General features: G+C 46.4%; 5 protein-coding genes, 4 non-coding genes and 1 pseudogene across 21 annotated transcripts; 1 reads left to right on the forward strand and 9 right to left on the reverse strand.

The window, feature by feature from the left end:
- Positions 1-37,800: 37,800 nt before the first annotated feature.
- On the reverse strand, positions 37,801-61,048 carry SMAD7 (SMAD family member 7). 3 transcript variants are annotated; one of them, XM_040984984.1, is made up of 4 exons: positions 60,219-61,048; positions 59,082-59,132; positions 53,832-53,906; positions 37,801-39,074 (listed from the first exon to the last, which is right to left on the reverse strand). In XM_040984984.1, the coding sequence occupies exons 1-4, from the start codon at positions 60,823-60,825 to the stop codon at positions 38,536-38,538; spliced, it is 1,272 nt and encodes a 423-aa protein (XP_040840918.1). In that variant the 5' UTR covers positions 60,826-61,048; the 3' UTR covers positions 37,801-38,535. The 3 variants fall into 3 exon arrangements, with proteins under 3 accessions (XP_040840918.1, XP_040840919.1, XP_040840917.1); XM_040984985.1 differs by having other exon boundaries at positions 53,832-53,903; positions 59,079-59,132; XM_040984983.1 differs by having other exon boundaries at positions 59,079-59,132.
- Positions 61,049-118,117: 57,069 nt separating this feature from the next.
- Positions 118,118-409,107, reverse strand: DYM (dymeclin). 3 transcript variants are annotated; one of them, XM_040984986.1, is made up of 19 exons: positions 403,339-403,532; positions 396,634-396,728; positions 385,566-385,757; positions 372,139-372,191; positions 368,339-368,432; positions 367,007-367,140; positions 351,074-351,146; positions 335,736-335,861; positions 335,067-335,209; positions 302,483-302,665; positions 297,565-297,743; positions 293,549-293,674; positions 290,041-290,154; positions 288,363-288,457; positions 254,582-254,746; positions 215,934-216,036; positions 175,444-175,626; positions 162,217-162,330; positions 118,118-118,502 (listed from the first exon to the last, which is right to left on the reverse strand). In XM_040984986.1, exons 3-19 carry the CDS (start codon positions 385,703-385,705, stop codon positions 118,353-118,355), a joined length of 2,175 nt encoding a protein of 724 aa, XP_040840920.1. In that variant the 5' UTR covers positions 385,706-385,757; positions 396,634-396,728; positions 403,339-403,532; the 3' UTR covers positions 118,118-118,352. The 3 variants fall into 3 exon arrangements, with proteins under 3 accessions (XP_040840920.1, XP_040840922.1, XP_040840923.1); XM_040984988.1 differs by lacking the exons at positions 254,582-254,746; positions 396,634-396,728; positions 403,339-403,532 and adding an exon at positions 408,923-409,107; XM_040984989.1 differs by lacking the exons at positions 254,582-254,746; positions 372,139-372,191; positions 396,634-396,728; positions 403,339-403,532 and having other exon boundaries at positions 385,566-385,716.
- On the reverse strand, positions 397,772-397,868 carry LOC121159787 (annotated as a pseudogene).
- An 8,635-nt stretch (positions 409,108-417,742) lies between the features above and the next one.
- Positions 417,743-419,597, reverse strand: CUNH18orf32 (chromosome unknown C18orf32 homolog). 7 transcript variants are annotated; one of them, XR_005884404.1, is made up of 4 exons: positions 419,539-419,566; positions 418,869-418,915; positions 418,451-418,643; positions 417,743-418,083 (listed from the first exon to the last, which is right to left on the reverse strand). XR_005884404.1 is itself a non-coding variant. In XM_040984993.1 (4 exons), exons 3-4 carry the CDS (start codon positions 418,610-418,612, stop codon positions 418,018-418,020), a joined length of 228 nt encoding a protein of 75 aa, XP_040840927.1. In that variant the 5' UTR covers positions 418,613-418,643; positions 418,869-418,915; positions 419,415-419,522; the 3' UTR covers positions 417,743-418,017. The 7 variants fall into 7 exon arrangements, 5 of the variants coding, with proteins under 5 accessions (XP_040840927.1, XP_040840928.1, XP_040840929.1 ...); XR_005884403.1 differs by lacking the exon at positions 419,539-419,566 and adding an exon at positions 419,057-419,071; XM_040984993.1 differs by lacking the exon at positions 419,539-419,566 and adding an exon at positions 419,415-419,522.
- An 810-nt stretch (positions 419,598-420,407) lies between these two features.
- RPL17 (ribosomal protein L17) lies at positions 420,408-422,535 on the reverse strand. 2 transcript variants are annotated; one of them, XM_040984990.1, is made up of 7 exons: positions 422,489-422,535; positions 422,140-422,195; positions 422,011-422,051; positions 421,598-421,732; positions 421,306-421,404; positions 420,751-420,942; positions 420,408-420,486 (listed from the first exon to the last, which is right to left on the reverse strand). In XM_040984990.1, exons 2-7 carry the CDS (start codon positions 422,177-422,179, stop codon positions 420,439-420,441), a joined length of 555 nt encoding a protein of 184 aa, XP_040840924.1. In that variant the 5' UTR covers positions 422,180-422,195; positions 422,489-422,535; the 3' UTR covers positions 420,408-420,438. The 2 variants fall into 2 exon arrangements, with proteins under 2 accessions (XP_040840924.1, XP_040840925.1); XM_040984991.1 differs by lacking the exon at positions 422,489-422,535 and having other exon boundaries at positions 422,011-422,060; positions 422,134-422,194.
- On the reverse strand, positions 420,634-420,697 carry LOC121159751. Its single transcript, XR_005884415.1, has one exon. It is a non-coding gene; the product is annotated as a small nucleolar RNA SNORD58 (small nucleolar RNA).
- Positions 421,480-421,546, reverse strand: LOC121159753. The gene has a single exon (XR_005884416.1). It is a non-coding gene; the product is annotated as a small nucleolar RNA SNORD58 (small nucleolar RNA).
- On the reverse strand, positions 421,910-421,976 carry LOC121159754. Its single transcript, XR_005884417.1, has one exon. It is a non-coding gene; the product is annotated as a small nucleolar RNA SNORD58 (small nucleolar RNA).
- On the reverse strand, positions 422,264-422,328 carry LOC121159755. The gene has a single exon (XR_005884418.1). It is a non-coding gene; the product is annotated as a small nucleolar RNA SNORD58 (small nucleolar RNA).
- A 28,177-nt stretch (positions 422,536-450,712) lies between the features above and the next one.
- Positions 450,713-473,296, forward strand: LIPG (lipase G, endothelial type). Of its 2 annotated transcripts, XM_040984998.1 has the most exons (10): positions 450,713-450,814; positions 454,105-454,281; positions 455,903-456,082; positions 457,182-457,293; positions 463,014-463,235; positions 464,535-464,777; positions 465,404-465,524; positions 466,549-466,767; positions 469,573-469,677; positions 471,261-473,296. In XM_040984998.1, the coding sequence occupies exons 1-10, from the start codon at positions 450,713-450,715 to the stop codon at positions 471,280-471,282; spliced, it is 1,503 nt and encodes a 500-aa protein (XP_040840932.1). In that variant the 3' UTR covers positions 471,283-473,296. The 2 variants fall into 2 exon arrangements, with proteins under 2 accessions (XP_040840932.1, XP_040840933.1); XM_040984999.1 differs by lacking the exon at positions 450,713-450,814 and having other exon boundaries at positions 454,107-454,281; positions 464,538-464,777.
- The last annotated feature ends 87,977 nt before the right edge of the window (positions 473,297-561,273 follow it).

A 561,273-nucleotide genomic window follows, 5' to 3' on the forward strand; every position in this document is an offset into this window, starting at 1 on the left:
TCCCATATGGGTACCGGTTCTAATCCCAGTGACCCAGCTTCCCATCCAGCTCCCTGCTTGTGGCCTGGGAAAGCAGTCGAGGACGGCCCAAAGCATTGGGACCCTGCACCCATGTGGGAGACCCGGAAGAAGCTCCTGGCTTCCGATTGGCTCAGCTATAGCCCTCACGACCACTTGGGGAGTGAGTCAATGGACAGAAGATCTTTCTCACTGTCTCTCCTCTTCTCTGTATATCTGACTTTGTAATAAAAATAAATAAATCTTTAAAAAAGAAAGAAGAAAATAAGCAAAGGGGAGAATGCTTTCACCACTTTGGGGTGGACTCCTGGACGCTGAAATCCCCAGGCTTCCACCAGAGGTCTTCACCTTGCTGTGGACAGGCCAACAGCTGGCCCCTAATAGGGGTCCTGCAGGCCTTTCCCAGGGGCCATGTTTTCCAGCCCCCAGGAGGGAGGAACCTCCCATGCCCTGACTCCCTCCCTCCCCAGGTGAAATCCAAGGGCCCATTATGGTTCAAGGCAAAACAAACCCAGTAAGAACTGAGATGAGCTTGGAAGAAAATGTATTCTGTTGCATTTCCCCAAATGACAAGATTTCTTGTGGCTGGTGTTTTAGATTTAGATTTATTTCTTCAAAAGCCAGAGTTAGAGAGAGACAGATCACAGAGAGAGACCACAACAGCCAAGGCTGGGCCAACCAGGGATAGGAGTTTCATCCAAGTTTCCAACATGGCTGCAGGGGTCCAAGCACCTAGGCTGTCCCTTACTGCTTTCCCAGGCACATTAACAGGGAGTGGAAGTGGAGCAGGTGGGACATGAAGTCGTGCCCATAGGGATGCCAGCATCACAGACAGCAGTTTTATGTGCTATACCATAGTGCTGCCCCTCCTCCAACATAATAAGATTTCTTAACACAGCCCATAACCCAATCTGAAAGGTCCTTGTGTATGTACACAGAACCTCACAATTCTATACACTCGCAAACACACTTCTGGTGCTGGGCATGTTTAGCCCACAGTGGCGAGTTCTGTAGCCAACAGTCGTGCCTCCTGAGCTTCAGCTGCATGTTAACCCCAAATACCACCAGGGCGATGTGGGGCCATTTGGAGAAAATAACACTCATCAGGAAGCTTGTCCCTCCGGGCTGAACTGCAAGGGACATCCACAGCCCCCTCCTTCCTAACAACCGGCTTGGCTCTGTGGTTCCCAGAGTTCTGATGCCAGACACCAGGCACCCAGTCCAACCCCACTGCGATACCTGCAGCTCCCAGGGCTGAGCAAGGACTCAGACCCTCAGATGGCCCAGCTGCCCATACAGACACCAAGGCACGTCCAAGGTAAACCAGATGGGAGTAGGACCCAACCACAGGATCAGAACGTCTCCTGTTTGGCAGGGGCCAAGAGCAGGCACAGCTGCACGGAGCAAAGGACGGTCCAGGGTTGAGGAGTGTGAGGAGGGGCTGAGAACTGGGAGAGCCAAGCTCTGGGCTGACCACAGCCAGCTCACTCTGCAGCTAACCTGCCTGCAGCACAGGCATGCACCAGGCATGCACCAGGCATGCCCGTGGGTCTGCACACAAGGTCTTGAGCAGCTCTGGCCCACACCCAGGCCTCCACTGCCAGGGAGAAGGGGTAGTGTGTCACAGCAGTTAGAGGTGCAGGCTTCCTTTGCAGGGTGCCACCTCTTGCAGGAAGCTCATCCTGAGTGCTCCCCTAGGCAAATGACAGGGCCCTCCCCTCTGGGTACCCACAGTTATCAGCGACTTTCTCAGTAAGAGAAGTCACCCCATGAGGCAGCTTGCAGAATTCACAGAAGGGGAGAGAAATGGTAAGAAACAGCAGGGAGAGCTGCTGGGACACCCCTCGGCAGACAGGGTCCCGCCGGGACTTGGTGGCTTCTGCTGTTCCCTTTTTTTTTAAGATTTATTCATTTGTATTAGAAGGCAAATTTACAGAGAAAAGGAGAAACAGATTTTTCCATCCACTGGCTCACTCCCCAAATGGCCACAATAGCCAGAGCTAGGCTTGTCCAAAGCCGGTGTCAGGAGCTTCTTCTATGTCTCCCACATGGGTGCAGGGTCCCAAGAAGCTGGATCAGAAGTGGAGTAGCCAGGACTCGAACTGGTGTTCATATGAGATGCCAGCATGATAGAGGATTAGCCTGATATGCTATGACACCAGCCCTAGTGGCTTCTGATTTGTAACGAGCCAGCTTTGTGCACCCCAAGTGCAATTGTCTAAAATGGGGCAGGGGTCCTCATCCATGCACCCTAAGTAGCTAAAATTTACTTCTTCAAACAGCAAAACCTTTTCTCTTTAGGCTTTGGGCAAACTGCAGCGCAAGTTCCTACATACACACACACATACACACACACACACACACACATACCTGGTACACACCCACTACACAGAGGAGCATGTCCACGCCCTCTTTGCCAAACCAGGGGCACCCCCACGTATTTCGTCACCCTTTCCCAATGACTCAGGGTCGTTGTGACTACGCCGGCAGTGGCTTAGGCTCTAGTGTGAGGTTGGCCTTGGGGATTGCCAAGCTGCTTCCAGTCTGATTTGCTTCTTGCTTGCATAGGCTTGGTCTGCCCTTTGCCATTTCCCTGCCTCCTGCGTCTCTCATCGCACAGCCCTTCTCTCCTCTTGCAGTGCACCTCCTGTGACCAGAACCTGTCAGCTGTGTGCCGCGTAGCGGTCAGAGCCCAAAGGGTCTGGGCTTGGCTGCTGGGGACACTATCGGTTCATTTCCTCCTTCTACCCACTCCCTGCCCTCCCTGATCCCCAGTGACTTCCCGGAGGTTTGGAACCTCCCTCCAGAGAAAACGCATTTTGCTGACCCAGAACTGAAGCTGTGTCCATCTGCCCATGAGCTCCTTTTGCTGGACCTCATGCTGGTCTTCTAGAGAGGGGAGCAGAGCGCAGTCCCTGCAGGGCTGGGGTGTGGGCTGAGGTTAAACAGTGAGTCAGGCTGTCTCATGACCTCCAGCTGGGCCACACCACACACCTCCCATCGTCTTCCGAGCTGCGGCGAAGGGGAACCTGAGGCCGCTGGGCAGACAACACAGGAAAGAACGAGAATGGACAGATCTGAAGTCTAGCCCTGATTGCACACTTTGAGCCTCAGTTTCCCCTTCTGTTGGAGAAGAATGGATGCATTCTCTATGGCTCTTGCATAGTTTTTGCTAATTAGCACAAGAGGCAGGAATGGGGGAGAGGAAAGCAAAAGCAAGAGAGGCAGAGACTAACAGTAGTTCTGCTTGAACTAGCCATGGCCCCTGGCTCCTCCAACCACTCACCCAAGTTCCTTTCCTATGCACCTCCACCCCCAAAGCAGGAGAACACTGACACTGCAGAAGGCCTGATAAGAGCCACAACCTACAGAGGCCATGGACCCAGCGTGAAATTGCCCTCCGTGCTCCTCCCTTCCCTCAACCCTTCGCAGGAAACGGCTGCAGCCCAGGCAGGCCTAGTTCCCCGGGGCTGGGCCAGTGGAGGGCCAGCAGCTGCGGACCCCACCAATGGTCCAGCCAGTTCCATCTCTGGCACTTTGCTCCAATATCCTGTGTGTGCCAGCCCTGCTGCCTTCCTCTGCTTCTTGTTTCCCTTCCCTGGCACCCAGGGCTGCTGGGCTGCAGGTGAGTAGAGGTGGCTCTGACACAGCAGTGTGACTCAGTTAAAGGCATTTCTACTTGGGGGAGCCCAGGAGGGCAGGGCAAAGGACACAACAGGAGGTGGTGTCCCCTGTTCCACCTCCACCAGCTGGACAGGCTGCCCAGCAGCAGTACCCAGAAGCCCTTTCCCATTCTGGGTGGCCCTAGGCAGAGGACCCCCTGCCCTATCACTCCCACTGTTATGCTGGCCAGAGGAGCCCTCGCCTTCCTTCTCTGCTGTGACACCGCCAGGCTGGGCAGAGCTTGGACGCCTTCCTGGGCTGCTGCCGTATTGATTCTTCTGGCTCCCTTTTTGCTGGGCATATCAATTTAGCGGGTTCCTGGGCTGGTTGTGTTTTAACCTCTCACCCTGGTCTAGACTCTGTCGGCTCCCGCTGTCCCAGGGCCAGTAGGAGATGGAGGCCCCGGGCCTCTCGGGCAAGCTCTGGAGCCAGTGGATTTCCAGGAACAGAGACTGGGATGGACTGGCGGCTCCGTAGCCCCGCCAACCTGCCTCCCTCTGAACAGGCCGGTGAATTATTAAAGATGCAATTTCCTTTCATCTTTCCAGTAAAATCGCTCCCAGTGCCACGATCGGCTGCCTTCCTGTCACTGGCCCAGGCAGGATGCCTATGAGGTGCCTTCCTTCCCCATGCTCTCCCTAAAATCTGGGTGTCCCTAGCAGTCTGGACAAAGGCTGACACCATCCCAAAAGGGGTTCAAGTGACTCCTGCAGAATTAGAGTGGACCCAGGGAGACAGAATCCCAAATTGCTGGAGCCGACTACATCATATCCAAAGGTCAAGGAACACAGAGAGGGACAATGAGCTACCAGTAGGATGGGGCTGGAACACCTGCTCTCTGCTGCACCCCAGGAGTGTGAATCACAGGCTTAGTCCCCACTGCCTGGTCCCCAGCACTGTGGCCACGAACAGTTCACCAGTACACAGTGATGGTCACAGCTGCCTACTTATTTCAGGGCTGTTATGGGTGCTGTTGGCCAGGACACAGACAGCTCCAGGCTCTCAGCAAAGCCTTCAAGAGACGCGGAAACTTGAACCTCAACGCTCCACAAGTCTGGTTCCAAGTCAGCCTCCTACAGACACCCACAGGATTCTCCTTGGAAGTCAGTTTTAGGGATGCGTTCTGGGGTGGGGTGGGGGCAGATGTTGGGTTCTCTCCCTTTACCCCCTACCCTGCCAGCCTAAGCTGACTGCCCTGGGGCTCCCTGTGACTGCACTGGGTTGGCCCCCTGGAGTCACACTGCTGTGTCAGAGCCACCTCTACTCACCTGCAGCCCAGCAGCCCTGGGTGCCAGGGAAGGGAGACGAGAAGCAGAGGAAGGCAGCAGGGCTGGCACACACAGGATATTGGAGCAAAGTGCCAGAGATGGAACTGGCTGGACCATTGGTGGGGTCCGCAGCTGCTGGTCCCAGCCAGGCGGGGAAAGGTGTGGGTCCATGAGACACCTACCACCTGCCTGGTTTTTGGCTCAGCTTCCTTCTGGCAGGGGGCAATTTCAGGCTGCCTTGGTGCCCTTGACTGGTATGTGGGGAGCCATTGAGTCAAGGCCCAGATGCCCCAAGGCCCAGACCTACAAGTGAGAACCCTCAGACTCCCATGGGGTCGAAAGCCAGGCCTGGGCCTCCCTCAGCAGAGAGGGGCTCTCAGAACCACCCACGGTCTCCTTGCGGGTTGTGAAGGGAGACCCTTAGCCGCCACCTGAGCAGGGGCATGTGGCCAGTAGTGTCTCTGTCTTCTCAGCAAGTCCCCACGCCTGGGGAGGGATATCCGTGGCCCAGGATCCTGCATGGTGGCAGTCTCTGTGGTCTCCATCTGACCTGTCTGGCCAGCTCAGTGCAGGCTTCCGCCTGGAAAGCTGCCACACCGGCTGGGCAGCATATTTGTGTAGCTCCTGGCTCTGAGGCAACCGCCCACTGCCATAGGAGACATGGGGCAGGGGTGGTGGTGGGTGGGTGAGTTCCCAGGCCCAGGGCCCTGGGCGGATTCTGATTCAGTTGGGAAATGTCACCAAGTGACCTGGAGGACAACACCACCTAAAATTAGAGGGTGGATACTTTATTTTTAGATTAATTTATTGGGGCCAATAGAGTACAGCAAGCTAAGCCTCTGCCTGCAATGCCCATATCCTTCCCATACAGAAACAGGTTCAAGTCCTGGCTGCTCCATTTTCAATCTAGCTCCCTGCTAATGCACTTGGGAAAGCAGTGGAAGAAAGGCTTTTGCATCCATGTAAGAGACCAGGAAGCAGCTCTAGGCTCCTGGTGGATGGTTCAAGTAATTGAGTCCCTGCTGTCCAAGCAGGAGACCTGGATGGAGTTCCTGGTTCCTGGCTTCAATTTGGCCCAGCCCCAGCTGTCATGGGCAAGAAGGAGATCAAACCAGCAGCTGAACGATCTCTAATTCTCACTGAGAGGTGTTTTGGTCTGCTCCCCACTCTTGTCTCCTCACATACGGGTGTTCTCCGCCCGATTCTCTGCCTCACATTCTGGGAAGGCTCCTGCAGCCCCAGAACTTGAACTTGGCCCCTGAGGCCCCATCACTGACGTGACTCGTCGGTTTCCTGGCTCAGGCGTTCTCAGCAATGTTCCCCATGCTCAGCCCTGACAAAGTCATTTTCTACATGCAACACAGCAGACCCTGCTGGCTTGGCTACCCCAAACCGCTGGCCCCAAACCTCTGCCAGCCTCAGGTATGTGGGAATCCTTCCCCTGCCCCTTGACTGGGGTCCTGGGAAAGATCTTGATTGCGGGGGGAGGGAGTGGAGCCATAGAGAGGGTATGTCCCAAAGAAAGGGGGAGACTGAGGCCCTACAGGAGACTGAGGCAGGCAGTGAGAGCCCATTGGGCTGAGGTACAGGTTCTCATGGGTACCAGGCAGGTGTCTGAGCCTATGCCTTCTCCTTCCTTCTCTTCTTTCACCTTCCCATGGCTCTATGCTCTGCTCTGGAGCCCCCTTCAAGGACAGTGGCAGCATCTTACTTGATGAGACAAAGTGCTCTTGGGAAGAAGTACCAGAGACCCCAGTACCCCTGCACAGAGTCCTGCTCCCCACCTTTGCATCCCTCTGGCACCAAGACAGGGTCAACTGCCCCCTTTGATTTAGTTCATCGAGTGTCTCTCAGAGCTATAAGAAGGAGGATGTGGTTAAGACAAATTTTGGGGTCAGCGCAATGGCTCAACTGGTTAATCCTCCAACTCCAAACACTAGAATCTCATATGGGGTATTAGTTCGCACCCTAGCTGCTCAATTTTCCAACCAGCTCCATGCTTGTGGCCTGGGAAAGTAGAAGATGACCTAAAGCCTTGGGACCCTGCACCCATGTGGGCATTCAGGAAGAAGCTCCTGACTCCTGGCTTTGGATTGGCTCAGCTCTGGCCATTGCAGCCATATGTGGAGTGACCCAGTGAATTGAAGATCTTTCTCTCTGTCTCTCCTTATCTCTGTAAATCTGCCTTCCTCATAAAAAAAGAATCTTTAAAAGAACTAACTAAATTAATTAATTAAAATCAGACTTTTACAATAATTTCTGGTTAGTGATTTTTAAATTATTTTCATTTTATTTGGAAGACAAGAGAGGGGGGAAGGAGAGAGAGGGGAGAGAGAGCATCCTGTCTTTCGTTCATTATCAAATGCCTGCAACAGCAGAGGATTGGCCAGGTCAAAACCCAGAATTCAATCCAGCTCTCCCACACGGATGGCAGGGACCCACATACTTGAGCCATTGTCCATGGCTCCCGGAGTGCACTTTAGCAAGAAGCTAGATTGGAAGTAGAGCAGCTGGAACTCAAATCAGGCAGGCTGATACAGGAGGTGGGTGTCTGAGTACTATGTCTCTACAAAGCAAAGCAAGGAATTTAAAGAAATCTGGGATTTTTCTTAAGTTGTGAGAAGGAAATTCTAAAATTGAAAAATACAGTAATCATAAATTAACAGTGCCATGAATGAATTTGATGCAGATTGAATGTAGCTAACAGAGGATTAGTGAAGTGGAAAATAGAGCAGGATAAAACATTGAGCTACCCAAGCACAAAGAGGAAACTTGATACAAAATAAAGTCAGACCATAAAAACAGAATCACATGTGAAAGTGCCCAAATATACCCCTATAAAGCAAGGTGCATGTGGTTTTACATGAATGTCTGTTTTCTGAGGTGTGGTATTCGTGTGTCTGTGCAGCAAGCATGTGGAAATCATGTGTAGCTAAGAATGCAGATGTAAGCTTATAGTTTTCTTGTTATACAAAAAGTAAAGTGCCAGAAATCCCACACATTGCTTGTGAGTTTTATGAGACTTCATGGTGTATAAGACTCAAGAGGAGGATGGGCTTTAGAGCCGACTGCCTTGATTTGAATCCTGTTCTGTGTCTAGCATGCAGACCACGTCCTGAAGCACGCAGTCTCTTTGAGGCTGTTTTGTCATCTTGAAGATCAGGGCATACTGTTGCGAGGATGAAGGAGGGAATGTGTGTGCACAGTATCCAGTAAGTACTTAGAAATGGAGGTGGGGTGGCACTGATCCCCTGTTGACCACGTGGGAGACCCAGAATGTGTTCCATGACCCTGGCTTTGGCCTGACCCAGCCCTTACTATTGTGGAATTTGGTGGATGGCAATAAGCAGTGGTTGGAAGATTCTCTCTTTTATCCTCACTCCCTTCTCTCTGTCACCCTGCCTTTCAAATAAATACATACAATTAAATGAATAAAAAGTTTGAAGAACCCCCTGGGTTGATGGGCAAGTGCTCAGAATTCCAAGCCGACCAGCATATGCATAAGCTGATTGGTGTGATGAACAGTGTTGGAGTCTGTACTAGCAAACTCACTCAAGAATCAGATCTGGTGCTCGCTTCGGCAGCACATATACTAAAATTGAAAGAATCAGATCTGGGATCAACTCAGATGAAGTTTCTTTGGATATTTCTCCAACTGAACTGCTGATCTTGGAACCCCAACCATCAAGAGACTGTCAACCAGTGGACCCTGAATAGGTTTCATTGCGGTTGGGACGGTGAGATTGGCAGCAATCCAGAACTGATGAACTATCAAAACTGTTTGAGCAGGACCCTTGGAGAGCGCCTCATGTTGGGGATCGGGGATGGGTGGGAGGTAGGGTGGGGCTTTTCCCTTTGTTACTCCCCTAACCCCATATACAGGGCAAAATGATTATATTAGTGTGGAAACAATGATATTACCCACTTTCACCTTGTAGCCCTTAACCCTTTGTACCTTAATAAACTAAGATTATTTAAAAAAAAAAAAAAGAATTCCAAGCCAGCCCCCAGCACAGCCTTGATGATGGAAGGGCAGCGAGAGACTGTTTACCTGCCTTCATTGCCTGCCTGCTTCTTCTAGAGGATTCTATATACTGGTGACCTCAGAGCAGGTAGGCAGGTGTGGCAAGAGGTAAACCTGGGGCCCAAGCTCCTATTGCTGATGCAGACAGCATTGGCCCTACCCTCGGGCCCAGGGCTCTCGGCTGGGTGACAGGAAGGGGCCACACTTCCGGAGGCCCCCCTATTAGAAAGAGGAAGTCTCAGGCAAGACAAACCAAGAACCACACCTGGCCCGTGCCTTGCCCATGGGGTCAGGCTAGGGTGTGCCAGGGCTCTGTGAGGAGTGCAGGGCAGACCACAGACTTGTCCCTTACCAGTCACATCTGTCACTGCCATGTGGGCCTGTGACACCCTAGGAGGAAAGGTTGGCACTACCATTCCCACGGAGTAGAAGAGGAACCTAGAGATAGACTAGGGGAAGTGTGGTGCCCAAAGTCACTATGAAATCTCTGCTCCATGCATCTCCCAGTCATGGGGCTCCCATTTAACCCCCCACACTGGGACCCTGACCCACATGCTGGCCAAGTCCTGATGGACACAATTGTGTCCCTGAAAGACCCTGGGCCTGGGAACTATTTCTGCCACTCTCTGCCTGTGTGAACTCGGGGAAGTCACCCTCACCCCCCACCCCAGGCATATGTATGATGGCCACAGCAGGGTTTAGGGGAGTGATACAGAGGGTCTTCGTGCCTCCTGTGAAGGTGCAGGGGTATATGCCTCCACATCATGTCCTAGGACCTTGTAGGGGTCAGAGGTCAGCCTTAGCTCCTGGAGGGACTCGGGGTGAGGGGCACATTACGGAAGATGTAGATGGGATTAGAAGCCTCAGGTGCTATCTGAACTTGGACTGGCACACCTACTTCCCACTTTACGGAGGACGAGGCCTCTTGGGGACGGGCTCTCTCCCATTAGACTCCCAGGTCCTCTGCAGCTGTGGAGGACATGAGAAGTGAGATAAGCTAGACCCATACATCATCATAACCTCCAAGTCTCTGTTGACCATAGTCCCCAGCTGGGCACCCTCTCCCTGGTCCTACAAGCTGTGTAGCTATAGTTCCTATTTTCCAGGCCACCATAGCCATTACCTACTCCAAGGGAATGTGAGTCTCCAAGAGCCACTATGGTCTCCTTTGGCTGTTCCTGCAGTCGTGATCTCCCTTCTTCCCCAAAGACTTGGTTAGCCAAGCATCTGCCGCCCACTGATCTCTTGTGCTGGGCTTGGAGCTGCCCCACCAGCACAGATGCAGTGCCCAACACCCTTCCACACATGCTCACCGTCTTGTGCTCCCATTCCTGGCATCACCTACCCTGGAGCATTACAGGCACTGCAAGCTGCCCAGCTTTGCAGCCTGCCCCAGCCCTGTTCTTCCTTGTCTTCCCGCACTGCTTGTTGTACAAGTGAGTGAAACACTGAATGGGACATTTGCATCCAAACAGCTTGGCACAAGGCCCAGGCCCTAACATAACAGGATTGCCGTGAGCCTAAATCAAAACATCAGGGATGGAGCTGGCTGTGCCAGAGCTGGTGCATAACTGAGACACCTGTGGGTGTGGAGTGGGGGACCTGAGACCAGGGGCAGGGAGCCGTGTCACGGTCCTGGAGCCACCCTAAACCACCCTATGTTGGCGCATCTGATACACACAAGGAAGTCTGGAGGGGATGACCCAAGGCAGGGGACTTAGGAACTGTGTCAGGATTTCATATGATTTCATTTTTACCCTTCGCCATGTTTTACAGATGAAAGAACTGATGCTTAGATGATGCACTGCACCCTGGAACACATGGGTTAGATATGGTTGACTTGGACTTTAAATCCGGGTTCCATCTCATTCCCAAGCTCTTCCTCTTTCATTTGTACCTATCTGCTCTTTGCCTCCAAAAGAGACCTTCCACGTGTGGCTCCTCCCTGTGAGGGGCAGGGAGAAGCATGTGAGCATGGCCACAGGCCAAGTCTTCTGAAACTGCCTGCAATGAAGTCAGCCTCAGGGTCAGGGATGCCCAGTATCTCAGTGCAGAGGAGAAACATAGGAGCCCAGGGGTCAGCCCAGGTCAGCTGCCAGCTAGCTTTGAGACTCTCTGCCTTTACTGTCCCTCAGTGTCAGGCCTGTGGACTTGCAGGTACACACCCACATACACACACACATGCTTTCCTGCCCTCCCAGCTAAGGTTGTTAGTCCCTTAGTTGCCCACTCTAAAGCCTGTTATGCAGTAAAGAAGTAACCTGTATGCACCCAAGGTCCCCTGAGACATCTAGAAGTGTCAGCTAGGTGCACCCCAGGCCCCGACCCAGATATCACCCTGGATCCCAGCAAGCTGCAAGGTTGCATCTCTTCAGTCAACAAACTCTTCTGACCTTTGCCCTACTCCTTTATTTGTGAATGAATCCCTAGATTCCTCTGCACAGGGTCTCACTCAGGGTTCTGCCTGCCCCCCACCCAGCACACACTCCCCAGCTACTGCACGGGAAAAGGCGGTGAGGGGCTGGCCATCTGGGGTCAGACCTTCTGTTCCCAATCTCTTTTCTTGTGACACCTGGGCCAGCTACCTAGCTCCACTAGGCGACAATGTCCTCATTCATAAGCCTAATGCTATTAAGTTACTGCATTTGGGATTTAAGTGACTTTAGAAGATTCCATGCTGGCCTAGTATCCTGGCATGGTGAGAAGTTGCCACCTGCAAAGTCAACATCCCATTCCAGAACAGTGGTTCGAATCCTGGGACTCTACTTTCAATCCAGCTCCCTGTTAATGTACTTGGGAAGGCAGCCTAGGATGGCCCAGGTGCTTGGGCTGCTGCACCCATGTGGGAGAACTAGAAGAAGCTTCAGGCTCCTGGCTACAACCTGGCAACCACCTGAAAAGAAAACCAGCAAATGGAAGATGGATTGATTTCACTCTCTGCCTTTCACATAATTAAAAGATATCAACATATGCAACACATTGCAGCAGAACATGAGTATGATGTGTGGCCAGTGAAGGCAGGGGAGGCGACCATAGACCAGGCTGGAGGGATCCCGACACCAGGCCTGAGAAGAGCGCTGAAGCAGAGTCACCACGAAGGGCAAGCTGGGAAGGTGGCCACCAGGAAAGACACAGGCAGGGGTGCCTCTGAAGTTTCAATTCTCTGCTAGACTCACAGCCTGGGGCCTTGGCACTCCCTGGGGGCTCCATGAGGGCTGTTCTCTTATCAGGAACACGGAGAGCATCAGTGGATGAATGGAGAAAGAGCGTCACGTGGGGAAGGCACCAATGTGGTCCCGGCACACGTTTCCAAGCGGTACTGCCAGCCCTTGCTGTGTCCCAGCTTGTTGATGTGGCAATGGCAGGATGACGGTTTCCATTGCGCACTAATAAGAAGTCGTTGCTGTAAGCAAGGAAGCAGGTCTGCACTGGCAAGGGCCCCAAAGGGCCTGTCTGCTCCAGGGTTGCCGGCCACAAGGTGATGTGCACAGCTAAGTGGGAAGTGGCTTGGGGATGCCCACAGCAGCCCCACCACCCAAGTAACATCTTCCTGCCCAATCCAAGCCAGTGATACTGTAGCTCACACGTGTGCACGTGTGCGTTGTATGCAAGAGCTAGCTGTGTCCATTAGGATCTGGTGTGAGTTTGCATGTGCGCTGGTTTGCATGTGTAGCTGTGACAATCTGAGCATATGTGTCCCAGGGTGACATTGGTAGTTCCTAGAAAGACCCACATCCCATGCATACTCACACACACACACTCTATTCTTGCTGTTCCATCCCCAGGGGGTTGGACTGCAAGACTTGGGAGCTGGAAGAGTAGGGACAGACAAGGCTCCAGACCTCAAAATGGAGGGCTCTGGAAGAAAGTCTTGGAGGGTACAGGACTTTCCGGTACCTGTTGGGGCACCCCTGGAGAGAGCTGAGCACCTGCCCACTGGCTGTGGTCCAGATGGGGCTGGCTAGAAGCTAATAATCACAGCAGGGACCATAACAGCCACTTAGCACGCCCAGCGCTTTCTTCTCTGTCGGCTTTTATCTTTACCATCGCTTTGGCTCCTCACACCCTTCCTGAGGGCAGGGAGGAGGCCTAGCCTCGTGACTCCCACTGGTCTCAAGTGGAAGCGAGGGACCAGCCTGCCCAGGGTGACGCAGCAGTGGGTGGTAGGATGGCGTGGGAGCGCCCCAGGCCATCCTATGTGCCACCCTGGAATGCTGGCCCATCCTGCAGCCTCTACACGGGTTCCTCCTGGCCCTTCCCTTTCTCTGGGTCCTGATTCCCTGGCCAGCCGCAGGGTGCCTGTGTCTGTGGGGCTGCCCTGGCCCGGGACACCTGCAAACTGTCCCTCTGAGCTCGGCTCCCTCCTGGAACAGTGATTTGGTAATGGTCAGATGGTCAGATGGTCAGATAGCCAAGCCTGGCCCAGGTGCCTTTAACAACCCAGCGGATATGGTCCCACACAGCCCGGCTCTCTGCTCTGGGCTTCCCAGGTGGGGTACAGAACCACAGAGGAGGCCACAGCCAAGGTAGAGGCCAGCAGGCACTCACACAGACTTGGCCTTGGTCCTGCCCCCAGGACTCCTGGTTACTGCGTCCCTGACAGTCAGTCCTGGGGTTTACTGCCCCTAACAGAGGGACTGCCACACAACTCTTTCCTGTGAGCTGGCTGATTGTCACAGAGTTCAAGGCAATTAGAGGCAACATCTAATTATGTACCCCCGTCTCCCAGCTGCAAAGACTGAGGTGGAACCTCCCACGAAGGCAAGGGTCTGAGTCAGGAGCACAGTCTAACTTGAGCAGCCTGCTGGGGCCTCTGCTCCTTCCTACTGGGGGACCTGGTAGACGGAAAGAGGAGCCCAAGTTCTGCTTAAGGAGCTCACTCAAATGAGACCCAGCTTCTGGGGAGGCGTTGGCGTGCGTCTCTAAACTGATTCCCAGGCTGGTCCCAAGTCCTACCACCCTAACCACACTATAATCTTGGAGACTTTGCCTACTCCAGCCCCTGCCCCATCCCCACCAAGTCCGAGCCCATGGTCAATGCCACATTTTCCTTTACTCTCCATCAGAAGCTTGCACGGCTTTTGTTGTTGTTGTTGTTTTAATTCACTCATTTTTATTGGGAAGGCAGGTCAGATTTACAGAGAGATGGCAAAACAGAAAGATCTATCCACTGGTTCATTCCTCAAATGGCCACAAGGCAGGAGCTAAGCCGACCTGAAGTTGGGAGCCATAAGCTTCTTCCAAGTCTCCCACATGGTGGCAGGGTCCCAAGGACTTCCTCTACTGTTCTCCCAAGCTATAAGCAAGGAGCCGGAACCCAAACCAGTACCCACATGAGATGCTGGTACTTGCAGGTGGAGGATTAGACTTTTGAGTCACCATATCAGCCCCAGCTTGGGCAGCTTTTCAAAATCCTGTTCTTTTAGGATGCAACAACCTGCAGCCACGACTCCAGCAGTATGTTCCCAAGGACTGACTCAACGAGGGGGCTAACACCTGGCCTTGCCGACAGCTCTGCTCTCTGAACCCTTGAGAAATAATTGAAAGCCCAGGAGCTTCTCTTGAGGTGAGAGGTTAAGCTTCCAGAAGCTTCCCTGTCTTCAAGACCCCATTGCACTCCACTGGGGCTGTAGATCTCATGTTATGCTACTTAAGAAATGTGATCTTGGGGAGAAGCTAGGCAAACCAATGAAGACGTTTTCAAGCACGCAGTCTCGGGCCAGCATTCCTTATCCAAGCACTGGCTCAAGATTCGGCTGCTCCCCTTATGGTCCACCTGCATGCTAATGAGTCTGGGAAAGCAGCAGAGGATGGTCCCCATGCTTGGGCCCTCATACCTACATAATAGACTTGATCCCGGCCGTGAACTAGTGGGTCAAGGATCTCTCTTTCTCTCTCTCCCCCCGCCCCTCCTTTTCCAAGATCTTTCTCTAGTTACCAAGACTGCTAGTCAAAGACTGTTAGGTCTTTGTCTTGTATTTTGCTTTTTGCCTCTGTTACCTGCTGGAACAAACACAGTCAACATGAATCATTGAGTAATTTCTCTGCTCAGACCCTATTCTAAGTGCAGTGTTTCTACGAACTCATTTCTGTTCTCTACGGTCCTCAAAGCCAGGAGTGTCTGACAGGGTCACTGTAGCTCCCAGGAGACCCTGGGCAAGGCCTGGAGACATTTTGGGCTGTCCCAGGTGGGACAGGGGTTGAACCTGAGGTCTGATGAACAGAAGCCCCAGGGTACTGCTGAACACCTGCAATGTATAGGGCATCTCCAGGGCAAAGACACTGTCAGCACCAGACATTGATAGGGTTGGGGCTGAACACTCTCGCTCCAAACCTTGATCTCCCAGAGAAAAAAGTCAGGTCAGAAGCCCGTTTTGCCACGATACCATGAGACCTAAGGAGGTTGAGCCACTCTCTCAAGTACTGCTGGTGAAAGGGAAGGCTTTAAGCAGGTAGTTTGGGCCCACGAGCACCTTCCTAGCCACTGCACTCTATAGCTTCACCTTGTGGCGATCCTGTCCCAGTTGCATATACCAAATCCTTTCCTTGAGAGATTTTTGTTGGCCTCCCACTCTGCTCGGAAGACCCCTGCCTACCAGAGGGAGAAGTGGTTCCCTCTGGCCCAGATGGGAGCTTAGCCACTTGCCCCAAACACTCAGTCTGTCCTGGGCTAAGCCTGCTACAGCCCTGACCTCCCTCCTCTGAACTGGCTCCAGTACCCTGCACAGTATCTGAGTAGTAGAGGGGTGCAAGGATAGGGCCTCCCCTCTCCTCCCCCCATTCCTCCAGCCCACTAGGCCCTGGGCCCAGGACACGCAGCTGGGCCTTAGTCAGACGCTGTGGTTTGCCCTATGACTCTGAGGTTCTGGTGTAGGCAGAGATGACTGTTAAACAGACAGCAAGCTGGGAGGCGTCAGGCTGCCCCCAGGCGCCATGGGGCCTGCCCCCAAGGGGAAGCCACGGTTGAAATGAGGAACCCACTGGGGCCTTCCAGACAGCTGTGGGGGCAGGAAGAGTCCCTGGGCAGAGGGAGGGAGAGGCCCACACTGGTCCTGTCATCTTGGGCTCTAGACCCCTGTGTGGCCAGGCTGGTGGGTCTGCCTCTCTTGCTTGTGCAGGCTAAGGGAACCAGGCTGGAGCCAGAGGGTGCAGTGAGAGTTCCCCACATACCACCCATTGCTGCTGGGGTGGAAGAGGGAACAGGTAGCAGCAGGGTAGCACCTCTTCTTCTCCAGTCCCAACCTGATGGTCAGGGCCTTGTATAGTCCAGGATCCCCAAGACCCTGTTGCTCCTTACCTGTTAAAAATGTGTGGAAGGGGAGGTGGAAGGGATGGCATGATAAGGGGCAGATCCAAGCACAAAGAGCCCCTCAGAATGAGGAGATGAGAACCCAGGGCTGGGGGCAAGGCTGCTCCTTGCAGGGACCTCTTAGCAGGTGGCGCAGGGCCTCCACTGTCCCTCCTGCACCTCCTGGGGATGTCTCCCAGGAATACCAGCCCCTGACCTCACAGTCGCTCAGAGCCAGAGTTGCTCAGTGTCTCCCTTGTGCAGGGTCAGCTGCTCTGGAGCCAGTTGGCACATCTTCCCTTCCCCAGGTTAGAGAGCTCCACTACCCCAAGCCCCTGCAGAGCGCCCGCCCTCGTGGGCGATGCTCAAAGGAAGGGAGAGGCGTCACTGCTCTTTCCAACCCACAGACTGAATGTGGCCTGATCAGAATCGTAGCTGACTTCTTTATAAAAAGTGGCAAGCGGATTCTAAAATTCAGACAGATTCATTGCCGGAAACCCAGATTTATCATGAACGGAGGATTCCTTGATTCCTTCTTTCCAGTTTCAAAACTTGGCTTTCAAAGAGTCACTCCTCAAGACATGGTGCTGTGGGACCAGCACAATGGCTCAGCTGACTGGCTAATCCTCCAACTGCAAGCACTGGCACCCCATATGGGGAACAAATCAGTGAATGTAAGATCTTTCTCTCTGTCTCTCCTTCTCTCTGTGAATCTGTCTTTCCAATTAAAAAAAAGAGGCATGGTATTGTCACATAAGATAGTCATATGGATCAGCCCAGTAAAGTTGGGAATCTAGAAATAAATGCAAACCTCCACAGGGTGCCAAGACTGTCTGACAGGGCAAAAAACCCAACAAGATGGAGCTGGAGTCACTGGATTCCCACACGCCATAGTGAAGCAAGACTTCCTGCCTCACACTACATATAAAAACTAACTCAGTGGGCCGGTATTGTGGTATAGTTGGCTCAGTACCATCCCATATGGGTTCTGGTTTATATCCCAGCTGCTCCACTTCCCATCCAGCTCCCTGCTAATGACTTGGGAAAATCAGCAGAAGATGGCTCATGTGTTTGAGTTCCTGTAACTATGTGGGAGATCTGGATGACACTCCCAGCTCCTGAGTTTCAACTGGTCCAGCTCAGGCCATTGTGGCCATCTGGGGAGTGAGCCAGCAGAGATCTCTCTCTCTCTCTCTCTCTCTCTTTTTCCTTCTCTTCTCCTCTATCTGTACTTCTTTCAAAATAAGTAAATAAATTAAAAAATATAAGCTTTTTGTGAAAAGTTGAGAGGTGATATGCTGAGTGTAGCAATTGAGGTCACAATACTGAAGGGTCTGATTCATGACTCTGCTCTTCCTTTTCCATTCCAGCTTACTGTCCATGTGCCCCTGGCAGGCAGCAGATGATGTCTCAAGTACCCAGGTCCCTGCCACCCATAAGAGGAGATTTGTGCTGAGTTCTGGGCTGCTGGTTGTGTCTCTGCCCAGCCCTGGCTGTCATAGGCATTTGAAGAATGAGCAAGTAGGTGTGTATGTGTGTGTGTGTGTGCCTTTCCAGTAAGATGAAAATATACCGGGCCCGGCGGCATGGCCTAACGGCTAAAGTCCTCGCCTTGAATGTACAGGGATCCCATATGGGCACCAGTTCTAATCCCGGTAGCTCCACTTCCCATCCAGCTCCCTGCTTGTGGCCTGGGAGCACACAAGGACAGCCCAAAGCCTTGGGACCCTGTCCCGTGTGGGATACCCAGAAGAAGTTCCTGGCTCCTGGCTTTGGATCGGCATAGCACCGTCCATTGTGCTCACTTGGGGAGTGAATCATCAGATAGAAGATCTTCCTCTCTGTCTCTCCTCCTCTCTGTGTATCTGACTTTCCAATAAATAAATAAATCTTTTTTTAAAAGATGAAAATATATATAAGTGTTAAATAACATATAACAATAAAATGTTAATATATAACAATATATAATATATAAATATATATATTTGGAAGCTGAAAAATCAGCCCACGAAAGAGGAAAAAGTACTTGTAAGTCATATATCTGAGAAGGGATTGATATCCAGAATACAAAAGAACCCTTATAACTCAATAATAAAACAACAAACAGCCCAGTTGTAATACAGACAAAGGAGATGAGTAGATGATTCTCCAAGGAAGATCGAGAGATGGCTAATGAGTACATGAGAAGGTGCTGCACACCATTAATCATCAGGAAGAGGCAAAAACAAAACTACAGGGAGTCACAACCTCCTGCCCACCAGACGGCTAGATCCACAAAGCCAGATAACAGCAAGTGTCGGCGAGGCTGTGGAGAAATCAGGACGCCAGGCTCTGCTGAGGGGAGGAGGAGTGTGCAATGGTGCAGGTACATCGGAAAGCAGTCAGGAGTTCAATCTTTAGATTATGACCCCAAAAAATTCTGCTCCTGAGTGCGGCCCCAGGAAACATGAAACCATGCCCTCCTCCAGAAACTCAAACATGACCATTTACAGCAGCATCGGTCATCACAGGTGTGAAGCAGAAATAGCCTATATGCCCATCCACTGACTAAGGGACTTTATTTTGATGCACTACATCTTTATCATGGAAGATGGGCTCAACCGAAATTACCAAAGCCAGATACAGACTGTAAATGGTGGGTGTTAATGATGTGTCAGCGTCATTCAGCATGACAAGTACACCACGCGGATGTGGAATGCTGCTGGCAGGGGAGGCCAGCAGGGAAGGGGAAGAATGCACAGGAACTCTGCACCTTTCTGTCTAACTTGCTGAGAGCTTAAAATTGCTCCACCAAAGTAAAGTTTTAAATATGTACAAAAAGGAGGAGGCCCATCGTGATGACTCAGTGGTTAAATCCTTGCCTTGCATGCACCAGGATCCCATATGGGCACTAGTTCGTGTCCCAGCTGCTCCACTTCCCATTCAGCTCCCTGCTTGTGGCCTGTGAAAACAGTCAAGGACGGCCCAAAGCCTTGCACCCTGCACCAGTGCGGGAGATCAAGAATAGGCTCCTGAACTTCTGGCCTCAGATCAGCCCACCTCCGGCCATCGCAGCTGTTGATTTTCCTAGAATCCTTTATCTGTAGCATTTATAGTGATTTATAACTTTATATTCTTGTTCCACAAAGTGGTGAGGAAGTTGTGGACAGACGAGGGTCTTCTGATCATCACTTTTTGTTGGTGGTGTTGCTAGGATTAATGTGTCAGACAAGGTTGCAGAGGGAGAAAGAGAGAGACATCTGCTGGCTCACTCTCCAGATGGTCACAATGTGCAGAGCTGGGTCAAAGCCAGGAGCCTGGAATTCCGTCTCTGTCTACCACATAGGTGCAGGGGGCCATCTTCTGCCGCTTTTGTAGCTGTCTTGGCAGGAAACAGGATCAGAAGTGAAGCAGCCGAAACTTGAACTGTCACTTATGTGGGAAGCCAGAATAGCGGACAGCAGCCTGACCCATTGCACCATCATGCTGTCCCTGATCATCACTTCTTTATATGAGTGTGTTAAGCAAACTGTGGCCACTGTTGTGACACTGCACGATAAACCACCACTTGCAATGCCAGCACCCTATTCTGGAGTGCCAGTTGAATCCCAGTTACTCTGCTTACCCAGCTCTCTGCTAATTTGTTTGAGAAGACAGCAGAAGATGGCCCAAGTGCTTACTTGGGTCCCAATCACCCAACGGCAGACCTGGATGGAATTCCTGGCTCCTGACTTTAGGCCAACTCCAGCCCCAGCTGTTGTGGGCAACTGGGAAGTATATCAGCAGATGGAATATTTCTTTTTGTCTCACTATTTCACTCTGTCTTTCCAATAAGTAAATCTTTTTTCAAACAAACATAAACATTTATTAAGCCAGAGCTGTGTGCAAAAGAATCTAGGCATAGGTAGTACTGACTTAGCTCATAGGGGCTACGTAGGTATATGGACACATGGGTGGAGTGAATATGTGAATGGAGGGACAAGCATGTGGATAGGCAGATAAATACGTGAATGGCAGATGCATGTGAGCCTTGGGTCTATTGGGGTTCTCTAGAACGGAACTGATAGGGTGAACACATAAGTAAACTTAGGAAACTTTATTGGGGCGGGGGGGTTGGCTCATGAGACAGTGGCACTGAGAAGTCCCAGACAGGCTGGAGAGTGTGTCCCAGTCCAAGTGAGAGGGCCTCAGTACAAGGAATGCAAGGAGTCAGGGTCCCAAGGCAGCTGACATCCTTTGCATTTGGTCTCTCCAGAGCTCCCTGCCACAGTCAGTGCTGGCTGCATGGAGGCTGGTCTCCACCCTGATCCACTCGGACTCTCCTGCTAATCCCATGGAGAAGTTCTGCAGCAAAGTCAACCAGACTTGCTGGGACCAGACGTCACCCTCCTCTCCTAAGTCCCCCGCCTGTCAGAACTCCTGCCTCCAACATGCTCTCTAGTCCCATCACCTCCTGAACCTCACAAGTCCTGCCTCCTCTGGTATATCTGATGCACACCCCATGTTGTGACCCCTCATTCCCAACAGATGTTCTAGAAATGAAGAAGAACCAAACAGGGTCCAGGGCAGGGACTGGTCAGCAGCGGGCACCAGGTAAAGCTACTGCATCAGCCACATGGGTAGGTAAGAGTCACAGTCTCTTTCTCCCTTGACAGCGAAGGGGAGCCCCAGGTGAAGCACCCACGGGAGATCCCACCCATACCAGACCCACAGGGATTGCCATAACTCACCCTGGTCGGTGGGAGGCTTGGACCGAAGCCTGACCCCCTCAACCAGGCCTGAGCTGGGCAGAGGAGGCCACAGAGAGGCAGGGTGCTGTGCGGGCACCTCCCTTCCCCCCAGCCCAGCCCTGCAGCCTCCGGGCAAGCTGGAGGGTTGTTTGCCTTGGCTGCTGGCCAGGGCCGCCCCGCCAGTGAGTAATGCGTGCGGACCGCCTGGCTCCAGTTCAAGGGAAGCGGCTGGAGACGGCCTGCGCGCTAGGCTAGGTTCCGGCGGGGGTGGCTTCCCAGAAAGTGCCTGCCGGACTGCCACAGGGTCCTTAGCTGCTGCTGCACCCCTTCCCTTTTCTCCTACCCCTCCTGCCCTCCAACCCCCAGCCAGGGACCCAGGAAAGACAGGTCTGAAGTTACCAGAGGGAAAAAAAATATACAGTGGCATGGCCCAGGACCACTCAACATGCTGTTTCCTGGTTCCACAGAGTGTACGCTAAGTCCCCCGACTCTAAGACAGGGCCCAGCGACTCGGAGGATCTTCCTGGGGAGGTTTCCTCTACTTCGCTGTCCATGCTCCAGGGATAGGGGAAGCTGCCTGCCTCCAAGTGCTCAGAACAAGGGAGGGAGCAGTCCCAGGGCCCCCCAAAACTTGACACCCCTGCTAAATGGTCCCTGCTTACCTAGGCCCTGAGTGCCGCCCCCGATTACACACACCCTGCTGGCAAGAGACACTGTACTCATCATCTCCCTTGGGAGGCACAGGGAAGCAGCTTTGCCACCCTTTGCCCTGACCGTGCTCCCCACTCCACCCCCTACCTCCCAACCCTGCCCAGCCCAAGTCTGTCTGGGGTCTGTCTTTCTTGTTGCAAACAACACAACATGATTCTGGCTGAGTTCAGCACAAAAGGGTAGTCATGGGGGAATCCTGGCTGGGCCACAGACTCCACAACAGCCCAGAGAACTTCTCCACAGCCAGGAGGGCTGCCAAAAACCACAGCTCTGGGCTCCGGAGAAGTATGCTGGCTCCACCGCAGAGCCCCAGCTCACCCTTCTGCCCCTCACCACCACTGACATCAGCAATGGACACCAAACACCCTGCTGTGGTCCCTGCTTGTCCCCCCATGGTCCCCGCCTCCTGCCGGCACCAGACACCGGATGTGGCCACTGTCAGCCGCCAGCATGGTCCTCCTGCAGGCCTGCTGCTCTCTTCCCAGTTCTTGACCCCAACACCAGAGGGGAGGCATCTAGCCAGTCCCAAGCCACATGAGAGGAGGTGGCTTCCCAGGGAAGCAAGGGAAGCAGGTACCTCGCTCTTACGCTCTCCCAAGGCTCAGGAGAAGAGAATCCTCCAAGTGAGACACAGAGCCAATAGAGGAAAGCAATGCAATACAGGCAAACACCCTTATGCTTGGGGTCCCCTGCTCCAAACTCTAGTCTTGTCAGCCTGCCTGCACTGTTCTACCAACCCAGAAACACATGGCTGGCAGCTCTTTGGGTTCACTGTACAATTGCATTGTTTAAGTACCAGTCTTAGCCCAGAGCCTAGCAAGAGCAGGTGTTAAACAAAATCAAGCTCTCCTCCAAGAGCTTAATGCAGTGGGATGGGCCAAGCTACAAGGCCTTTCACTGGGCTAGTTCAGCCAACCGACAGGATTTAGCTGAGTCTTCCCTGACTTCTCCGGGCTTCTCCATGGCAGAGGAGAAGGTAGTTAGCAGCCAAGGTCACCAAAGTTGCAGCAGAATTTGATGTGTTCTGATGGGAGAGCTGAGAAACCTTCCAGGAATAGTGGCCCTCCAAGGAGGACATTGACAGAGGAGCGAGATTTCATCCACTGTGAAGGTGTACATGCTGGGCCAGGGGGCCGGGGCCCAGGCATGGACATGTCTGCACACATGGCTTTTGCTAACTCAGAGCTGGGTGTGGCCCACGACTCCTGTGTGGGTCAGCCGGCAGATAGCAATGGGAGCACAGGGCATTGCCAGAGCCCTCATGATGGCTGAGGTCATGAGCAACAGCTGAGCTGAAGCAGTGGCAGGGGAACAGAAGCCATTATCAGAGTGCTAGAAATGTCCAGTCCAGGGGACAAGAACACAGAGTGGAAGAGCAGGGCCGGGAGAAGGGAGATGACTTTGAGGGCAGGTAGATTTGGAGGTGCTGGATTTCAGGGCTTGGGTACCCCGTTACATCATGGGACCATGGCCAGGGAGAGAGCAACAGGGTGGAAGCGCCCTCGTGCTGTGAACTGGCACAGGATCCACACGGAAAACCTGGCTCCTCCTGGGCTCATACTGGTCCAGACATGGCTGTTTCTGCCATTTGGGGAGTGAATGAGAAAACAGAATATCTCTGTGTGTGTGTGTGTGTGTGTGTGTGTGTGTGTGTGTGTATGCACATGCGTGGGCATCCCTCTCTATGCCTTTTGATCTGCCTTCTCAAATAAATACACAAAGGACATGAACAAGAAATTCACAATAGAACTGCCAGCATATGGAAAATGTACACCATGGACCATGACTGCCAGTGTCAGAAGCAGCCAACATTCAGACTCAGGAACGGGTTCTCAGCAGCCAGTCTTTGGGCAGGCTGCAGGAGCCTGTGATGGTGTCATAACAGCTGAGGCATACACTCACCTAGTGTTCTTTTAGCACTTTCATAAAAAGAGCATGAAGTGGGGCCTGGCACTGTACCCAAGTGGCTGAAGTCCTCTCCTTACATGCATCAGGATCCTAAATGGACCCCAGTTCATGTCCCTGTGGCCCTGCTTCCCATCGAGTTCCCTGCTTGTGGCCTAGGAAAGCAGTCAAGGACAGCCAAAGCCTTGGGACCCTGTACCTGTGTTGTAGACCCGGAAGAAGCTCCTTCCTTTCTGTTTCTCATCCTCTCTGTATATCTGAATTTCCAATAAAAAACAAAATAAAATAAATCTTTAAATTTAAAAAAGAGAGAGAAAAAAGAAAGAGCACAACGTGGGCACAGCTCGTAGCCTGGTTGGCTAAAGCATCCAGGAGCCCTTGGGGTGTCTCCGTGTCACCCCCAGCTCCAGCGCGTGACTCCAGCTTCCTGCAGATGCAGTTCCCTGGGAGGCAGGGGTCATGGCTCATGTAATTGGTTCTCAACGCCCACATGAGATGCCTGGATGGAGTTGCCAGCGCCTGACTTCAACTGGCCCAACCCTGGCTGTTGTGGGCATTTGGGTATGAATCAGCTTATGGGAACACGCTCTCTCTGCCTGTTAAAGAAATAATTAAAGATCTTTTTCAAGAGGTTGAAATTGGAGCAGATACTTGGTGCAGCCACAAAGCTACCTGGGACACCCACACCCCCTATCACAGTCCCAACCACTCCAGCTGTGCCCCTGCCTATCCAGCTCCCTGTTGATGTGCACCCTGGGAGGCACAGATGATAGTTCAAATACTTGGGTCTCTGCCCTCCACAAAGCAGACCTGGGCTGAGCTTCTGGCTCTTGGCTTCAGCCTGGTCCAACCTTTGCTGCTGGTAGTATATAGGGAGTGAACTAACAAATGAAATACTTTGCTCTCTCTCCCTTCCAGACAAAATGAAATTAATTTATAATTAATTTATTTAAGGAGAAAAAAAAGAGTCTAACATGAATTGTGTGCGCAACTGTACAGTTCTCCATATGGCTGGGATGGAAGGTAGATTTTTAAAAATTATTTTTCCCTTTGGTTATTTGTTCATTTAGTCTATAATTTTAAATTGTGAGCATAACTTGTTAGAGAGATAAAAAAATAAATAACAAAACAAATGAATCACAGACTTTGAACATTCTCAAAATAAATAAGATGATGACTATTAGCTTAGATAAGCACCCAATTATTCACTTGTTCAGACACTGTGGACTGGATCTGAAACCTTAGTGTCTGCCAGCATCTGTCACACAGTCGGTCTTCCATTGAACAGCTGAATAATCAAAACGAAGCAGGGGTTAGTGGAGCATGGTGGGTGGGGCTCAAGCCCAGGTTGAATCTCAGGTGTAAAGGCGTGCTACCTCCACATGGAGATCCAAGGCTACAGAGGAAACACCTACCAAACCAGCAACACAATGCTCACCATGTAAGCACTCTGGAAAAGGTAGCTGCTCCCCTTGATGGTGGTCATGCCTGTCGCTATTGTAATGAAGATAGTACAGAGGAGCCCAGAGAGTCCTTGGAAAATGACACTATCTCATTTCCTTCTCCCCACTTCTCTCTGTTATTCACCTACTGGATCGGTGGCAGTGTGACTTCAGTCCTCCCCTGACACAAGTTACCAGGTCCCAGGAGTTCTCTCTCTTCCTGGGTCCATCATAAAGGCACTGTTGTGGTGTAGCTCACTAGCAGCTGGGAGAGGAGGAAGGGGCAAACTTGAGGAAAGAAGGGCAGGTTTTGAAAGATACCACATGCCATTGATCTTATCTTCTTTTTTTAGATTTATTTATGTTTAATTGGAAAGGCAGATTTACAGAGAGCAGGAGATACAAAGAGAAAGATCTCTGTCTGCTGGTTTACTCCCCAAGTGGCTGCAATGGCCAGAGCTGAGCTGATCTGAAGCCAGGAGCCAGGAGCTTCTTCTGGGTCTCCCACATGCATGCAAGGTCCCAAGGCTTTGGGCCATCCTCCCCTTCTTTCCCAAGCTGCAAGCAGGAAGCTAGATGGGAAGTGGAGCAGCCAGTTACAAACTGATGCCCATCTGGGATCCCAACACATACCCATGATATTATCTTCTTAAAAAACAAACAAGCAAACAAAACAACAGCAACAAAAAACCAGAAAGGCAGGCTTTAGGGCCAGGAGTTTAGTGCAGTGGGGAGTCTGCACTGCCTGGATTCCTGCAACACTTATGAGAGTTCCTGGTTATGTCCTGTCCCCTCTGGTTCCTATCCAGCTTCCTGTGAATGTACACCCTGGAAGGCAGCAGGTGACAACTCAAACGTTTGGGCTCCCAGCAGCCTGTATTGTGGTGTAGTGGATGAAACCCTCACTTACAATGCTACATCCCATGCTAAAACGCCTGGGAGAGCAGCAGAAGATGACCCAAGTGCTTGGCCCCCATTACCCAAGAGGGAGACCCAGGTGGAGGTCCAGACTCAAGGTTTCTGACTGTCCCAGTTTCAGCCATGGCAGACATGTGGGGAGTGAACCAACTGATTGAAGATCTCTCTCTCTTATCCTAACACTGCCTTGAAAACAAATAGATTCTTTCTTTCTTCCTTTCTTTCTTTCTTTCTTTCTTTCTTTCTTTCTTTCTTTCTTTCTTTCTTTCTTTCTTTTCTTCCTTCCTTTCTTCCTTCCTTCCTTCTTTCTTTTCTTTTTCTTTTCTTTTCTTTTCTTTCTTTTCTTTCTTTTGATTGGAAAGGCAGATGTATAAATAGAAGGAGAAGCTAAGTTCTTCCATCTGTTGATTCATTGCCCTAGTGACTGCAATGGCCACAATGGAACTGAGCAGTGCAGGGTCCCAAGGCTTTCCCAGGCCACAAGCAGGGAGCTGGATGGGAAGTAGAGCAGCTGGGACATGAACCAGCATGCATCCGGAATCCCAGCTCATACGAGGAGATAACTTTAGCCACTAGGCTACCATGCCAGGTCCAAAATAAATGAATAAATAAATAAAATAAAGCACTTAGGTCCCTGACACCCATGGGAGTCCCAGCCTGGCCCAGCTTCAATTGTTTATGGGAACTGAGATAGGGCAGGAGTGTGGAGTGAAGAGAACCAATAGGTGGAAGCTCCTTCTATGTCCTTGTCTCTCTGGCTTTTGAGTAGATTAATTAACAAATAAATAAATAACAATCTTAAAATAGATCTTAACTGAAATATGTGTCCAAAGAAGGCACCTGCCATGGTCACCAGTTGCCCATGCCAGGGTGCCAAAGAGCTGCTCAACAGCCCTGTAGGCTAGCTTCCTGATGCCTAACACCTCAGTCACTTCTCCTGAACCGGAGTCACACAGCATGGGCTTTCTTGCACGTGGCTTCTGGAACAGAGCATTCCAGCCCTGAGACTCCCCGAGGGCACGTGCACATGTGCCCGTGCACTTCCCGTAGCTGTTAGTGCTGCCATGGATCTTTTGCTACCTGCCTTCAGTGGATCCACATGTGGATTTCTGATGCAATGTGATTCTCTCTAGCTTGGTAGACAATGCCAAACAATTCTAAAAAAAAAAAAAAAATGGTTGAATTGATTTATATTCCCACTGTCACCACAACTTCAATGTAAAGTCCCAACTTCAATGTGAAGTAGTACATCTTAAATAAATTAATTAATTAAAATTTTAAGAAAGTTATTCATGGGGGACCCTGGTGTAGCATATTGGCCAAAATCCTTACCTTGTACCTACCAGGATCCCATATGGGTGCCAGTTCATATCCTGGTGGCTCCACTTCTCATCCAGTTCCCTGTTTGTGGACTGGGAAAACAGTCGAGGATGACCTGAAGTTTTGGGACCCTGCAGCTGTGTGGGAGACCTGGAGAAAGCTCCTGACTCCTGTCTTAGGATCAGCTCAGTTCTGGCCATTGCAGCCATTTGGGGAGTGAACCAACAGATGAAAGATCTTTTTCTCTGTCTCTCCTCTCCATAAGCCTGATCTGACTTTCCAATAAAAATAAATAAATATATTTTTAAAGTTATTTATTTATTTATTGAATCTGAGAAACAGAGATTTCTCATCCTCTGGTTCATTCCCCAAAATGCCCACAGTAGTCAGGACTGGCTTGGGCTGGAGCCAGGAGCTAAGGAACTCAATTCTAGGTCTCCCATGTAGAAGCCAAGGGCCCAGCTTTCATCTGCTTTCACCTCCCAGGTGTGCATCAGGAATAAGCTGGAAGAGGGAGGGAACAGAGCCAGGACTCAAACCCAGGCAATCTGATATGGCGTGTGGGCATCCCAAATGGGGCCTTACCGGTCAGGTCCAATGCCAGCGCCGTGGCGTATCTTTTCAATGAACAGAGCATCTCTTCAATCCAGCTCCAGTACTAGCCAGATAGGAAAATGAATGAGCTGCAAAATGTCTGTGATGCATCATTCAGTGAATGACACAAGCAGGTTGCAGGACATGTGCATAATGTGACTCCATTCATAAAAAGCGTGGCTGTGCATCAGAGAAGGGATGACTTGGAGCACAGCAGCTGCCTCTGAGGCATAGCAGGGGAGGACATCATCTAAAATGAAGGGATCGGAGATCATTTTTACCTTTGCTTTTGTGATTTTTGGGATTGTTGAAAAGTTTCACAAATCTACATACCCAAGCCAGAATCCTCCCTCCTCCACCCCCATTCCTGACCACCTCGTGTCCCAGTCTTCACTCGTGCTCGGAGTTACCCTGGGCAGGGCCTCTGGGGCTGTCTCCACACTCTGTAATTTCCCTGGCTATGCCGTGTCATTAGGAGAGCTGATGCTGAAGTCATGATGCCCACACTCAGCAAAGATCACAGTCCCTGATGAGCCACAATAATCTGGGCACCAAACAAGCCCCTGGCACAGCAGTGTGTGTTGAGGGGTACGGAGGGTACCTGCGCCTTAGAATCTATCTCACCCTAGAGGAAGAGAAACCAGAAAAACCACCCTTCTGGTGGCAGATATCTCTACCTCCCACGGGAGTCCAGAACAAGGTCTGACCCAAACTGTAGTCCCCCGCTGTCTCACTATCAGCCCACACCATGTCTGCATGTCCTTACTTGTTTAGTGGGCTATGGGGCAGGTATTTAGCTTAGAGGTTACGACACCATCTTTCATTGGGGTACCAAATCCCTGCCTCTGGCTCCTGACTCTAGCTTCTTGATAATGTAGATTCTGGAAGGCAGCAGTGATGGCTAAAGAAATGGAGTTCTAACTACTCATGTAGGAGGCCTGCATGGAGTTACCAGTTCCAAGCCTAGCTCTGGCCCCATCCTAGCCGATGCAGGCATTTGGGAAGAAATTACCTAGAGGAAAGAATTCACTCTCCCTTTGTCTCTCAGGTAAATAAATAAAAAAAGGAAGAAAAGAGAGGAAGAGAGAAAGAAAGAAAGAAAGAAAGAAAGAAAGAAAGAAAGAAAGAAAGAAAGAAAGAAAGGAAGGAAGGAAGGAAGGAAGAAAGAAAGAAAGAAAGAAAGAAAGAAAGAAAGAAAGAAAGAAAGAAAGAAAGAAAGAAAGAAAGAAGGAAGGAAAGAAAGAAAGAAAAGAAAGAGGTCCCAGAAGAAGTTCCTGCTCCTGGCTTCAGATTAGCTCATCTCCAGCCATTGCAGTCACTTGGTTTTCTCTCTGTTTTTCCTTCCCTCTATATATCTGCCTTTCGAATAAAAATAAATCTTAAAAAAAAAAGAAAGAAATGATGGACAGAAGGGCCAGTGCCATGGTACAGTAGGTTAAGCCTCTGTCTGCAGCTCTGGCATCCCATGTGGGTGCTAATTAAAGTCCTGGATTCTCCACTTTCCATCCAGCTACCCACTGATGTGCCTGGGAAAGCAGCAGAGGATGACCCAAGGTCTTGGACTGACTCCTGCACCCACGTGGGAGACCTAGAAGAATCTCTTGGCTCCTGGTTCAGACAGGTCCAGCTCCAGCCATGCTTGCCATTTGGGGAATGACCCAGTGGACAGAAGATCTCGCTTTCTCTCTCTGCCTGTCTCTCCATCTCTCTCTATAACTCTGCTTTTCAAGTGAAAATAAAATAAATCTTTTTTTAATTTTTTTTTAAAGATTTATTTTTTATTATTTTTTCATTGGAAAGGCGGATATACAGAGAGGAGAGACAGAGAGGAAGATCTTCCGTCCGATGATTCACTCCCCAAGTGACCGCAACGGGCCGATACTATGCCGATCCGAAGCCAGGAGCCTCTTCCGGGTCTCCCACGCGGGTGCAGGTTCCCAAAGCTTTGGGCCGTCCTCGACTGCTTTCCCAGGCCACAGGCAGGGAGCTGGAAGGGAAGCGGGGCTGCCGGGATTAGAACCGGCGCCCATATGGGATCCCGGGGCGTGCAAGGCGAGGACCTTTAACCACTTGCGCCACCGCGCCGGGCCCTAAAATAAATCTTAAAAACAAACAAACAAAGACAATACCATGTGCCTTACCAAGAGTGCCTGGCACACACTTGGCCCCCCCTTGGCTGTTGTGACTTAACTGTGGATGCCATGACATTGTCACCTCCCCATGAGGAAGAGCTTCACATTCACCCCGGCAGGGAAAACTGTTTTCCCAAGCCCCCTTTCTTCAGAAAAAGTGTAATTGGCCTATGACTTATACATAGGAATCTTCATTAGAAAGTTAAGCTGTCACTCCACATTGATTCATCCAAGTGCAGTCATAGAAGCCAGGGGTATGGCAGTGACTAGGACAAGGCCTCTGTTGTTTGGAGTTTACCCCCAACTAGTAGGGTCTGGCTGTAGCCAAACCAACAGGGAGTTATTGAGCAAAAGGTCAAAAGTGTGTAGAATACATCTAACATTGAGCAAGGGCTGGAAGGGACCGGTGCAATGGCTCTACTGGCTAATCCTCCTCCTCCAAGTACTAGAATCCAATATGGGCACCTGTTCATGTCCCTGCTGCTCCACTTCCCATCCAACTTCCTGCTTGTGGCCTGCATAAGCAGCCAAGGATGGCCCAAAGCCTTGGAATCCTCTACCAGTGTGGAAGACCCAGAAGAAGCTTCTGGCTTTAGGCTTCGGATTTTTGTTCTGCTTCAGCTATTATAACCATTTGGAAATGAACCAGTAGATGGAAGATCTTTCTCTCTTCCTCTCTATAGATCTACCTTTCAAAAAAATACTGAATAAGTCTTTTAAAAAATGAAGGCTTGGAGAGAATGCAAGGTGTGCAGGAGTAGAGGAGGGCTGAAGTGTCTGCAGCAGGGCCAGAGCCTGCTTATAAGGCAGCCTAGAGGACTGTAGCCTGGGCTGGGTCTCCAGTTGTCAGCAGCCTGCGCTGGAGCTGCTGCTGGCTCCTGTGGAGATGGGGCCTTGAGTAAGGAGAGAGAGGTTTCAAAGACCTTTTCCGGGGTGAGTGGGATTAGAGAGAAGCCCTGGACCACCCACAGAGCAGGGTGGCGGCCCTGGACACCAGTGGAAGCGGCATTTGCATGCTACTAGTGCCAGGGATTTTTTCTAAGCTCCTTGTACAACAAGCCCAGGGGTGGGCTCTATGTTATGGAATAGTCAAAGAATCAGAAGGGCTGTGCAGATGCCTGACCTCTCAATTATATCCATTAAAAATGAGAAGCCAAGACAACTGCCAAGCACCCAAGTGCTGGGGGAACAAGTCATCTGATTAGAAAATTGCCATATTCCAGGTGGTCAGCCCCAAGCAGCTCTCACACTGGCAGAGGGGCCACAGCTCTCAAGGACAGTGATTCAGGGAGCCAGGCTGTTTCTATGTCAGATCTTCCTCATCTCAAAACTTATCTTCCAAGTCCCCTTAGCAGAAGGAGGAAGACCTGAGTAACCCCTGCCACATCCTCCATACCAGTTCTTCAATACTTTAGCCCAAAGGAGACACATGGTACTTCTACTCACAACCCGTTGGCCAGAATCAGTCACATGACCCCCAAGTTTCAAGGGAGGCTGGGAAATGGGAGAGGCACTTCCCTATAGCTCCTGCTCAAGTCATTCACATGCCAGGTTCTGAGGGAAGTACAGAGGGTTGCAGGCGGGACAGGGGAGCCCTCCAGCAGGTTCAACAACTGCTGTGTGGCTCAGTCACCTCCTAGCTGGAGAACTGGGTACAATCACAGTTTTCTCCGAAGCTCCTTCTAAATTGGGTTGTAGTGAGAATTGCCAGATGACTGCAAGGGCTGTGAACCCTGTTGCAAACTAACTTAAGATTATGATCTTCGCCACATCTATATCCTACCAGATTCTCCATAGGTCTATGCTACAGGTTCCATTCTACCCCCAAGACTGACGGGCCATACCAGGAAAGCAAAGGGTAGACCCCACCTCCTGCGTTGCCACCAAAGTGGTCCCAGCAGAAGAGAAGTTGTCAGGGCTCCAGGACTATGGCCCACACTGCTCAGCAGCTGTATTGCATTCTGGAAGCGTTTTCTCTCTCAACTCTACCACGAAATAAACCATATACGGGCTTGCATTCTTTCATTTGAATCTTTGCTGAGTTACTTTTTCTTTTAAAGTGTATTTATTTATATTTGAAAGGCAGAGTTACAGAGAGAAAGAGAGACAGAGATGGATCTTCCATCTGCTGGTCTACTCCCAAATGGTTGCAGTGCCTAGAGCTGAGCTGATCCAAAATCAAGAGCCTGGAGCTTACTCTAGGTCTCCCATGCGGGTACAAGGGCCCAAGGCCTTGAGCCATTCCCTAAGTAGGGAGCTGGATTGGAATTGAAGCAACCAGGACTCGAATCAGCATCCGTATGGGATGCCAGTGATGCAGGCAGAAGCTTAGCCTACCTTGTCTTGATGCCTGTTCCTGGGATACTTATTTGAAGGGCAGAGAGAAACAAATGGAGAGAGATTCATTCACTGGTTTACTCTCCAAATGGCCACAGCAGCTGAGGTTGAGACAGGCTGAAGCTGGGAGCCTAGAACTCCATCTGGGTCTCTCCCATGGGTGGCAGGGACTCTGGTGCTGGGGCCATCACCTGCAGCCCCCAGTGTGTGAGCCAGCAACTGCTGGGACTTAAACCTCAGCACTCAGATATACAACGCAGCTGTCCCAAGCAACGCCTCAGCCACCGCACCACAGGGCCTCCTCCCAGACTTGTCTTCTGATAAATATGAATTTACCCTTTTTTTTCTTACCCAAGGCTTCTCCCAGCATGGCAGGCCTGGGTATATCCTTACCTTCACCTCAGCATGGGTGTTCAAGGGAAGATTTTAGAGCCAGGGAACTGAGCCCCAGCCCCTCCAAATTCCCAATAAAGCAGGCAGGGACTTCTCCAAAGAAACCCTCAATCCCCCATCGCTCTGAGTCTCTATGGCTCCCACAGCAGTGGGCTGGGCCTTGTCCCCACCTGGGCAGTGTGTGCCTGCCCACCCCTTGCCCCCAGTCCCAGCCAGTAAATTGTCCTTGAATTAATCAAAATGCTGCCACTGGTTCTAAGCCACCAGGGGCCTCCTCCAGCGGCCACTTTATGTTTGGTAGATTAATTGCAGCTGGGGGAGGGGAGGGAGTCCATTTTTAGAAAATCATTCTTTTCAGACGTAGAGGGTGGGGGCAGACTTCTGGCTGGGGAAAACCGCTGAGCTGGCAGCTCAGGTCTGCTGCTCTGGTCGCTGGGAAACAGGGGGCTGCCTGGGCTCATCCTTGGCCACACTCCTCCCTCTGCCCCAGGCCAGGGTGCCCCAGCTGTACAGTACTGGCTGCCACTGGCCTTTGCTTTCTCCCCACTGTGTACAGCCCAAAGGAATGTTGATTTATGATCCCTTCACCATCCAGCTTGTGTAAGAAAACAGACACCTAACTCAGTCATTCCTGACCCAGCCCTGCTGGGAGAGACCAGTTAGCACCGAGGTGAGGAAATCTCACTCCACCACTTGCCACCTGGGGCATCTTGGGCAAAATCCCTAAAACCGCAGTTTCTTCATCTGTAGAGAGGGGATGATGATGATCATGGTGTGTATTTGCAGGGTGGTTGCAAGGACTGTATGGGACAATCTCAGTGGACAGTGCTTAGTCAGAAAGTTAGCATGTTAGCTGCTCAATATAAGCATTCTGTGTCTACGCCAAATCCTCAATCCCGCCTCTTCCACTCTCACTTTCTGGGTAGCCCCATCCAAGAACCATGCCTGTAACCATCAGAGCAGTAGATGCTCACTAGGGCCCAGCTGTCTAGAGCTCAGGGTTCAGTATCGGAGGCAGAATCCTACACTGCAATCTCTTTCCAATACAGATGTTTTACAAAGGGAGAGATTCCCTGGGGGTGGTGTGGCCTGTGTGGCATTCTGCCGGATAAGGAGGATTCAGCTGACTAGAGAAGGTGCTGCAATGGAAACCCAGAAACAACAGGAGCTGGGAGTGCGATGCACCTGCAGAAGTAACAAGAGACCTGCTGAGAGTGGAAGAGAAGGATGCTGAAGGACCACTTGATGAGACAGCAAGATCCAGGAGAGGTCAGAAAGCTCTGAAATCAGCTATATCAGAGAGGATAAAAGAAGGCAGCTGGATGGCCAGGGGTGATAGCCTAGTGGCTAAATCCTCCCCTTGCATTTACTGAGATCCCATAGGAGTACCATTTCTTATCCCTGCTGCGACACTTCCCATCCAGCTCCCTACTTGTGGCCTGGGAAAGCAGTAGAGGATGGCCCAAAGCCTTGAGACCCTGCACCCATGTTGGAGACCTGGAAGAAATTCCTGACTCCTGACGTCAGATCAGCTCAGCTTTGGCCATTGCAGCCACTTGGGGAGTGAACCAATGGATGGAAGAGCTTTCTCTCTGTCCTTCTTCTTCTTTTTGAGATTTGTTTATTTTTTATTGGAAAGTCCAATATACAGAGAGGAGGAGAGACAGAGAGGAAGGTCTTTCATCTGATGATTTACTACCCAGGTGACCACAACTGCCAGAGTTGAGCTCTGATCCAAAGTCAGGAACCAGGAGCTTCTTCCAGGTCTCCAACTTGGGTTCAGGTCCCAAAGTTGTGGGCCATCCTTGACTACTTTCCCAGGCCACAAGCAGGGAGCTGGACAGGCAGTTGGGCCGCCGGGATTAGAACCAGTGCCCACATGGGATCCTGGCATGTGCAAGGCAAGGACTTTAACAATTAGGCTACCATGCCGGGCCTTCTGTCTCTCCTTCTATCTGTATATCTGCCTTTCCAATTAAAAAAACAAAATAAATCATTAAGAAAAAAAAAAAAAAAGAAGGTAGCAGGGGCTGGCATTGTGGCATAGCTGATTAGGCCACTGCCTGTGATGCTGGAATCCAATATGGGCTCTGGTTCAAGTCTCAGCTGCTCCACTTTTGACCCAGCTCTCTGCTAATGCACCTGGAAAAACAGTAGTGGATGACCCAATGGTTTGGGCCCTTGCACCCATGTAAGAGACCCAGAAATGAGAAACATTCACTTGGTAAAATTATCACTTTAAATACTTATCTTATTTGAAAGGCAAGGTTGAAGAAAGAAAGTGGGATTGAAAAACAAAAGCTTTGTTGGCTCACTCTTCAAATGACTACAATGGCTAGGACTGGAGGAGAGCAAAGTCAAGAGCCTGGAGCTTAATGCAAGTCTCCCATGCGGGTGCAGGGTTCCAAGTACTTGGACAGTCTGCTGCTGTTTTCCCAGGCACACATTAGCAGGAAGCTGGATCAAAATTGGAGCAGCTGGGACTCCAACCTGCGCTCATGTAAGATGCAAGTCTTGCAGATGAGTTTAACCAGTACAACAATGCCAGCCCCTCATGTTGTAAGTATTGATTGAAGGAGGCAGACAGGTTTTGTCAGGGAGATGGGGGAGGAGTTTCTTGGGTGGTGTTTGAAAAGCAGACAAAGATCTTTTATCTGTGGGCTCAAAGCCAGGAGTCTAGAACCCAGTCTGGGTCTCCCATATGGGTGGGACTCAAGTCATCCCCTATTGCCTTGCAGGGTGCACGTCAGCAAGAAAAAGACAAGGCAAGTCTAGGCACCCTACCACTGCCCCAAACATCCCTCCCAGGATTTTATACTACAAGACGGGGGTGACAGAGGTTGCTGATGGGGCACTGGAAATGAAGCTACCAGAGTACTTGGCTGCCATGAGAGTTGACATCATGAGGAGAAAGTCTGTTCAAACATCCCAAAACTTGAGACGTGAACTGAGCAAGGAAAAGTCAGTAGCAGGAAATCTTCCATGGGGCAAGGTGCCCTGCCCCGGGGCCGTGTCCCCAGCGCTCAACCACGCAAGGCCATGTCACCAGCGATTCTAAGTGTGGACATCTCGGCCTTCACCATGACTCAAGGCAATGGTGGGACTGAGTCACTCCTTGGCTGCCTGCAGCACAGTCCTGGGAGCTCCGAGGGGATTCATGGAATGACCACGAGAAGGGCTTCTACGGCCAGGGCTGGTGCCCACATTCTCTTTCCCCATCCATGCACACTCCCATCCTGCCTCCTCCCAGATCCACCCCCCTGCCCAAGTAGTGGGATCATGTGGGCCCTCCCAAATTCAAGTCCCAGGACTGAAACCTTCTGAAACTCTCTGACACCTCTGCAGGTGCCTGACCAATTTGCTACACAACTCCTAGCAACTAAAAAAAAAAATAATAATTAATAAATAAAGGTTATTTATTTGAATAGCAGTTGAGAGAGGAGAGGTAGAGATGCAGACAGATCTTTCATCGCTGGCTCACTCCCCAAATGCCTGCATTAACCAAGTAGGCCAGAATGAAGCCAGGAGCCTCATCTAGGTCTTCCATGTTGCTGCAGTGGCCCAATCTCCCTCTGCTTTCTTTCCCAAGCAAATTAACAAGGAGCTGGACCAGAAGTGGAGCAGCTGGACTCAAAACTGTTGTGCACATGGGATGCTCCTTTTTCCCAGAGGGGATGCCACAGCGTCAGCTCCTGGGGAATTTTCTTCTGTTTGAAAAGCAGTGTGAAAGAGGAAATCTTCCATCATCCTCTGGTTCACTCACCAAATAAAATGCCTCCAACAGCCAGGATTGGGCTAGGATCAAACCAGGAGCCTGGAATTCCATCCAGGTCTCCTCCATGGGTGGCAACAGCCTGAGTCACATAGTCTGCTGCCTCCAAGGTGGGCAGCAAGCTGGGTAGCAATCTGAGTAGCCAGGAGTTGGACTGGCACTCCAATTCCAAGATGGCTTAGAACACTGCACAAGGGAAAGTCATTCCCAAGGCCCCAGTCCTGGAATCCAGTCTGGCCAGGAGATTCTCCTCTAGGCACAGTGCGGTTAGCAGCTCTACCACAAGCTCCCGTTTCCCATACTGCAAGTTCCAAACACCATGCAGCACACCTAGGGTAGAGGCCTAACCAGAAGGGAGCTGGTCTTCCCAGCTGCTTGAAGATCAAAACTGCATCCCATATCTACCCACTTCGGGGCCCACATCCCTTCCCAGCAAACCCAGACCCTGGGCCAGAGCTCCAAACCCTCCCCGCCCCAGCAGCAGAAGAAAATGGAGCTGGAAGACAACGTGGAATCAAGTGTACGGTTTAAAAATTGTTTAATGGAACATAAACTCCTTTAGAAAAACATTCAGCTAGGTGATAACACCCATAGAAAAAAACACCCATCTCGTGTTTCTCTTTTTTAATTTGGCATTTGTTATTTGCATTTATATTAAAGCAAAGTGCATCTTTTCCTTATTTTTCTTGTTTATACACATTGCACAATACATAAATAATGATGCTTATAAAACGTCTTTGTATTTACAAGTAATAATATATTTATATATAACATAAAATACATTTTTTTCTTTAATAAATCTCGGGGTTTTTTTTTTCCCCCTCGGGAGTCCTTTCTCTCTCAAAGCACTACAATGCTAAATTTCCAATGAGAATGTTTCTCTTGTTCATTTAAACCTTTGTAGTTAGAAAAATAGCTTATGTTAAATTCTAAACATGCTCATTGAGCTAAGAACAGTGTCAAATTATCATACGAGTGTATGAGTTGCAGGAGAAATGAAAGATGAGGCAGGTGTCAGCCTAGGATGGTACCTTGGGTGCAGAGGGACCAGATCCTGCTTGGTGGGGGTGGAGACTGCTGAGGGGCTCTCTCCCAGGGATGCCCCCCTCGCTGGTCTAACAGCTGAGCTGAAAGCACAGGCTGCAGGGTAGGGGTGGTAGGGGTGAGGGTGGAAGCTGGTTTTCTATGTCCAGGAAACCTATGATGATGCAATGAGGGGAGAGGGAGCTGCCTCAGCAGCCCCGCCCTGGGGGAGAGGGGGCGGGGCCGTCTCAGGGAGTTCCAGGAGCAGATGGCCAAGCACCAGAGACAACAGGACAGCAGCCCGGCGGGGCGTGGCCAAAGGAGGAGTAAGGAGGGGATGGAAGCGACTGGGTCTGGTGGAGCCCCTAACTGGCCGGCTTCTCAGAAGCCTGTGAGTAGGCCCGAGTCCTCGAAGGGAGGAAGCGTGGGGGGTGGCAGGGGGCGGGGGACACAGGGACCTGGGGAGGCTCCCGTGGCCAGGAGCCACCAGCTTGCCCAGGTACTGCCTGTGCCCTACTGGGCATGTCCTACTGGCAAAAGACACACAGCTGGGGCCACCAACCTTATGATGGGGACATTTATCAGGAGCAAACAGGATGTCCTTTCTCTGCCACGCCCCTTCCATCCTTCACGCACACACACGCATGCACACACTCACACATACACTCCCGACAGGTGAAATGACAAATAGAGGTGAGGGCTGCTCCTCATTCATACACACTGCTTCCTCCTTTTCTGACGAGGGGTGTCCCTGTCAACCATACCTGCTCCCCAACCCCGCTTTAGGAAAAAAACAAAAAAATCCAACAATTCTTTCCATAAGCTATTTCTCAAAACAAAATAGAACACAAAAATGACAAGGACGACGAGGAAAAAAAAAATACGACCCAAAGAGTCTGCATGAAAAGCAAGCACGCAGGAGGGAAGTCTTAGCAGCAAAGTAGTTTGAACGGTGGCCTGCTCGGTGGCCTGCTCGGCTGATGCTCTGTATCCCGTCCGTGTCCCATCCGGCACGTGGCTACCGGCTGTTGAAGATGACCTCCAGCCAGCACGGGCAGCTGCTGATGAACTGGCGGGTGTAGCACTGGCCCCAGCCCTTGACGAAGCTGATCTGCACGGTGAAGCCAGTCCACGGCTGCTGCATGAACTCGTGGTCGTTGGGCCGCTGCAGGCTGTACGCCTTCTCATAGTCGAATGCTTTGATGGAGAAGCCAGGGAACACCTTGTGCACCAACAGCGTCCTGGAGTCTGGGTTGTCCAGTGTGGCGGACTTGATGAAGATGGGGTAGCTGCTGCGGTTATACACCCACACGCCATCCACCTCCCGCGTCAGCTGGATGCCGCAGCCAATTTTGCTCCGCACTTTCTGCACCAGCTGACTTTTGTTGTCCGAATGGAGCTGGCCGAGGCAGAAGCCGTTCCCCTGAGGTAGATCATAAAAGATGTCCAGGGTGGGCTCCTGGACACAGTAGAGCCTCCCCACGCGCGTCTTCTCCTCCCAGTATGCCACCACGCACCAGTGTGACCGATCCCCAGGCTCCAGAAGAAGTTGGGAATCTGCAAGGTAAAAGAATGGACATGGTTAGCATGGAAGGGACTGCTGTTCCATGTGGACCTAGGACCCAGCCCCTGCAGTGCAAGACAGAAGGGAGGAGGGGAACCAGGCTGCCTGCTAAGCTGGAGGGCTGGATGTTCCGAACCATCAGACGAGAGCCTGGCTTGCCCGCAAGCCCAGGGCCCAGGACCTGGTCACAGATGTCCCATCCTTGCAGCACACGGCAGGGTGCAGGGGTGAAGGGGGGGCACAGCGGCTTTGTCACATGGCTTCTTCTGCTTTTAAGGCTACAGAAGGCCAGGAATTATGCATCTTTCCACCTGGACTCAGCTTTGAAAGCCAGGAATAGCCAATACCAAGGTCATCCTAACAGACACCAAGATGATTTTTAAGGTTGATTGCTCAGGGGACCAGACCAGACCTAACAGCCACATGGTCCAACCCACAGCAGGCACTGTGACACCCAGCCACCAGATCTCCTTAACAAAGCTCAAGAACCAAGCACCAGACAATGAATCCAGGATAGACTGGGGCCATCCAGGAAAAGACCCCTCCTCTGCCAGTGCCCCCCCCCCACATACGCGCGCACACACACACTCCCTGCACCATGCAAGGCTGCTCCTCCTCCAGGACCTTCCTTGCCTCCCAGCAGGCCCCACCCAGCTTCCTTGATCTGCAACAGGGTTCTGCCCAGGGCACTGGCTGAGTGTGTGAAGATGATTTTCCTACTGGGGCGCTCCATTCCCAGGACCTTTGGGAGGGGTGGGGGACAGCCTGGTGGCTGGCTGGCATTCTGACTCCTCCTTAATCCTGGGGCTGGTGGGGAGTGGGGCTTCAGATTGGGGCCCATAAATCTTCCCAGCCAGGCTGCAGGGATGCAGTGGTTTGTGGCAGCAGGGTGGAGACCGGAAGTCTTGTATTTGTTAACCAACAAAAAAAAAAAAACCCTTGGGGGGGGGGTGGGAGAGAAGCAGTGCGGAGAGGGGGCAAGGAAGCCTCCTAAAGCTCTCCCTGAGGCTCTGCAGGCTCACAGTCTCCTGGGGGGCTGGCAAGGGGAGACTTGTGCTGTGCTGTGACCTGGATGTTTTTGCAGCAATTGGACTCAGAATCCATAACCAGGAACTGCCTCATCTGGGGGCGGGGAGGGCATGGGATGCCTGTCCTCAGCCCGAGTGGGCTGGAGAACCAACACTGCATAACCCACACTCACTGCAGCCTCCTCAGGCATGCTGGGACCTGGGCACCCATCATCTCCATTAACTTCCTCTCCTCCTCGCTACCCTGCCATGTCCACCCCCGCCCCTCAAAAAAAGCAGCAAACAGTCCTGGATAGAAGAGGAGGCCTGTGAGTAAGCCTGCAAACGCACACCCTATGATCCACTAGTGTGTGTGTGTGTACTGAAGTATGCATGCATGCGCGTGCGCGCGTACACACACACACAGTGACACATGGGAAAACATGAGAGGGACGAGGGCTTGGAGCAGAAAGTGATTCATCAGGCAGGGACTTGGCGTCTGCAAAGAATCCATCAACTGCTAATAAAGCCCCAAGCGCGGGCCATCTTTGAACTTTCCTGCCGAGGGAGCTCAGCTTGCAGGGCTGCACCACACGCTGTGACATCCATGGAAACCAGAAGACCCGGGCAGGTGGGCAGGTGGGCAGGCAGGGGGTGGGGAGGTACACACTGGACCCAGGAAGCTGGTGGGAGAGGGTGCACCCTGGAATGGGAGTCTCTTTCATCTGCACTGGGTCAGACCTCTCTCCAGCCTGAAGCCTCTTTCTGTTGGGGTTAACAGCCCAGCCGAGAAAGGTACTGATACGCTGCAGGAAGGCCCCAGCCGTACCCTACTCCTGGCTCCCACTCCTCTAACAAGACAGTTCCTGCCTACTCTGTCTCTCACATGGACTCCGCTCTCCAGCTAAACTGCTGCAGGAAAAAACAACGAGCACCTCGGGCACAGTCCTTGGCACGCATGGGGGTACCCTGCAATGGCCCACATGCATATAACCACCTTGCCAGCCTGGCCTGGTTTCTGGGCAATGATGAGCATTGCTGTCCCACGAACAGTTCTCTGAATTGGACCCACAGCCCACATGTCTCCCCACGAGGCCAGTGTGGGTGCCTGCTCCCCAAGTTTCTCGGGAGCTGACAAGTCTTGGTCCCTATAAGCCAAGCTGATGTTACACGTTTTCCAGTCTGTTCAGTGCCTCACACCCCAACCCAGAAAGAAGTGCCCACGGCAGCTTCTTTCCCAACCATAGGCGCTCACTTGAAAGCATCCAAAAGAAAAGAATACATTGTAAAAAGAACTCAGATGCCGGAATGCCTACAAGGTTCTTGCTTTTTTTTTTTTCCCCTTAATTACAGTTTGGGGAATTGGAGGAACAACAGAAAAAACATGCTGAGTCTGAATTCCTTTAAGGTATCCTTCCACATCCCCCCTCCCCTTCCTCACTTTCCTGAAAGCAAAAATCTTCCCTTTAAAGGGAACCAGGCTAGGGGGTGGGAAGGGGGGCGGGGATAAAGGAGGAGAGCTTCACCCCAGGTTTATATGCAACAGCGGGTGCAGCCAGTCCCCAACCAACAGACCTCCCTTTATGCCCCAGGCCCAGTGGTAGGTGAGCAAGGTCTTCTAACTCCTAAAGTGAAGAGACACAGAAGGACAATGGTGGGGACAATAAAAATGACATCCAGGGCTCCCCTCCTGGGTGAGTCACCAGCTTTGGAAAGCCCATAGTGAGGCCAGAGACACTTGTGGGGTCCCCAAGAGGCGCCAAGAGAGCCCCTAGAATCCGTCCCTTCTGGAAGGCAGGCCAGCATGCCGGAGGTGACAGGAGGCCAGCTGGGGGGGGGGGCTGGGGAGGAAGGAGACTGCCTGGGCCCACCTCTATGAGTGCTGATGTGCTTATTTCTCTGCTAAGGTGCAAGATGCCCCCAGAGGTGCCAGGGGTCCAGCAGGGCAGGCTGGCCGGCAGGAAGCAAGCCTGGCCTCTCACTGCCCATCAGGGAGCAAACTAAGGGCAGAAATGTAGACACAGGAGCACACCCGACAACCCTGGAACACAAACAGCGCCACGCCTTGCCCGCAGTGGCCCAGGACGGAGGCACCATGGCCACTTGTCTCATCCTGTCCTGCCCTCTCCACCAGACATCTCAAAGGTTAACAGCACTCGTCACCCTGCTCCCCACCCTCACTGGAAACTGGCTGTTCTCTGAGACACACCAGGAGAACCCCCTCAACTCCACCCCCAATAAACAAGGACCTTGGTCAGGGTGGGGTGGAGGTGGCGAGGGGGAACTCATGTTCCCCAGAGGCAAGAGACCCTGCAGGAGAGACAAACACAGGGAACTTGAGCAGAAGTGCCTGGACTCAGTTCTCCTGTACAATGGTTACCCCCCTGTGTAGGAGGCAGAGGCAGTAACCCAGGGCCCACCAGCTTTTGCAGGCACCCCCACCATGGGGTAGAACAAGTCACCCAAGGGGCTGGACTCTAGTCACGCAGGTGTAGAGGTAGGGCTGACTCCAGAGGGTGAGCAACGGGGCCTGCAGGGGGGTGGGGGGGCCCTCCCTCTAAAAGCCCAACCAGTGGGGTTGCCTGGGAGTCCTAGGTACAGCTCACTGCTGACGACACCTGCTCTCCTCTAGGGAGGTGGGCGGACCAGCTATGGCACAGCACAAAGCCTGGGTTCCGATTCCAGGTGACTTACACTAGTCCCTCAAACAGCTCTCCTCTCTTCTCTCAGAACTGTATCTTCTCTGGGTTTCTCCAACTGCTTGGCAACTGCTGATCCACCTCTCCCTTCGTTCCCGCCATGCCTCGTGACGGGAGAAGCCGTCTGGGCACTCAGCAAGCATTCACTGTGCATGCACTCTCTTCCAAGTGGCTCATGGCAACCCTTGGTGGTGACACACCATCACCACCCTGGCTCAACAAAGGGAAAAAACGAGGGACGAGTCACTTGCCAAGGAGCAGAGCTGGGCTCCGGCCTGGAAAGCTGCCCGGTGCAAGCTGTGGGTGGGCAGCATCTTGGGCCACCCGGTCCCAGGGTTCCTCTCCAAAGACTCCAGGGAAAAATAAGCATCCTGCGGAACACACTTTAGGAAACTCTGTGCCTGCTTTTCCACTGCAGTGTGGGGCTTGTGCACCAAGAGGTAGGGAGGGAGGGCAGGGTGAACCGGACTTCTTTGCTAGCCAACTGCTTGGTGCCCTTGGCCAAGGGGCGCAGGGCACCTCGGGTTTGACCCACTGTGGAAGGAACTGGGGCAGGCTGGGCTCATCAGTCTCCCTTTCTGGCCCAGTGGGGTGTGGGGCTGCACCTCTTTGATTTGCAAATGTGAGCCATCCATGTTAAACACCGCTTCCATTCACTTTTCCTACCTTCCAGACAGTAACAAATTTCCCTTTAAGGAGCAGGGCACATTTTTGCATTTAATTTGCAACAACAACAACCAAAAAACAAAATCGAAAGAGAAAGGAGGCAGGTCAGGTTCTGCAGTGCCTACCTTTCTTTTCTTTGAAATAGTTACAAACTTGCATTCTTTCTCTGCCTAGTCATTCACCCTCCTGAGGAAAAGGTCAGGCCCAACCCAGGGTCTCTTTAATCCCCCAACCAGCTCCCAAGGGCTTATCCTGCCCATCACCACTTCCTTTTCCTACAAACTCTGCAAAGTTCACAGGCAAGGGTATGAAAAAATGGAATGAAAAAGCTGCGCATTTTGACACAAAGTTTTTTAAGCCCATGCGGGTCAGAGGTGTTTACAAAGTGTATACTCTGGGAAAAAAAAAAAAAAAAAAAACTAGGTCTGGACTTGAACATTCTACACCAGAATAAATTTCCCTTTCCTTCCATTTCCAATTACCTTTTGATGTGCGTTTTTATTTGGCACATCTAAAAGACTGTTGAGCAACCCTACCCTTACAACCAAGTAAAATGCTCGCAAAGTGGTGTCATCTCCACTGCCCCCCCCACTGGAAACACCCCCAAATGTCCAAGTCTGGAGCCTGGAGCCTGCAAAGCACTATTTGCCATCAGAGGATAAAACTGAGAGGGTAGCACAGGGCAGGGGGAAGCCACACAAATCACAAGCTACCGCCTGTCTCGCCAGCCGGGCCATGGCTTCCTGTGCCCCAGCACCGGGCCATGCAAATGACAGTGTATGCCCGGCTACAGCAGCCACTGGCGTCGGAGGAGGCCAGCCCAGCCGCGGCTGGCCTCAGAGGAAGGGTGGGGTAGCCCAGCCCAGCCAACCCCATTCATAATATTTATTTACAGTAAATGGCCTCTCTTGGCTGTGGAGGGTGCATCCACTCTCAAGTTTGAAACTCGAGGCTCTTTCCGTCCACTGACTTCCCGACATGACCCCTCCCCAGGTCTCAGGAGCTGTGTCCACAGGGAGATTCTCCCTACTCCCTACTGTGATGCACACAGACCTCCACCCTACAGACCTGCATGGCATGCTCCACATCCCACATACTGCTTTGTCTCCTTTTTGGTGACATTTCTAAGTAGCAGGCGACGCGTGGAAGGAAGCACCACTAGCAAAATTCTCTGAAAAGCCAGAAACCCAAGGCCTGCACTAGCTTCTGCCCCGCTGGCCTAAGTGTGAGCCACTGCCGGGAGCCCGGGGCTCCACCAGATCCCAGTGGCTTGAGGAACCCCAGGACTGAAGCAGCCCTGCCCCACCCCCTCTCTTACATAGCCCCAGGAAAACTCATGGAAAACTACAGTGAGAAACAAAACAAAACAAAAAGTCCTCCTCACGCCCCCTTTCTCCTGGCTCCCTAACAGTTATGAAAACTCTTGGATGGGATGGCATTTTGAACATTTACTGCATTCCGGCCAATAAATTCCAACACAGGATCTGATGGAAAAGCTTTCCCTCCAGGCCGCCCAAGGCTCCCTCCCTGGCTCCCTCCCCTCATTCCTTCTCTTTTCTTTACAATCCAAGAGCAGGGCCTGGCCAGGCCCGCGCTGCACTGTACTTACAGGGAAAAAAAAAAAAAGAAACACGACAGCCTGGAGACAGTGTGCAGACTGGAAAAGTTAATCATTACTTCTGTCTGCCTCTGTAATCTAATCTCTCCAGCTTGGACACACTCACTGCTCAGCCATCCCAGCCCTTTCACCCCCAAAGCACCCAAGACCTCCCAGACCAGAGCCTGTCTTCCTCACCCCCCAGCTGGGCCTCCCACCACTGCTCTTCAGCTAAGGAGGCAGCAGGACAACAGGCCCCAGGCACCCCGCACCCATAGCCAGCCCTTCTGTACTGCGTGCCCCAGTTGCCTAGCGTCTCCTGGCTTTGCATAACTGGGGCTCCAGTATCTCTCGCACCACTGTCTCCAGACTGTGCACTTACAAACTGCTAATGGGATAAATTTTATGTTGAGCCTCTTCCACTGCGAGTTTCCAAAAACCAAAGAGAAAATATGCCACCTTGGGCATGGGATGGGTCTTAGAAATAGGTGGGCACAGGGGATATAGTCTGGGCAAAGGAACCATGGCTGGGGTTGAGGGGATTGGCCTCTATGAGGCCCCCAGCCCCCTGGAAATGCAGACACTTATGCAAGGGACTGGGTGGCAGTGTCCGGTCCTTTGTCCTGCTGATGAGAGAACCAAGGCCCCTGAACCCAAAACCTGTTTTTCCTCAAGGCCAAGTGGCCTGCTTGCTGGTGGCGAGGCACCCCACCATCAGCCTGGGAAGGACAGGTTCTGCCTCCTGATGAACCCCCTCCCAGAACTCCTGAAAATCTGGGGGTAAGGGCAGCTTCTAAGTGCCTGCAGGAAGCCCTTCGCTGCCAAGGGTTTTCCTGTGACCCTCACGGAACAGGAGAGGGGACCCACCTATTTCTAAGACCCATCCCATGTACCCAGATCTGGGTGTCAGCTTCTGCCTTTTCCTTTTTGGTTATGGATTAATGAGGGGGAACAGAAGGGCTGTGTAAACTAAGAGGCTCCAGGGGGCTTGCCCCCTACCCGACTCAGCCTGGCAGACAAAGTATTAAAGTGGTTGCTGGGAAAATGGAGACAAGCAAGTCTGCAGGGCATAGTCCTAACTTGCCAAAACTGTAGACACAGTAGGGGCAATACAGAAACGACCCAACATGGGCGCCACCAACAGCCATCAGCCCTGTTGTTTTCTGAGCAATGCCCGGTGGTGATTAATACCACAGAACAGTGGAGACAGTGAGAAGGGTGCAGAGAAGCTCTGGCTGCTTCATTCTGCTCAGAACCTCCCAGACCCTTCTTCCCCAAGGGCTCCACACAGCAGCCAGGAGAGGAATTCCATTGGTGAGCTCCAGGGACAGCTAAGGCCTCAGGGTAACAGCCAGGACATACTGAACAGGAAAATGTAACACCTTGGTGTCCTTGGGTACAGACAGACAGGTCCAAGCCTCCTGCACGGGGCTGGGACCTCAGAAACACACTTGGTCTTCAGGTTTACTACAAAAAGACCAAGAGCTTGCATTCCCCAGGATCCTGGGGGAGTAGCAGACAGAAAGGAAAGCCCAACTTCTGGACTTCCAGCTTGCTGCCAAGGCATTGCGTACCGCCCCTTCCCAGGGTGGCTTAGGCCAGCCACCAGCCCCTGCAGTTTTCCCGTGACCCCCTCCTTCCCCAAGCCCACTAGTGGAGGGGCTGGAGGCAGACCTCCTCAGTTTATCAGCAAGCTTTGCTTTATCTCAGCTCTCCACAGAGCAGGAGCAGGCAGCAGCCCAGGCCCTTAAAGCTCTGAGGAGGCTAGGGGTTCAGCACCACCCCCAGGGCCTCCGCAGGGACCCCCAACACTGGCTCCCTCTGGCCTGCAGAAGCTGTTCCTGTGACCTGCTGGCCAGCCATCCGTCTGCTGATGTGAATGCTATCAGGGCCAGGAAACGGATCCTCCTCCCTCCACGCTGTGTGTGTGTGTCTGTGTGTGTGCGCGCGTGCATACACACACACACACACACACACACACACACACACACACCCCAGTTGGGACTCAACCTTTGCAGCCATTTCTTCCAACCACATGTGAAAACCCCAGCTTCCTCCAAAGCAGAACAGCACACCCGGCTTCACACCTGGCCAGAGCAGGCACAAGTGAGGCAGGAGCATGCCTTCCAGGCTGGGGTCAGCCAAAAGGACCAAGGTCATCTCCTAGATGTCCCTGCCCCCCACCCCGGGGGGGGGGGGTGCTAGGCTGATGCCCTGCTCCACCCCCTGCCCCACCCCTAGCAGTGCTCCTGAAGCAGACGCCAGTGGGCAACCTCTGTGGGCTCACCACCTGCCCACAGCATTCTGCCTTGGCGTTCTGCTCTGTTTGGACAAGTTCCCCTCTGCGAGTGTTCAACAATGCTTTTACACACCCCAGGGCTCTTGTTGTGTTATGAAAGCAAAACAAAGCACGCTAAGGCAAAGGAGGGAAGGTGGGCAGGGATGAGCAGGGAGCCAGCCAGCCACATACGAGCCACTTTCTTACAGGTACCCATCTGAAGATGACTCCCTGGTAGCCTACAGTGGGACAGGGACCGAGTGGTGATGACAGGTTGCTCTTTCTGGGGGCCACTCCTGTGACCCTGTCCTGGATACAGCCATACAGGGGATGGAGGGAGCCCAGAAGTCCCTTTCCTCTGACTCTTCAGTAAGCAGCCTAAGGCTCACTAAATGGGGGTACAACAGCAGCCAGGAAACAAACACCAGACACCTCTGGGCGGGGACAACGCAGAGTTGAGAGCAAATCCCACCCACCTCCCACCACCACCACCAAAAAAAAAGTTTGCTTTTTTGCAAGTTGAAACCAAGCTAATGACGCTGGGTGGGGCTCGGTGCTGAGACCAGAGCAGCCAAACCAAAATTAGCTTCCAGCCAAAGAGCTGCAAGGCCTCACCATTTGGGGAAGGAAGCTGAAAAAGCCATGTTTTCATGGCTTAGTAAAGATTCCCCAATAAAAGCAGGAAATAAATCTTCAGCTAATATTTCAACTGGGGGTGACCCTTTGGTAAAATATTTAATAATAATAGTAATAATAATAATAATAACAACAGAAAGTTCTCAGTTTCTTAAAGAAAAGAGCCTCAAGTTTTCATAGGAATGGAAGGGGAAAGAGGAGGGAAAAAAGTTGGAAAGGCAGAGGGAGCCGAACGGCTGGACTCTACCTAGCCCCAAACAACTTTTTTTTTCTGGATTTTTTTTTCTCAAAAAGGGGATGATGCAATTTCCTGTCTTGTCCCAATATTTCCTGCAAACTGACAAGGTGAAAGTTATCACCCTGTTTTAAATAACTATCCTAAACTGCTCTGAAAGAGCCATCTAACAAAATGTCCCCATCCTGACGACACAAAATATTGTTTCTACTCCTGCAGCAGTTGGTTTAAATAAAACTCCAGTTCCCTAGACAATAGTACTGAGGGGTAGCTTCCAGAGGAACCGGGTGAAGTGCCTGCTTACCAAGGGGACCCCAGTGAGAAGCAGAGGTTGGGTGGATGATGGGAGCTCATAGAACTCTCCCAAAAGAGCCAGTGGTGTTTGGGTTACAGTGGCTCTGTTCGGGTCAGTGTGGCTTTCTTGGTGTGTTAGCCACTAAATCGAGAACCCTGCCTCAACAGTTAATAATATCTTCCCGCTGAAAATAGCCCAGGGAGGAAGCCTGTGTGTGACAGTAGGCAGGCGGCCAGGCGCTGGGTGAGCCATTCAATACAGAATGGAGAAAGATGCTGGGGCCAGTGGTGACCTCTCGGCGGCCATGCATACAGTAATCTCCCACATAGCTCCCGTAAGAGACAGTGCCCGGGTCAGCCATGTCCTAGAAGCAAGCTGAGGACATCCCACAGACAGGGGCTTTAGTTCTCAGTCAGCAGGCTGGGTGGGCTAGCAGGTGTAAGTCTACTGCATGTCCCACGGCAGGAAGGGCAAGCTTTGAAAACGGACCAGAAAGCAAGAATCCTCCTGCCACTAACTCAACTCTCAGGTGCACCTGCTTGCTCAGGTAGAAGATCATCTCTGAGGAACAGGCCCGGCCCACCCACGCCTCCAGCAGACCCCCAAAGACCTCAAGGGTGCTATGGAAATGAGTACCTATTGGCAGATCCCAGGCCCCAGGAAAGTTTGCCTTGCTCCCCCTGGTCAACTCTCCAGTTCTTGGATTGTGGGTCATCCAAATGCCTGACAACCAAAAGCTATCCTGGGTCCCTCTTCAAATCTGTGAGTAAAAATACACATGGCATAAAAGAAGCGCCAGAGAAACACTGGGTACGTTCCTGAAACTGGCCAGTCGGTACCACCATCCAGTTTCAGAACATTTCTGTCACCCCAACAGGACATCCATCCACTCCCTTGGGTCCTTCTAACAATGTCGCAAAAGCAAAGCAACAGAGGGACAAGAAGAGGTCACATATTCCTACAACTAAGCCAAAAAAAAAAAAAAAAAATCACTGGAGACTTCCAAGGGACTCCAAAGCGTAACAGGAAGTAGCAACCTAAACCTTTAAAGATACCTGCTGTGATGTTTGAGGTTCCTGAAGACCTAACACAAACACTCACCTAATGGCATGGACCAGTAACGGTAATAATCAAGAAGCAAAAGAAAACAAGGCTTATCATGAATTCTTTTGCATTTTCTCCTTTTTTTTCCCCTGTGCTCCTGGCCCCAAGTTTTGCTAATCAAGGTCCCATATGGTGCAGAAGTCCAACCAGCTACAACCAGGCAAGATAGCCAAGAGCTACACCACCACCACCCAGAGCCTGGCCTTCACCTATCCACCCCTCCCCCAGTCTTCCCTGGCTGGCCCAGTTTTGCCTCAGGGACAGGATGCAGGAGGCAGTGGACTGGCCCGTCTGGCCAGCAGAGCAGCCCAAAAGTGCTCCAAGAGTCTCTAAATGCTGTCACCCTGCATTTAACCCCTGCCAGACTGCCTCATACTTTCCAGGACAAAAGGGGTTTTATCAGTCAGCCCTTCTCCAGGGGCAGGGGCATGACCCCGGGGCGTGCTGCCCAACAGGCCAGCAAACAGCCAGAACTGCGCCCAGAACCGGTCATCAGCAGGGCGTGGGTGTACACCAGGTGAGCCACCCTAGCCTTGAGTCATTAGGCTGGCTGGGTGGAGGGAGCTGCAGACTGTGTCCCCGGAGTTCCAGACTGTCATTTCTCACAGTGGCCTGGGGGTAAGGGGATGGGCCAGTTGGGAGCTCACTCAAGGTCATGTGGGGGTGCTGTTGCGCCTGGCGGGTCTGCCTTCCCAAAGTCTCAAAGATCAGCTCTGCACTTGGCCACAATCGTGTTGCACCCAGCAGGCCCCACTCCTCCAGCATAACCATGGCATGAACCACCTCCACGAAACCACGAGCTGTGCCAGGCAAGACACAGAAAACACCACAACAAGCACTCAGAGCCAGATTCCGAACTGCGATCACAGTCTGGGCCAGACAATAAATAATTGTTCGCATGCGGCTGAAGAACTTTCCTTCAAACAGGACGGAGCAATCTTTCCTAAGCTCCTTGGTGCGAGCCCAAGTGAACCGCGGACCTGAGCCAGGGCTACATTTTCAGATTATATAGGTATTTCTGAAGGTTCTCTCCTCTGGGGCAAAGTCAGATGCCAACAGGGATCAAAGAGGTGGAGAGAAAAACATTTCTGGGTGGATGCTGACTCAACGGCTATCCCATCTGCCACATGGGTGAACTGGAAGGCAGACCTTAACCTTAACCTTAGCAGGGTGCCCTTGGGGTACAGGTTCAGGCCCCCACCCCAAGATGCCCACAGGAGTCTTCCCGCTGCATGTCCAAGGGGCCTGTCCTTTGAAGTTGAAATAATTACAAATGGGGCCGGTCCCCAAGCCCTACCCTCACCCAGGAGGCTTCAGACAGGAACACCTCCAGGAGGAGAAGTCAGCTGGAGCAGAGGTATGCATGTGATCGATCTGGAACTCTTCCGAGGGAGTGATAGCTGCCCACCACGCCTCTCCCCTCATCCCCCCAGCACCCTGCAGAACTTCCCAACTACATGAGGCGGAGGTGTGCACCCTTTAACAAAGGCTGCCAAAACCGCATGTGGGAACCCATAGCCAAGATCATCCCCCAGGGCCCGTATCCAAACACGCACCCACACCCAGAGGGACTGCCCTGCCAGCCACAGATCCTACCCACAGCAGAGGCCCCTTGCCCATCGCAAAGCAGGCATCTGTGTGCTGGTGTGTCTGTCTGTGGCATGCGCGCACACACACACACATACACACATGCCCGCACCAAGCCATCCATCTGTCTCAGAGAGAGCCGGCTGTCAGAAACGAAAGTACTATCTCCTGGAAACAAGTCGCTGTCTTCTAAAAATGTCCCGTTTTTCCCAGACCGAGACAACTTGCAGGGGTGGGGTGTGCTTCCGTGGCAGGTCCCCCGAGAACCGGCCCTGCCGCTGCTCTCTCTCGTTCCCCACTCCTAGGACCGGGCTGGGAGGGCGGAATTCCAACCTGCGGCCAGTGCTGCTCCCAGTCCCAGGGTTCCCAACGCCCCCACGCCCCTTCCTCTGGGCAGCTCCTTAGGGTGCAGGAAAGGGAGGGGCCAGCCTCAGAGTCACCCCTGCATTTCAGGAGAGCCTTTGAGCTCTCCCTACCCCCCACCTCCGAGGCATGGCGTTTTCACATTCGCCTGCTTTTTCTTTCCCTTCTTCCCTTGCCAAGAGAATCAAGCCCTGGCTCCGGCTGCCGACCTTCCTCCCACCCTAAACTGAGCCCCATTCATTAAGCCCCGCTCTCAGCCAGGGCAGGACAGGAAGGAAAACAGCACATAGGGGCCTGTGAAAGAGACTAGAGAGGTGACTGAAACCCGCAGGAAGGGAAAAGCCCAGGCCGGCACCCTGCCCCTCAACCCCCTTGCCCTGCATAGGGCTATGCTAACCCCTTCCCCTAAGGGCTCTTGGGTCTGCAGCCACCCAAGCCCCAGGGGGCTTCTCCTTGGGGTGCATCATGGCTCTGCACCCATGGGTTCATCACCCTCTCCAGAAAGGGGGGAAGTGGAGGGGGAGATTTGGAGATTCCCCAAGACCCTAACCAATACAATCACCTTTGGGGGAAGCAGTCTTGCCACAAGAGGAGAACCCCAGCTTTGCTCAGAGTGCATTAACTTCCCTGCAGACACCGCCAAACCAGGGCCATCTCCAGCCCCACCAAAAAAGTCTCTGTGACCTACCCTTCCCACCCCCGCATGGTGGCACATGATTAATTCACCACTCTAACTACCCAGGGAAAAGAAGAAAAGAGATGAAACTTTGAAGCCTTGGAAATGAGTAAATCAAGAGCTAAAACTCAAAACAAATGCTCTTTCATGTGCAGCCCTCCCCTGTTCTCTCTCTGCAGATCTTCAGAGTCCTGAGCCATCCGGCCATCCATCAGACACTCACTGGCTCGCCCGCCTGCCTTACCGGCTCCTTTCACATGAGCCATGGCGGCGATGGCAGGGGCAGGGCGTCACTGATGGCTGCTCTACCCCCAACTTCTTTCCAGGACCAAGGGAGCTCTCAGAGGCCGAGCTCAGGGTCACTGGCTGGCTTGGCGCTAGGCAGGCAGGCGCTAGGGCTGGTGGCGGGGCCTGGTGTCGTCATTTCCTCTGGCCCCAGGAGACAGACAAGATGTTATCAATAAGACAAACCTTCTGAAAAGCCCCTTTCAAAAGTTACCACTTCCCTTGCTTATTTCATGTGGTTTGCAGGGGCTGGGCTCCTCCCTGGGCAAGCATTGGACAACATCCTGAGGGTGTTGCTCAGCAAGGACCCTCGCCTCCCTTGTCCTTTCAAAGAAGTGGCTCAGCCTTAGAAAGCAGAGGCTCTCAGCCACCCATTTCTGCAGCAAGTGCTGTTCCTGCTACATTACACACTGCCCTCCACCCCAGTCCATGCCCACCCTCAGACCTGAAGCCCCCACTCCACTCAGAATCTTTTTTTTTTTCCCTTTTTCCTAGTTCTCATTAGAAGCCTTGGGCAACCACGAGACTACACAATGAACTAAAATAAAAACCAATAAAGGGTGCCCATCAGACACACACACGCTGAGGACGCCTGACCAATGCACCTGACAGAGGACACACAGCCGCCCACAGGGTGGGTTCCTCAAATGTGCCTTATTCAACCCCATAACCTTCCAGCACCTATTACTGACAGCACACCCCAACCCTGCTGCTCCTGACCCCACACTTGGAAGTGCAAAACCTTACATTCTTCTAGGACTTACAAGGAAATCTGCTCCGAAATTCCATCCTTCCCTGTCCCTGCCCATCTGCCCATTGACACATCTGTCTGTCGTCTGGCCATCACATCCCCTCACCCTCTTACGCTCTGTCTTCAACTAGTTTCCCTAAAGACGGGTTCATCCCCTCCAGTGCCCCTGTGCATGAACAGAAGGGCACCAGAGGCAGCTTATTAAACGCATGGCTCTATGACCCCCAGATCCGCAAGCGGAAGTCCCCTGAGCCAGGAGCGACTTAAAAATAACCACAAACCACTTGACCCGCAAAACCAACCCCTCCTCCCGCCACTGCTGGCGCCATCAGCTCCTGGTGCTTGGAAAAGACCTAGGATCCTGGTGTACACAGAACCGTGGGAGAGCCAGCTGGGTCATCGCAGAGCCACCACACACACGTTCAATGTTAAGACACACCCCCCCCAAAAAGCCTGCAGCCCAGCCAGGGTGGCCAACAGCCAGTCCCCATGGTCCATGGTCCACCCCCCATCCGTCCTCCATTTCAACAAACCTTGGATTTGCCAGAAAAAGAAAGAAAACACTTCTTACCTGAAAGCCCCCCAGGGGCCAGATAATTCGTTCCCCCTGTTTCAGTGGAGGAAGGCACAGCATCTGGACAGTCTGCTGTGGATTCAAAAAGAGAGACAAATAAATGAATACATCAAGCACTCAGACTGCTTCTTTAAGCACCAAGAGCGGGCAAGAGAGACCCCCCCAATCCTGCAGGCTCCATGCAGACAGCCGCACCATGCAGACAGCCGCACAGCACCTGGGGCAGCCAGTTAATCATTAGTCCAGCCAGGCTGCCCTTTCCCTCTTACAAGGCCCCCATTGAGGAACTCAGGTAGTTTTCAAGGTCAAGGAAGTGTGCCTTGTACTTTCTGCACCCTGGCTACTCTGCCTTTGCAGGGCAGAGGCCGAACTTCCTTATCTCCCTGCTCTTTGATGAGAGTCTTGGTAAAGACAGGTCCTCAAGTCTCCAGGTCTTAAGTCTCCTTGCTGATTGAGGGCTAACCCGAGTCTAATAAGAACCACTGAGCTCCGGGAGACACCAGGCATCCTACACACGCATGCACCTGTGTAACCAGCACCAGGTCAAGCCCTTCGTGGCTAGGCAGCCAACCAGAAGAAATATGTTCTACCTCCCTCCAGGCTGGGTGCAAACCCCTGCCACCACCAGTACACACCGCTGTGGAAGCCTTCCCTGGCAACCCCAGATTTGCAAGGCTCCTACAAAATCCTGCCATCACCCAGCACTTGGGGGTTCTGCTTCTGTTTCCTCTGCCGCCCTTCACCTGCAGGGGCTGTCAGCCCTTGCCCCTAAGCTGCTCTTCTGTCCTCAGGTGCTCAGCACCTGTGACCAACATAATGCCCAGGAACCAAGACCAATGAGTCACACAACACAAATACACAAGACTCCCCTGGTCACTGCCAAGCTTGCTCAAGTCCGATCAAGCAGACAGCCCTTCTAGCTCTGTGCAAACATAACAGCTTGGTTCATGCAGCCTCTGGGGTGTCCTCCCACAGGGAAGGGAGAGGGCGGGGGGGGGGGGGGGAGGACAGCAGGACGATGCCCCTGGGGTGCAGGGTGCACTTCTAACTTCACCTGCAGCCCCTTGAGCAACCAGGGTAATCAGGAACCAAGAGCGATGTCAAGTGGTGGCAAGTAGCCCATAGGAGCTTTGCAGTGGCCTGAAGTTGCCTTCAAGGACTGATTCAAGGTGGGTAAGGGCTAGGCTTAACCTACTCAAACCCTCAAGCCCTCTCGGGGTGTCTGTTGCCCCCTTGAATGTGGCAGTGTTCCCTCTAATCAGAGGAAGTACCTTCATCTACCAACACCGTCTTCCCCAGCTGAAAGAGTAACTTTTCATCAACTCCCTGGCACAGGGAAGGGGCAGGCGGGGGAGTGGTGGCAGCAGACAGGGCAGCGAGCAAGAAGCCTGTGTGTAATCTCATTTTGTCAGGGTAAAGTATAATTCCTAACAGGAATATACAGTTTTACAGGATGCACTTAATCAAAGGGAAACAATAGCGGGAGGCAGGAAATGGAGTTATTTGTTCAATTTGGGATCCTCTCCTCCACCTCCTCTCCCTTACCTCGCCCCCACACACAACCTTAAACACCGCAGTCACGCCCCTCCCCCGGCTCTGCCTGGCAGAATGCCAGGGGCAAGGTGTGTTTCAAAGGAGAAAGAAGCCTGGCATCTTGGGGCAGAAACGGGGTGGGGACCACAGTCGGGGTGTCAGTCCTCCTCACATCAAAGCAGTAGCAACCACAAGCTTTTTTTATGAAATGCTCTCTGCCCCTCTGCCGGGGCCTTTGATCTCCCGAGGGATTTACAAATGCCAATTACCAGCCCCTGGGAAGCAACTGCCTACCGCTCAGCCTGTGCCAGGTAAACTGAGGCCTTGCTGGCTGCTGGGCTCCGAGGGCCACCCAGGGAGCCAGGCTGTCCCCAGGGGCTGGGTCTTACCCTCTCCCCACATCAGGCAGCCTCCCACATCTACATGGGCTCCACCCGTTGCCTAGCGGGGGAATGGGTCCATAGGTCTATCTGTCAGAATCAGGGTCTTGCTCCCCAAGGCCCAGGCTGGCACATGGCCAGCCAGAAGCTCCAGACTGGTTCTGGCTGTCATCCACCACTCAGAATACCAAGCACCCACAAGAGCAGTAAGTGCAGTGGGCGATTAGCTCTGCCTTCCAGTCTGAAATCCCAGCCTGGGGAGAAGACAGGAGCTACCGAAGATGGGTGACTAGGAGAGGAAGTCCTGCTCAACTTCTCTCACCCAGCAAATTTCTCCTGGCCAGCCCAAACAGTATCAGCAACTTCCTTCTGCACTCCCTGAGCACTGCCCAGGAGAGAGAGCCTCAGAGCCCCCAACCAAGACCCCAAAGACCCTGTCCCTCACCACTCAGCCTGAAGCGGGGCTCACCCAACCCTTGATGAACCCAAAGGTGTTTTTAGGCCAATACATCATCACACCTGTAGAATGAATGAATGAACCAATAAACAACGAAGGAATCATCCGACTCTTTCATCGCCTGGATTGAAAAACAGGCCTGGCGGGTAAGACGCCTGTATCCTGGCTCGCAGTGCGTGGGTTCAATAACCAGCTCCGTTCCTGAGACTGCAAGGCAGGTCTGGGGTAGGGGCTCACCCAATGGGAGATCCAGGTCTGAGGGATGTTGAGCCAGCAGAGGAGAGCTAAGTAAATTCCTGAAAATATATGTGTCTTAAAGGTCCAGAAAAGCTCAGAAAGACAGAACAGACCAAGAGCAGCAAGCCAGACTCCCTCACAAGGCCCCTGAGCGGTGGGCCAGCAGGGTCCCTCAGCAGCCCAGGCTCCAACAGCTTACCCAGCAACCCCTCGTCAAGCCTTCCAGGGAAGCAGCACCCACACGGAAGCCCCTGCCCTGGCCAGCAGCCCCACTCCACCAAGGGACATCTGGCTTCCAACAGCAAACTGACCTCTCATGTCCTGAGCCACAGGCCACAGCCCCGGGTCCCACGCTCGATCCTGCCCAGCCATCCCTCAACAGAGGCTCCTGGGCTACTACTACAGGGGGACTGCGCAATACCCACATGAACCCAGCCCAGGCCCTCCCTGAGGTCACGAGGAGACAGTTTCAACCACAGCCAAGCTGAGCTCCCAGTGTTTCCACCCTCAAGTGCTACCTCTTCCGAAACTGAAGACTTCGCAGAAGAGACTATCTCAGTGTGCACGAGGCTCAGACTCCACACCAGCTGTCCCAAATCCTCACGCTCGTTTCACCTCCTCACCAAGTAACCCAAGACACAAAATACAACCCAGCGCTTAGGAACTTAAGGATGTAAGTAAGTGGCTGATGGAAATTCCCAGGTCCAACCCTCTCCCCTGTAAGGTGAGGTCACAAACCTGGGGTAGCACACCCCTCCCCTCTGTGTCTGACCTCGCTGCCACCTGCCTGCCTGCAGAACCAGCTCCCCACCCCTCGCCCCCAGGGACAGCCCCTGCAGCCCCAGATCTGGCTATGGGGTGCCCAAGCTCAGACCATTCCTTCGGTTGTGGGGGGAGGAGCTTTATCGCCAGCCTTCTGCTTACACCACAGCACCTTTCCTCCATCCTTTACTTTTGTTTTGCTCTTCACAAGACACAAGATGTGGGTGAGTAAGCAGCTGCATGAGGTTCAGGCCGGCAGGTTAATCGCTTCCTATTGGCGGATCAGGGCACTTCTCCCCTACCCCCACCCCTGGAAATGGCACATTCCTGTCTTTGTGGCTTCTCTGTTTACACACATTTTGCTACCTAATGTCAACACTTGCTAATGAATAAATATATCACTGTGCCGCTCACTGAAAATGAGGTCCCTGCCTGGCAGAATGACTGCTCCAAACAGTAAACCCGAGAGAACGTGGGCCCACTTTTTTTTCTAGTGCTTTGTAAAGTTTTTAAGAACACTTCCTGGGAAGAGGGGTGGTCTGTATCCCTTGGGGTCAAGGCCACAGTCCTTCCTGCCTTCTAAGAGAAACTTTCAAATAGGAATAGGCAACAGGGAGGATGGGGGAGGGGAGAAGCAAAAACCTTGGGGAAACCTGACTTCTCCCAGGGCTTGAAGAGCTGTGTCGTGCCAGTTAGGGTTTGTTGCAAATACAGAGAGTTGGCTATCTCATTAATGACCATTTATCTAGTGTTTTGTAAATCGAAAGCAAAATATCACATGCTTCGCAGCCCCTTATTAGACAGGCACCAGGCAGGCAGGAACGCCTCTCGGCTGCAGAAGCTGGTGCAGTCCCAGGAGGGCTGGCTCCCGAGCACGGGGCTTCGGTTACACGTTCATTAAAGTATTTAATTTATGACAACGCCCCGGCAAAACTTTTAATTAGTGGGAGGGGGGAGGAGGGAGGACTACGGTCCAACAGCCAAAAATCATGAGGCAGAAAGACTTGAAGAATTCCAGGAGCTAAATGGCGCCCAGCCCTCCCCGCTTCCCTCTCCAGAACCTTGGCAAAATAAAAAATGCCACAAGTTGGTGCCAGTGTATGGGCACAGAACCCAAAGTCACAATCTGTACTTCCAGCAGGTGACTCTCCTACTGGAAGTAGGGGCTGTGGGACACCAGCTAATCTCTGGGGTCACCCCCAGATTGATTCGGTAGACCCCATCTGCCCACTGGCACTACACACTATGGGAGGGTCCCACCTTTTCTGCCAGCCAGAAGAGGAAGGCACAGGAGGCCACAGAGCTGGTGCCAGCCTCCAGGGGCTTCTGTCCAACCCCTCCCCTGCCCCCCAGCCATACAATGACAAAGCAGCAGGTAGAGAGAGGTATGCTAAACACTTTTATAGCCCAACCAAGAACTCCCCTGCAGAACACCCTGGGAGGGAGGCAGGAAGGACCAACTCCCTTGTTGCTTCTAGAACCACTTTAAAATGTTCCAAGGGACAGTCCTTCCTCTGCCTTCAAACCAGCCCAATCCCAAAGTCCCTGGGTTTGCCCACTAGTCTGTCTTGTTCAGCCAAGGCACTTCATTGTGGTTGCAAACATCCACGTGTTAGAACACAACCACCTTCAGCCGCAGACAGCGTGTCCCTAAACAGGGAACCGAATGCAAAGCTGATGTGCGAGATGTATTTACACAAAAAGAAACACACACTCCCACAGTCCAATATCAGAAACCTACATGCAACTTGAGGGGGGACGGTGGAAGCCCAGCACCTCCCCAAAGCGGCTCTGGGACACAGACAACTGGTTCTAGGAGCTGGGCTTCTAAACAGGGGATCTAGGAAGAGGCTTCTCAAAAAGCCATCTACTCACCACTTGGTTTGAGAAAATCCATCGGGTATCTGGAGTAAGGAGGCGGGGGAGACTCTGGAATTTAAAAAGGAGAAAATAAAGGCCGGGCGGTGAGAGAGATAGAAACTTACGATAACAGAGGCATTCTTTGGGCCCCACTGTTTGTCTTAGCTGTGGGGGTTGGAGGCAGGGCCGCGAGGCGGTGATTGCCTTGATATTTAGCTGTCAGATAAACAAAAGAGGCCGCCTGGCGCCAGCCTCGCCGCTCCGCTCCTCCGCCGTCTGTGGCTGCCGCCGCCGCTCTCAGCGGGCCCGGCCTGAAGCCACTGGCTCTCGGCTCGGCCGCGGCTCGGCCGGGGCCGTGCACTTACTTGGCAGCTCCCCACGCGGGGGAGGGCGACGGCCGAGCCCCCTCCCAACAACCTGAACCCCTAGATCTCCCGTCACTGTCCCCGCAAGGGACATGCGGGACTGCCCCACAACCCTGCCCCGATACACACAAACACACGCAGCCCACCGGGGGCGGGAAAGAGGCGCATCCCTAGTGCGCTGGGTGGACCAGGGCAGAAGGAGGTGGGGGGGTTCACCTGGACTCCGATCCAGGAGATGCTGAAAAGTGAGGTGAACAGAGCATACTAGCAGGGCAAAAGGGACGGGGCTCATGGAGGGCTCCTCTAGAGCAGAGGGTAGAGACCGCTGGGGCCGCAGCTCAGTTTTGCGTGCTTACTCCCTAGTTCCCCAACTCCAAAGCCAGAGCAGCACCTGAGCCACCGCACCGAGCTCCGCACTGCCCGAAGCAGAAGAGCCCTTGCAACTCACTCCTCTAGGCCTTCCTTGGCGGGCTTGGCACGCGTCCAACTCGGCCACACACCTCAACGTCTTGCCGGGTGCGGGAGTGTGTGACAACCCCCCCCCCCCGCCAAATCCTCTGCGCAGGAAGTGAGGACCAAACGCCCAGATTCCTGAGGAGCGGCCCCAGGTCCCCCTTAGAATGGGAAAGGAACGTCGCCATCACCCTCAGGGAAAGCCCTTGAAGCCTGCCCGGGGACCCCAGGAGGGGCGCGCACAAACCCAGCCCCAAGTGGTAGCAACACGCACACGGCCCGCGAGGGCCAGCCTCCCCTCATCACCGCCCGCGCGCGGGCTGGGGCAGCTCCTCACCTAGTTCGCAGAGTCGGCTAAGGTGATGGGGGTTGCAGCACACCAGCTCGGGGTTGATCTTCCCGTAAGATTCACAGCAACACAGCCTCTTGACTTCCGAGGAATGCCTGAGATCCGGCCACCTGAACACTTTGCACAGCAGGAGGGGGAGCGAGTAGGACGTGGAAGGCTGCGCGGTTTGCGCACCGCCGGGTGCTCCCGGGCCCAGCCTGCAGTCCAGGCGGCCGGGCAGCAGGAGGCACGCGGTCCGCGTACCGCCCCGGGACTCCACGGCCTGGAGCAGCAGCTCCAGCTGCCGCTCCTTCAGTTTCTTGAGCACCGAGTGCGTGAGCGCTTTCAGGTCCGCCTCGGCGCCCCCGGCCGTCCCGGCGCCCGCGGCTGGGGGGTGAGGATGATGGTGACCTTTGGCACCTCGAACTGCCTTACCCAGGCAGCAACCAGCCCTGCCCGCGCCGCTGCCGCCACCGGCTCCATGCGCCCGTCCGTCCGTCGCCCCTTCTCCCCGCAGCTCGCCGCCTCCCCCTGCACCCTCCTCCTCGTCCTCTCCGCCGGGCGCACGGCTCCTCCAGAGACGCCGGACGAGCGCAGATCGTTTGGTCCTGAACATGCGGGGCGAGGAGGCGAGGAGAAAAGTCGTTTGCCGGCTAAGGAGCGAACATGACCTCCGCACACCATGAAGAAGTCGGGCGCCGAGTTGAGGCAGCAGACGCAATCGACAGCAGCAACAGCAGGGGCCCGGGCAGGAGCGGCGGCGGCCCGAGGGGCGCTCCGTGGCATGCGCCAGTCTCCCGGAGGCCGGGGCGCGCGCGGGGGCCCGGGGGCGCCCGCCGGGGCTCGGGGGCCTGCGTTCCGGCTGCCCCACCCCGCGCGGCCCGCGCCCTGCGCGGCTCTCGGGCCCCGGCGCGCCCCGGAGGGACGCGGCCGCCGCTGCCCTGGGGGCGGCCGAGCCTGCCCCCGCCGGTGCCTCCCCAGAAAGAGGCCCCCCCGCGGCGGCTCCCGAGGGTCGGGCTCGCCAGCCTCGGCTTCCTACATGGAAGACCCGCGGGGGCAGAAAATGAAGACCGCCCGGCGAGGCCGCCGCCGGAGGGAAAGACAAGCCTCTTTCCCCCTTGCTAAGCAACTTAATTTGGGGGTGGGGAGAAGCAGGCAATTAAAAAAAAAAAAGCAGGCACGCGATTTATTTTTTTCCTCTATATCCTTAGTAACCGGATCTCCTCAAATTCCGTGCACACGAAGACTCGGGGGAGGGGGCTGCGCGGACTTCACCCCGCATGAGACGTCTGGCCAGACGAAGAGGGTTGTCTCCAAAGCCGAGATATGCAAAAGCCCCCGATGCAAACCACCACCACCTCGGACGTCGGCGAGCCGGGGCTTCAAAAACAGAAAATGTTTACAAAAGTAGCACAAGACGTTTGAGGGGTGGAAAGACGCATCCACGAGTTACACGTCCCCTGCTTCCCTTTCCGAGCCTTTCTGGTCTTCGACTCCTTTTCTTCTGCCCACATACACGCACAAAAAATAGCGTATATATATTTTTTAATCCACAGAAAGGTTCGGTTAGGCAGCTTCAATCCTGCGCATCCGGGTGTCTCACGGGACTCTCTGGTCTTTCCTCCTGCGCTCCCTGGGGCCCAGGTCCTCGGCGGGGACTTCCTCGGGGGTGGCGGGGGCGCAGGGGCAGAAGATGCTGCTGCGGCGTCGGCGGCTGCGCCCGGCGGGGCTGACAGCGCGGGGGAGGGCGGCGCGGCTGCAACCGCGGGCCCCCGGCGGGTCGCGCGCTCTCGCTTCCCTCCTCCGGGGCACAAGCTGCTGGCTAGCGCGGGGGCCGCTGGTGCCCCCTCGCTTGGCCGTGGCTGATCGCCGGGGCTCCCCGCATGGGCTGCTCGCCCCGGCCCGGCTGCGGCGACTGGAGGCCCCGGTGTTCTCTCGCCGCCGCCTCCTCCGAGACTCTCCTGGTCGCGCCCGGGAGCCTCCTCGTCCCCCGTCCGCCCTCTCCTGGCGCTCAGGTCTTGCCGCCGCCGCCTCCTCCGGGGGCTGGCCGCCTCGCGCTCAGGGGGCTCCGGGGCCGGCCGCTCGGCCGTTCGGCGCCGGCGGGCTGGCTCCGTCTCAGGCAGCTCTCTCCGGCGCGCCTCCCGGACCGAGCGCGGCGCCCGGCTGGCTCGGCTGGCACGGCTCGGGGACAGGATCCTCCGGGCGCCGAGCAGCAAGCGAGTGTGCCCGGGGCTCGCCGCCTCCCGCAAGGCCTCCCGCCCCCGCCCCCTTCCCTCCCCCTTCCCTCCCCCGCCCCAGCGCCGCCGCCTCCCCGCCCCCCTCCCCCCCGGCCCTCGGCTCGGCTGTTCCACTGCGCAGTGGCGCGCCCGGCTCCGGCCTCGTCACGTGGCCGTCTAGACACCCTGTCGCTTTAAAAAAAAAAAAAAAGCGATTGTGTTTCGCAAACAACAGATCGGGTTTCTAAAAGCTATTTCTCCCCCCCCCACACACACACACATACACACACACCCCAACCTCCACCTCACCCCCGCCACTGCCACCCCTTCCTGGACCTGCAGGAGTAGGGGGGAAACCAACGTGGGGGGACTAGGAGAAGGGGTGGGGGGGTCAGGGAGGAAGGGGACAGAGGCGCTCCCAGGATCGACCGAAGCCGGGCAGAGGCAGTGGAGACGGTGGAGGTGCCGGGAGAGTGAGCTGGCTCCGCCAGTAAGTTTGGGAGGCGCCACGAGCGGGTCGGGGAGCCCGGGACCTGAGCCCCGCGGGGCTGCGCCGTGGCCGTCTCCGCGCGCGCTCGCGCTCCATTCATTCGTTTTGTCTCCCCCGGGCCGCGCCGGAGGAAAAGAGGAGGAGAGCACTGTCTCTTGTTTTAAACGACATTTACACCGGACTGGACCGGGGCCCTGGGAAGTGTGCGCTGGAAGGAACAGCCGAGCCGCCGAGGAGGGCGGGGAGGCGGCGCGAATGTGACCTCAGCGGCCGCCGCGCGCCGCCTCCCCGCCCTCGCCCGCTCCGGGCTCCGGTTTCTAGGACTGCCTGGAGAAGTGTGTCTTGTCCAGAGCTCTGGAATGCATTTGGCCGGCTGACGCGCAGCGAGGGGGCAAGCATCCCGGCGGGAGAAGCGGGGCGGGGGCGGGGGCTCGCCTGCGCGCCGCCCGCAGGTTTCCTCCCGGCCCGGAAGACCTCGGCCACCCCTACCACCACCATCCACCACCACCACCAGCGTCTCCGCCCCGCGCGGGAAGGTTATCCCCGGCGAGTCGATCGGCCTGGAGCGTGCATTTGCACTCCGAGCCAGTCTCCGGACGCCCTCCTCGGCCTTCTAGCCCTCCGAGTGTGTAGGATCCGAGTTTTCCTGAAACCCACATTCCCAGAAACACAGCGTGCTGGAAGGTGACTGCACAGCATTTAGGGGCGGAAGACGCGAATGTCACTAGTTGGCATGGTGATCTAACTTCCCACCTTATTCACCAGAATCGCGTGTTTTAATCATTGCTGTGACGTCAGCACCGCAATGAAGCTCGCTGAGGGGTCTTAAAGGGTCTCAGAGAAGGTGATTAATGGATTCTGTTTTCATCTCCCCAACTAGGTTGTGTTTTCTTGAAAGGAACAGTCAAAAATGAAGCTTACACACATTGGTCATTCAACACCACCCAGCTCCCCTCCAGCAATCCAAAAAAGTTGCAACAACTGTTTAATATTCAACAGTCAATTCCAGTCGTTGGAGCATGGAGTTGAACCTCTATGTGCAACCCCTGCATCCTATAGGAACACCCCTGGGAGTCCCAGCTACTTCACTTCCCATCCAGCTCCCTGCTAATGTTCCTGTGCTTGGGCCCCTGTACCCAGGAGGCAGAGGGCAATCCTGACTCCTGGCTTCCACCTGACCCAGTCCTTAGCTGCTGCCATTTAGCAAATGAACCACTTTGGTCAGGTGTGTGTATGTCCCTCTCTTTGTAACCACCTTTCCAATAAATAAATACTTTTAAAAAACATACTTGGGATGTTGACTGCATTTGGACCAGTCCCGTGGTATGAACGTGACAGTGGGGGTACACTCATCTCCAGCAGCGGCTGTGAAGTGCAGCTGCCGTCATTAGGACTGTCACAATACTGCAACAAGCTTCATTTTGTCCTTAGTTAAAAGGGATGGAATTGGGATTGTCACTTGAGAAGATCTTAGAAGACGGGACACTGGATGCCAGGCACAGGCTGGGCTACTCACTACATCCACGCCTGTGAGTGCCTGCAAGGCGTTGGAACCTTTATGGGCACACTTCTTACCATGTCACCCTGGAAAGGGGCCACCATTTTGGGGATGCCAAGGCCAGGCTGCCAAATGACAAGAAAGACTCAAACCAAAGGGCTAAGGTCCCAAGCCCCTTCCGGAAGGCTCCCGGGCCACCTCGTGGAGCCATCTGCAACACCTCGGGCAGCCTGGCCCTGGGGGAGGGGCTGACGCGGTGACGCGGCACCCACAGGCAGGTTCAGTGAGTGGCTCGCCTCTGAGGTCGACCAGTGGGGCATGCGCGCGCTTGCAGGGCCTTGCTCCCATTCCGTGTAATTGAGGGTGTTTTAACTCAGGCGTCACCCCTGTTTTGTCCTCTCCACGCGGCTTTCCTTCTCATTTGACTGGCCCCCACCCCCTCAAGGCCCCATAAGAGTGGGTAGGATGCAGGGCAAGTAGCTACAGCGGCTGGTGTTGCTTTATGGGTGCCTGGCATCCCCTGATTCAGTTTACATCCCAACCCTCCTGACTGGCTGCTCCACCCGCCGTTTTGACTCCTTTCCTTTCGAAGAAAGAAGCCAGAAGTTGGGCGGATGCTGGAGAACTCTTGGCTGGCCTGTGGGCCCAGGAGAAAGGCGTTCCTTTCTATCTTCTACTGGCACAAAGGAGATCAACAATGTGCCCATGGTCTCACTGTTCTGATACTTACTTATATTTTAAAAAAAATTTATTTTTTTTAACAAAACAGCAACTGTTGAGTTCACCAAACTATTGTGAATGAGCTTGATTCTAATCATTTTGCTGGCAAGGAATATGGAATAACATATCTCATTTGCAGTTGTTTATTTCCTGTTGTGGCTTCTATTTTCATCATTCAGTCACTTTGGTGATAGTAATCAAAACCTCATCACGGTGCAGCCACAAGTCACAGAGACCAAAATAACTTGCAGCAGAGTCCTGACCAACAGGGAGTCAGTTCAAGACCTGACTACCTATCCTTGGTCCCTCACACCCAGAGGCCTGTGCAGGCGGCCCCTGCCCTAGAACAGCAAGGAGCAAGTGCCCCAGAAGCAGGTGAATCTGTCACACCTGCTGGGGGGGGAGGCAGAGCAGGAGGTGGGCAGAAGGGCCTGATCTTGAAAGGACATGTCCAGCACAGGTTATCCGCACTCAGCTCTGAGCAAACATGCCTAGTTGGGGGAGGTGGGCTTCTGCCTTTCGCCTCTTCTCTCATGGTCAGTGCTTCTGAGAAGAGAAAGCCAGAGAGAGTTCCAAGGTGTGGGGTCTTGGGGAGGGGGGTTGCTGTGGGTGGGGTTGCAGAGCAAGGGTGAGGCAGGGATGAAGAATCTTTTTTTTTTTTTTTTTTACTTGTGGAAGCCAAAAGCAGAAACCACGGATGAAGCCAAAATATCTCTTGCACAATGGTCGCCTGAAAAAAAATGTATGAGTGAGCCTGGGAGCATGGTTCTCTGGCAGGCACAGAGGGGAGGGATGGGTTACGAAAGGCAGGCAGCAGGAGTAAGGCCAATGTGACAATGAGCACTTCTTGGCTTCCCTGGAAGACCAGGAACGTAAGTGAATGAACATGCATCTAATTCACAATCAAAGGAAGATGCTCGGAGCCCTGACTCATCAAGTATTCTGCCACAGACATGCTGTCAGCTGATCCCAGAACATTTGCCAGGTGGCCAGCCAGAGAATTTAAGCCGGTGCTGGGTTTGGGGTAGGGGCTGCCTGAAAGGAGCGTGGTTGTGAAGGAGAATGAGAAAATATCCAAAAGTGGAGCTGCAACAGAGCCACTGGAACACACACAGTCGCACAGACCTGCCTCCCCAAGGAGGACGAGCCCTGCGAAGGCAACTGAACTGGCCAGAACCTTCTTGCACCTTTTGAATTCTGAGCCCATGTGAACATGTGACTGATTAAAGATTGGACTGCCTTTTCTTGGTTTTAAAAGCCCCACCTACTCATCTTGGCTTTCCTGAAACCCACTGTCCCCAGCCCGCCCCGCCTCCCTGTCCTTGTAGAAGGTCGGCGAGGTCCCCTGTGGAAGTGGCTCTGGAGACAGCCTCTGTCTCACTGAGGGCAGCTACTACAGGAAGCGCGATGACAACAGAGGCCAATGTGTCATCCCAGACAGCAAGGGCGGAGGCTGCCTCCCCATGACCCTGGCAAGCGTCAGCCAGGAAGTACGCCAGTCCCAATCCGAAGTCATTCTAGATAGCAGTCAGGTGCAAGTCCTAACCCAGGATGGACAGCTTCATAAATACTGATGCCGAGACGTGAGAGAGGGCACAGGACAGAACCTGTTCAGTGTGTGAAAATGAGAGCCCTGTTTTCCGGGACGGGGAAAGTATTCTCACAGTTTCTCAATTCATTCGGTGGCACTGACTCAGAGCTGATGTGCCAAAGCCAGCCAGGCTGGACTTCAGAGGGATGCAACTGGAGAACAGTCTCCTGAAAGAGCAACCCCTACACCTTGGGACCATCGTGACCCTCCCAGCCAGAACACAACAGAGTACCTACAAGGTTCTGTCTGGGAGAGAGTGCTCCAAGATTTCCCTCAAAAGCAGGTAATTATGTAGACTAATGTTGACTGGCCACATACAAGTGCTTAGGTTATTGACGGGCCATTAGCAACAATGACAAAAACAAAAGAAAAAAATTTCCTTTTCTTCAAGTTAACTCTAGGATTTCCCCAAGCCTATAACTTCACCTGTAAATACTTGGAGGGTTCAGTAAGTCAGTGATGAAGGAGAGGTCATTTCACAGGATATTCTAGGAGAACATCTCTGTTTAGAAGGAAAACTATAGCAAGAACTCCTTGCTTATTGTTATGGAGATGTCTCTGACTAAATAGCCTGGCCCATATGTTTGATTTCTTCCCCTCCCACCAACAGCAAGCCTCCCTAGTGGGTTTTAAGACAGGTAGGAGAAGGTGCCTGTTGAAGTGATGGGAGGTCACTACAGAAATGCTCTCAGATGCCACTTACAGTAGAGACACAGAGTGCAGTGTAGGAAAAAATATCCATTTTAAAAACAGCAAAGCAGAGGCCAGCCATTTAGCTTAGTGGTTAAGACAACATTTGAGAAGCCTTGGCCCCAGAGGGCCCAGAGTTTGCATCCTAATTCCAGCTTCTGCTGACCTGCACCAGCGTGGGATGCAATGGTGCCTGCCACCCACATGAAGACCTAGATGCTGCTGCCAGCTCCTGGCTTTGGCCATCATGGGCACGTGAGGAGTGAACTGATGAGTTGGTTCTTCCTCTCTTGCCTCTCTAATTCTCAAATAAATAAATAAAAGTTTAAGAAATTTAAATGTAAAATTTTAAAAAATGAGATAAAGACAGCAAAGCAAGGAGGTAAGTGTTGAGCCCAGCCCCAGGGTGCCCTGGGTGACCACTGATGTGTTCTGCAATGCCCATGCATGCTGTGGACAGGTTCTTTGCTGCACACCGGAGCCATGGTCAAACGGATTCCAGGCTCCTGGTTCTATTGGACTGCCAAATTTAACATTACTGTTCTCTGAATTTGTTCCTTTCTTGTTTGTTTGTTAATCTTTTCCATTCTCCTATGAAAAAAATCCTTCCAGGGTAACTTTGGTCCTGAATTCTGCCTTTTAGTGCTGGCTAGGATTGGGTCAGAAGCTGTTCTGCTGGGGGCTGGGGGATCAGACTGGCAGCTCACGGAGGGATCACTCAGGTTCATCTGTAGGCAGAATGCCCTGGGCAGAGGGGCTTCCCCAGGGATGGACACCTGCTGGCACCCACCACAGCAGCCCCTCCCCTGAGCAAGCCCACTGAATCCCAAGAGGTTAGGATTGTCAACTTCCCTGCTGTGAGGCCTTGGGAAAGTCAGCTTCCAAAGTTTCTCCGATAAACAGTGCTGAACCACATCTAGGGTGTGCCAGTTCCAATGCCCGGATCAGAGGGCAAAGTCCTCCCCCAAAGGGCTGCCGGGAGAAGGCGTGGCCACCCAAGGAGCCCGGGGCTATGTTCTGGGAGCTGGAGACAGATGCAAATGTCCCTCATTATCCTGATTTTCCAGCTGGGAGCTACCCTGGAAGCTAATCGTGCCCAACCTTGGGAGCAGAGGAAGTGAATTTGGGAATTTTCGCTAATGATCAAGATTTTGCTGGTATGACTTTTGCCAAGGACCAGTTGGTGCTCTGTCAGAGAGACAGAGTCCAAGTATACAAATAAGGCTGGGCTGCCTTTGTGTGTGTGTGTGTGTGTGTGTGTGTGTGTGTGTGTGTGTGTGTGTGACAATCAAATAGGGCAAGTGGGAAAACAATGAAAGTATTCTCAGCTTTTTTCTTTTTCTTTCTTTTTTTTCCTGCGGTCTAGTCATCAACACTACCCAGCGTGCTGGAAATGTCTCCTCCAAGAGTTATCACAAGGAAAGAGGAGACCAGGAAAGGGTGGTAGGGCAAGAGGGAAGGTGGCTGGGGGTTGCCCTTTGTCCAAGATCCCACACAACCCCACTGAGTCTGAACCCTACCCCCTTACGCAGCCCCACCCTCATGTATGCTGAAGGCAAGCATGTTCAGTGGAGCAGGACGCCCCTGAACCTGGCTGGGGGCTGGTACAGCAGAAAAAGTTGCAGAGAAAGAAGGTTGGAATTCAAACAGATTGTGCTTGAACTTCAAGTTACCATGCAAGAGTTCATCCATCGTCCATGGTAGAGCTGGGACTATACATCGTGTTTTTCCTACAGTGAATTGTGCCACACTTCGAGGAGTGGCTAGTGACTATGATTCGGTCTTATCTGCCTAGTGGCACAAGACAAAGCAAGGCTATTCCTACCACCTGGGACTCTGTTACTTACATCTCTTAGAGGCAGACAGGGCAAACAAGTTATGGAGCTTTTAACTCCAGTCCTGCATAGCTGCCTGCCTGCTGTGTATCACAAGGGCACTACTCTGTGGCTCAATTGGTTAATCCTCCCCCTGCAAGGGCAGGGATCCATAAGAAAGCCATTCACATCCTGGCTATTCCACTGCCCGTCCAGCTCCCTGCTGTGACTTGGGAAAGCAGAGGTTGATGACAGAGGCCTTGAGACCCTATACACGCATGGGGGCCCCAGAAGAAGCTCCAGGCTCCTGATTGATTCAGCTCTGGCCATTGCAGCCACTTGGGGAGTAAACCAGTGGATGAAAGATCTTTATCTCTCCGCTCTGTAAATCTGCCTTTGCAATAAAAATTAAAATATCATTATGTCCCAAACCAATAGCCTTCTTCCCAGAACTCCAGCTTCAGAAAGCCCCCTGGACAGAGTTCACTTCACTAAGCAGTGGCAGGCAGTCACCGTGCTCTCAACTTGTGCACATGTGCCTCTCAAATGATTCTCAACCTTTCTCCAGATTTGCCCATCACCACACTCACTAGTAAGGTAGCCAGGTATAGATCTACGTGTGCATGAAGGGCCCAAGAAAAATGGGATTTTCCTTTTTATTTAAAAAAAAAACTGTTTATTTTTATCTGAATGGCAGATTTTACAGAGAGAAGGAGAGACAGAGAAAGAGATTTTCCATCTGTCAATTTACCCCCCAGATGGCTGCAATGGCCGGCTGGAGTTGGGCTGGTCTGTAGCCAAGAGAAAGGAGCTTCTTCCAGGTCTCTCAAGTAAATGCAGGCACTCAAGCACTTGACCCTCTCTTAGCTGCTTTCCCTGCCACAGCAGGAAGCTGGATCGGAAGCAAAACCGCCAGGACTTGAATTGACACCCATAAGGAATGGCAACACCACAGGTAGAGGCTTAAGGTGCCAGCTCTCTCTCCCCCTCAAAAAAGGGAATTTCTATGCTTTGGAATGAGGAAGAATTGCAGACTGGAGCCAGTAATTTACATATGTAAGGGACAGATTTCCTTTAGCAATCTTGTTGGGGCTCAGCCCAACTCCCTGGGGGCATTTTGGGGGAATTTCATCTGCCTTTCACCGCAAGGGCTAAGAGGAGTTCCTGGAGGGATTCCACAACCCCCAGGAAGCGGATGGAGGGGTGGAGAAAATGGGGACCCTTAGACAAACCCATAAAAACTCAATCTGAATGTATATTCAGTGCTCAGCCCTTTCCCAAGAAGCTGGCCTGGGTCGTCAGGTGCACTCTGCATTATTTCTCATCAAACTTCACTGCCTCACTGTCTGGACTCTGCTCTGCATCTGAATTCTGTCTTGAGCTGAAGACCAGAACCCCCAGGAACATAGCTTATGCAAGCCCCATTCTCTCTTCTGGGCTTCTCCCTCCTCAGCCTCATGTTCCTTACATTGCTTTCCCACTCACCCTGTGTCGACTGCCCACAGGTCCCATCAGAGAGCTGCAAAGGCCTTCCAAGCTGGGGCAGCCTCCATGTCCCCGTCCCCTCCTCCCATCACGGGGCCTCTCTCTTCCCATGACCTCTCTGGATTCCCAGCCTTTCCACTAGGCCACCCCCATCTGTCACTGTGCACCTGCTCTTTGGAGCATTTGCAACTCTGAATTTTGACATCTGATTCTCATTTCTTGATTAGCATCTGTCCCTGCTCCCGCCCCGGCACACAGTGAGTGTGAGGCTGGCACTGGGGGCATAGTCCTGTGGCTGCAAAGCATAGCTCTCTAGCACATGTGCTGGGTGAACAACCTACCATGAAGAGAGAAGCCATTTGTCCCAGGAGGGTGACTGTCCTAAACTGGGGAATTAATTTGTTCCAACTTCTTCATATAAGAATTACTTTAGGGCCATGTAAGATCACTCAGCGGCTAAATCCTTGCCTCGCATGCACCAGGATCCCATATGGGTGGCGGTTCATATCCTGACTGCTCCACTTCCTATCCAGCTCTTTGCTTGTGGCCTGGGAAAGCAGTTGAGGATGGCCCAAAGCCTTGGGGTCCTGCACTTGCATGGGAAACCTGCAGGAGACTCGTGGCTTTGGATCAGATCCCCGCAGTTCTAGCCATTGCAGCCACCTGGGGAGTGAGCCAGCAGACAGAAGACCTTTCTCTCTGTAAATCTGCCTTTACAATAAAAATAAATACATCTTTTTAAAAAATTATTTTGTTTATTTGAAAAGCAGAGTTGCATGCATGCTCATGCATACACACACACACAAGTATACACTTACAGATCTCCCATCCACTGGTTTACTACCCAAATTACTGCAAAGACCAGAGCTTGGCCAGTCTGAAATCAGGAGCTTGAAGCTTATTTCAGATCTCCCACGTGAATGAAGGGGTTCAAGGATTTGGATCTTTCAGCGCTTTCCGAGGCCATTAGTAGGGAGCTGCACTGGAAGTAGAGCAGCCAGGACTCAAGCCCGCACCCTTATGGAATACTAGCATCTCAGGTGGAGGCTTAATCTAAATGCCATGATGCTGGCCCCAGTGTGAGCAACTGAAGGGAGAGCCCCTAATATGAAACTCTAAAGTTGAAAAACAGCTTAGAATCTAAGAACTGCGCAGAGAGGCCTGAAAAGAATCTAAATGTGTAGCTAGGGGGTTAAATGTCCCCTGATTCTCCCAGGCAATTTCCCACCTTCCTTTTCTCCCCTTTTCCTTTCCTGTCTGGAGTTTTCAGGCTAAGAAGAGTTCTCTGGGTTGGTGCAGGGGTCAATTGGCTAATCCTTGCCTTGCAAGTGCCAGGATCCCATATGGGTGCTGGTTCATGTCTTGGCTGCTCTACTTCCCATTCAGCTCCCTGCTTGTGGCCTGTGAAAACAGTGAAGGACAGCTCAAAGCCTTGGGACACTACACTCACATGGGAGACCCAGAAGAAACTCCAGGCTCCTAACTTCGGATTGGCTCAGTTCTGGCCACTGCAGCCACTTGGAGAATGAACCAGCAGATGAAAGAGCTTTCTTTCTATCTCTCTTTCTCTCTTTAAATCTGCCTTTAATAAATAAGTAAATCTTTTTATTTATTTATTTTTTTTAAAGATTTATTTTTATTATTTTTTCATTGGAAAGGCGGATATACTGAGAGGAGAGACAGAGAGGAAGGTCTTCCGTCCGATCATTCACTCCCCAAGTGAGCGCAACGGGCCAATACTATGCTGATCCGAAGCCAGGAGCCTCTTCCGGGTCTCCCACAGGGTGCAGGGTCCCAAAGCTTTGAGCCGTCCTCGACTGCTTTCCCAGGCCACAGGCAGGGAGCTGGAAGAGGGACCGCCAGGATTAGAACCGGCGCCCATATGGGATCCCGGGCGTGCAAGGCGAGGACTTTAACCACTGCGCCACCGCGCTGGGCCCAATAAGTAAATCTTTTAAAAAGCAAAAGAAGAAGAGGAAGAAGCAGAATTCTTCATGCTGCTGAGTGGCCCCTTCTAGTCCAGAGCGCTTTCTTCCCTCGGGTTTTCTGCTGCACACGGCACCCACAAGTGTCCCACGTAACTAAAATATGACAACATCACAGATGTACAGGGAAAGGAAGCAATCCAGCTCCCCTGGTTGGCTGACGCAGTGTCTGGGCCAGAGCAGGTGCTCCTGGAGTGAAGGCAGGGCCCCTCACCTCGGATCTGCTAAGAATCCTGCAATACACAGGATCGTGTATGTGTGTATATGTGTTCTTTTGTTCTTTCTATTTCACACTCCACAGAGTCCTGTGCCCTGGCCCACTGGGAGCCAGGTCAGACATTCCTCAAATGCCCATAGTAGACATGCCTGTGTAAAGCTGAAGCCAGGAGCTTGGAACTAGATCTGGGTCTGTTCCACAGATGGCAGAGGCCTGTGACTTGAGCTGTCACTTGTTGTCTCACAGGGTGTGCATTAGCAGGAAGCAAGAATTGGGAACCAAATTAGGATTGCAGCCCAGGCATTCCTGTGAGATGTGGGTATATATATACATATTTTAAAGACTTATTTTGTTTTTATCAGAAAGTCAGATATACAGAGAGGAGGAGAGACAGAAAAGAAGATCTTCTATCTGTTGATTCATTCCCCAAGCAGCCGCAACAGCTGGAGCTGAAGCCAGGAGCCCAGATGCAGGGTCCCAAGGCTTTGGGCCATCCTCAACTGTTTTCCCAAGCCACAAGCAGGTAGCTGGATGGGAAGTAGGGCTGCTGGGATTAGAACCAGCACCCATATGGGATCCTGGTGTGTTGAAGACAAGGACTTTAGCCACTAAGCTACCACGTTGGGCCCTGGGCATGGGCATCTTAAGGAGCACCTTGACCTACCCCCACTCCACAAGTCCTAATGAGGCATACACGCCTGGATGCCAAGTGCTGGACCCGGTCCATGGCCTCTCTCTTGGGACTTTCACAGGCTCTGGGGGAGGCAGACAACAACCAAGTAAACAAACATGCACATGCAACTTGCGCCTTGACACTGTTCCAAGAATTTTGAAAATCATTAAGCTGCAGGAAGGACAGGGTGGGCAGGGATATGAGAATGAGAACAGCTATTCCAGATCTGTGATTAAGGGCGCCTGATCTGGATTTGGTACCTGTGTGTGGATAGCCAGAAAGGAAGGACTGTAACTTTGTTCTTTTTTAAGACTTTTTTTTTTTAAAGACAGAGCTGTAGAGAGAAGGAGAGAGGTCTCCCATCCACTGGTTCACTCCCTAAATGACCACAAGAGCCAGAATTGGGTCAAAGCAGGAGCCTTGAACCTCTTCCAGGTCTCCCATGTGGGCACAGGGGTCCTGTCCATCAAGCCAGAGACACCTGTGGGCATCCTGAGCAGCAAGTCTCTCCTGACACCAGGGGAGGGTGGGCAAGTGTACTCTACCTCCTGCCCACCTCATCTATTCACCAGGAGTGCCACCTGCCCCTCATCAGCGTGTATTGCCTGTCTTCTCTCCTGGTGCCCCAGGGCAGGATGCAGGCCACAGGGGGGAAGGTTCTCCCGCCTCCAGGACACTCTGTCCTGCGGTCTGACAAACAATCTCTCCGGGAGTATTCTTGACGCTTCAAAGAATCCAGCCAGCACGTCGGCCAATGTGGCCACATTCTTGACTTCTTATTTATTGCGTGTCCCTGTGAGGTGCCTGGCAAGCCCAGTATATCGTGTGCAGCTGAAGAAACCGCCCCCCTTTCCTCTCCAAGGAAATACATTCCTGGACAACTCAGAGTGTCCACACACACCAAGGATGGGCACTGCAGCCTCTGACAAGGACAGGAGCTGCAAGCACGTGGCATATAAAGGCAGCACAGGGGGTGGAGAGGCTGGGGCCGGGGATGCAAGTAGGACAACCTCCAGCAAGTAACTTCACCTCTCCCAGCCTGTGTCTATACGACACAATTGGGGGCTGGGATGCCAGAGAGACCAAGTCAGACCTGGTAAGTGACACTCTTTGGAAAGTTTCAAAAGAATGTCAGCTGTTTCCTCCTCAATAAACGCTTTCATTTCTTTCCGGGTAGGCACAAAACTTCAGTCCGGTTTAAAAGAAAGGAATCCTGAGAAGTAAAAGCTGATGAAGGCTGCCTGTGGCCCGGGGTTCCAGGCTCTGTTCTAAATTGTGGCTAGCTCCCTTACCATGGAATACATGCCACTTCCAAAGAAGCTTATCTTCATTACCTGCACGTACACATAGAAAGTGTGCGCGCACACACACTTAGGAATGCAGGGAGTCCTTTGCGGGGCGGTCGGGGGTGTCTCTGCAGGAGCTTGGTGCTGCATATATTCCATTGTGATCAACTACACGCATGAATAATAAATCAGTCAGTTGCAGATTTAATTGTACAAACTTCAGAATTTTAATTTCATGTATTCTATGCGGACACATAAATTGCTCATCTTTCTTGATGGTAGCAGACAGTTTGAATTTAGAGCCTTAAAAACAGGGCTGGCATGGGTAGCCTAGTGGCTAAAGTCCTCACCTTGCATGTGCCAGGATCCCATATGGGCGCCGGTTCATGTACCAGCTGCTCCACTTCTCATCTAACTTCCTGCTTGTAGCTTAGGAAAGAAGAGGAGGATGGCCCAAAGTCTTGGGACCCTGTACCCATATGGGAGACCTATAAGAGGCTCCTGGCTTCGGATCAGCTCAGCTCCAGGCTTTGCGGCTACTTGGGGAGTGAACCAGTGGATGGAGGGTCTTTCTCTCTGTGTCTCCTTCTTTGTAGATCTGCCTTTCCAATTAAAATAAATAAATCACACACAAAAAAGGAGGGGATAGGAGGGAGAGGACGACATAGTGGCATATCAGGTAAAACCATTGCATGGGATGGCATGTGTGGGTACTGGTTCAAGTCCAGATCCAATCTAACACAACTGTGACTGGATGAGTTCACTGAAATGGGACAGCCACATTCAGAGACTAGCAAGTGGAGAGGGGAGAGATACCTATTGCTTAAGGAACACAGAGTTCAGTTTTGGAGGATGCTTAAGTTCTAGAGGTTGAAGATGATGATGTCTGTGCAGCTGTTGGATGTTCCTAACACTACTGAACTAGACATTTTATTTTTTTTAAATATTTATTTCATTTTTATTGGAAAGGCAGATATACAAAGAGGAGAGGAGAGACAGAGAGAAGTATCTTCCATCCGATGATTCACTCCCCAAGTGAGTGCAATGGCCGGTGCTATGCTCATCTGAAGCCAGGAGCCAGGAACTTCTTCCAGATCTCCCACATGGGTGCAGAGTCTCAAGGCTTTGGGCCGTCCTCGACTGCTTTCCCAGGCCACAAGCAGGGAGTTGGATGGGAAGTAGAGCTGCCAGGATTAGAACCGGTGCCCCTATGAGATCCCGGTTCGTTCAAGGTGAGGACTTTAGCTGCTAGGCCACGCCACTGGGCCCTATACATTTTACAATGGCTAAAACTTTGGGCCTACTTGTTAAAATATCAGTTGAGATTCCCATGATGGGAGCCAGTGTTGTGGCACTGTGGATTAAGCCACTGTCTGTCATGCCAGCATTCCATAGGGACACTGGTTCGAGTTCTGGCTGCTCCACTGCTGGACCAGTTCCTTGCTAATGTGCCTGGGAAAGCAGCAAGCTGCTACCCATACCAGAGACTGAGTAAGGCTCTTGGCTTATAACTGGCCCCGCCTTAGCTGTTGTGGCCAGTTCAGTTTTTTCCCAGCCTTTCAAATAAACAGACATTTTATGTTCTATACTATTTGCCACAATTTAAAAAACATGCTCCTCATTTCTGACCCAGTAAGTTCCGCATGAGCTATGCAGTGGGCTTCATTGGAGAAGAGGACAAAAGCCAGAAATTAGCCCAAACATTCTTTCCATAAGCTTTGGAAGCCTCCTTGTGGAGCCTGAAATCTCATTTTGGGAAAATGGAAACAATCCAAGACAAAGCAATCATGGCAGGTGTAAGCAGATCGTGGAATGCCTGTATCAGCAAACACAGGCAACCGTGAAGGGGGTTGTTTCTGGGTCCGGTGCGGCCCAGCAGCTAAATCCTTGCCTTGCACATGCCGGGGTTCCATATGGGCACCAGTTCGTGTCCCAGCTGCTCCACTTTCCACGCAGCTCCTTGCCAGTGGCCTGGGAAAGCAGTAGAAGGTGGTCCAAAGTCCTGGGACCCTGCACACATGTGGGAGACCTGAGAGAGGCTCCTGGCTTCTGGCTTAGGACCAGCTCAGTTCCAACCATTGTTGGGGAGTGAGCCAGCAGATGGAAAATATTTCCTGCTGTCTCTCCTTCTCACGGCAAATCTGCCTTTCAAATAAATAAATAAATAAATAAATAAATAAATAATCTATCTTTGAAAAGAAGAGGAAGAGGAGGAAGAAGCAGCTTCTTTCTGAAGACCACATGTTGGCTGGGCAAAGACCCCCCTGAAGAAAAAGACTCTAATACTTTGGCCTAAATGATGTCAGATTGGAATATGTGCACACGGGCCAATCGGTGGGCAGAAGGAAGGTGAACCAACAAGGCCGTTGTGACTGGGTCTGGGGGCAGATGGCAGCCAGACCTCCCGCATCCCAGTGGTCTGTGATGAGCACTCATGGATCACTCCTTCACTGGGAAAATGACTAATTCTTTGCGAGAAGTGTGTGGAGCTTGTGCAAGGTCCAGGCTGGGTCTGGAGATGCTCAGGAAGAGGCTGGCACGCAGGCAGCGTTACACAGCACATGCTTCCCATCCGCCTGCCGGGGGCGATGCATCTGCACGGCACACTGTGGCAAATGTACGTGACCTGGGACGTGGCCCAGGACATTCGGCACAGCTGTGTGATATCTGAAGCTGCACTGCTGATGCTTTCAGGCTACACCTACTAGTTGCCTAAAAGCTGTGTGTCAGAACTGCTAGGGAAACACAGCTTTGCTTTTTCAATGGAAAGATTTATTATAAAAGGCAGAGTTACATAGAAAGAGAGACAGAAAAAGAGAGAGACCTTGCATTCATGGAGTGACAAATGGTCACACAGACCGGGGCTGGTCCTGGCTGAGGCCGGGAGCAGGAACTCCATCCAGATCACTTACAAGTGTGGCAGGGACTCACGCACTGCAGTCCTCATCTGCTGCCTTCCCACGTGCATCAGCAGGCAGCTGAGCTGAAAGTGGAGCAGTCGAGATTCAAACTGGAGCCCCCATGGAATGCTGTGTCTTGGGCATCAGTGCCAGCCCTAAGAGTTCCTTTAAAAAAAAAAGAAAAGTGAGGTCAGTGCCATAGCCTAGCAGCTAAAGTCCTCATTCTGCACACACCAGGATCCCATATGGGTGCTGGTTCTGATCCTGGCAGCTTAAATTCCCATCCAGCTCTCTGCTTGTGGCCCAAAGCCTTGGAACCCTGCACCTGTGTGGAAGACATGGAGGAAATTCCTGGCTCCTGGTTTCAGATCGGCTCAGTTCTAGCCATTACAGCCACTTGGGGAGTGAATTAGCAAATGAAAGATCTTCCTCTCTGTTTCTCCTTTCTGTATATCTGACTTTCCAATAAAAATTATACAAATTTTTTTTAAATGAAAAGTATATTTATTCCTTTTTATTTATTTGAAAGGCAAAACAACAGTGAGAGACAGAGGTGGGGAGAGGTCTTCTGTTTGCTACTTTCCTCCCCAAAGGGCTGTTAGAGCCAGAACTAGGTCAGGTGTAAGCCAGCAGCTAACAACTCCATTTGGTTCTTCCATTGGAGTGGGAGGGACCCAAGCACTTGAGCAGATGTGCTTCTGGCCAGGTACATGAGCAGAAAGCTAGACTGAAAGTGGAGATGGTATTTCATCTCAGGTGCTCAACAGTACAGAATTATAGAATCCCAAATGCTGATTTAACCCACCACAATTCCAGAAAAGGATTTTTTTTTTTGAGAGGCAGACATACACACACACTTTCCATCCTTGGATCACTCCCCTTGTGTATGCAGTGGCTTGGATGATGAGGCCAGGAGTCAGGAGCTCAATCCAGGTCTCCGAGGCATCACTGCAGCCTCCCGGGATGTATAGTCACAGAGCTAAATTCGAGAGCGAAGCTGGCACATGAATCACAGCAGGCTTCTAACCCAGCATCCTAACGACCAGGTCAAGCGCCAGCCCCTATTGTCTCCTACACTTGATGAGATTCAAGAGCCCCATCACACGTGTGGGGCACAGGGACCAGAAGCCGTCCACCTGGATCCCACTAGAGGGGAGTTGGGAGACTAGGTTCCATTCAGGTCTATGCCAGCTGGTGTCACCTAGCCCTGTGACACTGGACACATCACCACACCGCATAGAATCTCATTTTTCTGGCTGTCAAAGGGTGCTAAGAAAGACAAAGGTTAGAAGCACAGGCTCCAGAGCCAGATGGCTGAGATTTAAACACGACTCTGCTTCTTCCTTATTAGCAATAAACCTCAGCATTCACATCTGTAGAATGGTCAAATACTAGGATATTTTCAATGTGAGATTGTTCTGATCAATAAACTGGGTAATAGTTAATACACATGAAGACCTTGGAAGAGTATTTGACACATAATAGTGCTCCACTGAGCATTAGCTATGAGTTAGTAGCAGTCATTGGTCTGATTATTACTAGTAAAATTGCCCTGTGTGTCAAAAAGATCAATTGTGATGCTAAGAAGCAAGTAACTCTATTTAGCATTAAAGGCAAAACATCAGTTCCTGCAATGAGCATGGTTGGAAAGCCTCTATTCCCAGGAACTATGGACCTGGAGGGTGGGAAACACCTTGGAAATGATTAATATAAGAGGTTGTTCAGTTGTACCCAAGACTTGCATGGACTGTAAATTCCCTGCTTCAAGGAAACCTGTTTTCCTGTTCCTGGACTTTCTAGTGAAAAGGCTGACCTCAAACTGAGCTGAAATATGCCTGCTTAGAACTTGTATCTGTTGATCTGAGCCTGGCCTAGAGCATGTGCAACTGACTTCTGCCAGCCAGCCCTGCATCCACCTTCCTCTTTTCTCTCTGAGGACTCAACACACAGTTGAGTGATGGGTCTAGAACAGGGTCCTCAGATCTCCTGCACCCACGCTCACCTGCACTGTTTCAGAAGCTCCACTCATCAGCACTCCAGTTCTAAGTTGGCTTGCAGATTGCAGGGCCTGGAATGTCCTGAGGAGCGTGATAGACAAGACCTACCACCTCCTGTGCGCTGCTTTTTACACAGCTTCAGATGCTATGGGCTCTTCCAAGAGGAATGTGCCCAGCTCACTGGCTTGGGAGTACAGGCCTGTCCTCCCCTCTCCCTCCTGTCTGGGGAGGGATGACCACAGGGCCCACTCACTGGTGCCCACCCACTCGGGGTTCCCAGGGGAACAGGACAAAGACACTTTCCTGTCCCCTTGGAGGCAGGTGGAGCTGTGGGAGTCGGGCAGCCATATGCTGTAGCCTTGTCTTTTCATTCCAGTATTGGCCATTGTATCACTGCGATAGCCAGCAGGATGTTAAGCACAGAGAAAGACACCTTTGTGGCCAGAGGAGGAGCCAGGGAGAGTACATGTGTACTCTGCTGGTCAAACAGACCTAACCACGGGCATGCCATGAACTGCTGGAACTACGACGGAGACACTGGACCCTATAGGTCTCACTTCTCTTGTCTCACTAAGAAGAGGCTAGAGCTGAGCCAGTTGGAAGCCAGGATCCAGGATCTAGGAGCCTCTTCTGGGTCTCCCATGTGGGTTCAGGATCCCAAAGGCTTAGGCTATCCTCTGCTGCTTTCCCTGGCCACAAGCAGGGAGATGGATGGGAAGTGGAACAACCAGGACACGAACCAGTGCCCATATGGGATGCTGGTGCTTATAGACAGAGGATTAGCCATTTGAGTCATTGCGCTGCCTCCTGGCTGCAGATATCTAAGTGACATTTAACTGCAGCACTAAATACTACCCCACAAAAGTCATATATTAAAAAATTAAATGTAACGGTTGCAATAGAAGCTCTTTCACAACGGAAAAACTTTCAGACTCTGCGGTGTTATGCTTTTGTAAAAGAAATTACAAAGAAGAGAAACAGAAACTTGACTTAAAGGAAGCAAAACTCACAGCCTGTTAGATTTGCTTGGTTAGAGGATTCTGGGATAACAGCCTTCAGGAGCCAGGCGACCATGGGTTAGTCACCACACGTTGTTGATCCTCCAGGAGAGGGCCTCAGGCCGCCCACCCTCCCACTCTGGCCCAGCCTCCCTTTCTCCTTTTGCTGCTCTAAGCTTTAGCCACTTAGGGTTTCCCCAATACAAAACTTGCTGTTTTCCAAGTACAAAACTTAACAAAGGCATCCAAGCCATTTGGATAGGCCCATAGCAGTTCACTGTGTGACAGCAGCATTCTTGGCAGATCCATCAAAGCAGCACAGTGGTGGGAGAATCTCCTTAACAGCGTGTAAGCTGGGGCATCCATCAATAATCCTGGTGTCTAAGCTCACCAGATTGATGCTGGGGCTGCCCTTCCTGGGACAAGGTGGTTCCTTTCCCAAAGAATGTGAGCGTGGCCACAGCTGTAGGCTGGTGAAGGCGATTTTATTACTTCACAGAGTGGTCCAGTTACAGAGGGAGTGGGGATTCCTGGGCTCTGGGTAAACTGTTGCATCTGTTCCATGCCCTTAGGCAAACGATTTGACCTTCCTAAAATTCTCTGACTCCTGAGTGGGGGATGATAGGCATGTGGGTTTTTCCTCTGAAGTTTAATCTTGAAGTCAATTGATAAATGTTTTACTGTTATGTGTCCTACAGAGAAAGTGTATGGATTATAAACAAACAGCACACTGGTGATTTACAATGGAATATACCAGAGAGCCCACTCCTGGGCCACAAAGCAGAGCACCCTAAAAACCAGCCTCTTCTCCCCATGTGCTCCTTGTCCTGCCCCAACAACAGTAACCACTGTGCTGCCTCCCCTGACCTTAGACCACGTTTGCCTACTTCTGGATTTTATACGCATGAGATTGCTGCCAGTTTTTAAATGCACTTCTAGTGGCCTTGCCTGGGCCAAGCTGGAATTTGGAACTTCTTCCAGATGTCCCACATTGGTGCACTTGAGCCCAAGCACTTGGATCATCTGCTGCTGCTTTCCCAGGTGTTAGCAGGGAGCTGCAGGACTCGAACCAGTACCCACTAGAAATGCCACAGGCAGCAGCTTTACCTGCTACACCACAGCACCACTCCCAATAGGTTTAAATATTACAAGAATTTCAGGATGAATTATTTGGGGTTTATCAGCAACCTTAAAATCACGTTTTATGAACCACAAAGTGATTTTATTGTTGTAAAGATTTATTTATTTGAAAGGTAGATGAAAGAAACTTCAGCTGAGAAACTTCACTTGCCAAATGGTTGCAACTGTGCCAAACTGAAACTAGGAGCCTGGCAGCCCATCCAGGTCTCCCACAAAGGCGCAGGTTCCAAGTACCTGGGCTATCATCTGCTGCCTCCTCGGGTGCATTGGCAGGAAGCTGGACCAGAAGCAGAGCAGCTGAGAGGGAAACTACAGGATGCTGGCATCCCAGGTGGTGGTTCAACCTGCTACAAAGCCAACCCCTCAAACTGATTTTTCTGTCAAGATTTATTTATTTTTTTTGGGCCCGGCGCGGTGGCGCAATTGGTTAAAGGTCCTCGCCTTGCACGCCCGGGATCCCATATGGGCGCCGGTTCTAATCCCGGCAGCCCCGCTTCCCTTTCAGCTCCCTGCCTGTGGCCTGGGAAAGCAGTCGAGGACGGCCCAAAGCTTTGGGAACCTGCACCCGCGTGGGAGACCCGGAAGAGGCTCCTGGCTTCGGATCGGCATAGTATCGGCCCGTTGCGCTCACTTGGGGAGTGAATCATCGGACGGAAGATCTTCCTCTCTGTCTCTCCTCTCTGTATATCCGCCTTTCCAATGAAAAAATAATAAAAATAAATCTTAAAAAAAAAAAAAAGATTTATTTATTTTTATTGGGAAGTTGGATTTGCAGAATGAAGGAGAGAGAAAGATCTTCCATCTACTAGTTGGGGTTAGTAGCAGCAACAGCCAGAGATGAGCCGATTTGAAGCCAGAATCCAGGAGCCTCTTCCAGGTCTCCCACGTGGGTGCAGGGTCCCGAGGCTTTGGGCCATCCTCAACTGCTTTCCCAGGCCACAAGCAGGGAGGTGGATGGGAAGTGGAACAGCTGGGACATGAATTGGTGCCCACATGGGATCCTGGAGTATGCAAGGCAAGGATTTAGCCACTAGGCTACTGTGCCAGACCTTCCCAGGTCTTTCCCTCTCTCCCACTACCACTTTCAGGCTGCACACTTTGGAAACGTGTTCCAAGGGCAGCCCAACCTCCTGGGCAGAGGAGTCAAGCTGCACCTCCTTCAGGAATAGAATGATCTTCATGAACATTTAACAAAATGTCATTTTTAATTCTTCTGTATTTAATAAGCAGAACTGGGACTGGTAGTATAGCATAGCAAAGTTAACCTACTAGCTACAATACTAATATCCCATATGGGTGACAGTTTGGATCCCAGCTGCTCCTCTTTCAATCCAGCTCCTTGTTTGTGGCCTGGGAAAGCAGTAGAGGACAGCCCAAAGCCTTGGGCTGATCCTGTACCCACATGGGATAACTGGAAGAAACTCCTGGCTCCTGGCTTCGGATCAGCTCAGCTCTGGGCGCAGTGGCCATTTGGAGAGTGAACCAGTGGATGGAAGATCCCTATCTCACCTTCTCTCTGTAAATCTGCTTTTCCAATAAAAAATAGTCAAAAAAAAAAAAAAAGCAGCAGCAGCTTTCTAGTTTGGTGTTTTCAAGGGAGGGCAATGTTGCCTGTGGAGTACAAAAGCTGTCACCTTCCTCCCTTTCAACCTCCTCTCAAAGGGTTTTCAGCTTGCTTCAAGGAGAATGAAGCAGAAGGCCTTTGTCCTAGAAGGCATCTGGAGGCCTGCTGTGTACAGACAGGTGCATAGCCAGCGAGGTGTACACACACACATCCCGCAGGGGAGAAGACCATGCAGCGAGGGCACGGCGGGGACGCACGCTGCCAGGCCCTGTTCAAAGGGGAAAACCACGGAGGCAGGCACTTGGGCAATCTCGAAATGCAGGTCTGAGCTGGCCTGGGCTTCTAGGCTAGGAGGAGTGCGTGCTTCAGAACAGGACCAATTAAAACCTTTTAAAGTAATTGTTCCCGGCCTCCTTTCAAAGTTGAGCACGACTCGCCTTCTCTTTCATTCTCCCCACCCTTCCATCATTTTAAATTACCCCCCTCGCGTCTCTTAACCCTGCCTGCCTCCCGCCCATCACAAAAGGTCTAGACACGTGTTCCCCGCTGAAGGAGGAGGGGGAAGGGTAAGGTGCAGTGGAAGGGGATCCTGGCCCCCTGGCTCCCGCCTCCACCCTCCACCCCTGCAGAGCAGAGGGGAGAGAGGGAGAGGAGCCAGGCAAGTTAGCAGAGCGCACGACCAGGTAGTCGAGTCTCCTGGCTGTACTAAAGCCAAGACGTCCATATTACTCAGGCCCTGGGAGCCACGCATTACTCAGGTGGGTGGGCAGGGCCTCCTTGGGACAGGGCCATAAACCGTTTATGACTCCCCGAAATGTGACACATCCAGTCATGTCACCTGCTCACCTCCATTCTTCCCTCTTTGCAAAGTCCCTCCCCCGCGCCGCCGCCGCGGCGGCAGACAAAGGTCCTTAGATTCCAAAGTGACGTGGGAAAGCCTGCAAGAGCTCGGCAGCCTAGGGTTCCTCCCGGCGACAGGGCGCCCCATAATTCATGGAGGTGCCCAGACTGTGAAGGTTACCTTGACCTTGTCCCAGTGACAAATACAGCAGAAGTTGGGCACGGGGCACGTCATTCACAAAAGCAAGCTGCTTTCGCTTCCCTCCCTACGCCCCCTCCGCTCCATTTTGCATCTCGTCCTGGGGGAAGCGAGGCGTGGAAGTCCAGCGACCCAGCTAGACGCTGGTGGCTGGGCCGGGCCAACGACCACGGCCTCCAGACGCGTCTCTGCGTCTCCCATAATGGAAGGCTTCGCTCCATTAAAAGTTATTTTAGGGATTCCACAAGCCCACCACCACCATCCACCCACATTCCCCGCCCCCCCCAGTGGAAAATTTATGTAAACGAGTCAAAATAAGGCGACAGTTCCTTAATAAGTACGTAGGGAGTTGCACTCTGGACCCGCGTGATGGGGGATGCAGGCTTAAAAGTGACACTGTTTCTTGGCCGTTCAGCAGGACTATTTTTTTAAAAAAAACTTAAGGACGTTTTCAAGTTCAGCAGTTCACACCCCCAACAACCACCCCCGCGGGTCAGACGGGGGCCAGCCGGGCACACGGTGGCAAGGTGAGGCCTCCTCCTACCAGGTCCCTTGGCCACCGCACCCCAACCCCACCCTCATCCCGGTCCCGCTAAGGAGGCGGGGAGACCCGGCCACGGCCGAGGGAGGAGATGAGGGACTGCGTCCCCGATCCCGCGTGGCCGAGGCTGGCAGGGGGGCAGCCCGAGGAGCGCACCGGGGAAGGACAGCGGGCAGACAGGCTCCACAGGGGGCGGCGGTGACGCGGGGGCCGCGGCCTCTCCCCAGCACTCTGGGGGTGTAGGAGGTGGCGCCCGCAGTTCTCCGAGAACAGCTGCCTGGGGGCCTCGCCGGCCGGAGCCGGCAAGCGCGGGGCTGGCGCCCCTCTTCCGAGCCGCGGGGGACTGAGGAGCGAGGGGCCCGCGCGCAGTCAGACGCCGGCTGTGCGCGGCCGGTGACTCAGCCGGGCGGCGGCGGCGGCGCGGGGCCGCAGCGGGGAGCAGGCGGGGCGGGCTGGCTGGGGCGCGCGCCCGGGAACCCCGGCACGGGGGCGGGACGGCGGCGCAGCGCAGGCGCAGACGCCGGCGCCGGGCGGAGACCAGGGCCCGGCCGAGCGCAGCCTGCCCGGCGCCGCGCTCCGAGCGCCCGCGCCGCCTCCTGGGGCGCCGCAGGTAGCGAGGCACTGGGGCGGGGGCCACCCCAGGGCTCAGGTTCCAGACGTTCGGCCTGGCCTCGAAGCACCGCCGTGCCAGTAGGCCGGCCCCCGGGGGAGCTGCAGAGGGAGGAGACGCTGCGGTGGCGGCGGCTTGGGGTGCTCGGGGAGGGGGGCGGGGGCAGCGATCGAGTCCCTCCCCAGTTCCCGCAGCGGCCGAGAAGTCGGGGAGCCCCCGGCAGGCGCCGAGGCGTGGTGGCCCGAGTGGGGCGCGGGGAGGCGCGTCCGCGGCGGGCACTCGGGCCGGGCGGCGGCGGCCTTGTAAAGCTTAATGACAGCAATCTTGCCTGTCTGCGCTGCTGACTCACGCGGTGACCCAGCCTCCAGTCACCCTGCTGGCCCCCTCCACCCTCCCGCCCCCCTTGGCCCGGCCTCCGGACTCAGTTTCCCCAGCCGCCCAACCATGAGGCCGCTGGGTCGACCCTCATTGCTCAAAGCCCATTCACCTCCGCCTCCCCGGGGCAAACCGGCTTGACCCTTTGAATCCTATTTTAGGTCCGCCCCCCCCCCCCCCCCCCCCCGCCTCGCTTGCTCCCACTCTGATGGGGCTACTGGAGAGGCAACACTGTGACTCACCCCCTCGGTTTGGCCATGTGCACCTTTTGCAAATATTGCCAGGTTTAATTAATTTGCTCGCAGTATACTGGGATGTACGCTGTGGGCCAGACCCTGTGTGGCTGGCCCCGAAAGGAGGAAGGAGACAGCCCCTTCGAGGGACCACCACTAGGCCCCCAGCTTTGCGGGCTTGCTGGATGGAAGAAAAGGGATCAGACATCCAGAAGCTTCTGGCATGCCGCTCAGCGCCCCCTCCTACACCGTGCACACCTGCGAGGCCGCTTCTAGGTAGACCTCAGAGAACACCACCAAGAAAATCCGCAGCTCCCCAATAGTTTAGGTGTCTGGGATGGGGGGTCGGGGCCTCCCCCTCCCCTAGGTGGTGATATAAGCCTTTGTCCAACCTCCTAAAGCATTTTGCAGTCAAGTGCACCGGGGAGCCTCTGCCATCAGGAGGCAGTGGAAGTCAGGGGCTGCCCAGCCCCCTGTGCCTGCAGAGAGGATGAGTTCTGGCTACTTGGAGGAGGCTCTCAGAGGGCTCCAAGGAGAAGGCTTTGGGTGTTTTGTTGACCGAAATCTTGCTGGAGCTTTGCTAGGTGCTGATGATTTAATTCACCCCATTTTACAGCTAAGGAGACAAACAGTGAGATATAGTTTGTACCACCTTATCTTGGCATTACCTAAGGAATGCCCCTAATTTTACTGCCATGTATGGGACATGAGATTTGAGGGTCAGACTCGCCAGCCAGGACTGTGGGCACCTGCATCTTCCAGGTTCACCCTCCAAGGTCCCCATTTCCTAGCACCTGGCTATCCTGGTTGTCACCTTGGGCAGGGTCCTTTCCTGTAAGGGCCTGCTCCCCCTGGGCTGCTGGTCTGTAGTAGCTGGAGGGACTGTCAGGGAGGGAGAGAGTGTCACCCCAGGGGCCTGTGAACCTCTCCAGGGTACTGAGGATGTGGGTTATGGCATTGCCCACCCCAGCCTGCTTAGCGCATGGCTGCGGGGGGGGAGGGCACTTCTGTGGAACACATCCAGGGGAAGCCCCTGGAAAGCAGATGGTGGTGTTTGTGCCTGCAGGGGCCAACTGCCCTTCCTTGACTGTGGTGGGACCCATCGGCTGCCACCTGCAAGCTGTGGGTGACTGCCTGGCAGCCGCTGTCAGATGTGAGGGACAGTGCTGCTTCTTGTCCCAAATGGAAGGATCCCTCTATGAGAATGTTCTTGGGCTGTATACTTGCATGGTTGTGAGCGACAACCAACTCCCTTCCCCAACAGCCTATCCATTGTAGTGACAGGAACCTAACCCACCAGCCTTGGTAATAGGTGCCAGACCCAGCCACAGTGTCCTGGAGTGGAGTGGGAATCCAATCTTTTCCTTGATAGACTTGCCTCTCCTGGGACATGGGAGTTGTACCCGGCATGCTGTCTGAGACCAGTGTGAAGAATTTGAAGTATTTGGATTGGGGTGGGGTATAGAATGGTGTTCAGTACACTGTGGGTGCTGGGACATGCTGAGGAAGTCTCCGGATAAACTTGACCTGAATAGGTCTTCACCTCCCTCCTGACTTTGATGGCTTTTTCTTGAACTATCTGTTATCAATACTTGTTTACTTCTCTGTCAGGACTCCCACCTAGCCTGATCCTTGGTTGGAGGAAGGGGAATGCTAACAGAGGAGGCTTTGTCAGTAAGTGGGACCTGCTGAGTTAAGCTACTGCTGGCTACACTGGCACTCTGCATTGCAGAGTATGCTACTCCGAGCCCACGCAGCTCTGCTTCTGAGCCAGCTCCTTGCCAAGGTGCTTAGGAAGGCAATGGAGGACTGCCCAAGTGCTGCCCAAGTCTCCCTGCACTCACTGGAAGACTCGGATAGAACTTCTTTGGCCTGGCCCAGCCCTGGCCACTGCAGCCATGTGGGGAGGAAACCAGTGGATGGAGGATCTCTTTCTTTCTCTGCAACTCTTTCAAATACTTCTTTAATTAGAATAAAGAAAGCCATGTATGGTACAAGTCTATTTATTTGAATAGAATAGAATAGAATTTATTTCTCAGAATAGGGGAAATCTACTCTAACCAATGGTTGCATAGGCTGTGGCAGAAGTGGGGGTATTGAGGGTGATGGTGGGGAGCTATGGGCTTCCTCCATGAGGCAACAAAATGTTATAAGCCATGCCTCAGGTGCTACATGAATGCTTGTTGAGACCATCCAGGGCTGTTGAGGTCTTGGCCACGGCTTTTCTGGTAATACTTGTTGCGTTGATTTGATTTGAGCAGCTCTTGAAGCAAATCGAGCTATCAAAACCTTCCACCTGGGGCCAGTGTCGTGGCTCAACAGGTTACGACACGTCTTGTGACATCAGCATCCCAATGAGAGAGCTCTGTTAGAGTTCTGACTGCCCTGCTCCTGAGTCAGCTCCCTGCTAATGCCCCTGGGAAAGCAGGGCAGGGTGGCCCCAGTGCCTGGACCTCTGTGGGAGACCCGGAGTTACAGGCCCCTTGCTTCAGCCTGATCAGGGCCTTGTGTTGCAGTCACTTGGGGAGTTAGGGAGTGAACCAGCAGGTGGAAGACTCTCGTAACTGCCTTTCAAATAAATAAATTCTTCAACAACAACAGAGCCTTCTACCAAGCAGTATTCCACTCTGAGCTCCAATATTGTTGGGTTTTGCTGATTCCTTTATAAAGTTTATTTTTTAACCCAAAAGGTATCCTCTGGAACAGTTTGTATTGGAAGCAAATCTCTGTGTTTTCTACATGTGTTTCAATAGAACTGGAATCAAATTAGAATAATGCTTTCTGAGCTGACTGTTCCACAAAGGGAAGGCCTGAGAGGTCAAATGCCTTTTGATTTGGGGGCCTTTCCCCAAGCCTCTCGTCCCTCTTCCTGCGGGTCAGAACCCCCACCTGGCACTGAGCACCCTGAACCCCTCCAAGTTCCAAGCCCCACAGCACCTGGCCCTGACCTCCCACACTGGCGGTCATGACCACTTGGTTGTGACTTTGAAGCTTGGGGAAACAGCAAGGCCTGAGGACTGGAGGCTATACTTGCCCGCAGTCTGCAAGTGTCCATAGGGTAAAAACAGTGCCCCCCAGAAGTCCTTGAGGAAGACTTAGCCATAAAAAGGCTGATGGCACCGGTCTTTGTTCCCCTCCTGGGAGGACGAACATGCAGGCAAATCTGGAGTAGGGGCAGTACCCCTTCCTGGGGTGAGCTCACTCTTGACAGGCGCGTGGGGTCTTTTTGTAATCGCATCTTCGGAATATGAGCTTTTGGTAGAAGAGCACCTGCAAGGTTTTTTTCGTTGGTTGTTGTTATTTTTGTTTTGTATTCCCTGGGGGAGTCTTCAGTGCCCCTCCTGTGTGGGATTCTGACTCAGCAGATTTCATGGGGGCAGAAGGGGCTCTTACTTTGATCAGGTCTCCAGGAAGCCATCTCGGGCTCTGTTCAAGATCTGTGGCTGGAAGGCACGGAGGCCTTGCTCACGGAAGGAAATGCCAGAGAGTTCGGAACGGCATTCACAGGATGATCTTTTTCCACTTGCAGGAGAGGCTTAGAGCTGCAGGTATAGGGAGTGAGGTCCAATTCTGTACTCCGCTCCTTTCGCCCCTGTATGCCCTGGTTATGAACATCCCCTGGCGAGGCTTCTCATTGTCTGTGGTTTCCCCCATGAACCCCAGGCGAGCTGTAGGGCTGCTGTGGAGGGTGAGGCTTGAACCCCCTCCCCAGCGGCATCCTGAGAAAGTTGATACAGATCCAAGAACGCAGGCCCGGAGAGCATTTTCCACCAACAAGGCAGCACAACAGCTTTGACTCAGTGCGGAAAGCAATCAGCATCTTTGCTGTTCTTCTTTGCCTGCTTCAACCAAATACACTCTTTTTGCATCTGTCCCCACCCCCTTCTCTTGCCTGGAAAATTTACTTGGGATTTCTAACTGGTCCTGGCTGGGGGAGGAAGGCGATTGGCCTGGCAAAGCATCCGGCACTGCACTGGCCTTCCGCATCCCGCAGGCCTGGAGGCAGCCCAAGGGCCCCTCGGGGGCTGCCGGGCAGGAGACGGGGTGAGCCAGGCAGGATTTATTTTCTGTGGCTTAGCTTAGGCCTCAGACAGAGATTCTATGGAATCTGGCCCCGTAACTGCGAGAAATAAGTGTTCTCAGGCAAAACGCTGCCCTCTCCTGCCCTCCTCCTCCTCTTTGCTTTTCCACCCTCCCCCTGCAGCTTCCTTGTGGAAAAGTTTTTTCAAAATGTGTTCTTGCTGCTGAGAGAGAGAGAGAGAGAGAGAGTGAGTTGTGTTTTTGTGAAAAAGGCCAGCACGCCCATTTGGGCCCCTCTGGGCCTGGGGTTGGCATGGCTCTGAAGCTTCTTGCTCACTCCCACCCAGCTCCGGGGGGAGCACGATTCAGCCCCTAGGCCTTGGTGGGAGAGGAGGGGAGTTGTTTCTGCAGCAACAGGACAATGCTGGGCCACGCAAGCCGAAGAAGGGGAGGCAGAGGCGGTGGGGCCTCAGACACTGGGTGGGGCCTGGAGGAGGAGGAGCCTCAGGGTGTCCCCCGTGGGACCCTGGGAGGCAAGCCATCCAGGGCCTCAGCAATGCCAAAAGCCGACTCTCTGGCTGCACCCAAGCCTCCTGTTGGGCCCAGAGAGAAGGGTCCTGGTGAGTTTCTCAGGACTCCCCTGGGGCTGTTGGTGGGAGCCCAGGCCAGGCGGGGAAGCCAGGCACTGAATCAAGGCATCCCATGGGGGCCATGGACCCCAAGGGCTCTTAGGACCCCCGTCTAGGGGACCAACGGGCAAGGGCCACTCATTCGTTTGTGCTCTTCCACAAGCAATGGACAATAAATTAAATAGCACCAAGTAGCTCAGGATCTGGGGGGTCCAGATTGGGGAGTGGCCAGGCCACTGCTCCCCTGGGCTGCTTGGATGCTGGAGTCCAAGGGAGAATTCGACCCCCATGTCTGTGCAGGCTTCTGGCCCTGCTCCGGCTACATAGGCACCTGTAGAGATTCTATCTGCCTAGTTGCCTGGCCCAGAGTGCTTGGGACTGGCAAGACCTGGGGAAGGATGTGGCCCTGTGTGCTGGGCATAACTTTCGATAGCAGACCCTCCCCCACCATCCCTGTCAGATGTTTCTCCCACGGATGAAACCCAGCCACACTGGGGCTGGCGGCTAGCGCTCCGCTCCCTGTCTGTGCAACGGGAGGAGGAGCCGCCTTATCACTGGGGGTTAGCATGGGGCTATTAATACTGAGCGCAGCCTGGCTCCGGGGAAGAGAGATAGGGCTGGGGCCGGCCAGCCCAATCCCTGGGGCCCCTTCCTCCCAGCCCTGCCAAATTCCTCAGCGCCCATGGATAAGATTAGCGGTTTCTACTTCCCAGAGGTCCTGGCCTTGAATTCTTATCCAGCTCCAGCCTGGCTTAACTTGGATGATGGCTGGGAGCTGAAGACCCCCGGGGAGGGCCAGGGCAGGGCTGAGCAGAAGCCCCTAGTCCTAGGCCCTCCTGCAGGCCTTCTCACTGCCCCTGCCCTCCACCCAGCCCACTGGGTTCCAGGCGCCTGTTACTGTGCATTATCACAATCCTTACAGACAGTGCAGAGGTCAGCACAGTGGCAAATCCAGTTAAGCCACTGCTTGCAATGGCTACATACATCCCATATTGGAACACCACTTTGAGTCCCTCTGCTCTACATCCCATCTAGCTCCCTACTCATGCTCTTGGAAAAGCAACAGAAGTTGGCCCAAGTGGTTGGACTCTGCACTCACGTGGGAGACCTGGAAGAAGCTCCCTGGCTGCTGGCTTTAGCCTGGTCTAGTCCTGGGCTGTTGCAAGCGTGATCAGGTGGATGGAACATGTCTATCTCTCTATGCCTCTCCCTTACTCTGTGTCACTCTGCCTTTCAAATGAATAAATACATCTTAAGAAAGAAAGCCAGTGTGAGCAGCCAATGCCGAGGACTCAGCCGTCTCGCAGTGGGCAGGAGAGAGGGAGGGAGAAAAAGCCAGGCTTGGATACAGCGGGGACAACCCTGCCCATCCCAAAGCTCATGTCCTGACAGCTGGCACTCTCCTGGCACCCCGGGCCTTGGTCTTTTGTCTTTTGCCTGCTTGCTTTCTTTCCTATCCAGCCCTGGACGTGGGACCCCCATCCACCATCAACCCTCTGCTCTCCACACTGCCCAACCAGACCCCGTTCACCTCTCGCCAGAGACTCTGTCATCTCAAAGGGGGTGTTTGCTTTCTTCCTGTGTGGCTCTGGGAGGGTGACCACCCCTCTACCCCACCGCCATGGCCACCTCCTGGCCCTCAGCCAGCCCACTCATGCCTCGTTCCTCACTGGGGTGCATCTGACTCCGCAGGAGCAGGTGTCTGGGCCGCTGAATCCTGTGCTGTGACCTCTTCTGCCTCTAGCTCTGCATGTCTCCCTTGCTGCTTGAGAGGAAACTGGACTTGCAGTGCCCATGAGGACAGAGCCAGGGATCACTCAGTAGGTCACCCCAAGGTCAAATCACCTGTCCTGAGGCATGGCCTCAGCCCAACCCAGTTCCCACACAGCACTCCTAAATGTTGCCCAGGATCCCAAAAGCTCTCCTCCTCCTGGAAGGAGGCCAGACATACCCCTTACCTGCTGTCTCCCAGACTCTGGGCAAGCTGGGATCCCCACCCGCAGCACCAGTCCAGGCTCCAGGTAAGTGACCCCCATGGGCTGTTTCTCTCTCTCTCTTCTCTGATCAAGCGGAAGATCTAGGCTGAGACTAAGTGGGTTTTACTGGGTCAAGACTTGAGGCTGGGGCGGGGGGTGAAACACTTAGAGAAAGAAGGTCAGCCCCTTGGGAAGGGGTCCACTCTTCAGGGCAGTCTGCTCTGCCCCTCTCTTGAGGTCCTGTGGTTCTCTCTTGACCCACTTCCACACTCTGACCCAGAACACACAGATCGCATATCTGGGCTCTCATCTCCCAAGACCTGGATTTTAGCCTTAGAGGATGGAGTCTGCTGTGGATCCTGGCTTGTAGCGCCCCTGATTGGTGCAGACCCCTACCTTCAGGCCCGGCTTGTGGTTGGCTCAGGGCACCTTGTCCAACACAACTCTCCATATCTGTCACAGCCAGAGGGTCCCCCCTCCTCCTAGCTCAAGCAGGAAAGGTGGAGTTTGGTTCATTCAAAATAAAAATGCATTACTTGGAAGAAGAAGGAAAAAAAATAACTTTCCTCCACCTGTAAGAGCTGGCATGCTATATGGGCGCTGCTTTGTGTCCCAGATGCTCCACTTGCCATTCAGCATCCTGCTTATGGTCTGAGAAAGCAGCCAGAGGATGGTTTAAGGATTACACCCTGGTAGGAAGACCCAGAAGAAGCTCCAGGTTTCTGGCTTCAGATCAGCTCAGCTCTAGCCATTGTGGTCAGTTAGAGAGTGAACAAATGGATGGAAGATTTTTTTAAGTATTTATTTATTTAAGAGACAAATCTTTTCACTAACACACTCCCCAAAAAGACTGCAACAGCTCAAGGCAAAGTCAGCAGCCAGGAACTCCACTTGTGTCTCCTATATTGTGGGTGACCGGAACGCAGGTCCTTGATTGTCACGCTCTGCTTCCCAGGGTGCACAGTGGCAGAAAGCAGGACTTGGAAGCAGCATCAGTATCGAAAGCCAGGCTCTCTGATAAGGCACATGGGTGACATCCCAAGCAGTGTCTTAGCCTGCAAGGAAGGGAAAATTGTGGACATGTGTGGTCTTTTCTGCTGGTATAGAGGAGCAGCTACCTTCCCTGGCACCTGCTGCTGGTGGGGGATAAGGCACACACAGTTCTGCCCCATAGCCACAGGCTCAGGTCATGGGCCTGACTCCCACTCTGCACTGTCCTGACTGCCAGGTGCCCGCAGGATCAAGTGGGGCAGGTGGGGCAGGCTTCAGCTGCTGGAGAGGGCCAACTCGGCAGGTGGCACCAGCCATTGTTACCATGAGACCAACCCTCTGTATGTGCAGACTCATCCTGTGGACATCGGAGGTCACTGCTTTAGTGGATGTGGATGCTGTGGACCTGCTCCTGGCTCAGCTTCCAGAACAGTCCCTGGCAGGCTTGATGGACTCCTCAGCTCCCCTTGACCTCATTCCCACGATGCCCTTGCCCACAGCCTCATCCTGGCTGCGAACTCACCAGTGGTGACTTCACATAGCCCTTGGCTTTGCAGCCTACCCAGGCGGCAGGTTGGACCTCCCTATCCGAGTCCCAGCTGCTGGCAGACCCTCTCCCTGGGGGAACCCTGGGGCACTGCGCACAGCTGCCTTGGCAGCTCCCATCTCAGAAACGTCAGCCTTGTCGTGGACCCCTCCCTGCCACAGTCTATCACTTCAGCCCCTCTGCTGCTCCCCTCTGACCCCTCCCCAGGCATCTGTCACTCAGACCCGTCACCTCTTCCTCACAGAGTCTCTCACTCCACTCCTCCCAACCCCGATCCCCATGGCAACCACCAAGAATTCTGAAACAAGCAGCTTGGATACCCTGCTGCCTGTCTAACACTTTCCATGGCTCCCAGTGCCCTCAGGACAAGGCCATCTTTAAGCACCTTCATCCTCTGACCCATCTCTGCTTGCCCCAAGGTCCAACTATTCTATTCCCTTAGGGCTCTGACATGTCACACCTGCTCTGGAAATCTCTGCTTTCATCCAACAAACTCCTATTCAGTCCCTACAAACAGATCATTCAAGTGCCATCTCCCTGGGAAGCCTGCCAGGAGCTGTGTGTGTGCAGGAGCGACCGGCCCGTGTCTTGTTCCATGGTAGGGAACATGTGCTTTGCTCTGGCTCGAAGGTGACAGCTCTTCCTGCTGTCATGGCCAGGGGTAACACAGAGTCCAGTGTCAGGGAGCAGGGACCCAGACCTTCCAGGTGACAGAGAGGAGATCCTCACGTAACCCTTTTATTGGCGGAGTGCAGCAGGCAGCCTGTCTGGAGTGGGCCCTTACTTGGCTGCTGTGCCCTGCAGTTGGCAGAGGCTGGATCGGGAGCTGTGTCCATGTAGTAAGGTAAAGACTTGGCAAGGAGCCTTTTCTTCAGCACGGGCAGCAGGGACCCACATGGGGATGTTGTGTGCTGCCATGTTGTTGGCATCTTGCTGGCCCACACTTTGAAGACTTCTACATTTAGTTGTCTCTGCCAAATTTCATGTCTGATGAAAACACTTCTTTTAAAAAGATTTATTATTATTACTTTGAAAGGTGGAGTTACACAGAGAAGGAAAGACAGAGATTTTTCCAGCTGCTGGTCCACTCCCCAAATGGCCACAGTAATTGGGGCAGGTCTGTAGCCGAGGAGCCAGAAGTTTCTTCTGGATCTTCCACATGAGTGTAGACCTCCAAATACTTGGGTCATCTTCTACTGCTTTCTCAGGCACATTAGCAGGGAACTGGATGGCAAGTGGAGCATCCAGGACTTGAACTGATATCCAAATGGAATGCCTGCACTGCAGGCAGTGGCTTAATGTGTTTTATCCTGGCACCGCCATGGGCAACATGTTTTAAACAGACGTTGGCCTCTGTTGAGTGAGCTGCTTGTGGAGATCTCTAAGGGAGGTGGCCTGGGCTGGCACTTTGCTGTGAAGGAGGCATATCAGAGGGATGGACAGATAGATGAGAGGATGTGAGGGCAGCAAGATGCCAAGGTCTGAGTCCAGGTTAAATAGGTGTTTGCTGAAAATGTCTTTTTACCAGGCCAGGTGCAATAGCCTAGTGGCTAAAGGTCCTCACTTTGCATGCGCCAAGATCCCAAATGGGAACCAGTTCTAGTCCCGGCAGCCCTGCTTTCCATCTGGCTCCCTGCTTGTGGCCTGGGAAAGCAGTCAAAGATGACCTAAAGCCTTGAGCTCCTGCACCCTCATGGGAGACCCAGAGGAATTCCAGACTCCTGGCTCCGGATCAGCTCAGCTCCAGCCATTGCGGCCACTTGGGGAGTGAATTAGCAGATGGGAGATCTTCCTCTGTCTCTGCTCTCCCCTCTATCTCTGCTCCAATATAAATAAACAAATATATTTTTTAAAAAGTGTTTTTACTCTACAGTGTGCTGAGCAATATAAAATCAATACCCAGTGTTATAATAATGTAGCTTGGATAGAAGGCAGTGTAGCACCCAGCTTAGGGTCACGGGATTTGCAGTTGCCCCCTGTCCAAGTGGCATGGACTGAAAGTGCATTACTGGGGAGTGGAGGTTCCCAGTTGTCCTCACCAAGTCCCAGACTGAAGGACTGGCCGGGAGGTCGGGACCATCCCTGGCTGATGCCATGGGCACACAGCTTCCCAGAGCGGCCACATGGGTGAGCAGGGTGCCAAGGCATCCAGCCTTTTCTCGCTCTGTCTCCCCACTGCACAATGAGCTGGGGGTGCAGGTGAAAGGGGGCAGGCAGGGGCCATGGCTGCCTTTTTTTCACACCCCACCACCTGGCATGGTGCCCGGCTGGTGGCAGGTGGGGGCATGAGGAGATAAGACACGGAGCTGTTTGTGGGCTGAGAGAATGTTCTCGGCTGTTCCATGTTACCAGCCTGGTAACTGTAGTTTCCAAACAGCAGCCAGCAGGGACACCCCCCAAACATTACTTCGCAAGTCAGGGAGAGGCACTTCTACAATGCTTGAGGGTCCCTTTGTCCTGGGTCAAGATGAGCCACCATGTCTGACTCAGTGAGGGCACTAGAGCTGGCACCTGACTCCTATGGTGGGCATGCGATCCAGCTGCCCATCCCCTCCTCTTCCATTATTGTCCCCTCTCTGAACCGGCTCTCTGCCTCCCCCAGGGCCCAGTGGGGCCCTTCACCACTGGCCTTTCTGCTGGCCTCAGTTCACAGTAGCAATTGATCTGTGGCTATATATGCCCAAAGTTTGCCTGGGTGTGCCCAGAGGATTGCCCCAGGTTCATCTGCTGCCTCCTCCCCCTCCTCCAAGACCCAGCTCAATTCTCCGCCTGAGTGAGCTGTGGCCAGAACGAGCAGCTCTGCAGGGCCAGACCCACGACAGAAGCCATTTTTATGAATGAAGCATCTGAAATTGAAACCTGCCAAGGCAAAGACAGGAGCAAGGCGGCCGCTCCTTCCTGGCCCCTTGGACGGGGACACATGGGCAGCCAGGTCACCCCACCCATCCCATGCCCTCCCCCAGAGCCCCTTTCTCACCTTGTCCCTGCCCTGGCTAGGGTCTTCTGGCTGCCCACGCCTCCTCTGCCCAACCCCCCCTCCCCCCCGTCCCTCCTCCTGCCCCAGGCTGCCTTCTGTAAAGCTATCTTTCTATATTTACTTAAACTTCTATTTAAAGAGGAATTCCTCATAATTACTCAGCCACAGAGCGCTGACACTGTTTGGCTGTGTTTATTTAGTTTCTCCTAGTGATTGGCAAGCTGTTCTCAGCGGCTTTCAAGAGCAGATATAGACGAATGACCTGCTGGTCATAAAATAAAGTATGATGTTCTTTTTTGTCCTCGTGGGAGATGGCACCGAGCAGGGAAGGGCCTCCCACCCCCTCCTATCATCACGCCAAACCCAGGGGTGCCCCCATGGGATTCGACAGACTGGGGTAGGAGTTTTGAAAGCATATGAATGTGTGTGTGTGTGTGTGTGTGTGTGTGTGTGTGTGTGTGTGTGCGCGCGCGCGCACATGCATACATGTGCATGTGTGTAGTGTGTGTACAGCACACACACATTCACAGCCACACCTACACTGGAGGGCAGACATACCAGCAAAGGCCAGAGTGGGATTAATACATCTATTTTTTTCTTCAAAAAACATTTAATTGATACTTGGCTTTCAGTCCAGGAGGGAAACTAAAATAGCCTGTTATTTATGTAGAAACTGTTCCTAAGGCCATCTCCCCCAGCTCTCCTCACGCCCCCCTTTTTTCTGCTTCTCATAGCCACTTAACAGAACATTCTGGAAAACCCTGCTCTGACAAACCCTAGGGGAGACTTGTCCTGAATAGTGGATATAAAGATGTGGCTGGTGGTTGAGCCCACAGATGTTGGCAGCTGGGTGTGCTGAGGCATAGGGGTGAGGGAAAAGGTGTCCTGAGTTCAAGGGGTCTGAAGGCATGCTGGGGAAAGAAGACAGCTTGTCCAGCCCACTACCTTCTCCCTTTCTGCACTGGGCCACCAACAACACCCACAGACCTGCCTCCTTGGGGTCAGCCTGCACCCATGTTTTGTTTTACACCACTGCTACCAGGGCCCAGCTCAGGATGTTGACCAAGGACCTTTCTGGAAGCTTCCTTGCTACGAGACCCATAATCATGGGAGGAGAAGGCGTTGGGGTGGGGGCCTGAAGGCATGGCCTTGCTGATTCCCTTTATAGTGGCTGCATCGCAGAGCCCGTGAACTTCTTGGGCAGACAGATCATGGGACTATTGTGATGCCAACCGCAGCTGCAGTGTAGCTGACCCATCGGCTGTGCAGCACACAGGGACAGTGACCACCCCAACCCAGGAAAGGCCAGCTTCCTTTGTCCCTGTGCTGTCTGTAGCCTTCTCGTCACCCACTCCCCTGAAGCTGCCAACGTGCAGTTGTGCATAGCTTGATTTCCAGTAGTCATTCAACAAATGTGGAATGTGCAGCCACCAGGTCCCAGGAGCTGTGCTTGCATGGCAGGTAACAGGTGGAAAACATAAAACACTGCCTTCAAGCAGCTTGTGTCTAGTGTGGATGTCCCCACACTTTTGATGCCCCTCTAAAACGGGGTGCATTAACTGTTTGCCTTCAGTCGGGGTACAGATAAGGGCTGAGAAGTTTGTTCAACGAAAGAAAAGTTCCCAAGTGATATTCTGGGACTGCTGACCTAGAGGCCCAGGACTGGAGATAGCAATTTTTAAAAAAATAAAAAGAAAAATTCTGAAAAGTAGAGTCACATGGAGAGAACAGGGGAGAGAGAGAGGGACCGTCCCTCTATTAGAAAGACTACAACAGCCCAGATTGGGACCAAGCCAAAGTCAAGGACCAGAACTCCTTCCAGGTCTCCCCCAGGGGTGACAGGGGCCCAAGCACTTGCACCATCTGCTGCTGCCTTCCCCTGGGGTGCATTAGCTGGGTGCTGGATCAGAAGCAGAGGAGCGAGGCCTCACATAGGCACTCCCACATGGGACACTGGTTCTGCCTGCTACACAACACTGGCCCCCTGGGGTGGTGATCCTAAAGGTGAAAAGACTAAATTGTCCAGAAAGCCCAGCACACGCCGGGAAGGGGGCCAGCGCCAGGTGTCAAGACTCCATCTGCACCCCCCCACCCCGCCAGGGTCCCTGCGGATCTCATTTGCCAGGGGATGGGTGAGTCGGTAGGAGGAAGGCTGGTTAGAGGCTTCTGGAATGCCCTGGGGCTGGAATTTATTGGAGAAGAGGAGACATCATGGCTTCTCCTGGCTTCTGTCTCCTCTTCCTCCTTCTCCTGAGCCTGTCCCATCCCCAGACGTCGCCTGGCCTGGCCTGGGGGGCGGAGGCCAGGGGGAGACCTGGGCACCTCTGCTGCCCATGGCACCTACAGTTTTAGAATCTGGACAACAGATGCCTGCCCCTCGCTAAGCAACTCAGGGAAACAAACAGTTTGTTTGGGGACTTTCTTTTTTGAAGCTGCTTTTGGGGGGAAAGGGTGGGGAGATGCGTGTGGAGATAAGCTGCTCAGGGTGATGACATGACAAGAATAATAAAAATACTCCACCTTGGGCTTGGGTCTTCACCTCTGAGGCCTGTTCTTCAAAATAGTCCCAGGCCCAGTCATTCCCTGCGGGCGGCCAGCTCCAGGGACAGGGGCAGGAGACCCGCAGGAAGCTCCAGGCACCCCTCTGGGAGGGGGCTGCAGCTGGTCACCCCAGTGTCCCCAACTTAGAAATACATTGTGATGGCTGATTAGTTTTGTTATATATATACAAAACAAAAATATATGTTTATATATACATTTATATAAAAGTTTATTTATTTGAGAGAATAGAGAGCAAGCATTCCTCTTTGCTGGTTCAAGTCCCACATGCCAGCAACATCCCTGATCTGGGCCAGAAACTCCCAGAAACTCCTGGGAGCCAGGAACTCCAGCCGGGTCTTCCAAGTAGGTGGCAGGAACCAGTTACTCCAGCCATCCACTACTGCCTTCCAGAGGGGCCCTGGCAAGGAGTTAGAGTCACAAGCCGCAGATGGGTACTGAACTCAGGTGCTGCAGAGTGAGATGTGGGCATCTGAGCTACCACCAGGCTATGTGCTCCCCTCTTCCAAACCAGTGACGTCTACAATCCCTGCCAGCTCCTGGTATGGACAGGACATCCTTTCGGCTGGGCTTGGGAGTTGGAGTTTCTGTGGCCAGGCATTCATGTGTTTGCATTTGATCTGTGCACTCACAAACAGAATGTCCTCTGACCCACTAGGAGGCCAAGGGCCGCTCCTGGGGAGAGATGTATGTGTGTTTCTGGTCTCCTTATAAAAAGTAACACTGGGGCCAGTGTTACAGCAGTGCAGTGGGAAAGCTGCCTCTTGCGATGCCAGCATCCCATATGAGCACCAGTTTGTGTCCCAGCTGCTCCAGTTCTATCCAGCTCCCTGCTTGTGGCCTGGGAAAAGCAGCAGAAGCTGGCCTCTACCAGCCATGCTGGGATGAAGCTCCCAGTTTCTGACTTGGGCCAGGTGTGGCCTATGGCTGGCCGTTGCAGCCACCTGGGGGATGAACTGGATGATGGGATGCTCTGCTTCTCTATGTAACTCTGACTTTCAAATAAACCAATCCAATTTCAAACAAAACCAAACAATGTAACATTATGGATCACAGTTAAGGGCAGGGTTCCAGGAACAGGTCCTGGATTCACCATGAACACCTGTCAGTCAAGGCCCTCAGCCACCCTGGGCAGACATCAGGTTCTGGAGTCTTGGGGACTCCTTAGGCCTGTCCCAGGCTGGAGGTGGCAGTGTGCAAACCTGAACGTCTCCCACGCCCATCCTGCCCAGGGCCATGTTTTGGCCTGGACACTGCGTTGCCTGGTAACCATCTCTCCTATAGGAATTCACACTGGTCCTTCCAGGCAGACACATTTCACTTCAGACCCAAAGTGCTCGGTGACGCGGGGTGTCACCAGCCTGTGTCCTCCCAGAAATAGCTCAGAGTCCAAAGTAGCTGGGGGGAACTGATCCCCCCGCATTTGATCTTACTCCCCTTAAAATAGCTCTGTCCTGTTTATGGGGCTGTTTGGAAAGAGAACGTGGGAGCCTGGCTGTGCTCGTGGCTTCCTCCGGCCTGCGGGGTGCTCGCCTTTCCCCAGGCCCTGGCCACCGCCGCCTGCCTGGAGACATCCGCCTTGGTGACTCAGGTCCCTTCCCTCCCCCCACCCCCCAGGGTGAGCATGATGTAACTCTCCTGGCTCCTGGGCGGGGTGCCGGGAATGCGTGGACAGCCTCTGAGCTGCAGGCCAGACGCTGGGTGCCTGCAGGCCAGTTAGCCACCAAGGTCAGGTGCAGCTGAAGTATGGTGTGGGCTAGGGCCGATATCCTTCCTGTCCCCATCCCTGTTCTCCCCCCCACCTTCCCCAAGCCCTGTAACTAGGCCAGGGTCCTCTGTGGCCCCTGGGTATGTATCTACTCCCCTCCTCACAGCCAGAGTTCTCCACCTCCGCCCTGAGCTGGGATCACCGGGGGAGTCTTAAAAAAATAAAGCTGGTTCTGATGTAACTGTGAGATTCAAATGCACGGCCAGGGTTGGGAGCCAAGACACTCTTGCCAGAACCCCCTCCCCAGGCAGCGGCTGTACTTCCCTCACTGGTGCTCCGCTGGCTTTGACTGGCTTCTCCTGGCTTAAACAGAGCTGTGGTCCTGCTTAGAGCCACACCCCTCAGGCCCCAAGACCTCGGTCAGAGACAGGTGTTAGCTGCAGGCCTACTGTGCGCCCTGCATGGGAGCTAACACACACGAGGTCCCGAAAGGTGCTGGGAGAGAAGTGAGACCCCTGGCGAGGGTGCTGGGAGGTGACAGGAGGTGAGGGTGGATGGAGCTGAGGGTTGTGTGCTGAGCTTTGAAAATACAGTAAGGGCAGTGTGTGCCCAAGCTCACAAATAAGCAAACAGAGGGTATCCACTCAAATAAGATTGTGTAATTTATTCACTGTTTAGTGTAAACCTTGCTTTCATTATTATTTTTAATTGTGGTCAGAGCCACGTAATATGACATTTACCCTGCTGACCGTTTAGAAGGGTGTGGTCCCCAGGGCCCACCATGTGCCCACCGCAGTGACACTGTTTCTCAGGGTGTTTTTGTGAAGGTTGCCAGGCAGATGTGAGTCTATGGGTGCAGGAGGGGCAGAGGACAAGTGCTGGAATGAAGAAAGGAGTGCAGTGACCAGCCGGCATGGACGCAGCCACCATCTTGCCGTTGTTCAGTCCCCTGGGTGGGTGTGTGGCTCCCAGCCCTCACTCTGGCACCAGTGTAGGGGAACCTCATCTGCCCTACTCCATGGAGGCTCCTCGGAAGTTCTGGCAAGGACACTATACCCAGAAAGTCCTGTGCCCGGCAATTGCTCAGAGAGGGTGTTTGCAGAGGGCAGGAGAAACTACCCAAACCCTTAAAAGCTCAGTCTGAATGCAAACGGGCTCTCAGCGCCTCCTGAGATTGGGGCTCAGCCTAGACTGTACTTTCCATCACGTGGGGTCACAGTGCTCACGTGGGCCTGTCCCGTGTTTGATTCCTGTGCTCAGCAGCAAACCTCTGGTAGCACACAGCTGCAGTTCTAGATCGAGCATACAACTCCCCTTCCTACCTGGCCCCCCGCGCTGGCAACCTGTCTGTCCCCCTGTCTGTGTGCCTGGTGATGACCCCGCAGCTGTCACCCATTGGAATCTCAGCCCCTGCAGTTTTGGGTGACTGACAGACTAGACTCAGCAGAAGTCCCCCACATTTCATGCATGCTGCAGCCTGGGAGGGTTTTTTCCTTTTAAAGGCTGTGTACTATTCCATTGTGTATGTGCCCCATGTCTTCATTACTCTTCTACCTGTGGGCACTGGGTTGGCTCCACCTTGTGATAACTGTGATAATGCTGTAATTAATGATGTGGGGTTACAGGTGTCTCCTCAGCACCTTGCCCTCAATTCTTTCAGCAGATGCCCAGAAGTGTGATGTTTGAGTCACAGGGGAAAAAAAAATCTTTTTAAAGATGTATTTATTTTTATTTGAAAGACAGATTTAAAGAAAGAAAAGGAAAGATACACAGAGAGAGATCTTCCACCCACTGCTTCACTCCCCAGAGGGCCAGAGGAGCCAGAGCTGGGTTGGTGTAAAGGCAGGAACCTGGACTTCTGGGTCTCCTATGAGGGTACAGGAACAGAAGGACCTGGGCCATTTCCCACTGGCTTCCCAGATGTGTTAGCAGGGAGCTGGAGCATAAGCAGAGCAACCAGGACCCCATCTAGTTCTCATGTGGGTTGTCTGCAGCTTAACCTGCTGTGTACAACACTGTTTTTGTGACCATCCAAGCAGGTGTGCAATGGTGTCTCCTTGTGGTTTTGAGTTGTAGTTCCCTAATGAGTGCTTTTTCCATAAATTGGTTGGCCATGCATATGCCTTCTTTGGAGAGACATGCCTATCAATATCCCTTAACCATTTAAGAAATCCGGTTACTTTTCTTGGTTGCTGGTGAATTATGGGAATGTTTATATGTTTCAGATATTAAGCCCTTATCAAATATACAGTTTGTAATTATGTTCTTCCATCCTATAGGTGTGCCTTCATTTTATTGTGCGTTATGGCAGGGTTGCCCAAAAAAGCAAACAACACAAAACATTCAAGTGATCACATTACCTGTAGACACATTACCTGTAGACACAAATCAACACCCAGAAATAAATTCTAGTGTTTCCCATTACACATTTGCAGTCAATTGTTAGAAGACAGAGGCTGGGGAAACCCCATATGCCTGCCCACTGGAGTGGGGACCCAGCTCCAGTGGGGAGGACAGTGCTGGGCATCTCAGCCCATCCACATTATGCAATCCTACCACCCCCACCACGGGCAGCAGCAGGGAGTCCATGGCCCTGGGAGAACCTGAGCACCCCTGGAGGCTGACATGGGAGGGTGAGAATGTTCAGGGCCAACTCCCCAGCCTGGGCCTCCTGGTCTCCCTTCCTCTTTGCAGCCCCCTGAGGCCTCTTGGGTTGGGCCTGCTAGGGAGACACCCTTTCCTTTTGTATGCTCACCGGGAACAGCAGCACCCGCTGGGCAGCACTAGAACTAGCAGCGAGTCCCGAGTCCCGAACTGCACTGGCCCTCGGCTTCCTCTCCTGACCAATGGGTGATGCCCTGCCCTGGCGCAGCTCCAGAGATTGAGAAGTGATGCTGAAGACATGGACCCTGGGCTTCAGGCCTCCTCCTCTGGGAAGTGGGAACAATTAAACTCATTTCATCCAACTTGTTGAACTTCTTCAGCTTGGAAGGTTTATGGCAAAGAGCCTCTGGGTGCCTCCAGCATGATTGGGGTTCACTGGCAAACTGAATGGGTGACCTGGAGCTGAGGTTTTAGCAAGAGACCTAGGCTGGATGGTGAAGCAGGGTTGGATGGGGGCTTGGGGGTTTCATCTTGAGGGCTCCAGGGTAGGAAGCAAGGATGCCAGTGGCCCCTGTATTTCAGAACCATCTAAAGAAGTCCACAGAGGAGAGCAGATGAAGATTCTCCATAGGCTGCTCTGGCCCAAGAGTCAGGAGAGACTCGAAGGCCCAGAAAGGCTACTCATGTCTAGCCATCAGTTTGGCTTCCTTCCCTGTTTCCAGGAGCTTTGGCCAGCTCTCTCCAGTTCATCTCTCTTTGTTGTTCACTTTTCTCTGTCCCATCTCAGGCTGATGAGCTCTCTGTGTTTTCATTTTGTCTGTTTCTGCTTAGTATGGGCATGTTTTGCTTCCCTGTTCTGCTTGGCTCTGCGGCACAGAATCATAACATAGGTCTTACTGGAGGCCTTGTCACATACTGGGGCAGGCTGTCAGTGCCAAGCATTCCGGGTGCCAGTGGTTTGACACTGATGTGGACAATGCCACATGCATATCTCCCAGACTTGCCCTCCCAAGCCAGGGCAGGTGCTTTGGGGCTAAGTCTTCGTAGACAGAGTTGTTATGTTGGTAGGTCTGTTTAGATGTGTAGCCATGGGTTAAATGAACACCTGAAAGGTTGCCCTGATTTTGTGTGAGCTCTTTGGTCACACCCTTCCCATTCCTATGTCTTCTTGTTCTTTTCATTGTTTTCCCAATCCACCCCAGCACCTCTTCCAGGCCCTCTGCCCAGAGCCATAGATGTGTGTCTTCCACTCTCATTCCCTGTAATATCCCTTTGTGGAACCTTGAAGTTGGGGGCTGAGGGGACCTCTTGGAGGTCAGGCCAGGGCGTAGCAACCGTGGGACACCTCATGTTTCTGGAGCACAGGATAGGAATACATGCAGGGGCCTTCAAGCCTGACCTCTGGGGAACTCTGCCAGGATTCATCTTCTACGGCCTGCTTCACTGAGACAGGGCGTGTCAATTTCCATCCTACAATCATCACCAAGGAACGCCATGCCCATGGTCCCACAGTGCTAGGATTCATATCTGCCTGGCTCCAGATTCTGGGTTTTCCTTGTACAGCCACCTCACTGTCCTAGGTGAGCAACCTTCTGGGTTTAGCTGTGCAGGGTCCCAAGCAAATGATTTCTCCCACAGAGGGCTCCATCACTGCTTAACACAATCTTGGCAGGTAGGGACTGCTTTGATTCTGTCTCAACCTTGAGGGGGCAGTCATGTGAACAACCTTAGGGCTTCTCATCCATGAACATGGAATGTCTCTCATTTCAATCTCACAATTTTTAATTATTCAAAATAGATTTATTTATTTTTATTGGAAAGGCAGATTTTAGGGGAGAGAGAGAAGGCCTCCATCCACTGGCTCACTCCCCAAAGGCTGCAGCAGCTTGAGCTGAGGAGCCAGGAGCTTCTTCCAGGTCTCTCATACAGGTGGAGGGCTCCAAGGCTTTGGACCATCCTCTGCTGCTTTCCTAGGCTGTAAGCAGGGAGTTGGATCAGAAACAGAGCAACTGGGACACAAACGGGTGCCCACATGAGATGCTCACACCACAGATGAAGAATTGGACTATTGTGCCACTGCACAAACCTCTCCAACCTCACAATTTTTTTTTCAATAATGTTTTATGGTTCTAAGAGCACAGGACCCACATTCTTCTCATTATCTTTATTCCTGTATGTATTATTATTTTCCATGCTGTCGTCCATGACAACTGTTTTGTTTCTTGGATTGTACCTTCCTGGTATATAGAAATGAAATGAAAAGGGCTGATATTGTGGGACAGTGAGCTAGGCAGCCACCTGCAATGCTGTCATCATATCAGAGAGCCAGTTTGAGTCCTGGCTGCTCCACTTCTGCTCCAGCAGACATGAACCAACCCCACCCCCAAAATAAACTCATTTTAAAATTGAATTTTCCAAGGACTTTATGAAGTTGTTCCTCTCCAGTGCATTCATTTCTTTTCTTAGCTAATCACCCCATCTGGGACGCCCAGCACATGCTGTCTGCACCCTGCTCTCTGGCAGAAGGCATTCAGTACTGCACCCTATGGGTGGCGTGTGTGGGACTGAGCAAGATTCCTTCTGCTCCCAGCTTCCTGGGTGCTTTTTTTCTTTTTAATTTAATTTAATTTTTATTTGAAATACACAATCACAGGGAGATAGGGGGAGAGAGAGATCTATCCTCTGGCTCACCCCTGGGTTCAATGGCCAGGGCTGGGAACCGGGAGCTTCATCTGCCTCCCCACATGAGCATAGGCTCTCAAGGCTTTGGGCCATCCTCTACTGCTTTCCCAGGCCACAAGCAGAGAGCTGGAAGGGAAGTGGAGCAACTGGGATTTGGGGACTCAAACTGGTGCCCACGCAGGCAGAGGCTTAGCCGTTGAGTGCTTGGGTTGTTGGAAATGTTCAGATCTCAGGGCAGTACCAAGATGTGCCATGCAGAGCAGAAGGGCCCCTCCCTCTGCTGCTGCTTGCATCCTAGTCTGGACCTTGTGGCACTCTGCCAACCCTTTGCCTCCTCCCACAGAACTGAAGCATCCTTCCAGGGTCCCCAAGGAGGGCTAGGGGCTCACCGCCATCTGCTGGGACCACCCTGGCAGAAGTGTGAAAAAGAGGTGGCAGGAGCCCATGTTGCAGTGGCAATGGGTCTCCTGCCACCAGCTCAGAGGAGACGTGGTGAGGATTTGTCTATTTCCTGCCTTGCGCCTAGCAACACGGGATGCAGGTGCTGGGAGCTGTTGCAGATCCAGGCCCCCTGCTCTGCCCTCTGAGGACATAGGGCCCCTGGCCACAGGGGCAGCTGGGCAACCCACCTCTGGCTCACTCTCTCTTCTCCCCTCCTCTCCTGCAGTCCCTCTCCCTCCCCTCTCCTCCCCTCCCTTCTCTTCTCTTCTCTTCTCCTCTCCTCTCCTCTCCTCTCCTCTCCTCTCCTCTCCTCTCCTCTCCTCTCCTCTCTTCCTTTCTCCTCTCCTCTCCTCTCCTCTCCTCTCTTCCTTTCTCCTCTCCTCTCCTCTCTTCTCCTCTCCTCTCTCCCTTCTCCTTTTTTTCCCCTTCCCTCCTCTACACTCTCCTCCCCTCCCTTCTCTTTTTCCCTCCTTTCTTTCTCTTCTCCTCTCCCCTCCTCTACTCTCCTCTCCCCTTCCCTCTCTTCCCCTCTTCTTCTCTCCTCTCCCCTTCCCTAAGAAGTCACTTCTTCCCTGCTCACCTGTAGCCTGGGTCCTTCCTCTCCCTACCTCTGGAAGGCACCTGCCTCAAGGAAGGCCCCTCCCTGGCCCCAAGGCCACCTGGTCTCCTAGCAGCTGTGTCACAGTTAGTTTTGGCATAGCACGTGTACAACACGTGCTCTTTCACCTGGGTTTATAGGCAGATGCAAGAGAGGGGGAAGAAAAGAGAGACCGAGAGAGCAAGCACTTGGGTCAGACATAAGCGTGTGCCAGGCCCGCCCTCTCTGGTCCTCTCACTTACCTGGCCCCACTCTGCCCTGCCCACCTGGCTCCTGAGGATTACAAGGCTAAGGAGGCATTTGTGTGCCCTTTTGGGTCAGCCTCCCCATGGCTTCTCAGCCATGACATCGGTGCTTATGGGAAAGCCCAGGCAGCTTCCAGCTCACAGTAGACGCCAGGTCCTGGGGGCTGGGCGGGTATAGGGTGGGGAGGCTCAGGACACAGCCCCATCTTGTTTCCCCTACCCATGAAGACCAGGGCAGGCAGAAGAAAAGAGCTCAGTTAGCCCTGGTCACATCCAAGCAGAGGCCATCACCTCCCAGAGCACACCAGCACCCACCTGCCAGGTGCCCACGTGACCGAGGGGCAGAGGCCGCAGAGCCCCGCCTGGGTCTGGGTGAGTCGCTATTCGTGCTGTTCCCTGTCCATTTTGGACCACACAGGGCTGCAGGAAAGCCCTCGTTTGTAACCCTCTGGTGACCCTCCCCCCCCACCTCACCCTCCCAACCTGGGGCGGGGCGAGGTGTGGGATCAACCCGGAAGCTGCGGGCCAGCCCACCACGGGACGCTCAGGTGCCCAGGGAGGTATGAGCTCAGCCACCACGCCCCAAGAGGGCACACACCCTTTTCCGCCTGGTGGCGGGGGCCCCTGGTGGACACAGCCCGTGACCTCACCTCTCCTGGCTCCAGGCTGCGGCCCTGCCCAGCTCTGAAAAATTCCATGACTCAGGTGAGAGGGGTGGGGCCCAGCCCGCATCTGGGAGACAAGGTCATACCGTCCAGCACCCTGCCACCCTCCGGCTGTCTTTGGGAGGGGTTCTGCAGGACCCGAGGGCACTGTCTCCTCCACTTGGCACTGCCTTCACTGTGGCAGCAGATGGGAAAGCCGGGAGGGCCTGGAGAGGTGTGCGGGCAGGGAGTTGGAAGCTGCAAGCTGCTGTCTGGCTCTGCCCCAGCCTGCAGGGTGGTGAGCTTGGGGTGCAGCTGGTCAGGTAGTACTCAGAGGATCCAGGTCTGGCCTCACGGAGCTTCAGAGACCAGGTGTGACCAGAACTCACTTTCCAGATCCAGGGCTGCCATGTGCGGTTGCCCATGGGAGGGGAGTCATACACACAGACATGAGGTGCTTGCTGGCCATGGATAGTGTTGTGATACCAGTTATGTCACACATACCCACAGGTTGGTGTGCATGTGTGTGCACACACACATATATACACATACACGTTCATGCATACACATGCACCTTTATACACATAAATGCACACATACACACATAGACCCACACACACAGATACACTCAGACAACCACACACACGGTGACTGCACTTTCCTCACACAGCACCATGGGGTGATTTCACACCAGCATCCCCTCTGTCTTCATTCCCTCTGCCCAAGCAAAGCCAGGGGCTGGTTGCCTTTCCACCAAAGCCGCTTCCCCCAGACCTGTTCTCTGAATCCATCTCACCCCAGGCAGCCACGTCTAGAGCCTCACACACTCCCTGCCTCAGCCTCAGCTGCCCAGGGCTACTGCCTCTCGTTTCTGTGCTGGGCAGGCCCTTGCTCCTTGCACTTGGAGGTTTCTCTATGCCCGCCCAGGCCTGGCACCCCACCCAAGCCTGCAGTCTGCTTCTCTGGGCCCTTCCTGATCGGAGTGCAGCCACATGTGTTTCTGTCATCACAAGCACATCTCTTCGAAGGCACGCTCACATCAGCAGCCCACCGCGGGCCCCCGGGGGCCCTGCCTCTACCCCGCCCCCGCCCTCATTCCCCCTGCTCCAACTCCCTCCTAGTCCGCATCACACAATTTGCAGACAGAGCTGGGGACACTGTGGCGAGGTCCACGGGGCCATCAGGCATGGGGCAGGTGCCCACATTCACATTTTGTGGATTTTCCTCTGCGTCCCCTGCACTTTCTGCCTAGCCAGTGAAGCACCTGCTGCTTAGATCAGCCATTTCCTTACTGTCAGATCAGCCATGCTGCCCACATGGCGGCTGCTGTCTCTCCCTGCCACTCTGCTCCCACTTCCTCTCTGGGTGAGCATGAACGTGACCCTGGCTCTGGCCACTGTGCTTGCCTCACAGAGTCAGTCCTGCAGACCTGCTGATATACATAAAGGAGTTGGATGATCCCGGGCTGGAGGAAACCGTAGGGCATCCAGCAAGTCACTAGGGGGTGTGGTGGAGGCCTGAACAGACTGGGGGTGCTCTGTAGGCAGTGAGGAGGGACAAGCAGGGGGTGGGAGTGAACAGAGCAGACAGGGACTCAGTTGTGGAGAAGGAGCCAGCCATGAGAGGATCAGCGCACTGGCTGTGGAGAGGCTTGGAGCCCGAGGGTGGAGTGGGTCGGAGTGCTGTCCTGCATATGGGAGAGGGTACCCATGCGTGCTGGGCTGGTAAGGGAGGGAAGCAAGGACATGGAGTTACAAGGCAGATGTGAGAAGTTGGGACAAAGTGGCCTGAGGTTACAAGTGGCTGCCATTGGCAGTGATGGGATGGGCTGGACCAAGCTCTTGTGCTGAAGTCCAACTCCTGGGATCTGTCATTGGAACTAGAGGTAAGGCGGGTAAAGTGAGGAATTTGGGTGCATGCACACCCACAAACACACACATGCATGCACACACACATACACATGTGCACGCATACACACACATACTCTCTCTCACACAGGAATATGTCATCTATTAAAATTCCAGTTTTACAAACTTGTTTTACAATTGCCCAGAGGACACGGAAAATCTTTGAGGCTGTGTGCCTTTTTGGAATGGCTGCCTTGCCCACATCTGGTCTCCTGGTCTGGGGGGGCGGGGGCAGGGGCTGGGCTGGGGGCCCCTGCTGCTGCCTGGCAGGGAGCAGCGAAGGGTGTTCTCCCCTGCTCTGCCAGCATCATCCCTGGTGGAAATGTCCCTGCAGGGTCTGCGCATGCCAGGTGCCTTCCAGGTGCCCCTTCAGCTGCCCCGCAGCCCTAGCCTGCCCTCCTCCACCCAACAGCCCCCTCTGAAGCCGAGCAGGGGTCGGGGGTGGGGTGGTGAGGAACATGGTAGCTGGGCTGAGCTGGAGCTATAGCAGCCCAGGGCAGATGGGTTCAGGAGGGTTCCCTGGAGGAAACTGCATTGATTGATTGATTTGATTTTGGGAGGAAGATTGATTTGTTTTTATTTAAAAGGCAGATTTACAGAGAGAACAAGAGACAGAGAGAAAGATCTTCCATCTGCTGGTCATTCCCCAAACAGCTGCAATGGCTGGAGCTGAGCCGATCTGACACCAGGAGCCTTTTTCAGGTTTTCCACACAGATGCAGGATCACAAGGTTTTGGGGGCATCTTCCACTGCTTTCTCAGGCTACAAGCAGAGAGCTCGACTAGAAATGGAGCAGCTGGGACATGAACTGGTGCCTAATGGAAGACTAGTGCTTGAAGCTAGCTGAGCAATCGTGCTGGGCCCAGGAGGCTGAATTTAAACAGGTCCTTGGGGTGGGTACCTCCTTCTGCCCCCTCCACTATAAACAGACTACCCCCTGCCCCTCGGGCCCCACTGGGCCGGGCTCCAGGCTGAACTCTGGGGGCCTGGGCAGTCCCCTCCAACATTGTTGTGCCCCCATTTCTTCCCCTCTTCTTCCCAGGTGGAGGCGGGTTGACGCTACAATGCAGCTGTCCCTGGCAGCCCCACCCCTGCATGTCACTCCAGCCTGGAGCTGCCCAATGGGGCCAGTAGGGTGTCCCCCTCACAGCTCCTGGAGTGGATTGCCCCTTCTCCTGGCCCCTGACGCGGTTTGCCAGTGGATTTGGAGCTGTCTGCACAGCTCTGCAGTCTCATGGTGCAGTGAGCTGGGGTGGGGCTGTCTGGCTAAGACCGCCTTTAAACTTGGCCTCCATGGAGAGCCTGGGAGGTGGGAGAGGAAGGGGGATTGGGGCAGAAGCTGTGGGATGAGTAATGGGTTCTGGAGCAGGGGATACTGAATTTTGACCTCTTCTACCCCAATCCCCCCACTTACAACCCCTGCGTAGGTGGGTGAGGGACAGTCTTGGGCACCCTTGGGACCATTGACTCTAAATCCCGCATGTCCTGGGTGCAATCCTGACAATCCCCAGTTTGGCCCTAGCTGCCCTGGGGCCAGGCCATCAGGCCTTCCTGCAAGCACAGGGACTGGGGCTGGGCTGGGGACGGGGCAGGGAGGTGGTGCTGGCAGGGGACAGATGGTTCCAGTTTGGGGGCCTGGGTTGTCATGAAATGTTTGTTCCCACCAGACCCTGTTTCCTATTAAGTGGACTCCAGGAGATGCCACTGCCTCTGCTACATGAGATGCAGTGCATGTGTGTGGGAGCTCGGGGGACAGGGGCAGCAGGGCCGGGAGCTGCGAGCGGCTGTGGACACTGTCCCACCTGTCCAGGGGGAAGCAACAGCCCCCGGGCTCCAGAGCAACTGCCCTTGGACCGCAGGGGCCCAGGGTAGGGACCAAGGATTAGGCAGTGCTGTGCTCTGGATTCTCATGGCAGCCCTGGCTCTGGCAGACATCCCTGCTCACCTGCCCCGACCACTTTCCCTTCCCTCTTCCTGGAAGAACCTGGTTTACCTCCAGGTGTTCTGGCTCCTGGACAGGAGTAGTTGGCCATGGCTGTGGACTCCTCTGAACTTTTGTTAGAATCACAGCTAAAGCACAGAGAATGCAAGTTGTCTGCGAGCAGGGATTCAGATCTGTTTTTTGTAGGCTTCCATGCTGCACCTATAGCTGTGCCCAACTGGGAAGGATATTTTTTAGGCATAGCAGGTAAAGCTGTTCCCTATGGCATCCTATATATTTGCAGGTTCAACTCCAGGCTGCTCCATTTCTGATCTAGTTCTCTGCTAAAGGCCTGGGAAAGTGGTAGATGACGTGGGAGACCAGGAAGAAGCTCCTGCTTTGGTCTGGCTTAGCCATGGCCATTGTGGTCATTTGAAAAAAAAAAAAAAAAAAGAAGAAAGAGAATAAAGAAATAAGAAAAAAGATGGGCCCAGCGCAGTGGCGCAAGTGGTTAAGGTCCTCGCCTTGCACGCTCGGGATCCCATATGGGTGTGGGTTTTAATCCCAGTGGCCCTGCTTCCCATCTAGCTCCCTGCCTGTGGCCTGGGAAAGCAGTCGAGGACGGCCCAAAGCTTTGGGACCCTGCACCCGCGTGGGAGACCCGGAAGAGGCTCCTGGTTTTGGATCGGCATAGCATTGGCTGTTGCGCTCACTTGAGGAGTGAATCATCAGGATGCAAGATCTTCCTCTCTGTCTCTCCTCTCTGTATATCTGCCTTTCCAATAAAAAGAAAAATAAAAATAAATCTTTAAAAAAAAAGAAATAAGAAAAAAGAAACCATACAGTCTCTCTCTCTATAACTCTGCCTTTCAAATGAACAAATACATCTTTATAAAGAAGTGAAATGTGGGCCTGGCACGATAACTTAGTGGCTAAATACCTTGCCTTCCATGCACCGGGATCCCATATGGGTGCTGGTTTGTATCCCAGCTATTCAATTTCCCATCCAGATCCCTGCTTGTGGCCTGGGAAAGCAGTCGAGGATGACCCAGAGCCTTGGGACCCTGCACCTGCCTGGGAGACCTGGAAGAAGCTCCTGGCTCCTAGCTTTGGATTGGTTCAGCTCTGATCATTGCAGTCATTTGGAGAGTGAACCAGTGGATAGATCTTTCTATCTCTCCTTCTCTGCACCAGAGTGTCTGTGTTCCATGATAACAGATAATATAATTTATTGAAAATATAAATTCATATAACATATACATTTTAGAAAATATAATTTTCACACATATGAGGATTTTACAATGGTCTTTTTTTTCCCTTTTCAAATTATTTCTGGCTTCATTGTATGGTGGCTGGAGAACGTGTTTAACTTGAATTATTTTGGAATTGGTGAAACTTTTGTAGCTTAGCATCTTGGGATGTGGGCCATTTGTGTTGGAAGTGCAGTGTTCTGTTGAGTGTAGTGTTCGGCATGTGTCCTTTGGCCAAATTTGATCATTGCATTGTTTAAATTTTCTATCAATTGTTGTAAAAAAAAAAGTCATTTTTATTTATTCGAGAGGCAGAGAGACAAGGACAGGAAAAGGGATGCCTATGACAGTCCCAGGGGGCAGGAACTCCATGCGGGTCTACCCAGGAGTGGTGGGAGCCCAGTTATCTGGGTCTGTCACTTGGTACTTCACGGAAGCTGGAAGCAGGAGCCAGGGCATTGGAGCCACGCACTATGAGGTTGGATGTGGGCTGTGGGGGATTCAGTCGGGCACCTTGGCAGCTTTGCCAAACACCTGCTCCTATAACTCAATATTTATATATGGGATGCTCAAAATGGTTATACAGACATATTAAAAAATATGTCTCCTTGATTGGATATTTGCTTGAATTTCTACTTTTGTCAAATTTTGTTTGATATCTTTTGGGATTATATCACTAAATGTATACAAATTAAGTACATAAAGACTTAGAATTATTTCCTTATTCAAATAATGGAATTGAACTCCTACTCCTAAGAAAAGCTTTTGAGGAGGGTGTACCTGTTTGGCACAGTAGTTAAGACAGCACTCAGGATGCCCACATCCCGCATGGGAGGACCTGCAGTTGAGTCCTGGCTCTGCCTGGTTCCAGTCTCCCGCTAATGCACACCATGGGAGGTAGCCGTGAGGGTCCAGTAGTTGGGTCCCTGCTGCCCAAGTGGGAAACTCAGATTGAGTTCTGGGCTCCCGGCTTTGGCATGATCCAGTCCTGGCCATTCTGGACAACCAGGGCATGAATCAGAGAGTAAAAGATCTGTTTCTGCCTGTTTCTCTGCCTTTCAAGTAAACAAATAAGAACTGAAACTTTTTATTTTGCCTTAAAGTTTAATACTAATATATACGTACCAGCTTTTTCTAAGTTACTATTTGCTGGATGTATATTTCTCTACCTTTTTCCTCCATGTTTTCTAAATTAATATTTTAAAAAGATCTCTGCTAGAACAGATTAAATAACTCTCTTGGCCAAGTTTTGCAACAAGTGCCTGTGTCTGTGAATACACTGAGGTAAACCTTAGCAAAATTTTCTCAACCCTGGTGCAACTAAGCCAACAATGTGTCAAGACCACTCAAGGAACACCCTGTGTACATTCTTCCCCATGTCATCCCCCCTCCCCAGGCTGTAGTTTGACCTTCTCCCACCGCAGACGTATGAGAAAAAAAGAAAAAAGAACTGAAGATTTTACCCACTAGTAACCCTCCCCAACCTAATTAGGGGCCTACATGGGTATACATCCCTCTCAGCTACATAATCAATATAAAAATTAAAATTAAAAAGGTCTCTGGTAAAAACTGTATGTAGGTTTTTTTAACTCAAGCATGACAGTTTGTCAACATTCAATCCCCTATTTCCTGTTTTATATTTTGCAATTAAAAAAAACATTAATTTATTTGAAAGTTACAGTTACAGAGAGAAGTCTTACATCTACTGGTTCATTCCCTAGCTGGCCACAAGGGCCAGGTTGAAGCCAAGAGCCTCATCCAGATCTCCCAAGCACTTGAAGTATTTTCTGGGAGTTGGAACTAAAGTAGAACAGTGGGGATTCCAATCAGCACTCATCTGGGAAGGCTTAATGTGCTGCGCCTGCAACTCCTAACTATGCCCCTGGAATTATTACAATCCTCCTTTTTAGCTCTAAAGTTATCTACGTCTATTACAACATGCATACTTTATCAAAGCCACATTAAATGAATTTTTACTTTCTTCTTGGATGAGATAAGGGTTTTATTTTTATTGGAAAGTCAGATTTATAGAGGAGAGAAAGATCTTTTGTCAGTTGATTCACTACCCAAGTGGCCGCAGTGACCGGAGCTGAGCTGATCTGAAGCCAGGAGTCAGGAGCTTCTTCTGAGTCTCCCACAAGGGTGCAGGGCCACAAGCAGGGAGCTGGATGCGAAATGGAGCAGCCAGTATACGAACTGGCACCCATATGGGATCCCAGTGCATCTTTAAAAAAAAAAAACTAAAAGAAAAAAAGCAAAGCATGGATGCTGCATCTTTGGTGGACGAAATGACATACAGCAGTGGTTTGTATCTTGGGTCCTGCCAGGGGTACCCACACAAGGGTCCTATGTTGCATCTTCTCACATACTTATATTCCCTAAGCAGGGAGAGAATAAATGCCAGCAGAGTTCAAGTTTACCAGGTGTCTGTACCATTGTGTGGCCAATTCTGAATCAAGGCAAGGAGAGGTCTGGTGGCCATGCTGGGCTGGGCAGAGACACGGGCTGGCAGGCTGGGCCCTTGGAGGATCCACACAGGGCCTGAGCTATGGGAGAGGGTCACTATGGGGGCTCCAGGGGCACTGTGGGGAACAGGAGGCTTGGGTCCAGCCCCATGGGACAGCTCCATGCTCCCACCAGAGCAGCTTCATATAGGACCCTTTCAAGGAAACCATGATTCATCTCTGTTTTCACTTGAAGTCCAAGGAAGCAGATTAAAATGCTTCGGAAACCAATGAGAGCTGAAATCAATTTCCCACAGCGAAAGTGAAGTCTGACTGACACCTGCAACAATAATCCAGTAACAGCCCCCCTTCCCATGGTCTTGGCCCTAAAGCTGGACTTCATGGAGAAGTGGGTCAGAGGACTCAGCTTTATCCTGAGACGTGTGTGTTTATGACATGAAGTGAGATCCAGGGGCTGGGTCTGGCCTGATGTGGGGAGCCAGGGCCCACAGAGCCCACCCTGCAGAAGTGGTAAGGGAAGCAGTCTTCTCATAGCCCCCTGGATCTGCCATTCCCAACCAGGGACAGGGTCAAGTGTCCTGACCTCAGGCAGCTCCCACTTCATCCCAGTCCCTGAGGAGGCTTTAGAAGTTGCCCTCTTGCCGTCAAAGCTGCAGTTAGTGCCTGGTTTCACAGTTGGGAGGACCTGCAGATGAGCCCCGAGAGATCCAGGAGCTGCAGACAGCACAGGGGTATCAAAGGATGGCATTCCAGCCCACCAGAAAAGGGTGCCGACCCAGACAGCACAACCTGCAGTGGGGGGACCTACGGATGAGAGCAGGGGCTGGTCTTGAAAGAGAAGACAGCAGGTAGAGACAGCGGACACCAGGGCATCTATAAGAGTGGAACTAGGCTCCTTGTCTAGACGGATGGGCCAGCTGTAGTGCAGCATGGGCTCCAGATGGTCCTGATATCCCACTCGGCCTGCAGTGCCATTGCTCTGCTCTGCAAGGAACCTGGTGCCACAGACTGTCCTCAGCTCTTTCCCATCAGCTCGAGCAGTAGGTGTGTGTGGGAGGGTAGGGGCAGTACTTCCAGAGAGAGCTCTTTGCTAGGGATGACTAGAGTGGCTGAGCTTCCTCCATGCAGAACTCCAGTGCAATCTCAGCCACAGCCCAGAGGTCACATTCACCGAGGAATTTACCCATGTTTCACCAAGAGGAAGTGTTTCTCTGACAGACAGACACCCTGCTGTTTTGAGTTGGCACCTCAGTGCCAACCTCAGGTGGGGAGCTCAGGACTCCACAGGACCCAGGCAACAACTTACATACACAAATGTGCAGATACATACAGCCATGTACACACATACATATGCAGCCACACACACAAGACACATGCAATCACACACAACACACAGAGCCACACACATAGCCATATCTACATATACACATTCATGCAGACATACATGCACACACAGCCATACACAGCCTCCCCACAAGACCACATTTCCCTATTAATTCCTGCCTCCTATCCTCATTGTCATTCCTTAATGCTATCCACCCACCCACCCCACACACATACATGGTTACAACAAGAATTCGCACATGCATCATGGAGAGTGTACACTGTGAAGTGTTGCGTGCCCGAGGCCTCAGGAGCCTGGGAAAGCTCTAGCCTTTTGGTTTAGAAATAAAACCGCATGTGGAATAGCAAGTTCTTGATTTATTATTGTCGGCTACTTGGCCCTGCCCCCGTGTGCTACAATGGAAGCTGAGGGATCTACTACCAGCAGCACCAACTCGCCAAAGCAAAGTGTATGCAGGAGGCGTGCTCAAGAGAGCCTCTTCCATGGCAGACGCCAACAGTCCAGGCGCCTCTGTCCTCGGAACCAAGGTGCTAGCTGGGCGGAGTGACCAGGGCTGCCAGGGGCCTCCTGCCTTCAGTCAGAATCTATGGCGAACAGCTGGATATCCTGCGGGTTCCAGTATAGGCCAACGGCAGAGTTGCAGACCAGAGACCACACGTAGGGGATGAAAAACTCCTCAGGTTGTTCCTCTTCCACATACTTGAATTTCAGTTCTGGAAATTTCTGCAAGGAGAACAAGACGAGGTGGTCATCTCACCCTCATGTGCAGATGAAAGCAGTGGTGGCTTGCAAGCAGCGTGGACATGCGGGGAGCCTGTCTACCCACTGAGGGTGTGTGGGGAGCCCGTCTACCCACTCCATGGCCTTCAAGTGGCTCCCTGGAAAGCGGAATTTCTGTGGGAAGAGCAAATACCACAATGGGGTGGGGGCGGAGGGACAACACAGTGTGGCTGAGCAATGGGAGTCAGGTGGGAAGGGGCTGTGCAATGCTTGCAGGGGGCGACAGGCAGGGGCTCAGCTCTCTGGGGAGATGTTGCCTTGCAGACTCCCCTTCTGCATTCCAGAGTCATGAGGTGGGCTCTGGCCAGTCTTGAGCAGGCAGCTGGCTCTGCCTGGCTTTGGCGGTGGCTATGGCAATGGCAGCCTCCTGCTCCCTGGAGAAAGCTCAGGTCTGGCCCCACCTACACCTGCGGGTGCCCTGGGTCTGGTAGGCAGGAAGATGTGCAGATTTCACTCCTGCCTCTTCCTGCTGGGACCAGAAAGACACCCTTGGAGCACCGCTCCCAGCCTCTGGGTCCCTTGCCTCCCTTGTAAAGGCAAGTCTAGGCAGACTGGCTGCAGTTTGGAGGCTCCTGGCCCCAGGAAGGGGGGGGACAATGGAGGCGCATGGAGGAGGGGGTTGGCTGAGGCCGCAGGCACATGCCGGGTGGCAGTGAGGTGCACAGTGAGCACAGAGGCCAGCATGGCTGCTGCTCCAAATCCAGAGTGCCCAGCGGCTTGACAGATAATCTGGTGACCAGGAAAGCAGGTGGAACCTCCAGCATATACTCAGAGTGACTGTGTCCTGGCCTGCGGGCACTTCGCATGTGTTCTCCCATCTCATGCTTTCTGTGTGAAACCGTCTGTCTGTGTCCCCTCTGTCCATCTGCCTGTCCACAGCAGGGTCAGGGGCTGTGGCTGTGACACAGACCTCCCATCCTCCCAGAGAGACAGTTTCCGGGATGGCAACAGAAGCGCAGGACAGTGAGGATGGGAGGGACATGGCATCCCAGAAGTTTGAACCTGGAGGGGGAGGGAGCAGTGCCAGGAAGGCCTGTGTGTAGCACACAAAGCAGGCAGCAGGGCGTAGGGTCTAGATGATGCCATGTGGGGACTTTGGGAGCCCTGGCAGGGTCTGTGGTGGACTTGGGTCAGCTGAGTTTGGAAAAATGGAGGGGCATGGGCCTGCACTCACATGACTGCAGGAGGGTGGATTTGAATGATTTTCAGGGACAAGGATGAGTGGTCTCTTGGGATCTGGCTCAGTATTCTCATTTGTGATAGGAGGGGGGTGCTGGAGGTGGCAGGAAGTATGTCACAGGATCACGTATCTCACAAGTACCCACTGTCCAGGAAAACCCTGCTTCCACACAGTCGGATGTAGCAAGAAGCCACTAACCCACTGGCACCCTGTCGGCACCGCTTGGAGGGCAGCTCTCTGCTCTCCTGGCCTGCCACAGCATTCTGCTCAGGCTGTAGCCACTGATCTCACCAGTGAGGCCAAGCCAGACTCAGGCCCACTGCTTGTGTGGCACAGGACCCAGCACACTGCTGCTCCTTATGACACAACTGGAAACTGCCATCATGTCAGGCCTTGGGAAAGGACTGTGCAGGCCTGGAAGGAAGGGGTCATCCCCCCTATCCCCGTCCCACTGCCAGGCCACCCAGTGCTGCAGTGGGTGGCAGGACCCCAACCTGAGCAAGCAGGAGCCTGGGGAGGCCTGCAGAGGGCAGGCTCCCCACCTGGCCGCTGGGCAGGAATCCTAGCCAAGGTTCCGCTTTGGTCATGCAACTACTGACACACACACGCTTCCTGCTTTTGGAAATCAAAGTGACTCAAACACGTGCACACTGTTCTCCACGCAGTGACGTTATTAGGGGCACTGCCTGGGGAAAGGGGGAGAGTTAGGTCTCAGATGTGCAGCAACAGTTGGGGGACTGCTTTCCCCATAGCCAAGGAGTGCAGGATGGAGAGAAAAGTGAGCTGACTTTAGGATGCCTTCTGGGTGAACCACAGAAACCTGGGCCAGAGCCAGCATAGGATCTACCTGCGCTCCTGACTTTGGGGAATGCTGATGCCTGCAGAGGAATGGGAGGGGCACCTGGCACCTAAGCATCTTTCTTCCCACCACTGGGTACAGAGATGCCATCCCATGCTGTCGGGGAGTGGCGTGGGGCAAGGACCACAACAAGGCTACATCCTCTTCTCCAGACTCTGCCAGTTGGCACAAAGGCCGAAGGTGTTGGCTGGTATTCACCTGAAGCCCGGGCATCAGGCAGTGTGGTAGAAAAGTACATGTAGGTCCTGAGCTGGCCCAGCCAATGACAACTGACAATTGACGGTACTAAGGGCAAAGGCCCCTGAGTGCTCTGGGTGCCCCTGCCCGAACTGTGAAGGCCTCATCATCTCTTCTGCAGGTGGCTTCCTAGGCTGTGTCTCCTGAAAATGTACCACAGGCCATGGGACAAGGAGTACAGCTGAGAGAGAGAGCAGTAGGAAAACTGCTGGGACAGGGAGAGGTATAGGTGTACTGGTCCAAACCCACAGCATAGCATAGCTACCCCTTCCCCAGGGGGAACAGGAGACAGCGAGGCGAGATCACCTGGGTGGATGGCTTGGTCCTTTCCCCTAGTGTTTAAAAGGAAGACACATGTTCTAAGAATGAAGGACATGGGTGCATGTCATTCAGAATGGCCCCACAAAGCAAAGGCCCCAAGGACAAGGTGCAGAGTCTCTTTCTGCTGTGGCTGGCTCCTGGGGACATTGACAAAGGGTGGGACCTGGGCACAGGTCACAGACAGTATAGGGAAGTAATGCACAGTCACTCATTGCACAGCCAATCCTGCCCCAGCCGTGCTTAGCTTGTCCCCTTAACCAACTTCTGAAAACTGTAGTGCCTCCGAGATACCCTGGGCACCTAAAGTCAAGGAAAGAAAGATAAAAGGCTTTAGTTAGCACTCAGGGCTCTGGGGACCCATTCTTCAGGGTTCAATCTAGGAAACACTATGATCTGAATGTCAACCAATAGCCTAAAAACACTGACTTGTCGGATTTTTGTCCCTCTTCTAGCCTCGGGGGAACAGCGGGCCATCCTGGGAGGCAGGGTTGGGGGTGGTGTGATGGTGTAGCCTGCTTTATCGGGAATCCTCACCTCCACCGGGGCCAATAAACCTCACCCGAGACCCTGAAGCCTGCCACAGCCTGCAGCCTTCCCGCCTCCAACTCTGACAGTCTGGTGCATCTGTACCCCACTCTAGCTCCCTAGGACTTCTCAGGACTGCTTTAAACTCCGGCCAGTGGCTCCCCAGTGGGCATGCTGTGAGGACTAGCAAAGTTCTGGGATAGAGCAGGGGAGGTGCTTGAAGGAGAGGGGCTCTAATCTGGTGGTCAGGGCTGAAACCCATCTGGCACTGGGCTGGGTGTTGGTCGCTGCCACCCAGGCTGCCCTGGTTGGGGAGTCCCTGGCTTCCACTCCTTTCTTTCCGAGATCCTTGCCCTGTGACTCACTTGCCAAGAGGAGAAAGCCTATTTCTCCAGCCTGGAGCGCCCTCTCCATCCAAGGCCACTTACAACAATCCTGTTGTTTTGATTTCTGGAGCCAGAGGTAATGCTAGACTCTCGAGTTTGGCCGGAATGTTTTTATCAGCGCCAGTGAATCAACCTACCACAGTGGGACATCCGGACGCCCAGCTCGGAGACAAAAGCCAAGGTCTGATTTGGTGGTTGAGGCTTGGGTGGAACAGGCAGCCTGGAGCCTGAGCCTGTCTCTGCTGTCAGTCATGTGATCTGGCAAAACCCCACAGGAAGTGCAGTCCACAAAGGTAGGCCCAACTGTAATAATCTTATGACCACCAAAGCTCAACAGCGACTTTGCCCTTCCACCTACAGGCTACACGGACAGCAGCAAACACTCACGGAAGCACCTGGCACGGCTCCAGAAAGCTTAATGCCACTTAAAATCTAAAATCAAGTCACTAGATAGAATGTACAAATGCCTTTTAGAGCACTCTAGTGAGCTTCTGACTAGATAAGGGATGGGTTCCTGCAGCAGCTGGCACATGCATGGCCAGGTCCCAGGCTTGCGACTCTGAGCAGACATGGGTAGTTCTAGGTACACAGTCCTGCTCAGAGCCAAGGTGAAGCAGGCTTTGTGATGGGGCTAGGGCTCCCATCACAGCTGGTGGAAGAAAGTCTTCATGTCTTTTTGTTAAACCCGGGGATGGGCTATGAAATCTGGGGGCTCTGTGGACTCTGCCCCATCATTCTCCACAGTCTGAATGCTGGTGTGAACTACATAGTGGGCCAGCACACTTGGTGCTGTGAAGACAGAAACAGCCACTCCCCAGACAGAACATTTAAGGTGGTAGGAGGGATTGCAGTAGACAGGGCCATGGTCCGACTGGGAAGAAGATGGTGCCCCACAAAGTGACAACATAGTAGGGACTGGACAGCAGCCTCTGGGAGAAAGAACCAACTGTTAAACTGTGACACAGCAATGGTCAGTAGGCTAAGATGAGCCATTGATCAGAGGATGTGAACGAAGAGATGTGAAGTTACAATTAACAGGTGAGGATGATCAGGACACACTGTGTCCCCAGGGACCCGGTGCTCGCTGGCACCATGGCCTCCTATGAGTGCTTACAGGGTGAGTAGACACAGCCCCAGAGAGCTCTGGCCACCCGGGGCTCCAGAGCCAGTTTGTCACCTCTGAGTGACCACACATGACCTTGACAGTTGACAAAACACAGGGTGGGGCCACTCCATGCCATGCCACTGGGCCCTCATCCAAGGAGAATCTCCTGGGATGGAGAGAGCATGAGGCTGGGGTTTTCTAGGCATCTTGCTCTGTAGTGGCCAGTGGGAAGGCCTAGAGAAGGAAGGCCAGGCTTGCCGGCTGCAGGGGAGGTTGAGAAGGGATTACACACAGGGTCCTGGGCTGTGCACAAAGGGCAGGGGACCAACGAAAGGGCCGCAGGAGCAAGCAGAGGGTCTGGCTGCCCCTGGGGCACAGTGCATGAACAGGGTTTAGGGAGGCTGGTGAGGAGAGTAGAAGAGGGAGTAGGTGGTTGGAGTAAGACCTATTGGCTTGGAAATAGAAAAGAGATTTCACTGGCAGGGGACTGGCCCTGAGTGGGCACTGGTGACCTCGAGGACTGCCTCCTTTGTACAAGGGGACACAAACACACTGCTGTGAGGCTGTCATCTAGCTGGGGGCAGGGACTTGGGCTTTCCTCTTCCTTTCCCCACTGATGTGTTCCTTGGTGCTTACAACACTATTGGGGTAGGATGGTACCTGCTCAGTGAATGGATGGATGGATGGATGGACAACACAAAAGAAAAGCACAGAAACTGAACAGATGTAGTTAAAAAAAAGGGGGGGGGCTTCAAAAGTGGGCCTCCACTCCTAGGTGAGCCACGTTAATCTTAGAGAGGATGGGGGGCTGTCTTACTAACAGGTTAACTTCTCACATTGCCTGCTAGGCTACCATCGTGGCACCTTCACCTCCCCAGGAAACGCCAGCTCCCATACACCCAGCAAAGGCGCTGTTGGAGGTGGTCACGGCTACATTTTGTATTTCGCATGTGGACTCTTGCATTGTAATGACTTACAGATAGTGGATGAAGTGAACTGAGACAAGTTCCTTGTAGAATAAATCCCTTTCCTTTTACTCTTGTCAAGGTTGTCACATGCTTAAAAAAAATGGCCTCAAAATGTGGCTGGCCTAACAAATGTAATGACAGGATCTGCGATCTTTTTGGATACTGATTTTTTTTTTTCCCCCGAGACTAATCTGTAAGCCAGGGCAGTAGGCGATAAGGACTCAAAGGGAGATGCTGATTTGAGATTACAGATTCCAGTCCAGCAAGCCCCTCTGCTGTGTGAGACGTTCATGCAGAGTTAGGCATGGAGTGTCACACAGGCACAGGCGGCTCTGCTTGGCCCCCACCCCCAGCTTGATGCTTTGTGCCTGGCACTGGGGGTGAGGGTTCAGAACGTTAATCAGGGGAAACATGGCCTGTGCTGTGATATGCCGGATGGATCTGGAAAGATAACGGCAATGCAGACATGCACGCGGATAAGAAGTTTTACTGAGTTCCTTAAGAGTTATTGTCTTGCAACATTCTTAGGATTTCAGTTGTACCCACACTTGGTCATCTTCCAAGCTTCAAGAGACATAGTCCATGGTTAGAAAAGGCATGTTTGGATTACTCCTGAGCAGAAGTGAAAACAACGCTCTGCAGTCAATGTTCCCATGCACCTGTTACATAAGGAGGATATTGCCTCCACCATGGAAAAAACAGTGTGGGGTAAAGGCTTTGTGGTTGCTGGACCAATGGCGCTCCCTACAACACACTTGGAGAAAATTCTATTTAAATATCACAACTCTGGTGAGCATTTTGTTTTACTTTGTTTCTTTTGAAAAAAGTAGCATAATATTAAAAAAAAAAAGTATGTACACATTTGAAAAACCGTGAGGAATACAGGGTGAAGAATCAGACAAGAGAAAAAATGAGCTCCCATCCCTGGTCACTCTCCAAGTGTCTGCAATGGCAGGGCCCAGGCCATGTGGAGGTTATGAACTCAGTCCATGTCTCCCATGTGGACGGAAGGTACCCAGTCACTTGCATCACCATGGCTGCCTCTCAGGGTCTCGGTAGCAGGAAGCTGACATCAGGGTCAGAGCTGGGATTTGAACCCAGGCTTTCTGAGAGACTCAAGAAGGTCTTAACTGGCAGGTTAACCACTAAGCCAAATACGTGTTCTCTGACAAGTCTCTTAAAGTGTAAATGAAGAGCTGAGCTCAGTGTGCTGATGGCTCTATTTCCCAGTGGTATGAGAGCCTCCCATGAGGCTTCCCTACCCCACCTCCTATGTGTGGCTTCCCTATCAAGGTGAAGCTCGGCCCCATGGTTATTCCAGCACGTGTGCTCATACATGTGTACAAACACAGTGCACCCTGGGAGCCATGTGCTTCTGCACCATCACATCAGCTGACCCGAGGGCAGGGAAGAGAAGCAGGTACTCACAGGGATGCTAAACGACTGCATTCGCTGCAAAGTAGAATTCAGTATCAAGCAGGCTGCCTTAGAGTCCACTCAAGGATGGCCACACTGGGCGAGTCCCCTCGTCAGGGGATTGAGATACCTGGGGGATGGGTTCACCCCACTGAAGCCAACACCTTGGGGCCAGCTGGAAAAACCCACATAGCTCTCCCAAGCCTTTATGCTAAGGAACCACAGATCACAGAATGTTAGTACTAGAAGGGCTTAACACCCCCCCATCCCAACATGGTCCCAAACACAAGGTACAAATAAAAACATACATCCCTAATAGCCGTTAAGGTATGCCAAATTCAATGGGAGCTATATTTAACTACTCGTGTAACTTTACTTTTAAGGTCCATAGTGGCAGGCACTGTGGTACAGCAGGTACCAGACACCCACATCCCATATCAGAATGCCTGGGATCCAGTCCTGCCCCCCAATTTTAAAAAAAGATTTATTATTTTTAAATTTTTATTTGAAAGACAGATTCACAGAGAGAAGCGGAGGCAGAAAGGGAAGGATCTTTTATCTGCTGGTTCACTCTCCAAATAGCCACAATGACCAGAGCTGAGCTGATCTGAAGTCAGGAGCCAGGAGCTTCTTCCAGGTCTCCCACATATGTGCAGGGGCCTAACGACTTAAGCCAATCTCCACTGGCCATGAGCAGGGAGTTGGGCAGGAAGCAGAGCAGCCAGGACATGAACCAGTGCCCATGTGGGATGCCAGTGCTGCAAGGTGGAACTGGAACTCTGACTCAGTATCATGATAAGAAAGTCTCGACTGCCAGTATCACAGACCCTATCGCAACTAGGCTAGGAACGGTAGACACGAGGGATTCGCGAGGGGAGTTTTAGAGCAGCTCTGATACTAACAAGCACCTGCAAGAAATGTCACCTCCTTGAAACTCTGTCAGGTCACCGTGGACTAATGCAGTCAATAAGACCACTCTAACTGGCTGCAGAGGACAAGTGACTTTCGTGGGGCTGGGGAGTGCCAGTGAGGACCAGGTGGGAGCTGCTGCAGGACTTGCTTGTCTAAAGAATGCTGCATCATGTGCTGCCTGTGACAAAAGTCACTGTCAAAGGAAAGTAGGCAGAGACACACTGACCTCTTTTTTGGTCCCTGTCCTCCTCCCTGCTCCCAGTCAATGCCCTGAGGGAAGCAGGAGGAGCAGGTGGAGAGCCACAACTGTTTCCATCCAAAACATGATTGTGGTTTGTATGCAGGGAGACTTACATTTTATAACACAGGCTCTAATTGTTTGAAATTTACACACTGCAATAAAGAAAGATACACTGCTTATCTCTTATTTTATGTTCAGGGACCAACCATGGATAATTTGATTTGCAAGCATGAAAATTAAACCAAATTGGTATTTACTTTGAAAACAGTCACAAAAAGGACCTTTCAAAGGGAAATTCTAAATTTAAATAACATGCTCCATTTTAAGATTCAGACATGAGAAATAAATAATAAAAGCATTCTTCTATATCTGGGCTTATTTTGGGCAACAGAATGCAGAGCATATTTTTAATTTCATTTTTAAAAATCCTTTTTTTTTTTTTTGTAAATAAGCACATTAGTTAACGAGAAGTGTGCCCTGAAGAGCCTGACCGTGTGTTCAGTGTGAAAGGCATGGTAACAGGTGGGTTCCAGAGCATTCCAGATGCTGCTTCCCTTTTCAAAACAGCAGACTAAGGAAGAGAGAATGCTGTGCGTGTTGGTTCAAGCAGGAGGTCTGAAAACATCCATATTGTGCCATGGTCTAAATGCTTGTACTGCAACTTCACTGCCCAGGCCGCGGCACTAGAAGCTGAAGCTGGTAGAAAGGGACTTCTCCCCAATGGGCGGGGGCATCGGGGGTTAGCTGGTCCCTTCCACTGATTCTGAACCAGACAGTGGGCTCTCCCCAGCTGCCACATTGGCCAGGACGTTGAGGTTGGCCTTCCCCACCTGCAGAGGCGCTGTTGAACAATCCCATGGTCTACAAGCACAGCCTCGTCTGCTCACAAACGGGCATGGCCTACCTTTTCTTTTCATTATCTATATAATTATTGTAACTGTTGGGCTTCAGCAAGTAAGCTGGTTGAGCACAACAGCGGGACAAGATCACAGCCTTTCTTGCCATCTAGCGGGTGGGTCTACATCCTCTGCATGCGAGGTTCCCAGGATCCTGACAAAATGGCTAAGCCCTGGCTATTCTGGTTGGCAAGGCTGTGGTGGCCAGAAGCCCAGGCAGCTGACACATGGTGCCATAGTGCATGGGAAGGGATGTGTTGGGCATCCTGCAAGCTGAGAGCTAACTCACTGTCACTAATGGTCTGGCACCGTATGCCATGTACACAAAAACAGAAGAAGCCAGTAAGTCCATGGCCCCATCAACTGGCTGCAAGTCACTAAATCAAGGGCATCCTCTTGGGTCTGGCATGGTAGCCTACTGGCTCACCTTCCATGCACCAGGATTCCATATGGGCACTAGTTCATATCTTGGTTGTTCCACTTCCCATCCAGCTCCCTGCTTGTGACTTGGGAAAGTATAGAGGGCAGTCCAAAGTCTTGGGACCCTGCACCCGTATGGGAGACTCGGAAGAAGCTCCTGGCTTTGAGTTGACTCAGCTCTGGCTGTTGTAGCCACTTGGGGAATGAAATAGCAGATAGAAGATCTTCCTCTCTGTCTCCTTCTCTCTGTATACCTGCCTTTCCAGCAAAAATAAATAAATCTTAAAAAAAAATTAAAAAGGCACCCTCTCTTACTAACATCTACCAAAATCAATGTATGGCAAGGCAGGAGAATGCAAGTATCCCATGTCACATACAAGTATTACTTAGGGGGAGGAGCAAACGGCTTGCAACTGGGAGCATCCAGAAAGGTTTCCAGGAGAAAGTGGCAATGGGGGCACTGACTGGCACACACGAAGGTGGGCAGAAGAGCACAGGTGCTCAGGGGCCAGCTGGAGTCCAGGCTGTCAGGAGAATGGGAGCGGAGGATGTAGGAACAGCTCAGCAGATAGCTATGGAGCCTGGGCTTTATTGTCCACATGCAAGAGATGGCTGTGGACTTGTGCACAGAACAGCGCCCAGACAGGGGAGGCCCTAGGACACTACTCAGTGAGCAGAGCCAGCTGGAGGGGTGCTGGGGGTTGAGGACCGGGGTCTCTGGGCCAGGGGCCAGACTCAAATAACCTCAAGAACCGCAATGGTAAGGTAGCAACTCTTCCCAGCTTCTCTATGGGAAACGGGGCTGGAGTACAGCAAGCTTTGGGACTTTAGTTGGCTACTAGAAATTGAGGTACAGACAGACACAATTCTGTTTCCACCCTCTTCTTTTTAACAGGCCTTTCTGTCTCCAGAGCTGGGGTGTCGGCCCGGTCCAGGGGAAGCAAGCTATTTAGAGGGCTCAGTCCAAATGCCTGCCCTCCTGCCTGTCTGCAGAAGCTCAAAGAGGCACAGGGAGAGCCCAGGAGAGGGTGACGCCCCATGCACCTGGAGGAAGACGGTGTGTTTCATTCTGTATGGTGGTCTTGACTATCAGCCCTGTGGATGTCTAAGGGCAAGAACGGTGGCTGGGGAACTCAGCAAGAAAACCTTGTAATCAAGGCTTGGGAAGTGCATTCTTAGCTAAGCTCAGGGCCTGCTCACAAATACCCTTGCCAGTTGCACACCTTGATTCTGGGGATCCTGAGGCCCATGTAGCCAGGGATGAATGGACCTTCCCAGGCGTGAAGTCAGGGAGACACAGCAGGGCAATCAGACTCAGAGCCCAGAGGCAAAAGGCCTGCAATGCAGGTGCTGTGTCGAACACACATGAAGGTCACACTCTTGCCCATGCCCTCCTGTCACACCCAGAATTATGGGTAAAGGAAATGGGAGTCCTTGGGACAGATAAGGATTCTGGTTTAGAAAGACTGATTCCAAGTTTGGAAAAATGAGCACTCCTACAGAAATGTACATCCAGAGACTACCCCCACCTCTATTCTCCCACTCTGGTTTCTTCCCTGTCCGCTCCCTCTGCACTTTGGGAAATGAGGGTTGACCGTGGGGCTGGGGGACAGGAAGCAGATTACAATGAACTTGGAAGGACACTTTGGCAACCTGCCTCAATCAGAGGGCAGAAGTTAACAAAACACTCGGATAGGAATTTTCTGTGTCTAGAACATTATTTGCTTCTCACCTTTCCTTTCCCTAGTGTAGTGAAATGTATATGAATTGGAACCCTGCTTGCTAGGACTTCAGAAAGCACAGTTATATTTGGGAACTAATCAGAGGACGGGCACATATATAGCAGGCTAACAGCAAACGGGCTGGCCTTGTGGCAAAATGACCCAAGTGAAGAGCCAGGAGCTTCTTCTGGGTCTTCCATGTGGGTGCAGGAGTTCAGGGATTTGGCCATCCTCCATTGCTTTTCCAGGCACGTTAGCAGGGAGCAGGATCAGAAGTGGAGCAGCTGGGACATGAACCAGCACCCTCATGAAATGCTGGTGTCGCAGCTGGGCAGCTTTAATTGTTTTGCTACAGAGCCAGCCCCCAAAGGTGACCATTTCTAGGCCAAAAGGGGCTTAGTTTCGGAAGGGCAGAAGCACTATAAGACACTGGGGGAAAAAAGACAAATAATGAGTCACATGTGTAACTTTAAAACTGGCCACTATCAAATGACTTTTCACGCTTTACTTTTTTTTCGTAACATTATTCTCATTTCATGATACAGTTCCATAGGCCCTGGTATTTCTCTTCTCCCCTCCCCAAAGCCCCTCTCCCCAATGTCTCTCTCCCCCTGACCGAGTTCCCCTATATTATTACTATAGTATAGTTTTTCATAGTCATTATGTCCATCATTGTGGGCATGGACAATGGCAGAGGTCCAGCATCCTATTGTCAAGATATATTCAACAGTTTAATTGTAAGTCCATCTTTGTCTGGAAGCAGAGATGCATAGTACAGTGTATCCTCACATCTGGATATGTGAGTCTCCATTTCTTAGTTACTGTATATCCCCTTAAATGAAAAGTCACAATACAAAATCAAAAGCAGGAAGAAAAAAAAAAAGAAATTAACAACACCATAAAGTTAAATAACATGTTACTGGATATGATAGTCTCCATTACACAGTTACTATACATCCCCTTAAATGAAAAGCCACAAAACAAAATCAACAACAGGAAGAAAAAAAAGGAATTAACAACACCATGTTAAATAACATGCTACTGAGTAATGTGTTGCTGAAGAAATGAAAAAGAAAATCAAGAATCTTCTTGAAAAAAATGATGCTATCGTATGATCTGAGTTAGTAAAAAAATTTAATGAGAAAGTATTCTGAAGAGATTGAACTAAAAAAAAATCAAAATCCATGAGATATATTATCTGTTGATCTTTGTTGGTGAGATATATTTTCCTGTAGGCAACAAATAGATGAGTTTTGTTTTTTTAATCCAGTCTACTTATCTATAATGTTTGATTAATGAGTTTAATCCATTTGCATTCAGAGTTAATATGAATTGGGTGGTAATTTGGTCCTGTCATTTTAGCAATGGGTTGTTAATTGATTTAGCTTCTATTATTATTTTACTGGGATGTTCTTCACATTTGCCTTTGGTTTTGCTGGGTGCTATTCTGCTTCTCTGTCAAGAGAACATCTTCAAGTATCATTTGTAGGGTAGGTTTGAAAGAGGCAATTTCTTTGAACTTTTCTATACTGTGAAAGAATTTTATTTCATTTTCAAAGACAAAGGAAAGCTTTTCTGGGTACATTATCCTGGGCCAACAAGTTTTTGCTATTAGAATGTGGAATATGTCATTCCATTCTCTTCTGGCCTGTAGAGCTTCCTGTGAGAGGTCTCCTATAAATTTAATTGGCATTTCTTTATATGTCAATTGATTTTTTTCACGTGCACATTTAAGGATCTTTTCCTTATGTTCAATTGAAGAGAGTTTGATGATCGTGTGTCTTGGTGAAGATCGCTTTTGATCAATCCTGTTGGGAGTTCTGTGCCCCTCCTAGATGTTGTTTCCCAATTCTTTTTCTAGATTAGGGAAAATTTCCCTTATTATTTCATTAAATACATTTGTAAACCCAGCTTCTCTTTCTGCACCTTCTGGGATTCCCATAACTCTTATATTTGGCCTTTTAAGGGTGCCTTCCAATTCTTGAATACTTTTTTTTGGCCTGATCCAGTTCTGCTTCCAGTTTTTTGTTTGTTTCTCCCTGGTGACAGGAAATATCTTCCCATTCTGACATTCTGTCTTCTGGCTCCTTCATTCTATTTTGGAGACTATCCACTGTCCTTTTAATTTGCTCCACTGTATTCTTCATTCCTGATATATTAGCTTTCATTTGATTCATTTCCAGTGTGACATATTCCTTAAATTCCTTGAAAGCCTGCTTTATGTGCTTCTCATTGTTGATAACAAGTTTTATAACAAGTGTTTTGAATTCTGTATCCCCCATTTTCTCAATGTCTTCCTCAGGTAACTCTGAGGTTGGCATAGGGTATTGATCCTTTGCAGGGGGGTCTTCAGTAATATTCATTGTGCCTCTGTCTCTTCTTTTGCTCTTGGTCATTGTACTTCTGGTTAGCAGAGTTTTCTCCTTGGGGCAGGTTTCTAAACTGTGTCACCCACAGGTCTACAATTCAATGTTACTTATTGTGGTTGGTACACTGTTTTTTGTTTGCAGTCACTTGTGCCACTGCCTGCAGCGAGTTCCTGGTCTGGGTTCTTACGCTAGATTTTCACCACGGTCTCCATAGCCCCAGTTCCTGGTTCACCACTCTTCATCTCCTGTGATTCCATGCTGAGACTGAACCACTGTCTGTATGATCTGTCTCCCCCTTCCAATTCAAGCAATTTCCAAGATTAGGGAGACATCAGGAATCCTATATATAGCTAGATTGTTGGTGGTGCTAATCTTGATGGAACTTCATGGCCATTTGGTCTGTGGGCCACATGGACCTATTTTAACCCATATGATGCCCAAGTTATTATTTTCCTGAGGGACCAGCGCAATCCACTGAGCTCAGTGAGTTCATTCCCAGCTCAATACACGCACAGCTCACTGTTGTCCCTGCAGTCTTAAAGCCTTTGCTACACTGTACATAATGGCACCTGATGTACCGCTACTAGAGTTCTTGATCTGCTGGCCATCAGGTCTGAGGGCTTCCTGGATATATCTTGGATGGAACCTGTAGGATGCCATGTTGTTGCAGTTCACTGAGCCAGAAATGAGTTCACTCTCAGCTCAGTGCATACTCAGTCCTGTCCCATAACTTTTGTATCTCTACACAAAATGGTACCCGATTTGGCTCCGGGGGAGGACTGGGTTGTGAAATCCACCCTGTTCCTGTACCAACTGTCTGGGACCTGCCACTTTTTGTCTTTGCTCCTGGTCATATCAAACAGACCAGCAGGACTGGCAGTTCTTTGTCTGGGTTCACTTCCTGAGCTTCTGGTGAATTTCCTTTCTCACCTTGTTGCTGGTGGAGTTCTGGCTACTGGTGCAATTCAGATTGCTGCTTGCTGAATGTAGCTGAGGTATCGGTCACTGCAGCACCACACCGTTGTGTTTGCTGCTTTCCCATATCTGTCGGTCTCTAGGTGCCCCTCTGCTGTTGTTCTGTCCTCTCCTATTTCCTGGAATGTGCTGCCTCTCCTTCACACTGGTTAATGTTTTTCCATCAGTTTAAATGTGTCCTTACCCTATTCTGCCATCTTGACTCTGCAGCTCATTCTTTTTGAAGGATCTGGAAGTCACTGGTTTACAGTTTTCCACTGCCCATGGCACTGACTGCTCCAGCTTGAAGATCACATCAGGTTTTATAATGCAGTACCCCAACCACAGCAGACTGCTACAGGTCTCAAGTATCATATCCTATACAGGGTTCTTTGAATATTGTCCATGTTCTGCTTTTTCACCTGAGTAAAGTCCACAGCCACATCTTCAAATGACAACACTTAAGCTGGGTTTTTGTTCTCCAACCTTGGAAGCATGTAGCAGGCTGCAGGGCTATACCACGTTCCAGTTTCTGAGGATCCAGGTGTCCTCCAGAGGGCTCCTGCGGGGGAGGGAGTTCACAGGGTGGCAGTGGCTGAACTAGCTGGAGCCTCTCTCAGGAGCAGAACCAGGAATGTGGGTATGGTGGTCCATGTTTTACTTCTTATACACTGTTAATTTATACTTTATAAGTCCATATAGAAATTTATTATAAAATTTATGATCCAAGGCCAATGTTGTGGTATAGCACGTTAAACTGTTGCCTCTGATGCTGGCCTTCTATGTAGGTGCTAACTGGTGAGTTGGGGTTTCCCTGGTTATGTGCCTGGGAAAGCAGTGGAAGATGGCTTGTGTGCTTGGGTCCCTGTACCCATGTGGGAGGCCTCATGAAGATTCTGGTTCCTGGCTTTGACCTAGTCCAGCCAAGCCACTGTGGTCATTTGGGGAGTAAACCAACAGATGGAAGCTCTCTCTCTCCTCTTCCTCCCTTCCTTCCTCTATAACTCAATCTTTCAAATACAATAAGTAAATTAAAAAAAAAATAATAATGTAAATAACAAAGTAATAAATATCAGGCTAATCACCTTTTCTATGCTCTGTATGGCTTTATGTAAGGCATTATAGATCTAATCAGAACACGGCGGGCAGAGGTCTAAGGGCAAGCAGCACACTGATGAAGCTGTCTCTTGGACTCCCATGTCCCATATCGGTGTGTCTGACTGAAGTCCAGGTTAGGCTGCTTCTGACCTGGCTGGTGCACTCTGGGAGGCAGCTGGTGATGGGTCAAGTACATGGTCCCTGCCACCCACAGGGGAAGGCTGGGCTGTGCTCTGGCCCAGCCCTGGCTTTTTGATTGCATCTGGAAAGTGAACCAGCTGACAGACGACCTTTCCCCATTAGTCTCTGTCTTCCTTTTAAACAAAATGAAAAAAAAAAAATTAAACAACAATTAATCCGAACAAGTGGCATGTCTAAAGCAGCGACCTCTTAAGCAGATTCCAGCTTAGGAATAATATCCCCTGATTTCAGTGGCTAATAAAAAATCAGTTTCCGAGATGTCAACCCCTTGGGAGTATCCTTTTGAGACTATTTCCGCCTCCTGCCCCTAGGTTATTGACCACTTATAAAGAGAATGCCTTGGGAGCAAACAGGAAAAAAACTTTTATCAGAAATGTCATTCTGAAGACGAGTCACTTCTGCAAAGCCCCCAATAGCGAGCTCTCGCATGGTCCCCCAGACACTGTGGATGGACAGAAACGTCCCACCTGTGCCTTGAGGGCCACTGGGATCCGAGCTATAATCCCTTTGACTAGGTCCTACTCAAAAATGAAATCCAACACAATACCAACTGGATTGATGCACACACTTCGCGCTTGCAAGTGGAGAGGTGGACACACGTATGAACTCTCTAGAAAGAGTATATTAAACTCTATTAGTGTATCACCTGGGACACTGTGTTTTTTATATATGTATATATAGAAATAAATATACATAGTATATGTTTATAAATAACATGTATATAATATATATGTATTTTTAAATTTCAGACTTCAAAATCTGAAATTGAAATTAACCTAGATTCTTTCTGTGTGTAAAATCACAATTTGTTGGAGCCTGGTGCGATAACATAGTGGTTAAAATCTTAGCCTTGAATGTGCTGGGATCTCATATGGGCACCGGTTCTAATCCCAGCTATTCAATTTCCCATCCAGCTCCTTGCTTGTGGCCTGGGAAAGCGGTCGAGGATGGCCCAAATCCTTGGGACCCTGCACCTGTGTGGGAGACCTGGGAGAAGCTCCTGGCTTTGGATTGGCTCAGGTCCAGCCATTGCGGCTGCTTGGGGAGTGAACCATAGGAAGGAAGATCTTCTCTGTCTCTCCTCCTCTCTGTATATCTGCCTTTCCAATTAGAAAAAAATCGTAATTTGTCTCTTTTCCTCCAAACAGTCCTTTGCAATCCAGTTTCTTTGTTGTTTATTAATTGTAAATCAGTTATCAAAGTACTGATTTTCTGTTACCCTGAATGGTTGCTGATCCAGGAGAGAACTATTATCCCAAATTTATTACTGACACATATGATTTCATTGAGCTCTAATATTCAAGTAAAAGAATTCAACTGTTTAAGGTGTATTTAAAAGTTACTTGTGTAGAGCAGGAAAACTCCAAAGCACATACATCCTAAAACACTCAGACAAATGGATCCTTCCCACAGCATACCCAACCCACAGGACTTTTGGGTCTTCACTTGGGAAAGAGCAGGGCCAGGCTTTCCCCACTCCCATTGACTTTAGAACTCTACACACTCATTCTCTCTCCTTTCTGTGAAGGCCTTAAGAGGGGCTGCTTCTTGGTCCATTTGCTTAAGAAGGATGCAAATGCATGCCTGGCTCCCCTGTACATTTCCCACAGACCCTTAACAATTACAACAGAGGAAAGGTAGCTTGCTGTCACCCCTTAGACATGAAGGGAACTCCAGAGAAGCTTTCTGTTAAGCAACATTTTTTTTTTTTTAAAGATTTATTTTTATTATTATTTTTTTTTATTGGAAAGGCAGATATACAGAGAGGAGATACAGAGAGGAAGATCTTCCATCCGATGATTCACTCCCCAAGTGAGCCGCAACGGGTCGATACTATGCCGATCCGAAGCCAGGAGCCTCTTCCGGGTCTCCCACGCGGGTGCAGGTTCCCAAAGCTTTGGGCTGTCCTCGACTGCTTTCCCAGGCCACAGGCAGGGAGCTGGAAGGGAAGCGGGGCTGCCGGGATTAGAACCGGCGCCCATATGGGATCCCGGGCGTGCAAGGCGAGGACTTAACCACTTGCGCCACCGCGCCGGGCCCTGTTAAGCAACATTAATGTTGGTTTGCTGGAGGTGAGAAGTACAGGGCATTGCTGTATGCTGAGGCCAAATATTAAACCAAGCAAAAGGATGTCTCCCACCTCCTGTCCAGGGACAATCACATACCCTTGGTTTTTATTCTTCCAGAAAGTGGGACTTCTGTGATATTCAGTTTTATGGTCAGCCCTAGAGAGTTCATGTGAATATGTCAGCATAGAGTTAGTATATCTTTTTGTCATTACATGCCAAAGCATCTTTCACTTATTTTCTTGAGAAGGTGGGGAGAGGGGGAGAAACAACAGAGCTAGGGAATGAATGTGGGAACTCTCATATCTACTGGTTCATTCTCCAAACATGATCTAGGTCTCCCACAAAGAGTCCGATTATTGGAGTTCCCACTACTGCCTTCCAGGATGTGCATTAGCAGGAGGTCTGAAATTTGGAGTCTTGGGAATAGGATTCAGGAACTCTGATGTTTAGCTACTAGGCTAAATGTTCACTTTACAAAAAATTTGGAATCAGAAAGAAACTACAATCCTAGGCTTTCAATTTTTGTGTCTTAAAATATAATGCATACTGAGGAAATGTGGGAAAACAAAGAAAATGGATGAAAAAGTTGGTTGTAGGAAGCAGAAGCCTTCTGAGTTCAACTGCCTGGCATGGCTTCACTTTGTAACATCCTAGTAAAATACTCTGTTATCTAAATGGGGTGATGTGCCAGCCAAATCAGACTACTTGGTCTTGATCGAGTTATTAAGGTGCTCATGAAAAATGCTGAGTAAGCTATAATTATAAACTAAACAATATTTTATATTTTAAAGTGAACATTTTAAAATACCTTCCTATGATTCTTTCCAAAGCAAATCACCAAGCACACAAGCAAGCTAAATGAAATCACTCGGCAATGGGTCTGCTGGTGGCATCAGGTGAGAGGCTTCTTCAGGCCAAGTTTGCCACTGGCCACTCTCAAGGATGGGGCTCGACAATGCTCAAGGGCAGAGAGCAGATCAGTTCCTTGTCCCGTAATCACCCCAATGTGTCCTCCAGGTTCATGCCTTCCACACACTCACAACAGTTCCTGTTTTCTATGCACAGGAGTTGTCCAAGTTCATACGAGACATGCATGCACACCACACGTGGTACTGTCTGTTCTGTTCTTTGCTGGCCGGGACAAGTGGTGGCTACTTTCCACTCCTGTTCAGGTGCTAACTTGGAGCAGTTCCTGTCAGCGGTGGCTTCTTATGGTCTCCAGGGGTGTAACAAGCAGCTGGCTTGGCTGGCTGCTGCAGTGCATCAGCAAGGAGTCCAATGGTGAGGCAGGGGCAGTGGCCCTGGTTCTGAGCTAATAACGACCATGAGCTTGCTTGGTGCTAGGGCTTTACATGTGTTGGTTCTTGTCATTTCCCCAACTATTCCAAAAGGAAAACAAGACAATGAGACAGCTGTATCCATGAGGGCTGTTGTACCCCTGCTGCTCAGTGGGGGTGGAACAGCTCCACAATTCACTTTGGTTCTGAGATCCTGCTTGCCTTTCTACCTGTGCCCTTTCGGGCATCAGGGTCAGGCTCCTGGCATTCTGTCCGCGGCCGTGGTGCCTTCCCCTCTCAAGGAGACCAAGGTATCCCAAAGCCTTGGTGCTCACTGTCCTTCCTTCTACCTCCCCATACCCCCAGGCCCAGGCACCACCGTATGTGCTGAAGACCCCTCGCACTGGAGAAGGAAGAGAGAGCAGGAGGGGAACCCTTGGGTGCCCGTGTTAGAAGCTGAGGGACAACAGTGGACAGAGCTTTGGGTAGCAGGAGCTGCCTGATAACCACTGTTGAGACAAATAAATGAAAGGCAGAAAAATCTTGGCTGCAAAAAAAGTTTAGCAGCTTTGCAAAACGAGGCCTGTGAATCTCAGAGGTCAGAGACACCTGTTCAAGGATTCAAGGGTTAAGGATTCTGGAACATTGTCAACAAATGCAGCTTGTACCTGGTGTGTCCTAATTAAAAAACCTCTCAGCAATGTGTGGGCTGTTTTCTAGAAGGACTGTTCACTCTGAGGTTATATGGTGGGATGTGGACAGAACCAGGCAACAATCACTGACTTTTCCTCTCAGCTGTGGAGGGTGCTCCCAGGAGCGATGCAGAACTTCCACAGTGCCTGCCTATTACTCCTCACGTATCAATCCACAGGAAGCTTGTAAAATGCACATATTTGCTAAGCCTGGCATTTATTTGATGGCCAAGGTGGTTAGAAGTAAGGAAAACAACTAGACACGTCATTGAGAAATTCCTCTCTTATACATTTTTAGGGAAAGATATTGCTTTCCCCTCTAAAAATATGGGCTTTTGCTATAAACATATGAAAATGGAGTGGGGAAAACATATTATTCCTGCCAAAAAGGAGCCATCCATTTCACTCTGCAGAGCACGCGGGGATACAACTGAAACCACAGGCTCTATATTCAACTCAAGTTCATGAATGCTTATCTTCCCATGACGAACAGAGCGAGTGAGTCATTCATTTACCCTTTATGGAACCAGTGTATCTCTCTAGGCTTCAGACTGTGAGCAAAGCCACCTGCCGGCAGAGCTAAGGGCTGGCTTTCTGATTACGAGTACATTTTTAGCAAATGGAACCATGGCAGCCTAGAAGGGTGGGCCTTACTGAGAGTAATTCTCTACTTATAGAGGGGCCTAAAATAATCAGGATCAACAGTTGAATAAAAAGGTTCTCCAAGGGGGTTGGGGGATGCAAAAAATCTAAGGCATTTACTCTTAAACACTGCAAAGTGTGTAAGTGTGCATATTCACTATCACACACATGAAATGACACAGTGTGAAAGGACACTAATGGTAAGACTGCATGCATAGCATTTCATCATAGGGACCATCAAACATTAAGGAAGCTGGCCTCTGGAGACCACTGCCAGCCAGCAGCCACTTCTACAGCCCCAAGAGCTGCCCCAGCACAGCATGCCGCAGCTATGGGGCCACATGACCCCTAAGACAATGGAGGGCTGGGAGGGCTGCAGATGCTGACTGTTCCCTGCTACTGAATACCCTACCATCCTGGCCTTGGGAAAAATGGAACCATTCAGAACATCAGAATATTTTAGATCATTTGGCCTAGTTCCGTTCCCTCAACATATGAACTAGATTACAGGGTTTGCAACAACTTAACCTTCGCTCAGCTGGGTTCTGCGCACGATAGCTATGTGCTCATCTTTGTGCTCCGTCTGGTTTCATCAAACTTCACCTATCATCTCTGGTCTAAGTTACAAGGTCCTGCAGCCACTAAGGCAATTCGGGTCAGGTGGAAAGCGTTTCATTTTTAGAAGTAGACAGATCCATCCTGTGAAACTGATGCTTTGGTTTGAAAAGCAAAGAGGTCAACAGAAAAAAAAAGCCTCTGTTTCTGCAGGGTCACCTTTTAGTCATCTGTGAAAGAAGCCGCGGACTCTCCCCATGGCCTGCTCCCGCTGCTGTTTCTGTGGGGCATCCCAAACAGCCTGCTGGCTGGGGGCTCCCATGGATGCAGACTTGGTGTGTGGCACAACAGTGAAGGGTTAAGGCTTCTCCTGAACTTGGGAAGAAACCGGATTTCGTCAGTGAGGTTTGGCAACGTGAGAAACCCTGTAACCAATTTCATTTCCTGATAAATGAACGGTCCCCAGGGGCAAGTGGCCAGCAAGCCTCCAAGCGGTCAGGAGCGCAGGCTTCCTCTGCTGAGCCTGACAGCATCGCCCCCCTTGCTCCCCCCTCTCCTGATGCCATGTCCAGCCTTGCCAGGCCCCTGTGATGGGGGTGAGACGGTGCTCTCCTGAGTGCCTGCCCTGGGACAAGGCTTTTAAAACCCCGGACTGCGAACATATGCTCCCTCCCCCACCAGATTTTTGCAATATAGCAGGTTTTTTTTTTTTTAAATAATTGTTTTACTTGAAAGAGTTGCACACACACACACACACACAGAGATGGAGGGGTCTTGCATCCAATGGATCACTTTCCAAATGGTTGTGATGGCTAGAGCTTGAACCAGCTCTTTTTGGGTCTCCCACACGGATGTAGGACTCAAGCACTTGAGCCATTTTCCACTACCTTCCCAGGCTATAAAAGGATGCTGGATTGGAGGTGGAACAGCCAGGACATGAACTACTGTCCATACGGGACGCTGGTTTTTCAAGAGGGAGGATTACCTTGCTATGCTACTGCACTGGCCCCAAGTATATTAGGTTTAATGGCCTTCATTGTGTACACCCAGCCCTCCAGACAAGGCAGTCTTGGCCTTCTGTTGAGATGTGGAGTTGGGGAGATGCAACATATGAAACCCAACAAACGCTCAGGGCACAGAGAGTAAGCTGAGAGTCAACCTGAGAGCATCACACACAGATGAGAAATCACCTCTAAGGCCCGGACAAGGTTATCTGAACTAGGGATGCCTTGTTTCTCACGAGATCATTTACATTTTCAGCTCGGAATGAGTATCTTTCTGTTTAAGTAAACCAACAGTAGCTATTTATGCTGTTAGTTGTGTTTGACACTATAAAAAAAAATGGAACACTTTCCACAGCAATTCAGCCCTGGTCAAAGCATGCACTGAAAAACATGCTTACTGAATTCAGGAAATTTTTGTTAAAGGTTAGCTTGACAGATTTAAACTATCTAATTTGGGCTTACTTAGAAAACACACACAATCTCCCTTCCTCACCAACTTTCCCCACCCCTCCCCGTACCCACCAAACCCCCAAACCAGTCACATGAACACTTGAAGGGGAGAAGATGCAAAAGCCTTAAATAATGGCTTTGAGAAAACAAAATCTGAAACTTGTGAGCATTCCAGAGGCTGGCAGGTGTGGGCTGGTGGGAAGCAGGCCTGGGGCAGATCAGGCCCAGCCAGCAGCCCCTGTGTCACTGCTGTGATAAGATAGGCTGCAGTGGCCAGACACGGGGGTACTGGTCTACCGCCAGTGAGACAGTAATGGAACCAGGGAGAGGAAAGTCAGAACCCTGAAGCTGCCTCCACCACCGTGAAAGCCATTTTATCTTCCCCCTTGGTTTTGGGACCACAAGGCACACTGCTTCTTTGCCTTGTACTCTCCGTTCCTGGGGAGACTGGGCTAGGAGCCCTTCAGGCCCAGGCTCTGGGGAGAGAAGCCTGTTTCTTTGCTTGGTGGCATCCTGATAACAAAGGCGAAGGAGTTTCCTAGGTTATGCTTAAAAGTGGCTGAGGTATGAGTCCCATTGGTCACGTGAGCTGAGAAGGATCATGCTAACGATACTTGGGGCTTTGGTGGAAGGGGGCTCCCTAGCTTCCAAATCAAGACTGAAGTGAACAAAACAACTCCACTAAATACTGAGTTTAAAGACCACTTCCAATTGTGCTCCACATGGATACTGCCTGAGTATGGCACTTTCACACTCAGAAGATTAACAACACTGGAAAATGGAAAGGCCTGATTTGTACCCAGACTTGTGTGTGTGTGTGGGGGGGGGGAGCCTGTCCCCTGCCCCAGCAGCAGGGCTCTAAGAGGGAACAGCCCATGGCTAGCGAGCACTCCAGCTCTTCTCCAGAATGGTCTCCTGTGAGCATGCTATGAGGCATGTGAGTTTCTCAGACAACAAATTCCAAGCCAGCTTAAAGGCTTGTTTCCTGATGCTGCTGGGCAATCAGCAACAGGAAGAAGAGCATGGAGAGACCTCCAGCACAGCAATGCTGGGACCACGGATGACCAGGCTCCCACTGCCAGATACACAGCCACCAAAAATCCAGTTCAGGGACTTCACTTCAACTGTGGCAAGGGTGCTACATGAGGATGCAAAATGGGGGGTGGGGGCAAGAGGCTCTGGCCCTGGTGTTGTCCATGGCACTGGTCACAGTCAGAGGGGAGCTTGGAAGCTTCCCTCCTTCACTCCAACCTCAGAGTGCCATCTGAGGGCTGAACTCTTGTGTTCTTGGGAGGAGGCTGGGGTTGGGAGTGGTCAGGGCAGCCAAGTCTGAATGAAGAAGATGGTCTCCCACTGTTCACTGTGGCCTTCTGTCCCCATTCCTTGGCTGGGCAGTCCTCCAGCCAGAGGTCAGGTTTGTCCAGAAATGCTTACCCAGGCAAAGCAAGCAAGCATGTCCACCACAAAGCAGAGGACACGTAGCTTGGGGTGAGGTGGGAAGTGACACATGGGCATTCCTGGGTCTTCATTTGGGCAGCTGGCAGGGGTGTGAATTCACAGGCAGACACACATCCCAGCACCTTTCAATGGTGGCGGCATAGGCAGGGCCCATTATGCTAACATCTTGCCAATACCGAGAACAGAAATGTGCTACAGTGAGACTTAAAAACAAGTTATGAGATGGGCAAAGGGGAAGGGATTTCATGGCTGTTTACTCTGTTTTGTAGAGGAGTTTTATGAGGTGTTCTTTCTGGGGGAAGCCAGCATGATTATCTTCTGCTAACCCATAGCAGGGTCTGATGGGACATGGGACGTCAGCAGGTCCCACATATGCAGATGCTGGCTGATGTGGTTTCCTACATGGCGGTTGAGGCTGTGTTTGGTTTCACTGTGATAGGTGATGTCACAGATGTGCTTACTACACGTGCACCTGTTATCCCCAAAGCAGCAAACAGCGCAAAGCAAAGCAAACAAGTAGATAAACCACCCAACCTCCCCTTAATCTACTGTTCAAGATAACTGAATCTTTTCCCTTTGGTAGGGAGGATGCTCAGTCTCTTTCTTTGTGTTTACAAATATAAATATGAACATAGTTGCAATCATATGAAAAATATTAAGCTGTTTTTGAGTCTGGAAGACACATTAAGGAAAACTAGATGGCACTATAAATGGCTTCCTCCTTCTGATTTACTGCGCATGTGGCAGAGATTAGACCAAAAGCAAACCACTGAAATGTGCCTTGGCAAAGCACACAAGTAGCTCCTGATCCAGCGTCATGGTAAGGACTGGGGGGGGCTTTGGTTTCGAGAATACTAGCTGTTCTGGACTCATTTTTCTTTTTCAGAAAAGCCTAACAATAGTAGCAAGGAAATAAAAAATGACCTCCCAAAGACACCTGGGCCAGAGGTGGACAGTACAAAGCCACCCATGAGGGCTCTAGAGACACACATGGGGTTTGGCACTGAATTTCCCTGGGAGCGCCACAGAGAGGCTGTCGATCCAGGAACACACCACTATTCTCCTGATTACTGCCTAAGAAATACTTTAAAATTGTATTTATTTAACTTTTTTTTTTTTTTTTTTTGGTGAGCAGAGCGTGAGAGGGAAAGAGATCTTTCATTTGCTGGTTTTCTTTCCAAATGAGGCCAGGAGTCCGGGACTCCATCTGGGTCTCCCATGTGGGTTGCAGGAGCCATCATCTACCATCTCCTGGGACACATGTTGGCAGGGAGCTGGATGGCAAAGTGGAGTAGCAGTTTAGACCCCCCCCCCCGCGCCTTTGATGGCAGGATGAAGGGATGAAGGTGTCACATGAGATTGAAGATGTGCCAAATCCCTATCCCCAGATCAGCTTTGACGGTAATGCACTTGGATGAAAAATCTTGTCCTTATTCCCAGTAAAAAAACACGTGTGAGGGTACTACACAGCTTTCATGGTCAGTTCCAAGCCCTGGGCCTGGGCTGTGTGAGAAAGGATACAGAGCTAAGTCCTCCCGGGAGCTGAGCTGCAATGGTCCTGCCTCTGGAACCCGAGTTCAGGCAGTACCATGAACGAGCTCCAGGCACCCTGCACAGCAGGGGAGCCTCCAGACTACCTCTTTCTTTATCTTCTTATAGATCTATTTATTTTTATTTGAAAGGCAAAGATACAGAGAGAGAAGGAGAGACAGAGAGATTTCCTGCCCACTTACTCCCCACATGGCAGCAACAGCCATGGTTGAAACCAGGAACTAAGAGCTTCTTCCAGGTCTCCCATGTGGGTGCAGTGGTCCAAGGACTTGGGCCATCCTCTGCTGCTTTCCCAGGCCAATAGAAGGGAGCTGAAGTGGAAGTGAAGCAGCTGGGATATGAACCAGTGTCCATATGAGAAGCCAGTGTTGCAAGTGCAGGCTTAACCTACTACACCATGGTGCCAGTTCCCACTGTTCTCTTTTTGGTTATCTTTTTCTGGCCTCCAATTATAACTTTTGAATGACTTTTGGAGTTTTTAAGGTGACACATACCACACTGATTCTTTCCTCTCTTTTGTTTACTGAAATTATCATACAATAAAATTCCTGGGGCTGGTGTTGTGGCACATTAGGGGAAGTCTCCAATTGCAACAACACCATTCCACATCAGATCACTGAGCACAGTCCCTGCTGCTCCACTTCCAAACCAGCTCCCAGCTGATGGACCTGGGACAACAGTAGAGGGATGGGCCAACCATCTAAGCACCTGCTATTTGTGTAGGAGACCTGCATGAAATTCCTAGTTCCTGACTCTAGTCTGGCCCAGCCCTGGCTGCTGTGGCCATTTAGGAAGTGAACTGGTGGGATGAGAGATTTCTTTATTTCTCTGCCTCTGCATTTCTTGTAGATAGGTAAATGCACCTGTCTCCACCATCCCCTCAACCCAAGACAGCCAGGCAGCAGCTTTCTAATTTGACTTTGACTCTCAGGTGTGGGGAAGATCCAGCCCACGGGCTATATAAACACTGTGGTAGCATCCAGTCTGCCCTGCCAGTGCAATCCCAGGTGGGATCTGAAATTCAATAAATTTATAGCAGGCTATTTTTTATGCTGAGATATTTGTATGGTTTGTGAATAACATTCTGAATATCCAAGTGACCACTGGCAGGAGGGTTCTAGGAATTTAGGTTTTTGATCATTGGATTTCAACAGCTTGGTGATAATGAGTCTAGACCTGAGTCTACAGGCTCATTCTGTTTGCTTTTAGCATATCCTATCTCCAAATTGGTCTTCTTGTTTTTTCTTTTTTTCCCCCAGTTGCTGTTATTCTGATTTCTCTGTTGAAATTTTGATGCACTGAAAGCATGTTTCATGTAATGAGAAAGCTTGAGGAGAGTTATAGGAGACACTTCAAAATCCTTGCCTGTTACTAACATCTGGTTCATCTCGGAGTTGAACTTCCTTGATTTTCTTTTATGTGAAGAATGTGTTCCATTTTCCTGAGTCATTGGATGGGCAGAATATTTTGGGTTGCAACCTCAATGAAATTAATGTTACGTTGTACAGATTCTTGTCTGGGTCTGGAGCTGCAGATTCTTTTCAGTGGCTCTGCAGTCTGTCAGATCTAGTGTCTAGCTGGTCTGCTCAAAATTGGTTCTCAGGGTTGGCTTGACATGTGGACGGAGTGAACTTACGGACACTCTTTTCTGATGCTTTCCCTTCTGGGACTATTGCTCTCAACGTTTATAAAGCAACTGTGCGTACGTTAGCACTACCAATTTAAATAACAAAGAAGGGGAAGGAGAGGCTTGCATCCAAGATACGCATGGCTAGAAGCAGATTACTATTCTTATGATTGCAATAAACTATATCAAGTTAGATATTAAATACATTCCTTCCAAACACAAGACTTGTGATCAGTAAGGTAATTAAGTACCAAACACACTTCCTATTTAATTTGCCCAATGCTTAGGAAAATCTGGTTTTTAGCACTTTTTTTTTTCATGTCCTAAGTGCAACAGGGTTATTTCTGCTTGTAAAAATATGCAAGAAATCTTTTGGATGAGTAAAAATCTCTGATGGACAGAAATGAGGATTTGTTACTGGGTACTTTTTCTAGTGGGTATTCTTCAAGCAAGGCATGCTACTAGTTACATTAATAACTGATATGACACTAATCACAGATTAGTAGACTCTCTGAAGTACTTATCCAAATTCATATTTTAGGCTGGGCTTGGGGGGAAAAAGATCTGATCAATTAGCTAAGTTTTCTGAATGGCTCAGGTTCCTCTCAATTACAGAGGACAGAGTCCGAGTATTTCCTGTACCCTCAGAGCTCTGAGACCAGAATCCTGGAATGCACCTGTGGATCATGAATTACCAGCAAAACTACAGAGTTTCACAAAGGCCAACTCACTCTTAGACACCAACAATGCTCATGGTCTTTGCACAATCAGGCAAGGCCTTTCTTTAGCCACAACAAACGTGGTACCGACGGAGTTGGCTGAGAAGCCCAAGGCTTACCAGCATCCTTTATGTATTATTGTTATTATTTAAAGATTTATTTATTTTTATTGGCTGAAAAGTCAGATATATATAGAGAAGGAAAGACAAAGATCTTCCATCCATTGATTCACTCCCTAGGTAACTGCAATGGCAGGAACTGAGCTGATCCAAAGCCAAGATCCAGGAACCTCTTCTGGGTCTCTCACATGGGTGCAGGCTCCCAAGGCTTTGGGCCTCCTCTACTACTTTCCCAAGCCACAAGCAGGGAGCTAGATGGGAAGTAGGGCTGCAGGGATTAGAACTGGCATTCATAAGGGATCCCGGCACGTTCAAGGCAAGGACTCTAGCTTCTAGGCTACCACGCTGGGTCCTCTATGTATTATCAATTAGCCAGCCTCTATCTCCTGCAACACACCCCAGAAATGAAAACAATCATGAGAAATACATTCTTATTTTCCCAATTTTGCTATGTGTAAGGAAGTCTATTAGTAATTAGGCAACTGGGCTATGGCTTAAGTCTTATTTTCCCTTAAAAACTTCTAGAAGCTTTTGGGCTATACACTGAGTTAAGGATATTTCATCAACAATTACAAGAACCGTATGGTTTAGTTTCTTATTCTTGTACTTAAATGCTATACAGAAAAGCTGAGCTGAGAATATTATTAGAACAGGCAAAACCCACAGAACATTTATAATTTTCTTTCTTTTTACAAAAAGTGATTCCCTTTGGTGTAGGTGTACAGGCTACAGGTAAAGTGCTAGTGGAGATGCGTGCCTCCCACATCAGGGCGGCTCTGTCTTCTGACCCCAGCTTCCTGCTAACGCAGATGCGAGAGAGACTGAGTTCCCAAGTCCTGCCTTAGCCTGATCTGCTCTTGGCATTGGTAGGCAACCGGGAAAGGAACCAGAAGATGGAAATGTTCTCTCAAAGAAATGAAATATACACACACACACACACACACACATACACACACACACAATATTCATTCTTCTTTTAACCATTAAAATAAATAGTTTGATTACTATCCAGGCACTACTAATTTTTAGCATAAATAACATTACAAATATGGGTTGTGCTGCCACTACTCTGAGTTCCTGCACAGCTAACCCCAGGTGCTAGAAACACCTACATTATGACTGCAGGAAAGCCTCAGCTGTGCTCAGTCATGCTCCCTCGGCCCTAACCTCCTAAGTGCCTGAGCCCATGTTCCCCTTGTTGTTCTGGCACACCAAGGGGTCTGCCCCAGGCTCTGGCCCATCAAAGACCAACGTCCACCTTTCAGCCATCCTGTGAAGTGTGCAGGTGGCTGGGCTTGGTTGTCTCTAAGAAAGCTGCTTGAAATTAAGAGCATTTTCTTCAGGCGGCAGGGGTGGGAGTGACAGGGATGAAAGGATGCTCAACTTGAAGCCCAAACACATTGACTTGTTTAGCTGATAGCTAAACAGTCTAATGATGGAGATGAGAAAAGAATTCATGAATTCCACATTGGATTGCCCCATGACTGCCACGCTCCCACCATCAGGCAGTTGGGTGGAAGGTTCTAGTCTGTTCACCAGTGAGGCTTTGGGTGGGAACAAGGAACCACAGCAGTAGCATCCAGGCAGCAGGGTCTCCTGCCTTCCCTGAGGCTGGGCATGGAGCTATGGTTCCTGGGCAGGGTGGGCACTGGGAGGAAACTGGATGTAATGCTGCACTGGGGATGCTTGTATTTGGAAGCTTAAATACTGTTAGCTTCTAGTTTTCCAAGTCTAAGGTACATTAAGAAATTATTAGTCTGTATGTTTATTAAGCCTTAAAACTATAAAGTGCATTCAATGCTAACATGTTTTTAAAGCTATATCAGAACAAAAAAATATTTAACATTGCAGTGTAATTTTGATATGAACATTTTGTTAGTCTTATAATTCAGAATTGGATATAGCAGTTCAATTAAACTTACCGGGGGGGGGAAAAAAGCCTACTGGGACTGGTTCCATGGCATAGCAAGCTAAGCCTCCATTTGTGGCACTAGTAACATGTATTGATACCAATTTGAGTCCCAGCTGCTTTATTTCTGATCCAGCTTCCTGTTCATGTGCCTAGATAAGAAATGGAGGGTGGCCCAAATACTAGAGTGCTGAATCCAACTGGGAGACCTGGAAGAAGCTCCCAGCTCTTGGCTTCTGGCCCAGCTCTGGTTGTTGCGGCCACCTGGGGAATGAAGCAGTGGATAGGAGATCTTGCTCTGTGTCTCTCCTTCTCTCTTTGTAATCTGCCTTTCAAATAAAAATAAATACATCTTTTTTTTTTTAAAGCCTACAATGATAGGAAAAACCCAGGATGCATCAGGCCATTTGTACATTTCAAGTGATGAAAAGCTAGCTGTAGCCAGTGTGAAGACCAGCTGGACATCGGGCTTTCCCGGCCTTCCCAGTGAGAATGTGACAGGCTTAGGACCCTGTGGTTCCTACCAGGATCAGACAACGCTCGGGAGAGCAGTGCAAAATCAGTCAGGGCAAGCACACAGAAGCCTTCACGTGCTCTGTACCCTCTGAGAAAGAAAAATTGAGTAAAATGAGATCCACGACAAATGGACTCCAAGATCATAAATCACAATATATCATTTTATTTGAACCACAGTGGAATGACTGAAGATGACAGCTAAGGGAAAAAAACTGCCAAGAAACCATTCACCATGCAGGAAGGCTGGCTGGCACAGGTACTACCTGATTGGTGGGAAGTGCTAACGTGGGGCTTTTCAGGTTAGTGTCTTGCAGCCTCAAGAAGGCATGAGTGCAAAACATTGCAGACTTTGAAACAGCTCATTATGGCAGACTCACAAAGAGACCAAGGAGGGCTTCTAGCTTTACTCCTCTCTAACCTCTTGGGATAAAAGGCGGCCTTTTAAGAGGCGATGGAGAGTTGTTCTGTGAAGGTTTTCCTGAAGCATCACTGCAGATTATCATACATGGTCAGTGGGCAACCTCTTACACCCTGCCTGCTGCCCCCTCCACCAACCCTTCATAGGCCCAGCTTGTGCCAGGCAGGCTTCAGATACTCCAGGGTAGGTACTGCAATAGGTCCTGCCTCCTGGAGCTGACACCACCTGGTAGGACAGCAACAGACTCACATAGCCTGTCAGGGGATACATTTTGCTGAAGACACAAACATAGTAGTAGGACTGGGGAAGGGTGAGCCTGGAATTTAAATGGGGGAGGCAGGGCAGAGAAAACTGCAGGAGGAGCAGGAGGGGGGATGCAGGGATACTCAGGGAAAGCCATCAGGCACAGGGTGTAGGGAGGAGTGTCAGTGTCTCCAGAAGTGGCTGGTGCTGTGCTTTCCTATTTGAGCAGGCATCAGAAAGCATGAGTTTTGTGAAAGCACAGGTGGCTGGGCCCAAGCTCACAGCACCAAGTTCTAATTTGGTGGTTCTGGGGAAAGGCCTGGGAAGAAGCATTCCTTACATGCTCTCAGAGGATGTCAACACTGCTGACACAAAAATCACATCTTGAAAAACCAGGTACTTTTAAAAAAAAAGATTATTTTAAAAGGTATAATAATACTAGATCATTAAGTGAACTTAGGACTTTTCTGTGTGCATGTGGGACACAGGACTTTTCTGCGTGCATGTGGGACACAGCTGGAAGGCAGCTCTTGGAAAGCCATGGAGAGAGCCCACACCAGGAGTTAAAGTAAGTAGACCTTGAACCTAGATTGAATGATGAGTCATCAATTTCTGTTGTCTAAACCACCCGGTTGATGGTAATCGCAGCCCAGGATGACTAAAACAAAAAAATAAAGCTGCCATGAACATCTGTATACCCAAACAAAGAAACAAAGAAAAGTGACAGACCTAATGAGCAATTAAAAGAAAGAAAACACAAGACAGAATAGGAAATACAAGAGCCAGGGTGGGTACTATGATGCAACTCACGGTTCAGCTTTATGTAAATATGCATCATGGTGCCAAATGTAGACTTTTATGGGACTGGGATAAGAGTGACAGCTGAGGGTTGAAAGCTGCTGGTGTAATAGCTGTACTGCATCATAGAATGTAGAGCTACATACAGCACATCCATCCAGCAGAGGGAATCAAGGGAGTTCTGCTGCTTTAGGGCTCTACACACACACACACCTTTCCTCGTCCTGGATTTCTCCTCTTTCGTCTCAGCCTATGGAGACCTTACTCTGGAAATCTGGGAGACAGAGAAGGTCAAGTCCAGGTGGCTCCTGAACCTTCTCTGATCAGCCCTTCCCAGTGGTGTCTCCATTCCCCCTCTGCCAGAACTGAACCTCTATGCCATTCATTGTCCATGTAGCATACGCTGCTCTGCTTTGTCAGCTGCCTTAGCAAGGGCACGCCTTGTTGCTCCTGAAAGCTGGGGCATTAGTTCTGAGGGCAGGGGTGGTGTCTCATACGCCTTTGTTTCCCCAACAATATCCTAGCAATGCCATGTTCAAGGTGGGGGTGAACAAACCAGCTTCGGATGGAACCAACTGTGAAGACACATTTGTAAGTTTCAATGCATTCCTTATATGTTTTAGGTCTTAAAGATGATGGTGACAATGACACAGACTCATGTAAAGGGACAGGTGAATGCATACATTTTGAGATTCATATCTGGGACAGAGGAACAAGGGTGGTAGAAACGGGCAAAATAAAGGGCTAGGAGAAGAAAGGGCACAGACTCCATCCTCCCACCTTCCACCCTGAGCCTGGTGGAGGGATCCTTGGCATAGCACGCCCTGGAAAAAAGCCTCACTTTCTCAGGAGCAGAAGAAAGTCAATTTGATGCTTTGTATTAACGCTTTACAATAGGACAGCTGATCCAAGAAGAACTCACATTTTGGCTGAGAGGAAAGAGATACATACTGGCAAAACATGTATTGGCTGAGTTTGGCTCCACATTCTGTACTTGGTGCTGGTAACATTTCTGGTTGAATGGAGGTGCCCATGAGATGCCACAGGAATGTGGAGAAAGAACCACCTGTGTGTGCCTGGGTGAATCTGGGTGGGCTTCAGGGGTTGGGGGAGCCTGTGTTGCATCTTGGAGCACCATCAGCTCTCTTGACAGATGAGGCACAAAGCTGGAAGAAGCTGAAGGAAGGAGGAAGAACGTAGGAGCAGCATGTACACAGAGCCATGCATGCAGGAATACTGCACAGGGAGCTGGACACAGTTTGACGGTAGGAGAACAAAGTGACACGGAAGCCAGGAGTCGGGCCAGGAAAGGGAAGGACCCGGTGTGGTGAATCAGAGCAGGGTGCTCCCTGGAGTCACTTCTGGCCATGGGGCTGAAGTGTTTGGAGGAAGGAGCGCAGAAGTGGGGACAGCAGTTAGGACAAGAAGGCAAAAGATTGGGTGGAGAAGAGGGAAGGCTCAGGAAACCACTAGAATGGACAGAGTGTGAAGCTGGGGGCAGTGGAGGATGCTGGCTGCAGAGGGAAGCAGATGATGTGTTGTGGCCACCCTAAGGGCTGTGCCTGTGCCTGTGGAACCCCAGGGTGGGACCACCCGGCTTCAGGTGACATACAGCCTGGAAGCCAGATCTGCTCCAGGGACAGATAAATGGAAGACACTTGAGGCCTGGAGTGAGGAGGTGTCTCTCAAGAGGAGAAAGGAGTTTTTAAGCAAGTCAGCACTAAGCTATGAAAACTGTGCTGAAAGTTCAGTTAGTTTGCCTGTCTATATTTCTCTTTTACACAACCAAAGATTATAGTCAAAGCATTCTGAACAGCGAACACAAACTGAAGGCTTTAAAGACCACTTGGTTTGAAACAGGTTATGACTTAATTTCTGTGATTTGTCAAGTATCTTAAGTCAAAGCAAAGTTCAGTTTATGTCAGTAACTGTATGATTCCAGCTTGCTATTTACTCAAAGAGAGGTTATCTTGGTAAATTCTCCCTTGAGAAGCAGGACCTAACTTGCAAACACTAGAGAACCCTTAGTACTCAAATCAATCACATAACTGACTGACCCAAAGGAGAGAAGGAGCTTGGCAGCTTAAATATGAGGCGGAGTGGGGAGTGTCCTGGGGACATGTGTGGACCTGGATGCATGTGACCCATCACAGTGACATTCAACCCAACCCCACAGCGAGCTGGCCAGTAGCTAGGAACCTGCCCTATTGGGGATGCAGACTGTGAGCGCTTTGAGCTGCAGCTTCTAACTTGGCTCCTGGAGTTAGCTTTACTTATTTCCTTCCAACCCCTAACCGAGAAACAAGCAACACTGTTTCAGAGTCTGTCCTTCAGGTCTCTGTTTCAGCAGGAAGGTCTGGAGAAAGTGATGACCTGGCATTGCTTTTCACCAGCTTCGTGGGATACCGGATAAGAAGAGAATGTTTAGAATGACAGTAATACTATTTACACTGAACAGCCAAGGCTGTTTAATTCTACAGACAGACAGACTGGGCCAAAGAGTATACATTCCCACACACCATACTGCACAAATATTTTAGGAGGCTATGTCAAATAATATTTGACTGAAAAATATTTTATTTGGTTGAAAGTCAATTACCGAGCCGTGGGCTTCTAGATCTGCATGTTTACTTGCCCCAGCCTGGGAGGACACTTCTTGCTTCAGTTCTACAACATAAGGGGAGCTTCATAAGCTTCTGGCTGCTCGGCTTCAGCTGACTTGAGCCGCTGCCTTTCTCATGAGTGAGGGGTACTGTGTGTGACTCTTACAGCCCACATACGGCCTGGGAAGCACTCTGAACTTTAGTGTTTGATTTCTTATATTTGAAGTAAGAATACATCAATAAACACACACCATTCTGTACTTTTAGAAACCTTACTAAAATAGCCATTTCTAACTGAACTCACATACAAGGATGTTATTACATCTCCGACGATCATTTGATCAGTGTATGTTACTAAGCCACCCTGAAAGATGACAATGCAGATATTATGCAACACATGCCATGAATTTTCCATCAATTTTAGATATTGAATTCTGTGAATTAAACCATACAGGCTTCAAGTGATTCATTCTATTATATACATGCAATGCAAAAAGCTGATAAAAACAAGTGAGATAATCCTATCAGAAGGAGAAGAGCCTCTTTTCCCCTAGCAACATCTGGGGTAATAATAGGCCACCATTTAAACCAATGAGGATGACTCCTACACTATGAGTAAATGCAACCTTGGCTTCTTTTCTAGTGCCAGCAGAGTGAAAGGCATGCTGGACTCTCGAGTATAATTCCTTCCTATGTCCCGACCAGAGCTAACTGGCCCATGAAAGGAGTTGAACCTGTTGGACCTCTCATGGATCAATTAATTTCTCAAGCCAGCCATAAAACAAAGAATTATATTTTCATTTGTATGTCACTGTGTCAGGTATAAAGGACATTTTCTTTCTGAACACAGTAAAATAAACAGAAAGCATAGTGCCAGTTAAGTGCACTGTAATGGCCTTCACACTCTAATTCATTCTACCTACAAGGTAGGTACTAAAGTGAACTCAAAGTTAAACTTTGGGATCTGCTGTGGCTGGTGCTTGTTAAGCAAGACTGTTTGCTAGAAGAACTGTAAAACAATACAGAATTGGAAATGAGTGAGCTAAAGACCACAACTGGTGAGAGGGAAGTCCAAAGAAAGGGGCTAAGGTTTTTCAGAAGGAAAGAGACATTGAAGGGAAGGACTGGTATGGCAGCAGAGTGAAGAAGCATTAGCTGTTCGTGGATTAGGAAGTAGATGGGGAAGGAGGAAAATACAGAGTTCTAAGAAGGTGGTGGCCTAGTGCCCAGCTCTTGGCTTCTAAGCACCATTATCCAAAACAACACAAATAACAAGGAAGCATGGCTGGGAGAAGTGGCTGGCTCCACGGCTGGGGCCGGGGACTGCAAAAGCAGAAATGTTGTGGTACCACAGAGAAAGGCAGTCTTATCACCAGAACGGGGGTGTGGGACCCCACGACAGGAGCCCTACTGGCCAACTAGAATAATTTGAACAACGGAGCCAATGAATACTCATATTGAATTTACAACCCATGAGAGTAAAACTTAAAATTATCATTAAAGAAACACCAGAATGCTAAGTTGCTCCTTTGGCGTCAAGGCTAAAGGGTAAATGACAAAACAAGTGGGAAACAGGACACCGGGGAGGTCTGGAAGGATCATCCCAAGGTGTTCACCAGTGACTAAGGGACAGTCATCCTTCACTAGAGAAACTTAGTGGACGTCCAACCAGTCAAGGCTGGCACCAGTAAGGAGACACGCCGACACCAGTGCCTGCTAAGGGACTGCTGCCACATGCACGCGACTTCATCGCAATCATGATAAAATATTGGGAAAACCCAACCTGACAGAAAGTTTGCACCATAACCACGCAGCACTCGTCAGAAACGTCTTACGGAAGACAAGACTGACTCATGGCTCAGAGCAGGAGGGACGGAGGAGCTCTTCCAGATTTCCAACATCTCTGTAAGTCTAAAATTACTAAAAAACATTAAAGCAGCAAATAGCGTTGACAAATGTGTTCCGTTCTGATCCTCTATATTTTTAATTACTTACTGCCATCTACAATTGCATTTATTTTACATATTTATCCTACTATCTATCTTATGTGCAAAAAAAATTTAGTTCTACCAAAGCAGGGAGTTTTTATCTGTCTCAGTTGCTGCTGATTCTGCAGCATCTAGGACAGCGCTCTGAATGCACAGGGACAGACAGTATCTTAGTTAAGACTCCAGAGAGGCTGGTAGAATAAAAACTAGAAAAGCAGGCGTTAAGATAAGAAAATTTTATTCTCAAACTCCTGATTTCTAATAAGTTCCCCATTCTTCTCTTTAGAGTCTATATAATGTGAGCTTTTTACTTGTCTACTCATCACATTTCCTGGGCAGTCACTATGTACACAAAACTGAACTAGGCACCAAGGGCATGGAGACAGGCAAGACATGGCCCCTGTTCCCAAGTTGTCGCTGTGCGGGAGGGGGAAAAGATTCAAGCAACCAAACATAAAGCAGATGAACACAGGAAGCTCCCAGGAGTGAGGCAGGAACTATCCCAGGTATTTCGAGGGGTGGGGGACGCACTGAGTGAGGAGTGAAGGGAAAGCATCACTTTTCTCCAGGCCTTTAAGGAATGCTTAGAAAGCCAAGGTGGAGGAAAGGCTTATCAAGAGAAGGATCACAGGAGCCAATGCAAACAAGCAGGAGAAAGGCTCCAGGCTCAGGTTGGCTGGGGCCCTGGGGGGGGGGGGTGGGAAAGCCAGGCCAGGACTGGGGGCAGCCTGGGCGGACTCCAGATTTCATCTGGGAGCACCAGGCGCTGACCTCTCAGTACTTCTGGGTAGGAAAGGAATGTTAACAGGGCACTGACCTGCAAAAATCTGCCGCAGAAGTCCACAAGAGAATTCTAGACTTACAAGAATTCACGAATTGCAGCTTTCTAATACACGGTGTTCTCAGCCTGGTCTTCCTACGTCAGCAGTTTGGCCTGAATGCTCTTGCCATCCGCCGTCCCTGCATTTAGCACCCCACAAAGTGTTGCTTTGAGTGGAACAAATACCTGCCTTGGTTCGATTCCACACTTACTGCACTCTGGCACATAAGGAAAGGCTTAATGCTGTTTTACAGTACAGCCTTCAAAGCAGCTAGTCATGGTTCAAAATTTTCCTTTTCGGGTCATACAGTCTTTAGTTCTTGCCTATGTAACTGGCAGGCTCTTCACTGTCACCTCACCTGCTCCTGTGCACATCTGGGGTTACTAATGCGCTGTGAAATGTGATGCTCAGGCCGCCCTAACATCCCGAGTGCAGTCTTCACAGCAGAGAACACAACAGCAGCCCAGCATGGACTGGAGGACGCCAGCCTCTGTAAGCAGCCAGCTTTGGCCTGGGCAGCCACCTCATGGCTTTCTCTGAGTTGCCTCACCTGGAAACCTCGGTCAGAGCAGCACAGACTCACAGCCCTGCTACAAAGTGTTACTGTGCTTTCACACCAGACTCACTGGCTGAACCTACCAGCATTTTGACAAACAGCCTAGAGAGTAAAAGGACTGGCAGCTCACTCACCACTCACGTCTTCATTTCGAGCTTTGATTCTGCTTAAAAAATATATCCTTCTGTCTAGTTGATCCTCATTGAAGGAGAGCACAGAGACAAACCAGGGTGGGAAACTGCAAATGTGCAAATGCACTAGCTGCACGCTCCTGCCCACTTTCTCCCTGCTGAAAGCCCACAACTGGCTTGCCTTGCCTTCCTCCAGGGATCAAACCCTCTTTCTATTTTGAGTCTTCTGATGTTCGTGTGAGTTCAGTCCACTCCCCTGCATTAGGCCTCTTACTTCATTTTTTGCTGCTGAAATAAAATACCTGAGATAGGGTAATTTGTCAAGAGAGGTTTGTTAGCTCGCAGTTGCAGAAGTTCAAGAACAGTGGTGCTGGCTTGTGCTCTGCTCTGGGGAGGGTCCCTGGCAGTGCAGGAGAGGCTGTGGCAGAGATCCCAGGGTGAGACAGGAAATCAGCAGTGAATGGGGCCAGGCTAGTTCTTTCTGCGATCACCGCTCTTGGGGGAACTCACTCACTCACTCACTCCCAGAGACGAGCATTAATCCCTTCTGAGAGTGACACTTTCAATCACAAAACCACCAGGTCCATCCTGGGGAACAAGGTTTCACTACCTCAGGGACCATGCTGTCGACAGGGGCTTCTCAGGGACTCAATCATATGACAGCAGCTTCTACATACGTCATTTCTTCTTTTGGCACTGCTATCCCTATCTTTTATTATTATTATTTAAAGATTTATTTTATCTTTGTCACAAAGTGAGATATACAGAGATGAGGAGAAACAGAGAGGAAGGTCTTCTGTCTGATGATTTACTACCTAAGTGACCACACTGCTGCAGTTGAGCTCTGATCCAAAGCCAGGAGCCAGGAGCCTCTTCTAGGTCTCCCATGGGTGTACAGGGTCCCAAGTTTTTGGGCTGTCTTCGACTGCTCTCCCAGGCCACAAGCACGGGGCTGGATGGAAAGTGGGTCTGCTGGGACCAGAACTGGCAGCCATATGGGATCCCGGCGCGTGCAAGGCAAGGACTCTAGCTGCTAGGCCACCAGGCTGGGCCCTTATTATTATTTTTTAAACCCATGCTTCTTGGAGAATAATGTTCACATAATTTGGGAGGTGAAATGGAAGAAGAGATCACTGTGTAGGGCTGTGGGCACCTGCAGAAGTAAAGCTTTGCCAGTGGCCACCGGCATCTTCCTGCAGCCTTCCCTCGGGTGCAGCAGGCAGGCAGGCCACTGGAGGTAACACTGTGCCCACTTCTGACTTCCCGACTGCCAGCTCTGCTCCCCTAGCACACTCAGTGACTTTCAAGTCCTTATATTAAATCTCATCTACTTGAAGCCAGGAGATTGATTCTACTGACAGATACGGAAGGAAAACAGCAGTTATTTTGTGAAAATGACTTTATACGAGAAACAGAAATGCCAGTTCATGTCCCAGCTGCTCCACTTCCCATCTAGCTCCCTGTTTGTGGCCTGGGAAAGCAGTGGAGGATGGCCTAAAGCCTTGGAACCCTGCACCCATGTGGGAGACCCAGAAGAAGCTCCTGGCTTTGGATTGGCTCAGCTTCAGTCTTTGTGGCCAATTGGAAAATGAATAAGTGGATGGCAGATCTTTGTCACTCCTCTCCATAAATCGGATCTACTTTTCCAATATAATAAGGAATTTTTTTTTTTAAGGGCTCTATGAGCCCTGCAGTCAATCCCAGCCTCAGCCAGCACAACTGCCTCCAGAGAACAATGGCTTCTCCTTGTCTTGGGCCTTCCAACCCTCACGTAAGTACCTCACCTTGCCAGACTCTAACCTAGAACCAGGAAAGTGATCCTGGCTTCTCCACTGAGCCGCAGAGGAGATGGGAGACACAGCAGAGTTGACAGCACTGCTCTCTATTTTTTTTTTTTTAAGTTTTCTATTTCCCCTAAACTACATTTTTTTTTGTTACCAGTGTATGCAACTTAGCAAATTGTGATTCTTCTGGTAAATAGTTCTGACTACCCTCATCTGCTATAGTAAGTAGAAAGGCCAACTCCTTGTTTCCTTTGTCATAAGAATTGGCCCATTCTTGGTTTTCCTCATTATCTCTTACAAAGAGAGAGAAAACTGTCATTAAAAAACTCAGGCAGTTATCTACTTTGTGAAGGATGATAATTTTAGTCCATGACAAAATCATCTTCTCAGGAATGGAAAAATGCTCCGAAATATCCCAGTGGAACTTAGCGCCAGTGCCTGACTCCTCACCACAGGGAGACACACACTGCACGTGTGTTCCATGGCCAGCCCTGCTCAGCCTGAGCGTGGCCTTAGAATCCTTGCCCATTCTCTGTCTAGCCAGCTAGGACTAACCGCCAAGAGCTGCATTCAAGATGGAACCTACTTGCTTCTAGGCCACGCAGCCATCTGCCTATTATCCTAACATCTCCGAGGATGAATGAATCACTTCCCCAAACTTGCTCACTCCATGTCTAAGCAGTTCCATGTGTTAGACACTTATTTTTCCCCCATTTGGGACTGAAATATGTATTTCTATATGCATTGTCTAACTATTGGTCCTAGTATTACCTGCTGAGACCACACATAGCAAGACCACATCTGCCTCCAGAAACAATTCTTCCAGTGCTTCACCACAAATCTTCCCTTCTTCAGGAGAATAACAGCAGTTTGAGTTCTTAGGATCACTTCCTGCACTGACTCTTCCCTCCTATCTCACCCCTGAAGCGGGGCTCTGCACTCCAGATGCTGATTGCCTGGAGTCTTCGGATGCAGAGGCTGCTTGCTCAGACTCCATACTTCTAGAGTCCAGAGGTGGGGCTGGGCTCTCTGGCTTGCCCTGTGGTTTCCTGGCTAGTCTTCCCTTACAGGAAGGGGCCCTACTCAAGTAAGGCTAGTACCAACCGCTTCTCTTACTTCAAGCTGTCCCTGCTGACACCTGCACCTCTCTCCTGTTCACTCCTATCCACTTGCTCCTGGTCTTTATCTCCACCTGGGAATGGCCCATCGCGGCTCATTAAGGGGCTCAGTCACACATCCAGATGATGTCCGTCTCCCACACTCAGGATCCACCCAGACCCTGTTATCACTAAGATCTGCTCTGCTTCTGAAGCTCTTCCCTAAATATGCTGCTCTCTAGTTGCCACCTTCATCACTTCTGACATGCCCAATCTTATTAGAAATCCCCTCCTCCTCCCTCCGCTGTATCACCCTTTCCTGAAAGCCTTCTGATACTTTCACTTCTTTCCTGATTCAGCTTAGACACCAAGAGCCAATATTTCCCTGGAGCAGCCATTCTATTCTTCATTGACTTTGTTTTGGTTCACACAGTGCAGTTCAAATCAATTTGAAACAAGGACCAGCCAGAAATGGGTTTGGCTGCTGCTTGTAACATTGGCATCCCAGACAATCCACTCCCTACTAAGGCTTCTGGGAAAACAGTGGAGGATGGTCCAAGTGCTTGGGCCTCTGCCATACAAATGGGAGGCCCAGAAGGAGTCCCAGGCTCCTGGCTTTGGCCTGGCCCACTTGGCTATCTTGGCTATTTGGGAATGAACCAGCAGATGGAAGATCTCTCTCTCTCTCTCTCTCTCTCTCTCTCTCTCTCTCTCTCACTCTGTGCTTGTATGTATCTCTGCCCTTCTCTCTGTCACTCTGCCTTTCAAACAAATTAATAAACAAAAACTTGAAAAAAAGCCTTCCTGGACTTAAAAAAAAATTAAACAGCATGAAAACACAAAAAGTAAGAAACCAATGTCATACTTCATGTGAAAATGGAAATACTATGAACCCCTCACATCTACAATTTTCAGAAACAGAGTAATATCAAATCCATAGTGTCAAGGGGGGCGGTTTGGTATAGTAGTTAAGGCACAGCTTGAGATACTTGCATCCTATATTGGGATGTTGCAATTTCAAAGCTGGCTCTGCTGCTAATATGGGCTTCCTGTTAACGCACATTCTGGGGAACAGCAAGTGCTAGGTGAAACGCTTGGTTCCCTGCCACCCACATGGGAGACTTGGACTGAGTTCCTGGCTCCTGACTTTGGCCTGGCCCCACCTCAACTACTGTAGGTAGTTGCAGAGTGGACCAGCAGATGAAAGATCTTTTTCTCTCTCTACCTTTCAAATAAAAAGAAAAGAAAAGGAAAGAAATGCTGGCAGGCCGGGTGAGCCATGGTTTGTTTTGATGCTGTCAGCCATGGTGGGGCCCACTTACACTGCTCATGCTGTCTCAGGGGACACCTGCCTTCTCTGCCCAGGGCATCATACTGCTGTTCTATCGCCCAGGGCTTCTGGGAGTGATGGATGTGACTCCTGTGCTGTCTTACAGATGCTGTGATTGTACGGAAGACATTGTCATATGCTACGACACCTCTCCATCGCTCATTAAGCAGGGGTCCTACTGATAAGTGTTGCTAAACACTGCTCCCAAATGGCAACTGGGGAACGCAAGTGGGGGACACAACACTATGAAGGGGGTCAGATGCCCTTCTGTGGTGCGAATTAGGAAATAGTAACTAAAAATTAGAGCTGGTGAAGAAAAAAACTAAAAAGGAGTTTAAAAAAATGCTATAATGTTGTACATTTATGCATACCCTGAAATACTGCCCTTATTACCTTTTCCTTGAGGACTCTTAAAAGCCTGAGGTTTAAATGATGAGACTACCTCAGAGACACTTTTTTCATATAAGTACAAGGGCCTTATTAAAACACAGGATCTCTCCTCCCTTTTCCATGAAATGCTTCACTTTCCACTGCTACCTGTTAGGGAACCCCGGGGCTGACCTCCTGGGTGTGACTCCCCCAGCCAGATCATGTTCTAGGTGGATGGTTCTGGGTGAGTCTCCTAATCTCTCTGCCTGTCAGTTCCACATTTGAGAAGTTCAGGTGATACACAATCACCTTCCTTACAGGTTGCTGCAGGGACTTAATGAGCTGACAAATGCAAGCCCTTGAGAGCCCCAGGTGGCACTAAGTGAGCACTGTGTCAGTGCCACAGCTGCCATCTCCACTGTCACCTTCCCAGCGACTGTGACACCACTAATGACACTGAATTGGCTTCACTGGGCTAAGAACACCAGATGCCTGTTAATGGTAGGTATATGAACTATCCACAAGCACAGACAGCAATTACTCAGAGGACACAGGTATGCGACAGAAACCCTCTCCATCACAGTACCAAGTATCGATGCACAGTAGTGTGGGCACTATTCAGAGACCTTCTCTGGCACAAGTACTGGGTAAGTGTATTATCACCTTTTCATTCCTGCAGTGATTACCCAAGACAGACTACTAATGAAGGAAGCGGGTTGGGCTCACAGTTTGGGAGATTCACAGTGTATGAACAGACAGGCCTGCTGGTCTGGCCATCCAATGAGGCCAGTGGCAGAGTGTGCATGGAGGAATGATCTGGTCATGAGCCAGGAAGCAGGTGGAGTGGCTGGGCCCGCATCAGGTCTTACAGGCAACCCTCTCAGGAAGCCCACCCCATGGTGACCTGTGTGGCTCCTAGTAGACCCAGTAGACTTGAATGCCATACTTGCACTAGGCTCCCATCTTTGCAGTACCACCCACCTAAACTCTGAGGGTCAAGTATGTGAGAGCCACGTCCTATTGAAGGCGTAGCATTAGGCAGTATTACTTGGGAGAAGGGCTGCCCAATTACCAATGTCTCCATCAAGAGGGACGGCAGTTGAGTGTCTTCAGCCATCTTACCTTCAGTCTGTCTTTGGGCAGTGCAACAACCCCTTGCTTAATGATTTCCAGGACCCGCTCCACAGACAGCTCCGCTCCAGCCTGCAGCAACCTCGAGCTGAAGAAGGTGATCACCTGGAATGTAGTGTGGGTTTGTCAGTGAGCAGCTACAGCACATTTATTTTCATTACTTGTCTTTCTTGTGCTGGTTGTATCCTTCTACTCCATGTAGAGTGTGACCTGGTGGCTTTTTAAATTCACTAACCCTCCTCACCTCAGCCTTCTCCCTTCAGCGTCTGGTGGCTCATTTGGAACCAGACCCCGGGTATTCAGAGCCTGCTTGCTCTGGCTGTGCAGCAAGTGTCTCTGGAACTGTGCCCTTCACTGTGTGGCTCCACCTTGTGTTTCGGAGGCCTTCTGACGGCAACACCCACCAGGTGGGCAGATGAAACCAAACTGGGAGACCTGTCACGTCTGGGGCTTACTCAAAGCTGTCAGGAAAAAGGCTTACCAGGAAAGGAATTTCATCTAATCGCTAAAGTGACGTTTGGGGGATTATCGACGAATTTAATTTATCCACATCACTCTTATCCCTGAGCTCCAAATAATCAGCAGAAGCTGTGACTTCTCTTGGTTCCAGTCACGGCACAGCCTCAACCAGACAGCCACATATGAGTGTGGTAGTGTTCTGAAAAGAAGAGTCCTTTAACCCCATCACAAAAACAAAACAAAACAAACAACAACAAACTTGGTTTTGAAGCAGATCCTTTTCATAACCACACTGTTAATAAATCAAGACAACTTGATTCCTTTTCATTCAAGAGAGTAATACATGCTTACAGTTAGACATGCAAAAATATAAAAATTTGTTGTTATTCTTGTTTAAGTGGATCTCTTCCTGCTTTTTGTTTTAAATATTTATTTATTTTCATTGGAAAGTGAGATGAACAGAGAGGAGGAAGAGCCAGAGAGGGAGATCTTTCATCTGCTGATTTACTCCCCAAGTGGCTGCAATGGCTGGAGCTGAGCCCATCTAAAGCCAGGAGCCAGGAGCTTCTTCAGAGTCTCCCACTTAGGTGCAGGGTCCCAAGGCTTTGGGCCATCCTCCACTGCTTTCCCAGGCCACTAACGGGGAACTGGATGGGAAGCAGGGTAAAGGGGCATGAACTGGTGCTCATATGGGATCCTGGCACATGCAAAGCGAGGACTTTAGCCTCTAGGCTATGACAGCAGGCCCTTCCCCCTTTTAAAAATTATTCTGAAGTATAACAACTTTTACCCATTCCAGTGGAAAGTACACTTGATTATATGAATGCCACTGAACTCTATTGCTCTGGAATGCATAGAGACACTGCTAAGCCAGGGCCATTACTGAACCTGGGCCTCACACTCTGGCCATGAGTGGAACACAGGCAGCTGCCTCAGAGGCCAGAGAAGTTATTTTTCTCTCTAGAGCAGTGATGTGGGTCCTGATACTTAGGAGGTGCTGATTTTATCACATCAGATTGTCTTGTTTTCAATATGTACCTAAGGGCCTTAATTTTCCTAAGCCAAACTTTATTTTTTATTAATTTAATTTATTTATTTGAGAGCCAAAGACTTTACTAAGGAGTCTGAAGGGGTGGTGGGATCTGGAAGTTGTGTTGAGACTGAGGGGGTACCTGAAGCCTGCAGCTGGGACCTTCCTCCCTCCACGTCTCCCCCAAGTAAAACTTGAAACCCCTCCTGGGATTTAGAGATCAAATCCAGTTCAGTTTATACACAACAGCTATGCAAACTGATTTTTATAACAGAGTGACTAAATCTCTGAAGAAAGACACAACACAAATAGAAAACATATTGTGGCAGTTTCAATAAAATCTTAACCAATGTCTTTCTTTTGTGTAAACATATAATTTTCATTCTTAATTATTTTCTTTGAGTTTAATTTACCCTTATTTTTCTAGTTTTTGAATGTGCATTTTAGATCACCAAATTAGATCTTACTGTATTTTTGCTTTAAACAAAAAAGAAAGTTTCATTTGCAAGGCAAATGCACACACATACACTCCCCAGGAAGAGAAAGAGAGAGAAAGAGAGAAAAGTGCACGCACATGTGCACTAGAGAGAGAGAGAGAGATCTTTTAACTGCTGTTTCACTTTCCAGATGCCTGCAACAGGTGGAGCTTGGTCAGGCTAAAGCCAGGAGCCCTGAACTTAATTTGGACTTTCCATATGAGCAGCAAAAATCAGAGTACTTGCCTCCAAGGGTCATTGCAGTTACTTGGAGAGTGAACCTGCATTAGCAGGATGCTAGAACTGGCAGTAGAGAGGGCATTCTGCTATAGAAGTGGGCATCCCAAGGGGTATCTCAACTGCTCTGCCAGCTGCCTACCCCTTTTCTAACAGAAGCATCCACTGCTGTCAATTTGCCTGAGCTTCTGCCATTTTCCATAAATTCTGAGAATGCATTTTTCATTATTATTCAAATTTGTTCTGTGTCCTTTGTAGCTTCTTCTTTGACTCATAAATGTATGAATTAAATTAATTAATATTTGGATATTTTTCAGACATCTAATTTAGTTTTATGGTGGTCAAAGACTATACTCTTTATGAGTTTTAAAATTTGAAATGCAGAGAGACAGAGATGTACACACCCTTCCCACATGCTGATTTTCTCCTCAAACGCCCATGACAACCAAGGCTGGACCAGGCTGAAGCCAGGCTCTAGGAATGCAATCCAGGAGCTCCCACACAAGTGTCAGGGACCCAACTACTGAAGTCATTACCAAAGATTTAGGGCCTGGCATGGTAGCTTAGTGGCTAAAGTTCTTACCTTACACTCCTGGGATCCCATATGGGTGCCAGTTCATATCCTGGCTGCTCCGCTTCCCTTCTAGCTCCCTGCTTATAGTCTGGGAAAGCCCAAATTCTTGGGACCCTGCACCCGAGTGGGAGACCTGGAAGAAGCTCCTGGCTCTTGTCTTTGGATTGGCTCAACTCCGGTCATTGTGGCTACTTGGGGAGTGAACCAGCAGATGGAAGATCTTTCTCTCTGCCTCTCCTCTCTGTAAATCTGACTTTCCAATAAAAATAAATAAACCTTTTTTTTAAAAAAAGATTCATTTTTATCTACTTAAAGGGCAAAGTAATAGAGGGAGAGGGAGGAAGAGAGAAGAGAGAGAGAATGAATCTTCCATCTATTGGTTTACTCCTTAAATCACTGAGGCTTGGATAGGCAGAAGCCATGAGCCTGGAACTCCACCTGGTGGCAAGGACCCAAGGACTTAGGACATCTGCTGCTTTCCCAGGATCATTAACAGGGAGCTGGACTGTAGTGTCACAGCTGGACCTGGAACCAGCAGTCATAGGAGATGCACCACAGAACTAATTATGCTCTTTAAATGTGAAATATCTCACGTGCAGCCCCATTCCAACCAACTCTTATCCTCCTTCCTTCTTGTGTTATTCCCCCCTTAAGCAACTTGGGAAATATGATGCCATTTACTGAGATAAGAAAGGTTGTGTGTGTGTGGGTGGGGGGGACTTAATTTTGTTTTCTGGAGAAAATAAAGAATCATGAGCAGCCAAGGGAGCCCACTGAGCTCGTCAGGATGGGCGGCCTGGAAGCCACGAGCTCCAGGCGAGTCTTAGGCTGTCTGGACAGGAAAAGGAGTTCTTGTCTTTACCACACCACACAATGAGCAGAGCTCGCTGTGTATGTTCTCTACTTACCATCAGCCATTAATGCTGCAGGCAACTAGGACACTGCTTCTGTGTTCTCTCTCCTTTGGTGTGGTAATTCTACTCTGTTCTGCTGCTTACTTCAGGCAGACCCTATCGTCTTAGGATGTTTTAGATGGGAGGCATGTGTGCTAGAGAGCAGTAAGAACTTGACCCCTTCAAAGGCACATGCCTCATTCCTTCTGCGCAAGTCAGAAGCACTCCAAGGTTAGCCGCTCTCATCACAGATGCTGAGACTGCTGAGTGTGTTAACGCTCCACACCCCGCCGGCTAAAAATAACAGCAGGTTGCTAGCCTCCTCTCGACCACTTTTCAAGGTTACCACCGTGAAAGAAGAAAATAGCATAGGCTTGCTGAAGCCAAACTTGCAGGGTACTTAGGGGAGGCATGGGGAAGGTCAAGTGCTGAAAGAGGCAAAAAGCAGAGATATCGATTCTATCTTTATCGTGGCATTCTCAAGATATGTTAAAGGAACTTAATTTAAAGCAGGGTTTTCAGTGTACCCAGCACTATTTTGCATGCTAGAAAGTTGCTGGAAAGCCTGCTCATTTTTATTTTTACTTCAGTTTAGGCAAGGGAAGGCTGAAGAATCATGGGAAGCCTGGGATTCCAGGCCTGGCTGGGTGACTTAACAACCTCGCCACCTTGAGCCAGCCTTTCCCCTGCTCTGCCTTCCTCCCTGGGACGGTGGAAGGCTCAAAGCAGCAGTGCATAGATCAGTACATCACAAGTAGTGTAAAGCCTTATAGACATGTGTGTGATCATTACGCAAGGGGATGATTAAGGCAGGGATTTGAACTAACATCACCTGTGCTTGCTTCGGCAGCACAAATACTAAAATTGGACTAACATCACCAAGTACTCTCCTGGTTCTCTTATCTGTAAAGTGGGAAAATGGTTGTCATTTACACTACTTAAGGAGAACAAAAGAGATAAACTTATAAAGCTTGTAACCTCAACTCTCTAGGATATAGTAATTGTGCTTAAACATATGCATTCTAATTAATTTTAAAAATTAAAATTTATTTCATAGGCAGAGAAAAATGTTTAATGCTCATAACATTCAGGTTTGGGCCAAGCCAACATTAGCAGTTTGGAACTCAATCTGTGTCCCCCACATGGGAGGTGGGGACCAGAAGAGTACACCCATCATCCACCGTCTCCTAAGGGGCATATCTGCAGGAAATTAGATTGGAAGTGGAGTAGGCATTGGAATAAGGCATTGTGACATGGGACGCAGGTGCCCTGATTTTTCTTTTTAACTGACACATAATAATTGTACATAAGGGGTACAGTGTGATATTAAAACACATGTATACAACGTAGAATGAGCAGATGAGAGCAATATACATATCCATTTCTCCAAAAAAGTATAATTTCTTAGTGTTAAGAAAAATGAAAATCCCCTCTACCAGCTATTTTGGAATACTGTTAATCAACTACTGTCAGCCCCGGTTACCTTACTGTTTATGAGACGTATATCTTTCCTGTTTAAGAGCATCTGGTACCTTGTAATCATGCCCCTCTGCCCAGGTAGCCTGGTTTCTAAGAACAGTCCTGACTTCTCCCCTGTGCAAAGATAGACTGAACTGCCACCATCAGAAGTTTCCTAAGGACATAGTGCATATGGAGGACTCCAGGTTTGTGGATTAGCCTGTTGCAGGAGATGAGTGGGCACATGTAGAAGGAACTGTTGGAACAGTGAGCCACGCTCAGGCCAGCAGTGAGGCACACGTACTGCAAACAAGGGACTCCTCACCAAAAGGCCTGGGGTGAGTCCCACCTCCATCGCTTGCTGAATGTGTAACCATGAGCAACTTAGTCTTCCCAGACTGGTTTCTTACTCTGCAGATTGAGGATTAAAATGAAATATATCTTACAGGTCTGGTTTTTTAGGTAGGATTAAGTCAAATAATGCACATAAATGCTTAGCAAGTGCAATAGAAGTTAGTGATGATGAACAGAAAAGGAGCAGAGGTTTAAATAAATTTTTCAAGTTAAATAATCTAAGTGAAGTGTTACACAGCCTGATCTAGTTACCTGTCTTAGCCATGAGCATAGGCAGCAGCCGAAAGGCTGGGGGTAGTCTTCTGATGAGAAACACAAAGATGTTGATTATCATAATGAAAGGAGTTGGGGGATAGTCACAGGCCCAGTAAGACACTAAGAGTCTGCCTGCTCCATGAGGCCACACTTGGCATTGCTCTGACTTAAACAGGATGAAGCACAGGGAAACAGCATGCTGCCAGCATAGCTACCAGCCTTCTGTTTTCCTTGTGAATCCTTACAATAGCTTCTGGGATAGTCTTTAGCCCCATAACTGACAGCTTGGACAAAAGAGAACAAGCTACCATGCAACAGCTACCTAAGTTTAGAAATCATGTCCCAGATAGAAACCGCCTTGCAGCTGGCACTGTGGTGCAGTGCATTAAGGACCAGCATTCTATATGGGTACTGGTTCAAGTCCTGACCACCCCACTTCCCATCCAGTTTTCTGCTAATGGCCTGGAGAAGCAGCAGAGGATGGGTCATGTCCTTGGGTCCCTGCACCCACATGGGAGACCGGAAGAAGCTCCTGGCTTCAGACCAGTGCATCTCCAGCCATTGTGGCCACCTGGGAGTAAGCCAGCAGCTGAAAAACCTGCGTCTGTTCTCTCTCTTGCAATTATCAAATAAATAAATAAATAAATAAATAAATAAATAAATAAACAAACAAATAAATAAATTTATGAAAAACACATGCATGCCATCCTTGGGACAGTCTGAGCTCTAGGTCCCTTTGTGCCCATTTGTAAGAACCTAATGCCAGAGCTTCCCACCTGCTATTTACAGTCCACTCATAGTCCTCTTAAGTCCAGACTCAGCTGACCAATCATACACCATTTTATCCTATTATTTTAACACAGCAGTGTTGCCTGGAAACACAGCTGACATTCACCTTCCTTAGATTTCTCAGACACAGAGTTAGCAGCACTTTAACCCAAGACTAATTTTTCATGTAAAAAGGGAAAGAGTTGGACATGGCTCAGTAGCCTAGCGGCTGCAGTCCTCACTTTACACGCCCCAGGATCCCATGTGGGTACCAGTTCTAATCGCAGTGGCCCAGCTTCCCATCCAGCTCCCTGCTTGTGGCCTGGGAAAGCACCCACATTGGAAACCCAGAGGAGGTTCCTGGCTCCTGGGGTCGGATCAGCACAGCTCCAGCCTTTGCAGCCACTTGGGGAGTGAATTAACAGATAGACTATCTTCCTCTTTGTCTCTCTTCCTCTCTTTATATCTGACTTTCCAATAAAATAAATCTTTTTAAAAAAGGGGAGGGGAGTTTTCTGCTCAACCCTACTCACATGCATAATGAATCATAAGCTCAATATTTTACTTCCAAAAGTGGTCCTAGCAAGCAATAGAAGTGGATTTGAACAGGCCCATGAATAGCATGGTTAAAAGTAGGGTTTGAGAAACTAGCACACACAGCTAGCCTATAGAGCTGCCTTCATAGAGAACAATTCCCACTCAGCATTATGATCCCTAATGGCACTGTCAGGAGTGGAACTGTTCATGAAGTGGTTGAAGAGTTGGCTTACGCTCTAGAAGGTTTCTTGGAAGGCTACATCATAACTGGAAGGACTCCCTTCCATGCTATGTGCCTCAGACCCATGGACTCCACTTTTGCACAAAAGCAATGCCTGGTGTTCTCACATTCTCATTTCTACCAGTGTTTGCAACCAGCAGCAATTCGTCTCTCATATTAGAAACCACAGCTAGGGCCCTGCACGGTGGCGCAAGTGGTTAAGTCCTCTCCTTGCACACCCAGGATCCCATATGGGCGCCAGTTCTAATCCCGGCAGCCCCGCTTCCCATCCAGCTCCCTGCCTGTGGCCCGGGAAAGCAGTCAAGGACAGCCCAAAGCTTTGGGACCCTGCACCAGCGTGGGAGACCCGGAAGAGGCTCCTGGCTTCGGATTGACATAGCATCGGCCGTTGTGCTCACTTGGGGAGTGAATCATCAGATGGAAGATCTTCCTCTCTGTATCTCCTCTCTGTATATCCGCCTTTCCAATAAAAAATAATAAAAATAAAATCTTAAAAAAAAAAAGAAACCACAGCTAGTCCAAGCTGTCAAATATCACATCAAATATGATGGGCAATAATTTGTTCCATGGTCTTATTAATACTAGTAATTCTCAACTTTAAAAGAAGTATTTATACTAATTAAACCAAGGCTTAATAAAGCAGGACATGGGACCAGAGAAAATATATTCAAGTCACTTTAGGACACTCTAACGCATCCTAAAAAATCTTCATGGGAGGATGAATTTATCATAGCAAGAATTTAAAGGCTTGTGTAAAAATATCAAGGCTACGAAATAAATAGACTCTTGTGACGTGAAGTTTTTGCTTTGTTTTCTTTTTCACAACTCTATTTGTTAACTTGAAAGGTAGAATTACAGTGTGTGAGAGACAGGGAAAAGAAGAGACACTGAGAGATATCCATCGATCTCTCATTTGCTGGTTCATTCCCTAAATGTCTGCAATGGTTTGGGTTAGGTAGGCCAAAGCCAAGAGATTCATCTGGCTTCACAAATGGGGGCCAAGTACTTGGGTCATATTCTGTTGCTTTCCCAGACACATGTTTTTAAATATAATTATTCTTATTGGAAAGTCAGATTTATAGAGAGAAAGAGTGACAAAGATCTTTTGTCTGCTGGTTCACTCACCAAATGGCCAGGATGGGTGGAGCCAAACCAATCCAAAACCAGGAGCCAGGAGGTTTTGCTAGGTCTCTTACATGGTTGTAGGGTTCCAAGGCTTTGGGTTGTACTCTACTGCCCTTCTAGGCCAAAGGAGGGAGTTAGATTAGAAGTGGAGCAGCTGAGACATGAACCAATGCCCATATGAGATCCTGGCATGTTCAAGGTGAGGATTTATCCTCTCAGCCATCACGCCAGGCCCAAACACATTTTTATTTAAAAAAAAGATTCATTTCATTTTTATTGGAAAGGCAGATGTACAGAGAGAAATACAGATAGAAATATACATATTTTGTCTGCTGGTTCACTCCCCAAGTGGCCTCAATGGCTGGAGCTGAGTCTATCTGAAGCCAGGAGCCAGGAGCTTCTTCTGGGTCTCCCACTCAGGTGCAGAGTCCCAAAGTTTTGGGTCATCCTCTACTGCTTTCTCAGTTCATAAGCAGAGAGCTGGATGGGAAGTAGAGCAGCTGGGACATGAAAGGGCACCAACATGTGATCCTGGGGTATGCAAGGCAAGGACTTAGCCAGTAGGCTACTGTGCCAGGCCTACAATTTTTTGGGTTTATTATTTTTTTATGATTTATTTATTTTCAGTGGAAATGCAGATTTACAGAGGGTGGGTGAGACAAGAGAGAAAAAACTTCCATTTGCTGGTTCACTCCCTAAATGGCCAGAACAGGAGGAGCAGAGCCCATCCGAAGCCAAGAGCCAGGAGTTTCTCTTAGTCTCCCAAGTGGGTACAAGGTCCCAAGGCTTTGTGCTATCCTCTACTGCTTTCCCAAGGTTATAAGCAGGAAGCTGGATGGGATGCAGAGCATCCAGGACATGAACTGGTATCCATAAGACATGCCAGTGATTGTGGGTAGAGGATTAATTAAATGAACCATTGCAGCGACCCAATCCCTGGCACATTATTAGGTAGGTGGGCTAAAAGCAGAGCAGTCAGGATTTGAACCAGTGTCCATGTGGGATGCCAATGTTGTAGATGTTGTACCCTGTTACACCACAATGCTCTGTTTTTCTTGACTTCATTGATGAAAGCTGGATTCAAATGCAACAATTCTGGTCTTGATACCTAGACAATGCCAATTTATACTTAGGAAAATGACAAACTGAATTGACTGCACAGGAGGTGGAGTTTGGCAGTGGTCAACAAGCTGGTTGGGACATGTGCGTCCCAGCAGCATGCCTGGCTTCAGAGAGTCTGGGGTTAACTCCTGGAATTCATTCCTGATTCCAGAGTTGTGTTAATGCAGACCCTGGGAGGTACTGGTGATGATGCCAGTAACTGGGTCCCTGGATCGATGATGGAAGATCCGAACTGCTTTCCCAGTTCCTGGCTCCCTCCATCTTCACCCTTTCTCTCCATCCACTACAGTTCAGACATTGGGGAGAGAGGCTCACAGAAGACAATTTGTGCATTCTCTCAAATGCTTTTTTTTTTTAAGTTAAAAAATGGGCAGCACTATTTTAATTTTTATTTCTGTTTGCCAGCAATTGCAAAAACAGCAGTGATAGGGAACAAATCTGTGAACACATTTGCCAGAGCGCACTCAACAGCAGTTCCGCTCACATGTACATGTGTGGACTCTGGAGTGTTCAGCTGTTGACACAAAGGAGGGCCTGGTCAGTCACGTGGCTCCCACCGACCGACTGACTAGGGCTAACTGGCTTTTGAGAATGGATGCTGGCAGACCAGCTGAGATCAGACTCATCCACAAGCTGCTGTCACCTGACATCAAGCAGGCAGTTTTCTCTCTAGTCTCTCTCCCACCCCCAGCTGGGAGGGTGCTCTTCCTCCCTCAGCTTTTCAATCCTGGCAGCTCAGCTCATAAGCCCCCAGGGAGCAGGAGGCTTCTCCCCTGAGGACAACTGCTCAGTCTGCTAAGATTCAATGACTCATATTTAATGGCTTCCAGGGGAACAGCCACTTGATTAGCAGGAGTTTCACAGAGGGGAAATAGCAAGACTGGAATGATTTACAGTTTTTGATAGTTTTGGGCACGAACCTCTGAACTAAAATGATTCCATGCCAGTACAATTTACCAAGGTATACCGAATCATATTTCAGAACACAAAGGCAGAAAGAAGCAAACAGGCATCTGCAGGGAACGGGTGATCTAGCAAGCGATTTTCAGACAAGTAGTTGAAAAAATTAAAAACTTACATTTCCAAGCAGATAAAAAAGGACTGAATGTTCCTCATACAAATAAATGCTAAATATCTGAAGTGATGGATGAGCAGATTACCCTGATCTGATCATTACAGTTATACACACATCGAAGTATCACCCTGTACCTCATAGATGAGAGCAATTATGTGTCAAGTAAAATGTTTCAAAAATCTGTCTCACATACACTCTACTACAGCAAAAACTCCAACACCAAGCAATAAACCAAGAAAGAGGCCTACGTGGGAGTAAGGTTGAGTGGAAAAGCAGCACGGTAGGAACGGTGCTGCCCTGTGCAGCAGGCGCACAGCAAGCAGGGCTCCAGGAAGGCCTGAGGCTGAGACAAACAGCCTCAGCTCTCTGCCACTGGGAGAGCACTTTCAGAGTTCCGTTTAGAAACTCTGCACTGTGTTAGCTCAACTAGACATTTGTCACACGTAATCATGAGAATTCTGGGCTCTAGAACATAAGGGAATGATAAAAAAATAAAATTGACGAGGAACATGAATAGATTTTACAAAAGGACAAATCCAATAGCAGCATGGGAAACATGCTCATCCTCTTTTGGTGATCAAGGAATTACAAAGTAACCAGCACAAAGTTGATAAAGCCATCAAAATTGAGTGTTTATGAGGCCATAGGCAAAAGGATTGTTTAGATAGCACTGGCTGGAGTGTGCAATGGCAGCAGCATGCCGTGAAAAGTGGTCTGTTCTGATAAACAATATCCAGCAATGTTACCTTTGGATAAATGCCCTAGAGAAAGGTATAGACATGTTTTAATATTGAAGTCCTATATGCTTGAGTGATAATTTCATTATTGAACATTTTCCCAAGTGTAAGTCACACAAGGACAGGATGCTGCCTCTTGAGTTTATTGACTTCTGGGACTAACCCTCTGAGTCACATCAGCTGCTCAGGAAATATCTGTGGAATCAAATTAACTCAGAAGAAACTATACAGTGATAGAAAATTTAGCTAAAAACATCTTTAGAAAAGACAATAAGGAAAGTTCACAGACCTGTAAAACACGTTCAATCATCTTAGTCATTAACAAAATTAAGACAATAATGAAGTGCACTTTTGCTTATAAAAGCCAATGGCTGAAATATCTATAAAGCTCAAAATTATAAAAAGTACAGTGAGATTCTCTCTTTGGTCACTGTGGAAGGAGATACTGATGGAGAGGTACAAATGGAATACTCTGGAGCAGCAATGCGTCCATCTCTGTTCAACCTTGGAAACGTATCCTCTGGCAGTAAAAGCCAGCAAAATTTCAGTTTTAAAACCATACCTTGGAGCAGGTATTTAGCCTAGTGGTTAAGACACCCAGGTATCCTACTCAAGAGCCTGGCTCTGACTCCTAGACTCCGGCTTTCCACCAGGGATCATCCTGGGAGGCAGCAGGGATGGTTCACATGACTGGCCCTCGCCACCCGGGGGGTTCCTGGATTGTGTTCCCAGCTCTGGCCCTGGCTTTGCCCCAGTGCTTGTGGGCACTTAGGGAGCAGACCAGCTGAGAGGGGCTCTCAACAGTTAATCTGTCCCTCCAAACAAAACAAAAGCAAAAATACAATTTCAAAATTACCTATAAACTGCTAATTATGAATTGATATAAAATATTGGAAATAAAATCAGCAAGAGTGGGTTATACTAAATGTGTTCTAGGGCATCTATGAAACAGACTAGATAGATATTTAGAGGTGGGATTTTCAAAGATCTAACATATTACAGAAAAATGTTGATGATCTAATGCTAAATAAAAATAGCAGACTATGAAATTATTTAAAGAAGGAGAGGTAGGGGCGGGGATAAATCTGCCTTTTCTTTTCTTTCTTTTTTTTTTTTTAAGATTTATTTATTTTCATTGGAAAGTCAGATATAAAGAGAAGATGAGAGACAGGAAGATCTTCTGCTGATTTACTCCCCAGTTGGCCACAATGGCCAGAGCTGAGCCAAGCTGAAGCCAGGAGCCCGGAGCCTCTTCCAGGTCTCCCACATGGGTGCAGGGTCCCAAGGCTTTGGGCCATCTTTGACTGCTTTTCCAGGCCACAAGCAGGGAGTTGGGTGGGAAATGGTGCTGCTGGGATTAGAACTGGTGCCCATATGGGATCCTGGCACACATAAGGTGAGGACTTAGGCACTAGGCTACTGTGCTAGGCCCTAAATATGCCTTTCCAACAAAAACAAAACAAAACAAAACAAAACAAAATCTTCAAAAAAAAAGGATGGGTAACCAGTTTAAGGCACCCACCTAGGAAGCACGCATCCCATGGCAGACTGCCTAGCTTCAAGTCCCAGCTCCACTTCCGATTCCAGCTTCCTGGTAATTTATACCTTGGGAAACTGCAGTGATGATTAAGTGCTTGAACCCTGTCTCCTACAGGGGCGACCTAGACTGAGTTCTGTCTCCTGGTTTTGTCTTGTCTAGCTCTAGCTAACTGTGGGCATTTGAGGACTGAATCAGCAGAAGGAAGAGCCCTGTCTCTGTCTTTCAAACAAAACAATAAATAAGTTCTTATCATTGCAGCTCTTACTAAAATTTGTTAAGCCTTATCTGGTTTAATAATTTGAAAAGAATCACAGTAAATATCTTCTTTTCTACTTACCAGATCAATGTTCTGCATTATATCCTGAAATGAAGGATGAGTTCGGAATTGCTCAAAGAGATCTCGTTTGTAAAGCAGTGCGTACACCAAGTTGGGGTTGTGGTGAAGAGAATTGGTCAGGCAGGAATTGATGATCTCTAACATCATTCGAATCACTTCTTCGATGACATTTAGGTCTTGTGCCTTAACAACAAAACAAATCCCAACAGGCTGTTAGTGTCTTTCTCCTAACAGAATTAGTTAAGTAAGAGACATTGCTTTAAAATTACAATAGCATTGGAAAGATCATGCAGGAAAGCTCTTCAAAATCATTTCTATCAGAGCGTCACAATGAGGCCCACTGGTTACTTGAGGATTTGAGTTAAAAATCTTTTGATCTTAGTATAATGACAGAAATATCACAAAATAAATTGCAGACTTGCCAATCTAGGAAACTTTGCAGCTTACTCAGCTCCTCACTCAACAGATCCTTGTGTGTATTCCCATGATCGTGAATAGGCTTCCATGAGTTGAAGTCCTGGTAGGGTCTTACCAGTCTCCAGAAGGATGCTTTGTTTAGAAAATGACCTCAGTTGTGTACTCTGTCATCTCAATTGTTATATTTACTGATAAACAACCTCATTTTTCCACTGTTTCCTCTGAGCTAACAGTCTTGGGGAATCTGAATGGGAAGCAATTATCAGAGCAAAACTCAAAGTGGGTCTTGGCAAAGAGCAATGGGAAGAACAACAGTACAGGGGTACACCCCAAACTTCTCTTTAAGTCGCCCATGTGTTTTGACAGTTGGAGCAAAAGTTATAGCACTGATGTAGTTCTCAGTGTTTATAAAGGCACCTCTGAGACAATTGTATCACCAACAGGGAAAGGTAAAAAAAAGGCTCAAGACAAGGAAAGTTTCTACATTTCATTTGAAGTGGGAATGAGTGGGCATCTCCAGACTGTGTGTAATCCAGCAGCCAGAGGAAGCCTATGTGGGGCACACATACAAGAGCACTCTACATGGAGCGAACAGCAATTCTGAAGAAATGCTTCAGTGTCTACAGGAAGGCAAACAAACATAAAGGCAATGGAAACAGGCAACAAAGAGAAAATAGAAAGTAAACTGGCAGACTTGAGCCCTGTTATATGGATAATTATGTTAATTGCAAATGGTCTATAAATGCTAACTACTAAAATCCAAAGATACGCAAAACGGATTGGAAAAAACAGTCCAACTATGCGTCATTTACAAGAAACCTTAAGTATAACTCACCTCAAACATAGTTTAATTGAAGGTAAAACAATAAAAAATAATGCAAGTTAGGAAAGCAGGTGTGGCTGAATTAGTTATCACATAAAATACACTTCAGAGACTACATGGTGAGCAGGGTTCAAATGTTTATTATCTGGCTCTTGACAGAAAATCTCTGCCATCTCCTACTCTACAAATGCAGAGGTATACCCATGCCCATGGGACTTAACTCTGCTTCTTTATTGTTTAAAATAATTTTGTTTACTTGAAAAGTAGAAAGACAGTGACAGAGTTTAGCAATAAATTTGAAAGAGCTAAGGAAATAACTATAAACCTGCAATTGTACAAGTTAATTTACAAAGAGAAAAAAAGATGAAGAAAAAAATAAACAGAACATCTAACAAAAGCTCTAAGACAATGTGACATACAGTAATGTACATGTAATTGACTCCCAGCTGGAGAAAAGAGAAAGAATGGGGCAAAACAGTTGAAGAGATAATAGCTAAGCACTTTCTAAAACACGGATCAAGCAACAGATCTGAGATACACTTGAGCACTCCCCATGCCAGAACAAGAAGTCTGACAAACCAGCCATGTCATATTTGTATTACTGAACATTTAAGACAAAGAGAAAAGCTTGAAGGTGGGGAATCGGGAGAACACATGGAATACAGAAGCACAGAGATCAGAAACAGAACAGGTGTTGCATGGAAAACTATGCCATCTTCGCTAAATGTGGTACCATGACAGGGCTGAAAGAAATGAGTGCCAATCAAGGATGCCAGAGCCAACAAAATACATTTCAAATATGAAGGTGCAACAGACTTTTCAGAGTAAAAATATTAAGAGGAGATAATGTTATCTGAACTATACAAAAATACTCAACGAATTCTTCAAGAAGAAGGAATATGAAACCAGACAGAAATGTGGATAGGTAAAAGGAAAAGCATTCTTATTTTCAATTATTCTAAAAGCAGGACGAGGGATAGGAGGGATTGTGGGAGGGAGGGAAGAGACAGGGAAACAAGAGCTCCTATCTACTGCTTCATGCCCCAAACACCTGCAATGGCTAGGGCTGGGCCAGCCCAAAGCTGGGTGCTGCGAATTCAAGCCAGGCCCAACGTCAGGTATTTAATTGCTGAGGGCACCACCTGTTGCCCCCGAGGCTCTGCATCAGAGGAAGGTGGATAAGGACTTGGTGCTTGAACCCATGCGCTCTGACAGTAAAAGCATAATGAATCCCTATGAATGTCTGAACTGCCAGTCTAAATGCTTGCCTCAGGGACTGAGTTTTAAAGCAGAGACTGTAGAAATGTATTGTGGGTTTACAGCAAATGTAAAATGTTATCACAATATTCTTCTGCTAATGGGCATACAGCTTGTATTCCATTTCCTTGTTTCTATGAACAAGACTGACAGGCATCCTGTAGATGTGTTACAGGTGGGTCATTGTGTTTCTCTGGGATAGGTTTCAGGAGAGGGACAGTCGGAAAGGCTCCATATGTGCCAAGAACAAACACTGCCAGCCGGCTGTATAAAGAGTCAAGAACCCCAACCATGAAGAGACTATGTCAGCCAGTGGATTCTGAAGAGCTTTCATTGTGATTGGAATGGCGAGATTGGCAGCAATTCCGAACTGTTGAACTATCAAAACTGCTTGAGCAGGACCATCAGAGCATGCCCCACCTTGGGGACCTGGGATGGGTGGGAGGCTAGTTGGAGCTTCTCCCTTTGTTTCTCCCTTGACCCCAGACACAGGAAAAAATGATATTAGTGTGGAAACAATGGTCTTTCCCACTTTCCTGTAGCCTTTGATCCTTTGTATCCTAATCAACTATGTAAGATTATTTTTAAAATAAACAAATATATAAATTAAAAAAAAGAGAAAACCCTACATATTGGTTTCTGAGAAGTGAACAGTTGATTAAATTTACATTATGTCTGTGCATGCCATTGTTTTTGCCTTCCATTTCTTTATATATTCACTCTCTTTCACTGGAAATATTCCTCTTATTTAGCAGTGATTCAATGGGGGTGTGTGTGTGTGTAATAAACTCTATTAAATCCCTGAATGACTGAAATATCTTAATTTTTAATCCACTCTTATAATGAATTTGTCTGGTGTTACGGTTTGAAATGACTTTGCTCTTGAACCCATGCAAGATTTCAACCCCCAAAGTCATAAGTTAATGGCACTAAGAGGGTGGGAACTTAACCCAATTATGGCAGTCAGAACGTGGGTGTAGTGGGCCGCCCTCCCAGTGGGAGGCTGTTTCTTGCCTCCTAGCCATACAACTTGGTGATGATCAGCATCTTGCTCTGGACTTTTCCAATGCTACATCTAGTTTGGTGTCCTTGTCCTGGCTGGGAACTTGGCACGAGTGTGCTGCCTTGTACCTGGGGACTCCTGAATCCTTTTCCCTCTAGCACCTGAACTGCAAACCACCTTTGCCTCCTTCCAGACATGAGGCTCAGCACACTCACTCCATCAGACCCTGCTCCCTGCTTTCAGGCTGGTCCATCAAGAAATACCTCATTTTGTGGTATATATACACAATGCAGTATTATTCAGCTATAAACAAGAATAAAGTTGGGGCTGGCTCACTGGCATTGCACACTAATTGTCCACCTGTGATGCCAGTATCCCATATGGGTACCAGTTTGTGTCCCGGTTGCTCCACTTTGATCCAGCTCCCTGCTTATCAGCTGGGAAAGCCGCAGAGGATGATTCAAGTCTTTGGGCCGTCCACTAACGTGGGAGGCCCAGAGGAAGCTCTTGGCTCCTGGTTTTGGATCGGCTCAGCTTTGGCCATTGTAGTCATTTGAGGAAAGATTGAGTAGATGGAAAAATCTCTGTGCCTCTCTCTGCCTTTCATATAAAAATAAATGAGAATAATAAAATAAAAAATGGAATGAAATTCTACCATTTGTAGTAAAACGGACTCAACGAGAGAACATCATGTTGAGTGAAGTAGGCCAGCAAATACTGCATGTCCTACCTTACAGGTGGGAGCTAAAATTTAAAAAAACAAAGTAAAAAGAAAGAAGCATATGTTATCAGTATAGCTGCAAACATAATATTGCAAAAGTTAGTTTTACACCTTTGATCAATTGTGAAGAATATTATGCTACTGTCTGGGGATGACATGATGGTTCAACTGGCTAGTCCTCCACCTCAAGCTAACATCCCATCTGGGTGCTGGTTCACATACCAGCTGCTCCATTTCTCATCCAGCTCCTTGCTTATGGCCTGAGAAAGCAGAGGAGAATGGCTCAAAGCTCCTGGCCCCTAGCTTTGGAACAGCTCAGCTCCAGCCATTGCAACCACTTGGGGAGTAAACCAACAAATGGAAACTCTTTCTTTCTGTTTTACCTTCTCTCTGTAAATCTGCCTTTCCAATAAAAATAAATAAAAATCTTTTTAAAAAAGTTATGCTACTGTGTAGCTTCAATGATCAATGATTACTTCAAAATTTATGAGTGAAATGGTCATTTTCCCATTCAGTATTTGTTTATAGCCATTGTCTGTATTCCCAATAAAACTAAGGTCTTTCTGTTTTCGACTTATTAAACTTATTAAACTCTTTTTACTGTAATATAAACTTAAGATGTTACCTCAAAAACTAAACAAAAGCAAGGGGCCTAGGAAGGAGGGTGAGAAGGAGGGAGGGAAGAAGGGAATATTACTATGTTCTTAGGCATATACCTACAAATCATATCAAATCTATTGAAAAGTAAAATTAAAATAAAATACAGGAAAGTATCTCATTTTGACTTTACGTAATTAAAATATTTTCTTGTTGATCAAGTATTGATTATGTTTTTTTAAAAAAATTTGTAGCAAAGAAGTTATTAGACTTGAAGTCTGAAACTGACATATCCAATATGGACCACAAATGCACAATTATACTATCTAATGTTTTCTCACGAAATTTAAACGAAGTAGCAATTGTAAAGCCCTTAAAACATAGTGTAGCACATAGTCAGATAGTACCATAGGAGCGTTTTTTTAAAAAAGAAATTATTAAAGAATTTCAAAGGAAAAAAAAATCACTTTAACTTTAGACAGACATCAGTACAAAAAAGCCAAAAACACAAATATCTTTCCAAACTTGCTAAATTAACACAATTACTATGAATGCAAACTACTCAAAAATTACTTAAATACAAGTCAAAACTTCTACTTTTGTTAACTTATAAAACTGATCCTTTACGGAACAGTATGTAAAAAGATGAATTTACACCTATGGAATAAAATATGGTTTGATGAAAAAATTTAAGCTTTTAAGAGTTTTTGAAGTTTCTCCTATTCATTATCAAAGTTCACTTTATTAGACACACTATGGCAGACTAATGGATATAGCAGCCAAATGCACTGAAGCTGCTGTGCCTCTCCACTCACAGCATTTTCATTTTAGTACAGTTTCCGGGACAGGAAAGAATCCCAGATCAGAGTTTCTCTTCAAATACAAGGACACACTTTGTTTACTGCAAACATTTGCAATGTAAAAGCAAGGACCCTTAGAAAACGATCCCATTTTCACATGTTTCTGATAGTTCATCCATGTTTGTAAAGAAAAATCCAACAAATTCTATGCTAAGTAGTAACTGGATCTCGAATAGACAAGTTGGCAGTTGTGGGAATACTGTACCTTGTTAATAGCACTCAGTTGCCTCTCATTCTATAAACTTCCTTTTCCTTTTAAGAGGGGATTTATGCAGTCCAATAGTTTCAAATCATTTATTTTTAGTTTCCTTAGGAGAAGCATATGTATCTTGTTTGTATTAGTTTTGGGGGGATTCCAAAAGGGTTGTCTAAATTTCCTGCATTTTCAGCAGAAAATAAAACCTTCAACAAAATTAATGGGGCTCTGCCAAAGGGGGGAAGGAGAGGGAGGAAATGCAGGGTAAGGCTCTTTTTAAAGTTAATGTGCAAATGGCCTTCCAAGGCCAGCCTGGGTGACAGACTCTAGCTATCTCTCTGTTGTTAATTCACTGGCTCACATACTACAAAAGGCTTTGTGACCCTGTGATTTCTAGCCAGAACTGGGTTTGTCCCAAAATATGGAGGTCCTGATTGAAAGAGCTGACTTTCTATGACTTTGACAAAAGTCAAAGCTGAATACTAAATGCTGTGACCAAACAAGATACTGGGCGACCTGAGTCAGGTAGGGGAAGTGAGGAGAGAGCAGCAGCTGCGGCCTCAGCCTTCGCACGTGTGCACTTTTCTTCAGCGTGGCTCGTGGGCCTAAGCAAGAACCCTGGGAAATCATGATTCAAAACCCACTGCTGGGCAGCACTGGTAGCAACAGGGCAAGAGAACAGCGATCCTTAGGGGATCCATGCTGACTTGACTTGTTTTCCCACATTTGGAAACTAGCCAGAGAACTCAGAATAAAGGAATGTTCTGGTTGCAATCCAACTAAGTTACTCTCCACAACAGGTTCCCTTAGCAGGCTGCTCACACTGGGCCCGGTGGGTGAAGATCACAGCTGCCCACCCCTGCTGGGGCCCTCCTAAGGGACAGCACACAGCAGAGCTGGGGGGAGTCCACTGTTCACAGTTATAAGCTTTCCTGTAAAAGAATTAGTGTTTCATTCTTCTTGGAATACATTAATGTGTTACAAAAAGAAAAACCTTTCTACGTCCTATAAGAAGCAAAACTGGAGTAAAATAACGCTCTAGGAATCATGCCTTTTTTCTTTAGTGGCTTTGATTTTCCACTGAAGGCTTCCTCTCACTCCATTTTGAGGTCCAAGAGTCCCAGCTCGGCCATGAGTTAGCTCTGTGACATGGGGTAAGTCACTTGACTCACAGCTCTTTCATTTGCCAAAAATAAGTGTTTATATGATGTTTAAACTCCCTTTCTGGGATTGGTGCTGTGGGGCAGCATGTTACACCACTGCTTGCAACACCAGGATCTGAAGGCACTAGTGCCTGGGTCTTTGCTGCTCCTGTGGGAGACCCGGGTGGGGCTCTGGGTTCTTGGCTTTGGCCTGGCTCAGCCCTGGCTCTCTGGGTCATTTGGGGACTCAACCAATGACAGATTTTCTCTTTCAAGCAAATATATAAACAAACAAACAAAAATTCAGTTCATTTCTACTCTTGTCTGGGCTTCTAAAAAGATTGTAAAAAATATTGAATCAGAGCAGTGTAAAAATATATATATAATGTATATATGTGTATGTATATATAAATATATATCATATATAATTATATATATACACATAATATAGAAAAATCTATAAGGTGTTATCAAACTTCAGTAAAATTCAGTTTTGCCCACTATCCTGAACAGTTATTATCGGCTTTTAGATGTTTTCTTATTTATTTTACATTTATTTGCAAAAGCAGAGTAGCAGAAAGTGGCAAAGTGAGAGGAAGAGAGAAATCTTGCAGCTGTTGGCTCACTCCTCAGATGCTGGCAATAGCAAGGTTTGCCACTGCTAGACCAAGGCAGGAGCCTCCCTTGTGCAAGGCAGGAATCCAAGCATGAGAGTCAGCACCCATTGCCTCCCAGGATGTGAGAGCAGGAAGTCCAATCTCATAGTCTAACATGGAATGTAGGTACCCTGAGCAGCGGCTTAAACCAGTGTGCCACAATACCTGCCTATTATTGGTTTTTGCAAGGGGGCACCTGTACTCAGCCACTGTCCTCCCAAGGATTTGCTGCTAGTATTTTTTCAAGATGTACACAAAGATATGAGGGAAATACATCCTAGGATTTATTTTTGAAAATGGATAATCTCAATGAAAGAGAGAATCACTTGGCAGACTAAAATCCTCAGTTCATGGTAAAAAAAAGGTGAAGACAGTCATGAGAAAAGGGATGAATCTGCTATAGATACACGGTTTACAAGAGATTGTGCCAGCTTAGTGGATTAGATACAGGTTGAGATCCCCACCGTTTGGGTATTTGGGCAGTGAAGCACTGGATGAGAGATCTCTGCTGGCCTCTTGGACAAATACTTTAAAAGGAGGAGATTGTGCTCATACACACGAGAAATTGAGTAAATTTTTTTAGTTCTCTTCTGAGATTAAGCTTTTATATCAGGAAACTAAAGAGTTAGTTAATTGGCTCGACTGTAAAACAGGAACAACATATAACTTTGACATCAAATTTTGGTAAAGTTAGTTCAACAATTAAAATAAAATTCAATGTTACTACAATATTCAATAGAGGGTGGGCATTTGGCATGGTCCATATTGGTGTGCCTAGTTCAAGTTCCTACTGCACTTCTGATTTCAGCTTCCTGCTAATGTTCACCCTGGAGAGCAGCAGATGATAGCTCAAGTATTTGGGTCTCTGCCACCCGTATGAAAAATGTGGATGGAGTCCTAAGCCCCTGGCTTTGACCAGTTGCAGGCATCTTCAGAGTGAAGCAGCGGATGGAAGACTCAATCTCAGTCATTCACGTTCTCTTTCTTCCTTCCTCTCCCTCTCTCTGCCTTTCAAATAACTGAAGGCATGTAAAAAAATTGATAAAACAAATGTATATAAAAATCAATACGGTACTTGAAAATGCTACAATACAAGTGGTTTAAGCATTCTAGAAGAGTTCAATACTAGGTAACTTACTGATGCAATTATAGTAAATGCAAGTATTTTAAAGGATAAGATGTTATGGTCATCTTAATAGACTTTTTAAATGAATAAAAGAAAATTTAATAGTGATTTCCCCATTTAAAAAACTATTTTGTGCACCTGGCATGGTGGCCTATTAGCTAAAGCCCTCGCCTTGAATGCGCCAGGATCCCATGTAGGTGCCGGTTCCAATCCCAGCAGCCCCTCTTCCCATTTAGCTCCCTGCTTGTGGCCTGGGAAAGCAGTTGAGCATGGCCCAGAGCCTTGGGACTCTGCACCCACGTGGGAGACCTGGAAGAGGATCTGGGCTCCTGGCTTCAGATCGGCACAGTACCAGCCATTGCTGTCACTTGGGGAGTAAATCATCGGACGGAAAATATTTCTCTCCACCTCTCCTCCTCTCTGTATATCTGACTTCGTAATGAAAATAAATAAATCTCTGGAAAAAAAAAGCTATTTTGTCAAACATGGGGAAGGGGCTTCCTGCACAACAATTAGAGTAGAAAAACACACAATGGAAACAAATGGCAACACATAAAAAATAAAAACACAAGAAAATGATCATCTTTGCTAGCAGTTTTTAAAAGGTATTTTAGGGCCCCAGGGCAGTTAGCCAAATCCTTGTCTCGCATGCACCAGGATCCCTAATGGGTGCCAATTCATGTCCCGGCTGCTCCACTTATCCAGCTCACTGCTTGTGGCCTGGGAAAACAGTATAGGATGACCCAAAGTCTTCGGACCCTGAACTTATGTGGGAGACCTGGAAGAAGCTTCTGGCTCCTGACATCAGATGGGCTCATCTCCAGCTGTTGTGGTCACTTGGGGAATGAACCAGCAGATGAAAGCTCTCTGTTTCTCCTTTTCTCTGTAAAACTGACTTTCCAAAAATAAACAAACAAATAAATCTTTTTTAAAAATTGCACTTCAAATCATGTTACCCCATCTTTTTTGGTCTACCAAGATGATAAAAATAGCAAGCAATTATAATTTCAAGTGTCAGGAAAAAAGAAAAAAATAAAGACACATGCATTCTCCCATCCAAGTACTAACCAGGCCTGACCTTGCTCAGCTTTGAGATCAGACCAGATTGGGTGCGTTCAGAGTGCTATGGCCATAGACAACACGCACATTCTCAATAGAGGACAGATGGAAGTGAAAGCTGACATCACTTCTCCGGGGATGGATATATAAATATACAGTGTAAGTCTTCAAAACTGTGAAGAGTTTTAGTTTCTATAATGTTAATGCTATAAATTTCCTCCTAAGGAAATAAGACTATACCCAAGGATTTAGCCTTCTGGCTGTTTAGTGTGCAATAAAAAAACAAAGAACAGATCAGCTACGAGTCTTCTATGAGTGCACAACAAACTGCAGAACAACACAGAACTTGTTATCTGATAGTTCTGCAAGATTCGGCCAGTTTGGATATCACCCAGGCTCAAGTCAGGTGGGTGGGGCCCCTTTCTGGAGATCCTGAGAGGGAGTCCCTCCCAAGTTCATCCAGGTTGTTGGCAGTATTTAGCTTCTTGCGGCTGCAAAGCTTTTTATTTCCCGCCCTGCCCTGCCCCCACCCCCATCAGCTGGAAGTCTCTTAGCAGCTTCAGGTCATCTGTATTCCTCCTGCCACCTTCACTTTGGCAACGGCAGCTCAAATCCTGGCTCAACTTTTAGAATCTCTCAGTACATCTCTGGCAGGCTCAGGAGTTCAGATCAGGCCCATCTGGACAAAGCAGGTTAAGCTCCCTAACTTAAGGCCCAACTTACGGCTGCACAGTTCCTCTTGCTATGTAACTTAACATATCTATAGGTTCTGACAGTAGGACATGAACACACTTTTCAGGGGCCATCATTCTTTTTTTTTTTAACACAAAACTATTTTTTTTTAAATGTTATCTACAGAGGTAAGAGGATGTGGGTCTCTGGTAGGGAGGGAGAGGGTGTGACACGTGTCTGTGGTTGGGGAGGACAAGGTGTGCAGCTCCTTGTTGTCAGACTGCATTAGTGCCTGCAGACAGAGACGATCTATTGCTATTGCCTCTGGGGCCTTGGAGTGGGGGAGAACATCCTGGGGGTGTTATTTGAGTGGCCACTGTATAAGAGGTGACATATTCCATCTGTCCTCTCACGGGCTCTTCATTGCTCTCTGTGTCAGTTCTAAGCCCTCCTGATTGTCCGTGTCTACCTTAGAGTGGCTACAGACTCAGGTGCTTTCCCTAGAACCTGGCCTTAAGTGTTGTGCCACTTGCTTTTCTTTCCATTCTTTGAAGAGGTACTTGAGTCTTCTATTGGATTAGAGGAGCCAATTTTCTTGTCTTTCATGTGCATTCAGGTATGTTTTTTATCCTTTCTCTGGAGTCAGTCCTATAACATGGTCAGACCCCTACAAAGCCATTCCCCAGACCCCATGTGCATCAGTGAATGTACCTACCCCTAGACCTGATTCTTGTGCCCAACACTGGGTGCCCTGACCCTGTCGAGACAGCCCTCCAGAACCCCTACCAAGCTGACCCAAAGACCTACTTCTTGTGTGCAGGTGCACAGCACTGGACCGAGCACTGGACACAGCACTCTGGACCGAGGAGCCATATTCTGCCTACCACAATACTAACTGTCCTGCAGTAGGTGACTGGTTAGAAAAAAATGCAGGATGTCTGGACAAAGGAGTAAAATTAAGCACTAAATCAACACATCGCACAACTTTGAAATGCATAAAAACTGACGGATAGAAGAACAGAGATGACGTGTAGGCCATAATCTCAAAAAACATAATCACTGGGCCTGGCATGATAGCCTAGCGGCTAAAATCCTCACCGTGCATGCATCACGATCTCATATGAGTTCTAATGCCAGATGCCCCGCTTCCCATCCAGCTCCCTGCTTGTGGCCTGGGAAAGCAGTCAAGGATGGCCCAAAGCCTTGGGACCTTGCACCTGTGTGAGAGATCTGAAAGAAGTTCCTGGCTCCTAGCTTCAGATCAGCTCAGCTCTGGCCACTGTGGCCACTTAGGGAGTGAACCAGTGGACAGAAGAGCTTTCTCTCTGTCTTCTCTTCTGTGTATATCTGATTTTCTAATAAAAATAAAGTAAATCTTCAAACAAAACAAAGCAGAACAAGACAAGGCAAAAGAATCACAATCTCCAATACTACAGTCCTGGATGTTAGAACCGTTAAAAAAAAAAAAAAAACCAAAAATCCCTAAAATGCAAGACTCCAAAAGATGAAAATCCTGAAAATGTGGTTCTGAAAAAAAAAGAGCTCTTTAAAATGTATTTATATTTCTAAGAGAATTTATTCAAGAAACATAAAAACCCGACAGAACACTTGACATAATAAAGTAGGCACTAACACATGTATTTCTGTAAACATCAGGCCGCTGGCATGTTAACAGGAGTCACAGGGGTCTGACAGTTACGAGCAGATGAATTGTTCTGAAATTTACCAATAGAAAAGCACCACGGATGGTCACCATGTGCACGCAGCTTTCTAACCGCAGTTACCTGAAGCACCTGACTGACAACCTCCATCTGTGCTGGGGTGCAGCACGAGCTGGGGACCTCAGGTGTCTGCAGTGCCACTCAGTGCAAGTCTGATACCCTCAGAGCCAGGACAGACGATGACGTAGTTCTCAGCCTGGGGGTTTGTGGGAGCAGGGAGTGTGGTTGCTGGTGTATAAATTCTGGAGTCTAAAGACCAATGGGCCCTACTTTCTGATATCCAGGGCAGCTGAAGGAAACCGCTGCCAGTTCCTGGAGAGAAGCCAGTTTCCTTTCTGTATTTGCTGTCTGTGACCAACCCATCAGACGGTGCCCAACTACCCCGAGGCTGATCTTCCCCACCTCATCCACTCACACACTCAATCTGGGAGCACCCTCACACGCACCCCCAAATGGGGCTTTGCCAAACTTGCAGGGATCCCTCTGACTAACTTAATACAGCATCTTTCCTAGAAGCCTTCCCCTATGCTTTGTACCCTTCGTAATGTTTCAGTTGCTTCCCCCACAGCAAGAATTGTGGTCTCCAGGAGTTCAGCTTTCAGAATTTCAGTACTGGGGGATTTTCATCCTTCAGGATCGTAGTTCCCAGGATCTGGGACCTCTAATTTTTCGAAATCTCAACATTTGGGATTATGATATGTTGGGGACTGTGTCTTTCATGATTATAACCAATACAGATAAAGCAAGTTTCATAAAATATTCATTGTAGACTCAGAGTGGTGGGAATGGGCATTTGACTATGGACTTGCTCAATGTTTCTATTTATTTTAATATCTTTTGTAATAACATCTTAGAAAAAAATCAATCATCTCCCAAGCCTCCTTCTCCCCCAGGTATCTGCAGAGTGCATTTTACACGTGGTGGAAAGCTGGGTAAAGCTGGATGTTTAGGAGGGCATTCTAGCAAAGCAACAGGAAGTGAGTTTTAGGTACTAGATTTGTGAGAAGATTAAATTACTCACAGCACTAAATATCACTTCATCTCATCTTTCAACTAATTAGCAAATTAAAATAGAACAGCAACAGTATAGCATGCTTGATTTAAAATTGTTAATAAAAATGCAACTATTTCTGCTTGTACCTGGATTTCAAAGGCAACTTTCCCTCTAGAACAATTAACACTTCAAACCAATATTAGTTTGAGCTAATTGTTTGTGGATGGGAATAAACAAACCTACCTCACAATCTAACCAAATTTAACAGAACAGATCCTAGGCTGCTTGAAATCGACAAATGGTGAAAAAAAATATAAAATATCCACAGAAGACAATTATTTTATGACACTGGGGGCTGACGACATGGCATGCAACACTGTCCTCAGTGCTAAGAACAGACACTGAGAATAGGAAGTAAAATGCAGTTGTTGTCATTTATTTCACACTGGGGTCATCACATCCTGTGTAGTTCTGTATGGCAGAAATATCCAATAATTATTTCAAGATATGTAGAGCACTTAATATTTTATAAAAATTTACTTATTTTTATTGGAAAGTTAGATATACAGAGAGGAAGATCTTCCATCTGCTGGTTCAATCCCCAAGTGGCCATAACGGCCAGAGCTGAGTCAATCTGAAGCCAAGCACCAGGAGTTTCTTTCAGGTCTCCCACATGGGCACATGGTCCTAAAGCTTTGGGCCATCCTCAACTGCTTTCCCAGGCTACAAGCAGGGAGCTAAATGGGAAGCGGGCTGCCAGGATTAGAAAAGGCATCCATAAGGGATTCCGGTGCTTGCAAGGCAAAGACTTTAGCCACTAGGCCACCATGCCAGGCCCAAGCACTTAACTTAAAAAAAAAAAAAGAAAAAGAAAGAAAGAAAGAAAAACTAATGATTTTCATGGTTTCTGATCAGGAGCAATCACTCCCTTATAATTGTTTCCCAAAGTTATGGGAAACGCTGTGGTGAGGTGGTTAGCAGTCCTGGCTCTTTGGTCAACCTGACTTGCACTTTGAGTTCTGGTTCTAACTCATGGTTATGTGATCTTGGGCAAGATTCTAAACCTAGTTTGAATGTCCCAAAAGTAATGTGGAAAACTGACTACTGTAAGAGTTACTTTGTCCTCAGGAAAGGAGGGAGGGGTGGAGGTAGGATTATCTTAGAATTGTATCTATGAACTACTTGAAATTCATTGGATGTACATTTTCAAAGTCTCAAAGGCAGTTAAAACATCTATATGACAAGCCTTTTAAAAAATTAATATAAAATACATAAAGCAATGCATCAAAATAAATGCTTATAATCTATTCTTCCATAAATTTTTAAAAATTTAATTTGGATGATTTTTACATAGTTGATTAGGGTGCAAAGGTTCAAGGGCTAGAGGAAAGTGGGTGAGGCCATTATTTCCACATTCTCTTTTTTTCCTTCCCGCATCTGGGGGAAGGGGGAAGATAAAGCGAGAAGCCACACCTAGCCTCCAAACATCCCAGGGTTCCCGATGTGGGGCATGCTCCAAGGGCACTGCTCACGTGGTAATTTTGATAATTCAACAGTTCTGAATTGCTGCCAATCTCGCCATTCCAAGCACGATGAAATCTCTCCACAATCCACTGGCTGACATATCACTTTAGAGACTCTGTTTGCCCAGCTTTTCACTGCAAAGCTTGGCTAGAGTAGATGACCAATCTGTTCTGTCCTCAGTCCTCAGTTGGACCTATGCACTCCATGGTCAGACCATGGAACCTGCAATTCTCCCCATGGTTGGAGTTCTGAGTCCAGCAGTTCAATTGAGGGATCCCCAAAGAAACCTCATCTGAGGTGATTCCAGAACTGAGTCTTATGTGTGCTTGCCAATGCAGGGTTTGGCACAAACCGTCACCCCAATCAGCCTATGTGCACATTGGTGGTTGCAATTGCTGGGTCAGTTCTGTCTCCAGCCCTGTCTTTTACGCAAACTAATGGGTGTTGCAGCCCAGCCCAATCCTGTCCACCACACTCGACCACATAAGCCAGTGGGAGCTGCAGCCTAATTGGAGTGATCCACAATAACCCCCACCAGGCTCGCCCCCTGCCCTGGTTCTTGTGCTTGCCAATATGTACAGTGGGCTGGTCCACTTTGTCCCACATCCATTCAGCTCTCATACATGTCAATGGGCACTGAAGCCTAGTTCAACCCAACCAGCCCCACTAACCAGTTCACACCAGTGTTGGTGGGTGCCACTCTCTGTCTAGCCATGCCTGCTCCATAAACTTTTTAACATATATTTTTAAACTTATTTTATTCATTTGAAAAATATAAAGAGACAGAGATCTCTCACTCCTGGCTCACTTTCCAAATGTCTGCAACAGCGGGAGGTGGCCTGGATTGGAGCTGGGAGCCAGATCCGCCATGTTGATGAAAGGGACCCATTACTTGAGCCCTCACCTGTTTCCTCCCAGGGTCCACAGTGACAGAAAATCAGAAGAAGAAAACAGAGGCGGGTTTCAGACTCAGGCATGCTACCATGGGAGGCAGACATCCCAAACTGAGGAGGCATAGCCACTACACCAGAATTCTACCCCTCTGCAAGCTTTTCAAAGTATTTGTAAATACCCCAATTTTAAACTCTTGCTTGTTGTGAAATAGAGTGTTTTCATTCTTTATAATCTGCTTTTGTGTGTGTGTTTTTTTTTTAATTACAAAGGTGGATATACAGAGAGGAAGATTTTCCTCCTTGATGATTCGCTCCCCAAGCGGCCCCAACAGCTGGAGCTGAGCCAATTTTAAGCCAGGAGCCAGGAGCTTCCTCTGGGTCTCCTGCACAGGTGCGGGGTCCTAAAGCTTTGGGCTGTCCTCGACTGCATTCCCAGGCCACAGGCAGGGAGCTGGATAGGAAGTAGGGCAGCCGGGATTAGAACCAGCACCCATATGGGATCCTGGTGTGTTGAAGACAAGGACTTTAACCGTTATGCTGTTGCACTGAGCCCACTTCTGTGTTTTTACGATATGGAATTAGTTTAGGGAATGGGACTTACTTTGTAAGTAGCATTCATGAGTGCCCGACCTAGAAGGGCTGGACTAGGAGCCTATCCTAGCAACTGGCTACGTCAGGTGTCCAGACCACCTGTCATTTTGCTATACAGTGCAGTTTCTACACAGTGCACTGGGACAAAAAGATGCCTCACATTTTTCCAGCAAAGAAATGTCTAGAAACAACTACCAATATGTAAAATATGAAAATAAAGCAGAAAAGAAAAACAAAAGCAATTCTGAATGCAGCCTGAGGAAAATTATCCTTTTGAAGTAAAGAGAAAGTAGATACCAGTGTAGAAATACAGAACAAGGCTATTGAAGGAGTCTCCCCAGCCAAAATTTACTTGGCGAGAAAGAATGTGATCCCCTGCCCCCAATTTCCTCCTTCCTTCTATTACATTTCTTTAGTCTCCTTGTCCCAACTGGGGGATAAGGGAGAAATGAAACGCAAGTAAAAGACACTTTATGGTCACAAAAACAGTGTAGGAAGAAAACTTTCAGGTACCAACAGCAATGGCAATGAAGCTAAATTTCACTTGGCAGCATTTCTCATCAAAATATTATGATTGGTACAGAGGAGGTATATAAAGAAGCTGCAGCGCTTTCTATATTACAGGGACCCTTTAAATACTATTTATGAATCCCTGTTATCTACTACCAGAATGCACTGAACTGACTGCCACAGTAGGTGCTCTGCTGGGACCCTGCAACAAGGAGACGTCTTGTAGCGCCTATTGAAACGCAGGAATAAGTGAACCCTACAAGGCTCTCAGAACAGGGCCGGGGTCGGGGGAACAGCCCTGAATGTGTGCAAGCGACGTCTGGCCAAACAGAACGAGTCCAGGGCAGGCGGTGTCAGACCTCAGTTCTAGACCTCCCGTTACAGAGCAGCTGCTCCCGAGCTTAAACAGCTCTGCTCCCTGCTCTGCCTGGGATTTCCTGTCTGGACTGACTTGAAGATAACTTCACTGCAAATACTACAGAAATGTGTTTTTAAAATCTCTGAAATTCTGATTTTGGAAACACTGCCATTCTCTAATTTTGCTTAAATGTTAAGAGCAATAAGTTAGGTAATTTAACATCATGTAATGAAAATGTTCACAATTTTCTTTGGTCAGCTGTCCTACAGATTTGCAAACAGACAGGAAGTCAGTTTTCCTTAAAGACAAACCATTCATTCCGTAAGATCCACACTCAGAGGTGTCAGGCATACAGCAGTACTGGGGGGGGGGGGCAGGATGGACCATACACCCACACTGCTCTCGCACTAATCACAGATAGACAGCAGTAAGCCTTTTGCAGTGGGTAGCACTCACTCACCTTCAACAAGGACCTGAATGCGCACAGGGGCAAATGTCAAAGTCTCTGCTGTATTTCATGGATAGAGCCAATGATAAATGAAGACTTCCCTGAAAACACTTTGGTTTTTACTAAGAAATCACACAGAGTTAGGTGAATAAGAATTCTCTTGTATCCAAAGAACAGAAAAATGTTAGCATAAAATCAGTCTTAGCAATTTCACTGACTTCTTGCTGAAACACCCTCTGTCAATACAATTTTCAGGAAGCAGTTTTTTTTCCTTCTACATATCTGACTGAGATATAAGAAACATGCTATGACATTATTTGGACCAATTTATTGATTATTATTCATCAGTCACTGATCACATTCACCCTTTTGGTGTGTCAACAAGCCCAATAAAAGAATGATTATAACACTGATGACCTCAACCCTATGTCAATTCAAAAGAACAATTAGAAATGTGGAACAAAAGGAATAACAAAACTGGAAGAAAAAGACACAGAGGTAGAAATTAAAACTGCATTAACTGCACAGACACAAAAAAAAGCACAAACTGCCTTTTGCAGAAGTGCTCAAAGCAATCACTGACAGAATACTGCTTGTACCTAGCTTTGGCAGCATAGCTCCTACAGGATGCCAGTGACCACCACCTTTGCTAAGTGTGGTACTAACGCAGCCAAGGCAGGTGCGGAGGTCTTAACTCCTTCGTGTAATCTAACCAATTTTCCCAGTTAGGCTCCACTATATTTCCAAGTGACATGTGTCAGTCACTTAACAAATACTGAATGACTATCAAAAGGCACTGTATTGGGAAGGTGAACTGCAGAGTGGAAAACTGTGCATTGTTGAAAAGCATAGGAAGGCACTGAGATGGGAGCACAATTGGATACTGTTTAGACCAAGATTGGACTAAAGCAGCTCAGATGTCCCACTGAAGAATTCATGCTCTAATGCTGTCGAGAATGAAGTCTGCGATGGCACTTGGCACGGTGGTGAAGATGCAGCTTGGAATATCTGCAAGACCATAGTGGATGCCAGAGTCCACTTCTGATCCAGCTTCCACCTGCGACACACACCAGGAAGGTCATATGATGATTCAAGTCATTAGGTCTATGCCACCCATACAGGAGACACAGACTGAGTTCCAGGCTCCTGGCTTCAGCCCTGGCCCAGCTTTGGCTATTGCAGGAACGCGGATGGTGAACCGACACAAGGAAGATTTCTGTTTTGTCTCCCTGCCTCTCAAAATGCCAATATGTATATATTTTTTAATGGTAGAGATAGAAAGTTTAAAAAAAAATGAAATCAGGATCTTAACAGATTTTCAATTACATGAAAAAAATATAGCATCAGTAGGGGAAAATATCCAGTTATAAAATACCTAATTTATTTGCAGCTTTACCCAATCTCTCCTGAATTACCAAAAACCAAAACATGCTTTATAGGGTGAGCCTACTACTATAGAGGGTAAGGCTAATAGGATGGATATATTCAAATTAGTTTTGAAAACAATTCCAAAAATACATCTGTACATTAACAGTTTTTCCAAAACTTTCAATTTTTACCAAAATAATAAATGGGCTCAGTCTAAAACTCAGGAATGCTGGGGCTGGCATTCTGGCATTGCCAGATAAGCCTGGTCCCTGCCGCCCACGTGGAGACTGGAGGAAGCTCCTGGCTTTAACCTGCTCAGTAGTGGAATCTCTCTCTTCCTTTTTAACTCTGCATTTCAAATGAATAAACAGGTTGTAAAATACAATAACATCCAAGAATATTGCTTGCTCCCAATGAAACTCTTGAATATATCCTGACAATAGGATGCTGGACTCTCTGCTATTGTCCATGCTTACAATATCAGGATGCACTTAAATAATAGAATGATGGACCTTTATGACTGAATATGAAGGACTATACTATTGTAATAATATAGTGGAAATCAGTGGGGAGCTGGAGGCTTGGGGAGGGGGAGGGGAAATCCCAGAGCCCATGGAAGTATATCATAAAATAATAAAATAAAATAAAAATAATTACATTCATGGCCTCCAAAAAGAGAGAGAAAAAAAAGAATGCTGCTAGATGTAAAAGCAGAATAGTCCTTTACCCTTGCTTGCCCTTGATCCAACACCCAACACCTAGAGGCAAGTGCTTGGGACCAATTGACCCGTTTCCTCCAACATGAATCTTCTTACTTCTCACTTAGCATGTGTTGCTAATATCTTCATTTCATAATTTTCAATGATTGGTATTGACTGCTTAACCTGAAAATAGGATGTATTTCTTAAAGTTATTTTAGGATGTGCTTCTATGCTTGTTAAGCTTACTGATTCATTAAACTGAAAGCACCCATATTGAAAACAAACCAGAAACAGCCATTCCTCTCTGCTGAATTGTTGAAAGAGATGGAACTGGGAATCTGAGGTCAGGTTCAGAGCTCCATCTGGATGGCCCTGCCTTGAGACAAGGGCAGTTCAAGCCAGACAGCCCTCTTGGATGGGAGAGTGAGGGAAGCCATGTCCCTCGCTCAACCTCCATCGCGAAAGCGGCTGTGTGGTGCTAGAGCCTTTCCCAGTGTACCCTCCACCTCCCATCAGGCCCCTTGTTACCGAACCCCATGGCCAGTCTCTTTGACAGATTTATTTTGTAATTCTCAGGATGATGAATCCTAGGTTGGTGGCTTTTTCCTTTTCATGCTCTCCTTTGTTTTTTCTTCTTCCTTTATGGCAGTCTGGTGTTCCCAGTGGGCACAGTGGTGATCCTGCAGGCTTCCTCTCTTACTCCTGTGCTATTACATTTAATTTGTGTGCTTTTAGAACTTTGTACTTACGCCCACAGGCTTTTGAACAATGGGCACCCATTCAATAAATCCAAGAAATAAATGACTTGATGATTTTAAGTGCTTTGAACTCAATGGGCAGAAGGCTCTACATAAGTAATATAACAGTAAGGACACCAGGATAAAAGAGTAACAGAAAAAATGAAAGCCGTTTCAAGAAGCCACACACACATGCGTGCTAGGGAGAAAAAAAACAAAACAAAACAAAACACCCGAACAGGCATATAGACATTCTAAGGCCAGGAGAGGCTAAACTGGAGGGTAATTTTATACCCTTCCTTTCACTCTCTTCCTCTCTCTCTCTTTCTTATATTTCAACTAAAACATCAATCCCCCTCGTGTTTTCATGATGAATCTGGCTACCCAGCAGTTTCTGCTGTCATCACCACATTTACAGGCCCAAATTGAATCTTGGTTTCGCCAAATCCACTGTGATGTGCAGTAATCCTTACCTGGGTCTTCATCTCTAGTCCCAAGATCTGAAATTTCTTTCTATGACTTGCAGCAGGCATTAGGGGTTGTTCCAAATCTCCGTGAGAGCCTTTATTCTTCTAGACAGAGCTTCAGACTCAATTCTCTTTCCTACTGCCCATCAGCACTGGCATTGCCCAACACTGACCAATCTTTCCAACTTCACTCAATGCTAATCCCTTACTCCCAATACCTGCATTCCAAACTGCATGTAACTTCATACAGTTTTTAGAACAGAGCATTGCCCTGCCTCAAGCCTTTGCAATGTTGATTTTGCTGCTGTTGTTATTTTTCAAGATTTATTGGAAAGGAGCTTGAATGCAATGGCTCAGTGGCTAAATCCTCACTTTGCATGTGCTGGGATCTCAGATGCTACACTTTCCATCTAGCTCCCTGCTTGTGGCCTGGAAAAGCAGTAGAGGATGGCCCAAAACCTTGGGACCCTGCCTTTAGATCAGCTCAGCTCCAGCTACTCAGAACCAGCAGATGGAAGATCTTTTTTTCATTCCTTCTGTATCTTTGCCTTTCCAATAAAAATAAATAAATCTTTAGAGAGAATAAAATATTGAAAAGGGAGTGTAACAGAAAGAAAATGCAAACCATCCAATTTTTATTACATAAATGGTTGATAAATTGCTATATGTATCTGAGCGTTAGTTTCTTCACACAAGAAACAAAGTGGAATTCAGGACTGAGTCCTAGTTATTCAGGCAATATTTTTGCTCCAGACATTGAGTAGCAAGGACTGGGCAGACACAGGCTCTGCCTTAATGAACTGGTAGAGGTGAAAGAATATCATTTAGCAAGTAAATAAACACAAAATTGTAGTTAAGGAAAATAATGGAGACCTAATACAAGAGAATCCCAAGAATCTGAATTCAGATTTGGTGCCACAGCGATGTCAGGGATTTGCTGTGTGAAAAATTGATATTTAAATGAGACCTCACAGATGAGAATAAGCAAGAGAAGGGGTGAAGTAGATCACATGTTTTAAACAGACTGTGCAGGATTGGGCATTGTGGTGTAGCTAGTTAAGCTGCCACTTGGCATGCCCACATCCTATATCAGAGAGTCTAGTTTGAGTCCCAGATACTCCATACTTCTAGCCAGCTCCCAGTTAATGCCTCTGGAGTCATCAGATGATAGCCTAAAACCTTTGGTCCCTGCTACTCATGTGGGAGATCCAAAGGGAATTTTGGCTGCTGGCTTCCACCCCGCTGCTGGCTTCCACTATAGCCTAGTACTGGCTATGGCAGGCATTACCTTTTCTTTTCCTGGTAAAGGATAAGATGCAGATTGTTACTCTTATATCAATTCCCTTTCCCCCACTCTTTTTTAAACAATAAATTACTCATTTTTAAATTTTTGTGGTTTCCCTCTATTACTGACTCAATGGTTCCTTGGGGACAATGGTGATACCCCCTAGCATCAGTAAAGTGTCATAAATCTTTATATATAAGTGCTTCACATAATAATGATGATGATGGTATGGTGAGAGAAACGAGCTGAAGAGCTAGTTTGAGAGGAGAAAAGAAACATAATCAGGTTGGTGAAGAGAGAGATAAAGCCTTCTAGTCTACAGAGTTGAAGAGATTAGAGCAGTCATCTTTCTACTTTCAATGCCAGTTTTCAGGCATTTCTGTTGGATGCAGACCTTAAGTCTGTTGCACCTGACTTTCCGGTGGAGATGTCAGGATGCTTTATTTATTTGTACCTGTGAATGACAAGACTTCTTTTAAATATAGGATGTTCAGATGGTACTAACAAAAGAGCGGGTTAACATGGTGCATCAGTATTTCAATTATCTTTAATCTGCCACAAATACCAATATCATCCTTCCAAAAGAAAGGTGAGACAAATCTATTGACTAAACACTCAGTGAAATAAAGAAAAGATACAGGTTACAACCTCAAACATTGAGAAAAATACAAATCATTGCATAGTACATTCTAAGGTTCCAATTAAATCAGGAATAGATTGCTCTCATGTTCTGATACATTTTTCCCAAGTAAGAATACATGAAAAAGCACTGTCTTGCCTTGAGTTTCATATAGTGGCATGACCTTATCTATCAAACAAAACCATCCCAAACAAAACCAAAAACAGAAACAGAAACAAACCAAAAACCTGAGCTCAGAGAGTGCCACGAACTTCCCTAAGGTCTCTAACTAAATATTTACCAAGACAGCCTGGCTACTAAAGGCTCAAATGGAGACTAACTCAAGTGGGTCAGACTTGCAGTGAAAACATACTCTACTTTGCTATATATATTGAAGAGAGAATTTTTCATTGTCTTCCTCAGTAATAACCTTTTCTTTCAGTGACAGAAGAATAAACAACATAGAAGCTATAAAGGCAGCAATGGTGATCACACACATCCACATAGTACTTTCCTATGGCAAATATTTTGCTAAAGACTTCCTAATGCATTATTTCATTTAATTCTTAGAATAATTTCGTGAGAGAGATACTACTATTTTTATTTAACATACAAGAAAACCAGATATCATAGGAATTAAGGTAAGGTTATATGAAGGCAAAACTTAGTTCTTTCACATTGTAGTGTTTACCCTCCTAATAAACTTGTGGTGCAACAGAATATTACTCAGTTACAAAGAAGAATGAAATGCTGTCACTTGTGTCAGAACTGGAGGGCATCACAACTGAAATAAGTCAGGCACAAAGAAAATCATTACATGTCCTTCTGTATTTGTGGAAGCTACACAGGTCAATCCATGTAGAAAGAATAGAACAGTAACTACTGCAAGCAAGGGCGGGGAGTTGGGAGGGAGATGGACAGGTCAGGGACACAGCCAAAGAGGTGGAATCAACCCTACAAGTCCACAGCACAGCAAGGCGTTTACATCTACTGCAGGATCTATTTATTATATACTTCAAGTGACTAGAAGAGCATTGAATATATTCATTTTATATCCCTAAACAACTAGAATAATCTAAAGTTCCCTAACATATGCAAAAGATAAATGTCTGAGGAGACAGAAATATTAATTGAGCCAATTTGACCATCATATATATATATATATATATATAGAGAGAGAGAATCAAATGTTCATACCATCCCACATACATTTACAAATACTGTATCAATCTAAAAACTTTATAAAAGTGAAATACTGTGGTGAAATGTACATAAAATTTCCAAATTTTTTTCACAGATGAGTTATACCTTCACCTAATATTTAAACATACAATTTAGTAATGTTAAGGACTGTCTCACTTTTTGCATAACCTCTTTTACTTTCTTTTATTGAAAACCAAAAATAGTCAGGACAGTAAAAAGACCCTTTACGTTTTTATCACCGAGCTCCAACAGCTACCAATCCTTGGTCAATCTGGCTTCTTGCTTTCTCATCCACTTCCCCATTGTGAAATTTGAAATAAAGTCCTGTGGAATTGTGGATATTAGTTCCCTGAACCAGACCACTAAATGTCCAAGAGACCCCGAATCTCAAACGTTCTCGGCAGACTGAGAATTTTGCAGAAGGCAGGCTTTGTGCTGAGATTTCGGGTCACTCTGTTGATAAAGCATGCCTGGGGAGGTGAGAGATGTCTTCATTACCATTTTCCTCTTCCGTTAGTGATTGTGGCCTGAACACATCCGAGTACAAATTTCTGTTAGATTCCATTTCTAGTAAGATCTGTTTATTTTCCAGTATTGGTTCCTGTAACTCATGTTTACTTATCTGGCTGCTCAGAGCTGATGACTGTTCCCCAGATACCTTGTGATCTATCATTGTAGCAGTCTGTATGCTACTGTTTAGTTAACTTGTAACTTTTACCAGCCTGCTAGCTTTGCAAACATTTGGTATAAGTTCCCCAGAAAAATTCAATGAAGTATGCATTGGTTCTCCTTGCCACTGCATCCCCCGTTTGCCAAATTCCTTCTTGGCGCAGACGTCACACCTGGAGTCCTGGTCCCCACTAGAGGGACCTCCAAAAAAGCCCTAACAGATCTTTCAGGAATAAATACATTGGTAAGTTAACTTAAAAGATAAAGATTCCTCTTTTAAGAATATAAATATGATGCCATTCTCACAGTAAAAAGATAGTAATCCTTGGAAATGACCAAATACCCAGTCCATGCCCAACTCTCTAATTATGTAAGCAAATAAAATTGTTTTTCCAAAAAGACAGTTTGTTAGAATGAGTTTCCAAATAAAGTCTTTAGCACAACTGTTGTTTATTAAAGAGTGCCTCTGTTTCTTTCATTCTCCCTCCTCTTTTCCACTGCAATTTGTTAGCTGAATAAATCTGGTTATTTCTCTTAGTTTCTTAGAATCTGGAGTTTGGTGGTGCTTAATATTTTTCCATTCCAGATCTTTCCAATAAATTGGTACTTGGAGGCAGAGGCCTTATCATGACTGTTTTGCTTGTTTTTTGCTGTTGGTTGTTTGTTTAGAAGCAGCTCAGCTTCATTGATGGTGGTGTGTCCTATACTGGGAGGACATATCATGGGCTGCCATTCTTTGTTGGCTAATAGCCAGTAATGCTCAACGCTTGGACTCGCTAATTTATTAAGGAGTATAAAATAGCAATTTCCTAACTCTATTATTTCTCTTTCAGCTATGAGCTATTACACTTCTCCAAGAAGGAATTTGCCCTTATCTATTCTTTTGCTACCAGTTTTATGTGAAAGGAAGGCTAAATCTCTGGTTCCTTTCAGTGTGAATCTAGTCACTAGGGATGCTCAAAGCTTTGTTATTGGGTTGGTTACTAAGTCCATGGGTTCAAAGAGGTGCTACAGAATGACTAGACACAATTTTAAACATTAAAAAACAACATGAGTCCATACAGCTATTCAAAATTAAGTTCAAAGTATTTTAAAACTGCCTCTTTAATCAGCTGCTAAGAGTTCAGAATTCAGGTTCTCAATGGCACGACAATGAGGACTAGTTTACTATGACTCACTTGTTTCACACTACATCACACATGTCTGTATTATATTTTAAAAGATTTGATTATTTGAAAGAGAGAAAGAGAGAGAGATTACATGTACTGGTTCACTCCTCAAAGGCCTGCAACAGCTGGGGCTGGGACAGGCAGCAGTCAGGAACCTGGGATTCAATGAGCTTTTTAGGTCTGGCAGGCAAGCACCCACTATTTGAATCTTCACCTGCTGCCTCACAGGGTAAGCACTGGCAGGAAGCCAGCATGGCCTTGGAGTCGGGATTCCAACCTACTGCCCAGACATCACACACAGGCATCCGGATCAGCGTCTTTACCACCAGGCCACATACTCATCCCTGAAACAGGAACTATTCAAAGAAATCATGCTTCAGTGCTCCCACTTTTACCCTGCTCCTTTACTCTTTACAAGTAATCGCTAAAACGCATTAAAAAAAAAATAGTCTGTCGTTTCACCATTTGTTTTTCAAATGGCCATCACCAGTCTTTCTGTAGGATGGCCTTGTGGTAGTGTGGTGTATGCTCAGACCCACACAGATATGTGGCTGTCATATTGCAGCTCTCTGGTATTCTCTTGTGTGAAAATACCAGCTATTCACACAGTTGTTAAAAATAGAGCTTTAAGTTGAAGTTTAGTTTGTTTTCAATGTTTCAATGCACATTTACATGTATCAAAGTCTCAAATAAGTAGTCTTTCAACATCTAGCATACACACACACACACACACAATGTGGAATACAGAAAGACAGACTAAACTCCCATTCACTGGCTCATACCCCGTGTGTCCACAATGGTCAGGACTGGGTTGGGTCAGAGCCTGGAGTCAGGAACACAATCTGAATCTTCCACAGAGTAGCGTGAGTCCAATCATCACCTGCGGCCACTGAGGGTCTGCACTGACAGGATGGCTCAACTCGAGCCAGAGCTGAGAGTTGGACACGGGGCATCGTAACCACTAGGTCAAATGCCGGCCCCTATATGGCTTATCTCATGTCTTTTTATAGCTTCCTTTTCAGTATGTATTTCTTTTCTTTATAAAGGTTATAATTTTGTTCTAATGGTTACCTTATAGAAACAACTTTATATAATTCCTTGGGCCCCCCCCCCCCCTTTTTTTTTTTTACCATTCTTAATTGGTTACCTACTGTAAGTAGCATGAAAATCAGCTAATTATCCCCACTGCTTCCTCCCACTCCTCTCCCACTCTCTGACTTGTAGTCATATCCCACATTCTTTCCTAATATCCGAGAACTAGAGAATGCTGAAGCTAAAGCAACCACACACAAAAGCCACCGAGCCCCCTTTAAAGGCATGGAAAGCAAGGGTCAGAACAGCAAATGAAGTTGCCTGAGCTCATAATAAATTAAAGGTAGTTCAAAAATAAAACTCTAAATAAATAAACAAATGAATAAAGACAGAGCTCAGGTCGATTTCTCAGGCTGCTGTTGCACCCCAGGCTTTTCCAGCAGCTCGCTCACAAGCATTGCCTTGGAACTCTGAGGAGTGCGGCACCAATGCTTTCCTGTCCCACCATGGCAGGGTGCCTTGGGGGGGCCCTATCTCTAGGCCTCAGCACTCTGCTCCACCCCACTGGTCCCCACAGCCCCCAGATACCAGCTGCCTGGCTGGAAGCCTCCCTCGCCTCTGCTCATGCTCCAGTGTCCTTTTTCAAATGAGGCACATGCTCTGGCCACTCTTTTTTTTTTTTTTAAAATCACCTTGTTCACTTTATTTTAAAAAATGTCTAACTTGCAAAACATAAGCAAAGGCCACTTGACCCCAGCTGCCCCCAAGTGGCCATCCTGTTGTGTATTCCTGTGGGAGAACCCCAACCTGGCCAGGTGTGCCCCTCTGTGCACAGCTGTGGAACTAAAGGGTAGTGCCCAGGACCCAGGACTTCTGGACACATCTTGCCAGTGCTGCTGCTGTGGCTTGCCTCCCTGCTATCTCTTGATTACTCTTGTCTAGCCACTTCCATCTACAGGAACACCTAAGGAGGCAGGTTCAAGATTTGGCCTCTGCTGGCTAGAAGGGGTCACTGCTCTTGCATCAGAGCTTCAATCATGCTAGCAACAGAGAAGGTGAGGATGGGACAGCCTCAGATCTGTGTTTGTGAGACTGTTAGCATAACCAGTGCGAGCTGGTGCCTGATGTCCCGCCCAGCCTAGGTACCCGCAGCTTCCCAATGGGCCACTAGCGGCTAGTACTGTGACTGCTCCTTCCCATTTCCAATGCTCCAATTCCTTCATCCCACATTATTCTTCCATAGGACCGAGAACCTGCTAATATTTTATTCTTCCATTCACTCACCTATGTTAGTCACTGTTACATATCTCTCTGCATTTAGGACTCAACAGGATAGTATGTTTGTTACCTGACAGAGAAAAGTGCTCACTAAATATTTGTTGGATGAAAAACTAAGCAATTTCAAGCATCAATATGGAGGGTTTTAATACATGAATAAATCATCTGTAAGTGCTGCTTACTGTTAACCGAAAGAGTATCTGTCACCTGTGGAGCATTACAACAAGTGCAGCATATATAAAACTGAGAACCAGTTAGTGAGTTAAGTCACACAAAGGGCTTAAAACACTATTAATAATGAAACTGAAGTGCCTCTAATTTGGATTTGTTGACTGGTAAGAAACTTCTAATGAGACCAAATACTGGATTATCAAAGGCCAACTATGGCTGAGGCCGGTTTAGGGACATTAAAGCCAAAGGATAAGCTTCTGAGTGACACAGGACACTCCTCATGACCTCAGGCAAAACATAAACTGAAGCTCCTAGAGGAGACCAGGAGAGCCATCACAGATGACTCAAATGTGTGAAAGTCACCCTCCATGTCTGCCATTCAACACAAAACAGCAGGCTGAAGAATGCCGTTTTTTCCATGGTTCCAAGTACATTGAAGGATTAAATGTCTAGTTCTTAAATATCAACTAGGCAAAAAAGAACTGCTTTGTTGCATTAACAGAAAAACACAAAAGCGCATACACTCATGGAAGGGTCTCTGCTGGTCATTAAAGCACAAATAAACTTAGTCTCTGCATCCTGAAGTGTGCCACGCTAATTCTCATTATCAAGTCTTTAAACACCTATCTCAGAAACACAATAACCTATGTTTGAATCAAGACAATCCAGGAGGTAGCTTTTTGAGGTGTAAGTCTGACAGACTCTCCTGGCCTAATTTCATAAGGTAAGCCTCAAATATTTCTACAAAGATTCTTTCTTTTCTAACAATTTTTCAGAAATCTAAGAAATTTCCAGAAAAATGGCATGGTGGGGCAGCAGCGGGTGGGCACAGCTAAATTCTCAGACACAATTTGTTTTCAGAAATCAAATCAATCAAGGAAAGAGTTGAATTTCCACTCATACAATGAGTAAGATTACCCATTTTTGGGGTCTTATTTGGAGAAACTAAAATAAAGTGCCACTTATAAAACATTTGGAGCTTTGACTATAATCAACTGTAATAATAAGATACCAGCTCAAAAAAATTCTTTTCATTTAAACCTTTTGTAATACTGCTTTTTAATAACCCTCATAATAGCTGAATTAAAGGACCCCAACAGAAATCATTCATCCCACATAAAACAAACATTGCCTTTTCTTCTTAGCTTTGTTTTACAAGCTACATTATTTCCAGATGATGCTTGAGGGGACTACGGCTTCAAGAATTAGATGCTTAAATAGACAGCTGCTTTCTATTTGCCATGTAAATCAAGGATAAATCAAAGAAAATTCCAAATAGTAGACTTCTTTGCTTCCTATTAGGAACTACAAACTCAGGCTGAAAGGGAGAAAGAAAAGAAAAAACAATTGAGGTATGGAGAAAAAAAAAGTTTTTAAAGTATTTCTTAAACAAAGGAGACATCTCAGCAAAGGTATTCTTTGCATATTAATGCTATATAGATAGGAGCAGGAAAAACTTTTTTCCCACTAGAATGGAAAGAAGGAAAAAAGAAACTGTGATCACTGGTTTTTCAAATCTATCACACATTACTACTGAATTTAATAACACATGGGTTATTTTTTCTATGTTCTTTAAACTTCACTTACAAGGTTAATTAATCATTACCACATTTCAATGCAAACACATCCTATTTCTTTTTTTATAAGCCAGAGGAAGGAACATAAAAGTTATTTCAGTATTTTAATGACAATTTAAAAAAAATCCTTAAAAGGAATATTCCACCGTTTTCCATAAGGGATAGGACACAATCTTCTCCAGGAATAAAGAACAGGCAGTATTATTTCCCTTAACTGAAGTATGGTTTGTAAGAATAGAGGAATTTTTTTTTTCTTTAAATAAGACCTCCAATTAAGTACTGTCCTCTGAATCACTCTCAGAATAATTTTGGAACTCCTAGTTCCTAATCAAATTATAACATGACCATGAAATTCAGTTTTACTATGTTAAACTTGGGCCTGGCTTTTAATTAGGAAATACATGGCAGGAAGGGAGGTGGGAGTTGACTTACTTGCTAGAGACTTGGTTTACTCAATTTTATAAAGCAACTGCAGTGGTACAACAGACATTATAGAGGTTCCTCAAAGAGTAACAAAAGAGCTATCATAGCACCCAGCAATCCTACTTCTGGGTGTATTCACCCATCCAAGGGAAACAAGACCTGGACATGCAGACTTGTGCACGCCTGTGTTCGTTGCAGCATTATGCAACATAACCCAGATATGCACAAGCCTGGGGCTCTCTGACCAATGACTGGAAAATATACACAAAGGATGATTATCCTGGCATAAAAGAGACTACCATTTGTGACAAAATGGCTGGACCTGGAAGACATCATGCTATGTGAATAAGGCACAAAAGGAAAAATATGTGTGACTTCAGCTTTTACGCAGAACCTAAAAAAGTTACACTCAGCAAAAGCAGCAAACAAAGAGTGGATGCCAAGGGAAGGAAGATGTTAGTTAAAGGATACATACTCCCATTACAAGTTAAGTCCTGCAGATCTAATGTATGGCAAGGTGATGGTGTTAACTGTATTGTATACTCGGAATTTTCTGAAAGAATACATTTACAATGTTCTAATCTCTCACACACCTTTGTGTGTGAGGTGACAAATGTGTTAGGTAATGACTGTAGTGATCATTTCATAATATACATATATATCATATTGTATTCCTCAAATATATGTAATTTTTATTTATTAATTACACATCAATGAAGTGGAGACTCAATTGTACTGCATAAGGAAGCTACTGAGTTCCAATCTCTGTGTGGTTAGGGGTTCAAAGCAGTTATTCTAGGGGTGTTCCCATATTCACAAACTCTGGTTCTAACCAGTATTTCACACAGATGATTTATGATGGCAGTTAACTCTGAAGATCGCAATCTGAGTGTCTCAGAAAAAGACAGGAGCACATGGGAAAGGCAGATGACACAACATGTAAAAGCTGCCAATGAACATGGTGGAAACAACCTGAGCAACAACATAATTAACAGCATTGGATTATAGCACAAAGAGTGAGCATCCATGAGGCCATGGGATATAAATAAGTACGCTGCAGAGAAGTGACAGCTTTTCCTTGCACAATTCTACCAACAAATGCAGAAGGAAAGAGAAAAATAGAATAGGAAAATAGAAAAAGCACTAGAAAGTCAATGATGTAAGCTGCAGGCAACATCCACCAATGGATTCTAATGTGTGTGGGAAACTGTTTTAAGCAGAAATAGGATCAAGGCATTATTCTCCACATATCACCCCTACAAATGTAAAGAAATTGAAAAAGGAAAAACAAAGGGTTCATGGTAAAAAATCTTGGCAGGTATCCCCGTAGTCACGCACTTAAGGTGAATGTCACCAGTAATGCACATCCACCACGTGTTCCCTGAGACGTGCCAGGAAGGCATCACCCCCACAGTAATGGCCCCAGGAAGGCCCTTCCTTCACTGCAATCATGTGCGAGCACCAGACCAATCTAGAGTGTGGGGCATTCTACACAACTACCAGTCCGTATGTAGTCTTCAGGAGTGGTCAGGTCCTGAAAGACAAAGGGAGGCCAAGGCAGGAGACAACAAAGTCATGAGAACCTGGGTGGAGCCTAGAAAAGAATAAGGGGAGTAATGCTAAAATTGGTGAGATTTGGGTGAGATGTGTATCACAATCAATGGTATTCAAGTTTGGCTAACAGCAGTTTCTCGGGGTTGATAAACTACATGAAGACATTAACAACAGGGACAACTGAATGATGGACATATGAAATTCTTTAAGACATCACTAAAATTATCAGAGGGAAGAAAGGAAGGAAGTGTGAGTTATGTAGATATGTGATAAAAATAAGTCTAAGATTTAAACTTACAGATAAGAACATGAAGTAAACAGTATGGCATCCTTTCTCTTCCCTCAGGGTCCTTCAGTTGGACTCACCTCAAGATAATCATTATTTAAGGTTCCGGTGTAGACTCTAGGCAATGTGTACATTTTCAAGCATTTATGGTCTATAATATACATAAATGTTAAAAAACTGACTTAGAGAATATGATTATCTTCTCATAAACCCATATGGCTTGAATTCATTTAAAAAAATAGTTACAGAATATTGAGTGAATTTATACTTTATTTAATTAGTCCCTTATTGATGGAGATTTTGCTTGTTTCCATTTCTTCCTCTCAAGCATAACTGAAAAACTCATGTATTTGTGTAACTGTGTATCTGACTTCTGTAGTTTCTAAAGTTCAAACACTGCTCAAAAAACATCTTGCCTCCTTGAAAAGAATTTTATTTTCCCACATTCACTTTCATGCCAAAATGCCAGCCAAGCTGATATTTAGCTGCCATTATACATAACAAATAGTAGTTGCCACAATGCTCCAAGTACTGCTTCACTAAAAAATCATTTAAATGGCCTCATCGAGATGTAATTCACACACCACCTATTTCACCAGCTTCAAGTATGTGATTCAAGTTTATTTAGTTTTGCAACTATTACCACAATCTAATTTTCAACATCCTCACTGCTCACAGCAAATACCGACTGGCAGTCAAATCTCATCAGACTCCACCCCAGGCATTGACTACACATCCCTGTAAGATTGCTGTATTCTGGATATTTCAGGTAACTTGGACCATCTGACATGCAGCCTCATACCGGCTTCCTTTACATAGCATACTATTTTAAAAGTTCATCCATGTGAAAGAATATTTCAGGATCTCATTCATCTTGACTGTTGAATAATACCACAATTATCCATTCATCAGCTGGTGGATTTTGGGTTCTTTCCACTTTTGACCAGCATGCGTAATGGTCCTATGAACATTCACAGTTTTGGATGAACACATGTTTTCAATTTGTTTGTATCTAAACCCAGGAATGGAACTGCTTGGTCATATGGTAACTCTATTTCAACCTCTTGAGGAATTTCAAACTGTTTTTTGAAGTGACTGAACTATTCTCATTTCTTCACATTCTCCCCAGCATTTGTCCGCCTTTTTGATTCTAGTTACCCTAGCAGATGTCAGGTGGTATCATATTGTAGTTTTGATGTACATTTCCCTGATGGCTAATAATGTTTAGCATTTTTGATATGCTTATTGTCCATTATTTTAAAGCTTCTTTGGGATAATGCCTATTAACATAATTTCCATTTTTTTTAAAGGCCGGTGAAAGCTTTACTGCGCGCCTTGTCAATTCCAAAGGGTGCTCTGTTGGCTCCTAGGACATGATACAGAGACCTAGGTGACACCATTCTCTGGAATTCAGAATCTCCCACTAAACTGTCTGTATCTAGTCAGCAGATGATAAGGCAAGGGAAGAAGAGGAAATGTGGAAAATGGCACAGTGGTAAAACTATTTCCATCAACATGCCACCAATGAGAAGTTATCATATGCTGGGTGCAGGAGTTGGAGAAGGTTGTTTCACTGTGTAATCAGGGAGAGGAGGAATAGTGAATTGTAGTCCATTTCTGCCTCATCCCCAGCCAGGTGGAGTACCTGGCACATATTTAGCATTTAGGAAAGACAGTGGGTTGACTGGACGCCAATGGGACATGTTTCCTTGTACTTTGTGGTCACTCTGGTTTGGCTCACCTCTGGGGCTCCAACACCCACCCAGTCATAGGAGCACCCTGGGAAGCAGAGGCCCATCTCTGCAAGTCAGATTCACTCTCCTAAACCATTTAACTACCTAAATGGTCCCTCCTTATGCTGCTATTGACCTATGCTCAGTGAATGGTGGCTGTTGTTTTCCTTACTCCTTGTCTGATGTCACACATCTCCCTCCTCTTACAGGAAGCTCTTCCTGTTACTGAAGAGCACACAGCCACCCCCACCCTCTGAATCAACACCTGTAGTATCACATGGGCAGTGGAGCATAATAGGAGAACCAGCGCTTACCAAATACTTGCAATATGTCAAGCGTCTTCCCTAGGCTCATTCATGCAATCCTAACACCACCCTGGTGCCTGGTTGTAGTGTTAATCCTATTTTACAGATAAGATTAACTGAGGCCAAGAGGCAAAATGACCTGCCCAAAGCCACACATCTATAAGTTATAGAATATGACCATAGTCTGTTTTCAAGTTGGATTTTTGGCTCATTATTTTTCAAAAAAATTTTATTTAATTAAGACACAGAGAGAGAGGCAAAGAGAGAACTGACTCGCTGCTGATTCCATCTACAGTTTCATTCCCAAACTGCCCAGAGAAGTCAAGAGTTGAAGCTGGGAGCCCATGTGGGTAGTAAGAAGTTAACTTCCCCTCACTGCTGCCTTACAGAATCTGAATGAGCAGTAAGAAGACTTTAGGAGCCAGTATCAGGACTGAATCCTGGTTTTCTGATGTGGGCTGTGGACATCCTAACCAGTCTTAAATGCCAGGCCAAGCGTCTACTCCTACCTTGTTCTAATGATCTCTAAGACTTCTTTACATATTTTGAATCTAAATTCCTGATCAGATACATGATTTGCAATTATTTTATCATTCTGTAGGTTGTCATGTTACTTTCTTAGTTGTCTTTTGAAACACATAAGCTTTACATTTCAATGAAGTCTGATTTCTCTATTTTTCTTGTCACTTGTATTTTTTGTTAACAGAAGTGCACCTAACCCAAAGTCATGAAGATTTACTCATAATTTCCTCTGAAGGTTTTAGTTTTAGCACTTAAATTTAGGTTTCTGGAATATGGCATGCATTAATTATCTTCTAAAATGTGTTGTTAGTACAGTAAATACCACAGAGGAGCTTCGCAGGTGGGTTCATTTTTACTCATGGTTTTAGGGCTTCATAATCCAAGACAAGGGGACCCCCATCAACCCGGCCGGTGACGAGGGTGGTATGGGGAGGACACTATGGTGTACTGGGAAGCAAAGAGACACAGAGAACAATGTGTCCACATCTCTGTGATCTGACCTAGGCGCAGCCCAATGCTGTGTGATCACCTCCCAAAGGCCTTGCCTTCAGCCACCATATTCTCTCAGGCCCATAAACACAGGACTCTGGGGTTTTAGGTGTTTGATGAAATGGAGTGGCAAATCTTGTTGAAACTCATAGCAGATTATATCCATGCTCTTGTTCTAGAAGCATACCTTTTCATGTATTTTTCTTCTTTAATTTTTCCTATAAAAACATCACTCAGCTCCTTTCAAGGAAGATGGCCACAATTCCTTTCCCTACTTCCACAGGTCATTCTCTCTCACTGTGATATCCCACAAATTTGATTATATAGGTCTTCTGCAAAATTACCATAATGAAATTGTATTTCAGTCATGCCTACTGTTTTGATCATCTTTTAGATTTCTTTTACACGGGTATTGTGCCTCCTCCACAGTTCCATCTCACATCATACTAAAATAATACCAGATCAGGTGTGGCAATATTCTGATTACTGCCATCATTCCTGGGATTAAAAAAAAAAAACCAACACCCAAAGTAAGAGGTTTCAAAAGGGGATACACCAAAAAGGGATTATATTAATACTAAAAAATTCTGGGCTCGGCATGGTAGCCTAGTGGCTAAAGTCCTCGCCTTGTACATGCCAGGATCCCCTCCTCTCTGTATACCTGTCTTTCCAATAAAAACAAAAAACAAACAAAAAATACTAAAAACTTTTAGGAAGTTGAAGATTTTGGATATGGCAGTATTTTTTTTAAAAAATAAGAAAATCAAAACAGAAGTACATATATGTAGCTATTTTAGTGCATACGCACGTAGTAGAGGTGCATTTGAGTATTTAATAAGGGCACCAACACTGTACAAATGGCTACACTTTTTAATATTACTCTCCAGCAATTACCAGGGCATTTCATAAAGTTCAGGGAAAATGGAACTATTTTAATCCTTTGGAAAAATTCTGAGGTCACAAATAGGGAATTTTCAAAAAGTACACAAAAATGCCTATCGCCAAAAAGCTAGGCATAGATTTTGAAATTTTTTCCACCAAAATGAGTATCTTTTAATTTGACCAATTTTTGAGGCCACCTCACATTAACTGAGGTGTGCGTGTAAAGCAGGCCATATATCCCAATGATTTTCAAATATGTTAGTCTCAAGACTACTCTATACTGTTAAAAAACCATTAGTATCTTCAGAAATCTTTTTCATGTAGATTATGTGTTAATTGCCAAGTTAAAATTTTAAGCTGAGAGAAACTTAAAATACAAGAACACACAAGCACACATTCTATCAGCTGTCAGAGCAGATCATCACACATTATGTGGCTTTTGTACAATCCCAATGGGAGGCTGTGAGACAAAATGTAAAAATGAGACTTTGAGAATCACTGGAATACGCAGAATACAGGCTGGTAGCATTTTACCTGCTTAACAAGTTCATGGTAAACACTTAGCTCCTCCTGATATTTTTGTTAATTTTTCTTAATCTGGCCTTCTAGCTCTTGGGCCAGCAACATGTTATCTTACACCTTGGCATTTACTGTTTGGAGTCAGAATACATAGTAAACCCAACACAAAGATTCAAAGACAATATATTTGGTTCATTATGGTTCCACGTGGAATAAAAGTTAGATTTGAGGGCTGGCACATGGCACAGTAGGCTAAGCACAGCCTGTATCCCACATGCGTTTCAGTTCATGTCCCAGCTGTACTACTTCTGATCTAGCTCCCTGGACAGGAAAAACAGCAGAGGATGGCCCAGGGCCTTGGGAACCTGCACCCACATGGGAGACCTGGAAGAACCTCCTGGCTCCTGGCTTCATATAGGCCCAGCTCCGGCCGATGTAGTCATTTGGGGAAAAAATTAGGGGGTAGAATATCTTTCTGTACCTGTGTCTTTTCCTCTGCGTAATTCTGCCTTTAAAGTGATAATAAAATAATTTCATAGAAAAAAAGCTAGATTCTAGTCATCTCCAATAGCTGCTGGCTATTAGAAACCAAAGGGGGGAAAAACCTTCATGACAGTGATAATATTCATAATTTAAAAACCAAAGCTATAGTTTTAAAAGCAACTCTAACTCAAAATTTTAGCTTTATTTTAATCTTCCGGTTCTGTTGCATATGACAAAGTTGTTGGAAAGATTATTCTAATTAAAACAAAATACTGGCAGACATCCTCTAGCGTCAGTCCTGTCCCTTTAGTCCCTGAAGGAAGTTGGATGAAACCCTTATATAAAGATACCAAAGACAAGTGAGGCAACCGAACTTGTTTCCCCTAGTCACCCTGACCACCCCTGTGGAGGCCTTCTCTGCTGTGGGTATTCTCTCTCCTTACAGAAAACTTGAGAATCATTCTTGTTTTATATTTCCTTAAAGCAGTCATGACAGTATCCTCATTATCTAGAACTTGGCAAGCTTCAGGTTTCTCTTGAGATATTCAGACAAACACGGCTGCACTAAAATACTAATGTTAATGTTTTGTAAATTGCAATTTGCAATTTTTGTAAATTTTAATTTGCTTTCTATATTTTCACTCAAGTGACTCATGAATTAAACAGCACGAGCACGAGCATTTTCTTAATAAACTCCGATGCCTCTGAGGTAGAATGAAGAGTGCTCTGCGCAGCATGAGAAGAAAACACGTCGTTGTTTTTAAGGTTTTCATCAAACTCTTTGCCAAGTCAGCTCATTCACTCTTGCTACAGAACTTACACAGCACAGAATCCACCACTGCATTAATACACTTTAATTTTTCTTTTCTGTTTTTACAAACAAGTGGTCCAAAGCATTAGTCTAAAATTTTATCTGGCTTTGAGCAGTGATACTTAACAAGCAAGATTTCTAGGGAAAAATCCAAAAGGAACAAATTTTCCTAGGGAAGAGCTGATCTAAAAGATAAAGACAATGAGAATCATGGTTCTGAAAGTGCCAATCAGTTCTCCTAGCATTCTGTGAGGTGCAAATGACGACCAAAATACTGAGTAATCATGAAAGGGGACACGGTAACTGCTGCTGTGTGAGGGTCACCACTGTTACTTTCGTTTTCCCTCAGATCTTGGGCAGGAGCGAGTCACAGTTGACGTCACGGCCATACCACCCTCTCCAATCAACTGAGGAAAGATGGCCAAGCTGATGTTCATATACCCACTTGGAACAGTTGTGAATTGCAGTCACATATATACAAATATTAAAATAAGGATTGTTGGCAAGAGATCCCAAAGGGAATCTCCCCAGGAGTTCTAGAAACAGGTTCCTTAAGAGAGAAATTTCCACTTGGTAAAACTTGCACACAAGAAGAAACACTCAATTAACGACTCTAAAACTAAATTTCAATGGTAGAATTCACGTGTCTGTTACAGGTGCAAATTCCAATCATTTGCATAATCACATGACTGGCAAATACCTATTTCTTCTTTTTTTTTAAAAGATTTATTTTTATTATTATTTTTTTTATTGGAAAGGCGGATATACAGAGAGGAGATACAGAGAGGAAGATCTTCCGTCCGATGATTCACTCCCCAAGTGAGCGCAATGATCCAAAGCCAGGAGACTGTTCTGGGTCTTCCACACGGGGGCAGGGTCCCAAAGCTTTGGGCCATCCTCGACTGCTTTCCTGGGCCACAGGCAGGGAGCTGGAAGGGAAGCGGGGCTGCCAGGATAGAACCGGCGCCCATATGGGATCCCGGGTGTGCAAGGCAAGGACCTTAACCACTGCGCCACCGCGCCGGGCCCAATACCTATTTCTTCTAACAAATGTCAGCTTTATGGCTCTCTGCTTAGAAGGGAATACTGGCAGGGAAACTTTAGGACTACATAAATTAAGCACTTTTTAAAAATAGAACAACATAGAGGTAATGTTGAAATCAAGTATTCATTCTATAAAAACAAAATGTGTACAGACAATCCATATTCAGTTCTTTTTAATTCCCTACTGTCATTCTGGTCCAGTTAGGGATTCTAAGGAACCAACAGAATGAAAGTTTTGTTTTGTTTCAAATCACAACTCAAGGCAAATGCAAAAATAAGTGAGCTATAATGATAATTTTTTAAAAAAATATGGAATATCCATCAACTTAGAGGAGGAACATTAAAAGTACTTTTTAGAATCATAAACCTAACACCTCAACGGGAAGACTGATCATAGCATGGCATGTACGCACTCACACACTCAAGGTAAATAGAAAAAAAAACCAGGCGCAATCAGGTTGTGGCTATATACAGCTATCTTTGTTTATCAGTGGCTGAAATTCGGACTGGGTGCTGTTCCCACAACCTCCTATCAGGCAACCATTTAGAAATGAAACAAACCACAGGAAACAAGCAAAACAACTCTCCAGCTGTCTGGTATGCATTGCCACTTCAAACACAGAATTTAGAAATTCTCCAATAAAGTTTCTAAATATCAACCCACAAAGCTGTTGTCTGGCAATTTGGGGAGGCCCTAACTGGAACTTGATCAGCTTCTGTGGTTTAGAGCAAGATTGTTTTTTAGCTTCTTTGTCTATGTCTGGTCCACTGCCTAATGCCTGTCCCAGGTAGCAGTGCTGTCCTGAAAGGGCTCATGGTGCACCCTCCTCCTGCTACAGACTGCACACCCCTGGCTGGCTGCTTCGATGTTCCTCCATCAGCATTCCCGAAGGTCAGGTGCTAAGCTCATCCATCACCTTAAGAGGCTGGGACGAAGGGAGCATGTTCCTTCTGTTTCCTTCTGGCTGAGGCCAAGAGCATGTGGCAGAGCCAGCCAGACTCACCTTCCCAATCTCAGGGCTCTGATCAAGTTGTCCACAGGCACTACACTCACAAGGACATGATCTAAGTTGAAGGGGATTGGTTGGGTTACCATTTTAGGTCCAAGTATCAGAGAAACCTGACTGGTAGAAAGCAACAGAAGAGCAAAGTAGAAGCAAAACAGAGCAGAGATCAGGAACTACATGGTCCCAGGAACAGGACATTCCTGAACCCAACAGTGTTTCAATTTCAGGTCCTAGTTCTCTGTGAAATCCAGGTGCACTTCTTTCCATTTGAATTTGACAGAAGCCTTTGCCTACTTCTTAGAAAATCTTCTCTTCTGTTTTGTGTAAATAGTTTGGGTGGGTTTCCTGACTCAGATATTGAGATGCCTAATTCTCAACAATCATTGGTTTCGGAATGATTTTCTTCAACCCTGACTGTTTACGCCTTCCAGTTTCCCCTTGCTTTGAGAATTATTTTTTATTTGCATATTAGAGCTTGTTCAAGCACAGAGAAGACAGTTACCATTCAAGACAAGAAGGACACTGTTACTAGTAAATTTAACAATGAAAGGGAAATTCCTTATTGAAAAAATATAGGAAATTACTCACGTAATCTGGTAGAGGAGCATCGTTGGAACTCAGTGAGCCTCTCAAGGACTGTGTGGCTTGTTCCAGAACTTTGTTGTGTTTTTTAGAGAGCAAAGAAAATAAACTGGAGGAAAAAAAAGAAAACAAAAGCATTTACATTAAAAGAATTGTTTCCCTTGCTAAGCATTCTGTGGAATTATATAATTGTACAGCATGTCAAATACATTGAAATATACTTTAAAACAATTCTTTCACCATGCTCTATTAACAGCACGATCAGCAATACAACAAAACATCTCAGTGAGGAAGATGATTAAATTAAAATTTTTTTTGACCTTGTCAGTTTAAAATTATGTCATGCATAGGAAAATATTTCAAATGAGTTCTATACAGGAAATAATATGGACCAGAGATTGACAAAATCTGGGATGCTAACTAATTCTAGGATTACCTAAAGCAGATACTTTGGAAGCTGTAAGAAACTAAAGGATGCTGAAGTTCTAACCAGCCAGTAGATAAAACTCCAAACTTGGGCAATCTATTGAATGCCCAAAAAGGCATGTATTAAGAGTAAAACTAATCTAATCTAGAAATAGGATTATTTTATTCTGAGAGAAATCTTAACAAAGATATATGAGCTACCTTCAAAGAATAAATTTGATCACAAACATAAATGGATTAAGCATTCTTGTTAAAACAACAGAGATCATCAGACTGTATAAAAGAGGAGACACCATCATGTGCTATTCAGAACAGGCACACCTATAAATGTAAAGACACAGATACATTAACATGATACAATAGACAAAACTCCAACACCAGTCATAAAAAAGCTGGAGTGGCTAGGTTAATTTCAGAGAGGGTACATTTGAGGATAAGAATATTATTACTAAAAATAGAGACTTGATAATGATTAAAGCTAATAATCCTAAGTATGTATAAGCCTAATAATATAGCTTTAACTATATATACATATGTCTACATATATAAATCATATGTTCCCAGTATTAAATACACTGTATCTAATGAGTGAGATATTCCTATTTGGGATAGATGGAGCTTAGAAATAAATGCAATTGTGATTCCACGTACTTTCCATATAAACTTGAGATATGACCTGTGAATTAACTAGTTAACTCATTTACTTGAAGGACACAGAAAACACTGTTTAGTTTGCTGGCTAACTCCCCAAATGCCCACAACTGCTGGCTTTTAGCAGGGCTGAAGAGAGAAGGAAACTCAACCCAGGCCTCCAAAGCAGGCAGCAGGAACACAACTTGGTCTTCACCACTGCCTCCTAGCATCTGTACCAGCAAGAAGCTGGAGTCAGCAGCCAGAGCTGGGGCTGGGTGTCAGACCAGATATTTTCCTAGAGGACAAAGTGTCTTAATTGGCATCTTAACCACTAGGCTAAACGCATATCTCAGTAGTATTTTAAAGTGCCAAACACGTTATTAAGCAGAATATTGAGTGCTTTTTCTAAGTTAACTCTTTATAAAGGATGTTTACTTATTTGAAAGGCAGAGCAATAGACACATATGCACACACACACCCTCAGACATACACATACATATATCTTCCACCTATTATTTCATTCCCCAAATGACTGCAACAGACAGGCCTGGGACAAGCTAATATCGAGAGACAAGAACTCCACCTTAGTCTCTCTCATGGGTAGCAGGAATGTAAGTACTTGGGCCATTTTCTACTGTCTTCTCACCCAGATGAATTAATAGGAAGTTAGACTAGAAGCAAATAGTTGGCACTCCAACCAGCACTCCTACACTTGCCACATCACACAATGGCCAATTTCTAAGTGAACTTTCAACTGTATTATCAAGGCAACAGAAACCCCTAAACACTTATTAGTAATGCTAGATGTTGAGCAAAGCAAATATAACAGAGGCAACAAATAGTCTCTAAATCTATACTCAGAAACAGTGGGAAAAATTATGTGAAATATAATTCATTACATAATGAGGAAGCATAAAATCCCTTATCATTGCTTATCCTTTAAGTATATGTATCTAACAGAGAGGTTTCTATGAAATAGAACAATCCTACCAAGTTTCATGAAGGGATTAGGTAGGTTTAGCACAGGGTCTTGAAAAAGCAGAAAGATTTCTTTTTCTAAGACAGAAGAGAAGGGGCAATGTTTGACAATGGGAATAAGAGGAAGCTTGGCACCTCTCTAAACCATCAGAGTGGCTGGGGTCAAGTCCCAGCTCCACTCCTGACTGCAGTTTCCTGTTGATGCACACCCAGAAGGCTCAAGTCCTTGGGTTCCCGTCACCCGTGTGGGAGATGCAGGTTGAGTTCTGGGCCTTGGCTTTGGCCTGGCCCAGATCTGGCTGTTGCAGGAATCAATGGATCAAAAACCTGCTTGTCTCACTTGCAGGTAAAATGAAAAAAAGAAGGGGGGGGGGTTGAGAGTTCTAGTGCGTGTGTGTGTGTGTGACAGAGTGAGAAAGAGAAAGGAGAAGAAAGAAAAAGAGGAGGAGGAGGAAGAAAAGCAAAAAGCAAAAGGAAGGAAAGAGGAAGAAGGAGCAGAAATGACTTTTTCAAACAGAAGAAAGTCTTTTCAATTATAGCTTTGCTTCTCCACGCCCCATTTTAAATCTAAAAGTAAATATCATACTTTCTACTCACCACTATCCCATGGCCCAGTGGTAACTGATACAGTTTATTGTACGTAATTCCAAAAACATTATATATGTATCAAGGCAAGTATACAGACACTGTGAATGTGTGCATTCACATAGGCGTCCATCTTTCTTAGTCCACAAAACATGCACTATTTTATATCATACACTTTCCCACTGAGTACCATGTTGTTTCTTCCATTCAATGAGCATTTGTTCAGCGAGTGCCTGTTACTTAACATCTTAGCACGTGGATGTGCCATAATTTATTAAGCCACTTATGAATCAGTCATGGCTCTTATTTACAGTTTTTATTATAAATAGGCTAAATTTTAGCAGTAGAGGAGGCCCAAAGCCTTGGGACCCTGTACCCATGTAGGAGACCCAGAAGAGGTCTGGGCTCTTGGCTTCAGTCAATCATTGGAGGAAAGATCTTCCTCTTTGTCTCTCCTCCTCACTGTATATCTGACTTCCCAATAAAATAAATCTTAAAAAAAGAGGGGGGGCTGGGAAAAGATTTTCTGCTAAACCCTTATTCACATGCATAATGAATCATAAGCTCAATATTTTACTTCCAAAAGTGTCCTAGCAAGCAATAGAAGTGGATTTGAACAGGCTCACACTTAGCCTAGTGGCTAAAGTCCTCGTGTTGTACATGCCAGGATCCCATATGGGCACAGGTTCTAGTCCCATCAGTCTTACTTCCCATCCAGCTCCCTGCTTGTGGCCTGGGAAAGCAGTTGAGGATGGGCCAAATTCTTGGGACCCTGCACCTGTGTGGGAGACCCAGAAGAAGCTTCTAGCTCCTAGCTTCAGATTGGCTCAGCTCCAGCCATTGTGGCCACTTAAGGAGTGAATCAATGTACAGATCTTCCTATCTGCCTTTACAACAACAACAAATATATATATACATATATATAATGAATATATATATTATATATAATGAATATATTATATATATAAAATATATAATGAATCGTATATAATGTATGCTCATAGGAAAATGCACACAGAGAGAAATTAGAAGAAAATCATAATCATAATACACAATCTGGAATTTTATGACTTTTTTGAGACTAAAAGAACTTTAATAATTGACTTTATTATGGGGCAAGACTAGATTCAGGAGTGTAAATTGGATGCCTGAACAAAAAGGGGAAAAAAACAAATATGCCCAAAATAAGAGGGTCTCAGGGTGTTGGTACTACATTAAAAAAGAGAAAGTGGAACCAGGCAGTGCCTGTCACTGAGTGCAGAGAGAACTACTCTGTGTATGTGCCCCCATTCGAGTACCTTCCAGAAACAATGGGGATAATTCACAACAGCTTTCATCATCCATTTATGACAATTGCTAAACAAGTCCTAGGAACCAGAGCAAAAACACTTGAAACTGTTTCCTTTGGAAAAGAAAGGCTAGGCTACTGATGTATTTATTTTCAAAGAGAACACTAACAATCTGTTTTCCCTGCTAGTCAGAGACCAAACAAGGAAGTGAGCTTCAGTTCAAACATCAAGATATTTTACTTGGGTAAAATGGAAAATGTGACCATTAAGGGAATAAACTGCTGAGACAGTGTGCCCCAAGAAGCTGTGGATTCTGCCCACAGCTGGCTGTGTAAAAACAGATAATTCAAGGTCATTTCCACTTCTCTTTTGTATATGAGTAATAGAGAATTCTCACTCCAAGTTGTTCCCATACAATTTAATAGGCTTTCTCCCTTAGACTTTAGACCTTATAGTTTGTGCCTTCAAAGATCTGTATGTGTGTGTGTGTGTGTGTGTGTGTGTTTTAAAACATCCTAATTTTGCCTTTACATTTAGTATTTTAAAAGCAAAAGTGACATAAATTTATGAGACAAGACTTGCAAACTGCTAAGTGAGAAATGCAGCTTTTGTTTAAAGTTTTTCATTCAACATTCCCAACTCTAACTCAATGCCAGAGCAAATACTGAAGAAGCAGAATGTGTGTATGTAAAATGTGATTATAAAAATAAGTGACACTGAGTATTATACGTACCTGAAGATCAGTCAGGATATACTTGTCAGAATTTTTTTTAAATTTTTAATTAGAAATTCTTTTTGTATAAGACCATTCATTATAAATTGGGTCAAACCAAACCACTGATGAAGGAATGAATGGGATAGTCAAGGAAGATACAGTGCTATGAAGCAACATAAAATGACGTAAAGCTCTACGTATTGATTTGAAGAAACCTCAGTAACAATGCTGAATTAAAAAGAACAAACAAATCAGGTTCCTTAACAAAAGTAAACAAGGTGATATTATGTATACAATGTTTTTAAACTACAAACTAATATTATACCCATTTTGTTGATCAAATGTGTGAAGTAATGTAAAATACACATGGAAATGATAATGCAAATATTTGTGACTACCACTTCCCTTTGGAGCGGGAGGAGACAAAGTGGGCCCAGGGAGGAAGAAATGAGATTTGGCTCTCACCTGCCCTGCCTCCTGCACTTTTGTTCTTCACATAAACATGCAAAGCATTCTTTCAGTCACATTAAACACAATGTGCACGCTGCTCAGGTTTTCCGTGTGTGTGCCTGAAATATTATGCTCATTTACCAAATCTGCTAAGAAGCACAGCTCTCCTGTGGGAAACTCAGCCCTCGCCTGCAGATGGCCATTTCAGAAAAGCAGGCAATGAGCACACGGAGGGGTGCAGCCACTGCCGACTGCCACACGTGCAGGGAGTCACAAGCTGGCGAGCATGACTGCGGCTCAGGGCGCACAGATGGTGGCAGGAGATGAGTGCAGAACGCGGACAGTCGGCAGGCAGATGGGAAAGGGCTGCTCAGGGCACCTCAAAAGCCTGGGATGGAACGAAAGGTGCAACCTTCGGTCTTAGAGGAAACCAATTAGACAGACATTGTTCCTTGCTCCCAACAGGTCAACCCTAAGGGGGTAAGGAAAAAACATGCCTGCAATACTGAAATCACAGAACGCCAGTGGTCTAGAAACAGTGTGGTGGGAATACACTGGGGGGTCTGGCCTGTCACACAGAGGAAGCCCACCTGACTGTGGCTTAAAGGTTAGGGGTTTGCTGGTTCAGAGAGCAAAAGGGGAAGGAACACATACTCACAAAGGGGAACAGTGGATAGGAAGTCTACAGGGAGACGTCAGGGAAATACCCAGGGTTTCTAAGATAGCAACAGAAATAGACCCATGGGGCATGAGAGGTAGTGAGGCAAGGCTGCCAATACAGGGAGGGAACGGATATGAAAAGGCCTTACCTACGGTGTGGGCAGGCTGGCATTTCATCTTGCTAAGTCCCTGAGACAGACAGAATGTTAAACACTCACCAAAGTTCCAACCACATGCCAGGCTATAGGAAAAAGACCCGGGAGTGAAGAGTAGGCAAAAGCAAGCCGGTTTGTGTGCTGCCTGCCTGGAGGGTGCAGTGGGGTCTGGGAGGACACCCCCCCACCCCAGCAGCCTAGAGGAAGACATGGAATGTCAGAGGGTCATAGAAGAGGGCTGCCTGATGGCACTGGAGGTGAGACAAGGAGACCGCTTTTGGAGATGATGCCAGCCCGCATCTTAGGGATCAGTCAGGATGCTGCCAGGCCAGGCAGCTCCTGGTGTTGGCAATTTGGGCTGAGAAAACTGCTGCTGTAGGACCGAGCTTCAAGTGTCGAGCTTACAGCAGAACACTGTGAAAATGCTGGAAGCGTAGCGAGGACAGTCCACAGAGCACCTCTTCTGTTCCACTTAGCCCTTTGCCTGCATCCTAAAAGCCAGGTGCTCCTGGGCAGCAAGATAGCAAGATGAGAAAGAAAACAAAAGGGCCCAGTGCAGTAGCCTTGTACCTAAAGTCCTCGCCTTGCACATGCCAGGATTCCATATGGGAGCTGTTCACATCCCAGTTGCTCCACTTCCTGTCCAGCTCCCTGCTTGTGGCCTGGGAAAGCAGTGGAGAATGGCCCAAAGCCTCAAGACCCTGCACCCACATGGGAGACCCAGAAGAAGCTCCAGCTGCAGATTGGGTCAGTACAGGCTGTTGTGGTCACTTGGGGAGTGAACCAGTGGATGTATTATCTTCCTGTCTGTCCTTCTCTCTGTAAATTTGACTTCCCAGTAAAAATAAATAAATGAAGAAAGAAAGAGAGAGAGAAAGAGAGAGAAAGAGAGAGAAAGAGAGAGAGAGAGAGCAATAGCGTAGCAGCTAAAGTCCTCGCCTTGAACATGCCGGGATCCCATATGGACGCTGGTTCTAATTCCGGCAGTACCGCTGCCCATCCAGCTCCCTGCCTGTGGCCTGGGAATGCAGTCGAGGATAACCCAAAGCTTTGGGTTTCTGCACCCACATGGGAGACTTGGAGGAAGTTCCTGGCTTCTGGCTTTGGACTGGCTCATCTAAAGCCATTGCGACCGTTTGGGGAGTGAATCATCAGATGAAAGATCTTGCCCTCTGTCTCTCCTCTCTCTATATCCACCTTTCTGATAAAAAGAAATAAACCTTAAAAAAAAAAAAAAGAGAAATGACCAGATGGCAGGTTAGAAATCTACCCCGGATCCATTGGAATCATGGAAGTGGAGGTGAACACCCAAGGAGAAGAAATCTGAGCACACAACTCTGGGAAACACAAAGACAGCAAGGTGAGGAGAGCAAAGGTTGCCACAAATGATTCTTTCAAGAAAGCAAGAAGAACTGGAAAAGGAAGACTTTCTGGAGGCTAAAGGGCTAATTTCAAGGACAGAGTAATTATGACTGTTTAAATTCTGTCAGATGCACAGGAGGATTTACAAAATTCCATCCAATTACAAAATAGACAAAATCACTGGATCTGGCACAAAAAGAACACAAAATGGCCGCAAGCCATTTCCAGAAGGGAAGAGAGGGCAGAAGCTGACTGCAGTAGGAAGCGAAACAGAGGGTGAACCTTTGGGAAATGAAAATATGATTGCAGAAATAAAAACTTTCATAGAAAGGTGAGAGAAACTTGGTGAACTTTCCCATGTGCATCAGGAAAGACAAAGAGATGGAAAACAACTGACATATGACAATGTAGAAAATTGATCCAGAAAACCTAATTTTTTTTCTGTTTTAAAAAAGGACAACAGAAAAGGAAAATATTATTAAAAATTTATCTCAAAGTTCTCAAAACTAAGCAACAAAAAAGTGAATTTCCAGAATAAGCATTCCAGAATCAAAAGAAGGAAAGATACAGAAAAATCCTAGCACCTGACTGGACAAGTGAGGGCGCAAGGGAGCTCAAGGGAAGGCATGTGACACATGCCTGAAGTCAGCACTGCCACCAGCATGCCATAGGCAGGAAACGATGCCATGCATGATGAGAGAGAACTGCTCGGCATGTCAAACCAAACCCGAATCACCTTCTATTGCAGAATTAACATTAGAAACTTGTAAATAAACTCTTTAAGAGAGTAAGTCCCACAATGTGGAATGTGCATGAATAGCATCTGAGTGTGGCAACGGAACTGTGCCCGGAATGCAGGTTAGCAGCACCTTGCAGGTGGGCCTGGGCTTTACGATGCCCGCTGCCACGTCGGGAACATGTTTTCCTCCCTCATTCCACTTTTCTGTTAAGTATAAAAACTTGGTAAAAGACAATTAGACAAAAACGAAAAAGAGGGTCATTACATTGTTCTAACAGATGTCAAAAACATGAGAGGCATGAAACTCCTCTATTCAAATGGAAAAATCACCAGAGACCTAACCGACAATGCTATGATGAACTTAAATAGCAGAATGTTCATCTTGTAACTGTTAATAAGATAGTGGGAGAGGCAAATAGGGAGTGAAAAGGGGGAAGGAAAGGGGGGAATCCCCATACCTACAAAAATGCATCATGGAAAATAAAAAATAATTAAAAAAAAAACTCTGCTTCACAGTTGCTCTTAAATTACTAAGCATGTGTGTATGCAGGTAACATATATGTATCATAAGCATGTTTTACCAAATGCCATGTTCATTTAAGGCCTTCACTGTAGATCTCTGGGCAATGTGCAGCAAACAACATGGTCTAAAATAACCTTGTCCCTAATGATTTGTCTTTTTCACTTCTATATTTTTTTACTTATAGTCTTAGTTTATTTTTAGAATCCCCCTTTTAGTTAATTATTTATTTATTTATCTAGTTATTTATTTGAAAGGCAGAGTGACAGAGAGGGAAAGACTGAAGGGAGAAATGGAGGGAAGAATGGAGATTGATCTTCTATTCTCTATATCACTCCCCAAATGCCACAACACCTGGACCTGGACCAAGTCAGAGCCAGGAGCCTGGAACGGCATCTGGATTTTCCATGTGGGTGGCAGAGAGCCGAGTCTCTGGGTCATCATGTGCTGTCTCCCAGGTACAGCAAAAAACAGAGAGAGCTCAGCACCAGGCAGGAGATCCCGCAGTGGCTTCACCTGAGGCACCGTAACACCTGCTAGACCCCCAAAATATTTATTATGGTAAGGACCTAAATTTAGAATGAAAGAGATGGCTGACTGCAATTATCTTTGCTAAGAACTCTAACATCTGTACCAAAACATGAAGGTTAGGGTAGAATAAACTACTCATTCATTCATATTTAATTGCCTTAATAACCATAAACATTTTAGATATAAAATAACTAGCTTAAATTCACTCCTTTCCTGGACAGGTGCTAAGATTGTGTTGAAAAGTAGGAAAGCAAAGCAGCAGCCTGCACAGGCTGGCTTGCTGACTGTTAAGGGAGGCTTGTTAGACTGCAACGATGACAGAGAGTGGGTACACAGCAGGCACACGGCCAGCAGATGGGCCTCTCCATGCAATGGACGCCCCCTGATGCGCTGACACCCACACTGTTCTACACAGCACTGCAAGGACAGCTTGACATCTCGTCTCCTTAAACACTGAAGAAAAACTCAAGGTATGTCTGGAGAGAGTTGGAGCATTCAGCACCATCTTCATGGCACTTTTGTACCACCAAAAATTACATGTGAAACCAAAAATAACTAGTCACACAATATGCAAAGTATTCAACTAAACAAAGTTTCCTTAAAAAAAAAAAAAAAAACAGGCTGAAACTTAAGACATTGAATTTCCCCCTGGCTGAGATTAAGGTAACTAAAGTCCAAATAAGGAAGACCTAGAAGAGCAGAAAGATGACTAACAACTTAACATAAATGATTAGTATAATTCTTACTAGTAAAAATAGGCTGAGAATAATGGAGCAAATACCTGATCCGGAAACTAAATTACCAGAAATCTGAGTGAGTAAAATAAGAAATCCATCTTTAAAGGCAACTGCTTTTATTTTGCACAAAGGCATTTATGCAAATTTCTTTCATATGTTTTTAGTTTTAAATCAGAAATATTTAGTGAGTGTGATGCAAAAGGATTTTTTAAAAGTAAATCTTAGCAACACTGACAAAATCTTGTCAAAAACACTATTTAGCAAGAATAACCAAATGAAAAACTGATGATTTAATTCATCAGAGATCTGTTAATTTTAAGTTACAGAATTTTATCTCATGGGTAGCATGTGAGTTTTCATCTGAGTACACAAATGCAACGACAATCAAGGACCCTTTATGTGCTTTGTAATTAGTATGTAAATCTAAAGACATCAAACATGTTAGAATCTTTTAGTTAGAAAAATATACTCTGTTCAAAGCAGAAATAGATCTCCCGACTTGAAAGAAGTTTGTTTGCTTTTTTTCTGTCAACTGTTCTTAGACTCTGAGAAAACCACACACCAAACAGGGAAAACACTCTCTTTCATATTAAATAATAATAATAACAAAATCTCACACGGCACACTGTCATTATAGTTCACAGCCATATCTGGCGCAAACTCGTATTTTATGGGAAAAATCCCCTTGGACAGTGGGATTATCTCGCAGTGAGCACGAGAAGAGCCGGGCCGGCAGTTGAGAAGTTATGATTGTCATGGGTCATAAGGCACTTCCTAAGTGTAAAGAAATTTCCTCTCAAGGGAAAGCTACTAAATAAACCATGTTTACTGTGTGTCAGAGTTTACAGAAAGAGAGGCACAGGAAACACTGTGCTGGTGGCAGTATGGGAAAGGCAGCAGGACCAAACACCTCCAGAACACAACGTAGACGCAACATACCTCCTGCCTAGAACATACCAGAACATAGTTTCTAAGCTAGACATCTGCCAGGTGTCAAGCCCTTCATTTGCAGATCCCTACTGGAACTCTGGGATGGCATTTCTTTTTTCCTAGCTCTACCTTAATTTAGCAAATATAATTAGTCTTTGGAAGAGACATAGGAACAGGAAGTCTTAATTGGAATTATAGGTCTTTACTAGTAAATGCCTTATTAAAACTTCTGCCAGCCTCATTAGTATTAAAAAAAAAACTTAGATGTTAAAAAAATACCCATTTATTTCTACCTCTTTTTAATCTTCATGTAGTTAACTACTAATTTGTACATGAGCTACCAATTTTTAACATCTATCTTTCTCTTTTGCTTGTATTTTTATCACATCCTATGAATCAAAGTATAAGGGCACAGAATTTCCTTCCCGTTCCTCTTTCAGCTTTACTGCTACAGCCACTGTGTATGCTGATGGCTCCTCTGGATTAGCTATCCCTGTTCCCCATTTTCCTTTAAAAAAAAAATCTAGTGACCAATTGTCAGTGAATAAAACATCCTTTGAATTAAGTTTAGAGATACTTTTTAGCAAAACCACAAAAGCAAACATATTTGCAGTAACTTCAGAGGAAGCCCACCTCAACTGTGACTCATCCTGAAGCACAGGAGCAGTCTGCTTTTCCAGCTCTTTAACATACAAGTCCAGACCACAAACAGACAAGGCAGCGGGACAGAGGGCTCTTTGGTAATTTTTTTTTTTCACACACAAAGTGGTTACCAGGATCCAACAGAAAGCTATGAACTTAAAGCTATGTATAAGTCCTTAACTGAAAGTCTTATTAACTAACAAAATATCCAGCAAGTGTAGTTATTAGATTCCAGAACTAAAACTTTCAAAATAATAATAATAATAATGATAATAATAAACACAGGAAAGACCAGGAGAGAACCAGGACGGCTGAGGTGGGGAAATCTCAGTAATGTAACCAGAAGGAAATAAGCAAGTCTCAGTTCAGCAGTCTCTGACACTTCAGGGCAACAGCACGTGTCCGAGTTAGCAAGTCTAAGTGGGTTCGAGAAAAGAAAAAGCCTGAATGGATGTTGTGACACAGTGGGCTAAGCTGCTATAGCATCAACAGTTCATGTCCCCGCTGCTCCACTTGAGATCCAGCTCCTTGCTTATCTGCCTGGGAAAAACATCACAAGACGATCCAAGCACATTGTGGGGGGCTTCTGCCTCCCACAATGGCGACCCAGATGGAGTACCAGGTCTTTGGCTTGGCCCAGTTCTGACTGTTGCAGCCATTTGCGAAATGAACCAGATGGCAGATCTGTCTCTGTCTCTTCCTTTCTCTCTCTAATTCTCCTTCCAAACAAGTAATAAATTAATCTTTTTTTAAAAATACATCATTAAAAAATAAAGATCCAACTGTGACAAATTCTTGAACTTAAAATCAACACAGCCTGCAACAGCAAGTTCTCAATCAATAATACCTTTATGACAACTTAAGGAAGTACTTTAGAGAAACAGACTTTTGTGATTTAGAAAATATCGGGAACACCACCATTTCCAGAAGGCTAGGTCAGTGAGGTATTGTTCAAAAAGCAAAAATGACTTTAGAGCCTCGGCTTCAGTCATCAGAGTTATGACACCATCAATAGAATGTCTCTAGTATTACAAAATTACAATATTACTTTTACTAAATGCATTTTACAATACAGAATATAAAATCACAGCCATCCTCACAAATAACCACGATGAACAGATTCTTTATTGTAACTACCAATAATTGAAAAGTAGAATTGTAGCGATAGTTGTGAAAACATTAGCATTTTGAGAGAAATTGTAGCTCTGATCAACTTGAGCAACATATGATAAGAAATAATCTCTTGTTCTATGAACTGTGGTTAATATTTAAGCACTTTTACCTCCCCACTTCCAGCCATTTTCCTAACACCGGCATGTAAATTCATGCATTGTGCTCCCTCTGCTGGCTTCATAACTACAGTTAATTCCACTGTTGGGAGGTTTGTTATATAAGGCATTCAACAACTTGAAAGGCACTAATTAGCCCACTGATTTGGGGATCTTAAATGTAATATTCAGCTCCCTCCTCTAATGGTTGGGCAACAACAAGAAAGGTACCCTAACTTGACTAAGTTCATGTGGCAGTCAGAGACAGAACAATCCTGGTCTTTTTGCTCAACACAGTGATCCTTCTCCTCCATAATGATGTCAATTATCTCTATGCACAAGAGTATTATTGAAACTTACTTTGCTACACTTTATTTAAAATCTGAAGCTTCATGTCTTTGAGTCACAGTTTTGAAAGTGCTGTAATTACAACTGATAAGATCTGATCAATATTCAGCAAAGACATATTAGGCTCTTAAGAGTGTTCATATTTTGAATTTCCTTGGGCAGTGCTCAATAAAAGAAGCCTATTGTAAAGTTTCCTAAAATGCTAGGTCTTTTAATCTCTCCTGATAAATTTAGAGACAAAAATTTCTGGCTTGGAAAATGCAGTCACTCAGGTAAGTAAAAATCATCATGTCATATTTGTTGATGATGACACTGAGAAAGAGAAGGCAGGTGATAGTTGGCATCTATAGAATGCCTACAACATAGCAAACACATACTTGGATCTTTAGAGAAATCTCTGCTGAGAGCAACCTACAAAATGGGCATTTCTAGCCTCAATGTCCAGAGAAGGAAACAGGGACATAGCTCACCTGAGGGCTGTTAAATAGCAATCTACTGCCTTTCTCTGTGTCTAACTGCTTTATTATTTATTGATATAGAATCAAGATATATTAACAGTAAAAGACAATCTCTTATGATTAGCATTATCACCCCAGCTCCTACAAAAAAGAAACTTATTTTTTTTTTTAAAAAAAAAAGATCTATTCTTTTATTGGAAAGGTGGATACACAGAGAGGAGAGACAGAGAGGAAGATCTTCCATCCGATGATTCACTCCCCAAGTGAGCGCAATGGCCGATACTATGCCGATCCGAAGCCAGGAGCCTCCTCCAGGTCTCCCACGCGGGTGCAGGGTCCCAAAGCCTTGGGCCATCCTCGACTGCTTTCCCAGGCCACAGGCAGGGAGCTGGAAGGGAAGCGGGGCTGCCGGGATAGAACCGGCGCCCACATGGGATCCCGGGCGCTCAAGGCGAGGACCTTAACCACTTACGCCACCGCGCCGGGCCCGAAAAAAAAAAGAAACTTTTAGGCAAAAAGATAGTGTTGTAGACTGTAGTGCTAATGCCTTCGTTACTTTCTGACCAATTTTGAATGACCTATTCCATACACGCTAAACAACCTGCATTGTATATAATAGTGATATTTTATTCTACTTTACTTTTGTGTAATGTATTCAACCATTTGTCAAGTGGTCTGTTGAGCTGTGTGACAACACTGGCTCTAGTCTGATAACAATGCTATTTAGATAGACACAGACAGTCTGGGATTACAGAATCTAATCTGTTCAGACTAAAAGTAAATATTTATTAAGCTAGAGTAGACAAGTCTATCTTTGTGGGGAAGAGACATCTCATTTCCCAATGAGATATAAATTGTTATCTAAATCATGGCCAATTTCTATCCAAAGTAAAGTTTAAATGTTGTGTTCCTTTTGAAATCAGAAAACTATGAACATCAACACTTATTCTTGTTTCCTGGTAGTGATTTCCACGGAAAGCAATCATGTTGAACAAAGTTTTTCAGTAGGGAAACAGGTTAAAATCAAGCTATTTCTCAATGACTGAAAAGTACAGACAACAACAACAAAAATGTCAACATTCTAGAAATTAGAAAGTAGCCTACAAAGAATTTAATCCTAAGGAATTTAGGAAAAACTGACAAATCAATGTCAATTTTAACTTTGTACAATCTAAATATAATAAGCTTGACATCTTGCTTTATAGGCATAAGAGGCACAGTATTATGATTATTAATGAATTCAGCTGCACAAAAAATCCTCATTTTTGATGTTACAAAGGAAGACGTTTAGGATAATTCAGGCACATTTGTGTTCAAATACTAGTTCCTTCTCTTCCTAGCAGTGTGGACTGCATATTTTCAGTGACTCAGTTTCCTTACATGTGGTGACGATGATGTTGACAGCTACTTAAAGTGTGGCTGTGATGGTGAACCTGAGAGAATTTACACCAAAACCCTTACTAAACAGCCATTGAAAAAGTCATAAGTCAGTTCCAACTGACTACTACCATGCATGCCCTGGGTTACTGATCCAACTTCTACCTGTCAGATGTTAGCAGCAAAAACTAACTTCTTAAAATTACTACCAGAGTGGAGGAGGGTGACACTTCACACTGGAGGACCTGGGTTCTAGGTTTGGTTCCACTCTCAGTTCTAGTTTCCTACTAATGTGCACCTGCAGATGCAGCAGTGATGGCTCTGGTAGCTAGGTTCCTGCCACCTACACGGGAAACTTGCATTAGGGTCCCAGCTCCCAGGCCTCTGGTTCACCACTGGCCATTGTGGGCATCTAGGGAGTGAACCAGCTGATGGAAATTTTGTCTGCTTCTCAAATTTAATACACACACATAATATTTATAAAAGCAACACTGCAAACACAGCACCCCTATGAACTGAATCTAGTTCACTGGTTGTGAGTATATAATGTGTTTGGGATAATCTATGGAAATGCCTTCAACTGCAAGACTGAGCAAACAAGTTAGGGTCAAGGTTGTGTTGGTTGATGGATGCTGGGGTTTAATGGATGTTCTAAAAGAAAATGCGTGCCAGCAGAAGTCAAGATAACTTGAGAAACTGAAAGCAAAAAGTGAGGTTCCCTGGGACATCATGGTTTTAAGATAGCCAATACTAATATATGCTGCTTAAAATCTTTGATTTTTCTACAAATGTACTTCAGTTTAATCCTTGGTTGCCCAGAACCTGCTTGCTGTTCCCCATTCTGTAACGGACAAACCAGAAGGTTTCTAACAGAATCCAGAATCTATAAAACAGTGTTCCTATGTCTAGGATATAGTCCAATATTACTCCACACACACTCTTGGCTAGAGGGTTATCAATTTTATGGATCCTCTTGAAGAATGAATGTTTTTGATTTATTTGGTTTTCCCCTATTGCTTTTGCTTTGACATCTTTTATTTCTATTCTTTACTAACACATTGCCTACTGTAGACTCAACTTGTTCTTTAGATTCTCAATGTTGAAATTCATGTTATTAACTTAAGATTAATTGCCCATTATTTCAGCCTCCCTTAAAACAGTGCTTTGGTGGCATCCCACATTTTTTGATGTGTTGTAGTGTCATTTTCAAGTAGTTCAAAATCTCTTTGAATTTCTTCTTAAACCCCTGGGTTATTCAGAAGTGGGTTATTCTATTTCCAAGTACTTGAGGGACTGTTCCACAGTGCTGCCTATTACTGAGTTCTATTATAATTCCACTATGATCAGAGAATAGTTTTATGTCTGATGGCACAGAACATGGTTCTTTCTTGGCGAAATGCCAACATGCAAAGGAAACAAAATGCATCTGGCAGTTACTAGTTGCAGTATTTGATGTTATCAGGTTAATTTGACTAGTAATATTAATACTTCTACATTTTTGTTTATTTTCCATCAACTTGTTCTATTAAATGATTAGAAAAGAGGTATTGAAAAATCCTACTATAATTCTAGATTTGCATAGTTAGCTTTATCTTTTTATGACGTTTTGTTTCATGTATTTTGAACCTCTGCTATTTGATGCATAAACATTTAGGACTCTAAAAGTCCTCCTGATGCACTAATTTCTTTGTCATGAAATGCTTTTCTTTACTCTGCTATGTTTGTGGGAGGCAGTCTGATAGTCATATAGTCTCTCCTGCTTTCTTTTTAACTAGTGTGAATGAAATAGTATTTAGATCTAATTTTGCTATTTTTACTTGCTCCACCTATTCTCTTCCCTTTTTCCTTTATCCCAGTGTCTTTTGGGTATAGCATTTTTTATGATTTGATTTGTTGACTCATTACTTCCAATTCTGAACAGTGGTCCCACCTGTTGCAGCATCCACAGGACTTCCCTCATTTGCTCGTCATCTTTTAGGGATCAGTTTCTTTCATGCTCAGCCCCCAGAGTCTAGAAAGCCACATGTATTGTGTCTGTTTTTGTTGGTTCATGTGGAAGGATAAAGCCAGGGTCTGTTAGTCTATCTAGGTTGGATGCAAACTGTGATTTTTTAATATTTGTGTGAAAATTAAAATGCAGAGACAAAATCAATTTGGGCTGCATAGGGTGATGGGCTGATTGTATATGTCATCCTTAAGTTCAGGTGCTGCAGCTTGAACCGCCATTGTTGCTGCATCTGAGTATGGAAGTAATTAAGCTTCTGGAGTCATAACCCAATGGTATTAGGACCTCACAAGAAGAGATGATACAGTCGCTCTTCATGCATGTACAAAGAGATCACGTACATCACCCAGAGACAGCCATCTACAACCCAGAGGTGGAGTGCTCACCAGACTCTGCTAATAACTTGACATTGAACCACCAATCACCAGAGCCATGAGTAAATAAATGTCTGTTGTGTAAGTCACACAGTCTACAGTATTTTGTAATGGCAGTCAGGACTACAACACACAGTTCCTCTCTTCCCACCAAAAGCCAAGCTAAGGTTATTGTGTCTTCAGCACCATGGGTGGGAATTCTCTCTGTGGGGATGGAGAGGAGGTGCTATCTCTCCAGAAAGCTGGACATCAAGCAGTGCTCTCATTTCATCCGTAGCCAGACCACCCCTTTCATAAACTCACTCAAAAAGAAAGCTCAGTTCCCTAAGGGTTGGGTTTCTTGGCAAGCAGGTTAGTATGGCTCTTTATTCCACCATTGGACCAGCATTCAGAATCACAGCCATATACATCCAGAGGTCTGGAGAATCATCACAATGCTTCCAAACAACCACACTTCATCAAAGGAGACAAAGAAAGCTCAAGGGTAAGTGGAGAGCGCTTAGGAAAGGCACTAAGCAGGTAGCACAAAGGTAAGCTAAGACCTGAAGAAGGTAAAGCTGGGAGTTGTGCAGCTGTCTGGGGAAAGGGCAATTCAGGAAAAAGAAACAAAAACCCAATGGCTTTGTATAAGCTCCACTGACAGTAATGTCAAGCCTCGTTAAATGATTAAAGCTTAAAAGATTTAAATCACATGACTATTTTTATTCACCAAGAACCAGCCCCCTATCTCCAACAAAAGTTTCATCTTTCTTACTTAAAATATGAAAGTGAATGACTCATCTTCTAGAAAATTAAATAATTGCTTTTTAGCCGTCATTTACAGCGGCAACAGAAGCTTTCTTCTGTAGAAGAGGTACTGCATTTGAAAACCACAATGCTGTTGTGAAACATCTTTAATACTTAACTTGAATGCAAATAAGAATGACTATAAGCATTAAATCAGTAATGTGACTAACCTGACTACTGCTGAAAACTGAGAAAGCCGAGATCTGCAGGTGTGATGTTTCAGCTCTATTAGTGCTGAAATTAAATTCAGCAAACTGAATTCCTTAAGAATTATTGCTAGAAATAAAAGGCAGAAGGCTACTAGCAATATCAGAGATCTTAAATTGAAAAGATGCTAACCGCCAATACATAAATAGTAGTAGTAGTAGTTGTGGGAAAAACAATAGTATGTGGCAGGTGTTACATTAAATGACTGTACATTATCTCATTTAAACCCAGCCTGAACCCTGTGCTCCTTGCTCATCTTTAGCATGAAAGAGATTGCCTGCTGCTTCAGAGGGAACTAGAACTCAAGCCTGGACACCTGACTCATAGCTAAGCAGATGCTCATTACCATAGAAACACCAATAACTGTCAATCAGTCTTAGGGACTATTCTAGAACTGCCTGGGATCCAACACCCATCCAGTTAATATTTAAAAGGGAATGTTATAGCACTTACAAACTCAAGATTGAGGTCTTTTCTCCCCATCCTTTTGATCTACTAATGAATTTGAAAAACCAATAGTAAGAAAACCACATGGCTAAGTTTGCCCAGGATGATCTCTGCTTACCATAAAACTATGACTATTTAAGTGGTATAACCTTTGAATAGTGTCCTCTTCCACTCTTACAGTGACTTAGTTTTTATGATAAATTATATGATTACCTACTTAATAATCACTCCATGAACTATCTTTCTTATTAGCCAATGAGACTTACTGAATTGTCAGTATTCTTTCGTTTTGGAGTATAACTTCTTCACACCACTTCTTCCAATAAAAGTGATGAGTCTCAACATTTAAAGCATATCTTTTGTCTTGCTTTGGAATGGCTTTGCAATTCTTTTCTAGTTCTTACATCTCATCTCAACTCTTCCTACACCTGTCTCATTCCCTGTTCTTTTCTCTTAAAGAAGTCCTTTGTCTCCTCACCCACTCTTCTATCTTCTTTCATGAGATTTCCAAAACTTGGAACAAATCTATTAATCCACCAAATGTCTGTCTTTCGTGTTTTAAAAAGTCGCTTTAGTCAGTTAAGTCTACTGAAGGTACCTATCCTCCTCTCAGCTGACTGATTCATGAATGGAATCCAGCGGATTAATTTCTTCGAGGCTCAAGTTAAGATTTTTGGTTTTTGTTGCTATAACATTACTAAATGGCTCACCAATTTCATTCATAATATAGAACATGAATCCTGAGACACCTTCATTTTTTTTATCTATTAACCAAAAAGAATGCATAAACCAGAGATCTTGTTAAAACTCATAAACCCAACAAGAGTGCTCTCTAGATTGAGGGACAAAAGTGCAGTTGAGGACATGTGACAGTACAAAGGGAAGGCAGGACACCATCTCTGTAAGAATCACTCAGGCAAGTAGGCGAGGTGGAACACTGGTATTCCTGCTCCCATCACCTGCAACCTGCCCAAGTTTGAGCACCCTGTCCTGTTCCCCATTTGTTCATACTGACAATGAAGATACTAGAGAAAAGTCAGAAGACAGAAATGACACATCATTATTGGAACAGTCTGTAAATTCAGTGAACTGGTACAATGAGTAATGCATTAGGAATTCCATTATCATATTATGTTCTCCAGTGGAATTGTACACTGGGCCAGGAAGATAATTACTTCTAGATAACACTGTAAGTTGTGGCCATCATGATTTCTGAAAACAAACAAAATGAAATAAAATTCAAAGATGAACTAGGGTACTATCAAAAAGATATTTTTATGAGATGATAATATATCTAAAAATAATAAGGGTGAAACATAAACTCTACTGAAATATCTGAATAACAAACATTAATGGGTTGGGAAATAACTGCCCTATTTGTATAAATACAGGCTATCAGAAGAAAATGTTATTTGATTACACAAAGAGGGAAAGCCCAGCTTTCCTAAATGCACAAAATCAGAGAATGCCACTCACAGACTTAAGATAACTTGCTAATACATACATATAGCTTCTTTATGCTAAGAACATAACATGTGTCAGGGGAGTTCTGTGGTACAGGTTACAGGGCTACAGTTTGAATTCCCTCATGTTATCAATGAATAAGGCCACTTTACCTTATACTGTTTATTGATCCTTTTTCATTCTTGAAACTATAGTATACATCAGAAAAAGATGCAAATTCCCCAGTATAAAAGCAGTAACTTAAGCCAGTGTCAACAAGCTCAAGTTCATGAAAGCATACACACCAGAGCTAAGTTGTTAATAATGCAATTATTTTACATTTACTTGCTGTCTGGGGCTGATAGCATTCTCATTACGGCAAAACAAACAACCACCAAGGACCATTTCATTTGCCAAGAAAAGCCCAACTAACTTTGTCTCATTTAAAGAAAAGATACTTAAATCAGGAGATGGGTGTAGCACCCATTCCAAGGAGTTCTGACTCAGTCAACTGTGTCTCTGTGTCCACCACAGCTGGCTGGTGCAGCACCTTCAACAGAGGTAGGGCACGGCACACATGTGAACACAGATAAGGTGTTCACCAGTCAGAAACACCCACACTGACATTGGTACTACTGCTGCTTCTTCTCGGCAAGTGCAAAAGCCCTTTTACTTGCACAGTTCTGGCTGAACTTTATTGTTTTTTAAAGATTTATTTCATTTTTATCACTAAGTCAGATATGCAGAGAAGAGGAGAGACAGAGAGGAAGATCATCCATCCAATGATTCACTCCCCAAGTGACTGCAATGGTTGGTGCTGCACCAATCCAAAGCCAGGAGCCAGGAACTTCCTCCATGTCTCCCACATGGGTACAGGATCCCAAGGCTTTGGGCCATACTCAATTGCATTGCCAGGCCACAAGCAGGGAGCTGGATGGGAAGTGGAGCTGCCGGGATTAGAACTGGTGCCCACATGGGATCCTGGCGCATTCAAGGCGAGGCCTTTAGCCACTAGGCCACCATGCTGGGCCCTCTGGCTGAATTTTTAAAGAGCATATACAGCACCAGGGAAGCAGTAGGGCAAAATACCATTATAGCTTGCAGTTTAAGAAACAAGCATCTCGGGAGATATTTCACTGGGCTTGGTTCTGGGTTCTGCTCCTGATTCTAGCTCCTTGTTACTGCACTCTCTGGGAAGCAGCAGCTGGTAACTCAAGTAATCAAGTCCCTATTGTCATCCATGAAGTACTTACAATTCCCGCTCCTGGCTGTGGTCTGGCCCAGCTTTGGTTGTTGTAGACATCTGGCAAGTGAATCAATGGATGAGAAATCTGTCTCCACCTCTCTCTCTCGCTCTCAAATAAATAAAATAGTTAAGTAAAATTTGAAAACAAAACAACACAAAAAACCCCAGGCAATTTGAAGTAGGCAGTTGACATACTATTTGAGCCACTGGTTAGGATGCTCCAAGCCACCTACATATTCAAGTACCTTTGCTGCATCCCGGGTTCCAGCTCTGGACTCCAGCTTCCTATGTGGGCCCTAGGAAGCAGCAGTGATGCTCAGGTAGCTTGGCTCCTGACAGGCATGCCGGAGACATGGACTGAGTTCTTGGGTCTAGTTTTAATGGGCCTAGCCCTGGTTATTGTTGAATACCTGTGGAGGGAATCAGGGAATGGGGGCTCTGTCTCCATCTCTCTTACTCTTTCTCTCCTTTTCACATGCTTACATTTTTTAGAAAACCCCAAGCAATCTATATTTGCAAACTGTCAAACAAAGAGCTAAGCCTAGAAATGTCCAGCTAACAAGCATGTGGGCAAACACAGCAACCAAAAAAGAAGCCCCAACAACCCAGAAACTATTGGCATGAGTTACCTTTACAGCTCTGTATACCAACCTTTCTAGCTTAAGAGTCATTTTTTTTTTCCAGTGGGCCAAATTACGAATATATAAACAGGTTATTATTGTCAACATTATATTCACAAGAGGAAGGGAGGGTTCGAGACAGTTTAGGGTGAAATAAAATTTCTCTAAACAACCAATAGTAACAGGAAATACCACAGACTCTTGCAATAGTCACAGCAACTCTTACGAAAGTTTGGAGGCCTGGATGGGTACCTCTTGCAATTGTGCCTTAGTGTCCAGCACAGAAATGAAGGGACGGTGACTCCTCGGATAACAAAAAAATACAGAAAATTCAAATTCTTTTCCTTCCTTCAAAATGGACAATGACAACACACTGCTTCCACAACCTGCCTACTATGGAAATACGGTGTAATGCAAGATTCGTGAAAACAGCAGAACAAAAATCACTCCAGAACAGATGACTGCCAATGCATTTTGCTGGTAGGTATTTAACTCACAGTGGTATTCTCTGGCTGACCAATTAAAGATAGTTGAACTATGAAAAGTATTCCCTAAATACGTTTTTCTTATTAAACATTTAGAGATAATTTTCCCTGCAACTCTTTTTATTTGTTATTTTCAGGTTGATGTATTAATTTTCGCTTTCCAGTATTCTACAGAAAACACATCAACTACATGGCACATAGTTTCACTGCATCTTTAAAAGTGATTTTTGGATGTTGTTAGGAGAAACTTAAGGGCACTACCTTAACCGGATAGTAGCTACTCCCTGTGCGATTGCCAATGCCATAGCCACTGCTTAGCTCAGGGGAAGAAACAATGCATTGAATTTCTAGACTTCTACTGTCATGAACAATGGGCACCTGAACGTGCACTGGTTCACAATGTGCTACACTTGAAAACAAACACACAAAGGAAAAGAAATTAATAGCATCAATATGATGAGGCACAACGAGAAAGAACTAAAATAAACATTTTAAAAACTAACTTAAGTAAACATTTTTAAAATCCGTATCAATGTAAGTTGTAAGGAATGTACTAGCTATGCTTCTAAATCTTCGGGAACACTTCCACTGTTTTTTTTTTTTTAATTTAAAGTGTGTTTACTTAAAGCTAGAAGAATGACAAAATTTTTACTCAATGAATAGAGGAACAAGAGGAAGCTATATGGACTATTAGTCACCTTTGTAAATGATACATAGTTGCTAACTGCTTTTATTTTAGGGTTATCTTAAAAACCTGCATACATCTTATGCTGCAAAATTTGGCTAAAAACTATTTTTGAAGAGCCCACATTTACTATTAATTTGAAAACCAAAAAAAAAAGCAAACCTCTATAAAAAACTAAGACCAAAGCTAGACATTTGCAATATAAGACTATGATATTTTATCAGGACTAATAAGAGCTTTGGAAAATAGGACTTGCTGCATGTTAGGACAGAAATCAAAACAGGGGCCCCGCGAAGACCTGTGGAACAGCAAGATACATCGTCCTGGGTTCTTCTCTCTCAACTATCCTGTGTGGTTTGATTTCAAATGTTAGTCTATTTTCCTAAGTCTGAATAGAGATCACACAAGATGTTCAAGAATTGAGGCACAAATATAGTTCAAAATGTATAGTTGCCAAATAATACTGGATATAGATTTGCAAGGAGGTTCAAGGTGGGTTGAAGTGACATCAAACATAAAGCTATTTAATAAAACCATACTACATAGAAAGACATCTTGGGAGGCAGCATACATTGAGCAGCACAGCATACTAACCAACTTCATCACCTTCTAGCAAAGTATTTTGTCACTCTGTGAATCATTACCTTAGTCAAGCAAAATAGGCAAATAAAACAGCTATGGAGTTGCTTTGAGGATTAAAATAAAAACAGCTAATAATCAGGATACCATCTGTTACACAGTAAAACCTCAAAAAAAAATGAGCTATGTTCACTACTACTGAGTAAAGAAAATATCTAATACACAGATCTGTAATCTGCAGCTTATAAAAAATGTATACAGGGTATCTAAAGCTCATTTTAAAATTATTTTTTAATGAACTACCTCTTTCAGACTTCTAATTTGTAGAACTGTTGTGCCCAACAAGCGACCATCTGATTCCAGTTTAAGGTCAATATAAGAACCTCACATGGAAATACCTCTTCAAGTCCTATTCCAGCTCAGATCTTTAAAACAGAGACTTTAAAATATAACTCAATAAAACTTAGATTTTTAAAAATAGAGGAAGCCATCTACTGAGAAAAATCCCCGAGCACATGCATGGAGAGCTCCATTTCTCTTTATAATGCTGTGACATTCAGTAAGATGAAACTGATCGGAGCAGGGACTCCAGAAAGACTTGGATTTGACTTCTAGCTTGTTAAGTGTGTTCTTTGCCAAACCATTTAACTTCTCTGTGTCCTCTTCTGCTTCCTCATCTTTTGTCATACAACAAATCATTCTGTTGTCAGTGAAACTTGGAGAGACTGGATTAGAAGAAATACCCCATTTCCACTCTGGGCCACACTGCCAAGGATTTACCTTCCTCTTCACGAGTATGATGATTTAGTTACTTGGTGCCAGTAGGTGAAACATTAACTTCTGATTTACATCACGGCCTATTTAAATTCTAGAAGTCAAATAAATGTTACGGACTGGCATCATGACATGCCAAGGCATGGAGAGTGGGTGGAATTACTTTTCTTCCATATACGGGAAACCTGTATGTTTAAGTCTGTTAGACATTTAGTAACCCAAGAATATTTCTATAATAAGCAGTTGTGCAAGTCTGCATGTCTGAATATGTACATGAAATTCTCTGCAAATGGCAGCCCTGGGGGAAGAGCATCCAACGTGGGGAATTTTGTATCCACTCCAAATCCTCCACATACACAGTCTAAATTGCATTTTTGAGTATTCAGGGACTCCAACCACACCTACACACCCATAGGTACATCCACCAAGATTCGAATGAGTCTCCTTTCACTGGTGAGACCTGTCTCTGGGGAGTGTTTGGGGTGGAGATGGGGGAGGGGAGTAATCTACCATTTCTTGGCCCAAATGTGCATTCATAGTGTCTCTCCAAAGATTCTATAATGTCTTATTTTTACTTATATAAGCCAAAAATCTCATGACATCGTTCTCACAAATCAAACATTTACTTATATTTTCATTCTTAATATAATTTTTCCCTCCAAATAAAACAATGCACAGGGCAACTTCGTGGCTTTTGAGTGAAGACAGCCATGGCAGGCTACTGTGACATGAGGGTTTTCATGTTATTGTGAGTTTTCAAAAAACCTGACCAATACTTTTTCAGGCAGCATACTGGAAATGTTTTCCCAAACATTTACCATTAAGTAGAACATAGTAAATTTGCTTTCCTACTAGGTGATGTTGAATTCCAGAGGAAGTCATTTTGAAGATATACAATGAACATTTTTCTTTCTGAAACTTCCTTGTGTTACTACTGCTGCAATCATTAAGCTTACATAACTGATTTGTGCTAAAGAAAAATTGGAGGGGGACATAGTGAAGTCTTTTAGGACCACTCTGTTCCAAATTCTTCCAGTATTATCCTGAAAGGCTAAGTCACAAATGCAATTTAAAGCAATGTTACTGTTCCCTCACTATTTTGATTGACAGCTAAATAAATGCTATTTGACATTTTTAGGGGCATCTTTCAAAGCAAACTGATATTGCCTTAATGGTTAAGAGTTTACCAAATATCCAAAAGTGGAAAATCTGTCAAATACTTTATTAAGGGGGAAAAGGCAATGTAATTTTACATACTGCAAAAAAAATTAGCACTCCTTCCTTTGCTGGGTGGTTTCACTGCTTATCTGTGGAGACTACCACCAGCATACTTCATTAGCTCCTGACGCTTTCCTGAGCCACACTTCAAAGAGGCAGTGGCTTTGTGATAAGATCACCACGTGACTGCTGTTGGACAAGATCATCCTGCTGACCAAGTCTACAAAAAGCTAACTTCAATAAGAATCATTCATTTTCAGCAAATGTGAAGCACCTACCAAACAATGCATCATGGTTCTCCTGCTTCTGGAACTTACAGTGCACTCAGAGGTGGGGCCAGGGGTGGGGAATATGTGCAATACTAACAACAGATTAGGAGCATGGAGCTGGGGGGTGGGGATCAGCCCAAGAAAGCAGCAAATGTCAGACACAGACTAGGGAAACCTCAGGAAAGCTTGTGTCTTAGGTCTTGGGATGAAAAGAAGCAACAAATCCTGGAGAGGAGACGGCTGGTGTGGTTGGAGAATGCAAGACCCTCCGGGCAAGGGGGGGCTGTTAGGGGAGGGGTGGGAACCTTTTCTCTGCTAAAGGCCTTATGGATATTTATAACATTGTCCACAGGCTGTACAAAATGACCAACATAAAAGTCAGCCTGGTATAGATTTATTGAATTTCAAGTCCTGTCTGTGGTTGCCCTGGCAGGGTCAGACCAGACGATATTGCTGTCATTCAATGGCCCAGGGGCCAGACATGCCCACCACGGCACTAAAGGGTATGAGCAGGGAAGAAAATAATCTAGCCTAGAATACATGAAGAAGCTTGCCAGGTGAGGAAATAAGGGGAGTAGGTGGGAGCAAGGAAAGGGGAGCAGTGCCAGTTAGGAGTTTAGGCATGAGACAAGTAGAAGCCAAGTGGAGGTGGCTGACACTGGTGAAAGAAAATTGAAACTCCATTTACATTTCAGTTATAAAGTAGTAAGAACAGAGGTGGGGCAGGGGAAAAAGCAAAACAAGGAATCCAGGAACCATTTGTGAAAATGGAGGAGACTCTAACACAAGGTTTAAGAGGCCTGGAGTTCCCCTGGAGATGGGCATGCAACAGGTGTAAGTGGTGACATTAAGGGAGTTGTGGTGGGGCCTAGAGCTCAGGAAGTACTAGCAAACAATGACATTTACAGACACATAATTGAGGAAAGGGGTTGTGGCACAATAAGCTAATCTTCTACCCTATGGCACCAGTATCCTGTATGGATGCTGGTTCATGTCCCAGATGCTCCACTTTCAATTCAGCTCTCTGCTTATGGCTTGGGAAAGCAATGGAAGATGGCTCCAGTCCTTGGGACCCTGCAGCCACAAGAGAGGCCAGGAGAAAGCTTCTGGTTCCTGGCTTTGGATCAACTCAGGTCAAGCCACTGTTGGGGAATGAACCAGCGGATGGAAGATCTTTCTCTTGGTCTCTCCTCTCTGTGAAATCTGCCTTTCAAACATAAACAAACAAACAAATAAGTAAAGGAAGATACCTAGGTGAAAATTAAGAGAAAGACTAATTTCTTAAGACTCCTCCTCCTTAAGTCATCCCTGCTGCTTGGCTCAAGCAGAAAGAAAACCTACCCAGTCAGATGAGGAGGGGGTTCCCTGAAGTTGACTGCCAGTTACATTTCCTTACTAGCTTCTCTTACCTCGTGTGATCAGCCTCATTTTGATGTATGGGTCTGAGCACTCAAGCAAGCAGCAGGTCCTAGGGTCTGAATGCCACATTATAGATTAGAAAGAACCTTGATGACAGGATCAAGGAGTGAATACCTAATTCAAAAGGAAACCATAATGGCTTAAGTGGGATAATACATTTCATTTCATGCCACAGAAGTGGCACAGAAATCAATACCGTACACAGCCACAACAGAATTATTAAGACAGTATCACATGCATGAAAAATTATGACTGTGGCTTCAAATATTTATTCATCACAGATCCAGTCAATGGTACAGCATGACAAGACTGTTCTAGCAAGTTTTAAGAACTCTTTTGAGGAAACTCATTATAACTTCTTAGATTGAGAATGAAGATGCAGTTCTTTGACAGCAATAAAATGGCACCAGATGTGATTTTTCTACAAATTACAGTTCAAAAGACATACCAAATGGGAAAAAACTACTCCTAAATTTCAGGGGGTTACACTTTAGATACAGAAGTGATTTAATGTTGTATTTGCTTAGAATTATAAACTCATTCAGTTCAAAGAAAGAAGTTAAAGAAATAAAGAGAGGGGTAGAAAGGGAGGCAGTGGGAGGGAGGGAGGGAAGGGTGGGAGGAAGGGAGAGAGGGAGGGAGGGAGGGAGCAGTAGGTAGAAAGGCAGGCAGCGAGAAGGAAGGAGGGAGGGAGGAAAAAGGAAGCAAGGAAGGAGGGGAAAGAGGGGAGGGAAGGAAGGAAGAGTGGAAGAAAGGAAGACAAAGAAAGAAAATCTATACCAGAAACCATGGGAGAACCTCTGTGATCATACATTGGGGAATTCCCACCTACATCCATGACCCACTACAGTACTCTACCAACTAATACAAAGATTAAGTTGCATGATTTTGGCTGGGAGAGAGCAAGGAAGTGAAGCCAAGCCTTTCATATCCAGCTTGGGGCCGCAAAGAGGGGCGCAGGGTAGAAGGAGAGAAGACATTTGTCATTTAAACCTGTATAAACTTTTAAAATAAATTTGAAATTATTTAAAGAATAAATTTTTATACTCAGATGCTCTCAGTTACACTCTGCCTCAGATTTTTCCCTCTTAAATTGATCTTAAATGTAAGATAATCATCAAAAGGAGCCTAAGTGGAATCTCACACTCATAGTCAAACACATCAAGTAAATCTCAACTGCCTATACACAGCATCCTTTATATAGAAATAAAACAACATACAAAACGAGAGAAACAAACAAAAAAAATAAGAAACCCCAAACATACAAAATGCCCTGGCATGGCAACCAAGGCTCCCGGGAGCCTCCCTCTAGACAGCAGAATTGCAACCCTGATGAATCCCTACTGGCTGCTGCCAAGGGATGCCAATTCCTGTCCAAGAACACCCCATGTGCTCTTCATGCATGAGCCTTCACACTTGAGCATTCTCTACCTGCTGCACTCAGACGTGACCTAGTATTCCTAGTCAGGTCCTACTTGTTTGAGGCCACTTCAGACAACCCTGTAGGAACAGATCTATTCCCCTCATTGACCTTCTATGTAACTCATGGAAAAAGGTATGATTTTTCCTGATGGTCTTGTTCTATTGCTCTGTCCTCATCACAAAGATAGCTTAGGACTGGCATGCAGCAATACTAAATACGAGTTCATCTTCTCACTGGGCACAGGAATGCTCCATGCAGTGGCAGAGGCTGTTAGTTGTCTCTGTAACTGTCATTTCCCTTCTTATTCTGTAGACAGTTTCTAGCACACCACAAGGCCACCCAGCTACAGATTCTGTGCTTCAAAATCTTGCAAGGAAAATGTCCAGTCTTATCAGCCACTTTGGGGACACAAGTTCACATTCAGTCCTTGGACTTTATGCCCTCCTGTGTCTGCAGCAAGAACATGAAGCCCAGATACGAGGGATGCTGGAACAAATGAAAGGATGGCTCTGGAGCTTAAAACTTTGGGCAGCATGGCGGTGGTGAGGGCAGGGGCGGCAGGTATTTAGTTTAGCAATTATGATGCCAGTTAATATGTTCACATCTGGGGCAGGTGTTATGCCACAGTGGGATAAACTAATATTTAGGATGTCCAATTCTACATCAAAGTATAGGGAGCTGAATGGTAAGTGGAGCAATCAGGACATGAACCAGAGCCCATACAAGAAGCTAGTTGTGAGGCAGGGAATTAGCCAGCTGAGCTATCACGCCAGTCCCTGGTTTATACCCTTGAAAAATGTCTTTATTATTTTTTTCCTGAAAAAAGGTTTATTTAAAACCACTGTGTTCCCTTCTTTAAAAACTAAGCATATCAGAATTATAGTCCTTAATAAGATAATATTTGTCCAAGATCAGTGGTTACTACTAATCTCTAATGGGTCAAATAACTCAGAATCTATTAAAAATTTTAGGCTATCTTTCCAAAAGAGTTAAATGGAGACTTTTGCCCATAGATTTTAAGATTACATGAGCCTAATTTAGAAGATTACATACAGGTCATAGAAAAAGATGGGTCGGGCCCGGCACAGTGGCGCAAGTGGTTAAGGTCCTTGCCTTGCACGCCTGGGATCCCATATGGGCGCCGGTTCTATCCCGGCAGCCCTGCTTCCCTTCCAGCTCCCCGCTTGTGGCCTGGGAAAGCAGTCGAGGACGGCCCAAAGCTTTGGGACCCTGCACCCGTGTGGGAGACCCGGAACAGTCTCCTGGCTTCGGATCTGCATAGTATCGGCCGTTGCACTCACTTGGGGAGTGAATCATCAGATGGAAGATCTTCCTCTCTGTCCTCTGTCTCTCCTTTCTGTATATCTACCTTTCCAATAAAAATAATAATAATAAAAATAAATCTTTAAAAAAAAAAGAAAAAGATGGGTCTTCTTCTTTTTTTTTTTTTAAAGATTTATTTATTGGAAAGTCAGATATACAGAGAGGAGGAGAGGAAGGTCTTCTGTCCGATGATTCACTCCCCAAGTGAGCGCAACGGCTGATGCTATGCCGATCCAAAGCCAGGATCCAGGAACTTCTTCCAGGTGTCCCATGTAGGTGCAGGGGCCCAAGGCATTGGGCTGTCCTTGACTGCTTTCCCAGACCACAAGCAGGGAGCTGGATACGAAGTGGGGTTGCCGAGATTAGAACTGGCGCCCATATGGGATCCTGGTGTGTTCAAGGCAAGGACTTTAGCTGCTAGGCCACACCACTGGGCCCAAGATGGCTCTTCTTCCCCTCCACAGTAAAAGTAGCTAAAACAAGACAGACCCTTGCTTCTCAAGTAGTTTGAGCAGCCTGGTGTCACAGCTCTGCTCCACAGAGGGCACTTTTTCTTTCTTTTTAAAATTTTAATTAAGTAATTAATTTGAAAGGGATAGAGATAAAGAGCAAATTAATTCAAGTGATAAGGGCCATCTCCCAGCATCAGCTTTGGCATAAAGCTGCATCCAGTCAGGGAGCAGCAACAGGATGGTTAGCCTTGGTGCTCTGATATGGGGTGCAGGCATCTATCTATGTATCTATGTATCTATGTATGTTTGTTTGTTTGTTTGTTTCTTTCTTTCTTTCTATTTTTCTCCCTTCCTTCCTTCTTTATCTTTTAAAGACTATTTATTTTAAAAAGCAACAGAAAAGGAGAGCATGGAAGAGGGAGAGGGGAAGAAAGGGAGAGAGAACGAACACGAATCTTTCTGTTGGTTTACTCCCCATATAGCTACAACAGTCGAAGCTGGGCCAGGCCAAAACCAGGAAACAGGAACTCCACCCAGATCGCCTATGTCAGTGGCAGAGATTCAAGTACTGAACCATCATTTTCTGCCTTCCCAGGCATCCACATCCCAGATGGGCACCAGTTCGTGTCCCAGCTGCTCTACTTAAGATCTAACTTTCTGCTTATGTCCTGGGAAAGCAGCATAGGATGGTCCAACTCCTTTGGACCCTGTATTCATGTGGAAGTCCCAGAAGAAGCACCTGGCTCCTGGCTTCAGATTGACTCAGCACTGGCCACTGCAGTCATTTGGGTCCCCTTCCCTCTGTAAATATACCTTTCCAATTAAAAAAAAATTTTTAAGCATATACCAGAGTTGTAAATAATAATCAAATTACAATATGTCAGTTTTGGTCAAACATATCACATTTTTTTTTCCTGCTTTGTATTTGAATTATCACAAATCAGGGGAGGCATATAACATTCATCTTGCTGGGACTGGCATATGTAATTAAGCATACAAGCTTCCGATTTCAATTTTGTGGCAAAAGATAAGATTTCATTCCTTTTAATGGCCAAATAGTATTCCACAGTGTATATATTCCACATTTTCTTTATCCAGGCATCAGCTGAAAAACATCTAGGTTGATTCCGTATCTTAGCTATTGTGAATGGAGTTGTAATAAACATGGGGCACAGATAACTCTTTCATATGCTGACTTCGTTTATTTTGGGTAAATTTCCAGGAATGGGGTGGTTGGGTCATAGGCTAGATCTATTTCCATATCTCTGAAGAATTTCCAGCTGTCCTCTATAACGTTTGTGCTAGTTTACGTATCCACAAACAGTGGATTAGGATACCTTCTGCCTGCATACTTGCCAGCATTTATTGTCTTGTGAATTTGACAGCTGTTCTATCCTGGGCAAAGTGAAACTTCACTGCAGTTTTCATTTGCATTTTCCTGATGGCTAATGACCCCAAGCATGTTTTTTCATGTCTACTGGCTATATGAATTTCACCCTTTGAAAAAGACCTGTTCGTGTCTTTTGCCCATCTTTTGACTGGATGGTTTGTTGTTTTGTTGCTGAGTTTCTGGGTTACTTACAGATTCTGGTTATGAATCCTCTGTCATTTGCCTAATCTGCAAATATCTTCTCCCATTCTGCAGGTTGCCTCTTCATTTTGTTAAATGCTTCCTTTGCAGTGCAGAAGTTTCTTTGCTTGACATAATCCTATCTATTTTTGCTTTTATTATTTATGATTCTGGTGTCCTCTACATGAAGTATTTGTCTATGCCAATGTCTTACAAAATTTTCCCTTTTTTTTTTTGCAACAAATTTGATGGATTGGGTTTAGATCCATGATCCATTTAGAGTTTATTTTTGTATAATTTCTGTAGGATAGGGATCTTGTTTCCTATTTTGTTATGTGAAGATCCAATTTCCCTAGTACAATTTGTTAAGGAAACTTTTTCTAGGGATTGATTTTTAGCACATTTTATCAAAGATTAGTTGGTTGTAGAAGCGTGAATGAATTTCTAGGGTTCTCATTCTGTTCCATTGGTCTAAACATGTCATTTTGTGCCAGTATCAGGCTGTTTTGATTATTTGTTAACTTCCCTATAGTACATCTTAAAATCTGGTATTGTGCTGTCTTCAGCTTTATTTTTGTTGTTTAATATTGCTTTAGTTATTCAGATCTCTGTGTTTCTATATGAATTTTAAAACTGTTTTATTTCCAAATTTGAGAAGTATGTTGTTGATATTTTGATTGGGATCACCCTGAATCTACAAATTGGTGTGGATAGTATGAACACTTTGATACTATTAATTCTTCCAATCCACAAGCATAAAATATTTCCCATTTTTTTAGTGTTTTTCTATTTCTTTCTTTAATGCCTTATAATTTTCACTGTAGAGCTCTTTCACATATTTGATTAAATATATCTGACTTTCTCCTTTCCAATCTGTACCTCTTTGATTAGATTTTTTTCTCCCCTAAAGACTCTAGCTAAAACTTTCTTGGCTATCTTTCTCCAAATTAGGGAAGTTCTCTATCATTGTCTCACTTAGCAGCCCTTCTAATCCATTTCCCTCTTTCCATATCTTCAGGAACTCTGAAGATCCATATGTTAGATCATTTCATAGTATTCCATAAATCTCAAACACTACTTTCTGTTTTTCTAATTTTTCTACTTTTTGTCTGAAATATTTCCAAAGGTCAGTCTTCTGCTCAGAGAATCTTTCTCCTGCCTTACCCAGTCTGTTGTAAAGGCTTTCCACTGCATTTTTAAATTTATCACACAGAATTCTACATTTCTAATATTTCAGGTTGATTTCTCTTCAATATCTCTAGCTCTTGGCAAATTTTTTTTTTTACCCATACTATGTAAGAGTATCTTCAACTTATGAATTTGATTCTCACTGTTTTTGAATAATCTTATGATCATTCTTCTGAATTTCTTTTCAGGCATATCATCATTCTCTTCCTCTTCACATTCTAATATTGCAGTGTTGCCATGTTCCTTTGGAGAATTTATATTATCTTCTTTATTGCTCTTATTTCCACATTTATTTTTGGGCATTTGTGGAACTAACTTACTGGTTGTCTCCTCCAATGGCTTTTACCTTTGAAACACGCCTTGGCGCTTAGCAGAGCGCCTGCTCCTCCAGTGGATATTCACAAACGTGTGCCTCACAGTGACAAAGCAGCTTGCAGTCAGCAGCTGGCTGCAGCACATGGGTGCCTCAGTGATGACTGGGTCTTCTCTCCTTTGGTCCCATAGTCTTTCTTCACATTTTCATTGAAAATTTCTGTTGGACCCCTAAAACTGTGGGCTTTGCTTTGCCATTTTCACAGCCCACAGCAGCTGAAGTTAGTGTGGCTACGCTCTATTCAGCCATCCTGAGAAGTCTCCAATCAACATTTTCTATTTTAAAAAATCAACTAGAGAATAGTTTTTAAACATGGCTGATGTTCTTGCTCAGCCTTCCAGCATCAGGCACAAATATACCAAAGCAATGTGTGAAGTCAAAACAAACTGTGCCACAACAACAGAATCATTTTGGATCAAATTTTCCTTTAGAAAAAAATTTTTTTTGCCTCACATTCAATTAAAATAATGTTAGCAACTAAACTTTCAATTTCAGCAAAACATGTAAGTTAAATATACAATCTACTAAAAATAAGGGGAAGTAGAAGTGTTTTCTTATTTCATAGAATTTTCAAAAAACTTACTCACCACTCCACCCTGAAACCCAAGAAAGTAGAACTTGGTTAGACGTGTTAAGACACCCACATCCCACAACAGAAGGAGTGGGTTTGATTCCCGGCTGTGACGCCTGTCTTCAGCTTCCTGCTGGAGACTCTGGAAAACAGCAGGGATGACCCAAGTGACTGGGCCCCCAACATTAGACAGATGATTTGGGTTGAGCTTCCAGCTCCTGGCTCCAGGACTCTGATGCATTTGTTGCTATCTGATACTCCAGGCATTTGTGGAGTAGCAGTAATTCAGGTTAGACTGAGGTGAAATCCCTGTTTAAAGAACAAGTTTATATTTCTTTCCAGGAACTGAATTATGTCTGAGACATTCCATATAACCAAAAATCATGGAGTCTTTGCTCCATTCAGACTTTGGCTTGGCTTGGCTTCCAGTGTCATGTAGTTCTGTTAAAAGAAAATCTATTAGCTACAGAAACAAAACTACACTTGACTATGTGTCACCGTGTTTGTGATGCAGGATGTTAGTCACTGGTAAATGAACATGGCATGCGAAGATGACCAGATAGCTCCTTTTACGCAAATCATCCCCACATCCTGAGGTCTGTCCTGAACAGCACAGTGTCCAGTATACTGTCTCAGATAGCATGTGATGTGTGGCTGGCACTGAAAGCTGCTGATGGGCAAGGAAGTGGCAGGAGTCTCAACTCCAGAGCCTGTATCCTTAACCACCACACCATTATTAGTACTGTAGTTCTTCTCTGCTAATCAGAGCAGACAGCGCCTGGCACACCAGGAGGCCCAGAGACAGCACATCCAGGGCAGTGGCCCTGACATGAGGGGAGGAGGTTGCAAAACTGTCAGCAACCGGTCCAATGCAAAACCTTCAGAAAACTTTCCTGTCCCCATAATGTTTGCTCAGCTTCTGATCTGACATTTCATTACCGATGCACCTAAAAGGCCATGCCATGGTTGGAGGGCTTTGCATTGAAAAAACACCTTTGCCATGGTCAGTATGGAGAACACTTAGGCAACTAAAAATTCACCTACCATATGACCCAGCAATATCATTTCTAGAAATATATCCAAAAAACGTGTTATACAAGAAAGCAACATGACCCCAATGTTAATTGCAACACAATCAACAATCCCAAGAACATGGAAACAACCTAAATGCCCACTAACAGAGGACTGGATAAGGAAACTGGTTCATCCACATTACGGAATACTACTTGGCTATTAAAAAAATAAATACAATCTTTGTGGCCAAATGGGCCAAACTACAGACCACTATGCTAAGGGAAATGAGCCAATCCCAAAAAGTCAGATATGATATGTTTGCTCTAAATATAAGATAATATGATGTCAAATCTAAGGATATTACATTTGAATCTTACCTTATGTCACTTCCTACTTACTTGTACCTTTTCTAATTAGATCTTGTGACATAATTCATTAATCAACCATCCATAACAGGCTGATTGCTTATAATTACCTGAGATGGTCAACGTCCCTTATCACTGCCCATAAATAACAAAGATCTAGTCCTCATTGTATCTTCATTAGGGCCCTGGATACAAGAATAGACTCACAACGAAATGACTGAAAATCTCCTATATTGTTGGGAGACACTTCAGCAGCAGCATGACAACTTGTGAAAGTACACCGAAGACACTTACTGTGAGACTGGAGGGGAGAACAAAGGGAAGAGGAGGGAACTTGGGGGAAGGGAAACGGAGACCCCAGCACCAACTAAACTACATCAACAAAACAAAACAAAACAAAACAAAACAACAAAACACCCTTGGAGGTTTAAATACCCCATACCCTAGCTAGGAAGACTGAGTAAGGGAGAGAGATCAAAGTGGGTAAGGTATGAGGGAATTCCAAGGAAGATGCTGAATGGAGAGGAAGAAAATGAGTAAATTCTTCATCAGTTTAGAAAATGAGTGCAGGGGTCCAGCACAATAGCCTGTGGCTATATCCTTGCCTTGCATCTGTTGAGATGCTATGTGGGCTCCTGTCCATGTTCTGGCTGCTCTGCTCCCCATCCAGCTGCCTGCTTGTGGCCTGGGAAAGCAGTGGAGGATGGCCCAAAGCCTTGGGACCCTGTAACCATGTGAGAGACATGGAAGAAGCTCCAGGTTTCCTGGCTTTGGATAGGCTCAGCTCCAGCTGATGCAGTCACTTGAGGAGTAAACCAATGGACAGAAGATCTTTCTGTATCTCCTCTTCTCTGTATATCTGCCTTTCCAATTAAAAAAAAAAAAGTGAGTGTAGACTAGGCTGTGCTGGGAGCCTAGGATGCAGGAACACACTCTACTTATGCCTTCATCTCCTTTCTCCCTCCAGAGTTCTCTCTTATCTCTCCCCATGGTCTTCCTTGTCCTTTCCCTTTTGTTTCCATTTCCTTCCAGTGGGTCATGCATCCATCTTTTTTGTGTGCTCCTGTTAAGTGAGAGGGCCAATGCTAGAAGAAAGTAACAGTGTCCTCTGTCACTAATGACAAATGGCAGGATCTGCTGCTAACTTGTATTCATGAGGGCTAGCAATGTGCCAGGATGAAATGTATAAAAGACACCATAATGAATAAGATGCAAAGTTTACTTTCAGGAGGTGTACAGTGTGGTGGCCTCCTAAGACACACAGAAGGAAGAAACAGGAGCAGCGCAGTGTGATATGTTAACTCAGTCAAATACCAGGCCAGAGGTTTCTGTGAAGGTGTTTCCAGGTGTGAGTAACAATTAGGACCACCTGACTTGAAGGAAGGTTGATTACCTTTGATAACGCAAGTGCAACACATCCAAGCAGTTGAAGGTTAAAGACTAGGGGTTCAAGAGGAAGATGAAATCTGCTTCAAGACTAAAAGACATAAAATAGGAATCCTGCCCGTGTCTCTGCCTACTGGTTTACCCTCTAGATACAGGCTTCCAAACTGCAATGTCAATGCTTATCTAAATTTCCTGTCAGCCAACCTGCCATACAGATTTCAGATTTGCTAGCCCCTAAAATGTCAGTCAATTCCTAAAATAACTCTCTCCCTATTTGTTCCCCTATTGTTATGTACACCTAAAAATTCCCTCCTATTGGTTTTGTGCAGAGCCCTGCCTGATACACTCTATATATGGTGAGATCGATCATGCTGCCCACATGAGACTTAATCATTACCAGCAGCTCTCCCCACTCCTCACCACCAGAAGAGTCTTGTCTCTGATTCTTAACAATGTCATTAACTTACCTGATATCCACTCTCTTTATGTAGGTCACTGCTAAGTCACCGGCTTGATAGTCTGGCAAGTCTGACAAACTCTCCTATGTTATATACTTAGGTCTTCATTATTCTCATTCACCTTTCTATATACCTGATGCTTTCTTTTCTCAAAAGGAAAGTACTGACTCAAAAAGAGCCTCATCAACATTGCCAGGACAGTCCATGAACTCTTTCTGTTACCAAGAAAAGTCTGCCCCCTTAGACACGATGCCATCTTCCTTTCCAAATGAAGTATTTTCACACAGGTGGAATGTGGAGCCTGAAGATTCTATAAGATTCATCTGGAAGAGTATTTTTAAATTCCAACTATTTTCTATTTTCTGGTTGAGGCTGCCATGGAGTTTCTCCCTTCTTTCTCTAAATTATTTGGCAGTGAAGACACTGCCTTAAACCATTCTATGGTTAACAGTATAGCACTTGCATAAGGCAGCTATGATTTATAGGAAATGCCGCCTAAGATACACAAAGCGAGAACATCATACTGTCCCCCTGTTCTTGTGCATGATACATACTAAACAGCAGGTGCCGATTTTCTTTGATATTTGAGAATGACACCTTAGCTCTTAGTACTTCTACCATCATTATGTTTAATCTATATTCATACATGACACATCACAACTTTGATTTTAGAACTACACTGTATGTAAGTAAAGTGGGAAAGAAACACAAAATCCCAAAAATGACAATAATTTCTACCACTCAATGAAATCAAACTTGCTCAACTGAATGTGCCTTTTCTAGAACACAAATGAAGCCCTATAGCTATCTCTCAGATGGGCTTTTGGAGCATGAAAAGAAAACTGAAAATTTATTGCAGAGTACATTTCATACACAAATTAGACAAAGCACTCCAGCTACTATAAAACTAAATCAGGGAGAATAAAGTTCAGAAAAATTCTAGCAGATTTACATGACAACTATGTGGCTGACTGCTTTCTTTTCTCCTGTAAAGCAATACTAAGTACTTAAGAAGACACATTCAGCCATTGTTTTAAAGAATTATTTAGTGTCATTTCAAGTACCCGTTTTTTCTCAAACCATTAAATTGACAGGTATTCCTCTAAAACATGCAATTATCAGTCAAACACAACATGCAGCATGCAGTAAATGGACAGCAGAGGTTAATAACCTGGAAGCATAGGATCTGAGAATGTGAGAGCAAGTTAGAGACAAGAGTTCCTCTCCATTGTCACTGAGGGTCGAGAAGCAATGCTGAAGCGTAGAACAGTGAGAGTGGGGGAAATACAGTTTGTCCAACACATAAACATATCTCCGCAAGTGGCGGCAGGTATAACTGAAAGACAAAGGTAAAAGGAGAGAAACAGAAAGACAGGAGTTTTCCTTTGAAAAAAAGTAATAAATCATTTTTCATGTCCTCAAAATTTTCTGTGCATCTTCACTAGATGGTGCCCATGAAAATAACAACTGTTAGAAGAAAATTATAAAAAGAAAATGAATACCTCAAAATGCAGCAAAGATCTGCCAGGATAGCTAATCAGAAAAGACATACAGATGGGCATTTTATGTGACCAGATAGTGTTAGTTTCAGGTCATTACATGTCATCCAAACTCCTAGGATGTGATGTTAGGATGTTGATACTACGGCTCACTTCGGCCTTTGGGTGACAAGGATGTGTCAAAGCAGGTCATTGGTTGTGACAGACTCTTGTGGTACAGCAATGCTGACAGTGGGAGAAAGGCAGAGGCTACACGGGAACTCCGTGAATTCTGCTCAATTTTGCTGCAAACATAAAACTACTCTAAACACTAAAACTTATTTACAAGAGAGGAAAATAATTTGTTTACAGGCAAAACTTCTAAGCATATGAGAGTGTCATCAGTGAACCACAAGAAATCTGTCCTGGTAACGCAAAGTGATATCAGCTATTTTTCTCTTCACAGTTTTGCAAATACAGTTCTGGCAGACAGGAAATAACACTGAAAGACATGAAAGTGCTATGAAAAGGGAATACTGAATTAGGAGTCAGAAAACAGAACTTTAGATACAACCCAGCCACTGAAAGCTTTAAAATGGGGGTATTTGAGTTTTGCAAGCCTCAATTTTACAAAGTAAAACAATCAGAGGAACAGAGCAGTAGTTATCATTGCTATTCTCCTCTTCGGCAACGTTACTGGACATACTGCAGGACATCTAAACATAGGAAAATGCAGGGCTAATGTAGCAAGGTGAATGACCAAACAGTGAACACACGAAGTGATATGGCTAGACCACGAACCTTTGAGAACCAAGAAAAGGTTTATCAAATTACCACAGAAGAGGTAGCTGATTTTTAAGCTAGGTTCAATTCAAAACAAAATCAGTTAAGTGGGACAATTTGAAAACTTCCACAAGTGGTAAATCTGCTTTTCTGTTTGATCACTAACCAACCAACCACTGCCTACTGCATGCAGGAATTTTTTTGGAGCTGTGGAATTTGGGGGGCGGAGCAGAGGGGGACAAACTACAACATCACCATCTGCTTAAAAGCCTGTAACCTAGGGGGAAAGGCAGATACTAGGAAATAACAAAATATCACTGAACCCAAAGTTCTTGAGAAGGTGATAATGTCTAAGAAAAAGTAGACTTTAAAAAACATTTTAGGGGTTGACACTGTGGCAGATTAAGCCACTTCCTGGGATGTGAGCATCCCATACTGCACCAATCTGATTCCTAGCTGTTGTACTTCCTGATCCAGCTCCTTGCTATTGTGAGAAAGCAGTGGAGGATGGCCTATTCCCATGGAGGAGACCCAGATGGTACATTAAAATTCTTGGTACTATTACTGCAGACTTACGTATACGTAACTTTTTTTTAAGTCTGTAATTTCAGATACAAACATTTGTCTTGTTTTAAAAAAATATATTTATTTTATATATTTGACAGATAGAGTTACAGCAAGGTAAAGACACAGAGAAAGATAACTTCTGTCCATTAGTTCACATCCCAAATGGCCACAAATCACCGTAACAGCTGGCACTATGTCATCCCAGAGCCAGGGGCTTCATCAAGCACTTGAGTCCTCTCCTACTGCTTTCTCAGGCACATTAGCAGGTAGCTAAAAGGGAAGCAGAGCAGCCAAGACTTGAATGGGTGCCCATTTGGTGTGTCAGCATTGCAGGTGGTGGCTTACCTCATTGTGCTAAAATGCTGGCCCCAAGAAAAAAGGTTTTTAAGAATGACTACAATACTGACATTTCAAAAAACAAACTTATTTTTGAAGATTTACTTATTTTTAAATTATTTTAACTTAAATAAAAAAGCAAACAGAACTGGCCATTTTGATACACTAAATAATACTCATTTAAAAATTATGTAGTTGAAATTCAGAGCCCTGAAATGTCATTCTGACCTCTATACTTAACGCTTGGAACATCAGAAAAACTAGAGCGTGGGAAGTAAGCAAATGTGGTCTGGAGCAATCCCATAAAAAACAATCCCTGTTACTTAAGAGTTGAACTTTCACAAAAAGTAAAACCTCTTTAGTGACTTCGTATATGAAAATGTCCAAGATTATGCAACATATAGTTCTGCAATGTTACTTGATATGGTTATGCTTTACCAAAATAAAGTACGAAAATGTTCTGTCCTAGAACAACATTCAAGTCTGTACAAGATTCCAAAAACCACACGCAAACGCGAAATGCTTAAAAAAGATCCCAGAGGCAAGTTTTCTAATAATGTGTTTTACAGTACTTTGACAATAAAATTACAACATACAGTCACAGCAACTTTTTACTAACTTACTTTCTTATTTATATGCTTAAATAGAATTTAAAGAGACATGAGATGACCACCAGGGAGGGTCACAACCAAACCAGAATGTTCTGCACATCCTCCCAGTCCCCAGTTCTCCTTCTCACTCCCCTGTGTTACTTTCCCATTGAGATATAAAATAGCAAGAAAGTAAATTAACAATAAGTGTTTAGAACACAGATGAAGAATATTGTAAAAATTGTGGGCCGCTCTCATCAGGCTGCAGCTCCCACTGGTTTAGGTAAAGACCAAGTATGTGCTGTGCAGAACCAGGCTGGACTGCATCACCCATTGGTTCCAGTAGAAGACGGGGCTGAAAACAGAACCAACCCAGCAATTGCAACTACCAGCTGACCAGGTGATGGACTGTGCTGGGCCCTGTGCTTGCTGGTGCATACGAGTATCTGGCCTGGGAACACCTCAGATGAAGTTTCTTTGGTGATCTACGCAATTGAAATGCCATACTCAGAACCCTATCCATGAAGGGACAGAAGATGGAACAAGTTAATCAACCACCTCAGCTATAGGTTGGCAACAAAATACTGGGCAAATAGAGACGCTATGATGGACAATGTCAATTAATAGATTTTTCAACAACCTCATCATGTTTGGAGAGGCAAGATTGGCAGCAATTTCAAAACTGGTGACCTATTGAAACCACTTCAACGAGTATCTCGGAGCATGCCCCACATGCGGGACTTGGGGTGGGTGGGAAATCAGGTGGGGCTTCTCCCTCAATATCCCCCTGTACCTCAGATATATGAAGGAAACAATATGGAAATAATAGTCTTACCCACTTTCCTGTAGCCCTTGACCCTTTATGCACTAACTAACCATGTAAAGATTGTTAAAATAAAAATATTAATTAAAAAAATTTAAATGCTGAGTACAAAAGAAATAGGGAAAAAATCATCAGTATGTTTCTGGCTGAAAAGACAAAAATATTTTAAATGATGTCATTGTCTTTCACACATCACACACTTATGACTTCAATCCATATTGAATTGCTTTTGGACACAGTGTGAGGTAAGAGTCCAGTTTCACTTGTCTGCAGGTAAATATCCAGTTTTCTCAACACCATTTACTGAAGATTCCTTTTCCCAGTGTGTATCATTGACAACTATGTTGGAATTATACCTGAATGCACATGTGGGCTCATTGCTGGGCTCCTCATTCTATTACATACTTCAAGGTATCTTTTCTGTGTGTTTGAGGGGGGCTTCATGTTGCTTCTACTACCACAGCTCTGTAGGACACCTTGTAATACCTCTAGCTTTGTGGTGTTTTGTTTCTGTTTTTCGCTCATGCTTGCCTTCACTAATCAGAGACTTCTGTGGTTCCAAATAGATTTTAAGATGTTTTTTCCTATTTCTATTAAATATGACATTAGAATTCTGATAGAAACTGCACCGAATATATACATCTCTTTGAATAGCATGAACACGTATACAACAATAATCCATCCAATCCTTGAACACAGGATATTTTTCCATTTATTTGTTCTTCAACTCTTTCATTAACATTTTACAGCTTTCTATATACAAACCTTTCACTTCTTTGGCTAAATTTACTGCTAAGTATTCTATCTTTTTGTAGCTATTGTAAATGTGATTGCTTCCCCAATTTCTTTTTCAGAGAATTCACAGTTAACAAAAATGTCACTGATTCTTGGGTTTTGATTTTGTATTCAGCAATTTTGCTATATTTGTTTTGTTTGCAGCAGCTTTTAGGGAAAGTCTATAGAATTTTCTATATAAAAGACTATGCCATCAGCAAAGAGTCACAGTTTCACTTTTTCCTTTCCTACGTTTTCTACAAAAGAATCATCTCACTTTTAAGGACATATATAGACTGAAAGAGAAGGCATGGATAAAATATTCCATGCAAATGGAAACCAAAAAGAGCAGGGATAGTTAAACTTAGATCAGACAAAACAGACTAAAAGTAAACAACTTTAAAAAGAGACAAACTTGTTCATTATACAATGATAAAAGGACCAATTCATCCAAAGGAAACAGGAACAGTAAATATGTATGCACCTAACGCTGGAGCAGCTAAATATGTAGAACTAATCCTATGTAGTAAAATAATAGTATGGGGAAGTTCAATATCCCACTTTGGAATAAAATCCAACAGAAATTCACAATGGAAAAAATCATTCAGGAAGAAACTAACAAGAAAACAGGGAACTTGAGCAACCTTTTACATGCAATGGTCTTTACAGACACACCCAGAAGAGTCCACACAGTAGCAACAGAAGACACACTCTTCTCAAGTGTACAAAGACAGTTCACATACTATAGGACCCCCCAAAAAACTAACAATGATGACTGAAACTGCATTAAGTATCTTTCCTGACCACAATGGGATGAAACTTGAAATCTATAATCAAGAAGAATTCCAGAAAATTCAAAAATATCAGAAATTGATAATACATTTAAGAATAACCAGTGGGTCAGTGAAAAAAATTTAACAAGAAATTTAGCAATATCTTGCGTGAGAGATCACCCCTGGATCTCCACCTGCCTAGCCCATATGGGAGGCCATAGGCACATAGTACATTGTGCCCATGGCTAACAGACTCCCAACATGGCATACAGCAACAGTTCACTGGGCATACAACAACAGTGATGGCTGCACCCCAGTCTCTCTTCCCTACTCTGCTAGGACTTCCTTTGTAAACAACGTTAGGAAATCAAATTCATCTGCTTTTCAGCAGATAATAAATCTGCCCTGAGATACAATTTCCTGTGCTTCTTGATCTTTAACTTCATTGGAGGGTCCAGAGAGATAGGTATATCTGTTAGCCAGTCACAATGTTGTTTTACTGTCAGGACCGCCCTTCTGCCTGCCCCCTTCTCCTATATAAGCTTGTGACTTCTCTCAAATAAACGGTCATGCTTCAACACCAGTTTGTCTCCAGTGTTTCTGCTGCAGAAGAGCTCTGTCACCTCACCCTTTGGTGATCTTGGGGCCTACTGTAATGGAAGACCCCCCGAGAATCTTTGAGACAAATAAACATAGAAATACAACACAGTGAGTTTTTAGAATGCAGCAAAATTGTTTTAAGAATAGGGTGTGTAGCTAATATGATGATATTTTAAAAATTTATGAGGACTGTGCATTTGGTCTGATACCCACATCCTATATCAGAGCACTTGGGTTTGATTGCAGCTCTACTTCCATTTCCAGCTTCCTGTTAATGTTTACCCCAGGAGAAAGCAGGTGATGGCTAAAGCAACTTTATCTATTCCCTGTATTCTTTTGCAAAAATTCCCTCTTCTCAGAACTACTATCACTTAAGATTCGGATTTTATTGTTATACATTTGTTTGAAATTTCTAGAATTTTGCATAGACACATACAGCATGACTTCTTTGGCTATGTTCATCAAAACTATTTTGTAATTCCTGTCTAATGTATCAGTACTTGTTCCTTTTCACTGTGAATAGTATTGTACTATACATAATACAGGTGTTTTATATCTACCATTGGTTTATCCAGTCCTGATGATGAACATTTGGCTTACTTCCATCTTGAGACTATTGCAAGTAAAAGCTATATAAAAGTACAGGGCTAGAGACAGAACTGACCCAGTAATTGCAACCATTACCATATTCATAAGCTGATTGGGGCAATGGAAGGTGCCAGACCTTGTATTGGCATGCACACACACGAATCAGGTCTGGGATCCCCTCAGATGAAGTGTCTCTGGGGATTCCCCCAACTGAATCGCTGGACTCAGAACCCCAACCATAGAAAGAATTGCAGGTTCCATGGTCTGACCGTGGACTGCATGTGTCAGAACTGGGCCTCCTTAGTGGCTTAGATGGAGCAGTAAGCAGCATATCTAGGTGCACACAGAGGTTATGGCAATAGATTGGGATCTGCAGAGGACACCTGGTACAACAAAGGGTGGAGGACAGAACAAATTGATCAACTACCCCAACCGAGTGTTGGCAGTGAATAATGGGCAAACAGAGACTCTAAGGTGGACCATGTCAACCAGTGGATTCTGGAGAGATTTCATCGTGCTTGGAGTGCAAGACTGGCAATAACTTGGAAGTGTTGAATTATCGAAACCTCATAAGCAGCACCCTCAGAGCATGCCCCACATGGGGTACCCTGGGGTGGTGTTAGGTGATTGTTCTCCCTCCCAGGGTACAGAGTTGTTTGGGAGGCTGGGTATGGCTTCTCTCCTTGTCCCCCCTTTTCCCTAGATATAGGAAGGAAAAAAAGAGAATGTGGAAATAACGGTCTCACTCACCTTCCTGTAGTGCTTGACCCTTAATCACCCTAATCAATCATGTAAAACTCATCAAAAGCAAAAATAATTATTTTTTAAAAGCTATATAAAAGTTAAAAAAAACACTCAGCAAATTGCGCATAGAACAAACATAACTCAACAAAATAAAGGCTATATACAAGAAGTCCACAGCTTAACACAATATTCAATAGTGAAACATCGAAAGCCTTCCTTCTAAAACCTTGAATGAGACAAAAATGTCCATTCCTGCCTCTTCTGTTCAACATGATCTTGGAAGACCTTGCCAGAGTAATTAGGCAAGTGAAAGCAACAAAAGGCACATTGTAGTTTCTAAATATCATGCCCACCAAAGGAAAACAGTTCCCTCGAACAAAGGTTGTTTCAGGTCTGAGAAAGGAAATGTACAAAAGAATCTTTAGTGTCCTCTGGCCTTACAGCTAGAAAGGCAGGAAACTCCCAAGCACAAAGGGAGTCTTGGAAAACAGGACCTAAAAGACAACACACAGGACTTCCCTTGGCCAAAGATGAACAGCCTGAAATCAAAGTGTCAGGAAAGATTGACAGAGTAGTAGTGGTTTCTAGGAGGATAGGGGAAAGAGGTTCTGGGGTTCACTTGCACAGTAAGGTGACTCTAGATAATGTGTGCTGCCTACCTTCACAGAAAGTGCACACCTAATATTATGGATGTATCTACTACAAAGAAATGTCAAATACTGCCTGAATACCACACAACATATACATGCAATGAAATACCAGACAGTACTTCATAAATATGTACAATTTGTATATGGGATTTGTGTCCTTTTAAGAGTCCCCAGAGAGCTGGCTTCCTCCCTTCTTCCTATCACGGTGTGAGGACTCAGAAAAAAACTCCCTTCGATGAAGTAGCCAATGGGCCCACCAGATCTGCTGATGCCTTGACCCTGAATGTCCCCGATTTGAGAACTGTGAGACCTGAAAGCCAGCTCTTTGTCAGCCACCCATTTCATGGTACTCTGTTAGAGCAGCCCAAACACACACAGGATGACCTTAAGAAGAGCCAACATTTAATAGGGTCAGAGATCACTTTAAGTCTAGATAGAGGAAAGTAAACGTTGCAAGAATGTTGAGAAGCCAAGACAACCATAAGGAAGACCAAGAAATTAAGAAGAGATTGTGGGGACGAAAGAAAGGTTAACAGCGTCCAACACAACTAAGAAGGCAAGGAGGACAGAAAATGCACTCCAAGGTTTGGCAACATAGTCACTGATGACCAACAGTTCATTTTGCTCAAACATTAAAAATTCTACTCATTAGAACAGCAGCTGAATATAAGATTCTCTGTAACTTTAATCCCATTGATTAGCTCATTCACATGCATTACATATGCATTCAGTTTCTAGGAGAGATTTTTGCAAACCAAAAAAAAAATCATAAAATAGCACAAACACATAATTTTAGGCTATTTTACACAGAATAAAACTCCACATCCAAGAAAATAAGCAAAGGAAAATCTGGGACAAATGTCAGGAAACTACACAACAGTGGTAGAAGCACACCCTTGAATCATTTAACTCCCTGGCAACAGAAGCCATTTTTCCTGGAGCTAAACCTACTTCCAGCAACGAGCATCCTGGGAATCTCCAGTATGAAGGATTAAACAACTGGCCCCGGCACTGGAAAATACATGGAAAGGAACAGTCCAGGACAAGCTCAGAAAGGATGAAATGACCTAAGAGTGCCACTGCCAGGTCTAGAAAGTAGCAGGGATCAGAACCCTAAAAAGGACCTCCCTTGACAATTTAACATGGCAACAGAAACATACTTTCTAAGCTCTTCTATTACCTCAGTTGCCAAAGAAATCAGAATAAGAAAACCCCAGATTCACAGAGTACAACTTTTTTAAAGGTTTACTTATTCTTTTTTTTGAAAGTCAGATCCTTTATTTTAAAAATACTTTTTTAAAAATAAATTTTAAAATACTTATTTATCTTTATTGAAAGGCAGATCTATAGATTAGAGGAGACACAGAGAGAAAGATCTTCATCTGCTGATTCATTCCCAAGATGACCTTAACGGTCAGAGCTGAACTGATCTGAAGCCAGGAGTCTGGAGCTTCTTCCTGGTCTCACACACGGGTGCAGGGTCTCAAGGCTTTGGTCCATTCTTGACAAGGCATAAGCAGGGAGTCGGTTGGTACTGGAGCAGCTAGTACATGAACCGGCAACCATATGAACCCCAGCATATGCAAGGCAAGGATTTTAGCCATTAGGCTATTACGCCAAGCCTCAGAATATAATTTGTACTCAATTAAAATGTATGTAGTCATTAACAAAGAATATTTAAACATTTTCTCTGATTTGGAAAATTTCCAGTAAGTATTCTGACCTAAATTAGCCACTCACATTGGGTTAGAAATCCATCAAAAACATTTAAACAATTTTAGAAACGTTAAAAACAACAAAATATTTCAGATGCCAATTTTACAACTTTCTTGGTCAAACACTTGTTTGTTTTTGAAAGGTCTGGAAATATTTGCTAGACATAAATTTGGTAGTAACTATGGATTAACTATGTTACATCATAGGGACAAACATTATTTCCAGGAATGTTTTTGAGAACTTGAACTTGTCTTTGAAGTCTTCCACACAGTTTATAAAATCTCATTCTTCACACAAAACAATGTAATTAAAAGCAATGATTTTCAAACACTACCAAAGCAAAACTTTACTCAAAAAGACAAAGTTTTAAGGGGCTTGTTCAGTGGTATAGTATGTGAATCCTCCCCATGAAGCAGCAGTATCCCATATGGGCAATAGTTTGAGTTTTGGTTGCTCTACTTTTTTAAAGATCTTTTTAAATTTTTATTGGAAATTCAGATATACAGAGAGGAGGAGAGAGAGAGAGGAAAATCTTCCGTCCACTGATTCACTCCCCAAGTGTCCTCAAGGAGCCAAGAGCTTCTTCTAAGTCTCTCAGGTGGGTGCAGGGTCCCAAGGCCTTGTGCCATCCTTTACTGCTTTCCAAGGCCACAAGCAGGGAACTGGATGGGAAGCAGGGCCACTGGGATACGAATCAGTAACCATCTGGGATTCCACCAAGTACAAAGCTAGGACTTTAGCCACAGGGCTACTGTGCCAGACCCTGTTCCACTTCTGATACAGCTCCCTGTTAATGGCCTGGGAAAGCAGTGGAACACAGTCCAAGTCCTTGGACCTGAGTCTCATGGGAGACTTGAGGGACTCTCCTGGCTCTCGGCTTTAGACTAGACAAATTCCAGCTGTTGTTGCCATTTGGGGAGTGAACCAGCAGATTGAAGTTTTCTCTTTCTGCCCTCTTTTTTGCTCTTTCAAGTAAAACAAATAAACCTTTAAAAAGACAAAGTTTTAGGAACAGTGACAGTCACCATGTACTAGGTATCTAAATGTAGACTAAGCAGATGGAAACCTATGTGTACTCATTAAGTATATCATCACTACCCCCCTTTGTTCAAGAATTATTTTTGTTGGAAAAGCACAGTTTCAGAGAGAAACAGTTCCTCCATGTGCTGGTTCAATCTCCAAATAGCTGCAACAGCTAGAGCTAAGCCAACCCAAGACCAGGAGCCAAGAAATTTTTCCAGGTCTCCTATGCTGATGCAGGGTCACAAAGGTCCCTCGACTGCTTTCACACAGCACAAACAGGGAGCTGGATAAAAAGTGGAGCAGCCAGAACACGAACCGGTACCTATATGGGATGTCAGCACTCAGCACAGAGGATTAGCCTGCTGAGCTACTGCACCAGCCCTTCCCCTTGTTTGAAAGAGGCTACGATTTCCCTTTACAGCAGTGAGAAAACAGACAAACTTATTAGCAGTATTCTTTTCTATTTGGCATGTAGGTTTTTTTTTTTTTAAGTCTTTTAACTTTGGACAAAGCAACTATTCACAAGAATGCCATCATGGTCATCCATTTCAGACATTTGTTCTGCAAATGCCCAGTAAGGACATGCAGCAATGCGAAGTTGTGGTTCCCCGCCACACACAGTTCTATATGGCTTGATGCTGTGTCACGCAGTGTTAATAGTTGTGTTACTGTCTACTCTGCTTGTGGTCTAAAAGGTCTAAAAGCCTACCAATGGAATCATTCATCCCTGCCAAGACTTTCTTCTCATGAACCAAAGTCAAGACAAAAGGAACACTGATGGAAATTTTTTAAGGGAAGAACAAAATTTACCTAAAACCATCTTTAGGGATTTAAAAAAAATTTATATCTTAAAAGAAGCATTTCAATGTCATTATGTTCTTCCCAGTATCAAGGAAGTAGTGGATTGACAGCATACATTAAAATGATGATTCCCACAGACACCAAATTAATTCCAGTGGGAGTTGAATTGACGAAAGAAAGGAAGGAAGGAAGGAAGGAAGGAAGGAAGGAAGGAAGGAAGGAAGGAAGGAAGGAAGGAAGGAAGGAAGGAAGGAAGGAAGGAAGGAAGGAAGGAAGGAAGAAAGGAAGGAAGAAAGAAAGAAAGAAAGAAAGAAAGAAAGAAAGAAAGAAAGAAAGAAAGAAAGAAAGAAAGAAAGAAAAAGACCTCAAGCATAAGCTCAATACAGAAATAGGCCTCAGACACATGACTTGTCCTGAAATGTTAAAATTTACCTTTTCATAGCATCTGGAAAAATTAAGAAAACTGTTTTTCTGAATTTAGTCTTTGAGGGACATTAACGATGACAACATACTAGATTTGTAAGCATCAGGGGTAGGCATTTCGTCTAGTGCTGATGACGCCCAGATCCAATAGTAGAGCACCTGGCTGCAAAGCCAGTCTCAGGTTTCTGTCTCTAGAAATTGGGATGCAACAATGACGGATCAAGTGCTATCCCACACATGCACACAAGAGACCTGGGTTGTGGTCCAGGGTCCTGGCTGCAGCCTGGCCCAGCCCCAGTCACTGTGGGCATTTGGAGAGTGAATCAGTGGATCAGAGCAAGTTTGCATGCTTCCCCCCAAGCCTTTTCAAATAAAAGAAAAATGTCGGGGAAGGGGGTAAAAAGTGGTCTTATCTGCTTATATATCTTTGCACACTGATTAACGTGTGATGCAAACACTAAAAAGATAATGGAAAGACTAGATTCACAAATACGTATAAAACAGCACAATTCAGCACATTTTACAATCATCAAAAATCTTACTCCCTTTTAAAGTCATTATATTTTATAAACTTCCTCTTGACAAAAATGATTTATAGCCATTGTAAAATTCTTCTGAAAAAAACCTGAGTTCTAAGTTGTGATTCTTCAACACAAATGCCACAAGTATTAGATCAGTGAAGTTAGATGATGTAGAGCTATGAAATAAGGCCAATTCTACTGAGATGGATTAAATATTTATGTGACATCCTTTCTCTAGCAAGAGCTGGAAAAATATACATAAGATAAAATGGTATATATTCATAAGAGTTGCAAATCTATTGGGATTATTAAAATCAGAACAAGTATTCACACATATACAGAAAGTATGCCAAAAATTCATCATCAGAACACCATCTCAGAGTCATTTTTCACACACTCCCTCACCCTATTACCCACATGGGTGTGGTGACACACGCTAAACCCACATCTCTGAGCTGGCGGGCAAGGATGATGGGTGCTGTCTGCTACAGGAATGTAGTCGTCATGAAATTCAAGCTCAGTGGTGTGGGTGGGTGGAGATGAAAAGCCAAATGTTGGACTCACTTGCTGTGGGCTATTACATCCTAACTCCTGACTGCCGCAGGAATGGAGGGACACCCTGCAACTCTTTTGGGGAAAAAAGGAGGAAGAGAAGAGGAAGTGAAGGAGGAGGGGGAGGGGAGCCCAGCTTTGCAATCACTTTCCTCTGGATCTTTGCTGCCAATCTTCTGGAGATGCTCACCCAATCCCATCCTCCAATTCCTCCACTTTTCACATGTGACTTTTATAGAAGATCAGCTTGGTGCTGCTCCTTCTGGGAACAGTAAGCTGCATGCTGACAATCAACATCCATCTTTACAAAGTGCATTTATAATTGTCTTTATATCTAGCCCGCTCTCAATCATAAGTTCTTGGAAGGAAATAGTTGTATTACTACTATTACTGTTATTGTTGTCATTATTTCTTTTTTAAAGATTTATTTTTTATTTGAAAGGCAGAGTTACAGAGGGAGAGACAAAGATAAAAAAAGAGATGGCCTCCACCAGGGTGCAGGGCTCTAAGGACATGGGCCATATTCCTTTGCTTTTCCAGGTGCATCAGCAGGGAGCTAGATGCGAAGTGCAATAGCTAGGACTTGAACTGATGGCCACATAATATGTCAGCATTATGGTCGGCAGGTTATTATGCTGTGCCACAACATCATCCCCTGAATTTTTATTTTTGTTTCCCTAACACATAATGCAGTGCTTGGTATAAAAAAGCACAATATTCTTTGGTTGACTGGAGAAAAGCAAAGATCTATGTTCCATATTCAATGATCCACAGGTTATCTTATTTATGAGAGTTTCTATGTATCACAATTCCTTTATACTATACTGGCAGCATAGTTTAGGCTGGGCTGGGATTCACAGTCATAACCATAAACATAAAATTACTTCCTTCCTTAGAAGTGAGCACAGCTCTATAAATCACTGGAACAGGAACTTACATAAGAAGTTTTCTCTAAGGCATCAGCTACTAAGTTTTTTTTTAGTCTTAAGAGAATTTCATGGTTTATCTTCATAGAAGTACAAAATGTTCAATAGTTTTAATATCTCTAGGTGTCCAACTGAAGAAAAAACGCTCTACTTTCTTCCAGCAAAAGAGAACTAGAGAGGACACAATTAGAACAGAGAAGAACACGGTTCGTCTCACAACTGTCAATCTGAAATGGCTACAAAAGCTCCTGTTAATGATCAATTATTAATTCAATGAGTTAATTATGGAAGCAAATTAGCAATATACCTACCAACCTCCCAAACTAGCATGTCATGTGAAAGACCACATGTCTATCAATGTGAAAGTTGAAACTGGTGAGTGTATGAAATGGGCAAGATAGGACGAAAGAGAATATGAAGGAAGCAAGACAGTCACTTTGGGTCTTTTTTTTTTTTTTGAGATTTATTTATTTGAAAGGTAGAATTACAGGGGTGGAGGTAGGGAGGGAAGGAGAGAGGAAGAGTAGAAGAGAGAGAGAGCTGGAAATGAATCCTTCATCCACTGGGCACATACCCGCTCTCCCCTCCCCCTTGCCAACAGGTAGAGCTTGACCAATCTGAAGTCAGGAAGTTCTACTGGGTCTCCCGTAGGAGTGTAGGGGCCCAAGTACTTGGACTGTCTTCTGCTGCTTTCAAAGGCAGATTAACAGGGTGCTGATCAGAAGTGGAGTACTCAGGTACTTAAACTGGTTTGCACATGGGATGCTAGTGTCATAGGCTGTGGTCTAACCTGCTACCTGACAAAACCACGCCGAAGGAAGTAGAATAGTTAGCAACAAGCAGGAAAACAAACCAAAGTGCCATTCTTCTAATAACCATTCATAAAAGGAGAATTGCAGATCCAAGAAAGACCTATGTCATGAAAGAAATTAAGCTCCTATCTGTTGTAGATCTAATAAATAGCTACTAGTTCTTCATGCCTTCCTTCTATTTTGTATGTAAGTTATATGAAAATTAACCAACAGTTACTCTTTAACCACTCAGAATCTAGTGGAAGACTCAAACTATAAACATACTGAAATTTAAATGACAAGAAAACTTAAGACACAACAATTACACATATTTACTACTAATGCACAAAATAATCTACTGCAAAAAAAAGCTACAAAGACTAGAAGAGAGTATTGTGGACAATGAAGAATTCTCAGTAGGAAAAACATAAATGTGTACTATGGGTTGAACTGTTTGAAAAACCCTGTTAAGTGAAAGGACAAATCAGACCTACAGAAATACATCTGCATGTCTGGGTGAATGGAGACTCCGAGGAAGACTATGTCAGCCAAAGGACTCTAAGGATTTCCTCACCCTTTAATCTGTGAGATCGACAGCATTTCAGAACAATCAAAACCACTAGAACAGAACCCTCAGAGCATGCTCCACATCAGGGATCCTGGGATGACACTGGCTAGCTGTTCTCCATCCCTGGGTACTGAGGCAATTGTGAGGCTTATCTCCCTTATCTCCCTACTTCCCCCAGATACAGCAGAAAGACAAAGAGAAGGTGGAAACAATGGTCCCACTCACTTTCCCCTAATCCCCGGTCCTTCCCACCCTAATCAACTATGTAAATGTCATCAAAAACAAAATTTTACCAAGAAAGTTTTTTTAAAAAGATACATTTGAAAAAAATCAGTAAAGGATTTACACTAAAATTATATAACAGCTCTCAAAACTCAAAAATAAGAAAATCTAAATAAACTGATATGAGAAAGACCAACGGTCTGAAGAAGATAAATGGCTGGCAGAGGAACACATGAAAAGCTGTTTAACATGATCAGTCAGAAGGGAAATTAAAACCACAAGATAGCACTCTATTACAAGGGCTTTTATCATCAGAAAATATTAATTGCAGGTGAGAATATGAAGTAACTAGAACTCTAACATATTGCAGGCAGGAATGCAAAAGGGTACAGTCACATTGGGGCATTTTGGCAGTTTCTTATAAAGTTAAACATACACTTACCAGATGACTGAGAAACACCACTCCTAGTATTTACTCAAGAGAAATGAAATCTTAGGCTCCCATGAAATTCTCCATATAATATAAATGCTTAGGGCAGCTCCATGCATGATTGCCCCCAAGTGAAAATAACTCAATGTTCTTCACTGGTGAACGGAAAAAAACAGTGGTGTCCAGAGAATGGGAAGCAACGAAAAGGAGAGAGAGCATGGATTCAAGAGACTGCATGGTGTGTGAGATCACCAGCAACAACCTTGGAAAATGAAAACTAGAAGAAAAAAGGGTTGGCGTGGGTAGAAAGGTTTGGCTACCAAGTAACATGTTGGGATCTGTAGGAGAAAAAAACTTCTTTTGCCTTGACTGTGGTCATGAGTACAAGGCTATATGTGTTTGTTAACCCAAAGAGCCATACATGAAAAAAGGGGGGGGGGGAGACATTTTGTATATCATAAATCCTTTAACTGTCCTAAAAATTTTAAAACGACAGTTCCCTATTGTGAAGCTTTAGCTTATTCTAGTCAAATGTGCTGGAAGCATCTTAGGAGAGATGCAAAACATGTAATAGATTACAAGCACTGGGGCCAGCGCGGTGGCTCAACAGCTTAATTCTCCACCTGCCTGTGCTGCATCAACAGTCACCAGTTTTAGTTACAGAAGCTCCACTTCAATCCAACTCCCTCTTTATGGCCTGGGAAAGCAGTGGAGGATGGGTCAACCCCTTGGGCCCTACACCTGAATGGGAAACCGGAAAGCAGTTCCTGATTTTGGATCATCAACTCAACTTTGGCCATTATGGCCATTTCAGGTGTGAACCAGTAGATGGAACATCTCTCTGTCTCTTCGCTTCTCTCTGTAAATCTGCCCCTTCAAAATAAATAAATAAATCTTAAACCACCCCTCCCTCCCCGAAAAAAATTCAGTGCAGAGACCCTGACTAATTGCCTACACTTTCTGTGCTTCTTCTTCCACATCAGTGTTATCAGAACATAACTACATGCTACCAGGCATCTGGGAACAAAATCAAATGTTTCCTGCAGTGACAGAAATCTGTGAGTGTCCTAATGCTGAAATCAGATAAGTCGCCGAGAACAGCTTACCACACCCTGTGTGCTACTGCGATGGCTCATTTCACATCAGTCTGTGGTGTGCTTGACCTCAAACAAGAGGCTTACTAGGGGAAGCGTTATTTCTCAATTACTTAATGGAAGTCAAAGGAAATAGTCAATAAGCACTAAATATTTAATTCGAAACACTCAGTAAGACTCAGTTTGGTAGCTTGAGACATATGCTTTATAATTAATAACACAGATTTTCTCCAAAAGATCCACATCCTATCTTCTAATAGATAAAAAATACATAGAAGGCAGGGAAGAAAGTGAATAAAACTAAGTAAAAAAAAAAAATCTCAATAGCCTACATGCAGAATGCCACACTGTCTTTGGAGAGGTTCAACGAACCTTAAGATCGGCCTATTAGCCAATCGTTTAAAGAAGTGTTTCCTTATTTTCATCATTGTGCATATATTTAAAGCAACAAAACCGTTTCTTCAAACAAAATCTGCTGGGAAAGAGCAATATGTGTAACAGATAAAGGCACAAGAGAGGAGGAAGAAGTCTCCAGTGTCCTGGCAGGTCCTATAGCCACCAGGATAGAAAACAAGACAGCCACAACAGGAGAACAAAACATAGAGCAAAGCCAGAGAAACCCACTGATTTTTAAGGAAAGGGATCAGAATGGTAAATCATGGATTGGGAGGACCTTTCTCTCCTTAAGCTTTTGCCATCTCTCCGTTTAACTCTAAAGATACACAGCACCTGCTGAACAGCCTGAGCTCTCTCCATTCCTTCCCCCGAACTAGGCAGAATACTGCAGGTCAGAGGTAAGCTTTCCAAGTGAAAGTAAAGGGAATACATGGATGATGACTTTATTCTTCCAATTATCAGCATCAGGCTGATGTGTGCACAACACAGCAGGATGGAGCAGGTCCATCTGCATCAGGCTCCTCAGTCAGTGACAGCCTAGATCCAACTCCAGTGAAACAAACAGCCATTAAGATGTTTCAAACAAGGTGCCAGCATGGTGGCTCAGACTAATCATCCACTTTGTAGTAGCAGCATCCCATATGGGTTCTTGTCCCTGCTGCTCCAGTTCCAAACCAGCCCCCTACTTGTGGCCTGCGAAAGCAGTGAAGAATGGTCCAAACCCTTAGGGACCCGCACCTGTATGGGAGACCCAGAAGAAGTTCCTAGCTCCCGGCTTCAGATTGGCTCAGCTCCAGCTGTTAACAACCATTTGGGAAGTGAACCAGTGGATGGAATTATATATATAATATATCCCCCCTCCCTCTCTCCTTTTCCCCCTCCCTTATTCTGTAAATCTACCTTTCTAACAACAAAAAACAACCAAAAAGATGTTTCAAACTTTACCTGCAGATCTGTAGCTGAAAAACTTACCAATAAAACTTTTGGTCAAAACCAAAATGCAATCATTAAATGCTAACCAGTCTTGAAAAGGGCCCCATCAACAAGTTTCCTAAAACTGATACTGCTTGTGTCCGAATTTACTTCTGCTGTCAGGAAAGGAATAGAAGTTGGAGATAAGAAAACTTTAGAAGGAAATATTCATCAATATGAGATAGAACTAGGAAACTGCTTTATAATCATAACATATTTTCTAAAACTCTTCTTTGTCTGCCCATTGAGGCTTTCTGTAACTACTTGGCCTTTATTCCCTGATTTTCTTGCTACTTTGTCTTTACCTACTGAAATCTCATTCATCCTTTAAGGCCCCATTTACTCACCTACAGTCATTAAGTCCACGTCAACTCTAAGTTACAATTACCATCCCTATCCCTTTGTACTCCTTGCTTGTCACTTTCTGTCTTACACAAGCTGGCCATACAGAAATGCTACTGAATTAATACGAAACTTCATATTCCTAAACTGTACTTTCACTTCTTCTTTCAGTAGGTAAGCTCCTCAGATGTCGTAAGGAGTAAAGATACATGACGTAGGTTTCAAGCTCTTTAACGCAAAAATGGCATCTAGCTGAGATTCAACAAAATATCCAAGAACGTACCTTTCACAAAGCAGTTGGAAAAAAAACCACATTCATTGCAGCCAATCAAAACAAAACAGCCAATCTTACTCTAAATGCCATGAGAAATAGTATTTTAATCAATCAATCAATACAAGCAATAATTCCTTCAGCATTTACACTGTAAAAGAAACACAGAAGGTTTCCATTCCCCTACCCTATAACTACTTTTCTTTTTCCACCCAGAATTTCTGTATATAAACAGGTAAATGCAAATATATATTAATTTTCTGAATATACACTAACCACATGCTATACATATTGTTTCATGCCTCACTTACTTTCACATGGTACACGTTGGAGAGTACCCCATCAGAGACCTTATTTGTTTTTTCTAACAACATACTATTAATAATCCGTGTGATGCTGATTTAATCAGGTCTCCATTGATGAATGTTTGAGTCATTTCTACCCTTTTGCTATTATCCAAAAATACTCTCAAAGTAAATTTGTACATTGTTGTCTGGCACAAAAGCAGATAGGGCTGTTGGATCAAAAGGTAATGAATCTGGAATGTGGGCAGATATTGCCACATTGTTCTTCTTAGGAGTCACGTCAATTTCTACTCCCACTTGTTATGTCTCAGGGGGTCTGTTTCCGTAGAGCCTGACTCACAGTTTCTACTGGGGGTGGGGAGCAGGGAGGAGAGAGGGAGAGGGGTGGGAAATGGCACATCAGTGAAGTTTCAAATTCAATGTTCTCATTAACAGCACCTATTCTAAAATCCTTTTAAGGACCACGTGATACCCTTTCAAGTCACTTTCACAAACTGAGAACTCTGAACACATCATCCTTAGGCAAACTGGTTACTGCTCTCAACATGTCTAGAAGCGACTAGGTATCTGGCTGGAATTCAATGAATCAAACAGGTATCAGAGAACTAGGCTATGAGGAACATAACAATGTCTTCTCAGTTCCCTGGAGCCCAGGTTCATGGCCTGGCAAACCTTAAGAGTTCAATAAAATGTCCACTGGGGGAAACAAGGGTATCAAGACTATGTTTTCCTTGGAACTACAGTGCAACAGCACCACCAAGGGGAGTTTTCACTGAAGCACCCCCGACTCCCCATCAAATCTCCTCCAGCCGCAGCCCCAAGCAGCGGGCCCCTACTTGGGTGGTAGATAGCATGCAGGCTGTAGCAACACTACTCCCAACTACCTCCTGCACTCGTGCTGCCCTCAGCCTCTCCTGTATGGAATGTCCACAGCTGCCACTGCCAGGGTTGGACAGCCAGCTGGCCACACAGTAACCAAGATCTGGTCAGTGTCAAGCACTCAGAGGCCCTCAAGCACAGCCACAGGGACACTCACAGATGTCCTCTGTGTACCTGCCACTTCCCCATCTCAGCTGTCAGTGAAGACAGCTCTACTAGAAAGTAAAGATTCCCTCTTCAACAACAATAAAAATGAAACCCAGGCTAAATCCAGGGGAAGATAATGTTTCTGTGAATGTAAATAAGAAAAGGAAAGAAAAATGCAATAAAATTCATTGGAGCAGTCTCAGCCTAATTTCCTGTTCTGAAGAGAAATCTGCCTTAAGCCCAGGATTTAAGAATGAAAGTAGTTATTTCTTTTTCCTTACTATACTGGATAATAATTTAAGATACTGGTCTCAACAGTCTTAAGACAGTCTTTAGCACCTGTTATCCAAAGGTGGCCATATGAACCACACTCCTTGGCATCTTGCTGTTCCATGACACTTTTTTTTTTCTTATTATATTTTTTTACAATCTTTACATAGTTAATTAGGGTAAAAAGGTTCAAGGGCTACAGGAAAGTGAGTAAGACTATTATTTTCACTTTGTTTCCTTCATGTATCTGAGGTAAAAGGGGGATTTTAAGTGAGAAGCCCCGCCCAGTTTCCCACCCACCCCAGGTCCCAGATGTGGGACATGCTCCAAAGGTCTTGCTCAAGTGGTTTTGATAGTTCAACAGTTCACCACTCCAAGCACAATGAGGTCGTTGAAGAATCCACTGATTGACATAGTCCATCTTAAAGTCTCCATTTGCCCAGTTTTTCACTGCCAATATATGGCTGAGGTGGTTGATTGACTTGTTCTGTCCTCTTTTTATGGTTAGAGTTCTGAGTCTGGCAGTTTGATTGGGAAGATCCCCAAAGAAACTTTGTCTGAGGTGTTCCCAGACTAGATTCTTATATGTACTAGCAAGTACAGGGCCCGGTACAGTCCATTGCCCCAATCATCTGGTGGTTGTAACTGCTGGGTCGGTTCTGTTTTCAGCCCTGACTTCCGCTGGAACCAATGGGTGTTGCAGTCCAGCCTGGTTCTACCAAGCACACAGGAGGCCCCTCACACAGACCAGTGGGAGCTGCAGCCTGGTGAGAGCAACCCACAATAACCCCCACCAGGCCCGCCCCCTACCCTGGTTTGCCAGTATGTGTAGCAGGTTAGTCCAGTCTGTCCCACATCCCATTCAGCTCTCATATATGCCATGGGCATTGAAGCCTAGTTCCATCTAACCAGCTCCACTATCCATCCCACACAGATGTTGTTGGGTGCCTTTCTGTCTAGCCACCCCTGCCCCTGTCCTAGTTTTCGTGCCCTTCTGTGGTAGTGGTAACTCAAGAGGGAGGAGCCCACTATTTCCCTAACAGACCTCTCCCACTCCCAGGTTATGTACTCTCCAGGTGGTTCTGTGATTTAACTTGACAGAATTAGCCCCCAGTATGAGCTTCTGCCAGCTGATGCTATGGCTAAGCCCAACCCTCACCCACTCTAATTTTGTTTGCACCAGTAGGAATAATCAGCCCAGCCTGGCTTTTCCCTGATCTAGTTCACATGAGGCGCACAGGTGTTGTAGCCCTGCCTAGTCTGGTCTGCACCCATCCCAGCTCACGTGTGCTGTTTGGGCGTTGTGGTCACATCTGGTACAGGTAAATTCAACTCGGCATTCTGTAATGTGCACTGTTTTTTTGTCGCGACCAAACCTGGCTCAACCCACACTCTGTTCTGGTGCCCTTGACACTTTCTTCTTGAAGCTGAACTGGTACTGCGAGCTACTTTTGAGCCATTCAATGTGGCAAAAATGACTCTGGTGTGGCTGACCCAGGTTATAAGAAGCCTCACAGTTGCTGCCTGTTCAGGACAGTCCCTGATGGAGTCCTGGCTTCACTGCTAGGAGAAGCCCAGCTTCAAAGCACAAGGTCATGTGGCAGTGTTCTATGCAATGTCCCAGCCATCTCCAGCAGGGAAATGTAGTCACACCAGAGTCCGAAGCTTGCAGAGCAGACACGGAGGAGACGTCAGCCAAGCAGTCAAGCAGGCACTGAGAGAGATCACTGACAATTGCTGTTTTAAGTCACTAGGTATTGGGTTGGTTTGTCACACAACAAGAGGCAATCAGAGGAAATTTATTTTTAGCCACAGCTATGGACAGAAGCAATAAACTTCACAATCTCACAGAACACACTGCCATCTTATGACTAAGATACATACCATGAGTGCTTACAAAGATGAACATGATTCCTACATTCTCTATATTCCCTTCTCTTCCAGCCCCTGACAATTACATTCTCAAGAAATATGTATTAAATGAAATCATGAATAATATACAGATAGCTAACTATTGATTATACTGATGGAAGGAAGGACATAATTAATTCAGTAATAGTAGATATGTAGAAGTCCACACAATGGGCTTTATAATACAGACACACTCATCCCCTTAGCCTATATTGTGCTCTGAAAAGCCATTGCAGTAGTGGTTCTTAAACTTTCAGGTCCCTGCAGAGTCCTAAAACACTGATGCCTCAAGGAACCTTTTTTTTTTTTTTTGTAGTTATATCAACAGATTTCTAAACTGAGAAAAATTTAAAGCATGTATTACTCAATTTAAATATAATAGTGAACATATTCCAGGTAAACACAAGTAATAAAGCTAAGGGAAAATAGCCTTATACTCATTTTTTAAAAATTGGTTTGCTGAGTTACACTGATCTTCAAAGTGTTGACATATTTCGTCACACACAGTTTTTTTTTTAAAGTACTCATCTATTAACATTACTGTTGATCTAATCACAAAAGTCTTTAAATTATTGGGAAACTGTCAAATTGATGGTGCCAGGTACTGGTTTTTCAAAATTCTAATTTTTGCTTACAAGTTCCAATTTTATTATTGGCAACCAGTGCTGGCAGCTGTTCTCTCAGCAGTGACAGGCTCTTTACTCGTTTTCAGGGAAATGCCTGCCAAGCCTAAATAACCAACGACTGTCACTCATTCTTTCATGTGAAAATGGTATTCCAATCAAAAAGTGGCTGGTTCCCCTCGCAGCTCAATCACAAACATACTTTTCTTTGTAGTTCAATACACAAAGCACTTTATGTGAACTCCTTTTTATGTGAACTCCAATCTTTAATGTCCCAAATATTAAAAAGATATGTGCTCAGGGGTCAAGATTTCCCCCAAGGGATCAATTCTACTTTCATCAAGGACACTTTTAAATAAAAATGACTCATTTTTATTTGCAAGTGTGTAGTTATGAGAAATCCAGTGACTCTCAGGATAGTGTGGTACCCAGTGAACATCCCACTCACTCACAAATGAGAATCTGAGGGTAAGGTGGGTGATACCTGACCATTTTTTTTTTTTCATATTTGTGAACAGCAGGTGTGCCAGAAGACTTCTAGGGGAGGACTGGATTTTTTCCCCTTAAGAGTTACTTATTTGAAAGGCAGAGCAACAGACAGAGAGAAGCAGGGAGGGAGGGAAGGAGAGAATGAGAAACCCTCCATCTGCTGGTTCATCCCCTAAATGGCCAGGCCAAGGCCAGGAGCCAGACACCCCAGCCTGGTTTCCTACACAGGTATCAGGGGTGCCAGCACCTGGACCACCTTCTATCATTTTCCCAAACACATGAACAGGAAGCCAGATCATTAGCAAGGCAGCTGGGACTCAAACAGGCAGTCTAATGTGGGGTGTGAGCATCACAAGTGGAGCTGAACCCGCTGCACCACAATGTCGGCCCCTAGCCTGGGTTTGATCATCAGCTCCATCACTATATGAGCTAAAACACTACACTATGTGTGTCACAGCCTCTGTCTCCTCATCTAAAGAATGGAAATTTTGTACCTCACTGAGGGCTGTCGTCACAGCTTAGCCAGTCTCCATACAGCAGTGCAAGCCCTGCACTGAGCAGAATTCAAGGACTGGATGCCATGGCCATGGCTAACGACTATGTGTGTGTGCAGCTCAGATCAGCTAAGGAAGCTGGGTGTAGCCAGGTGCCCATCCCTTTACCAAAAGCAACTTTGCAATAAGACATGGTGTCAAAAGCTACTTTAAAATAATTCAGAATCGGGAGGAAAATGAACTCAAGTGAGTGACAAACTGACATTTGTTGAAGCTGGGTACTGGGAATCAAGTTTCATAAAACAACTTTTCTTAATTATATTCTGAGCTTTACAAATTCAAAAGTGGGAAAAACCCGATTAGTCATCTGGAAGGCACTTTATTAGGCCTTGACTGTAGGTAACTCAGTAATACACATTTCACAGATTCCATGTTACCTTTCTACATAGGCTGTGATCAACTGTTGCCCCATCAGCACAGTATGCACTCCCATAGGTTTGCCTAAGAAACTTCTGCTGCAGGAAGTCATAGTGTCTATTAACTCCCCATCCCCGAGGAAAACCACTCTTCTCATGGGTATCTCTAGTCAAACTTTCCAGTAACTCAAGCATTTCAATCATCTAGTATGTGAAAGGTGCATTCAAGGGTAGCCTGGCAGACAGTATCTGCAGTAGTCTTCTATTTACTGCATACTGCACTTATTTTTATCATCTTTGTGTAGGAGCCGAGGTAGAGGGAGCAAACTCTGAGTTTTTCTGTGGCAGCTAAAAGGAAACTATATTTACAGAAGTGAAATCATACCTCGTGTTTCCAAAAGAGGTTTGGGGAAGGCCCAGGAGCCAGCCGGGTGGAGGAAAGGGCTGCTTCCCTTATTGCCAAGTCTAAGAGGGAAGCTGCTCATCCTTCAAGGCACACAGCAAGCAAGGCGGCCTGCCAGGGAGGCTTTAGCACTGCTCAGGTGAGCCGCAAGCCTCTCCAGCCAGGTCCCCACCTGCTGGGAATGTGGCATGCATGGCTGCAGCTGCCGCTGCTGCGCTCACCACTCTCAACAGGCAGCCTAGGAGTTTACCGCACGACTCTCTGATGGCTGGAGTGTCTGACATACGGCAGGCAGACAGAAAATACCTGACACATGACCAAATGGTCTTGAAAGACTCCTGTGAGAAAGAAATGGCAACTGTGCTATGAGCACTCTGTGAAGAAAACCATATCAGAACCAGTCACTCTAGTTTCCCAGAGAATGCATTTATAGTCTCGGTGATTTACTGCACAGTGAGTCTAAATGGGAAATCTGTAATGAAGCTCTCTGATCAGCTTATCGAGTACGATGCCATTATTAGTTTCCCGACAGCAGTCAATGGCAGAGTTGTGTGTATTTCTGAATTTCTGGGCCAAGGAGTTGATAAGTAAAAATGTAATAACGCTCTCATACTGAAGTGCTCCATGTCTGAAAAATGAAGGTAAGAAAACAGGCCTATTTTAAATAAGAAAATACTAACAGGGGTGTCACAGTGGGTTCCTGCAACAGTTCTTTCTTAACTAGTGGAATCAAACCTAGAAGGCTGCTCAGATCCTTTCCATCTGGGTTCCCAAGCAGGTGTGCCAGTCATTACCAATTAGCCTTTTCCTTTATGCTCAGAAGGGCATCTGCTATGGGAACCTCCTTGGGAGACCCGAGGAAACAGTCACTCGGGGAGCTACATTAGCACAGGCTATGTGGGATCCAATGACTGATCCTGGAATCCTCTCAGTCTCCACAATTAAAAGATGGTCAAGTCTCAGGATCACATGCTTAGAAAGCTAAACAGCAATCCAAGGCAGAGCACTTAGCAATGGAAGATAGAACAATATTGTGGGACGGAGCACAAATTTAGGTTTAGACCAGCATTGCCACTTTGTTTTAGACAAGCTACCTTAGATGTCCATCAAAAGAGGAATATGTAAAGAAATCGTGAAAGTCAATGGACTATTACACACCCATTTAAAAAGAGACAAATGCTGCGCTACCATCCGCAACAAAATGGTCCCAACTAGAAACCATTGTGCTCAGTGAGGTAAGCCAGTCCCAAAAGGACAAATGCTATATGTTCTCTCTGATACAAGGCAACATTCACACAAAATGCAAAATAAATACAGAAGTAAATAAGTATGTAAATATATTCTCATAAATGAACTATATAATGGAGACCAGCCTACTGGGAGGTGAAAATACGCTGTAGTAGGCATCTCTACTCCCGAATAAATAGGCAAGACCCAGTGAAGTATACTTTGACAACAGCATACTAGATTTTCCACTTTTGCTTATACACCTACAATTCCATGATGTACTTAAATAGCACAAGGTCAAATTTGTAACTTTTAGCAAAAGACTATACTAACTGTACAACACAGGGGGAAAATAGGGAGAGAGAAAGGGGAGCAAAAGGGGGGAGTCTTTATATTTATATCTACAAAATTGTATCATGGAAAATTATAGAAACATTTAAGAAAAAAAACCAATATTATGGGATGGAACATAAATGCAGGTTTGTTCTAGCATTGCCACTTTGTTTATAAGCTACCTTGGAGATTTAGTGTGTTCATCGTGAAATGGAAATATCAAACTCATATATTAGATAACACAAATAACATACTGCAGAGAGCCAGTATGCAGTGTATGCAAGCAGCTATGTGAGATAAAAGTCTATATGGCATACTGCCTGCCTCCTCTTCATCTAAAGCCAACAGATTTTAATCATTTACATTAATCCAGTTACAGGATCAGAACTTCATTAGTTGTACAAATACCCATGGGGTGATCACGGATAAGACACGGAGCTGTGTATCCTTTAACAAGGAAGCTTCTGTTTTTCCTTCTTTGAGAAACACTGGGTGATTATTACTTAACACACACTCTTGTAAGTACTTGACTCCAACTCATTTACTTTTCTCAGCAGCTCTGGGAGGACCCTGCCCGTGTTTTAAGACATATTAAATAAATTGGCAAATGAGAAAAATTCACCATGTTTCTGATGGGAACAGAAACCGTTTTAGAGCTACTCTTCCCAACTACCCTCTTCTCTCGTCTATAAAGCATTTCCTTTTCCCTTACTTATCGGGTCTCTGGGACATGTGATTCAGTATTCCACCTGGACACATCAGTCATTTTAAGTCTCTCTACATTTTTGCTTACTTTCGTTTGTCTTTTTAACACAATGTGTGCTTCTTTGGAAAAAGATGCTTCCTACATAGCCACGGAACATGGAATATATCAGGGAGAAAAATGCTTCAGGTTACTTTGCTTATCTGACCTTACCATTTTACAATATGTCAGGTATCATCATTATGAAGGGAGCACACACTCCTTTCTCTCCTGTTCTGGGAGGAATACACGGCTAGGAGCTATCATGTCCTGCCATCTACATCTGCTTCTGCACTAGTGTCACATGAACACATCACATAATAACTCTTCATTTCAATATGTCCCCATGTAAATGTTTCTCGGCTGATTTCCACAGCTTTATAAAAACTTGTAATTTTATGATACAATAAAATTTTACCAAAGATATTTTACCCAGTAATTTTACCAAAGATATTTTGGGTCTGCGAAAGCCACTCAGAAACAAGGGTGTAAGGGTTGAGCTGGTGACACAGGGACCTGAGCTGGAGATTATCCCAACACAGGTGCATGGCGGAGACTAATGAGGCATTCAGTACTTCACTACTTCCTCTAAGACACAAAAATCCAATGCATGAGCAGGTCAGAGATGCAGCTGAGGATGGTCTCAACTAGCTGCCCAAAAGAAAACAGCAACAAGCTTTTCCAGCAGGCAGCAGAAATTCGTCAACAGGTAAGGATTGTGGGAGACAACTCTCCACGGCTTTCTCCTGTTTCTACATGTCTTCAAAACAGAAATGTGAACAGCTTTGCACCTCTGCACCGTCTTTTCATGGGGGGGGGCTGCAGAGTGAGCAGCCAGAGCAGACAGGAACAATGCCTGTCCCTCCATGCAGGGCAGTTTGATGCTCCATTTAAAGCTATGGGTAAGCAGGTTGGCTTTAAATCCATTACAAAAGGTTTCCTGAGTCTGGATTCCTGAAATACAACCCACCTCATCTGCCAGTGTCATCTGGGCCCTTGTTGTGTCACTCTGTGGACATGGGGCACCACACAAGAAAATGTTGATACACTGGCTCCTGCTACTGCCACAATAATTTATAAATATATATAAAATAAAACAACAGTAATAACTTGTCTTTGACCCAAGAGTTTCCTATGCAAACATCCATAAAAGTGTAGTGGATTAACCTGTCAGCATAAAGACAGGGTAAAAAAATTTGATTCTATACAGTAGTTGACAGAAATGGAGGTTTAATGATTCATGGCTAAGCTACGTCTACAATGTGACAGTGACATTCCAGAAAGCTCTATGCAAGTTATTTTAATGTTTAATTTCCCACATGGCAATTTTGTCCACAAAGGTCTTGTAAGAAATCAAAATTCCAATAAATGTATGATATGCTTCTTAAAAAGCTGACATTTTGAATGTGCCAGCAGTCTAAACCGAAATTAAATCAATTATGAAGTTTTCATATGTCCCATCAAGTCTGCCAAGATACCCTGTTGTGTAACGGTAGTAATCCTTTGAATAGCTAGAAACCTTCATTCGGAAACTTAGAAATTTTCCACTGGGAACTGTCTGAATGTTCTCTGTGTGACTTGTTAAGATAGGACTGAACTAAAAAGCAAACACTCAGACTTCCCCGAAAAACTTAGCTGCCTTCACAGGACCAATGCCTACCGGAAGTGCAGGAAGCCAGGATTTTAAGGCAAATATTCCTCCTTCCTCTCTGGAATGCTATGCCTGGATTAATCAGTAATCAACAAAAAACAAAGCAATGAAGAAACTGGTTTGAAACTTCTTTAAAAGATAAGCCTTGGGCAGGAACAAGTTAATTCTTTTAAAAAGGAAAATCACTTAAAAAAAAATACACTGAAAAGCCATTAATCAGATCCCCTACCAATCTAAAGTAAAACACATGATTGTTAAAAAGATATTAGACATTCAATCAGATCATCAATTTTCTCCCTTTAGAGAAACGCAGGCAGTCAGAAGGTCTCTTGGGCAGAGATTCAGAATCCGGGAATTTTAAAAGAGATCAAGAAATTCTTTGACAGGGCTGTTGTCCAGATTTTTGGATTTAAAATATTGCAAAAATGTTGCAGTACTATCATAGAGAAAAGCAAAGATGCAAAAGATTTTATAAGTCATTAGTAACTTTCATAACACTCACATGAAGTAAGCATCATATCTGAATTGAAAGAAAACAAAAGTTAACTAAGATTTTGTAAACAGAACTGAACTCTTAATCCTGACTGCAGGAATATCAGGTCATAACGGGAGTGGGAAGCTGAATTCAAAGTTATTAATAGTGAAACCAACCATAACTAACAATTCCAGATACAATGAGTGGCAGGAGTCTCAAATGAAAACATCCAGAGATGTCTATTTAAAGAAGACTTCACAGCAATGGCAGGCATACAAGAGCGGCTCAATTCATTGAATTAAAAATACTTTTAACATTAAGGATGACATGTAAGAGACACACACCTTGTCCTCTTTCCCACATTTGCCTCCTACCTGGTACAGTCGTGCCTGAGCACACCTGTAGAAGGTTCAAGCAATGTTAACGAGGTTTCTAAAAAGCTCTTGCTGCAGTTGCCCCGTGGCTTCTGGGATTAGCCATAGTAAAAGATGACTGAAGGAGCAGTGGGACAAGCAAGGGCTGGACAGCCCGTGGCCACAGCACATCCTCTGAGAGTGCTGCAGGAGTGTGCATCCACCATCCCAGGCAGGTAAGAGCTCCTTAATAGAAGGGACATTTTGCCAGCGTGGTTTTGACAGTGTATACAACAGCATGGACTCCTGGCCTGGACACTCAGGCCAGTCTTCTACCAGCTGTAGAGCCAACACCCTCAACCACTTAAGAAGCCAGACTTGTTCTGGCCTTCAAGGTTATCAAAAGAAGGCCAACTAAAACAAATTTATCCTAACCAATAAGCTGATATATTTATTAATTATTCCCTTTGGCAATGGGCACTTGGTGCCACAGTAAGATGCCTCGTGGGGCACCCATATCCCATCCCAGAGTACTTGGACTCTAGATTCCAGTTTCCTTCTGATACACACCCTGGGAGGCAGCAGATGATTGCTCAAATATTTGGGTCCCTGACATCCCTGTGGGAGACACAGACTCAGTTCTCAGCATCTGACTTTGACCTGCCTCAGCCCTGGATATTGTGAGCATTTAGAGAGCTAGCTAGATGATTTCTGTCTTTTTTCTTTCTGCCTGTCAAGTAAAAACGAAAAAAAAATTCTTAATTATATTTCTTTTTTAGGTTCTTAGTTCACTGTTTGGATCAGGAATAAAAAAAAATCAACCCATTAAAAACTTAACTTAAATGGGATAGAGTGAAGAAACATGACAGTATAAGCTAATACTAGAGTCTACTAAAAACAAATTGTCTATTGTTCTTTGATTCCATGGGAATGAGAGATCTGAAAGGTTTATGTGCACATATATACAAAACATAGGAGTTAACTGCCCCAAATTAAATAAGCAATATGTTTTTGTAGTCTTTCCAAAAATGTTGGTGACTAAAATGTGTAGCATTCATGTGCAGGACAGGAAAAGACACTTCAGCAAAATGCCAGCCTGAGACCAGAGAGAGGTGGCACAGCAGGAAGCTCGTCAGCATATGAGCTCACTGCCAAGGGGGCTGATAACTGTAAGAAAATGTTAAAGAATAAGTCATAGACTTAAGAATCACTATTCTTGGACCCAGCGCGATGGCTCAGTGCACACACCGGGATCCTGTACAGACACCGGTTCATGTTAAGGCTGGTCCATTTTTCATCCAGCTTCCGACTTGTGGCCTTGGAAAGCAGTTGAAAGTGGCCGAAGGTCTTGGGACCCTGCACCACATGGGAGATCCAGAAGAAGCTCCTGGCTCCTGGCTTCAGACTGGCTCAGTCATTTGGGGGGGAACCAACGGATGGGAGATCTTTCTTTCTGTATCTCCTTCTCTCCATAAATATGCCTTTCTAATAAAAATAAACAAATCTTTTTTAAGATCCCTAAATTCTTAAATTAATGATCGGATTTATCTAGATTTACATGCACTACTCTTGAAAAGGTTTTACTTGAAACCCAATCTAAGTTTGAACATCAATTTATTTTCACAAAATCTGTAAAACCTAAAGCCTTTCAGTAACTCGCTGCATTATCTAAAGCATCACACAGATATCAGCAACAGTGCCAACTTACTTCTCTGGCTACACACAGCAGCAGATATTGGTAAAATGCAACCAGAGGCAGTTTCAACTTCAGGCCAGAGCAGCATGTGTTAAGCACCTACACCCAACAGATCCAGACTGCAGTTGTGTCACTCATACCCACTCTCAAGGGAAGCCAGAGAGCTACAGCCAGAATTTCCATCCCACAGCTCTGCCCTTACAGGCCTCAAAAACAGCCTGTGATTCCTGAGCTGCTAGGAAGATATAAAGCATAATCAGGCTGGCTATTAGCAGCTGGATCCAAAGCAAAAAGGCCCAGGAACCAAAGAGTATTTAGTGCAGCATAGGGGACCTGGAGAAACTGGGTAAGCCCATGCAGGTTCAACACAAAGCGAGGCATGAGCAGGTGGCTGCAAAAGAAAGGCCTATAGGGGCAGCGGGCTACCCCAGGCTCTGGTTCTCAATGCCACTGGTCCAGATGATATATGACTGTGGCTATGAGAGTGGGAAAGGGGAACAAATCAGCAAAGCTGGAGCAGTGAGTGACTGGTCACAGAGAAATCAGAGGTTACGAGCAAGGGGCAGGATCTAAGCACGGAGCCCAGGGCAGGGGCCCAGCCCAGTGGGAGCAGTGCAGGGCCATGCAGGGGCTTCAGCATCTCCATACCTCTGGGCTCTTCCCACTAGAGGTCAGCAGCAACCTCCTCACCAGTGGCAACCAAAACAAACAACTCCAAATACTGTCAGATAGCCACAGTTTCCTAAGCAGGTCGAAATCTATCCTGCTGGTAACAGGCAGTCTGGCCCTGGTTTTGAGCAAAGGAAGCCAAACAGTCAGGTTTGCTTTTCCAGTGGAGGAGGCAGAGTGGAGGGAGCACAGGGAAGGGCAAAGATACAGTTAGGGTGAAGATGATGGGTGTGGCACCAAGGCAACAGCAACAGGGATAGGAAAGGGGATAGCATGGCGGCAGACAGGCAGAAGTCACCACCCAACAAGATGGAGGATTCATAGCAAAGGCAGATGCGTTTAGAATGCCTCACAGATTTAGGGGGCTAGGTAGGGGTCATAACCTAGCATAGGCAATTGAAAAGGAAGAGCCACTTTAAAAAGAACATTTACTTTGAGCACAGAAAGGCTGCATTAAGTGTGGGATAGCCAGGAGCTGACGCCCAGGGGAGTTGCTGCCCAGCCACCTAACACACAGCACACCTTTAACAGGTACAACTCATTCCTTTCCACAATCCTTGGGGAGCCTGACTGCTATTCCTCACCTTACAGAAGGGAAAATGCTGTAGAGAGAAGCTGAGTGGCTTCCCTGAGCCAGTAAGTTTGGGAGCAAGGATCCCATACCTTGGCAACTGGGCTCCAGAGTGTGCTCCTACTCACCGTGTGGTACCTTTTGCTGGGATGGTGAAGAAGGAGGAGAGGATCTGGATTACAGATTAAGATTTGAATGGTTTCTGGCATACAAATGGGCAGTAAGTAAAGTTGTAGGCTTATATGTATAAAGATAGGGAAGAGGAGTGTGAACTAGTGAATAGAAGCTCTCTCTGCCTCTTCCCCTCTGTAACTCCGCCTTTCTAATAAAATACTAAATGGTATTTAAAAAAAAATGTTCCCACTAAATTCTGGAGATCAATAAACAGTGATTTAAGCCAATTTTTAGTAACTGTTTAAAATGACTTTGATTGACAAGGAGTTTGCCAATGGGCAGAAGGAGTGATCAGTTTACAAGGGACATGGAGCTGCGATGACCACCAGTAATGGGAAAATAAAAACTACTGGTAAAAACTTCATTGCCTAAAAGCAAGAATTAAAGTCGTATGACTCCATTAACTCATATAAGAAATGCTCTATCTGCCAGCTGCTAAGACAATGTCAAGCACTCTAACAAAGACAAACATTCCTGCAAACAATATTCATTCCAGGTTGGTTAAATGAGCTTCCTACACTTCAAGATCACATCCTTGAAAAATCGTGGGGAGGAACCGGGGGTTTCTGGCGATAAGTGTTCTCACTGCACACAGAGTGACGGCTCCCCTGCAAATGTCTCTCCAGTCCCTGAACTGAACCACATGGTGTTTGGAGTTGTAATTCTGTCAAGGATCTGGGGAGAGAGAGATCACCTCGGATTAATCAGGTGGCACCAAGGCAATTGCAAGGCTCCCCCGAGTGCGACAGGGAACCTCAAGAGGAGGCCAGAGTGATGAGGAATCAACAAGCAGCTGCGGCTGGCTCTTACAGCAGGCAAAGGGCCAGGAACTGAGCAGTGAGGCCGCCTCCACCAGCACGAAGAGGTGATCAGGGGGACCCATCATGCTTTCCGGTCTCTGGGAAGGCACACAAGCTCACAGAAACGGACTTGCATCCAGTGCTGAGTAGGGGGTCCGTGGTGCCTTAAGCCCCTACTTTGCAGCAATTTGTTCTAGCAGCAGAAGCAAACCAATGCAAGGGTAAACTGCTCCTCAAAAATGCAGTGGGTGTAACAGTACAAGATACTCAGGCAATATGCTAAGATACTTTTTGTGTTACTAAGAAATGTAGTTGTTCCTCCCTATGAAAAGTGAACACACTATACTTACTGAATGTTATCAAAATATTGAAAGTAAATAAACTAACTTTGATCAAAAAGGTTAAAAAACCAGAATAAAGCATTTTCAATCGAATGAGAAGGTATTAAAAAATAAACAGGAAAATGCAGTGTTTCTCAGAGACGACACCTAAAGGGGGCCGCCCATGGCATCCCCACCTCAGATCTGGCTGAGGGTGGAAACCACACTTCCACGGGCAGCCCAGGCTTACCTGATGATCCTCTGGGCGGCATACTGGTGGAGAGCACGGAACTGCGCCGACATGTTCGCTAGCGCTGCCAGACAGTTGGTGTGCAGGTACTTGTCCTGTCAGAAAACAGCACGTGTGAAACTGACAGCAAGTCTGGACTGTTTGCATGGCTAACTTGAAGCAAATGGGAACTCAATTGTGACTGATTCTAAAAAACCCAAGTCCACCAATTTTTTTTCTTTTCTCTAATTCTCAAACGTGTAAGGGCTAACAATTCAGAGGTTTTGCTTGACTCGTCAGAGAAGCAACACCTGACACAAATAATTCTAATGTTATTCATGGTAGTAAATACTGGACTACTTTGCTACAGAAACAGTCATGTTCACTTATTATGGGCTGCTTAAGCCACTGATGGCAACACACAGGCAAGAGGCCTTCTGAAAGCTTATGGAAAAAGGCACACTACTGAAAAACTAGGCACAGTTTTCACAGTTTTTTGCAACAAGACAAACATCTTTCAATTCCATTTTTTTCCATGAACTATTGGAAGTATCCTCATTTACTATAACTAACTTTCAAAAATTGAAAAAATCCTCCATTTTATCTAAAACACATCTTGGCTCGTAGAATTCCAGATAAAAATACAGATATGTACCACACAGGGAAGTAAGTGATTATTTCTGTGGAGCTACGAATTCCATACAGTGCTTCTCTCTGCAATGTGATTCTACTGATCAGAATGGAAACTGGCTTCCAGGAACTACACTTAGAATCCAGTAGGAATTATTTTTAGTCTTCATACTCTGTCTTATACTTTTCTTCCCCATTTGAATTCATACTTTGCTGTGCTCATATGTTACTATGCTTTGTTGCCTGAGCTTTGCAAAGGCCATTGCTAGAAGGGGCCAGTGCTTAAGGCAGTGGAGGAGAGGTCAAGTTCTTGGACCCCTGCACCACATGGGAGACCCAGAGGAGGATCCTGGATCCTGGCTTTGGACAGGACTGGCACAGTTCCAGTCACTACAGCCATATGGAGAGTGAATTAGAGGGTGAAAGATTATTTCTGTTCCTCCTTTTCTCCCTGTGACTCTGTTTTTCAAATGAAAATAAATCTTAAAAAGCGTATGGTGCAGTGCTGTGTGTAAAGCCACCACCTGAGATGCCAACATCCCATACAGGTGCTGACTCCCGTCTCAGTTGCTCCTTTTAATCCAGTGGTAGAAGATGGCCCAGGGGAGACAGGGATGAAGTTCCTGGCCCCTTGCTTCTACCTGGCCCAGTCCCTGCTACTGCAGCCACGGAGAAGAATGAACCAGAGTACCAACGATGTCGATGTCTGTCTGTCTGTCTGTCTGTCTGTCTGTCTGTCTCCCTCCTCTACCTTTTGTCTCTCTGTAACTCTCACTTTAAAAAAAAAGTCACTGTTACAAGTCCAGCAAAAATGGAGAATAGTTTCTCTCTAAACGTACCGCATGGCTTGGTTTCTATTTCATGCAAAGTAACGGATCATCCAATTATTAAAGATTACAAGTTAAAAATTATTTTATGCTCACATAATACAATGACCATATTTTGCTGATCTGTATTTTTCTACAGTATTTCAGAGAATTTCAGCACTCTGAAAACAAGGATCACTTTCAAGTGTGGTCTTAATTGTGCTGCATGTGCAAAGATAGAAAAATAGCTGCGTAATACTTACCCTTGTCCTCGTCATGTTGTACTGAATGGTTCTTATTACCACCAATATCAGGAGACTCCCCAGTGAAATCTCAGTTAAAGCCCGTTCTGAATACCAAGTAATATTTTTTAATATCTGTAAAGTGGAAAAAAAATTTAAATGAAAATGACTGCTTTAAGAAAAAAAGGAATCATTCCAGGGGCATAATTTTCATTATGACAACGCTTTCTCTGTAAGAGAGTTAAGCAGTAAAAGTGAATTGTGAGAATCTAAGTTCCAGTAAGCAATCTGTGTTCATGAGTTCACTTTTCTTTCCTCCTTCCCATTTAAATAGGAAAAAAAAAAAAAAACCCAGTCTGGAAAAGAGGAATACAATTAGCACACAAAAGTGGATTATCTGGGAGAGATGTGGTGATTGAGATGAGAGTGCCAGAAACCGATCAGAGCTCAGCAGCCTGCAACTGCAAAGCAGCAGCTCCAGGTGTCTCTGCAGAGCCAAGGACAGTCCCCACCCTTCTCCCTTGCAGTGTGGTCCGAGACCAGAGTGGACACTAGTACTCTAACAACTTATACTGCCTGATTTTGCTTTGCCTATTAAATCTAAAACTTTCACCAATTCACTTAAAGGAGGACTTCACAGCTTCCTTTTGGCATAATCAAACTGGGAGCGTACCCAGTTCCAGGCCATGACCAGCTTCCTGCTAAGGCTGAATGCGCTGCTGGCTCCTGGATTCAGTCCTCCCAGTCCTGCCTCTCGGAGCATGTAGGGGGTGAACCAGAGGAGGGGAGACGCCTCTACTTGGCCATCTCTCTCTCTCTCTGTCTCACAAATAAACAAGGCTTTTCAAAATGAGGTAACAATATTTTACAGCCAATTAGGTTCATAGCTACTGATTCCATGTAGAAAAATTTGGTACATTTTAATTTCATCCTTTATTATTATTATATATGGAAAGAAATGAATGAAAATATGGTATGGGCTATGAAACTGGATCCTGGAGAAAAACAAGTGTTTAAATAGCTGAATTTGAAATGTTCCAGCTGCTCCACTTCAGATTCAGCTCCCTGCTAAATGCCTAGAAAGCAGCAGAAGATGGCCCAAGTGCTTGAGCCCCACGTGGGATACCCAAATGAAACACCTGGTTCCTAGCTCTTGGCTCTGGCTTTGGTCTGGCCCAGCCCTGGTCTTTGTGGTCATCAGGTAGTTAACCAGCAGATAGATATTTGTCTCCCTTTCTTTCTCTTAAGAAAAAAGTTTAAAACCCATTAATTTCCTCAAATGCTAACATTATTATGTGATTTGTTTCAAAATTTCCTCCTGTGGTTCCTTTTTGTTTTGCTTTGTTTTGACTGCTCTTGAAGCAAACAAAATCTCACAAATCTAAATGAGTCCCCATTGTGCATGCTCCCCATTTTCATTCCTTCTCTGACTCTCCACGTGTAGCCAGTCCTCTGTTTGTTCCACTTGGCATGTCTGAAGCTTCTCCGGGTCTTGAACAAATCAGTGGTGAGTACTGAGGAGCAGTGCCAGCCTGGGAGTGAGGCTGTTGATTTGCAGGATATACACACACACTTACTTCTAGCTAAGGACCCGAGGGAAAAGAGTGCAAACGTCCACCAAAACACTTTCTAAAATGTACACAGAAACATTATTACAGACAGCAAAAGATTAGAAATGAGTTTGCCAACAAAAGTATGGATAAATACACAGTGACAGAATCACACAACAGAACAGCATGTGACGGCTGATGCACTAGCACAGCTGAATCTCACCAACCCCATGCTGAGTGAAAGAAGCCGATGGAAGACAACACTGAGGCACTTCAAAAATGTAAACAAGATGACCAGTATTCACAAGGAAAATAAAGTCAGCACGTTATATATCTCTTTAATATATCTAAACCATTCTTAAAGGAAAAGTCTATATTTTAATCTCTTTTTACAATGGTCAAGATTCCTTAAATCCTAGTTAAAATTATGGCTACCTTACACAGACAGCAAGAAAAAGGTTTCAGTGGATCACTAAGAGTGATGTTCCATTTTCAAGCCCTCATCAAAACGGGAAAAAAAAAAAAGGACCATGCGTAGCCTATGAAGAAAGCACGCCCAGCCTCCTACTGCTATCCATGAGGAGAAAATCTGAGAACCAATCTACCCAAAAGAAAAGAGCCAGCGAACGGGCCTGTGCGGAGCAAGGAACGTGGGGCGAGCCCCAGCCGCACTCGGCAGCCAACAGCCTGCTTGGCACGTCCCCCACAGACGAGCTCATTAGTCAGGGCCAAGCAGCACAAGGAAAGCCTACACTGTGGCCATGACAGGATCCCAGGAAGAAAGCCAACCAAGTCAGAATATATTTTGAGAAGACTGTCAGTTCTCTTGGTGTATTTGGGGTTTAGTGTGTAGTATGTACATTTTTAAAAACCAACAGAATTCATGAGATAGATAAGTGCAAAAAATACAATTTTCCTGCACCATTAGATGGTACCTATGATACCCTCAGGCACCAGATCAATTCTCAATTGCTCCACTTCTGGCTCAGCTTTCCGCTAATGTGCCTGGGAAGACAGTGCAGCAAGGCCCAAGAGCTTGGGCCCCTGCCACTCGCAGGGAGACCTGGTTGGAGCCCCAGGCTGCTGGCTTTAGTCTGGTCCAACTCTGGCCACTACAGCCATAAAAGGAGTGAGTCAGGAGATGGGAGCTCTCTCTATTTCTCTGTAATGATGCCTTTCAACTAAACATATTTTAAGAAAATGAAAATAATAATAGTTTAGATGATCCTAACATGAAAAAGCTGGTGAGAGGGAAAAAGGGGACAGTATACATGCAGGCCAATGCTCTGGGGACTGACAAGGGACACACTGCCATCCTAGGAAAACTGCGAACAACCACATCAGAAAACATCAGGAAACAACAATGTACACACACTATCTAGAAACACAGATGGTGCTGAAAGCAACTGTCATAGAAAAAAAAGGAATCAGAGGAATGCTCATTTACAAGTACTTCATTAAATCACAAATCCTAGGCAAGTTTAAGAACTAGATATACGTATTACTTTGACAGGAAGAAAATGTCAGAGTGGAAAAATAAAACCAGTTTGGTACTGAAACTCTCCAACAGGACCAAAACTTAAGACTTAAATCAGGCTACATTCTTTTTCAAAACCATCCAAGAGTCTCTCAGTCCTCTCCCCTATTTCCTTCTTGCTTTTCTTGTTCTGTATGCAAGGAACAAACATTTTCTTGACAATTTCTGCCACAACAACAACAAAATGGAAATGAAATGGAGAGGACAAATGAGTCTGCCAGTCACAAAAGCATATGCATCTATTACTAAGGAACCATTTCAAGAGAGTTTTTAACCGGCTAGCAGCAAATTTTAAGAAACACTACTTTATAGTATTTCTAATCCAGGTCCTCACAAACATCTTCCAGGAGGAAAAAACAACGGAATGCTGAGTCCACAGGGATTCTGCCAGAAGGGCACGGCAGCTCCACATGGCTGCCCTCCTTGGGCCATGGTAACTTACCACTTCATGGATGGAGCGATTGAAGCCATCATCCTCTGTGAGGATCAGCAGTATGATAAGGGCCATGTACACATGGTGTGAATTTCTCTCTTCGACATGATACAAAATCTCAAGAATTGGCAAAACCTAAGGAGTAAAAATTGCAATTCAGATTTCGGTAGTTTAGTGTAAACCCAAACGTTTCAGACTTTAGGACTTTTCTTTTGTACCTTCTGTTTTAATGTTGTAGTTACAATTTTCTTTATAGAAAACACACGCACGCACACACACACACACACACACACACACACACACACACACACACACACACACTATTCTGATGGAATATACTTCCAGATGTGTAGTTAAAAGACCCCAGGAGAGAAAACTGCTAACCATGTTGTCTCTGAAGGATCATCCAACACAAAGACCATGGTAGGCTTAGGCAGGAAATGTTTAACAGGTAACATCACTTCCCTCAATTAATAAAGCAGGGAGAGGGCAGAGTAGATCCAAAATTAAAGAACATTTAAAACATGTTCTGAGTATCACTTGAATGCTAATAAATTAGAAGTAAATCTCGAATAAGCATGTAATAAATAAGACTATTACTCAAGGTATGTGGCTTTATCTATCTATCTAGAAAGCCAAAGAGACAGAGATTTTCCATCTGTTGGTTCTTTCCTCAAAAAGCCTCAATAGTATGGGTTGGGTCTAACCAAAGTCTGGACCCTGGAATTCACACCTGAAGCTGGGTCTCCAATACTGGGTGGCAGGGCCTAAGGACATGCAATAGCACGAAGCTGGAAGCAGGACCTGAACCCCCAAGCTCCAACACAAGATCTGAGCATCTTAACCGTTGCACCAAATCCTCGCCCCTGAAGCTGTGTATTCTGAACATGGATGTTGAAATACCTTCTTCAGTGAATCCATAAAGACCAACTTATTTTATTTCAAATCATTACTTCAACAACTTCAATTTGTACACTCTCCATTCTTCACTAATTTAGGTCATTGGTTTCTTTTTAAAATTTTGTTTGTTTGTTTATTTATTTATTTATTTATTTTTATTTACTTTTCTTTGAAAGGCAGATTTACAGAGAGAAGGAGAGACAGAGAGAAAGATCTTCCACCCACTGGTTCATTCCCCAAGTGGCTGCAATGGTCAGAGACGAGCTGATCCAAAACCAGGAGCTAGAAGTTTCTTCCTGCAGGGACCCAAGGCTTTGGGCTATCCTCGACTACTTTCCCAGGCCACGAGCAGGGAGCTGGAAGGAAGTAGAGCAGCTGGGATACGAGCCAGTGCCAATATAGAATCCTGGCATGTGCAAGGGGAGGACTTTAGACACTAGGCTACCACACCAGGCTCCAAATCAGTGGTTTCCAAAAGTATTTATGACATTCAAGCCCACGTAACCAGAGACAAAGGAGCGCTGGCTTCCTCCCTTTTGGCACTGGGAGGGCGCAGCAAGCAGAGCAACCTGCTCACCCCAAGGTAGACCCTCACAGATGCAAAACTGGCCAGCACTACTATTTTGGAGTTCCAACCCTCAAAAACAGTGAGAAAGAAATTTCTGCGGTTCTAGCATCTATAGTACTTCTGTTACAGCAATCAGCATTAAGACCTAAGGCTTGACAGTTTAAACACAGAGGTGGGAGATGTCAAGGGCAGCACAGGGATCAAAAAGACTGATGGGCCACGCCCAGGAAGTTCCTAACTAACAGCTAATGTGTCTGCGGAAGCATCAAAAGATTAACCAATATTTGGGTTCCTGTCAAGCATTTGGAGTTTCTGGCTCCTGGCTTCAGTTTGGCTCAGTCCCAGTTGTTATGGACATTTAAGAAATGAACCAGCAGATGGAAGATCTCTCTCTCTCATCCCTCTATCACCAAACCTTTCAAATAAAAGAATAAATCTTTTTAGAAGAACCTAACAGAACTGCTTTTGATAATCATGAAAAACCACAGGGTTCATGTCACTGTAAATATTAATCACATTTTCTAAGCATATCTTCAGTGAAAATTTAAGTCAGGAAGGATATCAAGAAAACATGCACTGTGTGTCTGTAGTATTTGTGTAGGGTCAAGGCCTGATCCGAGGGCAGGAGACTGGGGCAGCCTAAGGGAAACAGCCAAGTCTGTGTTTAACTGAGTCACTCAAGCAAATCCAAATGGCGACGAACTCCTGACGCCCTGACTCTGGAGGCTGAGGCCACACCACGCTGATGTGGCGATTCCTCAGTCCTCAGCACCCACTCCCTTACAGGGTGCCCTCCTCTGCCTTGGCTGTGATGGCTTGTCATGAAGAGGGCCCCTTCCCGTGGGGTATGGCCCAAGAAGTGGGCTGGACTGCTCAAGGAAAGACTTGATGATTATAAGAGACTATTATTATATGCTAATAGCCACCCATTAAAGGCACACCACCAGAAGTTATAACAGATTAATGAATAGTCTTGAGCTAAAAACAAGTCAAACAGCAATGAGTCAGAACAACAGAAAAGACCCAGGTCAGTCAGAATCTGACAAGGAAGGGAGGGAGGTCTGCTTCTGGCCTACTAGTTCAGGTACTCTTGGAAACACTACAGCAGGGCTGGTGTTATAGCGTGGTGAGTGAAGCGACTGCCTGAGAGGCTGGAGTCCCAGTGGCTGCACTTCCGTTCCAGCTCCCTGCTAATGTGCCTGGGAAAATAGCAAAGAATGGCCCTGTGCCCATGTGGGAGACCAAGAAAAAGCTCCTAGCTCCTGGTCCCACCCTGGCTGTTGTAACCATGTGAGGAGTGAAGCAGCAGATGCAAGAGTTCCTTCCCTCTCTTTCTCTCCAATTCTTCCTTTCAAATAAATCTCAAAAAAAAAAAAAAATTACCAAACCTTGCCTCAGAAGTTATAGAAAACTGTTAACAAAATCCTAGCAGCACTGTGCCATTTGCTACCAATAACATATTTTCTAATTATAACCTCAACAAATATTTATTACCAAAAAAAACAAAAAAAGGCAAAAACAGACCTTTCTAAAACAGGGATGTCACAGCCTTTCTGGTCATGGTCAGAGCTGCCCATGACATTCAAACTGCCTTTCTGCTTTTCCCCATCCACCAGGAACAGGCCCTCTCTTTACAAGGCTTTGTCCATATGGGCAGTCCACACACACACACACACACACGCCACTTTACTGCTAAAGTCAACGCCTTCCACAAACAGCTGGTACAGAGACAGGTTCTGTTACTGCACATTCAGTGCTCAGTGTCACTTTGATACAAAATGTGCTCAGTGAATTACAGAACAAATTTCACATTTATTCTACATTGACACATGATTTCATGGGGTGGGGGGGAATGGCTGCCAGGTATCTGGAGAATCCTGCTCTCAACCTGCCACAGAGGGGAACAGTCAGCGTCAGCCACCTGCTGGCTATTTCAGGTATGTCCATGGCTTCAAGAATGAAACAGAAAACAGCTGTCTATACACAGGAAAATGAACACCTTGGGAGGATAGTTGATTCATCCCCTATGCACACTGGTTATAATGGAAGTCGATCACTGCTTATACCACTTTCTTTCTATAAGCAGAAGCTGTGGAGTCAAGTTTACACACACAGTGCAGGGCAGTGATGCCTGGCAAAGCTCTGCTAACACAAATACAGCATGCTAAGAATGGAGGCAGGGCAGCCCTGATGTGTACGCCTGTTGGAGGGATGGGACACTTGGGAAGCTGTTTCCTTTCTACGACTCCCATTAGGATATGCTGCCACTGGGAACAGCCACATGAACTTGGGGGTTGGGGGTGAGTACGGTCTCCTTGAGGACTGCAAAGGAGGCCTCTTAGAGGACTCGACTGGCTGAATGCAGACCACAAGGCCAGTAAGGCTTGGCAGGTCACTGCTTCCATGTGAGCCGCTCCCTATGCCTGTGTCTGGGAACATGTCCTATCAGTCTTTGGACTGTCACCTTTGTGACAAACATACTTACCATCTCGGAAAAATAAGCTATTCTTCAAAACACAAAATACGACACACATGGGATGATGCGTACAATACTCACAAGATTTTCCATGTCTGTGCGTGCCAACATATATGTTCTAATATTACTGTTCTGGTGGAGCAAGGTATACAAGAGGAGAGTGGCTTGGTCCGACGTCTGCTGTTCACAGAGAGCCGTGTACAAGCTATTAAAATTGATCTGGAAAGCATGTGGGATTGATGAGGGGAAGGGACTGTTATCTGAAATGAATCACAAACACAAAATTGAAACATTGTCACGTCAGTTCTTCACAGCTGTGGTTTACACAGAGTAAAGGAGCATGGCCACCTACGGCTTACAGTTAGGATGCTGGTTGGGGGCCAGACGCGATAGCATAGTTGTTAAAGTCCTTGCCTTGAACACACCAGGATCCCATATGGGCGCTGGTTCTAATCCCAATGGCCCTGCTTCCCTTCCAGCTCCCTGCTTGTGGCCTGGGAAAACAGTTAAGGTCAGCTCAAAGCTTTGGGAATCTGCACCCATGTGGGAGACCCCTGGAAAATAAATAAATTAAAAAAAAAAAAAAGATGCTGGTTGGGATTCCACACCCCATACTGAGGTGCCTGGGTTTCAGTCCCAGCTCTTGCTATTTTCCTATTATGATGCCTGAAATTAATCTGTTGTGAGACTATGAACTTGAATGAAAAGAACAATGACGTTTAGCCAAAGGCCCCTCAGTAGACACAACATAACAGGATATCAAAGCTTTGTTTCCAGAGGGAAATGAACCACCATGAGACCATGAGTCCTAAGTGGAAATCTGTCTCTAGTTTTTCCCTAATGAACAGTGTTCACATACAACAAAAGAACCTCCTACAAGTCAAGGTTAGAGAAAGAAAACATTGCCTTGAAGCCAGGCTGATTTTCTCCCAAATCATGGCTGAAGTGCTCACCAATGTTCAAATCAACCTACTTATGAATTAACTTTTTTCTATTTATTGAAGACAATGGCTAGAGCAACAAATTATTCAGTTAGTATTTAAAAAAAATATTGAAATCTGTACAAATCCCACATTAGCTTTTTTTTTTAAAGATTTATTTATTTTATTGGAAAGTCAGCTATACAGAGAGGAGGAGAGACAGAGAGGAAGATCTTTCATCCGATGATTCACTCCCCAAGTGAGCGCAACAGCCAATGCTATGCCATCCGAAGCCAGGAACATCTTCTTGGTAACCCACATGGGTGCAGGGTCCCAAAGCCTTGGGCCGTCCTCGATTGCTTTCCCAGGCCACAAGCAGGGAGCTGGATGGGAAGTGGAGCTGCCGAAATTAGAACCGGCGCCCATATGGGATCCTGGCGCGTTCAAGGCGAGGACTTCAGCTGCTAGGCCACGCCGCCGGGCCCCTGCATTAGCTTTTGTAACAGGCAGACAGATACACCAACCTAAGACAACCTCTGTAGCTTTTTTTTGTGGAAAGGAAAATTAAAGCTAATCCACTACAACTGCCAAGGCACCATGTTTGCACCCAAGTGGTCACCAGAACCAATGGAAGCACACCAAGCCCATGCTGGGCAAGCATCCACAGCATGAACTGACACAGCCCTGACCTGACAGCCCCCTGCCCACAGTTAACTGCATTTAGCTTGAAACTGAAGTCAGCAATGGTAGGGTAGGAAATAAACAGCAGATAAAGATGGGTTCAGTGACCCAGAAAAAATCATCACCTCTTCAAGTAAAACACTAGAACATGATAGCACCAGGAAGTGGTATTTTAGAGTTTGTGGTATCATGGGTTAAGCAGCTTCCTACAATGATGGCATACCACATGGTCACCAGCTAAGAGTCCTGGCTACTCTGCTTTCTCTAGCTCCTGATAATTCCCTAGGAAAAGCAACAGAAGATGGCCTAAGTACATGGGCCTTTGCACCCATACGGGAGACATTAGAAGCTTCTGGCTCCTAGGTTCAACTCAGCCTATTCCCAACCATTGCAGCCAGCTGGGGAGTGAATCAAGATGTGCTTCACTAAGAGATGAAAGATCTCTCTCTCTCTCTCTCACTATCTTTCCCTGCTTCTCTTTAACTCTGCCTTTCAAATAAATGAACTGCTTTTGAAAAAATCAAGATTTGTTTGGGAAAAGCAATGGAAAATGACCCCTGTTCCCTGCATGGGAGATGGGATAAGGCTCCTGGCTCCTGGCTTTGGCCTGGCCCAGTCATGCATATTGCAGCCACCTGAGGAGGAGATCAGCAGATAGAAGCTCTCTTTCTTTCTTTTCCATTTCCCTCACCTCAATAACTCTGACTTTCAAGTAAGTAAATAAATCTTAAAATAATAATAATCTTTCTATATTACTTTATTTTCACAAGGGATAGCAAAAGTAGTGTTGCCATGTGCTATGAACAGACACTACTACAGAATCTGCAAAGGCTGGAGAACATTCTGGACACTCCAAGCTTTACTTCACAATGAAAGCAAATAACATTTATCAAAACCTACTTACTGTACCTGGCTACAAATGTGTGGTGTGTGTGGGCATCCACGTGTTACCAGCTCACCTGCGATATGTCTCAGCCATCTCACTGGCCACTCTGTGTGCATTTATTATTCACTTGTTTGAGAAAGACAGCTCATCTATACAACTTTCATAGCATTATTCAGACAAGTTTCATATAAGATGAAATAAACCCTTAAGAGAAATTAAGTAAATTTCCCAGACTAGTCCTGAGTCAAACCAAGATTGGCTTCTATGTATCAATACCAGATTCAGCAATGATTTCCTGAGTCTATGCTATGTAAGCACTCATTTGATTCCTGTACATTGACTATAATGCCCATCTTACAGATAACAACATAGGAACGCAGGCCAGTCCAACCTGTAAGCCAACATTTTGAGCCACTTTTCTTGTGGTACCCCAAAAAGTATTCCAAGTAAGTATCCCAAGGAAGTTCATGCTTAAATATTAACATTTGGCTTCAGCACCAGAGGTTGTAAATGGTAGAAATCATATAACAAATACTTGCTATACTGAAAACTCTGAACTAATAACTTTAAAAGCCTTATTTTACTTGGTATTTGAATCAATACTATAAGGCAGCATTATATCTATGTCACAAACAAAATACAAGGAGGTTTAATGAGATTAAACAAACCGTCAACGGACTCACATCATGGTGCGACAGAGGTGTTACAAGCCATGATCTGCTTAGCTTCAATATCTGATTTCTTGACTGGTTAAGCTACACTATCTCTGGAAACAGAGTATGATAGCTGAAAGGTGAAAAACACTGTGTTTTCATTTTTTCTTTTATCCGTCGGAGTATTACTGAATCCTATTGCTGTGTGTTGAACTTTGAATGCTTGCATCTCTTCCAAAATTCAGGAAATTTAGTGTACAACACAATTGTTTTATGAGGCAACTGGGGCATGAGGGCTCCTCCCTCATGCCTGGGATTAAGGCCCTTTAAAAGGAACTTCAGGGCCCGGCGCAGTGGCGCAAGTGGTTAAAGGTCCTCGCCTTGCACGCCCGGGATCCCATATGGGCGCCGGTTCTAATCCCGGCAGCCCCGCTTCCCTTCCAGCTCCCTGCCTGTGGCCTGGGAAAGCAGTCGAGGACGGCCCAACGCTTTGGGAACCTGCACCCACGTGGGAGACCCGGAAGAGGCTCCTGGCTTCGGACCGGCATAGTATCGGCCGTTGCGCTCACTTGGGGAGTGAATCATCGGACGGAAGATCTTCCTCTCTGTCTCTCCTCTCTGTATATCCGCCTTTCCAATGAAAAAATAATAAAAATAAATCTTTAAAAAAAAAAAAGAAGTATATGAATTCTTAAAAAAAAAAAAAATAAAATAAAAAATAAAAAATAAAAGGAACTTCATACACAGCCCTCACCCCTCTTTGCTCCCCCAAGCCTTCCGCCAAGAAAGTAAGTATGAAGCATTCAAGGTGCCACCTTAGAAGCAGACAAGCTGAATTTGCCAGGAGCTTAGTCTAAATCTCTGTTTATTATAAATCATCTGGTCCCAATACTTCGCTATCACAGCAAGTCAGCTCCCAGGTGACAATACCAGAACCAGTACAGGTACAACAAGGTGGCACACTCATCTGCTGTCTGTGAGCAGTGTGCATCAGAACGGGTCAGGAGACCAGCAGGGCAGAGAGCAGTCACTGCAGGTAGAGAGAGTAACCGCACTGCTCACCCATCCTAACTGCATTAGTGTGGGCAACATCTTGGTCATCCACCTACCACAACAATATTCCTTTATATATTAAAGATAGAGCTGTTTGTTTATTCAAAAAGCCGGGTGACAGAGAAAGACAAGAAGACAGACCTTCTATCACTGATTCACTCTCCAAGCACCCACAATCACCAGGTGTGAGCCAGGTCAAGGTCAGAGGCCTTAACCCCATCAGTCTGAGGGGCAGGGACCCAAGTACTTGGGCTATCATCAGCAGCCCTCCCAGGTGCATTTGCAGGAAGCTACAGGGCACAGGCATCTGTTTTGCAAATAGGACTGATGGAACACAGCCTTCCTCATTCATTTCCATATTTGCTGTGGCTGCTTCTGTGTTACAGTGGACCTATGCAGACCACATGCACCTGCCAGGCCACTGCCCTTCTCAAAAACTGTTCTAACTTGTAATTCCATAAAACTCCTAGGTGGAACCTCAACTTGATAAGAAAATTTAAAACAAACTACCATTTGGAATTCTCCAGGTTCCTTTCTGATGCCAAACAGGGAGGACAGACTTGTCCAAATTAAGCATGAGTTAGTTTAATCATTTTTTTAAATTTTGCGTGGTTTAATTATTTTTAAGAGAAGTAGAAATTTAATTTGACCTCCATGAGAATACATACAAGAAAAATGAACTTTTCTGATTCATAACCAATATGAAAATTCACAAATACACTCTCACCTCCCAAACTACAAAGTAATCTGGAAAAAACAGTATTTGTCTCATCAGGAAGAATATGCAAAAAAGAAGTGCCACCAACCTTGTGTGTTCTTAAAGGACAGGATGGCCTGTCTGTAGGGGTTGGGTGCGTCTGGAGCATCTGTCAGGTTTGCCAGCACCAGCAGCAGCAGGAGACTCTGGTTGGCCAGCGGGGAGGAAAGCTCTGGAGAGGCGACTGCTTTGCTGCCCACACCGCCCAGGGTGAAGACAGTCCAAAGACCAGCTGGGGGAGAAAGTACAGTTAGGCCGTGCTGCCAGCAGCGAGGTAAAGCGCTTGTAGGTAGTATGTGATACATTTGAGGGCTAACATTTAGAAACCATACCTCTGCTCTGCTGTGATGATACAAGGAGAAAATAAATTTATTATCAGCAATTATCTTATTACTCACATATATAAAAATCTATCATTCTCTAACCCCATAATTCCACATCTACTTTCCACAGATAACCATTTAACTTCTTATACAGTTTCTTTCTGGATTTGTCTTTACAAATAGAAATGCATGCATTATTATAAGAAACGTTCATACATGACTTGTCATACAAATATATTTGAAAATCTAAACAAGATATTAAAATACAAAGAAGAAGAAAGTCTGAGAAGAATGGAAAACAGAGTTAAGATGCTAACATTAAAAACAAACCAGGCCCAGACTGCTTTATAAATACTGAACTCTCAAAGAACAGAAAACCCTCATATATTATGTAAGTGTTCCAAAGTATAGAACGAGAATATCTATATAATACATGTGACAAGGCCAGAACATTCCTCTTTGAAGCTGAACACAGACTGCATTTAAGAAAAGTTAACTGGAAAAAAAAAATGTGTGGGTAGTCCAATTCAAACAGAAACAAATGAAATCTAGTAGAACAATTTCTTACAAGAATAAATACTTTGGACCCGGCACAATGGCCAGGAGCTAAATCCTCGCCTTATAAGGACCACATTAAACATATGCATGTCCAGGCTGCTCCGTTTTCCATCAGGCTCCCTTCTTGTCGCCTGGGAGAGCAGTCAAGGTCAGCCCAAAGCCTTGAGACCATGAACCCATGTGGAGGACCCAAAAGAAGCTCTGGTTTTATATCTGCTCAGCTCCGGCTATTGCGGCCACTTAGGGAATGGACCAACATACAGCAGATTTTTCTCTTTCTTTCTTTCTGAAACTCTGTCTTTTCATGAAAAATAAATAAATCTTTTTAAAAAAAAAAAAAAAGAAAAAAGAAGATGATGATTAAGAAGAAATGCATCATCTGCGACTGGCACCATGGCTCAACGTGCTAATTTTCCACCCTACAGAACTGGCATTCCATACTGGCATTAGTCAGTGTCCCAGCTACTCCACTTCCAATTCAGCTCCTTGCTTATGGCCTGGGAAAGCAGCAGAGGATGGCCCAAGTCCTTTGGGCCCTACACCTATGTGGGACACCCCAAGAGAATCAACTTTGTCAACTGTAGTCATTTGGAAAGAGAACCAGCAATGAAAGGTCTACTCTGTCCTCTGTAAATGTGCCTTTCCAATAGAGAAAAATGTGATTATATCAATAAAATGTAGAATTATGCTTTGATAAAACTCAAAATATATTCCTTATTTATGGAACCAAAGGCCTTAACAGGCCAAAAACGGAATGGAATTTTGCAGGTTTCTAAAGTCAATCTACCTAGAATAGAATGGTGTAATATCACCAACACCAGCAGCAGTAAAGAACCACTTTTCATAGGCAATTTGTCCCCTTAGAACTGTCTGATACAACAGTCACTTGTGCTTTTTGAGCATCTGAAGTGAAATCAGATTGCAGTGCATTATATGCATAAAATAAACAAACAATAAAGGAAGTGATAATACTCAGTATGTACTGCATTAAAGTATATCCTTATAATTAATCTTACCATTTCTTTGTACTTACTACAACTATCAGAAAATTTAAAATTATCAACATAACTTGTATGGTTCTTCTCTTGTATAGAACCTGCTCTAGTACATCAGAAAAACAACGGACACTACCAACAGTGATTTGCTACATTCTATGGTTAAGAGAAAAAAACACTCAAAAGCGTTCTTACACATCAAAAGTAAACTTAATGTTAATTATAGTGCAATTAATCCAAAAACATGGCCAGGAATCATATGTCACATGTTTGGGCTGACAACCACAGATGTGACCTTAAAACTAGCAGTGCCACAGAGGCACAGCATGTTCTGGATCCAAAGGCAAAATGTCTAACTTGTCCCTCCGTGAATTTAGTCAGTACAACCAACAACAACAATGATTTAAAAAAAACCCATCAGGCATTTATGTGCCATTCTGTGATATGGTGTAAATGGAATATTGCTGAATGGAAAAAAAAAACACAGAAGGAAAGAAAAATATCTGAGAAAGACTCACCTACTCACAGAACATTGTGTTTCAAAACAGGGCAACACAGGAGAAACGGATGTGGAACAAAACTATGCATGTTTGAGAAGTCAACTTACGATAAGGGTAGTATTGCAAATCAATAAAGAAAGGATAAAATTCCTGAAATGTCCTTGGCATAGCACAACTTAATCATTACCCTGTGCTTAATTATAAAAATATGTGTGCATACCTTGAGTTAAGGAAGCCTTTTTCTAAGGCAGGAAACAAAACTCAAGGCAATATGGAGAACAGTAATCTGAATATTTAAACACTGAGTACTTCCTACTGATAAGATACATAAGTTACAAGTAACAGATGAGGAAATATTTACCAAATATATAGTAAAAGGACTTTTAAAAAGTATGCTAGTAAGTAAAAGAAAATTAAAAATGGTAACAAAAGTTCAGATTAAACTAAAAAAAAAAACACTCACAGTAATATCATCCATGAGAAGAGAAAATGTTTAAAAGATCTGCAGCAACCAGGAGTGATTAAGGTATAAAAATTTACCAACACATCACAGTGGTATAAGATAGTTTGGGGAGGGCTAGCTGGTAGTTCTCACTGAAATTTACAATGCATATACTTATCAACCCAGCAGCTCCGTTTCTGTATACTAAGAAACAACAGAGTTGGTAAACAAAGATGCATTTATAGGAATATTTAATATGATATTGCTTATAACAGTAAAATAATGGAAACAATATAAATGGTCAGCAGCAATACAAACATAAATTACAGTGAATCACACTCATGCTATGTAATACAATATAAAGAAAGATGTTTTTTAGACTAACAAAGAAACCTCTCTTTTTTTGTTTAACTATCTTCAATCTGGTCACAGAAATTATCTCATAAAATGAAATGAAATTACATGGAATTTAAGAAGGATTTTTGTTTTAATTGGACGCTTCAGATGTTTTGCAATATATTCTTTTTCTTTTCTTAACTAACGTTAACTGATGGGGTATTTTAAATGGGAAGAAAGGTGGTAATAGATAGCTTTTAATGTTGATTGTGTACCCAGCATCTTCTTACATCTTAGCCAAGCAATGATCTTTCAGAATTTTTCAGAAATCATTTTGTTACTAAACATCATTAATCTAATGTTATGCCTGTTTTATCTGCACTTCTTTCATTCTGTTCAGGTTAAATTAACTGTTCTTATTATGCCAGCAAAAATTTCATCCCCTTTAAACATAATTGGCAAAGAGTGTGATGCAAAAACTAGGTTGAGATCTTTCATGAGCAGCTAGCTGTAAGCACTTCTGGAATTCAGGACAGAATTTTTGGTTAGTCTCGGAGTTCAATGTGAAATGGAACTTCTAGTTACAGTAAAGATGACGCATACAAGGAAAGTTTGCAAAGAGAGCTGCAGAATCCTTAGCATGTGAGTATGACACTCTTCTCACCATGTCTACCGCCAGTTTAAAAGGGCTATTCCTTCACCTTAGACATAACTTGTCTTTTGAAGTACACGCTATCGTGTCACTGCTCCTAGCTGGGACTTTTGTCATCATTCCTGGTCTACAATCCCCTAACTTCTAAGACAGCAGAACCTCACTACGGCTTTTCTCTCCTAACCTTCATCTAAGACATACCATTGTTTTCAGTTCTTAGGCAAATGACCCGTCCAACACGTTTCTGAATGTTCCCTTTATTCTGGACAAAAACAAGACAAGCAAAAAGTATTCTCATAACTTCTACTTTTTTAACACCCTTAGATCTATCTGCAGTAAATATGACAAATATCCTAAAGACTGTATCTCTTCAACTGTAAAACCTATCACAACTTTCTGTGTTAACAAAAAATAATATGCCAACAATTAACACTATGGCAGGCCATCTATGTGAGCACTGTGGCACAGTGCATTAAGATAGACACCTACCACAACTCTGGTGTCCCTTTTGTTTTTCCTTTTTTGCTTTGTTTTGGGTTTTTTGTTTTCTTTTGTTTTGTTTTTTAAAAGATTTATTTATTTTTATTGGAAAGTCAGATATACAGAGAGACAGGGAGGAAGATCTTCCATTCACTGATTCACTCCCCAAGCGGCTGCAACAGCTGGAACTGAACCAACCCAAAGCCAGGAGTCAGGTGCCTCCTCTGGGTCTTCCACATGGGTGCAGGGTCCCAATGCTTTGGACTGCCCTTAACTGCTTTCCCAAGCCACAAGCAGGAAGTTTGTGGGGAAACGAGACAGCCAGGACACTAACCGGCACCCACATGGGATCCCAGCATTTGCAAGGTGAGGATTTTAGCCACTAGGTTACCGCACTGGGCCCTAGCATCCCATTTGAGTGCTGTTTCCAGCCCTAGCTATGTGTTTCTGATCCAGCTTCCCCAACTAATGTGCTAAGGAAAGCAGATGAAGATAGTTCACGTAAATAGGACTTGGTTACTCACATGGGAGAATCAAATGAAGCTACTGGCTCCTGGTTCTTGGCCCAAACCTGGCCATCACACCCATTTGGGGAATGAACTGTGAGATGGAAGATTTTTACCATCCTCCTTTCAAACAAATAAATAAATAAATATTTTTAAAAGGGGGGCGGTGGACCAATGCAGTATCCTAGCAGCTAAAGTCCTTGCCTTGCACATGCCAGAATCTCACATGGGCACTGGTTTTAATCCCAGAAGCCCAGCTTCCCATCCAGCTCCCTTGCTTGTGGTTTGGGAAAGCAGTTGAGGATGATCCAAAGGCTTGGGACCCTGCACCCGCATGGGAGACCCGGAGGAGGCTCCTGGCTCCTGGCTTCAGACTGGCTCAGCTCTGGCTGTTGCGGCCACTTGGGGAATGAATCACTGGACAGAAGATTTTCCCTTCTGTCTCTCCTCCGCTCTGTATATCTGCCTTTCCAATTAAAAAACTTATATTAAAAAAAGATTCTATGGCACATCACCAATTCTAAAACAAATCTCAATTTCAGAAACATTAAAATGTGAAAAGATTCAATCAAAACATTCAAAAATAGGGCATAAAGTATTGTTACAAAGGCATGGAGTGACAGAAGTGTTTTCTAAGCATCAATAGAAGGCAAATATGAACTGCAAGCAAAAATTACCTTTCAGTATAGTTGTAATACATTAATTTCTTACAAAATAAAGGTCAAAGAAAAATATTTAAATATATAACTGAACAATACCAATTCACTGGTGTATTATTACAAGAGAGAAAAGAAAACCTCCAGTGTAAATCAGTAAGTGGAAAAGGTAAATCACAAAGCAGTACATAAATAAATATACCGGGTCCCCTTCATCTATGCAACTTGTAAAGCTCATCTCTGAGCCAGTGAGAGGCTAGGTTTCTGGGTCTCGATTTCTGTATGGGTCATTTACAACATGCACTGAAGCATCACCTAAGCAGAGAGAGAAGAAAAAGAGTAGGAGGAGGGAAGAAAGCAGGAGAGACAGGGATGAAACTCAGTCACTAACCTCAAAAAAACACAAATAAGAGAACCTTACGCAGGTATGAATTTCAAGATTTATCCACGGCAAAAGTAAATTCTTTTAATTCCACTTCCCATGAACTTCTGAAATATCTTTGCAGACTTTAGCACACACATTAACTCCTGATAATTTTGAAGGGAAAACACCACGAACATGGTAACACTCACTAGATTCAAGATGGAAGTAACCAATCTAGTATTTTAATCTTCATAAATTTCCAAGTTTTTAATTTATTGTAACAGAAAAATGTCACTTCTAATTTTGAAAACTTTACTAGAAGAATGAAGGCTTCTATAAAGAAATTCAACATACTACATAGCTAAATTAACTACTGATAAACTACTTATACTGAACAAACAGATGTATCTACTTTTAAATTTGGTATTTATTCACTTCCTTTCATTTTACTTTAAAGGCAGAGAAAAACATAGTTAGAGATCTTCTGTCAGCTACGTTGATCCCCAAATGCCTCTCATAGCCAAGTTTGGGCCAGGCAGCAGCCAGGAGCCTGGCACTGCAGCTGGGCTTCATGTACTCGCTAGATCACAAACCAGGTCCAACAGGGCAGAGAGGTTACCTTAGCAGCAAAGCAAGCTGGCTCCAGATGGATACCTTTAATCTCTTCTTTACACAAAAACACTCAAGTGAACACTTGCTCCTTTCTAGTATTTTGCATTTTTAATTGAACATGCAATATAAACTACTTCATAAATAGCCCACCGATGCATCATTTCTTACATAATTGCTGGCCCATGATTCTCAGACTTTTTCTGTGACTCATGAGGAAGGGTTTACTATTAATTTTGAAGAACTTGTTAAAGGAAAACAGAGTCCCTACTCCCACTCAAATTTCAGAAGTCCCTGGGACAGCACTGAGAGAACCCAAAGCATGCGTCCTGTAAAACCTTCACTGTGTGCACCAGCAAAACTGAGGGTCCCCAAGGAAGCTTTTTTTGGTTTCCTGTTTTATTTTTTTTTTTTATGTTAAAAGGGTTTTTACAATGACTAAGGAAGATAGCAACCCCGTTTTTCATGAGGGAAACTTGTCAAGTATTATCTGATAACTGAATATCAAAAGTTTACATTTATTTAAAACAATGTTCATGAAGAAAAATGAACCCATTTAATAAGAAAATCAAAATTATATAAGCAAGCACAGCCAATGGTCAAAAATTACTTATAAGCCTTGGGAGTTACTTGATGTTTAACTGTAACATGCAAAAATTATTTTTTAAATTACTTTCTTCCACTCAAGAATATAGTCTGTTACTGTCAACCCCTATTTCCATCACTGTTTCAAGACTGCAAGCAAAGAAACATAATTTGCAACAAAAATAATCAGAAAATGCTTTCCAAGCTCAAAGTCAATCGGTTTTCTGGATTCTCTTCTCAACTGCTCATCTTCATCACTAAGAAGTGACAGCTATCACTAGACAAATTTCACAAATTCTGATCTCCTTCACCTCAAGTTTTTCTAAGAGGGCCGAGAGCTAGTTAGAATGCCAGGTAAACTCACACGCTATGGGAAAGCTTGTTTACACTCTCTCTCTGCCTGTCTCCTCCCTCCCTCTCGCTTTCCTTCTTTGTCTCCTTCTTTTTAAGAAATATTCCTGCCTTCCCGTATAGGGAGAAACAAGGCTGCCCACCACTGCCTACATTATCGTTTAAACTGGCCCATAGCATTGGACCAGAATTCAGCCAAAAGTTCATTTCTTTTTGCAGATCCAAGTCTCTGATCTATGACCCAAGAATCTTAGTGAAACTGCATTTTCCTGCTGGCAAAAATAAATCTTCTCTCCAACAGAAAAACAAGGGAAAGTTACAGTATATTTCCTTCTGTTTCAAAAACCAAATTGACATTCCAAATGGTTTTTAATTATATCCCTCAGGTCCTCCAAACAAACCCTGAAAATAAAATTCATCTAGCTAACACTAATATTAACTAAAGACACAAATTAACTAAAAGCACAACTCAATGTTTTTCAAAGTGCTGACTTAAGAACATTTATCCTTAGCACCAAAATGGGATGAAGATTCAAAACATTATTAATTGAAACATCAATAAATATAATAACTACCAAGGAGATAATAAGTTCTGTTAGAAATGCTGAACAAGACAGCTCTATTTTGTTAAGACTGAAAGAGATGAATATATTAATATTTTTCATATCAATGTTCATGCTACTTGCTACACTCTCATCGACTTCTTTCATCTAACACATTTATTGTAAGTACCAGCACGGTGCTGTGCTGCATTAACCTACTACCGCAAAACCAGCATCCCATATGGGTCCCAGTTCAAGTCCCATAGCTACTCCACTTCCAAACCAGCTCCCTGCTAATGTGCCTGGGAAAGCTGCAGAGAACGGGCCAAGTGCACGGCCCTGCCACCAAGTGGGAGACCTGGAAGAAGATCCTAAAGGGAAAATGCCTCTCTCTCACACTCTCTCTTTCTCCCTCCCTCCCCCTCACTCCCTCTTTCTCTTTATAACTCTGCCTTGCAAATGAAGTTTTTAAAATTTAAATATATACTATAAAATGCTAATTATTCAATCAAAACAACATAAAATAAACAATACTAAATCACTGTTAGTCATAATTGTAAAAACCCAGTATCATGTCATTTATGCATTTCAAACTGTTATACCATAGCCAGACATCATGAAAGAATTAAGGGGAAGAGCAATTAGCTACCACATGCATACATGAAAATTCTGCTGGACATGTTGCAATCAATAGCCATAAAATGCCAATCTGTCAAAAAAAATGGGGGGGGGTGGATTACACCCTGCCTCTGAGAAAGTTAACAGTTAATAAGCATTCTCACAACTACAAATCAATTTTACTTGTTGCAATGATCCAAACACATCCAATATTCATGTCTTTTCTATATAAATGCAGGAAAATTGTAAGGAAAGGGAGTTTTACTAACAAAATGACTGGACATGCATTCCAAGACAAATACTGTGCCTATCAGCTTTCTGATCCCAGTCATTTTCTCCCTTTCTTCCTTTGGATACACAAAAAAATACTGAGATTTAACTGTATGAGGCTACCTTTCCTGACCATTCTTACCTTTGACTAGATTCAATCAATGTGATATGACCAGGAGCAGCACGTGCAAATTTTAGGTTGCAGTTGCATTCCACCCTTTCCAAAGCACGAGACCAGGAGTGCTGGTGAGCAGACATATTCGACTTCATGCATAAGGCTGTGGCCTGAGAGAATGGTAAACCAACGCAGACGGAACTCAGGTCCTGCATGAACTTAGCCAACAGCCTGCTTGCCACCCTGGGCAAGCCTGGACTTCCATGTGAGGGAAATGGAAGCCTTCAGTCTTATGCAGGGCACTGGGACCATATCTATATCCAAACCATTTCAGTCATATATCATAAAGTTCCAGAAATTACTGCTTAGAAACCTTTCACAAATAACTTTTAAATGCTTTACACATCACCATGTCTGGGAAAAAAAATTTATTTCAAGAGAATGCACCTTGATCTATCTTGTCTAAGGGGTCCATTACCCAGTTTACTCCAGTGGTCAACAATTTACCATGTAATTCCCAAACACTACACTACAAGCAGTATGAAGACAAGGACATAGTCAAAATACAGACCCATTCCAACATCACCGGGAATGACCACTTAACCTCTCAAGTTGATTTCTCTCAAGTATCCCCAACAACCTATACCGCAGCACTGCAGAAGCATTTGCACCCATATACACTCTGCTCACCATTAATCAAGGGCTTGCATGGATCAGACAAAGCTCAAGAAACCAGATCAGATCTCATGAACCAAAAAGACCACTATTCATTCATATCCATAGAATTTATAATTGAAAGGGGGAAATGGCATGACACAGACAGGCACATAAGTGAACTGTCGTTCAGTTCATTGGGAGAAAAGATCAGTGTTACCTAAATATCATGACCCTTGCAGAAATAATTCCTAAGCCTATCAATAGATGGAACTGACCACTGGTTGAGGGATTTAACAAGATTTTTCACTTATCTGTTCTATTCATTTACACAGCAGACAGCTAGAGCTCCCGCTTGCTGGACGCCATTCCACTTTTCCTTCTCTAAATTTCTTTTTTTCCTGCCTGGAAAGTACTTCAAGGTCCAACGACACTGGCAGTCAATTAGTGTACTACAAGAACATGAAGCAAGAAAATTTATTCCAGCTCTGCTTTCCCAGTGCTGTATGGAGCTCTTCTTCTGCTATGGCGCCGCCTCTGTCAGAGGATGCCTAAGCCCATGTTTGCCACACATGCCCATGGCTTCCCACGTACCCTGCTGCAAAGAGTCATGTGTTTTTTATGTTTTATATCCCTTGGTGTGTTTCAACTCACAAACCTAATATGCATCTTTACAAAAGTTACTGAAAGATATTTCTAATTATGTAAGTAATATAAATATGCCATTGATAGAGAAGACATGGTATGCTTTAAGTTCTCAATGAAGAAGTTAACCTGCCCTTCACACTCCTGCTACTGAGAGTCTCCCTAAGAGGTACTCTGGGTCACTGGCGGTGGGGGATTGTCACCAGGGATCATTTTCATGGCTGTGGATATACAAAGCCATGGATATTTAAAAAACAGATTGTTTGGACCACCAAGTCCAACTTCATAACTATCCTAAAGAATAAATACAAAGATTAAACTAAAAGGCTGACTATCTTAAGTCACAGGGAAAATGCATACAACCAAAATACTGAATACGAGGAAGCAGGGTTGCATTAAGTATGACATATTCATCACAACACAACAGAAAACTGATCACAGTAAGTAACCCAGACACATCATCCAAACTACTAACAAGCTTTACACTTCCCCAGGAGAATGTCAACCATCTAGAATGTGTATCATTTGGTGTGATTTTTTTTCAAGCAAAACTCATAAAGTAAGAGTTTATGCTACTGTCCCCAAACCTCAATAAAAACATTCTAAACAAAACAATGGGGAGAAACAAAGTTTGATCAAATAAAGTTCAACATGGCTGACATGTTGAAAACCGAAGAGTAGAAACAAAATGGAAGTGTGTCTCAGATGCTGTTGGTGCCAGGAGAGCAGCACAGCAGCACAGCCAGTATGGGCCCTTCTCTGTTGCTGGGCACACATGTGCAAGATGTCATGTCCAGAAGACCTTTCATGTGTAGTCCTCAATTTCCTGAGTATTACACACCAAAAGACAAAAGCTGAGAAGAAGTCTGTAATAGAAACTATAGAAATTCTGGTAAGATTCAAAGAACCCTATACTAAAAAGAGTAAAATTTACCAGATGCAAATTATACCTCAGTAAACAGGATTCCCAAGGTAAACATCTGGTGCAGAGGTTAAGACACTGCATATGCAACCACATCCCATATTCCACATCACAGTGCTGAGTTTGAGTTCTAACTTTGCTTCCAATCCAGTGTCCAGTTACTGCACATCCAGGAAGGCAATGATTGGTAGCTTAAGTATTTGGGTCTCTGCCATCACCATATGAGACCTGAACTGAGTTGTGGCTCCCAGCTTTGATCTGATCCGGCCCACTTTATTGCCATGATTTGCAGAATGAACAAGATGGAAGATCTTCCTCTTTCTCTTCCTTCCCTCTTTGTCTGTGTGTGTGAGTGAGAAAGAGAGAGAGACCACGTTGCACATATATGCAAGTGGATGAAAAGAAATATGGAAAAAACAAACCCAACTCTACCCTTCTCTAAAAACAGTGCTGATATGAATATGAAACAACTGAAACTTCCAAATAAACTCTGATCACATAAAGCTGGTGTAAAATTTTTGGAAAATCATTTAACTCTAGCTATTAAAGCCAATAATGCAAAACATAGGACTCAAAAACTCCATTGCTAATTATTATTGCACCCAACAAAAGGCCTACCCAAATGTAAAAGTAGGTATGAAAATGCACAGAGAAGCACTAATATTATGAGTTAGAAATCAATGAAGCACACATTATATTGTAAAGGATAACTTGAGTGTGAGGTACCCTTGAAATAAAATGATACATTAACAAAATTGAGCAAACTGTGCTTCACAAATAAACAAAGGTGCATTTCCCAATGAACAAAAGAAGGCAAGGCACATGATTCTGTTAGCCTTAAAGCTCAAGACCAGACATTCATCTACAGTGACAGGAACGGGATAGTGGCTTCGTTCGCAACTGGAGGGAGAGAGGATGAGTGCGTGCAACAGGACTGTGCTGGGTGCTATGGTTACAGGGCCAGACTCTAGCTACTCACTCCATGGTAATTAAACCATACACTAGTTCCTGGTACATGTTTCTGCATTGTATACTTAAGATGTTTACCGCTAAGGAAAAAAAATTAGCTTCCATCACTTTTAATAAAATGCTGCTGCTGCTATTGCTGCTGCTACCACTGGAAACAAGCATTATTGTGAGAGCTACACACTGTAATGCTCAAAGTGGTGAGGCTTGTGTACTGGAATGAGAGGAAACTTTCAAAAATCACATTAGAAAACTCTAATTTCTAAAAAAAATACATATATATACGCAGCAAAAGAAAAACAGGATTTAATTTGAAAATAATTAATAAGGTATCATCAGAATAATATTTTCAAAGAAAAACAAACTGTTGCTTTAGTCAAAATTCTCCCTTATGAAAGAGCACAGTCTTTAGGGACTGCCTTTTCAACATGCAAGCAGCTAGCTCACACGCTGAGAGAACACCAGCTCCAGCAACGACTTCTGCCAGTTAAAAATGAACGTAAAACAGTAACATACACAATCTTGAACTGTGGCCAACCATGCCATAATACCAGCAAAGGGGAAAAAAAGGTCACTAATAGTTTCACTTTCTCACATGTGTTTACATTTAAAGCTCTCATGAAATATCTGGTGACTGCTAGTTCCTAAAACAGTTCTGAGTCAAATTCAATTTCCCTAACACAAAACAACACGACATTACTACCCCCATCCTGTCTCCCAAAAGGAATGCTTTGACCATCTCAAAAAGGAGAAAAAAAAACACATCACAGGGAACAAAGGAAAATGTTTTTAAAAACGCATAGCACAGTAAAGCATGTTGTCCACCTCTGTAGCCTGAGATCTGTCAGACTCTTTGACTTATAATCTGGCATAACACAAACCATATGGAACTTTTTCTTAAGTTTAATTCCTTTAAGAACAGAAAATGGAACAACTGCTAAAGAAAAGCTGAAAACATCCACTGAAATAATTTAATAATTCAGGAGACTGATACCTGTTTTCAAAAATAGGGCTCATTTATCTTGGGAAAATTCTACATTTACACATTCCTGAAATAAATGTGTATGAGAACTTCAGATGAGCCAGGCACTATATTAAAACACAAAACATGAAAGGAATCAAAGTAGAAAAGTAACCTATGTCCTCAGAGATAAATCCTATCTCACAAACATGCAAAAACAATACACAAATTAGCTATGATTGATGACATAGGAAAGGACACAGAGTTCAGGGGACACAGAGTCCTTCCTTTATGGGTTTTTTTTTAATGTGTGTATGTGTGTATTTGTTCATTTATAATTGTTGAAAAGCAGTTCCATTAAAAACCAGTTTCACTGACTGGTGCAAATGCCCACAACAAATTGATTGGGCCAAATCAAAGCCAGGAGTCCCAATCTGTAACCAGGTCTTCCATCTGGGAGGCAGGGACCCAAGTACTTGGGCCACGGTCTGCTGCTCCTCAACATGCAAATCTACAAACAGTGGGGTCAGAAGCAGACAAAGGGCCTGATCCCAGCTACTTTGGTATAAGATGTGAGCATGTCAAGGAACAACTCCACGCACTGCACCAGAATGCCACTTCCACTCTTCCCTTGCACAGACCTAAATCTGGTTCCCAGGGATCTGATGCCATATATTCCAACATCATTCCCTAATGTAATATTTCCCAAAATGGATCAGTGATGAGTGAAGGATGTTAAATGTGGCATGGAAAAACCTTTTAAATTTCTCAATAGTTAATGTATAATAGTTAATGTATATTAGAGATATAACGTATATTAGAGCACAATGGCTCAATGGCTCAACTCTTACCTTGGATGCGCCAGCATCCCATATGGGCATGTCTGGGCTGCTCTGTGTTTCAATCATGCTCCCTGTTTGTGGTCTGGGAAAGCAGTGGTGGACGGCCCAAAGCCTTGGGATCCTACACCCACATGTGAGACCCAGAGGGAGCTCCTGGCTCCTGGCTTTGTATCGGCTCAGCTCCGGTATGAGGAGTGAAACAGTGGATGGAAGATCTTTCTCTCCATTTCTATTTCTCTCCATAAATCTGATCTGCTTTTCCAATAAAAATAAATAACTATTTTAAAAGAAATATATATAACTAGCATATCAATCTCCAAATTTTCAAGGACTTTGTCATTTTGCATAAGGACACAGTAACATGATAAAAATTTTTAAAACTGAAATCGTTCTAAAGTAAAATAAATGACAATTTGAGTTCTACTCAAACAACACAGAACCATTAGCAGTTGCATAGAGGTGGCAAAGAAGTTTAGGAAATTCTGTCCTACAGGAAAATAAGCAAGTCTCTAAGCATCTGATAGGGTACAACTGTCTCCCCACATCTTGGGAGAGATGCTTCAAGATCCCCAAGAATCTCTGAAACAGTGAATCACACTGAACCTTACATTAACTTTTTACATATATACAGGCAGACCTATCTTAAAGTAAAATGTATTAATTAGACACATTATTATTAACTATAATAACTAATACTGTAAAAGGGCAATTAAGACAATATTCAAGGGAGCTTTGTGGAAGCTGCAACTAAAAGCCAGTACAAGCACTGGTGCTTGGCATAGTGGTCTGGTTTACATCAGAGCACCTGACCTGAATTCCCAGCTCTGGCTCCTCACTCCAGCTCCCTGCTAATGGAGACCCCAGGAGATAAAGATAGTTCAAGTAAATGGGTTTCTGTCACCCACATGGGAGACTTGGATTGAATTTCTGTCTCCCTGCTTCAGCCCCAGTCCAACCCTAACCACTGCAGGTATTTGTGAAATAAACCAATGAATGGGAGCTTTCTTTTTATCCCCTGATCACCCTGTCAAAATAAACAAATAAAAATTGTAAAAATAGATGAAAAGGAGAAGGTATTTGCAACTTAACCACTAAGTTAAGATCCCCATGTCCCTATGGGAGTGTCTGGGTTAAATGCTTCAGTTTCTAGTTACTGCAATTCAAACACCAGGAGGTCATGGTGACTAATCAAGTGACACCTACCCATCCCTGGTGGGAGACCTGGATTAAGTCCTTGGCTCTCAGCTTCAGCCCCACCTGGTGACCAGTATGGGCATTTGAGAAATGAACCATCAGAGGGATGTTCACTTTTTATTTTTAAACATTAAGTAAATTTTTTCCATCATCTTTTTGCAGCCATGTTGTACTTGCAATGAAAGGTATTTAAAGCATGAATTGCCTATTCCTGGAATTTTCCACTTATTCTTTTCAGACCACAGTTGACCACGGTAAGTGAAATCATAGAAAATGAAATTAAGCATGAGGTCATCGTCTACAACCACAAAAGACCTCCTCCTTGAAAAAAGTTAACATTCCATGATGCATAGATTTTAATCTGAAAACACCCTGAATTTTATCTACTGACAGTAGGTACCCCAGAAAGACCTGATACTTCAGCAAACTAATGACTGAAGAGACACAGAAATCAGTGGCTTTTAACTTACAGCATTACCACTTCTTCCTGCCTCCACTGAAGAAATCCACCCAAGTCACACATAACTTGCCAATGCCTTATTATGCCCATGATCCTTGTAACTTCCTGCAGCCTCTCCTTGCCCATGGCCATCCCACAGTACAGCCTCAGCTCCATCGCTGCCTGCCCCATGAGACTGCATCCTCTTACACAGCATGCCTACCCATCTTCACCATAGCAGCTAGCACAACTTTGCTAGAACTTTCAGTAGGAAAACAGTTACTATTCTTATTTTAATACTGTATCTCTACATACAAACTTCTTATCTTGCATAAAAATATTAACATGAAATTCTTGATTTTTCCAAATAAAAATCAAAATTGAAGTCAGAATTGCTTGATATTTTCAGAAACAAACTATATTGAGACATTATTTCTATAATTTCTGAAAAACACCAAGAATAAAACTTTTAACTTTCATGGCACTGATAACCAAAAAGAATCAATTTGCACCTACAAATAAAAAGCTTCCTTCTAGGAATCATTTGAAGTTCACTTGCAGAGGAATGAATATAAACCAATGACTGAAGACATATCCAAGTATGTAGTTCAGAATAGTTGCTGCCACAGCAATAGTCATTTTTTACATATAAGTCTGCATCTGTTACTTTCCCGTAAATTGGGAATTGGTTCCACGTAAGATCATCATAGTGCAAAGGTAAGAGAATTTCAGTAGCCTTTGCTCCCTGGATGACAGTGACACATTGGTATGGGGTGGATGGTGGGTGAGGGTATAGTGTCTCAGGTCTTAAAAGTGGCAAGAGCGATGGAATGTACTATCAGAAGAAACAAGGAAGGTGGGAGCTTGGCAGGTACTGCGATACTGAGACCTTCAAGACAGAACATACACAAATGTTTCATACATAGGATGAATGCGGAAGGTTCCCGAGACATTAAAAACTCAGCACACACAGGGAAGGCAATGTGGAATAGGTAAATAAGAGAACACTTATTTATTTAGGTAAATAATCTAAACTTATTTGTGAAATTGAAAAAAAAATCCTCAAAGCATTCCATGGAATTCAACTAGTAGTTATTAAATATACACAGCCACTAGCAGTCTCAAAAGGGGTGAGGAATGAAAACATGAAACTTGATTCTTCATCTAAAACAAGCAGAAGCGAAGCTTTGCCAGCATGCACCAACCAGATGGACACTGGTGCCTCTGCACATCAGGAATTCTTGGTCATGTGTGGGGCCCTGGGTACACAGCAGGGAGAAGCGGAGTCATGTATAAACAGGGCAAGAGGCCCTGGCTTCTTCCTGCTGTCTCCCTACAAGGAGAGGAGCCATGCATTAGTGTGTTATAATGTTACTTCTGCTTAGCTAAGCAGATGCTCATAAAATTCAATTTAAAAATAATGGAAACATAAAACTGTTCTGAAACTTTCAAATGCAAGCAAACAACAGAAACACTCACAAAAAAAAAAAAAATCAGCAGAGCTGACGCTTTTACTCCCTGTGTGGGCTCTTTTGTCAGCCCTGTGTAAACTAAAAACAAAGAGTATTAATCAGGGCTCGGAAGAAAACTCTTTCACCCACTTCCAAGAAACTCAGTTTATAACCACTGTTATCTACAACGAACATGGTCCCAACAGACACTGTTTCTTGAGACATTAAGCAATGACAATATGAAGCCATCACGATTAGCAAAACGTCTGAAAACTTATCCAGATGATTACTGATTGATGGTTTTTACAATACCACAGGACTTCTGGGGAGCAGGCATCTGGCCTAGAAGTTAAAATGCCTGCATCCCATATTTGAATGACTATATGCAAGCGCCATTCTGCTCCTGACTCCAGGATCCTGCTAATGGAAGGAAGAGATGACTGCCAAATAGTTGGGGTTCCTGCTACCTCAATGAGATACTTACATCGAGTTCCTGGTTCCCAGCATTGTGACCTTTGGAAAGTGAACCAGCAAACAGGAGCTTGCTATGTGTATGTGTATGTGTTTCTCTGCCTCTCAAGCACATAAACATATAAATTTCATCAATATATTTTTTAAAATCAAAACAACTTTAAGTACTTAAAATTTTTTCTTTAATCTTACCTTCTGAAATGTGTACACTGGTAGATGTATATGTTAGTATAACACGTATTATGTAATCTACAAACCAATTTACTTAAATAGCAATGAGTGAACATACGACCAATAGAAAAGTTTAAAGACCACCATACTAAAGGGGCTGTCAAAGGGCAGGAGGAGGAAAGACCAGGGAACGGCAGCTTCTGTCAGTTAATGCTGATCCCCACAAATGTCCACACATAAATCATACCATATGCTGATGTCCCCCACTTTTACAGGTAAGGAAATTAGAGCTCGGTGGAGTAAGCCCCTTGTACTCGCACTGTCCCACTCCTAAGCACATACCTTCACTCTCCACTGCAGTTCCACACTCATACAGTGGCTTATTCCCAGGTGGGAAGTCCAAGCTTAAAACCAGCCACTGAATTACTCCTAAGCATCTGGAATTGAACGCGCCAAGATCCTGTGTTTTTGCTACAGTGGGTAACATGTTGTGATTTATCATGAATCCAGCCTCAAAGTATCCTTTCCAAACCTCGCTCCCAGTCTTCATCCTCATCCAGAGAACCCCATGTTTAAAGCCTGGTGCCCCTTTCTTCACAGTTCACTCTTTCCACAAACCACACCATGTCTTTGGCTGCCCTGTTCAGAGCCTTCTATGAACACATCGCTGTCTCTACATTTAAGGTGCCTGTCATTTTAAGAGAGGAGAGAGACAGGAACTACAGCACAACAAAATGAAAGGTCTGCAGAGCCCTGTGGGACAGAGGCCGGGTTCTGCCAGGCCCTCCAGGGCGGCCTTCCCACAACACGTAGGCATGCAGCAGGTCTGCAGGTGGAGAGGGAAAATGCCTTCTAGTGTGGCAACTGGCACTGGACAAAACCAGTCAGCCATTCCCTGAAAGTGGACCTGGAACTTCAACTGAAGAGAGGGGAGGACAGTTCTGCAGGAAGGAGAGGGAAAGCTAGCAGGCCTGCAGGACCTTGCTTAACTCTGAATGCTCTGTGCCTTGTTCTGACTACAAATTCTAGCCCTTTTAAAATTCTTAGAAATGAATGGCATACAAGCATATAACTTTGATTTTCACTCTAATCTATGATGACCGTAAAGCTAGTATTGATTTTCTAAGTAAGCTAAGGGACACTGCGTTTGGTTTTCACAAACTCAAGGGGAAAATTAACAAGTTTCCAACCAAAACACCTGGCCATTCCGTGATGCCTGTTAGTACTGCCACACGATGCATCACTAAAATGGAACGTGTGGGAGCCAGGGTACAAGTTAGGCTGTGACACCACCATCCTGCTTCACAGCTCAAGTCCTGTTATCTCTACTTCCAATCAGGCTCCCTGTTAATACAACTGGGGAAAGTGGGACAAGTTGACCCAAGCACCTGGGCCTCTGTACCCACACGGAGACTCCAGGGTAGACACCGGCTCCTGGCTTCAACCTGGATCAGCACTAGCCATTGGGAAGATTTGAGAGGCAAACTAGGAGATGGAGATCACTGTCACTTCCTCCCTTTTTCTGTCATTCTTCCCATCAGATAAATATAGAAATCAGTCTTGTTAAAAACTAAAACAGCTCAAACAACTGTATATTATTTTTAAAAGAAAATACAAAATCATAATTAGATGCAAAATATTTGATGATAAAATGAGAATGGGCTTACAAACTAATGGAAGATTTCAACAACTTTCTGGTGGAAAATTAATAATGGCTGTAATGGAGGGAGACAGATAAATTCTTACAGGAGAGGCCACAATACAAGAACAGAGTTCCCCTATTCTAGCAGAGTCTTTGGCAACAGCTCAAAACTGGAAAAGGCATATAGAATGGGGGAAGAAGGGAGAGGTAGGGCAGGAAATGGAAATTTATTAAACATCTTTGGGTAAAGCAGTTAACCATTCTTACATATGGTACTTCCCTAGTCCTCAGTCATCGGCTTTTAACAAACACTCAGTACCTTCACAATAGAAGCTCTCTGCTAATGTACTGAGGGTGTAGGTATGAACAAGCCAACTGCTCCTCATGAGCCACCTTGTACATTCTAGCAGGGGATAGTAGTTATGTAACAAAGACCTACACCAGCTCAAAGTCCCAGGGCTGTCTAGGAAAACAGACGGTTCAATATGGATCCCACCTTTCACCTCTGTAATCTCATTTCACATTCCATATGACCCCGACCCAAGCCCAGCTCGGCACCCACCCCACACTCCAGCTATCAGGTTCACAGACTCATGACCATGATGCTCCCCAAAGTGGGAACTTCTGTGCAGGGCAGGGCCACATGCAGCAGCCAAGAGAACATGAAGTATATGACTGTTAATCCAAGAGCAACAGCAGAGCAGAGTATCGAGAATCAGGGTTCAGGGAAGGCGAAACAATGGGAAAGAGAACTACGACAGATCCAGAAATGACCTTTAAAACCAAACATTTTTATTGACTCACACTGTAACACCTTTTGAGCAACAAAGAGATGTAAATGGGTGTCATGTGTTTAGTACAAGCAATGTTCCTACATAACTTCCTGCTTTGGAATAACTGCCGCTGAGACAATCTATCGGCACTCCTAGACCAACTATTAAACTGTCTACACTTTAGAATATAAACTGAATTAAAACACCACACAAGGACTAAAAAGGCCCATTGGCCTGAAAAGTGGCACTGACAGTCAATATGGCTCTCAATTAAATGACGTCACAGTGAAGGGTGCTATAGAAACTGCTACTAAATCTGTTTTTGGTTTTTTTGTTTGTTTTTTACCATTTTTACAATAATCTACATGAAAAAAATTACCTTAAGTTGAAGATAATTTTGCAAGTAGATAGGCTAAAGAACAACAAATTGAAAAAGAGAAAAATATTTAAGGCATCTGGAAAACTAAAGAAACTGACACAGATCAGGGGGAAAATAGAGCAGGTCAGTGTTCATCAGTATTTGTTTTCAGCCTTCATCATCTTCCCAACTCTTACTACGTACCATATGTGTTTTAAATGCAACAAATGCTCACAAATATTTTCTAAGTTCTATTTCTTTAATATCTTATTTTTTATTTGGAAGGCAGAATTACAGAGAAGAAGACAGACAGATCTTTCACCCACTGGTTCACTGTATACGTGGCCACTCCCCAGTGGCCAGAACAGGGTCAACACAAAACCAGGAAGCAGGAGCGTCCTCCTGCTCTCATGTGAGTGCAGGAGACTGAGGGCCTTTTTAGGCCATTACCAAGGAGCTAGATCAGAAGTGGAAATGCCAGGACTAGAACCAGTGCCAATATGGGTTGCTGGTACTGCAGACAGAGGCTTGGCCTGAAAGCTATAGTGCCAGCTCCCTAAGTTCTATTTTTTAAATGAGGAAACGAGAGTTCAATGTAGTCAAGTAACTCGTTCAAACTGACAAACAAAACTTGTAACAGGTGGAGCGGGTTTCTATCTCAGACCTTTTTAAGGGGAAAATGCCATACTCTCTGTAATCTAGCATCTTACTAGAAAGAGTAGTCGAGTGCTTCCCCCTCCCTGGTCAGACACCTGTTCCTAAGAAGCTACCATCCCTGGCACTTCTGAAAAAAGCAGTTTCCAAAGAAGCAGTCTTACGGGGCTGGAAGAGTAGGTGAAGCTGCCACCTGTGACACCAGCATTCCCTAGGGGCACTGGCTTGAGTACCAGCTGCTCGACTTTTAGTTCAGCTCTCTGCTAATGCTATTGGGAAAGAAGCTGAGGGTAGATGATCCAAGCATTTTGGGTCCCTATACCCAGGTAGGCAACCCAGAAGAAGCTTCTGGCTCTCAGCTTTGGACTGGCCCAGCTCTGGCTGTTGTGGACAACTAGGAAGCGAACCAGCAGATGGAAGATATTCTCATTCATTCATTCACTCATTCTCTCTTTCTCTCTCTCTAGCTCTCTCTGCCTTTCACATGAATATATAAATCTTTAAAGGTGGGTAGGCAGGGCTTAGCGGTCAATGTTGTGGCATAGTGAGTAAAGTCATCACCTGTAACATATGTTCATATGCCAGATATTTCACTTCCATTCCAGTCCCCTGTTAATATCCTGAGAAGATGGTTTAAGTGGTTAGGTCCCTGCCTCCCACATGGGAGACCTGGAGGCAGCTACAGGCTCCTGGCTCCTGGCTTCACTACAGGTATCTTGGGATTTAACCCATGGATGGAAAATGAATGTCTCTCTGTCTCCCCATCTCTCCCTCCCTCTGTAACTCTCTCAAATAAATATACCTAAAAAAGAAGCTTTTTGTAGCTTTGTTTTTAATGAAGAACTGAAATTTGTAATTCAGAGGGATTCCAGTTTCTATACCAACATTCTATAATGAAAATTGCCAAACACAAAGTCAAAAGAGCTATTAGAGATAGTACACATTTACTCATGGTCTACATTGTGCATTAGCGCATTTCTTTATTTGTGATAATGTCCCTACCCATTAAACATCTCTCTGTTCATGCACCAATGAGGTTCCTTTTATTGATGTATGCCAAGAACACTGCAAAAACAGACCAACTCCATTTTCACAGGGGAGTCTTTGAATAATTCCTAAGATTGGATTCTTCAGTACTTATTCATGCAAAAAGGTAGTCTCAAAACTATACTGGCTTTAGCATTTGAAAGTTTTGCCACCGCTCACAAGTTCTGTCAGCAAGTAATGCCAAACAAACTTAACCTCTGAACTTACTGCCAATATCTATGCTGAAACTCATGTAAATTAAAACAGCTGGCTAATAAAAAGCTATATACACTTGGTTTGGGGAGAATTTAGCAGTTTTAAAGCCAATCGATTTTAACTTTCATTTTTCAAGGAAATGGGTTATATCCTTGGAAAAACTACTTCCCTAATTTTAATTTTTAATATTCTTATTTTTTAAGCACTTTAAAATTACACAACAAAATTACTTATGTTGTAGAAGTCTTGAAGCAGCTCAAATGATTAATACCAAATAATGGTGGGTGCTACAACTCTTACAAACGTATCATCAGGGGCTAGCACTGCAGCATAGAGTCGGTATCCCACATGGGCACTGGATCTAGTCTTGACTTCTCTGCTTCTGGTCCAGTTCCCTGCTAATGCACCTAGGAAAGCAGCAGCGGATGGCCCAAGTGCTTGAACCCTTGCCACCCATGTGGGAGACTCAAATGGAATTCCACGTCTCTGGCTTTGACCTCGTCCCGCCCTGACCATTTGGGGAGTAAACCAGATAGAAGATGTCTCTCTTTCTGTAACTCTGCCTTTCAAGTAAATCTTAAAAAGAAGAATTTCTTCTGAAACTGTTTTTTCCTATAATCTTCAATATGAATACAAATGAACATATTCCTCAACTATGTGTGGCGTGAAAAGGTCATCAGTGTCCTTTCATGTCTGTTTGGGAGGGCAGAGAACTGGCCCGGTGGTGGTGAGCATGTTTTGGAACTGGTTCCCAAGTGGTTGTCAGCAAATTACAGGGATAATAGGTCAAAACTACGTTTTCACACCATACATATTCTTTCCAATGAAAATCACCTAATAAATAAGTTTTTAGAAAGTCTAAAATCTGAAACAACACATTTATTGGAGAGCAAATTAAAAACAAAATAACTTACATTATTACTCTAGTCTTCCAAATCTTTCAAGTGTCCCTAAAAGGAATCACTCCAAAAAAAACATTAAACTGAAATTAACTATGTTTCATAAGTCACAAAGTGAGTTCAATTATGAAAAAGGAAAAGAGAAAAAGCCATTATTTTACTTGGCACATGACGTCTGCCACATCGGTCCATGGAAGCATGACATGAGAATACAATCATTATTTATAAAGCACTTTCTTGTTTGAAAGTTCAAAGTGTGTTAATTAGAAATGTTATTTTCACAACCGTGCCTGTTTCTGAGTGTCACATACTTCTTCTCTTACTGTAGTTTTTCTTTCTCTCAGTGAGTCACCCCAGAAAAAGCCAAAACCAGAGAGAAAAATAGCCATCGTGTAAAATAAATCGTAACTACTGGATAGCATACCACCATAATGAATTCAACAACTTTCTCGACAACAGTAACTGGGAGAAGTATGAGTTTCAGTTTTCAAGTTCTATTTATTAATTTCTCTATTACAGCATTTGCCTAAACAAATAACTTTGTTTTCATTACTTTGGCCTTATAAATTTGGCTTGGACACTCCCCACCACAACCAAAGGTGGGAAAAATAAATAAATAAAAACTCTGACAGCCCATTCTGGTGGGAAAACGAAGTTTCAGAAGTTGTTGTGTAAAACTGCAGAACTTGATATAAGCACCGTTTGGCAGAACAGACTTAATTACAGCTGACTCTTTAAAATATTGCATACTCAGTATTTACATAATGTTTAATAAATACTCAGTATTTATGCTCAGTAATGGGGTTATACTGCTCTGTCATAAAACCTAAAACAGAAAAAAATCTCAAAGTCAACCCTTCCTTGTTTCACCTTTATTTCAAGCACTGGAAGCAATTAAAAAATCTGAAATATATTAATATACAAGGTCAAAGAAGTAGGAATAAAATTTTTAAAAATTTTTTGAGGCTAAAACAGTGGCACAGTAGGTTAAGCTTCCATTCAAGTCCCAGCTGCTGTACTTCTGATCCAGCTCTCTGCTTATGACTGACCTGGGAAAGCAGCTGAAGATTGTCCGAGTCCTTGGGGCCTTGCACCTGTGTGGGAAACCTGCCCAGAAGCAGCTCCAGGCTCCCGGCTTTGGAACAGCCAAGCTCCAGACACTGCAGCTATTCAGGGAGTGGCCTAGCAGATAGGAAATCCCCGTCTTTCCCTCTCCCAGTTATTCTGCCTTTCAAATAAAAATAAATCTTAAAACAAGAAAACAGAAAACCCAAATAAATGTTATCCTTTATTTTTCCTCTTGTAGTATCAAATTTTATTTTTTAAAGATTTTTATTATTTTTTTTTTCTTGGAAAGTCAAATTCACAGAAAGAAGGAGGAACAGAGAAAGGTCTTCCGAAAATGGCCACAACAGCTGGAACTGAGCCGATCCGAAGCCAGGAACCAAGAGCTTCTTCTGGGTCTCCCATGTGGGCACCTTGGGCCAATTTCTACTGCTTTACTAGGCTACAAGCTGGGAGCTAGATGGGAAATGGAGCAGCTGGAACACAAGCCGGCAACCATATGGGATCCTGGTGCACGCTAGATGAGGACTTTAGCCACTAGGCTACTGTGCCAGGCCCCAAATTTTCAACGTAATATTTCTTTCATTGCCTAAGTATTACATCAATTATATATACTCACAAATATACACACTATTTATTACCAAATATACAATTTGTTCATAATTTATTTACATTAAAATCTGAATAAACTTGTAAATTATAAGATCAGATCATGAGGGTTTCCTACTTTCTTTTAATGTTTTAAAAATATTTATTTATTTATTTATTTACTTTTAAGACAGACTGACTCAGAAAGATAAGGAGACAGAGCTTCCATCTGCTGGTTCGTTTCCCAAATACCCACAGTAGCCAGAACCAGCCAAAGCCAGGAGTCGGGAACTGCATCTTCATCCAACAGTGGCATGGGCCAGGCATGTGGATGACCTGCTGCTGCTGCTGCTTTCCCAGCTGCTTTAGCAGAGGTGCAGGAAGGATTAGAAGGGCAGCATTCAAGACTCCAACCAGCACTCTGATGTGGGATATTAGTGTGGTAGCTGGTCAGTTTAAACCCTGAGCCAAAACGCTGGTCCCAAATTGTATATTTTAAATATTCCTATGTAATATCTGTTAGTAATAGTGAGCATGGACTGTGTACCAACAAGGCAGCCTCTTTCTGTTTTCCATACTGTTCCTCAGCACAGTAGAGGACGGTTCTAAAATGCCAGGCAGCTCCCCTCACACCCACCCAGCCCACTGCACTTAGTACCATATCCTAACACAGATCATCCATACATTACAACAGCTCAACAATTTTTTTGCCTTAAGGACAGATTTATCCAACATACCCCTCTCATGATTCAGAAAATACCCACAGATGGTTCAGCTTCCAATTTTCCAACTTTACAATGGATTTACCAAGCTACTGCATGCATTTTCAGTTCATAAGACTTGCTTTTGATGGGTTTGAGTCACAACCCCAAAAGTAAGTCAAAGGGCATCTGCATTGCCCTGTGTTCTCTTGGTCCTGCAGCACTGCCACATTGTACCAGAGTTGACATGTTCTTCCACTTGCTCTGCATTACTACTCTCGTACTTTGAGGACACTATTCGGTAGAATCATGGTTACTACAATATAAACACTGAGCAGGGGAAAGCATTTACACTCTGTATACACCGGACAAAGGGATAAGTCACATTCCAGGGAGAACAGGATGGGATGGAGTCAAATATCATCACAAACTTGAAATTCATGAATAGTATTATTTCTGGAGTTTTTCACTTAACATTTTTAGACAGTGGTTGACAGCAGGTAACTGAAACTGTATAAAGCAAAATGTGATTAAGGGCCAGGAGGGATTACATTATTCTCATTTTACCACAGCGAAGTCATTGAGAGGTTAAATAAACAGCTGAAAAACACAGTGCATGGTTGAAGTGGCATTCAGTTCTAGGTCTCACCTAACACCAACACTCAGTCTGTAACTTGTACCTCTTCCATATTACCAGATAATCATCTTTTAAGAGCCAGTCCCTGCAAAGGACAGTGTCAGTGATGCCCCCAAAAACCAGAAAAGACAATCATGTGCTTCAATCAGAGAACACAAAGAAGGTCTCTGCATACATTCTGGCCTGCTCTTAGTTATTCTTTTTTAAATGAATCAGTGGGTTTACAATGGGTTATGAGTAATCTAAAATGGCCATATCTTACACCATCACCACTGAGTGGGGTTGTGGTTTAAAATTACAAATGACTGGAGGTATCAAAATACAGAAAGAATTAAATGAAATCCCACATTGAAAATTATAGTAAGAGGAGTTCCAACTGACTTGGTATCACTCCCTAAATTCACATTTGAGGCCATGCCCCTCAGTGTGATGGTATTGGGAAGAGGAGTCTTTGGTAGGTACTTGGTTTCAGATGAGGTCAAGAATGGGACCCCTGGGAGGCATCCCCTCAAAGCAGGAGGAAGGCCATCAGAGATCCTCCTCTGCCACACACAGGGCAGTTGGTCATGTGCAAGGCAGGACCAGGGCCCCCATGGAAAGCGGCATCTACTGGCAGCTGGAGCTTTGAACTCCCAGGTTCCACGACTGAGAACTGCTGTCAAGCCACCAAACACCCAATCTGTGACATTCTGTGTTGGTAGTCAAGGTCAACTAAGACAACACCTTAGCACCACTGAACCTGTCCCATCATATCACAAATCAAGGAGACAAGTCTTTTGATATCTGCTTTATAAAACATCTTCTAAAGGGTAAGGCGATACACTGATAAAAAATTAACTATCAACTGCTCTTCTGCCTTACTGACCAGTAGTACCGACAATCTTGATTAGCTGAACATTTGATTTGCAAATTATAAATCAGGTTGAATTAGCATCAAATCTCCTTAATAAAATCTTTGAGTGATTTTATAAACAAACTGTCAATGAGAAAATAAAATAAACCTTCAGATGAAAAAGTGACTAAAAAGTGGTATCATAGTGACAGTTGCCAAGGCAAGTTCATTTATGAAGCAAGGAGAAATCTCTTGCGGGCATTCTCTATTTAACAATCAAGTTTTCTTTTCCAACCATCACTGGCCAAATTTTGCACCACATAAAATGAAAAACCAGTTGGGAAAAAACATGACTGCAGCTTTCAATTTAGTCAGTTTCTCAAAACCATCTTGAGATAAATTGTAAAATTTAAGCAGGCTAAAAATACAAAATTCTGCAATGTTCCAGCTGTTTTCCTCAAGGTGTTTGTATTTTGATTAATAAGCACCAGCTCTTCCGTGCAGACAACAAAACACAATGGACATGAAGACAGGTGTACAGCTGCAGATGTGATTTTATATATAACAGCTCATTCACTCCTCACAATGATCCTCTCCACAAGGTCTCATATTTATTAATATTAAAGCAGTGAGGGCCCGCACAATGGCCTAGTAGCTAAATCCCCACCTTGTATCCATGGGATCCCATTTGGGCATAGGTTTGTGTCCCAGATGCTCCATTTCCCATCTGGCTCCCTGCTTACGGTCTGGGAAAGCAGTAGAATATGGACCAAAGCTTTGGGGCCTTGGGAAGAAAAATTAAGTTAATCCAGCCTGAGGGGGTCAGTTAAGCCCCTTGGTGTAGACTATTGCCTCAGTGATCAGTGCCAGCTCAGCCATCGGCCACCCGGACCCACAGTGGAATAAATGTCACACACATTAAGTTGGTGACGCTCAAGTGAGCCAACCATGCCAGCATCATCTAAAAGGCCCACTGGGAATATGCATTACCAGCCCCACCTCATGTCTAATGGACCAGAAATGCCAAATTTTATTATAATACAAAATGGTTATTTTTTTTTCAAAAAAGATTATTTAGGTAGTTACAGAATTTAGCAGTTCATTCAAAAGTCATTTTAAAATATTGCCTTAATTAAGACTGTAGCTTTTTTTTTCTGAATAGTAAAATGGACTGAAGTTCATTTCATAAGCATATTTGAAGAATGCTTAAGTCAAAAACAAAACAAAAAATAAGAGGAAGGAAATAATTTTTCATATACTTCCCTGTATGAATATATATATATAAATTCCATGTATCAGAGATTACAAGACAAGGTGATATATTAATATATAACTAATTCTAGCTAGTTCCAGTGGAAAAGCTAATTATACTTACGATATTTGAAAAAGCAATTCTCTTTTTTTTTCTAACAAAGGCTTATTTATTTTTATTGGAAAGGCAGATATACAAAGAGGAGAAGAGACAAAGAGAAAGATTTTCCGTCTGATGATGTATTCCCCAAGTGGCCGCAATGACTGGAGCTGAGCCAATCCGAAGCCAGCAGCTTCTTCCGGGTCTCCCACACGGGTCCAGGGTCCCAAGTCATTGGACCATCCTCTGCTGCTTTCCCAGGCCACAGGCAAGGAGCTGAGTCAGAACAGAAACAGCCATGGTTCACCGGAGCCCATATGGGTTGTTGGTGCCACAGGCAGAGAATCAACCTGAAATGCCACTACAATGGTCCCAAAATAAGTAACTTTTGAAAAACAGAATGAGGAAGACAGAGGGAGGGAGATAAGCAAAATGTTGAATATTACACTCATTCTACAATTTTCTCTACTTCCGTACATCTTTAAAATAGTTCAGCATGATGGCTCAATGACTAAATCCTAACCTCAATAGTGCCAGGATCCGATACAGACACCAGTTCATGGCCCAGCTGCTCTACTTCCCATCAGACGATGGCTCAAGGCCTTGGGCCCCTGTACCCATGTGGGAGAGCTAGAAGAAGCCCCTGGCTCCTGGCTTCAGATCAGCTCAGCTCTGGCAACTGCAACCATTTGGGGAGTGAACCAACGGATGGAAGAACTTTTTCTCTGTGTTTCCTCTCCATTAGTCTGATCTGCCTTTCCAAAAATAAATAAATAAATAAATCCTCAAAACATTATTTTTTTCCAAAATAAAATGTTTAAACAGAAATATAAAGGAAATAAAATTATGTGATTATTACAGTATCCAACAAACAGAAGGTATTCAATAAATGATGGGCTCTGGCAGCCAGTGCTGTAGCTGAGTGCTAGCATTCCTGCCTGTAGTACTGGCATCCCATATGGAAATCAGTTCAAGTCCAGGCTGCTTTACTTCCAATCTAGCCCCTTGCTAACGCACCTGAGAAAGTACTAGAAGAGGGCCCAAATGCTTATGCTTTGGCCCCTGAACCCACATGGGAGACCCAGGTGAAGCTTCTGTCTTCTTGGCTTCAGCCTGGCCCAACTTTGCTCCCAGTAACATTTTAGAGTGAACTAGCAGATAGAAAACCTCTCTGCCTCTGCCATTCCCTCTCTGTAACTGCCTTTCAAACAAACTAATAAATAAATAAAGCTTGAAGAATCAGTAAGTAAACAACAAGCACTGGTCATGTAACTGCACTCACTCCCTATCTCCAGTGTAGATGGTACCAGCCTTGATGTTTCCTTACCTGCAAGCATCTATTGAGAGATGTCAAGTGCTCTGCTGGATGCCCACAGGACTCGGCCAGTGGTTACCGCACTCAGGACTCAGGTCTTAACAGAAAAGGTCAAAACTGCAAAGGCAAAGCTCAAGTGCAACCCGACCCACTGGATGCCAGACAGAACAATGCAGCAACCAGGGGCAGCTCTTCAGCAATCACATTAAAAAGGTCAGTCTTCTTCAGAAAGATGAGACTAATATAAGAACAAGGTTAAATGCTCAAGACACTGCTGTGAACTTGTGTGTGTTTTATGAACCTGTGTTATCTGTTGTTGCTAGGGAGAGCTAAGTGAGCAGGTTGTACAAGCACAAGCTTTCCGTAGTGCATGAAAGACCACATCCAGCCTTTGTGGGGAAGGCGGTCCTCAGGACAGAGCTTAAGAAGAGTGGAGAACCAGAGAGCGGAGGCAGGAGGAGGCCTGGCTAACGCCACAAAGTAAGGGAAGGCGTGAAAAAGGATAGTGTCACGATGCAAAAAGCAATAGGCTCTTTACCAGAATCTGGTCAACACATAACAGAACAAAAAAACAAACATCTAATGATATCAAGCAAAGACATTAGAGGGGGCCTCGCCTGACTTCCAGGAGGGTCCAGGCACGTGATTACAGATGCCAGTTCCAGTGTCCACAATCTCTCTAAACCTCCTAGGGATCAACAAAACCTCACCAGCCAACACTGCAAAGCTGTCATTTTGTTTGTTTGATTGTTTAACAATGTACTATGCTTCAAAGGAAATGATTTAAGCAAAAAAAAAAAAAATTGCATACACTGCTCAGGAAGGAAATGCTTCTATATCCAAGAAAAATGCAACCCCAATAAAACTTGAAGAAATGAATAAAACCCAAAAGTCTCTTGTTCACATTTGGCTCTGGAATACAAATGTTTCTATGATTGCAAAATAATCTATTTTTCTCATGTTACTATTCAATTAAAAAAAAGATTCCTACAGCCAGTGTTGCAGCACAGCAATTGAAGCCACTGCTTACAACGCTGGCATTCTCTACCCACCTGACAATTTGAGTTCTGACTGCTCCACTTCCAATCCTGCTCCCTATAATGTGCTGAGAAAGGACTAGAAGGTGGTCCATGTGCCTGAGCCACTGCCACCCCATGTGGGAGACCAGGATGGAGGCCCAGACCTGACTGTTGTATCCATCTGGGAAGTGCACCAGTAGATAAGAGGGCCCCCCCTCGTCACTCTACTAAATAAATAAATAAATAAATAAATCTTTTTTAAAAATAGAAAAGTTCATTAACTACCAATCAAAGTATCATCAAAAGTGATCAAACAACTCAAGTCAAATTTCATCAACCTGATTTAACTGTCCTGGAATGTGACTTAATTAAAAAATTACTAAAATAGCTTTTATATTTCCTTTGCCCAAACTGAATAGTTATCCTTTGAAGAAGAATGTTCTTTTGCGGTTTGTTTCATAATCCTTTGAGTCACATACTGTGAAATAATAAATCCATCATTATCTTCATATTATACAAATAGTCCTAGAAAAAAAGCTATGTAAAATGTCTGTGACTACTAAAAACCATCTTAATGCCCTTAGCTGATCATTAAATTTTAAAATGGTGAGTTAAAAGGACCGCAGAATCTTTGAAAGTTATATGAAAACAGTCTTAGAGGCAGTCCATTCCAATCAACCTTCTCAATTTCAAACTAGGAAAAATCAAGGGACTTCCTTATTCTCCTTATTGGCCTAACAGAATTATCACTTCTTTCTAGTTTCCTAGTTAACAGCTAGCTAGTTAGGAACTGATTAAAAATACAAGATGCAAGTATTTTTGGTACCAGGCACAGACAGATTAAGGCTTCTTGTGAGACACCACAAATGTTTCCAGTGCCAGGTTCAGAGGTTATGAATGAGCCATTTCCCTACCATCTGACAGGGGAACTTGGGGATCCTACGTATACAGATGTTCTACAATAGCTGCTCAGCGCCAAGGACCAAAGTATAAGTGATCTCAACTTCAATCCACAATGCTAAAGGAATCAAAAGAAAGCAAACCTAGGGAGTTGGTTTCACTGATCAGTTTCTTAAGTCAGCAGAATAACTCTATCAGTATTACTTTAAATCCAGAAAAGCTCTCAACACTTGCTATCCAGTAAGTTGCTTTTTCACACAGTACTGCTTTTTCACACCAAACCCATGGCCCCTTGAGTGTGGTGAGAATGCCACAGACACCTTCCAGCTGCGTCTGTGGTTTTAGTAGGCTCACAGCCTCAACAGGGCTCACCAGTGTTGATCTTCTCTGGGTTTTGTTTCTCCTTCAAGACAAAGCCAAAATTCAGCTTATATAGTCTCAGACTGCCTGGGCTCTCCACCTCTGTATCTAAGGCCTTTGGTCTGAACACTGAGAAGGGAGCATTCTCTGTAAGGTAGCAGGCGGCGTTTCTAGTTGGACACCTGCTTCCAGTCTGGCAAAATGTAACTGCGTGCCACTATGGAGTGCATTACAAAACTCTTCAACTGTGTTAATTTGTCACTGAGCAAAGTAAGTACCAAGTACAACAGGAAAACTATGATTAGTCATATAAAATCCTATCCAATAAAGCTCCTAAAACAGCAGAATTTCCTCTTATAGCAGAAGTACTTCAGAGCATCCAAAGGCTTATTTTTATTTTCACTGCATAAACACATGCATATTTACATGTAAACACGCTTCTAGAAAGATGGCATTTCATATGTAAATAACTTATTCGTTATATGCATAACAAGAACATAAATCATCATACAGGAATAGAAAGACTTAATATTCAATCACTTCCTACCTACATTTCCCATTTGGCCAGCTGCACAGACGCAGCAGAATCGTTGTGACAGCAAGTAAACAGCACGTCGTAGGCCTAATCAGACATGACTTACATGCATCAAAGAACTGAGACGAGTGTGCCGAGACTTACTTGCTACTCCTGATGCAAGTCCATATAGCAATCCACCCCCGTCCGATTGCTGAGAGAGAACGTGGGCTCCCGGAGGAGGAGGCTTTTCTTGTCTGATAAAGTTATACAATAATGTTTTCACAAGTTTGCTAGTGTATGGAAGACTACACAAAAAGAAAAAAAAAAAAGGAAATCAAACTTATAGATACAGGAGTCACCTAATTCTATTTCTGTACTATGATACAAAAATAATTATGCCATTAGCATTAGCTATTAATATCAAAGGACTAGCACAATTCAATAAAATCTAGCATTATCACATCTTATTGAAGGCAATGGCTTTTGAAACCAGTTTCAAGCCTCAACTGCGACTTTGTCTCTTACCACACCAAAAGACACTGGTCAAATCACTTCAAGCTCTTGAACTTTTGATCATCTTACTTGTTATCTCTATGATACTGTGATATATTATAAATTTAGTGCATCACACAGTACCTTGCACTTGAAGGAAAATAGTAAAATAGAAATAGAGAAAAGTAAGAATTTTTAAATAATGAAAACTTATACTTACTGAAGACCCGAAGGAAATGCCTGGCTGGGGATATGAGACAGCACTCAGGCAACAAGGCAAGACTAGAAATCACAGATTTATACAATTAAAAGCTAGACCAGTCTAAAACAGAAACATACCATGGACCTCGCATCAGATACTTGTGACTGATGCTGTGGCGCAAGACCTCCTTGTGAAAGAGCTGGCAGGAAAGGAAAACCACCATTGTTGATATAGCTTCTACGGAAATCTCATAGGTGATATCTCTGGAGAAAGAGGAAAAATCAGAATAACGACCACGTTGGAAGAGTAATATACTACTCTTTTCCAGATAAATTTTTTAAATTAAAATTAAATACTCAATGTGCTTCTAGGCTGTTAAAAATGTTTTTAATGAGTTAAAAATATCAAATGCTTTCCTAATCATTAGTTCTAGTATTTTGATCGAGTATTTTGTTATTTTCCTAATTTCTGGTTCCCATTTCTTAGCAATGCCAAGTGTAATTATACATAACAGAAGTAGCAAACAGCACTGCTCTGCTTGGAGATCCATTCTGAACATCAGTGTGTACCCCTTTTAGTAATAACACAGAAACAACATATTCAGATTACAAAACTAGGAGGGCTAACACAGAAGGGAAGGAAACAATCAGAATAATAGTACATGCCAGATCTTCTGTCTCCAGTGTACCCTGTCTTGAGGCCAACTTCGCATTGTTAACACAATACTCACAGTAAACATTATTCCTGTTTTATGAGGGATATTCTACTATGCAGCACACCCCCATCTGCCCAAGATCATTAATGCCCTTCAGGTCAATAAAAAGAAAGGATCTTAGCTGGATAAAGAATAAAAATAGGATTAAATGCATAAGAAACCTCGGTTACTGCAACCATTGATACATGGTAATCACAGAGAAAAGTATAATGCCACAGGCATAACAGTAGAAATCTTGGCACAGCCAAAAGAGTAACAGCTTCACATGAAAATCAAAGCATCTTTATAAAACTGAAATGTTTGTGAAAAACCAAAATAAAAGTACTTCACATTTACTTAAATGAAGGCTGATTAAATAAATAAATGTTGCCTTAACTGTAGAACTGAGTGAGCTTAAACTCTATCAGATACATGGCAGTATTACTACAAATGGAAACACTTTTTTTAAAAAATAAAGTGTACAAAACCAAACTCAAGAGATACAGGCAACTAACCTTACTCTGTAATGAACAGACTTCATTTCCACTAAAAAATCTGCCTTTTAACTTTCCTTAGGAAAATGTTCTGGGCTTGGTGTCATGGCCTAGTGGCTGAAGTCCTCACACTGCATGTACAGGGAACACTTATGGGCACTGGTTCATGTCCCAGCTGCTCCACTTCTCATCCAACTTCCCGATTATGGCCTGGGAAAGCAGGAGAGACGGCCCAAAGTGGGACCCTGCACCCACATGAAAGACCCGCAAGAAGCTCCTGGTTTCTGATCAGCTCAACTCTTGAGGAGAGAACCAGCAGAAAGCGGATCCTTTTCTGTTTCTCCTTCTCTCCATAAATCTGATCTGCCTTTCCAACAAAAATAAATCTAAAAAAAAAAAAAAGCAAAATTTTCTGTTGAAATTGGTGTAATTACTGTTGTAAATGCAATCCACATAAAAAGCAATTCTTCTATTTATTCTTATTTTCTGAACAGATTGAAAAGGAAATCCAACATTTCCTGTCATGTTATGATTCATTAACGATGGCTTGAGTGCTCAGAAACCCAAATATTTTACATTACAACCATCATTTATTGATAGAGGCTGCGCCTGTCAGGAATCCATACTCCCTATTCATTGGCTGGGCTTTTCAGCTGAGTCAGAGTTTGAAGGCAAATCCTCAAGAAACAAATATCTTGTACCTCACCACAGGGTACATCCCCTCCAGACAGACAGGTGATGACCTCCAATACATTTGCAAACGGATTCAGTCATGCCATCAAAAAAAAAAAAAAACTGGCTTACAATCTCACATCTTACTCTACTATCTCAGATCCAGAAAGAAAACTGTTTTAGATTGTTTAACTAAAAGCCATGACTAAACAAGAAATATGAGGGCTAACAATCTTGGGGCAAGAATAAGGTCTACCTCAGGACAGGGCATTTGTTATCCATCAAAATTAATTGGACGAAACAAAATCACACTAAGAAAAAGTGTCAACCCTTTGTTGTGATGTGTTCTGCTGTGCCATAAGTCTTGTGCATTTAATTATGATTAATAAGACTGCTTTGGCAGCAGTAACTCCATTTCGGGCATGGCCTTGTAAGACGAGCTCTAACTGAGCCAAGTGGCCAGCAGATAGCAAGGGTCCTGTTACTTCCCATTGGCTGGTTGACAATCATGCATGCAAATGAGATGCTTAAGTCAAGGGCTCACATCCCCAACACTCACAGCTGAAAGCAGGGGCACTACACCTTGTGAGGCTGTAACTTCTAGTATCTTGACACTGTCACTTGAGAACTGGCTCCTTCTGTTTGTGGTGAGAAGGCACTGGCAGCAGGGGGCTCTGCTAGAGGGATCCTGGCACAGTCAAGACGAAGACTTTAGCTGCTAGGCCACGGCACTGGGCCCTCCTCTCCCTTTTCTATGTAAGGCTGGCATTCAAATAAGTTTTTAAGAGATTTTTTAAAATGCTGACTTGACATAACACTGATTCATACTGAGCAGTAAACCATGCCCGCAAATTCCTTAATAAGGGCTCAGCACAATAGTGTAGTGGTTAAAGTCCTCGCCTTGCATGTCCCAGGATCTCACATGGGCGCTGGTTCTAATCCCGGCAGCTCCACTTCCCATCCAGCTCCCTGCTTGTGGCCTAGGAAAGCAGTCAAGGATGCCCCAAAACTTTGGGACCCTGCATCCGTGTGGAAGAACTGGAGGAGGCTCCTGGCTCCTGGCTCCTGGCTTTGGATTGGCTCAGCTCCAGTCATTGCGGTCACTGCAGGAGTGAATCATTGGACAGAAGATCTTCCCTCTGTCTCTCCTCCTCTCTGTATATCTAACTTTCCAATAAAAATAATTAAATCTTTAAAAATGCTTTTATTAAAATAAAATAAAATAAAATAAAATAAAATAAAATAAAATAAAATAAAATAAAATAAAATAAAATAAAATAAAATAAAAATTCCTCAATAAAACTAAGTAATCCCTCCTGGGAGTTTCTATGGGCCCAAACAGACATTCTAATCAAATTGTTTACTACATTGTACTTCAGCTCACCTGTCACTCAACACATATCTGTGAGGAATTTATTCTTAATTTATCCAGACAGCTACTGAGCTACACACGGGAGACACATCCACCCACTGAGAAGAACCCTGCCTTTATGGAGTTCATGATTCAGCAGAAAATAAAGAAATCAAACAGGTACTCCAAATGGAGCCATTCAGGGAATGAGTAACAACAGGAGAGAATTGTAGTGGACTCTGCATTTTACTGTGGAAGGCAAAAGAAAACTTAAGAAGTACTAGTTCAAGGTCCAGCGCAGTGGCCTAGTGGCTAAAGCCCTCGCCTTGAACATGCCGGGATCCCATATGGGCACCAGTTCTAATCCCGGTGGCCCCACTTCCCATCTAGCTCCATGCTTGTGGCCTGGGAAAGCAGTCAAGGACGGCCCAAGGCCTTGGGATCCTGCACCCACATGGGAGACCTGGAGGACGTTCCTGGCTCCTGGCTTTGAATTGGCACAGCACCAGCCACTGATGATTCACTTGGGGAGTGAATCATCGGACGGAAAAATCTTCCTCTCTGTCTCTCCTCCTCTGTATATCTGACTTTGCAACAAAAATAAGTGGTTAATCTGTGTATTCCCACCTCTAGTTCATGAGGAATTCACTCCACAGAGCACAGAGATGCGGAGACTCCACTGCTCTGATTTTGATGGGAAACGCACAGGATACCTTCCTAAATTTAAACTAAACTAAATTTAACTGTCCAGAGCCCAAACCATACCTAACAGAATAGCAAAGGTGCAGAATCTGTTGAGGTGGTACAATATATGTTCCTAAGCACAAGAGAAAAACTCATTGCAACAAAAATGTAAAGGGAATTGCATGAGAGAAGGTCCTAAGATGCTGTTGACCAGCTTTTTTGACTCTTCCTATTCTACACCTACCTCCCCTCTTCTGATAAAAGCTCACCTTTTTGTCCCCTCCCCATGTGGTACACAGGGGGCCTGACTCCACCTTCTAAGAGGCAATCAAAGTTTAGCCAACAAAAATGGTTCCTAACAAAATCTTCTCCAAGACTTCTAGAACTATCAGGAAAGAGGCACTGTCTCCTAGAGCTCCTGGCTGTGGTTCTAGGTGCGCCCAGATACTCAGCCAGAATTGCTGTGGAGCACCCGTATGGGAAACCTGAAGGAAACTGCTGGCTCCTGACTTCAGACTGCCCCAGCTGTAACTCTTGTGGCTACTTGGGGGAGTGAACCAGCAGATCAAAGATTTCTCTTTCTCTGCTCTCCTTCTCTCTGTAACTCTGCCTTTCAAACAAAAATAAAATTTTCTCAAAAGAGAAAATCATGAAAATAAATCTCAAAAATAATAAAGTTGTGTTTATTCTGGTGCAAAATTTTTCATAACCCATCCAAAGGTTTTCCATAATACACACCTCCTATCAATGTTCTACCAATTATCCTCATGTATTCTGAACACCACTACTATGCTGCTTATCATATTCTGTAGTTTACACCATATAAGACAACAAACATTTGTTGAATTAAGAAATCTAAGCAGACTGGGCCCGGTCTGCTTCGGGCCGAGCTTCCTGCTAAAGAACACTCTGGAAGGCGGCAGATGCCAAGCCCTGCCACCCCTGTAGGAGCTTCCAGCTCCCAGGTTTGGTTGTTCCCTGCCTTGGCCTTTATGGACATTTGTGGCTGAGAGTTTTCTACCTGTGTGTGCTTCTCAAGTAAAAGCAAAGCAAAATTTTAGAAGAAATGACCAGAATGAAGTTCAGAAAACCAAGAGAATAATACTGAGGGGCATTTGGGTTCCTGCATAAGTATATTTTCTTTTCTCTAGGATAAGTACTGTTTATTATCCAGTAGATTCAATTTTAAGAAAAGCAACAAATTCCGCTGGGGAGGGAGGCTTTTTATCAACTGCCAATGTTGGAAAAGCTGGTAATCCTTATCGGGCTCCCTATTCCTATTCTTAGATTTGTCAATATCACAGTTCTCAAAAGGTGTAGCTTTACCATGTATCTGGACAAGTCAAGCAACACAAGGATTCTATTTACCTTCTTTTTCAGTATCACTCTATGCCATCTAGGTTATTTGCTCTCTAGTGATATGTTTTAGTCAGCTAGCCAATTCCTACATAGAGAATCCTGATACACACGAAGCAGCTTGACACAAGTGCTTGGTTTGGGTAACATTTCCAATTCATGATCATGTTTCTTGCTGAATTTAAGCCTTTTTTAAACTTCCCTGAGAAATACTTTTTAGCTGTCAGCACATAACGGTTCACACACTTACAGAATTTATTCTTTTTCATGTCTTATTTAGTGGGATTTTTAAGCTTTTTACTTTCCAGTTCATTGCCACAGTTTTTTATAATGACCATGCCATAGATAGTTTAGACTCCTGTGACAAATGACCAGTGGGTGTTTTATGCAACAAACAATTATTTCTCACAATCTTGGACGCTGGGAAGTTCAAAGTCAAGCTGCTAATAGAATTCCATGTCTAGTAGTAACCATCCTACTTCTAGTCAGTCCTCATTCATCAATGAAAAGTGTAGTAGCTGGGACTTGAACCACAAACTCTGACATGGGAGGCAAGTGTCCCAAGCAGCCACTTAACCACTGTGCCAAATACTTATCTGTGTAAATTTCTTTTTACATAATGTCTTTGTTAGACTTAAGTACAGGCTCATACTAGTCTTATAAAGCAAGTTATCCCACGTGATTTTGAAACATACTTTACGGAAACATCTGCTACGTAATTCACTGTTAAGCAAAAGTGTAAGCTTCTGAGTATATGAACAGACACAACTTTTTTTAAATCCTCTGCTCCAAATATACGAAACACATATTTACAGATACACCAAACTGCATTCTGATAAACCAGCAAAGTCCACTGACTCAAAATTAGGAAAGCCAGGATCTACACTTCTTAGTTCTTGATTAATCTACCTTATTAACTTCAAACCAATAGCTCATACATAGGTCTTGGCTTTCTTATTTATAAATAAGTATATTTAAGCAAATTCATCTCTAATGTCATTTCCTATTATAACTTTCTATAGCATTCAAAAAACAGAACTCAAGGCAACATTAAATTCATGTGAAGAAAAAAATTAAAAATAAGCTAATTGTGCTACCTTAAGTGCCAAATAATCAGTGTGGAAAAGCTGGAGAGGCCAACACTTGAAAGAAACCAAAACTCTACCATACAGTGTGCGGTGGTTTTGAAAAGATGAAAAATGTTTTATGCCAACAGATCTTTCTTGTTTCAATGTCCCTGTATAATCTTCACAAGCTTTTCATTACACAATCACCAAAACAAAGTCAACTTTTAAGAAGCCAAAATGTTGCTTTGGCTGCCATAATATCCCAAGAAGTTTCCACCATCTGGTCTGGAAATGTCCTAGAACAAACTACTGTTAGAGCAAGTTATTAATTTTGTGTGAAGAAAAAAAGACAGGCGCCATGACCTTGTACTGCTCTGTGAGGGCTGAGTGGAACACTTGGATAAGGACAAAAGCCTTCATGAAATTGGTGTTAGTGTTGGCTAAGGGCTAAGTCCAAGAATACAGAGGGAAAAACACGCTCCTTTGATTTACTATTGGATAAGAAACCTGATGGTACAGTGTAAATGGAACATAAGTTTAATAAAAACAACTGACATGTTCAAAGGATAAAGACCAAATTCAGAATATCCATGTCAGGCCAACTTGAAGATTCTAAAAGTCAAACATGACAAACTAAAAAGTGATATCATTCATACTATCATATGTATGTGTGTGTGTGTAAAATCAATATATAGAAAGATGGATGAATAGTTACTATCAATAGTGATGGTTAATTTGAAAAGGTAATAAATCAAAAACATAGTAATATTCTTAATTTATAAAAAGACTTAACAAGAGAACAAAAAGTAGGTGGTTAGGAATCAAGAGATGTGCACTGTTGGGACTGGCCTTGTGGCATAATGGGCTAAGTTACCACCACCTGCAATACTGGCACCCCATATGGGCACTGGTCCAAGCCAATTCAGCCTTCTGCTAATCCACCTGGGAAATCAATAGAAGATAACCAAGTGCCTGAGTCCCTGCACCCGCATGAGAGACTGAGACACAGCTCCTGGCTTCAGACTGGCCCAAAACAACTGCTGCAGCTATTTGGGGATTGAACCAGCAGACATAAGATCTCTCTCTCTCGTGTGTATTCAATTTCTCTCTGTAATTCTGCCTTTCAATTAAATAGAATAAATGTCTAAAGTTTTGACTGCAGTCTCAGAACTGTCAGTAAGTACCTACATCAGCCACCTAACCTATCCACGGGAGGATCACAGAAACTCAAATCTCACTTTTCAATTACTGCTCAAAGAACTTATATGTAAGTGTTTAAAAACAGCTATAGCTTAACTAAATAAAATTCAATATGAAAAGATCTCCTAGACTGACAAGTTAATAAGATGGATCCATAATGTAAAAACAAATATTCTGAGCCTTTAACGACAACAATCTAGTGGGCATAGAGGTATCAAAAGGGCACTGAAGCCAGCCATGACATCACGCTTATGGAACAAGGAGAAGTCACAGAAAGAGTTCTCAGGACCTAAAAATAATTACTAGCAGCTGATCGAAATTTAGACATTGTTTTTAAACATCCCACTTGCGACAGTAACACAAATAATCACAATATGAGTTTCATTTTACCTTAATAAAAATAGTGATTTACACATAATCAAGGATGTAGTAAAGGAAAGTGTACCAATAGGCAAGAAAAAACAATTACTTGAACAGACATCAATAAAGAACTTGATCTATTTCCTCCCCACAATCAATTTGCAATTCTTAGCTTTTTCAGTGGTTTATTTAAGCTTTAACTTTTATACTCCTAGATAAAATACTGCTATCCTGAAGAAAGACTTTATTTTTAAGAGCAGTTTTAAGTTAACAGCAATCTAATTACGAGTCCATGTTTTTCTTGAATACGTCATATGTGCAAGACAACATCCTTTATACTCAGCATTTTAAGATTTATAAAACAGTTTAAGTATATGACTTTGATTTCCAATGCAATGCTGAGGCAACAGACTGGACACATCTTAGCTGCTGGCTGCTCTACTTTAACTCAGGACATTATACATATTAAAGCTCAATAGCCAGCTGAGTTAATCTATAAACCCAAGCAACCTCCATGTCCAAAGTGTTAAAAACTGAAAGACCTGCACTCAAATGTTCTTTCCAAGTGATGATATCTGATCTATTAACCCAAGTGCAAAATGGGAACCAGGGGCTGGGGTAATGCTGCTGGTTGGAAGCAGATCTCACATTCAAACCTTATGTTGTGGATCCAGAATGAGGGAACTTGTTACTGCTACATGCTACTTCCTATACTTGCTGACAGTAACTAAATAAGCATTTAGTGCAACCTAAGAACCTATTTTGTAACTGAACATGGTGCTACTAAATGTATGTGCTCGGATTTCTTCAACAACCAGGTAATGTTACACAAACGAAAAAATTCTTCACTGGGATCCAAGGTACCAGATACCAATCTTCAAACTAAAGGGTTCTTAAGGACTTCTAATATATAATATTATTTTGATATATGAAAATTCCATGCTTCATTGTTCCAGAGAAATGTAGTAGATGTTTACCATGCAGCACTTAAAATTTAACTGCTAATTTGCTTCTGCCACCCTCACCGTCCGGGTGGAATTTGGATAGGTGCTTGAGAATCAACAAGCAAAGCAAGAGCAGACTGCTGATCGCGAGGCCCTCCACTGGTCCCTGCCAACCAGGGACCTCTCCTGCCCCTCTGTTCTCTCCCAACAGCCCAGGACTGTAGAAAAGAAGCCATTCCTGACACTCCAGGTTCTTCAACCGCCTACTCACTCTTAACACCAAACATTTGCAGTATTCAGATTTTTTAATGACATTTTTTATTTGAAAGGCAGATTTACAGAGAAGGAGAGACAGAGAGAGGGATCTTCCATTTGTAGGCTAACTCCCTAAACAACCACCAACGGCTGGAGCTGAACTGATTTGAAGCCAGAAGCTGCTTCTAGGTCACCCATGCAGATGCAGTGGCTCAACTCCACTCAATAAGCCATCCATAAGCAGAGAAATGGATTACAAGTGGAGCAGCCAGGACTAGAACTGGAACACAAATAGGATACTGGGGCTGCAGGGAGAGCATTAAATGCACTGGCCCCAAAGTAGTCAGATTTTCCATATTATAATGTCTAAGCCAGTACCATTAGACTATGGGTCAAATCAAGGTGCATTTTATGAAATTTCATTATCCTACAGAAATCTTGAGGACACTGATTACTGGATCTTACAAATAAGATTCTTCATCAATTTCATCCTTCCTCAAGAATTTCCAAATAGATTACAGAGAACTAGCTAAAAAAAATTGTATTTTTTTAAATATTCATAAACAGAAAACCCTAAATATAATGGAATCACTGTCCTTAATATTTCAAGCTTTTGCTCCATCAAACAACTTAGCTTCTCTAAGCCAATTCTTCACCAAACTTGCTGCCCTAATTAAGAAATACTCATAATTCTCCAAACAAGTTTTTCACTCCCAAGAAGTCCATAGTCAGCACTTCCTGTCTTCCCTTCACTCAACGGTCACTGTGGATCACCCCTGGCTGCTCCTCTTGCGGGGCCATTTGAGTATTTACCCGCCTCTAAATCTGTAACAGTCACAGCTTTCTAATCCTAGTATGCTATACACACAGAATATTCACAGCTTGATTCTGAATATAAATGTGATTAAAAAGAAATTATTCTATTATGAAGAGATAATCAGAAAACAACTAAAATACAATGCCGAGATCAGTATCAAAGATAAATCCTCACATTGCAAGTACCAGGAGCCCATCTGGGAGCTGGTTTATATCCCAGCTGCTGCACTTCCCATCCAGCTCCCTGCCTGCGGCCTCGGAAAGCAGTAGAGGATGGGTCAAAGTCTTGGGACCAATGCAGCTGCATGGGAGACCAAAAAGAAGCTCCTGGCTCCTGGCTTCTGATTGGCTCAGCTCGAGCTGTTGCAGCTATTTGGTGAGCTGAAGATCTTTCTCCATAAATCTGATCTGCCTTTCCAATAAAAATAAGCAAATCTTAAATTAATTAATTAATTAAAATGCTGAGTATCCCCTGAGCTAAACAGTTCTGGACTACTCAACATTTACAATGAATTAATCATTTCCTTAAATACTGTCAGATGTCACTCTTAATGTATTGGGGTCTACAGGCCCCTTTTACTACAAATGTCACTAAGTCACACTAGTCATTAGAGTGAATGAGCCAATGGCAAAGAGCTATGAACCATTACATCACAGTAGAATGCATCTGTATACAAACTTGCATTTCCAAACAGACTAGATGCAGATACATAATTTTAACCTGACTTTGACAAATAACTTTTATCAAGAAAATCACTATGTCTGGCAAGCAGTAGCCAACAACAATTTAAAAGCCTTGGGCGAGTACTGTAGCATAGTGGATTAATGCTGTCACCGTATATGGATGCCAATTCATGTCGCAGCTGCTCTGTTTCTGATACATCTCCCTGCTACAATCCTGGGGAAACAGTGGAAGATGGCCCAAGTGTGGGGGCCCCTGTCACCAATGTGGAAAACCAGGATGAAGCTCCTGGAAATTAACCTCTGGGAGTTAATCTAACCTACTGCACTTCAACCTCTTCTCATAATAAAGTACCATTGAAACTCAGTTTGTAGATCACTAAATAAAATATATCATATATAAATACATATATACAAAAGCACTTAAAAAGTTAGTAGAAAACTGGAACCAAAATGTTAAGTTTATTCTGGTGTTTAAAAAAAAAAACCTGTAATCTATGTAAATCAAACAGATAGCACTTTTTTAAAGATTTATTTATTTTTTATTGGAAAGACAGATATACTGAGAGAAGGAGAGACAGAGAAAGATCTTCCTTCCGATGATTCACTCCCCAAGTAGTCGCAATGGCCAGAGCTGAGCCAATCCGAAGCCAGGAGCCAGGAGCCTCCTCCAGGTCTCTCATGCAGGTGCAGGGTTCCAAAGCTTTGGGCTATCCTCAACTGTTTTCCCAGGCCATAAGTAGGGAGCTGCATAGGAAGTGGAGCTGCCGGGATTAGAACTGGCACCCATATGGGATCCCATCGTATGCAAGGCAAGGACTTTAGCTACTAGGCTACCATGCCGGGCCCAGCATTTTTCATAATATACGTGTTCCAACAACTTTGCCAAGATCCTCCATGTTTGTATATGAATTCTCAGCAATCAATTTGTTTTCAGTATTAACAGGAAAAAAATGTATAGGATTCATGCACAAAACATTTAACCTACTTTTGAATGACCCTTGGTAGCTGTTACGTTTTCTCTTACAATTCACCTGCTAATTCAGCCCGGGCTCGCCAATATTAAAGAAAAGTTCTCTGGTAATGTTGAAAAGTGAAGCATTCCCAGTTTTTTTATAGTAAACTCCTCTAAACTCTAAGATGATCCATATGCCTGCAGCACAGTCACAGTAGATGAAGCATCTAAAGAGCAGTTTGGTTTCACATAGAAACGGTCACCAAGACAAAGCTGCAGAGACAGAGTTCCAAGAACATTCAATCATGAGAAATGGTTTCAGCAGCTGGTTAAAACCGAGCATACCCAACATGGGGCAGCTGGCTCTCTGGGCATTTTCAGTTCATTTAAAAAGTATAAACATATTAAAACATGAAATGTTTGATATATTACAACACTGTTTCTTCCATAAGCGTGTGTAACTGGCTGCTCTAGCCAATGTGGTCACAGCTCAGTTGATACCTAAAAAGCTCTATGTTCATCCTCCTTAACTTCACCAAAACATTCTATCAACAAGGGCAAAAAGTGGAAGTCCTGCTTTAGGGTGCACACCAAATCACTGGTACTTTTGGTGACAGAAATGTAATCAGAGGTGATACTAGTTTAGCATTAAATCAGGAGGAGCTAAGTGTTCCAGCGTTCTCTACATGCACCAGTTTGATTCCCGACTATTCTACTTCCCATCCAGTTCCTTGCTTACAGACTGGGAAAGCAGAAGACGCCCAAGGACTCGATCCCTGCACTTACATAGAAGGCCAAGATGAAGCACTGAGATGCTATCTTTAGCCTGGCCCAGCCCTGGCCTTTGTGGCCAAATGGCAAAGTAAACCAGCAGATAGAAGATTCTGTCTCTCTCTCACTCTACCTTTTGAATAAATAAACATTTAAGAAAAAAAAACCATAACATTTTAAAAATAACAATTACATCAGGAACATGTGAGGCACCCCACACTCCACGACCATGACTCAGTCAAGGTGGATTGGCCTCTCCCTCATTTGTAACAGGAAATCTGACCAGAGTGGCTTGACCAAGATTGCTGCTCATTTTCCTCACCTAAGAAGGAATCCAAAAAGAAGGGACCCAAGGCTGCTACAAAAGTTTCAGAATGTCACCAACATCCCATGTTCCTGGACACTCTTGCCTGAGTAGACAGTGGAGATGGAGACCATGTGGAAAAAGGACCACCTAATGAGCCAGGGAGTAGAGAGAGTAGCTGGACCCAACTCACCTCTTCCTAACAACCTTATTGCAAGGACTACCTTTCCAGGGCACATCTTCAAAGACCTAAGGTCCTCCCACCAAGCTCACATCCTGAACACCATAAACAGATTACATTTCTAGTCTCTCAATGCCACTGACTTACAATCTTGGGGATAAAATCTACATGAATTTGGGGGTTTAACCATGCTCAAACCCATGAAGTTGCCAAAGTGGCTAAACTGGAAGCCACTGCCATCCAAATGACAATGGAAGTCACTGGAATGGTAGGGGAAAGAGAATGCCAGCCATGCCAACTGTGTACCACAGTTCCACAGGAGGGGAGAATTTCTCCAGGTTGTTCCCCAACAGGTACTCCTCCATTCCAGGCCACACGGTATCAGCTGATCACAACAAGCTTCAGCGCTCCTCCAAGTCTACAGGAAAATTCTGGGTGTTGTAGTCACATTCCACAGAGGTCAGGAGCCCATCTTCTCACAGACACCTCCCTTCCTTTGGTCATAGGCAAAGCATTTCCTACTATAAGCCTAAGTAGATTGAGATTCTGCAATCTCACCTCAAAACACCTTAAGACTCATTTCTTGCTAAAAATTCCTTTAAACAATGCATTGCCAATGAGGGGGAGAGTGAAAACTTCTTCTTCAGGATTTTGGGGTGGGGTGGGGGGAACATCCACAGATATTGTAATAGCTTGTGATCCTCCAAAGGTCATGAATTACACATACTCAATTTTCAGGGTATTCATTTTTATTAGGAGGAACAATAATCATGAAAAAAAAAAAAGATGTCTAACAAGGCTTCTCTCAGGGGAGCAGATTTTTGGAAAACGCTGAGACTCATTACTGTTGGGGGCAAGCATTTGGTCCACTGTTTAAAAAACCAACATCCACACTGGAGTAGCTGGGTTTGACTCCCAGTTCCAGCCCCTGATTTGAGCTTCCCACTAATGCAGATCATGGGAAACAGCAGGGGATGTCTGAAGCAGCTGGTCTCGCTCAGCATGCCTAAGTCCTGCATTGTGCGCAGCTCTTGCCTCAGCCCCAGAGGTTGCAGGCATTTATGAAATGAAATAGTCTATGGCCATACCACCCTGAGCTCGCCCGATCTTGTCTGAAATGAAATAGAGACAGTATACCAGGCTCGTGCTCGCTCTCTTTCGCTCCACTTCTCAAATATTTAAATAAAATTATAAGGCTTATTTTTAATTTTAAAGATTTATTTTACTTTTGTTGGAAAAGCAGACATAGAGAGGAGGAGAGAATGAGAGAAAGATCTTCTGTCCGATGGTCCACTCCCCACATGGCTGCCAAGAGCTGGAGCTGAGTCAATTTGAAGCCAGGAGCTTCCTTCAGGTCTCCCACATGGGTGCAAGGTCCCAAGGCTTTAGGCCATCCTCCCATGCTTTCCCAGGCCACAAGCAGGGCAGTTGGGACACAAACTGGCACCCAGGTCCCATATGGAATCCCAGAACATATAACATAAGAATGAGCCACAGTGCTGGGCCCAGTAAATAAATTTTTTAAGTTAATGCGCCAGATAAACATTTGGAAACCCAAGAGAATTGCATTGAGCTGCAGTGAAACACAGAGTAATGTAAACAAAAAAAATTTGAAAACATTTGTTTTTATTTGGAAGGCAGGGTTACAGAGCAAGAAGAAAAGACAAAGAAAAATTAAGATCTTCCATCCACTGGTTCAATCCCCAAATGTTCACAATGGCCAACTATGGCACAGGCTGACACCAAAAGCTTGGAACTTAATTCAGGTTCACCATGAGGGTGAACGAGGCACAAGTATTTGGGCCATCCTCTGCTGTCTTTCCAGGCATATTTAGCAGGGAGCTGCATTGGAAGCAGAGCAGCCAGGACTTGAACTGGTGGCCATACAGGATGCCAGTGCTGCAGACAGCAGCTTAACCTACTAAGTCACAATAGTAGTCCCAAGAAGTTTATATTTGCCACCTGAGAAGCCATGTGTGAAGCGGGGGGCCTGATAGCCATTGATTTTAGTGGAGTGGCTCAATGACTTCCAGTCACAGTTTTCTGGGACTCTTGGCTCATGGTGTCAAGAGGCACACCTAACTCCAAAGACCTTGTCCACAATCCAGTCAGCAGCATAGTGTCAGGAAGGGAGAAAAAAAAATCCTCCTGATTGAGTTAGTCTCTTTAAAGAACTCTCTCGAAGTTCTCATGAGGAGATTGTCCGCCAGCCCAAACAGTTCCTGCCCTCTCCAGGCTTTAAGGAGGCCCAGAAATGGAAATACGTCTCCTCCTGAAGAAGCCAGAAATAAAACCAGGTACCCAAAGAGTAAGGAGAAGAAACACCAGGTGGTCACCCCACTGTGCTATCCCACAGATTCAATTCACACTGCTCTGTCCTAAACTCTGGTCTGCAGAAATTGTGCAACTTCTTATTATAGCAATTAATCTAATCCTGTGCCTACTACATGCTTCATATTGTTGAGGGGTTTATTTTTTCCCTTCACAACACAGAACTTCTCTATTGCTGATGGTTACTAAGCTACCAAGAAGAACTAGGCAAGAGAGATGAAAGAATTCCATGTTCATACAATTCCTTAGAAACATACAAAAAAGGATTCTCCCAGGACCCAGAGACCCCTCGGTATGTTCAGTTACCATCTGCAGTGCACAAAGAACATCAAACCAATGCTGGCATGGCCAGAACTTACAAGAGCGGAGTATCAGTGATTAACTGCATCAAACAGCACAGCAGCTCCTCTAGAAGGTCTTCTGAGTCAGAACCTGCAAGACACAGTGAATGTTTTAGCCAAGGACACTCTAGAAAGGAGGTTTACAAGTTGGGGTTTTCATTCCTAATGAGAGTAAGAACAGTAATCATTACATAAATTCAGACATTCCTGTTGCTTTCTGATACAATTTAAGTCATGATCAAGTTGGTGTCTATTATGACCTTCAACTAGTACAAGAATTCTGAACATTAGCCATTAATTACATATATACATATATATACTTATTTATTTATTTTATTTGAAAGGCAAAGCAACAGAGAGAGAGAGAAGGAAAGACAGAAACAGAGACCTTTTGTTTACTGGTTTACTCCCCACTGACCACAAAGTCAGGGCTGATTCAGGCTGAAGGGAGGAGCCGGATACTTCCATCCAGTTCCCCATATGGGAGGTAGGGACTCAAGTTCTTGGACCATCTGCTGCTGCCTTCTCAGGCATGTTAGCAGGAAGCTAGATCACAAGTGGAACAGCTGGGACTAAATCAGCACTGGTTTATGGGATGCCAGCATCACAAATGCAATCCTTTACATAGAACTTTGATAAGCTTGAAGGTGTCTGAAGGTTCCCATAAGCCAGTAGTTGCCAAAACTCTTCAGATTATACTATTTTTTTTTTCAATGAAATCTCATGTTAAGCTGAAATATAGGAAAGAAATCCAACTCAAGCTGTTCTGGCTGCTCTCAAGTGGGGGCAGAAGACTGGCACCCCTTCCCAACAAACATCTAACGTTACCACCAAAAGATGTTCACAAACTGCCCAACACAGCATGTGAGACACTTCACCATCTGGACCTGCATCCCTTTCAACTGTGTCCCCTCCACCACAGTTCCAAGCTACCTCTCAAGCACCACTTAACACTCCATCAACACCAAGACCATCATTGGAATATTCTCAAAAAACAAAAATTCAATTTCTTAAAAACACATCCTCTGAACCCTCCTCAGTCTTTCTTTTTTCATTAAAACCCAAATCCTGCTTCAATAAAGTTAAGCATGTATAAAGTTTCTAGACTTACCACATACATTGTCCACAGCACATGTAAATTACACTAAATCATCATTTTCTCTCTCCATGCAGGCAGGCCCCTAGAGGACCCCTACTTCTTGAAGAGAGTGACTAAGAAAGCTTGCACATAGAGTCAGCTCTTCATATCTGCAGGTTCTACCTTCACAGATCCAGCAAACTGCCAACTAAAACTACAGGGGTGGAGGGGTGGGGAGTAACTGCACCTGTTGAACACGAGCAGACTCCTTCCCTGTCGTAATGCTCTCAGGAATATGGTACAACGGTTACTTACACAGCATTTAAATTATATTAGGCATATTAAGTGACCTAGAAGTGACTAAAAATAGCTGGGTTTGTGAAAGCTATGTGAAAACTCTTAAAGTCATCCTATATAAAGAACTTGCTGCATCAACAGATTCTCAAACCCACAGGAGTCCTAAACCAATCCTCTCTGGATGTTGACAGGTAAGTCTAGCAGACATTCAGTGCAAGTCTGCCAAACTAAACCCAGGTGCCTAGCTACAAATCCAGTGATTGTGTCCAATGACCCAAGCAAACATCTTCCGCAACTCAGAAATTAAAAGAAATTCCTTCCTGTCTTACCCTAAGTAGAACTGACAGGAAACCTCCAAGAGATGAGCGCAAATACAGACAATATCAAATCACACAGAACACAACAAATAATGCCACAAAGGACACACAGCAAGACACAAGACCAGCAAACATTCAATCTCACTCCAAGAGAGGAAGGGGCCTGGCTCAACCAGTGAAGAAAATAAGGAAATGAGTAACCTCTCTTTCTGAAGACACAAAATGGGGAATAAATCTAACTTCAACCTTCTCACTCCCAAGGTGGCCCAGAACCACCCAAGTGAGGAACAACCTGTTTAACAAGCTGATCTGTTGGCACCACATACACACACACATAATTTGCTGAACTCTTCAGCTCATATATAGAAATGCAATGACCTAGCCTCAAGAAAGAACACTAACAAAGACTTACTGATTCCCCAGAGTGCATCCCAGACCACTTGGTAGTTTAATAACAGATCCCTAAGCACCCAAACAGCACCCGGCTTTTAGATTACAGAAGATGAAGAACTAAGGTGCAGGACCTACAGTTAGTGCCTGATTGTGTTGCTTATTTTCAGGTTGTAATCACATCTAATTTTAAAATCTTAAAATGGTGACAACAATTCTCTCTCTGATTCCATGTATATTCAAATCATGACCTCAAATTCACAGCCAGGTTAGTGAATGAGTAGATTCATAGTTCTATAATAAATTTCTTAAGTAATAAAAGATAATATTAAGCACATTAAGTGCAAAGTGTAACACATAAGGTAACATACAACAAAAGACAAAAAGAAGCAACTTCCAGGACCGGCACTGCGGCACAGCAGGTGTGAAGCCACCACCTGCAAGTGACATGGGCATCCATGCGGCCTGGTGCCCTGGCTGCTCCTCTTCTGGTACAGCACCCTGCTAATGGCCTGGGAAAGCAACAAAGGACAGTCCAAGCATTTAGGCCCCTGCTACCTATGTGGGAGACCCAGATGAAACTCCCGGCCCCTGGCTTCAGCATGGCCCACACCTGGCCATTGTGGGTATCTGGAGAGTGAATCAGTGGATAGAAAATCTGTCCCTTTAACTCTGTTAAATAAATAAACAAACAAATTTTAAAATAAAAGCCACTGCAGCAGCAACTTGCAGTTAAAATTTCTGAGTACTAGGGCCCGGCGCAGTAGCCTAGTGGCTAAAGTTCTCGCCTTGCATGCACTAATCCACGTCCCTGTGGCCCCCGTTTCCCATCCAGTTCCCTGCTTGTGGCCTGGGAAAGCAAGTCAAGATCAGCCAAAAGCTGTATAATCTGTATATATGACTATCCAATAAAAAGCTGAGGACTTAAATTTATTTTTAACAATCTTAGAATCTGGGTCCAGAGCAGTAACACAGAGGTTAAAGTCCTTGCCCTGAATGCACTGGGATCCCATATGGGCACTGGTTCTAACCACAGCAGCCCCACTGGCCATCCAACTCCCTGCTTGTGGCCTGGGAAAGCAGTCAAGGACGGCCCAAAGCCTTGGGACCCTGCACCTGCATGGGAGACCTGGAAGAAGCTCCTGGCTCCTGGCTTCAGATCGGCACAGCTCCAGCCGTTGTAGCCACTCGGGGAGTGAACCAGCAGATGGAAGATCTTCCTCCCTATCTCTCCTTCTCTCTGTATTCTAACTTTGTAGTAAAAATAAATAAATCTTTTCTAAAAATCTTAGAATCTAATATTCTTGTTTCTGGACTAAACTAGAAATAAACAATTGTATATCAAGTGAAAACTGTTAAGCATTCATACTATATCACATTTTTTAAATTTTATTTTTGATGATGTTTACATAGTTGATTAGGGTGGGAAGAGTCGAAGGTTAAGGGTTAGGGGAAAGTAGATGAGACAACTGTTTCCAAGTCTTTTTTTCTTTCTCCTGTATCTGGGGGAGAGGGGGAGATAAGGGAGAAGCCTCACCCAGCCTCCCAACCACTCCAGTGCCTGGGGATGGGGAACAGCCACCTGATGTCATCCAAGGGTTCCTGATGTGGAGCATGTCCGGAGGGTTCTACTCAAGTAGCTTCAACAGTTCTGAAATGTTGTCTATCTCGCCGATCCAGGTATGAGGATGTCCTTCCAAGGTCCACTGGCTGACACAGTCCACCTCAGAGTCTCTATTTGCCCAGATACTTGCTGCCAACATTTGGCTGGGTAGTTGACCAATCTGTTCTGTCCTCCTTCCTCTGTTGTGGTACCAGATGCCCTCTGCAGGCCCCAGTGGACTGCCATATCCTCCATGTGCATCTGGGTATGCCGTCCACTGCTCCATCTAAGAGGAGGCCCAGCTCTAACACATACACTCTATAGTTAGAACACAGATCCTGCAATTCTCCCATGGTTGAATTTCAAGACAGCGGTTCAGTTGGGGGATCCCCAAAGAAACCTCATCTGAAGTGTGATCCCAGACCTGATTCTTGCGTTTGCTTGCCACTACAGGGTCCGGATCAGCCCGACACCCCAATCAGCTTATGCATATCTGGTGGTTGCAATTGCTAGGTTGCTTCTGTCTCTAGTCCCATCTCTTACATAATCCAATAGGTGGCCCAGCCCATCCCTTTCCACCTCACACTCAGTCCCCAAGTATACCAGCAGGAACTACAGCCTCATTCCTGATAACCACTCCAGGCCCACCCCCAGCCCTGGTTCCTACGCTTGCCAGTAAGTACAGCAGACTGGTTCAGTCTGCCCCACACCCCATTCAGCTCTCATACATGTCAATAGGCATTGAAGCCTAGCTCGACTCTACCAGCCCCACTACCTAGCCCACACTCATGCTGGTGGGTAACACTGCCTGTCTAGCCAGGCCCGCCCCCAGCCCTGGTTCTCATGTTCACCGGTGGAGTTGCAGCCCATTAGAGAGGTGCCCACAGTTTCCCTACTGGATACACTCCCAGTCTCAGATCTTGTACTCTCCAGGTGATTCTGTAATAATGTTTGATAGGATTTTTCCAAGTCCTAGCACTTGCCAGCTGATGCTGTGGCAAAGCCTAACCAGCCTGCACTAACTCTGGCTCATGCATGTACCAGTGGGTACAGCCAGTTAGCCCAGCCTGGCTCTTCCTTGAACCCAGCTCACATGCAGGCCAAGAGGTGTTATAGCCCTGCCAGTCAGTCTGCCCCAAATCCAGGTTCTCACACTCACCAACAGGGGCAGCGGCCTAGCATGGGAGCCCCCGCATTGTCCCCTTCTAGGCACACACCACCCCCAACAGGGCCACGTGTGCTACGTGCATGCCGTGGCCCAGTGTGGCATAGCCCGCCTCACTCAGCATTTGCCAGCAGGTGCCATACCCTGGCCTGACCCAGCCTGCCCCCAGTACCAATTCTCACTGGTTTGTGCTGCAGCCTAGCCCTGGCCAGTCTAGTAGGTGCTGCAGCCTAGCCCTGGCTCATGCAAATCAGTAGGTATGATAGCCTAGCCCAGCACGACCCACACTCCAGCCTGGCTCCTGCACATGCTAGTGTACTAAGGTTTGGCCTGACCCTGCACAGTCCACCTCCCTCCAGGACCACCCCCACACACTTGCCAATGGGTGGAGTTACCTTGCCTGACCTGACCAACACCCAGGCCTGAACCACATGCTACCCAACAGAAGCTATGGCCCACAATGGGAGTTGCAGGGACTGACCTGCCTGAGCCATCAACCACTGCCTCCCAGGGGCATGTCAGCAGGAAGCTGGATGAGAAGTGAAGATTGACAGGTGCACCAGCATCCCCAGCAGTGACTTAGCCACTGCACCAAATGCCCACTCTTCTCTTAAGGAGAGAACATTTCTCCTTTGACTGCTCTCAGTCTTAAAAGTCCTTGACTTTTTAGGTACCCAACCCAGGAACCATTTAATCCAATGAATAAACATAAACCACTCCAGCCACTGTTCTAGAAAACATGATGACTGACATTTCGATCCTGTCCCTGTAGCACTTCCCTGGGCCCTCTGTGGTTAACTAAAGGAAGGAGCAAGGACGGATCACAATGTGTCTCTAATAATCTACAGCCAAGCCCAAGCTGCAGGGCCAGTGTGTTCTACAGGACACCTGTTTGGGACCAATGCTGAGACATCACTCCTGTCTTGTGCTTAGAGCAAAGCAAAGGACAGGAAAATTCTGTTGGAATCAAAGGAAAAACAAAGTTCAACCAGAAAAAAAAACAAACAAACAAAAAAAGATACTGGGCACTTAAATCAGGCTAGCTGCAATGATCAAAAACAATGTTAAAAGAGAACAGAACGAACAGGGGTTGTTCTCTCTGCATTCACAAAGTCAAGCTTCCAGCTTCTCACCGCCACCCAAAACTTCTCTGCCAAACATGAGGCTGCAAGACGGACGCACCAGCAGACTGACTGACACACAGCCTGACCAACTCAGGACAAGCTGACTGCCTCAGGGCACATGAAACCTCGCTAAACCACATCAGAAAACAGTGATAGTCTGCAGTGTTGCCAGGTTTAATTCTGAAGCTAATGCTGGAATTATTCTAAGACATTAAGAATCACACAAATGCTATAAAATAATCATAAAGAAGACCACAATGACTCTCTTAGAAAAAAAAATAGATTTACATTTCAGTCCATTACAGTAGTTATAATAATGACTGTAGTCTTCACCATCTCGGTAACATAGTACTATTGCCACAACTGCAGGAAACCAGAAATGTTCCTAATTATCCTAAACGATAATAGGATAGGTTTGATTATTAGTTGGATCAATGAGTAAAGTTCAACTGATTTTGCCCCACTGAAAACATAAAGAGAAAAATCAAGGGGGAAAAATAAAAATGACAGCCTGCTTTGTAGGGCTACAGAACAACCCCAGAGCTCCTGCAGGCCCTCAGTTTATCTGCACCGACACCTGACTAGTCTCGTGTCTTAAAGGACTAAATGCAGGCTTTCTTTTCGCTCTAAGTCACTTGGTTCTATCACTGCTTTGTTTTGGGGGGGGGGTTTGTTTGTTTTTTGTATAGCTCACCTGCCTGTAGCCAAAGGAGTTACACTGTAAAATTTTATATTGAAACAAAAACAGGACAAAAGGCACACAGCCACTCCCTGTACAATTTCAGGGATTCCTTCCAAGCTACAGTCTGTCCCAGTCCCCAGGGACAACCTCCAGCAGACAAAAGAGGGGCCATGGAAGCCCACCCAACTCAGCCAGCTGAAAAAACCCCATGAGCTTCAGGGAATTTACCTCCATGGGAGTTTAGCAAGCTGAACACGCCACAGATTTTGAAGGCAACTCCAAAGAAAGCATTTTTAAAAGGTTTTAAGCCAGACGACAAGGGAAAGGAAATTGGTTGTGTTACAGAGGCACAAGCACATCAAGGATTTTTCAATTTGCTCCCACAAATTTCCTCCTCCATGATTTTATTCTCTCTTGGATAGAGAGAATACAAGTCAGCTGCTGGTTCAACTGTTTGGGATGGCTGGCTCCCTGTGTACCTGTACCTGCCACAGAGGCCACATTGCTGGGAAGCCCAGCTGGAACGGGCACAGCCTGCAGGGCATAATGGTTTTGTTCACTGAGGATTAAAAAATGAATGAGGCTCCTGCACTGGCAGTCCTGTTGCTTCGGATGGGAAAAAGCTGGGTGGATCCCTCCAGACTCCCAGCAGTCCTCACCCTCAGGCCTGTGCCCAGGAGGTCAATACCTCAAGCCTATTGTGCCTTAGAGCTGGGAGGCCTCCAGGCTCAGCCTCCATGGAGACCAGACTACCAGTGCCAGGGTGGGGACCGAGAGGTAGCCCCACCGCTGCATAACAGAGGCAAGCAGCTCAGGCGCGATGCTCTCACAAGCCACCCTGGTTGTCTGCATCAAAGACACTGGCGCTTCCGTGACCTAAGCCTTTCAGGGTCTCCGAGCCGAGAATCTCTTTCTCGAGTTCTCCAGCCATGCAGGCACTCTACTTTCTGCTTCCCCCGATCAGTGAAGCTCACTGTCACTCAATCTTGCAGCTTCCAATGCATTTTTAACATTGCCTTTCCCTCTCCATCTCTCTGAACATTTCTATCTCAAGGACATGCAGTGGGGCCAGCACCTCTCACCCATGCCCCAGAGCTGCACTAACAGTGCCAGAGCCTGCTCCAGCAGGTGGCGCCCTCTCCAAGCACCTCCCTTCCCCAGCCTGCCTCCAGTCATTTTTCCCTTTGTGGCTTCTGTCCCCAGAGCCTCGATCTCCAATGGTTTCCTCCATCATTTAAAAAATAAATACACAAAGCATTCTTAGGAGGCAACTCACTGCCTTCCCTGGCACCAGCATGGTGGAACCATGAAGCCAATGAACACTCCTCTACAAAACAACTAGTCCTTGGCCAAAGTCACTCCTCGTTGTGCACTGATGGGTTTCCAGAAAGGAAAGGAAATCTCCAAGGACCCCAACACCATAACCAAAAACAACAATCACAAGCAAATAAACCGATGCGAATCCGGGGCAAATCTCCAGTAAGTCACTGAGAGGCAAGCTCAGCAGCATGAACTGAGGGACAAATGCCTGCTCCTGGGGAGGTCTTCGGCAGTGGCAAGGAGGGGAACCTGAACCTGAGCAGGAAGCTGCTGTGCCAGCAGGTGGGACGGGCCGTGGGCCCTGGACCCCTTAAAAAGCAAATGTGAATCGCAGCCTGGATGTCAGGGTTCCGATCAAGATCAAATACGTGCAGTCAACAGCACAGAACACAGGAAGAAGGGAGGCATCAAAGCATTTGCAAAAACAAGCAGCATGCTTACACACACTCCTTAGCATTCAGAACAACGGACCAGAGTGGCTGCTCGCTGGAGCAGTTCGACCAGCAGGTGTGACACCCAGTTCCACACCAGAGTGCCTGGCTCCAGTTGCCAGCTTCTTGCGAATGTGCACTCCAGGTGATGGCAGCAACGGCTCCATTGCATGGGTCCCTGACACTTATGAGGGACACAGACCAAGTCCTCAGCTCCTGGCTTCAGCGTGACCCAACCCAAGCAACTGCAAAAAGTTGGGGGCCTGGGGAGTGGGAAGAGGCAGCGTCATGGCTCAACAGGGTAATCCTTCACCCTGTGGCACCAGCATCCCAGACGGGTGCTGGTTGGTGTCCCAGCTACTCCATTTCCCATCAAGGTCTCTGCTTATGGCCTGGGAAAGCAACACAGGATGGCCTAATCCTTGGGACCCTACAGCCACATGGGAGATGTGGAAAGAGCTCTGGGTTCCCAGCTTCAGATTAGCTCAGCTCCAGCCTTTGCCAACATTTGGACAGTGATCCAGCAGATGAAAGACTTTGTTTCTGTCTTTCCTCTCTGCAAATCTGTTTTTCAAAGTAAAAGGAAAAAAAAGATGAACTAGGAAATAGCAGTTCTTTCCTGTGTCACAAACAAAAAAATACAGATCTAGCAATTTTTTTTAAATAAAATGTATTTATGAGTCACAAAATGTAAAATAAATATCTGCTATTACCCAGGCAAGAAAGAAATATAATACCAAGACAAAGAAAGGAAACTCATCTTGAAGGCAAGAAGAAAATGGAAAAAACTTGATAGAACCTTATCATATTGCCTAGGGCTGCCTTTGTCCCTTCTGGTTAATCCTCAAAGGCCTGCAAAATGGAAAGAGCTAACCTCACAAAATGACACCACTTCTCTCTAACAACCTGCTACCACATCACACACACACACACAGCCTAAGGGGAAATATTCCAATACAAAAGCTTCCCAAATTTAGGTTACAGAGTGTTTCCTGACACTCACGTTACTTTCATAAAGACCACTTCATTGAAAATGCCAGCAATATCCATGTGATCACAGCAGCATTACCCAAGATTGGAACAAAGAAAAAGGCTGCACCCTCCCCGCAGCCAACATACCTGGGATGCCTGGGCAGACTGCGCTCAATCGTTTGCAGATGGTCCCTGACTTCTGCAACTTCCGCCTTCAAACAGCCTGCGCTACTGGGTATTACCACCCTAAACATTCCCAGCACGCCCAATCCAGTCACTCAGCAGTTGGCTAAATGGGCATTTCCAACAGTAGTAGCAGAGCAAGGTTCTGCTTTTTCCTATTTAGCAGTTTTTAAATAATCATTTAATTTTATTTTATTTTCATAAATTGTAAAAAGAAATTGGTAGAAAACAGAAAAAGGGTTTAAACCAGTGATTAGTAGTAGGAATGTCCAGCTGACACAGACTAAAAAAGTAGTTACAGCAAAGAGGTGGAACTAAGGCCACCAGCCACTCCCAGCAACCCTGCCAACTACACTCAAACCCCGATTCTCTGCTGCAGAAAACTACAATTTCTGTGATGCCACCACTCTAAACCAACACCAGCTGAAAATATGTAACAGGGCTGCTGTGCACATCCTCACGAGGACAGACAGCCTATTTTATCATCATACCCAAATCACTCCAGCTCATACGTCTAGCCTTATAACCCGCATGACACCATGATACTTTTAAGACTTTCAAAAGAGGCAAGAAGGGAGGGAGGGAAGGATACTCAGCTCCCACCCCAAAACACCACCCGCTATGAATATGGAGTTAAATCCGGCCCCAGACTCCACATCCTAGGCCTCCAGATCATAGACCTGAACCTCACTGGGCACACCTCACTCTCAAGCCTGCCCACACTCCCTCTCAAATACATGCTTTCCTTGGCTATTAACAAATCTATTCCTCTGTGCATCTCATCCTGGAATCCTTGTGTCGGAAAAAAGAACACGGACCCAAACATCTGACAATGAAATATATCCATCTGATGAAAAAACACGTAAGACTAGGACCAAAGTAGCTACACGTGCCCAAACCGTGCATCTCTACTAAGCCATATTCGTTGGATTTAAGCTGATGGACCAACAGTAGGTATGATTATCAATGAAAAGAGCAATATCAAAGAGCCTGTTTAAAACCCTGGCCAATTGCACACTGAAGGGCACAGTCAGAACCCACAAAAAATCACCCATTATCAGACTGCCCAAAAGGTTATTACAGAGTGACAATCATCTTGACCACACAGTCCATGGCTCATAAAGATGTCACTTTATCCATCCTTACATCAGGTCACCTAGGATGCACAACAGCAAACCACACATCTTAAACTTGGCTGAGGGGCCAGTGCCATGACACAGTAAGTGAAGTTCTGCCTTCAGTGCCAGCATCCCATATGGGCACCAGTTCAAGTCCTAGCTGCTCCACTTCCAACCTGACTCCCTGCTACTGTGCCTGGGAAAAGCAGTGGAGGATGGCCCAAGTGTTTGTACCTCTGTACCCACACAAGAGACCCAGAAGAAGTTTCAGGATCTTGGATTTAGACCAGTCCAGCTCCGGTCATTACGGCCATTAAAGGAGTCAAACAGTGGGTAGAAAATCTCTCTCTCTCTTCCACCTTTCCTCCCTCCCCCATTATCTGTGAATATACCTTTCAAATAAAAATAAATATTTTTAATACAATGTAACTCTCAAGGGTGTCAATTTACTCAATGTTAAGCAATGGAAATGAATTTCATAGTAAAATAAAAATTAATTTATTAAAGTACAAAATATGCATAATCTCTAGTGCATACTACAGCAAAGGTGCTTAGTGTGCAGGTGTTGGCTGGACCATGTTGGGGGACCTCCCGGGGGTACAGTCACCCCACCCTTCCGGAACTCTCTGCACGGTATGCAGCTCACCAAGCAGGGCTGTGCTGTTGGCACTGCTGGTACAGCCACGAAGGCTGGCACTGTCAAAACCAACACATGCCAGAGATGATTCTCATCATAAGTCTGTATAAACAACCGTGTGTTTCACAAATACAGAAAGCTAGTTATGAACACAGTAAATTAAACACAAAATCATCTCATAAAACTCAAACTCCATATAAAAAGCACAAGCTCTGAAAACTCAATGCTGAAGGCAAACAACTGTGAAAGTGACAGTTTGGAGACAGCCATACTAAATTAATTCTGCATACTTCTCAACAATAGTTCCTTTGAGATAAACAGTTCTTAACATTCATGACTCAAAATTCCATAAGATTTCTCATCTATCAATTTAATTTAATTAATTAATTTTCTGAAAACTCCTGATCAAGTCTATGGCTATACCATACAATTAAAGGGTGTATTACAGACCATGGCATGGACTCAGAAAGATCAAGTTCCACAAAAGATCTACTTGTATTGAAAAGGTGTTGGCTACATTCCTTTCCTTCTTAGTGAATGAGACAGACCAAGGAAATGGATTTTGCCTCTGATGCCAGCTCAGGAGAAAACAGAAGTGGTCCTGGTTTTTCAGTACCATTAAACAAATGTGGAGCAAAAGACTTTTATGATTGATTGAAACAAGCATTGGTAAGATGACTAAAGTGCGATCTCTAAAACTGCAGGATGGCTGTGTGTGCTTCCCATGCAGAGCTTAACAGACCTTCCTGCCACAGGTCCGCCTTTCCTGCAGAGAACCTGCTCGGGAGAGCCAACAGAACCCACGCACCCGAACAAGTGATCCACAACGAACCCTGAGAAGGAGCAAGGCAAGCATTTGCTCCAAAAGGAAATAAACACAGAGCAGCAGTACCCACACAACTCACAACTCCTTCCCCCACACCCATACACACACACACACACACACACACACGATGCTGTCATTTTATCCACTTTCGGGAAAAAAAAAGTGTTATTAATGTAACTGAAAGGTAAAGTGAGAGAGAAACCATGTGCCTGCTGGTTCACTCCCTAAACACCTGCAATAAGCAGTGTGGACCAGGCCAAAGCCGAAAGCCAGAAACTCGGCCTTGATCTGGCATATAGAAAGAGACCCAATCAATCAAGCCATCACATGCTGCCTCCCAAGGTCTGAAGCAGAAGTGAGCTAGAACCAGGAGCGTAGCTGGAACTGGAACCCAGAGACCACGTGGTGAGATATGGAAATCCCCAGCAATGCCTTAACTACCAGGCCAAATATTTGCCTCTTACCCTTTAATTATAGGAATTCGTTCTTAATAAGTTGGAATACAGCATGACTTGAAATCTAGTGATTTTAATGGCATCAACAGTATTTGATTATCTGCCTTGCCAACACACACAGTTAATTAGGTAGCAATTCATACCAACACAAAATTGGAACTAGGTAACACTGAACGAGGGGCCAGCGCTGTGATATAACAAGCTAAACCTCGGACTGTAATGCTGGAATTCCACTGCCACCAGTTTGCGCCCTGGCTGCTCCACTTTAAACTGAGTTTCCCACTAATGTGCCTAGGAAAGCAGCAGATGATGGCCCAAGTGCTTGGACCCTTGCAGCGATGTGGGAGACCAAGAAGAAGCTCCTGGCTTTAACCTGGCCTACCCCCAGTTGCTGTAGCTGTTGGAGAATAAGCCAGCAGATAGAATAACTCTCCCTGCTCTCTCTTTCAAATAAATAAAACAAATCCTTAAAAAAAAAAAACCTGAGTGAGTTTCCATGGTCCATGGAATGTATTTTCTAGAGCAGAAGCAGTAATAAAACATACATAAAAAGCATAAAAATGCTAAAATTAATATGAGCATGTATGCTTAATTCAGCAATAATATCACAGTTCAGATGATCACACTTTAGCCATGAAACAAGGATAACAACTTTAAAGGGAGAGTAGAATGCACAAGTTAGCTTCCTTGCAACCAGTCAACTACATCATCTGTTAGCAGAGAAACTTCAGAATGCTTGAAAAAACAAACAAGTCCAGCATTTCTCATTCAGTGCACTCTGAAGGACGAAACTCAAGGATAAACTCAGCTCACAGCAGCCCAGCCTCGTTACAGAAGAAGATTTTCCCCGGAAACTGAAGACTGCTCATATTTTGTTCAAATCTAAATGAGATCTGGCTCATCTATCTATGTATTTAGGAGATTATGCATATGTAAATTCTGGCATATTCTAGCCAGTTTACAAACTTCAGGCTAAGGCAAAAGAACAGCTCTTGCCTGGGGAAGGTCCCACACAGTCCGCTCACAGCCCTGACAGAGAATTCCTTCCCTGTGGTGTTTGCCACCTTTCCATTTCCACACTACCTGGAGAAGCACTGGGTGGCATTCTGACTTCACAGAAAGGGAAGGAATTGGAAGGATGTTCCTACAAAATGGCCATCAAGCTGGCCAGCTGCAGGAATGGGAAGCTGCAAGTCACATCTCCAAGGATGGGTGGAGAAGCACGCCCTTCTGGAATGTGGAAATTCACTGGGAATGAGAATGGAGAAAGAGACCACAGAAGTCAGAAGTTGACAGTCTATTTGTCCAACACCACTTGCCCTGCAAAAGGCTCAAAGGAACCTTGGAAAGGATGACCTGGCTGTCATCCACATCCAATGGTGTGGGCAGGAAGCTTCTCTAACATCACACACGGGCAACTTGGATGAGAAAAGAACACACGGTGACTCTACCAGGATGACTTGGAAAGAAACTACATCGGGGCCAGTGATATGGCACAGCAAGTTAAGACCCAGCCTGGGAAACCGCCTTTCTATAGCAATGCCAGTTCAAGTCCCAGTTGCTTTACTACCAATTAAGCTCCCTTCCAATGTACAGGGAAAGCAGTAAAGGATAGCCCAAGTGCTGGGTCCCTGACAGTCAAATGGGAGACCAGATGGAGTTCCTGCATTATGGCTTCAGCCTGGCCCAGCACCAGCCATGAGGGAATGACCTAGTAGAAGATCTCTCTGGCTCTGTGCTTCTCCCCCTCTATAATTCTGACTTTCAAATAAATAAATAGAATTTTTTTAAAAGTTAACTCTTTTGTTGTAACATGTCTTTTCAGTTGTTTAAAATGAGACATAGTCACCTAATTTTCAGATACTTTTAAATAATAATAACTACAACTTCTGTAAGACATTGGCTACCTAAAAATGGCTTTAAAAAATGTTTAAGTGCATAAAGGGCCAACTTTCTACAGAACCTTCCCTTTCCCCGCCCAGTTACACAGCTTATACAAATGTTTAGTAGTTCAGAAATATTTCACCAGTGGTCAGAGCTGTACTGAAAAGTGGACATACACTGAATTGAGTCTGGGTGAATAGTAAATATTTCCTGGGCTTCTTTCCTCTGATTCTGACATCTAAATGCCAGTGCCAGCACCACAGTGGAGAGACAGTCCAAGGAGTACAAAAGGAGAAGTGATAAATACATGAATCCCACCTAGCACACAGATCTCAAGGAGAAACATAAGACATTAGAATTTTTCCAACACCAACCTCGCAAGCATTGGCAATACAGGCCTGAGAGCCACATACGTGACCCCCTGGAAGCAGATTCAGGTCAGAGATGTATTTTAACACAGAACTCAGACAAGTGGAAGCAAAACAGTCTCAGCCCTTTAGAGGCATGCTAGCATGAAAAGGAGATGAAAGCTCGGCCTTCCCCATGTGTCATCAGTTGTTAATAGTGCTAGCCTGCCAGTTTATTTCCCAGGCTATAGGCTTTAGGGCTGAGAAATGAAGCAGATCTTCGGTCTCAAAAACTACTGACACAAAAAGGTGGCAGGGAATCCATCCACCTCATTAATACCAGGTTCTTCAGGTCAGGGAGACGTACTCGAGCACCATAAAACCGTTCCTGAATTCTTTCCAATAAAGCAGCCCCAAAGACACACAGACCTAGAATGATCTGCCCTAGGAAAGCAGCATGGAGCACCCCTACAGCTCTGATTTGTACTGTCCCTTACAACATACCCACCCCTGGCAGGGCATCTGGTCTGTGGGGCAAGACTCAGGTTGGATGCCATGTCCCTCCATCGGACAGCAGACGGCCGGGGCCTGACACCTGGCTCCGGCTCCTGATTCCAGCCTCTAGCTGATGCAAACCCTGGGCGGCAGCAGTGAGGGCTCAGTCGGGCTCCTGTACCCTCCAGGGGAGGCCCGGATTGGGTTCTCTCCCACCTTGGCTGTGGCTGCCCAACCTGCAGCCATTGGCCAGCATCTGAGGCAAGATGGCAACACTCCCCGTTGTGCTCTCTCTCAAAAAAATACACAATAAATAGTATATTGTCTATTAATTGTTTTAAATCACTTCTATTTTCTCAAAAAAAAAAATGAACACTGAGTTGTATTTTTATTTTAATTCCTCCTTAGACAAGCATGAAGTCAAAATAAACAGAAGCTTCAATCCTACTGGCTCACTTATCAAAAGAGAAAAGAAAAATCTCTGGACGTCTTGGCTCATTTAAATTAATACAGGAAAATAAACAGGGACAGTGCCAGGTCATTTATAAAAATGAAAATGAAAATTATACTCTTCTCCTAATGCATTGCACATGCTACATCCAAAGCATCTTCAAAAGCAATACTCACTGTAACTGCCAGGAGACTTGTCTTCATAAGTAAAATGAAGCTGTAATTCCTCCTCTGACATTTCACAGATGAACACTTTCAGCAAACAGCAAATAATAAACAAGGCATTGTGGGTCTGCCAAATGAAGATGTGGCTAGAAAGGAAAAAAGCAAAGACATGCACGAGTCTGTCAGTTTCTTTCTAGGAAAGAACTTCTCGGCCATCCTGCCTGCCCATTTGTAACATCAGGACAACCCGCTACCTTCTAGCAGCTCAAGAATGATTAACAGTGGTTTCTATCACACTCCAGGTCACATTCCATTCTGAATATTTTAGATTCTAATTAATAAAAAAATTTAACTGATATCTATTATAGTGTTCTTTATCACTGTCTCACATAAAAGCAATTTTTGAAAAAGCTAAAAAAAAAATCTCCATGGTTGGGCCCGGCGCGGTGGCGCAAGTGGTTAAAGGGCCTCGCCTTGCACGCCCGGGATCCCATATGGGCGCCGGTTCTAATCCCGGCAGCCCCGCTTCCCTTCCAGCTCCCTGCCTGTGGCCCGGGAAAGCAGTCGAGGACGGCCCAAAGCTTTGGGACCCTGCACCCGCGTGGGAGACCCGGAAGAGGCTCCTGGCTTCGGATCGGCATAGTATCGGCCCGTTGCGCTCACTTGGGGAGTGAATCATCGGATGGAAGATCTTCCTCTCTGTCTCTCCTCTCTGTATATCCGCCTTTCCAATGAAAAAATAATAAAAATAAATTAAAAAAAAAAAAATCTCCATGGTAACATAATCTATGTAAAATATAGAACCAAAATTTTAAATGAGGCAGCAGCCACAGCACAGTATTTGCTATTTGTATGAATTACCTGAACTCACTAGAAAAGCTCATTAACTTCAGGACGGCTTATTTAGAAGCAAGCCACGGAACAATCATTTTAAGAGAAAGCCATCTAAAAATAGTTGGAAAAAATGCTTGAGTGTGCAGGAAAGGTTAATTTTCCAATCAACAGAATCAGAAGGAAATCAGGCAAATGTGGGATGAAGAGTCAAGCTGTCATTATTTAAACCAGTGATAATGGTGGAAATGACTTTTTAAAATATCTACATCACGATTAATCTTCTTAAACGATGTATTTCTAAATATGGTCTAGCATGTTGAAATTGAACACATTCCAGAACTTAAAATTTCACCCAGTGACTAAGATTCTGAACTAAAACTGCTACAGTCAATAAAACTAAAGACCTTTTTCCCTTAATAATTCCTTTACAGTTTTTTTATAGAATATATTTCTATCAATAAGCTTAAAAATATTTACACTGTTAAATAGAAAGCCAATCAGCGAGCTTACTTCTGACATTCTGCTGAAAGTTTGAGTTCTTTGGTTCTAGAAAGGAAGACTTTAATCAGGGCACCAAGATTTCCTGTTCGAGGATTGTTTTCAACTGCAAGAGAAGAAAAGGTTCAAAAAAAGTTAAAATTCAGAACCTAAATCAAAATGAACATACTCTAACATTTTAAGAAACCAAATGTTAAATGGAATTCGCTCATGTGCCACCTTATTGGTACTTTCAACACCTAATTAGGAAAATGACAAATCAGACAAACCGCTCTTCTTGATCTTAATTCTGAACATCAAAAAATTATCTAAAAATGAAAATAGAAACAATGGGAGAAAGTGGCCATCTCATCTCAGAATGCAACATTGTAAAGGAAAGATGCAATACTTAATAGACACACTACTCAATTTGCACATGCACATCTTTGTGGGAAAGCAGACAGAAAAACTCAATAATTTAATTGATTATCTATGTCCCTGGTACAAAGACTATAATAAATGCAAAAATCTGTTCAGATCATCACAAATTGTTCCCATGAAAAATAGAGAGGTACACATACAAGGCAATGTGGCTTGGAGGAGAGCTATTCCAACAGTCAAAATCCTGAAGAACTGGTTCACAGACTTGTGAAGTTCAAAGGTAGGCATTTCTGAGAAGCTGGCCTAAAGAACTGAAAGACTGTTGGGGGAGGAGTTTCAAGTTTGCAGAATCAGGGCTGTCACTAACTGGACACTGGACCTCAAACAGCCACTGTACATCTCCAACATCTGTTCTCTCACCTGAGACCTGAAGCAACAGTGAACACACACTGAATACCACACCCCAGGTGCTCTACCTGCCCAGCCTCATTTAATTCTCAGAAAGACCTAAAGAGAGAAGCACTAACATTCTCCACCTTCCATATTCTTACTTCTAGGTAGTTCTCTGCTCAAGAACATATTCTCAGGACCAATGCTGTGTTGTCTGCCTACAATGCCAGCATTCCACAAGGGTGCCAGTTTGTGTCCTGGTGGCTCCACTTGCGATCCAGTTCCCAACCAATGGCCTGGAAAACCAGCAACAGATGGCCCAAGTGCTTGGGCTCCTGCAGCCACGTGGGAGACTCCAAAGAAGCTCCTGACTTCAGACCGGCCCTGCTCCAACCGTTGCCACCATTTGGAGAAGGACTCAGAGTATGGAAGATCTATCTCTCTGTCCCTCTCCTTCTGTTTCTCCTTCTGTCTAACTCTGCCTTTCAAATAAAAACAAATCTTTTCTAAAAAGTAATGTTACGTCTATATCTCTGTGGGTCTTAAAATTCTGAAACAAACGAAGCTGAGGTTAATATGACTACATCCATCATTTAGAATCAACCCTTAAGTCTCGGTTCATGCACTAGCCCATGGTGACCCCAAGACTCCACGTGTGATCGTTCACCTTTCTAAAAACAAAACAATGTGTTACTGGAAAGAACAGCCAAACTGGTGTAACCAAAGCTGTGGGTACCTTCCTCATTCACTCATCAGATATTTACTGGGCTACTCACACATACCCACACTGTATGGGCACCAGGGAAAGACCTGTAAACCAAAGTCCTCATCCTCACAGAGTTTACTTTCTAAGACAACAGAAAAGTTTCCACATTATGGAGATCAGAAAAATAAATTAATAAAATTAAATATGCTCAATGAAGAACAGTGGCTTAGCCTGGCTGTTAAGGTGCTCAGGTTCTGTGAGATCACTGGGTTGGATTCCCAGCTCTGGCTCCTAACCTCAGCTTTTTGCCAGCACAGACACTAGAGGGCAGCAGTGACAATTCAAGTGGCTTGCTGCCTGCCCTCTACTTGAGAGACTTGGATAGTATTCCTGGCTCAGGGTTAGGGCTCCCCTCCCGGCCTAGCCCAGACCCCTTGAGAACATTTAGGGAGCAAACTAGCTGACAGGACCTCTTTATGTTTCTCTGCCTCGGCCTCTCAAAAAAACTTTTTTTTTGGAAATGTTTAATTGTCTAAAAAAAAGGGGAGGAGGTTATTGCAGAATCAGGATTTGAAAATATTTCAATGGGGCAATCAATGAATCCAAACTAAAATTGAGTAAAAAGTATAAAATGTGCCAGGCTTATGGCATAATAGGTAAAGCCACAGCTTTACCAGTCCCAACTCCTCCACTTTGACCTAACTTAGTGCTAACATGCCTGGGAAAGCAGTGGAGGATGGCCCAATTGCTTGGACCCCCCACACCCACACCCCTCCACACACACCCCCACCCCCCGTCACACACACACACACACACCTAAAGGAAGACCTGGAAGAAGCTCCTGGCTCCTGGCTTTGGATGGGCCCATGTCTGGGCCTTGTGGCCATTGGGAAATCAATCAGTGGATAGAAGACCAATCACCACCCCCTATTCCTGTCCATCTCTCTCTGTAACTCTGCCTTTCAAATAAAATTTTAAAGAAATCAAGAAATACAATATTCTAATGCATTAATTAACACTTTTAAAAAGTAGAAAGTCACACAAAACATCTTAACAAAGGCTATGTCGGGCAGGGTTACAGGGCTGTGAGCACCAGCACCTCCTTTTTGACTTCGAGCATGTTCCCTATATCACATGAGGGATCTTCACAAACTTCATGGAATTATTTTTTATGAAAAACTGAAGTTAACTGGTAAAACTCAGAAGCCAGGGTAAAATCCAATGGGCTTCCTGAAACAGAGTACTAACAGAATACTAAACATTTTAGAAGCATATACACTCCTTCCCGATTGTTACCATCCTGGCAGTACAACATGTAAGGAATAAGGTCTTAAAAAGTATCATTTGCCTAATGAAACATGCTGTGTTGAGTATTTCACACAATCCGATTTTTTTTTTTCTATTCAAAGATTCTGCACGATAGCTGCTCTAAATCTCCATTTGGACGAGGAACCACAGGTTCAGCTAATAAGCAGCAGAGCTAAAACTGTGGTAACAAAGTCCAGTCAGCTTTTTACAACAATATCAAATTGTCATAAGAAGCTTCCTAACATGGGGAGTTTAAAAACTTGCTGGAGGGGGCACAGTGGCACAACAAGCTAACCCTCTGCTCTGTGGGCACCAGTTCATGTACCAGCTGCTCTACTTCCCATCTATCCCCCTGCTTGTGGCCTAGGAAAGCAGAAGAGGATTGTCCAAAGCCTTGCAACCCTGCAGCCCTGTGGGAGACCCAGAAGAAGCTCCAGCTACCAGCTTCCAATCAGCTCAGCTCTGGCCATGGCAGCCATCTGGGGAGTGAACCAGTGGAAGAAGACCTTTTCTCTCCATCTCTCCTCTCTGTAAATCTACCTTGCACATAAAAGTTATCTTTAAAAAAAACTTTGTGGAAATTTTGAATTAAAGTATAACATGGATTTTTTTCATGTAGTTTCGAAGCCTCTTCATATTTTGCTAATATATTCTAATAAAAAATGACTATTCTGGTTAACAGCAGTTGACGATCACAGGACAAATGGTCATACATCCTACACACATACTATCCATGCAACTATACACTCAACCTCATATTCTGCCTTTTCTCAGCATCTCAAAGTCACAAACAGAACAAACGGAGGCGGTATCCATTGTCCAGCATGGCCCATTGTTATTACTGCAAGTACAGCCATGTCTGTGTCTCATTCCAAATGACTAGATGATACAGTTTGTAAGCCCCAGTGAGCATCACGGTTTCAAAAGGATAAAACATCATCTCCATCAACTGGCCCATATTATACAATCAAAATTTGTAACATAATTTTGAAAGAAAAGTCCCCTACATAAACAAAAATATGCTACACACACACACACACACCCTTACCTAAAGATCTGCAGACTGAAATGGTCGCCTCTTCCAAGAGCTTCAACTCAGTACTGGACAGACAAAAGAAGAAAGGGTGTTAATAACTGTAACACTAAACAGCTACCCACTAATCAATTAAAGGAATACACAGAATTAAGAAGAACGTACAAGTACTAGCAAAAATGTGGAGAAAGTGTGAGGCTAGTGCCTGGCTAGTAGGCATGACAAATGGTGTAGCTGCTACAGAAAAAAACTAAGGACTCCAAAAAAATCAATGCAAATTACCACAGGACCCAGAGATTCCACTTCTGATGCAGAATCAGAGGAGATTAGAGCAAGACCTTGGAGAGCTATTTGTAGACTTAAGTTCATAATCATGGTGGCCAAACTGTGGAGGAGACCAAAGTGTTCATGGGGACACATGGATAAGAATACAGCACATGCTTGCAATGGAATATTAGTTAGCAAGTTCTGACATGCTGCAACACGGATGAACCTCGTTGACACATGCTAAGTGAAGTAGGAAGCCTGCACGCAGACAGTGCTGGATTCCTCTGACGTGCAGGACTCGGCCTAGTCAAACTTACAGAGGGATCCAAAGCAGAAGGGCAGCTGCCAGGGGTGGGGAGAGAAGATTCTGGGTTGAGGAGGGTACAGATTTTCAGTTTTTGCAAAAAAGTTCCCAAGGAGGGTGATAGTGATAGTTGCAAAACAATGTGAATATACTGGATGCCACAGAACTCTACATTTAAAAAATGGTTAAAACGATAAACGTGTTGTACACATTTCACGTTTTTTCAAAACTGCATTCCAATTCCTATTAAACATCTTACCAGATATATGACCTTCAGCCAGTTTCCTCGTCTTTGCTTTTTCACACATAAAAGAGAAGTAATAATACTACCTTTCAAAGGTACTACAATGCTACTATATAGGATCTGTGGAGGGAGCCCTCCACAAATGACAACTATTACTGGCTTCAAACAGCAACATTTTTTTTTCCTAATTGATAAGTTAAAGTACTACCTTACATTTGCATAACCCTGTAAATGTCTTTGAAGCATTTTGAAATTTACTAGTGCATTTAAATACCACAAACAGCTTGTCCAACGAGCAGGACCATGACAGGGTCTATTTTCACAGATGAGCAAAGGGAGGCTCCCACAAAGTTTAACCTTTGAGGAATCAGAGGTCTGAGAAAGCAAGCACCACTTTTAGAGCCTGGGGACTCAGTTACCAATGACACATCCTGGACGGGCACTTAGCCTAGCAGCCAAGGTGCCGCCTGGGGTGCCCACACCTGCAGTGGACTGCCAGGGTTCAAGTTCTAGCAGAGCTCCAGACTCCAGCTTCCTGCTAACGCTCCTCTAGGGAGGTGGCAAGCAGGTGACGGTTCAAGCAGTGGGCACCTGCCACCCAGCTGGGACCCCAGATGGAGCTCCTCGTTCCACATTTTGGCCCAGCCTAGCCCTGGCTGCTGTGGACACTTTGCAAGGGAAGCAGTAAATGAAGATCTCTATCTTCCAAATCCTTTTTTTTTAAGTATTTGATATGTGTCAACATATGTGCTCTTTTCTACGGATACACACAGAACAGCAAGTCCCCCCGATGGAGAACTCTGTGCCCCAGGGTTCCTGCAGGGACAGAAGAAGCTCTCCCCACGTCCTCTCTCCAATGCCCCATCCTCCAACCCAAAGAACAAGGGCAAGCCATGGGCATTATGGCCTAGGGCAAATTTTTAGAAAACCTGAAAGAAAACTGTTTGTACCAAGTTTTACAACTGTCTAAAATGGAAACTACCACTAGCACCTACCTGCAGTTTGTGATCACTTGTAATTCAACTGCCCAATGAATCTCAGATGGGCATGAACACAAAATATGCACTGAATTTCAAAGACTTGAAGATGATGTGGGAAATGCTTTATTATCAGATGAAATTATCAGTCGTGAAATTATAATAAGTGGGCTATATCAACGTATCATTAAAGTTGATTCATGTTCCTTTTTCAATGAGGCTACTAGAAATCCAATACATGTGGCTTATTTTATATGTATGAGCCAAGGCTTCCAGAACAAAACTCCCAGCAACTCAAGATGATATTATACATAAGAAACCTTACACACACACATACATACAAAGACTATACAACTTAAGCAAACATGCCATAACCTTAAGAATCTCAAATCATGGGTCCAGCACGGTAGCCTAGTGGCTAAAGTCCTCCCCTTGCATTCACCAGGATCCCATATGGGCACTGGTTCGTAACCCAGCTGCTCTACTTCCCATCCAGCTCTCTGCTTGTGGCCCGGGAAAGCACTAGAGGATGGCCCAAAGCCTTGGTACCCTGCACCCACATTGGGGATCCAAAAGAAGCTTCTGGCTTCTGGCTTTAGATCAGCTCAGCTCTGGCTGTTGCGGCCACTTGGGGATGGAATCAGCAGACAGATCTTCCTCTCTGTCTCTCTCCTCACTCTTTGACTTTCCAATAAAAATAAATACAAATAAATAAATAAATCTAAGAAAAAATGAATCTCAAATCATGAGCTGGGATCTGGTCTAGCAGTTATGATGTGCAAGTAGCTAGGTTCAAGTTCTGGCTCCACTGGGAGGCAGCAAGTGATGGCACCAGTACCACAGTCCTTGCCACCCATGCTAAAGACCCAGAGTGGCTCCCTGGCTCCCTGGCACCTTGGTGCACACACAGCTGCCCTGGGCAGTGGGGAGTGGAGTCACTGCATCCGGACATTTGCAAGTGTATCGACGTGTACACTCTCAAACAACCAAAAAATTAATTTTTAAAAAATCTCACATTGTTCGTATTTAAAAAGATAAATACCAGCTTTTGAAAGTTAAATCTTCTAGTTTCCCCTAATATCAAACCTTTTCAGTAAAGATGACCTGGAATTGTCCCTGCAGTAAAGGCCCCCAGGGGCGTCGAGTGTCTGTGGGGTGTCTGCCACATGCCCCAGGTCGCTCTGCCTGCTGCCGCCCCTCGCTCTGTCCCATCCTCCCAAGCTTGGATAAAGCACTAGCAGATTGGCTGGGCACGATCCCACTCTGGCCTGTGCCGATGAAGGAGACAGCTAACTATGACAGGGCTGAAGTCTCGTGGAACAAGGAAATGAGGTGACAAGACAAGCTTTCCTTCTGGCCGACACATGGCTGTACAGTTGACGTTTGTGGCAGCCATCCTAACCCAGTGAGCAGCAAAGAAAGCCAGGCAGTCAGAAGGGTACCCATATGTGCAGTGCAGACAGCAGTGGGTGGGTGCAAATAGCAGGACCCTGGGATGCCTGCCGGCCTCCCGATCACAGAGCCGAGCTCCTCCATGCTGAGGACTCACTGTGCTCCTGAGTCTATAAAGGTCCCTGTCTCTTCATCATGCACTCCCCCTCTTTCCAGAATGTGCCAAGTCCAACTGATTCTTAACAACCAAAATGGTGTGGTCAGACTGAACAGTACACATTAGCAGTTAGCAGGAAGAGGGGGAAAAAAGTAAGAATGCCTGAGTCATTGGGTCAAAGGAAAGAGGTATAAAGTGCAAAGGAGTGGACAGGGCCCTCTCAGGTCGGCACCCAGAACACACTACCATTGCTTCTTTAGGCTACAATTCTCTCTTACGACTAGCCGGGACCAAGAGTTTCAGTGATGTCCCTGTGGCCACAGCCTTCAAAGTCATTGTGCTCTTTGGGGACGCAATGCCCAGAAGCCTCATCACCCCCTCCAGCTGGCCAGGAGGAAGAGGCACATGGGCTGCTCGGCTCAGCACACCAAGATCTGCACCAGCCCTGCTCTAGGACAAATCCTTCGGCTCCCAGGAGGAAGTGAGCACTCTGCCCTGAGGGACCAACAAAAAGGAGGTAGGCAGACAAGAAAGCTCAGCGCCTGTGGGGTCAGAGTGAAGAGGGAGAGGGCCGGAGTCTGGGAATCAGTTCTCCACAGAAAGGCATCATTGCTCCCCCCACCAATACAGCATCAGCCTGAAAGGGGGTTCATTAGGCTGGGCTTCTTCCAGGACCCTTCTTGGACTGACGATGAACCTGGGCTCAGGCTGCTGAGGGCTCCCTGCCCCTGGCAGCACCCCAGCCTGGCGCTGGCAGGACACTGGCGGACAGCTCAGAGAAGCGAGGTCACCCCCTCTCACCCTCTAGCCCTCAAGGCAAAGTGCACCCCTGAGTTTCAATTCTCATGAGAATATTTTGAACAGATGTTTACTTGCTTCCCAAGTATGAGAACACATCTTTTGAGGCAGCCTGGTTTCTCACTCATTCTGTTTGGCTGGGAAGCGCTCCCTGGTGGTGAGGCAGCAGCAACTGTCCCCACACCCTCAGGGTTTCCCCAGGCTTTGCCCAACAGAACCACCATGGGTTGCAGCAGCACCCAGAGGGCAGAGAACTACTAAGAAGCCCCCAGCATGCCCACTGGGTCTGTGACAATTGGATTCCTCTTCTCTTATCCCCGCAGTCCTCCACTTTCCTTAACTCCTTGGCCAATCTTAAGAATCAAGCTACTTTCTTGTTTGCTTGATTTAGAGCTGTAATGAGGTAGTTAAGCAACTGGGGCGGTTGCTAACTGCTGCTAGCCTGTCTCACAGGCATCCATGCACCGTGCTGCTTTAGTTCAACAAATGAGCTCAGATGTCTGGCAGCAGCAACCAACAAATCATCATTTGCAGTAAATAAAAGTAAAATGGCACTGCAAAAGCATGCCCCTGTTTCCAAGACAATTACAATTAGAGACCGAATGTCGCTTCTGAGGCCGAGGTGGAAACAAGGGCAGCACATCCAGTAAGTTATCTCTAGTGTCCTTCAGCTGAAGCAAATGAGCACCGCGCAGACTACTTCAACTTACTGCTTACCTAAACTCCAGACTTCAGGTCAGGTTGAAAACAGGTCAGAAATGAGAGACTTAAATCACAGCCAGTCATCTCTCAGCTAAACCCTTTCTTGACCAAAGTCAGAGTCCCACAGCTTCACTGGCCAGGGCAGCTCTATCTGCAGCTATCCCTCCCTGGCGGGGGCCTATGCCGGCTTCTTGTCAAAGCTTGGCCCCACGAGCCTCCTGGCAGCAAGGCAAACACAGCAAAGAAGTCTCAGCTTGGCCGCTGGCAACCCAGTACACAAGAAAAACCTCTGCCCAACAGGGGCTCACCCACACACTGGACACCTCAAACTATCCGAGGATTTCCTCGGTTTTAAGAACCTTCATTTGACTTCTCCAGAGATAATTCAGCAACGAAGCGTTCATTTAAAACTTCACAACTACATAAGAAAGTTCTAAAATACTACCACTGCCATTCCCAGGCCTATTTTAGGTCTATTTAATGCAGGTAAGGAGGGGGCCCAGTGCTGTGGCACAGCGGGTAAAGGAACCCCCTATGACACTGGCATCCCACGTAAGTACCTTCCGTTCTAGCTCCCTGGGAATGGCCTGGGAAAAGCACTGGAAGATGGCTGCAGTGCCTGGGTATGCCAGCACCACACGCGGAGGATTAGCCAGCAGGCCACCACGTCACCAGTGTACTTTCATTCTTATGTCTTTGAATTCCTTCTTGCATAGGAGACAGAAGCCTAGACCCGGCCTCCCCACAACATCCTTGCTTTCTTACTGATTTCATGAAGAGAATGTCCCTAAGGAGAAAGCATGTGTAATCCACCTCACCCTCACATTCTCCACATGCACCTGCAAGAGTGTCTGCTACAAATTTCCAACAGTGAACACCAATGATTGCTCCAAATAACTTCCAATCCAGGCCACCTGTATTGGGTCCACCAACACACACCAGGACCAAGTTACAAAGGAGACTGGCAGAATGCAAGAGCAAAAAATGAAAAAGTTTAATGCCATAATAAGAGCTTGAATTTTGGGCCCAGTGCAATAGAGTAGTGGTTAAAGTCCTTGCCTTGCACGCACCAGTATCCCATGTGGGCACCAATTCTAATCCTGGTGGCCCTGCTTCCCATCCAGCTCCCTGCTTGTGGCCTGTGAAAGCAGTCAAGGATGGCCCAAGGCCTTGGGACCCTGCACTGGCATGGGAGAGCTAGGAGAAGCTCCTGGCTTCGGATTGGTCAGCTCTAGACGTTGCACTCACTTGGGGAGTGGATCTTCCTCTCTGTTTCTCCTACTCTCTGTATCTGCCTTTCCAATGAAAGTAAATAAATCTTAAAAAAAAAAAAAAGAAGAAAGAAAGAAAAGAAATACAGGCTTGCTTATATATTAAAAAAAGAGAGAGAGAGAGCTTGACAAGGAAACATAGACCAGGAGACTCTAAAAGGTTCATGGCCAATAAATGAAAAGATGAATATCTCTGGTGCAAAACAATTTTGATATCCACGGACTTTTTTTTTCATGATCCACGTTTTTCATAATTCTTTTGAAGACCTCTCCTAATGGAGAGTCATTATGTACAAAATCAAAACCACACACTAAGGAAACTCTTAGAGCAAGGCAAGGCATGCCAAGTACCCAATGGTAAATTACCTGACCCTGGCTACAACCACCCTGACATTTTTTAACAATAATAACAAGAATGGTATTAGTTTAATTGCTTCTAATAGTGTTATATGGTAAAGCTCAACCATGTGCTTAAAACAATCACTACCTACTGAACCACTGTCACCATGAGTGTGGCCAGCAGCCATAGATAAACCACTGTTACCAATCAGAACAAGGGCATCATCTTCAAACGCTCTTGTTCAATTCCACTATGATTATATGCACAATGAAATACCGTTAAGGAATTCCAGTAGCAAGAGCATGGAATATCTCTGCACCACTGAATTCAAAGGCTAGTCACTTTCAAAAATACACTCCAGGGACCAGCGCAGTGACACAGCACGCTAATCCTCCTCCTTATGGCACCAGCATCCCAGATGGGCACCAGTTCATGTCCGAGTTACTTCACTTTAGATCCAGTTATCTGCTTATGGCCTGAGAAAGTAGCAGAGGATGGCCCAAGTTTCCTTGGGTCCCTGAACCCACTTGGGAGACCCAGAAGAAGCTCCTAGGAGTTAAGGTGTTAGCAACTCTGCTACAGATGTCACTGCACATATATCTTTCTTGAGCCTGTCCCATGATCTTCCTAAAAAAAAAAAAAACCTCAAAATTCAATTTCTAGATCAATGAATACTTCTGTTCTGATATCACAAATTACATTGCAGAAAGCTGTAACCAGTTGCCTACCGGAAGTACATAACTGTGGCTTACAAGTGCCTACACACTTCTGAATTTGCAAGTGTATACCCAGATCTTCCACCACCAAGCCCCAGTGATCTTTAAACCCAATAAGCATGCAAAATGACAGCAATTCAGCCATAGGACCTTAGTGACAATCACAGATTGTTTTTCCTCTCAAATGACCTATCCAGAGAGGAACTCGGAATGGGTATGAGCTAACTAGCAGACACCCTCTCACTGCACATTACAAATTAATTCTATTCAGCATCACCGAAATCCTCCAGGTGCACCAGGCAAGCCATTCTGGGGATCAAGCACATTGACCCCTTGCCGAGAACGCTCAAGCTCTTGGAAAGAAACCCTGGGTCACCGTCCTCTGGCAAAATCACCCGTTATGGTCTAGCAACAAGGACGCAGAAATGTAACTGGTGACAGAAAAAGTAAAAACGGAGCAAGTGTTCAGTAATAGACTGTGAATCATTCTGCTCAATATTAAGACAGAAAGATGATCAACTGTACCAGCCACTTTATCAGAAACTGTCTGCATATGTCACCAGTCACAGCCAGGAGGTGACAGATGATAAATGGCCCTCACTTTGACAGGAAGATTGGCTGTCCACCCCACCCCAGGAAAAAACGCTGTCATCATTTTGCAAAGGGAGGAATAAAAAGCTCAGAGTTCCAAGTTAAAGCTCCCATCCCTCCATCAATCAGTGAGCAGCTAGATGTCAAGCAGTTTTCCAAAACTGACAAATGAACCAGAAAGAACATGTTGGTAGGGCAGAGAAAGTTACTTTCACATGAAGCTTGAAATTCAAACATTAGAGTTTCCACAACCAAAACGACTAATGCAACGGTCAGCTAAGAGGTTAAATATCCCTGATGATTGTTCTGCAGGAAAACAAGCAGATTGTTGACAATACCTTACCTTAGTTATGGTTCGCAGGTGAAATGCCCACAACTGGACTTAACAGAGGCAGGACACCTAAGCTGATAATGTAATTGATGTGTGACCTCAATCATTGAGTCAAACTGTGCCAATTCGTATCCCAGCTGCTCCACTTCCCATCCAGCTCCCTGCTTGTGGCCTGTGAACGTGCAGGAGGGTGATGTAAAGCCTTGGGACCCTGCACCTGCACAGGAGAACCAGAAGAAGCTCCCAGCTTCAGATCAGCTCAGCTTTGGCCGTTGCAGCCACTTGGGGAATGAACCAGCAGATGGAAGATCTTTCTCTCTCCTCTGTAAACCTGACTTTCCACTAAAAATAAATTTTTAAAAATGTGTAATAACGTAATGTTTGTGTGAATAACAAAGAATCAGAATAGAACAGAAAAGTTAAACTCTAATAAGCAAAGTGGTAAAACAACAGCCAAGTTTCCTACAATTGCTATGAGGCCATTCACTATCCCTGGATCAGGCAATGAAATGTTTCAACCTATACTGTCCCAGCTCACAGGCTCACAGGTTGCAGGAGTGTCAACTGCACAGTGTCCAGATGTGAATCTCAATCATAAACGAGAAACTCACAGTTCCCAATTTTCCCAAGAAAAGCCACGGGACAAAAAACCACTTGGGGGAAATGATCACTCGCTCCTGGAGACAGCATCACTGAGCAAGCAAAGTAAGCCTATGACTCAGAAGCACTGAGAATGCTGAATCTCTCTTCCCAGGAAATTCTGCCACACAATGAATTCAAGTTAATACCACATATTAGTAATACCACGTGTAACCCACAACATCCATATTCTGACAAACATGTCCGTTTGCCCATTTGTCTGGGGGTATCAACAAGTAACCATTCAAAAACATCCAGCAGCACTTGGGCATGCGCGTTCCCCTCTGACAGTTCACAAACTCTCACAAGAATCAGCCCCTTCAGTAGCAAAAAGAGTGCAGGCGCAGGGAAAAGTCGAGGGATAAAAACTGCACATAAATTTACTACAGCAACTTTGAGCCAAGCAGAACCACAAAGGCCATGCATGCGTTTAGATTCAGGGGACTCACAGACCTCCCACAGGCCATCACAGAGCTTCCAAACAGGAACTGCGACTACTGAAATATCACCACTGTGCTTGATAATATTGTGCTTATTTTCTCAAGAAAGTAGGAGAAAAAGTAACTTGAAAAATCAGCTTCCAACCAACACAATGAAAAAGGGACTTCTGCACGCCCCAGGATGAACGCTCAGGGGCCCCCTTCCTCCAACGCTTTGAACAACATGAGTTCTATTTTCCTCCACTTAAACTTTTCGCTGAAGGGCAAACTGGTGCCCTTTGAAAATGATTTTTGCACAGAAAGAGATGAATGAGGACAGGAAATAAATGTTTTGCCTCATGACATAAAATATGAACTTCTTACTGCCCTTCTTTGGGAAAATAAAATGCCAAGAAAAGTTCCAAACTATTTATTCCCTTAATAAATTAGTCTCATACATTCTTGTGTTCACCATCCAAGCAAACCAGTGAGGAAAGAATCAGAAAAAAATCCGGAAGACAGAGGCAACAGAGCAAGAGTTTCAACTTCAAAAATCTAATAAAATTGTACATCAAGTGTGCCAAAGAGAATAAAACTACAGAAACAGACATATGTATCACAGTCAAAGGCAATAGTAAGTTTACAGTCACTTAGGTCTGTCTGTTAAAACCTTATGAGCTGATTCAATGAGGCTCTTATCCTGTTTCTCTACTGCAGAAAGAGATTAAACAGCTTCGAGAAAGGAACACCCAAGCAGCTCCTCTCAGACAATGCTAGGCAAGGCTGGGTTAGAGTACCAGAGTAGCCGTCACCTTGCGTGTGCTCCTATAAATAATGGTGCCCAAACACCGGGTACCTGTGATCATGCCCTGCAGCTCAGCCAACTTCTTCCTCAAAAGTTACCATGTAATTTCTCATCATCTCTTTGGCCATTCCATGAAGCTGAGTCTGTGTCTTCGGCCACGCTTCCAAAAGGAGACTGCGTGGCATGATGGTCAATGGACATTTGTTTCTAGAGTTACATCAACCAGGCTGACCACTGGCCTTCACCACATACCGCTTGCTGTGTGACCTAGGATTACCTTGGTGAGGCCACAGTTTTCCCAGTTATGGCAAAAACACAGCAGCAGATGATGAACCAAACAAGAGGTGCACGCAAAGCAACGAACCAGCAACTGGCACACAGTGAGTGTTCAGAAAACAGCCAACCACAGGGACATCCATGTTAGCAAAGCCTTAGCAGAGTATGCCTTTTTCTTTATAATGCCAATGAAAAGTCCTAAAAAAAAGATCAAATTGGTAACTGGATCCTAACAATGATAAAGAGAAATGAAAACCCTTTCAAAAATTTCCTTACACAGATTTACTTGCTTTTATAGCAAAGGCAGATTTAGACAGAGCAGAGACAGGGAGAAAGATCTTCCATCTGCTGGTTCACTAACCAAGTGGAGGCAACAGCCAGAAGGGAGCTGATCCAAAGCCAGGAGCTAGGAGCTAGGAGCTTCTTTCCAAGCATCCCACGTGGGTGCAGGATCCCAAGGATTTGGGCCATACTCTACTGTTTTCCCAGGCCACAAGCAGGGAGCTGGATGGTAAGTGCAACAGCTGGGACACAAACCAGCATCAATATGGGATCCAGGTATGTGCAAGGTGAGAATTTAGCCACTGTGCCATCATACCGGGCCCAGAGTATTTCTAAGAGTACAGCAAGCACAACCTTTGCAAAACATTATATTATGTAGTATAGAAATGCAAAATATTTCTCAGTGTTAGAAAGAAAATTATGGGGGCCCAGTGTGGTGGCCTAGCAACTAAAGTCCTCGCCTTGGACACACAGGGATCCCATATGGGTGCCAGTTCTAATCCCAGCAGCGCCAGATCCTGGCTTCAAATCGGCTCGGCTCCAGCTGTTGCTGTCAATTGGGGAGTGAATCATCGAACAGAAGATCTTCCTCTCTGTCCCTCCTTCTCTATGTATATCTGACTTAGCAATAAACATAAATAAATCTTTTCAAAAAAAAGAAAGAAAATTGTGTCAGCCAGAATTATGGCAGAGCACGTAAAATGGCTGCCTGCGACACCAGCATACTAATATGAGCACCAGTTCAAGCCCCAGCTGCTCCCCTTCCAATCCAGCTCTCTGCACATGCGCTTGGGAAAGCATCCAAAGACAGCCCATGTGTTTGAACCCCCACCATTACATGGGAGAGCGGGAGCAAGTTCCAGCCACCTCTGACTCTGGTCTGAATCAACTCAGGCCTTTGTGGCTTTTAAAAAGTGACATAAATATACATGTTATAGAGTTTCTTTGGGCCCGGCTTAGTAGCCTAGTATCTAGTCCTCACCTTGCATGTGCTAGGATCCCCCATGGGTGCCCGTTTGTGTCCCGGCAGCTCCACTTCCTATCTAACTCCTTGCTTGTGGCCTGGGAAAGCAGCCAAGGACAGCCCAAAACCTTGGGACCCTGCACCAAAGTGGGAGACCCAGAAAAAGCTCCTGGCTCCTGTGGCCACCTGGGAAGTGAACCAGCAGATGGAAAATTTTTCTCATTGTCTCCTTTCCTCAGTAAATCTGACTTTTCAATAAAAGTAAATGAATTTTTAAAAAAATGAGTTTATTGAAAATGTACAAAAGAAAAAATATTAAAATAATAAAAAGCATGAATCAGATATCCAAACTGGTTACATCTGAGTGATTTTAAAAAAACCTGTTTTTCCTTCTGTTTCTACATTTTCCAGCTTTCTACACTACAATGTTATTTATATGATTTAAAATATATATGTAAATTAACTATAAAAAATGCTGAGGGCCTGGTACAGTAGCTTAATGGCTAAAGTCCTCACCTTGCATGTGCTAGGATCTTATATGGCCGCGTGTTCTAATTCTGGCTACTCCACGTCCCTTCCAGCTCCCTGCTTGTAATCTGGGAGGGCAGTCAAGGATGGCCCAAAGGCATGGAACTCTGCACCCGCATGGGAGACCTAAAAGAAGTTACTGGCTTCAGTTCAGCTCAGCCCAAACATTGTGACCACTTGGGGAGTGAATCAACGGGTATAATGTATTTCCTCTCTGTAAATCCAACTTTCCAATAAATAAATAAATAAATTTGCCTTAAAAAATCAAATAAATGGGCCCGGCGCGGTGGCGTAAGTGGTTAAGGTCCTCGCCTTGCACGCCCGGGATCCCATATGGGCGCTGGTTCTATCCCCGGCAGTCCCGCTTCCTTTCCAACTCCCTGCCTGTGGCCCCGGAAAGCAGTCGAGGACGGCCCAAAGCTTTGGGACCCTGCACCCGCGTGGGAGACCCGTGTGGGAGGCTCCTGGCTTCAGATCGGCATAGCATCGGCCCGTTGCGCTCACTTGGGGAGTGAATCATCGGACGGAAGATCTTCCTGTCTCTCCTCTCTGTATATCTGCCTTTCCAATAAAAAAAATAATAAAAATAAATCTTTTTAAAAAAATCAAATAAATGCTGATGCTGATATAATTAGATATGCATAAAGAGTTAACCATAAACTGATCATACTTTCATATATAATCATGAGAAAAAATAACCAAAATGTTCACAACTACATAAATTACTCACACTCTTAAAATAGCCCACACTACAAGCTTTTAAAATTGTGTAGAAGAAAAATACTGCCATGCACATGTGAGTTACAGAATACAATACTGTATTCTGTACAATGTGAGTACAGATAACAATAAAAACAGCTTCAAATGAGAGGCAAGACCACCATATGCCAAAATATTAGATATTCCTGGTTGGTATCTCTTTTGCCTTCTTTGTGCTTGTTCTGCATTTGAAAGTATGAAAAATGGATGCCTATTACTTTTGTATTCAACAAAGTGAGTTTTAAGAGACTGTACCAAAAACTGCCCTTTCGCTTTATATCAGCACCATCTAGTGCTCAACACACATAATACAATTTTCACAACATAGTCAAGATTGCAGAAGAGTGACCTTCATAAAAGTATACTGTTTAACCATAAAACCAAATATTACTATACTCAATTTCTGGATTTAAAACAGTTGAATAATTAATTCAAAAGGGCCGCAGGACTGTTAATCATCTCGACAAAGTAGTAATCAGAAAATTGGACAGAAAGTCAAGAAGCCATAACTTGAACCCACTGCTGACGTCACAGGCAGATTAAGCTCCTGTGCCAAGTGCCATCAGCCCCACCACAAACTTTTCTAAGTACCCTCAGAGAGAGAGGAACATTAAAAACTGAGCACATCCTACAAGTTCATGAGGCCTGCTGCCCGGCTCCACCTCCGGATGATCTCTTACCTGCTGGTTGGTGTCGGGAAAGAAAATGAGAGAAGCTGATTCCAGAAGGGATCATTCTCAGACACAGACTCAGTGCCTGACAACTTTTTCAAGTATTCATTCTGAGGAAGATCACTGATTCTGCTGCTGTTCGAACCCATCTTCTAACTAGGTGGATAACTTGTCCTTACACCAGCATGTCCATTAAATGACCTATAAAAATGAAAAACAATGGCACTTCATCAAAACAATCATCTTTTCCTATCCTTTACTTACATGAAAAAAAACTAAAATACTGCCAACAGAATTCGTATATCCCTACTGCAAATACATGAGCTCTCAGATACACAACTACAAATTGTTAAGGGGGACTAAACTCTGTCTCAGTCAACACAAAAACAAAAACTCAAATCTACCTTTGTGCTGCAGATCCTGGTATGGATATACCCCCCGCTAAGATGTCTTCCAGCAAGTTCACACTGATAACTGGTTGCCAAACAGACTGAAAATGACATCTTTTCACAGCTAAAACAATGATGCTAAAGAAATAAAAATACTGGGTGACTTGATAAGTAAAGCAACAGGACAAGAGTTCAAAGGCTTGCCCTGCCCTGCCTCACTAGGGACAGGGAAGGGAAGAGAAGCAGGTGTTGACCCAGATCACCTGTTCCCAGGAAAGGGCTCCCCATCCGTAAGGAACTACATTGAACACCTCTGACTCTGCAGTACAGCATTTTTTCACATGCCTGTGCACCTAACCCCAACATGTTTTGGATGAAAGAAACTATCTTACTCCTCCTCATACCCTGTTCCATCATCTAGAGGAAGCCCTTAAAAAGCAAGTTGAAAGAGCAAATGAGCCAACATATCATGCATACTCACAAGGCTCTTCCATATTTATTGTTCTTGGTCACTAAGGGGAAAACTAATCACAAACCCCAACAATGGCTCCTATAAAACACACATAACATGGCTTTGCTTTGTTTTCGTTATTTAAGACGCACAGGGGCGGGCAGAGAGCTCCAACTGGCCAGCTCACTTCTCCAAAGTTCCACCATGGCCAGGTCTAGGACAGGCCAAAGCCAGGAGTGTGAAACTCAGTCCAGGTCTCCCACATGGTGGCAGGATCCAGCTGCTCAAGCCATCATCAGCTGCATCCCAGGATATGCATTAGTAGGGATACGGATTGGAAATGGAGCCAGGTCTTGAAGCCAGGGTCTTCAATATGGGGTGCAAGCATCCCAAGTGGGGACTGAACCTCTAAGACAAATGCCAACCCCTTAACATAGTTCTAGATCATATTTATCCCAATTTGTTAATTTTAAAAAAGCATTTTACTAATAAATGGAGATGCTGAAAAATAAATTAAATTCTTTCAAAAAAAAAAGTATCATTTACTTATTTTAAAGTCAGAGTCACAGAGAAAGGAGATACAAAAAGAGAACTTCCATCCACTGGTTCCCTGTCCATATGGCCACAAAGGCTGAAACAGCGCCAATCCAAAGCAGGGAGCTTCTGGATCTCCCATGTAGGCTCAGAGGACCAAAGACTTGGGCCCTCCTCTGTTGGATCAGAAGTGCAGCTGCCAGGACTTGAACCAGTGCCCACAAGGGATGCCGGCACCATAGGTGGAACCTCAGCCTCATAGACCACAGCACTGGCACCATAACTTTAAAAAACAAAATCATTACATGGAGTAAGCATTATGGCACAGTAAGTTAAGCCACCAGCTATGATGCAGGCATCCCATATGGGTGCTGGTTCATGTCCCAGCAACTCACTTCCAACCCAACTCCCTGCTAATGGCCTGGGAAAGCAGCAGAGGATGGCCCCGCCGTTTGGCTCTTGCTACCCTCAGGAAAGACGATGAAGCTCCCAGCTCCTAGTTTTGGCTTGGCCGATACCTGGCCACTGCCACCACCTGGGAAATGAAAAAGTGGATGGATGATCTCTCTGTCTCTTCTTTCTCTGTAACTTTTTCAAACATATAAACAAATCTTAGAAAAAATGTTTTCAAAAATTACTATCACAATGAAATGAAACTATGTGGGATCAGATACCAAAGAAAATTCAGGTTTGGGGGGAAGCAGGAAATGGCATCAGATCCAAAATGGGATGTTCGAATCACTCCTCACATACGTGAACAGTATGAGCGCTATGGATCCCAGTCCAGCCAAAGGATGAGTGGAAGGACCCTGGGAGCAAGCACACGACAAGATCCTCTCTTCCATCATACACCAGACTCAACGGGCACTAGGCCTCATCAGCACCACGGCCGCCTCCCTCATGACCATGGTGGCTGCTGCTGCAACATCTATGCTGTCCTTCATTGAGACCATCTGGACTGTAAAAACCGTAAATAATATAACCATGCTGACCACCTACACCCTTGGAATTCAAATTAGGCCAATTTACTTATATACCCACCATCCTAGCTTCCCAATAGAAATTGGACAACCAGCATTGTTGTGAGAGGTGTTCTGCCTGCAGTGTTATGCAATAACAGGAGGTTTTATTGTGTTGAATTTTATCCTCCAATGTCTATTCTAATGTCTTAGGGTAACAGAACAAAAGGCTGCTATTTTGGTGGAAGTCTCAGTAACAGAATTCATTCAAAGAGCAGAGAGGGGAGATGTAGGAGATGGTCCCAGATCTCTGCCTGCTTGGCCTATGTGGGAGGATATGGGAACATAACAGCGTGTCCCCAGGGAGCCTCTGACAATGGTCTTGGTTGACTGACACCTCAACCTGGCCATTCACTGGCCATACTGGTGAGAGCAGTGGGCTGCACCCCAGTCTCTCTTCTCTGTCCTTGGATGAACTGTGCTGGGACTTCCTTGATAAACAACTCTGAGAAAAGTGTGACCCACAGCCTGCCTACCTGCCAGCCACACATGGTGAACATGTACTCCGGCACACCTGTTATTTGTGTTCTATGTGACCTGTGACTCAGTTGGACAATCCAGAGAAATAGACAATGTCTTCCAGCCAATCACAGTGTCATTGTTAAGTGGGATAACTGGCAGGAGACACCTTCTGCCCTCCCCTGTCTTAGTCTATGTAAGTTTGTGCTTGCATTACAATAAACTGACATGCTGGGGAGGGGTGGAACAAAAACAAACTCAGGTTTAAGTGAAAATGATTAGTTAGTGACTTTCTTACTTAGTCCTACCCTCATTTAACAAAGGCACAGAAGCTAAGATCAGTTCTGGAGGCAGTTTGGCACAGTGGTCAACATCACTTGGGATGCCCACACACCCCATACCAGAGGACCTGCTTTGGAACACAGATCTTTGGTTCTGAATCTACTTGCTGCCAATGTGCATACTGGGAGGCCCCATGTGCTGGCTTAAGTATGTGGGGCCCTGTCACCCACAATAGAGACCAGGATGGCACCAGATGTTCCAGCCATTTGGGGAGTGAACCAATAGGTGAAAGATTTCTGTCTCTGCTTTTCAAATTATAAGTAAAAATAGGAAATGTGTAAACATACTTTTAAAAAAAACAACTGCAGAGCAAGCCTTCATGTTCTCTGTGGAGCTGGAGTGAGCGGCTTCTCTATGGGCTCATCCGAGGGCTACCTAGTGCACATGAGCAGCTGGGTCTCCTAAATAGGAAATCAGAAGTACTGATTCTGTTCCTTATCACCTGCACCTGAACTTGAGATCAACAGTGCTTCTTCCTCCTTAAATATCCCAAAATAGCTGACTTTTAAAAAGCCTCCAGGGCCCGGCAGTGTGGTCTAGCAGCTAAAGTCCTCGCCTTCAACATGCCAGGATCCCATACGGGTGCCGGTTCTAATCCCAGCAGCTCTACTTCCCACCCAGCTCCCTGCTTGTAGCCTAGGAATGCAGTCGAGGACAGCCCAAAGCTTTGGGATCCTGCACCCGTGTGGGATACCTGGAGGAAGTTCCTGGCTCCTGGCTCCTGGCTCCTGGCTCCAGATCAGCACAGCACCAGCCGTTGTGCTCACTTGGGGAGTGAATCATCGGACAGAAGATCTTCCTCTCTATCTCTCCTCCTCTCTGTAGATCTGACTTTGTAATAAAAATAAATAAATCTTTGAAAAAAATATAAATAAATAAATAAAAATGCCTCCACACCAAGCCAGCCAATCATAAGGTATAAGTTCTTACATGCTACAAATATTCTGAATCAAAAATTCCTTATATACATTCACCATCCCAAAGCTACTGCATTCATAAGAATTTTAATCTACTTAAAATGAAGTTTTCTGGGCCCACCACAATAGCCAGTGGTTAAATCCTCCCTGCTTGTTGCCTGGCAAAGCCATAAAGGATGGCCCAGAGTCTTGGGACCCTGTACCTGCATGGGAGACCTACAAGAAGCTCCTGGCTCCAGATCAGCTCAGCTGCAACCACTTGACCAGCAGACAGACGATCTTTCTCTCTGTCTCTCTTCTGTGTAAATCTGACCTTCCAATTAAGACAATAAATAAATCCTGTAACACTTTTTAATATATTTAAAAAATTAAACTTTCTAATAGTTTTATAGTGGAATAGTGAAGCACAGCTACAATAAAAAACATGGGGGCTTGAGGTTGGTGCCATGGCACAGCCAATTAAGCCTCTGTGACACTGGCATCCCATATGAACACCAGTTCAAGTCCCGACCACTCCACTTCTGACCACCCCTCTGCCAATGGCCTAGAAGGGCAGTGGAAGATGGCCTCAATTGTTTGTACCCCTGCACCCATATGGGATACCTGTAAGAAATACCTGACTCAGGGCCCAGCAGCGTGGCCTAGTGGCTAAAGGCCTCGCCTTCAACGTGCCCGCCTGGGATCCCATATGAATGCCAGTTCTAATCCCGGCAGCTCCACTTCCCATCCAGCTCCCTGCCTGTGGCCTAGGAAGGCAGTTGAGGATGGCCCAAAGCTTTGGGACCTGCACCCATGTGGGAGACCCAGAAGAGGTTCCCTGGCTCCTGGCTTCAGATCAGCGCAGCACCAGCCGTTGCAGTCACTTGGGAGTGAATCATCGGACAGAGGATCTTCCTCTCTGTCTCTCCTCCTCTTTGTATTTCCAACTTTGTAATAAAAATAAATAAATTTAAAAAAAAAAAAAAAGAAAGAAAGAAATACCTGACTCCTGGCTTTGGACCAGCCCATCTCTGATTGTAGCAGGCATTTGGGGAGTGAACCAGAGGATTGAAAATATCTCAAAACATGGGAATACCATCACAGATACATTCAGACACTAATACACACACAAGCAAGCAAACAGCACATTCTAATGGCATAGGGCTTTAGCACTACCAATAAATACTTCCTTAGGAAGAAAATGGGAGGAGAAAACGGGCTGCGAGAGAAAAGAGAAAGAAAACAAAGCAAAGGCCCATGAAATGCAAATGAAAAGCACTTAGCATTGCCGAGGTATACAGTATGAGCCTTTTTGTTCAGTTACTCTCTGTTCCTGTTGCATATATTAATTTTTAAAAAGAAAAGAATGGCTTATCACCCTCTTAGAAGCAATATGGGAAGCTAGATGACAAGGAAGCAGTACCTTTAAAATATTAAGAGGAAATAATGGAACTTAGATTCTATAGCCAGCCAAGACACCACTTAAATATGAAGGTAAAATAAAGATCCCTCTGTCTTGCCAAGATTCAAAAACCTGTCCAGGCACTCAGTCTCAAGAAGCTATTGGAAGACGTACTTTCCACAAGGAAATAAGCCAAGGAAAAGGACAAAACAGGGTTCAGGGTCGGGTATTCTACACAGAGCAGCCCTGAAGAGAAGTCCTTGTCCTGTGACAAGGGATACAGGCAGCTACATCAGTGTCCTCAGGGGAAGAAAATCCAGAGAAATGTCTCCTGCTGTGTTGGACCTTACTTCTAGAGTGTTCCAAGACCTCAGGAGATCAGTCATACAGAAAATTAAGTCAATCTATTTTTTAATATTTATTATTTGAAAGGCAGAGAGAGAAAGAGATTAATTTTCCATTCACTGGTTCACTCCCCAGATGGCTGCAAAGGCCAGGGCTCAGCCAGGTGGAAGCCAGAAGCCAGGAGCTTCATTTGGGTCTCCCACTTGACGGCAGGGGCCCAAGCACTTGGGCCATTCTCCACTGGTTTCTCAGAACCATTAGCAGGGAGCTGGATTGGAAGTGGAGCAGTCAGGACTTGAACCAGTGCCCAAATGAGATGCAGGCACTGCAAGCAGAGGTTTACCCTAATGCAGTACCACCGCGCCAGCCCCACTGATTTTTTTAGCCTGTGAACTTTGGAAAAAAGATTAAAATCCTTCAAAAAAGGTCACCTAATCACAGTATAATTCAATTCAACAGTGATCAATTTCTCTATAATCACTACAATGTAAATGTTAAACAGAGATTTAACCAAACGTAATTGTGAGGTTACTATAGAGGAAATCTAATATACAGAAATATACAGAAACAGAAGTGAAAGTTGTAATCTAACAGTGCTAAATTTTCACCTTCCATAATACACAGGAAGTCTACTGAAAATATCCAGGATTATTAAATCAAAAAGTAACAGTAAAGCTGTATTATTTAAAAAGAGCTAACTTTTGAGAGTAAGAGCTAAAGGACTTGAAAGTTAGGGGTCATTACTGAAGAAAAGGACACCAAGAAGGAAAGATGGGATGAGATTTTTTTTAAGTTCAACCTACTGTTTCACATTTCAAAACCACGTCCAGTGGTGGGCAGCTTGTCCCCCGCCAGGTCAAGCCTCCTGTTAACCTGCAGGGGAGGCAGCAGCTGCCGCCCAGGGACCTAGATGCTGGCTAGCCCAGCCTCACCTACTGTGGCTTCTGGGAAGTGACTCAGCAGGTGGAAGATTCCTGCCTGCGTCTCTCTTCCGTTCCATTTTAAAAAATAATAATAATAATTTAGGAACCGGCGCAGCGCCCGGGATCCCATATGGGTGCTGGTTCTATCCCTTCTATCCCAGCAGTCCCGCTTCCCATCCAGCTCCCTGCCTGTGGCCTGGGAAAGCAGTCGAGGATGGCCCAAAGCTTTGGGACCCTGCACCCGCGTGGGAGACCCGTGTGGGAGGCTCCTGGCTTCAGATCGGCATAGCATCGGCTGTTGCGCTCACTTGGGGAGTGAATCATCGGACGGAAGATCTTCCTCTCTGTCTCTCCTCTCTGTATATCTGCCTTTCCAATAAAAAAATAATAAAAATAAATCTTTAAAAAAATAATAATAATGATAATTTAGAAAAAATTTAAATACATAAAAATAAATAAAATCATGCCCATGGATTTCATAAAAATTAAGTATTTTGGGGCCCGGTGTGGTGGCTTGGTGCCTGAAGACCTTGACTTGGATGCACTGTGATCCCATATGAGTGCCAGTTCTATTCCCGGCAGCCCTACTTCCCATCCAGCTCCCTGCTTGTGGCCTGGGGAACAGTCAAGAGAGGCCCAAAGCCTTGGGACCCTACATCCATGTGGGATACCCGGAAGAGGCTTCTGGCTTCTGGCTTCTGGCTTCTGGCTTCGGATCGGGGCAGCTCCAGCCGCTTGGGGAGTGAATCATTGGGTGGAGGATCTTCCTCGCTGTCTCTCCTCCTATCTGTATATCTGCCTTTCCAATAGAAACAAATAAATCTTTTAATAATTTAAGTATTTTTACTTTCCCTCATCATTACCTATTCAGATTTAAATTTTTTAACATAAACTAGATAACACGATCACCATCATAATTGAAACGTGAAATATTCTTCACCTGAGTGGGTAACTAACAAGCTTAAGGATATCTAAGTCATGAGACAGCCCTTGACACAAGGCTTTGTTGGGAGAAGGAACAAAGGAAACAAAAACCTGATGTAATTTAATGTCACGTTATTATTTCTTATCTCAAAAATCTAAATTTCAACTTTCCACCATGGTATGAGTTTGCAAACAAGAAGTAACCAAGGGGGCCCAGCACGATAGCTTAGCGATTAAGGTCCTCGCCTTGAACACGCTGGGATCCCATATGGGCGTCCCATAAAGCTTTGGGACCATGCACCCGCGTGGGAGACCTGGAAGAGGCTCTTGGCTCGATTTGGCGCAGCTCCAGCCATTGCGGTCATTTGGGGAGTGAATCATTGGACAGAAGATTTTCCTCTGTGTCTCTCCTCCTCTCTGTGTATCTACCTTTCCAATGAAAATAAATAAATCTTAAAAAAAAAAAAAAAGGAAGTGGTAGTGGTCAAAGGCTGTCAGCCAGAGTGGACTTCAGAGAAACAAAAATAATCAGGGATAAACAGAAGCATTACATAATGGTAAAGGGAAAAACCCTCCAAAAGTCCACAGGAATCTCGAAGAGTATGCACTAACAACAGTGTCAACACAGAACTGCTAGGAGAAACAGACCAATGCGCTAGTCAGACTTCAACCTGCGTCTTTCAGACATGTTCAGATCACAGCAGAAGTCAGTCAAGACACAGCTGAAGTGCAAGCGCAGCGTCCATCAACAGGATAGAACGGACACCTAGGAAGAGCTTCATTCATCTGCAGAGTGGACATTCTTCTCGAGCTCCGTGGCAGGTGCACCAGGACAGACTGCTTTCTGTGCAAAAATCCAAATGGAAGGAATAGCTGGTGCTTATTATACTATTCTAAATGTCTACATATTTGAAACTTATTTACGAAGTTTTTAAAAATTAACAACAAAAAGGTTTCATACTATGACACCATTTTTTTACAACTCAAAAATGACAAAAGCCCGGGGATGGAGAACAGATGGGCGGCTGCCAGGGCAGTCAGGAGACCCAAGACAGCTATAAATGTGCAGCACAAGGAAATTCATTGGCAGGGATGGAAAATTTCTATATCTTGTAGTAATACAAACTTACCCATGTAATAAAATATCCCAGAAAACTACAGACAAGAAAAAAAAAAAAAACTCAATACATGTAAACCCTGGAGATTCAGTCCATCATATCTTGTCAGTAGAGTTACCTGGTTTTAATAAAGTACTGTAGTTTGACCAATGTTAGAGGAAGCGAGGGGAAAGCCACATAGAAACTCTGTATTCTTTTGATCTTACCAGCCTATTATTACTCAAGAATACAAAGTTCTTCAAAATGAACTAAAAATTCACACTCAACAAATGTATATGTCCCAACAAATCAGACTAACAGGCTTTCTTTCATAGCCACTAGGTTAATTTTTCAATATTAAATTACCTCATCACCGACGTTATCAGAAAATGTTTACATTCCAGGTTGCTGGTGTCCTTGGACTGCTCTTTCTCTTACATTAATTTCCTCAAGTAAAATCTTTTTTTCCAAAACCGCACTCAAATCTAGACTGTCACCTTCAACACGAGCAAAGCAAGCAGTGCTTCTGGGACCGCGAGGAGTTCTGCGCTCACCTCATTAACTCTGACATCAGATGACGGTTTTGTCCACCACACACCAAAGGACACTGCCTTTTCGTCAAACCTTTCAAATTCCTTCTTCTGTCCCAAGTCCCCAGGACCCCTAAATCGGCCTCAATGAGACTTTTCATTAAAATGTGGACACACGCAGAAGAAAGAGAAGACCCTGACACGTGTTTACTACTTATCCAGGAACTCACGCTAATGAGCAACTGGCACCGTAAGCCTCACGCTAATGTAGTTCCTTGGACGGTACACACTTCCAAGTGTGTGGGTTTGCTGCTTTACCAGCATGAGCAATTTAAATCTAACATGGACTCAATTTTCCTTTGCCATGTCTCATTAAAATAAAAAAACAAAAATGACACTGGATCAAAAGAAACAAGAATCAGGACAATTAAGTAGATCACTATTTTGCTTTTCTGTGGTACTTTATAAACAACCATTTAAAACAATTTACTTTGGGAGTTTAATTAGGTGCACAAATGCTGGATTTTCAAAAGAACAAAAGTTAAGTTTGGAATCTACCTCCTACCCCTGACAAAGCAATAATGAAAAACCATATTACTCTAACTCTTATGAATGAAATGTAAGGAAGACTCATTTCTATTTTTTGACTCAATAATGTATACAGTACAAAATACAAATGACTCAAGGGACATAGAGTGAAGTCTTCCTCCGGCCCCATGTCCTAACTATCCAGTTTCTCAACTTAAAAAAACTACGAGCAATCCCTTGAGTGTCACGGTCCACAGACATCCCATGTACATGCAAACGTACTCTTCTTCCGCTTTACACATACCACATGATGTATGCCCCTTTACCTGCTGTTCCCGATATCCTGGAAATCATTACGTATCCATATGCAAAATATGTCTTTCCTTTGTTAAAACTATATAGAACTATAGAACTATATTCTATTTATAACATAATAAATTACACATTGGGAAGCAGGTGCTTGACACAGCACCTGTTCAAGGTACCCCCATCCGCTTTCAGAGCCCCCGGGTTCAATCCAGCTTCCCACTAAGTGTGCACCTGGAAGATGGTGATGGCTCAAGTGTTTGGGTCACTATTACCCACATGACAGATCTGGACTGAGTTCCAGGCTCCTGGCTTCAGCCTGGCCCAGGCCCAGCCATGTTTGCCACTGAGGAGTAAACCAATGGACGGAACACCAAGGCTGAACTCTCCCACTCCCACCACCATCTTTCTGCCTTTAAAAAATGTAATAGTAAATCTCATGTTGAAGGACCCTTAGGCAGTTTAGTCAGTTGCAATTAAAAATCATTCTCCAATAATATGTAAAATGTAAGTGAGCTACCACTTACACCTCATACTGCTATCTACATACTACATATTTCACAGGTATATGCACACAGATATGATGTGTGCACACACACTCGTGCGTTTTTCACTCTGGCAGACAAGGCCTCCACACCTTCTACAAGTGCCTCATCCGCCTGTGCTCCCAGCATCAGCATCCCTGTCTCCACCCCACAGCCACTGTTGAATCAGACTGTTTACTCCTTGCCAACAGACAAGTAAGCAGTTTGTCAACGTATTTTTTAAATTTTTTTTTTTACTATGAGTGAGGCAATTATTTGTTCCTATCTACTTTCTACCATTTTACAGGAAATAAATGCATGAGTAGAGCTGCTGGAACATGGTACAAGGTGAAGTATTAAATCAAAGAAGTGCTCAGACAAGATAGCTATGAAATCTTTGTACAATACCTCTGCGAGGGTAGCCTGTGAGCTTAGCAGGACAGAACCAGGAAGAGCAAGTCCCTAACAGCACCGGTGGCCTTCATCCCCTATCACACCAAGCCCTAGAAAGGATGCAGAAGTTATTCTTCAAATAGTGATTACAGAGCCACACTCAACAATTCACAGGCAGCCAGGAGCTGTGAGGAATACCAGTGACACAGAAACAGCTGGGGAGAGGTAGAAAGGGAAATGACACAGGTGGGGCAGGTGCAAAAGCTTCCCATCACAATGCTGTGTGGCAGAACAGGTATTGCCACCATTTACAGCATCTAATCCTGCTCCTGTCCCACTGCTCCACTCCCAATCCAGCTCCAGATAATCTTCCTGGGAAAAGCAGCAGAAGATGGCCAATTAAACAAGGGCTTTGGCCCCTGCTACCCATGTGGGAGACCCTGTGGAAGCTCCCTCTGGCTTCTGCCTAGCCGAGCTAAGCCCCAGGCCACTGCAGCAATCTGGGCAGTGAAGCAGTGGATGGAAGAGCTCTCTCCTTTTTTCTCCCTCTATCTCCAGATATCTTTGAAACAAACAAATCTCAAAATACACACACACACACACCAGCTCCAGGCAAGAAGCAGAAAGGACAGCAAAGGCCCCAGGAGCAATCCCAGAGGCTTGGCTGGACAGCACCCCCTACTCAAGCACTTGCTCAAGTGAGGCAGTAACAACCTGTGAGAAGAGATCAGTGCCCCCAAGCAAGAAAATACTCAAGAAGAATGAATTCAGTCAAGTGAAGACACAGCAGCTAAGATATCAAAAAGTTCCCCACCTCCACAGAAAACATAGGAGAAAGTCAAGTTTCAATGGGATCACCCCTGCGGTTTCACTCCCAGGACTGCACACACCTACACATACCACCGCTACCTGCTCCCTTGGTGTTACTCTCAAACCCTGAGCAACGACAGCAGAATGAACTGGGACTTGAAGAGCCCTCTGATCCATCTCCTCCAAATACCCCCTTCCCCTCCTGTTGTGTATTCCAAGACTTCATGGGTTTTAGCTCTCCTTTCTCTAACAGTAACCGATCTACCTCCTGGTGGTTTCTGTGACATTACCTTCAAACACTCTATGGAGTGTCAACCGGTTAATATCAAATGCTTAAATTTTTTTTAATATGGAACGCTTCACAAACATGCATGTCATCCTTGCACAGGGGTCATGCTAATCTTCTCTGGATGCTTCCCATCCAGCTCCCAGTCAGGGAGCTGGAAGGGAAGCGGGGCCGCCGGGATTAGAACCAGCGCCCATATGGGATCCCAGGCATGCAAGGCGAGGACTTCCACTGTGCCATCGCGCCGAGCCCTCGACAAATCATTTTTTTAAAAAAATAATTGTTTTTATTGGAAAGGCAGATCAGAGCCCAGGCAATAGCTAAGTGCCTATATCCTCATCTTACAAGCGAAATGATCCCATATGGATACCGGTTCTGTCCTAGTTTCTCCACTTCCCATCCAGCTCCCTCTTGTGACCTGAAAAAGCAGTTAAGCATGGCCCAAAGCTTTGAGACCCTGCACCCACGTAGGAGACCCGGAAGAAGCTCCTGGCTTCAGATCAAATCAGCTCTGGCCACTTGGGGAATGAACCAGTGAATGAAGATCATTCTCTCTGACTTTCCTTCTCTATAAATCTACCTTTCCAAGAAAAATAAATCCTTTAAAAAAGAAAAAAGAAAAGAAAGGCAGATCAAATTTACAGAAAGGAGAGACAAGGATCTTCCATCTGCTGGTTCACTCCCCAAATGGCCACAAAAGCCAGAGCTTAACTGATCCAAAGCCAGGAGCCAGGAGTTTCTTCCATCTCTCCCACATGGGTGCATGGTCCCAAGGCTTTGGGCCATTTGCCACTGATTCCCTGGGCCACAAGCAGGGAGCTATTTGGAAAGTGGAGAGGCAGGGAAACGAACCAGCGCCCACATGGGATTCCAGCGCTTCCAAGGTAAGGATTTAGCCATTGAGCCATCATGTCAAGCCCTCTACAAACCATTTCAATCCATCTCTTCCTCTTTACCAGGTCCAACTTCAACATTCACACACCATTAAGTGCAACAGTATTCTGATTTCTTCACTTCCAATCTCTCAGCTTGTATTCAATTATCATACTCCACTGCTAAATTAAATCCTTATAAAATAGAAGTTCAGTGGACCATACCAATTAAAATCAAAGGTTCCAACATGAACCAAACACTGCTGGGTCTGTATAGAGACCATCTTCATCTCCACTTCTCCACTTTCATCATGGAGAAAAGCAACAGCACCTACAACTCCCTGGATAGTCTAAAATCGAGTGGATATGCATGGGAGACACCTTGTAGAGGTCTGGCGTACAGAGAAGCTTCGCCAAAGGAAAAAGGCCAAACAGAATCTTTTTTCTTTTTTTCCCTGACTGGGAAAGAAATAAATTGGGAGACAGAGACCTCCTATCTACAGGCTCACTTTCCAAATGCCAGCAAAGGCCAGGGGTGGAGTGGCCAAGGCCAGGACCTGGGAGCACAACCCAGGTCTCCCCAGTCAGGGGCAGGAACCCAATGATGCCATCACTGTTGCCTCTCCTGATGGGCGTTAGCAGGAAGCTGGAGTCAGAAACCAAGCCAAGGCACTACGATGCAGTGCCTGCAGTAGCATGCCAACGTAGGCTAAACACCCACTCTTGTAATTTATCTTGAATATTAGTAAAATTATCATGCCACTCACTAGCCCAAAAGCATTCAATGATTCTTTACTATCTGAAAAAACAGAATACTGGCATCCAAGTCCTTCCATAGGCTCAAAGTTCCTGTTCCAACTGCCCTCTAAACCTGAGGTTCTCAAACTTAAATATATATATTTTAATAAGAAGGAAGGAAAGAAGGAAGGAAGGGAGGAAAAAGAAAAGTACCTGAAGAGCGTGTGGCTTAAAATACAAATTCTTGGAATTAAAGACTGAAAATGCAAGCAGAGTACCCAGGCATTTGCAGCTTGAAAAAGTACTGGCAGTGACTTAAGTATAAGTTGTCTATGAACTGCAATGTGCAGAATCAATACCTTAACAAAGCTGAACAAGCCTCTTCCTGCTGTCTCCTGTGCTGCGGCACACCTCTGCTGCCATCTTGTCACATCTGTCCCCCACACATGAAGTCCCCTCACTGCCTCACAGGGTGTTCTGCTCTTTGTGGAAACCTTAATCCTACAGTGCTTTTCAACTCTTTGGAATTTAAGTTCCTTTTTTTTTTTTGATTTATTTATTTTTATTGGAAAGTCAGATATACAGAGAGGAGGAGAAGAGAGAAAGGAAGATCTTCCATCCAACGACTCACTCCCCAAGTGACTGCAATGGCCGGTGCTGTGCCAATCCAAAGCCAGGAGCCAGGAGCCTCTTCTGGGTCTCCCACGCGGATGCAGGGTCCCAAGACTTTAGGCCATCGTCAACTGCTTTCCCAGGCCTCAGGCAAAGAGCTGGATGGGAAGCGGGGCCATCGGGATTAGAATTGGTGCCCACATGGGATCCTGGTGCGTACAAGGAGAGGACCTTAACCACTAAGCCACCGTGCTGGCCCCTTAAATTCCTTTCTAATTAAGGCTTTGTTTAACTTTCTGATTCACATCTAAATTTTCAGAACATTTATTTTCTCAAGTTAGTTTTACAACATTAGGAAAAAAAAATTTTTTAACCTAGTATTTTATACTTACTTTGTGAAATATTTGATAAATAGAGTCTATTTGTACTGACTCACTGTCTTGTCATGTGCCTTAATGTAAATATGCCTTAAATTAAGTGGAAAGTAAATAATGGTAGAGCTGAAAATCTATTGTCACCAAATTCAGTGCTAATATCTAAAAAGTATGTATATGATGCCCTCATACACTCTGGACCCACCTGAGGTTAAAAATTCACATCAGATGCCACATTTGCAAAATCACCTGCTTCTTAAAAAAGAAAAATAAATAAATACACACATGTAATATCTGAAACAGGAGACTGGAGAAGTACACGTTAAATGCCACGCGTGCCGTGAGCCCATGCAGTAACAGAACATTCTCGGAAAGGCTGCCATGTTCCAAAGTGCTATATTAAGTACAGTTGGGCATTCCACACCAGTGAAATGAGACCAAAAAAAAAAAAAAGCAAGGACACAAACCTACAAAGACAAGACAAGGGAAGATGGAAATTGCCAGAGTGTAGCTAGACCAGCAGAGCTGAGGAAAGCACAAGGAATGTGCAAGCCAAAAGGAGTACCAAAAGAAAGCAGGCACTGCACCCCAAGGAGCCCTAGGAAGGCTACTGAGCCAGACACAGGGACCAGCCAAGATGAGGAGGGACACAGCGCCACGAGCTCCAGGCCTCTCTCCAGGAAGAGTCAGCTTTCTCCCAGGAGCACACAGGAAGACTCCCCCTGGGAACAGAAATGAGGTGGAGGATGAGAAAGAGAATGAAGGCAAAATTGACCATGTGTATCCCAGCCTCACTGGAAAGAGACTGAAGTTCTTCTACAAAAACTGCATAGGAACCATGGAAAAGCACATGCTCAGAGTCCTCCCATCCTCGACCTAGAAAGCTGCCCACCATCTTGCAGAAAATGCCCATCACTCAACACAATCCATGCACACACAGAGCTTCCCATCCACATTGTTAATGTCTCCATCTCAAACAAGAACAAGCAAAAATGACTAGGCAGGAGAGGAAAGCCTCTAACACAAAACACAGAAACCAAAACAAGCCAAGGAGAGGAGTCACAGAAAACAGATGATTCTGGAGCCTGTGTGACAGCTCAACTGGCTAGTCCTCCACCTTCAAGCACCAATTACATGGGCTCCAGTTGGCATCCCAGCTGCTCCATTTCCCATCCAACTCCCCCCTTGCGGCCTGGGAAAGCAGTAGAGGGTGGTACAAAGCCTTGAGACCCTGAACCTGCAGAGGAGACCTGAAGAAGCTCCTGGATTCAGATGGGTTCAGCTCCAGCCCTTGCAGCCACTTGGGAGAGTAAACTAGTAGATGGAAGTGCGCGTTCTCTCTCTCTCTCTCTCTCGCTCGCTCTCTCTCCATAAGTCTACCTTTCCAATAAAAAAAAAAAAAACTTTACAAAAAAAGTGATTCTAAGAAAAAATTAAAAACTGATATTAATCAGAGAGGAAATCATTAAATAGTAACAATAGCAATAAACAAATAGGTCCTTATCACACACAGTGATGCATTCAGCCTTCACCACAGCCTATGAGGTAGTATTTCTATTATTTCCATCACCTACATCACAGACAGCTGGCAAAAACCCCAGAATCAAAGCTAGCCTTCTGCCTCCAGAAGAACTTTTACAATTAATAATGACAGGAGGGCCCGACACAGTAGCCTAGTAACTAAAACCCTCACCTTCCACACCGGGATCCTACGTGAGCACCGGTTCATATCCCAGCTGCTCTACTTTCCATCCAGCTCCCTGCTTGTGGCCTAGGAAAGGAGTCAAGGACGGCCCAAAGCCTTGAAACTCAGCACTCACATTGGAGACCAGAAAGAGCTCCTGGCTTCAGATTGACTCACCTCCAGCCGTTGCATCCACTTGAGAAGCGAATCATTGGTCAAAAGAATTTCCTCTCTGTCTCTCCTCCTCTCTGAATATCTCAATTTGCAATAAAAATAAATAAGCCTTAAAAAAATCAATAGGGCCCGATGCAATAGCATAATGGTTAAGGTCCTCGCCTTGAACATGTCGAGATCCCATATGGGCACCAGTTCTAATCCCAGCAGCTCCACTTCCCATCCACCTCCCTGCTTGTGGCCTGGAAAAGCAGTTGAGGATGGCCCAAACCCTTGGGACCCTGCACCCGTGTGGGAGACCTGGAAGGAAGTTCCTGGCTCCTGGCTTCGGATTGGCGCAGCACCAGCCATTGCGACCACTTGGGGAATGAATCCTCACACAGAAGATCTTCCTCTCTGTCTCTCCTCCTCTCTGTACATGTGCCTTTTCAATAAAATAAATAAATCTTTTTTAAAAAAATCTGTAGTAAAGGTTAAATAAGATGCCCAGGATTATACAGCTAGGAGGTCCGGTGCAACGGCTGAATTGGCTAATTCTCCCCTCACAAGTGCCAGGATCCCATAAGGGCACCAGTTCTTGTTCCAGCTGCTCCATTTGCCACCTATGTCCCTGCTTACGATCTGGAAAAGCAGTAGAGGATGGCCAAGGGCATTGGGACCCTGCACCCGTGTGGGAGATGTAGAAGCTCCTGGCTCCTAGCTTTGGATTGGCTCAACTCCAGCCATTGTGGCTATTTGGGGAGTGAGCCATCAGATGGAAGATTTTTCTATCTTTTCTTCTACCTGCAAATCCAGCTTTCCAATAAAATAAATAAATAAATCTTTTTTTTTTTAAAGTTCATACTGCTAGAATGTGGTCACCAGTTTTCAAACCCAGACATCATACTCTTTAATACTGCCATCATGTTGCTTCACAATTCAATCTGAGTCTACCAAGTGGAGGACAGAGAGCCACGTCACTGAGCCATTGCCTGCTCACCCCAGGGAGCATGAAGAATGAAGCTGGATCAGGAATCCAGACAACTGTAACAGAGGAGGGAGGCTTCACAGCTGGTATCTTTGCAGTGGCAACCCATTCCCTGCCCAGGAGTGGTCACTGAGGAATTACCATCACACTTCCTGTAATAGTACATGCAAGCACCCAACACCAGAGAGCCAGAAGCTTCTCACCTCCAGACAGCCAACAGTCCACAGCTGGTAGGAAAGCAGAACTCCCCAGGGAGCAGGCTACCAAACCAGCCGACCTGGGCTTCTCTGTCCTGAGAAAGGCAGCGTGTGACAGAGACCAACAGCAGGACCACCTTATCACTCTCTTAGCAGGCCACTGCTTAGTCACTCCCCACTGAGTCACTGGGGGCTGCAAGCCCGAATCACACAGCAGCTCATGCTGTCTGCAAGCTTTCTCTCATTTTCATGAAGAGGCTTCTCTTGCTGATGAACTGAGGCTGTACTTATCTCCAATTGGGACACAGTCCCCACCCTTGCACCCTGGGCATGGGAGCCATCTCTACTCCATAACAGCCTGTGCCATTAGGGATCAGTTAACACACAAACATATGCACACACTCTGATGACATAGATAAAACATGTATAAAACATAAAAGTGGGGGGTCAGTGTTGTGGCACGGTGGGTTACATCACCTGCAATACTGGCTTCCCAATCTGAGCACCAGTTCAAGTCCTGACTGCTCCACTTCTGATCCGGCTTTCTGCTGATGTGCCTGGGAATGCAGCAGAGGATGGCCTAAGCACTTGGGCCCTGCCACCCATGTGGAAGATTCAGATGGAATTCCAGGCTTCCAGCTTCAGCCTGCACAGTCCTGGCAGTTGCAGGCATCTGAGGAGTAACCTAGCAGACAGAAGAGCTCTTTCTTTTTCTCCCACAATCATTCTGCTTTTCCAATAAATAAATAAACTTCTTTAAAAACATGAAAATGGGGGCCAGCGCGGAGGCCTAGCAGTTAAAGTCCTCGCCTTGAATGCACCAGGATCCCATATGCACGCCAGCTCTAATCCCAGCAGCTCCACTTCCCATCCACCTCCCTGCTTGTGGCCTGGAAAAGCAGTCGAGCATAGCCCAATGCCTTAAGACCCTGCACCTGTAAAGGAGACCTGGAAGAAGTTCCTGGCTCCTGGCTTTGGATCAGTGCAGCACCAGTCATTGCACTTACTTGGGGAATGAATCCTCACACAGAAGATCTTCCTCTCTGTCTCTCCTCCTCTCTGTATATCTGAATTTCAAAAAAAAAATAAATATCTTAATTGATTTATTAATTTTTAAAAAACAGAGCAAAAAAACATGAAAATGAAAGAAGAGAAAAACCTAACCTAAACAAAACCCAGAAAACCTTACATGGTGCTACACTGCTTTGATACTTGATCACTTTTAAATATCTCATTAGATCACTCCCAGCCTATAGTCTGGTAAAGCAATCGAGGATGGCCCAAGGCCTTGGGACCTTGTACCTACATGGGAGACCCAATAGAAGCTCCAGGCTCCTGGATCTGGATCAGTTCAGCTCCAGCTGTTGCTGCCATTTGGGGAGTGAATCAACAGACGGAAGTTCTTTCTCTCTAATCTGATCTGCCTTTCCAATAAAAATAAATAATTCTTTAAAAAAAAACAGGGTTGCAGATCACTCTCACATTTGCATACTTCACTTCGTTTGTATATATTACCCAGGAGTAGGATAGTTGATCAAAGGAAATGAAATCTGCATATTTCCCATGTATTTGGTCATAGTCACAAAAGAAGAAAAATGGAAGAGTCCTCCCTATATATAACCATTCCCACCATTTGCAGCCCTAAGAGGGCATTCTCACAGATTTCATAGCAGCCAAGAGAATCAGCCACTTTTTTAAGCCTTACCAAAATAAACCACAATGTACCAGGGTAGGCATAACAGCCCCCAAGGATGCTCACATCTCAATCCAAGAACCTGTGCTTGTGATGCCTACAAAATGGACTTGCAGTGATGATTAAAAGGCAGCTCTGAGACGGGAAGACCATCCTGAGTTAGCCAGCAGCTAGCCAGCAGCCCTGACTCGCCATGGTGGTATCCAGAAGCAGAGAGAGCCATTCCAGCAACCATCAGAGACCATGGAAGAACCAAGATGAAAATGCAACCCAAATGGCTCTGACGATGGAAGCAGCATTACAAGCCAAGGAACGTGACCACCTTGATAAGGCTAGAGGACTCTCTCCTGGAAATCTCCAAAACACAGCACAGTCCATCTGACCCATGAGGCTGGCCCAGCAAAGACCAATTCAGACATCTAACCTCTTGGACTAGAGTACAAGAACCGGTGGTGACATAAGCCATTAAATGTTGGTCACTTGTCAGGGCAGTCACAGGACACATAGCAAGCAACTTCTATTAATAGGCAAAATTCTTCAGAGGAGAAAAGCCCAGGCCAATTGCCCAAACACACAGAGGACTGTTAGAGCTATTAGTGCATGCTGAGGTATATTTTACTTCTTTTTCGCTGTTGCCTGGACAAAGCCCCATTCACTAAGCAGCCAGCCAAAATAGGTAGAGGGGGCAGCTGGATAGAGTGTGTAACTTCTAACGTTCTGTAAACACAGTGGGATAACTACAGTTGGTGACAATGAATTGAATACTTCCAAAAAGCTAGTACTGAGGATTCTGAATGCTCCCCAAAGAAATGATAGATGTCTATAGTGACAGATATTCCAATTATCCTGGTCTTTTACACATTGTATCCATTTACTGAAACGTCAAACTGTATCCCGTAGACACGTATAGTCACTATCTGTTCATTAAAAATATTCTGTAATGGGCCTGGCGTGGTGGCCTAGTGTCTAAAGTCCTTGCCTTGAATGCGCCAGGATCCCATACGGGCACGGGTTCTAATCCCGGGAGCTCCACTTCCTATCCAGCTCCCTGCTTGTGGTCTGGGAAAGCAGTCAAGGATGGCCCAATGCCTTGGGCCCCTGCACCTACATGGGACACCTGGAAGAAGCTCTTGGTTTCAGTCTGGCCCAGTGCTGGCCTTTACATACACTTAGGAAGTGGCAAGCAAATGGGAGATCTCGCTCTCTCATTCTCTATCTCTCCCTTTCGCTCTCTTTCAAATAAATAATCTTTGAAAAAAAAAAAGATGACTGAGCCATTTAAATACAAAATATGGATCATGATAGCAGAATCTAACAAAAAAAAGTCGAGAGAACTATGCTATATTTTTCCAATTCCAACATCAAAGTGTTTGAACTGCTTATTCCCCTTGCAGAAAACAGATACGATGTTTTTTCAAAGTAAGTCTTTCTGGAGTCAGTTTGATTATTGGAATTCTCCATTTGCCTCCTTTTCTGTTTATGAAGATCTATTCCTTTCTCTTGGAAAAGAAGATTTACAGACAAGGAGAGACAAAGATCTTCCATCTGCTAGTTCACTCCCCAAGTGGCTGCAATGACCAGAGCTGAGCTGAACCAAAGTCAGGAGCCAGGAGCTTCTTCCAGGTGACTTATGACCAGCATTGTAGCAGAGCACGTCACACCTGCATCCCACATGGGCTCTAGCTTATGTCCCGGCTGCCCCACTTCTGGGCCAACTCCCTGCTAGTGACTTAGGAAAGAGCTCAGGTCCCTGCCACCCACATGGGAGACCCAGATGAAGCTCCAGGTGTGTGTATCAGGCCCAGTCCTGGCCTCTGCAACTCCTAGACAGCAAACCAGCAGATGGAACATCTGTCTCTGTGCTTCTCCCCATCTCTCTGTAATTCTGCCTTTCAAATAAATAAATAAATCTTCAAAAAAAAAAAAAAAAAAAAAAGCTGGGTCTTCGTGATAGCTCAGTAGCTAAATCCTTGCCTTAAATGCACCAGGATCCCATGCAGCACTGGTTTATGTCCAGCTGCTTCACTTCCCCATCCAGCTCCCTGCTTGTAGCCTGGGAAAGCAGTCGAGGATGGCCCAAAGCCATGGGACCCTACCTCGTAGAGACCTGAAAGAAGCTCCTGGCTCCTGGCTTCAGATCAGCTCAGCTCTAGTCATTGCAGCCACTTGGGGAGAGAACCAGCGGATGAAGATCTTTTGTCTGATTCTCTGTGTAAATCTGCCTTTGCAATAAAAATAAGTCGTTTTTTAAAAAGTGACTTGATATCCTGCATATACATAGTAAAATATTTACAGATGGAGCAATATGGCAAAGATCTGCTTTCAGAACACTGGAGTGGGGGTGGGAATAAAGATGAATAAAGGACGAAAATCCACACTGGCCAGGGTTGAGCAGTGGGTGTACGTTCCAGCACAATCTATTATTATTATCATTTCGCTTCATTATGTGAACTTTATTCTACAAGTGAAAGGTAGAAAATCAAGAAAAGTCCTGACTGATTATAGAGACTTCTTACTACAATGACAAAACATACACACACACAGATTTAACAGTGTTAGCTTTCCTGTTAACACTACCCAACCTCAGTGACCCGCTACTTCATCTAGTTGCAACTAAGTTTCATCCATCATTCTTCTTTCAGTTTTACTCCTTTGGTGTATCTACTGACATCAGGAGCACCCAAGTCAAACATGTCAAACCTCTACAAGACTGTTCCGGGCCAAGGAGTTGAATAGCGCTGGTTGGAATGGACAGGAACAGGAACTGGGCTTGTGGCTAAAAACACCTAGACTAATTGGACTCATCTGTATCCAACACCCTGGCTAAATTAGGACGGGGGTGGGAGGAGAGTATATAAGGAGAGGTGAAGGAGCAATAGAGACTTCATAGAGACTTCTACCATCGCTGATCTCCTTCCTGTCGGTGCTTCATCCGCAGACCCTCTCTCTCCCTGTCCACGTTATTGGCTCGCTGGTCGGAGCACAAGACCAGATTCTGGATCTGCAAAGCGCAACACTCATACATCCCAGTCCCCCTCCAATTTGCCCAGATGACAACCTGTAGTAAAAACTGTAAAGCAGCATCATCATGGTACATCCACGTATTCATCAATTTCATTCTCACAGTGACCAGGCTCCTTGTTCATATGGAGTCTCTCCCTTTCCCCCCACTTCCCCATTCTTGGCCTGAGCCCTAGACCCTGGACTGCTGGGCCAAGACGGCACTCCTTTACAAGCCCTTGGCTCCCCAACACAACACACCTGCTTTCTACACACTCTTCTTTCCCGCCTGCCCCTCCCCCTCTTAGATCCTTGGCCACCTGCTCCTCTAATCAGTCTCTCCAGGGCACCCCTGTTATATTGATTTGCAACAGCTTTATCCCTTCATCGCCAGACCCTACGACTGCCCCAGTTTATCAACACCCACCGTCGTCCCCCTTCAGTGAAACCACAGTTGCTCGGGCAGATCCACGGAGGCAGTAGCCAGGGGAGCGGGAGGGAGTGGGGAGTGTCCGCTAAAAGGTTGGGTCTTCCTCTGGGGAGTTATACACACGTTCGCACCACCATGCGGATACCCGCCAAGCCACGGAGACGCACTTTAACTGCACTTTGCAAGGGGTGGGGGACAAGTCTCTTACGGCACGTAAATTACATCTTAATAAAACCGAAAGCCAAACGAACGCTGTCGCGGCTCACCCTGCCCCTCGCACGCCCAATTGCAAGACACACGTCGCCCCGTCTCCGGAAGCATCGTCCGGCCTTCACCGGAGTCCTCACCTCCCTACGCCAACTCGGACCCGGGCTAACCCGGCCCCCGGGCCCGGTGGAGAGCAGCCAGCGGGTGGCTGCCCTCACCTCCCGTCCTCCCGCTCCCGCCAGGGCCGCCCCTCAGCCCACCTGTGTCAGCCTGCAGGGAGCTCCGCCGGCAGCCGTCCGGACGCGCAGGGCGTCAGGAGAAGCGCGATCGCCGCCACAGCGCGGGGCGTGCCCGCCGGATCAGGCCTGCATGTTTTCCACGTCTCTGAGGCTGCGGATCCGGCTCCGGCTCCGGCTGTGGCTGTGGCTCTGCTGCTCCCCCTGGGCTCCGGCCCCCGCCGCGTAGCTACGGAGGCGGGGACTCAAGAGGGAAGCCACGGAGAAGGCGCCGAGGGACAGAACGGCCGGGCGCGCACCAGCCAGGCGGTCACGTGGCGCGCGGCGAGCGGCCTTGTGGGAAATGTAGTCCCTTCGGGCGTTGCTCTCTCTCGCTGCACCAGGCTCGCGTCTCCAAGGTAATTCAAAGAACCTGGGAGACCTCAGCTCTCCAGAGCTAGAGCCTCTGCCTGTATCCCCTGTTCTGAAGTTTTAGTTGTTAGCGCTTCCTGTGCATCTTAAGTGAATAACCCTCTCATGGTCAAGGAACTCCTTGGGGCGCTCTGAATAGTTGGGAAATACGAAAATAAGTTCTGAGATCGTTGTCCAAATGCGTGTAATGCCAAGATGTGCCAGGCACCTCCTTGGGCAATTACCTTACCTAGCCCTGCCGACCAGAAGACTCTTCCCACATGGGTGCAGGGACACAAGACTTGGGCCATCGTCTGCTGCTTTCCCAGGTACATTAGTAAGAAGCAGGATTGGAAGTGAGGAGCTGGGACTCGAACTGGCACCCATATGGGGTGCTAGTGCAGCAGTGACTTTACCCATTACATCACAGTGCAGGCCCTCAGGAGTTTGCATTTTAATATGAAGAATACTTGTATAGGGCCCGGCGTGGTGGCGCAAGTGGTTAAGGTCCTCGCCTTGCACGCCCGGGATCCCATATGGGCACCGGTTCTAATCCCGGCAGCCCTGCTTCCCTTCCAGCTCCCTGCCTGTGGCCTGGGAAAGCAGTCGAGGACGGCCCAAAGCTTTGGGACCCTGCACCCGCGTGGGAGACCCGGAAGAGGCTCCTGGCTTCAGATCGGCATAGTATCGGCCGGTTGCGCTCACTTGGGGAGTGAATCATCGGACGGAAGATCTTCCTCTCTGTCTCTCCTCTCTGTATATCTGCCTTTCCAATGAAAAAATAATAAAAATAAATCTTTAAAAAAAAAGAATACTTGTATAGCTGGACCCGGCATGGTAGCCTAGTGGCTAAAGTCCTCACCTTGAATGTGCCAGGATCCCATGTGGGCGCTGGTTTTAATTGCAGCAGCCCCATTTCTCGTCCACCTCCCTGCTTGTGGCCTGGGAAAGCAGTTGAGAGCAGCTATAAGTTTGGGACCCTGCACCCACATGGAAGACCTGGAAGAGGCTCCAAGCTCCTGGCTTCGGGTCAGCATAGTACTGGCCGTTGTTATCTCTTGAGGAGTGAATCAGCAGACAGAAGATCTTCCTCACTGTCTCTCCTCCTCCCTTATATCTGCCTTTCCAATTAAAATAAATAAATCTTTTTTTTAAAGTATGGTTTAGAGACCGGTGTGGTAGCCTAGTGGCTATACCTTGCCTTGCATGCACTGGGATTCCATGTGGGTGCCAGTTTGTGTCCCAGCTGCTCCACTTTCCATCCCACTCCCTGTTTGTGGCCTGGGAAAGCAGTAGAGGATGGCCCAAGCCTTGGAACCCTGCACCCTTTTGGGAGACCTAGAAGAAGATCCTGGCTTAGGATTGGCTTAGCTCCGACCATTGTGGCCACTTGAGGAGTAAATCAACGGACAGAGGATCTTTCTCTATCTCTCCTCTCTGCGGGTCTGCCTTTCCAATAAAATAAATGAATAAATATTTTTAAAAATATGTATATAATATATGATTTAATTTTCACAAAATACAGATTTTTCCAGCTTTTCTTCTAGCATGGATTTCTATCATTTTGGTTCAAGCGGATACTTTGTGAGGCATCCATCTCTGAGATTCTGGTCTGTCGCAGAGAGTGTCCATACACAGACTAAATGAGAACATGTAGGATCCGGGCTGAAAGATCTGAATGTCTGTTGCACCTACTGGGCTAATTGGATTTTTTGCTTTTTTCAAGTCCTGTCTTTCCTACTTACTGATTCACTCCACAAATGCCCTGGTTCTATTCAGTTTTGATGTTAGGATGTTGTAGCAGCATCTGTTTTCCCTTTCAATTATGTGATGTCCGGCTTCACATATTTTGATATATTGTTAAATACAAGTTCAGGATTTGTACTTTATATGCTCATCTTTCAAACAGGTGTTTTCAGGGATAAGAATTTGCTGCAACACTTAAGACACCACTTCAGATGCCCACATTCCATTGCAGGGGGTCTGAGCCCAGAGTTCTCATTCCACTTGAAATCCTGCTTCCCAGTTAATGTGTACCCAGGGAGGCAGCAAGGAATGGCTGAAGGACTTGAATACTTGTCAGCCACATGGAAGGCCCAGAGGCTGTTCCAAGTCCCTGACTTGAGCCTGGCCCAGCCCAAGTTGTTTTGAGCATTTGTAAAGAGCTCTGTCTCTCTCTCTCTCTTTCTCTCTCTCTCACCTGCTGCACTGAGGATGGATTCCTCTCACTGCTGGCTGTTAGCAACTCAAGTCAGATATCCCTTCCCTCTCCCCAGGGCACTCCAACCGCTGACCTGGAACCCAGGAAGCGCCCGGAGCAGCTGTCCTTGTCCCCTTCCTGCCAGGGATGAATGAGGCCACATCACAAGCTAATAATAGTTGGTGGTGCAGCAGACTTCCCTAGGACCTGTCACTGCAGTGAGAGTTCCAGCTCTGCACACAAATGCGCTCGGTGTGCATGAGACCCCTCGGGAATAAACAGGCTGGGGATTAGATGTGTTTGTCCTGATGTCAAGTGTTGGAACTGAAACCCCAACTGTGATGGCAGTGAGAGGGGAGTCCATGGGGAGAGGTCCGGGTCCCCATGATCCTCAGCCCAGGTGCATGGAGGACTCAGCAGGGAGGCGACTCCTTGAAGCTGCAGATGCCTTTATATCAGACTTCCCAGCCTGTGGACTCAGAGCAAAACACGCCTATGCTTGGCAAAGGATTTAGTGTGCAGTATTTTATTAGGGTGCTAAAGAGACTAAGCACTTCTTTCTTTTTTAAAACATTTGTTTATTTAAGATTTACTTATCTTTATTGGAAAATTAGGTTTACAGAGAGAAGAGACAGAAAGATGATACATCTGCTGGTTCACTCACCTAGTGGCCATAATGGCCAGAACTAAGCTAATCCAAAGCCAGGAGCCTGGAGTACCTTCTGGGTCTCCCCCCCCCCAGGGGCAGAGTGCCAGGCTACCAATCAGGGAGCTAGATTGGAAGTGGGGCCTCCAGGATTAGAACTGGTGCCCATGTGGAATCCCAGTTTGTGAAAGGTAAGGGCTTTAGGTACTAGGCTACTGCACTGGGCCAAGACTTATTTATTTTTATTGGAAAGCAAGATTTACGGAGAGAAGGAGAGACAAAGCAAGGTCTTGCAGCTGGTTTATTCTCCAAATGACCACAAAGGGCCAGAGCTGAGCTGATCCAAAGCCAGGAGTCAGAAGCTGCAAGGCCTTGGGCCAGCCTCGGCTGCTTTCCCAGACCACAAGCAGAGAGCAGGATGGGAATTGGAGCAGCCTGGACACGAACCGGTATGTATTTGGGATCTTGGCACATACAAGGTAAGGATTTAGCTATTAGGCAATCACACCAGACCCCAAAAGCACTTCTTTTTTTGCCTGTTTTACAGCCCTAATCCTGGAAGAGGGATCCTGGAGCTACTCTGCCAGCATCAGCTGTGCACAAATTTCTCATGTGTCCTCCTTGAGGGGCTCTGCCAGCTGCCCAGAGGCCTTTACAGCATTGAATTGCCAGACAGTCATACCAAAGTACTGATACCAGAGTACTGATAATCAGGGGGCTCACCAACAGCCACAGGTTGTCTCACAGTTCTGGGGACCAGAAGACTAATATTCAGGGTGTGTCAGAGAAAGGGTTCTATCCTCTCCTTGATGAGCTGCTCACTGACATTTGTGAAGGTCAAAAGAGCCCGCAAGCTCTACCTTCCTCTTCACCCATGTGCATGTCTCTCTGTCCCAATTTCCTCTTTCTAGAAGAACAACAGTGATCTTGGACCGAGCCTCTCCTAGTGACCTCATTAAGTCTAACCAATTTCACCTGCAATAACCCTAGTTCCAAATAAAGTCACATTCGGAGGCCCCAGGGATTATGATTTTTTAGATTGATTTATTTGAAAGGCAGGTTTACAGAGAGAAGAGACAGAAAGATTTTCCATCTCTTGGTTCATTTTCTGAAGACTCAATGAAGCTCTAGGAGCTTTTTTTGGGTCTCCCATCTGGGTGGCAGGGTCCAAGTATTTAGTTTATCCTTTGCTGCTTTCACAGGTGTATCGGCATGGGCAGGATCAGAAGTAGAATGGCTTGGAGTTGAACTGGCACTCACATGGGATGCTAGCTAGCGTTACAGTAGTAGCTTAACTCACTATGCCACAAGGCCATCCCAGAACATGGGAATTTCAGAGTAGCATGATTCAACCCATAACTCTGGATAGGCACAATTGAGGGAAACTTCTGAAGAACTAGAACTGATCTCATAGGCTATGAGTAGAATGATTTATTGTTGCTCCTGAACCAAATTAGGTAAGAAATGTTTTTACTCACCCTTGTTCACATCTTTATTTACTTTTTGATTGGAAAGTCAGATATACAGAGAGGAGGAGAGAGAGGAAGATTTTCTATTCGCTGGTTCTCTCCCCAAGTGGCTGCAATGGCTGGAGCTGTGCGATCTGAAACCAGGACCTTCTTCTGGGTCTCCCACATGGGTGTAGGGTCCCAAGGCTTTGGGCCATCTTTGACTGCTTTCCCAGGCCACAGGCAGGGAGCTTGATGGGAAGCGGGGCTGCTGGGACACAAACCAGAAGTGCACATATGGGATCCTGGCACGTGCAAGCCTCGCTTATGTCTTAGAGAAGTATGTGATTTTGGGTCCAGCGTGGTGGCATGGTGGCATAGTGGCTAAAGTCCTTGCCTTGAACGTATTGGAATCCCATATGGACACCAGCCGTTGTCACTTGGGGATTGAATCATCGGATGGAAGATCTTCCTCTGTCTCTTCTGCTCTATATATATCTGACTTTCCGATAAAAATAAATAAATCTTAAAAGAAAAGAAAAACATGCTAAGGGTCTTGCACAGGGCAAGACATCTGAAGGCAAGAAAGGAACTGCATTCTGGGGGTGTCCCAGAGGGCCAACATGTTACAGCTTTTGCTGCCCCCTACAGGTGGCAAATAACCCCAAATAGCACACCTTTTTACTTATTCTCAGGTATTTGAAAACAAGAGAGGGAGTGAGTGAGACAGAGAAAGCCATGTCCCATCCTTGGACTCAGTCCTCGAGGGGCCACAGTAGACAGGGTTGGGCCAGGCCAAGGCCAGAAACAGTGAACTCAATCCAGGTCTCTGTGAGTGGCAGAGACTCAAATCATCACCTGCGGCCTCCCAGGGTGAACGATTAGCAGCAAGTCAGAAACAGAAGAGCCACGATCAAACCCAGGCAGTCTGACACGGGATGCACATGTCCCAAACAATGCCTTACCTGCTGTGTCATGCACCTGGCCCAGGCGCCCCCCCCCCCCAAAGTTGTTCAGAACATACGTCTTTAAAAAAAAAAGTACCGGGGCAGATGCTTAGCCTAGGAGTTAGGACATCTGTATATTTCACTGGGCTGCTGGGGTTCAACCTCCAGATTTGCTCCCTGCTGAGAGTGCACCCCCATTGCCTAGGAGGAAGGTGGGACTTCAGTCCCACAAGTGAAATGTGATGACCAGTGCATTTGGAAGAGGACACCAGGGTGCCTGCAGTTCCAGCAGCAGCCCTGGTCAGCACCTGGCTGACTCCCCAAATGCTTGCAGAAGCCAGGACATGGATAGGCAGAGGTGAGGGGAAGTTGAGTCACACTGATGCTGAGGAGTCCTGGCAGAGACCATTTCCTGCTGCTGTGCATCCCTACTGCACCAGCTAGCAGAAGTCAGAGAGCCTGGGAAGCTTGTTGAAATGGTGCACACAGCTTCCTGGGGCCGGGGGGTAGTGCAACAGCAGGATGAAGGCGGCATGGACTTGAAGGGTCATCTGAGAAATGCCTGGCAACTTACAATGATCCACTGAGTAAGGACTGAGGCAGAACTACCGAGCACTGGAAGCCTGTGGGGGAGAGACAGAGTGTAATACAGTTATAGCTCAGCTACAACAGGAAGCGAGAGTTGAAGGCAGTCCCAAAACCTGCAGTTCAGGTTAGCTGGGACTATGGAGATAAACCAAAACAGCTCAAAATGAGTAGTTTGGGAAATAAAGTTAAGGACATTTTAGGCCTTGTAATACTGATTTAAAGAATGGGGAGACATAAAGATCTTCCATTCACTGGTTCACTCCGCAAATGGCTGCAACAGCCAGAGCGGAGCTGATCCAAAGCCAGGAGCTTCTTCTAGGTCTCCAACATGGATGTACAGTTTCAAGACTTTGGGTCATCCTCCACTGCTTTCCCATGCCACAAGCAGAGACCTGGAAGGGAAGTAGAGCAGCTAGGACACTCACTGGTGTCCATATAGGATGTGGCACTTGCAGGATAAGAATTTAGCCACTGATTCATGGCACTGGCCCCAATACTGATTTTAAATGTGTGCATTGATAGGAGTAGATGGCAGTACCTGGGTCCCACATCCAGCTCCAGACTACAGCTTTCTGCTATTGCAGACCCTGAAAGGCAATGGACCTGGACCAGGTGGGGTGCTGCCATCCACATGGGAGACCTGAATTGTATTCTCGGCCTCAGACTTCAGCCCAATCCACCGCTGGTCATTGCAGACATTTGGGAGAGCAAACCAGTTGAAGGGAACACTTTAAGACACTAGAAGATTACTCAAGAAGTAACAGTGCTTACGTCTGCAGGGCTGGAAACAAGAAAATCCAACAAGTTTTTTTTAAAGATTTATTTTTATTGGAAAGGCAGATCAGTTTCTACGGAGAGAAGAAACAAAGATCTTCCATTGACTGGTTCACTTCCCAAACAGCCGTAATGGAGCTGAGATGATCTGAAGCCAGGGGCCAGGAGCTTTTTCCACTGTCTCCCATGTGGATGCACGGTTCCAAGGACTTGGGCCATCCTCTACTGCTTTCCCAGGCCATAAGCAGGGAGCTGGATGGGAAGTGGAGCAACCAGGACACCAACTGGCACCCAAATGAGATCCCGGTGCTTATAAGCTGCGGATTTAGTCAATTGAGCCACTGTTCCATGCCTTTTTTTTTCTTTTTAAATATTTATTTATTTCAAAGTCAGACTCAGAAAGAGAGGGAGAGATAAAGAGAATCTTCCATCCACTGGTTCACTTCTCAAATGGCCACAACAGCTGGGGCTGGGCAAAAATGAAGCCAGTGGCTTCTTCCTGGTCTCCTGCAGTACAAGGGCCCAAGCACTTGGGTCATCTTTTTCAGCTTTCCCAGGAGCTGGGAAAGAAGTGAAGCAGGCAGGTCTTGAACTGACACATGTATGGGATTTCATCATTGCCGATTACAGATTTACTTGCTATGCCACCATGCTAGCCCCTAACTTCCCTTTTAAAAAAGACTTATTTGAAAGTAGAATGACAAAGAAGGACTATCTTCCATCTGCTGGCTCACTCCCAAATGGCTGCCAACTGCCAGAGGCCAGGAAGAAGCCAGGCGTCTGGCGTGCCACCTGGGTCTCCCTGTGAGTTACAGGTACCCAATCACTTACTTGAGCCATCTTCCATGCCTTTCCCAGGTGCATTAACAGGAAGCTGGACTGGAAGCAAAGCAGCTGTGACTTGAATTGGCATGGCAGTTTGACAGAATGCCAGTACACCACAAGGCCAGCCTCCGCTGTTTTATTTAATACAACCCTGTACTGTAATTTTTTATAGTATGATTGTTAGTATCTTAAAGAACTAGTCAACTGAATATAACTGTTAAAATCAGAAGGGTTTAGGTAGATCCACTGATTTATAGTGGGTTAATGACCAGAAACGTGACTTCATGGAGCCTCAGCTAGGATTCTGTATTTCTTTGAATAGTTACAGATCCTCACCACTATAGAAGCCCAAAACGATGGACCATAGAGACCAGGTCACTCCCTGTGAGAGAGCCCAAATGAGAAAATAACTGCCCAGCCAAGTAACTATTGGAAACTACCACATTCTGGAGTGTTTTGCTATGTAAGACTACCTAACTGTGGTGGTATGGTGAGTTAATACACCACCTTCAATGCTGGCATTCCATGCAGGTGCTGGTTCCAGTCTTGGCTGTTCCACTTCGAATCTAGCTCCTGGGAAAGCGACAGACTCCTGGTTTCAGCCTGGCCCAGCTGCAGCCATGATGGCCTTTAGGGAATGAACTAGCAGGTGAAAGATCTCCCTCTCTAGTGCTGCCTTTCACAACCAAATAACTCACAATTCTAACGAGGTGAAAATTTCCCTTTGAATATTTAAGCAATGTTAGAGTTATAAGTTAAATAAAATTATTTGTAGGAACAGAAGGAATGCAAAGGTTAGAAGTTTGCAGCAGTTCCTGCTCTCCCCTGCACACGGCTTCTCTGCACTGCAGAGTCCTTCTTCGTTTCACAGCACACTATCATCTGCACCTTTTCACAGTAAAGAAAATCCTTTACTCACATGATAAGAGCCCAGAGACTGGAACCCAAAGTAGTCAGATTCACATGAACGAATGAAAGAATGCTAGCAGACTACCTTCAAGGACTGATTTTAGGAACACCTGAGTGTCTGCTGACACAAACCTTCTATTTATTGACATGACTAAATGTGCAGGAATAGAAACGAAATCTATGTTACTGAAAAAGCGAACTTCAGGATCGAGGTCATTCCATATAACTAATAACTTAACTATGAATACCAGGGGGCCAGAGAAATCCCTAAACTAGCTCTCCTGAGTTCCGGTCTCAGAGAAAAGGTCAGAGAGACGGGGCTGAGGAAGGGGCTTCATATTATCAGATCCGTTTCGGAGACACCGCGATCCCATGGGAGGGGGAAAGTCACTTCAGTCTTTCTTTTTATCGGAGATTTCTGTCGGTCCTTTGCTTGCTAATCCACTCGTGTCTGCTCCCTGAAAGGAAAACACGGCTTAGGACCCCGACATGCACAGTGCAGAACAGTGGCACTCCCAGTGCCCTGCGGGATGGCTCAAGTGACACAGGCCAACATGCAAACACACCTGAGGCTCAACCCGATGAGCTTCCATAGTAAAATTAAGCACACCAGTGGTGTCCGTCTTACAATTCCAGTTTGTTTTGACCACTTGACAAGGAACCAATCCCCATTCATCCCAAGGTTAGTTTGTGTTAGACCAAATCATTAACTACTTAAAATCAAACAAATGACTGGCACTTCTGGTTGCCTAAGGAAAGACAGGTGCCGTTCCATGCACCGCTCCCTCCCCCGACGCTGATGGCAAAAGTCAAGAGGGTTCTCACCTTACAGTCCACTGTGCCTTTAGCACCACTGGACTCCTGCAGTGCTTTTTTGGGCCATATCCGCCCCACGAAAGGGGAAACCAGCGGGTATAGGTACGGCTCCAGGAATTTCTTGTAGACCCAGAGCAGAATGGGAATGACAATGCAAGGAATGCACACCATTGTCCCAGGCTTTAGCTCCTAAATCTGTTGACTGAAGCGGAAAGAAAAAAAAAATCAGTTCATCACGGGTAACAGTCCAAGAAATTTACCTCTAAGGAATGTGAAAGGATCGCTTGTACACACACATACATAATTTGCCAGAAGCAAGAGCACACGGACATAAATACACTGCCACCTGCAAGGTGGCAGACAGGTAACAGCTTCCATGCATTTCCCACATCTGCTTCATGACAAAGGCACGCATCTGTACGCCCACCTCAGCAGGTGCGAAGCAAGCTGCAGATATTACCAATTTATAGAATCCTTCTGCAAAAAACCCACGAATGTTAACCCCCCTTTCTGCTAATCCTTCAGAACCAACCAAACCTCTTCAAAATCACCGGCGGTGTTGTGGGCGTTGAGGGGCTGACCAGCAAGTCCGCCATCACAAAGATTCACGTTTACCTTTGTTGTGTATCAGGGACGTGCACGCGCTACGGGCTGTCACCTCTCACCCACCACCTGCCGGCTCCCTTCACACGAAGCCAATCCCCAGTGTTTGTTGGGGTACCGGACTTCATGCATAGCAAAAACTGATAGGCGATTCCAGAAGAGGCCAGGGAGAAGCATTCTGAATGCGAGCAGTAACACTCAGTAAAGCGAGTAGAACGCTCTAAAACCGCAGCAGGGACAAAGCGAGGCTCCGTCAGCAGCGGGGCGAGCTCGTTTCGGTCAGCTCCCCGAGGCCCATGGGGGGAGTCACCGGCGAGCACGGAGCCCCGGGGCAGGCACCTGCCCATGGCGGGCTGCGGAGCCAGCGTACCGTGAGGGCCCAGGGAAGCCCCGCAGGCAGGTGTGCTGCTCGAGACCCGTCGCTGTCCCCGAACAGCCGCGGACCGAAGACACGGAGACCCCTCCCAGGCCCGGACCCACCCGGTGCCGCTCACCTGCGACGCCGAAGCCAGAGCCGTAAGGCTCCGCACTTCCGGAGGGAGGGACGAGCCGTGGCTGAGCCAATGGGCATCCCGGAAGGGCCGGCAAAAGCGCGCCTACGTCAGCCGAGGGCGCGTGGGACGTCACGGGGACGCCGGGACTTCCGGCGCCGCGGCTTCCCTGGATGCCGGGCGGAGAACCCCGGGGTCTTTGCGACCCTGGACGGCGGAAGCCTTCACCCGGTGGGTAGCCCGCACCACCGGCGCGGGGAAGGCTTCGGCGGTGCGGCTCAGCTGTTTAGGTCGTTAAACCAAAGCCCTTGATATCGGCAAGGTAGCTTGCATGGACCTTTCAGCCTCCATGCCATTGACAGATGGACCACCCTGGCGACCCCGTTGCTGCCCGTGTCGTTAACACAGCCGGATCGCATGGCGCAGGCCCCGCAGGAAGATACCCCACCACACCTAGGAGCACGCCCATCCCAAGGCCAAGGCCCCAGTTCACCCTGCCTCCAGCCTCAGAACCCCAACCTCCTCAGCCACCCCTCCAACATCACACCCATTCCCTCCACCCTGGAGTCTGCTCCTCTGAAGCCAGCCTTAACACAGCAAAAGCAGCTGCGATAGCAATGGAGACCCGAGTATGTCCATCATATATAGGATAGTCTTTTGCAATCCTAACCAACGGAGAAAAAGCAGCATGCTGTGAAAGCCAGGGACACAAGGACACGCAGCCACTGGCAGGGCCTGACAGCACCAGGTTCCTCTTCAGGGCCAAGAACTATCCCGTGACGGATGTAACCAGGCCTGCCTAAAGCTGTTGCATTGCAGATGCATCTGATGCATTTTTGAGGACACGAAACGTTAATAAAGACAGCAAAAAATGTTTTCATCGCATTTATTTAATGTTGCAAATTACTCCCGGGCCATAAGTTTTTGTTTCTTCAATTTCTTCTGGGAAATCTGGAAAAGAAAAACGAACCCATCAACACCCCCAGAACACCAGCTGCCTGGAAGTGGGGACAGCACAGCCCCATGCACTCACTGACCACACCGCCATGGTGAGGGGACAGCGCCGCCCAACCTGTCGACCATGGCACCCACCCCAGGGTTGCTCAGCAGAGTTTGTTTTCACGGCTATTCCAAAGGTGTCCTAAGATGTCCATCACTGCAACCCCACGTCGGCCTGCCCAGCTGCCCGCCCGCCGGCCCCAGCTCTTCCCTCACCTTTTTCTTCTGCGCCACCTCCTCCTCGGGCTTGGGGACGATCTGCTCCTTCTCAGTGAGGATCATCTCGATGTGGCACGGGGAGCTCATGTAGGGGTTGATGCGGCCATGTGCTCTGTAGGTGCGGCGGCGCATCTTGGGGGCCTTGTTCACCTGGATGTGCTCAATGACCAGGGAGTCCACGTCCAGACCCTGAGTGGACAGACAGCACCGTCACCACCATGCGGCAGCACCTTCTGGACTGCACCCTCATCAGTCCCTCCCCAACTGGCTCAGCAGGAGCGGGGTTCTACGGGGAAAGCCCAGGCACTGGAAACCTTCACCACAAGCGGAACTGCAGATCGGGGCCAGACGCGGCTCAGTAAAGGATGAGCCCTTGCTTTTTGTCAACCACCACTGCCAACTCCTTGCTTACTGCTCCCCTCCACATTTGGTCAATCTCCTCCCTCCAGAACCCACTGGTTAACACGCCCAGTAGAGGGGTCAGCACTGTTAGAGCAGGGTACCCGGCAGGCACAGACTACGCATCTACAGGGGCCGCCAGCAGCCGCTTACCTTCAGTTCAGCATTGCTCTCTGCGTTCTTCAGCATGTGCAACAGAAACTCGGCACTCTTTTTGGGCCAGCGCCCCTGGGTCCAGCCCCACTGCTTGGCCTGGAAGGAAAGCAAGATGACCCGTCATTATCCGGCCTGAAACTCGGCAAACAGGACAACATGCGCTTGACACGAGTCGCTCAGCATCACGTTTGATTTCACGGGCAATCCAAAGGTGTCCTAAGATTGGTCATCACAGCAACCCTGCGCGTCGCGGCCGCCCCGCGTGTGTGCCCTCGCGTGGAGGCCTCACCTGCGCGCAGCGGCCCACGCCGCCGTTGTACCGCCGGAAGGGCACGCACTGCTTCTTCAGCGTGACGTCCTTCAGGTACTTGGTGGCCTTGCGGATGTGCATGCCCTTGATGGCCTGCGCGGTCTCCCGGGTGTTCTGGGTGGCAAAAAGAGAACGCGTGAGAAACTTCGGGGCCTAGTGTAGGATGCCAACGCTACGTCTTCTCGGGAGGGGAGACAACACACACTTAAAAACAACACAACGTGGGGCTGAGCCAGGCGGCCGTCCTCAACCTCCACTCGTGCCCTGAACTTCAACCCCACGCGCGGGGCGGCCGCTCAGTCAAGGTTTCTTTTTCACGGTCAATCCAAAGGTGTCCTAAGAAAGCGCATCATCGCGGCCGCCCCTCTAACACGTTCACGGGATCCCCGTACCTTAAAGTGGACGCGCAGGTTCGAGCCCCTGGACTTGCATGCTGCAAAAAGAAAACGAGGAAAAACCCAGAGATGGGCGCGCGGGCCAGGCCGGCCTCTCCCCACGCTGCCCTCCCCGCGCGCACTTACACTTGGTGGGGTTCTCGGGGTCCAGCGAGTAGCGCACCATCTCGGCACGAGGTCACCTGCAAGGGGAGGGTGGTGAGGTCGGGCTCCGGCAGCCCAGGCCCGCGCGGGGCCAGCGCGCCCGGCTGCTGCTCAGACAGGAGCTGTTTTCACGGTTCATCCAAAGGTGTCCTAAGAGCGGCATCCTCGCAGCCTTCGCCCCCGCCCCCCCAACACCGGGGACCGCCGCCTCCGCCGGGCGCGCGCAGCCCTGCGGCCGCTCCCCACGGACGTGCCGGCGCCGGCCGCCCCGAGCCCGGGATGGCGCCGATGCGCGGCGGATTCCGAGCTCCGGGAGCCACGACGCACTCACCCTCACCGGGGCCGCTTCCAGGAAGAGGAAGAGCGAGGCCTTCTGGGAGAGTTCAAGACACCGCCAATTCTCGCGAGACTGCCCGCCGCCCGGCGCGAGATTTCGGGAGCGACGGGGCAAGGGAGCGTCGAGCAAGTGTGAAGACGGCCTGAAAACGAAATGCCGCCTTAGAGACCGTCTCAAAATCCTCTCTTTTTAAAAATCCAGACTGAAAGCTGCAGGTTTTGAGTTTAAAAACACAGGAACAATTCCAGCATAGGGTCATGCAGTGTGAAATATGAGTGACACATTTTATTTCCTCGTCAATATTCATTAGATTTGTATGATAGAATTCTGATAGTGGTTTGTAAATAGATGATTCACATGAAAAATGTGTTGTTGGTACTCGGGGACAGGGTCACCCAATCAACTGTGTGGTAACCCGTATGAGGACTGCGCCGATGGTTCAATATCCGAATCCCCCACTGCCGTACCTGTATCATCACGGGGTGCGAGTAGGGGAGGCTTGCATTTCCTTCTTTTCTGGTCACCCTCTCTGTCCCTCAGGGCCCAACACCAACCCTCTGTGCAGCTCACACTCCAAGAGTGTTGTGAGCTAAGGAGTTGATTAGCATTTGTTAAGCTTAGCACCTGCAGGAAATGGGCTTGAGTCTAGTGGCACCTGGTCTGTCAGACTCATTCGCATCCTACTGTTCTGCTAGGGATTTGGGGGAAGAGTATATATGGCTGAATAAAGGGAGGCTGGAGAGACCTCTTCCACCATTACTGGTCTCCTGTCGGTGTTTCATTCCCTGGCCCTCGCCGAGTCCACGTTACTGGCTCAGCTGGCCGGTACACAAGAGGATGCGCTCTGGACCCTGCCCTGGGGTCACCCCCGTCCCAAGCTCCTCCCTGGGCCCTGCACCCAGAGCCAGATGCTGGCGTGTCCTTGCTACTTCCTAGGCCCAATCACTGTGGCCACCCCGCAGCTCTCTCCTGAAAGAGGTCTGCATGTCCAGGTCCTTCCTGAGGCCACTGAAGAGTGGACATCTACGCCTGCTCTCCAGCTGCTCCTGTAGGATCTTAGTCTTCCATGGTGACGAAAGTAATGTTGGCAAAGCCTCCGTGAGCTCCAGGCACTCCTTCCAGTTTTTCCACCAGCGTTTTCTGCGGCAAATCCTTAGGGCATCTGCTCAAAGAGACGTGATTTCTATTCTGCAGATGAGATACAGGTTGGCGCCGCCTCATAGCTGTGGTCAGCTTGCCACCGCTCCAGGTCAGTGCTTTCCCACCCCAGGAAGCTGGTGGGCACTCGCTGCCCGTTTTTGGTCTTTGGACATGCAGTTATTTAACACAACGTGGATTGCTGCTGGAGTCCCGTAAGTGGTTTTTGGGCCTCTTAGAATTGCTTGAAGACTCCAGGTACCTGACCAAGATGGCTGCCAAGTGTGCTTTTTTTGAGTTTCATTATATTTTGGAGGAGGTGTCCCTGTTTCAAATATGTGGGATGCATTCAGAGCCCTCTGCTTTCTGACCTTTGCCTTTGTCCCCTCTTACACCTTCCTTCTCCTTGCCCTACCTACTCTATCCAAATTCCCTCTGATTTTAGGGAAAGATCACCTTCATCCTTAAAAACTATCTTGAGGGCCCAGTGCAATAGCACAGTGGTTAGGGTCCTTGCCTTGCATGCGCCAGGATCCCATATGGTCACCAGTTCTAATCCTGGTGGCCCCGCTTCCCATCCAACTCCCTGCTTGTGGCCTGGGAAAGCAGTCAAGGACGGCCCAAAGCACCTGCTTGGGAGACCTGGAAGAGCTCCTGGCTCCTGGCTTTGGATTGGCTTAGCTCCAGCCATTGCGTTCACTTGGGGAGTGAGCCGTCAGACAAAAGATCTTCCTTTCTGTTACTCCTCCTCTCTGTGTATGACTTTCCAATAAAAATAAATAAATCTTTAAAAAAAGATCTTGATTGGGGGCTGGTGCAGTAGCCAAGCAAGCTAGTCCTCCACCTATGACACCAGCACCCCATAGGGCTGCTGGCTCAGGCAATAAGAAATGACCATAATAAAGTTAGATCTCAGAAAGTCTGAGTGGAATGCTTATTACTTTTCTTTTACAGCTCAGCAGTGAGCTGATTGCCCCTCGTTGGCTTCTGTACATGAACTTGGGACCGGTTTGCCTTAGTTTGTTGCTTAGGATGTAGCTTTTAGTGATTGGATAGTTTATAGTGCATGGTGCTTAAACTGATTGGGTGTCTGTGTCTCACCCCACTATAGTTGATTAGATAATTTGTATTGTGCACTGATATAAGCTTGCTTAATACCATGTACCAGTGCTCTCTGTTGCTTAAAAAATCCTGGAAATGGTTTACGGAGGCCATTCCCCTGGTCCACTTACAGGGCTACCTGACAGTCTTCTGGTTGGCACTGGCTGGTGAATACACTCCCGAGTTTCCAAGAGTCTGCCTCTGACTCATTTCTGGGATAGATTTGGTCAGCTCGCATCACTGGCTGCTCCGCTTCCTATCCATTTCCCTGCTTGTGATCTGGGAAAGCAGTGGAGGATGGCCAAAATCCTTGGGACTTTGTACCCACGTGGGAAGACAGAAAGAGGCTCGTGGCTCCTATCAGCTCAGCTCTGGCCGTTGCAGCCATTTGGGAAGTGAACCCAATGGATGGAAGATCCTTCTGTCTCTCCTTTTCTATGTAAATCTGCCTTTCAAGCAAAAATAAATCTCTGTCACGCACACACAGAAATGCTAGCATGACACCCTCCTTGACTCTATGTCTGTCAGCACTGGGGTAAACTGGACAGAGCTCAAGCCCTTTGCGGTCATGTCAGTTTCCATGAACGATTCATTTTTTGGTTTCTCGGTGGTTTCCCAAAAAGCTAAGAGAAATCTTTATTTGTATTTGATATACTGTATCTTCTTTTATTTAACTATTGTTTAAAAATATTTATTTATTTTTATTGGAAAATCAGATATACAGAGAGAAGAGACAGAGAGGAAGATCTTCCATCCAGTGATTCACTAACCAATGACCACTCTGGCATTCACTCCGGCAATAGCCAGAGCTGAGCCAATCCGAAGCCTGGGGCTTCTTCCAGGACTCCCACACGGGTGCAGGGTCCCAAGGCTTTGGGACATCCTTGACTGCTTTCCCAGGCTACAGGCAGGGAGCTGGATGGGAAGCGGAGCTGCCGGGATTAGAACCAGCATCCATATGGGATCCTGGTATGTTCAAGGCGAGGACTTTAGCTGCTAGTCTACTGTGCCAGGCCCTGTTTTACTATTTTTTTCTTAAGATTTATTTTATGTTTATTGCAAAGTCAGATATACAGAGAGGAGGAGAGACAGAGGAAGATCTTCCATCCAATGATTCACACTCCCCAAGTGACTGCAACAGCCAGTGCTGCGCCGATCTGAAGCCAGGATCCAGGAACTTCTTCTAGATCTCCCATGCGGGTGCAGGGTCCCAAGCCTTTGGGCCATTCTTGACTGCTTTCCCTGGCCACAAGCAGGGAGCTGGAAGGGAAATGGGACCGCCGGGATTAGAACCGGCACCCATATGGGTTCCCAGCGCATTCAAGGTGAGGACTTTAACCACTAGAACATGGCAAAGTCTTGGTATTTGAAAATGCATCATTTATTTGGTGCCTGTGTTTTAGCCCATACAACTTCCATTTAATATTAAGATTAAAAAAAAAAAAACTATTGGGGGCTGGGTATGAGCATTAGGGAAAGTATTTATTTTTTTAAGATTCAAATTTGTAATTTTTATTGGAAAGGCAGATTTGCACAGAGAAAGAGAGATAGAGAAAGACCTTCCATCCGCTGATTCACTCCCCATGTGGCCAGAGCTGAACTGATCCAAAGCCAGCGGAGCCTCTTCCTGGCCTCACCTGTGGGTGTAAAGTCCCAAAGCTTTGGACCATGCTCTGCTGCTTTCCCAGATCACAATCAGGGAGCTATAAGGAAAGTGGAGGAGCCGGGATGCAAACTAGTGCTCATATGGAATGCTGGTGCTTGCAGCTGCAGGATTAATCTGTTGCACATTGTGCAGTTCCCTGATGAAAATTCTAATCATACAGGGAAAGACCTCCTTATTCCTGGTCTTACAGCAGGCAGGACAGAAACACACCTGAGCTGACTCTGCAAAGGGCGTCTCCTCCACGGTAACCACAGGGTCTCCCCTTGGCGACTACAGGGGGTTCCTCCCTTTTGTTTGAAGGTTTTGGGGGGCAGCAAGAAATGACAAACGCCATTGCCCTGGCTGACCTGATGAAGATAGATGTCAAGGGGCACAGCAGGAGCTTGACAGTTTGCACAAACATTGACTTTGAATGGAGCCTCTGGGTAGTGTGACTGTGTGTGTGTGTGTGTGTGTGTTGGAGGGTGAGGGATCACATCAGGCCTGTCTGCACGAATTAGTCAGGCTGTGCCTTAGGAATGATTTAGGGGATTTTCAGTTAATGTTCAGCCCCAGCCCTCCCAGGAGGTAGAACAGCTTAATCCTTCAGTGTCATTTCCTGCCCTGCCTGTCCCTGTTTGGAACCTCCCTTAGAAACTAGCCTGCTTAGTGGGGTAGGAGGAATTCTTTCCACCACCGGGAGGACCCAGTGATCCCAGCTCAGGAGCCTGGAGTCCAACCGCCTTCTGAGGAGGAGGGCTGCTGTCCCCTGCCTGACCTTCTCTTGCCTGCCTTGACCTCATGTCCCCACAGCTGGCATTGTCTTTCTTCACTGGCTTTTCCTAAGCGATCCTATTTGCTTTCCTGAGATACATTATTTTTTAAAGATTTATTTATTTTTATTGGAAAGTCAGATATACAAAGAGGAGAGACAGACAGAAAGATCTTCCCATCTACTGATTCACTCCCCAAGTAGCTGCAATGACCAGAGCTAAACTGATCCAAAGCCAGAAGCCAGGAGCTTCTTCCAGGTCCCCCACACTAGGCTTTAGGCCATATTCTACTGCTTTCCCATATTACAAACTGGGAGCTGGAAGGGAAGTGGAACAGCTGGGATGTGAACCAGAGTCCATAGGGGAACCCAGAGCATGAGAGGACTTTGGCCATCAGGCTACTGCAGTGGTTCTGAGATTCATGTTTAATTTTTTAGCTTGTTCATTTTTATGAAGATTTTTTTTTTATTGGAAAGTCAAATATACAGAGAGGAAAGACAGTGAGGAAGATCTTCCATCTGATGATTCACTTCCCAAGCAGCCGCAATGGCTAGAGCTGAGCCCGATCCGAAGCCAGGAGCTTTTTCCCATGCAGTTGCACGGTCCCAAGGCATTGAACTGTCCTCAACTGCCCTCCCAAGCCACAAGCAGGGAGCTGGATGGGAAGTGGGACAGCAGGGATTAGAACCGGCACCTACATGGGATCTAGGCGCTTGCCACTTTAGCCACTGAGCCATCATGCTGGGACCTCCCAAGATACTTTCATGCTTCAAGTTGTGAGGTTTACATTTTATTATTATTACTGTTGTTTAAAATGCATTTGAAAGGCAGAGTTACAGGGGAAAAGAAACAGATATGTATATAGAGAGAGATCCAATTGCTGGATCATTTCCCAAATGGTAACAGCTGGGGGCTGGGCCAAACTGAAGCCAGGAGCTTTTTTTTTTTTTCTTTTTATGTATCAGGCACTGTTGGGTTTTATTATTATTATTTTAAATAATGATACATGGTTAATCAGGGTGGGAAAGATCAAGGTTTAGGGAAAATTGGGTGAATTCATTGCTTACAAATTAGCTTTTTCTTCTTCTTCTTGAGCTTCTTCTTGAGTCTCCTATATAGGTGCAGGGGTCCAAGGACTTCTAATGATTTCCCAGCTGCACTGGCAGGGAGCTGGATCAAAGAAGAGCAGCTGGGGCTTGAACCAACAATCTGGTATGGGATGCTGACATCACAGGTGGTGGCTTAACTTGCTGTGTCATAATACCAGCCCAGGATGTAACTGTTTCAAAGTACATTTTCAAGTACATTTTATCTCTCAACTTGATGATTTTGTTGATGATGCCTGTGCGTGTGATTTTCCTGGCAAGGTGACAGTACAATTCCATGGAGGCCTACTGTTGCCTGTTAAATCCTTCTCTGGTTAAGTCTCTTGGGCCAGCACCAGTCTCAACCAACATACCACAATCCAAACAGCTACCAGACTTGCAAATCATCTGGTAAACCTCCTTTACTTAATTTCCTCTCCCTACAATGTGTCCAACCAGAGCTATTTTTAATTGAAAAATTTCAAATTATCATAAAGGTTTTATGTTTGTTTTATAGCAAGTCGGATTAAACAGGTAGCAGACTAAGGTAGGATAAGTCCCAAGCCTCTATCATGCAGAGGATTAACCCTTGATGGAGTATAACCTTCTACTACAACATTTGACAGTCTTCCCATGTCACCCAGTACAAGGTCCACGCTACTTCTGGGGGCCTGCAAGGTGCATCCAGTTTCAACTCACCTCTCTTAACTTTATTTCCTATCTTATTTCTCTGGGCTGACTTGCTCAGACATTTTCTTTGCTACCTCAGGGGTCTGACTAACTCATCTCCAACTTGGTGCATGGTCCCTCATCCATCCATCCATCCATCCATCCATCCATCCATCCATTCATCTACCCACCCATCCACCCTTTAACTCACTCACCCATCCATTCATTACGGATCCATCCATCCACCCACTCACCCATCCATCCATTCATCCATCCATCCATCTACCCATCCACCCATCTATCATCCATCCGCCCATCCATCCATCCCTCTGCCTTTTATGATGGGCACTGAGGTCTTCCCATGCTGGCTTCCTTCAGCCAGGAAGGTTCCTGTCTACAGAGGAGCTCTTTCCTGCTAACCCAGTGTCTCATGTTACTGCCCTCACAGCATAGCTCACCCAAGTGCTATGCTTGTTTGTTAGTTTCCTATTTAGGTTTCTATCTCCTTTTGTAAAAACGTAAACTTCATAAGAACATAGCCCTTGTCTGTCATTTCCCCCACAGTGCCTAGAAACTCCCTTACTCATAACAGTGGCATAGTACATATTTGTTGAATGAGGGAAAACTTGTGGACACCAAGCCCTGATGCTGGACTGTCTTGGACTCACTATAGGAGACCTGTGGTGCTCACTGCCTTCCTCATGTCGCAGCTTCCAATGGGTAGACTCTGCTAGGATTACAGCTCTCCCTGGGCTCTGTAATCAGCTCCTCTTGTCCCTCTCTGGATAATCTTTGTTCCTTTGCTCACTTAGCTCTGTCCAAGCTTCTACCAGCAGTTACTTCATTGAAGTTTCTCATTGGAGCCACTTGGGGTGAACTGTGTTTCCTGCTGGGATTCTGAACCATGCACAGACTCAGGGTGCTCACCAAGCTCTGGCAGTGAAGACAATCCTGCTCCATGTGCGTTGTCTTCTACTCCCACGTATAGTCACTCCCTTCCCCATGCCGCACTTCAACGCCACTGGATGCCTTCTCTTTTTCAACTTGTCAACTCCATTCTACTGATGCATATTAAGGGCTAGCTTGTTTCACTCAACACAGGATCAAATGCTGTTCTTTTTCTTTTTAAAAAGATTTATTTATTTTATTGGAAAGTCAGATATACAGAGAGGAGGAGAAACAGAGAGGATCTTCTTCAGTTGATTCAATCCTTAAGTGGCTGCAATGACCAGAACTGCATTGATCCAAAGCCAGGAGCCAGGAGTTTCTTTCTGGTTCCTGATTTCTTTCCATCCACTGATTCGCTTCCCAAGTGGCCACAACGGCTGGAGCTGAGCTGATTCAAAGCCACGAGCCAGGAGCTTCTCCCAGGCCTCCCATGTGGGTGCAGGTTCCAAAACTTTGGACTGCCTTTGACTGCTTTCCCAGGCCACAAGCAGGGAGCTGGATGGGAAGTGGAGCAGACAGGACATGAACTGTATCATATGGGATCCTGGATCTTGCAAGGTGGGGAATTAGTCACTGAGTCATCATGACGGGCCTTCAACCTCTCACTTCGTAGTAAAAATTTCTGACAAGTAGAGGGCAACCCTGGAGCTCTAGAAGAAAGTGGGATGGATCTGTGACAAGGCAGAGGAAATGGGAACGGACCTAATATTTAGCAGGTGCCCACTTGTGCACGGAGGTCCTCACATGTACACTCACAACAGCTTTGTAATGAAGATTGTACTGTGTACCCATGGTTCACAGAAGAAGACCCGTGACACAGGGAAATCTGGTGATGTGTCCTACAATTGACTGGCCACTGAGGGCACATTTAGCATGGAGCCAAGTGGGCTTGCCCTGATTGCTTCCCCATTGCCCCTGCCTATTGTGGGGGAGATTTCCAAATGGGTGGATATCAGCATTTTGGGGGAAAAACCATCTTGCATTTTTCTAATTATTAATTCAGAAAATAGCCCCAAGGACCGTCCTGAAAACTCCATCTATAGATGTTGCTGTTGTTGGCAGGTGAGCAAGCTACACCATGGGCCACTAGATGGCACCAGTTTTGCATGGAAGGGAAGTTTTTTGCAGTCCTAGGAAGTTCAGTACAGTGATGAAGCTTTACCTTCAGGGAAACCTCCCGTAGCGGGGTGAGACAGGATCCAGCAAACCTCACAGTGGCTGATAGTCAAAAAGCTCAGAGTGTGAGACTAGGAGGACCTCAGCAGATGTTCTTGCCCAACTCTTTCATCACATAGACGAAGGAATGATTATTCGTCTACTTTTCTGTGCACTAGCAACCACTCAACTTCTCCAACTATTCTGATAAAAAAAAAAAGAATGTTGGCCTGGGTCTGGCAAGGTAGAATAGCAGCTAAATTCATCGCCTTTCATGCACCGGTATCCTATATGATTGCCAGTTCTAATCCCAGTTGTACTGCTTCCCATCCAGTTCCCTGCCTGTGGCCTGGGAGAGCAGTGGAGAATGACCCAAAGCCTTGGGACTCTGTATCTGCATGGGAGACCCGAAAGAAGCTCCTGGCTCCTGGCTTCGGATCAGCTCAGCTCTGGCCATTGTGGCCACTTGGGAAGTGAATCAGCGGACAGAAGACCTTCCTGTCTGTCTCTCCTCTTCTCTGTATATCTGACTTTCCAATAAAAATAAATAAATAAACCTTAAAAAAAAGTTGTCCTGTGAATGTAGGCACTTGATGCATCCACCCAGAATGTCCTCACCCACTTCATCAGAGTTTCTGCGTTCAAGTCTCAGCTGTGCTTTCAATTCCAGCTTCCTGCTAACGCACACCATGGGAGGCAGCAGATGATGGCGCTCATACATAGGTCCCTGTTACCCACTTTGGAGATGTAGGTTGAGTTCCAGGCTCCTGGCTTCAATCTGATCTATGGCCCTGGCAGCTGGAGGCATCTGGGGAGTGAACTAGAGGGTGGCAGATCTTGCTCTGTCTCTCTGATTTTCTAATAGAATAAATAGATAAATAAAAATGGTAAAGAAAACACAAACAATGGTAATAAACTTGACAATCCGTTCATCTGATCTGGAAGATCAAAACAATATGAAAAAACATCCCACGAAAAGTTTCACTCTCATCTCTTTTTGCTTTTGCTCTCATCTTCACGTCTTTCCACCGATGGATGATTACCATTTCTTCCTGATTCTTGGGGACCCTTCAATGCATAGATCTTGAAAGGCTCCCTGTGCTGTTTTGGGGAGAGCATTCTCCAGGGTTACTTTCTGGTGGGTGAGTGCCTTTCATTCCCACTGACCCCTTCGGCTATATACAAGTGTAAGTGAGCCTGCTCTGCTTGTCCTGCCCTGGAAAACATGGAGCCATTGTCCCTGGGGCTAGTCCCTGCCTCTCGCCAGGGTCTCAGGCCCTCTCTCAACACATGCTCCTGGAGCAAGCCTCATCTCCTTCTCCAAGATACCCTGTGCCTGGCTCTGCTCTTCAGAGCCCCTCCTCATTCCACCTCTCCCAAGAGGGAACTCAGGCTCAGCACCCCTGGAACTCCCTCTCGGCTCCTCTGCTTCCTCCCCACCCCAGTTCTTTTTGGCATCCTTCCTTCCCTTGCCAGCAAGGTTCTGCAAATGCTAGTCACTTCACCATCAAGTTCAGTTCACTAAAAATGTTTTTAAAGGTTCAGTATTGTGATACAGTGGGGTAAACTGCCACCTGCAACATCAGCATCCCATATGGATCCCAGTTGCTCCACTTCCAATCCAGCTCACTGTTAATGTGTCTGAGAAGGTAGTGGAGGATGGCCAAAGTGCTTGGGTCCCTGAACCAAAATGGAAAATCAGGGTGGAGTCCCACACTTTCACCTGACCCAGCCCTGAATGTTACATCTTTTGGGGAATAAACCATTGGATGGAAGATCTTTGTCTTCTCTCTCTGTGATTCTGCCTTTCAAATCAGTCAATCTATAATTTTAAAAAATTATTTTAAGTGAGAGAGACAAAGAGATTTTCCATTTGTTGGTTTAGTTTCCAAATAGCTGTAAAAGCCAGGACTATACCAAGCTGAAGTCAGGAGTTATCTGGGTCTCCAACATAGTTAGAGGGGCCCACAGGAATAGACTATCATCTGCTGCTTTCCCAGTTACATTAGCAGGGACCTTGACTGAAAGTGAAGCAGCTGGGACTTGAACAGCACAGTTAAGGAATGATGGCCCTGCAGGCAGAAGCTTAATTCTCTGTGCCACAACACTGCCTTTTGGAACTTTTTTTTGAATATTATTTCTTTTTGTTGGAAAGATAGATCAGATTTGCAGAGATAAGGTGAGAGAGAGAGAGAGAGAGAAATTTTCCATGTGGTGGTTTATTCCCCCAAGTGGCTGCAATGGCTGGAGCTAAGCCGATCTCAAGGCAGGAGCTAGGAATTTCTTCCAGGTCTTCTACATAGGTGGAGGGACCCGAGGCTTTGGGTCGTTCTCTACTGCTTTCCCAGGCCACAAGCAGGGAGTTGGATGAGAAGTGGATCAGTGGGGACACGAATTGAAGCCCATATGGGATCCTGGGACTTGCAAAGTGAGGATTGAACCATTGCACCAGCTTGTGTGTGTGTGTGTGTGTGTGTGTGTGTGTGTGTGTGTGTGTGAAGATGCATTTTACTTATTTGAAAGGCAGAATTACAGAGAGAAAGAGATCTATTGTTCACTCACCAAACATCCACAACAGCTAGGGCTTAGCCCTGCCAATGCTAGGAGCCAGGACCTCCATCCAGGTCTTCCTTGTGCATGGCAGGGGGCCCACATTGTTAAAGCATCATTTGCCACTTCCTAGGTGCATTAGTAGAGAGGTAGATCAGAAGTGGAACAGCCATGACTCAACCCAGTGCTCCCATACAGTCTGTTGACATAGCCACTTGTATATACCTGCTGGGCCACAATGGCAGCCCTGAGGGTTGGTGCTTTTGGTCCCACCTCCTGGCATTTGGAATGGGAAGCCACTAAAGCTGAAGGCTGAACTTCTCACCAGTGAATAGTTGACTGTTTAACCAACCACAGCAACCTGGTAGACAGTCCACAAAGACTGGGTGGTCAGGGCTATTGGGAGACTGAACATGCCGGGGTACCTGGAGGGTAGTGCCCCATCCCACCTTGCCCTGAGTATCTCTCCCAATACCAATTTGCTGTATCCTTTAGTCATAGCCTCTAGAGTAAAGTGTGTCTTTGAGCTTGGGAAGCCATGCTAGCTAATAATCAAAGCCAAGAAAGGGGATGACGGAACCCTGTTTGTTAGCAGTGTAGTTAAGTAAGTTGAGGCAGGCAGTAGCCAAAACTGAATTGCATTAGAGGATGCCCAGTAGATGTCTGCTGAAGAATTGCATGCCATGTAGGGAAAGGCCCCTGCCCCGAGGTGGGGTCATAGGTGAGTCATGAGTGGTATGTATGAATGGAGAGAAACTGTGTTTCTGTTCTTTCTTTGCCCATCCATATTCAACAGGAGGAGCTTACCCAAAGTAGTGGGTTCTAGCAGCAGGGGATCATGGGGGCTCTCTGTCATGGGCATTCCTCCTTTCATACATAGGTGTTGCTAAGCCAATGAAGCCATTGCACAAGGGCACCAGGGAGAAAGTCACTATGAAGGGAATGCCAGCAAGGTCTTTGATGGGGTCATCTGAGTGCTGCATAAGATGAACTGGGAGTGTGGACCTGGAACAGGGCCGTGGGACTCCCACTGACAACCTTTGGGAACTCACATCACCCAAGTGGGTCGGGGTGTCAAACTGAACCACACCAAATAAAGGATTCCTGACATGGGCAGAAACCTGAATAGGATGAACCGGCTATGGCCTGAAAGTCAGTTCCTTCTCATTGCCTAGGTTTACCTAGCGTGGATACCATGCATGAATCCCACCCAGGACTGCTGGATGGATAATGGGCTGGATACGATCAGGAACCTCACAGGGAGGGGGTCTGTCTTTGCCAGAGACTGGTGTGGGTGGGCGTTGCAGACCCAGGACCCAGGGTGGAGAATTATCCTGGAGAAAGTTGTACTTTCCCGTGCTTGGAATTCTGTTCAGGTCTGAAGCCCCTCTAGGGGTGTCCCCAGAAGGCCTCTTCCTTCCTCAGGGAACAGCGGCTTGGGGAGTGAAGGTCAAGGTGGTGGCAACCTTGTTTCCACATGGAAGTGCCCTCTGAAGCCACCAAAGAAACATTTCTCAAACTTTCATTGTCCTGACCACAGAGATAAGGAGACTGAGTGCCCAGTGTCTCCCAGCAGGTCATGTGCAATTCTTTGTTGCTCACACTGGCTGACACGGCAGCAGCTCTTGGTGAGAATGTGTCTAGCCTGGTTGCCCAAGGGGGAACTCTGGTCCATTGAAACCTCCAGGCCAATGAGCTGAAGCTAACTTCTCACTCCACCACTCCCTGCCCCTAGGAAAAAAAATCCCATGTATCTCTGATAATTATTTTGTGTGTGGTTGAAATTACGCCACACTTTATCAGTTTTAGAACAATGTGCGTAACTTCACGTAAATGATAACAGGTTGGTTGACTTCTTAGCTGAATAGAATTACTGTTACATCATTTGAAATTTTCTAACCTGAAGCCAGGGGGATCCAAGTATACTCTTTGATATCATCAAATTCATTCTCCTAGAGGGAGCAAGGACCAGCCTTTGGGTCAAAGCTGTTCTTTTGAATCTTAGTTTAGCTGATAGATGGTTTAGGCTTTGCTTGTTCATCGCCTCTCTCTCTCTCTCTCTCTCTCTCTCTCTTTCTAAAGATTTATTTTATTTTTATTGGAAAGGCAGATATACAGAGAGGAGGAGAGACAAGGAGGAAGATCTTCCATCCGATGATTCACTCCCCAAATGACCACAGCGGCTGGTGCTATGCTGATCTGAAGCCAGGCTCCAGAAACTTTTTCCAGGTCTCCCATGCGGGTGCAGGGTCCCAAGGTTTTGGGCCGTCCTTGACTGCTTTCCCAGGCCACAAGCAGGGAGCTGGCAGGAAGGTGGGACTTCTGGGACATGAACCAGTAGCTGTATGGGATCCTAGTGCCTGCAAGGTGAGGACTTTAGCCACTAGGATATTTTGCCAGGCCCACCTGTAAAACTTTGTTACAAAGCACCAACTGTGGAGTTGAGGTGCTGGCTCCAGCCCTCGCTCTGCTTGAGTCAAAGCACAGATATCCTTTCTGGATGCTGGGAAGACCTGTCTGCAACACCGAGGCAGCTGGAAGCTGCAGAGAGTAAATCATACAATAGAAATTAAAACATGATTCTGGTTCCCTCCCCAGATGGCTGCAACAGCCAGAGCTGGGTCGGTCCAAAGCAAGGAGGCAGGAGCTTCTTCCAGGTTTTCCCATGTGGGGCATCTTCTGCTACTTTCCTTGGCACATTAACCAGAAACTGAATTGAAAGTGGAACAGCAGGAATTTGAACTGCCATTGCAAGTGGAGGTTTAACTGGCTATACCACAATGCCAGCCTCCCTCCCCCTCCTCGCCACAGTATTCTTTAATGACTCCTATTAATCATCCATGCACAGGTCAGAACCTTCTGGGATGCTCCAACCCACAGCCACTGCTGTCCTCTGCTTTGTCACTTCTCCAGCCATATTCCGCTGAGCTTACTTGTGGTCTATTCACGTTCCATGCCTCTTGGTCATCAGCTCTTTTTCTGCTCGTCTGAACCCTCTCCATGCCTGGTGTGATGGCTTCATCGTAACTGGAGTCAGTATGTCTTGGTGGACGAGGAAGGAGACTTGTTATGAAGGGACCACCCAACGCAAGGACCTTGGGTTTGAAATCGTTTTGTGCTTGCTTTCATTGTGGAATGAAGAATGAATAACACAGACTGAATGAATAATTCAGTGTGTCATGAGTTGGGAACAGACTAAAAAAGGTGACGTCTATACATGTCATTTTCAATCATCTTGACTTGAATTGCCTGGTTTTATTCGGTTAAACAATCGTAGTTGGGGGAAAATGGCCAAACTTATTATTTGGATTCTGGAGACAAAGGAACAGACTGAGTGGCCATCTTTTCTGCTCAGCAGTTGGTTGGCTCTGGAGGCCGTGCCCAGCCATTGAACTAAGGCAGATGGGAGCATACTCCTGGTGAGGAAGCAGCCACATAGCGACCATGACATCTTCATTTTCTTTTCTTCTTTTTTTTTTTTTTTTTGCCTTTTTGGTGTAATCTCATTTACAAATAAGAAAAGGAAGAGAAAGGGCTTGGGGGAGTGGGAAGGTTAAAGGGTAAAGAAAGATTGCAAGGGAGAGCTAGGGAGCCAAGAAAACATCAAGGTCATGTTCAGAGAGCTACTCCTGGTGGCCTTACCCTACCCGCTGAGAGAAGCTGGCCAGATCCACTCTCCTCCCAGCCCGGCCCCAACCCCCAGAGGTCAGTGTCTATCACCATCATGAGTGATTTTGGAACCCCACCTTCTGTCTGGCAAGCAATAAGTGCCCCCTCACCTCTGCTTTTGCCAAGCTGAGGCTCACAGAGTCCCTTTGGCTCTGATGCACTACTGAATCCCCAGGCAGATAAAACTGACACCCGCAGAGGGTAGATTTCTTTAGGGTTCCTGCTCATCTGATTATGGCTGCTCCAGTCCTCATTAAGAAAAACTTTTACCCAACCCCACAGAACATTGACCAACTCCCTGGGTCCTGAGGCCCAGCCATATCCTAGTGCCTGAGCTGCATGGTGGATCCATACAGAGCTGACTTTTAAGGGATGGAAACAGCTGCTACTGCTCTTTTTTTTTTTTTTTAATTTCCATTTCTATGTCTACAGTGCAGTGAGTTAAGCAACTGCCTACAGTGCCGACATCCTATATGAGCTCAGGTTTGCGTCCCCTCTGCTGCAGTTCCGATCCAGGTCCCAACTACTGCCCTGGAGAAAGGAGTGGAAGATGGCTCAAATACTTTAGCTCCTGCCACTCACGCGCGAGGTGGGATGGAGTTCCAGGTTCCTGGCTTCTGTCTGGTCCACCTCCTTTGGGGAGTGAACCAGCAGCTAGAATATCTCTTTCCTTCTCTCCAACCCTTTCTCTCTCTAACTCTACCTTTCAAATAAAATAAGTACATTAAAAAAAAAGTCCCGGGCCCGGCGCGGTGGCGCAAGTGGTTAAGGTCCTCACCCTGCACGCCCGGGATCCCATATGGGCACCGGTTCTAATCCTGGCAGCCCCGCTTCCCTTCCAGCTCCCTGCCTGTGGCCTGGGAAAGCAGTCAAGGATGGCCCAAAACCTTGGGACCCTGCACCCGTGTGGGAGACCCGGAAGAGGCTCCTGGCTTCGGATCGGCATAGTATCGGCCGTTGCGGCTCACTTGGGGAGTGAATCATCAGACGGAAGATCTTCCTCTCTGCCTCTCCTCTCTGTATATCCGCCTTTCCAATAAAAAAATAATAAAAATAAATCTTTTTAAAAAAAAGTCCCGTTCCTTTTCTAATCTGATTTATTTACTTGTATACTCAAGCCAAAATTCAGACATGTGGTGAACAGTTCAAAAGGTGTGGTAGCACACAAAGGAAAATTGAATCTCCTTTAACACCTTCACGTCTTCTGTGAATATTTTCTAAATCAATATAGGACTCTGCAAGCATTTTTCCTTCAAAACCGTGAAGAGTGGTAAACTCCCATTTTTGCATGATTTTCTGTACATTGCTTTTTTTCTTAATAGGAAAAATTGTCCCCTCTATCAGCCCACATTGGTCTGCCATGTTCTTTTTTCACAGCCTCGTAGTATTCCACAGTGCATTTCCAGGGTCTCTGGTTGGTTGGTAGGGAAGACTTTGTGGCAACTAGGGTGTACATGCACACCTGCCGAAGCAACCCATGACTTCCCAGATGCATCTTAAAAAGCCAGATGTCTTCCCGCTTCATTTCCCATCCCTGTGGGTCCCTCCTCCTTTAACTATCCTGCGGGTTAGAGCTCTCCCTCCAGCAAGAAGTTAATCTCCCTCCTGTTTCCTCCAGACTCCACTGAATTGGACAGTGCCTGCCTGTGGGGCTTTATGCCAGCCTAGATGAGCTTCTTCTCGTGCAGCCAGGCTTGGTCTTTGTAGGAAAGAGCCTGTATATTTTGCTAAGCTGATTTCAGAGGCGGCAGCATTCAGATTCAAATTCTTCCTGGCACTTGGTGGTGGTCAAACTGACCAAGGAGAATAAAACTGCAGCCAGACAGGTCCCACAATCCCCTCTTGCCTGGCAGAGGGTGGTGTGGGCTGCCAATCCTGTCACCAGGCAGGCAGACAACCTCATTGCCCCACAGCAGGTTCCCTGGAAGGCTGTGAAACAAAAGGAAACTGGACCAACTCCAGGTCCAGAAATAAATTCTGGTGCCCAAGTGTGTGGGTCATGGGACAGAAAAAAACAGCAGGTGGGAGAAAAGCTTGCAGAGAGCGTGCTGCCCAGTTCTCTCTTAATGTATTAGAGAGGCAAGGAGACAGAGAGATAGACTAAAAAAGGGACTTTATGTCTGCAGGTTCATGCATTGAAATGCCCACAACAGCTGGGGCTGCACCAGGACTGAAACTGGGAGCTGCCAGTCCCATCCAGGTTTCCCATGTAAGTGTCAGAAACTGAGTTCCTCAAGCCCATCACCCATTGTCTGTCATGCCATGGTCCAGGCAGCTGGAGTGGTGAGCAGGAGCTGATAGTTAATGCCAGACACCCAGAAATGGTAGGGGGCAGGGGGATGTGAGAGCGGGCATGGGTGTCTTAACTTCCAGGCCACACAACCACCCCCTGGCTCTGTTTCTAAAAGACACAGGTAGCCTGAAGCAGCTCCCTGACCAATCGCCTCTGGATTGTATCCATCAGCCCAGGGCTCATGACCTTCTAGAGGTCAACACATTCCTTTAGGTATCTGGTGTATGGCCATAGGGTGTTCCGGGTGCACTGTGGGTTTCGGTGGGGCTGGTACTGTGAGAGGCTCACAGTCAGATAGGATGACATGTGGGAAAGGTTTGCCCTTTAAGTGCAATGCAAATGCCTGGTGTCATTACTTCTTTCTGCTGCACTGTTCAGAATATTCCTTTGTTGATGCACTCTTAGCTGGGCTGGCTTTGAAATCATCACATCTCTGCAAAATCAGAGTGTTTAGTGCAGGAGTTAAGATGAGATGTGGGTGCCCTTGAAACAGAGTACCTGGGTTCAAGTTCTGGCTCTGTTTTGGCATCAACTTCTTGCTAATGTGCACCGTGGGTGGCAGCAAGGTGAAGGCTCAAGTCCCACTCACATGGGACACCTGGATGGAGTTCTTAGTTCCTAGGTTTGGCCTGGCTCAATAGTCCCAGCTGTTGTGGCCACTCGTGCAGAGAACCAGCAAATGGAAGCCCTTGGTCTTGACAGCTGTAAATGAATGCATAGCCTGAGTAGTCAACAAAGAGTAAGGTTCATTCAATATATGGTCTTAAAGGCTGGGAATTTCAAGGCAAGCAACCATGTCTGGTGGGGTCCTACACATTGGCAGGGAAGTTCTGCGATGCCCAGCGTGAGTCAGGATCTCACACAGTGAGACTGAGACTGGTCAAGTCTCCGTGCTCTTCTCATGGGACCACCATCCCAGCCTTGTGGCCTCTTCTTTAAAATTTTTACTTATACTTTCTTTGTTTGGAAAGGAGAGTGTGAGAGAGCAAGATATCTTTCATCTTTTGTCTTACTTCACAAATGCCAGCAGCAACTGGGGCTGGGCCAGGCTTACATCAGGAAGCAGTCGTGCAATCTGGGTCTCATGTGGTTGGTAAGCAGGGACTCAGGGACTCCAGCCATCACGTACCGGCCATCATGTACCACCTGCAAGGACATGCATTGGCCTTTTAACATTTTACTGTGAGGGCTATAGTTCAGCAAGAGTTCTTATCTGAAAAAGATAGCCCTGTTTTTGTAAAGTTGCTTAGTAACTTGTTTGGTCTTTCTGTTGGAATGCATAAACCAAAAAGACAGCAATATTTAATTTTAATGATAAAATGCTATGGTTCACAGAACAAGAACTGCGAGTGGCTCAGATAAACAGATACTCAATCCCATTCTTCAGTGAAAACGCAAACTTATACCAAATCAAATATCAATTCCTAACAAATGCGCAAGGATCAAACATTTGATAATGCCTTACAAAGCTTTGAGAAAATATTAGCTGGTGGGAATGTACAACAGCAGACTCCTTATGGAAAGCAATTTGCCAGTGCCTATGAGATATGCACATACACAAATCTTCTGACCCAGTGATTCTAATTTTAGATTTTTCTTATACAGAAACTTACTCATGTGTAACATGAGCTATGTACAAGGTTATTGATGAAGAATTATACATTGTAACAAAAGACAAGAGAGAACAAAAATATCTGCCAAAAGACACTGCTTCAATAGATTTTGGTGTCTTCAAACAACTGAATTTTCTGCAGTTGCAATAAGAAATAACCAAGAAACTTCGTGGATTGATAGCAGACAATCTCAAAAAATCTGCTCAAAAATCTTTTGTGGAAAGGATATTCAGCTTGAGTTGTTTTTTAAAAATATGTATTTTATTTAATTGCACACACACACACACACACACACACACACACACACACACAAATATTCCATCTACTGTTTCACTCCCCAAAGGTCCACAACAACTAGGCCGGAGTCACACTGAAGCCAGGAGCTTCTTCCAGGTCTCCCATATAGCTATGGCTGCAGGCACAAGCGCTTGGGCCATCTTCTGCTCAATAAACATATGCAGGAAGCTGGATGAGAAGTGGAGCATCCTGGACCTGAACCAGCAATCAGATGTGGTACTGGTGTGCTGGGATGAAGCTTTAGCTGCTGTGCTGTGACTCCAGTTCCATATTAAGTATTTAGATCCTTAGGGTGAATGTTCGGTTACCCCACCAAGTAGAGATCTTGATCAATTGACACAATGACTGGGGCACTGGAACATGGTGTGAGCAATGGCAGGAGAAAGTCATAAATATCAACCAAATCTTGTGAGTAGCTATGGTGATGGGACATTAACAGCTATCTTTGTTGTCCCTTATTTGTTCACTTGCAATTTTTTCTCTCTTTTTTAGATTTATTTGCTGTTATTGGAAAGGCAGACTTGCAAAGAGAAGGAGAGAGACAAAGATCTTACATCTGCTGGTTCATTTCCCAAATGGCCACAATGGCTGGAGCTGCGCCAATCCAAAGCCAGGGGCCAGGGACTTCTTCCAGGTTTCGCACATGGGGCAGGGTCCCAAGGCTTTGGGCCATACTCTACTGCTTTCCTAGGCCACAAGCAGGGAGCTGGATGGGAAGTGGAGCAGCAGGGACACAAACTGGTGCCCACATGGGATCCTGGTGCATTCAAGGCAAGGACTTTAGCTACTAGGCTACTGTACCGGGCCCTGGATTAGATTTGTAAGGGCGGGAATGAGAATAGGGAAGGTAAGGGAAGGGAGGAAGAGGGAAGGGAAGGGAATGGTTTTACTGAGACCAGGTGGCTGGAAAGAACCCTTTGATGACTCCTCCCTGGTGGTTCTTAGCAAGGCAGTGGTTGAAATCACATGGGGAACTTTTGTGACACATGCAGGTGTAAGTTTCCGGGGACAGAACCTATTCGACCTAATGCCCTCATTTTGCAGTCAGATTTTGCTGCCTTCTCTTTCAAGCTCTGCCACCTCTGGTGTGCTTCAAGTAGAAAGAAAACACCCTGGACTTCAATGGAACCAATGTCTTCCTGCAATATGCAGAAAATAGAACTCAGTGGTCAGCAGTCATGTCAACTGCATGCAGAAGTGTTACAAGCATGGTACAGGCAGCTCGGTGCTGCTCCTAGCTGCCTGGATGTTTGACAGCTCATGTAACTGCAGTGTAATGATCAAAACCAGGAGCTCAGGAGGATGGGGAAAACAAGGTAAGGTCATCTTGAACAAATGCAAAGATACTCTAGGTTCATGAGAGGTGGAAACAATGTTGAAAAGCTATCATTTATTGCTAAGTTTTCAAAGTAATAATATCCTAATAAATATACCATTAGATCAAAACAAAACAAAAAACCAGGAGCTCAACTTTAGAAGTTATTAACTAAACTACTAAAATTACTTGCTTTATCATTTTTAAAAAAAACCTTTTGGACTTAATTTTTAGGTTTACAGAAAAGTCATCACCTTTCTTGAAGTTTTGTGCTTCCTCTTGTTTGCCTGCTTTCAAAAAGAATGAAGAACAGAATTAACAATGGAATTGGCATGGGAAATCTCAAAACTGGCCAACAGTGTTGATGGTCGTTGGCTTTTCTTCAGCATCTGTGGTCACAAGTTCATATTCTGCACTATAGTATGTTCGTTAAATTATGTTTGACATGTTTAGGCAGCATGTGTCAGTTGGACACACAACTTTATGTGAGATCGTGGTTTATGTGAGAGGATAAAACACTGAACATAAAATACTGCTCAGCAAAAGGAGGCCATGAATGTGCAGGAACTTCCCTGTCTCCTTTTTTTTTTTTTTTTTAAGATTTATTTGTATTTGTATTTGAAAGGCAGTTAGAGGAAATGTGATACAGAGAGCAATGGTTCACGTCCCCAAATATCCAAAGCCAGGAGCCAGGGTCTTCTTCTGGTCTTCCTGTGTTTCATCTGTTCTAACAACATTAGCATCATGTGATAGTTTGGCAAGTGCAACTACACTATCATGAGGAAAGGAGTCCTTCCAACGAGGGTGAGGGCGAGACATTAGCTTTTCATTATATGTTTTGTTAAGATTCTTGGAAATGTGAGAAAATGAGTTATCGGTTGCAACTCTTTTGTAGGTTTAAATTGCCTTTTGACTTTGGTTAAAATGTTTTTCACGGCAGAGTTATCAAAAACGTTTTTGTAAGCAGTTTTTTTTTTTTTTAATCTGTGGTTCTCTCTTGTTTAGCGTTCTTTTCCCTATGATATTAGGAAAATATGCCTATCTGTGTTCATCATACATTTACTTTTAATGGACTATGTCGTTTCTACTTTTTTTTGAACCCTTCTTCCAATACTTTGCTTTTTTTTTTTTTAAAGGTTTCTTTATTTTTATTGCAAAGTCAGATATAGAGAGGAGGAGAGACAGAGAGGAAGATGTTCCATCCGATGATTCATTCCCTAGGTAACCACAATGGCTGGTGCTGTGCCAATCCAAAGCCAGGAGCCAGGACTGTCTTCCAGGTCTCTCACATGGGTGCAGGGTCCCAAGGCTTTGGGGCATCCTTGACTGCTTTCCTAGGCCACAAGCAGGAAGCTGGATGGGAAGCAGGGTTGGCAGGACTAGAATTGGCACCTATATGGGATCCTGGTGCATTCAAGGTGAGGACTTTAGCTGCTAGGCCACCATGCTGGGCCCAAATCCTTTTTTTTTTTTAAGATTTATTTTATTTATTTATTTGATGAAGTTTCTTTGGAGATCCCTCCAACTGAACTGCTAATCTCAGAACCCCAACCATGAAGAGACTATGTCAGCCAGTGGATTCTGAAGAGATTTCATTGTGATTGGAACGGTGAGATTGGCAGCAATTCAGGACAGTTGAACTATCAAAACTGCTTGAGCAGGACTCTCGGAGCATGCCCCACATCGGGAACCTGGGATGGGTGGGAGGCTGGGAGATGCTTCTTCCTTTGTTTCTCCCCAACACCAGATACAGGGGGAAAATGATGATATTAGTGTGGAAACAATGGTCTTACCCACTTTCCTGTAGCCCTTGACCCTTTGTAACCTAATCAACTAAGTGTGATTATTTAAAAAGAAAAGATTTATTTTATTTGTTTATTTGAAAGGCAGAGTGACAGAGACAGAAGGAGTGGGGGAGAGAGAGAATCTTCCATTTACCGGTTCACTCTCAAAAGAGCTGCAACAGCAGGGGCTGGGTCAGCTTGAAGCCAGGAGCCAGAAACTTTAGTCTGGTCTCCCATATGGGTGACAGAAGTTCCAGCACTTGGGCCAGCTCCCTCTGATTTCCCAGGTGTGTGAGCAAGGGGCTGGATTGGAAGTGGAGCAGCCAGGATTCAAACTGTGCTCAGATATGGGATGCCTGCATTGCAGGTGGCAGCTTTTCCCCTGTGCCCCAACACTGACCTCTGGATGAATCTTGAAGATGGAGCCACTGGCTTCTGTTGGATGTTGCATGTGTGTGAGATAAGAAATTATAGGAGAAGACAAAGCTGATTCAGTTTTTGATCCAGAGAGACTGGGAAGACTTGTGGGGCCTTTGTCCTGATTGGGAAGTCTGAGGCAGGAGTAGATTTGGGAGTAGGAATGATCAGGCATTAATTTAGTCATTGAAGGTGATGATTAAAGCCTCAAGTTTAGGGTGGCATTTCAGGCCAGATACAGATATATTTGAGGAAGACATATAGATGGCTTTGAGAACATGAGTATGGCTGAGATTGCAGAGAATAATTTTTATTGTATTTTAAAATTTGGAAGGCTGAGAGACACACAGACAGAAATATTTTCATGCTGGCTACCCCCTCCCCCAAGTGCCCACAACAGCTAGGCAGAAGCCTGGAACGCTCAGTGCAGGTCTCCCACCTGGCTGAAGGGATGCAAACACTTGTGCCATTACCTGCTGTCTCCCAGGATCCACATGAGCAGGAAGTTAGAAGCAGAGCTGGGACTCAAGTTCAGATGGATGTGGGCATCCCAAGCGGGGTCTTAGTCATTGACCCAGGATAATTTCTTTTTCTTTAAATATATGTATGTATCAGTTTTCTTTTTTTTTTTTTTTAAAAAAAAGAGATTTATTTATTTATTACTGGAAAGGCAGATATTATGGAGAAGAGGAGAGACAGAGAGAAAGATCTCCCATCTGTTGGTTTACTCCCCAAGTGACTACAGTGGATAGAACTGAACCAATCCAAAGCCAGGTGCTAGGAGCTTCTTCTGGGTCTCTCATGTGGGTTCAAGGTCTCAAGACTTTGAGCTGTCCTCTACTGCTTTTCCAGTTGGGAGCTGGATCAGAAGTGGAGCAGCCAGGACAAAAACCAATGTCCATATGGGATCCTGGATTTGGTCACTAGATCATTATACTGGGCCCAAGGGTCTTCACATTCATGGCTGATCTAATCAGTGGTCATTTGACTTTTGCACATAAGACTAGCTGGAGGTTATTTGTCTGGTGAGTTAAAATACCAGCCTGAGCTAAGCCAGTTTGGAGTTTCATTAAGGGGTGGAGAATGAAGCCCAACAACTGTCCCCTGTGTCTTATCCCCTAGGTCAACTGATAAAATGACCACTTGCCCTGCACTGCCTGTCCTCATGGAAATGTGACAGGCCTGACTGGTTCCTTGGAGGAATTTCTTCAATTACCTTATGCCTTATTTAACTCTAACTTTTTAAACCTATGCACAGGGACAAGAAAGCCACTACCATGCATGAATGAGGTTGCATGAAAATGTCTCTCCAAAATAACTTTAATCAATTTATATTTTACATGCCACAAAGTTGTACTTTTTGGAATTAAGATGTAGTAATCATTCATTTTTGTGGCGTATAGCATGATTATTTTTAAAAATTTACTCATTTTTATTGGAAAGGCAGATTTACTGAGAGAAGGAGAGACAGAAAGATCTTCCACCTGCTGGTTTACTCCTCAAATGGCTACAATGGGTGAAGCCAAGTCAGTCCAAAACCAGGAGCCAGGAGCTTCATCTGGGCTTCCTATGTGGGTGCAGGGTCCCAAGGAGTTAAGTCATCCTTTGCTGCTTTCCCAGGCCACATGCAGAGAGTTGGATGGAAAATGGAGCAGCCAGGACATGAATCAGTGCCTGTATGGGATGCTGGCATTTGAAGGTGGAGGATTAACCAGTTGAGCCACCACATAGTCCCATGCCTGTCTTTACCAAGGGGAATTACATTAGGTGACGTCTGAATGGGAGAATCCAAGAAAGTGGAGCTCATGATCTGCATGGGAGGCAAAGCATAAAACCTAAGGAGACTGCGACAAACCTACTCAAGGCTGCCCCCACACAGACAGCACTGAGGGCATACTGCAGAAAGGCTTGGGCTTGGCAAAAGTTGAATGTTCTGTCCCATTCTTGGAGATGCACCCCATACTGCATTTGAGAAGTCACTCAGTAAACATTTCACGAGTTCATTCTGGCTGCTAGGTTTTGTGGTGGGCTCTGGGAGAAGAACAGCAAGGAAGAGCAGACCCAGTCACTGCTTCCACGCCAACAGGGTGCTGGACGCAAGGCAAGGAGCCAAGCAAATTACATCTCCCAATGAAGCAGCTGATTTTTATCAAAGAAAGGCAATATGCGTGTAGGAAGCCTAAGCCAGAGGGCAGGGAAGGCTTCCCTGCGGGAAGGGCTCAGACCAGTGTCCGAAACTCAAGAAGAACCAGTGTCCACTAAGGCAAAGGCCAGATCAGGAGGTATGAGCAATTCCTGCAGAGATAGGAAGCAAGCCACAGCTGAAGTGAAAATCTCTCCAGCAAACACACTATAACATGTAAAAAACAAACAGATGAAAACAATTTTTTAAAAGATTTATTTTTAATGGAAAGGCAGATTTACAGAGAGAAGGAAAGACAGAGAGAGAGATCTTCCATGTGCTGATTCACTCCCAAAAATGGTCACAGCAGCCAGAACTGAACCTATCTGAAGCCAGGAACCAGGAGCTTCATCTGGGTCTCCCACGTGGGTGCAGGGGCCCAAGGATTTGAGCCATCCTTTGCTGCTTTCCCAAGTCATAAGCAGGAAGCTTGATTGGAATTGGAGAAGCAAGGACAGGAACTTGTGTCCCTAAGGGATGCTGGCACTGAATCGTTGGCGGAGAGTTCATCTACTATGCCACAATGCCAAGCCCGTGACTGTAATCTTCTACTTAGCGTCTGTGAGGGATAGCTTCCAGAACATTCTCTGGGGAGCTCTGCCCAGTGTAATTCCCCTCTCCCATCCCTCCCCCATGGCTGCTAAAGAGATGAAGTCACCTTCTTAGCTGCAAGCAAGGTAAGTAACTGCTGAATAATTTATGCAAAAGACAAATCATTAAAAAGTTATTGGGTAGCAGTTGGTACTTGAATGTTGTGTTGGCAGGGCAGAGAGCATCATGTCCATGATCTGAGCGGAATCCTGTGAATGAAAAACTGAAGGCGGAAGCTCCGTGTAAGGAGAGTGTATTGGGCAGCTTACATAAGGGATTGGCACATAGCTGTAGCATGACATGTCTCTCACAGAGAGGAACCAAGGTTTTGTGAGGGCTCTGGGGTTGGAACTTGGATTCCCACATTCCTTTCTTTCTTTCTTTTTTTCAGAAACAGCCCCCTCAGGCACCTTATCAGGAAGGTTCATTCAAACTTTATAGCAGGAATGGCGTCAGGCCAGCGGTGGTCAGCTTCCCTCAGAGATGGACTCAAGCTGGCATCACTGTGACTTGCTGTTCCACACGTGTAAGGGCTCAGAGGACAACGTGAAGGCAGGGAGCAGCGGCGCCCAGCTGCTTGCACAAAGGTCTGGTCACGGCACCACTGGCAACCAGAAGAGCAGCCTGAGCCTCTAGCCTCCTCCACTTCTGCTTGAGTGCTGTGTTTAACCTGGGAACACTAGCTGCAAGGGAGGCTGGAAAGTCAAATGTTAGTTTTTCAGTGTCTGTAGTGGGAATGAAGCTCTTGTCATGATGGGAGGTGTCACTCTCCTAGCTGGGAAGGGCAAACCTGAAACTTTGCTACTTCAATTGTAACACAAGAGAAGTTTCCATGGAGACCTGTAAGCCAGGAAGTCCTCCATCCAGGAGGAAAAACACGAAGCCCAACAGCTTGGTGCTATCCACACCTCCTCATGTGGTCGTCCCAATCCCATTAACTCCTTTCTGAGATCCCACATGATATTTTAATGTGGAGACACAGGGGGGCACTCTAACCAGCCAGCAGCAACGCTTAAATGGGTTGACAGCCTTGACAGTTAAAAACTTCTTTATGTTCTTTAATCCTGTTTTGGTTTTGTTCTACCAGGCAGGGTCACTGACCTGCCTGGAATACTTGGATCCCCTAGGGTGTCTCCTCTATGACAAAAGTGCCCAAGAGACAGCCACCGCACAGCCCAGGTCATGCTCAAGGGAATCTGGCTGCTTGTGACTTCGACAGAGGAGGGTTTTGATTCTGGGTTATCCTCTGCTTCTGTGGCGGAAGAAGAGACAAGGTGGCTCCCGGCTCCTATAGAGAGGTCGTTAGTCAAGTCAAACCTGGAGCGGAGGAGAGAGACCTGGCCGTTCCTTCCAGCAACACTGGGGTCCCTGGAGACTTCTGGTTTTTCCATCTGTGGAATTCAGCTAACACCTCACTCACACCTGCTTTATTTCCAACAGGAGGGCAGTGGGAGCAAACTTAGGGAGGGCAGTGGGAGCAAATTCTCTGAGGGTAACATTTACAGCTGCTTTCGGAGGACTGTCAACATCCTCCACCTGCCCCCCGCAAATCCAGACAGCCTCTCCAGAACGAATATCAACAAAGAGATTCTTTCATTGCGGCGGGGACGATTCCAGACGGCAGTCAAGGGTGCCTCTTGGTGGAGTCGCTCTCTAGACTCGAGCAAGGCAGGACGCTGAGCGCAACCGCGAGTGGTCCACCTCTCCCGCCCCGCCTTCCCCGCGTGTGTCCTGGCTCCGACTCCAGGCCCCTGTGCTACAGGAGGATTCCAAGCCGAGCTCTGGGGACCTAGATCGATAAAGAAAAGGAAAGAAGAAATGGTGGAGAAAACGGAGGGGAAAGGTGCTTTAGTTAACTCGTTAGGGAGTTAACGTACGGCACGTTGCTCGAGGTTGGGTCTTAGACGCCGGTGCCTCCTCTGCACCCCTAAAGCTCGGCTTCTTGTCTTTTGGGGGAGGGTCGCCTTAGAACTCCTATGGTCCCCCACCCCGGTTGCAGGAAAGCGCCTACCTCGCGCCCCAGCCCGCCTGAAGCGCTTGGCTACCGGGACTCCTAACTTTCCCCCGTATTCCGCAAGGACAGGGTCTGTTATCACCGCGCGTGGCGGACGGGACTGGACGCTGGCCTTAGAGAAGTTGCTGGTTCGACCAGAGGTCTGCAGCTGGTATGGGGACCAGGACTCCAAGCCAGGGTCTGCACGACCTGAAGCGCCGGCCTGGCGGCTCACAACCTCTCGGCGCGGCCGGGAGATTGGGTAACCACTTTGCCTGCACCTGTTGCAGCTTCAGCTGCGCACCCAAGAGGGAGCGGGCTGATGGAGAAACTCCCAAGCCGGGCGCCCGGCAGAAGGGTCTTGACTGGCTTGGCGCCTTGCAAGGGGAGACTGCTCTTCTCGTCGTATTGCGTCCCCAGGATTTGGGGGAGAAGGAACACCCCTTTGGGGGCTGCTGGGAGAAGCCGGAGGATTAGGAAGTCCCTGAGAGAGACCTGAGAGGAAGGGAGCGTGGCTAGAATCGTGGCCTCCCGAGGCTGCGAGTGCGGGCGTCCACGCGATGGGTGTGCGGTTCTTTCATTCAAACTTTGGGGAGTCTCGGGCCCCACGTCAGCGAAGGTGTGACCAATCAGAATTCAGGATCGTGCATAAATTATGCAAATCACCATCTGGCGATGGGTCAGATGACTGGGATACTTTAAAAAACTACCTCTCCAGGAGCTCGCGGTGTGACAGCGGCGAGCCCCAGCGGCGCGGGAGCGCGCGTCCCGGTTCTGTACGAGCCCCTCATCGCGCGGTTCCCGGGCTCGCGGCTCAGCCGCGGCCGGTGCATCTCTCCTCTCCGCCTGCAGCGGGCCAGCTCACCCGCCAGTCGGGAGAAGGCAACCTACCTGTGGTCTCCTGGCGGTTGGAAACGCCGCTGAGTGGAGGAGTGGTGCTTTTATTTTTCCTTTTTTTTTTTTTAAATCTTGTTTTAGGGGAGGGGGCGTGGCGGGCGAGGATGAAACGCTGCATTCCTCTGCTCTGTTTCTGGAGCGCCTATTGTTGCTTGGCCGCGGGAAGCTCCGCGCCCCTTGGTGCCGAGGGACCGCAGGAAGGTAAAGTGCCTTTCTTTTTATCGCCAGCCTCCCCACTTCGTTCTCAGCATCCCCAGACTCGCTCACTCTGTTTCTGGCCCGCCTTGCTGGTTCTGAAATCCTCGAAATCCTTCTTGCTTTCCCACTTGGCTGCCGTTTTTTCCCCTTTGGGGTCTCCGTGCTCCCAGGCGATTCCAGGCGAGGGCAGCCTCCCTTGCCCCGCACCCTAAGGCAAGTTGTCCCAGAGACTGCGCGGGCTGGCGGAGTGCATGCCCTTTCCGCCTTGGGCCACTTTCGTTGTATGGTTTCTTGAATTCGGCACATCCAGACAGCCACTTGCCTGCCCACAAGTCCTCCTTGTCCTCTTCTTGGCGACCTGCGCGAGGCGATGGGGCTTAGCGCAAGTTGTCCGGACCCCTCGTTGGCAGGCTAGTGCAAGTGTTTGGAACGTAAAGGTGTAGTGGAGGCCGGCTGCGGTTGCGGGCGCCATGTGGTGGGTGCATGGCTTCCGCCGGCAGCTGCCTGTCCTCCTACTTACTTGCGAGCTTCTGTCTCCCTAGCAACTTTTTCTTCCCACCCCCTCCTCCTGCAAAGTTTTTTTTAGCATTTCTTGGCTTCTGTAAGGGCAATCTGTTCTCTTGGAGGTAGGCTGCCCTGGTGGAGAGAAGGCTGGCTCTCTCATTACTCCGTCAATTTCCCACTTAGCAGTGTGCTGCTGGGGAGCCCCTACACCAAACCCCAACATTTCATCTTCTACTCCTTACTTGAACCTAGGCCTGGTGATGCTGGTCCATGTCAGCTGGTGCAGTGCGGGAAGGATGATGTTGAATGGATGGGCTTAGTCTCCAACTCTAGTACAAACTGGAAGCCGGGCTCTAGTTCTTGTCCTGAAAAAAAATGCCGGTGTTCCTTCCTTCCAGCCTTGAGTTATATGCTTGAATGCTGAGCCATCGCACTCATTAAAAAAAAAAAAAGTCATCATCCCATTTTTGCTTAGTGTCATTGCTAGGAGTGGAGACAGAGGTGAGCGAAGCAGGTGATGGACCTTGCCCTGGTGGGCGGGTAGGCAGGGGTGCCCAGTATTCAGTACTATGGAGAGGCATGGTGAGTGGGGGTGCGTGACAGGTGCTGCCATTGTAATACTTGGACTCCCAGAAACCTTAGCCCTTCAGCAAGGAGTTGAACCAGCCATGAGGACACTGATACTGCAGAGCAATCTTGGCGTCCCAGAGGCTGAAGGGACTCGGAGCGGGAGTAGCCAGAAGACTGTAGGGAACCTTCTGTGTAAGTTGAACCCATCCATCTGTCCCAGGCAGCTGACAGACTTGTTTTTTCCCAGGTTTGCCCACCTGGCCTCTCTGCAGTGGGATTTCTGGGCTTTTTTATGGCCACGGCTCAGATGTCTGCTGGTTCAGGGGCTTTTGTTCTTTGCTTTCATGAGGGTTAGCCTGAGTTCTGCTCCTGTGCTTTCAGCTGCATTTTCTGCAACCTTATCTTTTGTGGGTGGTGCATTCTCCCCTCTCTCCCCAATCTCTCCACCAGGGTGGTTTCTCTTTCCATGATTCCTTTTGCTTCTCAGCTCTGGGGTGACAGAGGCTCCTGGGATGCTTTTTGCTGTCTTTGATAGCTGGGAGATCAGAAGAGTTGGCTCCGGAAACTTCTATTCTGTTAGTGAGTGATGCTCACCAGGATGGTGGAAGAGTTGCTGGGTAGGGTCTGTTTATGACTGTCCAAAGGAAGATGATGGTGGTAGTGCCTTCCTAGGGACTGTGATAGATGTGGCTGTGCCTTTGGGCCATGGCCACCTCCTGGGTGACACTGTGTGTCAGCAGTGGCGCTGAGAGGGGCTGTGCTACTGCGCTTTGGGATTTTGCATGGCTCCAGGCATTTGTTGACTCAACTGTATGAATGTTTGGCACCTGCCCAGCCCTTCCTGGGTTACTGAGGATGCATGGGGTCTTTAGAGTAAGTTCTGGAACTGAGATAGAGACCTTGGGGGAAACACATTGATTAAAGTCTCAACAGTTGCTTACCTCCAATTCCAAGACCCATAATCTCTCAAAATCAGAAAATGTGTTGCTAACTTGTTTGGCAACAGGACCTGGCCTTACCTGGTTTGAACACATTTGACCACAAAACCTAACCTGAGCTGTTTGTAGGAGGTTGACTAGAATCTTCATTTGTTGCCATCAAGTCTGCATAGTCATACAATTTCCCTAGAAAAATATGAGTGTGGTTGTTTCCTAGGTAGGATATTACGAGTGTGAGAAGTGGCATGGTGTATGTTTCCATAATGCCTACAATTGGACAGTTTATGAATTATGAAATTCAACTGATCTCAAGTGTTTCAAGAAAAAAAAGTTGATGACCCATACTATAAAATAGGGACTTGCGGGATGGAAGAAGTCCTTTGGATAGGGAAGATGAAAGAAAAGCAACAAGGGAACTCATTTTTTTTAGAGTCACTGTAATTAATATGAGTATTAATTAATACTCCTGGGGTCAGCATTGTGACACAGAGAGCTAAGCCATGTCTTATAGTGGCATCCCCTGACAGTGCTGTTCCAGTCCTGGCTGCCCTGCTTCTCATCCAGCTCTCTGTTAATGTGCCTGGGGAGGCTGCAGAAGATGGCCCAAGTGCTTAGGTCCATGCCACCATGTGGGAACCCGGATGTAACTTCAGGTTTCTGTCATTTGAGGAATGAAACAGAAGATGGAAGATTTGTCTTTCTCTCTCTCTCTTTCCGTCACTCTGCTTTTAAATAACATAAAAGCATCTCTTTTTTTCTTTAAAGGTTTATTTATTCTTATTGGAAAATCATATTTACAGAGAGAAGGAGAAACAGAAAGACCTGTCCACTGATTCAATTCCCAAATGGCCACAACAGATGGAACTGAGCCGATCCGAAGCCAGAAGTTAGGAGCTTCCTCTTAGTCTCCCACACGGGTGCAGGGTCCCAAGGCTTTGGGCCATCCTCAACTGCTTTTCCAGGCCACAAGCAGGGGGCTAGTTGGAAAATGTGGCTACTGTGATACAAATTGGTATCCACATGAGATTCTGAAGCATGCAAGATGAGGACTTTAGTTACCAAGCTACCATGCTGGTTCCAAAAGAAATAAATCTTAAGAAAAAATTACTAAACATAGAGGAGAGGTCACTTTTATATTTCCACAATTATTCTGGAAGGTCAAGGAGCCATAAACAGGTGTCCACGACTTACATGATTGGCTTGAGGTAGAACTGGAACTTAACCAGACACCTCACTCCCCAGGTCTTCCAGATGCACCCATCCTCTGTTCTTTTTCCCCAGATGAGCTCCACACAACCACAGAGGGATGGGCCATGGCCAAAGCCACTGTGAGGTTTAATCTCCGTACTTCCAGGGACCCAGAACATGAAGGCTGCTACCTTTCTGTGGGCCACAGCCAGCCTTTAGCGGACTGCGGTTTCAACATGACAGCCAAAACCTTCTTCATCATTCATGGATGGACGGTGAGCCTGGGTGGGAGCTGTCTGCTGCTTTGCACCAGATTTGCTTCCCTTTGTTTTGGCCAATTAAACAGAATCCTGTTGCTTCCAGATTTCAAACCCTCTGCCCCCACCATTTTCTTGTGGGCTGCTTGTATTTCAGACAGCTGTGAAGGATGTAATGGGCACTGCATGGAGGGAGTTCTGTGGACTCCAGCAGGGTGGTATTTAGTGCTGGCATGCCACCGGCTTTCAGAAAGTGGCTCTCCTGAGGGCAGCAGCCCAGCTTGGCTGGCGCTGAAGGACCCCTCTAATTACACTTAATTACGTTGGTCAACCACTGCCTCGAAGGGGCTGTCCCACCCTACCCAGCAAAGCTGAGCTGCAGCAAGTTGACTGCTTCCAAAAAGCTGTGAGAAGCCAGCTGGCCTGAGTGGCTGGTGCCGTTGGCACAGTGCCCTCCTGTTTGCATAGAGATGGCTCCGTTTGAAGGCCCTGCAGCTTTTCTGTGCCCTCTCTGAGCAATTCCCATTGAAAGACCCATGACAAACTTCAACAAAAAAGGGCTTTGACGCTCAACTTCAGAAGCTTTTGACCAGCAAGGGGTTTGTTCATTCACATAGTGACAGTTGGTAGGAAAATGTCACCATTAAGTGTGCAGATTTCTGCCCAGGCTAATTGGGAGGGGACATTTTTGCTCCTAATGATGAGAAATTCGTATCCATTACATGTTTTCTGGGTCTTTAGGTCCACCCCTAGTGGTGCGGATTGGGGATGGAGGATGGGGGAATGGTTATCTATCTGTGTAATGAAGATGATTAAGGACCTGTCCATCCATCCTTATCCCAAAGCCTACAGCTAGAATCATGCATTTGAATCCATTTAAGACTTTCTGTCAAAATGCAAATACAAACTGCCTGCAACTTACAAACGGGTTGCATTCCAGAAACTTCTTTTGTCATCTGTTTGGAACTTGGAACAGCAGTTTCCCAGAGAAGCAAGATTGTCAGTAGGGTTTGGGTTCCCAGGCTGAGCATAGAATATCTATTTGTTCGATAATGTTCTTGTGGATAGGCTTACAGTCGGCTCCTCGTCACCATGTATAACTGTGTGTTTGTGGGAAACTGTGTTCTGAGTTCTCATTTGGGATTCCAGGGGGCAGTTTTCCCCCTCCTCGAGGTCAAGAGCAACAGCAGAGATAGGGGTTGTGGGAAGGGGTCATTTGTTAATGTCGTGCTTGCCTAGGAGACAGGCACTCCCTGCGTCTCTCAGAGAGAAGTAGATTCTCCAGGGCAACCTCCCCAGCTGCCTTTGAAGGATACACTAGGCCATTTGCCTGCCTGGAAGAGGGGACTCAAACCTGAAGCCTGCCAGACCACTGAGGATGTCTCACAGTGAGGTGACAGTGGAGGACAGCAGCTATGAACATTCCCACAGGAGAACTAGGACCGGGAACAGAGGCAGAAGACATCCATGTAGCAGTTCTTCCTGCACACCTATTTGGCTGCTCCAGGCCTTGCATCCATGCAGCCAAGGTTCTACACTTGACTCGGAAGAAGATCATGGGATCAGATATCCCATTCATTAGGATTTCTGAAATGCAAGGTGAGAGTCAGAATGGAAATGTCTCCCCTTTTCTCTACAGATGAGTGGCATGCTTGAAAACTGGCTGCATAAACTTGTGTCAGCCCTACAGACCAGAGAGAGCGACGCCAACGTGGTGGTGGTGAACTGGCTCCCCCTGGCGCACCAGTTGTACACGGATGCAGTCAATAACACCAGCAGGGTGGGCCACAGTGTGGCAAGGATGCTTGACTGGCTGCAGGTAACCAGGGGCTTTTCCCCAGTAAGGACCTTCATCATGAACCTTCCTGAGAAATAGTGGCCCATCCCTGTGTACTGTGACCTTCTTGGCTTTGACCAAAATCTCTGGGATTAAAATTATTGCTGAATTAAGTCTTCTTTGAAATACTCCCCGTGTGTGTGTGTGTGTGTGTGTCCTTGAGAGGGCCTTTGCATGGCAGATAGATCGCTGCCCTGTTTCCTGTTATCACTAGATTTGCTATTTGGCCATTGGGCCTTACAGGTTGTTACTTGTTGATTTTAGAAAGTGATGCCTTGGGCTTGATTGGGAATGGCCAGAAGCTGGGTTAGGCTTGTGATCTTCAGTGCTGAAGTCGTCTCTTGCCTTCCTGAGCTAGATCTGGGTTTAAAATAGAAAAAAATAATAATATCTGAAGGCCTTGTATAGACCAGAGATTTTCCTGAGAGCCGTGGTCCGGGTAAATGACCCGTTCCTCTTGGCAGTTCCAGCCAGGCCCTCCTCTGTCTAAGGTATCTGAGGAATTCTGGGAGGATTCTAGAGTAGTCCTTCTCTCCACTGCTTTGGTTGCTGGGAATTTGGCTCCCGAGTCACAGATGACAAGCTGTATTTCATCAGGTCTGCTTCCCTCGCTGGCTGGGTGTTCTGTTGGGGACAAGGTTTTAATGCTGGAGTCCCGGGAGGGCTTGTGGTGGGCGGGTTGGCAGCTCTGCTGCCAGGGTGTTGGTCATGGCTGCAGGGAGCAGGCAGGGAGCATGCCACTGCAGGCTGCCACAGACACCTCCATCACAGAAAGTGCCCTGTCAGACACCAACTGATAGAACAAAAACACGGTGGTGGCAGTGGGGGGATGGTCAGATGCACAGCTGTTGTCACACTGTCCACCTACCAGCAGCACCTGGCATTTGAAGTGCCGCCTTGTCCTTTTGACCTGCCCTGACTGTGACCTGGACATGTGGAAGGGCCAGCAGTGCCAGCAATGTCCTGGGGAACTTCTGTCCCAGTGTCTCCTCCTCTGCTGTGACCCAGCTGCTGAATTGGTGGGGGATTTGAGGGCTTACGAGTGCATCCTGTGGCTCACACCCCTGTGTATTCCCTGCAGGAGCAAGGCAACTTCTCCCTGGCAAACGTCCACCTTATTGGCTACAGTCTTGGGGCACACGTGGCTGGGTTTGCTGGCAACTTTGTGAAAGGAACCGTGGGCAGAATCACAGGTAATTTCTGTGTCCCCTGCGAGCCACGATCCCTGAGCTCTTTCCCCTACCCACAGCTCTCTCTCTGCCCCCAGAGTGTCCTGAGTGAAGCAGCCTGAGTAGGTCACAGAAGACTTGTTTTAGGAGACATCTGGAGAGCGTCAAGTCCTGAAAATCTCAAGGAGTGTGTGCAAAGTTCCAAGGAATGAAACAGATGAATGTGGGCTGCCCTGGTAGAAGTTGGGTGGATATTTTCCTGGCCATTTCCAGCTTCCTTTTCCATGGAGAAATCTCAGGGTCTCAGAGCATCAAGGAATGTTGATTGAGAACTGCTGATTGAGTCTGACAGATGAGGGAACAGGCACAGAGAGATGAAGCAACTTGTCCCAGGGGCAAACAGCTAAAAAGCAATGTGGAGCAGAGGCTGGGGTGGAGGCCTCTGGGTGCTGTTTTTTTTGTTGTTGTTTTTTTTTTTTTAATAAACTTACATAGTTGGTTAGAGTACAAACAGTCAAGGGCTACAGGAAAGTGGGTAAGACCATTGTTTCCACACTAATATCATCATTTTCCCCCTGTATCTGGTGTCGGGGAGAAACAAAGGGGGAAGCTCCACCCAGCCTCCCACCCATCCCAGGTCCCTGATGTGGGGCATGCTCCAAGGGTCCTGCTCAAGCAGTTTTGATAGTTCAACTGTTCTGAATTGCTGCCAATCTCACTGTTCCAATCACAATGAAATCTCTTCAGGATCCACTGGCTGACATAGTCTCTTCATGGTTGGGGTTCTGAGATCAGCAGTTCAGTTGGAGGGATCTCCAAAGAAACTTCGTCTGAGGAGATCCCAGACCTGATTCTTATGTGTGCTTACCAGTACAGGGTCCGGCATTGTCTGTCACCCCAATCAGCTTATGCACATGCTGGTCGTTGCAATTGTTGGGTTAGTTCTGGAAGAGAAGAGGCGTTTTTTGGCCCATGAGTCTGAAGGCTGACAAGTTTAGGACCATGGCTCTGGCACCTGCTCTGTGTCTTGCAGAGGGCCTTTCTTGCCATGTCATAACATGCCAGAAGCATCTTGTGGCTAAAATGAAGCAGGTGTGCTAGCTTATGAAGCTACAATGCCACCATGTACCTTTTTGCCCCCAGGTAATCCTAAGTATCTCACAAAGGCCCCAACTTGAATTTGGGGATCAAATTTTTACCATGTGGATGTTTGTGGAACAAATTCAAACCATGGCAGTGATCACCTGGAAGGAGAATTGATTTTTTTCCTTAGAGTGTTTTCATTTAAAACCAAAACTCAAGGAGAATGGACTCTTTAGCTAAAGATGATTAAGGTAGACTTTCCAGTTTCCATAATGAACAGGTAAGGTAGTTAGTGTTTTGCTGGCTCTTAATTGCTGTCTGGACCTTAAGTGTAACATACAGATGTACCGACTGGACTCAGCATAGCTTGAGAGCTTAGTTTTTGATTTCTGAGAGTGGGACATGAACTCTTTTGCATGGACTGTCAGTACTGGGGCAGGGCACTTTGACCTTGGAGCTAGGGCAGCTGCGTTTGAGCTATAAAATACACACACACACACACACACACACACACACACACACACACCTCCACCTTGTCTGAGTCAGGAGCCAGAGTGTCATTGGCAGCAAGGACACTCTGTGGGAAGATGGGGCTGGGCAGGACATTCTCCCTGCCATTTGAATGGCAGTTGCAGCTGTGAGGGCTTCTCTCCTGTGGCCAGCAGGGGAGAAGGACAGAATGCTGGCTGAGGGCTTGTGGGCCCGTTCGTTCCGGCCGTCCTTTGTCCAGTGGCCCAGCAGCACTTCAGAGAGGACTTGCCTCACCTGACACAGGCTGCTGTACGCGTCTGTTGGGGGAGGATGAATCTTCTCTCCCCTCTCTCCCCTTCTTGTGGGCCTGTCAACCATACGGTCTGTTTGGGAGAAGGACAGAGAGTGCAATGTGTGTGTGTGCACACGCATGGTGGTAAGGGGCTCCTTAGCCAGTGAGGTCACTGTGCAGAGGCCACTAGGCAGTGCTTAACCTGGAGCTGGCAAGCAGCTACCTGAATCCTGGTCTTGCCGGGGCCAGGGTGTGAGACTGTTGTTTGCTAGTTTTACTCTCATAGGCGTCTGAGAGGAGCCTGTGATGTGCTAGGGAAGAGGGCAGAATTAGCTCCTTTCTTTCTTTCTTTCTTTCTTTCTTTCTTTCTTTCTTTCTTTCTTTCTTTCTTTCTTTCTTTCTTTCTTTCTTTCTTTCTTTCCTTTCCTAAGATTTATTTAGTTTTATTGAAAAGGCAAATTTACAGCGAGGAGAGACAGAGAGAAAGATCTTCCATCCCCTGGTTCACTCCCCAAGTGGCTGCAATGGCCAGAACTGAGCTGATCCATAGTCAGGGGCCAGGAGCCTCTTCCAGGTCTCTCACATGGGTGCAGGTTCCCAAGGCTTTGGATCATCCTCTACTGCTTTCCTAGACCATAAGCAGGGAGCTGGAATGGAGGTGGGAAGTGGAGTGGCCAGGGCATGAACTCGTGCCCATGTGGGATCCCAGGAGTGGAGGATTAGCCAGTTGAGCCAAAGCATCAGCCCTGAGGGCAGATTATTTCTAATGGAGTATGTGTCCAGTTATAAACACATAAGTTATAAATACATAGATGTGTTCATTTCAGCAGTATAAATTAAGATTGTACCTGGTGTCATGGAGACATGTCATAACTGGTGCTTTGTGCCATTGTTAAGATGCAAGCAATCCGACCCATTTCACAACTAAGGAGGCTAGGAACTAATGAGGGAAATAGTGAGGGCCCAATGTCTTACCCCCATGATCAGCAGAGCTGGGATTCAAACCCAGGCTCTTCAATTCCAGAGGCTGCCCCTAGCTACTGTGCCAGACTGCGAGTCTTCTGCAGAGAGAAGACAGAGAACTTTGAAAGCACAGCAGGCTGTGCCCTGCTATGCCAGTGCTAGAATTTGTGTGCACGCGTGTGTGTGCATGTGTGCTTGACTGGTGGGGCAGTGCACCTGTGCAGGTGTCCACATCTGTGGGGGTTCCCCATCTCCCTATGTCTTTGGAAGGAGTAAGTTTTCCTTTCCATTCCCAGTTAGAAAAGAGAACTGTGCCACTTCCCCCCGACCCCTGAGTCCATGGGCCCTGGGCATGTAGCAGGGGCAGTCAGAGCAGGGAGGCTGACGAGGTCTGGGCAGGAGGAGGCCCCGCCTGCGCCTGCCAGTGGCCTGTGAAGCCTGTCGGCTGCCCGCATTCCTCCTGCGCAGCTCCGTTTCCATGGTGCTTACTGTCTGCTGGGGACCTTTGTTCACAGCCAGCAAAGTGCCTCCCTCTTGTGCTGGATGCAAAACAGAAGGTTCCACTCGCTTCCTTTTCTCTCCTGCAGGGGACATGGCGGGAGGCAAGGAGAAGCCGTTTAGGTCTGAGTGTGCCCCTTCAGCCTCTGAAATGGGTCCTTGTGGGCTTGCAAGGGACACTGAGTTTGTCTCATCTTTCTCTTGGCTTGTCATACATACCCAAACTTCTGAGAACAATTTAGGATTTCTGTAATGAGTTTCTCTCTCAGTTGACTGTCTACTCCATGCAGTAGCTTCACCTTTCATTCACCCTGAAATGACCCTCTTGAGCCTCCGAGTCCAGTGTGTTCCCTGGTTCTGGTGTGCTGGCTCAAAAATCAGGTACCCATCTCCTCTTTCCTGGACTCCATGCTTGGTCCCCTGGCTCCCTGACTTGGTACTTCCTGAGCCCAGGCACTACCAACATTTGGGGAAGGCAATGCTTTGTGATATCTTGCTGAAACCTTGGTCTGTCCCTATTAGATGCTTCCTTCCCTCCCCGCAAAGTGTCTCCTGACATTGCTAATGGTACCTGAACTGTTTAGCCCATCCACAGTGCCTCCTTTGCTATATGCCTGCTTTCTTAGTATGGCTGTAAGGCAATGAGGCTCGCTGCTCCAGAAAACTCTATCCTGTGATCACTGGGGCTTTTGGGTAGTAGTTGGTGCCACAGGCAGCTTCCTGTGAGGCATGGTGTGCTTGATGGCATTCAGAGTCTATCTGAGGAGTGATGCTGAAGGAAGTGATGCTGGGGAAGGTTTGCAGCCACTTTGCATCACGAGGGATTCAGAATGTGCTTCTAGGTATCAATGTGCCCATTAGCCTCTCTAAGAGGGCAGGAGCTCAGGAATCTGCACCTTATGCTTTGCAAAATATGTGTTTTTTAATATTAATTTTTTTTACATGAGAGAGATGTTGGTGGGAAAGAGAGAGAATGAGTATGAGAGAGAGCATTAGTTCTTTCTGGCTAGGTCCAGAGCTGCAGTCAGAAAGCAGGAGCTCCAGCCAGGCCTCCCTCAGGACTCTCAGGAATCAACTCCTTGGGCCAACTGCATACCTCCCAGGGTCCCAATACCCCATTGGCAGGAAAGGGGAGTCAGGAGCCAGAGCCAAGGTTCCACCCAAAGCACGTGGATATGGTTGGTAGGTAGGAGTGTTAATCAGAGTCCCAACTGCTAAACCCTAACCAGGGTCTTAGCTGCTAGGCCAAATGTCTGCCCTTGCAGGGAAAAAAATAATGGCTTTTGCATGATTTTGCATTCCTGCGTTGCCAAAAGTAAGATGATTTGTCCTCTCCGTTACTGTTGGGGCTGCTTACTCAGTTCCTGTCTCCACCCATTCCCCCAGTGCATGAATGCACAGGCTGGCTGCTGTGTGGCTTTCCAGAGTTGTGGCTCTGTGGGGCAGAACCAAAATTTTAAGTGCTATTTGTGCAACTTCCAATGTGAGCACCATTGACCATCTAATGGTACTTGCCTGCTCAATCAAGATGTTTTAAAGGCAAAAAGAAAAAAAAATTTTTTTGCTCACTATAGCTGCCAGGCACAGGCATTCTGGGGGCCAATGCTATGACTGCTTAGTGTGTCAGGTGCATGTCCCTTTCTTAATACTCCATCTCTGGGCCTGACTTGGAACTCAGAAAAGCAGAAGAATTAAGTTATAAGATATATAGGTCAACTGCGAGAGGCTTATTTCTTTTCCCAGGAAGTTGTAAGCAGCCAAGTTATTCTGTAAAAATTCTGCTGAAGGGACATCCCTAGCAGAGTGCTAATTCCAGTTTTGGTCCAGCTCCCTATGTAAGCACACCTGGAAAGGCAGTAGAAGACGGCCCAAGAGAAATGCTGTTCCTCGCTTTGGTCTGCCCTAGCCCTGGATATTGTGGACATCTGGAGAATGAACCAGTAGATCGGAGATGTCTCTCTCTCTTGCCTTGGCAGTTTCTGTCTCTGTTTCTCTCTGTCCCTCTGCCTTCCAAGTCTTTAAACATGTTTCTGTTAAAATTAAGGCTGGCAGAATGAATGTACAAATGACCTAGTTTCAGGGAGCTTGAGTTCTTCTAGAGTTGCTCTTCTTCCAACTGTCTATGGTTCCTTTGCTCTGCGTGGCACCATGAAGCTTGAGGCTGGTACCCAGACAGGCTGAACTGCCAAGATAGGAGGAGTCTTTGGCAGTGAGTGTGTGTTCTCCAGCACAAGTTTGAGCAGCGATGTCTCAGGGGTCAGTGACATAGGGAAATAGGCTTCTTTATTTGCTTTTCTGTCTTCTGGGTCTGGGTCCCCAGAGCCATACTCAGAGGGTGTCTCCATTCCATGCACTTGGATTTGACACCTTGAGCCAGGAGTTGTCACCCTGGTGGCCCTGACACAGTCCCTCCCAACACCTTCCTCTGCTGCTGCAGGTCTGGATCCTGCTGGGCCCATGTTTGAAGGTGTGGACATCCACAAGCGACTCTCCCCAGATGATGCTGACTTCGTGGACGTTCTGCACACCTACACGCGTTCCTTCGGCCTCAGCATCGGTATTCAGATGCCCGTGGGCCACATTGATATCTACCCCAATGGGGGCGACTTCCAGCCGGGCTGCGGCCTCAATGACGTCTTGGGGTCCGTTGCCTACGGACGTGAGTGCATTTATCTCTGCTTCCTGTGTGCCTCAGCTGATCCCAACTCCTCCTAGACACGTAGATGGAGGTGTGCATGCCCCTGATGCCATTCATGTTCTTCCCACCTTGGCCGAGTGGGCCTCTAACATGTGGTTCACATGTCTTGGCATGCTCTACTTCTGCAGTGAGCTGGTGGTGGGCTCTGTTCTGGCTGCTCATGGTTTGAGGGTATGCTTGTTACTGATTCATTTATATTTCCAACAAAAGGAATACATGGATGTTTGTAAACAAACAAACAAAACACACACACAGTCAGGCCATACAGAATTGCGTAAAGCAAAAGGTAAAGCTGCTCCTTCACATTTCCTCTTGCTTTCCTCTTAAAAGGTACCCAGTAAGGACACAGACACTTTTGGATGCATCCTTCTAATTTCTTTTCTTTACAAATTTATATGTGTGTGTTTTATCATATTCATTTAAAACTCACATTGATCTGAAAGTTTCCTTTTTCAGCCATAATATATTGTGGGTATTCTTAAATGTCAGGGCATATACACCTGTTAACTGCTCTTTTTATAGGCTGTGTGGTATTCCACAATGGAGATACACTCTTCAATGTTTGGTAACATTTTTAAAAAAAGCAACTCTCTTTCCTCCTAATGTATCATCTGACAACCTGTGTCTGTTTTCAGCAGACTTGGGCTGGACTGAACTTGCTGCAGCACATGTCTCTGTGCAGCCTTTGCTGTCATTGATCTGGAGGCTGGGAGCTTTCCTGAGTCCTGGTTCAGCTTTACTTTTTTCCCTCTGATGCTTTGTCCGTTGGATGTCACACTATCCACTCAGTGTTCGTCCTTTTCTCCCAGTGGGATTAACGCCAGGGTAACCCTGCAGAGCATGCAGGGTACAAGGAAATTCACTCTAGCTCCGGCAGAGGGCTGAAAGCATATCTTAAGGTTCATGGTGCCAGTAGGGATGGCATAGAGGTTGCTTTGCCAAACAGCTCTTAAGTTCCCAGGTATTACTTGAGCTCTTGGATTTAGCCTGAGGGTAAAAGAAGGAAGTACCACAGATCAGAAAATACAAATTGCATTCCTATTTTTGCAAGCAACTGTCTGTGGCCTTTAGCAGATCTCCTCACCTTTATGGGCCAGTGGGTCATGTGCTAATAGGATCTTACCACAACACTGGGCATTTGTAGGAATCATACAAATGCAACATCAAACTTAGCTCTTATTGATGAAACATGTGGTATTTATTGACTGAGTGGCTGGTCATCCAGAAAGCTTCATCCTGCATGTTCTCTGCCTGTCCCAGCAGTCTCGGAGCTGGTGAAGTGTGAGCATGAGCGAGCCGTCCATCTCTTTGTCGACTCCCTGGTGAACCAGGATAAGCCGAGCTTTGCCTTCCAGTGCAGTGACTCCAACCGCTTCAAAAAGGGGATTTGTCTCAGCTGCAGGAAGAACCGTTGTAACAACATTGGCTACAATGCTAAGAAAATGAGGAACAAGAGAAACAGTAAAATGTACCTGAAGACCCGGGCAGGCATGCCTTTCAGAGGTAACCTTCAGCCCCTAAAGTGCGCATTCGACTTCTAAGCACATGGTGCAGGGCAGGGTGCAACCTAGCCTAGGAGCCAGGGCCAGAATGAATACATCAGAATTTTGCAAGTTTTACATCCCCTAGGAAAGCTAATCTTGGAAAATTGAATGTGTTTGTGATGTGAATATCACTCTATGATCACAACATCAATATTTAAAAATTTTGTTCTGCATTTAACTTTTTATAACAGTTCCCTATTTGTTTCCTCATCACATTAACTTTGAGGTGGGAGGAACAGGGAACCAATTTCATGGCATGTTATGAAGTCATGAGGCTTCGAGGGTTTTAATTTACATGTGAGAAAGTTGAGGCTTTGGAAAGCCAAGTTCTTGGTCCTTAATCTGGGGTCACCCTGGATATAGAAAGTAGCAAAATTCACAAATGGTCTCCTGACCCCCAAAGTTCAAGGCTTCTCCGTCTGTACTGCATTGGCTTCTGCCTTCAGACAGGGTAGGACCGAGGGAGGTTGGAGGTGAGGCTGGACCAAAGTCAATCCCTAACCTCTTGGTGTGGGCGGGGGGGGGGGGGTGCCCTGCAGTGACAAGCAAAGACTCACAGGTGTCTTTGTTCTGCTGTCTCTGTAGTTTACCATTATCAGATGAAAATCCACTTCTTCAGCTACAAGAACATGGGAGAAATCGACCCCAACTTTTATGTCACCCTCTATGGTACCAACGCTGAGTCCCAGAGTCTACGTTTGGAGATGTAAGTCCTGTACTACCTTTTCTGCATCTGAGGCTGAGAGCAGGTTTGGTTTGAAGATGAGGGAGTGTGCTGAATCTATCTGGACAATAAGAGGTTGGACTCTATGCATGGTACATGCTTGCAATGGAAGAATCATGACTTGATTTGAACTGTAACACTGCAACTAGGTGGAGGATTCCACCATGGGGGGAGGACAGGGGGAGGGATTGGGGGAACCCCAGAGCCTATGAAACTATGTCATAAAATGCAACAAACAAACAAACAAAAAGAAGATGAGGGAGTGCAAGGGAGCCTGGGAGAACAGGGAGGAGCTGGGTGGTTTAGTTGGCTCTGCGCTCACCCTCTCTCCCCTGTGTGTGCTTCCCCAAGCCGTTGGCTCTGAGCATTGTGGGGGGAAGCTCCTGGAATGACTCAGTCATGTGAGAAGCTGCTGTATCAGCTGGGTGGAGACTGTGGTTTCCTTTCAGGCAGTCCCTGCCCTCGGAGGCTTTAGGCAACTTGGCCCTTCATGAGTGACATTCTTATGATGTCTCCTTTCTAATCACGCAGCTGTGAGAGGGGACACAGCAGCATAGATGCTTTGGTGGAGTTCCATGCTAAGTAATGTTTGGCTTGTGAAGAAACACCAGTAAGGCATGTTCTTCTCGGGGCTTCATTGTACACTCACAGTCACATATCCCTGGTGGCAGAGGAGGGGAGCAGGCAGGGCAGCTGGGATTGGGGAAGGACCTGCTCGTGGGCAGATGGGACCAGCTTACTATGGAGCAGATATGACTTTTTGTGCTTTCTCATGTCTGCATTTCCTTGGTCCTATGGTTTTGATCAGAAGTCAGAGAGCCGTGGACCATGCCATCTCTCTGTCCATGTGGGACAGCTGAGCCCTGCAAGGGCTGAAGGCAGGGGAGGGAGCATGCACATATTTCTCTAAAGTAGGGATGGGGTGGTGCCATTCCCTCTCTTCGGTCCAGTGTGATGGTTTTCTGGGTGGCAGAAGAGTGAGAGTCTCTACACTTTCACCTCGCAGAGTAGAAAAATTTGGGCTCAACGCCACCAACACCTTCCTGGTCTACACTGAGGAGGACTTGGGAGACCTCTTGAAGATCAAACTTACCTGGGAGGGGACGTCTCGATCCTGGTACAACCTGTGGAGGGAGTTTCGCAGCTATCTGTCCGGATCCCCTAGACCCGAGCAGGAGTTGAGTATCAGGCGCATCCGGGTCAAGTCTGGGGAAACACAGCGGAGGTAGGTGTCTTGGGTGGGGGGCGCCGGCCAGTACTTTGTCCTGTCCTTTCCTTTATTAAACTTGCACCCCCAGAGCAGCCTGGAGGAAGGGACTTCCCAGGCCAAGGCACTTTGGTTGTTCTGTTTACCCTGAGGCCCATGCAACTGCTGGGCTTTTCTTCTGCCCAGAGCAGAATACAGGAGTTTCATGGCTGGGGTGAACTCGTAGTCCCATTCTCTTCCCTTTCACCCCAGAATCTCATGTTCACAGCATCATTGTTTCTCCTCCAGAGGCCGTGAGTCAAGGACTTGGGGCGGGGACCCTAACTTCAAGTTACAGAGAATTCCACATGCTGTGCCAGCTGGCAGCTGCCCCATTTCTTTGTACCCTGAGTGTAGCATGAAAGACCCAGAGTTGATGTATCGGTGCCTGAGCCCAGGCCTTGCCTCTGGGAACAGACTCGTCTCTAAATAGAAACCAGGAAGGGTATAGAGCTGGACAAGCGTGGGAGACCTTTGTCAAGAAACGCTGATTCTCCTTTAGCGTGGGTCCACCGGCTAACCTTGGGAGATATTACTCCTAGCTCTAAGATGGGAGAAAGCAGCTTCCACCTGCCTTGTCCCTCAGCCATCATTGTCCCCATTGTAAACCTTGTTGCATTTTCACCCAGCATGGCAGCAGAGGAAAAGAGGGTGGAGGATTGCATCCTTAGCCTATTGACTCTGGTCTAGAACCCTGTGCATGGCAGGTGCTAGCCTGAGGACTAGAGGCCTGGGAACCCTCTACTTGTCTGGGCTCCTATCAGAGCACCCCGTGTCCATGAGTGTGGTATAAATAGAATAAGCTCTCACCTAAGATTCTCAGAACCTTGCAGAGTTGAGCATCCTCTGTGCTTTTCCTGTCCCCCTTCCTCTCCCTGTTTCATAACAATCATAACCCAGATTCTATCATAACCCGTGTTAGCGTTTCCTTCCATCTTGGGTTTAGACCATTAGCCCTTCTGTCTGTCTCTTTAAACAATGTATGAGGGGATTTTCCAAATGTTACCTGTGAATATATTTCATGAGCTATCTTCTTCCTTTGAGCATGGTCAAATGTGTGCACGTGTGGAGTTTATTGATTTATAAAGCCTGTAAGTAGGTGATTACTGGGACTGTTTAAGTCGCTGGTGTCCTTCTGTAGTAACTGATAGTACTGAAAGGACCATGCTTGTATACTGTCTAGCCCTTGCATGGGAAGGGCCTCTGTGCATGTGCTGGAAAAAGTGGGATGGCTGGGCTCAGTGTGATGGCTTAATGGTTAAATCCTTGCCTTGCAAGCACTGGAATCCCATATGGGAGCTAGGTTGTGTCCCTGTTGCTCCGCTTCCCATCTAGCTCCCTGCTTGTGGTCTGGGAAAGCAGTAGAGGATGGCCCAAAGCCTTGAGACCCTGCACCCATGTGGCAGAACTGGAAGAAGCACCTGGCTCCTGGCTTTGGATCAGTACAGCTCTGGTCATTTTGGCCATTTGGGGAGTGAGATAGCAGATGGAGGATCTTTCTCTTGTCTCTCTGTTCCATCAATCTGATCTGCATTTCCAATACAAATGGATAAATCTTTGAAAAAAGAATTGTGGGATCACTGAATGATGCAGATCCATTCCCCAGCCTGACCAGATGTTGTGTCATTATACCTCCAAATGGTCGGACTCAATTTTAGCCTTAGCCATAGATTAAGGCTCCCTCTTTCCTTTCTCCTCTGTCAGCTGTGGCTGGGTGCCCTGCCAGCTGTGTGAAGGAATCATCTTCCCTCATGAGTGCATCTGTAAACAGTATAGTTCATGGGGAAGGATTTTTTTAAAAAAGATTTATTTATTTTATTGGAAAGGCAGAGAGGAGAGACAGAGAGGAAGAGCTTCCATCCAATGATTTACTCCCCAAGTGGCCGCAACAGCTGGTGCTGCATCGATCTGAAGCCAGGAGCCAGCAACTTCTTTCCAGGTCTCCCATGTGGGTGGGTGAAGGGTCCCAATGCTTTGGGTTGTCCTTCACTGCTTTCCCAGGCCACAAGCAAGGAGCTGAATGGGAAGTGGGGCTGCCGGGATTAGAACCGGAGCCTATATGGAATCTCTGCGCATTCAAGGCAAGGACCTTAACCTCTATGCCATCACGCCAGGCCCCATGGGGAAGGATTTTAACTTATGCCAAGTGTGGCTTTGGCCAACCTCAACCTCAGGAATCTCATGGGTTATTTTTGTGGAGCCAAATTTGTCAAGTCCCAGTGAGGCTGTGGCTATGGAGTGGAGATTAGACTCTAATTCTTAATAGTTTGTTTATTTTTTATTGGAAAGGCAGAGGTATATAGAGAAGGAGAGACAGAGAAAGATCTTCCATTCACTGGTTCACTCCCCAAGTGGTCACAATGGTTGGAACTGAGTCAATCCAAAGCTTGGAGCCAGGAACTTCTTCCAAATCTCCCATGTAGGTGCAAGGCCTTGGGCCATCCTCTGTTGCTTTCCCACGCCATAAGCAGGGAGCTGGATGGGCAGTAGAGCAGTCAGGACATGAACCAGCACCCATATGGGATCCTGGCATATGCAAGCCAAGGATTTAGTCACTGAGCCATTGTGCAGTGGCCTTAGATCCTGATTCTTTCTTGTGCTTGTAGCTGTCCTTTGCTTTGCCTTCGACTTTGACTTGCTGATCAGTTGAGGGAGAGGTGTTGGAGCCCCAGGAGGACCCGCGGGTGGAAATTTCCCTCTATCCCCTCAAATCAGCTGCGAATCCAGATAGCACTGTCAGATCCCTCCAGAGGCTCTATCAGGGATTTCCCCTTTTCTTCCTAGACTGACGTTTTGTGCCGAGAACCCCGAGAGCTCCACCATATCCCCAGGCCAAGAACTGTGGTTTCACAAGTGTCAGGATGGCTGGAGAATGAAAAATGAAACCAGGTAAGCAGTGCTTTCTCAGGTGTCACATCCAGCACAGGTGCCGGGTTGCCTAGCATGGCAGGGCAGGGACCCAGGCACTTGTGGCACAGTATGAACAAAGCAGGTGACCTTCTCTTCCTTTACAAAGCCACTTGCTGCTGGAGCAAGTGAGAGTGAGGATGTGGAACCAGGGGTCAAGCATCCCTTGTTCTGCCTCATCCTGCAGGTGCTCCTTGCGCATGGGCTTGGTAGGGTGAGGTCTTTGTTGCAACTAAATCCCTATGTTTGATGCCCACGCCTCTCTTCACAGGCTGATCTAGTCTGTAGTAGCCTGGGCTGCTGGAAGCTTCCGGATTTTTTGCTTCCTTCTAGGCACCAAGTGGGAGTGGGGTTGGGGTGTGGTGGGGTGGGGTAGGAGGGTAACAACAAACGAAAGGAGAAATGAATTCCTTTTTCAGGCTTTCTGGAAGCCATGTTGGTATGTGTGGATAAGAGTGGGTCTGATGCTTGGATTTTTTTAGAAATGAGAATGCACAGCACAGAGGGTGTGTGGCACCAGGGTCCCCTGCTCTGTGCCTGCAGCTACAGACTGGAAAAGTCCCATGTTTTGGTGTGAGACAGAGGGCTCCCCTGGGACAGCTAAACCCTCTTCCATTCCCCCTGCTGCCTGCTAAGCGTGTGCCCTGTACTCTACCCCAACCCACCCTGAGCTTCCTCACCAGCCCCAGGAGGCACGTGTTGTCATCCCTGTGTGCAGTTGAGAAACCTGAGGCCCCAGGTGGGGTGAAGGTGGGGAAGTCCCTCTCCCGATTGGCGATGGCCAAAGGAGGCTTGCCAGCAACTCAGTCCACTCTGGATTCAGCCCCTGAGCATGAAGGCTCTGCTGGTTCCCTTGGGGCCCCTCCCTTCCACCTTGATATCAACTACCAAGCAGTTGGGCCTCTGCCCTGGGCTGCTCCCCTGTGATTAAATATCCGTTAACCCCAAGGCTGGGATGCACCCAGCAATTGTGCTCTGGCTGGGGACTGGGAGCATACATGCTGCCACAGCACCATGACCAGGGCCCTGAAGGGCTTGGTACCTGGCCAGCTCCTGAAGCAGCTTAGTCTAGCGAAGCGCCTATGATATGCTGCTGTCATTATCCTGAGATATGCAAGTAGCCCCTTCAGGAGCCTCCCTTCAGGTGTGGGTCATATTTATCTGCTCTCCAGTAAGAGTCTGGGTTCAGACAGGTGTAGGGATACTGTTGGGTGGCTGGCTTAGCAGCCAGGTCTCATGGCTCTCAGTTGTGCTTGGATGTCTTGGTGTAGACCGAGAGAACACCTATTCACTTCTCTCCATATCACTGAGTTGCTTGTACATGAGCAGCAGGTGGGTGCTGGGTTGTGTGTGGTCTTGTGCCGTGTGTAACTAAGGGTGCAGACAGGGCTCCTGGGTGGCATTTCTTAAGATGAGTCTGGCTGGGTGGAGGGCAAAAGTAGTGCCAATCATATGGAATAGTCAGGCAGGTATGTCCCAAAGCTGGTTTTGTGGTGGGCAGGGTGGACCTGGACATGGCTTTGCAGTTGGCTGGTGAGTGAGCTAATGAACCTGCTTCCTTGCAGTCCAACTATGGAGCTGCCCTGAGGGTGCTGGGACAGCCTTGCCAGTAAGCACCCCATTCCTGCTGGCCATGTGCAAGGAGAAAAGTTACTGCTGAGGACCCACCTGAAGAAAGAACCTGCCTCTCGGCCTTGAACTTGGAGTACCAGGAGCAACCTGCCGGCTTGGCCCATGCTTTCGTACCCCATGACTGCTGCAACTTCTTGCTTCTGAGGACTGCATTGCTATAGACATTGTGGTTGCTCTAGACCAGCTCTTAATTCTAACCCTCCCTCCATGCGGTGTGTGTGCGAAAGAGAGAGTGGCAGGAGGACTGAGGTCTCCTGTGTACTTTGGACAGTTTTCCCAGAAGCTGGGTGAGCTAGGCTTGGCCTGACACTGGATGTTGGCTCACAGAAGACTCTGTGGGCCACACTGTCAACTTCTTGATGTGACTTGGGCTTCAGCAACAAGTATGTCCATTGGAGTCGACTCAAGTCAAGGTCACTCAGAGAGTGGGTAGTGGGTTCCAACTGCAGCCCAGATCTTTGCTGACACTGATCCATGCTGGTTTAAAACTTAGGCATTCTGTTCTGTCTACCCCCACCTACACACACACACACACACACACACACACACACACACACTTTGGCTTTCTTATTTTTCATTTGTTTGTTTTCTGATTGAACAAATGTTTAGGGAACACTGAAGATTGATTAGCACTGAAGATTGATTAGTGAGATAGATGTGTTACTACAGCTCTCCAGGTCCTCTCTCCTAATTTGTTACTTTGTGGGGGTGGAGTTCCAGAACTTCTTCCAGTTCAGATGGTGATGAGCCCATACACACATGTGACAGGGCCACAGCCTGAATGAGGTCCTGAGGTTGTGGGTGGTTTCCACCCACTCTCTTAGTGATGCATGTCATCAACCGCAGGAGAGATCTGTGATTAGCAACAGGCTAGCAGGCAGAGCAGTGTATGTGCTGGGCTCTGTTGTTGGACATATTTGTTGAGGTGTGAAATATCCTCTGTTTAGGGGGATGGCAGGTGTTACACATATTCCACACATCTGTTCAAATTTGTTAACCACAGCTGGATCAAAGACTTAATGCAATATTTTCCTTGCTTTCTTATCTTTGCCTATTCTGTGTTGCACTTCTCAGTCAAACCTCCAAGTCTAGATTCTGGTGGGATATAGACACAATCTTTGAGAAGTTCTCTTTATGCTTCTCAGTAGGTCCGCCCAGGCATCACCCAAGTGGAAGGAGGGCACCAGGGCAACAATGATTAACCCAATTTCACAAAACTGGGGTATGGGGAAGTGTGGCCACATGCTGGGAATTCTAAGTGGAGTTGAGGTGCTGGAACTGAGCAGAGGATCCAGAGCCTGGAGTCAAAGCTCATGGTTCTGAAACTTTGTGAAACCATCCACAGCCCCTTGTCACCAGCATGTCCTGATTATGAGAAATCAAGACTTGTTTTCAGAGCCATCGGTACAACCCTGAACCCTTTTATTAACGTGTAACCAGGAGGACACCTGTGCCAATGGGCTGGGCTTTTTAGGGGTGAGATTGATTTGGGAGGAGATATGACAGCAGATGTGGGAGGGAGAGTGATTTCCTTTATACTTTGGCTTTACAAAGACACTATTTTAACCTGTGCTGTGCCAAAGTTGTATCAGTGCATAATGCCAAACTTCTGCAGACATTCCTGGTTGAGTTTCAGTTCGAAGTGTGTTCCCAGTGATGCTGGCTGACTCCTAGGTTTCCTTGACTGTTCTCTCTTCTGAGGGATGCTTGAGCGGTTGGCTATGCCTCCTGGTTACTTCCGTTGTTAGTAATGGATGATTTGGGAAGTGACTCCTCAGTGGGTTGTGTATTTATACATTTGACTTGAAGCCTTATTTGTATATATGATGCTTTTTTTAAAAAAAACACAGAAGACTATTTATTTCTCAAGTGCATATATAATGTATAAAAGCAAATATATGGTTCGTTTTTTATAAGATTAACCAATTTTAAGATTTCAAAGTTTTAATATTAAAATAATAAAAACCTGCAAATGCTTAATGGTCTGTAGACTCAATTTTTTTTCAAAGATTTATTTATTTATTTTTTTTATTGGGAAAGAGGATATACAGAGAGGAGAGAGAGAGAGGAAGATCTTCCATCCGGTGATTTACTCCCCAAGTGGCCGCAACGGCTGATGCTATGCCGATCTGAAGCCAGGAGCCTCTTCCGGGTCTCCCACACGGGTGCAGAGTCCCAAAGCTTTGGGCCGTCCTCGACTGCTTTCCTGGGCCACAGGCAGGGAGCTGGAAGGGAAGCGGGGCTGCCGGGATAGAACCTAGAGCCGGCGCCCATATGGGATCCCGGGCTTGCAAGGCGAGGACCTTAACCACTTGCGCCACTGCGCCGGGCCCTGTAGACTCAATTTTTTAAGAAGATTTATTTTATTTATTGGAAAGCTATAGTCGGGAAAAGGGAAGAGAAAGAGAATCTTCCATCTGCTGGTTTATGCCCTAAATGGTCAGAACATCCAGGGCTGAGCCAAGTGGAAGTCAGAAGCTCAGAACTCATTCTGAATCTCATTTATGAGTGGCAAGACCACAAGCACTTAGGCCATCTTCTGCTCTCGTGGGCATTAGTAGGGAGATGGATGGGAAGTGCAGCATCTGGGATTCAAACCAGTACTCCAATTCGGGATGCCAATGTCCTAGCAGTAGCTTAACCCTTGATATCACAATGCTGGCTCTGGCTCTAGTGACTCTATCATTAAGATTTGAAAGAATGATGGATACCCAAACTTAGGACTTGGCAAAAATTCTTACAATGCAAGATGTGATCTCTGTTCTATAATCCTTATCTCTAGGGTATGGATGCCCCTACAGAACAAGAAGGAAGCTTCCTTGAATTCCAACAGGAAGACCTGAAGGTAGAGGGGAACATTAGTGAGGATACAGTTTGGTTGTCTTAAACTGGATGGAACAAATTTCTCTACTGCACTCCACTGCACACAGGCAGTAGAGTCTCAACTAGTCTTGAGTGTGGGAGTCAAATTCTCAATTTTTCACTGTGCCATCCTTTAACCCCACAGTCCAAGGTGTCCCCATTCAATCTCTTGTTGGCCAGAATTCAATCCTCCCGTCTCATGAGAGGCTGGGGAATGCTGTCTCCATTCAGGATACCCACAGACTAAGCTGTAAATTCACTTGCTACTCATGAAAAGAGAAATTGGATGTTGCCCGTATGTTTATCAGGGATTAATTTTCATCCTGTTGAGGCAGGGAGATAGACCAGTGTTATTTACAGCACAGAATTAAGAGATATAAACAAACAAAAAAAGATTCTTCCACCCATTGGATCATTCCTCAAACATTTGCATTAGTTAGGGCTGGGCCAGGCTGAAGCCAGGAGCTGGCGACTCCCTTGAGAGAGACAGGGATCCAAGTATTGGAACCAGCCCTTGCTACCTCCCAAAGTGCACACTACTAGGAAACTGGAATCTCAACTCAACCAGGGATTGCTACGGGATTTGGGTGTCATTCTGTGAGCCAACCATCCACCCCCAGGCTCAACTTGAATAGAAGATTCCTACAGTTAACCAGTGATCTGAAACTGATCTGTCCCTGTGAAGTTGGATGGACTGCATATCTTTCACTTTCTTTCCTGTCTCAAACATGGAAAACACCTGAAGGTGGGAAGGCAGCTCTCTAGCAGGAGATTTAAGAGCAGCGAAAAGGAGCGTTCTTCCCTTCCTCCAAGGAATTCCTGAGATCTGGCAATGCCGTGGGCATAGGGATCTGGGTTAGGTAGGAAGTGGTGTGTTCCTCCCTTAGCGCAGGTATTGGAGGAGAGGGCAGCAGTGGCACCTCTGATGGACTAGAGGTGATGGCCACCCAGGGCACTGGAGGCAATGGGCTGCGTCCACTCCAGATCCACAACATTGCCCAGGCTTTAACCTGGAGCAGGAGGGGCCACAAGAACCAGTTACATCACCGGCCTGACAGGATTCCAGCAAACAATGGCACACCTGAACGGACATTCCTTGCCTGATTAGGACATAGACAGCTCCTTGCCAGCCCCTGTGTCCCCAACACGTATCTCAGCCACCCTTTTCACTTCCTCCTTCTTCCCTCCACTCTGCATGAAGGGGGCCCAGAAGCGGATTTTCCAATAAAGCTTCTGTTACAACTTTGGACAACTTGCTGATATTATTCCACCAGTGGGCGGGCAGGCAGTCAGCGGTCATCATCTATCAAGAGGATGGTTTGAAATTGCCTGAGGGTGGATAGAGGCATCGTCTGAGTGACTCAAGCATCTTGTCTGATGTGGGGATTGGGTCACTCTTGTGGATGAGCTTGCGGGAACTTCCTTTGGCCTTCTGCGGGCTCTGCCTTCAAGCTACAGTCCGCATGTCCTGGGATGGTTAGACACTGAGTAGGACTTATAAGAGGCACTACTGTCAAACATGGCCTTCATGGTCCCTGCGTGCAGGCCTAGAGCCATCCTAGCCCACTGCCAAGTGTATTCATGAGAGCAGATTTGTGGCTGCCTTGTGTGCTGCCAGTGCCCTGAAAGGTCTTACTGTGTCCGGTGCATAGCAGGTGCTTATGGCATAATTACATGGATGAAATGAGACACAAGAAACTAGCTGCTTGAATAGGCAGCCAATGGGAAAAGCAGCAGCAAATTTGGAGCCAAAAGTCCTGGTGGAATATTATGCTAGGTATAGGCTAAATGTGAAAGTACTTCAGAAAGTTTGAGGGAAAATGGAATTCAAAGGTAAGCTCATTTTGTTGGGTTTTACTTAATCTGCATTTCCACCAGTGTTTTGAAGACCTCACCTATACTGCATTCAAGTTATCCCTGATAGGAACAAGGTCATAAACTATGGCTGTATTCCCGGAGTTTGCAAGGTCACAAGGTTAACTCCATGCATACCATATGGCTGAGCTCCAGTAGTGGCCAAGCTCATTTGCGTTTTCTGTCTTGGGAAGGAGGAGACAGATAAGGGAGGGCCTGGTGCTGTAGCCTAATGGCTAAAGTCCTCACCTTGCATGCACTGGGATCCCATTTGGGCACTGGTTTGTGTCCTGGCAGCCCCACTTCCCATCAAGCTACTTGCTTGTGGCCTGGGAAACCAGTAGAGGATGACCCAAAGCCTTGGGACATTGTACCTGTGTAGAAGACCTGGAGGAGGCTCCTGGCTTCAGATTGGATCAGCTCCAGTTGCTGTGGCTGCTTGGGGAGTGAATCAGCAAATGGAAGATCTTTTTCTCTGTCCTTCTCTCTGTAAATCTGACTTTCCAATAAAAAAAAAAATCTTAAAAAAAAAAGGATAGAATGAAGACTTTCTTTATTTTTTAGAAAGATTTATTTATTTTTATTGGAAAGGCAGATATACAGAGAAGAGGAGAGACAGAGAGGAAGATCTTTCGTCCAATGATTCACTCCCCAAGTGGCCACAGTGGCTGGAGCTGAGCCAATCCAAAGCCAGGACCCTGGAGCTCTTTCGGGTCTCCCATGTGGGTGCAGGGTCCCAAGGCTTTGGGTCATCCTCGATTGCTTTCCCAGGCCACAAGCAGGAAGCTAGATGGGAAGCAGGGATGCCGAGATTAGAACCCATGCCCATATGGAATCCCGGCGTGTGCAAGGCAAGGACTTTAGCCACTAGGCTATTGTGCTGGGCCCGAATGAAGACTTTCAAGTCCAACTCAAGTGAAGATATTTTACAAAGCTAGGTTGGTCTATGTCAATATAAGACATACATTTATTTTTCTCATTAAGGCAGTGCTTCAGTGAATTGTTTCAACACAGCAAAATATGTGTCTAAAAAATGCTGTCCGCTATGACTTGTCAATGTCCCAGGGTCCCAGGCCAGTCTGGCACACAGGATCGTATCTGCAATGGCAGGGCTGTCCCGTGCTTCACCACACGATGTCTCTTCCTTAGGCGTCTTTGTTCACTCTGCCTCCTCTCTGGACTAGTTCCCATATTGCAGTAGAGCTGAGTGATCCTTTCGGAAACTGCCTCAGATGCTTACATGTGGTGGGTGGATGTCTGTCCGGTTCCCAGCAGCCACCAGTCACGTCCCTGCTCTGTCCACTATTTCCCTTTGCTGTCCTGTCTTACACGCATACTCTCCTGTCACTCCAAAGACACACCCCTTGAGTGCTTCATCTCCCAAATACATGTAACTTACTATTCGCTCAGCCCAAGCTCTTTCTTGGCCGGTGCAGCTGATGGCCATGAAAGATTTGCTAGAAGCTTTTCACTGAGCTAAGTCGTGCGCGATCATCATTAGCTAGCAGACTTTCGACTGGTCCAGAGTTATTTATACAGTTTAGAGAAGATGCTTTTTAGCATCTCTGATTTGTATTGAGGCAGCAGAGCCAGTGGAAGGGAAAGATTCCTGTTGGGGCAGGACGCAGTAGAACAGGGCAGTTGCCTTATGTTTAGTCTGGCTCTGCTTGGGAGGCTTCTCTCAAACCCCCTCAGATGTTCCTGGTTTTCACAGTTGATTTCATCCCCTCGCTCCTGAACGTCCAAACCCCGTAAGTCAGCCCCAGTATTTGTTTGTCCTGATCTTTTCCATCCCTGTGGTTTCCATGGCAGCAGTAGTTGCCATAGAGAGGTGCAGCAAAGTGTCAAAGCCTCTTTTGTGGGCTGGGGGTTATCTATAAACCGGGGGTGGCTTCTGCTGAGGAAAGATGAATGAGGAAATGAAACAACTCAGAAGGAAACACATATAAACCAGTCATGTATTTTCCCCCAAAGCTCTGTGGTTTTTGACATCACTTAACCTGGGTCCCTCTGACAGCGCACCAGTGCATGTGAGTGGCAGTAAGGGCTAATGGAAAGGCCTGGAGACGGTGACAGGGCTGTGCTGGCCAGAGCCCAGGCCCAGAGTCCAGCCGGGGTAGTGGGAAGAACTTACCTGGGCCAGTACTTAATACCTCCACCCAAAAGTACACTTACTCCCTCACTCAGCACTCTCCTCCCCAAAGAGTAGGACTTGGTCCTGGCCCGAAGATAACACTCCAGTGTTCCAGGTGAATCTTCAACATGTTGAGGCCAAGAACAGACACTGGGAAGAACTCACCAGAATGGAGACACAAAGATGACATGCTTTTTTTAAATTGTAATTTTTCATTTGTGTGACAGAAAAACAGAGCACTCCTGCCTGGCTGCCTCTCTAGATGCCCACAGCAGCTGGGGTTGGACCAAAGAGGAGGCCAGGAACCATGATCCTAAGGCCGAAATCCAGCCACATGAGCCACCACTGCTACAGAATCCATGTTAACACACAGCTGAAGCAAGAAGCCTGAGCTGGGTGATGAACCTGAACCCATGGGTTGTGGGATGCAGGGGTTTTTTTAAATTTGTTTATGGGCCTGGCAAGGTAGCCTAATGGCTAAAGTCCTTGCCTTGCATGCACCAGGATCCCATATGGGCACCGGTTTGTGGTCACCCTGCTTCCCCTCTAGCTCCCTGCTTGTGGCCTGAGAAAGCAACTTGGATCCCAGTGCGTGCAAGGCAAGGACTTTAGCCACTATGCTATCACACTGGGCCCTCCTCACATTTTTCTTGGGTAAATATGAAGGGCTTATACAGTATGCATATGGTTAAGGTTTTCGGAAACTGCTAAACTGTTTTCAAAGTTCCCATCACCACCAATGTATGAAGATTTCGGATTGTTCCGTGTCCTTGCCAACACTTGGGGTGGTCAAGATCTGCAGTCCACTTCATCTAGCAGTTGTGTAGTTAGAGGATACCACAGAGTAGTACCTCATTGTTTTCCTTTGCCTGGACACAATGACTGATGATGTTGAGCATGTTTTCTCATGTTTATTTGCAAGTTACACATCTCCTTTGGGGAGGACATCCAAATATTTTGCCCATTTGTTTACTTTTTGAATAATGAAAGACCAGGATTAAAGTTCTTTATCAGACCCGTGATTTTCAAATACTGTCTCCTGGTCTATGGCTTATGCTTTCATTCTCAGCAGCTTTTGAAGGGCACAAGGTTTAGATAAAGATGGAAAACAGTCTATCAGTTTGTTCTGTTCAGGGATGCTGCCTTCAGGATGATCTGTTGCTTGTTATCTAACCCAAGTACACAAGGATTTTTTCTTATGGTTTCTTCTGAAAGTTTATAGGTGTAGGTTTTCCATTGAGGTCAATCATGTATTTTAAGTATTTCTTTTGTTCATGGTGCAAGATCTGAATCACTAATCCTGCTTTTATCTCTCTTTCTGAACATGGCTATTGGATGGTTCCAACACCATTTGCCAAAAAAGCTTTTCCTGCACCACAGAATTGCCATGTATCAATTGGCCACAGATGGCTGTATTTCTGGACTCTTCTGTTGTTCTGTTTCTTTATTGACACCAATACCACACTGTCTTGGTTATTGTAAAACTTGAGATCTGCTCCTGGGACTTCTCTAACTTTGTTTAAAACAGTTATTTTAGTTTTTTTCAGGGTCTTTGCCTTTTGATGTGAATTTAAAATCAGCTTGGCCCTGAAATCTGACATGATGTTACAGATCTGTTATATGAGACTGGAGATAGGATGTCTTTATGTTCCCGTCCACCTGTACTAGGGCTTGGTCGGAGTCGGGTCTCCTTTGATGCTACCATTTCATGTTTTGCAGGATAACTCTCTGCCAGGTTTATTTCTTCAGGGTTTTGTAGTTCACTCTTTCTGTTGTTGGACAAAGGTGATCCAAAACAAATACACCATCCTTTACTTACAATGGCATTTTTTATTTCTAAAGTTAAAAATGTGAATGTGCAGGAGCTTGGATTCCACTTTCAACGATGTGTGGAAGTACTGAAGTCTGCTCAGACTGAGGCTTCACTCCCCCAGCCGTAGCAGTGGCAGTTGAGGATTTTTCAGTTAACTTCTCTAGAGGAATTGTCTTTAGTCAACCAAGAGTACCAGGTCACAGTCTCTCTCAGGACAACATGCGTCCCATGACTGCATGATGAGATCCATCCTCCCTGGCTGTGAGACAGGATGGCTTTGCAGGGCTGCAGCAGCTGCAGAGCTCACAGAGACCTTGGCGGTCAGCAGCAGTTAGCAGTCTTAGGGTATCTCCTGCCCTCCCAGGGAGCCTTTGCTATTCCCATGTGCTGGGCCTGATAGCAGCTCCAGCAGACTTTCTACTGGTCAATCTACAACTCAGAGAGAGTGTCTTTCAGGAAATCCAACTGAAGCAAAGCTAGAGGCTTATGTCCTAATCAGCTTGCAAATAATACAAGAGCCTAGAGGAGTGCAGCTAGAGGTCCCAGCTCAGCCTTGGGACTCAGGGTTGAGATGTGGGGAAAACAGAAAGCCGATTGGGCAGTGGCTGGTGAGACTGTTTGCTTAGTTCACTGAGGTACTTTCCCTTTCACTTGTCACCCAGGGAAACCACCCTGAGAGGGGGAGAAAACACCAGATAGGCTTCTGCCTACTCAGCCTGGTGGGGCACAGGGTGACGTGATGGGAAGACGGGGGAGGAGGGAAGATTTCTCATATAGGAGTGTGAGGCTTGCCCTCTGGGAGCAGGGATCACAGGGCTGCTGAGGAACCCTGAGAAGGAAGGTGGAAAAGTTTCTTCTCAACTGCTACCCAATGTAGGTGGGACTGTGAGGTGGCAAGTAGAGAAAACAGTATCAACATCTATCATCAAACTCAACATTCTAAACAGTTTCATTTTATTTGGAAGTGAGACAGACCCATTCAGAGAGTTCTTACATCTGCTAGTTCACACTAGTCAGGGCTGGGATTAGGCTTAAGCCAGAAGTTTGACATTTAGGGTATCCCACGTGAGTGCCAGGAACTCAAATACTTGAGCCATCATCTTCTGCCTTACAGGGTGTGCAGGAGCGGGAAGCTGAGGCCAGGAGTAGAGCTGGGAACCCACGTGTTGTGCCATATGCCTGCCTCCCAAGCACTTTGATGGACACTGTGAGGCTGGTGACCACAGTGACAGGTGGACAAAGTCTCATGCGTGGAGTTTCTAATCATTTTCATGGGCCACAAATATCAACCTCACTTGATCTTCACTCTGACATAAATCCCATCCTACCCTGTCCTGTGAGTTTTCCCACAGTTTTTTGAAGGCTAGAATAGTGTCTTTGGAAAAGGTGTTGAGTTGTGTCTTGAGCTTCATTTTATGCAGCAGACATACTTACATAGTTTGTGCACTTAATTTTTAAAAAAGGTTTATTTATTTTTGTTGAAAACGCAGATATACAGAGAGGAGGAGAGACAGGGAGGAAGATCTTTCATCCGATGGTTCACTCCACAAGCTGCCACAATGGTTGGAGCTGAGCCAATCCGAAGTCAGAAGCCTGGAGCTTTTCTGGGTCTCCCACATGGATGCAGGGTCCCAAGGCTCTGGGCCATCCTCGACTGCTTTCCCAGGTCACAAGCAGGGAGCTGGATGGGAAGTGAGGCTGCCGGGATTAGAAATAACACCCATATGGAATTCTGGCGCATTCAAGGCAAGGGCTTTAACCGCTACACTATCATACCAGAACCTGTGCACTTAATTTTAAAATGACAACTAACGCATTCATTATATAAGTCTTTCATTCTTATTCCTTAGAAATGGCTTGTCAGAGCAGAAAACTGAAGTTCAATGAGGGATATGGCTAGAACAACATCTCTGAGTCAGAGGAAGAACTTGCACTTAACTGTGGACATGCCGATCCTTGGGAATAGTCTGTGCTGTTTTCCTATTTGAAAACACCGGAAGAGTTTACCTTCCGGAAGGTTCCTCCTGAGTCTATCTGTTCTCTAGATAAATCTGTAATAGCATCTCTTGTGAGGTGGTGCCCACACCTGGTTTGCTCCAGGGAACTGTGCATGCTGAAACTTTGTCCTGAAAGACTGGACAGTAAAGAAAGGATCTCCCTGAGGCTTCAGGTGGGAGATGGGGAGTTACCAGGATTTCCAGACTTACCAAACAGGTTCTCTGTGGGAATCCCATAATTTTGCACATTCCTGGCTTGTGGCCTAAGGATGTCTCTTTGGCATGGCTCCCTGGGTGGTGTAAGAGTTGCTGCCACTCCAGGGGTCCAGTTTGAGAGGAATATGGGTATTGAGGCCTGGACATCCTCCAGCTGTCACTTAGGTGGATCCAGAAGGTTCTGGAAGTCATGGAGGACTCAGTGTGAAAGCAGACCCTTCCAGACCTACACAGTTGGACTTTCCTTCAGTTTCAAATACAGAAACGGGGGTGCTTAGAGAGGCTGAAGTCAGCCTCTTTACATGCTTAGCAGGGCTGTGGCAGCTGCAGAGCTGCAGTCAGAGCTTGGTGACCAGCAGTCAGCAGTCGTAGGGCACCTTACCCTCCTGGGGATGGCACTTTTGTTGCTCTTGTGTGCTGGGCCTGACAGCAGCTCCAGTAGACTTCCAGTCCTGGTCTCCAACATTTACTTAGTGGAAAAGATGAAGGCTGGAGTGAGAGAGAGAGGCCTGGTGGATTCTGCATCCAACACAGGGTCCTCACTCTGCAGACTTAGCTGCCTTGGTGATGCCTCCCTCCATCCCTAAGGCGCACAGAGCTGCTCTGTGCTGATCTGAATTTCCTATTGGGTAATATCTCCCTCCCTGCCCCACCCAGCCCAGCAGAGTGTCCAACCAGGAAAAGCAGTCTGGACCTGGACACGCAACCTCATAAACTTTATCGCCAAGAAGATTGTCAGACCAAAGGCTGGTGGCCTGGGCACTGCTGCTTGTAACCATGTGGTTTGGCCACAAACCACATTCCTGGTTACATGAACTTGCTGGAATGCTCTCTGGAGATCTCACCTCCCACCTCCAGGCCTCATTCATCGTGGCCGTGCTGATATGCTCAGCTCAGGGCTGGAAATTCTGACCCCACAGGCCCAATCACTCTGCTCAGTTCCTTCCCTTCAGAATAAACAGCCCAGGAAGCCACTGACACACACATCTGTAGTCCTTGCTTAATCCAGAAAAAGCTTGGATCCTACAAAGACCATTGTCAGGGAAGCCTGTCTCAGGATACACACATTATGACAAGTAAATAATGATGTGTTCCTTTCGTTTTCTTTATTGCCGACCAACAACAGTAATCCTTTTACTTGCACTTATCAAATGATGGTTGGGACTGGGCCAGGACCAGAGCCAGGAGCAGGGAACTTGGGCTTTTCTATGTGACTAGCAGGGCCTCAACTACCTGGGTCACCGCCTGCTAGTTCCTAGGGTCTGTGTTAGCAAGGAGTTGACATTAGCATAGAGCCAGGGTTGAGCTCAGGAACTCCAAATGCAGAATGTGGGCATCCGACCCAAGTCTTAACTGTTGGCCAAACACCACCCATCTCAGGCATGTTTGCTGAAAAGGTAGACAATAGCATGTGGGTATATATACATCCAACTGAATGTTCTTTCTGTTTTTAAAAGATTTACTTTATTTTTATTGGAAAGTGAGATATACAGAGAAGAGGACAGACAGAAAGGAAGATCTTTCATCTGCTGATTCCCTCCCCAAGTGACTGCAATGGACTGGAGCTGAGCCAATTTGAAGCCAAGTACTTCTCTTGGGTCTCCCATGTGGGTGCAGGGCCCCAAGGCTTTGAGCTGTCCTCGACTCTTTAAATCTGCTGTAAGATTGTGAGCAATGACTAGCTTAGGAAGTAATCAAGGGGTAGACAGTTGGCCTAGCCAATCAGGACTCTGATTAAGACAACTGCATCTCCTATCCAAGTCCCTGGGTCCAGTGCCTGGTTGCACTTCCTGAGTGCAGCTTCCTGTTAAGGCAGGCCCTGGGAGGCTGAAGTGATGGCTCCTGGGAGACCTGGGCTGAGTTCCTTTCTCCTGGTTTCAGGCCTTCTGTTTTCCTTGATACCCCTTGCACTTACTTCAAAGGCAAAGTGCCAAGTTTACTGTCATCTGATCCCATCTCTGTTCCTTAGCAGCTTGGCTGGAAGAGAAACCTTGAGAAAAGAAATGTTGCAAGCTCAAACAATCTGGTAAGCCAATCTATGCTAAGCTGTGTAGAACTTGAAAGCCACCTGGCAAACTGTATTTCGAGAGAGGAGCTCAGCTCCCTTAAGGAACAATTTGATGAGTCCATACCTCACGGTGGTAGAATTTTTTGTTGTAGGTAGGTGGATTTTTCAGATGCTTCTGAATTGGCATCGCTCCAAGATCAGCACATTGCGAACTTGACTGTACATATGAATCATTGGAGGATCTCGTTTAACTTGATTCTGATTCAGTTGTTCTGGGAGTGGTTTAAGAGTGTGCATTTCTAACATGTTCCTATGGATGTTAACACACCAGGTTAGGGACTACCCGTAGGGAAGGGGGCCCAGCTGACCTCCTACCCACTTCCGGTGAGCCTCACTAAGTCAAGCTGCTTTTTCTGGGAATCTCTTTGCCATGTTGTGTTTGTTTCCATGGGTGCTTTGAGGGCCCTGTACTGTTATGGTTTGTTGATTTCTCTATCAGCCACAGGCTGTCACACGCAGCAGTTGCATCTTACTCATTGCCATCTGGCCCTTGATTTCTACCTCTATTCATATCAGCACTGTGCTAAGCACACAGCAGGCCCTTCATGTCTGACAATGACCACGTCCATTCAGTCCCAAGGTGATCCGAGTAATTCCTCAGCTCTTACTCTGGCCTCTGTTCCTGTGTGGCCACGTGGTACAAAGCAACGATTTTCAGCCCTGACGACAAATTAGGATTTTGTTTTTAAACATTTATTTATTTTTATTGGAAAGGAAGATTTACAGAGAGAAGGAAAGACAAAAAGATCTTCAATTCGCTGGTTCACTTTCCAAGTGGCCACAATGGCTAAAAATGAGCTGATCCAAAGACAAGAGCCAGACACTTCTTTTGGGTCTCCCATGTGGGCAAAGGGTCCCAAGGCTTTGTGCCATCCTCCACTGTTTTCCTAGGCCACAAGCAGATAGCTGAATGGGAAGCAGAGCAGCTGGGACATGAATCAGTGCTCATATAGCATGCCCTCACTTATAAGTTAAAGATTAGCTATTTGAGTTATTTTGCCAGCCCCAGCAAAAAATTTTTTAAATTATTGAGAAGTGTGCCTCTCTACTTTTCATCAAAGATGGACTCCCAATAAAATTGTTGGATATATATTAACAACAGGATGCTGGACTTTCTACCAGTGTTTATACCTACAATGACATGATATACTTAACTAGTAGAGTGATGGACTTATGACTGTTTTTGAAGAACTATACTATTGTAATAATACAGTGGGAAATCATTAGAAAAAAGGAGTTGGGGAGGGAGAAAAGAGGGTGAAATCCCTGACCCTGTGGAATTGTACTACAAAAGAAACTAAATTTTAAAACTAAATTAAAATTTAAATGATTTTGTTTCAATTTGAAAGGCAGAGTTAAACAAAAAATGGAGGGAGGTGGGGATGGGAGGCAAGTGGGATAGTTTGCAGAGGTGGGAGGGAATCTGCCATCTTCTGATTCACTCTCCAAAACACCACAAGAACCGGGGCTGGGCCAGGCGGAGGCCAGGAGCCAGGAGTTTCATCCAGGTCCCTCACGTAGGTAGCAGAGGCCCAAGTACTAGGGCCATCTTCCTCTGCTTTTTCAGGTGCGTTAGCAAAGAGCTGGATCATAGGTTGGAGCAGTTGGACTCTAACTGGCACTCAGAGGAGAGGTCAGCATCGCAGGTGGCAGCTACATCTGCTGTATCACGATACAGCACCTGAGCACAGCTGGGAAGTTCCAAAAACCATGGATATGCAAGCCTACTCCAGTGTCATGAATGAGTTAAAGTATTGGATGATGTAAAAAGCCGTCCAGGCTCTCTCAGTGTTAACAACTGAAAAGAAGTCAAGTAACCCATCCAGCTACTTTCATAGGTATAAAGCTTTGAACAGGTATTTCTTCGAAGTTAAGCAAGTGACCACTAAGTCTAGGCAAAGTATGTCATTAGGGAAATGCAAAACAAACCACTCTCAATAGGTTGGTGATGTGGATGAGGATGTGGAGAAACCTGAATGCTCCTAGAATTTGGCAGATCCTCAGAAAGTTAGACAGGAAGCGGCCACATGATTTTGCAATCCCACTCCTGGACTTAAGCAGAATGCAAAACACATATTCCCCACAAAATCTAGAGCGCATATGTTCTAGTCCTGAAGCAGGAACAACCCAAATGTCTGTCCACTGAAGAGTGTATGTGGTGGGTGCACAGAGCAGGATGCTAGTCACCTGTGGGCAGGAGTAGGGTCCTAAGGCAAGCATGCTGTGAAAGGAGTCAGGACAAAAGCCTTATGTTGTGCAATGCCCTTCATGTGACAGGTCCTGCAGGGGGACATCCACAGAGATAGGAGGTGGGTCAGGGGTTGCCAGGGGGTACATGGAGGGAGGAGAGGGGGCTGGCTCCCTTTGTAGGGCGAAAAAATGTTTTGGAATGAGTGTTGATAGCTGCACAGCATTGTGTTGATGTTGTACACTTCACAAAGTTAAAAAAAAACATGCTTTTGGGGTTCTCGCAATGTCATCACAATAAACAAGGGGTGCCTGATTTGTAGCCACTTTGGCAGAAGGGAAACGATGCCCCTTCCAGCTACAGGCCTCCCCTAGAAAGCATGCTAAGAAGATGTGGGACCTTTAAGCAATGCTAATTGCTAGGTCCCTCCTCACAAGTAAAATCTGGCATTTGTTCTGGGGCACAGCTCAGACAGGCTGTCATAAAGGTCAGGGCGTTGTTAGAAGGCAGTTTCCTCACCTTTGCCCCTGATCTCTGCCCCTATGGGTTCTGCACCCATGGCCTGGATGGGGCTGGGCTTGAGGCTCCCTCAGGACCCTGAAGCAGGTGCTTCGGTCACAATTGGAGAAATGTTGCTTTCCGGAAGGGTTCCTCAAGGCCTCAAGGCTCCTGGGTACCTTGCTGCAATGCAGGTTCTGACTGTGGACTTCTTTTTAAAAATATATTTTAGTTTATTTGAAAGGGAGACATAGAGAAACAGAGAGATCTTCCAACTTTTGATTCACTTCCCAAATAACTGCAACAACTGGAGCTGGGTCAGGCTGATTCAAGAAACTCAGAACTCCATCCAGGCCTCCTACATGGGTGGTAGGGTCTCCAGCAGTTGAACCATCTCCTGCTGTGTTCCAGGGTGTGCACTTACAGGAAGCTGGAATTGAGAGCAGAGTTGAGACTCATTTTTAAAAATTTTTATTTATTTATTCATTTTTTAAAGATTCATTTTATTTTTATTGGAAAGTCAGATATCCAGAGAGGAGAGACAGAGAGGGAGATCTTCTGTCCAATAATTCACTCCCCAAGTGAGCTCAACAGCCCATGCTGTGCCGATCCAAAGCCAGGATCAAGGAACTTTCTCCAGATCTCCCACACAGGTGCAGAGTCCCAAGGCCTTGGACCATCCTCGACCGCTTTCCCAGGCCACAAGCAGGGAGCTGGATGGGAAGTGGAGCCGCTAGGATTAGAGCTGGCGCCCATATGGGATCCCGGTGCGTTCAAGGCGAGGACTTTAGCCTCCAGGCCATGCAGCCAGGCACAGAGCAGAGCTGAGACTCATATCAGGCATCCCAAGTGATGTCTTAACCACTGTGCTAAATGCCCACCTACTGCTGTAAACTGGCACACAAGTCTGAAGGTTGCAGTGTGACTAGCAAGGCTGTGCAGCCCTGGCTTTCCAAGTGTGGTTCCTGAATGGGCACCAATGCCACTTGGGCACTTGTTAGGAATGCAGTTTGTCAGCCCCATCTCAGACTTCCTGAGTCAGGAACTGAGGAGGCTTTAATTATTGTTATCACTGTGTATACTTTTGGTGCACAACATGGTGTTTTGATGCCTGCATTCATTGTACAATGACTGCTAGCTCAGTTACTGTGCATGTGTATGGGAATACCTGTGACCTACTCTTGGCGATATGCAAGTCCACACTGTTCTTCACTAACTCCCCAGCTGTACCAGAGGCTCCCAGAGAGCATGTACTTTCTATCTTTTGATCATCTTTTTCTTTTAGCTCTCAGGCGATGCCTGCTGCAATCTGAGAACCCCTGTGGCTGGGTATCAAGAGCGTCTCCCCTCCCAAATGCTTCCCAGGCATGACAACACCCTAAGAGAGTAGCTGAGGGCTGTGAGCTCACTGGGTCCCTGGGGAGAGATGGTGTTAGGTGGTCAGTGCTGGCGCAGTTGAGACGGGAGGATGCCTGGGCCCAGGAGGGCTGTCTAGGGCAGGTGGATGGGTTAGCTGTCTGTTCCTTTACCTGAAATACCTGAGGAAGGGAAGGTAAAGGGCCATTTGACCTTATACTTTGGAGGCTCTTGGTTCAAAATCCAGCAGTCCCACTAAGCCAGCATCTGGGATCGTCTTCATGACTATGGCAGAGCCGATATGGAGAGACAATCGTGGGGTGAGTGGGGGAGTAGGAGGGAGCAAGGCTGAGCATGGCTTCAACTTTCTCCCCCAGCATTTCCTTCCAAGGCAAGCTCCCAGTGTCTTAAGTAAGACCTCCAGGTCAGACCTGGTTTCTACCCCAATTAATGAACCACTAGCTTGAATCCATGAATCCATGTTCATTTACTGCTCTGGAGCATAAACTTGCGGAGCAAAGTCCTCATGAATGTATTTGAACACTGAGACAGGAAGGCTGGTTTTGCAGTAGGTCACAATGTAGGCAGGAGGGGCTCCATGAGCATCTGAGTAGTGGCTTCCCTCTCTGTATGTTCTCCAAGGCCCGGACCTGCACTCCCAAACTGCCCCTCTGGGAAGGTACACCCCCCACCCAGAATTGCCAGGTGTTTCAAAGTCACCCTGCAACTTCTGGCAACTCATTTGCATTTAAAAGCAGTCTGCTGGAGAAAGCACCAGCTTCTGCTTCTGCTGGGATGGAGAGTGTGGGGGGGAGGGGAGTGAGGGATGTGGGAGGCAGTGGGATTTTTCAGCTCTGAGGTCCTGGGGTAATGAGTTGCTTGATCTTTCAGACCCCATCTCCCCAGGGACAGCCCGGGCTGTAGGTGAAGACGCCCCTGCCTGCCCTCTGCCTTCCGGGGTGACAGCTGCCAGACCCCCTCCCTGGCTGCAGCCGGCAGGGTTGCAGGAGTGGGCACGGGAGGCGGGAGCTGAGCAGTCGCCCATCCGCTTGGCTGCCTCCAGACCTCTCTCACAGCCATAGCCTCGGTGGGAGCGAGGCAGCAATTAGCATAACTGGAACAGACTCTCTTTGTCTCCCCCTGCAGACTGTGGGATCCAGGCCTCCCCCAGAGACATGCTAATTGTGTGTAGGGACCCTGGGCGCCTGCTGGCACTGGTCCTTGCTCAAATGCTGCCGCTGCTGCCAGGTGTAGTGGCGGCAGCGCCCAGCCCAAGCTGGCATCCTGACCTGCTCTTTTCTCGCGAGGAAACCCTCCCTCCAGATTCCTCCAGAGCCTCCCAGCCAGGACAACATACTTACTCTTGGCTTGAAGCAGTCTCCTGCTATCCCGCCATGATGAGTGTTCCTCCCTAGACATCAGTTTCTTCGCAGGGGATCTTGTTTTATGCTGAATTAATCAGTCAGCCAAACAATCAGTATTTATTAAGTGGTTTGCCAGGCACTGTGCCAGGCTCTTGTACAATGATGAAGAAGGTGTCATGTGGGACGAGGTATGTTCGGCGGGGTTGGGTGCACAGAGGAGGAGTTGCATGTGTCCGTGGGCTGGAGGATGTGTGGGAGTCCTGGAGCTCCGACAGGGGCGAGGTGGTTCCAGAATCTGACAGTGGAGTGGGATGGAGTGTGGATAATGCACTAAGTCTTCCACAAGGAACAGAGGCAGCACAAAGTAGTACAGGGAAGCAAGTGTAGGTGAGGCTTCTTGTTGAACATATCTCTATATTTTTTAAATCTACATTTTGTTAAAATTGTTGGCAGGTAAACACCTGCCTTCCAAGCCTTCTCTCAGCACCCTTATCTGCCCACCCAATCAGCGTTTGCATCTGTTCTTCTTCTATCTCCGCCCAGCTTGCCATGGGCTTTAACCGAGCGTGCATATGGGAGACGCAGGTTGTGCTTGCTGCTGTTTAACTTTATGCACTCCCTTGGGAAGCACAGGGACTATTTCTAGAGTGACGTGGGCTTCTCTGGCACAAATAGATGTTCAGTATACGTGTCCTGAACTGGATTGTGTAGGCAAGATATTGGCCGAAGGCACGTGCTTCCAGTTGATGCCTCGCTGGGAGGCCTATGAGGAGGGGACTGTGACTATTCTGGGCCTGAAGCAGCAAAGCACACAGTGAATGGCAACACAACTGAGAAAAACTATGTGAAAGAAAGGGCTCAGAGGTTTCCCTCACCATCAACCCCAGGCAAAGGCCTTGTGAATAACATTTGGGCAAGGTCATGGACGTCCTCATCAGGAATGCTGAGCCAGCACAGATCACCTGTTGCAGGAACAGATGCAGTGTACACGGATGCCAAAGGTGTGCTTTAGTCTTGTCATTGCTGGTCACAATGAGTCTGAAGAAGGAAGCAGGGCACAACAGTGCTGTTTTTGCAAGTGGGTACTGACCACTCATGACGTTCTCCTCTTCTCTGATGCCTAGAATGTTCCTGTTCTCTGTGAGTGTGAGTTACAGGGTAGCATGGTGGAGAATCAGGTGCTGTGCCTGACCCAGGTTGCGCTGATTCTGCTTTCAGATCCTTCCCTGAGGTTGGGCTTTGACAGGAAGGATGCTGAGCAAATGAGGCAGAAGAAGTGATCCTGTGGAGGATAGGCTGAGAAATAAGAATGTTACAGATCCAGGAAACCAACTGCCTATCTGCCATCAAGGTCACCTTATGCCCCCAGCCATGAGGACCACAAGTTCCTGCAAGGCCATCTTTGCAGGCTTCCGTGGGAAGCAGCAGTTTGGACCAGGCCATATCAGACTGGCCAGTAAACCAAGGAGGTAGGCTCAGTGCTCCCTGGTCCGACCCTGTGCTGTAACACCCTCCTACATGTAATATAAGGCCGGAGTTGCCCCAGAACTGCAGGGGGAAAACACAGTCCCAGAAGTATCTGTCTTAGTTCCTTCTCCTGCCTTTTCCACATGAGAGCATTGGAAAACCTGGGTCTGCCTTGGTCACCATGAAGATACTAACCCACTAAGGTCAAGTTCAGAGTCTGCTGGTGGATAGGGTGGAAAGCCTGAGAGTGTGTTCTTTCATGTAGGAAAACGAGGGAGAATAAAGATCTGTCTTTTCTTTCTCTTGTTGTCACACACTGTTCTGAGGCATCTTTTGATTGCAAGCCAGCTGGACTTTCTCCTCCAGGCACATGTCCATCAGACCCCATGGACCTGTCCTGCTGGGTGTGTGGGTGTGGGTTACATGCTGCTCCACTGTGAGAACCTTCTATAGTAGCATAATTGGCTGTTTCTTGTTTTGCTCATCATGCCCCATGCTAGGAGAAGCAGAAGTTGAGGCTTCAGGTGAGCAAATCTAGCATCTCCCTTGGCACCCTGGCATTCTTCCTCCTCCCCATCCCCTCCCACAGCAGGTTATGGTTGGAGGATGGTCAGACCTGCATTTATCTGGGTGACAGTTTACAGCCTCTGCAACAGGGCAGGCCTTTTATTGTTTCCTCCTGGTGATGACATGATTGGAATGTGGCCTGTTTCTTTGTAGCACTCCCTGCCTGATGTTGAATTAATGGGAAAGAGGGCCAGGGAATCCTGTGCAGGACAAAGCCAACTGAAAGATGGAGGGGGTGGGAAGGGATGTTGTGGGAGGGGGCTCTAACCAGTCATGAAAACTATAATTAAAAGAAAGTTTATTTTAATGCAAAAAAGTCTGAAATCTGTGCATAGTTTTCTCAAACTGTGTCTTTTTCGGGAATATATTGAAGCCCCCAGTACAAGCTCCCAGGCATTCTCTTTTGTTAGGGAAGCAGCTGAGCTAGAAGAGTTGGTGTTCTAGAATTTGCTTTTTTTTGCCTGGCTGTTGGGAGGAGATGGCTGGGCTAGAAATCCCTGGCCGACCCCTTTGTTATGACACAGTGTGGGGGCAGGCATGGCAGTTAGGACCGCTGCTTCACATGCCTGCATCCCGTATCACAAGGCTTGGCTCCACTGCCAGCTTGCTGGACAGGACACAGCCTGGGAAGCAGCAGTGATACCTCAGGTGTGAGGAGTGATTCGGACATCCCATCTTGGACCCTGCGCCATCTCCTGCGTCCCCTCCCACAGCCTGCAAAATTCACTTGTCCACCAATGAAGTGTAATCTCACTTCTTATCAGAGAATCCCACTCTCCTATCTCTGACCCCTCCCCCCAGTCTCCACCTACTTACCTGTGGCTCAGGTAATCTCAGCCACCAGTTCCTGGGACCCCATGGTTTTTGTCTGTCAGGATGAAGATGAGCAACAGCATGGAGGAGAACCTGAAATGACGGGGTCCATGGTAGCTTTGGGAGAAACGTGGAGGGGGGCTCCAGCCCACGCCTCTGCAGAGCCCACTACACTCACTGAATGCCCTACTGCTTCCCCTGAGTCCTGGTATCCTAAGGGCGTGAGGGATCAGTTTGGGCCCTGGAGGATTGTATCCTCAAGGGGTTGGTTGGGTACACGCCCAAGCCTGGAGACATTGCCCCCAGACTCCACGTCCTTATACCTCTTGTTCTCTCCTCTGACTTGAAATTCTACCCTTCTCAAAGACAATGTCTCCTCCTACTTAAAAAAATAAAATTACATGGGAAATAGGAACCATCTTCCCCTTCCTGGTCACCCAACCTCTGACTCAGGTCACCGCCTTAGCTCCTTGTAGAAGTCACAGTGGAAGTTGCGTCCCTCCTGCCCGACCGCCTCCCAGCACCTGTGCCCAGTTGTGCAATCTGCTGGCCCATTGAGTGTCCTCTGTCTCATAGAGCTAACCTCTTTTCTGGGCTTTTCCTATATGTGCTTAGCATGGTCAAGTCTCCTTCAGTAAGATAGATAAAGTCAGTTCTTCCCCAGGTCTTCCATCTCTGACTAGCTGCCACTCTGTTTCTCATACCTTCTTGAAGGTTTTTCCTATACTTTCCCCCTCCACACTCCCATTCATGCCTTAATTCGGGGCTGTCTGGCTAGTCCAATTCCTCCTGCACCCCAGTGCCGTCAGTGAGGTAGCCAAGTGCTTTGTGGTAGGCATTTATCCTGGCAGTGTAGACATTGGTCACGATCTGTGTCACGTCTCACTACCTCTGCTGAGACATGGAACCAGCCACCCACCAATGCAAACCCTGGGAGGCATCAGGGACGGCTCGAGTGATTGGGTCCCTGCCACTCACCTGAAAGACTTGGATTGAGTTCTTGGCTCCAAGTTTGGCCCAGCCCTGTCTGGGTTTGGACGGATGCACTAACAGATAGAAGCTTTCTTTGCCTCTTGTTCTTAGAATAAGTCAGTTTCAAAAGTGCAGATTGTTTGTGGGATGTGAGTGCCTTTTGTGTAATAGATCCAGGTAAGAGATGCTCAGTAGGTATGAGTTTCCTGGCTACCTTCTTCTCCCTCTTTCTTTCTTGCTCCTTCTCAGGGGAGATTCTGTGCCCCAAACTCAGCACCTTTGCCAGGCAGACATTTTTCTTGCTTCACCCTTCTACATGGGTCTGTTTCCCAGGGGTCTGGCATCAAGCCTCCCCCATGGGAATTCTCTGCCTTGGGGAGACCCTAGCTTTATGTCCTTTATGACAAGTTCTTCCACCCATTTTCATCAGCTGTCAGGCTCCAAGGTGTAGGTGACAGTGTTTTCTGTGTTTCAGGGATTGTTTTCTTCCCTCTTAACATCCCCAATGTGTATGTGTGTCTCACAGTGTGATTTCTGGTCACTGGCAGAAGCTCAGCATGGACTCACCCAGATATGCTACTTCTCCCGTGATCTTATGTGTAGAAGACAAAAACCAATGTGAACATCAAAGCCTTCTTTTGCCCAAGCACAGTGCCCAGGGAGCCTAGTGTCTGCCTTGCTTCCCAAGGTGCTTTGCATTGAAAGTAGAACAATTGAGGCAGACAGAAGAAGCTCCAAACACCATTAGGTTGTGGTTAAGGGCTTCCAGGTGCATCTTGAAGAAACCAATGAGATTCCTGTGAGCTGATGGGCAAACAGGAAGGATGGTATCAGTAGAGTTCCATCATCAAGTGTTTAGGATATCTGATTTTGGAAAAAGCAAACAGTCAAACATGGACTGGGGGAAGTTAGACCAGGAGTGTGAAATGTCAACTCAGGTACTGCAGGCAAGAGGAAGACCGCAGGAAGTTCAACCGGATAGGGCTCCGCTGGGACCTGATTTGCCCATTTTGTGGTCATGAGCAAGGGCAGCACAGTCTGGTGGGAGCTGTGCTTGAACCAAGTGACCCCAGTCTTGGGATAGCGAAGCAGTGCGTCAGAACCTCAAGGGAGTTTGTTATACACAAACACACACACACACACACATCACCCCAACCCTGTGGCTCTGACTTGGGGCTCCAGGGGAGGTGCATGCCTCCTGAGCTCACTGGGTGATTCTTTTGCCATTCAGGTAAGTGAACCCTGCAGTTCACTAGCCCCAACTCTAACCCTAACTCTAACCTAGCAGCCAGCTTCCAGATTGGCCCCTTCCTGTCTGTCTCTGTATGTGGCTGTCCATGGTTTACTGGCCTGGGTGCTGTGTGTGAGTGTGTACTTATGCACATACATGTTCCAGATGTATCATCACCAGATCTGCTCACCATGGTGAGTAGGATTCTCAACAGCCCCTCCCTGCCCCATCTGCTGCCATGACATTACTAACATCTCCCTCTTGGGCTATTGTGAGAGAAAGTTCCTGTGCTTGGCTCCAGGGTGCAGGAACAGGAGAACACATACCCTGGGGGTGGACCTTCTTTGGCCCGTGCACCTGCTTCTCTATGGCCCAGTAGTTTCAGTGCCAGTAGGTGGGCTGTACAATGGGTTGTGAAAGTTCTGGGGAAAAAAAGGGCACAGCTAGCTGTGAGGTGTGTCAACAGGTTGACTCACGCCCCCCCACCTCCCTCCCACCTCCCTCCGCCCCGTGGTAACTGCCTTTTTCCTTTCAGATCTGCACTACTCCCTGGGAAATCCAAGGGCAATAAAAGGAATGGAATTGATGAGCTGTGCTTGCTGTCAAAAATGATGGGCCTACTTGTATGGGTGAAAGTGGGCTCCAAGGCAGTCAGAAGAGCCACATGGTGCCTGGCCTGGCCCTGGGGAGGGATACTGCTGGAAACCCACATGTGGACCTTCCTGCTCCTTGGGGAACCCCAAAATGACACCCTGACTCCCTGTGCTAAAGCTCTCAGGTCCCTCCTAGCTTGTTCACCTGAAGGGCAGACACCGCTGGTTCCCCCCTTTCCCTGGCATTCTCTTCTCCAAGCCCCCTTTCCTAGCATCACCCCTAGGACCTGCAGGGAGGACAGAGGTACAAGATGGCACAGAGGGGACATGTTAAAGCAGCCAGGACATGGGAGGCTGCTCCCTTCCTGGCCACTGGCTTCTGATTCCTTTAGTCAAATTTTTAAAAAAGATTTATTTCTTTGTTTACTTTTATTGGAAAGACAGATATACAGAGAGAAGGAGAAACAGAGAGAAAGATCTTCTATGTGCTTGTTTACTCCCCAAATGGCCACAGTGCTGGGAGCCATGCCATTCTGAATCCAGGAGTCAGGAGCCTCTTTCAGGGTATCCCACGTGGGTGCAGGGTCCTAAGGCTTTGGGTTGTCCTCTACTGCTTTCCCAAGCCATAAGCAGGGAAGTGGGTTGAAAGTAAAGCAGCTGGGACACACACCAGTACTAAAATGGCATGCTGGCTTTTGCAGGTGGAGGATTATCCTGTTGAGCCATGTTGCTGGTCCCTCCTGACTCCTTTTGGAGATAGAGCACGGAATTGCAGTGGACAAGAGCACCCTACCCATAGCCCCTTGGTCCCGTGTATGAAAAAATTACAGCAGCCTCCATTTCACTAGTTCTTGTGGACCTTGCTTGACTGTCTGTGGCTCCTTCCTGTTGGCTTTTTGAACCTCCTGCTCTGTACTCTCTTTGGATTAAAGGTATAGCTAGCAGGGCTACCCTGCAGTTGGATGTGGGCTGTCACGTGAACCCCCTGTGTGATCCAGCCACCCTCTACCCTACCCCAAGTTTCTGCCTCCTTATACTGTCACTGGCCTGAGTGAGGGAAGCTGACCCAGGCACATGGGCTCTATCTGGGAAACAGGAAGAAAGGACCCTCTCTCCTGACTCTCCTAGATGCTCAGACTGCACTGTATTCACTCAGTAGCTCTTTCTTCTCCATCTTTGAAGGGCCCTAGCTGGGTCCCTCTTGTCTCATGCTGCTGTCAGCCCTTCCACACCATGGCCATGACTTTACACTTCCACTTGAAGGCAAAGCTCCATGTGGCCACATTCTATGATTCCAGACAGGTCAAAGAGGGCACGAAGTACTTCCTCCCACACTCCCTGATGGCAGAACAGGGCAGGATGAAGGTGGGGTGGCTCCAGTTAATCTGGCCAATCAACATTGCCTGCTGAGGCAGTTGCTGGTTTCCCTGTGCTCCTGGGAAAGCTTTAGCAGCAAAGCTGCCACTCAAGGCTTGGTCCCCACAAAACCTCACATGGAGAGGAGCTACCCTGGGCAAATATACGAAAACCTTACTATGACCAAGGCGATCTACTTGTTGGTTTGTGTTCTTTCATTCTTTTTCCTCCTGATATTTCTGTACTAACTATCTTGTAAAACACAGTTCTTGGGGACCTGCCACCTTGCTGGGGAGATGAGACTGGTACCAGTGAGACAAGGAGATCAGGTGGGAAGCAATTCCCCAGTGGGGGTGGGGGAGGTTGTGCTGAGTCAGGAGTGGAGGGAGGGGGAAGGGAGCTGCAGGTGCTTCTGAAATACAGAAGAGAATGGGAAAGAGCATCCAGCAAGGAGAGATGAGTAGAAGCCTGAGGTTCCTGGGTGAGCAGAGAGAGAGTGGGGGAGCAGAGGGTGGACGTGGAGCACAGAGAAGGGGACTCCAGGCTGCTGCCCTGGATGCAACAGGCTCGTGAGTCCACACTGCTGTGCCAGGCCTCCCCCTGCAAATCTCTCTGGCAACCACAATGGCCTGCCAGCCGCCCACTGGGGCTGCACTTGTTCCTTCCCAGGCCCCATGGGCAAACCCGAGCAGGGTTTAAGGTCTGGCTCAGGCTGCCTCCAAACCGCTCTTGTCTTGCTTCAGGCCCAGAGGTTGCTGGCGGGAAGCTGGAAAGGCAGCACCATGGGATTCCCAAGCTTTTTGAGCCAGCCGGCAGGTTGCAGCTGCTGACAACCCGTCCGAGCGTCCAAGCAGGCAGCCACTTGAGAGAACAATTGGGCCGAGGGGGTGGATGCTGGGTCAGGAACACGGGCCAGTGGAATTCTGAGCAAGGTCAGAGTCCAATTGGTACAGCGCTTTATTACCAATTTAAATCTCGTCTTTGCTCCCGAGTGGCTGACATCCCCGCCGAAGGGGACATTTGCACTGTCGTAGAGGGCATTTGCATATGAAGCCCCTTAGTGCTGGGCATGTGCAGTGCAGCCCTGCGGTCTCACGTCCACCGTGCTCCTGCTCTGCTTGTCTGCTTGCGATCACACAGATGCCTCCCCCCCACCACATGTGTTTGCACACCCATGTTCACACACACATGTTCTCACTGCTTCAAGGTTGGGCCAAGATTCCCACGTGGGTTGGGAAGAGGCACTATGGGCTACAGTGCTCATCACACTCTTTTCATCCCAGGACCTGGACGGGGGATGGCCAAGGGGGTGGTTGTGTGGCAACTGATGCTGGGGGTGGCAGTGGACTAGGGGTGAGGGTGAAATGGTGTGGCCCATAGAAAGCTCTGGAAGCTGCAGCCCAATGAGCACCCCGGAGGGTGGATCAGCACAGGTGGGAAGCTGAGTTTGTCCAGGTACATGCTGCAGTCTCTTCTTCACACCTCTTTCTCTTAATTTCGTTTGGGGAACATCAGAAAATATTAGTGCCTCCCTCCTCATGGTCCCCAAATTCTGACCCATCAGCTCCATGAACTGTTCCCCTCCACATCTGTGCTGCCACCATGGCCATCATCCTGAGGGAAATGATAGAAAGCTCGCCTCATCTAGGTTTGGTCTTTGCGTGACCCTCGAGCCCTTCAGTCAACACATATCTCTTTGTTATCTCGGTGTTGAGAAGGTAGTCCACAGCTCCGTGTCTATGCTATCTTTCACATCAAATTTTAACTATACAGGACCTGCTGTGAGAAGGGAGAGCCATGGTGCAATTTGTTCATGCTGTCAGGGTTCCTGGGGACAACGACCTTCTCGTGCGACAAAACCTGTTGCAATCCTTTGCCTGCTGGCTGGATCAGGATATTAGCAGTGCCTGGCAGCCCTGCAGATGTGTGTGCACTTCTACCTCAGGCACTTGAAGATATCTTCTATGCCTCCTGCAGCTAAAATAAAGGTCAACTGGCCTGGCCAGTCCAGACTCCATCCCCAGAGATGAGTCTCAGGGGTTTGTAACCCTCCCTTTTTCAAGGACCAATGGTGAGCAGAACCTACTATAGCAGGCAGCCTTCTTTTGTCTGTTCTTGTCTAATGAAGGAACAAGCCAAGCCTGAAATCAGATTTTCAAAGAGGCCCCTGCAGCCTCCAGGTTTATGTTGGGCTGGGCTGCAGGGTACCTTCCAGCTCTTATGGGAGGTCACTAGGTGACTGGAGTACAGACCATCTGCACTGGAACACATGCCCCCACTCCTGCCATGCCCCATTCACCATGCATTCTGGACACATTTTGGACTCAGCTGCAGGTTAGAGATTCCCAGCGCTCCAGGGGCTGTAGCCTGAAGCCCTAGCGCCTTCAGCTCCTGTCCAACCTCGTCTGTCTCTGGCCTTGGACTGTCCACCTCATGTGGGATGCCCTGTGGCTGTCGGGCCCATTAGTCATTTATCCTGCTTCCTCCCTAAAGACCAAGCAGACCCCAGCAGCCCCTCAGCTGCAGGTGTCTTGGGCTGTAGCTGTGGCCCTGGTACCTCTCCAGGAAGACCCTTGGTGCTCTTCACATCTGTGTTTCCGTCTCTTCCCATGGCACCTGGAAGGAAGTGAAGACTTGGTTGGATAATGAGATATCCATGACCTCCCTGCTTTGGCTATGTTTTCTCACGCGCAAGCACAGCCTCCTTGACGTTTGCATTCAGTCCGCAGGACGTCACACAGATGGAGAGCCTTGTTCCTGTAAATATTAAATGACAGGTGTACTGTGATAGTGAGGAGGAGAGATGCTGAACATAAGCTTCTCTCCTCTCCTTGATTTGACCTACCATGTTCTAGCTGGGTCCATTTCTTCCATGCTCTAGCCCCATGCTCCTTGCTTGGTTTGGTTGATATAGGTCAGCTCATTTCATTCTCTGGTTCCTTGCTTTATATCTCCCAAGTCCTACCTATTGTTGCCAAAGCCTTGCCTGCAACATCCACCTCTAGCCTCCTGGAACTGGCAGATGGTGGAGCTTTTCAGTTCATTGGCTTGGGTTCTCAAGGTGTTTACTTTCTATACAACACCTCAAAGCTGACTTCTTATGCCCAGCTTACTGGGCTGCCTGGAAGTTCAACCACAGTCTTTTTATTCTCCCACTGGAATGGAGAAGGGCTCCTATTGCCACAAGTCACTGGTCTACCCTGGCCACAGTGGACATGTGCCCTGCCTAACAGATGTGATCTCTATGGTTCTATTGCACTGATTCTTGCCAGCTTCCTTGGCATCCCGGGCTTGGAAGTTGAACCCAGAGCACAGGGTCCAGTTGCTCTGAAATACTAGGGTTGCTTTTAAGGAGCAAGCCCTAAGTTCTTCTTGCTCTGGGGACCCCAAATCTAGTCTAGAAAAATTCCTTTCCTCCAACTCTATTCTCCATTGACCTTGGATCATGAAAGTATAGAAATTCCACTGTAAAATTCTCTCAAGAAATGTGGCACCGGCTGCCTCCGGGGCTAGGTGAGCCACAGAAAGGAACAAGAAGAGGGACCTGAAACTACTGACTCCAGGACAGCTCTGGACAAACTGCAACTTTCTGAGCTCCATGTAGCAAGATTGTTTGAGAATTCTTTGCTTTTTAAGCCCAATGCCCTTGGCCCTTTAGTGAAGTTACAGACTGTGAAGTCCACGTCCTGACACATGACATGATCCCCTTCTGATGCTTGTGCAGAGCTGAGTGTGTCATAAGCCAGTGCTAGGGCCTATTGATGGCTTCTGCCTCCGAGATTCATCACAGAACGATGTCAGATCTACTCCAGCTGCTTAGAATATGAGTTATTTTGCCTTGGCAGCCTGGGGTGCTTCTGTCCCTAAGAATATTAGCTCAACCTGAGTGCTGCTCCCCCCAAGCCCTGCCTGCTCTGGGTCATTTACTCCGGACCCCCCTTCTGGTGCTCTCTTTGTCTCAGAGAAGGGGACGGCTGCCATCAGCTGAGACCAGTTCCCTTGTTGGTCCTGGTTGGGCCTTGTTGGGGCAGAGCTGCTCCCCTTTCCCTTCCTCTCTGGGTGGGGCTGAGAAATTGATGAGCAGTCCCAGCTATAGGGCAGTGAGGCCCCAGCAGAGGCAAACTCTGGAGTGGGAGCCAGTCTTGTGTTGGTTCTAGGCTCTCCCCACTCCTTCCTTCAAGTCTGACTTCTCTGCTTTTCACTCTTTTCCCCTGACTTTCTGCATCTCTGTGTTCCAACTTAGGTCAGACCAGTGCCATTCTTCCTCAACTTTCTGAACCTCTGCATCCATTTGGTCAACATCAGATCCCATTTACAACAATGGTCCTGTAAGAGTATAAAGGAGCTGGTGACATTGCAGCACATCGTACCACATTTGTGTGATGTTGGTGCAAACAATGTGTTGTAAGGCTAGTCATATGAAAGCACAGTGTCACTCCAACAAGCAGTACATTGTAGTTGCTGTGGTTGATAACGAATGACTGTGCTACTGATTTGTGAATTCACAAGACTGTGCTTTTATTATGGATCTGGAGTGAATCTTATTTAGAAAAATTTTCCTCCTGGGGTGAGTTTGAGTGCAGCAATGAAGACACTTCTTACCAGGCCCCCTGTCCCTTATCAGAAAGCCTAGGTTTGAACTTTGACTCTGATTTTTGTTTCCTACTAATGCACACCCAGGGAGACAGAAAGTGATGGCTCTAGTGCCTGAGCCTCTGCCACTTCTGGGGAGATGCATTATGAGTTCCTGGTTCTTGGATTTGCCCTGGCCCAGCCCAGTGTGTTGTGGGCATTTGGGGAGTGAGCCAGTGCATGGGAGGTCCCCGTGTCTGTGTACCTATCTGTCTGACTCTGCTTTTTAAGGAAAGAAAGAAAGAAAGAAAGAAAGAAAGAAAGAAAGAAAGAAAGAAAGAAAGAAAGAAAGAAAGAAAGAAAGAAAGAAAGAAAGTTTAAACAGTACATTGTGTTACAACAGCTTCACACATCTGGTGCTCACCCTCAATTGCATCATTTTCTCTTGTGTCTCACTTAATCTTATGTTGTTTGATTCCCCTGGTCCCTAAGTGTGCAAAATTACTGCTGATGTTGCTAGGCATCAATGATGTTGCATGATTGACCTGGAAACACAACTGAAAGTGGATCAGGGTTGTGATGATGGAAAACCAGGGATGACACTATTGTCCATCAAACATGGCCCACTCCAGCACAGCAAAGATCTCGGAGCACAAAAGCAAAGTGACAGAAGGTATGGAAGGATTTACTTCTTCGAAGGCATCACAACTTAAACAACTCCAGAAGGGCCCAGATCGGAAGCATCAAATTACTTGCACTGAAGATCAAACACTGAAATGTATTCTTGTTGGCACCATGGCAACCACAGCCAAAGCAAAATGCTTGTATACCATGGTGAAAGAAAAGGCTGGGCCTAAGTCCTGCTGAATTTATTGCTAATTCTCAGTGCTGATTACTCAATGTGAGAGGGAGCGCTGATGTGAAAGCAGCTGAAGCAGTATTGGAAATGCAGGAAGAGCTAATGATGGTGGAGCTGACAACTTATCCTGGCATATTTTCAGTAGGGGTGAGAACTGTTTGTACCGTGACGCAATCTCCAAAGCACAAGATCCTCAGAAGGCATTCCTACCCACGGAGGGAGGAATGCCTGTGTGTGCCCCCATCCATACAGGTCATCTTTTTGACGTGTGGTTGTTTGTTTTTAAAAACCACCTTATTTCAGATATACCTTCTGTAGCATGCCATTCTATGAAATAATCTCCCTATGTCAATAGACATCAGTAGAATGTGTGTTTAATGTACCAATATTTGAAATAGCTAAACTGTACCACCATGTGTTTTTTTTTTTCAAAGATTTGTTTATTTTTATTAGAAAAGCAGATTTACAAAGAGAAGGAGAGACAGAAAGATCTTCTATCTGCTGGTTTACTCCCCAAGTGGCCACAATGGCCAGACATAATGATCTGAAGTCAGGAGCCTCTTCCAGGTCTCCCATGTGAACACAGGGTCCCAAGGCTTTGGGCAATCCTCTACTGCTTTCGCAGGCCACAGAAGGAGCTGGATGGGAAGTGGAGCAGCCAGGAAATGAACCGATGCCCTTTTGGGCGAGGTGTGCAAGGTGAGGACTTAGGCCACTGAGCCATCACTCCAGGTCACCAGATTTCTATCGGGAAACCATTAGATGTTCTATGCAGTATTCACAGTGAGTCGGTGCTGGGCTTTTTAGTTTTATGGAATAACTTCCCAGACGTGAGTTTTCTGAGTTCTTTCTATAATCTGGATACGAGTCTTGTTTCCTCATCTGAAGAGTAGAAATGATGCCAGTCCTGCCTAAGTCAACTTCAGAGTAAGAACTCAGAAATACTGCAGATAGAGTTGCAGCCACATGCAAGTGTTTTGTGACGTCAATGCAAAAATGCATGAATAGATTGATGTTGTGTAAATAAATTGTGTTTTAGATGCTCAAAGAGAGTCGCCTCCTTAAGGAAATGCTGGTATTCATTCTTTTTTGTAGGAGATTATTCCTTACTTTTCCTGCTTTGAATATTTAACTTAAAAAAAAAAGGACTTATTTATTTTTATTGGAAAGGTAGATTTACAGAAAGAAGGAGATATAGAAAAAGATCTTCCATCTACTGGTTCACTCCTCAACTGGCTGCAATGACTGGAACTAAGCCGATCTGAAGCCAGGGGCCAGGAGCTTCTTCTAGGTCTCCCATTCAGTGTAGGGTCCAAAGGTTTTGGGTTATTCTCTACTGCTTTCCCGGGCCACAAGCAGAGAGTTGGAAGGGAAGCAGAGCAGTTGGGATATGAAATGGTGCCTGTATAGGATGCCAGTGCATGTAAGGCGAGGACCTTAGCCACTAGACTATCTCACTGGGTCCTAAATATTCTACTTTAATAGATGGTGGATCCAGGCCAGAGCATCCTTTTTCAGGCCCCAACAGGCTGGGGATGTCACGGCTAGAAGATGGTGAGGTGTCTTCCTGCTCCCCCAAACCCTTTCCAGAAAAAAGATGGGTGGGTCTGCCTTCTACCACCCTGGGTGGAGGCACCAAGAACCTCGGCCAGCTGCTGGGCAGGGCCGAGGGAAAGAAAAACAGCTGTTCTGAAGTCTTGGGCCTCATGGGAGCTTCTCCTGGATTGCAGAAAGCTCTATCCTTGACCCATCTGGGGCCAGCAGGGCCAGCTTGTGGGGAAGCTGGGAAGATCCAGGCAAGGTGGCCAGCAGCCTGCATTTAATGTGGATGAGGCTGGATTTGCTTTTTCTTCTTTGGAGGCCCATGGGTGCCTTTTCTTTCCCCACCAAGGCCTTGAGCTGGTGGCCACCCAGGAGGCAGCACAGAGAAGCAGTTCCCAGACATCAAGGCCATGGGCACGACTACAGAGGAGAACAGGGAATTGGAGTTCCTTTTGCTGATTGGTTGCTTACATGAGTGACACTGCCCAACACCTGTAGCCTGTCTAATGAACTTTGGTACTTTCCTACTGTGCCCCGTGCCTGGGCTGGAGAAATGTGGGGAGCTGCCAGCCCCTCTCCGTGCAAGGGTCCTGGGTTCACGCCTAGAAAGTGACTGTGACAGGTCAGGCCAGGTCATAGGTAAACAAACAGCTGTGGCTGTTGAGGACACTTTTACACTCATCTCTTCCAGGTCTCCAGGGCCATTCTCTGTGTTTACGTCTGGGCTCTGAAAGCACCCACCTGAGGAAGGCTGGGGGCCAGGACTGTGGCCACCAGTTTTCTGGCCCGAGGAGGGAGTAGGTGGTCACACTTGAGCTTTGCAGGACATTCTGATCTGGCCCTGAACTGGAGCAGCACTGGGGCAGATTCCATGTGCCCCAGGGTGGCGGGTGAGGGGCAGTGATTCCCTCCCAGTGTGATTTGAGCAGCAGAAAAGTGCCTGTCCAGAGATACCTGCATTTTCCTCCTATTGCTCGGACCCAGAAGTTACATGGGTAAGAATCCCAAAGTGTCTTTTTGAATTGTGCTTTCCAGTTTCTGCTTGCATCTTTATTTCGTTAGCTTTGGAACCAGCTGCCTAGGGATCATTTCCACTACTGTGTGGATAGCACCACAGGAAGGTTCAAAGAAGATCCAGTCCAGCTCCTTGCTAATGCACCTGGCAAAGCTGTCACTCCTGGGGGAGGCCCCAGTGTGCTTCCAGGATCCTGGCCTTGGTCTGGCCCAGAATGGCCAGTGTGGCCATTTAGGAGAGTGAACCAGCATGAACCAGCAGATGGAAGATATCTCTCTGTCGTTCCACCTTCCATATAGATAAATAAAACTATTTTCTTTTAAAATAAAGAATCAGGTGGCCTGGTTTCTTTACTTTTTTTTTTTAAGATGAATTTATTTTTATTGGAAAGGCAGATTTGCAGAGAGGAGAGATAGAGAAAAGGATCTTTTTTTGATGATTTATTGCCCAAGTGACCGCAATGGCCAGAGCTGAGCCAATTCAAAGCCAGGAGCCTCCTCTGGCTCTCCCACATGAGTGCAGGGTCCCAAGGTGTTAGGCCATCCTCTACTGTTTTCCAGGCCACAACCAGGGAGCTGGATGAGGAATGGAGCAGGTGGGACATGAACCGGTGCTTGGTTCATGCACATGCAAGACGAGGATTTAGCCATGGCCATTGTGCCTGGCCCTCTGTCCACTTTATGACATTGCTGTGTCTTAAGCAAACAAAGGATTCCTCTGGACTCAGTTTCCTGATTTGAATGTGAGTTTGTAATTCATTCCTCTTCAAATTCTTCCTTTTCAAATGTGACATACGTTACTTGTAGACAGATCTTGATGCATTGATATGAAAAAGTGTGAAGGACAAAGTGTCAAGTGCAGAGAACACTACATGAAATACGAGGATTCACTACTCTTTGAGCTTGTTTGGAGGCTGCAGATTCACACACATATTTGATTGCATTGGAGGATCCCCTGTTTCCAGGAGGCTGACCAGAACAGATTGCTGGTGGGGTTGAGGGAAGGGAGGCAGGTGAGATGATCGATATTGGGGTGGTGATGTTTGATATCTTGCTGTGTATTTCCTTGTGCCTTTTAACTCTACCATGCATATAGTACTTGTAATAAATTTAAAAACCAGCATCTAATATAAATATATAGAGTAAGAAAATAAAATATGAAAATAAACCTCAATTTAAGAGGGTATTGATAGGCTCAAGATTTTCTTTTGGAGTCAATGACACAATTTAAATGCTCTGAGATTCTAAAAAATTGTTTTATCTTATTTTGTTGGGTGGTGGTGTGGGGCAGGAGACAGGAAGAAAGAGAGGAGAGAGTGAGAGACCTTCCCAAAGCCCCGGGAACCAGCTCAATCCTTCTCTGGGGTGAAGGATGTGGGGGTAGGAACCAAGTACTTAAGTCATCACCTGCTGCCTCCCAGGGCGTGCATCAGCAGGAAACTGCGTCGGAAGCTGACTGCAGGTACTCATGGACATGGCCATCCTGCATGGTCTCTTAACTGCTGAGCCAAACCTGCCCCCACATACACTGATTAAAATTTTCTGGTAGCCATACTATAAAAGCAAAAATAAACAGGTGGCATTAATTGGAGCAATGTCTTCACTAGTGTACTTTAATTAAGGTATTCGTTTATTGTGCAGTCGAAATAAGAATGATTCCTGAGATACTTTATGATTATTTTCCTCTAAGTCTTCGAAATCTGATGTGTATTTTATGCTGAGACTTTGACAAGCCAGTGGGGCGTGGCCATGTTTCAGGTTATTGACAGCAGCCGCTGCAGGCCCTGGATCTGTCTAATTGGAGCGGGTGGACTCCTGGCCAGGGATGACACAGTGGAAGCCTCCCAGAACCCAGATGCTTGGTGACACAGTATAAAAGAGGAAGGGGATGGGACTGGATAACAGGTTCTGCCTGATACAGGTCATGATTAGGTAACAAGACACAGGGCATGCTTGAGCAAATAAATAGCGGCCAGATAGCCTGGGAAGCCACCCTCCCTGGCCCCGGTGAAGGTCAAACTCTTTTTTCTGCACAGGTCAGGGAAAGGCCTTGATGTCACCTCTTAAAGGCATCCCTGCTGCCCACTCTGGGGCTCGATCCCTCCCTCCTGCCACCCCTGAGCTTGTGCTGAGTCCTCTCCCTACCATGTGTTCCCCCAGCATGTAGCCCTTGACAGTAGCCCACTGCACTCACCTCTGGGCCCCTCATCTCTGCTGCTTTCCTTCCCACACCAGCTCTTCTGTGCTCCCTCTGCCGGTTGCTCTAGGTGGAAACCTGGGAACAAACCTTGACCACTTTCCTTTCTTTTCACTTCCAAGTCACTTCTAGCTCTTGTTAGTTTGAGTTTCCTGTAGAGTCAGGGGGTCCTTCTTGCTGCACCAGCACCCCTGCCCAGTCTGTCCTTCCTTCTGTAGTCAGCACGGTTTTCCAAAACCTCGATTCTCTCCTGCAACTTTCTTACCTAAAATGCCTCTACCTCTTACCACTGTCTGAAATGGCTCCTGCTCACCTCTGAGCCCTCATTTTTCTGCTCTTCAACCTTTGCCCCTCTGTGAGCAGGTTGATAGCATCACATCCACATCGAGTCCCAGAATATGACTTTATGCAGAAGTGAATCTTTTGTACACAGAATTAATTAATGACCAAGATGTGGGCAAGGTGGGTCCTAAACTCCGTGCCTGATGGTCCTCCTAAGATGAGAAGATACACAAAAAAAGAAAGAAGATCAAGAAGAAACAGAATGAGGCAGCCACAAGCCTAGGGCACCGTGGAAGCCACCAGAAGCCAGAGAGAGGCAGCGAGGGACTCTTCCCTGAAGCCTTCGAGGGAACAGGGCCTCCCACAGGCCTTGAGTTTGAACTTCTCACTTTTAGAACTGCAGGGCAATCCACTTCTGTGGTGTGGTTTGCCCAGGTTGTGGCAGCCCTGGGAAACCACCCCCATTTCTGTTGTAGCTGCAGTGAGCACTGCTCATGTGTGTGCCACTGCTGTGTCCTCAGTACTCTCTCCTGCTCCAAGCCCGACTCCTCCTGCAGGTCAAGGTTGCATCTTCTCAGGTGGGGTTTGGGGAGACTCCTCTGTGTTGGCCAGACCACACAGCTTTCTGTATGTCCCTCAACTTGCCTGATCTCGCAGTAGCCGTGAGGACAGGGCCATCTTAGGGCCACCACCACATATTCCCCACACAAGACAGATTCTGGCAGGTGTCTGCGGAGTGACCAAAGGCTGGCTCCTCTTGGAGGTGTTATTCTTGTGTGTATTATTCCAGTTGCTGCTCCTTGCAAGAGCCTGGCAAGTTGTGTAGTACTCATTACTTTTGGGGCAAGAGATGCCCCCAGGGGGTCAAGGCAGGGAGGAGAAATATGAGGAGTTTCCTGTGCTACAGGCCTTGGGGGCCACAAGAATTTGCAAACTTATTTGGAGCTTCTATCTAGCTTGGCTATCAAAGCTCTGTTACCCAAAGTGCTGAAGTCTGACATCAGTAAGGGATGTGCCTAAGACATCCAGGTGTCACTGCTGGGGGCAGAGCACGGGAACTGCCTAGCACCTGCTGTGTGTGGGCTCTTGCTGGTTGCAGGCAATGAGAGGTTAAGAAGCTTTAGTGGGGCCCGGCGCGGTGGCGCCAGTGGTTAAGTCCTTGCCTTGCACGCCCGGGATCCCATATGGGCGCCGGTTCTAATCCCGGCAGCCCCGCTTCCCTTCCAGCTCCCTGCCTGTGGCCCGGGAAAGCAGTCGAGGATGGCCCAAAGCTTTGGGACCCTGCACCCGCGTGGGAGACCCGGAAGAGGCTCCTGGCTTCCGGCCGTTGCGGCTCACTTGGGGAGTGAATCATCGGACGGAAGATCTTCCTCTCTGTATATCCGCCTTTCCAATAAAAAAATAATAAAAATAAATCTTTAAAAAAAAAGAAGAAGCTTTAGTGTCTTCCTGCAGGCTTCCCTCCCTGGGCAGTTCTGTGACTGGGGCAGGTCCCTCTTACCCATCTGTGGTTGCCCCTGGCTTCTCCAGATCCATGGAGACCCGGTTTAAGTGGCTGGAAGGGCATGGGTGTGTTCTTGAGGGTGAGTTCCCTGGGAGACTCTGGTGCTCCCCATGGCATAAGAACCCATAGGAAGGATGGCGAGGCCTGGAGGCTGTGGGCATTGAGTGGGGAAGGGAAAGATGGCACAAATGAGGCCCAGGTACAGGTGTGACTTATGCCTGGGTTGGGGACATGGCAGCTTCTAGGAGGACAAGGCAAAAATGTTTCTATAAGAGCGCCATGGGCCTGTGTGAGTCACCACACCACCCAACTTCCTTTCCCTGCTCCCCACCTGCCCCCAGCCCTCCACCTGCTCCCAGCACTCCACCTGCTCCCAGCCCTCCCTCACCTGGGCTGCAGTAGGTAACAGGCCTCCTTGGCCCCTGGGCCTTGGTTTTTATTGTCTGCTCACCTTCAACCCCACCCCAGTGAGGCCTGGGCAGGTGTCACATCCTGCCGATAGTGTCCCTGCAGGTACACTCCTCATCTCCCTGGAGTTAGCCTCACCTCCTCCCCTGTATGACTTGGTGCCATCAGCGTGATGGGTCACCCTCCATCCTTCCCACACTCGGACTGCTCCATCTGCTGGGGTCTAGCTCCCGAATGGTGGATGTAGCTCTAGAGAGTGAGGGCCGGGTCCCACAGCACAGAAAGCACAGCCTTGCAAACCCCACACCTGCCTGTGAGTTATCATTGCCTGACACTAGAGCTTTGAGCAAATGATTAACCAAAGCCTCCAGTTCCTCATTCATAAAATGGGACTATTATTTTATTTAATGGGACTATTATCTTCTTCTGAGGGCTATTGTAAAGATAAAATGAGACAATGTGTAAAATGTCATTGGTGCCTGTCCAGGAGGATCAATAAATCCATGCTGATTAACCAAGCAATTAGACAATCATTGATTAAGGTGAAGACCAGGGAGCCCTTTAAATTTTATTTTATTTTATTTTATTTTGATGAGCCCATGGGGTTTTATTAGCCTTGTTTGGCAGATATGGGAGCCTGAGGTTTGGATAAATCATGAAGCCCAAGACACACGATCAGAAGAGGCCTACCAGGGGTACCCAAAGTCTCTCCCTAGCGTTCTATGCTTTGTGCACGCCGTGGCTCCTGGGGTGGATCTGCTGGGGTTGGGGGAGGGCAACTGCAGCTGTTCTGGCTCTGCTCCAGGGTTGGCAGCCTCCCTGTGGGGGTCTTTTTCCAGAACTCAACACTGGGATGCTCAGCTGGTGCACCCAGCAGTGAGGACTCTGGGGTAGGACCTTGTCCTGTGCACCTGTAGGATCTGGTCATTGGGAATGTGCTGGCCTGGTGATGCTTCGGCGTTTTCTTCCGTGTCACTGTCACTGGGTGTACTTGGCTCTGAGGTGGGTACCGGGGCAGGGGTGGGGCAGGGTACCAAGCTGCCATCTCCCTCTTGGTCTCATGCCTGCCTGATGTCAGAGCTGCTTGTGTGGTATGGAACATTGTGCTTTTTTGGGGTAACAACGCAGATCTCTTAAAGGTAGCCTGGAGACGAAGACCAGGAGGCTGGAGAATGAAGTGATAAAGGCCGTTCTGGAAGCAAAGCAAGAAAATGGTGACCTCTTGGCTGTCTCAAGGCTGTGTTAAGAGGCTGGAAGTGGTAACAGAGTCAGCAGAACCAAGAAAGATGGCTGTGGTACCAACTCACGCTGTCTGGGGCGGGGACAGACCTGGACCCCTTTCTCTGCAGGCCCTGAGGACAGGCAGGGGAGTTTCCGACTGGCACTGTCCAAGCTGAGTTCCAACTTCTGCACTATTTTCAGGACCCTATGTTTTTCAGGATTCTCTGTCCTGGCTTCCTAGATTTTGGTTTCATCTGTAGAAATGATCTCATGTGATTTTAATTTTTACTTCTAATTTATTCAGAATTAAGTGGGGGAAAGCTCATTCTACCTTCAGGTCCCTGCCGCCATCACAAATCTCTTTGCCCCTTGCTGCCCTAGCTGTCACATGCTGCTGTGCATTTGGGGTGAACAGGGTGTCCCAGCCTGGATGGGGGTCTCCCAGTAGCTCCCCTTGCACTGGTTGTAGGACCAGCCCAGGGAAGCAGAGGGAAGCCCTCAGGGGTGTTCCAGACTCCTTCCACACTGCCCTGACTTCTCTGGTTTCAAGAGAGGGTGTGACCCAGGAGCAACACCCTGTAGGGGAGACCTGCTAAGGAAGAGGGGGAGTGGCAAGGTGAGGCTTGGGTTTGCTGGCGCAAGTACAGGAAGTGAACAGGTACATGGAGAGATACAGGAAGTGATACAGGAAGTGAACAAGTGCATGGAGATATAGGAAGTGAGCAGGTACATGGTAATTTATTATCTGGGTAATGGGTTGTTAATTTCTTGACTTGAATAGGCTGGAGGCTTGATGTGCTTGTATCTCCAGCATAGGTCATGTGGCTCCTCATTACACATTACCAGGGAACACATGCCCACTTTCCAGAATGCTAAACAGTTAACTAACTTCTTATCTTTCTTTCAATGAAGCAGACTTTTCCCCCTGGCACTTTTTAATTTAGGGTGCAAGGTTTGGAAGGTCTTGACTGTGAGAATCACAGTTTGGAAACCTGCTTGTCCTGGCTCTGATCTTACCATCGTATCCTCACTAGGGGCCATCTTTGGGCACTAAGATGTACAGCTCTCTATCTAATCTCAGTCCTGCTCAGACAATCAGGGCATCAATCTCCTCTTAGCTTCTAGATTTCAGCTTTCCTTGCTTGTCTTTTCAGCTGCAGTGAAAGCTTAGCTAAGACATTTGCAAGAATATCCATGATCTTTCACCTACATAATTAGATGTTGTTATATCCAGGAATTTTCCAGTCTACCAGAAATGTGTTTATTATGCAGTTTCTGCATTAAGGGTAAACCTGAGGGTGAGGAGATGGAGGACTCTTGGCTGCTACTGATAGGAATCTATATTAGCCTAATGGAATTTGGCAATCACAGTATGAACATTTTTGTATTCCTTCCAGTAATTCTGATTCCTAAGAATTTATCTGATTGAAAACATCATGCATGTGTAAAAAGTTTCAACTGCTAGGATGTTTATCATAGGAGAGCATTTCCTTTTCTTTCTTCTTCTTCTTTTTAAAATTTTACTTTCATTTGAAAGGCAGATTTACAAAGAGAAGGAAAGACAGAAAGCTCTTCCATTCACTGGTTCACTCCCCAAATGGTCACAACAACCGGAGCTGAGCCTGTCCAAAGCCAGGAGCAGGAACCTCCCGTAGGTCTCCCACATGGGTGTAGGGTCCCAACGTTTTGAGCAATCCTCTACTGCTTTCCCAGGCCACAGGCAGGGAGCTGGAAAGGAAGTGGAGCAGCTGTGACATGAAAAGGAGCACATAAGCGATACCAATTGAGCCATTGCGCTAGCCCCTAGGGTAGCATTTCTAAACATTAGAAACTTTCAATGATTAGGCACAGGGGGAACCAGAAGGACAAAGAGGAAGGAGAAGCACTCATAACAAGAAAGAGAAATGTGTGAGATCTGCAGCCAGTGAATGCTTAGCACCCTCCTTGCCATCCACAGTATAAAGGAAAATGAGCAAATGAGAGGGAACCAGCACTGAGGTTTTGCCAGCATGAAGATGGGAGAAATTGCTCGATCTATTGCTTGATCTGTCTATCTATCTATCTATCTATCTATCCATTAAATTCATCCTAATTGGTAGAACTTTAAACTTTTAATTATTCAAAAGTAATAGTTAAATAATTAATAAATATTAAGTAATGTTTATTTAATAAGTAATATTAATTATTATTTAATTATTATATAAGTGAGAGAATTCTATTTGCTAGTTTGCTCCCCAAATCTCTGCTGTGACATAGTCTGGGGACCAAAGTTAAAAACCAGAAATTCAGTCCAGGTCTTCCACATGGGTGGCAGCTACCCCATTACTTGAGCCGTAATCACTGCCCACCAGGGGCTGTGTTTATAGGAGGTTGGAGTCAGGAACCGGAACCAGGACTCAAACCCAGACCCTCTGCTTTTGGATGTTGGTATCCCAACTTGTGTCTGAAGCACTGAGTCATGCCCTAGTTGGTAGAATTTTAAAGATGATTTTTTACTTTCTTTTTTTGTGTGTGTGTATTTGATGTTCTAAATTGACTTTTTAAAAACAAAGCTTTGTTGTATTTGTAAAAGGAAAAAGTCATTCAAAAAAGGTTCATTTGTGGAAGATGGGATGGCATGACATATTGGGGTAGGACCCAAACTTGATGTGGCACTGGGGAACTGGGAGCAGCTGAGCCAAGGCTTCCAGGAGGCAGGAGTGGGGAGAACTTATGGACATGCAGCCAGGGCAGCATACTGGGCATTCCGGTGGTTTTGGCTGGATTGTTATCTCCATGGATGTTAGTTTTTAGGGGGAGTCAAGATGTTGCCTGCTATCTTACTTTTTTTTTTTTTTTTGCACCAAAATCACTTTTTCTTTCAATTTCAATTCCCATGAACTTTTTGGAGCAATCTGGCATGGTCTAGCCAGCTAGCCTGCCTAGGCAAGCAGAATCCCTCATGTCTACGGTCTACGTGAATTCAGTGAACACCCAGGTAGCTGGGTGGCACTGCCTGCCTTCAGCTTTGCTGTTGTTGGGATCTGCCTTAAGACCTCCCAGGGTCCAAACCCAGGGCAGGCCTGTCCCTCAAAACAAGCAAGCTTGCTATCCAGTTGTTCCCCTTGGAGTAGCTCGTGGAACCCCAGAGCAGTTCTCTCCATTGGTCACCCTGCCCAGGGCTTATGTGGCTGCTGCAGCTGCTGTTGCTGCTAACTGCCTGTTTAGGGAGTGGTGCCTGAGTTTTCTCACATAGTCCCTAAAAATGTTTCATTTCCTCATAAGAGCATTTCATCTCATCACTTAGAAAACCAAGGTTCAAGCAGGTTTGAGTACCTTGCCCAAGTTCGTACATAGCCAGGCTGGTAGGAAGGAGCTGGCTGACTACGGGATGTCTGGCTCCAGCATCTTGGATCACAATAACCATTAGGCTAGACTCCACCCTCAAGGCAACACTCAACACTGCTTTCCTTGGATTGTCCCAGTTCCAAAGTTCTACATACTGAGTCCCATTCCCCTGCTCCCATCATTCCAGACTCTCTTTTATCCTCCAGCCTAAATCCTCCTCCTGAGGGTCTAAAGCCCACTGAAGCATTGAGCTCTTCCCTATAGGCTCCTTGACCTCCTTGACAGCCCCCTTCTCCCGCTGCTCCCCTCCCCAGCACTGATAGTCTAACAGTTCTCTTCCCACTAAGATGTCAGTGGCCTGGATGTTTCACATGTGGATACTCACCAGGCACCTGGTAGTTTGCGTCTGCCTTGGGTAGCCATGTGTACCTAATTGGTACCAAGGTGTGTGTGAGGGGGGAGTAGAATCCTGATGGAACAAATGAGTGAAGAAGTGACTAACATCACTTACAGCAAATACTTTCAGATGATGTACCATGAGTCAAGCATGGCCAGGTGCTGTGGGAAATAAATGACTGAGCTTTCATTAGATAAGTAACTGAGGAAGGAGGATGACTGGATTATGCCTTGTGTGTCTGTAGAGGAGGTAGGTTGTGCCAAGAAAGATGAGGAGGCTGCTCATGGGCTCTCTGGCTGAGGAGAAAGCAGTGGCACCCATGCAGGGACACACTGACACAGTGGTGTAGAGATGATGCGTCACCCACTCTTCCAGCTCCGTCTTCCAGGTAAGGCAAGTGAGGCAGTTTGACTCCCGTGCCCTGAAGCCAGGATTGCACAGTGGCCACCTCAGGCCACCTACAGGGCACTGCTGTGCTTTGTGGTTTGTGTGATTATATAAAAGTGAATTGTATAACACTGTATAAACAGGGGAAAGATTTCACCTACAAAGGTAGGTTTCTAGATTCTTTGGACAAGACAGGAGCAGCAGCATCTCTGGCATCTGCAGCTCTCCTTGGTAGCCATCGCTTTAGAATGCTCCCTAGGGTTTGCTGACCTGGGTTTCTTGTGGATCCAAGTACAGAGGCAGAATGGGAAGGAAGAATCTGTAGGAGAAGAAAGTATGTGGCCACCAGTGGCCGAGGGTTCCTAAGGATTGAGGAGACGTAGGCGAGCAACGGCCACTTGTATAGCCAGCTTCATGTCACTATAACAAAACACCTAATACTGTGATATTTATAAAGTAACAGGTCTTGTGCAGCTCACAGTTTGGAGGTTCAAAGTCCCAGATGGGCAGACCCCTTGATTTAGCTTCAGGCTGACAATGGGGGCACAGGGGAAGAGGGAGAGGGTGAGTAGGCATCCGAGGGAGAGAGGGAAGAGACGGAGAGAGAGGTGGGAGGGAGAGAATTTTCCATCTGCTGATTTCCTTCCCAAATGGGGCCAGGCTGATGCCAAGAGCCAGGAACTCAATGCAGGTGTTCCACATCAGTAGCAAGGATCCAACTCTGAGCCGTTATCTGCAGCCCTCCACGGTGTATATGGTCAGGAAGCTGGAACTGGAAACAGGACTTGGCCCGGGGCACTCGATGTGGAATGCAGGTGTCCCAAGAGGCGCCCTAAGTGAAGGGTCATCCCTGCGGTCATTCCTGAGTCTCCCACACCCACCTCAGCAAACCGTGACCCAGCTTGAGAAATGTCTGTTTGGGCAGTGCACCCAGCACCCCCTGAAGGAAGACTGAACAGTGTCCCGGTTGCTCCTCTTGTTCCCCTCGCTGCCTGCTGCTGTTGCCTGTCCCTGGAGCTGCACGGAGAGCTCTGTTCAAGTAGAACAGGCTTCCCTGCTTGAGACAATCTGTTGTCCTCTCTGTCACTGAGAGTCAGTCCATCGTCCTGAATGTGGCCCCTGCCGCGGCCCACACACCTGTTGTCACAGCCACACTGGTCCTGCCCCATCCTGCTTATCTTCATAGGTGGCAGGCATATGCCTTGGGGTCTTTGTTCTTGCTGGTGGTCTTCATGCTCTAAGGTGAGCATGGAAAGGCAAAGCAACACCTGTGAGCAAGCTCCGTATTCTGCTTCTCACCACTTTTGTAAATACCACTTCGTTCTGTGACAGCCAGCCACCACCAGCAGTGCACCTGTCGATGGGTTCCCTCCCTTTCTTCCCACCTGTTCACTTTTGATGCTGTGGACAGAGGCAACCCTGGAAGTCATGATCCTCCTCTGTCAACCTTTACATAAACAGCATTGCTCTCAGGGTACCTCAGCCCTGCCCAGTCCTTCTGCCTTGCCTTCACACATCCTCATCTCCACATTGGAGGCCAAATGCTGGCCATGCTCATTGCATGGCCACAGAAGACTGGTACCCCACACCTAGGGACAAATTTTCTACTGAAAGATGCTTGTCCTTTTTAAGATGTCTCTCCCTCCCACCAAGGTGTGATGACAGAATGGGAGCTGAAAGTTTCAACTCTGACCTCTAGGGAGGAGGTGGGGAGATTGGAGACAACACCAACAGTCCATAATTCCATCCATCATGCTTATCAAACATATCTTCCATCAGGTCCTTAAGCCATGAGGTCAGAGGGCTTCAGGATGGGTGAGCACATGGGGTTCTGGGGAAGGTAACTAATTTTACAGGCTTGTCCCATCTAGCCTCTCCCAAGTGGTGTCCTTTATAGCAAACTGTAAGTCAACTTCAGTCAAATGTTTATAACAAACCACAGCAAATATAAGCCATATGTTTTTCCACATTCTGGGAGCTGTTGTAGCTAATTAGGAAGCTGGAGAAAGGGTTTGTGGGAATCCTGGTTTGCAGGTGACTGGGACAGAGGAATAGAGGGACACCTGGGACTTGTGTGGCATCTAAAGACCAACTTAACCTGTGGAATTGGTGCCAATTCTAGGAATGAAAGCAAGACACCCCTTGGGTGCCCAGAGAGTTGGTGAATTTAAAATCAAATGTGGTGAGAGAAAAGCAGTTCTGCTGGTTTAGCTTGCCACATTCCAGAAATAGGTGCATGTTTGCATGCCTGTGTATACACACATATGTTGTGCTGGGAATGGTCCTGCCTTTTGTCTTCCCATGGAGTGTCCACATGGTTCCCCCAGCAGCCTGTGTGTCCCACAAAGCTCCAGAACCTGGGCTCATGCATGTAGATGCTCAAGTATTTGCCACATAACTTTTTAGCAGAATACATAACTAAACAAAAAACAAATGAATACGAAGCTGGGAAAATTGGTTGTATCTTCTTCATTTGTCCACAGGTAATTAATTGGAAGTGGGTTCTGATTTTGAAATGTTTTGCACATGGACGTGAACTGGCCTAAGTTTTGGTCAGCAGTCTGCTGAGGTCTTTGTGTGTGGGTGAGCATCAACTCCCTTTTATCCATGACAGGTGAGTGCGAAAGAAATATGTGGGGTTATGGGAAGGCTGCCTGCAGCTCATCCTGGGGAAGACTTCTTAGAAACCGAGGTTTTCTTTCGAATTGAAGTTCCAAGGGTCTCAAGAGAGTGGTACAATGCATCCAGCCCCAAGTAAGGATTTGTGGTTCATCTGGAACACAAAAGCAACTCCTGGGGCGTTACAATGAGGAGGTGAGACTTGGGATCTGAAAGGGTGGAGAAGGTGAGAAAGCTTACGGGAGACAGCCTAAGTGTGGGAGGAAGGAGTGGCCTGAAGAGTGGAGGGAGCCTTGAAGTCTAAGTTACAGAGCTGAGGTTTCTCCAGTGGACAGCAGAAAACTCTAAAAGCAGGTAGTTAATGAAGCACTGTACCCTTCCTTTTTTTTTTTTTTCAGATCAGGAAGTGAAGAATGCTAGTCATGGAAATATTAAAATAAAAATATTAAAAGAAAATATGAGTCTTTGAAGAATTTAATCAGAAGAAAGTGTTTTGAAGAGACGAAACTAACAAAAAAAATCAAAGTCCATGAAATACAGTTTTCACTGATCTTTGTTAGTGAAATGTGTCTCCTGTAGGCAACAAATAGATGGGTTTTGTTTTTAATTCAGTCTACTAATCTATGACATTTGATTGATGAGTTTAAGCCATTTACAGTTAGGGTTAATATGAATGGGTGGTAATTTGGTTTCTTCTGATGAAATTCTTTAATGACTCATAGATCATACAGTAGCAGCATTTTCTTCAAGGAGATTCTTGATTTTCTTTTACATTTCATCACTGACACATTAGTCATTCAGTAGCATGTTTTTTAATTTCATGGTGTTAATTTCTTTATTTTTCTTCCTATTGTTGATTTTGTTTTGTGGCTCTTCATTTAAGGGGATGTATGGTTACTGTGTAATGGATATTGTCATATCCAGTAGTATGTTATTTAGTTTCATGGCATTCTAAATTTTAGGTTTTTTTCCTGTTGTTGATTTTGTATTTAAGGGGAAGTATTGTAACTATGTAATGGAGACTGTTATATCCAGATGTGAGGATACAATCCAGTATGCATCTCTACTTTCAGACAAAGATGGACTCCCACTGAAACTGTTTACTATGACTTAATAGGATACTGGACTGTCTGCCATTGTCCATGCCCGCAATGATAGACATATGACTGTGTATGAAGAACTATACTTTAGTAATGATATAGGGGAACTCAGTGAGTGGGGAGGGAATTGGGGGAGGGGATAAGGGAAATCCCAGAGCCTATGGAACTATATCATAAAATTGTAATAATAAAAAGAAGTAAAATTTAAAAAGGAGAAAATATGGAAAAGAATATATAGAAAAAATGCCAAGACAGCATGTCACATATACATTTTGAAATATTTCCTTCCAGGAATTTGTTGGTCATTTTCATTGCAGTCAGATGTGCATAGTGCTTTTATGACTCAATGTTTGGTGCTAGAGGTCCTGGGCAATGACCAAAAGTTTCTGAAAAGAGCATTGTGGAAATGTCTTCCTTTCTCATTTGCTGATAACTTCTAACTTCTTGGCGGAAATTGGTCTGGGGGCATGGGGGCTTCCTTCCCAGAGCCTGCATGATCCAGTGTCCATGGGACACAACCCAGGGCCTCGTCCCTTTGTGTGGCTGCTGCACGTGCCCTCTCCATCCTGCCCTGTTCCTGATTGTGACCTCCAGGACTTGGGTGAGGGTCACGGCTCACTGCTGGGCTGGGCTGGGAGAGCACAGTCCTGGGGCCAGGGAGCCATGTAGCCAAGTAGAGCTGTCCATTCCCTCCAGTGAAAGCCACCCCCAACATATGCCCTACTTCTTTGAATGTCCATCCTGACCTAGAGTCTCTTTAAGTGCCAGCTTCCTGTTTCTTTTGAGCTCTGTGACCATCCTTCCCTTCCCTTTGACCTTGCATAGCCACTGCAGTCCAGGGAGGCACCAGGTGTTGTTTCACTGCAGCACCCAGAGTGGCTGAGTGATAGAGAAGCTGTCTTCAAAGTCCTCCTGCTCATCTCTGCTCCATACTCTGCTCCTTTCATTCTCCCTCTCCACTCTTCCCTACCCTCACCCACCCTTCCCTCTGTTGCCTGTTCTCTGTGGCTTTCACACAGCCTTGGGCTCCTGCCAGGTCAGATGACCTCAGCAGGGCCAGGCCAAGGTCGGGGAAAAGGGAAAGGAAACACAAACATGCCTAGGGGGAATGCTCAGCTCTGGGTGGTGCCCTGGACGGCTGTGGAAACTTGTTCTGCAGTTCCCTTTGCTCTGAGCTTGAGGACTTGGGGGAGCTGGCACAGAGGCCCTGTGTACCAGAGAGTACAGTTCTGGGTTGGCTTAGGTTGAGGGTGGTATGATGGGGTCAGAGAGCTGCCCAGCCTCCTATCTGGTAGGCTACAAAGGGGTCAGGGTGACCTGTGATGGCCTAAAAGCGCCTCATGAACACTACCAACCCGCATGTTAGAAGATGGTATTTAGAAAATGAAATGCAATCTGGCTTACAAACAACTGTTTTCAAACGTAATCTCCTGCTACAATGATAGAGGACATCTGTTGTTTTCTGTCTGCCCAAGGGCTCTTTCCACTTCCAACAACAACACCCATCCCCTCCTCCCCCATCCTGTCCTTGGGGGACTTGGATCTACTGCACTCCAAGCTCATAGCATTGCAGTATTACAGGGATGGGTGTGGGATTCAGGCTTGGCCAGTCACACATGTCCATTTGCTGCTCTGCCATGAGAACTGGACATCTTGGGCCCTGGGGAGGCTTGATTTCTCTTCCTGCAGGTGGCTGGGCTGGGAGCCATGAAACCACCTGCCTGTCTGCTTGGGATGCTCATAGTCTGGATTCTGGAAAGGCCAAGATAAAGTGCCAATAGACTTGGTGTCTGGTGGAGACCTTGCCATAGTCTCCTCCCATGGCGAAAAAGGCAGGGTTCTCTCTTTATTTTTAAGATGTGTTTTATTTATTTGAAAGGCATGTTACAGAGAAAGAAGAATGAGACAGAGAAAGAGAGAGAACTTCAGGGCTTTTTGGAACATGTTGAGGTGCAAAGCAGCAGATAGACACTGTGTATATGCAGTTGGTTGAGCCAATGCGTTCATCACAATTCAGAGAAACTGAGTGTCTGCTTTAATTTCTAGCAAAGGACATTGCTGAAAAGCTTCCAGACGCAAGGTCTGAAACATTCCGGGCAAGAGTAAGGAGGATTGAGGCTGCTTTTCCTGAACAGTGACTTGGTTGTGGCTGTTGCTGACAGCAGTCAGGGCTTACCCAGGGCCTGGTGGATATTTCCTGCAGAATTTTCCCCCTTAAACAAAATGGAAACTGCAGATGGGATGACAATGGGAAGCTCATTTTTGTAGAAAATCAAGATACAGGATCAGTGATGTAATCTTCAGTGAGAAAATATAGGCAGAAACTGGAGGGGAGATGAATGAAGCAATGTGGGAGCCAGGATGACATGCAGGAATTTGAGATTGCTTCACCCTATTAGCCAAGACTAAAGAAAGACATTTTATTCTAAGACTTGTATGGACTCAAATGCGTGCTTTAATTGAAAGATAGTAAGAACTGAACACTACCAGTGTGTGAGCCAGGGTATATTCCCACACATGGAGGCTCAGGCCACTCAACTTTGGGACTAAGGGATGGGCCTTCCTTGTACACTACAGATCTGGTGGCAGGGGTCAGAGGAAGCTGACGAAAGCTATGGGGTGTGCCTCCCTCAGAGGCCATCAGTACTGGCTTTGGACACATCCTTGCTCAGTGACCTTGCTCTTCCTTGTCTGTGAGGTGCTCTGTTGGCTTAAAAGTCAGATGCAATGGTGGGTGATCATCTTTGAAAATCATAAATGGAGAAGTGAAAGATCCAACTAGGAACAGAAAAATGGGCTGTCAGAAAAAAAAACTAGACATCATGAAGCCTCAACAGAGGTTAACCCTGGAACAGAGGTTAACCCTGGAACAGAGGGTTAAGCTGTCTCTTGGGAGCCTACATTCCATTTATGGGTGCCAGTTCAAGCCCTGCCTGTTCTGCTTCCTATTCAGCTCCCTGTTAAAGTGCTGGAAGGGCTTTGGGTGGTGGCCCAAGCACTTGGGTCCCTACCACCTAAGTGAGACTCCTGAATTAAGTTCTGGGCTCCTGGTTTTGGCTTGGCTCAGAACTGGCTGTGCAGTTATTTGATGTGGTGGGAGGGGTGGAGGTGAATCATCAGATGGACTCTGACTTTCAAATAAATCAAAGTTTTGAAAGAAGTTGATTTCAGTACAAAAATTTTGAAATCCATGTGTGGTTTTATCATGATAGTTTTCTACAGAAGAAACCAAAGCCAGGATGCTTTTAAATACTTATTTTATTTTATTTTATTTTATTTTAGAGGTAGTGTTACAGGATGAGAGGAGAAAGAGAGAGAGAGAGAGAGAAAGGTCTTACATCTGCTGATTTACTCCCCCAATGGTTCCAATGACAGGAGCTGAGCAATCCAAAGCCAGGAGACATGAGCTTCCTCTGGGTCTCCCTTTTGGGTGCAGGATCCCAAGGATTTGGACTATCTTCTGCTGTTTTCCCAGGATCATTAACAGGGAGCTGGATCAGAAGTGGAACAGCCAGAACTTGAGCAGGTGCCCATATGGATGCTAATACTGCAAATGGCAGCTTTATCTGTCATCCCACAGTGCTGATCTCAGAAAATAGGCTTTGGAGGACTGATACCACCAACCCTGCCACTGAGTCTGCTGGGATACTGAGTGCTAACAGGATCCCAGCAGCATGTGGCAGGAGTTGATAGCCTGTGCAACACCCCAGCCTCAGCACTGATGAACCATGGCATTTTGGTGGGGAGACACTGTCTTCCTTTGCCTCAAATGCCCTGTTCGATGGAATGGGGATAGCACACCCATTTCACAGAGCTATTGTGGGAATTCAGTGAATGTATGTATTTTAAGTTTGGTGCACACAGTAACTACTCACTGCATAAGCCATTATGACTTGTTATTAGAAGCTAATGACCTCACATGTGACCCGAGGGGGATAATTTTGCTTTTTCTGTGACAAACTGATGAGTTAGATCAGAGGCAGGCTTCTTGACCTCAGCATGGATAGCATTTTGCCATGGGGCTGTCCTGTGCTTGATAAGCACTCCTGGCCTCTGTCCACTACATGCCTGGAATATATCCTGTTGAGAGCACTCAAATGGCCCCAGACACTGCCACATGCCCCCTGGGTTGGGTATCACTGGAGGTAAAATGGCTTTCAATGAGATAGAAGATAGAAGCCTCCATTCTTAGCAAGCCATCTGTGGCTCTCAGGGACCCCAGAATTGAGCTGTGGGAAGATGGGGGACTCGACTTTGGAGTTGGACACGAGTGTGTGCATGGGTGACATTCACATGAGTAATCAGAGAGATATCTTTCTCAGGAAGGCTTCTCAGTTCTTATTAGCATTTTAGGAGGCCTGGGGCTAAACACTTCCCAAACCACAAACCAGGCTTTTAGGCCCCTTTAACCTTGCCACACACTAGTCTGGGCTTCCAGGGGAAAGGGTTTGCAGATGGGACCCAAGGTCCTGCTGCAGCTGTGGGAAGCTCTTTGGTCTTTGTTCCGAGTTTTCCTGATAACCTTTGTGCTTCTAACACCCTCTCCTCCTCCACAAAACCTCCCAGGACTTTTCCACTCTCCTGGAAAGTCTTTGTACTCTCTCCAAACAGCCAACAGTTCTATTCCAGCCCTCCCCACTGGTTGTGTGGAAGGGGGTGGGAGTGGGTGGCAGAAGTCCTCTGTCCCTCTTTCTCTCAGCAGCCTCCTCCCATTTTGTGCCTCCTCGTTTTGTGCACCGCCTTCCTTGATGCATTGTTGTCCTTGCTATCTCTGGAAGGGCCAAAGGCACCAGCAGTTTTTTGTCCAAGGTTATCCTTCTGAAAGGTATTGCTGCTGAGCTGTAGGAGTAAACCCATTGTGCTTTGCAGCCGACATTGCACTCAACCCCAGGATCTCCTGATGAAATGTGAACACACTGACTGCTCAGAGCCTCTCTCTGAGGACCAGATTCCTCACCGAGGAACTCTTCCCCTCTTCCAAGCAAAATCAGAATCCTAATGTCGAGTGGAAAGAAGGGAAGGGAGGTCGAGGGCCCAGATGTTTTCTGACTGTGTTGTAGTTCAAATCAGAGGATGGTATGGGATGGGGGAGAAACGTGACTTAAGCACCAGCAGTCACTACAGTCATCTGGCTGGATGCTCTGCTCTTATTCCCACGAGCAGAAAAGTACCTGTTGTCATTGGTGCCCGTCCTCCCACAATGGACCTAAGGAATGGGTCAGAGACACTGGTCCCTCTCCAGTGGGAGTCCAAACCTGAAGTATTCGGAAGTTGTCAAGACTGTAGAGCAGGTGTAGACTAAAAAGCCAGGCTGGCTATTTCTCTAAGTCACCTGGCTGTGTGACTCACTGTGCTGCTTGTGCCTCTGCAATTCAAGCTTTTCGTGATGTAAAGGGGCAGTGCACTTGAGTCAGGCGGGTGAGGGACAATCTGGATTTGCCATAAGAACAAATAAAGGGATCATTGTGCTTCCCACTATTTAGTCTTTGCTAGTCAGAAATACATCACAGAAAGGGTTTAAAAGGCATTTGGAGAGTCACACAGGCCACCTTCCAGTCCCATCATCATTGACCCTATGCTGGAGACATTTCCGAGAGACATAGAGTTTGGCCTTCCTTTTATTTTCCTAGAAAACCTAGTAGTCCTTTTAAATTGTCTTGAGAAGTCAGTTTAAGCTTCATCTATGGCTTGGAGGGCAAGAAGCCACCTCCCACTGTGGTGATGAATGAGTGACACCAGGGAGGGGTGGGATTTTGCACTTGATGAAGCACTTTCTAATGTTAAATGTTATTAATGAGGCTAGGTGCCGCATCCTTTGTGCTGTGAACAAACGTCTCCTAGGAGAGACAAACCGAACATTGTCTAGTTTCTGTGGCTTCCTTCTTAGAGTGTCACATGCTTCTGGGCTACTGGTGAATGGCAATCAGCGTAAAAATAGCTCCCAGCAAGAAGGCATCCCCAATCTCAGTGACAACATGTTAGCCAATAAAGGACCTCCCATAGCACAGTGGTCCTTTTAGATTCCAGTGAAGCTGAAAAATCCTGGACAGAGAGCAAAAGCAACAGAGTGAGAGAGTGTGCATGCAAGAGTGGGAGGGGGAGGGCAAGGGAATCTCCCATCTGTTGGTTCACTTGCAGATGGCCACAATGACCAGGGTTGAGCCAGAATGAAGCCAGGAGCCAGAAGCTTCTTCCAGGTTCCCATGTGGCAGTAGGAACCCAAGGACTTAGATTATCCTCTGCTGCTTTTACCAGGTGTGTTAGGAGGGAACAGGATCAGCAGTGGAGCAGTGCCCCATATTGGATACCAGCATCTCAGGTGGTGACTCCACATACTATGCCATAATGCTGACCCATCTGTATTTGGATATATTCAGAAATGCAAACACTCACCAGTGGGTTACAGTTACTTGTGGTATTCAGTCCAGTAATAGTCTGTATGTAGTCTAGGTGCAATGGGAGAGGCCACAGAGGTTAGGTGTGTAGCAGGCAATGGCTACCAGGCTTCTGTCAGTGTTCTGTATGGTGTCATGTAACGACAGAACAAATGCCACATTTCTCAGAACATAGCCTCTGTATTCAGTGATGCACTACTGTGTGATTTTAAGCACAATATTCCAGAAAGTACTGTGTCAAAAGAAAGCGAAGGATTCTAAAGCATGTTAACATCTTGGTGTTTTAGACCCAACTTATGTTTTTCATTTAGAGAAATTAGAGCTATTTGACTTCCTAAATGGCTTTCTAAAGATGCAGTAGCTGTGAGTGAATTAAAGTCAGCAGGAATCTGGGCAATGCTATGGAGGAGAAGTGTCACAAGGCCATGGTCACATCTCCAAAGTCTGAGCCCTGTTGTGGCCTGATCATGCCAGGCCCGGACCCACAGGTATAACCTATTCCACTGTGTTAGGGTGCTATAAGTGGGACCTTGTGGGGTGGGTGGTCATGAGGGTGGGGCTCTGCTGCATGGGTTAGTGCCCTTATAAGAGGAACACGGAGAGTTCAACTGCGTCTTCCCTGTGAGAGGACACAGCAGAGATGGTTGTTCATGAACTAGGAAGCCAACCCATCCCACCCCAACCTCAGCCCTTGTCAGAGACAGAACCTACCAGGGTTGCAGTCTCCCGATTTCAGAGCAGAGAAAGGTTAATTGCTGTTGTATGCAAACCAACCATTCCGTGTGTTTCTTTTTGTTTTTCTCTGCCTCTCTCTCTCTCTTCCTTCCTCCTTCACTTTCCTCTCTCCCTCCCTTCCTTCTTTTTTCTTAATGATTTATTCATTATTTGAAAGTAAGTAGAACTTCCATCCACCTATTCACTCCCCAAATGGCTGCAGCAGCAAGGACTCAGTCAGATTAAAGCCACAAATCAGGAGTTTCTTTTAGGTCTCCCAGATGGGTACAGATGCCCAAGCACTTGGGTCAGCTTCCATTACTTTCTTTTTTTTTTTTTTTTAAAGATTTATTTTATTTTTATTGGGAAGGTGGATATACAGAGAGGAGAGACAGAGAGAAAGATCTTCCGTCCGATGATTCACTCCCCAAGTGAGCGCAACGGTCGATGCTATGCCGATCACAAGCCAGGAGTCTCCCACACGGGTCTCCCACGCGGGTGCAAGGTCCCAAAGCCTTGGGCCATCCTCGACTGCTTTCCCGGGCCACAGGCAGGGAGCTGGATGGGAAGTGGGGCAGCAGGGATTAGAACCGGCGCCCATATGGGATCCCGGGCGTGCAAGGCGAGGACTTAACCACTTGCGCCACTGCGCTGGGCCCAGCTTCCATTACTTTCTAAGGTGCAACAACAGGGAACCAGATCAGGAGCTGAGACTCGAACCCAAGCCCATGTGGGATGCTGGTGCTACTGGTGTTGCATTACCCTTTTCCTTTTGTAAGAGCCCAGGCAGACTATGGCAGGCCCAGAGCTCCAGCCTCACATGGTACATTAGAGTAAAACTCTCCCTGTAGACTGAGGGAGGGAAGGTGACTTGCCCAGGGTCACAACCCCAGCATGTCGGGGGTTAGGGAGATCTCAGGCCCAGCCTCCTGCCCGGTGCTCGCTCCTGCCTATTCCTAAACATCAGTTCTGAGACAAGGTGGGTTTTGTTTGTTTTGAATTTCTTTTCTCCTGGACCAAGGCAATGTCACACCATGAGGATCAAAGCATTGCATCTTTCAGAGGAAATTGTGTGTGTGTGTGTGTACTTGTAGGTGGAGTGACACTTCTAGACCATTCCTATTCCTCTCCCTGGTGCAGCCTGGGAGGATTCTTTGCCTGGCAGAATTTCTGTTAAGTCACCATGGCTGGAGTTTCCTATACTCACTGTGTCTTCCTGCTTTCTGTGTTTCAATTTTAGTATATGTGCTGCTGCATTGAGAACTTATTTTCCGTGTTTCTGAGGCTGGGACAGCCGGGGCCCTGCTGACTGTCTGGAGGAGCCAATTTCCAGATGAGGCGAACAACTCACCTGGGGAGGAGGCATTTCCAATGCAGCCACCTCCTTTATTGGCCTCCCATCCTCATGCTTTGTCTGCACACCCTGCTCACTCCAGGGCCAGGTACCAGACCAGTTGGGATGGCCTGTGTGCTAGTCAGGCTTCTGTCACTTTAACTGAAACACCTGAAAGGAGCTACTTAGGCAGCAAGAAGGCCTACTTCAGCCCATAGTGTGAAGGCTCTCAGGCAGCCCAGTTGGAAGAGACTGGAGATGGCAGAGGGGGACCATGAGGGGCCCACAACCACATTCTGCTTCTATAACCAATACCCTCGTGAGAACTCTCTTTCATGGCCAAACCCGCCCCCGCCCCCCCCCATTACCCGATGATTTCACTCACATCAATCCATCAGCCAGCAACATAAGATGTAGGAGTTGACTTATTTCATGAGTTTGGGGCGTCAAATCACATTTAACCCCTGACATTCCCTATACCCCAAAGCCTGACAAAGCCTGACAAAGCCTGCATACATTCTATCTATTGGAAACCCCAGTAAAAGCAGATTCTGCTCACTGTCCCTCCCATACCTCTTGGCCTGTGAGTAGCCTACATGTTCCTCTAGGTGGTCCTGAGTGGTGTGGCACTCTCCTCTTCCTGGGATCTATGACTGAGAAATGGTTTTCCAAGCAATAGCCACCACACCTTATACATTCTCTTGATGCATCACATGTTAAAGCATTTGCAGGTGGGAGGGGGTTAGGTGGTTCAGCAAGTACCACAGGCAGTGGGGATGGCTGGGTGAGTTGGCATTTTCATCTGTGAGTGCTGGAAAACCAAGTTCAACTAGTTTGAATTAAGATAGGACTGTGTGGGCTCCAGTCGCCGAGAAACCTAGGCACACATCCTATTTTAGGCGTGGTTGGATACAGAGGCACAATTAAGCCATTGAGAAACTACTTCTCCCCTTTCAGTTTTGCTATCTTCATTTTTTGTTTTCAAGTATTTATATTTGAAAGGTAGAGCTATGGTGAGAGGACACACACACACAGCTTCCATCCACTTATTCACTCCCCAAATTATTGCAGCAGCTGGGGCTGGGCCAGGCTGAAGTTAGGAGTCTGGAGTTTCATCTGGGTCCACCTGCCATGAGGGTGCAGAGGCCCAAGCATTTGGCCATCTTCTCATCTTCTGCTGCTTCCCCAGGTGTGTTGGCAGAGAGCTAAATTGGAAATGAAGCAGTTGGGATGCAAATTGGTGCTCATATAGGATACTAGTGCTACAGGTGGCTGCTTAACCTGCTGTGTCATGATACTGGTCACTTCCCTTCACTGTTATACTCCAGCTTATGAAAGAGCATCTCCTTCCCAAAGCCAGCCCGCAAAGTTCCCTTCTAGCTGGGAGCTCAAGTTGTGCTGCCCCATAGCCTTAGTCCATTTGGGCTGCTACAAACAAAATACCATAAGTTGGTAACTTATAACTGACAGATAGTTTGGAAGCAGGAAGTTCAAGATCAAGTTCCTAGCAGATGCAGTGTTTGGTGAGGTGCAGACACTTCCTGATTCATATGTGGTAATGCTTCCATTGAATCTCACCTGGCAGCAGGAATGAGGGGTCTGTCTGAAGTTTCTCTAATAAAGGCACTAACTGTCCTTATGGGAGTTTGGCCTCCAAGGCCTCATCAACTTCCACAGAGCTCACCTCCTGACAGAATCCCTTCAGGATTTAAGATTTCAACATAGGAACTTGGGAAAGAGAAAATTCGACGTTCAGCCCATTGCATTCATATCTTCTTCCATAGCATACCCAAGGCAGGCTTCCCCATGAGCCTGTCAGCTTCACCATTTGCAAAGAGAGTGACTTAAGGAACTAACAACAGGCTTCATCTCATATGATTCTTGAAAAGACTAAATGAGGTAATGGATGTTGTTTAACAGCACCTATAACAACACCCAATAAACATGAGTCAGATTTATTGCTCTATGAGCTGAGAACCACAGCGCTTGAGACTTAAACAGACATGACTACTGGCACTGACCTTATTCATAAATAATGAAATTGGGGCTGGCATTGTGGTGTAAATGATTAAGCCACTGCTTGTAATATCAGCATCTCATTTTGGAGAGCTGGTTTGGGTCCCAGCTGTACTGCTTAAGATCCGGCTTCATGCTTCTGTGTGTAGGAAAACAGCACAGAATGGCTGAAGTGCTTGGGCCACTGCAGCCCGTGTGGGATACCCAGATGGAGTTGCAGGCACTTGGCTTTGGGCTGGCCTGTCTCCAATTATTCTAGCCATTTGGAGAGTGAACCAGCAGATAGAAGTTCTCTGCCCCTCTCTTTGTCACCCTGCCTATAAAAGAAATATGTCAGAGACCAGCTCCAGCCGAGTTTGGAGCTCGGGAAGGATGCGTGGAGTTGGCGACAAAGAAAGACATGGACACTGTCACTTTGTGCCCTCTTGCAACAGCTCAAGAAGCTGTCCTTTTTTATTTTCTCAGACACATCACAAGCTTCTACACAAACAAGTAATTGTTCTATTTTTACTTCAAGAGTAAGGGGGCATGTACAGACATTTGATCATTCTGTCTGCACTTCAGGGCTAAGCAGGTGCCCCTAAAGATAATTCTGCAAAATACTGTATTCATATTCTTCAAACCAAGCCATTATTCATTCTTCAACAGTAGCCATGGAGTGACAGCCAGGACTCCAAGGCCAAGGCACATGCGATTACCTGCTAATCAGTAATACATTCCTACCACATTTCTATTTCTACAACTTACCCATTATTTAATGGGAAAATAGGTTACGAGGGGAAAAATGTAAAAATTCAAGACAAAAGTTTTAAATGTTAAATTCTCCTACAACTATAGGCTCCATAACCCCATAAACAATGAAATAATAATTAGAAGCATATTTCTTTAATAAAAGCATCCTTCATTCCTCTAGCTAAAAATTATAAAAGTGGTTGAAACAGTTACATTTTCTATGCTCCAAAGAAATTGCAAAGACAGGCTAGCCTTTGAGATAACAATAACTATATTTATTGCCAATGCAGTTTCAGCTCTTACTCTCATCACTTGCAGTAATATTTAGGAAATTTATCAAGCCCCTTCCCAGAAGGTGTGCTACGTGTCTGGGCCAGATTCTGAGGCAATGGTTAAGTACCCAATAAGGTGTCCAGAAATGGCATGGGCTTAATTGTGCTCCTGTGTGTAAATTGTCAAAGGCCCACTCACCAAGACATTATCAGCGACATTAACTCTCAAGCTCACATTGGTTGTAAAAACCATCTTACAATGCCTCAATAGATTACAGAATTCTTAGTGGAGTGCTTGAGTGTCCATGCAAACAGGGGGTGAGACTGCGTCAAGGTGGTCAGAGGGAAATCCACTGGGCTCTGCCAAACAGGGGAGCTGTTCTCTTTACACCTTCATGTCATCCACAGCTGCTGCACGGACCACAGCAGAAATAAGTAAAATAAATCTTAAAAACAGAAAGAAATTGGATTGGCAGAAAAGAGTTTGGTAGTAAGATGAATATATACTGATATCAGATTTAGGAGCATCATGGGATATTTCTAACCAGCAACCCAAGCTTATGTTCTCATGCTAACACTCCCTGCAAGATTAATACACCACATCCTTGAACATATCAAATGGGTTCTCTTCATCTGGGACTAGTGAGAGTCCGTCCACTTCCTCTAATGGGGTGGAAACATAGAGGTTGAGAAGCCAGTGGGTCTCAAGAACCCAGGGAAGAGGTGTAAGACATGAATCCCTCCTTCCCCTTACAGCCCCTGCCCTGCTTTGTCCACAGCCAATCTCCGCTCAGCTTGGGGTCTGGAACAAAGGAGACAACAACTAGAAAGACTGAGGTCACAGAAGAAAGGTGTGGTTTACGTGGATCTGGGGTGAGGGAGACTTTATACGGGACAAGAGCAATGCTGTTGAATTAAACTCAGGAAAGACACAAGTCTCTGGGAACTTAGGAGTTTAGTGGAAATTGCAAGGTAGCACCACCAACAAACTGTGGGAGCTCTCCAGGAAGGCAAGATGCGCTAGTGCAGATTGTTCTGTGTCAATGTATTTGCACACAGACACACACAGCGAGACAGACAGTGGAGATAGGAGGAAAACAGAGTTATTAAGACTTGATTTCACCCATTGTAAAACTGGAGGGGAAATCCTTGAGGAGGGGAGGGAACTTGGGGAAGGGGAGGAGGAAATCCCAGTGCCTATTAAACTATATCATAAAGAAAAAAAAAAGCAAAACCAAAAAGACTTGATTTCACACAGTGATGAAGGTTGGCTAAGTCCAAAACCTGCAGAACATGGGCAGGATGGCGACCTAAGGAAGAAATCTAGCCGAAGCCCAAAGGCTGTGAGCTGGCATTCTCTCTCCCTGGGAGGTCAGTCTTTGTCATGCTCTGGCCTGCTGCTGATTGCATGAAGCCTATTCTTACTATGCAGGGCCCTTGGCTGAACTCAAAGTTCACAGAGCTACGTAAGAATCACAACCAGAAACATCTTCCTAAGACAGGCAGTGTAACGTTGTGCCAAACATCTGGACACTGTGGGCCAGCCACGTTGACACAGAAAGTCCACCATTATAGAGTACAAATACAAGGCAGCGACTAGGGGTTCATGGAAGCCTCCCTGTCTGTGTGTAGCCCATGGATACAAGAGCAGCCTTGAATGGACTTCAGGTGACCTCATGGGCAGCATGGATAAGAGCCAGAAACATGTTTTCTGGGGGAAGATTTCAGTCTCTTGCTTCTTGCAGGTCCAAGTTTTTGCCTTAGAACTGAGGGTAAAAGAAAACTGTATTTATTCATGAGCTTTCTGTAAAGTTTCTGACCCTTTCCAGGACTTGAAAGGTACAGACAGGGTGAGGTAATTTGGCTGCTTGACATCAAGGTATTTGGAATGGAAGTTCTCTGCCAATGCAATACTTTGGCATCATGGAATAATTTCATGGTCTTTCCATCCCAGCTGTGAACAATATAGTCAGTGTTATAAGTTAATGGATAGAAGCCTGGACACTGTAACTGCTCACTGCCTTTCTTCTAAGCCTCGGAAAGGGAGCGCTTCTCTGGGGACAGACCTGGGGGAACATTCTCAGTGGTTCTGCTCACAGTCCTAGGGTAGAATTGTTGGCTATAGGTGGTACCTCCATATGAAACCCTCACAAGGTTACCAAGGCCTTGCAGCTGCTGAGAATGACTTGCAATGGGCCTCCTGCTTGGTGCTGCCTGCAAGCCTGGGAAAGCAAGACAGGCCATTGCATAGTGGGCAGGTCCCTGGCCATCACAAAGATCCCCAACTAGAGTAAAACCTAGAGTAGGCCTTACCCTTGCAAGGTCGTGGAAGAATGCAATTCATCCAAGTGGCAGTTGTGTGACTGGGGACAGCTGAGGTTTTCCCAGAGTCATTTTTGTGGACACAGAGGCTCAGCTCCTGCCAGGTTGGGTCATACAGCCATGTGCTGCTATCAAAGCTACTATTATTTTTAAAACATGGTTTAAATTTGTGTTTTGTTTTGTTAATTTGAGAGACAGAGAGAAAGAATGCACCCATCTGCTGGCTTGTTCTTCAAATGCGACTGCTGTGGCTAGGCAAGGGCAGAAGCCAGGAGCTGAGAGGTCAATTCTTCCCCATGAGTGGCAGGGACCCAACCAACTTGAGCCACCAGTGCTGCTTCCCAGGGTCTGCAAGCAGGAGTGATGCCAGAATCTGCAATCAGGCCCTTAGGTGTGAGGCACTGACACCTTAACTACTCACCCTGAAAGTTGGGTTTTTTTTTTTTTGCTATTAGAGAGAATGAGAGGCTCAGAGCTGGGGTTGCTTCTGGGAAGACGTGAATTTTGAGCTGATTATTGAAAGACAGGCAGGATTCAGTTGCCAGAAAGGCGTGTGCATGATGTTCAGGGCTTAGCAAGCAGCACACACCCAAGCTTGGTGAGGGACCTGAGCCAGGCCCAGTGAGCCGAGCTGAGCCAACGCCTCCACAGGGAGGGAGTTGAACCCAAGCTTAAAAATAGCATTGATACGGGAAGCTGCAGTGAGGTACCACAGTTCCCTCCTTATCCATGCTTTCATTTTCTGCGGTTTCAGTAACCTGTGGTCAACCGCAGCCCAAAAATATGAAGTGGGAAGTTCCAGAAGCAAATAATTCTTGTGTCTGATTGCACACTATTCTGAGTGGTGTCATGCAGTCTTGTGCTGGCTTGCTGCCCTCCCATGGAGGCAACTCAGCTGTGACAGTCAGCAATGAGAGCAGCTGTCACAGCATCGCAGGGCTTGGATGTGCTCTGACTGTACTTAACCATGACCCCAAAGTGCAGGTGTGAGCTGATAACTTTGTTACACTATAGTGTACCTACCTTACAGAGTTTGTCTTAGTATCTTTGCTTAAGCAACAACACGGGCTAGATAGGGTTTCGGGTTTTATCAAAAAATGAAATACAACAATCCTAAACTAAGAGGGCCATACTACAGCATTTCACCTATTAAGGTCTCAATAAACAAGGACAGTTTGAGAAACTGTCACAAACCAGAAGAGACTCAAGGCACATGGTTGTTAGATGCCACATGGGATTCTGAATTAGGTTTCAGAGCACAGATTAAAAAGGAACCTTAATGGGAAATGGATAAATTGCAAGCAAGACCTGGGGTGCAGTGAATAGCAGGGTGCCAGGACCACTTTAAAAAAAAAAATGGAAACAGATTTAAAAAGGTTTTTATGATGTTTGTATGGTTGATTGGGGTGGGAGGGGTCAAAGTTTGGGGAAAAGTGAGTGAGACCACTCTTTCTAAATTTTCTTTTTTTCCTTCCTGTATCTGGGGAAGGGGAAAGAATAGGGAAGAAGCTGCACTCAGCCTCCGAACCGCTTCCTTACCTGGGGCTGGGGAACGGGTCCCTGATGTGAAGCATGTTCTGAGAGTTCCATTTAAGTGGTTTTGATAGTTTTGAAATGCTGTCAATCCCTTCACTCCAAGGATGAGAAAATCCTTCCAAGATCCATTGGCTGACGCAGTCCACCTTAGAGTCTCCATTAGCTCAGATATTTTGCTGTCAATGCTCGGCTGAGGTAGTTGGCCAGTTTGTTCTGTCCTCCATCCTCTGCTATGGTACCAGATGTCTTCTGCAGGCCCCAATGGACTGCCATATCCTTCATGTGCCATGTGGGTATACCATTTATTGCTCTGTCAAGCCACTGAGGAGGCTCAGATCTGCCAAAACAGTGGTCTTGTTGATGTAAGTCCTTCATGGGTCATTCCTCACCTGGACGTGAACCTCCAGGTCCCCACATGCCCCCACCTATTCCATCCCCTGGCACCCTACAAGCCCACACTCATTGGTTCCAATGAGCATGCCACCAGGCAGCCTGTGGACTTTGTCCAGTGCCATTGGCACCCCAGGTCCCCTCTGGGGCCCAGAGGCCTGGCTCCCAACATGCACACAGGCCAAACAGTCCAGGCTGTTCCAGGGCCACTTTCTCTGGACATATGCATTAGTGGAAGATGGTAACATCCAAGAAAGCTGATGCTGGATGAGGAGGCTGTGCACATTTGTTTTTGTTTTGTTTTTGCGATCTTTGCAACCCTGGTGCAAATCTAATACAACAGCACAATCAACAATGCGCCAAGGAACAGTGGCATCTTCCATGGAGCTCAGGTTTGGGGTGTTTGAGGCTGGCAGGTCCCTTCCCACCCGCATGATGAGGGGATGGTGTGTGTGTGTGGCACTCTCTGGCTGTGCAAATACAGACCAGCAAATGCTGCTGGGACAGGACGGTGGTTCAGAGTCCACTCGCTGGAATCAGAACATGCCTTGGCTATTTACTGTGGCCTTGTGCAAATTACTTAGTCTGTGGCTTGTACTCCTCAGCAGTAAAATAGGAGTCATGATGATATGGCCAGCCTTGTGCATAGCCAGTAAAGCTGCTGCCTGCAATGCTGGTATCCCATATGGGTACCAATTTGTGTCCTAGCTGCTCCACTTGTGATCCAGGTCCCTGTTAATGGCCTCAGAAAAGCAGCCAAAAATGGCCCAAGTGTTTGGGCCCCTGAACCCATGTAGGAGCACCAGGTGAAGCTCTTGGCTCCTGACTCAGCCCTGTTATTTGCGGTCATCTGGAGAGTGAACCAGCAAATGCAAAATCTCTCTGTAACTCTTTGAAACAAATGAGCAATATTTAATAATAATAGTAATAACAACTGTGCCTTTCTTCTAAGCTGTTGTGAGAATGAAATGAGTTAATGTACACACATCGCTCAAGATAGAGCCTGCTCAGACTAAATGACATGCAAGTATAAATGATTGACACACACAAATCATTTAGATGCGGTTGCCTGTTTATCACAACTATATCTACAAGTGCTGAAAATGCATGTGTGTGGCATGCTGCCTCGTGGATGACTCAAGGATGTGAGGCTGAGTAAAGAGCAGGTCACAGAGAGCCCAGTACTGTGCAGCTCCATGCTGTGGAGCTCCTGGAGTCAGCTTCACCAGAATGGGAAGTGACGGGAGTCACCCATGGGGTCCAGGAGAGGGTAGTTGCTGCTTCCCAGGATGGGGTTTTAGTTATGTAAGGGGTGGAGAATGGAGATGGTTACACAACATGAACACACTTCAGGTCACTGAGGTGCACACCTGCATGTTTCCATGGTGAACTTGACAGATTTGTTACAACCAAAAGCAGCATTTTTAGAAGCTAGACAGGCACAAACATGCATGAGCCATTCTGTGTTTTCAGTCCAGGTGAGATGATTTGAGGATGTGCTCTATGTAGAGTTGTTCATAGTGCGTGTTCACTTTCTGCCTTAAGCATGTAGTTCACTCCACTCCCACTCAGCATTCGTCACCACAGCTGCTGGGTGATGTTATGGGGCTGGGAGGAAACTGCCTCCAGCAGGGGTATGGGGTGTGAGGTTTGCTAGGACTTCAGAGGCTATGGGTCACGCCCACAGTGCCCCACAAAGCAGCAAACCCAGTCTGGGCTGCAGAGGAACCTCAAGGAGGCTTTGTGAAGTATGCTGACTGGGAAAGGACAACCAGTCTCCAGGATGAAGACTGGTTTTCTTTTTTTAATCAGAATGGAGAACTTGGCCACATGATTGGATGATTGGATGATTGGATGATTGGAAATTATGCTGAAATGAGCCCAGACTCACCAAGAACCTCCTTAAAAAAGGCCTGAGCCTTGCACTTCTGGAAAGCACTTGCTCCTCCAGACCCATCCCACCCACGTGCCTCTCAGAGGCTGCACCAAAGACCTGAGCACCTGTTCCTCTTTCTAGGAAGTGACCTGGTCAAGGGATCAAGAGCTCTAGAGAGGAAACCCAAGCATGATACACAGTCTCTTCATGTCCTCTGTGCCCTGGGGTACCTTGTTTAGCCTCTGTGTGCCCTGATTTTCTGTTTTAGACATTAAGGCTAGTAAAAGCACTTTTTGCATGAGGTCAATTAAGACACAAAGACATCCGAAGTTTGGTTACAAGCACAGGGCGACTGTTAACTAGTGATATTGTGACAAAGTGAACTTGTTGTGGCTAGGATTCCAGAAAAAAGATGGACTCGGGTGTGGGATTTGTCCTGTTGACATCCACGCATGGACTGGTGGTAGGATGGGGGTGGCAAGGTGGATGGCAGGATATGGGGGTCAACACTGCTTGCTCTTATCTGCTTCTATGTTAGCTTATCTCATTTGACTCCCCAATGTTTCCACTGGTGCTCCGGGGAAGCCTGGGTCTCATGTTCACATCTACAGATACATGCACTCATGCCTCTTTTGTTTTGCTGCTTAGATCCTTGGCTCATTTACTTTCCTGCTGGGGCATCAGCACACTCAAGTGGGGGCCCAGAGGGCCAGGATCCCGTCTTTTTTCAATTCCTGCCCCACCCTGATATGCCTAAGTCAACCTGTCAGGCCCTGTAGCTCAGCCACTTGAGCAATCAGGGAGATGTTAGGCTTTTTTTTTGCTTCCCACTACTCTGGAATTGGGGTCAACTTGGGAATGTAGAATGATCCAGAGGAGTTGGTGGAGAGTAAAAATATTTTGGTAATGAAAAAGGAGGGAACCGAGAGGAGGCACCAGCGGAAGGCACAGTGTCAGCCCTACCTAGCTTCTAGGAGGACTCCATCTCTTCTGGAATCCTAGCAATAAATACATTCTCTGCTTGCATGTGGCTGGGATGAGTGGGCCCTGATTACAGAGGGTTTGGGGTTAGTAAAAAGAGAACTGGGTCAGGCATGTGGCATAGGGATTAAGATGCTGCCTAGCAAACTAGCACCCCATCCCAGAGAGCTGGGATTTGAATCTCACCTCAGCTGCATTCCAGCTGCTAGCAAGCCTGTACCCTGGGAGGCAGCAGCAGGTGATGACTCATGTGATGGGGTCCCATCTATACATGCGTGAGACCTGGATCAAGTTCACAGCTCCTGGCTTGGGCCTGACCCAGCCTTTATTGTGGCTGGCATTTGGATGGAGAACTGCCTTTCAAACAAAAATTTTAAAACTTGTTTTAAAAGAAGACACCTGATTCTTGAAAACCAAGTACTATAGATGCCGAGCTGATCAATCAATCCAGAGAAGATCAATCGAATGCCGAGCTGATCGATGCAGACAGATCAACCGAGTGCCTAAATGATCGATCAATTCAGACCACATCAACGGAGAGCCGAGCTGATGGATTGAAACACCCAGACCACATCAATTGAATGCCGAGCTGATCGATGCAGGCAAGATCAATCAAATACCGAGCCGATCTATCCAGACCAAATCAACAGAGTACCAAACTGATCGATCGATCCAGACCATATCAGACTAGCGCAGAGCTGATCGATTCAGACCACATGAGTCGAATACCAAACTGATGGATCCAGACCAGATCAATTGCATGCCGAGCAGATCAAACTGGAGCTTTCAAGGAAGGATTTAGCCACTAGCCCGTTGCACTGGGCCCCATTCATGAGCCTTGCGCACCTACTTCATCTGCATTTACATGAGAGTCATGACTTAGACTTTCAGACGATTACATTTTAGTGAGGACGACAGATAGCATGGGGAGCCTGTGGGATCCTCTTTAGATTGTTTCTTTTACCTCCGTGTTAAGGAAGTGCAGCCAAGACCCAAGAATGAGACCAGGAAGAAGGTATGGGTGGGTTGAGGGCACTGAGGAACTTTTCAAAGCTTCAAGGAGAGTGGGAAAGGAAGAAATGAATGGGAATGTAATCTGACTGCAAGCCACATAATCCCACTGGAGATGGGTATCATGGATTTGCAGCAGATTTGTGAGTGCCACAGCCCTGGCAGGCCAAACTCGATTTAAACAGGTTCAAGGTTTTACTAAGTGAGCATCATCAGAAACTGGAGCAAGGACTCCAGTCCTGTACCATGAGTGGAATGCACAGAGGACACAGGTGAGCACACAGGAGCTGCGCAGGTGTCTTCTGTAGCGACAAGCATGATGCTAATACCCACACCTCTACCCGCCTAGACCTGCTCCCACATGCATTCTGAATGCTGAGAGCAAGAGTAAAAATGGTCTCACGTCAGCCATAGATGGGAAAAATATATAAATAATCAGAAGCTAGCCTCTCCCCTCTGGTGTTTGCTCACATGGTGACCAGCAAGCTCTCAAGAGAAAAAACCTGACTTTTCATGTTTCACTGGGCAAGCCACCTGAGAGACACCTGTTAATCTCCACCTCTGCACTGTGTGAATCTTAGAATTTCCCTTCTATCTGTGAGGATCTCCGTAGAATTGTCCAGAAGGCTGACCCCTTCCAACCAGGCCAGGAGCTGCCTGGTTGTGTCTCACTCTGAGCTCAGAATGAAGGCAAATGGTTTCTCTGACCTCAGCTGTGTGGCTTCCCTCTCACACAAGCAGCTGCAAACACTGAAAACTACGGCATATTTTATGACTTCACTTGATTCTGGCCTGCAGTGATCCACAGCACAGACATCACAGTCACAAGTGCCTGTGTTCAACTTGGGGACAAATCAAGGCTTCTCATAATCCCATTTCAAGTCCAGAATTTGCTCTCATGGATCACAGAACTCAGGGAAACACATTGCTACTGGTTTGTCATAAGGAGTACTGGGTTTTTAGTTTTTAAGATTTGTTGGAAAGGCAGATCTGATTTACAATGAGAAAAAAGAGTCAGAGAAAGATCTTCCATCTGCTGGTTCACTCGCCAAATGGCTTCAATGACCAGAGCTGAGCTGATGCAAAGCCAGGAGCTTCTTTCATTCTCCCATATTGGTACATGATCCCAAGGCTTTGGGCAATCCTCTGCTGCTTTCCCAGGCCACAATCAGGGAGCTGAATGGGAAGTGAAGAAGCCTGAACATGACCCAGCACCCATTTGGGACTCCTGTGGTTACAAGGTAAGGATTCAGTCATTGAGCCTTTGCACTGGGCCCGATGCAGGATATTGTTGAGGACAGAGATACAGGGGCATGAGGGGTGAGATCTGGAAGCAGGAGCTTCTGTCCTTTGTGTCTTTCAGGCACATGGGCTCCACCTGCAACTCTTGGAGCTTTGTGTTGCAGGTTGTTTTTTTTTTTTTTTTAAAGAATTTTTTATTTATTTAAAATGCAGAGTGACAGAAATGTTCTATCTACTGATTTAGTCCTGAAATGGCCACAACTGAGCCAGGCTAGAGCCAGGAGCCAGGAGCCAGGAATTCGATCCAGGTCTCCCACATGGGTTTCAGGAGCCCTCGATTGAGGCCATCTCCTGCTGCCTCTCAGAATAGCCATTCCCAAGGAGCTGGATTAGAGTCTCAGGAGCCAGGACTGGAACAGGCACTCCAATATGGGATGCAGGTGTCCCATGTAGCAACCAATGAGCTGAACATTGCCCCAGATGCTCTTTGGGAACTCATGTTCAGCTATCTGAGACTCAAGTCTGCCTTCCTTCACCCTCCCTACTGTCCCCACACCTCACCCACTGTCAGCTATGGGTCTCCTATCTACTCTCACCCACCCTACTCTTTCCCATTGGCCTCCAATGTACCTGCATCTTCCCCATGCCTTGCCTACATTCCTCCCATGTACCTCCTGCCCTGTTTATTGCAGTTGCTGCTTACGGACCACCTGCCTCCATCCTGCCGGGCAGACGTCTGCTCCCTGCGAAAGCACAGTCTGACCCCATCAGGAGTTTAGTCACCTGATAGCATCCAGTCTCACACAGAAAAAAGGATGATGCTTAGGGTGGCCTGTTGAAACCCACTCCTTCTCTGACCTTGCTGTTGCTTTCATCTGCTGCCACAGCCCCCGAGCTGCTACGGGCCAGACCCCTACCTAGACATCCACTTGGCTCAATGGGTCCTTCCTTCAGAAAATGATGTGGACAGAGGACATCAGCCAGCATTCCTGGCTACCCCAGCCTCACCACAGCTTCAGTTTTCCTTACGTGCAGGCTCTTCCCCAAGAAGAAACGGAGTCTGCCCAGCGGGATTTGATTTGTCAGTTGTACACTGTCTAGCACATGCAGCTGAATGACATAATCGCACATTTCTCAGGGTATGATAGAGAATGACTGAGAATGACTGTATTTTAATGCATCAGAGATGTGCTGAGTTTCACTCGACCACTTGTCCTAAATTTGGAATTCGGGTTTCCAGATCCTAATCCAGTGACAGCAGGTGCTTTCCTCACTGGTAGCGCAATGCAGCTGGGGATCTGGGGTAGCGCTCCCTGCTGCTAGGGGCCACCATGGCTCTGACATAATAGCAACACATGGCACTGAGGAGTCAAGAGAGTCCTTACTTCAGTGTTGTGTTGTTCTATTTTTAAAATTTCTTTTATATTTGAAAGGCTGGCTCACTCCTCAGATGCCTTCAGGAACCAGGGCTTGGCCACACTGAAGCCAGAATTCCAGAACTCTACCCAGGTCCCCTAAATGGTGGCAGGGACCCGAGTGTGTGAGCCATCGCCTGCTGTCTCCCAAGGTGCACATTAGCAAGAGTCAGAGCAGAGACTAGAACAAGGCACTGCCCCCGATCGGGGAAGCAGGTGCTCCAGGCTGGGACCTAGCTGCTGAGCCACAGCCCACCTCTTTCTGTACTTCAAATCTGTATCCTCTGTGTCTCATGGGGCCCTCCCTGTTCTGTTTGGCCTTCAGATGTCAGAAGGATTCTGTTGGTCACCAAGAAGCTGCTTTTTGTCCGGCCTGCATAAGAACTGGCTGTTTCAGCTTGTGTTGTGGAGCAGGGGCCTGAGCCCCTGCGAGGGACACCTGCCTTCCGTGTCACAGTGTCAGCATTCCAGCTCCTAAATGCTTCCAGCCCAGAATTTCTTCTATGTGCCTGGGAGGCAGCAGATGATGGTCCTCAAGTACTGTGGCCCCTGCCACTCATGTAGGAGACTCGGGGTGGGCGGGATTCTGGCTTTTGGCTTTGGGTTAGTGTAGTTCTTTAATGGGTATTTGGGATATGAGCCAGCAGAAAGAAGTTTTCTCTTTTACACTCTCCCCACCCTCAACTTCCTATATATTTTTCTGCCTGTTACTGGTAAGAAAAGAAAGAAAGAAAGGAGAAAGAACAAATTTACAGCTGCAACTTAAATGCCCAGCACATATATCCGATCCAGAACAGGTAAATCGAATGCCGAGCAGATCGATCGATGCAGGCCACATCAATCGAAGGCTGCGGTGATCGATTCAGACAAAGGCAATCAAATCTCGAGCCGATCAATGCAGACCAGATGAGAAGAAAGCAGAGTTGATGGATCGATCCAGACAAGATGAATCAAGTACCGAGCATATCACTCTGGTCTGGATCGATCAGCTCGGAATTCGGTTGACCTGGCCTGGATCGATCAAGCATGTGACAGTGCCCTCCTGCATCTTCTGTTTTCCCAAAAGCCAAGGTGCCACGTTTTAGGGTAGCATGCCCGGAACCCCATCACTTGGTTTGGTTTTAACCTACCACCAAGGCGAGAAATTATTACTTTTCATGCCAAAAACTAGACAAATGCTGAATTTGAAATGTGACAAATGCTGAAAGATCAACCAAGCTGGCTTAGGTCGTGTCCCCAAAGTCATGGAATTGCTTCTTATTCCAAACTCAGAGTGCAAGCAGAAAATAAAGCTAAGAAAAATTATCTTTATCCCTAGAAGTATCCCGTATGTGATCTCTGGGGATACAGCAATCAGTGCCTGTGGTGGCTAGTCAGGAGTCCTCAAGGAACCTTAACGTACTCATTTCTTCTTCAAGGACCTTGACAAAACCATCACCCATCTACCTGGTCACTTGTAGACAAGCTACATTTTCTTTGCTGTGGGTACGGAGCCTTTGAAAGTGACCACATGTTCTCTTCATATGTCTTTGTAAGCATCGGTCCACAGCTGAGCACCATAAATCATGCAAAGGGAGCACTGTCCAGGGTTGGATCTGAGTGTCCATGCATCACACGTGCTTAGGAAGCAACTTCTGTGCCTGTGGGGTAGTAGTGAAGGGAGCCTTGAAGAAGCCAGGAACCTCTAGCAACTTCTTTGCCAAAGACCAGGGTAAGGCCAGTACACTGGGAGAACCGAAGTTGAGCAGGCAGAGAGAAATCGGCATCTTGCTCTCGTGGACTAGCTCTGCTCAAAGCAAAAGCTTTTGAAAGGCAAGGAAGGAGGTAGAATTTGTCCTTGTGGCTAAGATGTCCACATCCCGTATCACAAAGCCTTTTAAAAAAGGATTTATTTTTTTAACTGGAAAAACATATTTACAAATAGGAGAGACAGAGAGAAAGATCTTGCATCTGCTGGTCCATTCCCCAAGTGGCTACAATGGCCAGAGCTGAGCCAATTCAAAGCCGGGAGCCAAGAGCGGCTTCCAGATGTCCCATGCAGGTACAGGGTCATTTTCTAGCGATTTCCCAGGCCACAAGCAAGGAGCTAGATGGGTCATGGAGCAGCTGGGACACAAACCGACATCCATATGGGATACTATTATGTGCAAGGTGAGGATTTAGCCATTGAGCCATTGTGCCAGGCCCCTCCAAGATCATTTCATTCAATTGCCATGATGGTGTGGTTTTGAGCAAGGGCTTCATCAAGATCACCTCCCCAACTGGAAGTCTCCCAGAACAATGACATGTACCTTCCGGGAGCTTAAAAGGCATTTCAACTCATAAACACTGCCTCTGGGAGGCCAAGCTAGACTTTGCAAGCCCAGAAAGGGGACAGGGAAAGAGCTGCAGCTAGCCTGTCAGTTTGAGCAGAACCCATAGCAAGGCGGGAGTCTCGAATGGCTCAGAGCACCGTGCTGGCTTGAGCTGTTTTGTGTCAGAATAGGTTCTTCTTACTCAGGTTTTCCCCAGCATCGGAGTCCCAGTTCCTTGGAGTGACTGAGATAGAGTAGATGGGCTTGGAGGAAAAGCAAAAAAACCACTGAGCTCTCTGCAAATGGGAAGTTCAATCTAGTAGAGACAGCCGGACCATCCAGCTGCCTCTAGAAAATTCCTTCCAACTGTGTGGATCAAGCCAACAGCTGTTGGGGGTGAGGGTACATTGTCAGAAACTACCGTGAGGCTGAACAAGTCTGAATCCAGCCACAGCTGTGTCTTCATAGGTCCCACCACCTCTGTTCTGCCTTGAACTTGGGCAGGTGCTGCCAGCTTCCCAGCAGGGATACAGCTGCCCTGACCTAGCTGGAAGTGGCTGGGGGGAATAGCTGGAGATTATGCAGAGGTGTGTAATCTTTGTCTCCAACTTCTGGGCAATGTGAATAATACTGCTGTGAACATGGGTGGACAGGGCCCGGCACAATAGCCTAGTGGCTAAATCCTTACCTTGCATACACCAGGATCCCATATGAGTGCCGGATTGTGTCCCAGCTGTGCCACTTATCTTCCAGCTCCATGCTGTGACCTGGGAAAGCAGTAGAGGATGGTCCAAAATCTTGGGACCCTGCACCCGCATGGAAGAGCTGGAAGAAGTTCCTGACTCCTGGTTTTAGATCGGCTCAGCTCCAGTCTTTGTGACCATTTAGGGAGTGAACCTGCAGATGGAACATCTTTCTCTCTGTCTCTCCTATCTTTAAATCTGACTTTCCAATAAAAACAAAACAAACCTTAAAATAAACTCAGACGAACATGGATGGACAACAATCTGCTTGGTGTCCAGTGACACACCTCTTTCTCTAGCATTTTGATCCACTTGATCTTCCTCTCTCACTTCTTTTCTATCTTCTCCTATTCCTATATTTCTAGTCTTCCCACTCATACAGAGAAGCAGGCAACCCCAAAACCACCCTGGTGGCCCCAGCTCGAGCCAAAGCCACAGCCCCTGTGTCCAGCATGATATCTGCTGGTGGCAGCGCTGGCCAGAGCCACTCCACATGGTGAAAGACACAAATACTGCATTTGTTGGAAATTAGAAACACTTTAAGAAGGAACACACAAGGTTACTGCAGAAAGTTCATAGAAAAAGATGAAGTTAAAATGTATGTTTACTCCAGTTCCAAAAACACATATGGAAGCCCATGTACAGTTTTTTTTCAAATGCACATTTCCTTTTCATGTTAGTGAATGCTTTCTAGATAGTCTTTTTCTCTATCAAAATATTTCACCAAATTCACATGAAATATGTTCACACTCACTCAGCCCTAGGAAAATGCAAATCAAAGCCACGATGAGACACTGTCTCACACCTATTAAAATAGCTGCTACCAAAAAGAAAAACCCAAACAAGTGCTGGCAAGGATGTGGAAGTGTCGGGGCCCATGTGTATTGCTGCTGGGCTTGTAAAACAAAGTCACTAATGTGGAGAACACCATTGTGATTGCTCAACTAAGCATCAGTTTCTGGATGACTCAATAACCCCATTTCTGGGCATAGGACCTCTTCAAATAAAAGCAGGACCCCCAAAAGATTGTAGCACACCCATGTTTCTAGCAGCATTATTCGTAATGGTCAGAAGCTGGAGATAAACCAAATGTCCATCAACAGAGGAATGGGCTAACAAGATGTGGCACATGTGGGTATGCAAAGAATGCACCCAGATGCGAGATGTCATAACCATTGCACCATTTACCCACCCATGGAGTCCTTCTTGATGACCCAATGCCCTCACTCAGCACAGCACCGCCATGGTTCTGGTATGAGGCTTGCCTCCGCAGCTCACTTGCACGTCTGGTAGTGTACATATGTATAAAGTGCTCGTGAATGTTTTTCATTCCATCTTTACATAATTACTATCACATTGAACATTGTTCCCAGTCAAAGTAAAATTTCATTTGATTTATCTGTTGTCATTTTTTATCTTGCCAGGTTCTCCTATTCCTTCCACCTCTTCTTCATGGTTTTCCAAGGTATCGCTTCAGTTCAGAGAACTAAAACAATCCTGCTGCCTTTGTTCCTAATATTTCAGGAAATGCAAAGGTGTTCAGGGCGGCCCTGAAGCAACACTCCAGCTGTTTGCCCGCACGCACTGCCCTCAAGGCTCCTAGGCTTGTCTCTACTTGGATCGTGAGCTCCATCAATCACCTACTTTCTGCAGTTACCAGCACCCATCACCAAGCACATACCCGCTGCATGACAGTGAGCAAGAAAGAATTTTTCCAAAGAAAACAATCAACCCCCAAGATGTGTTGCTTGATGAGTGCTTTGCCGGGACATCTCTGGGACCTTCCAGGCAGAGAGGTGGGTCAGCCCCAGCAGGCCACACTCCTCTCATCAAACCCACCAGCATGGACGTGTGTTTTTCATTCACCTTTTTGGAAAATCTGAGCATCAGCCCTGCCCTCAGCTCCCCAACAGCGCGTCTGCTGACTGCACCATGACCACTGTCTTGAAGGTGGGACTCCCAGGAGGCCAAGGTCCTCAAGCCATGTCCTCACAGGTTCCTCTGAGAAGGCCATCTGAAGATGGGACAAAGAGGAAAGTTGTGTGCAGGTGTAGGGGCAGCCTAGCCCACTAGTAAGATTGCACCCAAAGTCAGACTGTGTACCTTTTTCTTGACAGTCACTTGGAAACAGACACCTGTGCTCCAATGTCATCTGCTGGCAAAGTGGGGGAAAGAGATTTTCTCCCATGTGCCTTTCTGGAAAGCTCTAGCAATCTGTCCTAAGCTGGGTCACTGAACACTGTGGGGCAAGCCCGGGGCTTCACAGTGGAGAGAATGAGATCACAGGACCAGCTCCAGTGAGAATTGAGTGGGAATTATTGTGCCTTTTCTAGACTAATCCTCTACGGTAAAATAATCCCATGGTGTTTTCCTTTATAAACTTATGGAGGTGTCATCAATGTGCAATGAAACACGCATGTTTAAGGTGGACATGCTACTCTTGTTTGGCATTGGTGTGCACCTGTGAGCCAGTTCCCAAATGCAGGTGTCGTTCATTTTCTGTCACCCCTTAGGGTCTCCTAATACCTCTTCGAAATTCTTCTTTCCCTTCCCACCCAAGGAAGCCACTGCTCTGTTTATTGTTGCCATGGGTAAGTTTGCACTTCCTAGGATTTACAGAAACAGAATCAGTATAAGCTTTAGAGAACACGGCTTCTTTCCTCTTCAGCACGATTTAGAGACTTATCTATGTTTTTATATATGCTGATAGTTTATTCACATCTTTACATTGCTGCCAAGTGTTCCATTGAACAAATATATGACAATTGGTTTACACAGACATTGGGTTACTTCCATGTTGGGGCTATTAGCACAAGGCTGCGATAAGTGTTTGTGTACAAGTGTTACATGGATGTGTGTTATCACATCTCACTTGCCAAGATCCTGGAGTAGGATGGCTCAGTGATGTTACTGAGCTATATCACAGGGCCTTGAGGTCTGCCTAGCCTAGGAAGGATTATGGGGCTCAGAGGTCCAATTTGCACAGCTTCCAGGGGCTCCCCACCTAGCTACTTCCTCTGCCAGCTTTGCTTTGAGGGAAGGTTTCACAGTTAAGTGGGGGAAAAAAAGGTTTCTATACCCAACTGTCCTTTCTTTGTCCATTACTTTTGTGGACAAAGAAAACTGAGATGTCACAGGCCAATGGCCAGGGTTAGTGGGTGGGATGCTGGGCCTGCACTCTCCTTGGCCTGGGATTTGAAGCCAGGGGCCACTGCCATGTCCACGTGCCTGGGTGTATGGATGTCGCGGGGGGCATTGAGCAGGATCTGAGAGGATCATTTCCCAGATGCATGGATGTTTCCTGCGGGGCCAAACACAGCAGACGATGGAGGCCGAGGGTCAGGAAGGTGTCACTGAGGAGCATTCCATGGCTGTCACGTGGCCCTGCTGGAAAGTGAACGGAGGTCTTTTCTGCAGGTCTGAGTGGATGATGCCAGGGAAAGGGCTGGGCACCCCCGTGTGTCAGTCACCCTTCAAGAAAAGGCAAGGCAGGGGAGGGCTCCTGGGTCTACTCTCACTTCACTTGCTGCAAGGAAATCAAATATTCTCCTACTCAATTGTGACACCTTGGCAACCTCTGGAGACATGAAGCTTACAGATGGTGTTCAGGTGTACGAGACAAGGGACCTGCATTGTGACCTCTGGGTCTGGTCCCAGGATGTTCCATACCCATACTTCCCTCAGAGCCATGCCCCCAAGCCAAGCTAAGCATCTCTTGGCTGTGGCCTCATCTCCCTTTTGGGCACTGCTTTCTAAATCCTGGAACAATGCTCCTCTAACACCCAAAGATCTGCTTCCAGCGCCTATTCCTTCTTCCTGAACTAGGCATTCCATGATCCCATGTCAACAGCCAATGCAACAGAAACCTCTGAGTTTGAGGCCTCAAGTCTGCCTTTCTACCAAGATCCCCAAGTGGCAGGTGGCTCTGATGCCTAAGGCTTGGAGGCCACTGGTGGCTTGTTCTTCCTCTTTTTTTTCCCTCCACCATTCTTGTTTTCACAAGGCTTCTGAAAAATACAAAAGGCTTGACCACACAGACCTCCCTTGGGGTAGAGCATGAGTCAGCTTGCTGTGGGAGTGGGGATCTGGGGTGCTGACTACATGCACATGCGTGCATGCACACACACACACACACACACACACACGAGCTGGTGTTGACAGACCAGCTCCAGGCTCTTGCAGTCTGGATTCAGGCAGTGGGCTCAGAGTCAGGGAAACCGAGCTGAACTTTTGCCCAGGAGACTGTGCCCCCATCCTAGCAGGGGGAGATCAAGTCCACTTTTCATTGCTCCCAGGGGTCAGGGTTGCATGTTGTAAGGTATGGAGAGCTTTCACACGGGCAGTAGTGTATTTCCAGTTCTTTCCCTGTGAGGTATCTCCCCTCCCCATGGGATGGATGTGGAAACTGAGGCCCAAAGAGGCAGCCTCCCAGGATCAGATGGCGAGCAGGCCAACAGTGATGGAGCCACAGGCACGGGTGTGTACCAGTCCACAGGTCGAAGGCAGGCATTCGGGGGCTGTGCTGCTGCCAGAAAGACACGGCCTCTTCCCCAAATTTCCTTTCCTGCTGAGGTCTGCCTTTCCAAGAAATGAGAAAACAAGGCAGGGACTTTTCACTCACTTTCTCCTAAGTCCGTTGGGAGCATGAAGGCTGGTAGCCAAGGGTGTTGTGATTCCGGAAGGAACTGGAAGCAGCCAGCCAGCGACAGCTTGTTCAGAACACTGGGTGGCTGTAGAACTGTGAAGAGATTGTGGGAAACAGCACTCAAAGATGAGCTTGTTTCTTGCAAAAGTAATTGCAATGCATACATATGTTTTCCATGACATGCATTTTCCACAAATTTCTCAAATGACAACATAAGCACATTTTCCCCTTGAGTCACATCAAAGAAATATGGAACGAGGCAGGTGGTAGGTACATCAGGTCTTGCCCTGTGTGGAAGAAGAAATGAGGCTACTGTTGGCTTGGGAAACCAGTTCCCCCACTAGCGTTTTATTTATTTTTGTTTTGGTGTTTATTTACAGGTCCTCACTGGGTTATAGACAAGGTGTTGCAGACACACTGGGGCATCAGTCTGCAAAGAAGGAGGCAGGGGGAGACCAGGCCGTGTTGCACCTCAGGGGGGTCCTGCTTGATGCTGAGATTCACCAGAGGTGGGGCAAAGGTTTCCACAGGCAGTGCCTGTTAAACACAGCTGAGCCATCAGAGAGAAAGAAGTGCAGCACTCCAGGGAAACCAGAGAAAAGTGTGAGGGAGAGGTGGCAGCCAAGATGTCAGCAGGGGTGAATCTAGTGGAGGAATCAGAAAGGGCTTCCTGAAGGAGGTGGCGTGTAAGCTGGACCTTGAAGGACATGGTGGTTTGGATGGACGGAGAGGAAGAAGGAACTGGAAAGTCAGCCTCAGAAACCAGGGGTGAGGTAGGGTAGTCGCAGATGTGGGAGGGGTAACAGCAGGTTGGGTCAGAAGTACCCAGCCTGTTACACAGCACCGTGAGCATCTAACATTTTCTATTTTCACTGATCTGAAAGGGAGAAACAGATTGAGATCTCCTCTCTGCCCATTCACTTCCCGGGACCAGGATGAAGTCGAGATCCGTGTGTAGGAGAGCTCTAAGTGCTTGAGCCATCACCTGCTGCCCCCAGGGTGCGTGTGAAGGGAGCTAGGACCCGGCATGGAGCTTGGATTGGAACCCCAGGCACGCACTGGAAGCAGACGTCCCAAGCAGGCCCTGTAACTGCTGTGTCGAACACCCACCCAGGACCTGTAGCTTACAGTGTGGTGAGGCTGTGCTCCAAGGTGAGCCCTGTTCACACCCCCAGTAGGGAGCAGGCACCTGGCCAGTCTCCCAGGTAACCCCAGTAGAGTTTTCCAGAAAACTGGTCCCTGCTTCCTCCCACAGTGTGTGTGTGGTGACTGGGGGAAGGGCAGAGGGGCTCAGTTGCTGGTTCTTCCTGCCCCCTTCCCTCTTGCTCAAGGAGATTAAGTTCCAGGATACAGGGCTTGACAGTGATGAATGTTTACCGAATGAATGAGTAGAGGGCCATGTAATTGAAGCCTTCAGGGGGAAGTTGAAAAGACAGTGTGAGTATGTGAGTGTGTTGAATGTATACTATGTGTGTGTGCAGTAATCCCAACTGCCGCCTCCCACTAGCGGGGCGGGGAAGTGGCTCTACAGAATGTGGGTCTGACTCAAAGGGTGTGAGCAGAAGGCTCCACCTCCACAGTGGCTTGGCCCATGCTCCCCACCCCCAGTCACCCCAAAGACCGAAGCCTGGATTCCTCGACTTGGGTCTGGGTCTGCACCATGTTCCCAGGCTGTGTGACAGAGGCACAGAGGGTGGGAGTGAGGAGTCAGGAGTGTAAGGACACTTTGGTGAAGCCCCCAGACTGCACATGAGACAGGGCACCATTTGAAAGTAATCCGATTCATTTAAGATGTATGTTGTATATAGAGAGAGTGACCACTACAGGTATTTTTCAAGACAGAAATAGTTAAACGGGTAGTGGAGATAATGCAGCCCTAAAAGGGTTTGATCAACTCAAGAGAAGGCAGATAAAAGGGAAAAGAAAAAGAAAGCAAATGGAGCAAGCAGAAAATATCTAGCAAGATGTTTTCTAACCATGTGATAATTAGTCTCTAGGGGTTAGCATGGTGTCACAGTGTTAAAATGCCACTTGGGACATTGGCTTCTCATAGAAGCAATGCTCTGAATCCCAGCAGCTCTGCTTCTGATCCAGCTCCTGGCTAATGTGCCTGGGGAAGCGGCAGCAGTTGGCCCAAATGCCCTGTACCCGCAGGGGAGATCCAGGGGGAGATCCAGATGGAGTTCCAGGCTCCTGGCTTCAGCCTGGCCCGGTCCCCTCCACCACGCCCATTTGGGAAGTGAACAGTGGATGGAAGAGTCTCTCTCTTCTTTTGCCCTCTCTGTTTACCTCTCCTTCTCTGCTTTTCCAATAAATAATTAAATCTCCTTCTGGAAAGTAACCTCTGTCTTAACTGGCATGTTTGGATAGTCATTAAGACCTATATTGCTAGATCTAATGTGAATGGAATAAAAATAAAACTGTAACGGCACAACATAGGGCACAGCTATAACAGGACTGACAAGGAAGTTTATAGGGTTGTGATGGCTCAATTGGTTAATTCTCTATCTACAAGCACCATCATGCCATACGGGCACCAGTCCATGTGGCCTGGGAAAGCAATGGAGGATGGCTTAAGGCCTTGGGACTCTGCACTCAGGTGGGAGACCCAGAGGAGGCTCCCAGCTCCCGACTTTGGATCAGCTCAGTTCTGTCTGTTGTGGCCACTTGGGGAGTGAACCAACAGATGGAAGACCTTTCTCTCTGTCTCTCCTTCTTACTGTAAATCTGATCTGCCTTGGCAATAAAAAATAAATACTTTTTTAGAAAAAAAAGTTGACAAACCTTAAATATGAGTACAGATTTAAAATGCACCATCTCAATTTGCACATTAAGGAACTGGAAAAGAAGTACAAAATAAACATAAAACAAGCAAAAGAAGGGAATAGTAAAGATAAAAGCAGAACAAAATGAGAAAAAAACCAGGCAAGAGAGTAGTGAAATCAAACTTGTTTGTCTGAAGAAACAGGTCAAATTAAGAAAACCATCATCAGATTAGCAGCGAAAAAAAGAGAGAAGAAACAAAATACCAGTGTCACAAATGAAAGTGGAGCCATCACTCCAGACATTCGAATATGAAAAGCCTGAACAGGGATTCTGCACTCAACTCTTTCCGTCATTTCACCAACAGATGCAATGGAGGAATTTCCAGGAAGATGTACATTATCAAAATTCTCTCCATCTCGCACCACCTTGTCCAGAAATCTGAAGAGATAGATGCTTCCCAATTCATTACAAGGTCAGCTTTACTTTCATGCCAAAGTCAAAGGAAGGTAGAATGAGAAAGACAACGCTCGCTGTGCTCTGTGCCCTTACTTACCCAACGCCCCCTTCTCTGCGCTTCTGCCTCCCGACATTTCTGTGACTTGAGGTTAATCACAATCTGAGAAGAGTCAATGAGAAATTCCAGAAAGAATTCTGGGGTTCGTTCTAAGTCGTGTGTCACTTCAGCTGAATAGCATGCTGAAATCTTGCAGCTTCCCCTCTGTCGCTCCAGGCCCCAAGCCATCCCACGCTGCACGTGCTGCTGCCGCCCGTTAGTTTCTCAGCTGCCTCAGTTCTCTGTCCAGCTGCTACTGTATCACAGCATTTGTGTTCAAGTCACCCTTATCGTACTCAATGATGGCCATAAGGTGCTGCTTTCAGCTGGAGGGACAAGAAGATGTTTTTGAGAAAGGGAAAGAGACAGTGTGCACACATGTGGCTTTTGTCTTATTTTATTATTGTTGGTCTCCTATGGTGACTAACTAATAAATGAAACTTCTCCTGGGTATGTATGTATTTATATGTGAAAATATGTGGGATAGATAGGGTTTCAAACCAGCCCAACCATGGTTTCCAGCAGCCAGTGAGGATTTCTTAGTGTATCCCTTGCAGGATAGGAAGCCTACTATAGTCACATAGATGCAACAAAATATCAACAAACAGACCATCAGGATATAAAAATGATGCTCTTGCACCACCACCAGAGATTTATTTCAGGAATGCTTGTTTGGCTCAAACTTTGAAAATCAGTGTATTTCACAATATTAGCAGACTAAAGAAGAAAACCATGCGGAATAGATGCAGAACACACATTTGACAAAATTCTACATTCTCTCATAGTAAAAACTCCACCAACGACAAGCCTCAGGAAAAAGACATCTGCAAACGACCTATAGGAAGGGTCATTCATAATGGTGAAAGAACACAGGATTTTCTTCTAGCTCAGGCAGAAGGCAAAGATGCCTTATTCACTGCTCCTGTTCAAGCTCATACATAAGTTCTAATCAACGCCATAAAATAAGAGAGAAGAAAGAGAGGAGGAGGAAGAAGAAAAAATGGGGGAGGTGGAAGATGAGGGGGAGAAAAAAGAGACAGGAATAAAAGTCACATATTCTACGAAGGAGGAACGTATTTAACTCAACCCTAAATTCCACACACCGTGTTGAGAAGGCAATGTCGCTCGTTACCGTCTCTCTCTACACTTCCCTAAAGATGTCAGTACGTTCTGCAGTTTCAGGCTGCAGGCTTCTCCCCTCATTAGCAACTTGCTCTGCTTAACTACTGCCTGCAAGAGTATGGCCACAGCTCACTTGCTCCCTTTGGGTCCAGCAGCCTACCTGCACTTGGGGTGCAGAGAACTTTTAAAAAGCTGAGGCACTTTGTGCTGGAGATCCCTCTCTGGAACACCTCGCCTTCAGGTCCCTCTCGGGCCCCTCAACTCCACCTGAGAGGTGCACAACTCTGCTATGTTACTTTAGCCCACTCCATCTGTGATGTCTGCAGTGCTGGGGGCAATTCCTCTCCCTCCCTATTCAGGTTCAAGGGTGCTCTCTCCTTCCTCCTCGGCTTTTAGAGCCACTCCCTATGCCCCACTAATTTCTAAGTCAGAATAGTTAGCAATGGAAAAATATTAATTTCCTTCTCTTAATGGCAGGATATAATTACTCTTCTAATTTCTCAGGGAGTCTCCAGAAAATAAATTCTATTCCAGTCTTTCAGTGCTGCAGAGAAAGAGAAAACAAAGCTAGGAGGTTTCTGAACAAGTGTGGATTTGTCCATTCCCCCTTCTCCTGCATCAGTGCCCTCTGGAAGCTCTGTTTTCACATGAGCACCTGTGTGCAGGGTGGAGTCCCCCAGCACCATTTCTATCCCCTGGCAGCAATGCCATCTTCCACGCCTGGTCTGTCTGTTGGGACTTATGGGTCTCTCTTCTCCCACTGACCACCAGGTTGGTCATGACGACACGGGCATAGCCAAGGACAATTCCACCTCCATTCCACAGCATGGACTGTCCCAGGCACATACACCTGAGACCAGCTGAACAGATCAGAAATAGTAAACACTGACCTGTGTAAAATAAAATAAAACCAACTTCTGCTGATAAGGAATGGCACAGGTTGGGACAAAAATGTGTGTTGGGGGCCTCAAACCTGGCCTGGCAGATCCAAGCCAGAGTCCCTTCACTCCGTCCCCACTGCTGTGTCTCCAGCCTGTCCAGCTTCTCCATTATTTCCGCATTCTCTTCTTTTTCTTACACAGACTCTTTTTAACTCCACTCTGAATGTTACACTTAGAGCAGCTCTCCATTTCAAGTGCTCAGAGGCTACGAGAGGCCTACTGGGTTGGGGGATGCTGGTGTAGCAGAATCCTATCCCTGTTTTTCCACAGTAAAATCAAATTGTTTTTATTGAATAACAAATCAAGTCTCTTTAATAAACCCGGTCTCATTAAATCCTCACTATACCACTATAAAGTTGACACATTCAGCCACATTTTTAAAAGATGAAGATGTTGCAACTTGGAGATATTAAGTCGCTTCCCCAAGCTCATGCTCCTAAATTACCATGAGGAACTGTCTAACCACGGAGCTAACTGAGCCTGCCAGCATGGCCGGAGAAAGCAGCCAGGAACCCAGTGAGTATGCAGTCTGCCTACAGGAAAGACAGGAAATGACAACTGACTAGGATTCAGGCTCTTGTCCTCAGCAGGAGACGCCCACAAGTTTCTTGTCTCTCCTGGCACTCTGTGGACATGCAGCATATTTGAATCCGTCTTGTCTTACATTGTTCCCTCAGTGTAAATGGATCCTTGCTAAGATCTTCATGGTCTCAAGAGAAGGGACCTAAATCTCCCTCTCTGCTTCTGTCCCTACATCCCTTAGTGGGGACTGTGTGAAAGATCAGTGCTCTCTGGATTTGATTTGACACTTTTCAGAAACCGAAAGGTAACTCCTATTTGCCTTCCAAAGTCTTGTCCCGGTCGCTTCAGTTCCAGGCAGTTTATGTGGAAACGGTTCCTCTCAGACAGGAGCAAGACTTCCTGGTGAGAGCCCGTGGTTGTTACCCCTGACTCCCTGCACCTGCTTATCTTCCCAGCCAGAAGATAAATGCCCAGACTTCTCTGGTTTCACAATTTTTAATTTTTATCCAGAGGCAGCCTTGTGGAATCAAAGTTCACAAGAACAAAATCCATGGCTTGACGGTAAATGAGCAGCTGAAAGAGCCCCTCGGTCACCTGTAAACAGCCAGACCTGGTTGCAGTCCCCACTGTGGCTATAGCTGCGCCCAGCGCACACCATGCGTACTGAAATATCTACTGGGCGGCAGATGGGAGGAGGATGCACTGACAGCAGACCAACAGGGAAATGGGTGAATGCATGGAGGTTTGGGTGAATGACTCCTTGGTTCAAGGATTCTGACATGAGTGTAGGGTGTCACACTCTCACTCTCCAACCTCTGCGGGGCTCTCCGATGAGTAGCCAGCATCTTCAGCTCCAGTCCTTAGCCTTGCGACTTCACTTGCACCTTAGCCTGGAAAAGGAATCAGTCTCCTTTGTTGCTGTGAGTTAACATCACCCCAAGAATCCCCACCTGCTGGCTGCTAGGAACTTTCTCACTCTTTCCATTTGAAGATGACGGGCTGCTTGTGAGTGTTGCTTGGCCTGCAGCCTCTTCTGAAGATCTACATTAGTTCCCAACATTGCTAAATCACATGCTGTTTTATAAAGTCTAGGCTTATTGATGGGCAGGGGCTAGAGGGAAGCACTGATGGAAACGAGTCTTTACTTCCACAGGCATTGATATTGGGAACCAAGTAGCCACCGCCCCCTAGACACCTTAGATTTCTCCAGATCGCTGCGGTCCGCACTAGTCCTATTCCTCATGCTCACAGTGCCTTCCGCCCCATCGGTCGTGGGCATCATTGTTTTGCAATCCATCCATTCATCACTTACCTAAGTAAAGTAGAACTCAGCAGTCATTGGATGGATTCAGGCTGACAGCTGAGAGCAGGGACGCTAGATCCCTGACCCCAGTGCCCACGGGCCAGATTCCTGCGTATTTCCCTGCTTACAGGTTAAGGAGCTCAAACTCTAAAGTTGTTTAAGGAAAATAAATTATAGGATTGGTTAAGGAAAGATTGTCATCATGATTGACACATTAATAAATTATAGATGCATTATCATATAAAAATAGAAAGGAAGAATAGCCTTCCAGGCTGCACAGCAAGGAAGCAGCAGAGGCTTGGTGAGGAGACTGGGAAAACAGAACTCTGGGGACATTTCAGAATGAGTGCTAATATGAATCAGTAATGTCATCACACTTCCTAAAAGACCAATATAGACTAAATAAATACATCCCTTGGTGGAAGAACATGAATTGATGTCTCCTCAAAATGGATAAAAACATACCTTGGAAAGTACCTTGATATGAATCCACAGTAAGAAATCAAAATACATTTAATCAGCTCAGAATTGTTTGCCCCAATCAGTCCAGAAGAACTTGACTGTTTTCAGACTTTACTTTAGGCCAGAGACTTTATTTTGTCCAAAAATTCACTAAGTTTTGCAATTGTGCAATCTTATTCTTGGTGTGAATTCCTTCTCCCTTTCTTCCTCCCCATCCAGTCCCTAATCCTGGATCACGCTCTTTATCTAGAAGGATCCAACACACTCACTAGTGTTGAAACATGACTGGCATTATTAGCACACAGGTTTGCTTCTTGCAAGGGAATTGATGCTTTAACGAAAGTCTAGACCTGTATTTCTAATTGAGCATTTTCAGTGATGATCCAGATACACAGAGAACCCATGCTGGGAACCCATGTCCCTGAACTCACTCCCTTCCAGCCATCTAGCCCACTTTTTTTTTTGTTGTTGTTTTCTTGCCATGAGCCTTCCCCAACAAGTGACACCAGCCAGAACTTGAGACAGGTCTCACTTGTGTCTGTAGGACCTTCTACCCACTTCCCCCAGAGCCCAGGGACCCTGGTTGCAGTGGGACAGACCTCTCCACGTTGTGCAGTTTGGGAGAATGTTAACAAACCTTTGACTCGCAGGACGGTTCTTGGCAGGAGTTTCCAGGTCTTATTTTTTGCTACAGCCAAGCCATCTTGTGGTAGGCACAGGAGTGTCGTGGACAGAGCCTGGCATTTATTCTTTTGGAAGCATTTTACATCTGATGGATCCTCACTTGTTCCTATCAACACCATATGCCAGGGATTGTAAGCCCAGGATCCAGAGGATACTGTAGTCCAAAGAGATGATATGCCTAACTTCATGGCTGGGCTGGGCCCAAACTCAGAGCTAGTGATTCAGTCCAGGTCTCCTGTATGAGCAGCAGGGACTCAGGCATGGGCCCAGCCACTGTGGATTCTGGTTGGGAGTCAGGGCAAACCTCAGGCTGGTCTCCTGGAAGTTGTTCTGCTCTGTAGGGCAGTTCCAAAGAACAGACACATACAAAGGGAACTTCAAAACATTTGTGGATCATGGAACTAAAAGATAAGGTTATTCTGGTGAAAAGATTTTGAAATTCATGTGTGGTTTCTTTCATAATTTGTACTTCCCAGAAACTCTGGAAATCTTGTGTGTCCAAGAAATTCTTTTGGGGGGGGGCAACAAAATAAGCTTCTCTTTTAACTGTATTTTTGTCTGGACATGTTGAAGTCTCATCACATACCTGGGAAATTCTAAGCAGGTCAGAAACACAAGGATTTGCACATCTGGATTGGGAAGGTGACTCCATGTTGGAACTGGGTGAGCATTCACAGTGGCCATTGAAGGAGCAGAGAGCTGGCTAGACAAATCCAGGCATAAACCACACTTGACACTGTGTGTTACATGTCTTTTTAAAAAATTCATTATAATTATTTGAAAGGGTGATAGAGGGGTAAGGAGAAGCAAGAGAACTTCCATGTCCTGGTGTACTCCCCAAGCGGCCACAATAGTCAAGGATGAGTTAGGCTGAAGCCAGGAACTCCACCATGTAGGTGGCAGGAGCCCAAGTTCTTGAGCCATCTTCTTTTGCTTTTCTGTGCTCATTATCAAGGATCTGGATCAGAAGTGCAGCAGCAGGACTGGAGCAAGTGCTCTGACATGGGATGCCTGTGATGAAGATGACAGCTTAAGCCCACTACATCACAGCACTAGCGCGTGTTGTGCATAATTTTGAATTTCTGGCCCCAGGGAAATCACCATTGTTAGCTGAAGTCTGGGGGCCATCCTAGAACAGCCTAGCTGAAGATTGGTCAGGTAGTGATGTGCAGGCACTTCTCCTCGTGCCCTTTTTCCATCCAGAGAAGGCTCCAGATGACAGTGTTTCTACCTTGCCAAAGCCTTAGCCAACAAGCAGAAGTGCAGAGATGGTGGGTCCCAGTGTAAGGGACGGACACTAGACTGGCTCTTGAAAGGACTTGAATCCCAGCTCTGGCCTCAAAGTCACTAGCGAGACCCTGGGGAAGTGTGCCCTCTTTTAGAGCTGCAGTTTTTCCAGCCATAAAATCATGACCTGCAGCAGCTTTCACTCCAATTTCCCTCCTGCCCCTGCAATCTGATAAGGAGTTACAATATAATTCAACACACCTGCACATGTTGATGTCATGGCACACCCTGAAGTCTAGGTGAGAGGAAGCAGTGGCTTGCCGTCACCTAGGCATGTCCCTCTCCCATCCTGCTGCTATGGCCTCCTAACCTACGGGCCAACAGCAGCACCCCAAAGACTTGCTGGAATGCTCTGAGGGCAGGCCTGAGGAGTGGAAAACAAACAGTCATTGCCCAGACTAAGCAGATACAGAGCAGAGGAAACCCCCTGGCTGATGCTGCTGCAATGGAAGTCCTCATCTGCACGGGTCCCGAATTTCCCAGTGCGGGGAGCATCCGAGTTCCCATCACTCCTTGGTTGTGGTCACTGCGTGGTGAATACCAGCAGGATAAGACCTGCCTCTATCCTTTCAAATGCCATGGCCAAACCAAGAGAGCACTTCTGTGAGAGCATTTCTCAACAGACATGCAGCCCCTAGCCCAACCACAACCCCAAAAGGGGCCATTGTTGGGGGAGGGCTAGGATGGCAACAAACTGATTTGGGGAGCACCTCTGGTCCTCTTGAGGCCCTCTCTATTTGATGAATAATGGGTTGGTGGAGAGGTCAGAGGTCCACTCTGGACCCTGAGGTGTGGGCCCTGGGTTGTCTAGATTAAACTTTCATCTGGAGGTGGCCATGAGGATATTTCTGCGGAGATGATTGTTTGAACTAGCAGGCTCTGCCCTTGGCCTGGGATTTCCACTATCACGCCTCTGCCTAAAGTGTACCACAGACCACAGGCGGTGGATGGTGGGACTTCTTGGCTCTCACAGTCGTCTGACTCAGTTCCTTGCAACATCTCTCCCACTGGCTCTTTTTCTCCAGCTCTCAAGAATGCTGACTAATACACCCAGTCCTACAGGCTTTCCTGGAAATGCTGAACTCTCTGGGAAACAGAAAGTGATAGTGGCTTAGACTTCTCCTTTCTCCCCTTCCTCCCTGTGGGGACAGATAGGTCATGGCAGAGGACCTGGCTCATTTCCTCTTCCACACAGGGCAAGACCTGATGTACCTACCACCTGCCTCGTTCCATATTTCTTTGATGCGACTCAAGGGGAAAATGTGTTTATGTTGTCATTTGAGAAATTTGTGGAAAATGCATGTCATGGAAAACATGTGTATGCATTGCAATTACTTTTGCAAGAAACAAGCTCATCTCTGAGTGCTGTTTCCCACAATCTCTTCACAGTTCTACAGCCACCCAGTGTTCTGAACAAGCTGTCGCTGGCTGGCTGCTTCCAGTTCCTTCCGGAATCACAACACCCTTGGCTACCAGCCTTCATGCTCCCAACGGACTTAGGAGAAAGTGAGTGAAAAGTCCCTGCCTTGTTTTCTCATTTCTTGGAAGGGCAGATTTCAGCAGGAAAGGAAATTTGGGGAAGAGGCCGTGTCTTTCTGGCAGCAGCACAGCCCCCGAATGCCTGCCTTCGACCTGTGGACTGGTACACACCCGTGCCTGTGGCTCCATCACTGTTGGCCTGCTCGCCATCTGATCCTGGGAGGCTGCCTCTTTGGGCCTCAGTTTCCACATCCATCCCCTGGGGAGGGGAGATACCTCACAGGGAAAGAACTGGAAATACGCTATTGCCCGTGTGAAAGCTCTCCATACCTTACAACATGCAACCCTGACCCCTGGGAGCAATGAAAAGTGGACTTGATCTCCCCCTGCTAGGATGGGGGCACAGTCTCCTGGGCAAAAGTTCAGCTCGGTTTCCCTGACTCTGAGCCCACTGCCTGAATCCAGACTGCAAGAGCCTGGAGCTGGTCTGTCAACACCAGCTCGTGTGTGTGTGTGTGTGTGTGTGTGTGTGTGTGTGTGTGTGTGTGTGCATGCACGCATGTGCATGTATTCAGCACCCCAGATCCCCACTCCCACAGCAAGCTGACTCATGCTCTACCCCAAGGGAGGTCTGTGTGGTCAAGCCTTTTGTATTTTTCAGAAGCCTTGTGAAAACAAGAATGGTGGAGGGAAAAAAAAGAGGAAGAACAAGCCACCAGTGGCCTCCAAGCCTTAGGCATCAGAGCCACCTGCCACTTGGGGATCTTGGTAGAAAGGCAGACTTGAGGCCTCAAACTCAGAGGTTTCTGTTGCATTGGCTGTTGACATGGGATCATGGAATGCCTAGTTCAGGAAGAAGGAATAGGCGCTGGAAGCAGATCTTTGGGTGTTAGAGGAGCATTGTTCCAGGATTTAGAAAGCAGTGCCCAAAAGGGAGATGAGGCCACAGCCAAGAGATGCTTAGCTTGGCTTGGGGGCATGGCTCTGAGGGAAGTATGGGTATGGAACATCCTGGGACCAGACCCAGAGGTCACAATGCAGGTCCCTTGTCTCATACACCTGAACACCATCTGTAAGCTTCATGTCTCCAGAGGTTGCCAAAGTGTCACAATTGAGTAGGAGAATATTTGATTTCCTTGCAGCAAGTGAAGTGAGAGTAGACCCAGGAGCCCTCCCCTGCCTTGCCTTTTCTTGAAGGGTGACTGACACACGGGGGTGCCCAGCCCTTTCCCTGGCATCATCCACTCAGACCTGCAGAAAAGACCTCCGTTCACTTTCCAGCAGGGCCACGTGACAGCCATGGAATGCTCCTCAGTGACACCTTCCTGACCCTCGGCCTCCATCGTCTGCTGTGTTTGGCCCCGCAGGAAACATCCATGCATCTGGGAAGTGATCCTCTCAGATCCTGCTCAATGCCCCCCGCGACATCCATACACCCAGGCACGTGGACATGGCAGTGGCCCCTGGCTTCAAATCCCAGGCCAAGGAGAGTGCAGGCCCAGCATCCCACCCACTAACCCTGGCCATTGGCCTGTGACATCTCAGTTTTCTTTGTCCACAAAAGTAATGGACAAAGAAAGGACAGTTGGGTATAGAAACCTTTCCCCCCACCCCTTAACTGTGGAACCTTCCCTCAAAGCAAAGCTGGCAGAGGAAGTAGCTAGGTGGGGAGCCCCTGGAAGCTGTGCAAATTGGATCTCTGAGCCCCATAATCCTTCCTAGGCTAGGCAGACCTCAAGGCCCTGTGATATAGCTCAGTAACATCACTGAGCCATCCTACTCCAGGATCTTGGCAAGTGAGATGTGATAACACACATCCATGTAACACTTGTACACAAACACTTATCGCAGCCTTGTGCTAATAGCCCCAACATGGAAGTAACCCAATGTCTGTGTAAACCAATTGTCATATATTTGTTCAATGGAACACTTGGCAGCAATGTAAAGATGTGAATAAACTATCAGCATATATAAAAACATAGATAAGTCTCTAAATCGTGCTGAAGAGGAAAGAAGCCGTGTTCTCTAAAGCTTATACTGATTCTGTTTCTGTAAATCCTAGGAAGTGCAAACTTACCCATGGCAACAATAAACAGAGCAGTGGCTTCCTTGGGTGGGAAGGGAAAGAAGAA

This window comes from Ochotona curzoniae, unplaced genomic scaffold (assembly GCF_017591425.1).
Source record: "Ochotona curzoniae isolate NIBS_2020 unplaced genomic scaffold, NIBS_Ocur_1.0 contig_43, whole genome shotgun sequence".
NCBI classification, from domain to species: Eukaryota; Metazoa; Chordata; class Mammalia; order Lagomorpha; family Ochotonidae; genus Ochotona; species Ochotona curzoniae.

Coding starts and splice junctions, on each gene's coding strand:
- LIPG (XM_040984998.1), top strand. CDS start 450,713: ATGAAACGCTGCATTCCTCTGCTCTGTTTCTGGAGCGCCTATTGTTGC. Junction 463,236..464,534: donor GGGGTCCGTTGCCTACGGAC/GTGAGTGCATTT, acceptor TGCCTGTCCCAG/CAGTCTCGGAGCTGGTGAAG. Junction 465,525..466,548: donor CAGAGTCTACGTTTGGAGAT/GTAAGTCCTGTA, acceptor TTCACCTCGCAG/AGTAGAAAAATTTGGGCTCA.
- DYM (XM_040984986.1), bottom strand. CDS start 385,705: ATGGGTTCGAACAGCAGCAGAATCAGTGATCTTCCTCAGAATGAATAC. Junction 297,744..302,482: donor GTCCTTTAAGAACACACAAG/GTTGGTGGCACT, acceptor GATTCATTTCAG/ATAACAGTCCCTTCCCCTCA. Junction 216,037..254,581: donor CTCAGATCCTATGCTTCCAG/GTTATTAACCTC, acceptor TTTTTCCTCCAG/TTTATTTTCTTTGCTCTCTA.
- SMAD7 (XM_040984983.1), bottom strand. CDS start 60,825: ATGTTCAGGACCAAACGATCTGCGCTCGTCCGGCGTCTCTGGAGGAGC. Junction 59,133..60,218: donor TAGCCGACTCTGCGAACTAG/GTGAGGAGCTGC, acceptor TTTAAATTCCAG/AGTCTCCCCCGCCTCCTTAC. Junction 53,907..59,078: donor GGATTTTCTCAAACCAAGTG/GTGAGTAGATGG, acceptor TTGAATCCACAG/CAGACTGTCCAGATGCTGTG.
- CUNH18orf32 (XM_040984994.1), bottom strand. CDS start 418,612: ATGGTGTGCATTCCTTGCATTGTCATTCCCATTCTGCTCTGGGTCTAC. Junction 418,084..418,450: donor AAGGCACAGTGGACTGTAAG/GTGAGAACCCTC, acceptor TTTTCCTTTCAG/GGAGCAGACACGAGTGGATT.
- RPL17 (XM_040984991.1), bottom strand. CDS start 422,179: ATGGTGCGCTACTCGCTGGACCCCGAGAACCCCACCAAGTGTAAGT. Junction 422,061..422,133: donor GAACCCCACCAAGTGTAAGT/GCGCGCGGGGAG, acceptor TTCCTCGTTTTC/TTTTTGCAGCATGCAAGTCC. Junction 420,487..420,750: donor AGGTGGCGCAGAAGAAAAAG/GTGAGGGAAGAG, acceptor TTTCTTTTCCAG/ATTTCCCAGAAGAAATTGAA.